We start from the raw sequence: 576,716 nt of genomic DNA, 5'->3' as shown, positions 1-576,716 counted from the left end.
ACAAAAGTGTTGCGTTTATATTTTTGTTCACTGTATATGATTATATAGAGTCTTTATTCATTTGTTTTAAAGCTCAATAAATAACAAAGAAGACCTTTGACCGGCACTTTTCTAATTTTGTCCGGAAGATTTAAACTTTAACGGACATATTGACCGGCGAAAAAAAATCTGACTGAAACTCTGCCGCACGGTCCCCTCGTCCCTTGGAAGAGGCGGAGAGGAGGGTGTTTTTCATCTGCTGGTGGACTACCGGAGAGCAGCAGGAGCAAAGGCTTGCCTCAGGGAGGGAGAACAGAGCGGGAGCAGAAAAGGGAAACCGGAGCTGAACCAGAAAAGCTCCCGCTCGGAGCTAGAAAGGGAAAAGCGCTGGTGTGAAAGCCGCAAGAGCCATCCTCAACAAGGCTGGAGAGGGACACTGAAGAGGAAGACTCAAAGTTGGATGTTGATGAGGCCCAGGAAGAGCCCATTGACTGAAAGGGTTTAGCAAAAATGCAGAGGATTGCTTGAAGGAATATTTGCATGTTTAATGGGACTTTTTGGAGGGAGAAGGGCTCTTTTCATTTAACATTTTGAATGGGACTTTGTGGGGATCTTTGAATGGGGGGTGCATTTTTGTTCATTTTTTAATGAGTGGGGTTGGGGGGATGAGTAATATTTAACTCAACATTCCAGTTTTCGTTCTTTAATGAAACAAATAATTGTTCAATAAAATAATTAAAACTTCTATTTAAAAAAAAAAAATAAAAAAAATCTGTTGAAATGTCATGTTTTTTGTATAATTTTGCATCGAATATTTCCAAAATTCCCCAGCTTAACTTCCCACGGAAACTTTACCGGAAATGTTCCTTCCCTTTGCAACCCTAATCCCCTCTCATCGGGTTTAACTGAATAACCCCTTAGAACCGGCCCATTTGTTTATTTGTTCATTTGTTTCATTCATTTTATTTATTTAAATGAATGAATCTTTCTCTTGTGGGTCAAGGAATTCAATGTATGATGGTTGGTTCTGCTTTTGTGTTCTGTTGTGGTGTAAAATGTACATTTCAATACAATTATAATAATGTGAAAGCCTTTACTCTGAATCCCCTGATCCCCACATTCACCAAAAACCCACATTCAGGACTGTGAATTTTAAATAATTTCATTCCTGAATATTTTAACACAAAACAATACAAATAATTGTTATTTATCAAGATCTAGCCACTTATGAAATAGCTTTCTTAATAGCTATGCTTTAGTGACGTTCAAGATCATTAACCTGTTGAACCCCATCCCTGTTTTGCAGGTCTCAGGCTCGAAAATGACATTTCCAGAACAAATTACCATATTATTAATTGTCCCCTTTTAAAAGGGGAACATTAATAATCTTTTTTCTCAAAGTAATGATACACCTTTGAGTTGGATGTAGACAAGTTACAATCAATATAGATGTTTTTTTATTTTACAGAACATTTATATTGAACATAGTAAAAAACTGTAAATGATTTTTTACTTAGTGAAAACCACCCTTGAATGATGGGATGGTAGACTAAAAGCTTTAGGAATCCAAAGTACAACATATAATAAGTACTCTGTATCAAGATTGATGCAAAACAAGTGACATTTGACCTTTTTAGAGAGGTTTAGCAACAAAAAAAACACTTCTGGGGTCATTTGGGTGGATTTTCCATATCTCTGGCCCCCCTTGGTCGATTTTGCTGATTGACATCGCTTTTTAACCGCTAGAGCCAATGGAATCGAGGGAAAGTTCCACATACACACAGGTTACCAAATAAGGAGTGAGAGTGACACGTAGCCAAAACCGGAGTTGTGACACACTCTGGTGGCTACCATTAGCAGCTAATTTGTATTCTCCGATTTTTGCATACAAATTGAATTATGGATTATCAATAATTTTTTCAAAGTGACAGACACATTGGATTAACCTATGGATTAACCTTCAGCCACGTTTTTTCTTGTTGTAATGCCATTGAACACGACTTTTGATCAGAATAACAGCTAAGGTGAGCATATCTCCGTGTTTTTCTACCTAAAGCTACGTCGTGTGTTGTCTGTATTTGCTTCCCCTTGTCACGTGATCGCTCAGTGATGATCCTTATATTTCTATAATCTGTGGACTCTCAGGATGTTATCTAAGCTTGTTTGTGCAGATCCAATAAGTATATCGATCGGTATGGCTAGAGTTCTGTGCTAATGGCCTTAAGATGTGTTTCGCCCATGGATAATTCAGAGGCTCATCGTTAGCTTTGTGGTTTTTTTTTGCAAAAAAAAAAAAAAGATCAGTGAGCTGAGTTTCTTCCCGTTACATGGATATGAAACATTCATAGTTTATTAAATATTAAGAAGCCCTCAGACGCTGTTTCCTGCAGATGATGCGTTTTTCCGCCCGGGGGCGCGTCGATGGGGTTCAACAGGTTAAACATGACTTAAATGTTTAGTATAACCTTAAGAAATGAATTGCACATAATAATTCCCACGGAGCTGTGAGCACTTAGATTTATGTGACACTTTTCCACTCATTCTTCCAGTTCTCCGTTTTCCTGTGTTGAAATCGACCAGCTGTGAAGGTGGGGGCGGGGCTGTTATACGCGAGTACCGAAAACACTTCCGCGTAGTCTGCTCTCTTATATCCTCCCTTTCATCTCCTCCCTCACCCCTCCTCGACTCCTCCGTGTGCATTTCAGCTATTGGGACGTCCTTCAACATGGCGTGTCATTATCGATTTCTGTGTCAAGTCCCGGAGGAGGGGAAGAGAGGAGTCGAGGAGGGGTATTGAGACGAGCCTTTGTTGAGATACTTTTGCCCCTTTCACACCAACGTGGTTCCAGGGCCGGTTCGGAGCTGGAGCTTGAAAAGCACCGGTTTTTCCTGTTCACACTGCAGCGGAATCTGGTTTGTTTCAAGCACCAAAAAGTTGTTGGTCTAGAAAGCAAGCACCGCATACGTCACGCTTATGTCGGAAGGCGGGGGCAGGGGCGAGATCAACCTCTAACCACAACAAAAAGCTCGCGTTTTATCCAGTTTGTACACAACGATGGAAAACCTAAAACTTACAAGCAGCATGGTCCACTGAAGAGACAAGCTACATACTGGGAATCTGGTCTTCCGAGGAGGTACAGAGGAAGCTGGAGGGGAGCACGAGGTCCAAATAACTTTTGAATGTAGCATGTAACGACTGTAAAGTTGGTAGACAAGTCGTCCCATTTCTTCCATTTCGTTTCGACAGAGCAAAACCAAAACGAGTAGCGCTTCAATACAATCGGCCATTGTTGTTGTTGTCGATGTGAGGGGGTTCTGCACGGTTTGGCTTTATGAAGCAGGCACGCAAACGGTTACGTCATGATGCAAACGATGACACAATGACGCAGCACCAGTCGGGCTCTGAGCGGTGTGAACAGAGCGGGAGCTGAACCGAAGAACCGGTCCGAAGAACCGGTTCCGAACCAGAAAAGCTCTAGCACGGAGCTAGAACGGGAAAAGCCTTGGTATAAAAGGGGCATTTGACAATACTGTTGACTCCACTTCAGACATATCCCTAACACATACTATATTAATGCCATTGAGAAAATACAATCTTCAATCATCAGACATCAGTGGTCATTTGTTGAGCACTGTCATTTTTTCTCATTTGAGAAAGCTTAAAATAATTATCCCTCCTTCCCTGCTTCCTCACCTGCCAACGAAAGACAGGAACTTCTCTTGTGTTTCTCTGTTTTCAGAGAAGTGTGGAGCATTACACAGATTTTGTAGGGGTGTCAAACTCAAATACACAGTGGGCCAACATTTAAAAATCGGTACTAGTGGAGGGCCGGACTGGTTCAATGTTTATTGCAAAACGTATTGAAATTAACTTATTGCACATATTAAACCTAGAACTAACACATCTTAAATTATTGCCTATAAAAACAGCATTAAACATTAAATAATCAGTTGCATTCATTTTATGGCTCTATCTGCAGCTTTTCCCGAGTCCATGATTACATTTTTCCACAGGCCAACAACAGCTTAAAAAAACAATTTCCCTCAAAGAAAAAAACAAACGTGCCCTGTTGCCTCGAGAAAAAAAGTGCAGAAGGAAACATCCATGTAAAGTCAGTGTGCTGCTCTGTGATGCTAGTTCAAGCAGTTACTTAGCATCTCATCTTGGATGCAAGTTCATCAATGTTTGGGCTCAGGCTCTGAGCTGAGGAAACCCTCAGGATTGAGTGAAGGTGTGCGTGTAATATACCGGCGGGCCAGATCTAATAGTAATTAGAAATTATCCTATCCTATCCTTGGCAGTGGCGTTTCTATATGTACAAAAGTGGTGGGGCACACAAAACTTAGATGTCTATATATAAGCTTCTGCAGTGAGGTTCATGGCTGGTGAGGCTCTAGCACTGACTCTTCAGGTTTACAAATATTATATCTTGACCTAAATCAAAATATAATATTATTTTCAAAAGCTTTTTTTGTCTGATGCTTCAATTAATTTTAAACGGACAGTTCAACAAAAGGATACCCAAAAAATGTAATTGTATCATTTAAATATTGAATTGTTCTCTCTCTTAGTAAGATCCCATTTTCAATAAAATTGCAGTCTTACCTTGACTTGAAGATTAAGTCCATTTGCCTATCCTTCTGGACAAAAATCGCTATTACTTTTTTGTAAAAGTCCTCCTTATGGTCTTGTAGTTTCAAAAGTCTATCATAAATCTAATCTAATCAATAGATTTATGATTCGAAAATTATAAAAGTAGGGTAGACATGTGGATATTATCCGGCTGAACAAAACGTGCATTTATCTCTAACAGGTTTGTTTCTCACAGATCTTATTTTGAGCTATTTTCTAAAATCCTATGGCGAAATCTCATTGCTTTTAGGTCAAGGGAAGCCATGCGCAGCTTACTTCCGGGTTTTAGGACGCCTCACTGCAGCTCTCTCGTCTCCTCTTCACACACCACACTTTTCGCGGCACACGTACTTACAGCCAATCAGCTCTGAATTATGTGAGATGACGTATGGTGGGGATGGCAGCTCTATGCCCCTATGGTCATTATTTGTTTGCCACACACATTAAATAGGAAAATACTCTGAGCATGCGCAGTGTAGTTTTTACAGTCACCATTGACTTAAACAGGGAGAGGGAGGGGCAGAATCGGGTTTTGTCCCACATGGCTCTAAACAGCTCAATAGGCACACTGTAGACACTAATTAGAAGAGCACAGACTAAAACAGCAATGTACAGACGAATCAGATGATTAAACATGATCTTAAAATATATTTTATATATTTTTAATTTATTTTTTGCATTTTTTTGTAATCATTATTTGTAATACTTTCTGCTGACACTAGGTGGGGCGCTAATGACCAGTCGCCACTGATCCTTGGTATCTGTTGTTCACTGAGTTGATTCTCGCTAAGTAGCCAATATAAGGCTTAGTCATCTTGCCAATTAGTGAGCCTGTGTTGATATGTTATAAATGGTTGTTAATGATTAATAAAGTCTTTACAACCTCATTCATAACCTAATTATAAACCCTTTATGAATCCTTTATAAGGGTAGTCTTATTGTAAAGTGGTACCCTTATGACAAATATGATGCTTTAAATAAGCAACTGTGAGCAGATGGATTTACAGAGTAACACTACGGTTACAATACGTAACCCCCGTTATATCTTACACAGGCTCCGCCCTCTACTGGACTCTATGGGTACAGTGGGTGGAGCCATGATGCATAAACGCCCTGTCAACAACATCGACCCATCACACTGCCCCTGACCGGCTTTTGCTTAACAGCCACTGCACTGCAACTTCTTCTCCTCCGGCTGTGACCGTGGAGAAGTCGGGGCCACAGTTGACTTGGCTGGTAGAGCACACTCAGACAAGCTCACCTCGTGTAGAGTGTGCATGGAAAATAGTGAGGAAGGCTCCCCCCGCCTGCCTAGAGTCCTCCCGCCCTGCATGGGGCTTACCGTACACCATGTTTCCCAGTTCCCAAAGGAGCATGGGAAAACATGAGTGCATTATGTCCAGGGGGGCATCAGATACCTACTGACCCACAGCCCCCCCCCTCCCCCTCACCAGTCCAAGCACAAACAATGAAAAGGATCCAGACATGTCCAAAAAATAAAAGCTTATGACGGGGCCTGGCGTAGACCAAGACGCCGCCGTGCATATGCCCTCCACACTCACGGCGTCAAACAAGGCTGTTGATACAACCATACCACGTGTAGAGTGTGCATGGACCCCAGTGGGGAAGGCTCTCCCCGCCTGTCCTTAGACATGTGAAATGCACTCCCAAAGCCATCCTGTCAGGCATTTCTTGGACAGAGCTTTACCGGCCACACCATCCCAAAAGCACACAAACAGCTGTTCAGTGCGCCTAATGGAAGTTGTGCGCTCTACATAACATGCCAGCGCACGCACCGGGCAGAGGAGGTGCAATTTAGCCTCCCTGTCCCCAATATGGGGTGGAAGAATAAAGCCGTTTAACTGTATAGCCCTCGTCCTGAACAAACTCCTTAGGTTCTTGGGAACAAAGGAGAGTTTGGTCTGAGTGTCTCCCCGCTACGGTCACCCCGGATCAATAGGCAACTCGGGTGCACCGACACAGCTCGGACACTCCCCTGGCTGATGTCAGAGCAAGCAGCAAAGCTGTTTTCAATGATAGTGCCTTCAGGGAGGAGAGCTCCAGAGGCTCAAATGGTTCTGTGACCAGAGCCTCGAGCTCCAACGGCAGATCCCATTGCGGGGAGGAGGCATGCACCACTGGGCGCTGTCTCCTGACCCCCTGCAAAAACCGCGTCATAAGCGGCTGACTGAAGGCTGAACTGCCGTCAAAACTCTCATGGCAGGATGAAATGGCTGCTGCATACACTTTAATTGTGGAATAAGCAAGCCCCCTGTCCACCAGTATCTGTAAATATGACAGAATAGAGCCCAATGTACATGATAGAGGCTCTAGACTCCTTTCTTCACACCACCGCTGGAATCCCAACCACTTCGTCCTGTAACAGACTGTGGTGGATCCTGCTCCTGCTGCCTGGATAATTTGAATAACTAAATAATAAAGTCCCTCTCAGTAGCCAAGCCTGGAGAGGTTGGCCCAGAGTGGGTAACGCCCCTATTGCACCTGCTTCCTGAGACAACGCCCCCCAGACCTGAGGAACCGTCCAGGGCCGGCCCACCATTATCTGTGTCACCTCCTCTGCGTACCATCCTGTTACGGATACATCTTGAACACCGTGACGTAGGGGGGGGGGTGGTCACCAGAAGTCGTATGTGCCTCTTGGGATCTAAATGAAGGCCGGCAAACCACCTCTGCAGGAGAGTAAGTAACCCCAGCGGTACCACGAGGTGATTAGCCGCCAGAATAGATTTTAAACTCCTTTTATTTGTTTTAAAGCCCTAAATGGGCTGGCTCCTGCCTAGATAGCCGAACTCCTCCATCGCTACACCCCAGGCAGAGCCTTAAGGTTGGCTGATCAGCTGTTGTTGATTGTGCCTAAGACCAGGCTTAAAACCCGAGGGCATCGAGCTTTCGCAGCGGCTGGCCCTATGCTCTGGAATACTTTGCCCCTCCATGTGAGGTCGGCCCAGATCCTGGGGTTTTTAAATCAACACTTAAAACTCACTTCTTCTCTTTGGCTTTTGTTTAATTATATATTTATTCATTCAGTTCGTTATTCTAATGTTTATAACATAACATAGGATTTCATAAAGTATTTTTAAAATAGTTTATACATTATTCAAATATAGGAATAGTAGATAGGATTACTTAAAATATAGTACCTTATATTTCATATTTTTTCCCTTTAGACCCTTGCGGTTTATTCTTAAAAAGCCTTACCCTTACCCACCCCCCATTTTCCTTCTGCTGGTCTATGGCCTTGTAGAGGGTAACGGGGTACAGAGTGGCTTAGATAAGCGGGGGAGTGCATCTGACGAAGAGATAGGTTGTTGTGCTCCCTATCTCTGTTTCTTATCCTACATCTAATAGAACTGCTCGGGTCTTGATAGATTGAGTGGGAAAGTTCATGAGATCTTTCTAGAGGGTTATCAAGAATAACTTTTATCCAATGACCTTTTCCCTCTCTGTCTGTGTCTGTGTATTCTCTTGTTCCGATTAACCCAGCCAAATCTTTTTTCTTGTTTTCTATCTATATCTACGCCGGGATCCGGAGTCGAGGCTGATCCTCTTGCTGTAGTCCTGTGTCTTGGATCCTCTATCCTGAGTTCTGGATTAAGTCGTGGACTTCGGGTCGTGGCTGAACCTGTCTCTGCGGTCCTGCCTTGGGTCTCGTCATGCTGCTTCCCTGATGGCTTCCTCAGGATTGTAGCTGACATCCTCGTGGATTCATCTTCTTATTACAGACATAACAACATTCGGTCTATATGCTGTAAAATGTATTATCTCTTCGATTTACACACGGCATCTATTGCACGTCTGTCCGTCCTGGGAGAGGGATCCCTCCTCTGTTGCTCTCCCTGAGGTTTCTCCCATTTGTTCCCCTTAAACTGTGGGTTTTCTCTGGAAGTTTTTCCTTGTACGATGTGAGGGTCTAAGGATAGAGGGTGTCGTTTTTCTCATACTGATGTTCTGAACAATCTGTGCTGTTGTATTTGCTGTAAAGTGTCTCTAATGTAGGCTATTTTTATTATATGTACAGCACTTTGGCTCGACCAAAAATTGTTTATAAATGTGCTATATAAATAAAACTTGATTTGATTTGATGAGACCCAGAGTCTGCATGATGGTCAAATATGTCACCGTTGCCCCCTGTCGCAGTCTGCAAACTGCCTGAAGCAAGGTTTGCCTGTCTGCTCTCTGACAGGGTGGCACGTAGTTTGCCTGCATCGAGCAAAATCCCCAGATACCCCACCTGCTGGTGAGGTATGGGACTGCTCTTCTTCCAATTGACCGCAATCCACTTGGATCAATTGGGCTGTTTGCCTCTTCCATGGACCTGGCCACGACTATGAGGTCGTATTACAAAAACCCTCATGCCATGGTCGCGAAGCGGCTGAAGCACTGTGGCCACACATTTGCTGAATGTGCATGGGGATAGGGAGTAGCCAAACGGTAGTCTGTAGGCTACCCCCTGGAAGGCCAAACGCAAATACTTTCTGTGCTTTGGAGCAATTTTCGACATGAAAGTAAGCGTCCTTCAGGTCGATGGTTGTGAACTAATCGCCCGGCTGCCCTAGTTGCAGTAATTGGTTTACATATGGAACTTTTTGCAGGCAATGTGCTGATTCTTGGCTGCGAAGATCCAGAATGAGTCTGAATTCTCACATGTACATGGAGTAAAGCCCCTTTTCTCTCTCCTGAAAGTGCACAACAGACACAGCCTGTGTTGGCGGGGGCCACTTGCGGAAGAGCAATGAGCGAGATGCCCAACACACCCGTGTTTATTTGCAGCCGCCCTGTCACACTGGGCAGAGGCTCTCTGCCCAGCCTGCTGCCTGCTGGGAGCAGAAGGGCACTCCGCCGCCATGGTCATCACCGAGGGCAGTGGTTCCCAACCTGGGGGGCGCTCCCCCCTACTGGCCAAAGATCGCAGGGGGGCACCAGGCCTCAGATGATTTGATGCCAAATATCATATTTAGACTTTTTTTTTTTTAAACATATAATTGTAAAGTAATACATGATTATCACTAAAAGTCTTCTTACAATAAAATATAAAAAATAATTGATTAATTAATTTGAATAAAAATTCCTTTTTTTTTTCTCTCACGACACCGTGTCTCAGGGGATCTTAATATTTAAAAACCTATTAATGTCTTATACCAGATTAACGGGAATAATCTCAGCCAATTGACGATACAAACCATTTTTACCAAAACAAAACACAGGTCTCATAAGAAGCATCTAAATGACCCCTGAGTGAAAAATGCTAACGCACTTTGGCACAGAACTCAAGATAAAAGATGTATTATTACTTATCGTAGCTGCACATACAAGATATCCAATTAAAGCTGAGGTTCCACAGATTATTTAGGTATATATATCATCACTGAGTCATCCGAACTCACGATAGGGGAAGCAAACACGGACATCACAACACGTAGCTTTTACGGGAGATCGTCTCACCGTAGCTGTCAATCTGATCAAAAGACTTGTTCAATGGCATTAAAATGAGAAAAAACGCGGCTGAATCTGTTAATTCATAGGTTGATAATGTTTCTGTGGAATAATTAATATGGATTATAATCCATAATTCCATTTTTATGTAAACATCGGAGAGTAAAAGTTAGCTGCTAATGGTAGCCACCATCGCAGCTTCCGGTTTTGGCTATGCGTCAGTCTCACACACACACATTACAAAAATAAGGAGTATGTGGGGGTTCACCTCGATTCCATTGGCTCTGACGGTTAGAAAGAGATGTCAATCAGCAAAATCGAGCAAGGGGGGCCAGAGATAGGTCAAATCCACCCAAATGAACCCGGAAGTGGTTTTTTTGTGCTAAATCTCTCTAAAAAGGTCAAATTTCACTTGTTTTGCATCAATCTTGATACAGGGTACTTATATGTTGTAGTTTGGATTCCTAAAGCTTTTAGTCTACCATCCCATTCAAGGGTGGTTTTCACTATAAGTAATTATTTTTTTTGGACGGACACAATCATTTACATTTACTTTAAAATAAAAACATCTATATTGATTCTGATACTTCTACATCCAACTCACAGGCGTAACCTTGCTTTGAGAAAAAAGATTATTAATTGAACCCTTTTAGAAGGGAAGATACGGTCATTTGTTCTGGGAATGTCATTTTCGAGCCTGAGACCTGAAAAACAGGCTCGGGGCTTAACAGGTTAATTTCTTCATACAGCGGGAATCCAAATGAATTAATCCTGAATCCAATAACCATCAAAGTCACTCCAATAGTGCTCCTTAATTACGCTGTCATCCTCCTTTAACAAAATACTTCACATTCATGTTTGTGACAGTAGTTGTAGCATTTTTGAGACTTTTAAACTTTAATTACCGCTGTTACGCCCCCTGCACTGTAGCCTCTTCTTGGGAAGACTATCTTAGTGTCACAGAGATAAATACAGAGAGGATTTATATTAGATCTGATTTAGAGCTATTAGAACAATAAATATATTAAACAGTGTTTTTTATGCTGACAATGATTGACTGACATTAAATGTTAAAGCAACAGTGAATCCCAAAGGGCATGTCCTCATCAGAAACACAGCAGGTGGTCTGTCTTTGACTGATCATTGAAACCTCCCTGTGTGATCATTGTTAGTGGAATACAGTGTGTGTGTGTGTGTGTGTGTGTGTGTGTGTGTGTGTGTGTGTGTGTGTGTGTGTGTGTGTGTGTGTGTGTGTGTGTGTGTGTGTGTGTGTGTGTGTGTGTGTGTGTGTGTGTGTGTGTGTGTGTGTGTGTGTGTGTGTGTGTGTGTGTGTGTGTGTGTGTGTGTGTGTGCGCGTGTGTGTGTGTGTGTGATGGATCGTTGGAGCTATGTGCAATAGAGATGGCAAATCCGGATCCTTATACGGACTCAGGGTCTTCTGAGTCAGTCATTGAAGAGATCTGGATTATACGAGTCATTTGAGTCATATGAGTCAGCATCACCAAGAGCGTATAAATCCTACCGGTGAAACCGAAAACTTGTTGCATTTCACGAGCATATTAAACTGACGTTATATTAACCTCCGCTACACAGTGTCTTTTGCTTTAATAAAAAATGTTGATCACAAAAAAAAAAGGGTCATTTCGTGATTTTGCGAATCTCAGTCTGCTGTTGACTCGTGCAAGACGACGAGTCTGCTGGATCTCTGGATCTGCTGCTATATGGTTACGGCTCTGAGTCCGCACGAGTCTGCTGTGTTTTTCAAAGTGAGTCAGAATTTCCGAATCTGAGTCTGTGAAGTTCCGCTGACTAACTCGTAGGCTACTGGTCTCTCTCGATCATTGTCCTGGATTCACGGATCCCGCAATTTTGATTAAGTCCATTATGTTTCCGGCTCTAAATTAAGTTTCAGTGTAGAATTCTAACAAAATTGTCATGTTGTGCAACAGTCTCCTGCATGTAATAGCTGCATTTCCAATAAGGATCTTACTTGGCAAAACATTTATTTTGAACATAGCACACAAAAAGAAACAAACAATGACAAATGATAGAAAATTGCAAAACAGTTAGAATATATAAAATGTCTTAATTATACAATTATTATTATTAAAACACAATTGTGCAAAATGTGCTTATACAGAAACATATTAAAATAACTATATACATATAATGCAAAACACTTATTTTTTTAAATGCACACACAAAAAAAATCAAGCATATCTTCACCCAGTATCTCCACCCATGATAACATAACTATGAAAAATAAGAAATTAATTAAAATGAACATATATACATATTTGGGTCAAGAGTGTGTATGTAGATCTAATCATATGCCCCCCCCCTCCCATTTTCTCATGGACTGTGTAATCATTGCAATACTGGTGTTTGTATGTGATAAATGTGAGGAAAGTCATGTATGTTGCTTTAATAAAACATGTTGATCACAAAAAAAAGGGTCATTTTGCGATTTTGCGAATCTCAGTCTGCTGTTGACTCGTGCATGATGACGAGTCTGCTGGATCTCTGGATCTGCTGCTAGACGGTTATGGCTCTGAGTCCGCACGAGTCTGCTGTGTTTTGCACAGTGAGTCAGGATTTGCGAATCTCTGAGTCTGCTGTTGACTCGTGCATAATATAGCCGCGGGAGCCGGGAGCTGGAAGAGGGGCTGCAACATGTTACTGTTAATCTCTCCCCACTTTTGGCCACACCCCCGAAGTAAAATGTCTTCCCGGCCGCGGCTATGCTCGTGCACATGACGAGTATGGATCTCTGGGTCTGCTATGCTATCTGAGTCCCCACGAGTCTGCAGGAAGTTTCACTGATCCGCGTCCCCTCCCCTGAGCCAAACGATAACTTCTGGAAGCTATCCTACTTGCTAAAGGGTAGGCAGATGGACTGGGGTACGTTGTAATGTGATTTTACATGTTATAAAGAGAGTAGCGAGTGACGCAATTTATAGTTTTAATTTGTACGTCACACAAGGTGTAGGACTCAAAAGACTCGGGTTAATGGAGAGAGGAGACTCGTCACGACCAGCTCATTTCTAGGATCCGGGTTAATGATCCGGATGAATCAGGACTCGCCCATCTCTAATGTGCAACTCAAGGCATATGCTCGAACGGGAGCTGCCTGGACGCTGCAATCATGTTGCGCGCACTATCCGTGCTGAGTGTGCAGAATTTTCATACAATGTCCCACTGTCTGGCTTCCTGCAAAAAGTCAAGTGCTCGGCGCAGTTGTCGGCGAAATATCGCTCCTCTGTTTTCATTTAAACAGCTCCTTATATCCGTTAGCGCTGCTAGCTAGCACCAGATGCTAACAACAACAATGCACGTAAGGTCTCTCTCTCGCTCGCTCGGGCCACACATACACACACCCTCCCGGTCCTCCCGATGGCCAGTCGGTGCCTGCCGGTGAGCGTGGAAGTGTGGTCTGCCACAAGTGGGCGGCAGGAGCAGGGCTGTCAGCATCAGCTTGTAGATGGTATTTTAAAGTCGATGCGCTCTGAAACTACGGGGCGGCCGAGGACAAAAAATACACATGCGTTAATCGCGTTAAAATAATTAGTGGCGTTAATTCTTTTTTGCGTTAACGCGTTAACTTGACAGCCCTATATTTTATACCTGTTTCCTTTATTCTCTTCTTTTTTGATAACTATAATGATCATATAAAGATGTGCCTTTACCTCACTGGTTGTAGAAAAAGCTTCTTATATTCTGTTGAGATCTCCATATTAGGTTGAATAATTAAAACAAAAGTTAGTTATAATCAAATATAATCAATTATATTATTGTATAACCCACAATGAAAATGCTTCATATTTTAATATTTTCTATATTTATAGTATAACCAAAACACAAGTGGTTTGTTAAGTTGAGTGTAAGGCATATTATGGTTTATTGGTGTCACTGATAAGAGAGAGGAGACAGTTATATCTCTCACAGGCTCCGCCCTCTACTGGACTATATGGGTACTACCTTATCCTGCGAGCATTCTCCTACTGAGATTTCTATAGACGTGGCCGGCCTTGGGGTGGGCCAACCTGAATGCGAGCGCATCGCACCGTATAAAAGGAGGCCTCGCCTCCTGACCGTCATCCCTTTCTGTTCAGCGGCAGAAGTGAAATCCACTGAGACGTAGGACGAGAAAGATCAAAAGAGAGACATCATGGAGCCCAAAGTGCCCAAAGTGCCCAAACCTGATCACGGGAGCTGATCCTCACCCCCTCTGCTTCCTATGCATGGGGTCGGACCTGGACCCGTCACCGGCCTGCAAAGCGTGCCAGATGATCCCTCGGCAAACCCGCCAGCATCGCAGGAATCATTTTCTGGCGAAGTGCGGCCCACAGGAGGAGCCGGAGGATCAGGACCTCGACGTGGTCGAGATGGGCGAGCCGGGAGACGAGGAAGTGCCATTCCGGTTATCCCTTCCGTGGGGACAGATGGCCCCGGTCCCGGAGGACGACGAGGACGCCTCATTATCCGGTGGTCCGACTCTCAGGTCTGCGCGGCCAACACACTCTCACTCCCTAAGCGTCCAATAGCGACGTTTGGTCAGTGTCCGTGGCGTCCAATCGTGACGCTCCTAGGCTCCTTCAGCGTCATAAAGGGACGCAAATAGCTTTCAACTGATTGCAATGTATTCCCATCTGCGTCGGGATTTGACGCTCATGGAAGCACGGCATTCGTTTATGTCGGCTGCCCTTAAAGGTAATGTGAGCGTCCATTCCCAGGAGTAAAGGATGGCAGAAGACACTACACTACCCAGAATCCCCAGCTATCGTTTGGACTACACCATGTGCTCTTGACAAACCCCGTGATAGTCCTCAAGCTCTGTGATTGGAGAGTGTGCTCCGAGGGTTAAGCCAGCCTCGAACAGCACTTGAAATGGGATAGAACCACGGCAGACTGTCCAAAACTGGATTTGAACGGGTCCACCGCGTCCCCCCTCCCCCACCCCGTCCCCAGAACTACACATGCTGGCTATTCTGTTTCGCAACATGTTCTCTATGGCACGTCTCTACTGGGAGTTGTAGTTTTAAAAGACGTTTTCGTATTTCCCATAATAAGAAGTTGCCAGTATTAAACTGTGTACATCCCTGGAGGTTTAGGGGATAGGAAACACTCACATTTAAAACATATAATTAATAAATGGGTGAAAATTGCTTGTGCCCATTATGGGCAGTATTAATATATATACCCACATGCCAGCTAAGGTCAGAAGAGCTTTATTTAACAGCTGGTCTTATGTGTGTGACCCCTGTGATAACATTACATTACATTAATTGATAAGCCTGAAACATGCACTTGTCAAGGTTCAGAGGCACATTTTGCAAATATGGCAGTAGCCATCGATCAGCTTAACATAAGATATACTTTATTGATCCCAAGTTGGAACATTTGCGTTACATCAGCATGTGTAACAGTTAAATATGCAGTTGTGTTTATTTGAAAATCATTTAGTGTAATCACATAAATTCTGTGTTTTATATTCAACAATTCTGTGTTCTTTATTTATTGATTGTTCAATACCTGACAAGGCCGGAGATGAAATATCTACATACATCTTATAAGAGCAATACATTATGTATAATATCAGTTAAAATAAGTGCTTCAACATAGTTAACATTGCTGGAGGTATGCACAAATATTGATAGATGTCTTGTAATGCACTATTGAGGAACCTGCAACCCAAGTTTTTCATTCAGTGCAGAACTACACCACAGTTGTGTAGGCCTATATGATGTCAATAAACCTTAGAAAATCTTGAAATCTTGAACGGGATGTGCAAAATAGTCATTACATACAGTCTTTAATTAACTATTAATAGAGAATAACGAGTAATGAATATACTTTATAGGGATCGTATTAATATCTAATAATAAAAATATTGAAATTCAATAACATGCTTTAACCACCAGGTGTCTCTTTATATCATCTGTGCACCTTTATGGTGTAAATACAGCCTATCTACCAATTGGATCAAATATAAAAGTGAGCCGAATTAGTGTTGATACTGCAAGGAGACGTATTGTGTGAAAAGAAATGTAAGATGTTGTTTAATGGCTGATATATTTATGATCCACGTCACGTTTTCAGTTCCTCTTGTTTGTCTTCTCATCAGGGCTCTATAAATACAGAACTACGGCAGATATGTAATATGTAATGCAGCCGAACCGTGTATTACAATGCCGTTATGTGATGACTTTCACAGAGAAAAGCAAGCACACTCGGAATAAGGTATTATTATTATTTTGGTCTGTTTCCGGTATTTGTTAATGACGATGTGCTCTGAGATGTGAGACTGGAATTGCACAGGGGGGAAATAACGTAGGCTATCTTTAGATGCGGATTTTGTTAAACTAATATGTTTAGGCTGTGGACCAACAACTATACATTGACGGGGAAGGGGGTAGCAATAAAGATAACACCATTAAACAGTTACACAACATAACAGAAATAATATCAATAGCAGCGTCCCTAGCAACCACCTTGGTAACAATGAAAACGTCGCGATTTCCTGAAGTAATCTTCGTAATAACTAGCAAACTAAAGATCATGTACATCCACTGCACACATAATCTGAAATAACAACTCATATTTCTCGCATCAAATGACATCAAAACGCATTTTAATGGCCAAATTAACTTTAAAATAGGCCTTTTCTACCGAGAATAAAACGAATTTCGGCCATGTTTTCTTTTTCTGCAGGGAGAAATTTGAAGATCACGTGACATAGACGCCAGCCATCGGAATGAATGGTGAAAAAAACGGGGTTTGTCAAACAGAGCACATGGTGTAGGCCAAACGATAGCTGGGGATTCTGGGTAGTGTAGTGTCTTCTGCCATCCTTTACTCAGAAAACATATTTGTTTCTCCGAATCGAAGGGGAAAAATACAAAAGCATTGTACACAATTTAAACCAATCAATGTTGTGTAATTAACAAGGATAATCTGGTGTTTTTTAGTCGATGAGTAGTGCAGATATCACTGTAAAATCAATCGACAGTAAGAGGAGTACTTACTTCCCGGTGTAAAATTCTCCGTTATCCAATGGGAATGGATGCTCACATTGCCTTTAAGGGCAGCCGGCATAAACGAATGCCGTGCTTCCATGAGCGTCAAATCCCGACGCAGATGGGAATACATTGCAATCAGTTGAAAGCTATTTGCGTCCCTTTATGACGCTGAAGGAGCCTAGGAGCGTCAAAATTGGACGCCACGGACACTGACCAAACGTCGCTATTGGACGCTTAGGGAGTGAGAGTGTGTTGGCGCGGCTGGACTTTCCAGCGGTGATGACCCTGGCGGCAGGGCGCGTAGGCCTACCGCTCCCCCCACCGCTGCCACCGAGGCCTGTAAGCTGCCTGAGTCAGGGGTTTTACGGCCCGGTGCATCTGGGAAGCCGGCCTTTGTCTCGCCCCCGTTGTCAGACATCTGGCAGTGTGTGGAGGCGACATTGGCAGCAGCGATTAAAGACCAAGACCCCAGTAGCCGCCATGGCGGGCATCATCATTGCTTCTCTGCCGCCCTGGACTTATAGCTGCCTTCTCAGCCAGCTCATCCTCGGAACAACCATCGACAGCCACTGCTGGCAGAACTTCTTGCTGTACCAACTGGGCCTGTAACGTGGTCACTATGGTGTCTTTACGACCCTGCTTTGGAACGTCTACCTCAAAATGCTCTGCAATTTTTAACAGTTGGTCTTTGGTACATTTTTCCAGCAGTTCCACACTGGGACACTTCACAAAATCCATCAATGTAGCCATGATTATGCAAACTCCCTTGAACCTGGTGCACAGACACTTAAAAGGATTTTTTATTAATTATTTTATTCTGGAATACCTCTCCCCTAGCCAACTATCTTGTCTCACCCTAGTCTTCATGCATGCCACGACAGGTGTTTTAAACACTTACCAATGACCCGGTAAAGCCCCAGCGAAGCTGTTACTCACCGAGACAGCCACGGACGTGTACCCATGACAAAAATGTCGAATCATGTTTATGCACAAAAATAACAAACAAAAATAACAAACCAACAAGCTCCCCTGAAGGAGATGTTGCTTATGGAGGAAGGGTAATTCCAAAGCTACTCGTTAATGCCCTACACCAGGAACAAACTGTCTTCACAATCAAGGCAAACAAATATCACCTGGTTCTTGGATCGGACACGCCCCCATATATTACAAGCTGGCTCTGCTTGTAACAAAAGGACAACAGTTCCACACAGGAGTTGCCCAAAACAATCATTTATTTATCCCAACGCAGTGGTTACAACCAACAATAAAACACACAGAGGAGCGGTGGCCTGGTGCACCGAGCAGGGCAGCCGAGAGAGAGCGAGAGCCTGTTCTGCAGCCCTCTTAAATAGTGGAACCAGGTGCCAAAGGTGGGTCTCATCACTGCTGATTACAAGACACACAGGTTACAAAAGCACCACATGGTGGACAACCACAGGGTTGTCACAATTGGGACAACTTAAAAGACATCTCAATCAAATCAAGTTTTATTTATATAGCACATTTATAAACGATTTTTGGTCGAGCCAAAGTGCTGTACATATAATAAAAATAGCCTACAGTAGAGACACTTTACAGCAAATACAACAGCACAGATTGTTCAGAATATCAGTATGAGAAAAACGACACCCTTTATCCTTAGACACCCTCTATCTGCGCTATCATCTCTTGAAAGGTAAGAAATGCTTAGGATGATATCAAAATCCTTCGGGATCGCTTAAACAGATTTAGCGGGTCGTCTGAATTGAAACCAGGAGCTCACCTGGTCCACAAACACCACGGCAGTGATAAAGAAGGCCCAGCAGCGACTGTACTTCCTGAGACTGCTCAGAAAGAACCATCTGAATCAGAAGCTGCTGGTGACCTTCTATCGCTCGACAGTTGAGAGCGTCCTCACATACTGCATCTCTGCTTGGTATGCAGGGTGCTCGGCTGCCGACAGGAAGGCTCTGCAGAGGGTCATTAACACGGCCCAGAGGATTATTGGCTGCCCTCTGCCCTCCCTGGAAGACATCACCAGGTCTCGCTGCCTCAGGAGGACCAGTTCCATCCTGAAGGACTCATCCCACCCAGCCCGTCATCTGTTCGACCTGCTGCCCTCGGGCCGGCGCTACCGTTCACTGAAAGCCCGCACCTCCAGACTCACAAACAGTTTCTTCCCATGGGCCATTAGGACATTAAACACACAAAAATAACTCCCCACATCCCCACTGTGCAATAATCCTGGTCTGTTTTTATGTATACTGTAATATTTATCATATATATATATTTTATCATAATTCTATTTTATTCATCTATTTATTTATTTATTTATTAATCCTGGTCATCTACTTGACGATCCGAAGCTGTGTGCACTACTTGCTGGTCGTAACTGTCAGACCTTTTATTTTGTGTTTTAATATGTCTGTTTTTAAAGCACTCGCTGGAGCAGCAACCATGAATCTCGTTGTATATATGTACAATGACAATAAAAGCTTTTGAATTTGAATTTGAAACAGCAATTAATTTAACCTGGTTCTTCAGAAGTTAATAGAGGTGAGATCTTGCTGACGTTGGTGGATCTGAGCCAAGCAGTAAACTTACATAGACTCAATAACTTCTATGAGGTCAATTAGTAGGTCTGAGTAATTTGCCGGAATAAATTATCAGGCCTCCCGACTCCCAATAAATCGTTAGCATAGCTAGCTAACCAGATGTTAATAACAACAAAGTTATTGACTGTATGATCAGTATGACATGAACAGATCGCCACTGGGCTTTCAACTAAAGACACAGCCACGCAAACACTGTGGCATGTGTACGGCTCCTTATGGGTACTGCAATTTCTGAAAGGCCGGAGCAGCATTCTGGTGCTCTCCGTTAGAACTACACCCCTGTCAGACGAGACATATACCACGTGATGACACGTTAGGCTTGTGTTGTGTTCAAGGACCCTGACCTTGGCCAGGAAAAACAGGCACTCGCTTGTTTAAATTTTGCGGTCTAGATTTCTTTAATGTTTTTATTTTTTGCGTGTGTTTATAAATTACCTCGAGGGCCGTAACAAATGGTCTCGCTCGGTATACGGCCCGGAGGTCGGAGGTTCCCCACCCCTGCTATAGAGTATAGATGTGAACCATTACCCTAAACTATTTTAATTGGTTGAACGAAATACTTTATCAGTGTGAGGCCTTTGATTAATCTAATAGAATCAGCATAACAAAAAGTAGATCCTCAGGCAGATGATAAATGGACCCACATGAATAATCAGCAGCAGCATCCACCATGTTGCACTTTCTGGGAGAGCAGATGGGTAATTAATGCACACAATATATAAGGTTATGTGTCATCATTTGTTACAGTAAAAACATTATGGGGAAGCAGATTCAAGATCCAGATCCAAGGTCAAAATATGTACTAAAAGTACCAAAACCAAACCACATAGAATATATAATTCAAGATGACTTAAACACCATGTACAAAGGACTTATTAATACAGATACATTTAATAAGCAAAGGAAAGCGTGAGCAAATGTAGAGTTTGCTCTCTCTGCCTCATACTAGGCTATGATCTCACACAGTGCAGACTGAAGTTATTTGAACAATGAAACACTTTTTATTGTGTTGTCTCTCTACTGCAACCATCTTCATTTCAAAGATAAAATGAGGTTAAACTCTTGGGGCTTTATTCACAAAGCTTATAGAGATGCTCCTCGGGATGAACAAAAAGAAAGAACTTTCAGGAATTATTATTACATTACATTTCATTGCATTTAGCTGACGCTTTTATCCAAAGCGACTTACAATAAGTGCGTTCGACCAACAAGATACAAACTTGAAGAAAACAGAATCATGAGTACATCAGGTTTCATAGAGCTAAAACATTTCAAGTGCTACTCAACTGGCTTTAGATAAGCCAGTTCTTTATTAGTATATAAGTGCTCTCTTAGCAGTTCTTTGTTATGGTTAGGGTTAGGGTTAGGGTTACCACAATGGTTTTACAATTACATTAAACCCTAAGTTATAAAGTTATGAGTTTAACCTAGTGATGGTGAGATGAAGCCTTATGAAGCTTTGAAGCTTTCCAGACAATTGGTTCGCAAAAGGGTTCATCACATGAGGCTTCATCATGGGCTTCATTTGAAAACAAACCCCCCTGTTGGTCAAAGTGTGTAAAACAGGCAGATTGGACATCTCAACAGTGTGCTCTCTCTCATACCGAGTTCCCATTGAGTAAAGCCTTAGAATAACTCTAAACAACGAACATTAAATCATATTTTCATGTTAACAATATTGTATTTATTCCAGTTTAATGATTGTGATTGAAAAGCCTAAGGAGGCTGGTAAACATTGCAAAGAGGGATTTGTATTCCTTAATAATATTCATAAACTTAACAACGTTGTAACCTGAGAAAGGCTAAACCATATCAAAGAATACATTTATTAACTACATTATCTCATTTAGCTGTAGCTTTTATAAACAACAACAAATACGTATTGTTCAGTCGTTGAACCAGGGACCCTGCGGTCATGAGTCAACTGCTTTCCAGCTGAGCCACAGCACACATGCTGAATCTCACTGAAAACACTGCAACATATTTATTCCTGTATTTATTTGTTCATGTTTTTATTCCTACATTTATTTATGCTTGTATCTATTTATACTTATGACATGTTCCGACCTCTATATGAGTGAGGGTCTGAGCTCTCTTGATTCCATCGTGTCACCGGGCCCGGGTCAGGAGGGGTAATATGGTTCTTATTATACATCCATGAGTATTATGAGCGTTGTGGTTCAACGGTTCAACCAATCTGAATCGCTTCCTGAAGCAGTCACGTGGTATCGACAGGCAGCGAGGCTTTGTTTGTCATCGATGACGTCACTGGCCCAAAACGATACAAGCCTCGATACATGCTTCACAAAAAGCTTCGGGGATTACTCGACACACGCTCCGAAGCCTCAGCGCAATACGTAACATCACTAGTTTAACCCTTAATACAGTTACACCTACTCAATAAAGCTTTTAGTATTCTACAAATGTTTAAATCAAAGTTAACCCTAGCAGTCAGTTAGTTCAGTTTTTTAAAGTTTCTGTCAAATTAGTTGTCCCAAGTTTCTGCCTGACAGATACTGTAGCGGTTTTGAGATCTAAAATCACAATTATGATTTCTAAGACGTGTTCCTAAAGACTGGGGGTGTTTCTCAATGTCGAGGAAGGCTGCTCCAGAGCCACTATTTCTACCAAGGCCGGCGTACTTCGTAAGGAGAAATTTCGAGGCTGCACATGTGTAGACTCCGGTCTTAAAATCCCCACAATGCTTTGCGCACTGACCAATTTCACAAAATCTGTGGCGGAAAATGTAAGGCGGGCATCTCATATGACCCACACCTGCACACTTGCACTCGCCTGTTCCACTCTTCATTTTCCGAATGCCAGGAAGGATTCTTGCCTAGCTTCTGAATGAAGTGACTCGGAAGACATGTGCTACCAAGCAAGCGTCCTCGACATTGAGAAACACCCTGGATCCTGATAAAGAGAAGATGAATTCACTAAGCATCTTAGACCTTAAGAGGCAAGTTTATTTGTATAGTTTACTTAAGAGAGCTCTTAAGATGAAAAACTGTAAGGAGTAGGATGGAAATGTTGATCTCAATAAAGATGTGTTCCCAGCTCGCATCCAACTAAATGACCCGGGAAATAAAAATGACAACAACCGTAATATGGCAACTGGAATAGATTACCTGTGTTTGCTGAACAGCATGGTAATAAGCATCAGAAATAAGTTATTAATACTAATACGTTACTGTATATAAATGATAAAGGTAGGACAATGTGCACATTTTTACCTTAAGTTAACATTTTAAAACCTTTATTTTATTGTCAACATTTTACTTTATCTTCTTATGTTTATATAAAAACCTTTATTTCATTTTTGTATTGCAAATTCTTAATTCAGCTTTCTCTCTATTTCTCATATATCTTTTATTTATTTTATTCTCAAAGGGAAATAAAAAAAAAAAGTGTTCTGATAGGGATTCTGATATAAACAATGATAGTGCTGCAATTTGGGCTAAAGTAACAACAAATATGTAACTAAAATGAAATTGTTAATAAGTCATTGACACATGGAATTTGATGTGCCCCTTCCATTAAGTCTAGAACCAGCATTGAAAGGGAGGCTGGCTGCAGTACAGAGCCTGCTGATGTCTCCAGGTCTTAGGCTGCGGCCACACGAGGACGAAAACGGCTAAACGCATAGGATTAACGCAAACGCAATCGCAAAAAAGCTTCCGTCCACACGCAATAGTCATCCGGATAGTGTCTGTCCACACGAGACAGCTCCGTTTAGCTCCAACCGCTGGAGAAGCTGCAGTACATATGCAGGAGCCTGTACGTGGCGCTGTAACTTCCTCCACAAAAGCAGCGAAGAAGAAGGTTGTCATGGTTGCCCTTCTGTTTATTCTCCGCGGTGGGGGCCGAGGGCACTGGGCAGAGTTTTTCGCCAGTCAACGTGTATTAAAGTTTAAATCTTCCGGACAAAATTATAAAAGTGCCGGTCAAAAGTCTTCTTTGTTATTTATTGAGCTTTAAAACAAATGAATAACGACTATATAATATAATAATAAAATACACGGAGCCTCTCTTTTTCCTCCCTCTCTTCGGACAGCGTCAGTGTCTGTTTCATGCAGCAGCTGATCCAGTAATGAGTGACCCGGACGACAGTAAAAATAAACATATTTATAACTAGTTTAGGTAGTTTGAGAGGCAATTAAAATAGCTAAGGGTGATGATCTGACTTGAAGTGTGTGTTTTGCTGCAGCGGGAGGAGCTGCAGGTGAGCAGAGCTGCGTGTCTCCGTCCTGTCAGATTAGACTTCACTCGCGTTTAGGTCCATATCGAGAGAAAAATAAATAATCTGAATTCAGTGTGCAGTTTACTTTGACGCGGGGGTGAGCAGCAGAGGTGGGGAGAGGCGGAGCTATTGCCTCATCATTATCAGAAAATGATCGTATAGGGCGTACACACGGAGCCGTTGGACCCCCCAGAGCGTTGCTTATGCCGTTCTATCCACCTTGGGACCCGTTATCGTTTCCTCAGTCGTTTAGTGCCGTATTTGGTCGTCCTCGTGTGGCCGAACGGTCTATATGACACTAAACAGTAACGCAAACGACCGTTTTCGTCCTCGTGTGGCCGCAGCCTTATATGTTATTAGATAGTAGACTGTGCTTTAGTTTTACTTGTCAGAGTTCTGAGCAAAGAAGGGCCAACTCTTCTTACACTTTGAAGCAGCCTCATTAAATACAGCAGTTAACCTCTTCACTATGGTTTCATTTTAATTAATTAAAGCACATGACTGAGCCAAAAACAAAAAATGTCCCTTTACTGCTGACTGATCTGTGTTTACATGATTTACTATCAGCTTTTAAGTGCTAGATATTCACATTCCTGGTCAGTGTAAAAACATCAACACTGATTTTTTCTTGCAGCCAAAAACAAAGAGAAAAGGCATCTCCATGATCAAATGTGTGATGACTGCGAGAACCCTCCTGAAATAGAAGGGAGCGGAACAAAGACAGGCTCATTAAAAATGTATCAAGAGTACAGCAGCCTGTGTTTCTCCTTGCTCAGGGATTCTTCATGGCTCAATAAAGGCTGAGTGTTACGGTTATCTGAGAGGACCCAAACGCAGGACACGGCAGAGTGTTACAAAGGTTTTATTTTGAGGAGAAGGAGCGTGGAGAGAAATCCGGTTGCTGGCGGCTGTAGAGGTGGAGGAGCGTGGAGAGAAATCCGGTTGCTAGTGGCTGTTGAGATGGAGGAGCGTAGAGAGTAATCCACTGGAGAGTAATCCACTGGAGAGTAATCCTGGAGCACAAGAAGAACAGGTAAGAAGAACATTCAAGTGTAGCGGAAATAGCTCCAGAATTCTAAGAAGGCTGAGAAGGCTGAGAGTTTTTACCACTGGGGTTTAAACAACGATCTGGCGCTGACAGGTTGTGGAGCCTCCGCTGATATGCCATTAGTAATCCATCCATCCATCCATCCATCTTCTCCCGCTTATCCGTGGTCGGGTCGCGGGGATAGCAGTTCCAGCAGAGAGCCCCAAACTTTCTTTTCCCTGGCGACATCAACCAGCTCTGACTGGGGGATCCCAAGGCGCTCCCAGGCCAGCGAAGAGATATAATCCCTCCACCTGGTCCTAGGTCTACCCCTTGGTCTCTTCCCAGCTGGACGTGCCTGGAACACCTCCCTAGATTGAAAATATGGCAACGCCCTCTTGGAAAATAGTGGGAGGGCTTAACATTCCTCGATACTGGTCTTAGGCAGGTCGTAGGCAGGAAGCTGTAAGCTAGAGTCTGAAATGAGGTGCTACATCTGAAGCTGAAGAAAAGCTGTTGGAGTGGATTGAAGGGCCAACTTCCTATTTATACGGAAGTGAGCCCGGAGGTGGGGCCCACGTCATAGGTGGGCGTGGAATAAGTCTGTCAGTGCTGCACACGTGCAGTGGGGATTACCCAATAGCGATAGCCTTAGAGGGCTGCGCCTATACTCATAGAAACTGGGTTACAGTACGTAACCCCAGTCACTCGTGGATGGGGCTACAGAGCTACTAGAAAGACAGTCGAACCCGGTGCATTCCTCCGTCTGAATGTGGTGCACTTTTGCTAAATGTTTAGAGAAATGAGGTTAAATTGTTAACATAGGTTCAGGAGCATGGCCACGCCTAAAACTCCACCTCGAACCACGGCCACCCCTATTTATATCCGGCAAAACTTCCGGCTACTGCTCGTCTCCATCCTTTCAAGGACTGACAGTCAGACCGCGATTCACGCCGCGCGTCGTCACAGTTCAAACAAGCTAAACGCTACCACGAGAACATTCAACTTACCATGGATTCCGAACTGCTGATCAACTCACCGGAGTCAGACGAAGATCTCTTCGACATCGGCTACCCACCATCCACGTTTCAGCAGTTGGATCTAAGCCAAGAATCTGAACATCCCTCATCCCTACATCCCTTCATCCCAACATCCCTACATCCCAACATCCCTTCATCCAAACATCCCTCATCCTACATCCCTCATCCCTACATCCCTTCATCCAAACATCCCTCATCCCTACATCCCTTCATCCCTCATCCCTTAATCCCTATATCCCTTCATCCCAACATCCCTCATCCCTACATCCCTTCATCCCAACATCCCTCATCCCTTCATCCCAACATCCCTACATCCCTTCATCCCTCATCCCTACATCCCTCATCCCTACATCCCTTCATCCCTCATCCTTTCATCCCAACATCCTCTGCCCGTCAACATTTATATTTAAACTGTGCATATTTATATACTGCATATACTAACATTTTAATTCCAGGTATTGTCTGGGGGCCCGTAATCAGCCCACGCAGATCATGCCGGAGACGGAACCCCCACTCTGAGTCTCCCACTGCACGGACCACAGCTCGTCCTCCCAGATTATCCCTTCACCCCCCTCATATCATTCACATGTTACTTCAATAAACGTACAAACGTCACATTGTTGTGGCGTGGTTCCTGCTAGTGAAATTGCTCGTGTTACCGAACTCTTATTGCACTTTAGGCAACGAGCATCGAGACGGTAAAGTTTAACCACACCACGGAGTGCGTTCTCTCCGCCATCTCCTCCGTGTGTGTAAACTGCGTGTTTGTAAACTCCCCCGCCCACTCGCACCACACAGACGGGAGAGAGATCGAAAATACAAAAAATAATCATAGACGCATTTTGCAGTCTTTTTGCGTGTTAGAAACGGAGTTGGCGACACTAAAACTGCAATATAATGTTTATGTAGCAATAATACATATGACATATTTTACATGTCTCCAGTAGCCTACCGATAAAAAGACCGCTAACGTCGGAGCTTAACGGTACCACGGTCTTTAATAATTCAGCCCCGGGGCCCGTTTAATACCGGGGCTCGGTACCCATCCCTAGTCACAGACTGTGGTGTTCACAGAAGCAGAATTAGAAACAGAATCGAACAGAGAGCCACAGGACACAAACTGCTCATTAAAACAATTTAACATAGTGGCCCTAGACTGCCGAACATATAATAACCACCTGCCCTTTATATAGACCACCCTCGGAAGCCAGCCTCTTCGACTTGGGACCAGAGATGCAGGCATGGCTACACGACACCGAGTTGGACCTCTGACGTTACACGAAAGAAGAAGATAGTGGCCCTGTCCGATATAGTGCCAGATGCTGTGGTATTAGGCAAGGAGGTAGCTCATTACGGATTTCAGTGGTGGATATCGATGTAATGGTTTTCCAAAATTGTCTAGGATTATTCAGGTTTTTTGTGGTAACTGACAAATAATACTTAGACTTAGCACTTTTTATTTGAGATGTGAAGCTATTTCTTAGTTGCTATTGATTTAGAAGGTTTACGTCCTTGTGGAAAACACAACAGAATTAAAGCTGCAAGAACCCTGTTTATGCCTTTTCTTCCTCCTGGTTGAGTGGAAGCAGAATGAAATACAGCTCCTTCATTAGAGCCAATAATTATTCTCTATGGTTCTCTCCATGCGTATGCCTCTCAATGACTCATGACTTGCAAATGTCCATACGCAGGGCTTCATGAAAGCACACAGCGATGACACAAATCATTATAGGTTGTTTTCCCCACAGCTGACTGACACAGGTTGTTGTTCTTCAGTCCTTTCTGCAGTCAGGCAGAGAAACAAACACATTTATTACAGTCAGCGAGTTTGTCTTCAAAATAAATCCTGTCTTTAGAAATCCAATGTTTTATTACTGAAGACAGCCATATTCGTTCAACCCGCCTAGGGATTTATTTTTCGTCCTCAGTTTAGATGATTTGCTCTGTACTAAGAAATAGACAACTTCAAAAGCCTTGTTGCTTTGGCCTCCCTCCCCGCTCCACCCCCCTCCCCCCCACCAATTATTCAAGAAGGTCTTCTTCTGAAAAAGAGCAAGACACAGAGGGAGTTTGCAACCTATTTTCATGACCTGATTAAAGCTAAGTAGAGAGTGGCAACAGTACAGAGCTGCCCGTCCATTGTCATAGTTGACAGCCACAATGAGCTGGAAAGAAAAAGTCAAGTCAGGAACACAACGTCCCAGCCAATGATAACAGTTTGCAAATTGCAGTGCAGACTCCGACAATGTAGGCAAAGACCATGTGATCTCTTCCCTGCTCATCATACTTTCCCGCTTGGGCAGGCAACCAATAGAGTGATACAGTAATTAAGATTTGTATATGCCCAGGGCTACGTAGACTAAAAGCAATAGTATTTTTCGATTTTTCAATTTTGAAATATTGTAGAAAATAGGCTCTGTGGCAGATACCCGTTTATGATACTTGTTGATCTATGATACAACAAGTTTTGTTCAGTAGAATAATCTCCAAATAGTACTCCATTTTGTGATTCTTTAAGCTTAAATGCAATTGCCAGAAGTAAAAAGTAAAAAGCTAATATTAGGCTGTGAACTAACTACACAGTGGCATAGCTGCGCATCACCACCGCTCAGCTAAAGGCAAACTGGTGTTCAGCGGGATGACGTTTAGTAGTCTCACTTAGTCTCATTTGCAACCGCCCTATACATGACACGTAGAAACTATGGACATTCCCTAGTAGGGTATTTACTGACGTATTTGATGCCTTAAAAGAAAATGTTTCATAAGTCATTACTGCACCACTCTATTGCGTTGTGTTTTGATGCAGAATGCATTGTCCACTAACACAGACGGCTTTACATAAAGGGAACTTCAAATCCTGTTGCATAACATTCTAAAGGGTGCTTTGTACTACATTACATTACATTACATTGCATTTAGCTGACGCTTTTATCCAAAGCGACTTACAATAAGTACATTCGACCAGGAAGACACAACCTTGAAGAAAAACAGAATCATATAAGAACATCAGGTTTCAAAGAGCCAATCGTTTCAAGTGCTACTCAACTGGCTTTAGATAAGCCAGTCCTTTATTAGTATATAAGTGCTCTGTTAGCAGTTCTTTGTTAGTCATTCTATCGCTCGAAGTGGAGTCGAAAGAGATGAGTTTTCAGTCTGCGCCGGAAGGTGTGTAAGCTTTCTGCGGTCCTGATTTCAATGGGGAGCTCATTCCACCATTTTGGAGCCAGGATAGCAAACCCACGTGTTTTTGCTGATGGGAACTTGGGTCCTCCTCGCAGCGAGGGTGCAGCGAGCCGTTTGGCCGTTTTGACCGTGTCGAATGCAGCAGACAGGTCCAACAGGATGAGGACAGGGATGCTGCTTCAGCAGTGTGCAGTTCCTCAGTGACAGCAATGAGAGCAGTTTCTGTGGAGTGACCTGCCTTGAAAACCAGACTGGTGCGGATCCAGAAGGTTGTTCTGATGGAGATAACAGTTTTAGTGTTTTAGACAGGAACGGGAGGAGAGAGACAGGCCTGTAGTTTATAACGTCAGACGGGTTGAGAGTGGGTTTCTTCAGGAGAGGGTTTACTCTCGCCTCCTTGAGACTGTTTGGAAAGTGACCAGAAGTTAGAGAAGTGTTGATGAAATGGGTGAGAAACGGTAGAAATATCAGGAGCGATAGTCTGAAGGAGGTTTGAAGGGATAGGGTCCAGAGGACAGGTGGTGGGGGCGGGTAGAGGTAATGAGGGTAAGAACCTCACTTGGAGAGAGAGGGGAGAAGGAGGTTAGTGTGCCGGTTGAAGGTGGCTCAGGTGATCCGGCGGTGAGTAGGGGGGTGAGTAAGAAAAAGAAGAGCGAATGTCGTAAACCTTTTTTTCAAAGTGGTTAACAAAGTCGCTTGACAGAAGGGAGGAGGGGGAAGGGGCTTTGGGGGGGGTCCAAGAGGGTGGAGAAGATGGAAAATAGTTTTTTAGGATTGGAATAGGAAGATTGGATCTTATCTTGAAAGAAAGTGCTTTTTGCCTGAGAGATCGAAGCAGAGAAAGAGGAGAGGAGAGCCTGATAGGTTAGGTACTCTGCTCACATTGTCCAAGTCACATATTTTTGACTTATTCCTGAGAAAGCAGGACAAGCACTGTTGGGAATAATGCTATTAGGTGCGTCTCAGTGTGACAGCAAGAGAGCATGCAGAATACCAGAGCCCTGCAGCTAGCTCACCTAAATGGATTGCAGCTAACATTTATTGATTTAAAATTGATTTATTTGACAATTCGTTTAAATAAATAAAAGCAGAGCAAGGGCAGTGTCACGATTCTCAGGTGTTATGTCACGTTTGGTCTGTGTTGGTGTTTTTCTTGTCTTTGGGTTTCCTGTTTTACTGTGTAAAGTGTTCACCCCCGTCTTCCTGCCTGTCTGCTTTCTGTCTGTTTCCTCCCTGATTACTCGATGTGTTCACCGTTGTCCTTGTGTTTCTCCTCCCCTGTCCAGCTGTGTCTTGTTCTGTGATTACCCTCTGTGTATTTAGTCTAGTCTTCCCCTGTGTTCCATGTCGGTTCATTGTTTTCCCTCCATGTTATTCCACGGTCTGTGTTCCTGTGCTGCTTTGGATATTTTGGATTCTGCCTTGTTTTTGCCACAGGCTTTATTATTTAATAAAGCTCGCTTTCGTTTATTTCTTGCTTTTGAGTCCTACCTGCTTCACCCATTCGTAACAGGCAGTGCTTTCATCAAAAGAATTAAAGTGGGGATTGCATGATAAGGTTAGGGGTCAAGAATGTCTGAGTATTAATGAACAGTACCATGCAAAACCCTTTAAACAATACACAACTCAGTCTAAAACAAAGCTATCCAATACTTTCAACTATCTAAAATGAGACAGGACTATGAGTTCTCACGGGGAGATTACAAATAACCAGTGGCGAACTGTGTCTATCACTACTGGACCTTCTGTAGACACACACACAGCCTCCGCCGCTGTTATTATGTCCGTCTTTTCACTGAATTGTCGTCTTGAAAAGGGTGCTCACAAACAATTCTGCAACAACATCATCTTCACCTGTTGCACTTGCCATTTCAACGTTAAAAAACAATAAAACGGCATGAATTGCTTCGTGGCATTTATCTAGACATATAATGTGACATACTGACACACATGAATGAGCTGAACACGAAGCTACAAGGGATATCAAGATCAATTTGTGCACGAAATGTACACAAATGTGAGAGCCTTCAAAGCCAAGTTGACTTTATTCTCAAGACAAAATGTCAAACAAATAATTCGCTCATTTCCCCACACTAGCGACACTGAAAGAGGCCCCTCGACGTGTGAAGAAATACAGCAAATCGCTGGACAACCTGCACGGAGAATTCTGCCGTCGCTTTTCTGATTTTGAAAAAAAAATCGAAAAGTCACTTCAGCATGTCCCCTGTCACAAGACTGTGAAACAGCGCCGCAGGAGTTGCAATTGGAACTGATTGGTCTTCAATGTGACTCCGTCTTAAAGGAGAAGTTCAACCCCCTCAAACTGGAGGAGTTTTAATGCTTCACTAAGTGAAGCCAAGTTTCCAAACTTAGGAGGATGGCACAGAGGGGATGCTGCTGTTGTTTGGCTCTACCCTACGTGTGTGAGCAGACGTGATGAACATCAACAAGTCACGCCACAGATCCCAGTTAACTGATGAACACCTCAGATCTGTCCTGAGAATTGCCACAACCAAAACTGACACCAAACTTTGATGTACTGGCAAAAAAGGGTGACCAACAACACTGTTCCCACTGAAATGAAATTAGTTTTCTTAACTTTTTCAGGTAATGGCTTTTACTTCTAATTGTTATTTGTTCACACAAACACTCTCCATCCATCTTGCTACTGGCCCGGCCCGCCATTGTCAAATTTTAAACTCATAGTGGCCCCCGAGCCTAAAAGTTTGCCCACCCCCTGATCTAGATCCTCTGTCTCGAGCCAGTGAACTACCAGCCCCAGTGAGATGATAGTGAACTGTTTCATGAACTTGTCATGACAAGTTCATGAAATATTAGTGAACCATATTCATGAACAGCTCATAAACAGCTCATAAACAGCTCATAACAAAGTTGATGAACTGTTCATGAAAGTGTCATGAACATTAAATGGCACTAGGGGCAGTTCATGAACTACTCATGAAACTCCTGTGCTGGAATGGTTCATGAACAATTCATGGAATATGGTTTTAGGCAGGTTCATGAACAATTCATGAAATGGAGTTTTCAGTGAGTGTGTAAGGGATATTCAGTTTTCAACCAAGAACATATCAAGAACTGTTCATAACAACTTCATGAACAGTTCATACCCAGTCACTGAATATAATTCAATGGCTGGCTATGACTGTTCATGAACTGTTCATGTACATGAACTGTTCATGAACCAATTGACGGTGGGTCAATTTGCAACCATAGAAAACAACAATTATGTCAATCACAATGGAACTTTACTCAAATTAACATACAAAACATACATGTATACAGGTGGAGCACTACAATTAATCCTATCACGATTTGAAGCAGTTCTTGACACTCAGGCTGCACAAAAAAACCGGGGTCCCAAAAGCTTGGGTACCCACAGCAACAATAAATGATTTCTGTAGAAAACAGAAAGTGCAGCAGCAATAATTATACACAGGATCCGGTGATCGTCTGGAATGCTTCTTATTCAAAATTCAAAGTACACAGTTACATTCAAATAGCTGAACTTACAAACATCACATTTCTCCATTTAAGTTATCTGTTCTGTCACAGTCAATTACTGTATTCAAGGAGAAATTCAACATAGTCAATATAAACACATACGCTATCAAATAATACTTTCTATCAATATATCTATCTTTACCAAATATAACATATTATGGAGATCACAAAAATACACTGTCAATGTTAATAAACAAAAAACAAGGCAATGTGTCTGCAAGACTTCACTCAGGTAAACAAAACATATTACCCGTGCGCAGCAGCTAACCTGCCTGCGAGCCTTCGCTCAGGTCACATTTACCCAGGCGTGGCTGAAGCCCGCGAAAATGGCATCTATTGTTTGCCGACAGTTTAGTATTTTTTAAAATACCGTTACTAGGTCAAACATGCTAAAAACTTTCTGACACACTCTCCTAACATCTCCAACATCATATCTAATTCACACAAGTTAACATCGATCATTTTCCATCATGTACTGACCTGTAGAAAACAGAAAAGTGCAGCAGCAATAATTATACACAGGATCCGGTTGATCGTCTGGATTGCTTCTGAGGAGGGGGCGGAAGTGTCCCCCCTAATAACCCAGATGTCACCGCTCACCTGCCAAAGGTTCCACCTTGGCGCTACTTACTCGTACTGCTTCTCAAACAGTACAGATAAACCATAAAATGATATGAATGTCACCAAAATAAATACAGATAATGTTCAGTTTCAAATTCACTATTGTTTTGTTTTAAGATTAAAAGTTTTAAAAAATAAAGAAATGTTCAAATAGTAGATGAATATTCAAGAGGTCTTTAAAATCATCACACTGATCATCAAAAGTTCATAAAATGCTCATGAATATTCAAAATATTCTGAACTTGCCACAATCATCCAAAATTCATGAAATGCTATAGTCATGAAAAGTTCATGAAATGCTCATGCAAACTTTTTGGGGTTTTAATTATAATTTGTGATTGGCTGGATCATGATAAGTTCATAAATTGCTCATAAAAGTCTGTCATGAGCAAAACAGGAACTTTATATGAATGAACAATGTTCATAAATTTCATGAACTGCTCTTTAAAATGGTTCATGAGCATTTTAAGAATTTTGGTTCATGAACATGACAAGTGAACATATAATGAGTTGTTCATGAATGTTTCATGAGTGCTCATGAACAGCTCATAAAGTCATGAACTCCATCTCGCAGGGGCGAGTACCCTGGAACCGAGGGAAACTCTGAAAGAATACGCCCATTGGCTACAAGTCAATATATGATTGGTTGATCAAACTGTCAATCCAAAGGTACGCTCTCATTCAGTGCAACGGCCAGGGCATTCAATCAAGGATGTAGAATACCTTGGTTGAAGGATATTCTACCTAGAGACCCAGAACAAGATCTGATTGGTTGCTTTCTTTTCTAACACAAACCACTGAAATGCATAGTGCATGGAAGGACAAACAATCAACGTAACACTTAAAGTCAACAGATATGGGTGGGGTTAACACTGTATTAAAGTAAACAGGTGTAGTTATCTTGAAAAAACTGTATTGAAGTGAATCACATGTATTATCTTGAACTGTATTGAAAGTAACATGTATTATTATGAACTGTATTGAAGTGAACATGTATTATCTTGAACTGTATTGAAGTACTGTATTTTTGAAACTGGTTTTAAGTAATCCTAATATATATATATAACCTTCTCACTTACACTCAATGACCCAGATACCAGCCACACACACACACACACACCACACACACCACACACACACACACCACACCAAACACACACACACACACACACACACACACACACACCACACACACACACACACACACACACACACACAACACACACACACACACACACACACACACCAACACACACACACACACCTCCTTCCACCAGCACACACACATATTCTTTTCTCACCTACACTCACTGACCAGATACCCTGCTACACACACATACACCTCCTTCTCCCACCAGCACACACACATATTCTTTTCAAGGTTCAATCTGGGCCAATATAATCTCAGGCACCAATATATCTGTGTACAATGTTTGATTGTCTGGAAAGGAATAGTGTGTGTGAAATATTCCTTGGGAAAGTAAAGGAATGTGAACCCATGTGTAAGATAAAAAGTGACTCTGACCTTGTTTAGTTCCGAGGCTCTCACGCTCTGTTCAGAAGAGAAAATACTTTTTCCCCGAACTCTGATTCGCTGTATTGGGCCCGACCCGAAGTTAATCCACCAGTAAGAACACCTAGGGAGTGAGCAACCGACCCAACTCCTCCCCACGGACTCTCTGATTCGCTTAGGAGCAGTGTTGGGACTAACGCGTTACTTTGTAACGCGTTACTCGCGGAGACGGGCTGTGGGCGTGTTTGTGTTGTTTACTAACAAGACTATCATGGCGGCGGCGGAGCTCAAGTCTAGTTTCTCCACCTGGAGATATTCTCACTATTTCACTTTTGTCGAGCACAAAGAAAAGAACGTTTTAGTTAAATGTAAGTTTGTCCTGGCGGGTCAAAGAGCCTATCTACTGCCCAAACCAGTCATTCAAATCTCTTAAAACATCTGCAAAAACAACATGCTGGGACGAAGCTAGTAGCTAAGACACAGAGACTCAGCCGACGCCACTCCACCTCCACCTGCACCTAAGCAATAGCGGCTGGATTTTAACCAAGGGACTGCTAGCCAGGGAAAAGTCCATAAAGCCATTGCACGCAACACACTCTCACTCCCTAAGCGTCCAATAGCGACGTTTGGTCAGTGTCCGTGGTGTCCAATTGTGACGCTCCTTCAGCGTCATAAAGGGACGCAAATAGCTTGTCAACTGATTGCAATGTATTCCCATCTGCGTCGGGATTTGACGCTCATGGAAGCACGGCATTCGTTTATGTCGGCTGCCCTTAAAGGTAATGTGAGCGTCCGTTCCCAGGAGTAAAGGATGGCAGAGGACACTACACTACCCAGAATCCCCAGCTATCGTTTGGACTACACCATGTGCTCTATTTGACAAACCCCGTGATAGTTCTCAAACTCTGTGATTGGAGAGTGTGCTCCGAGGGTTAAGCCGATTCTCGAACAGCACTTGAATGGGATGGAACCACGGCAGACTGTCCAAAACTGGATTTGAACGGTCCACCGCGTCCCCCCCTCCCCCACCCCGTCCCCAGAACTACACATGCTTGCTATTCTGTTCGCAACATGTTCTCTATGGCAGGTCTCTACTAGGAGTTGTAGTTTTTAAAAGACGTTTTCGTATTTCCCATAATAAGAAGTATGCCAGTATTAAACTGTGGTACATCCCGGGAGGTTTAGGGGACAGGAAACACTCACATTTAAAACATATAATTAATAAATGGTGAAAATTGCTTGTGCCCATTATGGGCAGTATTAATATATATACCACAGCATGCCAGCTAAGGGTCAGAGAGAGCTTTATTTAACAGCTGGTCCTTATGGTGTGAACCTGTGATTAACATTACATTACATTAATGATAAGCCTGAACATGCACTTGTCAAGGTTCAGAGGGCACTTTTGCAAATATGGCAGTAGCCATCGTCAGCTTAAGATAAGATATACTTTATTGATCCAAGTTGGAACATTTGGCGTTACATCAGCATGTGTAACAGTTTAAATATGCAGTTGTGTTTAGTTGAAATCATTTAGTATTAATCACACAAATGTCTGTGTTTTATATTCAACAATTCTGTGTTCTTTATTTATTGATTGTTCAATACCTGAACAAGGCCGGAGATGAAATAATCTACATACATCTTATAAGAGTATAATACATTATGTATAATATCAGTTAAAATAAGTGCTTCAACATAGTGTAACATTGCTGGAGGGTATGCACACATATTGATAGATGTCTTGTAATGCACTATTGAGGAACCTGCAACCCAAGTTTTTCATTCAGTGCAGAACAGAACAACCACAGTTGTGTAGGCCTATATGATATTTCAATAAACCTAGAAAACCATGAAATCTTTGAAAGGGATGTGCAAATATTCATTACATACAGTCTTTAATTAACTATTAGTAGAGAATAACGAGTAATGAATATACTTTATAGGGATCGTATTAATATCTAATAATAAAAATAATTAAATTCAATAACATGCTTTAACCACCAGGTGTCCCTTTATATCAGCTGTGCACCTTTATGGTGTAAATATCAAGCCTATCTACCAATTGGATCAAATATAAAAGTGAGCCGAATTAGTGTTAATATGGCAAGGAGACGTATTGTGTGAAAAGAAATGTAAGATGTGTAATGGCTGATATATTTATGATCCACGTCACGTTTTCAGTTCCTCATGTTTGTCTTTCTCATCAGGGCTCTATAAATATAGAACTACGGCAGATATGTAATATGTAATGCAGCCGAACCGTGTATTACAATGCCGGTATGTGATGACTTTCAAAGAGAAAAGCAAGCACACTCGGAATAAAGTATTATTATTATTTTTTTAAATGTTTTCGGTCTGTTAATGACGATGTGCTGTGAAATGTGAGACTGAATGTGCACAGGGGGGAAATAACGTAGGCTATCTTTAGATGCGGATTTTGTTAAACTAATATGTTTAGGCTGTGGACCAACACTATACATTGACGGGAAAGGGGGTAGCAATAAAGATAACACCATTAACAGTTACACAACATAACAGAAATAATATCGATCGCAGCGTCCCTAGCAACCACTTTGGTAACAATGAAAACGTCGCGATTTCCTGAAGTAATCTTCGTAATAACTAGCAAACTAAAGATCATGTACATCCACTGCACACATATCTGGAATAACAACTCATATTTCTCGCATCAAATGACATCAAAACGCATTTTAATGGCCAAACTAACTTTAAAATAGGCATTTTCTACCAAGAATAAAACGAATTTCGGCCATGTTTTCTTTTTCTGCAGGAGAAATTTGAAGATCATGTGACATAGACGCTGGGGATTCTGGGTAGTGTAGTGTCTTCTGCCATCCTTTACTCAGAAAAAATATTTGTTTTCTCCGAATCGAAGGGGAAAAATACAAAAAGCATTGCACACAATTTAAACCATCAATGTTGTGTAATTAACAAGGATATCTGGTGTTTTTAGTCGATGAGTAGTGCAGATATCACTGTAAATCAATCGACAGTAAGAGGAATACTTACTTCCGGGTGTACAATTCTCCGTTATCCAATGGGAATGGACGCTCACATTGCCTTTAAGGGCAGCCGGCATAAACGAATGCCGTGCTTTCCATGAGCGTCAAATCCCGACGCAGATGGGAATACATTGCAATCAGTTGAAAGCTATTTGCGTCCTTTATGACGCTGAAGGAGCCTAGGAGCGTCACAATTGGACGCCACGGACACTGACCAAAACGTCGCTATTGGACGCTTAGGGAGTGAGAGTGTGTTGTTGCACGGCATGTTGTAGAACACATGCAGGCTATTGCTACAGTGGAGTCACCCCGCTTTCAGGGAGCTAGTTAGCATGATAGTATGTCCGGGCGGCACACGGCATATGAAACGGGAACTTTTTCCAACTACCTGGAGAAAGAATATACAAAAATGTAAAGCCAGCTAATATCGATGCTATCCAGATTGCATATAATGCATGTCAAGTTGATCAACAGACTGTATTATTCTCCAATGGCAATAACAGTACTGAAATGAAGGCTATAAGGGCATTAATATAATGGGAGCCCTTTTTTTAAGTAACTAAAACGTACTTTTCACACTAACGCATTACTTTTTGGTGTAAGTAATCAGTAAAGTAACTGAGTTACTTTTGAAATGAAAGTAACTAGTAATGGTAACTAGTTACTGGTTTTCAGTAACTAGCACAACACTGCTTAGGAGTAAAATGGACGGAAGAGTCGACACATCTCCGCCCCAAATATGTCTATATATACTGTTGTTTATTCATGAAAAATGCCCCCTGTTTTCTGACTGGCTGGTCCCGATATCTGTATCGCACGGCAGTAGAAACTGGTAGTCCAGAGTACTCTGTAACTTGTATAAGTATTTTTTACCAGTAAAAACAGATTATTGTTATAACTTTTATTCCGGTGTTTTTAACTCCTTCTTTTATTAATCTGACCAGGCTCATCTAACGGACGGCGCGGAGCAGATGGCTTTAAACCACCACCACTGTGTTTGCTCCTACACACTGTAATATTACAGATCAATAACACAGATACGATTCTCATTTATTAATTTATATACATTCTATTACATTTTATTTATATAATTAAATCGATTTTTTTTTTTGTTAGTTTTATCTGAGTGTTCCAGGGTATTCTCTGAATACCTTGAAGGCCCTGACGGTTCGCCACTGCAAATACCCCTAACAACCTTCATTTGAGAAGTTTGAAGCTATTTTTAAAAAGGTACAACGTCAGCCCCTGGTATCCTGAACAGCAGGCTCACTCAAACTAAGACTGGACTCCTGCCAGGGTCCCTATTACCTATATGTCCAGTAATGTTTCAATTCTGGCTAAGGAGCGTATTTGTGTTTGACCCTGGTAAACGCCCCTCTAGCCTCACCCACTCATGACGTTTGGCTAACACAGAAACCAAGGTATGTGACAGATCCTTCAGCTAAAAGCAGTGTCACCATCAACAACATTAGAACCTGTGACCTTTTCAATGTTCTTTCTTATTTTTTCTTCAACCCACACAGTATCGATCACCCTGCTAACTTCTTGAAGTTCAGCATGCTTATGACATTATGAACAATAATATATCAATAATTCTCAACCATTAATATTCAACCTTTGTTTTTTCTGCTTTTAATTCAAAATTGTGGGTCAAGTATGATGTTGTTGTATGATGTGTTCTTCAATTTAGCATTATCTAAGAAAAAAACATTTAGCTGACTTACCATATCAACACCTCATTTCTGATTTCTGCCTTTAGATTTTCTAAATAATCGGCACTTGATAGGCTTGACTTGGAACAATAAATTGCAACTTTCATCTAAATTGGACTGCAGCAAAGTGTTTCTGCTGTCCTTCTTGCACTTTTGACGTCATATAGAGCCAAAATCTGTGCAGCAGTGATCGGGGTCTGAATCCACTTTGCCCATCCGAAAGCTGAGCATGGCTACAGCAGGTAAACTGGTGAGTGCTAACTAGCTGCAGTGCTAACTAGCTGCAGAGTTAACACCGCCTGGTAGCTATTAGCAAAAAACGAATGGTAACCTAGCAAATCACCTTAATATCTCTATAATACAGCTATGATTAAACGCTGTATTGCTTGTGACTGTTTCAGAAAACATTATCATGCAAGTCTGTTGACAATGAGGGTGAACCAGTGAAAATGTTGCTAAGGCTAGCTATAGACAAGTCAAGTTCAATGTATGGAACCTTACATTGTTTATAATGATCTTTAAAGGCATTCCTATACAAATCTTTGTTTACAGGTCTTTGGTTTTAAACCGAATATCATAATTGTGGAAAGTCCTGACGACTCACTTAGAACAGCTGTAAATCTTGGCATCAGACCCTCTTTTTATATCACATTTAAAACAAACTTGTTAGAAAATTAAAACGTGAACATAATTCAGCATATTAAAAACCAGCAGGAAGTTTTAGTCTTAGTTGCAGGTATATTGAATAACACAATCTACAATTTGAGAAAATAATACAACGTTTGCCTATGATATGTATACAAATGTTGACAAAAATAATACTGTACTTAAAGGTGGGGTAGGTAATTTTGGAGAAACAGCTCGAGTGCGCTAGAATTTGAAAATATACAACCGGAAAAAACCTGCCAGAGCCCCTCCTCCAACACACGAACGCGCACAGGACCAATGAGGGCACAAGATAAGTTTGTGCACAGATGGAAGGCTGACAGGCAGGTAGGCCAAAAATGATTGGTCGTGCTTTTTACAGCGCCACGGCTTCCACAGATGACATTTCTTTATGTATTTTTTGTCAAAGCACTTCAGATATTCATTGCTATCGGGATGTTACGAGCATTCCATGGAATATAACAAAAAGTGTATCTCGAGCCGGTTTCTCAAACTTACCTACCCCACCTTTAATTAAGTGTAAATGTAAATTGACACATGTGGGCAATATTAATATTCATTTTACCGCTCATGTTCATAGTATTTTGATTGTTTATGTATAAACTATGCAGAGAATCTGAAATAAAGCCTTATCAAATAGAGTGTTGTGCCTCGTCAAATGTGTTAGTTTTGTTTATGTATTTTTTTCTGTCATTTCCTGTTTTATTTTGTACTTACCTCTTGTCTTTCATTTCAGGCCCTGTTTCTTCCTCCCCTTGTGTGTTTTTTCCCGGCCATCATCAGTGTCTGCCCCGCCCCTGATTGTTTCCACTGTTCCCACTCCCCTCATGTTTAAATAGTCCTGTCTCTCCCCTGTCCTGTGTCAGTTCATCTTGTTTGTTTCCATGGACGGTCGTGCCAGGCTTCAGCCAAGAGAGGATCATTTCTAGTAGTGATGACGAGATGAAGCCTTATGAAGCTTTCCAGCCAATTGCTTCGCAAAAGGGTTCATCTCATGAGGCTTCATCATGGGCTTCATCTGAACACAAACCCCCCTGTTGGTCAAAGTGTGTAAAACAGGCAGATTGGACATCTCAACAGTGTGCTCTATCTCATACCGAGTTCCCAATGAGTAAAGCCTTAGAATAACTCTAAACAACGAACATAAAATCATATTTTCATGTTAACAATATTGTATTTATTCCAGTTTAATGATTGTGATTGAAAAGCCTAAGGTGGCTGGTAAACATTGCAAAGAGGGATTTGTATTCCTTAATAATATTCATAAATGTAACCACGTTGTAGCCTGAGAAAGACTAAACCATATCAAAGAATACATTTATTAACTACATTGTCTCGTTTAGCTGTAGCTTTTATAAACAACAAAAAAGACATATTTTTGCGGTCATGAGTCAACTGCTTTCCAGCTGAGCCGCAGCACACACGCTGAATCTCACTGAAAACACTGCAACATATTTATTCATGTTTTATTCCTACATTTATTATGATTGTATTTATTTATACTTATGACATGTTCCGACCTCTATATGAGTGAGGGTCTGAGCTCTCTTGATCCATCGTGTCACCGGGCCCGGGTCAGGAGGGGTAATATGGTTCTTATTATACATCCATGGGTATTATGAGCGTTGTGGTTCAACGGTTCAGCCGATCTGAATGGCTTCCTGAAGCAGTCACGTGGTATCGACAGGCAGCGAGGCTTCGTTTGTCATCGGTGACGTCACTGGCCCAAAACGATACAAGCCTCGATACAAGCTTCACAAAAACCTTCGGGGATTACTCGACACACGCTCCGAAGCCTCGGCGCAATACGTAACATCACTAATTTCCAGTCTAGTCAGGTTTTTTTTTTTTTTTACAGACTTAAAGGTGGGTAGGTAAGTTTGAGAAACCGGCTCGAGATACACTTTTTGTTATATTCCATGGAATGCTCTTAACATCCCGATAGCAATGAATATCTGAAGTGCTTTGACAAAAAATCATCTGTAGAAGCCGTAATACTGTAACAAGTACAACCAATCTATTACGGATTGCCACCCTGTCTGTCAGCCTTCCATCTCGTGCACGCACAAATGTATCTCGTGCCCTCATTGGGCGTGTCCCGTAATTGGGCGTGCATTGCGCGTTCGTGTGTGTTGGAGGAGGTGCTCTGTAAGGAAGTCTGAAGGAAGGGGCGGATTCTTTTCGGCTGTGTACTTTCAAATGTTAGTGCACTCGAGCCGGTTTCTGAAACTTACCTACCCCACCTTTTAAGTTAATCTTAAATTCTCTTTTTGTTACACTTACGCTGATTCTTTTTTTTGACTAATGTGTTTTTCATGTCTTCCCTGGATTTTGTATTCATGCTTGTAATCTATCAGCCTTTGTGGAACTACCTCATCCATCTGGGGAACTGGTGAATGTTTTTATCTGGTGCGTTTCTTGTGTGGGACTCTTGCTTTTCTCTCTGTAAAAGAACGTAGCGACTCATTAAATGAAGTGATGAATAAAACATGACTGAACAACAAAACAAAGTCACAAAAAAGTCCTTCACTTTCCCCCACTGAATCTACTCAGAGTAAAGTCAAAAACAAAAGCCGTGTGCTGCATTTCCTGCCTGAACACTCTCCGTCTCAGCAAACAAAAATGTTTGTATTATAATTGAAATACTTTAATCTAAAGCACAGATTTGATTGAATTAAGGTCTTTGTGATTCATTTTGACGAAAGAAAAGTATTATATAAATTATTATTATTTTTAGTAGGTGACTGTGGCTTTGAGGTAGTGAGGTCGTCTTTCAATCGGAAGGTTGTGGGTTCGACCCCGTTGATGTATCCATGGGCAATAGCCCTGAATTGCTCCCGATTGGCCAACGGGGAATGTTAGTTCCCTGAGCAAGTGGCACTGCTCTGTATGAATGGGGGAGTGACTCGCAGTATGTACAAGTGCTGTAAGTACAGTCCATTTACCGTTATAAAACAAACGATGCAAACTACAGTCTTCAACTTAAATTATTATCAGTGTTGTCTACATTTAGATAGTGTTCTTAAACTGAATGAAACGTTAATTCGTTGAACACTTAGGAATTGGATAATTGATAAATGTTTTAATTATGCAAACTAGCAGCCAAACATACAAGAAAGTATGAATTGTGCAGATCTGACAAAGAAGAGTTCCTGATGTCAGTTTTAAATAGATACTAATTAACAAAGGTTACAAAATGTTGAGAACCCCCTGTACTAACACACATATCTTTAAGGCCCAATAATGTCGGAAGAAAAAAATGAACATAACGTGAAAAAAATGAGAAAGATAAACCTGGCTGTAAATAAGTGTTATGCCAATGTCAACTTTAATTACCAACATTTATGCTTTGCTTACCCTCTTCCATCACTGCTTGTCATTATGAATTTAAGGTTCTCATTCAGGGTCATATTTCCTCACAGCATAGTTTTGGGGCAGGGGGGGGGGGGCATTTGACTATTTTTGATTATGATTAAATGTAACTGTAGCTATTTAACAAAGGCACCTGGTGATGTTTGGGTGATATTTGTAAGGGAAGTTTCTGTGTAGCAATGCAGTGGGAGTCCCCGACTCAGGAAGGAGACAGGGTAGAGCAGGAGCTTCGATGTCGAACACTGGAGATTTATTTTGGAGTTACGGCCGGAGGATTCACATCACAAGTCACACAGTCACGGTCTGACTGCACGGGTGGTTGCCACGTCAATTCTGCAGCGCCTCTCTCTCGTTAGCCCATTTAACTGGTTCCAAAAGAGAGTAATCAACACGTTTTGATAAGATAGCTTTAGACAGTTTGGGCACACTGAGTTACCTGCGTCCGCCACTTATGGCCTCGAAGATGTCATACCCTGGAGTCCACAACAACAAAGAAGGAAGTGTCCCAGTGCACCCACAACAAAGACCATCTGTGACCTAGTGTTGACCGGTCACAGAATGGGACCAATAACATTATGGCTGAAGCAGCCTGTGTCCTTAAAGGAGATAAACAGACGTCAGGGTTGGTCCTGTACGTCATATCTAGGAGTCTAGGTCAATAATTTCCCTAACAATATTCAAAAATACATTTAGTTATAACGTTAGTTATGTTTGAGTATTTGAGTGATGTATTACCAAATGGTTAGAAAAGCCCATAGATGGCCCCCTGAGGCCCACCTGAGCGAATGAGACACATTAATAACAGGTGTGTCTTTAATCCCATGAGCCCCACCCCTCATTTAACTTGCATTAAATCCCCATTGAGGCTCTACCATTCCAATAGGGAAAATGGTGCCACAGCGTATCAGATGAAGCAGTGAATGATTTATTGTCAAGATGTTGGAGCAAGGTCGACCTGCAAGTTGAAGGAAACTAACAATGCCCAGATACATGTGAATAATGCACCATTCAGCAGCTGAGAAGCAATATCAAGAAGCAAATGGAAACATATCTCAAACCATCCAAGGTCGTTTTGATTTTGATAGGATACCTTTCTTCTCCTCCAACCTGTCCTAGTCCTTTATTGGCCATTCACCAGAGGGATTCTCTCACAATCAATTGTCCTGGATGAGACAGAAAGGTGATGGCAGTGTTCATCAGATGTTTGTTGAATTCAGAAAGTGTTACAGTACAGTTTTAACGTTAGTATTGTTGAGCACAGACGCTGCAGGAACTGGAGCAGGTTTCTTTCAGATTGGAAACATTTGGGGTGCTATCCGGATGCTGGATGTCAGCTTTCAGCTCTTTCTGTGGCTCGGGGAATCCAGCTGTGTTCAGAGTTAGCGGCACACTCCGAGCTGCAGTGCCAGGGAGGTGCAGAGTTTAAGGGAGGAGGAAGAGAAAGGAAGAGAAGAGGGTGAGCTCTCTGCTGGTATTCTCGGGGGCGATGTCCGATGCCAAACTCTACTCCTCCCACCACTCATGTCTAATTATTTTATATGTTACACTTTTCTTATAAATAATATAAACTATTTACCACATATGGTGACGTAGTGTGTGTAGAAAGCCACGTTAAAATGGAAGAGAAATACTTTTTGGGAGAATTTACACAAAGAGTATGTCCTTCTGACACAGGCCTCCATGTTTCCGCTCTCTTGATGTTCAGGGCGGGTTCTGACACTGCAAATATTGCAATAATTCATTCTTATTTCTGCTGTTGTAACAAATACATTAGTGTAATATTAAACAATGAAACTTTTGTTCACCCTAATACAAGTTTATATTCTCTATAAAGTGTTTCTAATCTACGACAAAGGAAACATGTGTTTTCATGGATTTCTTAGATCACCATATTTACCAATTCCTTTGTCCCTTCAACAACTGTTAACGCAGTTCTAAATATTAATAATGACATTATTCCACCAGCTGCCAAAATACGAAACTTCCCCAACATCACTAAGATAAAATCACCCATCAGAGGCTTTGCACTGAGGTGCCTCTCCACCAGACAGCTGACGATGTAATACTTTCCACATTCGGTTGTGTTAAAACTGTTCTGCACAGGGGTGATTTTAAAGAGCAATGCTCGAATGGTTAAGTGCAAAAATAATTAGCATTTATCTACTATGTAATTCTCAAAGCTATGTTCCTCACTTCTAACCTCCAAACAACATTAAAGCAAAGGAAAGCACTAATGATCAGTACTCCCACAATGCCCTGCTTTTGCTTTTGAGATCTCTTGAACCAAGCCTTGAAGGCATAGATATAGGGAAATAAGATAATAAGGATGACTGGCCTCATGACCAAAGGCTCAAAGCGTCTGAATTATTAATGTCCGGGAATTAATTAGGAAATATTATTTTATATTTATATATATTTTAAAACATATTTATTGATGTGGTTGTCTGACTGTATGGTCGTAATTCAGATCATGTACTGTCTGGGATAACAGCCAAAGGTCAGCTTGAGAGAAATACAATGTGCATTATGCTATGTGTGTGTTTGAGTGAGTGTGTGTGTGTTTCCTTCTCACTGTTTGGTTCTCCCTGCACTGGTACAGTATAGGTGGATGGGAGCCAGCAAACAGTCCCCTCTGGATGTGGAGGATTTCTATAGGGGGCAGAGCCACACACACACACACACACACACACACACACACACACACACACACACACACACACACACACACACACACACACACACACACACACACACACACACACACACACACACACACACACAAAAGCCTTGCAGCATTTTCAACAAAAAGTAAATAACCTTTTGGGTTGGGTCCAGTGAGGAGGTGTATTATGAACATAATGTGTTCAGGATGATGTAAATAGACATGCCAGGTTTCCAAACATCTTTGAAGTGTGACAAATTATCACAATATGCTATAGACTTCACCTCTCACTTTGAATGTAAAATCGTGTGTATTAAGAGATTAGGTTAATGGTAAAGTGTCCTCATGTCAGCATCACCTTTTTAGAATGCATGTAGAGTAGATTCCTCATTCATATTCATTACTAACCTTTAGAGTTGATATACCAATTTAAGGACAAGGAACAGATGGTGGGCTCAGAAAGTCTTTAGATGAGAGTAATGATGACAGCATTCCCTCTCAACTTCAAGGAGGCCTGTTTTTTTTTCTCCAAGACCAAATAGGAAAATGCAAGATCCCCTACCACCATATTAAGTATGTGCTCCAAAGACCCAAGAGACCCAGGGAAAGAGGGACATTGAGCTGTCCGTCACTACTACTGCAACAACATGTTGATATTACTTATGGGTCTGCAGCTAGATACATGCAGTTAATGGAGTTAATCTCATCACACTTGTTTCAGTATGATTGGACATCTGAAACCCAGATGGTCGCACACATCTCTGCCTGTCTGAATACTATTTCTCATTGGATGTTTGCAAAGCACTTGAAGCTTAATCTCAACAAGATAGAACTGATTTCCCTTCCAAGGAAGGGCTCTCCCATCCACGACCTAAATCTCATCATCAGCACCTCTGTTGTTTCCCCGACTCAGACTGAAAGGATTCTGGGTGTGCTGCTGGACAACGAACTGTCGTTCACTGCCAGCCTTTCCGCATCAACGCGCTCCTGCGGATACACTCTCTACAACATCCAGAGCGTATGTTCTATTCTGATCCAGAAAGTGATGCAGGTTTTGGTCTAAGCTCTTCTCACATCCTGACTACTGCAAAGTGCCATCCGTCCTCTGAAGCTCATCCAGGCTGCAGTAACCTGACTGGTCTTCACCCTCCCTAAGATCTCCCACACTGAACAGCTCCTCCACTCCCATCACTGGTTACTGCTGATCCACTCCAATTGGCCTTCCATGCTGTGTAGAGCTGGCCCTCCCTACATCCAGCACCTGTGAAAAGCATACACTCCAGTATCGGCCATTTGACTACTCCCTCACTGTGAGTTGGACCCATGGTGTGATGAGCTCCATAATGATAGCAGAAGGACTATCTTCACCACAGACTGAAACCCCAACTGTTCCACTGCACCGTGGCCAATTAAAGAAAGTTTCTGTATGCAGCACTTAGAAAGGTTTAGCTTATTTAAAGCTAATTCACTGGAAATATTCATTCTATTTTGAATGTGTATCTTCATGGTTGATTGAACTTATTGTAAGGTGCTTAATAAAAGCGTCAGCTAAATGTAATGTGATGTAAAGTATTGTACTAGACAGATGCCAGCCACCTCTGGCTATATATGCCTCCTGCTAATTTATTTAGAGAAATGTAAAGAAACAAGATATGAAAGACCAATGAGAATGATTTCAGAGTTAACCCCAAACCGTAACACCACAGGGGGATATTTTCCATTTCCAAATATGACTAATTTATGGCATAACGTGAATTGATAGAGCTATTTTAGTTATGTGAGTATCAGATTAACAAAGCAGAGCGGCTAATGTAGACAACATTGAGAAAACTGACAGGTGCAAAGCATGAGAGGAAAAATATTAGAAGATGGAAGACAGGGAAAGTGTGAACAGCGTATATATTAGTTCAGTTATCTTTCACCTCTGAAACACACAGCAGACATGTTCATTTAAAGCCTGGATGAGAAAAGGCCAGCCACTTAATTAACTCTCCCCGCGTACCTCACAAGTGGCACTGGACTAAAAATAGACCCAATTCAGTTTGCTAAATTATAGATACCTAAACCTCCCCTCCTCCTCCTCCTCCTCCTCCTCTTCCTCCAGCCTGCAGCAGTGTGTATTTAAGGTGCAGGCAACACAGGTGCTACACACACAAATCATTCTCAAGGAAAGGTGCCTGCTCTATTTCAAGGTCTCCGTTTGATGAGGAGGATCAGCTATTCCAGAGAATATAAGCAGTCAAGAGTTTCGACCGAGAAATTATTTGATGTGTTGGCAGATGACTCAATAATCCCTATTTAAAGGGGACATATCATGCTATATTTGAACAATATATTGTAGGGCCATACCTACAGTATATAAAGTATATAAATATAGTTTTTTTTTCAAAATACCAAACAGATCCTGTATTTTACCGGATGCCTCATGTCGCTCTATTTGCTCTTTCCAGCCCTGTTTTTGCAGGGGGCTGATTCTGTGAGCTGCAGCTGACCACGCCCCCCTGCAGGAGAGGGGAGCGTGCTTTGAGATCAGCTGCTGGGCTCTCAGAAGAGGGGGAGAAAAAGAGATCTCCGTCCTCCGTGTTTTATTCTTATATATGATTATATAGAGTCATTATTCATTTGTTTTTAAAGCTCAATAAATAACAAAGAAGACCTTTTACCGACACTTTTCTAATTTTGTCCGGATGATTTAAACTTATCTTTTAACGGATTTAACGGACATGTTGACCGGCGAAGACAAATCTAACTGAAACTCTGCCGCACGGTCCCCTTGTTCCTTGGAAGAGGCGGAGAGGTGGGTGTTTGTCATCTGCTGGTGGACTACCGGAGAGAATTACAGTGCTTGCCTCGACGGGGAGGGATTGCGATTGTGTGCCAGAGTCTTATTTTCAAGATGGTGCCATTTTGCTAATAGGCACTTCCTTTTGAATACATTAGTCATAGTCTGACATTAAACTAGATTTAATCTCCAGTTAAATATGGTACTTAATTTCAGTTACTCAGTTTCTCAATAACAACTTCTTGACAAAGTGAACTTTGTCTGAATATATGATTCACATCAGCTTCAGTGCATACAAGAAAATGAAACTCCATGAGAGCAGCTGATGAATAATGATGAGTGAGGGTCCACTGGGGGGTGGCTGCATGGGGTCATCCAATTTGAACATTATCAGTGGATTACATGGATATTAGCAGTGGTTACCACAACCATTCTAATGGGTCAGACAGCCCAAACTGCACCTATACTGCTGTATGTTTTAAAAGGTAAAAGATCACATAACATTTCACAAAAAGAACTAGAGACAAGAGACCTACACTGAAAAAACTGAAACGTTGACTTTAATTAAATGTATAATGTCAACAGATTTCACATAACTGTATTCGGTTAGTTGAAAGCAATAATATTATGTTCAAATAAATAATATTAGGCTAAAGTTAATATTATTGCTTTCCATCCATCCATCCATCTTCTCCCGCTTATCCGTGGTCGGGTCGCGGGGGTAGCAGTTCCAGCAGAGAGCCCCAAACTTTCTTTTCCCTGGCGACATCAACCAGCTCTGACTGGGGGGTCCCAAGGCGCTCCCAGGCCAGCGAAGAGATATAATCCCTCCACCTGGTCCTAGGTCTACCCCTTGGTCTCTTCCCAGCTGGACGTGCCTGGAACACCTCCCTAGGGAGGCGCCCAGGTGGCATCCTTAATAGGTGCCCGAACCATCTCAACTGGCTCCTTTCGACGCGAAGGAGGAGCGGCTCAACTCCGAGTCCCTCCCGGATGACCGAACTTCTCACCTTATCCCTAAGGGAGACACCAGCCACCCTGCAGAGAAAACCCATCTCGGCCGCTTGTATCCGCAATCTCGTTCTTTCGGTCATGACCCATCCTTCATGACCATAGGTGACCCAGAATCTGGGAGGCGATGGCAGGCTCGATGGGTGGCATGCGACCCAGCCCAACCTTCGCCGGATCCTGCATGGCAGCTAGGGGTGTTGAAAATAATCGTTTCTACGATGCATTGCGATGCGGACGTGGACGATTCGGTCTCGATGCAGTGACGGAAGATAATCGGTTATAGAGTAGTAACGTTGCTTCCTGATTTTCCGGCCGCGGCTTTACTATAACGTTTTTTCTGTCACTTTAATATCAAATCGGTCGGTGACGCAGAGATCAGGGAACATACGTGACAGCGGCACAGCAACACTGAGCAGTCTGCTTTATCCACCAACACAAGAACACCAGTCCAGAACCGACAACAGCAGGACCCGCTCTGAATCACTCCGTGCATGTCGCTGCGGCTCAGAGACACAGGGAGGGATTTATGTTTTTCAAAAATAATCGCGTTACAATCATGTCAGGTTTTTGGTGGATTTAATTAAGTCTTGGATTGCAAAGTATGAATGTCCTCTAGCAATTTGCAGACGATATATACGTGTGTAAAGTTTGTGAAGGCAGGAGGAAAAAAGCTTCCGCGATCACCGTCTCCTCTCCGTTACTCCAAGCCCCGCCCCCTCCCTGAAAATAATGAGTGACAGGCTGATAGTGACCCGATAGAAACGTTGTTATTCACTTAATCACTGAGATATAATGAAGCTAATTTAATCTCATACATTCATGGGATTTATGTAACAGTAAGACAGAGAATGTAAGTGTCCACCCACATGCAGTATTTTTGTTTGTATATGCTGTTGTAAATACTCCTGTTGTCTGCTGTGTTCAGACTCAAGTCCTGTGTGTGATGCCACATTCAGGACATTGAGAATGGAACAACTTCACACACGGAGGCTAGACCTATACAATTCATTTATTTTGGTTTATAAATTAATGTCAAGACATTTATGTAATTGATTTCTGAAGCACTTTCTAAATAATAAAAAGAGAGTTCATATGTATTTACTGCATGTATGCATTGATGAAAAATAAGCCATGTGCAGTAATATAGAAAATTGAGGATGCAACGCATTGGTATGAATCGTGATGCACCGTGATGCACCGGGATATCGAACCGAATCGAATCGTTGACAGGATAATCGTAATCGAATCGAATCGTGAGACCAGTGAAGATGCACAGCCCTAATGGCAGCCAGGGTCCAGGCATCAGAGCTAAAGTGGGAGAAGGCCTTGGTGTCTCTCCAGCATGCATGGAGCTCCCTCAGGTACTCCTCTGAAGGAGGAACAGTGAGGGGGGACAGGGGCAGGGCTATGCCTGAAGAAAGCGCTCAGCCTGAGCCGCGTCGGCCTGCGGAACCGAAAGCTGCAAGTGTGCCAGGTCCGTACGAATAAAGGCATCCTCCACACCCTGCAGAGAGCCCTGAGCAAAGGAGTGGGACGCCTCCCTGGGAGTGAGCGGGGCCTCGTCCTCCACCTCTTCATTGAAGAGGTTAGCCGAGGCCGCTAGTGACATGGCATCCTCATGCAGAGGTGCGGCAACCGAAAGAGGGGCAGGCGGCAAGCCATCAGCCCCTATACCGGCCCCTGGCTGAAGGTAGCGACTTCACCATGTCCATGTTGGCGGCTGCAACAAGGAGAGGTGTCCGTTGGCTGCTGCCAGACGCTCCACCTCTGCGACTCTGGCCGCTCTGAGTCATGCAGCTTCATTTCATGCAAAATAGCAATTATACACTCAAAGAAATAACTCATTGGATTAACTCAATTTTATTGTTGGCAGGTTTTCCATCCAATAAATATATGTGGCACAAACTCAAACTAATGGCATCCATGCAGTATAATGTAAATGAGTTAGTCCAACTCAAATTTTTCAAATAGAGTTTAAGTAAAATGATAACATTACCTTTATGAATTTAAATAATGCTAGTCCACCTAAATCCTATTTAATTAATTGAAAATGAAATAATGAGGTTAAATATAATTTAATAAAAATGTGTTACACATGATAGAAAACATGGTTTAGTTTTTTTATTTTTAAATTCACATTATTCAAAACAATCCTCCATTCCATTAAATACAGTGTTTTAAAAATGAATGAAAAACATTTCTGAAAGATAATACCATTTTTAAAATGGCAGAGAAATGGAACTCCAATAATTTAGTTGGGTCTAGAACCTCAATTCCGTGACCATTCTTCTGCTAAGATGTTTTGACACTTGATTTGACATCATTGGACCTTTTATAAAAAATATAGACCCAAGGTCCCTCCCAAAAATCCCGGCAATTTTTGCTAGAGGGCCAAATCCAAGATGGCTGCTCGCGCCATCTTAAAAAATTAACTTTTGAACCAGAGCGCCTAGAGTCATGTGTAAATGCACTTTTTGGGGTAAGTCGGCCACAAGGATTCAATTTCTGACATCAGTTTGGTGCGATGACATCGTTCGGACCCACAAATCCAAGATGGCCACCATCCGGTCGAGAAAATATACACGTTTTGAACGGGAACATGCAGGATCACGAGGTACCGGTCACGGCAGTAGAACAAGCACTCACTGTTATAAACTGAAGTATATATATGTACTATATATGGGGGCGGAGCTTCCTACAGGCGATATAGGCGTTTGCCTAGAGCGCCACCCAGAGGGGGGCGCCACAAATTAAAAAAAAAATTTAAAAAAAGTTTGCTTGGCGCAGTTTTGGCTCTATATCTGCAACCATTATTTAAAAAAAAATAATAATAATCTAACATAAGGGAAAATGAGCCAAAAATCTAAAATGGTCGGTCTAAGAGCCTCAGCTTTAAGTGTTCACAGTCAGAACATGCTAGAGCGCTGTGCATTGATGGGTATCTGTCAAGTGTTTTTAAAATTGAGCGTTGAGGAAAGAAAGACTAACGTTAGAGAACTGTGAAGAGGCAAAAGCCATCGGGGCGCAGTATAAAAACAGAAGAAAAGAAGAAGAAGAGAAACGTGCCAAGTTGAAAGGTAGGCTATGCCATTTTGATTGTATTGTCAACATTAGCGAATGGATCATGTAATCTTGCTAGTTAGCCAAGCCAACGTTAGCTAGCCAGCGTTTGTTATTACCATTCAGTAGAAACTGTCATAAGGCTATTTTTGTTGTGTCATGAAATAGAAATATTAGTAATAATAACAATGTTAGTTTTGGTGTAGCGAGCTACACGTTAAGTTTACCTCAGAAAGCAGATTGACTATCCGAGTCAAAAATTTGCCAAATTCAACCCTGTCATAATGTGCGCTAACGTTAGCTAACTAGCTCAGTGGTTCTCAACTCCAGTCCTGTTGAATGTTTTCGTTCCAACCCAGAACTAACACACCTGATTCAACTGTTCTAATAAGATAGTCATAGCTCTTGATTAGTTGAATCAGACCTGTCAGGCTGTCCAAATGCTTACTAACTAAATAATAGCTACATTTAACAAATGGAAATTATTCTTAATTTATTATCTGCCCCCATATCAATATCTAATACGTAGGCCTACTTGTGTTTCTTATAGGGATTCATGAGTATGCCGCACGATATGGATCATAGCTTGTGACAATGTCCAACATTCCGTGTATCCTGCAGTGTGGAAGGGTTTGCAGCAAAGCCACCGATGCCATTACCTCAATTGAAAAATGGGACACTCTAAAGAACAATACAGAGTTATGGAGCAGTCTTGACAAGTTCGGAGACGTCCATACATCCATCGACTGGGATACAGGTCCCGTCGGACACTGTGTCCATGATACATGTAGGTTGACCTTATGCAATGCCACAAAACTGGAACAGGCCAACAACAGACAGAAAAAACGAGTTGTCGATGAATGCCAAGCTCAGTCTTCGTCTACGTCTGACATTAGTTCCACAGCTGCAACTCCATCTTTTAAGCGGCTGCGATCTAGTCTAGGGCTGATACACGATAAAAATAAATGTGTGTGGTGTTGTAAGACGGAGTCGGCAAAACATCCAGAATCAAAGTTGGTCCTGATTTCGTACGATCATGCATGGGCAGCGTTCAAGAGCCATACGGTGGCTCTGGAAGATGAACTAATGCGCGACAGAATCAACTGTCTGATCAATTATGCAGCTGATCAGCCGTATGCACTTGAGATCAGATATCATCACAAATGCTGGTTTAAATATGTTCGTAACTACCAGAGAATGAGTGAAGATGACAAACTTCCCCACATGCACAATGTCACTCTCCGTGAAGCTCAGACAATTTTCTTTGATAACATCAGAACAGTTATCTTTGATGAACATGAACTAAGGTCACTGCAGAGCCTCCTCAGAGATTAGAGCTCTATCGTTTCTCGGTATGGATTCCCAACATCTGGAGTCAAGTCATCCTACATCAAAGATATCCTGACCCGGGAGTTTAAGGACAAGATCGGCTTCCACTCTCGCCCTCAGAGAAACCAGAGCGACCTAGTCTATGACACGTCTGGGAGCGGTTCATATGTCGAAGCAGCGATCTCCTCTATTGGTGTCAGCAGTGAGCAACTGGTGCAAAATGTGGCTGCGCGGCTCAGAGATGATGTCAAGTCCATCAAACTCGTCCCATGGCCTCCACGAGTCGAGGAGCTAGAGGAGGAGGAGGAACTCCCGCCTCTCGTTTTGCAGTTGCTATCGGCTTTGCAGGGGAAGCATGGGGTAGATCTGTCTCCAAGCACACTTTCTCTCACCTCTCTCATCACACAGTACATTATAAAGCGACCCACCACTACCGCCATCAATGCCACCGTCACCCTTCACGGATTGACTCGTAGCAAGGAGCTTGTTGATTCGTACTACAAGCTGCGCATGGGGATCAGTTACCCGAACGTGCTTCTGCTACGTGATGTTTGGACAATGCATGACCTTGAGCGGTGCTCGGTCTGTCCGGCAGAGATCGCTGAAGGGGAACCAAGCATCAGTATCATCGACAATGACGATTTTCGGAACGATACATTGACAGGAGGAGGTACTTCACACCGCTGTAATTGGATGTTTCTGCAACGCGAAGAACGTCTTGTACATAAGCATGAGGCAAACACCCAGGATGAGCAACCGCGGATCAAACATGCCAAGACTGTCTCGGACGTGCTGACTGAGAAGGCCTCTGAGATGCAAACGGTTATGCCATATAGGACCGTCAAGCGTGGCGAGCCTCCGATCCGTCCTAAGCCTACTACTGTCTCATCGAGTACTGAGCCTCAGCGCCAGCGAAGCATTATTCATGCCCTTGCACGTGCTGATGTGAATGGTGACCGCCCTGTTGCAGCCGAACAGAATATCCCTTCGTACAACGGGTTTCACGCTGGATTGAATATGTGGCAGGACAAAAGCAAGGCTTATTTTCATACATCTTACAATCAACCGCCCGACAAGTCAGTTGTGAAGGACGTCATGGACAAGCTGGTTACCATCATCGCAACTAAGCACATGCCCTTTGCCTTCTTAGTTGGAGATCATCCCGTGTATGTCCTCATCACCCTGCTCAAGGCCGAAAACCCAAGCAAATTCAGTGCCATTGTACCTTTTCTTGGTCCCTTCCATACACAGTGTGTGATGATGAGTGCCATCTACAAGCGGTACAAAGGTAGTGAACTAGGTGAAGTACTTGTCGCGGCTGGAGTTATTGCCGATGGCTCCGTCGATCGTGCACTGAAAGGCAAACATTATAAGAGGGGGCTACGCTGCTTGCGACTCATGTATGAGGCCCTTATGTGTCAGCTGATGAAGGAGAACCTCGGGCCCGACCTGGCTGATGAGACGAGGGAGAACCTTGACATTCTGAGAGATACGAGTCAATCCGAGGAATCCCGCGCTGATGCTCATGTGGCACTAGAGAATGATGCTGACCTCAAGAGCCTTGTCACCAACATGTTCACCCACGTTGAGGCCAGTGACATGGCAAACTACTGGAGGGATTTCCTGTCCATGACAGACGCGCTCATGCAGAATGTACATGCGGTCCATATATGCAACTGGGATGAGTATGTGAGCTCTCTGCGTGCGATGCTGCCATGGATGGTAGCTTACGACAACAATAGATATGGGACTTTTGGGCGATGTTGACAGCTTTCCCTGCAGATCAGGTTGCGTTCCTTCGTACTGACTTCACCCAGTCCATCACAGGCAACCCCTATTCCAACATGGCCTGGGACATGTGGATCGAATGCACCATGAACAAGGGTAGCAAAATGAAGTCTGGTTGGCTCTCTATCCTACAGAATGAGAAGCAGCTGCTGGTGCACTCCAGAAATGTGAACAATGTGGCCCAGATCCGGGCAGCTCACAATGCCCTTGCAAACCGAAAAAAGACAAAGAGGAAGCACACGGAATGCGGCCCCAAACGGATGCGAGAAGATGAGCAGTGTGTGCAAGACCTGGTTGAATGCATGCATGAGTTTGACACCTTCCCGTTCGATACGGCCTCAACCACCCTCCGTACCTTGCAGTCGGCCATGCCCGCCTCTGATGAGCTCGTTGCAGACTTCAACTCAGCCCATGCCGCAGGGGAGAAGAAATTGACCCACTTTTTGGAAGAACGGGTATTCAATAAGAATACCTCTCTTCATGCACCCGTCCCTCTGTGCAAACGATTGACGTTTGCGAAGGCGTTAAGCAAGGAGAAGCCATCAGATGAACTCAAGGCGAAAGCTGCAGAAATGGAGCGAAGCGCCCTCAAGGCAATGATAAACCTGGTTGAGGGCAGTCAACTTGTGAACCTCCCCGAGTTGCTCGAACATCGTATTGTCGAGGAGTGTGTGCCATTATTTAACTCCAACGGCACCTTCAGAAAGACACAGAAGAGCATGCTCGTGCAGAAGCTCTCTCTGGAATCTGTAGATCTGCAGGAATCATACATCGCTCTTGTGGACATGGGCATGATCTGGAGGATGGCAACTCCATCAGCAGAGGATCGGCGGACGCAAGATGGCAACCCATACAAGTGGTCGGACTATGTCCACAAGCTATCATCTATTATCCTTGCACGCCATCATAATGCTCACTGTATCATATGTGTGAACGACCCGTACGACACAGCATACTCGACGAAGGATGACGAGCGAGACCTGAGGGTACAGGGAAACACACATGTGCCCAACACCTACATGAAATTGGGTGACGCATTCCCCACTGCCAGAATGTTCAAGACGCTGCTGTGTAGCTCCAGCAACAAGGGGCGGCTGCAGAAAATGATATGCAGCTACCTGACCGATCTTGCACAGAGTGTTGATGTGGAGATTGTCTACTCTGTCGGCTCCCACTGTACCAACTTATCAACCCAACAACCGATGCAGAACTACAGCTTTGACCAGTCTGAGGCTGACACTGTCCTGTTCTCCACCTATGTAGTTTTGCGCGAGTCAGGCTACAGTGGTCCAGTTGTCATCGATGCCACTGATACTGATGTATATGTTGCGGCAGCACTTATCTCACAGCAGCTGCCAGGTATGCTCTGTATCAAGAGGAAGCAGGAAACGGTACGCTGCTGTGACATGGCAACTGACATGATGGCCGACTGTATTGTGCAGCTGCATTGTATGACAGGCTGTGATGCAAACTCAGGCTTTTACGGCAAAGGTAAGAAGTCTGTGTATGACCAGGTGGCGAAGAGCCCTGTTGCCCGACAACAGCTCTCGCGATGTGGAGATAACCTTGCCCTGACAGAGGAGGTGCTGGAGCAGCTCTTTGCCTTCACACGTAGCATCATCTACGGTGACAACAAGAGCAAAACCATGGCTGAGGCCCGTGCTGCTAAATGGAGGACCATCAAAAAGAAATCCTTCATCCGTCTCCCTCCGGATGCCGACAGCTTGCGTCAACATTGCCTCCGTGCTAACTACCTGGCGTATCTGGTGCGCCATCCATCGCTAAAGCACCATCCCTCACCAATCGGACATGGTTGGGAGCTGGTTGGTGGTTGCTGTCGCCCTGTACGTCACACGCGACCCGCACTCCGGATGCATCTACCTGCACCAAGGCCAACTGAAGAGGGACAGGACGATGAGGAAGATGAGAGCGATGATGATGACGAAAATCGAGTTGCTGCTGTCCAGAGAGGCGATTCATCGGAATCGGAGGATTCAGAATGTAGCGAGGCAGGGTGCTCTGATTCAGACTGATACGGACTCTCAGTGTCATATTGATAAATAAAAAAAAAAGCAGAATTGTGTTTCATTTGTGTTATTGTTCAAAACTTGCCATTTCTCGAGGCAGCATTTTTGCGTTATTACATGTTGTTTGAAGTGTTCTCATTTGCTAACTAGTCAAGTTACAGCTAATAAAAGTATTTTATTTGAAGGTTAAGTAGTTGTATATCTTGTCATACATTCTTATTTCATGGTAAAATATTAATATGCAGATTATTTGCTTATAAATCGATCAGTACTCAAAACGTGTGTAATTTCTCGACCGGGTGGCGGCCGGCTTGGATTTGTGGGTCCGAACGATGTCATAGCGCCAAACTGATGTCAGAAATGGAATCCTTGTGGTCGACTTACCCCAAAAAGTGCATTTACACATGACTCTAGGCGCTCTGGTTCAAAAGTTAATTTTTTAAGATGGCGCGAGCAGCCATCTTGGATTTGGCCCTCTAGCAAAAATTGCCGGGATTTTTGGGAGGGACCTTGGGTCTATATTTTTTATAAAAGGTCCAATGATGTCAAATCAAGTGTCAAAACATCTTAGCAGAAGAATGGTCACGGAATTGAGGTTCTAGACCCAACTAATTAACTTACAAATCACCCTTTGCCAAATACAATGAATACAATATAACAGGGGTATGCACTGCTCTTCTAACAGGAACATAACACATAACATAAAGAGTGCACTGCAAACACCAACATATGGAAATAGTGTTACAGTGTGTTGAAACAAACAAATACAGAAAAGCACAGAACAAATGATTGATATAACGGCTCAATCTGCTCTGATTAGGAAACTCGTGAATAAAATGACAACAATGAACTCATGAGTCACTTCTTTTACACATTTCAATCGAACAACTTGATCTTCAGACTTTCGATTTTACCATTCAGCTTGTGCCCATCCAGATTCATCACTACCTTCTGCATGAACTCGAAGGTGTGTTTGAGGTTGTCCGGAAAGCTCAAATCCAGGGCATAAATAAGTCCCAATAGCATGACAAACCCCACAATCACGCTGCCCAAGTTGTCCATGACTATATTGCCTTCGATGACAATTCCCACGTCCTCTGGTTGCCCATCCACATCTCTTTGAAGTGTGTATATGCCCATGACTGTGTTTGCCATGTCCCTCTTGGCATCTTCAGAAGCAGAGGCCTGAACAAAGACACAAACATACAACACATGTGTTAACTAAAACCTGAATTACTACATTTTAGAGAAGCAGATTTACTTATGTGGCTCTCCTAATTGATCAAAACTGTTTTAGACTAACCCTCTGGTATCACTCAAATGTACTACCCTATTTGGCCACTCAGGATAAAAATGTCCACTTTCAAAAACATGAATGATAAAATGATATGATAACAATATTATATTTAAATATTTTTCCCACACTTTTTGGGAAGTGTGGGAACATTTTTTAAATGGACAATTAGTGTAATTTGTACAGTGTATTCAAGACCGATTAGAAAAATTGAAATTCCAAAAAGTATCTAGAAAAAACACAAAATCATTATAGCCAAATCTGACGTGAAAAATTACCAATTTGGACAAAAATGTCCAGAGTGATACCAGAGGGCTAAGGTTAGGACCTCCAACACACAACTAAATTAAGCTTGTAAGAAAATTCCTGTACATTCTGTTTGATTATCAACTTTATCTTATTTATTCATTCAGGTATTAAGTTATTTGTTTACATCCCTACTTAATCATGTAATTTGTTGTTATTCCTGTAGTTAATTATGCATTTACCTACTTATTTCGATATATATTTGATTATTTATTCTTTAATCATTTATTTCCTTGATTTATGTGATTATGTAATTATTCCTTTAACAATTTAGTAATTGCTGCATTCACATGCCTTTTTAAACATGAATCTATTGATTAATATATTTCTGTATGTCAGCATTTATTTATTATTTTATTTATGTATTTATTCAATTATTATAAGTTCTTACATATGTATTCATGTCCATATGTATTCATTTATAGATGTATTTATATATAAATCTAAATATTTATTTCAGCATTCATTTATTATTTGTATTTATTTCCAGATATATTCATGTTTTAATTCACATTTGTATTTATCAATTTTATTCCTATGTTAATTTATAGATGTATTTATAGCTGTATAAATGTATTAATTCACTTTTTCCTATATTTATTTAAACACTTGCCCGATTAAATTACTTCTGTATCTATTTATTATTATTATTTTATTTCTGTATTTATTCATTCTTACATATATTCATTCCTATATTAATGTATAGATTTATTTATTTCGGCATGTATTTATGATATGTGATAACATATAAACAGGAATAGGGTTGTGTGCCATATAATTTTCTTATTATAAATGTAAGTAATGGTGGTTATAATTGTGGGTAACACTGTTAACCACTACATTGAAAACATATTGTGATAAACATACTTGATACTCCTTAAAAAAAGAGTCTGGATCCTCGTCGAGGTAGATCGCGATGCTTCGCAGGATGCACCCCCTCTTGATGTGGATGTTTTCAAACTAGCAGGGGCGATAAATCAAAGACAATTAAGCACAATGCATGTGCAACACAGCAGGTAGTCTACAAAGTAGAGGGCTGTATCTGTCGTGTGTGTCCCTAAGCAGGACTCCTTAACCCTACCTTTCCACAATAAGCTATTGCCTTAAAAACACTATAAAAGCAGACAATTTCTTAAATGTGTTCATACGAGCATGGACAAAAACAATACAGTGAAAAACGAGGTTCTCTGCATTTATACTAACCGAATCTGATATTGCAAGGGCTTCCTTGATTTTGTGCCCCTTCAGTCCTCCTTTGGTCTTGAAGATCTTCAAGAGCTTGTCTGAGAAGTGGTCCAGCTGCCACATGAACTTTGATTGAAGTGGTGATGTTGTGATCCTCAAAAACTCTGCATTCACCTTAAAAATATTATTAACAAGCACAATACAACCAATTGTTACTTGTTTATTAGAATCACAACCATGCAAGGATGTAGACATGAATCACAAAGGACAATAATAAAAGACTGACAACAAATACAAATATTTACTTACTTCACTCTGCTGAAACAGAGCAGGCCATCTGCATTTGAAGTCCCCTATCAAAGGCCTTTGCTCCACAATCTCAAGGCGTCTGTGGGAGAAGGTTTTTTCCATTTTTGCTTTTATCACCGCTTCATTGTCACGCTTCTTCAGTTCTGACAATAAGGCAATTCTCTCGTTCTCCAAGCTTTCTGTGGTTTCGCCTTTTGGGTGCAGAGGAATGTAGTTAACTTCAGCTTTTCTTGTTTTTTTTATGTTTGCTGCAGCTTTGCCTTGGCCTGTTTTCTTGTGCTTTAAGGAGTTCACAAGGATTTCAGGATGTCCAAGACGGGCAAGCTTTGTACGATAGTTTTGCATTTTGTACTTAAGAGACTGTTTCCACCCCCCAAATCCTGTCTTGGATCCTAGCTGCCCCAAACAAGGGTGGGCCCTCGCCAACGCTGCAGCTACCTCTTCACACTGATAGTCTTTCGGATATTTTGTGAATTTGATCATTTCTTGGGCTAGGCCATCAAGAATGACTCCTTTCAGCTTTAGGCCAGGCTGGAAGTATGTACCAGTTGTCTCAAACTCTGCATTCTTTAGATGAGGCTCAAATTCAGCCTCGTAGGTGAGCTTAGGAACCACAAAAACTGTGGGCCAGGATAACAATTGTGAGGCCTGAGCTTCAGGGGATGGATGTGGGGTTGACGTATACACCATATCGTCACTGCAGCATGAGGCTATTGATGATGCAGGGATTAGAGGCTCTGAGCTTCCAGTAATTGAGGTCTTATCAAATGAGTCAACTGTGTACAAAGTGATGGAGGGCTCAATATTTGACAATATAGGAGAGTAAATTACTTTCAGTGTGCTTTTATCCTGAATTTCAGACACTGATGTAAGATTCATGAACTCGTTAAAGTCAACATCCATGTATTGCAGACGGAAGTCCTCTTTCAATTGAAGAGATGTCTTTAAAAATGTGTGCAGTTCTCCAACTGTTGCTGGGATTCCCGAATCCAGGGTCAGTTTTCTAGAGTCAGACTGGTCGGCAAAGATGATGCGCAGAAGCGCCCGACCTGCCATTATGGAACACCTTTTAATCTAGAGCAGAAACAAGGTGAAAGAATAACAAGAAAGAAACACATTAGGATTGTATCAAAGATGAACATACAAATGGTTTTACAGTTTTTGTCAGAGCCTGCTATCCAGAGCTCACACTATTTAGGTTTAAAAATGATACTCACCTTTAACAATGATGAATCTTTTCAACATTACCATGCGCAAACTCCCAACCATGTAGTCTGCAAGGGGATAGGGGTCTACCAAGTCAGCAAGCTCAATAACGGCAACCTCTGTATTAGGCGATGCAGACAGCTCAAAAGCACCATAATGCTCTCTGTACCAAGCACATGCATCTTTTACCAGAAAACACAACTTCTCCTTAACAATGCAAAGTTTAATGATCTCATGGAATTTAGGCAGTCCATCTGCAGATCTGTGTACAATAATCATCCCCTCGCAGTAACGTATACCCAAGCTAGACACATTTTTTGCCATATGAACCTCAGTCACATCTGGGAAACTTTGTTTCAGTGTAGACACGACTCCCTCATTAAGGACATCAACAGGCAGGATTGAGACATGTGTGACCTCCAAGGATGACTTCTTGACACTGGAGGAATGTGTGTGATAGGCAAGCATGAACTGGTGTTTAGTAGCTAGTGAACGAGGTATGTTCTTAAAGCAATTGGTGTGACGAGCAACCTGCTTGAAGAAGCTATGTTTAGCCTCAAATCTCATCGTCCACAGTGCAATTAGAGGCCCGAAGCAACGAATCATTTGCGGATAGTGCTCTAAAAAGTGATGTTTTGGTATGAGCTTTACATGTGGAAAGAGTTCAAGATAGCGCTGTCTATGATCATAGATCTTGGCTTCAAGATAAGCAATGGTCTCATCTGTGTGAACAGGGGCCACAACCAACTCAACTATGTCCTTAAGATCTAGAATTAGCTGCCACGCTGGTTCACCTTCTGGTAAAATGTGCCCAATCACAAAGGGAAGCAGTCTTATTAAGGTCCAGTTTTCATGGGCATTGCCACCTATTGTGTTTCTAGATGTGAAAGAGCGTGGTATGGCATGAGGGCGATTGGTTCTGTCCCCCCATTTGTACGGAAATGTCTGAATCAGTGTGTTGAGCCTTTCAAAAGTGAAGTATTTTTTGGAGATCAACAAACTCATACAACGAGCCAGTTCAACTGGTACAACACCTTCAAAAAGGTCGTGCACAATGTCAGGAGGATAACCAGTAGTTACATGAAAATGGGAAAGGTGCTCTGTTAAAACACACTGCTTTTTTACACCACAGCAAATAGTTGCATTCTCCTGAGCAGACTGGACATGGACATCATGGATGTCTCTTGTTCTCAGTTGGAAAGCACCTGACTGGACATCCTTAGTCTGAACATCTGATTTGACTCCAGTACAAAACCTGCATACTGACCCAGCTGAAAAACTCTCAACAAATCCCCCGAGCCCATGGGCTCCAAGATTGTCAGCTATAACACACTGGACAGAACCTTTAACAAACTGACCAAGCTGAGCTATAAATACACCGTGCTGTTCTAATATGCTTAAGTCTTGCAAGAGAGGCTCCAACACTTTTCCATAGCCATAGGTCTTAACATCATCAGATTTGCATAGAACAGCTAAGTAGATTGAGTTTAGTGTTGAATGGGAACCTGGTGGCAAATTACCCAAAACCCAATATACACCACAAAGTTTGTGTGTCTTTCGAGATGTCCCAAGAGGGTTACAAATCTCAAAATCATCAACATAAAGATTTACAGAGATTCTCAAACCTTCATCAGAAAAAAACGAATTCTGTTTATAGTACTCACCGTCTCTTACAGTTCTGTACTCTTGGGGAACAGCCCATAGCCGCTGTTGCGTTTCAATATGTTCAAAGACACCTTTATGAGAGAGCAAATGTTGCAAAGACTTTAACAGAGGGATATATTGAAATGTCCTATTCCTCTGGGCATCTAGTATGTACTCAACCGGCTCTAAAACACCAAAATGAGATGTATAGTACTGTGTACGTTTATATGCTGTAGCAAGAGGGCCATCCTTTGCAATAGCGGTGGCCAATGGACTAGAATTGCATAGAGCAGTGGAAAGTTCACCAACTACTGAATCTTCAACCTGTAGTTTATGGCTCTGTAATACATCAGAAACAATAGCTCTAGTGACAGGCAAAGATGATGTACTTAATATGTAGTGAAGTTCAGAAAGGACTTCATCAATAACTGTCTTTGGAATGTGAACAATATTTTCCAACTTCAATAAAATGCATGCAATTTTTTCTTCGATTAAATTTGGAAGGTGTATTTCTGAAGCATCACCACAACTTAGTGTTTCATATTCCTGGTCTACATCGACAGACTCTATTGGACCAACTGCAGAACTGTGTGACTGATCCAACTCACCACTTGTACTGACAACATTGGCTATACAGTCTTTAAGTGAATGTTGTCTGTGTTTCCTATTTTTGTGTGTGTTGAATGTACTGTAAATGTTAGTTTTAAATGTGCATCCTAGAAACATACATGGTACAGTTTCATTATGCCTGAGATGTCCATTAATATGTTGGAAGAAATCTTTTTCTGTTAAGTCTCTACGTGAGCACACATGACACTGAAATGTAGGTAATTCTACTGGCTTTGGTGTTAGCTGTTTAGCATGAGTTTTGTATGTGTGATTTAAAAGCTTACTCCATGTGTCAAACGAACATGGGCAATCAGTATATGGACATGGATAGCGACAACTGCCCCTTAAATGTGCATGTGTCTGCCGGAAATGTTTTAACAACAAATACCTGCTAGCTAGTTCCAAACTGCAGTGTTTGCACTGCCACATGCATAACCTGAAAAAGAGAAAAAATAGAATTAGAAATTGACACAACTGACAATGTCACAGATCAGCTTGTGCAAGTATTGTGAAAGTAGCCGTGTACTTACCATAAATAAGAGGTTGCCCCAAGGTGCTTGTTAATGCTGATCAAACTGCAAAAAACAACAAAAATATATTAGAGGTGTGATTAAAAGGCTTATATATTTGAATTTTCACAGACAACACATAATTGCCTAATATTGCACAACCCAAAAAAAAAAGGATAACAGATCACACTTTAAAATTAAGAGTCTAGTAGACATTTTATAAAGCAGGCCTACATTTCTGGGTGCCTGCTTGTGAGTGAGGTTACCCATGCAAGATTCACATATATATTATCTCATTATTTATATTAAATATTTGGCAGTAAAAAACTCAACTCAACTGAACTCCTACAGAACCGAGTGGCTCCGCCTGTCCTCCTCTGCCTGCCTGCACTAAGGCCAGGAGAGATGGACAGACCTGCTGAGCTAAACTGAATGTCGGTGTACTGTGTTCAATGACAATAACATTAAATATAATGTAATATAATCTAATGATCTCCATTATCCAGTATTCAATGCTAACCGTATCTAGCAAGCTAGCTAACAAACCAGTTATCTGGCTAGCTAGCTTGCTGCTTCACCTCATGCACTTGAATTACTCTTTGTATTTTTTGGTTGAATTTAAACAGAATTTCGGTGTACTGTGTTCAATGACAATAACGTTAAATCTAATGTAATATAATCTAATGATCTCCATTATCCAGTATTCAATGCTAACCGTATCTAGCAAGCTAGCTAACAAACCAGTTATCTGGCTAGCTAGCTTGCTGCTTCACCTCATGCACTTGAATTACTCTTTGCATTTTTTGGTTGAATTTAAACTGAATTTCGGTGTACTGTGTTCAATGACAATAACGTTAAATCTAATGTAATATAATCTAATGATCTCTACTATCCAGTATTCAATGCTAACCATATCTAGCAAGCTAGCTAGCTTGCTGTTTAGACCCAACTAAAAACGGAGCAAAAATATAACACAGTGGTTTTCAAATATTCTTGTCGATATTATGAAAAGGCATTACTTGGAAACAGGGAACATTCTAAACTACTAGAAAAAACAAATACTTACCAAATAATAGACTTTCCACCGTCAGTTTCTCCAGTCAGTTTCCACAGTCAGTTTCTCCAGTCAGTTTCCACAGTCAGTGTTAGACAAAAGGCGGCAAATGACAGCACGGATGTTGCGCATGGGCAAAGGGGATGTGCAAAGGGGCGGTCCCCAATGAAAACAATTCATTTTGAGTTGCTCTGTCTTAAAGGGAAATGGAAACACTTTTCAAACTGCTTTCCATGCGACAATATTACCATTAGGAAATGTATTTATCTAGTCTATTTCCAATGTAAACGATCGAGATACGCAAATTTACTTTTTGAAATACGTGCCTAATGACCATGGGCGCTTCCATTGCTCCGGGACTTTTCCAGTGACGTCACTGATTGGGTGCGGCTTCCTGGGCCAAAGCTCAATAACAAACAACATGGCGTGCAATGCACCAGTAGTTTACATTACAAGAAAACGGTCGTCGTCAGGAGTTTATTGTATTGCCCCAGGCTGCACAAATGGATTTTATACAAAGAAGGAAGAAGTACATTTCCATAGGCTGCCACTAAAGGATGAGAAGCTGCTCAAAGTCCAGTCTGGATGCCTGGTTCAATACAAAACATTGGATTTGAAGCCAGGATCTGTTCCCACAATATTCGATTTCTCAACGTATGCAGTCGGGAACACCGACCGTCCCAGCACGTCGGCCGCGCAAGACAATGACAGTGTCAACAAACGTGAAGTTCGAGCCACCAAATGAGTTGCTTCAGCTGCCGAGAGAGAGGTAAATATTGCAGCACTACCAGATTACTAGCTCACACATGTATTTACTGACACAGTGTGACCTTATTAATTAACGCAATCGCGTCCAAACTAAATGGTAGCTATTATTATGACGCACAATAGAGAATTGGGGGTGTTCTATAGCTCAACTAATTAAACTGGCATACACACGCTCATCTGTCGAAAACAGCCCTAAAAAGGCTAGTATTGCTATTGATGGATGGTATTGCAGGACCCAGAGCGCACGGAGCACAGAGCAGACAGCAGATAACGGAATTGCAGTTGTATTGCTTATAGATTGTCAGAACATTTCAAAGGGGACACAGCCCCATTGTATATTAACCTATGGATTAACTACATCATCGTTTTTATCGTTGTAATGCCATTGAAGACCAGTTTAGACCAGACAATGAGGAAGGTAAGCCTGGCGTATGTTAGTACCTAGCGCCACTTGTTTTGATGTACGTTTTTGTGGATAACCTCGCGAGTTTGTATCTTTCAGTGTTGAGGTGGGCACCGTTAGATTCTGTGTCTCCTTGCGATCATAAACGATGTGTTGGCTGTGCGGCTAGGATAAGTAATAAGGGAGCTATCGGTGCAGTAATAGGTTAGCATTTTCGCTCGGGGCTAATTCAGAGGCTCACTGTTAGCATTGTGTTTTTTTAATTCTTTTATTCCGGATCGTATGCCACTCTATTCGACCGAATCGGTTCATAAGCATAGGCCATGGGATGCCTGGTAACTGTAGATGCTTCCACATCAATGTCATCTCCCGACGAATAGTCAAATTCATCGTTCAAAACGTCGATCTCATTGCAAAATTCCTCCATCGCTGCCATATCTGCTACGTTGTGTTGACTTTCGGTGGAGCGAAAACACAGCCAGTGACGTCACCATTTGGGACTCCCCTAATGGCGGCGGCCTGGTCCCGGAATTCCCCACCCGGCCGGCGGATAATTAATTTTCTTTTGGCGAGTAATATCATATACAATAAATATTACGATCAATATCCATTGTAAAATGAATAAACTACCGGAATATTATAACTGTAATTGGTGTTTCCTTTCCCCTTTAAATACATTTAATAAGTGAATTGATTAATGTAATTTGTGTTACACTAATGAACTATACTTAGGTTTATTTCTTAAATAAACATATTTAAGTAAAGTGAAACAATTTGTAATGTGTCAAGTCTAAGAAGGGCTTGAATCATTTTTTTGAGTGTATACAGTTTTTAATTAACTATTAGCAGAGAATAACGAGTATTTAATATACTTTATAGGGATCTGCAAATAAACGTTTAGTCTTCTCAAGCACCAACAATCAAATATCTCTCCTGATTGTTGGCACTTGACAATCACCTTTCCCTGAATTTTACTCAGGTGTAACTAAAGTCTGCTTTAATGGTTGTTTATATTTCACATCATTAATCAGAATCTGCAAAGTAACTAAAATAAATGTAGTGTATACAGTGGTGACTGGTCATTAGGGGCACAGCCCCACATAGTGTCAGCAGAAAATATTAAAAATAATGATTACAAAAAAATTAATTAAAAAATATATTAAATAAATATTTTAAGATCATGTTTAATCATCTGACTCGTCTGTACATTGCTGTTTTAGTCTGTGTTCTTCTAATTAGTGTCTACAGTGTGCCTATTGAGCTGTTTAGAGCCATGTGGGATAAAACCCGATCCTGCCCCTCCCTCTCACTGTCTAAGTCAATGGTGACTGTAAAAACTACACTGCGCATGCTCACAATATTTTCCTATTTAATGTGTGTGGCAAAAAATAATGACCATAGGGGCAAAGTGTTGCCATCCCCACCATACGTCATCTCACATAATTCAGAGCTGATTGGCTGTAAGTACGTGTGCCGCGAAAAGTGTGGTGTGTGTGAAGAGGAGGAGAGAGAGCTGCAGTGAGGCGTCCCTAAACCCGGAAGTAAGCTGCGCATGGCTTCCCTCGACACAAAATCAATAAGATTTCTCCATAGGATTTTAGAAAATAGCTCCAAATAAGGTCTGTGGGAAACAAACCTGTTAGATAAATGCACGTTTTGTTCAGCCGAATAATATCCACATGTCTACCCTACTTTTATCATTTTCGAATCATAAATCTATTGATTAGATTAGATTTATGATAGACTTTTGAAACTACAAGAACATAAGGAGGACTTTTACAAAAAAGTAATAGCGATTTTTCTCCAGAAGGATAGGCAAATGGACTTCATCTTCAAGTCAAGGTAAGACTGCAATTTTATTGAAAATGGGATCTTACGAAGAGACAACAATTCAATATTTAAATGATAAAATTACATGTTTTGGGTATACTTTTGTTGAACTGTCTGTTTAAAATTAATTGAAGCATCAGACTAAAGAGGCTTTTGAAAATAATATTATATTTTGATTTGGGTCAAAATATAATATTTGTAAACCTGAAGAGTCAGTGCCTCACCAGCCATGAACCTCACTGCAGAAGCTTATAGACATCTACGTTTTTTGTGCCCCACCACTTTTGTACATATAAAAACGCCACTGAGTAAAAATACCAGGTTAACCTCTGAATTGTAGTAGAGTAGAATTACAAAGTAACAATGAGCTGTCATGTGGGTATATTATATATTAATGCTGCCCATTATGGATACAAGCGATTTTCACCCATTTAGTCATTTCATCTTGGCGAGACACGGCATGCAAAAACATCGTTTTTAGTACTGGTCAATTTTGAGATTTTGTGCTATTTTGATTCTTTTCTTTCAGGCTTTTGGAAGGAAAACGTACAAAATTCACATTTAAGTGTTTATTTTACTATAGTTTTATCTATTTGCGTCTGTAGATTTCTCCTGAATTCACCAAAAGTTAGCATTCTAACGTAACATAAAGTACCGCGACCGCTGTGTGCACCATGTCAACAGAGATATCGTTGGAAAGCTGTGTCTCTCCTGCATAATCTCATCTGATCCAAATAGGTTCATTTACTTTGTATCAGCAACCAATCGTGAAAGTACAAAGGGGTCTTAAACCAAGAAACGAAATCTCATTGGCTGGTGTCAATTTCTGACAACGTGATTCGTTCAGGTGCGTCACGTGGTGTGCTAAAACACTTCCTGGTTAGCTTTCCGCTATCTCAGATGTCCCTTTTCACTTGTCACTTTAACTTATTCCGTACTTTATAACTTAGAGGACCAAATATGTACATATGCTGACAGTTATTTTACTCTTATTTTTACTCATTTCATATTTTATAGTCTTTTATTATTATCATTTTAATTTTTTCTTGATTTCATTTATTTCCGGGTGTACAATTCTCCGTTATCCAATGGGAATGGACGCTCACATTGCCTTTAAGAGCTGCCGACATAAATGGATGCGGTGCTTCCATGAGCGTCAAATACCGCCGCCGATGGGAATACATTGCAATCAGTTGAAAGCTCTTTGCGTCCGTTTATGAAGCTGAAGGAGCCTCGGCGCGTCCCAACTGCACGTCACGGGACCCTGACCAAGCGTCGCTCCTGGACGATTATGGAGTTTGGAGTGTGTTGGCATGTTAGCCGCTAGCATGCGGCTACCCAACCTGCTGGGATGGATTCCATCAGTGCCGAAGAGGGTGGCTCGGTCCCAGAATAGATTAAAATTGTCAATAAAACCTAAATTGTGAGCTCTGCAGGCGGATTGGAGCCAAGTGTGGAGGCTGAGGATCCTACTGAAACGCCCTGCTCTGCGGGCCAGCGTTGGGATCGGACCTGAGATCATAATAGTCTTTTCACAGCTCCGTAGAAGATTAAAATCATTTTTTGTCAGCTCCGACTGCTGGCGGGCTGTATCTTTCGACCCAACGCCGACAATTAGTCGATTTACAGAGGACGGGAGTGAGTGCAGCAGCCCCGGGAGTTTATCCAGGATGACCGGGACTGTCATAGAACCACATCATCTGCAAAAAGCAGTGGTGCAATCCTTAGTCCACCGAACTGCAGACCCCCTCCTCCACGACTACGCCTCGAAATCCATCCATGAATATTACAAACAGGATTGCTTTCAACTAACCTAATACACTTATGTGAAATGTATTAATATAATATATTTAATTAAGGTCAACGTTTCAGTTTAAAAAAACAAAACTACCTCTTTAGGTTTTTGAAAACAAAACTACAGGGTCTTAAAGGAATGGTCCACTCATTAGATAATTTATCAAAACTTCAGTATTTAGTGAAACATTATGTTTAAACCATACCCTGAAGAAATCAGCGATATTCCCCGGTAAATAATGATTTTATAGCTCTTTTTTATCAAAACCTGTATATTCCGTCTGGCCGCCGCCATTTTTGCCATTTTCAGTAGTCACGTGATGGTCGTGACGTCATCCATGCGTTCACTTTGTCAACACACGGAAACATGTCGGAGTATTTGAGTTCGGACTCGTCAGCAGAGGAAGAAGTTTTGACCAATGTGAAGAGATTGGATGGGGGAATTCAGCCATACATATCAGTATGACAATACGACACCCTCTGTCCTTAGACCCTCACATCGTACAAGGAAAAACTTCCAAAGAAAACCCACAGTTTAAAGGGAATATGGAGAAACCTCAGGGAGAGCAACAGAGGAGGGATCCCTCTCCCAGGACGGACAGACGTGCAATAGATGCCGTGTGTAAATTGAAAAGATAATACATTTGCAACATAGGTAGTCCAGATGTTTGGAAATGCATGTGTGTATAATAGGAAGATGATATAAGATACTATATGTATGCATGTAGTACCACCCTTGCTAGCGATTCCCTCTCTAGTTTAGCATACTCAGCTTCGTTGTCCCTGGCCATAGAATCACGATTTTATGGGGCCGGAAAAAACTGGGGGAAAATACACACTAGCCGGTACTACGCTATATGGAAAGGCCACCAAAAACTGTCCTGGCCTGGACGCTAAAGGACGTTAAAACGGGGCTAGCCGCTGCAATGGAAATGCGCTATAACATACCTTATTCTTACTCCGAGCACTACTTCTGCTCCTCCGTCGCTTCACACTTGCAGAGGGCGATTTCTCAACTGGCCGAACTGGTGTCCTGGTCGGTGATGACACCAGAAAGACCGATGGTACTGCATCTCCATTGAGTAATGGTTGTTCCATAAATCCCATGTTATGTTTTATCATACTCTCAGAGTAGTCGTCCGGAAATTTGAAATGTTCGCTGCATACATGAGCCTGTGAATCTTTCGGTTCGGGCCGGCCACATTTCGCTAGCCACTGCCTCCGAATGTACTTCTTACGCTTACCTTTTGGCAACAGATGGAACCGAGCATTCCGTGGATTGTTCCTATCAGAATTGTGGCAATATTTCGCGATACAGTGAGGCATATTTGAAGAGAGAAACTACAGTAAATAACATGGAGATCAACGTGTCTTCGAAAACCAAACGCATGGTTTACGTCACGTCCGGAAAATGGCGGCGCCCACAGTGTTGATGTTATTTCGGTATATAATCAGTTTAAAATCACTGATAATGTCATCGGATTAAAAAAAAAAAAAAAAGACTGGCAGAGACTGGTCTGTTTTATCGGATGATAATTATTTAAAAATGAGTGTCATGAGCATACCATTCCTTTAAGGTTTGGGAAAGAAAACTACTAAGGTTTAGGAAAATAATGTTTTTGAGTTAAAATAACTTAAAATCAAAAGTAAAAAAATCAAAAGTTTTGAACACAAAGACAACTAGGGCCTACATAGTTTCCGACTTAGACACAGTAAACTGATTCCTGTAAAAGCCTGCAGGAGACTTCTGATCCACGCACCAAGCTTTATACTCAGTGTGCAGGCTGTGCTTTTATAACGGCCGGTCCACACAGCAGCGTTAAAAAAAGCTTTCTCTCTGCCACCTCCCTCCATGCCTGGTTCCTCCGGTTTGTATCCCGGTAAGATATTAGCGACTGGTCATAAAGAACCGGGTGATTTGCTACCGCAATAACTAATTTCTCCTCCATTTTCAGGAATATAGAAAATGAACTGCGGTCTGGCTCTCCCAGCTTGCACGCGGTTTGATTGGCTAGCGCTTGTACTGTCAAATTTACATACATGGGATTTGATTGGCTGACGCTTCCACCTCAGCTTCAAAAGTTGAACATTGCTCAACTTTTGAATCCTGAAAATCCTGGAAATCCTGGAAATCTTGACTTTGCTTCCCCACAATGCAGTTTGGCGAAAAGCGAGGAAAAGTGACGTCACCCCATTCAAAGTCAATGGGCAGAAGTGTTAGAAGATTTTTTTAACGCACAGGCATGAAAAAAAATCTTTCAAAGCTTCGCCCATTCACTTCAATGGGGTGACGTAGAAGATTTTGAATCTTCGCCGAACTGCATTGTGGGGAGCAGAGCATGGTTTTGCAAGCATCGTGAGCATCAAAAGTTGAGCAATGTTCAACTTTTGATGCTCCCGATGCTTTCGAAGCTGGCATCAGCCAATCAAATCCCGTTTATGCAAATCCCGCCAGTACAAGCGCTAGCCAATCAAACCGCGTGCAAGCTGGGAGAGCCAGACCGCAGTTCATTTCCTCATATTCCAAACGAGAAATTACGGTAGCAAATCACCCGGTTCTTTACGACCAGAACTATTTACCGGGATACAAACCGGAGGAACCAGGCATGGAGGGAGGTGGCAGAGACAGTGGGTGAAACTGGTAGGTTTTCACCTGTTTGGGGAGTTTATATCCAGTTTACTTCGTTTTAACATTGCTATTGCTTTGTATGTCGGGGGCGGGAGATTCATATGATTGGTTGTTGGTCGCGTTGCTTGCAAAAAATCGCAAAGCTTCAGACACGCCCACCTTCAAGATTTTTTTCATGCCTGTGTGTGGACCGGCCGTAAGAGTTGATCTGTCATCTTGAGCATGGCATTCTCTGGAGTCAAAACCTGATTCCTGTAATATTAAAATCAAAAGGGTTATCTCTTAGGAACAAGAGCTCTGCACATTTGTGGCATGACAAACCCTTTGTGGTTCAGTCCCATCATGGTCTTGTTTTCATTATTTTGTATATCTTGAGTTTTTTTTCTACAAAATGATCAATACACTGAATGACATCCGGGCCGGGCCATTGAATTACAAAATGACATGATCTGAAATATACAGTTACATTTTGTATCCTGCAGCCATTTGATGAGTGAGGAGAGCTGAGGAATGTCAAAGAGGATTGGCTCTGAAGGTTTCACCTACCCCTGGAAGCAAAGAAAAACCTATTCCTGAATCTGAATTTGTCACGTAGAATTCAGCATTTAATTTCTGCTCCAGTGGCATCAGTGAGTCTCTCCCAGCCTGCAGCGAGGATCTGCAGCTCTAAGAATTTGCCACTTAAGATGGCCTCTGTCGCTGCAACTGTCATGATTTTGGAAAAGTATGCACACATGTCTGAAGGGGTTTGCAGAGCCAGATTTGAGCGCCCATTAGAGTAAATGTGTTCATACTGAGTTGTCTCGGAAATAGCTACCCTGTGCCAAAAAAGGCGCCTCATGCTATTTGCCTTAACTGTGGCTGACTTTTGACACTGAAATATTTCATAGTAGATCTATTCAGTGTGAGTGTGCCTGTTCCTCTACCAAAGCAGTGATGGAGTATTGGGTTTCATGCACAACAAGAAACCCAGTATACCATTAGTGTCATTATCATTTTATTAAATGCGAAATATGGCCAAACAATGGAAGTGCAAACATCTTTTGTTTTCGTCTCTCTCAGCTTCCTGCGGACTCCCTGCATTCATTGCCTGCCTTTTGTTTGCTTCCTTTATTAAACACCGTTTAACTCTTCTCTTGTCAGTCTCTGCTTTGGGGTCTTATTTCAGAAGACTTACGTAAAGGGCGCTTCCTTTATGAAAACACATAAACCAGACTTTATGTGTTTTCATAAAGGAAGCACCCTTTACAGTACGTAGTGTTCTGAAATAAGACCCCACGGACGAGCCTTTGGTCTTTGTTTATGCCATGGTTCACACAGTAGGTTTCCTAGTCTAACATTAGTCACTAGATCTTCAATAATAAAAACGCATTTACTACGTCATCGCAAGGGATTTCTTGTTAGCAAAGGACCTAGGATGTGTTGTGTGTGTGTGTGTGTGTGTGTGTGTGTGTGTGTGTGTGTGTGTGTGTGTGTGTGTGTGTGTGTGTGTGTGTGTGTGTGTGTGTGTGTGTGTGTGTGTGTGTGTGTGTGTGTGTGTGTGTGTGTGTGTGTGTGTGTGTGTGTGTGTGTGTGTGTGTGTGTGTGTGTGTGTGTGTGTGTGTGTGTGTGTGTGTGTGTGTGTGTGTGTGTGTGTGTGTGTGTGTGTGTGTTAGAACTGAATGACAGTATTCTAGGATCCAATGGCAAGATGATAAAAGGGGGTCACCTTTAGAGAGCCCCGGGCACACACAGCATGCTTCCCTCATGGATTTGGAGCCATCTCATTCAAAAATCATGGCTGTGGGTAAAGCGCTTATTGTGTTTTCATAATTGCATGAGGGAGATTCCACTCATGCAGCAGCTTGTTATTTCAAATCCTTGAGCAGTTGCTCTGTGAATACGGTGCGTTTGGGTATATGAGAACACAGCAATTACTTTCAGGTTTGGACAAAAGCACTAAGACCTCGTCAAGAGGGTTCCCAATGTTTCCAAACCCACAAGATAACAGCGAGAGAAGCTCCACTGCATCTCGGTTGATGCTGAAGCTGTGTTTATTTTCCATGGGGAATGGTCATCTTCTGTTTGGGGGGGGCATGTTTCCTAAGCTGCGGAAAGTGAAGACCGAGGATGTCATATGCTGTTGTAAGAAATTAAAATCAATATGTTACGTGAATAATAAATAAATGCACCGTTTTATTTTGAAAAGCTTTATTTTGAAGGAGAACCCGGATGTTAACATTACGTCACCTCCGTTTCACGTTATCTTTATTTTCAGCCGTTAGAATGTATTACACAACGTCTAAATCCTCGTATTTGATGCAATATTAATCACAGGAACGAAGCCGGGAGGAAGACCCGCCCCTCGTCGAAGCAGCCAATGAGAAGATGAGTACGGAATCAAATATATTTGAACGCACAGAGAAAAGCTGTCTCTCTCTTGCTGTGTTAACTGCCTGTTCGATCCAATCCAATGCTATTTTATTAAATGACTCTTTTGTACTTCCCGAGACTCCAGTTGTCTCCTTTTTAACTTTCTCCTGGACTTCGAAACAAAGAACATATCTACACTGTACAGCAGGGGTGGGGAACCTTTTTCCTCTCAAGGGACATTTAAATTTGTTCAACATCCTCCAAGGGCCGTACAAATTATTGACCTCTGCTTAAAAATACTAAAATCACAGCCCATTCATTTCGCCTTTCTTTCATGCTGTGCAAAGAAAAAGCAACCTCTTAATCCAGATATTTTACCATGACGGTGTGGCATGACCACCAGAACAGAAAGATATGGACACAAGATGTGTGCAAATGTATTTAGTTTCCTATCCATGTGAACATGATTTAAGTGGGGGGGGGGGGCCTAACCTCCTCTAGGGGCGGGGGGTCCGGGGGCATGCCCCCCCGGGAAGATTTGTTTTTAAATGTTGAAGTTATAAGCATCAATCTGGTGCACTTTGAGAGCAACATTAGGAGATCTATGGAAACATCTCTCAACACCCATATGAAACAGAACTGTAAGCAGATTTCTTTTTCTTTATGGATATTTTACAAATCACTTCCCTTTCAAACGGTAGGCTATTCTTGTTTATTAATAACAACTTTGTGTTACTGTCATATAGTATTTTATACATGTTTACTTTATTCTCTTGTTTTTTGATAACTATAATGATCATATAAAGATGTGCCTTTACCTCACTGGTTGTAGAAAAAGCTTATATTCGTTAGCATAGCTAGCTAACCAGATGCTAATAAGAACAAAGTTATTGACTGTATGATCAGTATGACCGGTGAACAGATCGCCACTGGGCTTTCAACTAAAGACACAGCCACGCAAAAACTGCAGCATGTGTACGGCTCCTTATGGGTACTGCAATTGTTGTGCCGGTGTCGGTACCATACCTGCTCGGGTACCAGATCTGCTCGGGTACCATATCTGCTCGGGTGTATTTCCGTCGCATCCGTCATCCGTCATATTGTACGGCAACTCAAGAGGGCCATCATACACGGTCAAATTCCGAACATTTAAACATAGCCTTTACTTTGTCCGTTATTATATGTAGAAGATTATACTTTTTTTCCGTCATGTTGTTTCCATTGCAACAACTTCAAACAGGCATAGCCTACACTTCATTCTTTACTTTGTCTGTTATTATATGTAGAAGATATTACTTTTTTCTCCGTCATGTTGTTTCCATAGCAACAACTTCAAACAGGAAGTTAACCTAAATTACATTTAAGACACCGCAACGAAAGTAACAAAAACAATGTAAAATCCTTTTCCGTTTCACAGAACAAATTAAACAAATTGGGCTATTTACATAATTATGTTTACACTGTCGATTGTTATTTTTTAACATTCAAACCATAGATTCAAACATAAAAAATAACAACTAACCGCTAGCCGCAAAGCTAGCATCACAGCCACTGCTCCGTTTTCGGAGACTTTGCACACGTTTTTCACAAACATTTTCACACGCTAGGAGTACTTCCATTCGCTACGTCTTGATCTGTAGATGTGATTTGATGTGTTGTCCCCCCCCCAACTCCTCTCCAAAGTTCAGATATTTAATAAAATACTCAGGGGAGTTTCCTGAATTTTCATGCCCAAAACCAAGCACTAGGCCCTGGGTAAATTAAGAGGCTGATCTCGGGCACTTTTGTCCACTTTCCCTGGTGGTAGAAACTCAAGCCAGGCATCCCTGGAATCGTCTCAGAGAGTCGATGATCAGTGGGGCCTTGTTTTTACTGAATGATGTGTTTTTGTATGGGGAATTCAAATATGAGCTTATTTTTAGGATTTTCGGAGACTTTGCACACGTTTTTCACAAACATTTTCACGCTAGGAGTATGGGAGTACTTCCATTCGCTTCGTCTTGATCTGTAGATGTGATTTGATGATCGTGTCTCTCCCAACTCCTCTCCAAAGTTCAGATACTATATAAAAATACTAAAAGGTAAATAAAACATTAAACATAATGACAAAATAACAACCTGAAAGATATGTATTCTATCTACACATTTCGTAATTATCTAATCTAGTGGCCTTATAAAAGTGTTGGCTAAAGTAACGCAGAATATATATATTTTTTAATTGGAAATAATTAGCAACCTTATTTATGTGCACAAGTACATAAATATAAAAAAGGTCCAAATGCGGGAATAAGTATAAACAGTGAATGTGTAAATAAATACATGCAAAAATATGAAAAAATAAATGAATAGGGAAAGTAAATGAGATATACTGACAAATAGCTACAAATCAAGAAATAAAAATTAGTACATACATGTATCATACTTAAATTAGTATTAATTTATATTGTATTTCACTGTTCCTATTATTAATATTATTATTATTTCTTCCTTTTAAATCTATTTCCCGTGTCAGTTTTGGGACCCCACCATAGGACCCCACACATAACAAGCTGTCCCGAGTTCCTCCGGCTGCAGTTGCGCAGACGGCCGGTGTGTGGCAGCAGAGCGCTTGGAGCAGAGGGAGGTGAGTTGCGGTTGTCACTGTTGTCACTACCCGATCTGCAGCTCTACCCGATCTGCAGTGCGCATGTGCGAGATGGTCCGCCATATTGGACAACTCCGGACGGCGACCCAAGATGGACACTTGACACAGTGGCTTTTAGCAAAGCTCAAAAATAAAACGAGAGAGAGATGAGTTATTGTTATTACAACGTGACTTCACTATTATTTATAATATATATATAACAACTCTTTTTATGGGGTTCTTTTATTTGGGGTTAAGTACATTGTCAGAATAAGTGAGAAATGAATTTAACTAGCTAGGAAGAGACCAAGGGGTAGACCTAGGACCAGGTGGAGGGATTATATCTCTTCGCTGGCCTGGGAGCGCCTTGGGATCCCCCAGTCAGAGCTGGTTGATGTCGCCAGGGTAAAGAAAGTTTGGGGCTCTCTGCTGGAACTGCTACCCCCGCGACCAGACCACGGATAAGCGGGAGAAGATGGATGGATGAATTTAACTTCTGTTAGACAGCCATATGCCATACATTTTGCATACATTCACAGTAAATATTTATTCAGTGTGATAGCTGTCTAACAGAAGTTATATTAATTTCTCATTTATTCTGACAATGTACTTAACCCCAAATAAAATATCCCAATAAAAAGAGTTGTTAAATAATAGTGAAGTCACGTTGTAATAACAATAACTCATCTCTCTCGAGTTTTATTTTTGAGCTTTGCTAAAAGCCACTGTGTCAAGTGTCCATCTTGGGTTGCCGTCCGGAGTTGTCCAATATGGCGGACCATCTTGCATATGCGCAGTACCGATCGGGCAGGGGGACGGATCGGGTAGTGACAGCTGTCAGTTGCCGTACAATATGACGGATGACGGATGCGACGGAAATACACCCGAGCAGATATGGTACCCCGAGCAGATATGGTACCTACACCGGAGCGGCGTTCTGGTGCTCTCTGTCACTACCCAATCTGTCCCCCCTGCCCGATCGGTACTGCGCATGTGCGAGATGGTCCGCCATATTGGACAACTCCGGACGGCAACCCAAGAAGGACCTTTGACACAGTGGCTTTTAGCAAAAATGAAAAATAAAACGAGAGAGAGATGAGTTATTGTTATTACAACGTGACTTCACTATTATTTAACAACTCTTTTTATTGGGTTATTTTTAGAGCCGGGACTCGATTAAAAAAATTAATCTAATTAATTAGAGGCTTTGTAATTAATTAATCGAAATTAATCGCATTTTTAATCGCATTTTTAAAAATCGCATTTTTAAGCACAGGGCCATCTAAGCTAATTTACAGATGGCCCTGAGCCCAATAGAGATTGCCCTGAAAAATGCATGCGGACGAAATGGCACGAAGGGTTTGGGGGGCCTCCCCCTAGACATTTTTAAATTTTTGCAGGTCTTAGATGCTGTCTGGTGCATTCTCTAGACTGAATTATAAGATGAACCACCACAATATTATATTGTACAATTTCAATTGTATTCTTCATTTCACTTGTTTGTTCTTGTTTGTGTTTGCTCGCTTGCATGCCCTGCATAGCTTTAAGAAATACTTAAGTTGTTGGTCAAAACACTTTCTATCTGATGAAGGCAAATGCCTTCCCAGATGGAAAAAAGTAGAAAACATTACATTCAGTTATAACTGCCAAAACAAACATTATTTACACTATTATGGCCCCTGTTAAAAATGTTTGTAATGATAACTACTGTAAGTTGGTCGAACGAATGCCTCCTCATCCGGAAGCTGACCGAGCAGACCCGAGCAGCAGTCGAGAGGAGCCGAGCGCATCCGCCAAGCACACGTCAGAGTTCCCGTTAGCCGGCAAATCTAAATATCTTCGGTCAAAATAATTTCCCTTTAGAGCAATACCGCTTCAGTTGCGCCACTTATGTGACAGACAAGAAGAGTATGTGACAGACAAGAATAGTCAACTCTAATGTCTAACACTTAATGTGGAGAAAGAGATGTCCTGTATGGGTTGATTGTGCGTTGATCTGTTGGTAATGCCTCGGGGTTCCGGTGGGCATGTAAACAAATGCATAATGCTGCGCTATACTTTGTGGCCTCATCCAGTTGCATAGCGACACTTATTGTGTAGTTGTCTTTTAATAAGCAGGTAGTCCTATCATTAGCTAGAACTAGCTGGATCTGATCGATATGGACATAAACGCGAGTGAAGTCTAATCTGACGGGAGAGAGAGATCAGCTGCTGCTGACGAGTCGACACGCAGCTCTGCATGATCGCATGCAGCGGTGAACGGAACAAAAGTAACACACACTTCAGGTTAGAATATCACACGTAGCTATTTTAATTACCTCTCAAACTACCGTAACTAGTTATAGATATGTTTAGTTTTACTGTCGGGTCATGCATTACTGGATCCGCGAGCTGCATGATACTGGCATAATAGATTGCCCGATCGGGCAACCAGCAGGTGAGGCTTCATTGCCCGAGCTAAATACTAGATGGCCCCGGGCCATCGGGCAGTCCTTAATGTCGAGCCCAGTGACAATCCAGTGAGCCAGGGAGTTGGTTATTTTCTCAGACGTGGACTTACTTATCCTGGCCCTGAAACCAGTCATCTGGTTGAGTGTGGGTTGGGTCAGGGTGTGGTTCCTTGCACTCGGAGTCGGGCTAACGTCCACGCTAGCTGCTACATGCTTTGCATTTAGGTGATACTTTAGGCTTGATGTGCTGCGGTGATATGCAAATTCTTTTTTGCATAATTTGCACACAACCGTGCTCTTGTCGACGCTTCCATCCGTCCGTTTTTTAAAACAAAATGTCCCATCCACGGGGCCGACCAAAGCGGTCTCATCAGCTTGTTCGTTCATGTTTGACTATTGTTCACCGTGGTTTGTTGTTGTTTGAAGTCCCATGCTGAAGTCATGAACGTTAGTTGGTGCTCCAGTATAATCGGTACGCCTGAAACTCGTCCAGTGAGAAACGTTCCGCTGTGCAAAAATAAGTGCGATTAAAGTGCGATTAAAATGCGTTAATTTTTTTAACGCGTTAATTTTTGTGTAATTAATTAATCGTAATTAACGCGTTAAAGTCCCGGCCCTAGTTATTTTATTTGGGGTTAAGTACATTGTCAGAATAAGTGAGAAATGTATTTAACGCTCTCTGTTGGACTCTGTCTCAGTGGGGCTACTGCTGCGGAGCGCATAAAGCAGACTCTTCACAACGAAGGATCACTTCTTCTTCAAGTCCAAATGTCCAAATGTCCGGTAATAATTAGGGATGCTCCGATCGATCGGCCGCTGGTCATTATCGGCCGATATTCACTCTTAATAGTTATTCGGTGCTCTCTATGAAGGCCGATCAGGAGAGCTGGATCTGATCGATATGGACATAAACGCGAGTGAAGTATAACCGGACCGAGAGAGATCAGATCAGCTGCTGAGTCTGACGGAGACAAGCAGCTCTGCATGATCACCTGAAGCCCCGCCCACTGTTTAGCGAGCTGCATGAGAAACTGACAGGCTGTCAGGAGAGAGAAATAAATGTTGTCATTTGACCGGTAAGAAAAAATCCTAGCGGAAACCCTATTCTCTACGTAATAGTATCTTTGTCTCTCCATTTATCCAGAGTGCTTTGTGTTAAGATCTGTCTGTGTTGGTGTTTTGTCTTGTCTAGATCTGTCTGTGGTTTTCTGTCTGCATTGTGTTTTGTCTTGTTTAGATCTGTCTGTGGTTCTCTGTCGTTAGTTTCCCTGGTGTGTCTGATTACCCGATTGTGTTCACCTGTGGCCCCTGTGTTTTCTCCTCCCTCCTCACCTGTGTCTCGTTTGTGTGATTAGTCTTGTGTGTATTTAAGTTCTGGTTTTTCCTGTCTGTCTTTGTCAGTTCGTCTTGTGTATTGACGTGGTCTGCGGTGAGTGTTCTGTGCTGTGTTTGTTAATAGTTAGCCTTGGAATAAAGGAGCTATTTTTTGTCACATTAATCTGCATTTGGGTCCTGCTTCCTGCACACACCGTAACACTTTGGGGCACAGCACAGCGGTACATCAGTCTCTGTAGGTCAATCCAGATGAATGCCAAGGGCCCAAAGCTATATCCCTGCCATTTCTGCCACACCACATTTGTTTCATTAGGAAGAGCTAATAATTAGCCTTCACCTATGTCTAATTGAACTCATGGTCAACAAATCAGTCAGCTGTGCACAGATGTACAACGCATCCCCTGCTGTGCTTATTCCAGACCTCTACATGTCCCTAAGCAGCATGTCCAAAGTCATGAATGATAGTCATGAATGTTTTTCTTTTCCAGTTTGCCGCTCTGTTGGTTAAAATAACAAATTGTGCCTCATTTAAGCTCTTCCACAAGATCTCTTTCAAGCAGGTTAACCTTGAGTTCCACTGCACTGTAGCTGATGGAGGACTGCAGTGACTGTGGCTTGCATTAGGATGAAATTGCATCTGATCTTTCCAGCTGTAAATGTCTCAAACACCTCTCCAGTAATACAGAAATATTTAAGGGCTGTGAGTGCTATTTTATAATCAACCTCAGCTGGGTTTTGACCTGATTACAGTGTCCTACAGCACATGGAGTCATTTAAAGCTCTTAAACCAGCATGTGATTGCATTATTCAAAAGGCCTACTGAGAATTGTCCTCTCTTCTTGGGATACAAATATAATTTCTACAGTAAAACATATAGGAAGGAGCTGGCCCCCCATCTGCCTGGGTGGGACTCTATCTGGTGTCCTTGCCGTTGTGTTTCAGCTGCTGGCAGGCAGGTGCACGTCAATACTCAATCCATAACATTACTTGATGGGATGAGACAATCCCATATAGCCAAGGAGCTGCATCAGCACCTCTGAGCCAGGGTCCACCTCATTGGCCAGCAGTGCTCCACACACACACACACACACACACACACACACACACACACACACACACACACACACACACACACACACACACACACACACACACACACACACACACACACACACACCATGTATAGGGGACATTACATTGACTTACATGCATTTGAAACGTTTTTTTTTTTACTTTTATTTTTTATTATATCATAACTTAGTACTTCTTATTTTTTTTATTTTAACATATGTGACATTAAGCTGTCTGTGGCTCTTTCCTGCTGTAACGATGCAAATGTCCCCTCTGTGGGACTAATAAAGGTATTCTGATTTTATGAGACTTATCCTAACCTAAACCATAACCAACACATGCCTAACCCTTACCCCAGCGTTTCTCAAAGTGTTTTTTTTCACACTGGTGGAATATCAAAAACAACGGACCGCCCGGGGTGCAAAACGCATCAATGAAAGCGACCCTCTCTTTGAAAACATCAATAACTTTGTTCTTATTAGCATCTGGTTAGCTAGCTATGCTAATGAATATAAGAAGCTTTTTCTACAACCAGTGAGGTAAAGGCACATCTTTATATGATCATTATAGTTATCAAAAAACAAGAGAATAAAGTAAACATGTATAAAATACTATATGACAGGAACACAAAGTTGTTATTAATAAACAAGAATAGCCTACCGTTTGAAAGGGAAGTGATTTGTAAAATATCCATAAAGAAAAATAAATCTGCTTACAGTTCTGTTTCATATGGGTGTTGAGAGATGTTTCCATAGATCTCCTAATGTTGCTCTCAAAGTGCACCAGATCGATGCTTTTAACTTCAACATTTAAAAACAAATCTTCCCCGGGGGGCTTACCCCCGGACCCCCCGCCCCTAGAGGAGGTTAGGTTCCCCCCCACCACTTAAATCATGTTCACATGGATAGGAAACTAAATACATTTGCACACATCTTGTGTCCATATCTTTCTGTTCTGGTGGTCATGCCACACCGTCATGGTAAAATATCTGGATTAAGAGGTTGCTTTTTCTTTGCACAGCATGAAAGAAAGGCGAAATGAATGGGCTGTGATTTTAGTATTTTTAAGCAGAGGTCAATAATTTGTACGGCCCTTGGAGGATGTTGAACAAATTTAAATGTCCCTTGAGAGGAAAAAGGTTCCCCACCCCTGCTGTACAGTGTAGATATGTTCTTTGTTTCGAAGTCCAGGAGAAAGTTAAAAAGGAGACAACTGGAGTCTCGGGAAGTACAAAAGAGTCATTTAATAAAATGGCATTGGATTGGATCGAACAGGCAGTTAACACAGCAAGAGAGAGACAGCTTTTCTCCGTGCGTTCAAATATATTTGATTCCGTACTCATCTTCTCATTGGCTGCTTCGACGAGGGGCGGGTCTTCCTCCCGGCTTCGTTCCTGTGATTAATATTGCATCAAATAAGAGGATTTAGACGTTGTGTAATACATTCTAACGGCTGAAAATAAAGATAACGTGAAACGGAAGTGACGTAATGTTAACATCCGGGTTCTCCTTCAAAATAAAGCTTTTCAAAATAAAACGGTGCATTTATTTATTATTCACGTAACATATTGATTTTAATTTCTTACAACAGCATATGACATCCTCGGTCCTCACTTTCAGCAGCTTAGGAAACATGCCCCCCCCCCCCAACAGAAGATGACCATTCCCCATGGAAAATAAACACAGCTTCAGCATCAACCGAGATGCAGTGGAGCTTCTCTCGCTGTTAGCTTGTGGGTTTGGAAACATTGGGAACCCTCTTGACGAGGTCTTAGTGCTTTTGTCCAAACCTGAAAGTAATTGCTGTGTTCTCATATACCCAAACGCACCGTATTCACAGAGCAACTGCTCAAGGATTTGAAATAACAAGCTGCTGCATGAGTTTTTCAGTTGAATTATACTTAAAGTTCAGGGTAATCAACTGTTAAAAACATACTTTTCAAATGATTTTCTTCAATAAATTGATGTTTTCAAAGTAAATGATTAATCGTTTTTAATAATCGTGATATCAATTATTGACCCAAATAATCGAGATTATGATTTTTGCCATAATGGAGCAGCCCTACTTTGAGCCCAACATGAATTTATGGATACAGCTCTCAACACTCAGATGAAAGGGAGCTGTATACTTTTCAATAATCCAAACATCTTTATAATATGATCACAACAAATCATTTAAACTTGTTTATTCTTATCTTATGTTAGTTAGCTTATGTTAGTTAGCATTCGTTAGTTTCTTGTTTCCATAGCAACAACAACTGTCAACAGCGTAAACTCGCCTTCAAAATAAAAGCATGCCAAATTACACTTAAGACATACAACTTCAACGAAAGTAACAAACACAATGCAATATCCTTTTCAATTTCAAAGAACACAAATTGGGTTATTTACAGGTGTTGTTTTGTGTGGGAGAGAACTTTAAGTATAATTCAACTGAAAAACCTATTTAAAAAAAAAAAAAAATCGTTTTATTTCGATTATGTTTTCATAATCGTTGCAAGCCAAAATCGTAATTGCGTTTAAAATACAATTTAAATTTAAATTCAAATAATTCAAGTAATTGAGCAGCCCTAGCTCAAAGTGCACCAGATTGATGCATTTAACTTCAACTTTAAAAAAAATCTGTGCATGCCCCCGGACCCTAGACTAGAGGATGTGACGTCCACCACCAAATAAAGCAGGTTCAAATAATTAAATTGCATACATTTCCTTTTAGTAAACACTGAAAACGGGTCCCACAGACCCAAACAACACACAAAGGTTAAAGGTAGCATATAATAATGTTAAAATGTGCTAAATATATACATTGCAAAAAACAAAAAAAAAGCGGAGTAAAAGTAGCTCACGACTTGTTTTATTTTTTGAAGTCCTAAAAAAGGTTGGAGATGTTATGAGTCTGTTTAGTTTTTGTTGTGTGCTTTTGTGTGCTTTTTCCTGTCTCACCCCTCCCTTCTCTGTTTTCCTCTGCAGGGCTGGTGTGTGACAGAGAGCAGACGAGGCACACCTGTTTCCACTCACCTCTTCACCTGTAGATAAGATGAACTTTTATTAATCCCTCATGGGGAAATTATTTCTCTGCATTTGACCCATCCTAGTGTTAGGAGCAGTGTGCTGCCATTTTGAACGGCGCCCGGGGAGCAATGTGGGGAACGGTGCCTTGCTCAGGGACACCTCGGTAGCACTTGGTCTTTCGGGGACTTGAACTGGTGACCTTCCAGTTCCCAAGCCAAGTCCCTATCGACTTCGCCACCATTCTCGCAGCAGAGAGCGGGTGGGATGAGACAGCTCTACAGATAGATTTTTCCCGTGGATTAAACGAGGAGTCAAAGGACGAGCTAGCTGCTCGAGATGAGACTTCGTCCCTTGAGGAGTTAATTTTGTTGGCCATTAGCTTAGATAATCGCCTCCGTGAGAGGCGTAGGGAGAGAACAGACAGGCAGAGATTCCCTCTCCCCTTTTCCCAACCCAAGTCACCACGTCCGCCTGGACAGTCTGCACCTCCTCACCAACACCTGGAGCCTTTCTCCTACCGGGACCCACCCACCGTCTCCTCATCCCTAAGCCCAGAGGAGCCTATGCAGCTGGGGAGAATGAGGCTTTCACCTGCTGAACGGGAACGCCGTTTCCTCCAGAGGCTCTGCATATACTGTGGTCAGGCTGGCCACATTCGAGCCAACTGTTCCGCTCGGCCAAAAGAGCAGGCTCAGCAGCCAGGGGAGGGGCGCTGGTGAGCCATACTTCTGTCTCCCCTTCCCACGCTAATCGTCTCCAGTTAAAGGGTACAGTTTCTAGTTCACAAGTTTCCCTTCCCCTCCAAGTCTTAGTTGATTCAGGGGCTGATGAAAAGTGTATTGACTCTGACGTGGTTTTCCAGTCTAATCTCCCCTCAGAACTCCTTCCCGAGCCCAAGAACATTTTTTCTCTTGATGGTAGGCTTCTTGCCCGTGTAACTTACCGTACTGCCCCAGTGTCATTGTTACTCTCAGGTAATCATCACGAGACCATTTCCCTTTATCTCATTCCCTCACCCCTTTCTCCGCTGGTGTTAGGTCTTCCCTGGCTTAAACTCCACAACCCACACATAGACTGGGCCACCTTATCCATCGTCAATTGGAGTTTGTTCTGCCACTCTCACTGTTTACACTCTGCCATACACCACTGTTACTTCCAAACCTGTTCCCCCCATACCTGTTGACCTCACGTCAGTTCCCTCGGAGTATCATGACCTCCAGGAGGTTTTCAGCAAGGATCGTGCCCTGTCTCTACCACCTCATCGACCTTATGACTGTGGCATTGACTTGCTCCCCGGTGCTCCCTTGCCTTCGAGCAGACTTTATAATATCTCCAAGCCGGAGAGGGAGGCCATGGAGACTTATATCACTGACTCTGTTGCTGCTGGTCTCATTCGCCCTTCTCGCTCTCCATTGGGGGCAGGGTTTTTTTTTTGTTGACAAGAAGGATAAGACTCTACGCCCCTGTATTGATTTCAGGGGCTTGAATGACATTACTGTGAAGAATAAATATCCTCTCCCGCTCATAGACTCAGCTTTTGGTTTCCTCCATCAAGCCACCATCTTCTCTAAGTTGGACCTCCGAAATGCCTACCACCTAGTTAGGATAAAGGAGGGAGACGAGTGGAAGACTGCGTTTAAGACGCCCCTGGGACATTTTGAATATTTAGTTATGCCTTTTGGGTTAACTAACGCCCCTGCTGTGTTTCAGGCACTCATTAACGATGTCCTTCGTGATATGCTTAACAGATTTGTCTTTATGTATCTTGATGATATCCTCATTTCATGTTTCCTCTGTTTCATTCCTGGGTTTTGTGGTAGAGAAGGGACAGGTCAGAGCCGACCCTGCCAAAGTCATGGCAGTGGCCGAATGGCCCACTCCTACGACGAGAAAGCAACTCCAAAGGTTCCTTGGTTTTGCCAACTTTTACCACAGGTTTATTCGTGACTATAGTCGAGCAGCCGCCCCACTCACCAAGCTCACCTCAGTTAAAGTTCCCTTTGTGTGGTCATCTGAAGCTGAGGCTGCTTTTGCTATGTTGAAGTGTTTGTTTTCCTCTGCTCCTGTGTTATCTCACCCTGATTCTTCAGCCCCTTTCGTAGTCGAAGTGGATGCCTCCGACACTGGTGTAGGGGCAGTCCTCTCCCAGCGCTCAGCCTCCGACCAGAAGTTGCATCCCTGTGCCTTCTTTTCCCGCCGGCTCTCCCCGGCAGAAAGAAACTATGATGTGGGAAATCGGGAGCTTCTGGCAGTAGTCTTAGCCCTGCAGGAATGGAGGCACTGGCTTGAAGGCACGACTCATCCGTTTGTGGTATGGACGGACCACAGAAACGTATCTTATCTCCGTTCTGCTCGCAGGCTCAACTCTCGCCAGGCTCGGTGGGCGCTTTTTCTGGGCCGGTTTAGCTTCACCCTCACCCATCGGCCAGGCTCACGGAACATCAAGGCAGACGCCCTGTCACGTCAGTTCGCTCCTCCGGTTGAGGAGCCATCCGCGGGAACCATTCTTCCATCCTCCTGTGTGGTGGGAACAGCCATGTGGAAGGTTGAGAGGGTGGTCCAGGAGGCACAAGAGGACCATCCAGCTCCTGAGGATTGTCCACAGGGTCGGCTGTTCATTCCATCGCACGCCAGATCTTCAGTGCTCCAGTGGGGACATGATTCTAAGGTAGCTTGCCATCCAGGAGCACTTCGGACTCTAGGCCTCCTCCAACAACACTTCTGGTGGCCCTCCATGTCCTCTGACGCCAAGAAGTATGTCGCCGCCTGCTCCATCTGCGCCTGCAGTAAGGCATCCCACCGCGCCCCTGCTGGTCTTCTCCGCCCTCTTCCCATTCCTCATCGGCCTTGGTCTCACATCGCCATGGACTTCGTGACGGGTCTTCCCCCATCGGAAGGAAATACAGTTATCCTGACTATTGTTGACCGCTTTTCCAAGGCCGTACACTTCGTTCCCCTACCTAAATTACCTTCTGCTCTGGAGACTGCTACACTAATCACCCAGCATGTTTTTAGATTGCATGGCATTCCTCTGGACATTGTTTCTGACAGGGGTCCGCAATTTGCCTCTCGAGTCTGGAAAGCCTTTTGCCGGGCGTCGGCCAGTCTGTCATCAGGTTACCACCCGCAGACCAACGGCCAGACTGAGCGTGCTAATCAGGACCTGGAGGCAGCCCTTCGCTGTGTCTCTTCTCACCATCCAGTCACCTGGGCCTCCCACCTGCCTTGGGTTGAATATTCCCACAACTCCCTGGTTTGCTCCGCCACAGGAATGTCTCCATTCATGGCTTCTGTTGGGTTCCAACCCCCTCTCTTCCCCGCCCAGGAGAGGGATGTGGCAGTTCCCTCAGTACAGGGGCATCTTTGGCGGGCCCGCAGAGTCTGGCATGAAGCTCGGGCAGCTCTCGCTCGCACTGCTGCTCGCAACCAGAGGCTTGCAGACCGCCATCGCACTCCAGCCCCGGACTACCAGCCCGGTCAGAAGGTCTGGCTGTCCTCCCGTGATCTGCCACTCCAGACTGACTCCCGCAAACTGGCACCCAGGTACATTGGCCCGTTTGTCATTGAACAGATTATTAACCCCGCTGTGGTTAGGCTCAAGCTGCCTGCTGCCTTGAATGTCCACCCAGCATTTCATGTCTCACTTCTCAAACCAGTTTCCTCCAGTCCTCTGAGCCCTCCGGCCGAGCCCCCTCCTCCCCCCCGGAGTATTGACAATCATCCTGCTTTCACCGTCCAGCGGTTGTTGGATGTACGAAGGCGAGGCCGGGGGTTCCAGTACTTGGTGGATTGGGAGGGGTACGGGCTAGAGGAGCGTTCATGGATCTCCCGCTCCCTGATTTTGGACCCTGCTCTCCTTAGGGACTTTTATGAGAGGTACCCGGACAGGCCTGGTAGGACGCCAGGAGGCGTCCATTGAGGGGGGGGGGTACTGTTATGATTCTGTTTAGTTTTGTTTTTGTTGTGTGCTTTTTCCTGTCTCCCCCTCCCTTCTCTGTTTTCCTCTGCAGGGCTGGTGTCTGACAGGGAGTTGGCTGGCTCCTCCCAGGAGCAGACGAGGCACACCTGTTTCCACTCACCTCTTCACCTGTAGATATAAAAGCCCGGTCCTCATGCCACTTCCCTGCCAGATCATTCCTCTGTGTTTCGACCCTCCGGTGTGTCTCGCTGCTCTCCTCGTCTTTTGGATTCTTTGTTTGGATGTTTGCCTCCTGTCCCTGACGACTCAGTACCAGCCAACTTCCTGACTCCACTGCCGTCTTTTTTCTGTTTTCTGTTTGAATAAAGCTTTTTGTTTTTTACCATCTCTCTCCAGTCTTTTGCTTTAGGGTCCAAGATTCTATAGGCCGTAACAGGAGACTCCTGTTATAGAACGATACATTTGACAATTTTAAGCTTGGCCTGCCATTTTATTGGAGCGATGAGGAACAGGTGGGGCTTGAAAAGGCCCACCTGTTTCAAAGTGGGGAATGACAGAAAAAGTTTGAGAACCACTGCCTTACCCTAACCCTAACCAAGTCTTCACTCTAAAATGAATGATTCCCCTCATGGGGACCTCCCTTATGTCCCCATAAGGGAGGCGAGTCCCCACACGTAACAGATTTAGGTCCCCACAAGGATAGTAATGTCAATAAGGTAAGGGTAAATAAGAGAGACTGGAAGTGTTTGTCACTTTCTAATTTAAAATATACATTTAATTTGGTGGTAAATAAACCTTTAGAGACATGCCAATAAAGTAAGAATCGTATTGTAAGATAATAGGAGGCTCTGAGACAAGATAACATGATGCAGAGGTAATTTATACTATGAAAAAAGGCAAAAGGAAATAATAACTCAAAAACAATTGATCAGAGGGTTCGCTCACACACAGAGGAGAACCTTATGATTACAAGGTATCTAAAGCAACAGTCACCTTTGATTTTTTTCAGTATTAAAACATATATTCAGGGTCCCCATTTCTCTAATCCCTCTATTCATATGTGCTGTATTGATAGAACAAGAAATCCTTGGCATCTAAGACGCATCTTACACATGGCTGATGAAATTCACCAAACCTGCAGATAAGGGGGGGTCTATAGTATTAAAGAAACCTATTTATAATCTCCATCATGAATACTTATAGAGGGAATCATATGTAACATAACCGAACGGTATTTGCATCTTAATGCATTTCACAATAAAAAAACATGATCGTAGATTTGTCTTATCAACCAGTCTGATGAATGCAGAGGTGTGTGTGGTTGTTCAGTAGTAGTGTGCACATTTATTTTATCAAGGTCGAGTGAACAATGTTTGTGATGGCACTAAGCTCAAACCTGAGGCTGTGATTTATCAATATGTGTCGGCGGACTGGGGGAAAAAAGTGGCCCGGGGATTAATTGACAGACAGGCCCACTTAATGCGCGGCATGTATCGTCCGGCCGGCGACGAAAGTATGTTACTTAACAAAAAACCCTATGCATTTTATGTTATTTTGGACAATTATTCATATAGTAATCACATTACCTTAGCCCTTGAGTTGCCTAGAGCAAAATAGTTACGGCATATATTTAGTGATTTTAATATTAACAGATCATTGATGCAATAACATCTGGACCCAATTTGCCTGACTTGACGCATGGAATAAAACATGGGCGTAGGAAGCATCCTCAATGTGGGTGGGACAATTTAACAGGGGGTGTGGGCAGGTGGTGGACCTCACCTCCTCTAGGGGGGTCCGGGGCATGCTCCCCCGGGAAGATTTTTTTTTTTTTAAATGTTGAAGTTAAATGCATCAATCTGGTGCACTTTGAGAGCAAAATTAGGGACTAAATCTATGGCAGTCAGTAGGGGCTTGGACTGTGAGCCGTAGGGTCGCCGGTTCAAGTCCCCGACCAGACCTATTTGGAGTGTGGACTTCTACTTGGAGAGGTCCCAGTTCACCTCCTGCCGTGGTACCCTTGAGCAAGGCACCAGACATCCCCCTTCCCCCCTCACTCCCATTGCTCCCCGGGCGCTGTACAATAGCTGCCCACTGCTCCTGGTACTAGACTCCTGGTACTAGGATGGGTTAAAAGCAGAGAACACATTTCACTGTGTGTGCTGTGTGCTCTGCATGTGTGACCATTAAAGAGGGTTTCATCACTCCCAATTCTTCTTCTTCTTCTTCTTCTTCTTCTTCTTCTTCTTCTTCTTCTTCTTCTTCTTCTTCAACACCCATATAAAACAGAACTGTAAACAGATTAACTTTTTCTTTCAACATTTATTTGAACAGCAAGTGGAGGCAAAAGTGACTGCACCCAAAACAATAAACCTGCTAACTAACTAGCCTAAACTCAGTAACAGAATGTGAACACGTTTGTAGAATCAGAATCATTAAAAAGGCTAAAGAGCGGTGTGGCTGATGTGTTTTAACCACACACACCTCTACACACACACACACACACACACACACACACACACAATTTAAACGCAGACTTTTGTTCCTCCATGTTACGTTGCTATTGTTTCACTGAGCGGACCCGCACATTTTTTTCAAACGCTCCCCTTTTTGGTCCATCTGCGCGGTTTTGTGCACTGTGATGATTCGGCTGTACCTTTAGTAATGAATATTAAATGTTGTGAGGAAATCTTTCCACCAATAATTCCAATAAGTAATCCAAAAATGTATTCACTTCAGGTTGACGAAAGTAACTGTAATCAGATTACTCGTTTTTCAAATGTAGCGCGAGCTGAATACAGTTACTTGATTTTTGTATTCTGATTACGTAACGCCGTTACATGTATTCCGTAACTTACAACCCAACCCTGGCCACACCCCACTGGGCTGGGCTGGGCCGGAACACTTACAAATGTGGGCCGGTAGGATTTAGGCAAAACTTATAAACTTTTTTTTTTTTTTTGCCCTCCGGCCCACACACAGCACCGGCCCACCGGGGAAACTCCCGGTATTCCCAATGGCCAGTCCGCCCCTGCCTGCTGTCTTTAGACTGAGGGAGAAACCTCAATACAGTAAAGCAGTACAGTAAATGGATGTTAAACTCAAAAGGACAATGTTGCTAGCCAACTGACATCAAATTAGCACTAGAAGACATCCTTTTTTGTTTATGTCGAAGGATTCTTTGTTTTGTGCAATAGTAGGTGAGGTCAATAAGATCTGTGGTTCATACAATCTGGAGAGATTTTCACGTTTTGTTCTACAACCTGAAATACGTCAGTAAATACCCAACTGGTGAAATTCTGAAGCTTCTATGTGTCATAAAACAGCTAGCTAACAGCTAGCTAGATGGCTATGTCATCACATGAGTAGCCTTTAGCTTAGCGATGATGATGCACAGCATTGTGACTGTGATGTGGTTTGTTTATTAGCTAATGTTGGCTTTTTCCTTCTGGCATTTGCAGTTACACTACAAAACTCATTGAAATGTGTTGGCCACAGATCTTACTTCCAGCAATATTCTGGAACCCAGTGAAAACATACCGTTGCTTTTGGTCAAGGGAGCCAACTTTCAGGTCGGCCTACACAAATACATCATTACAGCTACACTCTTTAAGTGCAGCTCTGAGGAACAGGAACAGAGCAGACATTAAAGATGAGTAATGGGGTAAACGGTTTAAAAACATGTATGTGACATTTTGTGAACACTGATCTACAGTATAAGAGTGTTTTCACCTCAAACTCAGATTAAAGACAAAACAGTAAGATCATAAGCAATGTGATTCTGCTCAACATGATGATGCAGGCTGGCAATCATTTGACATAAAAAGTTAAAGCTATATAAATCTTATTTTAAAACAATCGGCCCAGCTTCCGAGAATTGTCTATTTCTATCCAAGCGGAGTCAGATGTCACCTTATTAAGACAAAGCAGGGCTGAAGAGCTGCAGCTTAAAACGTCTACTTCCTGACGCACTGTCCCTTCTCGTTAGGCTTTTGTCATGTACAGTGTCTGACCTTGTGAGTGTGTCAGTGCTGAGCAGGAGCTGTAAGGCTGTGTGTGTGTCACTCTCCTCCCTAACTTTGAGAAGAGCAGTGACAGCCAGAGAAGGAAGTGAGCCGGGGGCAGCGTGTTCACAGCGCTTTTTCAATGATTCATGGCATATCCTAGGAATCAGGAATGGTCACTGGAGAGGAAACAGGACAGCTCCACTGGCTGCATCTCCATCTGGACTTAATCATTAGGAAACTCACTAACTTCTCATTTCACATGCACGTCAGAGTTGGCATGTAACAGGTTTTTTAAGGCCAGATATATCTAAATATTAAAATATCCTAAAGTTACTATTTTCAGATGAGGAACTTACCAAAAAATACACACCATAAAACTAAAGCACTTTTCAGACCATTATGGGATTAGAAACATGGACACTGACACTGACCTAGTATTTTAAAAACCAGGTTAAGTGATGAAAAGCAATACAAGAACAACAAGAGATTTCTTTTAAATTACACAAAGAATATTAATCTCACTAGACGTGTATTTGTGATAAAGCAGCGACTTAAATCTTTTTTTTCTAAAACCCGCTCTAATAGGATGCAGAAAACCACTGAATATGACTTATACATGAACACATCGTACTTAATCATTGATACTGACTTGTATGAGAATTTCTCCATCTGCTTCTTTTATAACGGACAAATATAATTCATTTAATGTAGAATTAGTATGTTACCAGATTTGTGATTAAATGGAGATTGAAAAAAATACTAAATTCTATATAAATACACTTGATTAAGATAATACAATGAAAGTATGGCTAACATCCTCCTAAAGCGTATAATGTAATACTCAACAACATAATCATTATGGAAACACAAGGAGCTGCCTGACCAGGGGAATACGTTAACAGACATGTATTGTTCATTTTAATTATTGTGAGAATTAAAAAAAGAAACATTTGGGAAATAAACCATAATAATAATACAAATAATATCTTTAGTTAGAGTAAATAGCAGAACCATGTCACACATGAATACTGGAAACCTCTCTCCCTGATCTTTTATAGCATGCGCTGCATGTTTTTAAATCAGACCGTTTGACATCAAATGCAATTTATCAGCCGAACCAATCAATATCAACAGTATGTCGAGACCACCAGTCCCTCAACCTTTTGCTGTAAGGGAACATTGATCAAGACCAGGAGCAAAGCAGAATGCTAATACATTCCCAGAGCACAGAGCAGTGGGTGTGTTGGTGTAATGTCTCTGCTACCTCGTACTGTGGTGGTAATTTTATGCTGACTGTAGTTCTCCAGAAATAACAGTTTAAAGGCCGCGACACACCAACCTGAGACAAAAGAACGCAAACCGAAGGCGTCCCGACTTTTACGTCCGCTACGTCGCCTGTGTCGGCTACGCCGTCCACCAGTTGACGAGTGGCAATGACTGTCCTTACCAGCAAGCAGCGGTAGTGTGTATTCGTCATTCAAAAGAGACAACAACCAGAAGACAGACTATACACCGAGAGAAGAAGAACAGGCTGCGTGATATCAACAAACAACAAATAGCGTCTGGGTTCCATTTTCACTCTCTCTCGTCGATCGAAAACATGTAAACATAAAAAAGAAACTCTTGCGTCCGGGTGAGATGAAAAGGAAAAAGATTAACCGTCTGTGTGTGCCTTCTTAATCGTTTGTTTTGGTCCCTCACTTCCGCTTCGCTTCTCATGCACTGACTCGCTAAGCTGAACAGCCAATCAGAGTGATTTCTTTGTCCCGACTTTCTTTGGCCTCCCGCGGCCGATTCAACATGTTGAATCGGCCGCGTTTACCCCATTGGGTTTACCCCAGTCTAAGCCACATCTCTAGGCGCCTGGGATCAGACCGACAATTTGAGCCATTTATCCACTATGATGTCTGTGTTCCGATGATGACTGCAAAGAGGAGCGGGGTCCTGGTGTAGATGCGTTCACATGGCCTGACGGTGCCAGACCAGCTTGCAAATTGATCAAACTAAATACAATGTATGTTTGCTAATATGTTTGGTTCCCAAGCAGAGTAGAACACTTTTAATCCCCAAATTCTGATGGCAAAAATGGCAGCACTTGTTCACAGTGATGCTACACCATCACAGCACATCTCGCACGCAGTAGATTGTTTCGTTTTTGCAATGGACAGAATCAGATGTGGATTCAGTTTCAAAACAACATTACTCTCTTTAGATATCCAAGATGATTGATATATGCAACAATCGCCAATAGTCCTATCCTACCGTGTGCTTTATGATGTGTGTTTTAACTACAGAGAACTTCACTGCCGTCCCACTTAATAATGGACAGAGGAAAAGCATTAAGAATACATCTACTTCTGTCAGGGCAAGTCTGGCATGTGTGTGCCAACAGCAATATGTGACCCACATGCAAAATAGGTGTTGAGAATTGGAGGCTATAGCCTGGCTAAATGCACTGCTAACTAATAGCCAGTGGCTTCAAAATGAAGACATCACTGTGTCATGGTTTTGGTTCCTTCATTGGATTTGTTCGGTTTGTCATTGGATTACAAAGAATACAAAAAAAAGACTTGAAGTTGCCTTCAACATGTTCAAAGTTCACACACACACACACACACACACACACACACACACACACACACACACACACACACACACACACACACACACACACACCCTCACTCACACACCCTCACTCACTCACACACACACACACACACACACACACACACACACACACACACACACACACACACACACACACACACACACACACACACACACACACACACACACACACACACACACACACACACACACACACACACACTCGCTCACTCACACACAATGCACAGTCCTGCTCTTCCCTGCAAAGAGCTGAGTGGCCACATTGTGTATAACACAGGCCAGGTGTGACAGGTAACTGACAGCCTGTGGGGGGGGCTGCAGTGAGACAGATGACACACTGACTGCTGATGGACAGCAGACACAGAGAGAGACCTGTTTGTCTGCAGTGTGTCGTTATTCTAGGTGATCATGTGACAGTAAGTCAGGATCGGCTGAACAGCCATCTTACAGAGCTCAGACCGCACGTCTTCCACACAGAAGCATTATTAAAGCATTATCTCATAAAGACAATAGTACATCATTATTAGATTGTGGTCATCTTTGTAACTCATTGTATTTTGCGCAACCATTTTATGAATCACATGCTTTCTTTATTGTGAACATCATTTTGTCATATAAGGTTATATTATGCCTACATTGCCATTCATTGATATTTCAATATGTTTAAAAATAAAAGTGTTATACCCCTTCAACATATCTAAAGTGTAGTCTTTAAATATGGCTCCCAAAAGCTTGTAAGTAAGCACAATTCTAGTTATTTCAATGCGGCTGCTTAATGTATTTTGCTCTTTAGTGAAGACAAAAGTGTTGCATTAAGATGTGAAGCTCCTCCTCAGCTCTTTGCTGTTTACATCAAATTATTCATTAACATTATGCACTTGCAAGCATATGTCCACGCACACGTGCATGTGCACAGACACAAAGATCAAAGGCCTGCTGCGGGGGAAAACCTGCTGATGGCAAACACTGGTTTATCTAAAGCAGGGACATATGGCACGATGTCTCCTGATTCCCCCCCTCAAAGCTCGCAGCCCCTTCCCTCCCCTAGTCGTCGCTACAATACGCCAAGCTAGTGCACAGCTCTGTGAATGCACCACAGAGGACACAGGCCTGGGATCTGTGCTGGCTGCAGAGAATAAACAGTCACACAGAGGCATGGTGAGCATCTTGTAAAAAATGAATGCCCCCACTCTATAAGGTTTTGAAGTGCCTTCTCAGTGCATGTAACTAAGTATATTTACTCAAGTAGTGTACTTAACAGCACATTTGAGGGGCTTTTATTTATACTTCTACAATTTGAAGGGGAAGATTGTAAATGTTACTTTTCTATATGTATCTTACAACTTTAGTTTAACAAGCTACACAAGGTAAAAGAGAAAAAATTATAAAATATAATGATTAAGTATAAATTAAACTAGCCAATGGTTTATACAAAAACAATTGGATGATTAGACAATTGCTCAAATAGCTAATTGAAAAAAACAAATTGGCATCTTTAAACTTTATATATTTATTTGAACTACTTTTGAGTGTTTTCTTTATCTATTTGATATTTTTATGCATTGGGTATTTTTATGACACTTAATTTCATGTTGCTGATTATACCTTTTCTTAAGTAACGGATGTGAATTCTTCCTTCACAGCTGAGGTAAAGGGGTTCAGGCTGGGAGCAGTTTGAAACTGAAGACCAAGTGATGCATGTATTCAGAAGTCAAATCTGAGTAACAGATATTAAGGGCTGAAAAACCTTTCAAGCTTCAAATAATTCATGACATATTTCGAGTAATATTCAAACGGAACCTCTGGAAGTTTTAACCTCCCACTCAGAGGTCGCGTTAACCGAATATTTTCCGTCAATGACGGATTTTTTCTAACAATGATGGAAAAATCTGAAAGCAGTCCGTCATTTTGACCGATTAGAACACAACTCGGAACAGCGCCAAAATGCCCACCAGCGGCCCACATTATATTACATCCTTGGTGGCCAGGTCGACTGAGGGCGATCTACTGTACTCTACTGTAGTCTGTAACTATTATTTAGTAATTCACACCCCTGTCCAGTTGGTGGCGAGTGTGTGTATATTAATTAGATATGGTCTAGTCTTGTTTTTGACCTCGTTGATTACCTCGTTGTTTAACCAGCTTTAGCAATACAGTGGCATGCCATGACCTCCATGGGACCTTATTTCGGAAAAATTATATATTGAAGTCAATGGAGAGAGAAAGATTATCTTTCAATCCCGTTTGAATTGTGCCACAAATTACACATATGATGTTTGTCAATTTAAAAGATAAATTTGCCAGTAAAAAAAAAAAAATGTGTCGTAAAACTGTGAAATAACACATTTTTTTGTCTGACACGGTCAATGAACTACATCAATCAATGTTTATTTATATAGCCCAATATCACAAATGTTACATTTGTCTCAGTGGACTTTACAGTTTGTACAGAATATCAGTATGACAATACGACACCCTCTGTATAGACCCTCACATCGTACAAGGAAAAACTTCCGGAGAAAACCCACAGTTTAAAGGGGAAAATGGGAGAAACCTCAGGGAGAGCAACAGAGGAGGGATCCCTCTCCCAGGACGGACAGACGTGCAATAGATGCCGTATGTAAATTGAAAAGATAATACATTTGCAACATAGGTAGTCCAAATGTTTGGAAATGCATGTGTGTATAATAAAAAGATGAATCCACGAGGATATCCATCCAGGACCGATGATCCAGGACCACAGCCACGACTTGCGATCCAGGGCTCGCGATCCAGGACCGCAGGATCATCCATGACTCCGGATCCCGGCGTATATATAGACACCAAAAAGAAAGAAATGTGGGGAAGCTGGGTTAATGGGAACATGAGAGTACACAGGTATAGACAGAGAGAAGGAAGAAGTAAGATGTCCCCCGACAAACTAAGCCTATATCAGCAAAACTAGGGGCTGAATCTAATCAGCCCTAACTATAAGCTTTATCAAAAAGGAAGGTCTTAAGCGCACTCTTAAAAACGGATAGGGTGTCTGCCGCCCAAACACAAACTGGAAGCTGATTCCACAAATGTGGAGCTTGATAAGAAAAGCTCTGGCTCCCATTGTACTTTTAGAGACTCTAGGAACAACCAACAACCTTGCATTCTTGGAACGCAATGCCCTAGTAGGACAGTAGGGCTTTGTAGGCGAGAAGAATAATTTTAAACGATATCCTGTGTTCTATAGGAAGCCAGTGTAAGGCAGCCAGAACAGGAGTTCTGGCTAACTCTGGTTAGTACACAAGCTGCAGCATTTTTAATCAGCTGAAGCGACTTGACATCTCTGGTCTTGCACAACAACACACGTCACCAATATGGCCATCACTACTGTCTTGCACAATGAAACACGTCCAGAAGAATGTCATGCAAAGCTGCCTGCCTTCCTTTGATTCTCTCGGAATCTTTTTAATGTTTAATGTCAACCATTTGTGCAGATAGCATGAAGTAGAAAAGATTGCGGATGCTAATGTAGCGTTAGCATTTCTCCCCCGGACTTAAATGGTGTATTATCACACCGGTGTGACAGTACTCTTCAAAGGGTTCATGAAATATGACTACTACTCTTACTGTTTAACATTTTGGGTTACTTAATGTTACTTCATGTTAAGGCTAATACAAATGACAAGGCTAAGGCTGTAATGCTAACTAACGTGCTTGCTACTAGCTAGGTAGCTAACTTGATCCAGCCACTCCTGGTCCTTTCATCAGACGGGAAGCTAAAGAACGAGCAAGACCCATTGCTGGTATGATAACAACCTGGTACTAAGCACACGGGCATCTTGTTAAAGTTATCTTATCTATCTCTTATATTTAGCGGAGGAAAACAATGGTGACATCAGTTATGACATCACTTACGCGCAGGGTCGGCTCTAGAACAAATCGAATGGGGGGGAACTCATTTACCAAGGGGGGGCACACACTGCTGTCAACAACCAACACACAAACACCAATGCAACTTCAATTTCAAAACATGCTGTAAAGTCTATTGTTTTCACACATTGCAGGGGTGTAGCGCTATTTTATAGCGCACCTATGATTTGTCCATACATGCACGGTTGTGGCACGACCACCAAAACAGAAACATATAAGGACATAGGCCACCATATAAAAAGGGTGCAAATGTATTTAGTATCCTATCCATGTGAACATGTTTTAGGTGGGGGTGGACCTAACCTCCTCTAGGAGGGTCTGGGGGATGCTCCCCCGGGAAGATCTTTTTTTAAATATTGAAGTTAAAAGCATAAATCTGGTGCACTTTGAGAGCAACATGAAGAGATCTATGGATACATCTCTCAGCATCCATATGAAACAGAACTGTACACAGATTTTCTTTTTCTTTATGGATATTTTACAAATCACTCCGCTTTTAAACTGTATTCTTGTGTTACTGTCCTATAGTATTTCATACCCGTTTTTCATTTATTCTCTTATTCTTTATAACTATAATGATCATATAAAGGTATTCCTCGCAAACACTTTTACATAAATGGTGACCAAACCGTTTGAGACCCACTGAGATAACCTACACTAAAGTGAGAGAGTCCTTACCTCACTGAGCTGAGGTTATACGATCCTCTCAGTCTGACAGGAGAGGACTCTCCTCCACCTTGGTGTAGAAACAGCTCTTTATATCCGTTAGCATAGCTAGCTAACCAGATGCTAACAACAACATTCCACGTTACCGCTCGCGCACTCACAAAATGCGCTCGTGCACACACAGAGCCGAGCTTGAATGAAACACAGAGACCCAGAAGTACTTGTACTGGACTGTAAATCATATTATTTTCGATGGCTTTACTGTATAATCAGTGTAACAGATGAACAAATCGCCAAGGGCTTTCATCTAAACACACAGCCACGTAATGATAACAAAACAAAAGTCGGGGGTCATTGGTCAAGCAACACACCAATCAGAGAGCAGCAGTGAGCACACCTCAGGCTGTGTTTTATATTTGTATTATTTATTTCTGATGTATTTCACACAAAAAACCTTTAGTGGGAACGTTTTCACTTATATGATTGAAACAAATAAAACGGCAAAGTGGCAAGGCTTGCCCACCCTGCGTTGGGGGGGCACAGTGACTCATTTGGGGGGGCATGGCCCGCGAATGACCCCCCATGACGCCGACCCTGCTTACGCGACTCTGGGATTTGTAGTCTTTCTAGTTGCGTATTTTTCATAGTCTAATATTTCAACAGTTTTACGAAAAACTGTGACTTTTTTTACATGGAAATTATTTTTTAAGATTGACAAACATCATATGTGTAATTCGTGGCACAATTAAAACGGGATCGAAAGATAAGTTTTCTCTCTCCATTGAGATACATAATTTTTTCTAAATAAGGTCCCATGGACCGGAAGTAGATGGGCGTGACTTCGCCACTCTATCGCAACATGTCACGGCAGCTGATCGTCCGAAGCTTTTTTAATAAGCCCAGTAATTGTGATGGTGTGGATAAACGAGGTGAAAAAAGAGGGATTGATGCGGTGGAGGATGAAGGACAAGCCAGTAAGACAGACTAAAACTGACAACGTTCAGCCAGCAGCAGAGGGGCAAGCAAGTGGCAAGGAGTTCAAGCGAGAGTACCGGGTTCAGTGGGAGCAAGAGTTTAAGTGGCTGAGGAGGGAAGATGGCAAAATGTTCTGCGACATCTGTAGAGAAGCTAAGATGAGTAACGGATTTGTCCGAGGGTGCATGACGATGCAGAAATCAGCGTTCAGGCTACAGCAGGTCAATTGAGTTCTTGTTGTAAATGTTTTGTTCATAATTATCTCATTTAAAACGATGGCGTTGTTCATATTTGCCTGTTTAGGCACAATGGTCGTGGTGTTTTTAGCGGCCTCTGCCCCCCTCTGCTGTCTGTGAGTGCAGGAAAGATTAAATCATTCATGTTCGTGTTGACATGAAAAGTGACCACACGGTCTGTGTCTGTGTTCATCTTTTTTTTTCTCCATGCCTTTAAAAGTTCTGTATGAATCCTTACAAAAAAATGAATGAATGAACATTTGCTGCTCAGTACCCAAACATACATATTAAATATGTCTCATCTCATCATTAAAACATGAACAATAAAATGATGGGTAATAATGGATTATGACAGAAATGTCAAAATGACGGACAACGAAAAAGTCTAACGCAACCACTGCGAGTCCCACTAGCAAAAACTTGTAATCATACACTGTTCCTGTGTCAGATTTACAGGGTTGTTGATCGACACCAGAGCTCTTGTTGAAAAAGAAGCAAACCTGCACAGGCCTCAGAAGTACCCTTAGAGCTGAACAACAGAGGTGGGAATTACTAAATATGTACTCACATAAGAGCAACTTGCAGGTTAGACACCCCAGTGAATAAAAGTGTAGGGAAATTATGTATACACTACACTTAAAAAAATATATACATAAATATACACTACAGTGATATCTGGCATCGTTTTTTTTAAGACATTTTTACTTCCGCATAAAAAAAGACCACCCGCATGTGAAGTCACATGAGGGAGAGCGGCCAGTCTAACGTATTAATAAACATGGTTCACAATGCTAGTTTTGACACAGAAGAGGTTGAAAATGTATATTCGTATGCATATGACAGACCACAACCTTATCATTATGAGCCTGCTAGACGTCCAAGAGACCAGAAGCAGCCAAGGATTAGAAGAAATAACGGCCATCAGCGAGAAATGGAGCTGTGGTGTGAGGAGAACCAGTGGAGAACAGAGCTGTCTTGGTGAGTGACCGGCGTTAGCTACAGTTAATGTTAGCTAATGCCAGTCACATCACAACATTGTAAAGTTAGCTATCATATATCAGGCTATAACTAAAGTAGTATTGATAATATAGTAACGTTCCTGGCAGGACTGTTGATACTGATCCATAACAGAAACAACCTGATCTCTAGTGATGTTACGTATTCGCCAAGGCTTCGGAGCGTGTGTCGAGTAATCCCTGAAGCTTTTTGTGAAGCATGTATCGAGGCTTGTATCGTTTTGGGCCAGTGACGTCACCGATGACAAACGAAGCCTCGCTGCCTGTCGATACCACGTGACTGCTTCAGGAAGCCATTCAGATCGGTTGATAATGTATAATAAGAACCATATTACCCCTCCTGTACCCGGGCCCGGTGACACGATGGAATCAAGAGAGCTCAGACCCTCACTTATAGAGGTCGGAACATGTCATAATAAATAGATACAAGCATAAATAAATGTAGGAATAAAAACATCATTAAATACAGGAATAAATATGTTACAGTGTTTTCAGGGAGCTTTAGTGTGTGTGCTGTGGCTCAGCTGGAAAGCAGTTGACTCATGACCGCAGGGTCCCTGGTTCAACGACTGAACAACACGTATTTGTTGTTGTTTATAAAAGCTACAGCTAAATGAGATAATGTAGTTAATAAATGTATTCTTTGATATGGTTTAGCCTTTCTCAGGCTATAACATGGTTAAGTTTACGAATATTATTAAGGAATATAAATCCCTCTTTGCAATGTTTACCAGCCTCCTTAGGCTTTTCAATCACAATCATTAAACTGGAATAAATACAATATTGTTAACATGAAAATATGATTTAATGTTCGTTGTTTAGAGTTATTCTAAGGCTTTACTCAATGGGAACTCGGTATGAGATAGAGCACACTGTTGAGATGTCCAATCTGCCTGTTTTACACACTTTGACCAACAGGGGGGTTTGTGTTCAAATGAAGCCCATGATGAAGCCTCATGAGATGAACCCTTTTGCAAACCAATTGGCTGGAAAGCTTCAAAGCTTCATAAGGCATCATCTCGCCATCACTACTGATCTCACCAGAATGCGTGACTCCACCACGACTCCTTAACACCGCATGGAGTCTCGAACTTTGTTACATTTACGTGTCTGCATCACGCAAACAACCCCAATGTAAAGTGAATGAGGCTCTTTTGTCGTGGTGCACACACGCATTTCTACAACATCCTGCAGTGAGCTTTTATTCTATAAAACGTTTTTATCTATTTATCTACTTTATAGCTTGTAGTAACTCACGGGAGGCTTCTTTTATTTTATTTGCATTCATAATAATTTGAATTTTTAGTTACGAATGTTTGTTCTCAAAAAACAGTGCATTGTGTGTAATACAACTGTGATTTTTATTAAATTAGTTTGTTTTTAAGGAAGGCCAGAGCTTCAGCTGTGTCAAATAGATTGTTCCCTTTAGTTAACGTTTTTTAAAAGAACATTATATTCCGATTTAATCATGTCCCCTTTATTGTATTACGGAGAGCAATGTGAGCGTCCATTCCCATTGGATAACGCAGGATTTTACACCTGGAAGTAAGTATTCTCTTTACTGTCGATTGGTTTTACAGTGATATCCTTGTTGATTACACAACATTGGTTGGTTTAAATTGTGTACAATGCTTTTGCAATATCCCCCTTCGAAATATTTGTTCAGTTTAGGATAAACGTTTTTTTAGGTAACACTTTACAATAAGGTACACAAAATGTGCTTAGTTACTGAGGAACTACTAGATAGTTAATGGTTAGTTAATGAGTAGTTCCTCAGTGACTGCGATTGAGGAACTAATGGTTAGTTACTGGTAAACAGACTGGGGGGTACTGTATTAACGAATCATTCGTTAATGGTTAGTTAATGAGTAGTTCCTCAGTGAACTTATGGTTAGTTACTGGTAAACAGACTGGGGCGGTACTGTATTAATGAATCATTCGTTAATGGTTACTTAATGAGTAGTTCCTCAGTGACTGCGATGGATGGTTAGTTAGTTACTGGTAAACAGACTGGGGCGGTACTGTATTAACGAATCATTCGTTAATGGTTACTTAATGAGGAGTTCCTGAGTGAACTAATGCTTAGTTGCTGGTAAACAGACTGGGGTACTGTATTAATGAATTATTCGTTAATGGTTACTTAATGAGGAGTTCCTGGGAGACTTTGATTGAAGCAATGGTCCGCTGCAGCAGGGCACATTTAAACCTGCCATCTTCGGCTGGCTTGGGTCCCACCCTGGATCAACTGGTGGAGGTGGATCCGATTTACCTTACCATTACTTAGGCCGTTTGGGTACGGTAAACTCAAGGAACGCAAACAAAAACAGTAGTTACCCATTACCTAATGATTACCTTACCGTTACTAAAACAGTAGTTACCCATTAAGTAATGCTTACCTTACCATTCGTTAAGCATTGTGTGTCCCCTCAAGTAAAGTAATGCATCAAAAACAGTAGTTACCCATTACCTAATGCCTACTTAACCATTCGTTAAGCATTGTGTGTCCCCTCAAGTAAAGTAATGCATCACAAACAGTAGTTACCCATTACCTAATGATTACCTTACCGTTACCAAAACAGTAGTTACCCATTAACTAATGATTACCTCACCATTAGTTAATCAGTTTAACAAACAAACAAACACTGTTGATGACAATGACGGATCTACAGCCACTGAAGTTTTACATTTTTATTCAAACAACGATGAAAATAACAACAACAAAAAATGGAAATAAAAAATACTTTTTATAAAAGAAAACTAAAAACAAGTGCAAACCAAAAAAACATCCATTCCTTCCTCACTTCCCCTTTGGATTAATGGATAATAGTCCTCCATTGGTTTTCAAGTCTTGGACCTTCCCCTCTAAATGTTGGTCCTTTATGGCAGCTTTACACATCTTCGAGAAATGGAGAAGGGTTTCCCCCTTCTTCAGTGTTCCCCGGATGTCTTGGTAGATGCCCGGGTTCACGGCATGCAGTTCTGCAATTCCTGCAGTGTCGGCAATGGTTTTGCGGTCCACTCCTACCGCTCTGTAAGCCGCCGTTTCATTATTCCCCTTGTTTACCGCCTCAAGAACACGCTTGAAGCAGCTTATGGCGTCTTCTGGGGTCAGGACTGAAACAGAAAAAAAGACAAATATGTAACTATTTAACAACAGTACTTTGTTGTTGCCTATCCTAATGATGTCTGTAGTGCAGAAATCAGTTAGGATATGGGTTTATTTATTGATAATATTGTTGTACTAGTGCTATATAGTGGTAGTGTAATCCTTACATACAAAATTGTGTAATGAATTGGTGTAGTGTAAAGGTATTACTAGTCTTGTAGCTTTGCTCAAAGTAATGTATACATGTTAGTTATTGTGTTTGGGGTGTGTACCTTTATATACAGAAGTTAGGTTTGGGCAATCAGCTCTACTTTTATCCAATCATGTTTAATAATGATAACTGATAAGACGATCCACAATGTGGATTTAATGCTCTATCGACATTGCCCCGTTTCTAATTTATAACGCATCAATATTGCCAAGTTTTAGCCTGGCATCCTCATGTCTCAGCAGCCTTTAAATGGAACAGTTTGGAGAATCTGCTCTCCCTGTTCTTTTATTAAAATCTGACACTGCAGGTTAATGTAAGCGTGCAGAGACCAGTTGTTTGGAAACAATGGTGTCGCTCTGAACAGAGCGACATCACAGCATGTTCTGTTTAACATTATAGGCCTACTTATATTCAGGGATACAAACACCTGTATGGTGAAATAAGAGAGAACTATTGGAAACAGAAAAAACAGCGTAATATACCATCTGACAAAGGACTGCGCTATAATGCGTCAATTAACTGGCTATTCTTTATAATATACGGATAGGAGACAGAGATGTTAAGTTACAAATAAAGGGTTTCTATTACTATTTAGATCAGGGGTGGGGAACTTTTTTCTCTCAAGGGCCATTTCAATGTTTACAACTTTCTCCAAGGGCCGTACAAATTATTGAACTCAATTTCTGCTTAAAAATTCTAAAATCACAGCCCATTCATTTCACCTTTCTTTCATGCTATGCAAAGAAAAAGCAACCTCTTAATCCAGATATATTACAATGACTCGCGCATGCATGCATACACGGTTGTGGCATGACCGCCAAAACAGAAAGATATGGACACAAGATGTGTGCAAATTTGTTTTTAAATATTGAAGTTAAAAGCATCAATCTGGTGCACTTTGAGAGCAAAATGAAGAGATCAATGGATACATCTCTCAACACCCATATGAAACAGAACTGTAAGCAGATTACTCTTTTTCTTTATGGATATTTTACAAATCACTCCCCTTTTAAACTGTATTCTTGTTATTTTAAAAAACGTTTTTGTTACTGTCAAAGTATGTTATACCTGTATACCAAAACTACAATTCTTCGCTTCTCCACGAATTACACAAGTCACCCAAATCAGCGTCAAGGTTAGCCTGTTTTTAACGCAAAAAACAATGCTGTGTTTTGAATATCGGGGCCTTAACACCAGGTACCTCCTACTCAAAATTCCCAGCATCCGTTGAGCAAAAATGGCTGCAGAACCCAGGGTGAGGATGCTCAGAGTACATAGCCCGAATGACACCTCTTTTCCCATCTCCTACGTATCCTGCACAACACAAAAGTGAAAAATCTGATCTACAGAAGGCTGTAAATGTAATAATACATTTGATTTTGATCATTTGTATGTATAATCTTATGAATGATCTGCTATCTTCAATACTATGGTTAAGTGATATTTAAATTAAACTTAAACAAATCTATATACAGGCTGTCACCATATTTTGGAATTGTGAAAAGACTGGCAAGCCACTTCCCTTATCAGCTTTACAGTTACCTGGATTTTATTCCACCAGCCCTGCAGATATTACACTAGCCTACAAACCTCAATAGGCATGACTCCTAAAATCCCTAAATCTGTTGATTTTTGTTCACACATCTTAGTCCTTCTTCTTAAAGTCCTTAAAGTTTTAGTTTAAAATAGAGATACTTTTTAAATATTGTTCTATAATGATTAAATGTCAGTGAATAACAAAATGTTTAATTATATAACTTTTACATCTCATTTAAAAAAGGTGGTTGCTAACTTTATCAGTGGCATACTGTGACAATAACTGGGACTTCAGCTCAGCCACACTTAGCAGACAGACCAAAAAAGTGTCAACACGACAAAATATTTAGATATGGATAAACGGCAGACTACTGTGACAACAGCAGCTGACTATGGAGTGCAACTGTTGCATGAAATGACGGCAACCACCACACAATTACATTACAATTATAAATATATTAATTTAGAGTTTGTCTTTAACTGTATGAGACTACTACTGATACTCTCATTGAGCACTAGATAATTGTCTGTTTGGAAGCTGCTTTAATATATTAATGTGAGTCAAAAGTACATTTTACACATATATTCCTGCTTACATGATGTAGTGGGACATCCTGGTATTTTTAAGTTGAAAGTGCAATATCCAAATTGCAAGAAGCTGCAATTATTATTTTTCAGCTAAATTTGAGAATACAAAATTATTTCCTTTTTCTTCAGTAAAATCTGGACTTTCACTCTCTCTAGATCTAATCAATTACAGGTGGCAGCCATCTGTAATTTAGGTTACTTTGAAAAAAACAAATGGTGACAGCACTTAATTGTCTAAAGCTAACTGTGAGTGACGTGCACTGATACATTTTTGAGGAAATATAATCTATCTAACAATCTATGTAAGCACTGAAAGCATTTGAAGCAGAAATACAGAACTTCTTTATCTATGTCATTGTATGCCAACCTGAACAATCTTTGAATTGCGTTCTGCAAAACTGACAAGACGAAATGCAAAACATGGTGGACATTTCCTCGCGATAGGACTCAGAATGGTGAAACCAATTTGTGTCCACACCTGTAATAAGAAAGTATAAAACAATAAGCCTAAGGTTTAATTTAGCAAGCTTATTGAAATTGAATTTGTAAAATACAATATTTCTTACTCAATATCCACAAAAAGTGTGCCTTTTTCCGGAAAGCGTCCTGGCTGACGGTATTTCTTACTTTCCAACAAACCAGAGAAAGCGTCAAATATGCCATGTCTCCAGCATCAAGAACTACCTCCAAAAGAATGCTCTGCAGCAATTCTTGCGGTAGCTATGGACATATTTTTTCAAGAACCAGGTTAACAACAGAACTGAATTTCAAAACAAATATTTGTGTATATTTATATATTGATATGCTCCTTCTTCATAACCAACCAAGAGAAGTGGGTACCTTAAGAATCCAGCAACATGTCTTTCTTGTGTCCACCATATTTTTTGGGCGTTCAGCTCTTTTATTGAATCCAACCACTTAAAAACACAAAAACAACCAGAAGATGATGCAGGGCTGGCTAAACTTTACTCTAGTTATGGTTGGGCTGATGGACAATGACATCGTGCATCAGCCATGTATGACAGCCATCGTCGTTGGATACCTGACCATCATCACATCATGAGTTAATAAGGTGCCCTCCCCTCCCTGCCCCACAAGAACGGGTAGAGTTTCCGTTTCGGAACAGTTAACTGCGGTAACTCACATTACTTTAAACAGCCATAAAGTGGGAGGATAAGCTCAGGTTGATGTATAATAGTTAAACAGCTAACTCCATTATTGTAACACATATTACAGCAGAAATAAACAAAAAAGCATTGGTAAATGAAGCGCAGAGTTTAGTTTGAGCCGTGGTCCCGGAGCTGATCAAGCACCGCCGCCGAGGACATCGTCTATGTCCAGTTGGGTACACATCACCCAATTGTAACTTGAACATTTGTTGAAATTAAAGACTTAATGCATACTAAAAGTATTTATTGAGCTGTAAAATACATTGTACGACTGTACTTCAACACCAGACTGCATTCGTTCCCTTAATGATCCCCTTGATGATAACACGCTAAGGCAGTGGTTCTCAAACTTTTTCTGGCATTCCCCACTTTGAACAGGTGGGCCTTTTCAAGCCCCACCTGTTCCTCATCGCTCCAATAAAATGGTAGGCCAAGCTTAAAATTGTCAAATGTATCGTTATATTACAGGGGTCTCCAACTTTTTTTAAGATGAGGGTTACTTTCAAAAAATAAAACAAGTCGTGAGCTACTTTTACTCCTCTTTTTTGTTTTTTTGCAGTGTATATATTTAGCACATTTTAACATTATTATATGCTACCTTTAACCTTTGAGTGCTGTTTGGGTCTGTGGGACCCGTTTTCAGTGTTTACTAAAATAAAATGTATGCAATTTAATTATTTTAACCTGCTTTATTTGGTGGTGGACGTCACATCCTCGAGGGTCCGGGGGCATGCACCCCCAGGAAGATTTTTTTTAAATGTTGAAGTTGAATGCATCAATCTGGTGCACTTTGAGCTAGGGCTGCTCAATTAAATCGTATTTTAATCGCAATTACGATTTTGGCTTGCAACGATTATGAAAACAACATAATCGAAATAAAACGATTTTATTTATTTTTTAAATAGGTTTTATACTTAAAGTTCAGGGTAATCAACTGTTAAAAACATACTTTTCAAATTATTTTCTTCAATAAATTGATGTTTTTCAAAGTAAATGGTTAATCGTTTTTAATAATCGTGATATCAATTATTGACCCAAATAATCGAGATTATGATTTTTGCCATAATCGAGCAGCCCTACTTTGAGCCCAACATGAAGTTATGGATACAGCTCTCAACACTCAGATGAAAGGGAGCTGTATACTTTTCAATAATCCAAACATCTTTAGAATATGATCACAACAAATCATTTAAACTTGTTTATTCTTATCTTATGTTACCTAGTTAGCATTCTTTCTTTTTATTTATGCATATTTGACTAATCACTCCCCTTTTAAACTTTTTACTGTCCTATAGTACACATTGGAATGATTTCTTACTTTATTTTGTACAACTTTATTAAATAGATAAAGGTGTGCTCTCTCGCTCTCTCGCTCCACATTGCTTTTCTTCCCGACTGCAACTCTGTTGTGTGTGTCTGTGAGAGCGTTTCACACGTGTGTATGAGAGATTTTTACCAGTGGCGAGCCTGTCTCTGAGGGCCTAAGATATTCTACAAAATAATATTTAAAAACATTAAAACAAATTATATTTTTCTTTATATATTTTTTTTAAATATGTTTTTAGTAATATTTGTCAATAGTTTTACCAAAAATAACTTGATTAAATTGTATTTAAAATAACATTTCCAAAGAAATAAATCCTTTGAATCTGCCTATTCAGTTTCTGTTTGAATGTGAAGGGTTAAATGAAAGAAGCTCCTCTCTGCGAGTCTGTGAAGACAGGAGCTGATTGGACGTCCAGCTATGAATTCACAGAGGGCCAGCTATAGTAACTGAACGAGAGTAATGTCAAATGACAGTACAATTGACCAATCATATCTTCCCTCTAAATGGGTGGGCTTTATTATCGCGGACTTTATGACAAGTTCCGCCCGCTGTAAAACGTTTCTTGTTTCCATAGCAACAACAACTGTCAACAGCGTAAACTTGCCTTCAAAATAAAAGCATGCCAAATTACACTTAAGACATACAACTGCAACGAAAGTAACAAACACAATGCAATATCCTTTTCAATTTCAAAGAACACAAATTGGGTTATCTACAGGTGTTGTTTTGTGTGGTTTTTTTTTCGCGACCCACCTATCACATCTCTATGCCCCACCAGTGGGGCGCGCCCCACACTTTGAGAAACGCTGCGCTAAGGCATGTAGCGACACTCCTCCACTAATTAAGTGTAATGTACTTTAAGTACATGAGCAAATCCGTTTCAGTTTAGTGTTTTCAGTATGAACACAAACAGTCTGACAGCACCTGCTAATGCAGGTTAGCCCTGTTCACTAGCTGTTCCTTCTACACTGAGCAATGATCAGTCTGTCACATAATTCACTGTAGTTCTACCTCCTTACTTCCCAAGTCAGACACTGTGTAGGTGGCCAACTTACCTCTCTTTGCAGTCTTTCCTTTTGTCTTCTTCGCTTTTTTTCCTCTTTTTTTCTTGTTCTTCTTCTTCTTACTCTTCCTCTTCCTCCCTCTGTCTGACGAAGAGGATGAGGAGGAGGAGGAGGAGGAGGAACTGGAGGAATTGGAGGAGGACGAGGAGGTGGAGGATGAAAAGGAGTTGCCTGCCCCTATTTGGTCACCTTCAGAAATAACTGGCGCCTTAACTGATGCCATTTTTAGAAGGGCCAAAGCTGAAACAAACAAGAGGATTAGAAGATAACTATTGTTACCACTAAGGGTCAGAACATTTACAATAATCTTTAAACCTTATATTGTGTGTTCAGAGTTTCACGCAGATCGGTGAAAATTCATAGTGTTTTTCACTACATTCGAAATAGTGAAACATATCGTGACCTGAAATGTTAGGTAAGTGAAACAATTTGTGGCGAATGTGATATGCCTGTTCCAAGTTTCCCCCGAACAAACGGACTCAACATATTTTAACAAGTGACTGTTCTTTCCCTCTCAATCCAACCCTCTACTGTCGGTTGATAAGTGAGAGAAGTGAGCTGGAGCTGTCAAGCTCCACCCCACCATTTGGTGTTGTCCGTCCTATATGCTTGTCATGATATGTTTGCAGTGAAATGACTGAATTGCTGATGCAACTAGTCATCTGCAAGCATGTATGGCCTCATGGACTGTGATGAGGAATGTTGTAGGGCTTGGTGTATGTGCCTGTTTTTTTTTTCTTTCTCAAAAGCTATCGGATGCCAATAAGTAATTATTTAATCATTATTGATTTGCTTACCCTCAGCCAGCTGTATCCTCAGATAGTCCCTTTCGCTTTCAAGATATAATACTTTGTCCTTTAAAGCATCTATCCTTATTTTTAAGGCATTGTTTTCAAGTTTTCTGTGCTTCAGAGCTGCTATGGCTGTGGGAGCTGCAGAAACATCTGTAATGACAAAAACGGCAAAAAAAACATTATCTTTTCTGTAGTTATTACACAAATAGTATGTATAGGCAGATTGTGGTTCCATGCCTTTGCTTAGCGTTTTCAAGAAATGTACAATAAAATGTCAAAATTAGAGATCTAGGACTGCCTGTATTGTCGTGAAGTTGCAGACATGTCATTGATCACATTTAATAGAGACTGTTGAATTCTATATTGGGACTTGCAACTGCATTTAAACACTGCAAAACCTATGATAATACATTACAAAATATTACTATATTCACTTCAAGGCAACTGTAAGATCATTGATTCTGACAAGGGCTTCACAAGTAATTGCAAAAAATAACTTCAACTTTTAATATGCACTCAACCACACAGAAGTAAAATGGGCTCTAGTACATTTGCACAAGCGTTTACATTTTCGTTATGTAATATTTTCTTGTTGTAGTGTATTGTGCGATATTATATATATATATATATATAAAAATAACACAATCAAAAAACAGTAACCGTAGATAAAATGTAAATGTAATGCAATTTCACAACACAACCTAACCTTTAGTTGATGCTTTCACAGTAGACTGCTGTCCTGTGAATGCATCCGAGTCAGACCCATCACTGCAGTGCACTACAGCTTTAAGAGGGGAGACAGAAAGTTCATAAATTAGAAATAGTGTTGAATAAATGGTACATATAGCGATAGGGAATATTTGAAATTGTGTAAAGGTCCAAAATGCCAAATTAGACCAAAAAAACATGGATGTCGTCCAAACCACTATCTGCCCACCCTGACATCTACTACCAACAAAGGTATGGCAAAGCACAGTGGAAGAATCTCCTCAACACAGGAGATAACAAGGGCCTTCACTTTGTGCATGTGACATCTTTAATCCACTATACGTTTACATATTGTTTTTTTTACTGCTATCTGCTAAGCAACTACTTATTAGTACACCATCTGAGACTGAGTGGATCCTTAAAGTATGCTTAACATTTGAAAGCAAACACTTACCCATTTCCTTTGCCACAGTGTGGGAGCTGCATGGCTCTTCCTCAGACTGATCAGCCAAATCTTTAGCCGCTGTAAGATTATGGAGCACAGAAAGAGTTGTTGATGTAGATAGCATTACTATATGGAAGTATGTTTGGGTTTTTTTCAGCTATATTATAACTTCATTGGAACTATTTCAAAATTGGATATCTGAAAAGCCACTCTTGAATGAATGTATGAATGTACTGTTTAATTATATTTTCATTACATATCGCCCAATGCTGTGTTAAAATAAAAATACTCTCGTTTCTAGCGCCCTAATGTCATTTACTTATTTAAGAGTTAAGATAAAACGCTAAACCTTCGTAATTGAGATATTTCAGAGTTTATTTGACAATTTAACTAATTTAACCCAGACAACCCAGACCCATTTCTACTTTTGGGGAAATTAAGGGGAACATAATTTAGACTAAATAGACCACATTTCTGACAATGTGACATTGAACTTTAATGGTAAAGTAACTCTTATTTATAACTTAATTAATGAGGGGGATTTTTTGATTTAAATTTGTTTTAACATTCTTTGAATTGAAGAATAAAGAATATATTAACTAAATATAATTGGATCACCTAAATTAACTGAGCAGGTCATACTCATATTTCTAATTGTGACATATGTGTTACTCCAGATTTACTGTGAAAGTTTAAGGTTAATGTCCCGATGTGACATCAGTGTCACAGCGATATTTATCTAATTTGTGTCATATCAATTTGATCAAGAAATGTTAACAGGTTCAATGTAACAAAGTACATGTTATGTAAGCATTTTAATTCTTAAATGGCTTGATTTGTACCTTTAGCAACCAAAAACAAGCCTCTGAAATGTACCTAGTTCTGTCACATGTCTTAGCCCGGCACATGACCCACCAGACTTTTCAGGGTGTGTCACTTAAGGAATTTATGAGATAAAAACAAGTCTAAAGCTGTATAAGGAACTTTACAAAACATTTAAATGTCATGTAAGCGCTTTGAGCTCCAGCAAGGGGCTTTATAAATGTAATTTATTATTATTATTATTATTATTATTATGTAACACGTGGGTCCTCGTGGTTTAGCTAGCAACCTCAAATCAGATAGCACAGAACACAAAGTGTAATAACATGTGTCAATTGAGATGATTTCGCAATGCAGTGTTACTGATTTCTCAAATGACAAAAATATATTTCAATTCATACTTACATTCTGACACTAAACGCTTCGGGGGCCCCATCCTCTTTCGCTTGCTTCTCCTCGAGTCCATTTTCAGTTCTAGCGTGTAGACTAGACTAGAGCATAGATAGCCTTTACATATAAAATGGAGACGTTGAGTTGTATCCATACAGTCTATGGTTTTATCACTAGCCGAGATGCACGTGACAGGCTCATGGCGAATCGTAGCACTTGAATGCTATGAAGGGGCGTGTCTTGCATAGTGCTCCAGCCGGATCTCGATTTTCAGCGCATTAACACTTTATTACGGTTTTAATATTTTAATTGGATATCAGTGAATATAAAGAAGCTGTGCTTTGTCAATTGAACAAGGAAGATGAAATACCTGATTCAAAACATCAAAACTATTGGTTTGAATCGTGTGAACAAGAAATGAGGATCAGGGTGCTAGGGCGCTCAGCGGAGTTCATCTTGAACTACGCTGGGTGTCAGGGTTTGTGGACGGGCCGGGGCCGCAGTAACGTAGTAGTAACGCCGCAGTAGTCAGGTTTTTGGTTATCATGACACTGCACACCAAAGTACTCAGTCTTATTGACGGAAGACAGACTTTTAAAAATAAGAAAAAATTAATTGAATGGCTAATGAAAAAGGAATTGCTTCAAGGAAAAATGAAATGCAAACTCTGCAAAAAGAGGATGAAACTGGAGAAACACTCAAACGTCGACGGACTGCAGTGGTAGGCTAAGTCGTACATTTTTAGCACGGGTTTTAACGATGACTTCCTCTGTTTACTGATATGTAATGTTACAAAGATAAGTTCTTTATCAGGAAAAAAGGACTAGGAATTTACGATTTGTCTTTTGTAGGAAGTGCCGACGTAAAAAACACCGAGGGAAAACGACGAAGAAGTCAGTGAGGTCACTGTCCCTGTTTCAGAGGAGCAAATTGTCCTTGTTCAGCTGGATGAAATACATTTACAGGTAATATGAATTCATCAATAATATCAGTCATTTCCTCAAAGCACAGCAAATGAATGCCTGTAAGTATTACGTTTATTTTAAGCATGTTGACTGTTGTTTAACATTACCGATATCTAAATGCTAATTTCAGTTAGCGCGTCAATGACGTTATCCATTAAATGTTAGCATTGAGCTAGCGGACTAAGCGCTAGTTATTTGGCAATTCACAACGCAGGCTGCTTGGAGGTGTGGCGCCGCTTTCACACACCAAGCCCCCAGGAAGTGCGCCGGACTCTGAGGAGAACACTTTATTATTATATGATTTATTTCCCTCGGCATTATGAACGCGCATCCAACCCACGGGACCGCGCCGCCCGGCACCTTCATGTTACGTGTTCTGTATGCGTTTTACTCTTAACCATATACTGTATATATAAAGGTTTTACCTTTACCCATGGATGCACAATAAGAACGGACGTATCGCCTTACCGTTCGGGTGTTCAGAGCAGAGCTCCCTGTTGGAGCGGCAGAGCGTGATGTGAACAGAAAAATGTTTCTGTCGCAATATTATTTAAGGAATCGTTGAGCTAGCTAACTAGCATACATTGTCACTATCTGCTAACATTAGCTTTAGCTTTCGTTTTCTAATAGTTTTTCTCATAGGCTATAAACAGAATAGATCTTGTACTTGAGTAAAAGTAGAAGTACTCAGATATTGTACTTGAGTAAAACAGAAGTACTCAGATATTGCACTTAGTATTAAGTACTCAGATCTTGTATTAGAGTAAAAGTAAAAGTACCAGAGTGTACAAATACTCTGTTAGAGTAAAATTCCTGCATTCAAAATGTTCCTCAACAAAAAAATGGGTTCAGAATGTTACAATGTGTGATTATTCTAATAGCTTAACAATACATGTGTAGATGCTCTGATACAGGGAAACTTGATAGATATAATTAATTAGCAACATTAAAATATTCTGTTTCATCTTGAGTAATAACAAATGTCTAATGTGAATTATATAATTAATTATACATTAGCCACTGGTGCTGAATGCGTTCTTCTTCATATGCTTTTGTTCATATTTAGTAATTCTATATTGATCTTTAACAGATTTTCCCAGGGACTGGCAAATTGACATGCTGCAGGATGGCGTGGCAGGAAGCAGTCGCACGCTGTCAAAAATTAGCCTGAAGTTGAGGAAGGTCTGCAAGAGTGCAATCAAGAGGAGAGAAAGGAGGGGAAAGCAGAGACTTGGAGGACCAAACGAATTTGTCATGCTGGACGAAAGCAACTTCTACCACAAAAGGAAGGTGTGTATAAACTACAGAGCCTTAGCCTTTGGCCTCACTAAAACTAAAACCTTTGTTTTTCAAGGTGAAATAACAACATATCTTTTAAGGTCAGAGATTAACAAATGAATGAGCAAAGTAATGTAATTTTATAATTGTGTCATTTCACACCCTTGTGACTGGCGAGATAAAGTATACATTAGAGAGAGCCAGCTCCACAGTGTATACACAGTCAAATAACAGAAAAAAAGAATTTAGAAGCTAAGAATGATCTCATCCAATCAGATCATTAAGGAAATAAATCCTTATTCTTACTTTGTATTACTAACATTTTAAAAGTGCATAATCTATTTATATATCATCTAATTCCAATATATATCTTACATTTTCATGTTTCTTGCAGCAAAATAAGCAAACTTTAACTTAATAAAATTAAACAGCCTTTTCTGTTTGTACCACGACATTTTAATTTTTTTCTCTTCTTTTTTGAGAAAGGAAGTGAATATTTTTAAATTGTAAAAGAAAGCAAATAAACACATTTCACTTTGTTTATCAATTGAAATGCCTGATGTTTATTTTTATATAACTGTTGTCCTTTTTCACTGCTTTATTACAGTATGGTAGGGGAAGATTCGGTCCTACGTGGAGGAGGAGAAAATGGGTCTTTGGAATGCTGGGCATCAGAGGAAAAAGGAGAAGACCTATCCTGAGGCTGGTGAAACAAAGATCACGGCGCCACTTAATTCCTCTGGTCACAAAATACGTTCGCCAAGGGACCACGGTGATAACGGACATGTGGAGGGCATACACCACTGCAATCGCAGAAAGTGGCTTTGTCCATTTCTCTGTGAACCACAGCCGGTCATTTGTGAACCCAGACACAGGAGCCCACACCCAAAACATTGAGCGGGCTTGGTCAACGTACAAGTCACAGGTCTGGAGACTGCGAGGAAACCGCACAGTGAAGACTCTGAAGAGTCATCTTGCTTTGATCGAGTGGACACATTGGCTGGCAAATGAACACAAAGATGGTCCCTTAGGCAGATTGCTGCATGACATACGCCACTTTCGCAAGTTCTGAAAGCAACCTCGTTTTCATTATTAGTGTCCTTTGGATTGTTGTTTAAATAAAAATGTAAACTTGAGTGCACAGGGTTTGTTTGTTTGTTTGTTTATCATTAGGTAATGGGTAACTACTGTTTTTGATGCATTACTTTACTTGAGGGGACACACAATGCTTAACGAATGGTTAAGTAGGCATTAGGTAATGGGTAACTACTGTTTTTGATGCATTACTTTACTTGAGGGGACACACAATGCTTAACGAATGGTAAGGTAAGCATTACTTAATGGGTAACTACTGTTTTAGTAACGGTAAGGTAATCATTAGGTAATGGGTAACTACTGTTTTTGTTTGCGTTCCTTGAGTTTACCGTACCCAAACGGCCTAAGTAATGGTAAGGTAAATCGGATCCACCTCCACCAGTTGATCCAGGGTGGGACCCAAGCCAGCCGAAGATGGCAGGTTTAAATGTGCCCTGCTGCAGCGGACCATTGCTTCAATCAAAGTCTCCCAGGAACTCCTCATTAAGTAACCATTAACGAATAATTCAATAATACAGTACCCCAGTCTGTTTACCAGCAACTAAGCATTAGTTCACTCAGGAACTCCTCATTAAGTAACCATTAACGAATGATTCGTTAATACAGTACCGCCCCAGTCTGTTTACCAGTAACTAACTAACCATCCATCGCAGTCACTGAGGAACTACTCATTAAGTAACCATTAACGAATGATTCGTTAATACAGTACCGCCCCAGTCTGTTTACCAGTAACTAACCATAAGTTCACTGAGGAACTACTCATTAACTAACCATTAACGAATGATTCATTAATACAGTACCCCCCAGTCTGTTTACCAGTAACTAACCATTAGTTCCTCAATCGCAGTCACTGAGGAACTACTCATTAACTAACCATTAACTATCTAGTAGTTCCTCAGTAACTAAGCACATTTTGTGTACCTTATTGTAAAGTGTTACCTTTTTTTAAATCTACTTTATAGCTTGTAGTTACGGAGCCCTGGAGGGTTCACAGAGAGAAAAATAAATAAAACGTGGCCACGCTTTAGTAACTCGTGCACACGCTTTAGTAACTCGTGCGCACGAGTTACTAAAGCGTGCGCACGAGTTACTAAAGCGTGCGCACGAGTTACTAAAGCGTGGCCTCGTTTTGTGTGTGTGTGGGCATTTGTTTATGATAGTATCGTTCGTTCCGGTCCGTAGCTGTGGGTGGGCCCGGGCCCACCCACATGCACGTCTGGCCCACCCACAGCCAATCAGCGCTTCATAGCGCAGAGCCGGGAAGCCCAGAAGGAAGTGCCACAAACTGCAGTTCATCTAGTGGCCGACAGGGGATGGATGCAAAAAGGAGCAATTCCCATAGACCCCCATGTTAAAATGCCCAACTTTACAGCATCTAGCCTGGATCCAATAACATTTATTCTGGATATAGTTAGATTCCACCTTCATGACAATGGAATAGGGAGTGCATTTTTTTACCGTGAGTTTTTATAGTAAGTAAAGTAACTTTTGCCGTGAGTGAATGAAAGTATTATTTCTTCTTGAGGTCTGCAGTTTAGCGTGTACACATTTGCTGAATATGAAAACACTCAGTGGTGCCCACTGTGCGACTGTCAAGGATAAACAACCTGTGCCCCCGATATATGTTGTATGTATTATTGCTACACAAACATTACATTGCAGTTTAAGTGTCGCCAACTCCGTTTAAGAGATATATCCCCCGTCTGTGTGCGAGGGGGCGGGGCAGTTTACACACACGCAGCCGCTACATGCAGCAACACACACACGGAGGAGATGGCGGAGAGAACGCGCTCCGAGCTGTGGTTAAACTATAGCCGTGTCGATGGGGACAATGCTCGTTACCAAAAGTGGAATAAGAGTTTAGCATGTAAGGGCGGTAACACGAGCAATGTGTCTAAACATTTAGCAAAAGTGCTCCACATCCAGACAGAGGAATGCACCGGGTTCCACTGTCTTTCTAGCAGCTCTGTAGCTCCATCCACGAGTAACGTTTCCACGTCAGGTGTTCTGTATGCTAGCAGCAACACACCGAGTTAACTACATTATACAAACATGGGTTATGATTAGAGGTAACTGAGTTATTTAGTTTGTTAAAGTTTCAGCTATTCTGTTTACAGTTCTGTCATCACATTATTTAATACGATTTGTTAAAACATTTTTGTTTCTTTTGATGTGAAATATTATGTATTTAATTTAAATAAAAAGCAATGTTAGTTTTGTTCACAATTTGTTTAGTTAGTTGACCTTATTTTTTTCTCCAAAAGAACCGATAAAAGTAATGTTAAAGGACCGGATCGATAAGACATAGACATAGACATACTTTATTGTCATTTCAACAAGACACAGAGTGTACTATTACAACGAAATTTCGTTGTACTGGCTTACAGGAACAGGACAATATAAAAACTTGCTAAAATTGTACATATAAATATATAATAGTGACGTGGTGCTGATAAAATTAAAGATAAAGTGTGCATTTAAAATATAAAGACTTACTATACATATAAATAAAATAGACATACTATATAACACATATGTGCCCTTTACACAGCGTAATGTAACCTTTATGTTACTGGTCTGCTTGCTGTTCAGCAGTCTGATGGCTTGGGGGGAAAAGGTATTGCAGAATCTGCTGTTCTGCTCTTAATGCTGTGGAACCTCTTGCCGGAGGGCAGCAGGGAGAACAGAGCATGTGAGGATGAGTGGGGTCTTTAAAATGTTCTGGGCTTTTGTCAGGCAGCGTTTCTGAGCGGTGTCTCTGATGGGAGGGAGAGAAACTCCGATGATCTTCTCTGCTGTCCTGACCACTCTCTGCAGAGACTTCCAGTCTTTGGCGTTGCAGTCTCTCGACCAGATGGAGATGCCGCTGGTCAGCACGCTCTCTATGGTTCCTCTGTAGAACGTGGTGAGGATGGGAGGGGGGAGCTGTGCAGGAAGTGTAGGCGCTGCTGTGCCTTCTTAAATTGTGATGTAGTGTGAGTGGACCAGGTCAGACTGCTCGTGATATGCACCCCAGGAACTTGGTGCTGGCTGTAGTCTTCACTGCTGTGCCGTTGATGTGGAGTGGTGGGTGACGGTGCTTTTTGTTCCTGAAGTCGACAATGATCTCTTTTGTTTTATCGACATTCAGGATCAGGTTGTTGGTGTTACACCAGTCTGTCAGATGTTTCACCTCCTCCCTGTAGGCCTGTTCGTTGTTGTCCCTGATGAGTCCCACCACTGTTGTATCGTCCGCGTACTTTATGATGTGGTTGGTACCGAACCTGGAGCATAAGCATAAGCGCTATCGATAAAATTAGTAGTACCGTTAAAGCCTTAACGATACCCATCCCTATGTGGATGTTAGTTTTACACACATTCTGAGGCCGCCGTGCCTATGCTTTTTGTTTTCACTGCTAATTTATGCTTATGTTCTATTAGTGCATTAAAAAATCATTAATGAAGTTTCAGCTCAGACCCCACGCTTAATATGTCTCCCCCTGGCCCACCTACATTTCTCCAGGCCCACCCACACAATAATTCCTGACTACGCCACTGCCCTGGATATGTTTGATTTACCCGGCTTAACTAACTATAACAAACGCGATGTCGCTAAGCGGTCCTACGAAGCTGGTTATCAACTCAGCAAATCAACCAGGGTTTCTCTGTCCGGCTGAGAGCGCGTTCACGTGAAAGGGACGGGGTTACCAACATTTGACCAATCACAAACATGGAGACGCGTGCTGACAGCGCAGCGTCATACTTCATGAATGAATAGTGTAAATAGCAAATCCTGCTTCGTAGTACAGGCCACTGGTGCCACAGAGATTTCATAAAGTGAAGGATGTTTTCCTTCTATAAAACAGCTGTGGGCAGCAGATTCTGTGAGTCACGGACAGGAATCCCTCAATTTAAATAAAACGAGGCCACGCTTTATTAACTCGTGCGCACGCTTTAGTAACTCGTGCGCACGAGTTACTAAAGCGTGCGCACGAGTTACTAAAGCGTGGCCACGTTTTATTTATTTTTCTCTCAATGAACCCTCCAGGGCTCCGTATGTAGTAACTCACGGGAGGCTTCTTTTATTTTATTTGTATTCATAATAATTTAATTTTTTCGTCAGAATGTAAAAATTACATTAGTTACGAATTTGTGTTCTCAAAAAACAGTGCATTGTGTGTAATGCAACTGTGATTTTTATTAAAGTAGTTAGTTTTTAAGGAAGGCCAGAGCTTCAGCTGTGTCAAATAGATTGTTCCCTTTAGTTAACGTTATTTAAAAGATAATGATCATGTCCCCTGTATTGTATTACGAGCGTCCATTCCCATTGGATAACGGAGAATTTTACACCCGGAAGTAAGTATTCCCCTTACTGTTGATTGATTTTACAGTGATATCTGCACTACTCATCGACTAAAAAACACCAGATTATCCTTGTTAATTACACAACATTGATTGTGATACGATGGGCTCGTAAGAACTCAGATGCTCGATTCTGTTGCTTGGTAATAGTCTTTATTGGACAGAAACCAAAGCTATAAATGACTTCTAGGTTCTACTAGGACTCTCCATGGAATCACTAGGTTCTACTAGGTACTGTAATCTCGTTCTCTGGTAAACAGGCATGGATCTAACGATAACACAAAACGAACCAACACCAGACAAAGGGAGAGAAGGACTAAATATACATAATAGGTAATGGGACACAGGTGGACACAATCAGGGGCGGGAACAACAATCAGTCTAGCAGGTGCCACACGAACAGGAAGTGCCGACACCTGGAGAGAGAGAGAGTATAGTAATTATCAACAGACCGATAGACAAGACACTAAAACACAACAGCATACAGCATACTAGCACTAAACCCTGACAGTACCCCCCCTTTTACGGACGGCTCCAGACGTCCCTGAATAGTGAGACCCTAATCTGTCAAAATCTGTGATAAGGGACTTGTCGACAATGAAGCTGCCCGGGATCCAGCATCTTTCCTCTATTCCATACCCTACCCAGTCGACCAGGAACTGTCTCCCTCTACCCCGCTTTCTTTCTGACAGAATCTTTTTGACTGTATAGACGATACCTCCGTCGATGACCCGGGGAGGTGGAGGTGGTGTGGAGGGGGGAACCAGTCTGCTCTCTAAAACTGGTTTCAGCTTGCTGACATGGAACGTGGGGTGGACCTTGAGGGACTTTGGGAGACATAGGCGAACAGCAACAGGATTAATAATTTTTGAAATGGGATATGGACCAACGAACCGAGGAGCCAGTTTCCTGGAGGGGACGTGCAGAGGAAGATCTTTGGTGGACAACCACACTCGTTGACCGACCTTGTATCTAGGGGATGGACGTCGCTTTCGGTCAGCCAACCTCTTCATGCCGGTCGCACTTCTCTGCAGCATCTGGCGAACTCCCTTCCATACCCGGCGACAGCGGCGAACCAGAGCATGTGCTGATGGTACGATAACTTCCTGCTCGAGCTCCGGGAACAATGGAGGCTGGTATCCATGGACACATTGGAAAGGAGAGATTCCGGTGGCTGATGTGGGTAAGGTATTGTGTGCATACTCAACCCAAATCAGATGTTTGCTCCAGGTGGTAGGTTTCTGGGACACCAGGCATCTCAAACAGGTCTCCATTTCTTGGTTCATCCTCTCCGCTTGGCCGTTTGACTGGGGATGGTATCCGGACGTCAGGCTCACAGTGGCTTGGATCAGGCGACAAAACTCCCTCCAGAAACGTGAAACGAATTGTGGGCCTCGGTCTGAAACGACATCGTTTGGGAAACCATGGATACGGAAAACATGGGACAACATGGCCTGTGCTGTTTCTCTGGCCGTAGGCAATTTGGACATGGGGATGAGGTGTACCATCTTGGAAAAACGATCAATGACTGTGAGTACTGTGGTGTAACCTGCCGAAGGTGGAAATCCTGTCACAAAGTCCAACGCAATGTGCGACCATGGTCTGTTGGGAATGGGCAGAGGTCGGAGAAGACCTGCCACAGCTTGACGAGACGTCTTGTTCCTAGCACACACAGGACATGCTGCCACATATTCTGCCACATCTTTCCCCATAGCAGGCCACCAGAATCTGTGTTTCACCATAAAGAGGGTCCTCTTGGTTCCAGGATGGCATGAAAGAACAGATGTATGGGCCCAATGAATCACCTTAGAACGAAGTGTCCCTGGAACAAACAGGCGATTCTGAGGACACCCTTTAGGAACAGGATTCCCGCTGTTAGCCTGTTTGACCTTGGCTTCAATGGGCCAGGTCACACTCCCTATCACTCGGTCTGGCCGCAGAATGGGGTCTGGACTCTTGGGGGATGGCTCAGGATCATACATTCTGGAGAGTGCATCAGGCTTTCCATTCTGTGAACCAGGTCTATATGACAGAGTGAACCTAAATCTATTAAAGAACAAAGCCCATCTGGCCTGCCTAGAGTTCAAGCGTTTGACCTTCCTGATGTATTGCAGGTTTTTGTGATCCGTCCAGACCAGGAAATCCTGCTCCGCTCCCTCCAACCAGTGCCGCCACTCCTCCAAAGCAATCTTCACCGCCAATAGTTCCCGATTTCCCACGTCGTAATTCCTCTCGGCAGAAGATAGCTTACGGGAGAGATATGCACACGGATGAAGTTTGTTATCCTCCGCTGATATCTGGGACAGTATAGCTCCAACGCCGTCGTTGGAGGCGTCCACTTCCACCACAAACTGTCGGTGGCGATCAGGTACCGTCAGGATGGGAGCTGTGGTGAACCTCCTCTTCAGTTCCAGGAAAGATTTCTCTGCCTGTGGATTCCACACAAACTGAACATGGGGAGAGGTAAGGGCATGGAGAGGAGAGGCAATAGCACTGAAATTGCGTATGAAACGTCTGTAAAAGTTAGCAAACCCCAAAAATTGCTGAACTTTCTTTCTATTGTCTGGTGTTGGCCAATTAGCCACGTCACTGACCTTAGCTGGGTCCATTTCCACTTTGTTAGGGGAAATCACAAAGCCCAAAAATGACACTGAGTTGACATGAAACTCACATTTTTCGGCCTTCACAAACAAATGGTTAGCCAGGAGTCTCTGAAGAACAAGGTGCACATGGTTAACATGAGTTTTCTCATCTGGAGAAAAGATGAGAATATCATCGAGATACACAAAACAGAAAACATTCAGAAAATCTCTTAACACATCATTAATGAGAGCTTGGAAAACAGCAGGTGCATTACAAAGTCCAAAAGGCATCACCAAATATTCGTAATGTCCCGTAGGTGTATTGAAACCTGTTTTCCACTCATCGCCCTCCCGGATGCGCACAAGGTGATAAGCATTCCTTAAGTCAAGCTTGGTGAATATCTTAGCTCCCTGTAACAGTTCGAATGCCGTAGAGATGAGTGGAAGGGGATATCTGTTCTTAACTATGATCTGATTTAGCGGACTGTAGTCAATACAGGGCCTCAATGTCCCGTCCTTTTTCCCCACGAAAAAGAAACCTGCCGCTGCTGGGGATGAAGATGTCCGAATCAAACCAGCTTTGAGTGAAGAATCGATATATTCCTTCATGGCCTCCCTTTCTGGCCCAGAAAGTGAGTACAACCGTCCCTTGGGAATAGTAGAGCCTGACAGAAGGTCTATGGGGCAATCGTACGGTCTATGGGGTGGCAAAGAAGTAGCTCGTGTTTTATTAAACACCTCCTTGATATCTAAATAACACGCCGGAATTTTAGCCAAATCAGGAAAGTCAGAAGGCTTAGAAAAAGTGTCAGTGTTATTGCCTGACCCCTGCTTAGAGTTACTAGATCCATGCAATTTACTCAACCCCGTTTTACTTAAACATGAACGAGAGCACTCAACTCCCCACCCTTTAACCTTTCCTGTCTGCCAGTCAACGTGAGGGTTGTGTTTAACAAGCCAGGGGTACCCCAAAATGATAGGATGTTGAGCAGAGTTAAATAAATGAAAACTTATTTGCTCACTATGTTCCTGATCTATGACTAATACCATGGGCTCCGTGCGATGAGTAATAGTACATAAAAGGCGTCCGTCCAAGGCACTAGCCTCTAAGGGTTGATCTAAAAGAACGACCTTTAAGTTTAAACTTTTAGCCAACTCCCAGTCTAACAAACTCTCATCAGCCCCAGAATCGACTAATGCATCCTGAGTCATAGTATTATCACCAAGTTTGATTTGTACCTGCATTAATTTTCTGACTGGAGAGTCGAAGGAAGTCACTCGGCTCACCAGCGTCCTCCTTCCCGCTGATGAGCCCGATCTTTTACTGAACAGGCTGCCGAAACATGACCCTGCTGGCCGCAGTAGAAGCATCGCCCTTCCCGTAGACGGCGCTGACGCTCCTCCGGAGTGAGTCTGGCTCTACCGAGCTGCATCGGTTCCTCCGCGGCGATAGGGGGCGCTGGTCGCTCTGGAGGTGAAGACTGGGAATTCCTCTGCCAAGCGTTGTATTCCCTCGGTAATTCCTGTCTGAAAGGTGGAGTGGATCCTGTATTCCTTCTTTTCTCCCGCTCTCTTTCAGCTAGACGTTGATCAACCCGGATAGCCATGGCGATGAGCGAGTCCACATCTTCAGGCAGCTGTAATGGAGCCAACTGATCCTTTATGGGATCCGATAATCCATGCAGAAAGGCATCAAAGAGAGCCGCTGAGTTCCACCCACTCTCCGCTGCCAAAGTACGGAACTCGATTGCGTAATCCATCACTCTCCTCTGCCGCTGCTTAATGTTCACCAGGGCTCTCGCTGCCTCTCTCCCGGGTGATGTCAGATCAAAAATCTTGCTCATGGTCTCCAAAAACAGTCTTACTGACTGACAAACAGGCGAGTTCCGGGACCACTCCGCTGTTGCTCAGGCTTCCGCTCTCCCCGTCAGATGAGAAACAATAAAAGCTATCTTAGCTTGATCGGTGGGAAATGCTGCGGGCTGGTGTTTGAAGTGGAGATCGCACTGCACCAGGAAAGGACGACAGTTTCCAGATTCTCCGGAGAATTTCTCTGGCGAAGCGAGGCGGATCGTAGGCGAATGTACGGGGACTTGAACGGGAATATCAGCAGACCCGACCCCCGCTGGACCGGAAAACTGTGCCGCAGGAACACCAGGATTTGCCACGAGATGAGTGAGTACTTCCCGCATCTTCTCAGCCAGTAGGTGTATTTCCGTTGACACAGTAGCTTGAAGGTTGTCTTGACGAACATTCAAACTCTGGACCCCTTGGTTAATAGCTGACAGCTGTTCCTCATGCTGATGAAGGACTCTACCCTGCACCTGCAGGGCCGTCTTTAGCGTTGTAAAATCGGCTGAGTCCATCTTGTTAGGTTGGTTCGTTCTGATACGATGGGCTCGTAAGAACTCAGATGCTCGATTCTGTTGCTTGGTAATAGTCTTTATTGGACAGAAACCAAAGCTATAAATGACTTCTAGGTTCTACTAGGACTCTCCATGGAATCACTAGGTTCTACTAGGTACTGTAATCTCGTTCTCTGGTAAACAGGCATGGATCTAACGATAACACAAAACGAACCAACACCAGACAAAGGGAGAGAAGGACTAAATATACATAATAGGTAATGGGACACAGGTGGACACAATCAGGGGCGGGAACAACAATCAGTCTAGCAGGTGCCACACGAACAGGAAGTGCCGACACCTGGAGAGAGAGAGAGTATAGTAATTATCAACAGACCGATAGACAAGACACTAAAACACAACAGCATACAGCATACTAGCACTAAACCCTGACAGATTGGTTTGAATTGTGTACAATGCTTTTGTAATTTCCCCCTTCAATTCGGAGAAACAAAGATTTTTTCTGAGTTTTTGGATGGCAGAAGACACTATACTACCCAGAATCCTCAGCTATCGTTTGGGACTACACCATGTGCTTAGCTTGACAAACCCCGTGATCAGTCCTCAAGCTCTTTGATTGGTTGACCTCCAACTGCATTCCATATGAAAAAAAAGGTTTCGAAAAAGACAAAATCATACTTTATTCAGCAGTGCTTGCTTTACTCTTTGAAAGTCATCACATGAATGCATTGTAATAAATGGTTTGGCGGCATTACATATTAGACATCTGTCATAGTTCTTTATTTATCTACAGAGATCGGGCTCAGAATAGACCGGAAACTATTCTTTTACTGTTCTGTTTTAATTTCACAATAAATTAGTAGTCATATTTTGTTTTGATATTATTGTTTTTTATTAACTACTAGACGACTGGGTCATGTTAAGACCATATTTTCTGTGTTGCTGTGGGGTTTTTCCATCGCTTTTGTGTTACAAATATCAAAACAATAACAAAATAATATTCATCGTAAACTAAACCAGAAACAGCAGTATATTTTATTTTGTTAACACTGTAAACTTTACAGCTTTTTAACCCAAACCACCTACTGGTTGAAGCACGTTATTGCACGTTTAGAGTAATTGCAATGCAGGAAGATTGTGTTGCTTTTTAACGACTGTTTAAAATTCCTTTTTCTTAATGTCTTTCATTTTTGTAAAGCACTTTTGAATGTGTTATATTTTATGAAAACATTTAAATATTAAGAGTACATACAAAATAGTGGGAAAGTAGAAGGTCAATGATATAAATATAGAATATTATCTAATAGATATCTAGAATAAAACAGTTTAGTGCCTGATAGGAGGATGTGCTAACTAATAAGGCTTTATTTAAACATTACAGAATACTTTAGTTTAAGGTCTTCTTTTAAATAGGAAAAAAGCTTTGGGGGTATCTATCTACAGATACATATTAAGCCTGACAAAGTCTAAATTGCATGGTTTGTTTTGGAACTTGACAATCAACTTTCCTGCAATGTTAACTATGTTGAAGCTCTTATTTTAAGTGATATTATACACATTAATTATAATCTTATGTATGTAGATAGAATAAGAAATGTGCAGAATACGACAGTGTAATGGTGGAAGTATACACACATATTAATAGATGTCTTGTAATGCACTGTTGAGGAACCTGTGACCCAAGTTGTTCATTCATTGCATAACTACACTATTGTGTATATGATATGTCAATAAACCTTAGAAAATCTTGAAATCTTGAAAGTGATGTAGCAATTATATACAGTCTTTAATTAACTATTAGTAGAGAATAATGAGTAATGAATATGCTTTAAACGGATCTGCAGATAAATATTTAGTCTTCTCAAGCACCAACTATCAAATATCTCGCCTGATTGTTGGCACTTGACAATCACCTTCACTGAATTTCACTCAGGTGTAACTAAAGTCTGATTTAAGGGTTGTTTATATTTCACATTATTAATCCAAATCTGTAAAGCAGCTATAATAAATGTAGTGGAGTAAAAATACCAGGTTAACCTTAAAGAAAGACCTCAGGATTATAAAAGTGGGGGAGGACACGTTCGATTCCTGTTTTGAATAGTGTGCCGTCGATGGGTTTCATTCCATTTCAAAGTCCTTTTTGACGCTCTGTGTACACTTCGCACACTGCCACTCCAACATCCAATCACAGAGGTTGAGGACTGATCACGGGTTTGTCAAGCTAAGCACATGGTGTAGTCCCAAACGATAGCTGAGGATTATGGGTAGTGTAGTGTCTTCGGCCATCCTAAAACTCCGAAAAAACATTTGTTTCTCCGAATCGAAGGGGGAAAATACAAAAGCATTGCACACAATTCAAACCAATCAATGTTGTGTAATTAACAAGGATAATCTGGTGTTTTTTAGTCGATGAGTAGTGCAGATATCACTGTAAAATCAATCGACAGTAAGGAGAATACTTACTTCCGGGTGTACAATTCTCCGTTATCCAATGGGAATGGACGCTCGTAATACAATACAGGGGACATGATCATTATCTTTTAAATAACGTTAACTAAAGTTGCATTACACACAATGCACTGTTTTTTGAGAACACAAATTCGTAACTAATGTAATTTTTACATTCTGACAAAAAATAAAATTATTATGAATACAAATAAAATAAAAGAAGCCTCCCGTGAGTTACCACAAGCTATAAAGTAGATTTAAAAAAACGTTTTATAGAATAAAAGCTCACTGCGGGACGTTGTAGAAATGCGTGTGTGCACCACGACAACGGAGCCTCATTCACTTTACATTGGGGTTGTTTGCGTGGTGCCGACACGTAAATGTAACAAAGTGCGTGACTCCACCACGCATTGTGGTGTTAAGGAGTCGTGGTGGAGTCACGAGGACTACAAGTACCTGGGAGTGCACTTATGGGCTGAACTGGAGGATCAACACTGACGCTGTGTACAAGAAGAGGATGAACAGACTCTATTTTCTGAGGAAGCTGAGATCCTTCCACGTGTGCAGCAAGATGCTGGAGATCTTCTAGTCTGTTGTGGCCAGTGCATTCTTCTTTGCTGCGGTCTGCTGAGGGGGGCAGCATCAGAGCCGGTGACACTAGCAGGATCAATAAACTGATCAGGAAAGCTGGGTCTGTCATCGGCATCAAGCTGGACCCCTTTGAAGCTGTGGTGGAGAGGAGGACACTGAACAGGCTGCTGTCCATGATGGATAACCCATCCATCCTCTCCACCTGCAGCTGGACAGTCAACGGAGCTCCTTCTCCAACAGACTGCTGCAGCTCCGCTGTCACAAGGACCGATACAGGAACACATTCCTGCCCACTGCAATAACTCTGTACAATAAATCACCTCTGGCTGGAAGAGAACTCTCTGCTCCATAGTTTCTCTTGTAATACAACCTTGCTGTACATTTTACACATATATAATCTGTTCAATATTTGATATTCCATATTCCATTGTCATATATATTTGAATATATATATTTGCATAATATCTACATGTATATTTTCTATTTCAACACGTATATTTTCTTTTTTTTCTATTCTTGTTTATTTGTAGTTTTGTTTTATTGTAAAATGCCTTGTCTTTTATGCTACTGCAACAATGTCTCAAATTGGGATCAATAAAGCATATCTTATCTTATCTTATCTTACATCCGGACTAAAACCACCAGACTCAGGGACAGTTTCATCCCACAGGCCATAAGACTATTAAACACCATCTTATCTTATCTTATCTTACATCCGGACTAAAACCACCAGACTCAGGGACAGTTTCATCCCACAGGCCATAAGACTATTAAACACCTGAACCATTGAAATAACATCCATAACATTCATCTGGCTGCTACTTAGAAATGATTTGTCTAATATATCATATATTCCAATCACTTGTATAGACTCTTATTGCGCTATTTCACTTTTTACAATTTTTCTTTTTGTATTGACTTGCACTATTTTTTCTGTTTATCTGTTTAATTGTGTTGCACTGTTGGAGGAGCCTGTGACCTAAGGGGGGGGGGGGGGGTAGGAGACGTTCGATTCTTGTTTTGAATAGTGTGCCGTCGATGGGTTTCATTCCATTTAAAAATGCTGTTTGTCACTCAGCGTAAACTTCAACATCCAACATCCAATCACAGAGCTTGAGGACAAACCACGGGGTTTGTCAAGCAAAGCACATGGTGTAGTCCCAAACGATAGCTGAGGATTCTGGGTAGTGTAGTGTCTTCGGCCATCCTAAACTGAACAAATATGTGTTTCTCCGAATCGAAGGGGAAAAATACAAAAGCATTGCACACAACTTAAACCAATCAATGTTGTGTAATCAACAAGGATAATCTGGTGTTTTTGAGTTGATGAGTAATGCAGATATCACTGTAAAATCAATCGACAGTAAAGAGAATACTTACTTCCGGGTGTAAAATCCTCCGTTATCCAATGGGAATGGATGCTCACATTGCTCTCCGTAATACAATAAAGGGGACATGATCAAATCGGAATATAATGTTCTTTTAAAAAACGTTAACTAAAGGGAACAATCTATTTGACACAGCTGAAGCTCTGGCCTTCCTTAAAAACTAACTAATTTAATAAAAATCACAGTTGTATTACACACAATGCACTGTTTTTTTAGAACAAAAATTCGTAACTAATGCACCACCATAAAATTAAAATGATTATGAATACAAATAAAATAAAAGAAGCCTCCCGTGAGTTACTACAAGCTATAAAGTAGATTTTAAAAATGTTTTATAGAATAAAAGCACACTGCAGGACGTTGTAGAAATGCGTGTGTGCATCACGACAAAAGAGCCTCATTCACTTTACATTGGGGTTGTTTGTGTGGTGCAGACACGTAAATGTAACAAAGTTCGTGAGTCCACCACGCAATGCGGTGTTAAGGAGTCGTGGTGGAGTCACGCATTCTGGTGAGATCAGGTTGAACATAAACTAATGCGCAAGTATCAGCCATATCTCGCATTACCTAATGCAACTCCACACTACATCTTACGGTGCTGTGTACTGGAGGGGAGAGAGAAAGAGGAGTGAAGGGGAGGAGAGAGAGAGAGGAGTGAAGGGGGGGGGAGAGATGTAATACGGTTTTCTGATAAACGTTTAGTTTGATAGGCCTCAGCTGTGGAGAGTATGTGCTGCAGGGAGTTAGATGCACCTCGTACAACGCACCCAGGAACGAAAGACAGCTCCGGTCCTTTTCCTGTTAGGGAAACTGTGGGTTCGATGTCCTGACAGGCTGGAGTTTGTGCAACCTGCATAAACTCAAGCTCACCATGACTAAAAATGAAGTGAAATGCAATGTAAAACTAGAGAATGCAATTCCTGAAGAAATTGCTAGTGGGAATGCTTTATGCTGAAAAGCTGACGCTAAACTGCTATGCTGAAATTAAATGTGTAAGAAGAAAGTGAATAATTTAGATTGAAATGAAATGTGTAAGAAGAAAGTGAAGAATTTAGATTGAAATGATACATGAACACTGGGGGCTTGAATGTGTGATGAGAGAAGAAAATAAAGTAAAAAGGCTTGGAAAAGCAGCAGAATATTCGAACTGCAAAGTTCTGAACTAACTTGATGGCGAATGATCTGTCGCCATGCCAACGGCATTTGATGAGATCCTTCCTCATATGGTGAGATCTCAGATTTGGCGTAGAGCTGTTGAGGCATGGACCGGTGATATACAAGTGAAGATTGGGGGACGATTGGACCGTGTCGATTGGACTTACAGCGACATCATGTTTCATGGCGAGTGGTCTGTCACCATGGCAACGGCATTTGATGACACCCCATAATATGCTCAGATGTGTTGATGGCCGCATTGTTACCAAACCTGTGAAGCTTTGGGGTGTTTGGAGTATTTTCACTGAAGTTATGAGAAAGCCGTGTTTCATGGCGAGCATTGTGTTGCCATGGCAACGACATTTGAAGAAATCTCCAAACTGTCCCGTAGATGTCTTCACGGCTGGACTGTTAGCACACTGCTATCTGAAGTCTGCTGCTCTGAGCATGTCAGTTGGAGTGATGACATCATCGCGTTCCATGACACAGGTGTTTATAGTTGAGCTAACGAGGTGTGCAGAGATCACAGGTTTCCATTGTTCTGAATGAGATAAACCTCTTACATGTGAACGTTTTGTGGAAGAACCGTAACAGATATCTGTGAAATTTCAAAACTTGAAGCATGTCAAGGAAGTTGAGTATCTGAAGTGTAATTTTTGTGTACTTTCAGGTTAATAATGTGGCCTTTTTGGCAGTTTAACTAAAGGTGTGCGGCTGCTACCGTGAGGAAATATCAGCCTGAAATTACAATGGGCTTTAATGGAGGCATGTTGAACGTTGTTGTCACTTCAGCCCATTCCCAAACCGCCCCCTACACCCTACCCCTACACCCTACCCCTACACCCTACCCCTCCGTTTGCGCGTTCACGCGGAGGGTCCGCCATATTGAGGGCTGTTCCAAAGCAAAGAGTGTGGAGGGGGAGTGGGCTATCAAGCCCTCAAACAGCGAGTCTGCAGCGGTGCTGACTTGAGACCGGTCTCTAACTGCCCGGAGTCACGCTGTGTGTGTCCGTCAGGAAACACGCTGTTTACAAGTAGTTCCAGCAAACATCCACTGATAAATTGCAATGTTAACAACCTCATGATAACCTCATATGTTTTTAACTTAGGATCATAGCTGTGTTTAGTCTAGAAAAAGGTAAATGTGTGCATTTTATTATAAAGTTGTGTATATTTACAGACCGTTGCTAAAACTAAGAAGCTTATAAACATCAGGTTTAAAACTAAAAGAGTTTTGAAACACAATGAAAGATGTTTGGAGTTTTATTTGAGTTATTCATTTAAACTAAGAGATGCTGATTTGAAACCGTTGTTATAGTTACAGCATTTCCTGTTTCTGCCAGAGAGAGGGGAGTTTGTTCCAAAGCTTGCTGCTGTATTTACTCCCCCCATCTGACAGGAGGGAGCCTCGTTGAGCTGCGAGTGTGGCTACAGACGGAGTTCACTCCATCACGGAGTGGTAGGGTCGAGGGAGTGGTTTGGGATTGGGCCGTAATGCCCTCAAGAGGCATTTTGTTTAATTATTTTTGCTTAATTATTTGTCATTTTTCCAGCTACAAGATGTTTTCCTACGTTTGTCATGACAAATGATGTCACTCTCAGGAATGTAGGGTTTGGGAATTATGTCAGTTTTAAAAATATATATGAAGGCAAATTTCAAGATTTTCTACCCTCTAGCTGTGACATCACGCACTAGTAATGTTAAAATCTGAATAAAACCTCTTTAACAAGGTCTGAACACTGTTTAATATCTCTATAAGTAAGAGTCAGATTTGAAAGTTGTTTTACACGAATAATGTCAGAAAGATGTGTAACATTTTAAAGTGAAAGTATGAATGAACAGTTAGCAGTTGAAGTCGCATGAAGATTTGTTGAAGTCTGAAGAATTTCTACATTGACTTCAATGGTGAAAAATGTGATGTATTATGGGATGTATCTCTGGAATTATGAAAGTTATGAATGGGAAAAGTAATAGCCATCGATTCCCGACCGAGCTGAACGTTTTGATGTTTGAACGGAGTTTCTAGAGTGCATAGAATAACATTTCGAAAGAATACTAGCTCACTACATCACAACCGCTCAAACCAACTACAAACTACTACCGCGGATTGGGCAGAGAAGGGCTCTTTCTCATTTCCCTTATTTCCTGGAGGAGCTATAATCGAGGATACACTGATGGGTCCTCCGCGGCTCCTCCGTGGATGCATTTCTGGCAACAGTGATATTTAAGAGTCGTAACGCACGGCCGGACTTATCTCAGCCAATGACAGCTCTGCATGCATCCCCTGGATATTATTTTATTAACGGCTTTCATTGCGAAGCGATGTTTACAGTGAGAACAGCTGTGAGGTCTGTGCAGAAAGCAGAGCAGTGTGTTTATCACTCAGTATAACAGGCCTACTCTCTTTATTTGCTTTAGTTTAGTAGATATCTACAAACAAAGAGTCGATATTTTTAAAACCATTTAGTGCTTCACATAATAAAATACACAACGGCTGTAGCCTGTTCATATGCTTTAGGAGCTGTAGGTGTGTGTGTGTGGTGTGTGTGTGTGTGTGAGTAGTAATACAAATGCCATATCAATCTCATTAGTATGCAGAAAAAGTGACAGGTCGCCCCGCCCCCTTTTGACCGGAAGTCCCGCCTTATTTGACCGGAAGTCCCGCCTTTTTATTTTTATTTTGAAAACCGGAAGTCCCGCCTCGTTCGACCGGAAGTCCCGCCTCGTTCGCCGGATGTCCCGCCCCCGCTTCCGGCGGATGTCCCGCCCCCGCTTCCGGTTTACAAAATAAAATAAAAAATAAATTTAAATTAAAAAAATGAGAAAAATAAAATGCCGTTGTTTTCAATCAATTAATATGTCTAGGATATATATATCCCGCCTCCTAACCACTTCCTGTGTGGTTAATCCTGTATACAGTATCGAATGTAACTTACAAATACTAGCAAATAACATGAAATTAATCAAAAGTAAAGCATCTTAAAAAAAAACATATATTTAAACCTCTCTGTTTTTGCAAACAGGACATGACAGGACATGAGGGGAGAAAACATATGGTGAAGGAGGGGGAACACACACACACACACACACACACACACACACACACACACTTTCCCCGCCCCTCTCCCTCTCCCTCTGTCTAAATAAAAAGCCAGCGTCACTCTTAAATATTTTTCAAGTCGAGAGAAAATGGCCAAGAGACGTCTTGATATGAATTTAATCAGCGAGACACCGGTGACAACTTACAGCCATCCGTTGGGTGCTCCAATCAAGAAACAAATGCAGTTTGTATGCCGGGTTCAGACGCCTACAGCCGAAGAACTTCACGAAGAATGGACTCTAAAAAATGGCGATGTTTGGGGTTATATATTCAACTATATGGCTAATGAACTACATTTCTACAATCTGAAGAATGGAGAAACGTATGGACCCCGTAATGTTAAAGCGACACTGACCTCAACAGATTGGGCTGTGTTAACTCTGGTGTCTTCCCGAGATCTACACGCAACCATTGTATCGGAAGAAGTAGTGCATCAGGAAACCATTGTGGAACCAGAGGTGTACAAGATATTTGCAAAGAAAAGCAAAGAAACACAAACAGCATGCGAGATTAAAGAAGAGTTTGCATCGTTACCCCTCAATGTGAAGGAAGAAGAAGGAGATATTCCCACACAGCCAGAAGGGAGAAGAGTCCTGACAGGCACCGTCTGGGAAACTAAAAGCGGACCCTCTGGGCGTTGGTATTACCGCTCAAGCCGTTTGGTGACGTTGGGTAAGGACCCCTCTGATGATTTTGTTTTGGAGTATTTTAATTCTACCTGCGGGGTATTTCAAACGTCCTTGAGGGTGCCTCTGACTGCATGGCTGGAAATGATTGAAGGAAAAGCTACAAAGCTTAAAGAACTTTTTAAACAGAGTCAGACATCGATGGACATTATACTGGTGAAAAAGACCCTCACGTTTGCAGAGGACTCCGCCCCCCCAGTCAACATAACAAGTCCCACCCACCTCAGCAGATCATTTAAAAAGTAAGGACCTCGCAAGGACATTTTTAGAGAGCAGCAATCATGGATCTGAGAAAAACCAAGTCTCTCCCCACGATATGCAGCCTGGATCAAACGCCTACAGGACCGCCATCCTCACCAACATTTTGGACACCAGATCTGGACAGCGCTATGGCTGACATTGATATCACGGGGTGGCTGGATATGCCTCAACCTATTTAACAGGTAAAAAAAAAACCTCATTGAGATTAAAATCTCTTTTCCAAGAGTGACCTGGCCAAGAAGGGCAGCATGTACAAAGTTACAACATATAAAACACAGACATGAAAGGCAGACAAATACAGCTGTAAAACACAAATAAAATGGCACATTAGCCAGTCAATATAAAACCTTTATTTAACCAGATTGGTCCCATTGAGATCATAGATCTCTTTTTCAAGGGAGACCTGCAGAAATATGCAAAGTAAAACAAACTATTAAAATCATTCAAAAACTGGCAACATTTTTAAAACGATTTCAAGATATACGAGCACTCACATCGATCAAAACTAAAAAAGTGTTACACAGTGACTGACATTCTGTACGGGAGTTCACACCCCAGCTGCTGTAGGGAGTTGAAATATGTTATGGCTCTCGGGGGATGGTGGTTAAGAGACAGATTCTTAGTTTGTGGACTGCCTCAGGGGGTTAACGACATCTACTAAAAACAAAGTACTTAATTATCTACTTTTTTCAGCTTTTATACACAAAAGTGCAAGGAAGGTAGGCTATCTATGAGATAGTGTTAGTGTTCCCTGCCCTTATCCATTTATTTTTTCTTTATTCAGCAATCGGCAATTGTGTCACCTTGTTTTTCCCTATTAATTAGGAAAGTGCTTGCTTAAATATATGTATTTTAAGTGCATATTATAGAACAGGTATAGGGCAATATCAAAATTAGCCCAAACTTTTTTTTATTCACAATGTTTACTGATAATCATCAAAATATATTTAGAACACTATCTATGAGATAGTGTTAGTGTTCCCTGCCCTTATCCATTTATTTTTCTTTATTCAGCAATCGGCAATTGTGTCACCTTGTTTTTCTTGTTAATTAGGAAAGGGCTTGCTTAAATGTTTGTATTTTAAGTGCATATTATAGAACAGGTATAGGGCAATATCAAAATTAGCCCAAACTTTTTTATTCACAATGTTTACTGATAAACATCAAAATATGCAGGGGGTCCAATTCTTAACTTTTCCCTAAAACATTCTAGAATTTCTTTATCTAACACAAAAAAACATGAATTTTAAAAACATTTGACAACAATAGATACGTTGTTCCTGTTTTTATTACGATTATCAGATACAAAATGATAAGTATAAATAAATCTATGCTTTCAAATGCATTATTCAGAGATATTAGGCCTGTCAAATCAAAACTGGAGCATGTGAATAAGAGAGAGCAGAGTCCTAACCAGCTGATCCAAACCAAACTCTGAGCAGCCGGCGGCTGAGACGGAGCCAACCAGCATGCGGACCAAACTGCTGCTAAGAACTCATGTTTAAATGAAATAGCAAGCAATGAATTCAAAGTGTGTATTTACTACACTAAGAGGAAAAGGAGATTTATCTGAGTTCTGTTGTGAGAGATTCGTGAGTAGAGCAGCGGCATCACGTTTACAATCCCTCCTGCTAGGACGACAACACAACTGCAGGTAAATGTGATGATGATGTGTGACAGGTTGATTGCAGCACAATAATCATTTTATTTTCTGAAATCTTTGGTATCGTAATCGTTTAACCAACATTGTAGTTCAAAATAAAATTTGAATAATCACCCTGTGCTCCAACCAAACAAAAGAGAATACAAAATACACTCATGTAATAACAAAAAATAAGTTAATTTGTCATTTTAAAGCAAATAAGACAAACTCTACGAATACAGACTTTACATTTTCCAACATCGACATAATACAATTGAAATGTAACCATTTAACATATAAAATCGCTCATGTTTTCATCAAGGGTATCTACAGCATTACTATACTTTAGAGAAGATTGGTACAGTATATGATGATGTACATTATATATATATATATAAAGCTTATGTGGGATACACAAATAAATATCACCCAATGGATGTTATCTACATCTCATCACATTTTAACTCCTCAGAGTGATTGTGTCTTGATATTTGTCTATATTGATGTTAAACATGGAGCTGCTGTGATGCAAGTCAAATTTGATCTGACCATTAAAGTATTATCGTATTATCGTATCGTATTTCTGCAGGAGATCCACACATAGACAACTCAACATCACAAAGAGGTCAAAAACTTCACAACAGCCCTTTCAATTGGGACAAAATGTATCGACAGTCATTTAAAAATGACCCCTCTCACAACTAAGAAGAAGTTAAGAAAATGGACACTGCAAATATAGCTAGGTAAAATGCCAAGTGGGTACAGCTCATTACAAATGTTAATCTTGGGTTTGCTTTCACTCGATGAAGCTCAGTGCAAGTTCTTTCATGAAGTGCAGGGTCTTTCATGAAGACTTTCACCTTTCCTAGTCGGATTCTCGTCCCTCTAAATCTATCACAGCACGATGGAGTCTAATCGCCAAAGTTTAATATATATTGCCCTTTGTATACACAGCAATAAATATGTTTATCGCACTAAACAAACTTCAACTGTCAATCATTCCAAACACTCTTTAAACCGAGGAGGAGGGGCACACTTAAAATATTGTAACGCAATTTAATCACATTACAAAGTTTGACCCAAAGTTGCTCCCACGCGGATGTTCCCCATGAATAGAATGGTTTTGGAAGAGCAAAGGTGGCAGATAAATTGGCAAGAGCTACAAGTATTGCACATATAGTGTTCGCAATATGATAGCAGAAGAGATAATATGCATATTAGACTGACACAGTGAGTGAAAAGAGGAAGAAAACGGTTTGATTAGCAGCATTATATTTGTTATTCAGACAACATTTTAGAGGGTTTAATTCCAAATTATGCAAGTTAACTGATGATGGCAGGAAATAGTTCAAATGAATTTTTTTTCCGCACGATTGTAAACGAAACATTTAAAGTGGTCCTGCAATCTTCATTTTCCGAGACATTCTGTAACATTATCTCAGAAATGAAACAAACATCAAAAGTGTATCATGTGCTCTCATTGTATGCTCTGTTTGTAGATGTAATGCATCTTTGCGTCGAAAACAGTATACACGTGAATATTTTGACTGAAGTGAAAAAACTCCATCAGGATATATCCAGTAATATGGGGAATTCTAAGCTGGAGACGGTCCTGGGGATGCTACAATTAGTATAACTATTGATTTTGTGTGTGAAAAAAATAAAAAAAGTGTTTTTTACATCTACAAACTGTTGTCATCATTATAGCAAGGGGAGCGTGTCTGATACATGTGTATTACAGTCCTTCTTGTTGTGTTTTTCAGTGTTTTCTGTGTGTCTGTACACACAAAGCACACTTCATTATCTACTTTTCAGCTTTTTTAAAAAGAAAAGTGTATCTTTCGGTAACTTTCTCAGAGAATTTAAGCATAAATCTGTCAAATGTTCAAAACAGCCTTGTTTCACTGAAATACCCTCAAAATCACAAACTGCCGTTAAGAGTCAGATTCTTAACCAAATCTACTGAAACAGAGTACTTCATTATCTACTTTTTCAGCTTTTAAATACAAAAGTGTATCTTTCGGTAACCTTCTTGAGAGAATTAAGCATAAATATGTCAAAGATTCTTAACGAAATCTACTGACACAAAGTACTTCATTATCTACTTTTCAGCTTTTATACACAAAGTGTATCTTTCAGTAACTTTACCAGAGAATTTAAGCATAAATCTGTCAAATGTTCAAAACAGCCTCGTTTCACTGAAATACCCTCAAAATGACAAACTGCCATTATTACGAAATCTCCTCAAACAGAGTACTTTCTACAGATGAAGCCTCCCACTCAACGCAATAAGTCCCACCCCACTCAGCAAATCATCTAAAACGAAGGACGACCGTTCAAAACTAGCCATGGATCTGAGAAAAACCAAGTCTGATGTAGCCTGCCCTTATTATCACCAGGATAATGGATATGGGCTTAATGACTGGATGTTACAAAGTAGGGGAGAGGATGTTCCCGAAGAAGAGCTCTCGTCTATATCATATCCATGTAAGGTCTTTAGGACAAAAGAGGACCATGATAACATGACATATGAAGAATATCTTTCTTTAAAAGATGGTATTATAGATAACCTTTATAGAAACAGTATATCTCATACCACTCGCCAAGATCGCAAACGACAATTAGCAGAAAAGAATAGAAAAAGTAAAGAAAAACGAAGAAAAAGAAAAAACAACATGAAAAGGAGAAGAAAAATTAAAAGCAAACGCAGAATGCGAATGAAAAGAAAAGTGACCATAGGACGGAAAACTAAAAAGACAAAAAGAAGGAAGGTGAAAAGAAAAAGAAACAAAGTGAAGACATTTAAACTAGAGGATGGTGTTGAAGAGCCATTACCGGATCATAATAATCTTATAGATCATCTCCCGCTAACCGACTGCTGCGAATGTGTTGAACAAATACCAAAAATCCACCAGCTACGCTGCAGTATACTGTATACTGTGAATATCTATGATTACCATTCTGACAAACGAGAAATTTGGTTGTGGATCTGTTTTAAATCAGTCCACCCTGTTCTTTTTAAATACTGATCGATCTGGTACAGTATTTTAAGGTTGAATGTGTTTTTCTTCAATTAGCTGTGTGTGTGTGTGTGTGTGTGTGTGTGTGTGTGTGTGTGTGTGTGTGTGTGTGTGTGTGTGTGTGTGTGTGTGTGTGTGTGTGTGTGTGTGTGTGTGTGTGTGTGTGTGTGTGTGTGTGTGTGTGTGTGTGTGTGTGTGTGGGGGGGGGGGCGTGTGTGTTGGTGTATAGTCTGTAGCCATTTCTCTTTTCTTCTCAAATACAAATCGATGGGGTAGCAGACAACTTGTGCTTTTTCACACACGCACACACCCACCCTCACACTGTGAGCATGTGACAGCACTCAGACTCAATCCCAGCCTCCCAGATTTGAGTTAATCTGACAAGGCAGGTCATGAAAGGGAAGGCGTAAAGCCTCTTCTAACCCAACTTCAAAGTGAGGTAGAGGATGTGGAGATGAAGAGACGGTGAACTGGACTGTGTGCGTGCGGGGTCCGCTTCCTGACCCCGTACGAGATGCCAAACCGTCAGTCAAGTCTTTCTGAGCTTGTTTTTCTTTAACGGACAGTTTGAGGCATCTGCTTAATATGTAATAGTAGTAGCTCATTTATCCGCTATGGCAGGGGTCTCAAACTCATTGAAGTTCAGGGGCCACATACATCCACATTTGATCTGAAGCCGGTCGGACCAGTACATCACAGCATAATAACCTATAAATAAACACAACTCCAAATCATTCCGTTTGTTTTACAAATGTTCACATTTAATTTACTATTTTATTTTACAAAACATTATGAACTTGGAATCATTTTTATGGCAGTTTATCATGTACACACATGCATTACAGCTCACAGATCACAGTGCATCTTCAAAGACACAACACATGTAGTAAGGTATCTGGAACTGAAGTATATACTATTTTACTTTATGATCAAAACAACATGTCAGGATCTAGAAATGAGTTTATATTCATTCTGTGTAGTAATCCTGATACACCACCATCAGTGGCGACTGGTCATTAGGGGCAGGTGGGGCACAGCCCCACCTAGTGTCAGCAGAAAGTATTAAAATAATGATTACAACAAAATGCAAAAAATAAATTAAAAAATATATAAAATATATTTTAAGATCATGTTTAATCATCTGATTCGTCTGTACATTGTTGTTTTAGTCTGTGTTCTTCTAATTAGTGTCTACAGTGTGTGCCTATTGAGCTGTTTAGAGCCATGTGGGACAAAACCCGATCCTGCCCCTCCCTCTGACTGTCTAAGTGAACGGTGACTATAAAAACTACACTGCGCATGCTCAGAGTATTTTCCTATTTAATGTGTGTGGCAAAAAATAATGACCATAGGGGCAAAGTGCTGCCATCCCCACCATACGTCATCTCACATAATTCAGAGCTGATTGGCTGTAAGTACGTGTCCCGCGAAAAGTGTGGTGTGTGAAGAGGAGGAGAGAGAGCTGCAGTGAGGCGTCCTAAAACCAGGAAGTAAGCTGCGCATGGCTTCCCTCCACAAAAAAGCAACGAGATTTCTCCATAGGATTTTAGAAAATAGCTCAAAGTAAGATCTGTGGGAAACGTAGCTGTTAGATAAATGTACGTTTTGTTCAGCCGGATAATATCCACATGTCTACCCTACTTTTATCATTTTCGAATCATAAATCTATTGATTAGATTAGATTTATGATAGACTTTTGAAACTACAAGAAGATAAGGAGGACTTTTACAAAAAAGTAATAGAGATGTTTGTCCAGAAGGATAGGCAAATGGACTTAATCTTCAAGTCAAGGTAAGACCGCAATGTTATTGAAAAATGAGATCTTACTAAGAGAGAACAATTCAATATTTAAATGATAAAATTACATTTTTTTTTTGCGTATCCATCTGTTGAACTGTCTGTTTAAAAGTAATTGAAGCATCAGACAAAAAAAGCTTTTGAAAATAATAATATATTTTGATTTAATATATTTGTAAACCTGAAGAGTCAGTGCCAGCGCCTCACCAGCCATGAACCTCTCTGCAGAAGCTTATATATAGACATCTGAGTTTTTTGTGCCCCACCACTTTTGTACATATAGAAACGCCACTGACCACCATACAAACTAATGTGGGAACTATTAAGGAAGAATATGAAGTTATCCCGTTGCCTTGTAAATGTACAAAATACATAAAAGTTGACAATTGCAGTTAATGCAGCAGCATTATTACCTGGCCAGCTACTTGAAGTATCTGAAAACAGAGTGCTGGAATTTATGATGTCGAGTAATGTGTAATATTTTGTCCACACTTAATATAAGAATCCTAATTGAAATGCCACTTTTAAACACCTCTGTTTTCATCAGCAGATAGAAGTTCTCCTAACAGTCCTGGGCTCTGATACAGCGAGCCGTTATCATACAATCATCATCACCCTATCTGTAATTACCTTTTAGAAATCCTACAGGTGCACCATAGAGAGGATCCTGACCTTCTACAGGTGCACCATAGAGAGGATTCTGACCTTCTACAGGTGCACCATAGAGAGGATCCTGACCTTCTACAGGTGCTCCATAGAGAGGATCCTGACCTTCTACAGGTGCACCATAGAGAGCATCCTGACCTTCTACAGGTGCTCCATAGAGAGGATCCTGACCTTCTACAGGTGCACCATAGAGAGGATTCTGACCTTCTACAGGTGGTCCATAGAGAGGATCCTGACCTTCTACAGGTGCACCATAGAGAGGATCCTGACCTTCTACAGGTGCTCCATAGAGAGGATCCTGACCTTCTACAGGTGCACCATAGAGAGGATTCTGACCTTCTACAGGTGCTCCATAGAGAGGATCCTGACCTTCTACAGGTGCACCATAGAGAGGATCCTGACCTTCTACAGGTGCTCCATAGAGAGGACCCTGACCTTCTACAGGTGCACCATAGAGAGGATCCTGACCTTCTACAGGTGCACCATAGAGAGGATTCTGACCTTCTACAGGTGCTCCATAGAGAGGATCCTGACCTTCTACAGGTGCACCATAGAGAGGATCCTGACCTTCTACAGGTGCTCCATAGAGAGGACCCTGACCTTCTACAGGTGCTCCATAGAGAGGACCCTGACCTTCTACAGGTGCACCATGGAGAGCATCCTGACTACAGGTGCTCCATAGAGAGCATCCTGACCTTCTACAGGTGCTCCATAGAGAGGATCCTGACCTTCTTCAGGTGCACCATAGAGAGCATCCTGACTACAGGTGCACCATAGAGAGCATCCTGACCTTCTACAGGTGCACCATAGAGAGGATCCTGACTGGCTGCATCACGGCCTGGTACGGCAGCTGCCCCTCAAACATAAGGCTTTACAGAGGGTGGTGAAAACTGCAGAGAACATCACCAGGATGGAGCTGCCATCCATGGAGGACCTTTACTCCCAGCGGCTCAGGAAGAAAGCCCTCCGGGTTATAAAAGACCCCCATCACCCCAGCCACAAACTGTTCTGTCTGCTGCCGTCTGGCAGGCGGTACCGCAGCATCTGGACTAAAACCACCAGACTCAGAGACAGTTTCATCCCAGAGGCAATAAGACTGTTAAACACCTGGGGCCTCATTTATAAACGGTGCGTACGCTCAAAAGCCAGTTTCTAAGCAATGTTTGCGATTTATAAAAAACAAAATTGACGGGAAAATGTGTGGTCCTCCACGCAAACTCTGACCCATGCGTACGCAGAGACCAGAACCTGCGACGCCGTTGGCAGAAGGAAGAATGGAGAGAAATATGTGAAAATAATACCATAAATAAAATGTTACCTCTCATTTATCATATATGAAGAATTCATTTGCAAACATTGATTAAACAAACGCCTGTTTGAGACTCCTCAGTGCACACAAAGACGTAACTTGGAGAAATAAATATATACGGATGTTATTGAAAACCACCTCGAATATGTTATATATATATATATATATATATATGTCATGACATGTATTCTCATAAATGATGCGGTAAGCAGGAGGACAGAATTACGTCTAAACCAGTGGCGGCCAGTCCATAGGGGCGCTAGGGGCGCCGCCCCACCTCTTGCCAGATACAAAATAAAAATAAATATTAAATAAAAAAATATATATTTAAATTGTTAATGAACAAGGTAAATATCATACAATTGGTATCACAAAAATGTATAATCTACAATACTATCTCATTTAAAATTGTGTTACGATGTCTAAAGTTACTGATAAGTCACCTGTTTCCTGCCTGGCCTTGCCCATGGCATTAGTTTATCATTACCGGGCGGAGCCCCCGAGCCAAACAGCAGCAACCAGCAGGTTGCAAAAGTGTCAATAGTAAACTGTGCCGCCGATAAACATAATTTCAGCCAATCAGTGCCGTCAAATATTTTGGTCACGTGGGCGCTCACGTTGGCGCCCATGTTGCTTACGTGCGTTTACGTGAGTTGTTTTTTAGACTCGTGAGTGACCAAGGTGACGCAGTATTTGGATGAGAATGGTGTGCAGGTGGAGTCGCTCATAAAACACAGGAGGTATGGAAACTAAGGACACCATATATTTGGTAGATTTGGCAGCTGATATAACACAACACATTAGTTGTATTTCACAACACATTAGTTGTATTTCCTTGAAACTGGTGGAGATAGAGTTGCTGCGGGGGGGGGGGGGGGGGTGATCGACAGCTGGAACATAAACCACCAAATAGAAAAATATACATTAATTGACTCCACTCCGCAGGGGTCCCCTGATACTTTCTCACAGTTTCTCATCATGGGGGGGGGGGGGGGGTCTCCTGTCCCTGGCACAAACACACAAACACACACTGACACCTGAAGGTTATGTGTATTTTGTCATTAACTTTTTTCGGACCATTTATTTATTTATTTTGGTGACGATCCGACCTCCATGCTGCTACTCTGATTCAAACTGCATCCACCAAACAATGTGATTTGTCTCCACCTTCCCAAAATAATCTAAATCTCTGACACAGTGGGTGTTTCTCAATGCCAAGGACGCTTGCTTGGTAGCACATGTCTTCCGAGTCACTTGCTTCGGAAGCGAGGCAAGAATCCTTCCTAGCCTCGGAAAACGAAGAATTGTGGAACAGGCTAACAGGTGTGCAGGTGTGCGTCATATGCGAGGCCCCGCCTTAAATGGAGCGTGATTTCCGCCAAAGATTTGTAAATTGGTCCGTGCGCAAAGCATTGTGGGGATTTTAAGACCGCGGAGTCTACACATGTGCAGCCTTGACATTTCTCGCTACGAAGTACGCCGGCCTCGGTAGAATTCCCAGTATGCTGGACATTGAAACAGGCCTTCGGCGACACTCGATGACGTAGTATGCTTGAAATAGTGGCCGTTTCTCAATCTCGAGGATTCTGGCTTGGTAGTCGCGGTAGTATACTTCCAAGCCACGGCTTCGGAAAACAAAGAAGAATGGAACAGGCTAACAAGTGTACCTCTCTCTAACGGTTTCAACATAAACTCTACCGAAAATAAATACCTCACGATGTCTATCTAATTATGAACTTGCTTTACTTTGACGGAACACATTTTTGGTGATAACAAATGTAACAAAGTAATATATTTACCAACACATGTTCGACGCCACTACATACTTACATTTAAATGTGTGTTGCGTCGGTTCAGCCATTCTCCGCAAGGGTTTTTGAAATTGGTCCGTGCGCAAAGCATTGTGGGGATTTTAAGGACGCAAAGTCTACCCATGTGCAGCCTCGAAATTTCCCCCAAACCAAGGACGCAGCCTCTGTGGAATTCCAAGTATGCTGGAGATTGGAACAGTACTTAGGCGGCACTCGATGACGTAGCATCCTTGAAATATTGGCTTGGAAGCCAGTATCCTCGAGATTGAGAAACGGCCAGTGGCTCTGGAGCAGCCTTCCTCGACATTGAGAAACACCCAGAGTGAGATGTCTTTTTTAGCTGTTCTGTTGTCATTTCCTGTGATCTTCTTCATGCAGTCAGTTAAAATGAATATTAATACGGGGCGTTTCTTTGACTATTTATAGGCAAATATGGGCGTTACGTGAAGCCCGCAAAAGCTGCGCCGCATTTCGAGTTGATTGTGATTTATAAAGGGAAACCGGCGTAGGACGTGCCGCACGCAAGTCCTACGCCGGTACGCAGTGTTTTATAAATCGGAAAATGTCTGTGCATATTTATTTGCTTTGTCCTACGTAAGCAACCTTCCCACGTGAAGCCTACGCAAGGCTTTATAAATGAGGCCCCTGCACTGTTGAAGCTAAATATGTTAAACACCTGAACAGTTGAAACAACATCCTTAATATTCATCTGGCTGCTACTTCTATTTACCTGAGAAATAATTAAGAAAATATCATATTTCTTAGCTTGCATAGAGACTCCTATTGCACTTTTTTAAACTATTTTTCTTTTGTATTACTATTTACTATTTACTAGCACTATATTTTTCTGTTATCTGTGTTTGTGTCGCACTGTTGGAGAAGCCTGTCACACAAGATTTTCACTGTAGCTATGTTCGCATGACTAAATAAAGAACCTTGACCTTGAACTGACACGCTTTGAAAATGCATTTAAAGTAAACCAACCAATCCATGTTTCCAATGCATTCAGAAGGTAGGCCGACCCCTTGACTTTTTACATTCTGTCATGTCATACCATAAAACGGTGAGGTGTTATTTTCCTCATTATTTTTGGACTAAATATCCCTTATTGACAAAGCCAAAACATCATTGTAGATTACTTTTTTCAAGCAAATAAAAGAAAGTGGAGGTTGAGGTCCCTGAACTCATCAGGTCTCACAGCAGCCAATCATCAGGCTCCGTCAGGTTGGAAGCGGACACCTGAGGATGTCTGGACCCCCAGGTCTCTCTACAGACGTTCCAAAGAAATGAGTTACAGTTCCACCTTCTCAAAGTAACAGTTTTGTTGAACATGTTATTGGTTAGATGCCTAAATAAGGTCTGTGGTTTAAACAAGAGGACGTTTTGTTCTACTACAAAACATATGTTAATACTCAACTGGTGTTTAAAAAAAGTCAAATATCACCCATGATTATACTTAGTTTATTTATCTGTGAAAATGTATGTGTACAAAGTAAACTTAGTCGTTAATTGTTTATCTGTGTATGCAGTGAACCTAGCTCTTGAATTTGACACTAACAAAATACTGTGATGCTTCGCTGTTTATCGTAAATGCTGAGTCATACTTCTGCATTATGAAACAATATCAATTCATGTAAATCCCAGCTCCTCTCATCTCCTCCAGGCATTTTCTCAGTTAACGTTTTCATTGTGCTGTCTTTTTAATCTTACCAAAGTGCACACTGCCATCTAGTGTTGTTCCTAAATATATGTCATGTATTGCGCTGTATTCTGATAACAGGAAGAGAAAAGCTCCTTTGCATCATTTGCAGACTTAATATCAGGAGGACAAAAACAGTTTCCAAGCATTTAGGGTTTGTTGATGTTCTACTCGTCACATCCGACAGTCTGATTCCATAACAACATTCAAAACCCAACTGAAAACGCACCTGTTCAAACTGGCATTTTCTTTATGATCTGTACCCTGTGTCCTTCTGTGTCCTTCTGCTGTTTGTCTTGTCTTACCCCGGCTGATACTTCACTAAATCCACCGTTTTAATTTGTAAGGTAAAATTGTAAATGTAAATTGTAAATCTGTAACCCTGTAAGGTGTCCTTGGGTGTTATGAAAGGCGCCCCCCAAAATAAATGTATTATTATTAGTCTTGCAGCAGTGAATGGATTGCTTTGGGGGATAAAAGTGCCCATCAACACGTTCCAAAAAGAACATTTAGAACACAAAGGAATATGTATAGTTATGTAATTCAGTCACTTCCTGCATGCATGTACCAGATGTGCTTGTGTTTGTTGTTGATAGATTAGAATGACACGGGTAGAATGTAGTGCGTTATTAGTTTCACTTTAAAAGCGAGGGAAAATCAAAGTCAATCCCACACTAAAGTAAAAAGCTAATATTTTAAACTTGGAAACATAGGTTTCTGGTGAATAAACAAGAAGAATCATGCTCCCTTTGATGAAACCTTTATATTTCACTTTGGACCAATCAGGAAACAAAGGAATATTTGGCCGCTAAATATGAACAGAAACTAAACTCCTCTTTTTGAAGGAAACACAACACGCGAGGCTCCATAGCTGCTCATGTGTGGCAGCTGTTGCTGCAGCCGCCTCCGTTTTCGGATGTTTTGCACTTCTTGTCCTCCGAGGGCTTGAACACGTTGGCTCTGTAGAACTTCAGCTCTTTGATGCTCTCCTGGATGTCATCCAAGGCTCTGAGGAAGGAAACCACAGTTTAACTGTATTCCTTGAATGATGCATATAAACAATGACCCTTAAATCAAGCTTACAGGATAGGGCTGCAGGATTTAAAAAATATATTATCATAGTATTCGGACTGATATTGAGATATGATTTGACAAAGAGGGAATGAGCATCTTTGAAATCTGATTCACGTTATCATTGAAAACATATCAAACGACCACGGTGTACCAAACAAGGCTCATCAACAGGTCTGAGCACCGCCTGGCTGGGACTTCTCTGGTGCACCGCCTGGCTGGGACTTCTTTGGTGCACCGCCTGGCTGGGACTTCTCTGGTGCACCGCCTGGCTGGGACTTCTCTGGTGCACCAAATTCAGAATTGTATTTTCATGTAAAACGAATGTTGCGCTGTCTGCGATTTCGATATTGCTCGAGTCCACATTGGGATTGTGATAAACCTTTGGTTGTTTGGGGAACCACATTCCTGGATCATTTTATCATTTCAACTTTGATCTTATTTAAGACGCTTTTCCTCTCAGTTTTGTTGGTTGTGAAACAAATGCACTCATCACCTTGAAAAAGAAAATGTACAGTTTCTTTGCAAATGTCAATTACTGCTAAAAGTAGATGTAGTTGATTGAAGCAACACACTCCTCAGCACGTCCATACGTGTGAAGATGAAGACTGCTCGGGACGCATCGTCTGGCTTTATACACATCTCTGTTCACCATGGCTTCTTTACAATGTTACTTTAGTAATTAGTAGAAACAAATGGCAAATAAACAAAAGCCTGACCTCAGTAAAGAGAAACACATTCCTCCTTCCATGTTTATGTTGATGCGTTTTTGTTTACCTGTGGGCTGCTTTCTTGTGAGGCACCATTTTATATTCCTTTGGATACCACCGTCTGAAAGTATTTACAAAGAACAAACCCATATTAGAATAATAATACAGTTGCAACGACTCGCTAACTGATGAATGCAGATAAGATCATCAGTGGGGCTAATAAATGACAAGTCTTAATGACGAGAAACAAAGGACAGTGGACTTGTGAGAGACAAATGTGGAAAATATTCAAATCCTTGTGCAAAAGTCCACACCAACACTTTCCTGCAAAGCTCCTTAATGGTGCTGACGTCAATGATCCTGTAGTGCAGGTGGAACATGAACTGAGGCATGAACTTGTCCAGGAACCTCTTGTCTGCGTGCACAGAGTTCCCTGCAGGCAAGGCAAGGCAAGTTTATTTATATAGCACTTTTCAACACAAGGCAATTCAAAGTGCTTTACAAAAAATGAAAGACATTAAGCATTAAAAAATAAAAGCTAATAAAATAAACATTAAAAGAAAAAATACATGGATAAAAGTTACAGTGCAGTTTAAGATATGAATAGTTCAATTAAAAGCAGCGACAAAAAGAAAAAGCATAGGACATGACTGAGCTACATCAGTTGAATTATATCACACTACAGCTGAAGGTCACTCACCAGCCAGGGGACACTGTCCAGGGGGGGTGTGCTGTCGGACAAAGGACAGGAACTCATACTCGGCCTGTTCCAAAGTGATCTTACTGTCCTGCACCGCCTGGGTCAGTCCTGACTGAGACACAAGCACACTGGCTGTAAACATCCTTCAGTCAGTCAGCTGGTTCAGCTCATTGCATGCTTGCTGAGGTAGATTCAGAACACTTGGTTTCTTTACATTTGCTTATAAGTTACATTTAAAAAGTGAAACGTGCAATCAAGAAAAATTAAAAAGGAAACAACATAAGAAATATGCAATTTGTACAATTTAACAACATACAGTATGTATTATGTAGGTAACAATGTGTATATTAAAACACATTCAGTGGTGTATAAGTATTAATTCATATATTAATGCTGAATTGCAGATTTACAGAGGGTATTCAGCTCAATGCATTCTATCACTCAACATGAGTAAGCTAGGGCAGAAGACAGAGATAAACCCGTTTGGACTGTGATATAAAACTGGTTTTGTACAAACTCTCCACTTTTTAAGCCATGTCTTCAATTTAAACCCAAAGAGAAACGTGTTCTTTGTATCCGTCTCTCTCCCCACCCCCTACAGCAGAGACAGCTCACCTCTCCATGGTGCTCTACACACCACTCCGACATGCCGTCCAGCAGCGCCTTTGGCTGGTTAATGATCAAGTTGGGCCCCTGCCGACGGAGAACACATGTGTTAAAGGGCCCATGTCATGCTTTCTGGTTCTTACCCGTCCCCTTGTGCCATGTAGGAGCTCCAACAAGGCGTGTAGGGCAGAGAGTGAATACACAGGCTATACAGAGATGCTGTGAGAAACCAATGTGAGTTTGGAACATTGAGCAATGCAAATCTATTCTAGTAGACCTCAACAATGGAATTATGATCAGTAGAAATGGCCATGACATGGGACCTTTACGTTATTAACATATACAGAATAGAAGCAGAAATCAACATTTTCTTTATTTGAAAATACTTGTTTGTTACCTCAGCCACAATATTCAGCTCAGAATCTGTGATCAGGCACGCCATCTCAATGATCTGGTCCTTCTCAATGTCCAGACCTGTCATCTAAAAAAAATGACAGAAGACAGCAAGATATGACATGTGTCTCAAACAGCATCACTTAATTCCTTACAGCAATTACTTCCTGCCATAATAGCATGGATGTGTTCACAACATGGCTAAATAGTATTTAATGATAGTGTGCCTGCACCTATCATTTTCTATAATCAACACTGACAATTAGACGTTTTTGGGAGGATGATATGAAAACAGCTAACAACTAAAAATGTAAAGAGTAACTATATTCCATGTTGGTGAAGTTCTTACCGAACACAACTTAAACTCAGCCGAGAGTCACATGTCAGTAATGTTAATAGCATCATTATGACGTGACATTTTTAACAGAATTGTATGGTCTGGTTAACACAAATGATGTCTGAGATCTACCTCATGTAAAGCCATCTAGACTTGCTGTCTTTATCTGCTCAATCATCCATTAGTTGATCAGTTATTCTGGGCTGTCATCATTTTTCGTATAAACTTGAGCCTTCATGTACACATGTGTACGTTTACAAGCATATGTTAAACATTTTAAAAGGTTAGCCTGGTGCAGCATCTGTTTTACTGGCTATTATGTTGTACTAGCCGTAATGTTGCTTCAAACTAAATGGATAAATAGCAAACAATCTCTTGGCAGAACGTGAAGTTGCCATTTCATAACGTAAAGTCTGTAGACACATCTCGATAGCTCTTAATTTTGGGGTGTTCAATGATTTGCTAACGTTAAACAGTCCTCATGTACTTAACCAACACATTATTTAAGTTGTACACCTATAACCGTTATACTCCGCATCCTTTCGGCTAGCGTTACCGGTTAGCTTGGTGTAGCATACTATTAGCACATGTCAGAGAAGCTACAGCCAGTAGCCTCAGGTGTAGAACACGGATAGAGCCGTTGTTAGCCGGTGACTTACCTCCAGGTCCACCCACACCATTCTCTGCGACATCGCGTTGGACGACATGCTGATTTTTCTGGATAACTGGACGTCCGAACTTAAAACGAATCTGGAGGTGAATGTGTTTATTCCCCGGCTAACCGGTGCGTTTCTCTGCAGAACAAGCCTGCAGTGTGAGTGACAGCCTGCCGTTATCTGCCGCAGGACGGGAGCTCTATTCTGGCAAACAAACTCTAGAATCACTGGAGCCCATGCCGAGGAGGTCCGCGAAAGCACTAGCATCATAGGCCGGCTTCCGATCTGATCTGTCGTAAAAACAACTACATCCCATCAGGGGACACAGAGGGCGTAACTATCGCGAGAGTTCTACCTACATCCATGAGTTGCAAACAGGTTGCAAATGGTTGTTTCTCAAAACTGCTCAAAACGTGAGATGTTACTAGTTGCATCTTATAAATGGCTGACCGTGACCAATGCAGATCCACGATCTAAATCAGCATATTCATATTGCTTTCTTTAATGTTTTATTTTCCAAACTAAGCCAAAGTTGAACTTACTGTTCTTAACATTGTTTTATATTTAGAGAGCTAATCAAAGATAAATAAATCCAAATTTAAATCATGTATTTATTTGTTAGAATATCCTTTTCCTTCTTACCTTGGTTGGCAGTCATTTATATGTCCATATATTAAAGGATTTTCATACATACACACATTTTTACTTATGTTGTCCTCTAGGCTAGGACAAATTAGATACAAGCCACATGACAACAACAACCCTAACTTAAAGATGTCTTCTGTCAATCAACATGAAAATAGTTCTAGTGGCTTAACTTGAATATAAATATTAATTTTTAGTAGTATCAGAGTTAATGTTTTATGGTTCAGTGATATAACTCTTTCCGTTTGTTAATACCTTGTTTTTAATTAGGCTATGTTCCTCATTTGTTATTGTCATTTTCTGCCATACTATGTAAAGCACTTTGGGCTGCATCAGGGGATAGCCTACGAGTACAACAGACTACCGTTCGGCTACTCCCTATCCCCACGCACGTTCAGTAAATATGTGGCCACAGCGCTTCAGGCATGAGGGTTTCCTTTTATCTGGACGACCTCATAGTCATGGCCAGGCCCAGGGAATGGGCAATGTTTCCTACACCTAACCAAGTTGGGGTTTGCGGTCAATTGGAAGAAGAGCAATCCTCGTATGTGAACCTGGCAATAAACCCGTTTCTGATTCTACACCCCCCCACAGGCCATGCTGGAGGGGGTCGAGCTGGATGTGAGTCCAGATGTTCCCTTTAAAACCTGCTTCATGTTTTTGTATAGGTGGGGGAGATGTGAGCGTCCTGCAGGAGACAGGGCAACTGCTGAGACAGTACCACACACACACACACACACACACACACACACACACACACACACACACACACACACACACACACACACACACACACACACACACACACACACACACACACACACACACACACACACACACACACACACACACACACACACACACACACACACACACACACACACACACACACACACACACACACGTATATGTACGTGTATACACATGAGTATACACATGAGCGCATGAACACTCACAGTCTCACACACACATTTACAATATATTTAGATATTTAAAAATCTAGTGAGGTCAACATATAATGTCTTCATGACAAGGTAAGGGTGTTAGGAGGGACAAACTAGTATAATAGTACAATATCAGAATATTAACCTGACTTAAAAACATGTAGAAAACTCCACACAACTTCCGCCACTAGAGGTCAGGAGAGCACAACACGATAACCCCAGTTCTCAGAGTAACATGAAGTGAGATGTCTCACTATGGGATGTGCCTCAACACGTATGCAAACAGAAGCATCAATCTCATTACGCCAATCCTGATTGGCTGGTGATCTTGACGTCAACGTCAGGGAATCCACCCACCCTTTAAGTAGCTTGCGCTACGACGCAGCGTCATTCAAAATAAGCACCTCTTCTCGCTTCGCCTTAGCAAGAAGGGCCGTCTGGTGAGACATCTCACTTCATGTTACTTTAGGACTGGGGTTACGTAAGTAACCTCTAGTTCTCATTCATAACACTCCGTTCGATGTCTCACTATGGGATATTGAAACTCCCGTATTGCTCGACATGCTTATCTCGAAAATCACCAAAAACAACCAGAACTTAACAGGCAGAACTCTGTCTCAACACGGGGCCCAGCACTGCACGGGCCACACTTGGAGCAGAGACATCTAGCCTGTAAAAGCGGACAAAAGTGAGCGGCGAGGACCAGCTCGCTGCTGCACAAATGTCTTGGATGGAAACACCCTTGAACAAAGCCCAGGATGTAGCCAGTCCACGAGTAGAATGAGCATGCAGGCCCGTTGGTGCCTGCAAACCCTGACTCGTATAAACCAGAGCAATCGCTTCCACAATCCAGTGGGAGAGCCGTTGCCTGGTAACGGGCTTGCCCTTATTAGGGTTAGCCCAGGATACAAAGAGTTGGTCATTACAACGAAACTCTTTTGACCTGTCCATATAGGTGCGTAAAGCACGGACTGGGCACAGCAAATTCGGCCACTGTTCCTCAGAGGAACACAGCGGCGGAGGAAATGCCTCAATGTCAATGGGGGTACATGAGCCAACCACCTTAAGTACAAAGGCAGGGTTGGGCTTCAGCAACACTCTCGTTTGCCCCGGGGCAAACTGAGTGCATGAAGGATGTACAGAGAGTGCATGAATGTCACTGACTCGCTTGGCAGATGCCAGGGCCAGTAACAACACTGTCTTCAGTGACAGGTGTTTCATGTCAGCTTCTTCCAGGGGTTCAAATGGAGGTCTAGTGAGCCCATCTAAAACCACTACCAAGTCTCATAAGGGCCCCAGTGACCTGGAGACAGGGAGGAGCCTGCGAGCTCCCTTCATAAAACGGCAGACCAAAGGATGTTGGCTAGCCGTCTTTCCCTCAAAGCCCACATGGCATGCAGCAATAGCAGCCAGGTACACTTTGATCATGGAGTAGGACCGCATAGCGAGATCTCGTTTGTTTGTTTGTTTGTTGTTGTTAGTTAGTTTGTTACTCAAACATATCCAGGCAGGTATGTTGAACTGGCTTCGTAGTACAGGGCACAGATGGCTGCATAGCAGCGCTAATGTCAAAGACACAAACATATGTTTTATTTTACCAGGATGCAGTGACAAAAATATTTGGGAAGGCTTAGCCTTCCCTAGCCTACAGTACCCGCTGCCCAGGGAAGGCTTAGCCTTCCCTAGCCTACAGTACCCGCCGCCCCTGGGTGAGTGTAATAAGGAGGCAAAGTTGACGTTCAGTGTGTTGCCAGGAGCATATAAGGATGTATCTACGAGTAGTAGCGTATACTTCATTGTTTAATCAGTAAATAAATAGTCAAATAAATAAATACATATATATATATATGCACACATATGTACATACTGTAACACACACATCTCTTCCTTTATGATTAATTCACCTGTTCATCCATTTCCCATTTAATTTAACTTCTTTCATTATTATTACCGTTATTTTTCTGTTTCTTCATAGCTAATTTCTCTTTATTTATTAATTAATTTTATTATATTTATTGTTGGCAGCCGAGATGGTTTGAGTCCAGGAAAGCCCTTATCTTATCCCAAAGCCTGTTGTCTGGCTTAACCAAATATAACAGGGAGAAAGCAGCTTCTTCCATACTTAAGATGTTTAAGGTCATCTATTTAAATTGAAGCAGTTGGGTTTTCTGACTTTCCAGTTCCTAAGAACGAGGCGTTTAGTTGAAAGGCATGCTAGGGCTATACGTTTACTTGCAAAAGTCTTTTTAGGTTCATGTAAAAAAAAAGCTAACTGGGACTGGCTGGAAGGTCAAATAATTACAGAAAACAATAAATCAATATCTTTAAATTCATTATGGTACTCCCCCAAATCCAATCTGAATAATCCATTAACTCAATTTTCTATCAGTGTGGTTAAATCTGAACAAAGGAGGCTAGGCATCACTGGTATTTCCCTCCCTTCATGCCCATTATGGAAAAACCCAATATTCACAGCGGGCAGTAACCCATTAAATAATATACATATGCAAGCACATGACATACAACACATTGGGCAAATAGTAACAAATAATATCATAACTCCGTTCACAGTGTTGATGGAACATTTTAATCTGAATAAATCCCTCTTCCTCTCCTATATGCAATAGCAATATAATAATAATAATAATCGTCATCGGTCTTGTTCGCTGCTTTTGGTGTATTTTGTGGCGGAAGTACAGCGCCACTTACAGGCCCGGGGTATGTACTACAGTGTCTCCAGCGGGTTCGAGCAACACACTCTTCACTCCCTAAGCGTGCAGGAGCGACGCTTGGTCAGTGTCCGTGGCGTGCAGTTGTGACGCGCCGAGGCTCCTTCAGCTTCATAAAGGGCTTTCAACTGATTGCAATGTATTCCCATCGGCGGCGGTATTTGACGCTCAGGGAAGCACCGCATCCGTTTATGTCGGCAGCTCTTAAAGGCAATGTGAGCGTCCATTCCCATTGGATAAGGGAGAATTGTACACCCGGAAGTAAGTATTCCCCTTACCACTGGCGGCACATATCAGACCCGGGCCGGGGGGCGGGCCACATGACCGGGCCCTTTAAACCCAATAAAGCTTGACAAAAATATCAGGAGTCCGGGGTGGTAATCTGACGCTCGTGCGTAAAAAGTCGCTCCGTCAGTAAGATTACAATTTAAAACAATGTTTGAAAGAAAAGTAACTAAAGAAAGGTGTAATATTTAAGATTTCGTTTCTACAAAGGGTATAGAAACGAAATATATATATATATATACAAATATATATCAGAGATAATAATGATATAACATGACATAAAGTCCAACAAGGACAACGAAAACATAGCCTAATAAAATGACTACATTTCTGACACACCATTCACAGCCAGCAGCCACCATGAGAGCAGAGCAGTGTACAATTGGCACGGCGGCCCATACATTCACGTACAAGTAGGCTACTGTACAAATTACATTTGAAGTGTACTCACCATGCACTACTCGAAGGGTACTCGGCGAGCCTTGCGCTCCGCGAACTCGTCCACAATCCGCTGTATGTCCAATTTCTTGGCTCGGTCACTTTCGATGGACAGCAAGGCCAGTCCACTCAGTCTCTCCTGTCCCATCGTGCTCCTCAAATAGTTTTTGATGAGTTTTAATTTGGAGAAAGAGCGCTCGGCGGTTGCCACGGTGACAGGAAGAGTCAGGAATAAGATGAAGGCTGTGCAAACCTCACTGAATGTAGATGTTACTGCTGGGTTGTAAACAATGAGCATTTTTACCAGATCCGCGACAGATTTTAGTTTGGGTATTTGGTCCCTGAAACAGGTTCTGAAAGAAAGCAGCTGGCCAGGGAAGCTGGCTGCGATGTCCCGACTGTAGTGCTCTCCAAGCCGCTGGGCAGCTTGGTGTAAATCCTCATCCTTTGCTTGCAGTAGTGTGTTGGGGTGAATTGCCTCAAACATGTTCACAGTTGCATTTAAGCTGGTGAATCTTTAGGACAGTTGCTGGATGATTATATCGAGACATGCATTGAAAACGGTCACCCGAAAGTTGCTCTCTGCGTCAGTGAGGCGGCTGTCTTCAGAAAGTTCATCAAAGTGTCTCTTAACTTTCCTGGCCCTGGTTGTTTCAAACTGTGTTTGACTTCCCCATTTAGTAGCCAGGGCAAGAGTGGCGGACTTCGCCTCATCAAATTGTCCCCTATACTCCACCAAAACACTGATGGCATTTTGCAGTAGAGTAGATGCTTTGAGAATATCCGCGTCTTTTGCTTGCAGTAACTGTGAAGCACAATTTATGCTTTCCAAAATCTTGGTCTGCATGTTGACCAAAAATAGAAATCGAAATGTGCTTATGGCATTCTTGAGTGCACTTGCTTCATTGCGCTCATCCTTTTTGACACTGGTAAGGGATATTTTGACGAGGGCTTTTATAATGTCTCCATATCTGTGCCTTAACGCAACAAGCGCATCATGGCGAGATGACCAGCGAGTGGGACATAAGCGTTTTAATGTGATAGTTCTGCTCTCTGGCGTCATTAACTCACTGAGCAATGCCCATCGTTTGATACTGTGACCAAAAAAGTTGTAGAGCGTCTCTACAGTGTCATAGAACTGCTTCACTCCAGGGACATTTTTAACAGAGTCGTTGAGTGCTAGGTTGAGATTATGAGCAGCGCAATGAACATAGTGAGCAAGGGGCTCCTTCTCCGCTATTCTTGCTTGCACGCCTGAATACACACCACTCATATTAGCCGCCCCATCATAGCCCTGTCCGCGACATTTAGACAGATCTAATCCGTTTTTCTCTATAGAACCAAGGATTTTGTTTTCAAGCTCTGAAGCTGATGAACCTTCAGTCACTTCAAAACCCAAAAAGACTTAATTGATCTGTACATCTGTTGCAATATCCATGTCGTTCTTAACAACAGTTATGTAACGGTAAACCTGACTCAACTGGTCTATCTTTGACACATCTTGCGTTGTGTCCATGATGACGGAATAAAATGGGGCTTCGTTTATTTCATCAATGATGTCAGCTTTCACACGTTAAGATAATATGTAAATAATCTCATCTTGAATCTGGTGACTGAGGTATTTCACTGACCCTTCTGGTCGGTTGATTAGCTCTTTCAAAACAGGGTCGTAGCGAGCCAATAATTCTATTATTGACAAAAAGTTGCCAGCTTTTCCCTGACCTAGAACCTCTCGATGGCCCCTGAATGCCAAGTTTCTTGAAGCTAGAGTGAGAGTTACATTAACAATGCGCTCCATGACCTGTCTCCAAAATTGGGCAGCATTACGCATTCCTCTCCATGTCAGCGTCTATTGTGCCGTTGGTTTTCCACTGCTCATATACTATGCATGCACCAAGGTGTATTTGAGTGGATTCATGCCTCTCAATTTTTGTAGAAAGATGTTTCCAGTCTTTTATTCCGTTTACCCATGCATTGTTGTAGAACGGTGCGTTTCGGTTGGCAAAAAGCCAGCAAGGCTCACAGTAGCAGCAGTCCAATTGTGGGGAATAGCACATCCAGCTGCGTGGAAATGTCATCCCAACTTTAGTGGTGGAGGTGTAATAGCTTTCTGAAAAGCAACGGTTATCCTTGTCTTTGGGAAATGGACCTTTGGGTTTGCATGGGCCCATTTTAAGGATATATCTTTTGATATTGGCGTCCTCAATGTTTTCAAAATAGTTTGCCCGATCAGTCGGAAAACGCTCCAGAGGATAATTGCAGGACACATCATGATCCGTGTTCTGAGTTTCACCCGTAGGCGTAGCGTGAGGAGGAGACCTGTTGCTGCTTTCATTCCCAGTGTCCAGTACTTCTTCACCTTGCGGCGCAGCAGGTAAGGAGCCGGAGGGGGAGGGGTGCGGCTGGTCAAGCGTCAGGCCTGGCTCTCTAGACGAGCAGCTAGCAGCTGCTTTGTCGTCCCTATTATCACTACAGCCGAGAGACAGAAAAGGAAATAAGCTAGGCGGCCGAGCTACACGAAGCAAGTAACAACAACCATATGATATCAACATTTACCACAAACTCACACTTTCTTGTTGACAGTGTGTGTCCGTGATTGTAGCCTACCTGTTCATCTGGCTAACCCCCGCTAACGTTGTTGGCGGGCTGGGGCTCGGGAATGAAACACCGCTGGCAGTGGCAACAACTTCAGGTTCATCTCCCGCAGGAGGAGGAGTAGGGCGAAAAAAGTATCCATCTAGCTTGGACAATTTGGCCTTTTGGTCCTCCTTTTTATCTTTTTCTTTGCGTTTTGTTGCTCCACTTTTGTGTTTATAGCTGCTCATGCTTAGGCAGTGCTCTGTTGAATGACAAGTGATTGATGATGACGTTGACGTTCATTTACGTATGATGTTGATGGACGGCTGTTGATGACGATTTTACCCAAAAATACATTTGGAGACAATAGAAGGGATTCACTTGCAATTGTTCATGTTTTAATGTTAAATGTGAGTGTGAAAATAGCAGCACAAGTTCAACTCATATTATAGGCTACAATGCTTTATACCTAATATGACCACGAACGTCAGTGCACTCAGTGGCGCGAGGCAGCAGGGCCCGCCGGCGAATATCTCGGGGGCGGAGCCTGCTGCCTCGGCGACGGGCCCCCATTGGGTCCCGGGCCCGGGGAGCCCTGCCCCTACAGCCCCCCCTGAAGCTCCGCCCCTGCCCCTTACTGTCGATTGATTCGACAGTGATATCTGCACTACTCATCAACTCACAAACACCAGATTACCTTTGTTAATTAAACGACATTGATAGGTTTAAATTGTGTACAATGCTTCTGTGTTTCAATCAAATATTAAAAAAACAACAACAAAAAAATGCTCAGATTTTGTATCGAAGAATGAAGAAACAATCATAGTTGGAACGGATATAAAAGTAAATACAAAAGTAGAAAATAAAGGCAATTGAAATCTTGCAACCCATAGGTCTGATGACGTCTGCACTCACATGCAGATATTGGTAGATAGGGATTCATAAAAGGCGAACATATTGCAACCTCAGTGTAAAACTTTAGTGTGCTGACTTCCGGTCTCTTCCCTGCTGGTAAACACAGTGTCCAGCTTGTTGTCGTACAGGATTTTCACAATGCTTGTAATATATACCACTGATAAATAGGGTTTACAATAGAATAGAGTTTTCATTATACTTTCTTATCAAGTTTGGTCCACAATTACTAGGTTTAGTAGACCTAATTAAGGTTATCTGTGAAATTAAACTGATGACACATAGTAAGAACTTTACTCAAAGCAAAACATACTACATGGTGTGTAGTAATATCTTACTTTGTGTGTTACTTATTTGAACTGAAACACTCTCCTACAGCATAGACAATGCTCAAAGCTTCAATTGCAGAGACTGCGGCTGTGGTCTAAAGGTCTAAGGTGCTCGAACATCATGGTCAGGGATACTGGAAGACACTCTGGGGGCCCCAGAAGAGACCTGACCCCCAACACAGGGGCCCCCTTTCTGTTCTGGATCATGGTTGCAAAGTACAGGCCCAAAGGAGAGCACCATCAGCGTGGCAGAGGCAGAGCAGCCGGAGGAGTCCGGACAAGCCCTAACAAATTATTTTGCCTAAAGCTGTTTTGGAAAACTGTCCGACCCTTCAGGAAGGAACCATCCGAGCAGTAAGGATGGGATGCTGTGAAGGTGATAGGGTGATGGAAGGAGCACAGTGAGGAACTCCTGAACCCAACAGACCCAGCCCCACCAGGCTCTGTCCCCTCTCCTGTCCATGATAGAAACATTAGCCGCTTTCACACCAAGTACTTTGCCGTACATAGTTCCCAGCACCTAGTTCCCAGCACCTAGTTCCCAGCACCTAGTTCCCAGCACTATAGTTCCCAGCACTTAGTTCCCAGCACTTAGTTCCCAGCACTTAGTTCCCAGCACGAAACTAAAGAGCAGATTGCGTTCACACCGGAATAAGTCCCTGAGGGAAGATTATGCAAATGTGACGTCTCTTCTTCTTCTTCTTCTTCTTCTTCTTCTTCTTCTTCTTCTTCTTCTAAACAACTTCACGGCGTATACTGCCACCCGAAGTCCCAATTTCTGACCTATATCCCTGGAGTTGGGGACTGGCTTCAGTAGATGCTGCTTTCGAGTAAATCGCCAGAACGCCGACACCTCCTCATCTCCACCGCTCCCATGTTTTTTTTTGTGTTGCCATAAGTTATTCTCTCTCCGTTGGTGCGCTGGGCTAATGCTAATGCTAATAATGCTAATGCCATTAAATACAATGGCGGCTTCACTAAACTTTTCAGAGTTTTACGGGGCATGGTTTGCAATTCGCCCAGCCAATCATAAATTGGAACTTTTTTCTCCCCAGGAAAGTACCTGCTCTCTAGCAGGCACTACAAATGGGGGGGAAAGTTCTCATGAACTAAGTTCTCTTTTTGGTGTGAACGCAAAATCCCAGGAACTATCGGAACTAAAAGGGAAAAGTACTCCGGTGTGAAAGCACCTATTGCTTTTCTGTGTAACTTGGTCAGATTCTTGTGCTACATCAGTGGTTCGGGTTATCTGTCCTTTCCAGCTGGAAATATGATTGATTCTGTTAAATGCTATAACTCTTTATTAAATAACACAACTTTGGTTTAAGCTTGTATAATTGTTCTTTTCTTAACAGAAGGTGATTACGTGTGGAATTTCAGCATGTATTAATTGCAGAATATATTTGACATTTATTTTTGTAAATGATATTCTTTTTGTACACTCAATTAATAAAGCAGTCGCTTATTTATTCATTCTAGATATAATTAGAATCGGAGAGATGAAACCCTCTTTAATGGTCACACATCCATGTACACAGCACACACAGTGGAATGTGGCCTCTGCATTTAACCCATCCTAATAGTAGGAGCAGTGGGCAACTATTGTACAGCGCCCGGGGAGCAATAGGGAGGGAGGGGGGAAGGTGGTTGTCCGGTGCCTTAGTCAAGGGCACCACGGCAGGGCCCAGGAGGTGAACTGGGACCTCTCCAAGTAGCAGTCCACACTCCATATAGGTCTGTTCGGGGACCCTATGGCTCCTTGTCCAAGCCCCTACTGACTGAGCCACTGATTGGCAAGTTAACTCTTTATATGATTCATCAGAGGTAATATTTCCATTCAAGTTATCATTATTTTAAACCTTTCTCTGCTTTCATCCTTCTGCCATTCGTGTCAGAAGTAGATGTAGTGGGGAGGAAATAGGTACGGCATATATCGATATTTTAGTTACACTATATTGTGAAATGACAAAGAAAGCTTTCATTTTCCTCTGCCACACTTGTTCTCTCCCTCCTCTTCATGTCCAGTTGAGTTATTTCCCCGTCTGTGCTGCGGGTCTAGCTGCGTTGTTCTCTCTGTCCAGCAGAGGTCCTCGCTGTGTTTCTGATGTACAGTTTGGCAGCTCCCTCCAGTCAGGCAATGATCCGGTCCCTCTGTGTTCCTGTGTGCCTGCCCCAGTTAGTCTCTGCTTGTTAGTCAGTGTCCCTGCCTGAGCAGTCAGCCCTCCCATGTTTCCTCGTATGCTTTAATCTTTTGCTTGGTCCTCAGACCTCAGTGGAGCCCTAATCCTGTTTCCTGGTCCGCTGCTCTGCATTCTGGTTCTTACCTGGCTTGCTCGGGGCTTGACAAGCGGTTTGCTTAGTGATGTGTTTAAAGCAGGCCACCTTTCCCTCTAGCAATGTGCAGATATAGGACCACATTTATCTGGAAACTTGGTTTCTAAGAGCATATTTTAGTCTTCATCATCGATCACATTTGTTTTATATAAACCAATTTCACAAATTAGGCTAAAGGGTTAAAAAAACGGAACAAAAGACCTTCTGTCCTTAGACTCTTGCAGTAGACAAGGAACACTCCCCAAAAGAGAGGCCTCAAATTATGTTTTTCTTAAATTCTCCCTGGTCTTGAATTACAATAACTTATGTTTGCGCTGCTCCCATTATCATTCTACTACAGGGGGTAAAACAGCGATGGTGCACATGCAAAACAGAGACACACAGATAGTGGAAGGGTAGAAGAAATCCGCATGATTTTCTCTGCAACAGGCTTATACCCACACTCTCCATCCGGTGAGTCAGACTTAAGTTCCTCCTGATAAATCCCTTCACAATCAACAACAGATGTGCAAGTGTAAAAAATAAGTTTTACCGTGAGGCAAGTATTCTCCCGTCAGCTTAAGGCATTATTTTTAGGATGTTGTTGTGTGATAAAAAACAAGACGCCACGCTCAGTCTTAAACTGATCCACAGTATGGCAGAATTTAAACATCAGCAGAGCAGACGAGGACATTTTGAGTTGCATGTCAAAGTCTGTCTTTTGTAGCCACATACTGTGCACGACTGTTTATCCATTGATGTGTTTTGCCGCCCTTTATCACACACAAGAAGCTGGCACAGACACACAGAGAAGCTTAACGGAGCCTCTCTAATGCATGTTTGTGTTGAACATTATTCCACCTGCTGATTCTCAGGATCCAAAACGCAATCTCACAACAAATGTCTGGCAACCAAGATAACAGCAGGAAGAGGTACAACATCCGGAGAGTATAAAACAACAGGTTTTAGATGCCTTGTAAACAAAGGCTCTAACAACACTGTAAAAACAGCCAACACAACTCCATTTTTTTATGTAATTTACTTGCCCTAAATTAGTTTTTTTTCAATGTGCGTTTAAATAAGTAGCACTTAAGTAACAATGAGAACATGTTTTAAGAACTCATTAATTTGTAAATTAATATCACATTTTCGGAACTTTCTGATAAATACGTTTTGGAAAACTTCATAAAAAAATGTTGTTGTCAACGCCACGGTCATGGCACGCCCTCAAAGGAGAATACCGCAGTGTGAGACTTCCTGTTCCTCTTTGCAGCGATTCTTCAGCAGTTGGACACGTGTTTGCGTTGGATCCTCTTCAAACCATCGTAAAACAAGTAAGCCTCCTGAGTTATTAATTACTGCTTTTTAACTAGCAAGTATTATTTACTTTTCTTGTATTCACTGTTTTGAACGGAACACCGACATTTTAATGCATGCCAGCGCCATTACTGCTGTTAAAGTTAGACTCAGCCCTGTCGTGCTCATGTAGTCTATTGTTTCGTGCAAATGGTGTTGGGCAAAGTTTGCATCAAGTGCTTACCGACGCAATTCTGTTAAAAGTGGTTAAAGGGGACCTATCATGCACTTTTGTACGTCTTTCATACATGAATATGTGTCCTCGGTGTGTCAGGGAACTCACCAAGTGTCAGAAAACACAACCCTCTCTCTTTTCCTCCATACCCAAATCTCTAAAAACGGTGCTGCAACGGAGCTGATTATTATTTACATTTTTCTGACGTCAGAAAAGGGTTGCTCCGGCTATATGGGCAACTCTCCACCTATCAGGGGAATGAGAGGCCGCTCGAAAGCACTGGAGACGCTGTACTACATATGCCAGGCCTGTAAGTGGCGCTGTAGTCTGCCACAAAAGCAGAATCAGCCCTTTCAAAAGCAGGGCTGGAAAAGAGCAAATAGAGCGAAATGAGGCATGACTAAAATGCATGATCTGTTTGGTATTTTGAAAAGAAAACTTCACAGACATGTTTTATATAGGTATGGCCCTACAATATATGTTTCAAATATAGCATGATAGGTCCACTTTAAGTTAAGAGTACGTATTAAGAAACTCCGCAAACTGTTCCCCTGTGCCGCTCTAAGCGTTGGCCGGGCACCGTGATGCGGCCGCGGGGCTCAAAGGCTCTCCTGCCGTGCATGTTGTGCGGTAAAATACCTCCGCTAAAACTATTCCCTACTACTTTATAACACAGCGGTTATGTAAGAGTAAGTTACTAATGCGCCTATTTGATATGAATTCCTCTGTATGTCTTTCGCCGTTTGTTTTACTGTGAGCAATGAATTATCTTTCTACAATCTTAGATGTGTACCCAATTTAAACTCATAGTCTGCAGTTACAGCATCGAGTTGTTATTATACAAAATTAAGTGCAAACTATATTTTTCATGCTTATGCAACGCTATAGGTGCAAATCCATGATGGAATCTGCAGGAGAGTTAACGTTAGCTCTCAGTAGCCAGTGACGGAGGTGACTTCAGTCAGGCGCAATCAGGCACAAATCAGTAAAAGTGTGTATTGGGCGAGGATGCATTTATAACGTCAGCAGGATGTGTTCAATGTAGTCCAGTAAAATGCAGTCTTTAGCGAGAAATATCAATAAATACAGTTTTATTAAGGAGATGTTTTACTACAACATAAAGTAGATATTAGACAGTATGCAAACGAGATAAAGGAGTATATTGAAGTAATTAGAATCTACTGTGTAGAGAATCATGGAATTGTACTGGTATCTAACAATACCATCCTTAATAAATGCCATCCTTATAAATGTATATAAATACAATACCGTTTTAAATTATACTTGTGTTTTAATGTTTGATTCCATTCATTGAATTAATGTTTTAATGAATTCTACTGACATTATTGTTACATTGTCATCATGTAACTGTTTTGTTCTTTTATTTGCCTCACCAGAAAACAGTCACACCTCCTCTTGAAGACATTTAGCCTCCTGCTGTGGACTTCAGGTTCACATCAGGTAAGCCCTTGAGTGTGTCAGACTAGTTGTTGTTTCACAGGTTAATTCAAGACTTGTTATACATGTTTACATACTAATATAAAGAGCATCAGGTAAACGTAGCTATTTCTATTTTTTTAATCACAGATGGGATGGAGATGTAAACTATGCAGCACTAGTGTCACCACTCAAAGTGATATTTATTAAAAAAAAAATATGAAAAATGAAATCCCCCAGATTGCTGTGTGAGCTTCATGTGACAAGATGGATACTCTACATAGCCATCTACAAATAGGAAAAAAACATAATGCAGTTATGTCAACTGCTCCCTACCAATATAGTTGAGCAGTATTTTAGAGTTTGTAGTAATTACTAAGCCTCCTGATGGCCACTAGCAAACACTTAAAGCAATAATAATACAAACAATAACATATTATTATAACAAGATCAATCATAACAATATTAATAATAATTAAAATAATGAGATAATTATTGCTGCAAACTAAAATATATTCTAATCTTAAATTATGTATTAAAACATGGAAGACCACAGACAAAATTGTCAGATTTATCCAAAAATATTTAACACTCACATCAGACGATATGCAGTCAAGAACCAAGAGAACGTTTTATCGCACTCTTTGCTGCTGTTAAGTTATAAATGTTATGTTGTGCAATTAGCTTATTACTGGTTAGTATTCATGTCTATGTATGTATACAAAAGTGGAAATACACCATCGATCAAAGTTCACCTGTGGAAAAGAAAGACATGGGACACAATGAGGAGACAGAGAAAATAAAGAGAGAAGGTGATAGAGATGAGAGAGGAAGAGCAGGTTCTAGATAGCATTAGCATAATGTCCCTGTGCTGTCAACACAACAAGTGAGGAGTCTCAGAGAAAAGGACAGGCCGTGAATACAGAGAGAGGAAAGAAGGATGAGATGTTAAAGCCCCGGGTGAGAGGTGGATCATTCCCAAGTATTTCACATTGACAAACAAAAACACCTACATTGAAGTAGCATTGAGGTATATTTAATGTTCTTTAATCAAAACACAATGTTGGCACAACATCTTTCTTTCTGTACAGCAATGTATGTTCACAACATAAATCCCCAAGTGTAAGGTTCATTGTATCACACAGTAAGAGTGAGCCGAATACATTTATTGTTTAAGTGCTTAGTACAACTTAGTACATCAACCCATGCTTTTCTGTTATATTCATTGGTAGATCATGAGTGGAAATGCAATGTACTATTTTGTGCTTTCTTTACTCCATGTACATCGATTACTGACAATGTTTAACCTTCTTGTTTGCCTGTTTCTAGGCTGTGTCATGCTGAAGTTTCCCTTCATTTGTATCAGCCAGATACAGTCTATGGTAACAGCATGATTTCAGAAAGTGGTGCAGAAATACTTTTTTTTTGCGTTTTTACGGCTCCCTCGTCTCAAAGTCCACATTATTTTAACATGTTTTTAGCTGGATGCATGAAATAAGGTCTGTGGTTTACAGTAGATTAAGAGATTATGCGCAGCTATGGGAATGTAATGTAGTTTGCTAGCACATCTGTTGATTACATTTAAGCTTCAAAAATATAAAGCAGTGTCCATATTTGGAGATTATCCGGCTGAACAAGAGAACCAAAACCACAGATCTTATTTTCCGCAATATTCCAAAATACATTAGATTTATCGTGGGAGACCTTGAGATGCTAACTTTGGGGTCGGCCTACAAAAATCACTGCCCCACTCTATTGAGTGGCTGCTTTGACTGATAGCCTATCAAAATGCCCAGGCACTCACAATTATTCCAGACAGACTAGTATTCATTTCTTCATTGAAATATTGATGTTTCTGGTCGTACATGAGTTTGCACATCCTTTTTTCATTGTTCTTGAGTGCAGCAGTCTCATTGTCAGCCTTCAAAGGTATATTAGCTTTTAGCGTCCAGCTCGAGCATTCTGCCTCACTTAAAACAGCAGGCATCAAAGTCCCCAGAAGATCAGAAATGTCAGTTGGCAAGAATCTCAATGTATCTTTCCCCTTTGTCCTTCGGTAGTCAAAACACAGTACACAAAATGCTGGGTTTTACAGAGCTCTAGTGTAAACAACACAATATCAGCAAATGAATGGATGTGACAAACCTGCTCTGGCAGCTAGAAAGTGCTTCCCAGAGATACAGCACACACACAAACTGCAAGTGTCTCACATTAAATGGGAAAATTACAGACCTCAATACGCTTTTACTACACTTGTAAACATCTTACGGTCTTTTAGGAGGCAAGAGGGGAGGGGGGGGGGGGGGAGTTGCCTTCGTGTGTTTGAGAAAGATGACATGTCCATTTCTCCATGCATTCTGTGATTAATTGATGAGAAATTATCCATCGCATAGCATACACTGAAAGGCAAGGAAAATCTCACAATGTCTGAAAAATAGTAGCCGTTAAAGAGCTAAAACAATGTACAGGACATTTACAAAAGAGGAATCCATTACTAATACAGCTAGCAATAACCATGGTTGTTGTGGTAACTGATGTACAGGAAAAGAGTGACATATAACAGGTTTTACTGCTGTGCCAGCTCATATCCTTTTTTTCCTTCCAAGGTACTCCGAAGAAAAGCCATTTTCTGATTTTAACAATACAGCAGCTGAGCTCACAACACTCAGAGTTTTCTCATTAATAAAAAAAACTTGCTAGTTACTTCTTTAGTTTTTTGGCCAACAATACCGCTGCCCATAGGTGCTTATGTTCAGGTAGTCTGTGGAATGAAAGAAAATGAGAACTGCAGCAAGCTGCAGATTTTTTTTCTTATGAGCAAGAAAACAGACAAATGATTGTCAATATTTTTTTGTGTTGATGGCTCATAATAAGAAATCGCACTTTGATTCCAGCAGGTTCATCAAGTCAAAAGTTGGCATCTACAATTCACATTATGTCCCACTGGTGTAATACCAATTGAGCACGGGAACAACACCCTTCATCTGTGTAGGTAAAATGGCTCTTTGGAACATCACTTCCATCCTCATCATCCTGTTCAGGCCCCCAAAAACGGTTAGACGTGGGTCTGCATGCGTTTCTGCAGAGGCCTGGTGAGGTCTGAGTTCTGAGAGGAGGACTGGGAGTAGTGGGAGGAGGACGAGGCGGAGGTTTTGCTGTCCTTGTCAAACTGCACGTAGCCTTCCTGCTTGCTGTAGCTGCTGACGCTGCTGTCACACTGCGTGTCGATGAAGGAGCTGGAGTCGCTCAGGGAGCTGCGCTGGAACTCCCGCTCGCACAGTTCGATGGAGCTGCTGCCCATGCCCAGGACGAAGCGCTGGCTGTAGTCGTACAGGCGGTTGGGCGTGGCCCCCAGGGTGTTGTAGATGTTGGTGAAGGACATGCCGGTGGGCACCCGCTGCTTGCCCAAGGTCATAGTTCCAGCAGGGGGGCTTCGGACTAAGTCGGGAGTCTGGCTCTGGGCCAGGGCCATAGTGGGGGTGGGTTGGTTCTCGTTGAAGGTGTTGACACTGTAGTAGCCATTGGTGGGGTCCTTGTTCATGTAAATGAAGCAAAAAAGGACAATAACCTACATTATTGTTGTTGCCTTCAAATGAATCGAGGCTTTCATTTCGTAAAACACGGTGCATCTACACTGAAAATCGGAAATGTTGACTTTAATTAAATGTATTATGTCGGCATATTTCACATAACTATATTATATTAGTTGAAAGCAATAACATAATGTTTAAATAACAAAGATAAGGTTCAACTTTACGTTATTGCTTTCAACTAACCTAATACAGTTATGTGAAACTTGTTGAATACATTTAATGAAAGTCAACGTTTCCGTTTTTCCAGTGTATAAAAACACAATAGACAAGGGACTACATAACAAACAGTTGTTCTCCTCTGTTACCTTCTCCTCTGAGGATCAAAGTAGAATCCCAAACCGTAATGATATGGGATGTTGAATTAACAAAATAAATAAACAGGCTAACATTGAAGCAGAGAACATACTTAGTGTAAAGGACCTGCCGTTGACTTATCTATTCAGTTAATTACTTCTCTGTTCTATTCATCTTTCTGTGCAGCGTGTGTTCAGGATATGTTGATACATTTGAATGTTTGTAACTGCTCTTGCTGTTTCTCTCTTTTAATACCATCCGTGGATATTAACTCACTGCGGCTCTCTGCTACTGTATATACAGTCTAAGAGGGAAAATAAGTGAAAAAGCAGCTAAATGCAGTTTCCGCGCTGCAGAACTTATTAATATCAAAATCTTGTTGCCAAGAAACTACACTGAAAAAACTGAAATGTTGATTTTAAGCCACAATATTACGTTTAAACGTCATATTATTAACCTAATACAGCTATGTGACATCTGTTGACATATTACATTTAATTAAAGTCAATGTTTCAGTTTTTTGTATCCACATCATAACAAATATTTAAAGGTTTAAAGTGTACAACTCATCTAAACAGAAAGTCAGACTGCAGGCATACTGTATACAGTACGTAGGTGTTAACAGAGCCTCAAAAGATTATTTTCTTATAAAAGAATAATACCGCTGAAAATCCAGGTCGAGGCCCATGGCTCTGAAACGTCTTTTTACATGAAACAAAACTGCCTCATTTAGGAGTTCCCTTAACTTAAAGCTGTAATTTTATCAAAAAATGCAGCTCCGAGTAGAAAAAGCCGTCAAACGGAGCGATTACACCTGGCATTTGGATCACAGACAAGGACCAAAAAAGCATAATTAGTTTTTAGTGTAGTACAGTAGAGCCGTTCACCTGTTTCTCCCAGAAATAAAGGTCACTTAAAATGTATTTTAAGTGAAATATGTATATGATCTATGTCTGTCTATCGATAAGGAGCTACGACTTACAGGTCATGGTGCAACTGTGTCTTGTAAAATGACTAAGTAACCTTAAATGAGGGGTTTGTAAATGTACTCAGTAGTCTGGTAATGAGTATACCATTTCATTCAAGATTTATGATTAGTTTAATGTAGTCACTTGGCTAAGGTATTGTATATTAAGTAGGCAGAAAGACTTGGCTTACCTCTTGATTGAATTTCAAAGTGTGTGACATAAGCAAACGTGAGAGAGTGGGAATGTAGCTACATGAAGCATCTCAGCATTTGCTGCCCTCATGGGCTCTCTACACGTCACCATTTCTTCCTATTAGTTAGAAAGTCAAATAACAAATGTACCCCCCTCCTGCTGTCAAAGGAATGTGTCCAAACGAGTCAATGGCACCATTCCACAGCTCAGCAGCTAATTGGTTATCCAGCCATCAAAGGGCAATGCACTTGTTTCCCTGGTGGATGTTTAGCTGCTCATTCAACAAACCAATGCAACACCATGTTTGACCATTTCAACCGTCTGTGGTTCATACGTTGTTATGCAACTATTTCATTAAAACAGAACTCAGAAAAACAAAACGGTGTGCCGGTATTTTTCTGTATTTCGTAAAGATTATTGTTTACCCACACTTGCAAATAATGAATGCTTTGCCTCTTCTTAAAAGCCCACACGCAAAGAAAGCGTCGAGGAGAAGGCCAATGTGGGCTGCTTTTAAAAGCCTTGAGCTCTTTCATTCATCTCATGTCGCTGTCTTGGTATTAGCCAGTGCCAACACTTGAAATAAAGCTATTTGATACTACCTACTGCAGTGATTTCCATCCACTGTGCCGTTGGAAACGTATCAAATTTGACAAAATCGGTCCACAGAAACATTATTTAATTTGCCAATATTGAGCTTCTTTGCCTGCAACGCTGTGACTGGCTAAGTACTTACATACTCTTCCATTATGCAGTAGGTCGCGCAACAACAACCGTGTTCATTTAGAACAGTGGGATTAAGTGATGCGCGGGAGACGGTGCGGTGACACATCTGACTATGTGTTCGCCTGGGTAAGCAAACTGAAGAAACAGGTAACATTTATGAAAAGATCCCAACGGTGTAAAGAGAGCTCTGCTAGCTAGCTACTTAGCAGCTGACCTCTTAACCACATGGGAGACTGTTTAGGCTCCAATGTGTTATCGTGTAACCTTTCTGGCTGTTGATGTGCGGCAGCAGGTTTCTTTTTTGTAAAAAATGTATCCCAGCTAAAAAACGGCTGAAAAACATTGCTGCCAATACAAAGTAAACCAATGCATTTGAACTTGCGACACGCGTCTCCTTTTTTTATTTCAAATCCTGTTTGTTTGCAGCAACGAAAGTCTTTGGGAGTTTGTTTTCGTATGTCCAAATAAAGAAGTAATAGGAGTCACGGCTTGGTCTTCAGTGTGTGGGAAGAGAAGCATGGCGTGCTGCAGTCAACATCATCACTGGCTAACTCACTTCTCTGATCCAGATGTGACTGCGAGGCTGTAGAAAGAACATGCTTGACTGAACGAGAGTAATACGAGCCTTATCAAACCAGACCTACATCATAATGCTCCCGCTGTAGAGCTAATGGAGAAATACAGATATAAATAACTTTATCCCTCCCTACTAATTTTCCCAGAGGGTTCAACAGAAAATCAGCAGGGAGAGGCAGCCATTTCTCTTCCTCTCCGTTTATCTCTCCTGTGTATGTCGCAGCCTGCAGGCTATTGGACAAATTGAATTTGTGAGATCTTTTTGGACAGGCACTAGACGCACTTGGCATTTATAGAAACATAATGCTGTGTTAGTTGTTCTTAAGCCTTTGTCAAATGCATTAACCTTTACATTTATGTCTTGAACACTCATTTCTGGATTATTAAGATTGATGTGTTGTTGCGGTAATCTATGCCTGCCATGATATGTGTCCATATATATAATATCCAATGGCTAAATGAGTACATGACATTAAAAGGTGTGAACAGCATTGAACTAAGATGTCTTTAATCTTTAATTGGAACGCCCGCGCATGTGTTGTGCTGTCACTTCTGCTAGCATGCCCTTCTTCACATCACACCAACAGGCAGTGGTGGAAGAAGTGTGCTTCACTTGAGTAAAAGTACCAATACATTATTGTCAAAATACTTCATTACAAGTAAAATCCTGCATTCAAAATATAAAAGTACAAAAGCATTATCAGTAAAACATTTCCTTAAAGTTTACACATTTAAAGGAATAATTGTGCAGAAAAATGGTCTTTTCTACGTGTGTAGACAATTATATTATACATGTGATATTTCTAGATAATATTGTTGCATCAAATAGCATTTCATTGTTGTAGAAAAAACAGTTCTGATTTACTTTTTGTGAAATATTTAAATCATTTGACTCTTTTGTGACTTAACGATTAAGTCCAATAGCTGTATATAGAGATACATGTTGTTGAAAGTAGCTAAAGGTGTTAAATAAATGCAGTGGAGTAGTAGTATAGTAAAGTAAAAGTACCTCAAAATTGTACTTGAGTAAATCTACTTAGTTACTTCACACCTCTGCTAACAGGCATTGTTTGTGTGCAGCCGCTTCTTATTGAACGCTTTCTTCTCTGCCTCTGCTAATTGGCTCTCTGAAGCTCAGCCATCACATTTCCCGCTGGATTTCCTGCAGTTGACATTGTGCCTGAATATTGTCACCCACCTTGATGTGCTGGAACTCCTTCTCCTCCTCCTGCAGAACCTCGAGCTGCTTCAGCACGGGCTCCTGCTGGAATTCCCCGCGCTCAATCTGCAGCACAGTTCACATACAGTTAATATTAAGGCTTTAGTGGGTTCACGGAGTTATGGCAGCATCCTTATGGCAGCATCCTTATGGCAGCGTATTTCTGGCATATTCATTAAGGTCACATGGTGAGCCATAGGATGTGTGTTATTGCGTTGGGTCACACAGAGTTAGAGACCATGGTCGTTCTGAATTATCAATAGATGTGTTCATTTGAAGTGAGCTGACGCAGAGGGCAGAGGAAGTTCAGAGAAGGCCTCAGGTTCTAAAAACACTTAACCTTTGTTAGTTTACTATAAGGATGTCATGATGATGACTTTTCAACATCTACAAGTATAGCTTTCAGAGAGATAAACATGTGACCTTTGTGTGGGAGGCTGCATGATCACATGTGTGTGTGTTAAACATGGTTAGGGAAGATGTGTGTGTGTTCATTCCAGTGGCTATATGCTGTATGATTGCTGCTCCTGTCGGGGGGGAAGGTCAATGTTTCCCCATTATTATTTGTTTGTTGCAACAACACATAATAAATACTGATCAACTATATCTGTGTTTGTGTTTTATTGATTCCTCGGTTTCATTACTTCCTGTTGTGAGTGCTGCGTTGCCACAACAACGCGTTAAGGTGGGGAATATACAGATACACACATTGTCTGGGAATGTCATAAACTAAGTACCTTTAGGGACAATGTGCATGCTACTATCCGAGACATTCCGGGTTATTAAATACCCAAGGAATGCAACATGTTATACCGCTTGATAATGATTGCTACTTGTCTAAGATACTGTTAATAACAAGTAAGAAACAAGCAACTGGTGTGAGGCTGAGCCACACACTAAAGCACAGAGGATGGATATTATAAAAGAGGTCTCTATGATGGAAACAATGACACACCAGCTTGCAGTGAGAGCGTGAGTCAATGGAAGAAAGTCCAAGGCAAGGTAATGTATGTTTTCCAAGAGACTATACAATATGCAACCCTGACAACAGCAACGTGTAACCATGGCTGTTCAGTTTCAGTTTGAGGTTTATTTTGTTTTCAACATCTTTTATTTATGTTCTTGTTCTAAGTTCTCTACCTTTGACATGTACAATGTTTTGTGTTACAAACACAACTCACAGAGACTCAAGCCTTCTTAAAAGCAAAGCAGGCTTTAGTCGTGATACATTGTGAATACTGAGAGCATGCACATCGGTGATGACACACGGCAGCGTCCCCTCACCATCATCTGCTTGGTGCTCGTGTGTTCCTCGCTCTCCCGCGCCGCGTTGTGATCCTTGTGGACGATCTCCACTCGGATGTCATTTTTGACTTTACCCGCTCCTTTGAGACCTGAGGAGAGGGAGAGACGGAGCGGCTGATTGGAGGAGGCTGCTGATGCATCGTCCTGTAACCTACCCTGTCCGTCTATGTGCTAATGGCAGCTTCACAACCAGCGTTTCAATGGCAACACGGGGAATGAAGACTGTGGTGTGCCCCCCCCCCCCCCCCCCCCCCCGCCTGCAGTGAGACCCTCACTCACTCGGAATACATGTAACGGAATACAGGATTATGTAATCAGGAATCTTTTTTTTTTTTTTAATTTACATTACAAAAGTTGTAATAAGACTGATAACTAACAGGAGCACAATTTTACAATACAATTAAAACATTTAAAATAAAGTATGATAGATTAAAAAAGCTCATTCTTACACAGGACTTTTTCAAGTGCACGTGATTTGATGAACAAAAGTACTATGTAATGTATGCTTTCAATTTTGAATATTGAACTAAAATAACATCTGTAGGCATATCCTATAATGTATTCTGCTATGCTTTTGTTCTATTCACAGTTCTGTTTAAAAAAGACACATTTTTGGTAAAGAAAATATATTGATTTCTTATTTTTAAGGTCACATTGTTCTGTTCAAAACGCCTTATTGATATTTCCTTTCTCTTGTCTTTATTTGCATTGCATTTCATTTTAAGGGCAAGTAATCAGGTTACATTCCTTTTATATTTTGCACTTAGATTAGGTTACTTTTTCTCACAGGTCATTCATAATTGTAACAGACTACATTTTTGCTTACTAAGCACTTGAACACTCACGAGTGTTCTCCAGAACCCCACAGAACGACACTGATCAATATCTGCAATCTAATAATGCAGCTGTTTATCGCTGGCCCAGCAGGATGGATATGAAATGCCTGACTCTGGCCTGTCACTATGATGAGGTTACTTTATCTCACAGAGGCCACAACAAGATACTGTATGTACAATCATCCGGAGGATACTGCACTTCTTTTCTCTTTCGGCACTCTGAAAGTCTTAAGATAAAAACTGAAAGGCTTGTGCAGGCTGTTCTTCACTTTGCAAATGTCCTCCCAGTACTATGGCTAATATTAATTAAACTAATCAACGAGCATTCTCTTGGTACAACATTGCTAAGCGGTGCAAGTGAATATCTCACATCACATGAGAAGGAAACAATAGCTTCAAAGCGACGCTTCAGAGCAGGAACACAGCGTGCCTCGGGGGGCACTTTCATGTTTTAATCTTTCAATGCATGTTATCCATTAAACTGTTTCATAGACAAAGTACAAGAAACATGTTCTCTAAACTAACTATTTATAGTAATATAATAGAGTTATTGTTTTTAGCAACAGACTTCAATTGTAGAAAAAGGCCTCCACTATTGGTCAGCAGTTACCTTGGTTGGTGGAATCAGGTGCATCTGATTGGCCAGCTTGTAACTAAGGCAGGTTTGTGTAAAGCCTGCTGTTATCACTGCACAAAGAACCAGAGGCTCTTTAGCAGCTGTAATAACAGACTGCCCTCACATTACTCCTGTAACTAGATATCAGTACTTTACAAGTGCCATCATTACTGTTTAATTATGCAATACAGACCAACACATACATTGCCTGAGGCCTCCAAGAGAAGCTGCTGAGCCTAATTATGAATTACATTTTACAAAGAGACATGACAGGAAACATATTCATTCAACTAATCAACACAGATTAATTCCCATTCATTTAACTAAGAGACACAAATAATAACAACTGATTGTCTCCGTATTGGCCTCATGGTAGTACAGCTCTGAACAACTGAACAACGTTTACTTTAATTAAATGTATTATGTCAACACATTTCCAATAACTGTTTTAGGTTAGTTGAAAGAAATAATATTAAGTTGAACCTAATATTTAAACTTAAAGGTGGGGTAGGTACGTTTGAGAAACCGGCTCGAGATCGCTAGAATTTGAAAATACACAACTGGAGAAAATCTGCCCCTCCTCCAACACACATGACCAATGAGGGCACGAGATAAGTTTGTGCCCCGATGGAAGGCTGACAGGCAGGTAGGCCATGCATTTTGTCAAAGCACTTAAGATATTCATTGCTATCAGGATGTTAAGAGCATTCCATGGAATATAACAACAAGTGTATCTCGAGCCGGTTTCTGAAACTTACCTACCCCACCTTTAATATTATTGTTTATTGAGGGCGAGATATGATCAAATGAACTTGTCCCTTTACAATGGCTTGACAGAGCTGTATTCACCTAAAGTCAAACGACTAATATTATTCCTAAATTTGACCTCCCAGCTGGATGCGGGACATTTTGCATAAAAGTGTCATCAAACCAAATGTGAATTGAGACACAGAGTTCTTTAAAACCTTCACATGCATTCTTACTTCACTTGAGATCACAATATGAACATAGTCTTCTGCCAACGTTAAACTTATAACTGTCAAGGGTTATAATATCATTTTCCTATTCATATTGAAACACTGACAGCAGGTTCCACTATGCTGTCTGATTTCTACCGCCTCTGCATATCAAGAGACGAGTTGAGAGCCTGGAGCCGATTCTCACTGAGTGATGGGCATCTCATGCTGAATCTAGATACTTGTCACAAGGGCTTATTCGTTAGTATGCATTGGAAATATGTTGTGACCCAGAGAAGGACTATCTCTGCTAAGGCTTATATAATTCATCTGCATTACTTGAGGGTAACATTTGAATTATTTAGAATACTATTAAATACAGTTGGCAAAAAAGCCTCTGCAGTCACTGCCCATCAAACTGCAAACATCGAACCATTCTCACACTCTGTAACAAAGGCCTTACTCTCTGGTTTCACATCCCTCTGGCGCGAAAGAGACACGGGAAGAGAAGACATGACCAGATGGACATCCTCTGTAGACAGACACACACACAGAGGCGTTAGCAGACACATCTCAAAGCTCTGTTCCCTCTGATGTTCCAGACAGAGCTAAGACCACCACGCTCTGGAAGGACTAGCAGCCATAATGTGGGGCAGGAAGTCATGCACTCCTGCAGTGAAGGAGATGTAAACAGAACGAAAGTCAAATGTCTTTAGAATAAGACCAGAATGACCCTCTAAGGGCTGTGAGCGGAAACAGAGCTGGAGGTCAACTTGGGCACGAACCCAAATGAAGGAAACTGAACAGAAGGAATGTACATGTTTAACGTCAGCTAAGGCTCGCAGCTATTTCTCTGTGACACTGTAAACCAGGGGTTCTCAAAGTTTTGATGAGTGAGGGCCAATTGAGGTACCCAATATTGGATTGAGAGGTACCCAATATTGGATTGAGAGGTACCCAATATTGGATTGAGGGCCGCCCAAGAAAAACGGAACACAAACTAATTCCAAAATAAATCCTTTCTTTATTGTACTAACCAATTACCGCAACTCGCGAGATGCCTAGTTGCCATGCAACCAGTAGTCTAGCAAACTTTCCACAAGCTGTCATTCATAATTTAGGAATGACAACCCAGGGGGCGCAGTTTTACCATTCTTAAATTCCATTCTAATTCTTACTAGATACAACCATGGAGGATTAAAATATAACGCATGCATTTCAGCGTGTCACATTAACTATGGCGGGCCGCCAGAAACATTTCCGAGGGCCGCCATTGGCCCGCGGGCCGCACTTTGAGAACCCCTGCTGTAAACCATAGAGTGGTGCAACAATGATGTTATAGAGATTGGACCGACTACAGGGAGCTCCCATGCCAAACAGCAATGGGATCTTTTGTAATAATGCAGAAAATAAGATCTGTGGAAAAACACGTTTATGATACTTAGCCAGTGTGTTAAGCAGGATGATCTATACACTTTAACACCACTTGAGGATTTTTTTAAAAGCGTAAATACAATCAGCAAGTAAAACGCTGACGTTAGGCCATACTAAAACTACATTAGAGTAGCTTTTTGGCAGTGTATCACCAAAGCTAAGCAAGAGGCGGATAATGTTTGTCTGATTCAGTCAGCTGTTAGCAGCCGCTGATTTGAGACACATGAAACTTCAGACAGTTATCAGAGGAGTGTTTGCGGTCATATTTTATGTCACACTCAAAATCTTTTCAGCTTGTGTTGAAAAAAACGTGTTAACTTTGAATCAAGCAACACGAAGTGGTACAATGTCTTAATGTGTTTATGTATACATGTGTCTATGCATGAGTATGTATGTGTATATAAAATAATATAGGTGGGTGTACAGGTGTATCCATGTCTGTATATATTATTATTCTGTGGGACGGTGAGAGACAGCATTTCTGTCTCCTTTTTGTTTCACACAAACAGAGGAATTGACAATGAAGTGTAGTCACTGACGAGGTAAAACATATCTTGATCAGGATTCATTGCCACCATTTAAAAAACCACTATCACAGAATGAAAAATGAACAAACAATGTGTTTTTCATGTGTTAGTCTGAGGGGAACTCACTCCGCTGGAATCGGGTGCAGCAGTAGGAGCCGAGGGTCCCCAGGAGGATGGAGAGGGCGAGGAAGGCCCCCACCCCCACCCCGATGATGACCGCCAGCCGCAGCGTCTCTGCACACACACAGCAGGACCGTTCAAAGACCAAACTGAGCTGCTTCTTCTTTTTCATGCTCTTTTACACACACCAACACACACACACACACACACACACACACACCACACACACACACACACACACACACACCACACACACACACACACACACACACACACACACACACACACAACACACACACACACACACACACACACACACACACACACACCACACACACCACACACACACACACACACACACACACAACGCACACACACGACACACAAACACACACTCACACACACACACAACAACTCACACACACCTAACACACACCAACACACACACACACACACACACCACACACACACACACACACACACCAACACACACCACAACACACACCACACACACACACACCAACACACACCAACACACACCAACACACACCAACACACACCAACACATACCAACACACACCACCACACACCAACACACACCACCACACACCAACACACACCAACACACACCACCACACACCACCACACACCAACACACACCAACACACACCAACACACACCACCACACTCACAGAATTTGTTTTATTATTTATGAGGCCAGTGTTTACGCTTTACAGGCTGAGAACAATTTCCATCAACACACAGGCCTCTGCCAAAGCTTTTGTTCAATATATTTCTGTAGATATCATCATAGGAGCTCTGGAAGCTTTCCAGCAGGGAATTGTGTGTCCTTAAGTGGCTTTGGCAGGCCGGCCAGGAGACATCATTCAAGAGAGAAGCTTGAAAGACCAAAGTTATAGTTTGACCTTCATTGTTCAGAATGAGATTTGGAAGTGATGCTGAAAAGAGGACCAGGCTTTTGCTAGAACTCAGACTCTTTAGGGAAGAGCAGAACAGCTTACACTATCTCAGGATTATACAAGTTTAAATGGTGAGAATCCCAAACAAAACAAATCAATTTCACAGATAAGATGATTCGATATGGATGACTTTTCAACCCATCGAAAGTTATCTCAGGTATTAATCACACTCAGGAACATTTATTTCCTCCAGGAAATAGACAGATATCACTCCGTCACAACACATTCGTGCACTTATTGGACTGGTCTGCAGACGCCAGGAAATGTAATGTCCTAAAATCTTATTGACACAAATGAATACATGTAGAGTTCTATGCGATGGTCTAGTATGTGAACAGCTCATGTTCAATCTCTGACGAAGGTTTATTTTAAAAGTGAGATTTGCCTGACCTTATTGCATTTGTGGAGTTCTTGACAAGCGATATGGAGCGACGCTTTTTTGAGTCAATCCACATTCTGGTAGATTAATACATGTGCATGCATGCGGCCTATTTCAGCACAGCTGTTGGAAGTCCGAACATATTGAATCTCAACATATCCCAACAAACTCAGAGTGTATGTTCATAATAGTCAAGAAGACAGACTCTCTTCATCCTTTGAGTGAAAGCCAACTGCTTCCAACTGCTGTTCTTGGCATGACCCGCCCTGTGTAGCTCAGCAGAAGAATTACAGACTGTTATAAAACAGTTTCAGTGTAGTACTGACACAGCTCCTGGGTGGGGGGCTTCACTCTGGCAGCAGGGGCTTCTCCTCCGGCCAACACCAGCTTCAGCTGCCCCAGGCCCAGGCCGTATACATCACTGCCAGAGGAAATGTATTCCACTTTTTGCAGCTGCTCAGGTCATGGCTACTTTTATTTTAATTAAAAAAGCAAAGCAGAAGCACTTTGGGTTGGAAAGAAAAAGTGATTGTAAAAGAGTAAAGGTGCTGTACACTTCAGAATCATTATTTGATCATGTTTTGAGTCGTCAATGTTTCTCTCTTTTTCTTCTCTATTTTTTTCTGTTCATAGATAGATAGATAGATAGATAGATAGATACTTTATTGATCCCAACTTGGGAAATTCATGACCTTAAAAGTTTGACATATCAGAAAATAAATGCATATAGGTTGTTTGAGGTAAAACTTTTGTATTTTTTATGAATTCAGTTATTTCTGGACATCAAACACAGCTGCTAACACTCAGGCTGCTCTTTCAGGAAATTCCGGGGTACAATCAATAATGTCAGTGTAAAAATGTATCAAACATTTTGAATAACTGATACCTGCTGGCTCCTGCTGTTATAACAGCATGTTTCTTTATTTTTTACATGAAATCATTTATGATTGTTGTTACGTTGCTGTTACGCAGCAAGATGCCCATAATATGAACTTTTACTAATGTAACATTTTGATTGGAATCTAAACATGTTTTCTCAAAATACAAAACTAGCTACCAGCAGTCCATATGTTCAATGTGATATTTAACCATCTGATGAGCTACATTAAGCTGTCTGTCCGACATGCTGTGGTCCAACCCAGTCTCACGGCATTTCATGTTATAGTCACAACATTTAATCTATTGATTTGTGTTCACCAACAGCATTTTCCCCTTTTTTTTGTGTCACACAGAACGATTTTAAAAGCAATGTATTTCTATTGATTGTGTGTTTCGTGCCTGCACCACGTCTTTTTGTCCGGTCGGGTCGTGGTAGACCGGAAGCTGTGTGGTTCATAAAAACATTTTCCTACTCAATATCAAGCCACGATTATTGTTTTTATTTTAAATCGTATAATGTCGGCCTTTTTTTATTGTCTGTGAGGAAAATAAATGGGGCTCAGAGCCTCAGAATACTGAAATCTGTATTTTTTAAATCTTTTTTTCCTTCTAATTTGTTATTCTTTTCTAAATAACACACTGTTATTTAGAAAAGAATAACACACAATTATCCTTTATTTGTTTAATTGTAGAATATCGGGCTTGTTTGCCGTCCGTCAGGAACTGAATTTCAAAATAAAGTCACCGGAAACAGACGTAGGCAATACACACCCACTGAACTGATTACCCAAGATCCTCAGCTATGGTTGAAGCTCGGTGATTGGATGTTTTAGCCGTAATGCACGTTGGGATATGGTGCATAGTAATCTGCAGTACTCATCAACTAAACACATCAGTTTATCCTTGTTAATTACACCACATTGATTGGTTTAAATTGTGTACAATGCTTTTGTGTTTCCCCCCTTCGATTGGGAGAAACAAATATTTGTTATGTTTATGGCCGAAGACACTACACTACCCATAATCCTCAGCTATCGTTTGGGACTACAGTCCCTTGGCTTGACAAACCCTGTGATTAACACTAGAACCGCCAACGGGTACATTTTACCCGCAGCTGTTTTTTGATTGTATGTCACTTTTTTTCAATAAAATATTCAAATCTCCCAGTCCGTGACTTTTCCTGAAAGTGTGTTATGTAGCACCTTCTGTTGTTAAAAATTGTCAATATGAAGTCATATTGAAAAGATGGCCCAGAAAATTGCCATTTATACCCATTAGCGCCAGCGGGTAATATTGACCTTATAGAAAATGCAGTGATCTTCGCGCTATTGATCTTCGCGCTATTGATCTTCGCGCTATTGATCTAGCGCGAAAACATAAACAAGACGTGTTGCTATAGCAACACCTGTTGTATACTGCGGTTCCTTATAGATACAGAGATAGAGATAGATAGTTATAGATAGATCGATATAGTTATAGATAGATAGATAGCGAGACACTTTTCACATTATACTTCATGCAATCGGCATGACGTATACAAATATGAAAATCTGAGCAGGGGCGTCGCCTGGACCTGAAAACATTCGGGGCTTAGCCCACAGTGGTCGGCGGCCGCGGCGCTACAGTGGAATTTTGCAACACTCCCCACACGCAAACACACAGTACACCCGCGACTGTTACAATGACGGCTCGATAATCGGCTCACGGCATATCGGCAGGGGTAAAGTGCTATTTTTTATGAGTGGGGAGTGGACCTCACCTCCTCTAGGGGGGTCCGGGGTGATGCTCCCCCAGGAAGATTTTTTTTAAATATTGAAGTTAAAAGCATCAATCTGGTGCACTTTGAGAGCAACATTAAGAGATCTATGGATACATCTCTCAACACCCAGATGAAACACAACTGTAAGCAGATGTTCTTTTTCTTTATGGATATTTTACAAATCACTCCCCTTTTAAATTATATTCTTGTTTTACTGCCATATAGTATTTCATAACTGTTTTTCCTTTATTCTATATTTTTTTTATATCGATAATGGTCATATGAAAGTGTGCCGCGAAAATAATCTTTTGAATAATTTGTGACCAAACCGTTTGAGACCCACTGAGATAACTTAGACTAAAGTTAACTATCTAAACACTCAGAGAGTCCTTTAGCTCACCTGACTTGATGATTGTCTCTCTTTTAAACTTCATGTCAATAACCTGCTTAAAAAGCTGAGGGTTAGGCTAGGTTTCTTTTTCAGAAACAAGTCCTGCTTCTCGCTTGAGGCCAGGAAAAGGCTAGTCACTGTGACCTTTTTACCTGTGCTGGACTATGGTGATTTGTTGTATATGAATGCACCTGCCAATTACGTGAGCAAATTGGATGCTGCGTATCACAGTGCTCTGAGATTTGTCACAAATTGTAAAGCGCTTACACATCACTGTACACTGTATACCAAGGCAGGTTTACCATCACTCTCTGTACGGAGGCTCAGTCATTGGTACACGTTTATCTATAAAGCTTTGTTGGGTAAACTCCCTTATTATATCTTCTCTCTGATAACACAGAGAGTTGCAAGCAGCTATTGTCTGAGGTCACATGATGTAGTCTTGTTAGATGTGCCAAGAGCAAGGACTGTCTTAGGTAAGACAGCTTTTATGTGCGCAGCTCCACTTGCTTGGAACAATCTTCAGCAAGAATTGAAACTGAGCAATCTCATTCCTCTGCATGTTTTTAAAGCTAGGCTAAATGAAATGCTTGCTGATACAATGGGCACTTGTAAATGTCTATAACTATGTATCCTGTAAATATAATGTATAATGTCCTTTATTGTTTTATGTTTCATGTGGAACCTATATGCTGCAGGTCTCCCTTGAAAAAGAGATCTATGATCTCAATGGGACCAATCTGGTTAAATAAAGGTTTGAAATGAAATGAAATGACTATGTGGGCCATAATAATATGTGAGAAATCTTTGTTTTCTTGGACCTTGATGTGAAGTTAAGATTTGTGATAAGCTTTAGGTATTGCAATTTCACACGTGTACAAAAGTATAGCTTAATTCAACTGATGAGGGCTATACCAATATATTATATACTACGTGAATAAATGTAAGCGATGTGATGCAAGTAGCTCTTGGCCACTTTCATTTTTTCAAAGTAGCTCTCAGATGAAGAAAGTTTGGAGACCCCTGATCTACATACATCTTATAAGAGTATAATATGTATAATATCAGTTAAAATAAGGGCAGGAAAGCAATATATTAGACGTTAAGTAAGTAAGTCAGGCTTAATATTTATCTCTATATACCCCTAAAGATTTTTTCATATTTAAAAGAAGACCTTAACCTAAAGTATTCTTTAATGTTTAAATAAAGGTTAATTAGTTTTTCTGTTTTGCACATCCTCCTATTAATATCTTTGTACATCCTGCACTAAACTGTTTTATTGTAGAGATCACTTACAGTATCTTCTTGATATTTTATATTCTATATTTCTATCATTGACCTTCTACTTTCCCCCTATGAAAGTAAGTACTCTTAATATTTTTTCATCAAATATAACATATTCAACAACAATTCAATAACTTTAACCACTAGGTTAAAAAACTGTCAAGTTTAAAGTGTTAACACAACAAATTATACTTTGTATTATTAGTGTAGGACACTTATGTATGTATAACATCTGAAGATGTGTAGTTTTATTCATGTTTTCACATAATTGTACAGGATATTGCTATAATATTTCACATGTTTTACTTCTACACATTAATATCTGATTTGTAAAACATCACAGACAGAAAGGTATATCCGTCATTTAATGGTAAGCTCTTGAAATTCTGAATCCATATATGTGTCTCCCATCACCCAAATCCCCTGACTATTCTCTCAACTCAGTATTTACATTCTTTAATTAAAAGAAAATCAGTAATATCTTTAAAAACTACAAGTCCTTTTCTATCAGCTGTGCACTGTTACATATCTACCAATTGGATCAAATATAAAAGTCAGCCACATTAGTGTTGATACTGCAAGGAGACGTATTGTGTGAAGAGAAGTGTAAGATGTTGTTTAATTGCTGATATATTTATGATCCACGTCACGTCTTCAGTTTCGGTGGCAGCTCTTCCAGTTTGTCCAGTTTGTCCAAAGGTCAAAGGTCATAGGGCTCTATAAATAAAGAACTACGGCAGATGTGTAATATTTAATGCAGCCGAACCGTGTATTACAATGCCGTTATATGATGACTTTCAAAGAGAAAAGCAAGTACACTTGGAATAAAGTATTATTTTTAGGGCTGTCAGTCGATTAAAATATTTAATCGCAAATTAATCGCACATTCTTTATCTGTTCTAAATGTACCTTAGTGGAATATTTTTCAAGTTTTTAATACTCTTATCAACATATGAGTGGACAAATATGCTTTATGCAAATGTTTGTTTATTATCATTGGAACACTGACAAATATTCTCCTGAATATTCTCAACACAACAACCTGGAATATGGGCTTAGATATGTCTCATAATTATTTGTGTGAACAGAAAAATAATTTCTGTGTAAATATGTGATTTGTAAATGTAAAACATCATCCACAAATGCATTTAAAAGATTTGCAAACTCACAAATAAATGTGCAAATGTAAAACGGATCTGCAAATACGCTAAATATTTTCACAAATAAAAAAAAGATCTTTGAATATCTCTTTAATATTTACAACTTTCGATTTCGGCATTTGTGAATCCATTTTGTATTTGTCGACCAAAAATGCGCTTGTGGATCTCAAATCTCTGCTAGTGGATCTCAAATCTCTGCTCGTGGATCGTCTTTTTACACACAGAATTTTGAGACAACCTTTCCGCCGGTCTCGGCTAAAATCTACTCGTGTCACTCGGTTATTTTCTGAAACCATGTGATGGCCTCCTGATGACGACATTTCCGCATGGTTTTCAAAGTAAGAGCATAATGGTTTGTTTAATGCGCTGTTTTTTTAATGAACAGCGGAACGTTAGAAACATTCTTTATCACCATCATCATCATGTTATAGTGATACAGATAGTTTGTGTTAGTTTATTGGTTCAACTTTCTTCATTGTTTTTTGTGTATTCAGTCAAGTGGGTATAAGTTACAAAGCACTTCACATCTTATTAATCAGCCTAGTTTTACCTTACCAGTGCAGTGGTAAGGTAATCTGTAGAAAAGCACCGTATTTAGGTTAGCCTTCATAGTGAGGCTACATGAAATGTTATAATATTCATCGTGTCCTTTCTACTGTATATGCATCTATTCCTTTCTATTGCTTTGATTTGTATTTAATGTTTATACTTGTTTCCACACATTTCACAATTTGGGTTGAATGAAGTGTCTGTCTGTCTGTCTGTCTGTCTGTCAATCGATCTAGGGGCGGCACCAGGCGGTAGCTTGCAGTTACTAAAGCAACACCAACAATTGGCCTAGCAACTGCTAAGCAACCCCAAGAAATGTATGTTGTTTTTTTTCAACCTGATCTCACCAGAATGCGTGACTCCACCACGACTCCTTAACACCACAATGCGTGGTGGAGTCACGAACTTTGTTACATTTGCGTGTCGGCACCACGCAAACAACCCCAATGTAAAGTGAATGAGGCTCCTTTGTCGTGGTGCACACACGCATTTCTACAACGTGCATTGTGTGTAATGCAACTGTTATTTTTATTAAATTAGTTAGTTTTTAAGGAAGGCCAGAGCTTTAGCTGTATCAAATAGATTGTTCCCTTCAGTTAACGTTATTTAAAAGATAATGATCATGTCCCCTGTATTGTATTACGAGCGTCCATTCCCATTGGATAACGGAGAATTTTACACCCGGAAGTAAGTAGCCTATTCTCCTTACTGTCGATTGATTTTACAGTGATATCTGCACTACTCATCGACTAAAAAACACCAACTTGTCCTTGTTAATTACACAACATTGATTGGTTTGAATTGTGTGCAATGCTTTTGTATTTTCCCCCTTCGATTCGGAGAAACAAATATATTTTCGGAGTTTTTGGACGGCAGAAGACACTACACTACCCAGAATCCTCAGCTATCGTTTGGGACTACACCATGTGCTTAGCTTGACAAACCCCGTGATCAGTCCTCAACCTCTGTGATTGGATGCGCGACGTTTACACAGAGCGTCCAAAAGGACTTTGAAATGGAATGAAACCCATCTACGGCACACTATTCAAAACAGGAATCGAACGTGTCCTACCCCCCTCCCCCCCTTAGGTCACAGGCTCCTCCAACAGTGCTACGCAATAAAACAGATGCACAGAAAAAATAGTGAAATAGTGCAATAAGAGTCTATATACAAGTGATTGGAATATGATATATTAGATAAATAATTTCTAAGTAGCAGCCAGATGAATGTTATTTCTAAGTTCAGGTGTTTAATAGTCTTCTGGCCTGTGGGATGAAGCTGTCTCTGTGTCTGGTGGTTTTAGTCCGAATGCTGTGGTACCGCCTGCCAGACTGCAGCAGACAGAACCGTTTGTGGCTGGGGTGATGGTGGTCTTTTATAATCCTGAGGGCTTTCTTTAAGGTTAACCTGGTATTTTTAATCCACTACATTTATTTTAGTTACTTTACAGATTTGGATTAATGATGTGAAATATAAACAACCCTTAAATCAGACTTTAGTTACACCTGAATGAAATTCAGTGAAGGTGATTGTCAAGTGCCAACAATCAGGCGAGATATTTGATAATTGGTGCTTGAGAAGACTAAATATTTATCTGCAGATCCGTTTAAAGCATATTCATTACTCGTTATTCTCTAATAGTTCATTAAAGACTGTATATAATTGCTATTTTGCACATCCCTTTCAAGATTTCAAGATTTTCTAAGGTTTATTGACATATCATATACACAACAGTGTAGTTATGCAATGAATGACAAACTTAGGTCACAGGTTCATCAACAGTGCATTACAAGACATCTATCAATGTGTGTACCTCCACCATTACACTGTCGTATTCTGCACATTTCTTTAATTAAAGCCTTATTAGTTAGCACATCCTCCTATCAGGCACTACACTGTTTTACTCTAGATATCATTTGAGTATCTTCTTGATATTTTCTATTCTATATTTATATAATTGACCTTCTACTTTCCCACTATTTTGTATGTACTCTTAATATTTGAATGTTTTCATAAAATATAACACATTCAAAAGTGCTTTACAAAAATGAAAGACATTAAGAAAAAGGCATTTTAAACAGTCATTAAAAAGCAACACAATCTTCCTGCATTGCAATTACTCTAAACGTGTAATAACGTGCTTTAACCAGTAGGTGGTTTGGGTTAAAAGCATAGGTTAAAAGGCTTTCAAGTTTACAGTGTTAACAAAATAAAATATACTGCTGTTTCCGGTTTAGTTTACGACGAATATTATTTTGTTATTGTTTTGATATTTGTAACACAAAAGCGATGGAAAAAACCCATAGCAACCAAAAAAAGATGGTCTTAACATGACCCAGTCGTCTAGTAGTTAATAAAAAACAATAATATCAAAACAAAATATTACTACTAACTTTATTGTGAAATTAAAACAGAACGGTAAAAGAATAGTTTCTGGTCTATTCTGAGGCCCGATCTCTGTAGATAAATAAATAACTAAGACAGATGTGTAATATTTAATGCAGCCAAACCATTTATTACAATGCATTCATGTGATGACTTTCAAAGAGTAAAGCAAGCACTGCTGAATAAAGTATGATTTTCTCTTTTGCGAAACGTTTTTTTTCATATGGAATGCAGTTGGAGGTCAACCAATCAAAGAGCTTGAGGACTGATCACAGGGTTCATGGTGTAGTCCCAAACGATAGCTGAGGATTCTGGGTAGTGTAGTGTCTTCTGCCGTCCAATCAATGTTGTGTAATTAAGGATTTGGTGTTTTTTAGTCGATGAGTAGTGCAGATATCACTGTAAAATCAATCGACAGTAAGGAGAATAGGCTACTTACTTCCGGGTGTAAAATTCTCCGTTATCCAATGGGAATGGACGCTCGTAATACAAGACTATTTGACACAGCTGAAGCTCTGGCCTTCCTTAAAAACAAACTAATTTAATAAAATTAACAGTTGCATTACACACAATGCACGTTGTAGAAATGCGTGTGTGCACCACGACAAAGGAGCCTCATTCACTTTACATTGGGGTTGTTTGCGTGGTGCCGACACGCAAATGTAACAAAGTTCGTGACTCCACCACGCATTGTGGTGTTAAGGAGTCGTGGTGGAGTCACGCATTCTGGTGAGATCAGGTTGTTTTTTTTATATATGTGAAATTCATAATTTGAAAAATGATTGATTCGAAAATTATATGCTAAAGTACAAGTAGCCTACTTCTGGGTGTTTCATTCAAGCTCGGCTCCGTGTGTGTGGCAAGAGCGCACAAGAGCGCACAAGTGTGAGAGAGAGAGAGAGAGAGAGAGAGAGAGAGAGAGAGAGAGAGAGAGAGAGAGAGAGAGAGAGAGAGAGAGAGAGAACAAGATTGTTGTTGCTGAGCTAACGGATATTAGAAGCTGTTTCTACAACTAAGTGAAAGGAAAGTCCTCTCCTGTCAGATAATGTCAGCTCAGTGAGGTAAAGGACTCTCTCAGTGTTTAGGTAGTTAACTTGAGTCTAAGTTATCTCAGTGGGACTCAAAACAGTTTGATCACCATTTATGTAAACAAGTATTTCCGAGTCACACCTTCATATGATCATTATAGTTAGGCTATAAAACAATAAGAGAATAAAGGAAAAACAGTTATGAAATACTATATGACAGTAAAACAAGAATACAGTTTGAAAGGGGAGTGATTTGTAAAATATCCATAAAGAAAAAGTAAATCTGTTTACAGTTCCGTTTCATCTGGGTGTTGAGAAATGTATCCATAGATCTCTTAATGTTGCTCTCAAAGTGCACCAGATTGATGCTTTTAACTTCAATAATTTAAAGATCAAATGCAAAGGTTTTTTTATAATTGCCAGTAAAATCGAAATCATATAGCTACAACACTATCTAAGATATTGCAGTATTAAAATCGGAGATAATATGCGTCTGGCAATGCGAAATATTTATTTTGTTCAACCCCCAACACCAAGTCCGACGATTTATTTTCTCAGCCGCTCCTCCGCAAGATGGCGTCGTGTGACGTCAGAGTTGACAAACAAACACACCCTGGCTTATCGCTCACAGCGGCTCCCGCCGATAGTACAACTTAGTTTCGTCTATCATGTCTGATTCTGAGTCGGAGGCCACCCAATATCTGGAGCAGTGTGCGAACTATACCACGGTCTCCGGGGGAGCCGGGATTTTTTTGTGTGTGGGGGGGGGTAAATGTTGATCCGTGCATGAATAGCAACAGCACAGACATAGGCCTATTATAAAGAGAAAATCTGTTGCACACGGGGTGGTGCCACAGGTCTACATTTACATGAAACGTCCCGATGGATCATGTCCATGTCAACAGATTTCCCGAGCATGTATGGGCTACGCAAACTTCGATCAACTTGATTATAAATAATCCACGGACCACCAACAGGCTACATTGTTTCACATAGGCTATAACCTATTATGGCTGTAGCATACACAGAGCCGAACACACGCGATAAGAGCAGCCAGCGGCACCAACCATGAACAATATTAATAATACAGCTATAGCACAACACAACCCTCTCACTGCCTGGAGAGACGCGACGATGCACATAGCTCTTCAGCCCCCAAGTTAACGTTAGCTGTCAAGTTAGCACTAGCACTGACCTTAGCTCCCTCCTCTCTCGGTTCTGTTGTAGCAGCAGTCACAACGTACGATGTGCTACCACCAGCGGGGGAGCATTTTGAATTGGGCCAGGAGGAATAATAGTGGATTTAATCCCTATCATAATGCATATTGTTCACACTTTTCCGTTATGAGTGGAGGAGCGATGAATGAGCTGCAGATAAACTTCAATGCTAACAGTGAATTAGCCCCGAGCGAAAAATGCTAACCTGTTACTGCACCGAAATCACTCCTAGTTCCCTTATTACTTATCCTAGCTCCACATCAAACACATTGTTTATGATCGTAAAGACACAGAATCTAACGGTGCCCACCTCTATAAGCAATACAACTTAATAAAACTGCAATTCCGTTAATCTGCGTTATCTGCTGTGCTCCGTGCGCTTTGAAATCGAATCAAAAGTTGTTTACCTCAATTCTTTGGCATTTCTCCATCGCCCGGCTCTTTCGTTCTTTCAGTGGTTTCTTGTGCTGAAAGATGGAGGGGACGGCTCCGGGTTTCAGCCTCCGATGTACTATTAATGCTTCTGCACCAACAGACTTGATGATAGCAGGATCAACGTCGTATGCATCACACGCGAAGTGGTCAGAACACAACTTGCTCCATTTTGTCGGTTGCCAGCCAACACGATTCACTAAAATAATCCATTTTTGGCGGATGATTTGGTCTTTTGGAAATGCATGGAAAACTCTCCCAGATCCCGCACCGTTCGTACAACAAAAAGCACAACAATAACCCATGTTAATTCCATTTTCTTTTCGAAAAACATGTGACCGAGACTGCCGAGTCATATTTGGTCCAGAGCATAGACTGTATATATAAAGGTATAAGGTCCAGAGACTGTTTGGCAACAGTGACGTCACGCGCGCGGAGGCTGCTGGGAATTTGTATCAATAAAAAGCTTTTTTTCGGGTGTATTATCTCGATTTAAATAAAATAAAAAATATCTTAAAAACAACATTTCTATAAAAATGTAGCATATTTGGAAGCTTTGCATTTGATCTTTAAAAGCAAATCTTCCCGGGGGAGCATGCCCCCGGACCCCCCTAGGAGGCTGGTCCGCGCCCCACTTGTAAAAAATTGCACTTTTACCCTGCCTATATGCCGTGAGATGATTATCGAGCCTTCATTGTAACAGTCGCGGGTGTAGCCTACTGTATGTGCGTGTGGGGAGTGTTGCAGTAGACATTTTCACTTTAGCCCATACAGTAGCTACATTAATGGGAAACCCTACATGTTTGAGCAACCTCTATGAAGCGGAAAGCTTCATAGAGGCACCCCCAACAGAAAATCTCTGGCGCCGCCCATGTATCTATCTATCTATCCAAGATAGATAGATCTTGGAGACCAAGATGTGTCTCCCACTATCTGGATGACCTCCCACCAGTGTCATACGACCACATTGAGGTCTCAGCATTGCTGGGGCGGTTGGAACAGCTGAATAAGGACATGTGCTGTGTGAAAAAAACGCTCGAAGCTCAAACAGATGCCTGTGAGGGTCTACGGGTGACGACCATGGCCATCGACGACCGGGTGTCCGCAATTGAGAAGCCCTGTGGATCTACCAGTGTGGACCCAGGGGCTGGGTATGTGAGCTAGCACGGCCAGCAGCTGTGAATGCTGACCAGGAGGTAACAGTGGCTGGAGGAGGCTCCAGCAGCTCTGTGGGATTCGTGTCCACACCACAGCCACCAAAGTCTCCTTTATGGTCCCGTGTTGGGAAGGAAGGACACCGAAGCAAGGCGACACCAGAGCATAAGCCAGCAGCAAAACAACGGGGAATGCAAGCACCACTGAAACGGGAGAGGAAGAAGACGGGTATAGTTGGAACTGGCCCAGTGAGTTCTAACGTACAAGTTGTGATCACAAAGATGGTGAGTGTGTTTGCCACTAAGTTTGCCCCTCAACTGGAAGCTAACATGCTAACTGAGTATCGGAGAGAGAAACTTGGCCGAGCAGTTACTTGTCGGAAGATCGAGTCGGCACAGAGTAGGTTCAGCTCATTTCACATCACTGCCGAATAGTGAGGATCCACAGTGCGGCCTACCTCTTTCCCCCCCCCGTTGTTGTCTGTCTTCCTAGCTGGGCGTGTTGACCTGCATTTGGATTTCTGCCTCCACACCGCTCCAGCTGTTGATCATCTCGCTGATTGCCACCACTGACCTGCACCTGCTTAAAACCCTAGTTCTCATCCTCAGTCTTCGCCAGTTCTTCGTTTATTCTTCAGTGGTAACTAACGTCCTGGCCTACTTAGCATTTTTTGCCTAGTAAACTTTTTGAAGGATTTACCTTCCTAACCCTGCTTTTTGCCTGTTTCCAGATCCACACACCTGCCGCTCCGCCTGCCTCGTCCAGCCACCTTCCTGGTCTGTCCTGCTCCTCGTCTCCCCTCTCTGAGTTCCTCGCCCTGGTCTGAACCTCGGTTCAAGGATTCCCATTCTGCGTCCTCTCCAACTCCTTGACTGTGCCGTGGTCTAAATTTTTGACACTTCACCACAGTTTCTGTCTAAGTGCTTGCATAGCAGGTTCTCTTCTCCGTTCTTTCTGCAGGAAGCCTAACACGAATGCAAGGAAGTGGCAGAAATGTATGACCCAGAGCTGTGGCCAGCTGGCACCTATGTCCGACGCTATTATGAGCCAAGACGGCCTGCTAGTGGGTCGCTTGTGGGTGATATCACTGCTACAAACAATGTGTACAACACATCTGCTGATGTAAATGACTGTAGTACATAAACAATATGATGCGGGTGGTGTCACATAACACGCGTGGCACAGTGCTCGGGATAAAGCCAGGCAGCTGGTTGTTGATAAACTGTTGGAGGAATGTGATATTCTGTGCTTACAAGAGACATGGTTACCTAAGCAAGATCTGGAAAGGCTGAATATGCTAATGTTCATGGAGTTGGAGAGTCAACTACTGATCTCTGTGCTAAAATTGCCCATGACAGTAAATATGATCCTTTGGTTACAGTGGTAAGATTGGACGTCGACTGGGCCATTGGTATAGAGATCAAGTATGAAAATAGGTCATTTATTATCGTAAATATTTACACACCTTATGAATCATATGAAAATGAAGATGAATATCGCAATAGAATGGCATTTGTTAACGCATTCATTAAGGATAATGCCACAACCTGTGTGTATGTAGTGGGGGACTTGAATGCTGACATTTCGGATGATAAATCTCTGATTGGCAAATGTTTACTGCATTTGTGTAACGATAATAATCTCATACTGTCAAGTACATCTCTACTACCTGAGAAAAGCTTTACATATATTAGTGAAGCATGGCATACTGTGTCATGGCTAGATCACTGTACTGTATATGCACAGCTGATGCACACGCTTCTCTGGACAACATTGACATCTGTTATGAGTTGGCCACTACAGATCATATTCCTTTTGTATTGACCCTAAATGTTGAAAATATTCCGGTGCTATCTGTTGATGACAATAAAACATACACAGGGAGGCTGGATTGGTCAAAGTTAAGTGAGAAGGATATTAATCACTACACCTCACTCACTGACTAACTATTAGACTTGGTTGTAATTCCAAGAGAAGCAATGCTGTGCAGTGACACCAACTGTAAACATGTGCAGCATGGTAGAGATCTATGTTTTACATATGATCTTATTATTGATGTGTTAAATGCCTCAAGTAAGGGTTTTTACGACAGCAAGAAAAAGGACAATAGTATAAAACCTGGATGGAATGAACATGTGTCTGAGCTACACACTGCTGCTAGAGATGCTTTTCAATTGTGGGCAGAATCAGGAAGGCCGAGACAGGGGTCTTTGTTTGAACATAAACAGGCCACTAATGCCAAATATAAGTATGCTGTCCGCTTCATTAAAAGAAACGAGGACATAATGAGGGCTGACTCACTTGCCAGAAAGCTGCCCAACAATAGTTGCTATGATTTCTGGAAAGAGGTCAAAGTCATAAACAGCTTTAGACTCCCTTACCGTCTTCCATTGAAGGAGTGTGTGGGTCAGGCAGCATCGCAGAACTGTGGCGACAACACTATTATGAGCTGTGTTAAGAGTGATGCATTTGTGGTTGAAAAGGTTGACTCCACTGAAGACGTTACAGTCAGATCAGAGGAAGTCTACAACACTATAATGAATCTAGAAAAGAACAAAGCTTGTGGCCCGGATCTCATCTCAGCCGAACACTTAACACATGCCAGTCTTAAGCTTGCTCCTCTTCTTGCTCTGTGTCTTACTGGTTTCCTTAATCATGGCGTCTTACCAGATTCCATGTTATCTGTGCTACTTGTGTCATCAAGGATACAGCTGGGAAGATTAATGGCATTGATAATTACAGACCCATTGGTTTAGCTAGTATTCTCTCCAAAGTGCTGGAGAACATTCTGTTGGATAGGCTGGAAAGGTATATTACCACAGCTGACAACCAGTTCGGTTTTAAAAGAAAACACGGCACAGATATGTGTATTTTTGCTTTAAAAGACATTATAGCAAAAATATAGAAGCCATAATTCCACCATGTTTCTGTGTTTTATTGTTCCTTCCAGGGCATTTGATCGACTGAATCATTACAAATGATTTGACCAAATGTGCCAGAGAGGGGAACCCAAGTACATAATAAGGATCTTAGCCTTCTGGAATGCACATCAGACTATGCAGGTGAAGTGGGGCAATACTGTGTCTGAACATTTTTATGTTGGTAATGGGGTCAAGCAAGGTGGGATTTGATCTCCTTTGTTGTTTAATCTGTACCTGGATGATCTGTCTAGGAAACTGAACTTGTGTAAAACTGGTTGTGTCATCGGTGCTACTGTTGTCAACCACCTTATGTACGCTGATGATTTAATCATCTTTTCCCCGTGCAGAGCTGGCTTACAGCAGCTTCTGAAGATTGGGACAAATCCTCAGAAGCTGTAGGGCAGGGATCACCAACTACATTTGTCCAAGGGCCAAAATGTATCCAATAGACACTATCGCGGGCCAGCGATTTTTACATAGCCCAGAATTTTGAAGTTGTTGACCGGGGGGGTGCTAGTGGAGCACGCTCAGGCACTGCGGACCGCATAAAGCTTAGCAGACTCTTCACACTGACGAAGGATCACTTCTACGCAGGGTTGGGAGGGTTACTTTGTAAATGTCGTCAGTTACTGAATACTGAATACATGCTCTGAAAGTCATCAGAATACAGTTACGTGTCTTAAAAAAGTATTCAGATTACTTTTAGAATACTATTTGGAATACTTTCTTTTTCCATAACAGATGGGTATGTTTTGGTGCACAGGAGACACGTATTTTACTGTTTTCATGGCTTATCAAGAGCACAAACACAGCATCTTGGTGTCATTCTGGACAGCTCTCTCATCTGCACCCCACATAAAAAACATCACCCGGACTGCATTCTTTGTACTGTCTTAAAACCTTTCATTGGAATATGTTATGAATTGTAAGGTGTCCTTGGGTGCTTTGAAAGGCGCTCTTAAATAGAATGAATTATCATTATTATTTATTATTATTATTCTGAAACAATGTAATAACTTTTAAAACTGTTTCCAGTCACTTGCCCCATGCATTCAGCAGCAGCAGGCCATTCACTTTGATTTGATCCCGTTATAAATGTCATCATTTAGACATTTTATCTAACCATCTCCGTTTCTAACTTTCAATATATTTTAAAAGAGTACTTTGACTGTACTTACATTAAACAGAATTCTAGGTATCATGAGTATTTCATTTCTGCTGTTTTATACTATATGTTAGTTTGTTTGTCTGAACACCTTGTTTCTCTTGTGCATTAAGAACACTTGTGTTAGGGCATGATTTAACAATAAATAGGTTATATATACAGTATAAAATACCACGTACTGCCCGCCCTCCCATGGCACCCTGGAATGACCTCTTGCCCCCCCTTTGCCACCCCGTGTAAAATGTTGTAGAACCGCCACTGTGTACACGGCTCACCTGTGAATTAACTACAAGGCTCGCAGCATGCAAAAACTAAAAATTGCATACAATGATGCTTTACGGTTGCTGGTGAGGGTACCAAGATGGCACAGTGCCAGCCAGCTGTTTGTTAACTTGGGGGTACCTACCTGTCAAGCCCTTTTAAGAAAGTTAATGTACAAATTCATGTGTCGCCTAGACTCTGACAATCATGTTATCTTGATTTTAATTAACCTTGCAGTTGCATGTGAAGAGTTCTACTCGGTTCTCTTCCATGATTTGGAGACCGTGGCGCAACAGCCTCTCCAGACAGTGAGACAGTGTGGCTTGCTGTGATTGGACTGATTTTATGTTTTTTTATCTGTTTGGTTTTTTGTTTTGTATTTAGTTTTTTAATCTTATTTATTGATGTGTATCTTGTCATTTTGTATGTGATATGGACCTTGAGTCTGAAATAAAGATTGAATTGAAATATCGGTAGGTAGGTACCCAAATTGTGAAATGTGTGGAAACAAGTATAAACATAACATTAAATACAGATGAAAGCAAATGAATAGATGCATATACAGTAAAAGGACACGATGAATATTATAACATTTCATGTAGCCTCACTATGAAGGTTAACCTAAATACGGTGCTTTTCTACAGATTACCTTACCACTGCACTGGTAAGGTAAAACTAGGCTGATTAATAAGATGTGAAGTGCTTTGTAACTTTGACCCACTTGAGTGAATACACAAAAAACAATGAAGAAAGTTGAACCAATAAACTAACACAAACTATCTGTATCACTATAACATGATGATGGTGATAAAGAATGTTTCTAACGTTCTGCTGTTCATTAAAAAAACAGCGCATTAAACAAACCATTATGCTCTTGCTTTGTAAACCATGCGGAAATGTCATCATCAGCAGGCCATCACGTGGTTTCCGAAAATAACCGAGTGACACGAGTAGATTTTAGCCGAGACCGACGGAAAGGTTGTCTCAAAACTCTGTGTGTAAAAAGACGATCCAAGAGCAGCTCAGATTTGAGATCCACGAGCAGAGATTTGAGATCCACGAGCAGAGATTTGAGATCCACGAGCGCATTTTTGGTCGACAAATACAAAATGGATTCACAAATGCCTGATCGAAAGTTGTAAATGTTAAAGAGATATTCAAAGATCTTTTTTTATTTGTGAAAATATTTTGCGTATTTGCAGATCCGTTTTACATTTGTAAATTTATTTGTGAGTTTGCAAATCTTTTAAATGCATTTTTGGATGATGTTTTACATTTACAAATCACATGTTTACATAGGCCTGTCACAATAATTAATTTTGTTGGAGGATACATTTTCCCGGAAATTATTGCGATAAACGATAATATAGTCGGCACCGTTGTAAGACCATTTTAGACCACTGACATAATGATAATATATAATAATAATTCACGTACCTCATATCAAACATAACTTTGTATTGAACATTCAACATTGCAAATGAAATGTGAAATAATATTAAAATATATAAATTATATATAATAAATAAAACAAATACTATATTATAACAAATTAATTAAAATCACAAACAACCAAAACAATCAATTAAATAGACTCAGGCTGGAAAACAGAGTTCTCTCTCTCATATATATATATATAGGCATATATATATATATATATACATAAATAAATAAATATGAGCACACATTGTCTCACAAGCAAAAAAACCCTCCTTAAAACAACAGTCAAGTGTACAGTCCACTGTCCATACAAAGACCCAGATGCCTCAACAACAGTGGCGGCCGGCCCATAGGGGCGCTAGGGGCGCCGCCCCACCTCTTTCCAGATACAAAAAATTAATAAAAATATTAAATACATTTTTTTTTTTTTAAAAAAGAAATATTTAAAAAATATATATATTTTATATTTAAATTTTTAATGAACAAGGTAAATATCATACAATTGGTATCACAAAAATGTATAATCTACAATACAATCTCGTTTAAAATTGTGTTACGATGTCTAAAGTTACTGATAAGTCACATGTTTCCTGCCTGGCCTTGCCCATGGCATTAGTTTATCATTACGGGGCGGAGCCCCCGAGCCAAACAGCAGCAACCAGCACGTTGCAAAAATCTCAATAGTAAACTGTGCCGCCGAAACATAATTTCAGCCAATCAGCGCCGTCAAATATTTTGGTCACGTTGGTTGCTTACGTGCGTTGACGTGAGTTGTTTTTTAGACTCGTGAGTGACCAAGATGACGCAGTATTTGGATGAGAATGGTGTGCAGGTGGAGTTGCCGGAACCTCGGTCCGCAGTGCTCCGCACCCAATTCCGTGCAAGAGCTACTCTCCAATCCTTTTGAAAGGAGAAGTTTGGGAGATAAATTGATACTTAAAGACCTTGGACCGGACCAACCCGATTTGTATATATCACAGCAAGCTCGTGAAAAAGACAAAACGTATCAACAAGGCTTCTCACATGGCTAGCTGGATGCAAACAGGTAAATGCTATCTTTTGTTTCCCATGCTTGCTCTTCAAACAGCCGGGGACAGATATGATCTGTTCAGAAACTAGACAAAAGTTAAACAAGTACAAACCACAGACTGTCTGTGTCATGGAGAATACAGTCGCTGGTTTATTTATGTCTGTAGGCCGTTGTTGTGAGTGTGGACAGTCGGAGCATATATAACGTTAGCTTAGCCAAGCTCCATTCAGAAAACAAGCATTCTAAAAGGTTTTTCGTCTGTCTGCAGACTTGTCAAAGCATTAATTCATGGTTTTTACTAACCGGTATCAGTATGTTGTTAATTCATTTTGAAACGTGTATTACAATTAAATCACTGTAAAATATGTTCATGTTGTTGTAGCTGTAGCTCCCGAGCCAGCGCGTCTTGTTTGAATGATGTGAGTAAACACAGCTGGCAGCTGCGGTGAAACTCGAGCGACTAGAGCGATGCGATAGGAGCGTTTAGAGCGAAGCGAATATTCGCATCGCGTCCGGTCTGAACGCAGCATTAAAGCGAGCTCCGCGCTGCACTGGAAACGCGCCATTACATCACCAGAAGTCCTAATTTAAGGGGTCATTTCTCCCAAAAAAAAATGTTTTACTCACTCTATCAACAGCCCCACCAAAAATATTTTCCACCAGCCGCCACTGCTCAACAGGCCATATCCAAATCTGTATTTCAAAGATTTCGAGCAAGGAACACCAACATGTTTGCATTGTCGGGCAAATGCATCTTTGATTGCAAACTGTAGGGAAGGTGGGGGCTCTCCAGCTGCCGTGTTTGCTCCCAGCTGGGAAAACGGAATGGGGTGATTGTGTTTCAGGTGCAGTTTAAAGTTGGTCGTATTGCTAGCTTTTGTTGCTAGCTTTTTAAAACAAATGTGACACACCGCCCGGCTCATTCAAGTCCGTAGGTTTGCTTCGTTGAAATATTCCCCGTTGTCTCCTGCTTGTCTCTATATTATTAATTTGACTGCTACACTGCTGCACGCAGAGTTTCCTGACCTGGCTGTGTCATGGGCTGTGTGTGAGCCCCGCCCCTCACAGCACGCCGGGCTGGTAGACACAGTCCGCCTGGCTAAAATGCTGGTCACATCCTTATGTAAACAAACACGCATGTAAACGGCAATTTATCGAGTTCAGAAAAGTTATCGAGTCCATTTTTATTTATCGTACGATAAGTCAATTTATTGATTATCTTGACAGGCCTATGTTTACACACAAATTATTTTTATGTGCACACAAATAATTATGAGACATATCTATGCCCATACTGGAACCTCTCTCTTTCTCCTACACTCTCTCCCAACCCTGTGCACTTCTTTGCACTGAGCCAGTTGCTCAAACAGACAAGCCTGTTTACAGTTGTCGGCTAAATGCCGCTCTTCTGTCTTCATAACAGTCAAAGCATGAGACTGAAGTTCCCACTGTGGGTCAAAATAATGCGCTGTGATGTGCAGTCGACACGTTGGATGCGATCTGAATTATCTAACGCAGCCCCTCGTCCTCCACAATGTTAAGCTGTAGCCACCCATTTAACTATCGCTGTTGAAAGCTTGCTGCTCGTAGAAGTGTCCAGGCGTCTCCCCGGCAAACTTTCAAGCGTGGTCTGCCGCAAGCGAGCGGCAGGAGCGGGGCTGAGCATCAGCTGGGTGCTTGGCTTGCTGTTTAAAACACCTTTTATTGTATCCATATCTCTCACTAGAATCTCCCACCATCCAACAACAACAACAACGTCAAGCCTTTGGGCTCTGAAACTACGGGGTGGGCCGAGGACAAATACACATTAGTTAATCGCACGTTAAAATAATTAGTGGCGTTTTTTGCTGTTTTTACTGATGTTTTTAGTTGAGTACTGCAGATTACTATGCAAATTTAGAGACCGGAAATACAGTTTTCACCCCAAGCTGTTGCCTGGCAACGCAATTCTGTTGATAGTTATTTCATATCGCATAAACACCATATCGCATAAACACCATATCGCATAAACACCATATCGCATAAACACCATATCCCAACATGCAATGCGGCTAAAACATCCAATCACCGAGCTTCAATCATAGCTGAGGATCTTGGGTAATCAGTTCAGTGGGTGTGTATCGCCTACGTCTGTTTCTGGTGACTTTATTTTGAAATTCAGTTCCTGACGGATGGCAAAAAAGCCCGATATTCTAGAATTAAACAAATAAATAAGAACAAGGATAATTGTGTGTTATTAGTGAGTAAATAACAGTGTTATTTAGAAAAGAATAACAAATTAGAAGGAAAAAAAGATTTAAAAAATACAGATTTCAGTATTCTGAGGCTCTGAGCCCCATTTATTTTCCTCACGGACGGCAAAAAAAAGTCCGACATTATACGATTTGAAATAAAAACAATAACCGTGGCTTGATATTGAGTAAGAACATGTGTTTATGAACCACACAGCTTCCGGTCTTACAAGACCCGCCCGGACAAAAAGACATGCTGCAGGCACGAAACACATTACCAGTAGAAATACATTGCTTTTAAAATCGTTCTGTGTGACACGAAAAAAAGGGGAAAATCGTGTTGGTGAACACGAATCAATAGATTAAATGTCGTGACTATAACACGAAATGCCGTGAGACTTGGTTGTGTGGTCCTCACCTTGTTCTTTCAGTCGGATGATCTCTGTGTCGGAGCCGAAGCTGTTCCAGGCGGTGCAGTTGTAGATGGTCTGGAAGTCAGCGGGGACGATGTTGCTCATGGTCAGAGTGGAGATCACTCCCTCATCGGTACTGACTGTCTCCACGGTGTAGCGTCCAGACGTCCCCGACTCTAAGACCGTCTCCTTCCAGGACCAGGCCTGAGGCACAGCACACGTGTTAGAGGGGCTAAACTGAAACCAGATGCTAATTCACGCACAAACACACACACGTGCAAACATAAAAAAGAAAAGTCTATTTTACGTTTATTTTCTTTACAACATGCTATTGTTGGCATGGTTTCCTGATGATCCTACTTGAGAGAATTCATATTACTCACCACTGTGGGCGTCAAGAATTATCTAATATTTTCTCGTACTTAGGGTTAGGGTTGTGAATAACTTAATAGTAATATACTGGTTTTTTTCATGAAAAAGTTCAATTCAACCATAAATAAAGTATGTATATTGTATATGTGTCTGTGAATATGGCCTCTGGCTCTGTTTCAGTGCCTTATGGCGCATTTCCACTGCAGGGCCTCGTACGGTATAGTTAGGCCTTGGTAGGCCAAGCTCACTTTATGCTGCGTTTCCATTACAGTTTAGTAGCTGGGGCAGTAACTATAGTAACGCAGTGTAGGCGGAGCTGTGACGTCATCTTCAATGCGACACACAAAACCAAACATCAGCCATTAGCTGTTAGCACTCAGAGCTCACAGCTCCTCATATCTGTTCAGAAACTAGACAAAAGTTAAACAAGTACAAACCACAGACTGTCTGTGTCATGGCGAATACAGTCGCTGGTTTATTTATGTCTGCAGGCCGTTGTTGTGAGTGTAGACGGTCGGAGCATATACAACATTAGCTTAGCCGATCTCCATTCAGAAAACACGCATTTTAAAAGGTTTTTCGCCTGCCGTCTGTCTGCAGACTTGTCAAAGCATTAATTCATGCTTTTTACTAACAGGTATCAGTATGTTGTTACTTCGGCATCATTTTGAAATGTGTATTTCAATTAAATCACGGTCAAATATGTTCATTTTGTTGTAGTTGTAGCCACTCATGTTACTAGTTTGGCATACTCAGCCCGGTTGTTGGCCTGGAAAGAACCACGATTTTGGAGGGCCAGAAAAACTGTGAAAAAGTACCCGTTAGCCGGAACTACCCCTAGTGGAAACGCAACAAAAAATGGGCCGGGTTTGGCACGGCACGCTTAAACCGTGCTATGCGCTGCAGTGGAAATGCGCCATTAGTGTTTCAGCCTAATGAGATGCATCCCCCACTGACCGAATGTCTCTAACATGGAAATGAATGAGTAAATGGAATGAGGAATCACATGACTCACGATGCGGTCGGGAGGGGGGGTGCTGCGGATGAAGCACTTGATCTGACCCTTCTCTCCGTAGAGCACCTGCTGAGTCTGGGTGCTGGAGATGGTGGGGGGACCTGTGGAGGGACAGAGACTCCATCATCACAACATGGACCTGAGCCAAACGTCTTTGCGTCAATCAACGTCTTTGAAATTCTCCGTTTCCTTGTAACTCTCACATTTACTTTTTTAATTTAAATCAGCAATATAGATCAATGGATATTATTTATATATTCAATTACATTAGTAACAAACACACACATACTTGCTCTCCTCTGACAGATTCTAATCATTCCAAGATAAGGAATGTCATATGGAAACAAAGGTTGTTTTAGCACCAGCACACATCCTCATCAGTTACCATAGTGACATTAGTTTTGAACATTACCTCCTGAAACATTGACTTTAATTAAATGAATAATGTCAACAGAACTGTATCAGGTTCAACTTAATATTATTGTTTTCGTCTAACCTAATGCAGTTATGTGACATGTGTTGACATGATACATTTAATTAAAGTCAGTGTTTCAGTTTTTTCAGTGTACTGTAACAAAACAAAGAAACATTATACTGTATGTTGTGCATACAAAAACGAAATAAAAAAGGTCACACTGTGCTGCATTAATCTGATCAGTTAGGAGGCTTTAGAGCTATTACTCGTCCATGTTTTTGGACTGGCTGTCAGACAGAGAGTAACCCCCCCCCCCCCCCCCCCAACGCTGTGTTTGGATCAGAGGAGGGTCTGACGCTCTGAACACTAAGTGACAGCCCTGACACTGAGGACACTTCACAAACTGCTGACCATAGAACATTCTTCTTCTCTTTTCAAATGCTCTCCTCAGACAGCCCTCAGGGCATGGCTTCTTGTTGTTTACAGAAAAAGTGATAGATAGCATATTTAATGAGCATTGTTTAAGGAGCCTGAGATCTAACATTTTCATCGACAATGACTGCCGCTCTGTCATTGCTTTACACTTGACAATAAATCACATAATCATTAACTTGAGTCATGGAGCAGGAGAGGTGGAGGTAAGTCGAGGGGGACATTCTCATAATATGACACGTTGTGATCATCTCTTACCACCATATCCACAGAGATAAGTAATCATCGTCGTGCTTTTGGATGTGAGAATAGTTTACTTTTTACCGGCATGATACACTGTCTTGTAACAAACAGCTTATTTTCTGAAAGTCGGTAAAGACTTGACAAAGGTTACCTCAAGTTCATTCTTCAGTCTGAAAAACATGTTTCCCTTCACTCTGATCTGCCACTGTGAAAATATTCCAAGACTTCACAACGTCTTAGTTGTAAAGTTGAACAACTTGAAGCACGTCAATGTGTTTGCTTCTCTCGACTGGCTGACCTTAAAACATTTCTCTATTAAACTGTATTGTCAGAATACCGTTTGTTTTCTAGCTACTGAATCGTTCAAAAAGGTTGGAATCCTTTTTCATTGTACTGCGGCCATCAGTCACAAAGTGGAGATAAAGGTGTGAAATGTGGCCATTAGAAATCAATGACAGGCAGCCTTAATAGCTCTCAGTGACGGCCGCGCTGAAGGGGGGGGGGGGGTCTCCTCTGTCCACAATCATCTCTGGGTAATTTTCATTCTTTGAAAGGAAATGTTGATACATCCATTTTGGTTCAGGGACGGTTGCTTTTAATTCTCAGCATGGCTTTGTCAAATGTAGTGTTATTTTTCTGCTCAAAATTGCCCCCCATTACCAGGTACTGGCTGTTCGGAACAGCACAGGCATATGTGAAAGCTTCCAAAGTGGAGACGGAATCCCGCCACTCGTGTGAAAGCAAACTCAACATGGATTCATGTGAAGATTTTATATATACATTCTATTTATTCTTTTGAGCTTTTAGGGAAAGCTAAGCCATATGTATTATGAAATAAAACATTGTGACTGTTTTCCAAAGCACAGCAGTGAATGGAAGATTTGTTAATGTTCAGTGATTGAAATTCTTTGTATTAACAGAGCAAGGACAGTTTCATACCTACAATATAGACTGTATGTGTGTCTATGTTATTTTATATTTATATCCTGATTTTAATAATACTTAAACTTCTGTTATTTGTATGCAAAATTACATTATTATTTAAATTAATTTTTTAGATATTATTTCATTCATTCTAAAATGCTGTCACAAAACATTTCTCCTGGGATAAATTAAGATTTTAATTTTAATGTTGATATTGTAATACAAAAACATAGAAAACAAATATTAAAATTGTACATAAAGTTTGAGATTTTAATCAACCCTACACAAAGATTTAGATTCCCATCATCTCAATATAATAACAGTGGCCAGAATCCTGCTCCTCAAACCTAATTTCCACCCCCCCCCCAAAGAGGACAAAGTGCCATTGACATTCAGTGCATGACGGCCATTGTACTTACCATTCACAGTGAGCGTCACCTCCTTCTCCCCGGCGTTCACTCTGGGGACCACGGCCCGACACACATACTTCCCAGCATCCTCCTGCTTTACTGCTTTCATTGTCAGAGTATTCTTGTTGCTAAGCACCTGTGTTGTGAGGGAAACAGTTTTAAAGGTTGGAGGAGAAATTAGTCATTTCTATCTAGTTAGGCACCAATTACTTTGACACAAAAGGATAGCAGGATTTAACAAGCTGCTCGACGCTGACAACAATTTGTAAGCGATGTCACACACAGTTTGCAGGGTGAAAAATGTGAAATATTTAGTCATTCAAATCGCAGGCATCTGATTAATGATGTTTTACCTGTTTTTTATCCATTGCACTTCAATCAGCGACAACAAGAACATTTGATTTATTCCTTTGAGCTTTCAGGGAAAGCTGCATGTTTTTGGCGTACCTTATTTTGAAATAAAAAATGTACAGTTTTTCCAAATCACTGCAGAAAATGAAATAATTTGTAAATGTTCAGTGATTGATATATGGCAATGCCTTGTATTTGCAGAGCAAGGACAGTTTGATTTTGTGTGCTGCACATCTACCTACAATTACAGGTTATCATTTAAAACATATTTTTGATTTAGAATGTTTTAGATACAGGCAGGTGTGGATGTTACAAACTACCTGTTATTGTAAGAAGTCATGTTAAACTGTTTGATAACCTCAGTGCAAGTGCCATATCTTGCATGAAGTTTGCTGCATGTCTTTATTACAAACAAATTATAGGGCACACTGAGAAAAGGAAAACACTGACTTTTATATATTTAGTATATTCACAAATAAACCTCTCTGGAAAATCCTAATTTGTAGAATAGTTTGGCCATTTAAATGCTTTTTGATTAAGTGTATATTGTACTTTTAGAATCCAGGTCCAGTGGATGTGTAGGATCTATAGTGTGATAGATATTACGAAGATGATTTGAGGTCTCGCCAGGAGAATGTGTATATATGTATATATCACCTGCTTATCTTTCTTACGGTACAGACGCTTTTTTACAGATGCTTACTTTTTATGCTGATTTTCCTATTCTTATTCTCTAAAAACTTCGAGCAGCGGCTCCTGGATATTAACTTATCACTGGGACAGTTCATCTTCATAAATAGACGGAGGGTTTCAGCCATATTTCAACATTTTTACGCAGGGTTGCGAACTTTGGGTACCTGGCTGGAGTGAGATTTTGGTATCATGGGTTTGATTACACATATGAGCACGAAATGACTGCTATCGTGTCAGCAGCGGGACCTTAGCATAATAGGATATATATACAATATATACAAATACACAATATTGGACACAGACTATAAAGGGCACACAGTTTCATTCACTAATGAAAGTCAAACACATGTTTGTTTCCACTGTTTTATTGTGTGCATACGCCTGTCGCGATAAGCAATTAGTTGACTTATCGTACGATAAATAAAAATGAACTCGATAAATTGCCATTTACATGAGGATGTGACTAGCAGTTTGAAAGGATGTACTTGAATTATTATTATATATTATCATTATGCATCAGCACCTCCAAATCTGAGGCCATGGTTCTCAGCAGGAAACCGATGGACTGTCCACTCCAAGTAGGGAATGAGTCCTTACCCCAAGTGAAGGAGTTCAAGTATCTCGGGGTCTTGTTCTCGAGTGAGGGATCAATGGAGCGTGAGATGGGCCGGAGAATCGGAGCAGCGGGAGCGGTATTGCAGTCGCTTTACCGCACCGTTGTGACGAAAAGGGAGCTGAGCCGGAAGGCAAAGCTCTCTGTCTACCGGGCCATTTTCGTTCCTACCCTCACCTATGGTCATGAAGGATGGGTCATGACCGAAAGAACGAGATCGCGGATACAAGCGGCCGAGATGGGTTTCCTCCGCCGGGTGGCTGGTGTCTCCCTTAGAGATAAGGTGAGAAGTTCGGTCATCAGGGAGGGACTCGGAGTTGAGCCGCTCCTCCTTCGCGTCGAAAGAAGCCAGTTGAGGTGGTTCGGGCACCTAGTTAGGATGCCACCTGGGCGCCTCCCTAGGGAGGTGTTCCAGGCACGTCCAGCTGGGAAGAGACCAAGGGGTAGACCTAGGACCAGGTGGAGGGATTATATCTCTTCGCTGGCCTGGGAGCGCCTTGGGATCCCCCAGTCAGAGCTGGTTGATGTCGCCAGGGAAAATAAAGTTTGGGGCTCTCTGCTGGAACTGCTACCCCCGCGACCCGACCACGGATAAGCGGGAGAAGATGGATGGATGGATGGATGGATTATCATTATGTCAGTGGTCTGAAATGGTCATACAACGGTGCCGACAATATTATCGTTTATCGCAATAATTTCCGGGAAAATGTATCCAACAAAATTAATTATCGCGAGAGGCCTATACATGAAACACACACACACAAACAAATGTACAGACTTACTCCAAACTGCCAAATATATTAATTAACACACTCACTCTCATATACTCTTTGACTCTATTTTGGCCTAGTCGAACAATAAGCAGCAAACTTTTACTTTTTATCATTTCTACTGGATCTTAGATCTGCGCATGCGCAATACGGGTCGGCAGTGGCGGCCACGGAGTATTTGTGTTGGGTAATCTATAGTAGGGCTAACCCATACAGTGGTGGGGCTCAAGTCAGTATTTGCAATGTAATTACACGCTCCCCTTGACAGTGAAACGCCACGCGTGAGGTTTACATTATTTCCCTGTCTCAATCCAAATTGAACTGAATGAAATAAAAAGGCACATTTGTCTTGTAGTAAATAAAAAGGGCGACCTGGAGCCAATCCTGCAATTTCCCACAGGTGAAAGAGTTGAGATGCTGAAAACCCAACCCATGCAGGGGGGTCTGGGGAGATTCTCCCCCAGGAGATTTGTTGAAATACTAACATAAAATACACATTCTGGTACTCTCTTGAGAAGAAAAATAAATACATCTATTACTACATATTTAAAAAAATGAATGCAATTTTAGTTTTGTGTTACTTTGTTCTGAAAGCTGAACCTGCTGCTCCTCACAGAGAGAAGAGGGAAGAGGCTGTGAATTACTTTACATTGTGGATAAGGGTGGATAGCCCCCATTGTTCTGTGTGTCAACATGAAAGACAGCCCACACACCTATCGATCATCAAACCGTGGGCTCTTATTTCATTACGTGTTGATTTCTATCAACACGTAATGTTGTATCGATGTACTACAGTAAAAGTATTCTCCGTCGGGACTTCCTGCAACAACACCACGTCGTTATCGTGATTCTGATTGGTCAGAAGACATTATCAAAGATGTTCTATTGAGAAGACGATCACTACGTGATAAAAGTTTTCAAAACCGTTTCTAGTCTTCGGTATTCTTGTTTTGGCGTGAGAATAGTTTGGGCAGAGTGAGAGCGTGAGATTGAGAGTGAAAGCGTGTGTCACACGCCAGATGCGTGAGAGTTGGCAACCCTGTTTTACGACGACCTCAGTCGTACAGTAGCGTGGCCTAGCAACAGCTAAAGCCTGGTAGGCTACTGCATGCTATTTAGCTTAAAGGTCCCATGTCATGGACATTTCCACTGATCATAATTCCATTGTTGAGGTCTACTAGAATAGATTTATACTGTGCAATTTTCCAAACTCACATTGGTTTCGCATACAGCATCTCTGTAAAGTATGTGTATTCACTCTCTCCACTAAACGGCGCGTTGCAGCTCTTGCCCCCCCCCCTCCCAGTGAGCCCAGTGTGCTCCGATTGGTCGGGACCAGTCGGGACGTTGTGAATCGCGCTAAGCTCCGTGAAGGTGTGATTTCCTTGTTTAGCGGTCAGCCAAACTCATCCTGAGCACACACAAAGTCACAGCCGAAGTAAAAACAATAAGTGTGGCTTGATATTGAGTAAGAAAAAGGTTGATAGACGCTGTGAGAATGGGTCTGCAGAGAGAATTTCGCCGCGATCCCAACTGTCAGTTATCAGCCTGCAGCCAGGGAGGAGAGATCAGCAGAGCTGCATGCACTGAGTGTGTGAGGAAGTCCGTGGATTGGTCAATTTGGACCAATCAGCGGGGGCTTAACGTAACGGCTCCGCGTACGTAACGTAACGGCTCCACGGATTGGTCCATTTCGTTCCGGGGACGACATGACATCATGATGTCCCCGGAAGAATCAAATGGACAGTGACGTATCTCCAACGAGGCGTTTTGGGGAGGTATTTTCTGTTTTAGTGTTTTACTCCCTACATCAGAGGTGCCCAGTACGTCGAGGGCCAATGCTGGTAGACCGCGAGTCATTCATTAAAATAAAAAAAATCAAGCTCCGTTAAAATAGACAAAACAGGTTTTGATCCCTCCTCCCTTGTCCTCCCTGCCACTTAATTCAGGAGTTTACTTGATTGACAGAAAAAGCGACCTATCGCTTTCCAGTCTGTTAACCCAGAATGCAAAGCGATATAACATCAGTCAAGTGCCGGGTAGTGATGGGAATTCCGGCTCTTCTTGGTAAGCCGGATCATTTGGCTCGGCTCACCAAGAAGAGCCGGCTCTTTCGGCTCCCAAAGGGCTCTTCAGTTTACCACATATTATACCTTTTATAATTAAATCAAATGCCATGCCTCATTTCGCTCCATTTGCTCTTTCCAGCGCTGTTTTTGCAGGGGGCTGATTCTGTGAGCTGCAGCTGACCACGCCCCCCTGCAGGAGAGGGGAGCGTGCTCTGAGATCAGCTGCTAGGCTGCAGCAATTGTGCTACTTTGGGCACATTGTGCAAGCAACGATGTTTTCAAATCTGATCCGAGAGAGAGAGAGAGAGAGAGAGAGAGAGAGAGAGAGAGAGAGAGAGAGAGAGAGAGAGAGAGAGAGAGAGAGAGAGAGAGAGAGAGAGAGAGAGAGAATAACATGCCTCTATATTGGACCTATGTATATTTCATTATAACTTTGAGAGACTGTTCATAGGACCCATTTGAGTCTGGTGTCTAAGTTGACTGTTCTACTCGTTTATTGTATTCCTTGTACTTATATTTGTGTTTTATGTTTAAGATTTCAGGACATGGAGAGTGGTTTCTTAGCCTGCTTGTTATGTGTTTCTTAACAGAGAGAGAGAGAAATAGAGAGAGGTTAACCTGCCATTTTAGTTTTATGTATTCATGTATTTGTTTCTGTTCAAGAACCCAAATAGAGTTGTTGTAGTTATCCCATGTATACATAACACGTGTTATTCAGCTCCTTGCAATTTGGGATTTTATTTTTGGTTGGTAGACATCGGTGAGCTGGTCATTTCAAAAGTAGCCCACCGGCCCAAAAGGTGTGGGCACCCCTGCCCTACATGGTGTACTTTGAGGGGTTTGACTCTGCACACCATTTACATGCAGACAAACCTTCATAACACACAAGGGGACGGGTAATAACCGGAAAAGCATGACATGTCACCTTTAAGCTAGTTGGTAGCAAAATGCCTCCGTTCTCTACAGATGACTTCCACAAACTTCTACAGAAGATGGCTGCGTTGGAAATGAAAATGCAACGGTTGGAAGTTAACGTGGAAGTGAATGGACTATGTCGTGGGAATGACACCACTTTACCAGTGTTGCAAAATAATGGAAAAGGGTATGCTAACTCACAGCTAGTTAGCAGCTACAAGGATTCCAAGGAACAGGAGGGCTGTGTACCGGGTAATACATCTACAAATGGTAGTCCTCCCTGGAACTCTCTGGGTGCAAAGCCTAAGAGTAAATCATTTTCATGGGATTTGGGAGGACGGATAACAGGCAGAGCCCAGCGCTCTGAAATCTGTGATGTGACCGGCTGGCCTGGATTGTTATCACCCAGGAAGAGCGCCTCTTCAACCCCTAAACAGCCGTGGACAGCTGCTAAAGGGAGAACTACAAAAAATCCTCCTAAACCACCGAGTGTGCCAATCCAGAACAGATACGCTCCGCTGACCGAGAGCCGGAGATCTCTTTCTGATGACCTGGATAACCCGTCCTCTTCACACAGCAGGGTAAGGACCAATAGCTACTCCAAAAGTAAAAGACTAGAGGGAAAGCTAACGACTGGGCCTGAAACTCTGATTGTGGGTGACTCTGCTCTAAGAGATGTAAAAAGTCTGTGTAGTAAGAACAACACCAAAGTACTCTGTTTTCCCAAGGATATGGTCTCTCACTTGGCTGAGAAGATCCTGCATATTGGGGCTGAACATCCGACTGTGAAGAATGTGGTACTACACATTGGAACACATGATGTTGTGAAACAAGAGTCAGAAGTGCTGAAAGAAGACTTTACATGTTTGTTGGAAACTGCCAGCTCTCTAAATGCAGAGGTGTTCATCAGTGGCCCTCTACCGCCAGTCAGAAGAGGAGTGGAGAGATTCAGCAGATTGTTTGCACTGAACACTTGGCTTTCAACTGCCTGTACTGACCATTCTGTCCATTTTATTGACAATTTTAACTTTTTCTGCACTCTAAAAACGAATTCAGGCGACCTTTCACCTCCACTTAATTAAATGCATGGTTGCAAGATAAAAATGTGAGTTAATTGATTTAGATAAATATTTTAAGTTGCAAACATTAATTTAAAAGTTGTGTTGACGTAATAATGTTGGTAATTACATCAACTTAATATTGTGTGTCATTTGAACTCTGATTTCTGCATTAATTGACTTCAAACTAAATTCAAGTTGTAGTAAGTAATGCAATTGGCTTGATAACTTAATTGTTCTACACCTTGAGTTAAGGATTTCAAGTCCACTCCCACTTAACATGCCTGGACAAGTTCCCACAGTTAAGACAAATAGAAATATACAAAGGACATGTTAAGGAGTGTCATCTTTTGTCATTCCAATACAGTATAGCCTTGTAGTTGCACTGTATGGCAAATTGCTGTTTGACCAAAATTAGCAGCCTTTGAACTGTGAATAGTTCTGTGAGAGGATACAAAGTAGTAGAGGCTACTGTGAGAGTACAAATACTTTGGTCACTATTGTGATATGGCTTTTTATTAAAAATGAATCTCGGTGAAGCAGATCAAGGACATGCTTCTTGAGGTAGGATCCTTATTCAGAGTTGTCATTGAAATGCAAGTTGTTGGCAGTCACCCATTCAGAATATATTCATTTAGGTCATTTCTCTTTTTTTCCTTTTTCAAAAATAGCACATTACAATTGAAGTACGCAGAGAACTATAGGCATCCGCTGCCTTGTCGTGTACCTGGGAGGAAAGGAAGAAGACTTTTTCAAGGAATTTAGCGACGTAATTAAAAATCTTGAAATAAAATAAAATCCATGGCACAGTGTAAAAACACAGGACAAAAGCACTGCTCTCTGTCAGTTACATTTTGAAGCATATTGCACTTTTGGCCACACCCCAATCAATAGTATCTTAGCAGCGTTCAGCATGGATAGGTGTTGACAGCAATGGCATGGGAAAAGGATTGTGTACAATTTGAAAAGTGGCTTCTGCTCTTCACTTAACCAGTTCACATGTCGTATGGAACCTGCTAAAAAGATGAGAAGATACACTAAAACTTGCACGGTTGGGATTGACTAAATCTGTCCACATGCATTTAAACACTAGGCAAAATACTCAAAAGCACCTCTGTGTGTCTTCAGGACCACATTGCCATGACGACACACACATGCAGACTCAATAGGGGAAAACAATACCAGTGTTGCTTTAGCAGCTGGTAATAATGGCTCTGAATTCGCTAAGAGTGACAGTTTAAAAAGTATGCAATTACCTAATTCATTATCTCTTATGCGCTAACCTATTATTTAATGTGCATCAAAAGGACATGAATATCGCCTTCATCAGTGACCGGTCCTCCCCAGGATCTGACCATACGATGGCATCCATCGTGGTCGAGGGAAACAAATGAATGAGCAAGCATTCTGCGTTAAATGTGTTATACTATACATACTGTTTAAAATAATGACTGTCGGCAGTGTAAACATCTTTGTTACATCTTTTGTAAAATTGCTGTGTGTGATCTGCAGATTGGTGGCCATTGAGAGTTTGTTACTGTAGTTTTATAAAAACTTTACTGATTTTACATATTTGGCACTGGTTTTAAATATCCAAAGGCCTCTAACTGCGTTGTAATGGCAGCATTTATTTGCTGTGTCCCCATTTCCCATGGTAATATGGCTAATGTGTTTATTTATTATTTGTGGGGCAATTTAAATTTGTGTTATTAGGGCCCGAGCACAGAGCGCTAGGACCCAACGGCGTCCTAGCACGAAGTGCGAGGAACCTATTGTTATTGGAGGAATTCTTCTTATTATTATTAGTCGCCATTTTTCCTGTTTTTGAGGGCTTTAGGACGCTTCAAAAGTTGTATAATTTTGCACGGACACCAGGACCGGTAAAATTTGCAACATTCTGGAGTCAATAGGTTAAAATATTCCAACATGCTCGCTAGCGACACCAATCAAAATCCCATTTCGGAATAAATGTATAAAGTCGCACCGTAACTCCAAATGACCTGACATTTTGCACACATATCCGGGTGGACCTGCTCTACAAATAATCCTCTTGGAACCCTAAGCTCCGCCTACATTTTTTTTAATTTAAAGGAATGGTATGCTCATGACACTCATTTTTTAATAATTATCATCCGATAAAACAGACCAGTCTCTGCCAGTCTCTCTTTTTTTTTTTTAATCCGATGACATTATCAGTGATTTTAAACTGATTATATACCGAAATAACATCAACACTGTGGGCGCCGCCATTTCCCGGACGTAACGTAATCCATGCGTTTGGTTTTCGAAGACACGTTGATCTCCATGTTATTTACTGTAGTTTCTCTCTTCAAATATGCCTCACTGTATCGCGAAATATTGCCATAATTCGGATAGGAACAATCCACGGAATGCTCGGTTCCATCTGTTGCCAAAAGGTAAGCATAAGAAGTACATTCGGAGGCAGTGGCTAGCGAAATGTGGCCGGCCCGAACCGAGAGATTTACAGGCTCATGTATGCAGCGAACATTTCACATTTCCGGACGACTACTCTGAGAGTATGATCAAACATAACATGGGATTTAAAGAACAACCATTACTCAATGGAGATGCAGTACCATCGGTCTTTCTGGTGTCATCACCGACCAGGACACCAGTTCGGCCAGTTGAGAAATCGCCCTCTGCAAGTGTGAAGCGACGGAGGAGCAGAAGTAGTGCTCGGAGTAAGAATAAGGTATGTTATAGCGCATTTCCATTGCAGCGGCTAGCCCCGTTTTAACGTCCAGGCCAGGACAGTTTTTGGTGGCCTTTCCATATAGCGTAGTACCGGCTAGTGTGTATTTTACCCCAGTTTTTTCCAGCCCCATAAAATCGTGATTCTATGGCCAGGGACAACGAAGCTGAGTATGCTAAACTAGAGAGGGAATCGCTAGCAAGGGTGGTACTACATGCATACATATAGTATCTTATATCATCTTCCCATTATACACACATTTGGACTACCTATGTTGCAAATGTATTATCTTTTCAATGTACACACGGCATCTATTGCACGTCTGTCCGTCCTGGGAGAGGGATCCCTCCTCTGTTGCTCTCCCTGAGGTTTCTCCCATGTTCCCTTTAAACTGTGGGTTTTCTTCGGAAGTTTTTCCTTGTACGATGTGAGGGTCTTAGGACAGAGGGTGTCGTATTGTCATACTGATATGTATGGATGAATTCCCCCATCCAATCTCTTCACATTGGTCAAAACTTGTTCCTCTGCTGACGAGTCCGAACTGAAATACTCCACCATATTTCCGTGTGTTGACAAAGTGAACGCATGGATGACGTCACGACCATCACGTGACTACTGAAAATGGCAAACATGGCGGCGGCCAGACGGAATATACAGGTCTTGATAAAAAAGAGCTATAAAATCATTATTTACCGGGGAATATCGCTGATTTCTTCAGGGTATGGTTTAAACATAACGTTTCACTAAATACTGAAGTTTTGATTAATTATCTAATGAGTGGACCATTCCTTTAAATTAGCATCATGTTCAAAACAGTGAAATATTCACTTACATTTCAATTTTCAGTTTTTCAACAACAAACTTCGTATACAGTATCGGTGGAGGGTCAGACACATTACCGTAGAAAATTAGCATGTTCAGACGATAAATATTGCAAACCATTAATCAAAACGTACTCGCGAAAAGGCGGGACTTAGAAAGAAATGCTCATAACTCATCAACAATGTATCCAAAGATCACAGATTTTGGTGGATAGGTTCATTCTGTCTTGGGGAATAGGCACACCAAAGACTTTTCATTTTGGACTATAGGGGGCGCCAAAAACACCACCAATTTCTAACTCAAGAACGGACTCACAGACATTCTTCATGGAATTGCGGACATATTTGTAATTAGCTTCCATTAGCACCGCCCCCCAGGAAGTCGGCCATTTTGAACAATGTGCATTTTTCATAAAAAATGTATCTAATTAATTAGAGGCTTTGTAATTAATTAATCAAAATTAATCGCATTTTTAATCAAATATACATATTTGACCTGAGAACAGTGAGAAGCAATTTTCACATGGATTTTACTCCAAGTGGTCTACAGTCCAAGTGCATGACATTAAGGATTTTGGGAGATGGCCCAGTGGGCCATCTAAGCTAATTTACAGATGGCCCTGAGCCCAATAGAGATTGCCCTGAAAAATGCACGAAGGGTTTGGGGGCCTCCGTCCCCCTAGAATTTTTTGATTTTTGCAGGTCTTAGATGCTGTCTGGTGCATTCTCTAGACTGAATTATAAGATGAACCACCACAATATTATATCGTACAATTTCAATTTTATTCTTCATTTCACTTGTTTGTTTGTTCTTGTTTGTGTTTGCTCGCTTGCATGCCCTGCATGCAACTTAAGAAATACTTAAGTTGTTGGTCAAAACACTTTCCATCTGATGAAGGCAAATGCCTTCCCAGATGGAAAAAAGTAGAAAACATTACATTCAGTTATAACTGCCAAAACAAACATTATTTACACTATTATGGCCCCTGTTAAAAATGTTTGTAATGTTAACTACTGTAAGTTGGTCGAACGAATGCCTCCTCATCCGGAAGCTGACCGAGCAGACCCGAGCAGCAGTCGAGAGGAGCCGAGCGCATCCGCGAAGCACACGTCAGAGTTCCCGTTAGCCGGCAAATCTAAATATCTTCGGTCAAAATAATTTCCCTTTAGAGCAATACCGCTTCAGTTGCGCCACTTATGTGACAGACAAGAATAGTCAACTCTAATGTCTAACACGTAATGTGGAGAAAGAGATGTCCTGTATGGGTTGATTGTGCGTTGATCTGTTGGTAATGCCTCTGGCTTCCGGTGGGCATGTAAACAAATGCATAATGCCCACTTTGTGGCCTCATCCAGTTGCATAGCGACACTTATTGTGTAGTTGTCTTTTAATAAGCAGGTAGTCATATCATTAGCTAGAACTAGCTGGATCTGATCGATATGGACAAACGCGAGTGAAGTCTAATCTGACGGGAGAGAGAGATCAGCTGCTGCTGACGAGTCGAGACTCGACACGCAGCTCTGCATAACCACATGCAGCGGTGAGCGGAACAAAACACACACTTCAGGTTAGAATATCACACGTAGCTATTTTAATTACCTCTCAAACTACCGTAACTAGTTATAGATATGTTTAGTTTCACTGTCAGTCACTCATTACTGGATGAGCTGCATGATACTGGCATAATAGATTGCAGCAGGTGAGGCTTCATTGCCCGAGCTAAATACTAGATGATCCTTAATGTCGAGCCCTTAGCTAGGGAGTTGGTTATTTTCTCAGACGTGGACTTACTTATCCTGGCCCTGAAACCAGTCATCTAGTTGAGTGTGGGTTGGGTCAGGGTGTGGTTCCTTGCACTCGGAGTCGGGCTAACGTCCACGCTAGCTGCTACATGCTTTGCATGTAGGTGATACTTTATGCTTGATGTGCTGCGGTGATATGCACATTCTTTTTTGCATAATTTGCACACAACCGTGCTCTTATCGACGCTTCCATCCGTCCGTTTTTTAAAACAAAAGTTCCCATCCACGGGGCCGACCAAAGCGGTCTCATCAGCTTGTTCGTTCATGTTTGACTATTGTTCACCGTGGTTTGTTGTTGTTTGAAGTCCCATGCTGAAGTCATGAGCGTTAGTTGGTGCTCCAGTATAATCGGTACGCCTGAAACTCATCCAGTGAGAAACGTTCCGCTGTGCAAAAATAAGTGCGATTAAAATGCGTTAATTTTTTTAACGCGTTAATTTTTGTGTAATTAATTCACGCGTTAAAGTCCCGGCCCTAATTTTTAGTGTAGGACACTTGTGTATGTATAACATCTGAAGATGTGTAGTTTTATTCATGTTTTCACAGGACATTGCAATATTATTTCACATATTGTAGTTCTACACATTAATATCTGAGGTATATCCGTCATTTAATGGTAAGCTATTGAAATTCATATTCCATAGATGTGTCTCCCATCACCCAAAACCCCTGACTATTCTCTCAACTCAGTATTTACATTCTTTAATTCAAAGAAAATCAGTAATATCTTTAAAAACTACAAGTCCTTCTCTATAAGCTGTGCACCGTTATGGTGTAAATATAATCTATCTACCAATTGGATCAAATATAAAAGTCAGCCGAATTACTATTGATACTGCAAGGAGACGTATTGTGTGAAGATACATTGAAGATGTTATTTAATTGCTGTCATATTTAGTTTCGGTGGCATTTCTTCCAGTTTGTCCAAAGGTCTTCTAATCAGGGTTCTATAAATAGAGAACTACGGCAGATGTGTAATATTTAATGCAGCCGAACCGTGTATTACAATGGCGTTATGTGATGACTTTCAAAGAAAAAAGCAAGTATACTCAGAATAAAGTATTTTTTTCGAATTTCACATCGCATAAACACCATATCCCAAGGTCCATTGCATCTAAAACATCCAATCACCGAGCATCAATGATAGCTGAGGATTATGGGTAGTTCAATGTTTTAGCCTATCAAAACCTCTGAAAAAATAAATGTGTCTCTCAGAATCGAAAGTAAAAAATCTATGGGAAAAACACAAAAGCAGTGTACACAATTTATGTTGTGTAATTAACAAGGATAAACTGATGTGTCTTAGTGGATGAGTACTGCAGATATCACCGTGAAATCATTTGACAGTGAGGGGAATATGGTTTTATTATGAAAACTTCAAGACTGGAAATACAGTTTTCACCCGGTGAGGGTTGACGCTAACTTTACATAGGGGGAAAGACATACACGTTCTCCTGGCGAGACCTCAAATAATCTTCGTAATATCTATCAAACTATAGATCCTACACATCCACTGGACGTGGATTCTAAAAGTACAGTATACACTTCTCGCTAGAAATCTAATCAAAAAGCATTTTAATGGCCAAACTATTCTACAATTTAGGATTTTCCAGAGAGGGTTATTTGCCGCAAATTGTTGTTTCTTACACGACCACTAGAGGTGCTAAACTTGAAAACGTGACTATCGGTCGTAATAAGCTGTTGAACAATCGACCTATTTGGTCGTATGAGTTAGAGGACTTGTTGACACAAACACACACATTCAATGCAGTGAGTTACCTCGGATTATCTTCTAGCACATTCCACCCCTTGATAAGAAAGCTTTTGAAGAGGTAGTGCAAAGCCATGATCATCTAAAGACTCCCATGCAAACTATGATTGTTTGTATGCAGAATAAGCTCTCTGTGTGAATAGGCTGCTTGATCTTCAACTGAATCTTGATTTGTTTTGTTAAGTCTTCACATCTTATTCATAGACCAAGCTCTTGCTGTTTCCGATAACTGTTAAAATGGTCTCAATAAACTGTTGTGTACAATGCACTTGAGGTGAATACAACGTACCACTCCTGAGCCACGTTTCATCCAAACAATGGTCAGAGAGGGGTTTCCTGTCCATGCACAGTTAAAAACCGCATCAGATCCCAGGTCCACCTGCAGAGACTGAGGCTCCGCCGCCATCCGGGGCCCAACTGGAAGACATGCAAAAAAAAGATGTGTAATTATTTATAATTAACATTTAGGCAAACGTTACCTGAAGGATTTACAATATACTATATATTCATAGTCTTCTGTCAATAACTTGTAGGATGGAAGCTTTAACGTGTCGTAAGTGAATCCTTGATCAATAGCATCTCTACCAAAATGTTGGTAATAAACATATCAGAGAATCTTTTCTCGTAAATCTGTAAAAGGTTCTGTTAATAACAAAATATATCTATCTATCTTTGTAATCAAATAACAAAATGGTCTGTCTCTTTGTCTGTTTTTTGGACAGACGACAAAAGGTGTGGTTTTATTTTTCTGACATAATGATGTACTGTCTGAACCAAACCACCACCACCAATCCTACAGGTGGCATTGAACAATCTTATTTTGAATTGTACATGAAACCTATGGCTGATAAATATAGCATGTTGACTGAAACACAAGGTATTTTTTCAGTGGGAGAGGTTAACAGATGCAGCTTCCAAGCCTCATTTTGATTTATATAGTTAGTACTAACAAACACATAGCTACTTATTATGCAGAATGACATCATTGAACTGGCACTGACAGCGACTTCAGAAAATAGCGATCACATGCAAATTAGAAGGATGTTTACTGTTTCCACTGCAATGTGCTTTCCCATATAGGTTTTTGGATGTACATTTCCTAGAACATGCAATGACATTTTATTGAAGTAGAGGGTAGAGTATATATATATATATCTATATATATATTATTATGTTTATCTGTTTAGGTACAAATAGTACAGTGCACCCACAGTTTATACCCCCTGCATGACTTGTGAGTGGTTTATAAATGTTATGCTTCTTTCAATAATCAGAGGAATTATCAAGTTTCCTTACAAAACATAGCTGGGAAAACAAAGCAGTTGTTCATAAATGCATGTTATGACATATATATGTACACAAAACACATATGTGTCATGTATCTCAGCCGGTCTGCACTCACAGTAGACGTCCACGTTCCGGCTGATGTTGGTGTTGCCCAGCGCGTTGGTGACCTCACAGGAAACAGGCTCCGTGAAGAAAGAGTGATCCACAACGACCTCATAGGTGTCACCATGTACGTCTAAAATCCCGTTAATGCCTTTAGCCCATCTGAAATAATCAGAAACAGAGCAGATCAGTGGCTTAATCAAAGGAAACACATGTATATTCATTTAACAAAGTATTTTTCTATAAATATGAATCTGATGTGGACATTAGGATCTTTGGAGAGTCGGTTTACTCGGAGTCGTTAACATATATAACATATTTGATTAAGACTTAGCTCATATTTCTTTACATTACAATAATAATAACAATAATAATAATAATCATAATAATTGTAGTTTACCCAAAGCTGAATTCAATTATAAGCAATACAAAACAACCAGTCTTGACTGTGTTCAATTTTGGAGTACAAAAGAAAATTGTAGGCATCACAAAATAAATGACTGCATAAATAAATACAAAAATAAATGAATAAATATGGAAATAAATAAATACATTCTGGAATAAACAAACTAAATGAAAATAAATGAAAGAACATAAGCTGAAAATAAAAAACAAAACAAAAAACAGTCCTAACCCCAATTTAGTATAATGCATACGTACATTTATCTATAACACATTTATTACAGGTTGTAGGCAGCAGCAGGTAGTAAAGTGAAGTAAATCCAATCTGCTACCGTGCTGTTAACCTGTTAAGCCCCGAGCCTGTTTTTCAGGTCTCAGGCTCGAAAATGACATTCCCAGAACAAATGACCATATCTTCCCTTCTAAAAGGGTTACATTAATAATATTTTTTCGCAAAGCAAGGTTACACCTGTGAGTTGGATGTAGAAGTGTCAGAATAAATATAGATATTTTTATTTTAAAGTAAATTCAGATTGAACACAGTAAAAAAATGTAAATTATTGTGTCCGTCCAAAACAAAAATGTCTTATAGTGAAAAACCACCCTTGAATGATGGGATGGTAGACTAAAAGCTTTAGGAATCCAAACTACAACATATAATAAGTACCCTGTATCAAGATTGATGCAAAACAAGTGAAATTTGATCTTTTTAGAGAGATTTAGCAAAAAAAAACTTCTGGGGTCATTTGGGTGGATTTTCCATATCTCTGGCCCCCCTTGGTCGATTTTGATGATTGACATCTCTTTCTAACCATCAGAGCCAATGGAATCGAGGGGAACTCCCACATACACACACACATTACCAAATAAGGAGTGAGAGTGACGCATAGCCAAAACCGGAAGCTGCTATAACTCTGGTGGCTACCATTAGCGGCTATTACTCTCCGATTTGTACACACAAATGGAATAGAGAACTGCAGTGACGCGTCGTAAAACCCGGAAGTAAGTTAGCATTTTTAGTACTTCCGGTTCCTTCGTCAAAAAGCAATGCATTTTCTCCATAGGGTTTTGGAAAATAGCTCGAAATAAGGTCTGTGGTTGACACAAATTTAAGAGATAAATCACGTTTTGTTCTACGACATTAAATACATCAGCAGTGACCCCACTGGTGATTTTTGAAGAACGTGTCTGAAAAACGATGGTTGTTACCGAATGGCTGAATAGGACTACAGAAATTGTCGAGGCCGTTGTACGTCATTAAGCCGAACACGTACTGTAAACACTCCCGCTAAGTTTGTTTTCCCCCGTGTTCTGCTTGAAAGCAAGTACCTGCATGTCTTTAGTATCTGTATATCTATATCTGACCATTAGAATCTGTATTTTTGAAATTGTCGTTTTTAACACCGTAGTTTTACAAATTATAGAATAATTAATTACCAGTGTTTTCCAATTTTACTCGGCAGTTCGTTTCGTTAGAGCACGTTAGCTACGCAATGGTTTGTTGCTTTGCTCCGGGTTGCAGCCACAGATCTTCGCATGAAACGTGCTCGTTCTATCGTTTCCCGGCCAATGTTTTCCAAAGGAGAGTCTGGATTCGTGCCATGAGGTAAGCTGACGTTACATTTTTGTCCATGTCACGGTGAAATGTAAATGATGGGTAGTGACTGTATCGCCGTTTTAGAGATGGCGCTGATGAAAAGACCGCAACATAAGTAAAGATAATGAATACATCCTATTAAAACCTGTGTGGCTTATATGATAAGTCTAATTAGTACAAGCAGCATAAAGTTTCACCATGTAACTAAAGATTGTAGTCAGGGAACTCTAGGGTTACGTATGGTAACCCAGCTTCTATGAGTATAGGCGCAGCCCTCTAAGGCTATCGCTATTGGGTAAACCCCACTGCACGTGTGCAGCACTGACAGACTTATTCCACGCCCACCTACGACGTGGGCCCCACCTCCGGGCTCACTTCCGTATAAATAGGAAGTAGGCCCTCCAATCCGCTCCCACAGCTTTTCTTCAGCTATTCGCGGCACCAGTGGGGCCCGAACCTTAGAGGGCTGCGCCTATACTCATAGAAGCTGGGTTACCATACGTAACCCTAGTTCAATTTCGTATAAGGCTTCGCCCTCTAAGGCTATCGCTATTGGGTTAAGGGCGAAGCAGGATGTAGTCTACGCCCCACTGGTTCCGTCCGTTACCAGAAGCACAAAACACACCTACTCAGTTAATAACCCATGCCCATTTCGCCGTGCCTAAATGGAGCATCACGTTCCCAGGGAAGATAGCATTTCCAAAATGAATATTTCCCCATCAAGGAACGAAGGTAGGCTTACTCGGGCTACCTGTCGTTTAAAAAGTAGAGTTTTTAAGTCTTACTTGTTAAAAACGATCAAGAGAGGGGAGCAACGGCCGCTTTCTACATGCCGACAGGCAGGAGAGAGGCCTGCAATTTGGAAAATCCCCGATATTCCTCAATCTGGCAGACTATTCAGTACTGAGTGTGTCAGAGAGGAGTGGGAGACATCCCTCAAATAAAAACGAATAGGGTGAAGACCAAGATGCAGCAGTGCAAATGTCTTCCACTGTCATTCCTCCGAACAATGCCGTAGAAGTTTATATTCTCCTGGTGCTGTGCGCTTTAATGTTTTCCGGTGGATCCAACCCAGAGGAAACATACGCCTGAGACACCGCCTCACCCAGCCAGTGTGACAGGCGCTGTGCAGATAGAGGCTGCCCTACTGAGCGCTCTCTAAAATGCACAAACAGACGCTGGGATTTGCGTAAAGCAGCCGTGCGTGTAACATAGCATGCCAGCGCGCGCACGGGACAGAGGAGATGAGATGTGGCTTCTTCCTCTGATGTGTGAGGCGGAGGAAAAAAGCCCTCCAAAGTTATCACTCTCGATCTGAACGAGCTTGTGATCACCTTCGGCATAAACGCCGGGTTCGGGCGTAACACAGCTGAGCTGCCATCTCCTTGGATCTGGAGACATGACGGAGCCACAGAGAGAGCAGACAAATCACTCACCCTTTTAGCTGACGTCAGAGCCAGGAGCAGTGCTACCTTGGCTGACAGAAACTTCAGGGGAACTTGATCCAGCGGTTCAAAAGGGGCTTTACCTAGTGCGCACAGCACTACAGCCAAATCCCATTGAGGCACTAAAGCGCGTGATACTGGTCTGAGTCTCTGTACTCGTCGTAGGAAACGTTTTGTCAGCGGGTGACTAAACACTGTGCTGACCCCAAACCCTACATGGCATGACGAGATGGCAGCCGCATACGTTTTTATCGTGCTATGGGCCAATTTCCTGTCCAGCAACAGCTGGAGGAATGACAGCACGAGAGGCAGGGGACACGCCACGGGGTCCACGCCTTTTCCTACACACCATCGTTGGAACGCCGTCCATTTGGTTGTGTACAACGCCCTGGTGGACGCGGCTCTGGATCCCTGAATAGTCCTCACAACATCTTGAGAGAGGCCGAGCCCCTCTAAGTGTTCCCGTTCAGGGGCCATGCCCACAAACGTTGGCCTAATACTGGGTGACCGCTGATTGCTCCCTCCACCTGGGAGAGAGCATCCCTCCGCCACGGAATTTCCCACGGTCTCCCTGACAGCATCCGCTGCATGCAGGGAAACCAGGACGCTCCCGTGCGTTCCGGGGCTATTAAAGCCGCTACCAGTCGCTCCTCCTGCGGGCATACCTGTTTTTGTTGTGCTGTGGTAGTCATGGTGACTAGCCATGCCAGAGCCCTTGCCGCCGTTGCTCGTGACGCAACCCAAGGGGGGCCACACCCTAAAGGGCTGTGAAGGGGTCTCCACACGCTGCATCACACCCCGACTCTCATCCTGTCTCTGTTTATGAGAAGGCTCATAAACAGGACCCTGAGGCGGGTTTATGCTCCAACTTGTGTTTTTCACCTCCTGCGTAACAGCCGTGCTAGGCTTAATACGACTGTGTGTAGCCACAACTGAGACAGAGGAAAAATCGCGCTGCTTGTTACCCGTAAGAAGCGGCCGATTTAAATGTCAAGCCCTGCTGTCTTATAACCGACTGGTTAAATACTGCAGGCTTATACAGCGAGCCTAGCTGTTTGCTAACCGTTCGATTAGAAACAGCTGGCTCCACCAGCGAGTCCCTCTGTCTATTAACCGACCGGTTAACAGCAGATGAATTATGCAACAAGTCCCGCTGCTTTTTAATCAATAGATTAAACAACAAGGTTCTTCCTTCCCCTCCGACTCGCCGCCTGCAGATCCTGTCTCTGCTGCGAAGGAGCGGATACCTGGGACGGAGCCCCTGCCGCTGCCGAAGGGCGGTGCTGACGCCGTTGCTGCTCTCGCCGCTGCCCGCTCTGCCCCCGTTGAGACTGTAGCGGGGGCTGCGGATGCTGTCGTTGCTGACGCTGCTGTCGCTGCGGACGTTTGTCCTGTAGCCAGCTAGCATGACGCCTTATGTCGTCTGCTTGCTCTGAAGCAGACTTCATACTTTCCACCATGGTATGGAACTGTGGTCCAAATAGTCCGTCCGGACTAATTGGAGCCTCCAGAAGATCTTTTCCTGCACCCTCCGGTATATTCCCCTGCTGTAGCCAGAGATACCGGTGGACCTGTGTCGCCCATGCCGCAATCCGCGCCTGCGAGACTGCGACTGCTGCGCACAGGGTGAGTGCAGTACTGGCCGCCTTGCCTATCTCCTCAGCCTCCCCTGAGGACATAGTCTTAGACTGCTCCGACATTTCCACCATGGAGTTTGTGAGCAACGCTATGTTATTTGCCGCCGCTGACGCCTGGAAAGCACACTGGTGCATCCGGTCGTCTGTTTGGCGACAAACCTGTCTTTGGTGGCAGCCAGCATGGGTTGCCGTCCGGAAACCGAGCTGGCCTGCCTAGCCCCAAAGAATGCCGTGAGGTTCGGCTCTAGCGGAGGCACGGTCGGGAAACCCACGTCCGTGAGTCCCTCCACTCTCGTGAGAGGCACGTATGTCCCTATCGGAGACCTCATGGCTCCAGGGTCCGCTGCCGCCCCCTCCTGGTACTTCCTTATGGCCGGGAAGCGTGGCTAGACCGGGTCCCTCCTGACCCTGTGTACCCGGGAGAACACCCCGGACATATCATCCGGCGGCGAGCTCTCCTGAGCTAGGGGAACGGGGAGATTTCTCCATGCGGCCGCCTTGGATATAATCTCTGGCAGTTCCAGGAGAATCCCGCCAATCGACGGCAATGCCGTGTTGGCGGAGATAGGGATCACGGGATCATACACCGGACCTACACCGGTTTCCCTATCTGTCTCCTCCGTCCGGAGGGGAGAGATAATGGGGGAATCACCCGTTGATCCCTGTATGGAGGGGACGTAGTCGTCCGACTCGTGCCCTCCACTCTGATCCAGAAAGTCAATGGCTTTGTCCCCGGAGTACTCCTCCCGGACGTGCCAATCGTCCTCGGCAGCTGCAGCAGCGAGAGCGTCCGCTCTCTGCTGTCTGAGGGCCAGCGGGAGACGGGCACAATGCGAGCATGCTACCCCGGGAATGAGAGCAGCGTTCGCATGCTCTAATCCCAGGCAGGACTCACACTGTGAGTGCCTGTCAAAGCTCATGATGTAGCCCGACCCGCACACGAGGCAATCCCTGACACAGCCTTGACTTCCCTGTCCAGTCTCCATGTTAGAAAAACAAAGCTTTTTAGGAGGAATCTTTGTTTTTCAGAGGTAGCTCTCAAAAGAACCGTTTTTGCCTGTCAATGCTTCTGCAACGGAGTGCTGAAGAAAAGTAGGAGCTGATTGTAGGGCCTACTTCCTATTTATACGGAAGTGAGCCTGGAGGTGGGGCCCACGTCGTAGGTGGGCGTGGAATAAGTCTGTCAGTGCTGCACACGTGCAGTGGGGTTTACCCAATAGCGATAGCCTTAGAGCAGTGGTTCCCAAACGGTGTGCCGCGGCACACTGGTGTGCCGTGAGGCAAGTCCGAGTGTGCCGTGGGATTTTGTGACAACCATACGTTATTATTGCAATATACAACTACACAAAAATAATTATTTTTTAATTTACTATATCAGTACTTTGTAGGTTTATATGTACGTAATCTGCGCGACTTGCGCGTCCACATCTCCACTTGCAGTGCTGCATAAACATGGCTGAGTCAGCGATAACTCTCGAGGGGTGGAGGTATGCCCATTATTTTAAGTTCATCCGAAGAATAGACAGGAATGTGACGGTGAGGTGCAAACTGTGTCCAGGCCAGAAGCTGTTATCCACTGCTGTCAACATCACGTCAAACCTCAACAAACACCTGCAAAGAACACATGCTAAGGTGGAGCTACCGCACACGCTATTTGTTGTTTGTTTATATCACAGTCAGTTCTTCTTCTCTGTCTTCCGGTTGTTGCCTGTTTTGAATGACGCATACACACTACCGCCGCCTGCTGGTAAGGAGAGTTATTGCCACTCACACATGCGCAGTTCGTACGTGCTCGGCTGAAGTCTTTGCGGTGTCTGGTTCCAGTGTAACACATGGCCAACACGCAGGAGAACACGCCGACGCAACAGAGTGAGCAGAGATAGACTGCGCAAAATATACAGATAGCAGGAGACAGAGGACAGCCACGGTCAGATAGCAGGAGACAGAGAACAGCCATGGTCAGATAGCAGGAGACAGAGGACAGCCACGGTCAGATAGCAGGAGACAGAGGACAGCCATGGTCAGATAGGAAAACATTCAGGATCTGGATCAGTCTTCAATGGAAACTGAACTAAAGAGAACATTTGAAACTTTAGCAGTTGCGTGATCTGCCTGCAGGGAGGGGCAGGGAGGGGCGGGCCGGCCCTGCGAGTAAAGTAACGAGTTACTTTATGTAGTTGTAGAGAGTAGTACGAAGTAGTGTAATATATTACTTTTTTTTTTTTTAAAGTAATATGTAATATATTACCTTTTTTTAGTAACGACCCCATCTCTGCTGAAATGTTACATTTATAATTTGTAGTTCAGGACCATGGACAATGCAGCTTCCTTGCATTGACAGTTCTCTGTGCTGAATTTCCTTTGTCTCATTTTTAATGTTGTGACCTGTCTGGTTTGAATGAGTGTGTTGCTGCTTTGATGAAGCCTAATTTGATAACGTTTCAAATTAATTTCTGAAATATTTCGTTAATAAATATTTCATGAGTAATATAGTTGTCTTTGTCACATTTTATTTGGCATTAGTAAATAATTATGCACATTTACAGATATTTTACATGATATGAGTGATAACACGTGTTATAAGGGCTATGTTGCACAATAGGTGTGCCTTGAGATTTTTACTTGTCCTTTGGTGTGCCTTGGGCACAAAAAGTTTGGGAACCACTGCCTTAGAGGGCGAAGCCTTATACGAAATAGAACAGTTTGACATATTGAACTAATAACAAATCACCTCTAGCTGGCAGAGAATTCTCTGCTCCATAGCTTCTCTTGGACGTAACATCACATGTACATTTTACATTTATATTCAATTTAATATTCCATCCCTCACATACTTTTGTATATATAATAACTGCAACACAAACATTTCCCAAATTGGGATCAATACAGTAATATCTTATCTTAATTAATATAACTATTATAATTAGTGTAGCAGCTGACACCTATTTTCAATATGGATTAATCTACCATTTATTTCTTTAGTTCAATTTTCATCTATAAAAATGTCAAAATAGTGAAAATGTTCACGAGACAAAGTGCAAGATTATATCTTTAGATGTTTTGTTTTAGCCTATGTACTGTATGTCTTAATGCTCTTATATGTGACGGTGTGACTTCCATGAAACTAATATTTTATATCTTCGCAACAGACGAGCTGACAGGAAACACTCTAACAACCACAACATTGCAAAGGCGAGTACATGTAAATTAAAAACGATTTAAAATGTCTTCTTCTTTCTTGCAGTGAGGTGAAGCTGACCTTGCACTTGGTGCCAGTAAGGATGCTCCTCACGCAGGCTGAATGTTTCTCCTTCCTTACTGACACAGAAGCCCTTGATTTGCAATGCTTCACTAATTGTCATTTCCCTGGCTCCGTAGGGACACTTTACCTCCAGCACAGCGGACCCTACCAGACCATCTGGAGATGCCCCCAACACTCCTGATTGGGAGAGCCACAAACCTGACTCATGGACCTGCATCTGGGTTGCAGTGGTGAATGCCCTGACGCCCTCACATTCATTCATAGTCCCCCACTGTACAGACAAAACACCACCAAGGGTCTGTTGTTGCCCTAGCACCCTGGCAATAAGGGAAGCAGTCACACGCTTTGACCTCAGGACAGCTCCAAAGTTGCTGGCAGTCAACCTTCCTTTCCTGAACAAATGCCAGTTTGGGTTGGTTCGCTGACCAGTGTAGCCACCTGAATTGCCCTCTGTTGCTCCTCAGACAATGCCATGCTTGCCACAATTGCCTCAGGTCCCTGATGCCCAACAGATTTGATAATTTCAGGAACAGTAAGTGTTTCCAAGCTGCAGTGTTCCTCTTCTGGCTCGGGGGAGAGAAGCCAAGACATTCCTGAGAACCTGCCCCCGAGTCTGTCCCTCAGCCAGTCACGATCTCCGGAGGTGGGCTCTCTCTTCAGCGGGTTAAATTAGTTATTGGTTGGAGGAAATAGCTCCTCCACTGAATGCGTACGTTTAGCTGCCTTTGGCTTCTTCCACTGACAGGGGGTGTCAGTGCAGCTGAAACTGTGGATGGCTAATGAGCCGCATGACTGCATTTCCATTCTCCACGTGGGCATTCACATTCTGTGGAGAGAATTCCCTCTTCTCCTGTAGATACCTGTGGTGGTGGGATTGTTTTATTATTTAAAATATATTTACATTTGTAATGCCTTCCCAATTATCCATTTAATTGTTGATAGCCTACTGTATGTTTATTTCATGGATATTTCTGTGTTTTCTGGTGTGTAATATTTGTAATCTTGGGGCCTCTTCTCTTTAACGTCTACATGCTACCACTGGCTCAGATAATGAAGAACAACAAAATAAGTTACCATAGCTATGCAGATGACACACACATTTACGTAACAATTTCACCAGGAGACTATGCTCCAATTCAAACACTGAGTAAGTGCATTGAACAAATCAATGACTGGATGTGTCAGAACTTTCTCCAATTAAACAAAGATAAAACTGAGGTAATGGTTTTTGGAGCCAAGGCAGAACGTATAAAAGTTAGCGCTGAGCTTCAGCCTGCAATGTTCAAAACAACAGATAGAGCCAGAAATCTAGGTGTAGTCATGGACTCTGACCTGAGTTTCAACAGTCACATTAAAACAGTTACTAAATCAGCCTACTATCACCTAAAGAATATATCTAGGATTAAAAGACTAATGTCACAGCAGGATTTGGAAAAACTTGTCCATGCTTTTATCTTCAGTAGACTGGACTACTGCAATGGTGTCTTCACAGGTCTCACTAAAAAATCTATTAGAAAGCTGCAGCTGATTCAGAACGCCGCTGCTCGAGTCCTCACTAACACTAAGAAAGTGGATCACATCACTCCAGTTCTGAAGTCTTTACACTGGCTTCCTGTGTGTCAAAGAATAGATTTCAAAATACTGCTGCTGGTTTATAAAGCACTGAATGGTTTAGGCCCAAAATACATTTCTGACCTCCTGCTAAATGATGAACCATCCAGATCTCTCAGGTCTTCAGGGACTGGTCAACTTTCTGTCTCCAGAGTCAGAACTAAACATGGAGAAGCAGCGTTCAGTTATTATGCTCCAAATATCTGGAACAAACTCCCAGAAACCTGCAGGTCCGCTGCAACTCTGACTACTTTTAAATCCAGGCTGAAGACTTTTCTTTTTGTCGCTGCTTTTATTTGAACTATTCATATCTTAAACTGCACTGTAACTTTTATCCATGTATTTTTTCTTTTAATGTTTATTAGCTTTTCTTTTTAATGACTAATTTTAAATGCCATTTTCTTAATGTCTTTCATTTTTTGTAAAGCACTTTGAATGGCCTTGTGTTGAAAGGTGCTATATAAATAAACTTGCCTTGCCTAATGAAGATTTCATGTGACACATAAAATGAATTTGTTGATGGGAATTAATGCGAATAAATTAACTCTAGGTTAACGGTACTCTTGCTATCACTACTCACCGACACTCTATAAACCTTGTCCCTCATGCTAGCCCTGACAACACCGGTAAGCACACCTTCATCTAGGCTGCCCGTGTCCTGACTTGTAGTGGTTCTCTCCTCTATCTCCACTCTTCTTGTCATCTTTGTAAAACGATATCAGACTGGTAATTGACACAGCCATGACTTCTAGTTAAATTCAGTGTGGCTAAAATGAAAAGCTTTGTTAAAATATGCAAGTGTGCGGAAGTCAAAGTCAGCTTTATTGTAAACAATTCTACATGTGTTATACATCCAGAAATATCGTTTCCCACAGTGTGACATGTATACATAAAACAAAACAAAAAGGGCCCAGATAACCGGGGTATACAGTTTAAAATGTTAATATATTTAAAGTGTTCAAACTGCAGTTTCAGTGCAAGTCAGTTGAAACGATCTTAAGTTGGCGTGACGTTGAAGTCGTGCGACCCTGCTGCTGTACTGGCTTGTAGTTCGTTGATAGCATAACGTTAGCATTTCACTTTTGACTAGACTAGATTTATGATTCAAAAATTATAAAAGTAGGGTAGACATGTGAGATTATCCGGCTGAACAAAACGTGATCCCTCTCTTAAATGTGTGTCAACCACAGACCTTATTTCGAGCTATTTTCCAAAATCCTATGGAGAATTTTCATTGGTTTTTCACGAAGGAACCGGAAGAAGTTTACTTCCGGGTTTTAGGACGCGTCACTGCGGTTCTCTATGATGGATTATAAATAATTTTTTCAAAGCTACACACACATTATCAACCTATGGATTAACCGATTCAGCCGCGTTTTTTCTCGTTTTAATGCCATTGAACACGTCTTTTGATCAGATTGACAGCTACAGTGAGACGATCTCCCGTAAAAGTACGTGTTGTGATGTCTGTGTTTGCTTCCCCTGTCTCGAGTTCGGATCGCTCAGTGATGATATATATACCTATATAATCTGTGGAACCTCATCCTTAATCGGATATCTTGTATGTGCAGCTACGATAAGTAATAAGGGTATCTTTATCTTAAGTTCTGCGCCAAAGTGCATTTTTCGCTCAGGGGTAATTTAGATGCTTCTTATGAGACTTGTTTTGGTAAAAAATGTTTGTATCGTCAGTTAGCTGAGATTCTTCCCGTTAATCTGATATAACACATTAAAAGGTTCTTAAATATTGAGATGCCCTGAGACCAGGGCTCTCGACTAACTTTTTTCCCCATCCTCCCGGAACCGTCCCGAAATTAATGTGGACCGTCCCGAATTTAAAATGTTAGTTTTTCTACATTATCATTAGTTAAAATCATTCAAAGTGACCTTTAACATCATACAAATCATTAGATGATAATTCATCAACCTTTTTATTTGAGTAAATCATTCAATCACATAAACAAAGGCCAAATATATTTAAACAAACACACAAACGAGAAAATTACTCTATTGAATCCAATCAAGTCCCATCCAATTAACAAAAAAATCCAACACTGTCCTGAAGACAGAACCCAGAGTAACCACTAACCAGGATGACTGTCTGTAACACAGTCAGGAGACCTTTACGAACGGCCCCGCCCCCTCGCACACAGACGGGAGAGAGAGATCTCGTCTGGATTGGAAAGCTCGAAAATACATCATAGACGCATGTTGTAGTCTTATTGCATATTAGAAACGGAGTTGGTGTAACTAAAACTGCGATATAATGTGTATGGAGCAATAATACATATGACATATATTTTAAATGTCTCCAGTACCGATAAAAAGTCCGATAACGTCAGAGCTTAACGTTACCACTGTCTTTAATAATTCCGGCCCGGGGCTCGGTACCCATCCCTACATGGGGAGAGGCGCAGCATATTGCTAAGGACTAAATACAATGGAGGGTTCTCTTCTCAGCCTTATTACCCATAGGGGATGAAGAGGAGTAAGTAAATAAAGAGGCCGGCGCTCCAGGGTCTGGTTCTGCTGTGCGTTTTTGTGATGTAACGGTAAAACATTTCAGAATTCCTCCACGGGATGTCATTGTACATCACTCAACCCGCGAAATACACACACTCAGTACGTAGCTAGACCCGCGAATTTGCGGGCCAGAAATTCGCGGGCACAGCCAGCTGGGCGGCTGGCTGATAGCCAGCGGCACAGCTGTAGCTACATGTGTGTATTTCGCGGGTTTCTAAATGTTTTGTGCATGTGTGTTTATGTTGACAAGGAGGTTTAATAACTGTGTGCTACACAAAACGTGCAGTCGTTTTCATTTTCATCGCCGTTTGTAGTAGAGTTAGCAGGGTATTTTTATTTGAACTCTCGTCCCAAAATTATTTGTTATCCTCCCCGACACTATTTTTTTCGGCCCCGGGACGACGGGACGTCCTTAAGCTCGAGCCCTGCCTGAGACAGAGTGTTGTGAGGCTTGTGGGGCTTAACAGGAGACCACCTACACGTTCATTGAGGAATACGTACAACTGTGGATTATAGGTGTTTATTATTACCAAGCATCCACCTTGTTGAAAAAGCATCTCTGAATGAGCCACTTAAGCATGGCTAATGTGTAGCTGACCTCAACCTTTGACCTCTATTCAACACAGTAGAATCGTCCTACAGGAAGAAACTCAAGTATTCTGTCGTACAGGAGGAAACATATTGCGTGCCACTTTTCAAATGATGGCTTGGCACTTGCCCTTGTGTATATGTTCATCTGCATTGCATTACTGGCAATTCAACTGCAGCTCACTTCCTGTGCACTCTTCATAACACTATGAGTGATGCATCCATCTAAAGATATATCTAAAGTGAATGACATCTTAAGAAATTGTCCATATAATGGTTGTTGATGGCTTCTCACAAAGAAAAAAGGTTGATCTTAAAAAAATAAAGAAATGTATTGACAGCTGACTCTAGCTGACCTCCTCTCAGTCATCAGAGGGGCAACTGCTTTGTTTCTTTATGCAGGAGGACTGAATCACCCACGTCATTCTGCTGTCAAAATTCAACCTCCACTCCCTTTTCCTTTGCGAAAACTTAACCAGACATTTCGCAGCAGAGCGTCTCAATGTTTGAACGCGCTTTCTGTTCCCTGTCAGTCATCAGTCTGCCATTGCACCGTCCCATGACACATCCAGTGACAAAAATAGAGGTGACCACCTTGTCAGATTACCATATGTGGTTTCTTCAAAGGGATTGAACACACAAGGCTACTGCATGAGTTTGAGCTTATTTGATGTGAGTTGTGTTGGACAATCCAGGTCTGAGATGACACCTCTAGCTGCTTTCCAGACAGATTTGATTATCTTCAGCTCCGTGTTCCACCTGGTGACACCTGCAGGTTTCTGTTTCAGCCTTTATCTACATCTCGTATTGATTTATAACAGACTGTCAAAAACATGGACTCTTTTCATGGATGAAAGTCATATCATCGCTGAAATCAGTGGTTTTAGGACCACATGCCTCAATGCTCATTGTCTCGCTATCCTGTTGAGAAACGGAAATATCAGAGGACAATGACGTTTCGCTTTGCTGCGATGAATACTGCTTTACAGGGTTAAAAACCCTGTAAAGCAGTATTCATCCACTCTATTCACTACATGGACACAAAAAGCATCAGCTATTTCTAAATTGTAAATACAAGAAAGATTGAACTTTATCTTACATTTGGGATGTTTTACCTTTCTAGATATATTGCATTTATGCTGATATACAGCAGGAAAGGAACTGATCTTCGAAGTTTTATTTTGGAAAATGCAAACACTTTGACCCACTATACACACATATATCACTTCCAAGGAAATATTAGAGACAGATATCTGAAAACTTGCTCGAGCTTTGCTGCAAATACTGCTGCTTTACAAGGTCTCTTTAAGCGTTTTACTAATCATAACAGAGCCAGTCAACTAACCAATGTGGTTTCAGACAGAGGGTGAAAAGAGGTAGCGGCACAGGCAGTGTGAGACAAATAAAGAGCTTTTTGAACATTAAAGCATGTCAACATGTCACAGTAGATACACTAAACCAGGGGTCGGCAACAGGCGGACCGCGGTCCGGACCCAGACACCGACCTGTACGGACCCGGACCTATAATCAATACATTAATAGGGGATTTCAATTTGAACAGGGCAATTCTATTTTAACCGCCGCCGACAGGGGGCGAAAGAGAGGAGTGAGCGATACAGGGAGAGAAACACAGAAGAGGAGATGAGAGCGCGGCAGAGACAAGCGGAGAGGAAAGTGAGTGAAGAGAATAATTAGCGATACAGGGAGAGAAGCGGAGAGGAGAGTGAACAGGCGTGTTAGCGGCAGACAGGGAGAGACAAATAATGACACATGGCGCTCTCCAAGAAGAGGAAAGTGGACAGTGAGAACAGAGCTTTGAACCCTGAGTGGACTCGTTCATGTTCCTCCTGCCCACTGGGAGCACAGAGCCAGTGTGTCTCATTTGTTCAGAGACCGTGGCGCTCATTAAAAGAGACAACACGCCACTATGAGACAAAACACAAAGTGTTTGACCAAACATTCCCTCTCAAGTCAGAACTGAGGTCACAAAAAATAAATATCGTTCCATGGCAGGCTAACCGAGGCTAACCAATGAGCACCTGCATGTGTATGAGAATGGCCCCGACTCCATTTCAGCCCAGATCTAAAGTCCTGGCAGGACAAGCTCGAGCTCAATTCTTGCACTGAATTAAAAAAAGTGAGAGAGGGACTGCAATATAAGAGGGAAAGAAAGAGAAACTTTGAAACTGTTAAATGGTTATGATGTGTAAAGACTGATGTTGTTCTATAATCGGCTGAAACTGTTAAGTCATGATGTGAAACGGTTAACAAAGAAAAAGGGAAACTCAAGCTGCTGCTGCTACATTTATTTTATTTATCTAACATTAAGCACTTTTAAGATGCACATATTTTCAAAAGCTATTTTATTTATTTTCTCTATTTTATTTTTAAATGCAGCCCGAGAGGAACAGTACACATATCCACAGTATTTACTGTATATCTGTATAGTTCAATGTTAATTGACAAAATATATATAAATATTGTTGTTTATGAATTGTACTTTATTTATTTGGTAGTCAGTTGTTGATTACATGGAGACGTTGATAAAGCTACAGGCTACTTCAATATATATCACACTAATTCATAAAGCAAGTTAGACATTTTGAAGCTCTGAACCTTTGCATGGGGAGATTTTCTCTAACTGGACCTCGTTGAATTTTAGTTGAAGACCCCTGCACTAAACACTAACATGAACATGAACATAATATTTCCTGTTTAACAAAAATCTTTGATTTCAGGCAGGAACACTTCAACCAGGTGATAAATTATTAATATGAATTTTGAATGAAAGAGGGCCTTCAGTAGAGCCTTGGGGGACCCCAGTACAATTTGTTAATTTCTCTACAGATTTTCATATTGCATGATTATGATCTATTCTACTTAATTTGTACTGTCATTAAAATTAGACGAGGGAACAAAATGATTACTTTATTAAATGTTTTAATTTATTAAACATTTAATTACTTTCTTCTATAAAGAAACAGTTTTCAGTTTCTCTTGAGTGATGCCTTCTGGGTTGAAAATAAATGGAGTGCTGACGATGGTGTGAATGTAGTCTCCTAAATTGGTGTGAAAACAGCGTTTGGACGTTCAGAGAAAATTGCTTTACAAACAGATATATACTGTATTTGTTTACATAAAGTAGTAGCATTCACTTTATTAAGCAAAGTTAATTATTTCTAGGTGGCTGTGGCTCATTTCGAAGTGTCTTTGGGCAAGATACTTCATACCAACTTGTTCCCAGAGGCCTGTCTGTGATAATGATGTGTCAGTAAATCGCTTTGGATAACAGCGTCAGCCAATACCATGTAATGTAATGTATATATATTCATTAAAACCCTTTAAATAAGTGTCATGGTCTCCCTATCGAAAGGACTCTATTTAAGAAAGAAGCAGACACAATCTGGTGATCAGATGTTTCCAAATGTGCAAGGAAAACCATATACTTAGATGAGTATTGAAACAGTACAATTCCTCTAGTATTCCTTATCGTTATAAAAGGGAAACCAGTGATACATGCTGGGGTAGTTCTGCTGTATGATATACACATATATAGCTTACAATAACTGTCTTCAGAGAGGGGAAGAATAGGCTTTAGGGGAGTGATCCGTTAGCCTGTCCCCCTCCACCCTCTAATAAATGTTATTTATATGAATGAGGAGGATGGATGACTGTCCCATTCACTTGTGATACAACCTGAGTCTAAAACTACATTAACCTTTACAGATAATCATCCATCTAAATTCTAAATGGTGGTCAAATACCTTCTTGTGATGATTTATTTCTGACTGATGTTGGTTTCATCTCCATAACAATGTGGAAATAACATCAACATTTACATTTTAAATTGCCTTATGCTTTCCTTTTTAACAATTCCGAACGAATAATGTAAGCATGGAAAATGAGTCACATTAATCTAATATCTTTGGGTTTTTGGTAGTTTATGTTGGAAATTAATGTTTGAGTGTATCTTAATGCTGTGTCAGTGGGTTAATGCTCTCTGACACACCTAACTTGTGGCTGCATTACTGGATATGTGTTATTCTACAAATGTGTTTAACAAACTATACTGTTTAAAATGTCTTGTCACTTTAGTTCAATTATTACAAAGAAAATGTTTTTTTTTTCAAGCACTACTTTGTGTCTATTGGACCAGAGGGTGAACCAGGATTAACCGTAGAGTCTATGAGGTCCACCAATCAGAGGGCCAGTGCCCCATATGTTGATTTGGAAAATCAAAAAGGTGTCAGTTAAAATGACATGTAATGTCATTTCTAAATTGTTATTACAAGCAGTAACATTTAAACCTAAATCTGTAATTTTCTCACTTTCTATTTTGTGCAGATTTCAGCTGGATACCAGGGCTTTTTACACATTTCCACACACAGATTTATCTGACCCACTCACACAAACACCTCCCAGGAGACTTCAGTGCCAAAACATTCAAACAGGTTTTTGTCCATAGGCAGACAGTGATTGTGTGCCGTTGCGCTCACATCAAACGGATGGCAGGCCGAGCTTAACCAGCCCAACTGAGGCTCTCATTAGACTCCGCTAAAAACGACAAATGAAAAAACAAGACATGACAACTCTGCTTCGAAAAAAAATCCCTCACCAACATATGCAGCAGAAGCAGTTGACAGTACTCCCATAGGAACAGGAGCCACTTGATTTGCAAGCGACATCACATGTCCTCTCTTCTTCCGCTCTGTACTCTCCTTTCTCTCTCCCTCCCTTTAGTATTCAATTAATCTGCGTCTCCCTCTTTGCTCGCCATCCTTTGCATTCGTCTTCTGTTTCACTTTCTCTTCCTCCATCCATCACTTAATTTCTCCTCCCTTCCTTTGCAATGTTTTGAAAAACAACAGGCAATAATGATTCTGCCAGACAGCCAGGGGTGTCGACATCTGTGTGGGCTTGTTCAGATAGATTGCCACCCCCATGGGCGTGCCCCCCCCCCCCCTCCTCCTGTCCTTTATCTATCTCTCTGTGGACACGGTGCTGCTCTTGAGTCGCTGTTGTACTTTCATCCAACTCCCACGAGTCTGGGCAAACAAATATGCTTGGAGCAATAATAGAGTGGTGCAGTGATGACGTATTTTTGTTGTTAGCCTCGTAAGTGCTCCGTTAACCAACGTCTAGGGGATTTTATCATTGAGTTTGTTATATTGCATAAAATAAGCTATATGTTGAGCACACATTTATGATTTATGATTGTACTTTTTTTGATATGTTTTGTCCAGAAAAAAGTCAAAGGCGAACAATCGGCTATGAACAAACTACTTGACTGTTGCATGACTTCATGTAAATACTGCTTAGCTAAAAGTGGCTATGCTCTGCATGATGATGTTTAGCAGTCTCATTAGCCACTTGTTAGCAACATCTGTTTTACAGACACAGAGAAGCTTCAGACATTCACTAGTAGGAGGTTTTTTTAAATATTATATTTTGTGGAACAAAAGTGAAAATGTTGTTAGCTTGTGTTAACAGAAATGGGAACAGGAAGGAATCCTTCTACACTATGCACACACCACAGATTGAAGTTAACAAGCACATTTTCTATTTTCTAATCGTGTACACATCCCATGGACAACAATTGACTGTCTGATGATTCACATTATGGTCTCAAACTAAGTATTCCCTCTGAGTTAAGCTCTGTCAGCCAATCTAGAACAAGAGACCGAGGAAGAAGAGCGGAGACAGAAAAGAAAGATGGAGAGCATCTGGAGCGATTGCGATAAGGAGGAGGAACTAACTTCACTCGTCTCCTACCACCATCCCATCCACCCTCAGCAAGTCTGACTTCCCCATTTCAGAGACACAATAATACACCTACGGTGATCAATGCAACACTCAATGGAGAGGGCAGCAACGGGTCAAACAATGGAATGGTTGCCATGGAAGTCACCCACAATGAGACGCTGACATATAGACTCCATAATATAGTAATGTTGTGCACATCAGACTCCAATCCAGTGGGAGCAGAGCGTTGGTCCTGCTGTCTGTATGCTGTGCTGAACAGGGACGACTCTGCCTGCTGTTGGGACTCATTGAGCTCTGTTTTCCAGTCCGTGCAGAAGTGCATCAGTAATGCCGCTGAGATGCTTACATCAGGGAGTGTTCTGCGCCTGCCTCGCTGAAACAGTGTGTCTCCCTCCTGTCATGTCTCACACAACAAACCATTTAACCAATACATAATCCCTGAGTTATGGTATATAGTACCTATTATTGTATTTGTATTTATTATTATTAACAATATTATTACAATTATTATTTATTTATTTATCTATTTTCAGCAATTTAGTTATTTCAAATTATTACTATTTATATTAGGATTTGTATTTGTCTCTCTCCTTTACAAATTAAACCAATAAAAAAGTCAAACTAAATTGAAACTGGTGAAAATTGAACAGAAATTATAAAACATGATGCCACAATTCAACTTGTTTTCCATATTATGTATATGGATGATTCCTATGTTATATTTCAAAATAAAGAATGGAAAAGTAAGTCTGTGGCACAAACACAACATTCCCTTGTTGCCATGTTAAGTTGCTTTAATAGAGTACCATGATGTCCAGCCATCCAAGCCAACCCCATGCTGTATGCCTCTTGACCCCATTGGCATGTTGTGACTCGTCTTACTCTTGTATCCATATGTGTGACCCTGCACTTCTTTTCAACTGTCCTGTAATCAATTAATCAATCAATACAAAACAAGTTAAATATTTGTGGTGATCTAATGTTGGTCTGAACTGTCTCTTACTAACTCTTATAACCACGTAAAGTGTATTTAAAGTGTATAAAGTGGATGTGATGCTGTCCATGACTTGAATGCAGGGGAACTTCAATTGATTCTACTTTTCAAACTATTAACCTTGTGCAAAGCTTTTAAACATTTGCTTTCGTCAAGTAGTTCACTGTGTGGTTTGCTCCGCATCCATATCAACAAATCACTTGCACTCAAGCTTGGTCGGTATAACCTTGCTCTGATGAAGCTACAAAAGAGTCTCGATTCACACATTCAGTTCTAAATAAAAGTAAAAGCTGAATTTGAAGGATACAATCTGTTGTAGCCTCTATTCCTTTCTTCCTAACCTGGCTAGAAGAGCAGAGAGTCAGGAGAGGACCTTGCAGGACACAAGAAGGGGAATAATAAAATAATGAGTGACAAAAGGCCTCTTTATGAAATGATGGGCCTTGCAATAACCTAATAACTGATACTCCCACCTTCCAAGATAACGCCTGCAGAGTCACGGCATTGTAAACTGTGGACAAATAAAAAACACTGACTGTTCAATGTAAAATGGGATCATGCTATCATCTAATCAGCAAATGTATAACAACTGGTAATATCACAACAGCCTGCACCACTGAAACAGAAAGCATCCAAACGAGCTATTAAAGAAGCATTGTAAATCAAAATCTGTTCAATACTCCAGGCACAGGTTGTTTTTGTCTCTTGTGCATTTTAGCCTGTGCTTCAGAATGCTTCAGAGCCCTGGTGGCAGGACTGCATCTCAGTGTGCATGTCTTGTAGCTGACCCCTCCTCTCAGAGTTCACGCAGTGATGGAGAGATGGCCGGCCCAGCCCTGACACACTGACAGTTGTCAGAGATGTGGCAGCTTCTCAGGGCTGCCTGCACATAATAATCACAAAGGTGCCTTCTGCTGGGGGGGGCGGGCGGGAGCGGGGGGGGGGGGGTTATGAGTGCAGATTAGCCAGTGGTACGGTAAGGTACATTATTTTAGACAGCTTTCAGTCAGTGACTGCCCAGCGTGACACAGACATTTTGGTATTTCTACACGGTGAACGATCCTAAAAAATGATTATGGGAATGATATCCAAATACAAAACTAGATAATGGATGCCGATGTTATCGGACATAATGGTTCTAAAACAAGAGGATCAGATGCTGTGTTTTTACCACAGATACTTTGTGCACAGCATTTTAGTTCAATTTCCTCTTAAAATATAACATAAGAAGATGTTATACGTCAAGTATTCATTTTAATTGAGACTATATACAGTAATTGGTTTAATTTGTAGCATTGTATGTTATGCAACATTTTAAATCCCCTATATGGGTCAGTGTTGACTTGAATTACACTGATTTCCTGCATACGAAGGCACGCAGCAGGCAGATGTAAAACAGTGCACGGAAGACATCACAGTGTTAGTTATGCTGGAGCTCACCTGTAGTAGAGGACAGGTGGGTTGGCTTTGGCGGCACAGTGGAACTTTATCAGATTTCCCTCCAAAACAGGCTGTGGATCCACGGTGAGGTTTACGATCGGAAGGTCTGAGAGAGAGGAGAGATTATGAGTGGATGAAGAACAAAGAATTATAGAATGGTGCAGTAATGACATATTTTGAAGGCAGGCGCAGAAGTTAGCATCGCACAGGCTCCCTCTACCAAAAGCAATGGATTGTTCCAATGACATGTGGCAAACACACATTTATGATACTTACAGGTTCAGGAAAATCATTTCCACATATCAATGCCAGGAGTAAAAAGGTAACGTTTGGCTTTATAGGAATTTCATCACAGTCACATGGCTGTGCATAACCACCGCTAAGCTAAGCTAAAGGCTAATGTTCAGTGTGATGATGTTTTGTAATCTCATTTAGCTGCTATCTTTTTTAAATCACAAAGAAGCTTCAGATATTCACCAGTGACGTATTTACCAAGTGGCAAACTCTGAGGAAGAGCCGGGAGGCCAATAAGGAAGTGCCTCAAACTGCAGTTCATCTAGTGGCCAGTAGGAGCAGTCTGCAGAAGGGAGCAATTTCCATAGACACCCATGTTAAAATGACCTGCTGAGCATGTTAGCTTAGCTTGGTAGCCTCAGCTAGCTCTGGAACTTCCAGCTCGGAGGCAGCAGGTCCCGCCTCCGCCTCTTTGCCCTTATTTGGAGCAGGCGGGAGTCAGACTCTGACGTCACTGTCGAGCCGTTAGTGGACGACTCTGCCTACTTTAGGCTTCTCTGCAACTCTGCAGAATCCTATGGGTGACATCACGGACACTACGTCCATTTATATATACAGTCTATGGTATTTACTGACATATTTCATTTATTTTAGGAACAAAACGTAATGTCTTATCTCTGTGACCTTATAGGCAACTTAAAGGTCACCTATCATGCTATTTTTAGGCAATAGCATAGGTCTCAGATATATATAAATATATAAAAAACATGTCTATTAAGTGTTTTGCTCAAAATACCAAACAGATCACCCATTCTAGCCATGCCTCATATCCCTCCGTTTCAGCCCTGTTACTAAAGTGCTGATTCGGGGTATAAAGCTTTAAAAAAAAAAGAGAAATAGAGGGGGAGGAGCCTATGCCTGCTCATGCGGACCCAGCAGATACTGTCTAAATGCTGCGGTGATAAAACGCCATATCATGTTCAAAACCACATCAAGGATTATATTCAACAGTATGGAGCTCAAATGCTTTTTCTCTTGCGGGTTTACCACAAGGTGAGTTCCTTTTTACATCCGGCTTCTTTACACATACTCTCTCCAGTACAGGTTAGCTCTGAGTGTTAGCGATGCTTGCTAATGTAAATAAAGGCCATATTACTTCCGAAACACGTCGTGCATTGTTTCTGATAGCAACGTTTCTGATAGGGCCGTGTCATCCAATATGACAATTACGTCATATTGGATGGCAAATCTGGATCAGCTTGTTGTACCCCCGTTTTTAGAGATTTGCGCACGGAGGAAAAGAGAGAGGGTTTTATTTTCTGACACTTTGTGAGTTCCCTGACACACCGGGGACACATATTCATGTATAAAAGACATCAACATGTGCATTTTGCATGGGAGGTCCCCTTTAACATGTTCAAAATATTGTTGAGGGAACCAGAAGTGGTCAAATGCCAACTCATTTGCGAGGTTTGGGACTAATTGTTTGCATTATTCTATACAGGGCTTGATCACTGATTGTCTGTAGTTACACATTGTAAAGAGTAGCAACATTTCTAAAGTCCACGAACACTTGGTCCTCTGTCTTCTCAGCTGTGATTACCGTTAGCCTGTTTTCTTTACCATAGCAAACATCATGCTCTGAATGATAGAGCTATGCTGGTTTCAAAGAGATCAGCTTGGAGCAGTTCCACACACGTGTCACCCAGGAGGAAACGGATGTTCCCATGTGGGAGGTGCACAATCACCATGAGCAAATCTGTAATCCATTGCAAATTAAATTAGCTGGAGATGGAGCAAACGCTTTGAGGATTTTAGGAAATCACCCAAACATTGTGGCATCCAGCCGCCTTGGCATCTCTTAAACACAAGACACCGAGGTAATCCAGCCTTCAAACATCATGGCTCACACCGACAGCTCTCTGTTGGCTAACAACCATTCACACCACAGCAATAGGAGATGCTAGGTCAACTTATTTCTCTTGTGCTACAAATGGTGCATGCACAGCCGCATCAATGTGTTATTGGCTTAAAGTATTTCCCATGCAAACTTGCTTGGATCCTGCCATCACAAGCTTTTTCTTCATTGAGACATGTTACAAAATACAAGTAAAGCTGAGAAAATATCAGTTAGCAGTGTGTTACAATGCAACACCGTGCCATATTTACATCACCACTGCCATATTAGTCAAGTTGCCAGCAACCAGTATGTTGGCCAATTTGCACAATTAGCGTAAGTTGCATTAATTACCATTTATTAGCTTAGAAAATAGTAAAGAAATGGCCTGGCCAATTTTTGATAATTTTGCTGTGTTTTTTTAAGGTGTATTGCGAATATTTTTAGGATACAAAATTGTGGTTTTGGGTCTTGTAAAACCTTAATACCAAAGTTCATACAAATGTCTCATCATAATTGTTGATCCTGAACATTTAAAAAATTGATTCCGCATACTCAATAACCTCCAAAACCACTCTAAAATTGTCCAAATCTGCTACACCATTTTTTGTACTATTGCCTGAATATGCTAATTAATGCTAATTAATGCCACTCATGTGCAAACTGCCCAACATATGCAAGTTAACATACTATGCATTTCTAACATAAAACTTTGGGGTACTCAACATTTACGTGTTCACTATAGAACTTTATGAGCTGGCAAATACACTTAACATTATATTTAGTTCTATTAGTTATTTAATATTGCATTAGTGATGAAATGTCAATAGAAGGAATATTAACCATGCGAGTCATATGTCTTCCTCCTTTGGAAACTCCAAAGCAAAACAACTAGCAGAACTTTGTGAGTTTCTCTTTCACAAAGTTAATGACATGTTATTGCATTTAATGTATTACATTAATAAGCCACAATCAACCAGATAAATATTAAATGAATTGAGGAAATGCCTCACTTAACTAAATGAATAAAGAAAATCAATGAATGAATAAGTATTGTATTGGTTATTTATGGTACAAAGAGGGCTTTAATTAAAAATGTTTACCTTTTTATTAATTAACAGAGCTTCATTTGAATTATTTCCCTACATTAATAATGATTCCTGTTAACGTTTTGCCACTCGGCTGTTTTATTTATTACACATCTGCAGTGACTACAGAGGACTGTCAGTCATGAAGAAGAAGGCGGGCCTAGCCACTTGATTGGATAATCTTCAAAAGTCAGTATGCCTTACTCTAATATCATTTTTCTCATGAAGTAAAGGCTTGAAAAATGACATCCTTGTAATATTTTAGATACGTTTCAAGGACATGCACCATGAATGCATCTGAGCTAAAAGGTCTGTGATTGATGCCGAGGGAAAAAAACAAGCAAGTTTAAAAAAGAAAAGAAAATTGTCAACTTTGAAATTGGTCGGCTCACTGTGAGGATAAAGGAAACACACCGCTCTTATAAAGTACTTCATTTAGGTTCACTAGATTTACTAACTTAAGTTGAAATTGAGTTTTAAAGTACCACATACATTTAATTAGGCATGGATGTATTCCTTTTCATACCATATCCTGGGACCCGAGGAAAAAAAGTGTCTTCCAATTTACTTTTTTTTGTGATTTCCTACCTATTTAGGGTTAAAAAAACATCTTGCAATTTAGACTTTTTATTTTATTTTAAAATGTTACAGTATGTCCACTGTAGAGGACGCCGGGACCATATTAGTTTGAAAAGACAGCCACAATTAACAGATGGACTATGTAACGTGTTATGGAGTGATATTAATACAATAATACATTCACCTTTATTTAAAACATGAATAAGTGATTGATCTGAACATTGCTGTGTATTTGGTCAATACATAACTTGCTTGTTTTTTGGTGAATCTTTCCAGATCTTCAAAGACTTTGTAGTCGATGTAGTGGGAAAGTACCTCATTGACTCCAGTCAGCACGGGCTGTCGGGTCATCTTGACTAGTTTTATGGATGTGGTCTCCATTTGACCTGCTCATAGAAACAAAGCTTGCATTCCTGAGGCAACTCTCATGTGTCATGGCTCCACTTAAAATGAAAACAACAATAATACGTGCTCATCTCTCTCATCATCTGAGAGCTCAACATCTGAATCTCCCTGAACTATCTGGTACAGAAAATGTCTGCTTCAGTTCCGTCTCCTGCGACAATATTGAGTCATAAAGTCCATGAAGACGGTCCTGACGTCCACTAGAATGGACATTTATAAAAGAGCTGTTATTTGAAAACTTGAATTATTGAATTGCTTTCAGAACTAATGATATAGTTCCTCACATGTTAATAAACAAGAACATATATGATTTTCATTGTAAAAATGACAATTATTCAACACTATTTGACTTCTCCTCCTGCTTCCATAACATTTTGTTTTTCGTATGCCAGCCATTTTGGATGAAAAGAAAGAGGAACTTCCCAGCATGCAATTGTAACCACTGACATATCACTGGAAAGACCAGGATGTCCTCTGTACAGCACATCAGGGATTGATAGAGTAGCTCAAAAGAGTACAAGGAGATGCATGTTAACAAAATGTCCACTACAGTGGACATTTTCAATGGGCTGGGTCCCAGGAGGATACATTGTAATTGCCTATTTATTTATGGACTTAATAAATAAAAAACACATATTTTTAATGTTTTAATTTCTTATAAATTATCATATCATTTACAGAAGAATTTATAATCATTAGTCAAATTATAATTCTATACATGTTGTGTCTCGTCAAATGTGTTTTGTCTGTCATCTCCTGTTTTAGTTTGTACTTACCTCTTGTCTTTCATTTCAGGCCCCGTTTCTTCAGCGTCTGCCCGCCCCTGATTGCTTCCACCTGTTCCCACTCCCCTCATGTTTAAATAGTCCTGTATCTCCCCTGTCCTGTGTCAGTGCGTCTTGTTTGTTTCTCCGTGCCAAGCCTCAGCTCAGAAAGGATCGCTTTCTCTCAAGTCAGGTTTTGTTTCTTTTGTTAATATTGTAGGCTTAAGTTTTTCTTAAGTTCTCTTTTTGTTATGCCTAGTTTTTTCCTCCTTGTGAGCACCTTTTGTTATTTCCAGTACCTACTCTGCTAAGAGGGATTACCTGATCTGTGAAATTAAAATTACATTTTTTTACATTCAAGACTTTGTCTCTGGGTCGTGCGTTTGGGTTCACCAGTTTGTGTCGAGATCCTGTCCTTTGTATGCACGTATTGTTAACATCAATAAGGTAACATTATCTGCTCCATGTTCTCCATAGGTTTTATTCCTCCTGGTGCAAATAAAAAGGATTTTGGATTTTCTTTTCTATTATAAAGCAATTGCATTTTGTTCTGCAACCCTGTGTTGTCCAAAGACAATAACCTTGACGCGATAAATAAACCCTTGAAGTGTTTCTTGTTTCTCTTTTACTAGTCCAGTACAAAAGCCAGTCATTGCTGTATTTAATGTTGTTCTCCTTTCAAGGATAACCACGGTGAAGGTAGCAGATCACTGTCCGTGCAGCGCCCCCGAACAGGACCGAGGAGATGTTGGACCTCCGTGCAGCCAGCTCTCAAGCTCAATATCTACCAGCCTGGTTTTATACCAAATATAACAAAACTAAGCCTTTAAATGAACAATCCACAGCCTTATTTCCACACACAACAACTGGGAATCTATTCTGTCAAAGTCTGGGAAAACATAACCTTCCACTGATTGAAATGCACTTTTCAGCACAAAGAAACGGATTCAGGCAGAAAGCTTCAGCTCCGGGAAAAACATCGTGTTCCAAGACCCGATACAAAAGACCGAAGATAAACTTAAGCATAGCCGTCTGGATAATTCATTATAATGTATTGAGTATAGTCAAGGCTGCCACAAAGAGAATGAAAGGTGCAGTATGCATTTCCAAACACTCCCACTCAGTGACTCTCAAGCAAAGTATTTTGAGGTATACAGTGAAGGCACTTACTGAGGTGAGTTTCAAGAAGTTTTCATTTGAAAGCTTTCAGATAATTGATTCTTCCAGAAGTACCCTGCTGTCTGCAAATGACTTTATTGTGTGTGTGTGTGTGTGTGTGTGTGTGTGTGTGTGTGTGTGTGTGTGTGTGTGTGTGTGTGTGTGTGTGTGTGTGTGTGTGTGTGTGTGTGTGTGTGTGTGTGTGTGTGTGTGTGTGTGTGTGTGTGTGTGTGTGTGTGTGTGTGTGTGTGTGTGTGTGTGTGTGTGTGTGTGTGTGTGTGTGTGTGTGTGTTCTTCTTAACAGCTCTTCAGAACTTTACTTGGAGAACTTTGCAAGATTTCTTTCTTTCAAAGCTAATGAGATGTTATTATACTAAATGTTTTAAATTGATAAGTAATGCCGTAATAAACAAAATAAATATTGAATGAAGTAAGGAAATGCCTCACTTAATTAAAGGAATAAGTATTTCATTGTTTATTTATATTGCAAAGAGGGCTTTAATTATGTTAATGCTCTGTTTTTTAGTAATTAACAGGGCTTCATTAATATAAAACTAGAAAAACACAATTACCACTATTCGATACGGAATGTGGCTGTTTCTTCAGGAATGCAGAACATTCGTTGAAAATTACAGTTTCCTTTCTTTTATGGGGGATGATTGCCACCGTTACATTTTATATTGATTCTCCATTTCAAAATGTAATGAGGAGCATAGATCTTTATTATACTATGAGGAAACATATGTGCTGTATTTCAAATATATGTCAAAAATCCAACCAATGAAAACATGTTAGCAAGGAGAAGGTGGTCATTAGGCCAGGGAGTAGTGAAGTGAGTCCAGTTACCACCTGAGATGAATAGATCTGCTTTATCTTATTTTACACATTTCCATTTCATATATTCATCTTTCATTTAAGTCACACTGAATGTTAACACAAGTTTAAAACATGAAGCGCGATTATCAATTAAATAAACTGCAAAAAGGGCAACTAATGCTGATGTTGATAGTGAATGCCTCAATACAATTGTGTTGTTAGATCTGATATTTTGGTTGAACATATTTAAAGAGCCTGCTTGTGATGACGGCATAAGTACACTTTAGGCGCTGCAGCATGTGGTAAGGTACAACTTGTGAAAAACACGACAGAACCCATATCATAAATATTTAACCAACTAACCAGACTTTACCGCAGTGTTTTTTTGTCCAAACCATGCTAAAAGTATTTTAAAATTAGAAATAGTGTTTACCTCACTAGAAAAATACATAGATTATTTAAACGTCGATTTAGTTGATCTCACACTATAGGAGAATACTGTCAGACTTTAATCTTTTTATTTGTTTTTCAGTTCAGAAAGTGACCCTTTAACTTTATTGATCCACAACAGCTCAATTTGGGCTTTAAATATTGAGTAAATCAGTCTTTCAGACTAGACAGTGGTTAGATTCAAGAGGTTAAAACTCAATTTGTCAGCCAATAGTTTGTTCTACTGATATTCCCTGATGCAGGTCCAATAGAGCTCACCCTGAGAGACTGAGAGTTTATTCCTTTGTGAATTTTAAAGAGATTTGCTAAAGCAACACATTCATTCCAGTATGTATGCATTTTACACAAACAGTAACCTGTTCATATTTTAAACTTTGTCTCTTTCAATTGTCAGTCTGGTTCTATCTGCACTTTCTCTAATAAAGCTCAGCAAAGTTCCACCAGGAAGACCTTCTTTACTCATTCATTTACTGTGCTATGTTACTACTCTCTCTCCTCTCAATAAGTGATCGGGGGCGTCACTGTTAGCTGTCATTTCAGGTGACTCAACGCAACCCTCCTCCCCCCCCTTTTCACCTCCTGTCCCTCTGAATCCAGGGTCAAGCTAAGCCCCTCCCCTTCAGACCGAACCCAACTATCCATTCACCACCACCAGTGAACCCCGGGGGGGTTTCATCGGATCCGTTTTCCCTTCCCGAACGACACTCCTGCACAACGGGGCCTAATCGCCAAAACTCCATTACATTCATTTGTGTATTCCTGTACAATAATAATAAATATGTATTCTTCCATCAAAACCGTCTCTCCTGATTGAACCATTGTTGTCCTATCAGAGACAAAGGGGAGATGGGGGGTATTTGATACTTTACCACACAAATCAACTGTAACCTGTCTGCAATAAAAGCCACACGTGTGCATGACAACATGTGTCCCATACTTCATTTTACTTCAAAGTAATTACAATTAATGAAATTATCATTAAAAGACTAATTGAATCAAGTGCATACCAATATGACCATCCTATTAAGCAAGATGATGTAAACCCACATTAAGGACTTGTACTTCAAACCAGAGCACTTTCTTTTAATATGGAGTGCTCACAATTTTTACCTTGGTTACTTTTTGAAGAATGTTTCATAACTTGAGTCGACAACGAACATTTCATTTCTTGTGTTCTACTCTCAATAGAGCGTTACAGTGATGACCTGTGTAGGCCGACCCTGAGGTTAGCATCACAAGGGACCCTCGACAAAAAGTCATGTGATTTTTCCATTTCATTCGGAATATTGCAAAAAATAAGATCTGTGGCAAACACATGTTTATGATACTTTCACGTCCTGGTCAGCAGGATAATCTCCACATATCAACAGCACTATTATAAGATGGAGTGTAATTGGTCAGAAGTAAATAGATAACATAATGCTATAAACATACTGCAAACAGTCACATGACTTCACGTCAATGGCACCAAGCTAAAGGCACACTTGTGGTTGATGTGATGCCATTTAGTAGATTCATTTAGACCCTTTAGACACACACAGATTCAGACGTTTACCAGTTGGGTGATTAATGGCATCTCTTATGTTGTAGAACAAAACGTAAAAACCTTATTTCGCCAATCTAACCAAAGATTCATTAACAAACAATAACTATAATAGAAAGGAGTCCGGAAGTGCATGCATGCTGACTCATTTCCAGGTTCCTGCAGGATGATATTATTGGCTATGTGAATTGTGTTTTTGGGGATCACCCTAAAAGTCTTCAGGAACAATTATCTGAAGATTGGGGAAGTAGCGAACACTGGGATCAAAATGTGTGTACCACATTTGAATTGGTATGAGGTGAAAGTGAACAGAGTTGTCAGGCTGGGTGAGGGGGTTCTGGCCCAGGGCTGAGTGTGGAGTGAGAGCCCTGGATATGGCTGCAGGCGTGAAGCCGCCACTCTCAGAGATCTGTCAGTCTGATGCGTGCACAGAAGCACACAGAACAGCACATCACTTATACTTAGGGTTAAGGTTGGAGTGAGATGCTGTGACATGGACTTGTAAGCCTGTAGCCATCCCCTCTGAAATGATTCGAATCACTCTTCCTCCCTTTACTCCACAACAAAATGTAAATAATAAACAGATGCCTCAAGAATGAGTTTCAAATAGTCCTTAAAGTCTGTATTTAGAATACGAGACCAATGTTTATAATGATAAAACACACATGCAAGGAATCTGCTCTTAATGATGTCTTTAGTTATCTACTTCTTTTATACTCCTGACTTAACTGTGGAGTGTTTAGAGACCTTCTTCTAGAGCAGGGGTTCCCAAAGTGGGGGTCGCGAGATGATTAAAACATAATAATAATAAAACAATAAAATTAAATAATTTTTTATTATTATTATTATTATCCAGTGTTTCCCACATAATTTGATTCTATTTGTAGGGGCACCGCCCTCCCCCCCCCCCCCATGCAAATGAGCCATCATCTCATTAAATATGCGCATATTTTAACACATTTCAGGAACACAATTCTGAACATTGGATAAATTCAGGTCAGGGTTAGGCATTACCATCAGAATCTAAAGTTTTTACAGAAGGGATTTTGGATGTCTCTTTATCACTCCATAAATCAGAAAATACTGTCAACAGCTCTAAAATATCAATTTGCCATGCTTTTAGGTATAAAATGTTATATAATTCAGGCTATGAATGATATATAAACAAATCCTTCTGTAAAAACCTTCAGAAGATTGATAGGAATAAAACTGGAAGGTTTGGTGTATGTAAGTACTACTGAAGTGGACATTTCTCACTCAGAATGAGAAAAAAACTCATTTTGAGAAAACGACCTTTAAAGATTGCTGTGAGGCGCTACCTAAACCCACCTGTTCTTTGGATGACAGCTTAAGCCTCGACCATAGACTGTATATATAAATGGACGTAGGGTCCGTGACGTCACCCATAGGATTCTGCAGAGTTGCCGAGAAGCCCTTAGTAGGCGGAGTCGGCCACTAACGGCTCGACAGTGACGTCAGAGTCTAACTCCAGCCTGCTCCAAATAAGGTCAAAGAGGCGGAGCCTGCTGCCTCCGAACTGGAAGTAAACAGAGCTAGCTCAGGCTAAGAAGCTAAGCTAACATGAAATACATGCATACCAAGTTACTGCGTGGCACTTTGGTTTTTGATAAAACAGTGTAGTTCCCCTATATAAACGTTACATTCATAATCAAACGAGAAAATCGGCAAGAGAATCAGCTATTTGTTGTTATTCTTAATGCTTGTCATCACGTTAATAAAATAAAAGAAGGCCCGATACATAGCAGAACAATTGTGGCGATGTTCAGCTTAATAAGCCTTGTTCAACATAATTTATTTAGCTAATACTACAGCGGGCTGCAGGCGAACCAAGTCCGCGTTTCGCTGCATTCCTTGATATCCAGTTATAACGCCGGACTCCACCGCCCGGAGCTAACCGAGCCGCAGGGGGCTCCAGGACGCCGGCTGGAGCTAGCCCCCTGCGGCTCCGTTAGCTCCGGCGGCCACCACTGGGATAATTGGGTCCCCTTTTAACATTTGCTCCCGTTTAGCATTATGGGCATCATAGCCATATACTATAAAAGTCTTACCCAAGGCTGAATCATAAACTAAACTGTATATATATATATATATATATATATGTAGCTTATACATGTAGCTTATTAGCCAGCTAAGGACGTAACCCTTTATACATGTATGTATGTATATACATATACATATATATATATATACATACATATACATATATATATACATATATATATATATATATATATATATATACATACATATACATATATATATACATATACATATATATATATATACATATACATATATATATACATACACATGTGTGTATATATATATATATACACACACATGTATATATATATATATATACACACACACATGTATATATATATACACATGTATATATATATATATATATACACACACACATGTATATATATATATATATACACATGTATATATATATATACACATGTATATATATACATACATACATACATACATGTATAAAGGGTTACGTCCTTAGCTGGCTAATAAGCTACATGCTAAGCTAACAAGCACACACACACTTGCTAACGGGGTTAACATGTATAATATTATCATTTTAGACTTCTTGGAAGTTCTGTTAGTACATTCAAGCGCACAGCACAACATTTTAATTGTCTGGTATTTGTAACAATATTCCCTAAAAGGCACTATCACCACGAAAACGGCTAAAGGGTCAAGTACAGTAACTACAACTAACTAACGTTGTAGCCTAGCAGAGTGGACAAGTTGCTGTTACCTGACATGTACATGTCCATCAAAGTGACCACGCCCTAATTTAAGCAAAAACGTTAAGACCTAATTTAAATAAAAGGGTCGCATTAGAAAACAATTCACTCACAGATTCATAATCATGAAGGTGGAATCTAACTATCGATAATAATATGTATTGCAGCCAGGGGTAGAAACATGTTTTGTTCTGCTGTAAAGTTGGGCATTTTAACATGGGGGTCTATGGAAATTGCTCCTTTCTGCAGTCATCGCCTATCGGCCAATATATGCACTTCCGTATTGGCGTCCCGGCTCTTCCCCAGAGTTTGCCGCTTGGCCTCGATGCACTCCGTGAAGGTATTTCATGTTCGGGATCATTTGTTTTTTGTATAACCTTACTTCGTGCAAGTGACAATTGTTGTCGTCTTCTCTGTGAACATTTTTTTCGCCGTTCTTTTGCCAATTTGAGATTTAAATTTCCAGCGAAAGCTAAACCAAGAAGTGTTTTAGCACACCACGTGACGCATCTGAACGAATCATGTTGTCAGAAATGTACACCAGCCAATGATATTTAGTTTTTTGGTTTAAGACCCCTTTGTACTTTCACGATTGGTTGCTGATACAAAGGAAATGACCATATTTGGATCCGATGAGATTGTGCAGGAGAGACGGAGCTTTCGAAACGATACCTTTGATTACATGGTGCAAACAGCGGTCGCGGTACTTTATGTTACGTTAGAATGCTAAGTTTTGGTGAATTTAGGAGAAATCTGCAGACGCAAATGGACAAACTATAAAATAAACACCTAAATGTGTATTTTGTACATTTTCCTTCCAAAAGCCTGAAAGAAAACATGTTATGGAATCAAAATAGCGCAAAATCACAAAATTGACCGGTGCATGATTTTGCCGCCTGCCGTGTCTTTGGGGTTTTTATGTCGATGTATGGGAAACACTGTTATTTGTACTACTATTATTAATATTAACGTGTGCATAGACATTTGCCAGTATCAGCCGGTGTCACGTGGGTCACAGGTGACTTGGTTGTTATTTATACTCGAGCTGCGCATGTGCGCGATGGACATATCCAGTGCTAAAGCACCGCCTCTGGCGGTCATCCGGGACTCATAGAACCGTACCGTACCTACAGACGTAACTATCGTTATATGGCTATAATGAGATAAAATCCCACAGAAATGTATTCAAACCACACATAAAACACAATGTCAAGAATTTGGGCTTGAAGAAATGTTCTCCCAATTCTAACCAACACACATTTAAAACATGTGTTTGCATTTTTACAAAAGATTCCTGCCGTTTCCCCATCTGTTTTTCTACAAAAAGTTAGTTTTGTCATGCCTCAGAATATATCCTGTCTGCACTGACAAAGAAAGCCACAGCTCCACCTTAAGTAAAATAATAATCTGACAGTTTGGGAAAGCCAGTTGTTGCCTTTACCAGGACAAAAATTCATATCCCATCGTCTATCTGTGTGTAAAATATAGAAATTCACATTCAAAGCTTCCGGCGATCTGTATTAAAGAATTTGCTGATTCCGTGTAAAAGCCCAGATGAGCGTGGTGGTCCTGCCCAGGGGCCACAGCAGCAGACTCAGCCTGTGTTTGTCTGTCCTCTGCCCACAGGCATCATGCTGTACAGGGTGTCTGCAGAGTGCCTCTCTGAGACAGCAGCAGATGCCTCCCATCAATATTAACAGCCAGTGGTTAACATTGGCTGTCCCCAGTGGTGAGGAACTTTCTCAGACCTCTACGAGTCTCTGCAGCCTCTCCACCTTGACAGTGCCATCATAAGTTATTCATCCAGCACCTGTCACCCCCCCCCACCTGCAACTGCAAACATCGCTTGCCTTTCTAAAACTTGCTGAATTGCTTCTTTGTGAGCACAACATCACCTAACAGCTATATATTTATGTGCATTTTAAACAGAACAAAGGGTGCTTGTTTATGCATTTGGCTCAAATACTGCATTGGGAATGATTAAGCCGAGTATGGAAGACTAATAGAGTGTTGCAGGAATGAGTCATGTATCCGGAAAGGTGTCAGCTTGTTAGCACTGCCAGTTTCTATTGTCTTGAGTCAAAGTTTTTAGTTAGATGCCTGAAATAAGATTTCTTACAAGATGTGCACGTTTGTCATTGGACATAAAATACATCAGTAAATACCCATTTGTGAATATTTAAAACTTGTATGTGTAATTGTTTATAAAGCTTTTTACTGCTGGTGATTGAATTAATGCTTAAAATATTATAATAGTGGTGTTATAGGGAGATCCTGCTGAACCATAGGTCTTATATTCTGCAATATTACAAAATCAAATGGAAACATCTCTTTACAGACTGCCCTGTAGCTCACCTGGTAGAGCCTGCATGTACGGAGGTTCAGTCCCTGTGTGGAGGACTCAGGTTTGAACCTGACCTTGGACCATTATTTGTTGTCATCCTCTCTTTTTCTTTAATTAAGGTAGTTGGCACAATCTGTCTGTGTTTTCCTGTTTTATTTTAAAGTGTTGTGTGTTTCTACTTCCTGTCTTTGTCTCTCCCTCCTTCCTGTTTGATTACCTGATTCTGTTCACCTGGTGCCCTTGTGTGTTTCTGTCCTCCCCAGCTGTGTATTTTCGTTGTGATTAGCCTTGCATGTATCTAGGTTCTGGTTTTCTGTCAGTTTCCTGTTAGTGTTTAATGTTATTTGTTTTGCACTGCCTCGCCTTGCCCTGAATCAATTATAATAAAGGACTCTTCTTTAAAGTGACTTTGGTGTCCTGCACGTGAGTTTTACCTGTTCTGCTCTAAGATAAAAAATGATCTTAGCGCCCCCCCTTTCTGTGGAAGCAGACGACATTGCCTTTAATCTGAAGGCACATGTCAGTAACTGGAGGTGTTGGAGCTCTGTCACTGGATGCCGGGAAGCTCTATTACCAGAACTGACCCTACAGTTCCAGGCCATCCAATAACAGAAGTGGAGGTTCCAGTATCAACCACTTGTTTTTTAACTTTGGACATTCAATGAGAAATGGTGCTGCCATTCTTTTTCATGATAGAAGGATTAAGGTCCATTCTTACAATAACCAGTTAGCTCCCACATATCAGTCTGTCCAAGCTTTACCTTATGTGCTCCATTCATTTTGGACGGCAAAACTGAAAATGAATTCATGGATGGGAAGAAAAGATCAGTCAAAACGAAAATGCACCTCTGAATGGTATTTCATGCTTTATTAGTCATACCTAATAGATTTGAAGGAGCAGTGAGGAGTACAAAAGCCTCCTATATTAAATCCATTGAGACTTCCAAATGGTGTGGATATACAGTTGCAAGAAAAAGTATATGAACCCTTTGGATTCTCCACACATAGCGCTGTGTGTTCCTTCCAAACAACTCAGCTTTGGTTTCATCTGTCCACAGAATATGTTGCCAGCAGTGCTGTGGAACATCCAGGTGCTCTTTTGCAAACTTCAAACGTGCAGCAATGTTTTTTCTGGACAGCAGTGGCTTCCTCCGTGGTGTCCTCCCATGAACTCCATTCTTGTTCAGTGTTTTACGTATCGTAGATTCGTCAACAGAGATGTTAGCATGTGCCAGAGATTTCTTTAAGTCTCTCGCTGACTCTCTAGGACTCTTCTTCACCTCATTGAGCATTCTGCGCTGTGCTCTTGCAGTCATCTTTACAGGACGGCCACTCCTAGGGAGAGTAGCAACAGTGCTGAACTGTCTCCATGTATAGACAACTTGTCTCACCGTGGACTGATGAACATCAAGGCTTTCAGAGATACTTTTGGAACCCTTTCCAGCTTTATGCAAGTCAACAATTCTTAACCGTAGGTCTTCTGAGAGCTCTTCTGTGCGAGGCATGGTTCACATCTGGCAATGCTTCTTAAGAATAGCACAATCAAAAGTGGTGTGTATTTTTTATAGGGCAGGGCAGCTTTAACCAACACCTCCAATCTCGTCTCATTGATTGGACTCCAGGTCGGCTGACTCCTGACTCCTGTTAGCTCTTGAAGAAGTCTTTAGCCGAGGGGTTCACATACTTGTTCCACCCTGCACTGTGAATGTTTACATGGTGCGTTCAATACAAACATGAACACATATCATTGTTTCTGGTATTAGTTTAAGCAGACTGTGTTTGTCTATTGTTGTGACTTAGATGAAGATCAGAACACATGTTATGACCAACTTGTGCAGAAATCCAGGTCATTCCAAAGGGTTCACAAAGGGTTCACAAAGGGTTCTTGCAACTGTATTTTTTGCCATCAAGTAATATCATCTGCCAATACCATTGTTCATAGAGGTGCATTATTGTCGGTGTTTGGATGACACTATGAAAAAGGTAATAATTGTGATGATAGACCCAAAGACCCAGGAACAGAATAAAAACGTAAAATACATCAGCCAAGAAAACACGTGAGTGGGTAAAATAAAGTGGATCCGTCATAGATCCGAATGAGATGATATAGATTACATGGAGCTCAGCTGTGAGCCTGTTAGGTTAGTGGGAGGCCTGTGCTCAATGTGGGAGTTAAAGGGAGCCAGTGTAGGTTCCTGTATTCATATACAGTATGTTGGAGGAGGTGCGTTTGAAAATACGGGAAGCAGAGTTGTGAACATTTTCAAGGGTCTGAAATTCGACCGAAGAACAAAGCATACTGTAGTCCAATGTAGAGGTATTAAGGTGTGAACCAAATGTTCAGCATCACGACAGGTGAGAGTTCTGCAATAATGCAAAGGTTGGACCTGATGTTCTGGTAAAGAGAGAGCTGATAAAACATGACACCAAGGTTTCCGACAAGAGAGGATTGAGATTTTAAAATGCGTTAACAATAGTTAGACTTTAGATCATTTCGGTTTGTGAACAACTGAGTTTTAAAAAGCTGTACTTTATGAGGTGTAGCACATTCTGGTGTCACGGCGAAGAGTGATTCGTACTTTTTGCAGAAGAGATGTTCGAGAGACAGCACTTAGATACAAAGTGGGCCCATGAAAGAACCTTCCGGAACTTTGTTTTACTATAAGTCATAAGGATATTGATACACTGCAGCTAGACAGTTTTACGTGCAGGTGAGTACGATGGAAATGACTGACTGTGTCATAATCTGGATTTAACTCCAGGAGGCTCAGAAAGCTGATGCTCAAGGCAGCTCACAAGGTCGTTGGTTACCCTTGGGAACTGTGTCCAGGTATTAAAGCTTGAGTGAAATGGCTCTGAAAGCGGTGAGTAGATTTGTGGGCAAAATCACTAGTTGAATCACATCGAAGACTTTCGTTTTTAGAATACGCAAAGATTATATTAAAAATGTTAAGACCAACAGAGGGATGACAGATATTACGGTTATAAGTGCGGTGTTAAAAAATAATGATAGGTTTTGTATAGTTAGGCTTTAGGAAATTATTGATTGATATTTGTTCTAGGGAGGGAATTCAACATGATGGAAGACGTTAAGGCATTCAAGTAGGCCTGCCATCATATGCATCTGTGTGTTTATCATAATGAATGTTCAGGTCCCCAAATAAGAGCGAGAGGGGACTAAGTAGACTCAAGAGTTTGAGCAGTTCAGTTAGTTCAGAGATGAACAGTGGGATTATTTTTGGTAGTCAATATAATAATGCAGGAAGAAAAGGATTATTGCCTGAAAGATTATGGGCTAGGTGTTCAAATACTTATTACTTATGGAAAAGCAATTTCAGAAACAGGAAACAAGGCAAAGTGTTTGACAGCAAGTGTACCATAACGTTTCCAGGAGAGCACAGATTAAGATTTAAAAAGTTATCTTGTTGATGCCATGATCTGTCCATGATCAAATAATTAGGAAACATGCCATTTTATTACATATTTATCACTGATTCTAGAGGAGCATTTCTTGAATTGATGAAATCCTTGTTACATCAGCATTGAACTAGGCCTGTTTCTAATTGTTGTGCATACAACTGGTGAGTGGGAGTACAGCTACATGAGCGTAATGAGAAGGTATAGAAGTTCATAGCCATTTTAAGGGGAGAGAGAGGTTTGCTGGTGGAAATCAGGAGACTGGGGATGAGTTCAGGGGAAAGTTCAAAATGGTGTTAAAAAGATTGTCACTTCAGTTTGAGCCGAGGATACTGGGGTGGATGCAATCATCGAGAATATAATTCTCAAAAAACACTTAATTACGACTACAGGAAGAGAGTGAAATAAAAAAAGAAGGCAGGAACAAAGCCCATGTTTTAATTAAATTATACATACAGTCATCAGCTGAGTACACAACATCTGTAATGGATTACTTATCTTTGACATTGTATTCATGTGCTTTCCCACACTTCCATGCAGATGTTGCAGGGGAGAGAATCTGTTTTCTTTTGTTGTTTTACAGCTATTTTGAAACACCATACGGGTCAGTAGCCACATTAACCTTGTGTCACAATTAGGTATGAATATGAGTATGAATGGTGTGCAGACTGTTTTAAGTGTGTCTAATGAAGCAGTAAGTTAAGTCAGAAGAACGTGTTTTATCTTTTGCATTCATTTGAGGTTTGGTGATTTTCACTTACGCTGAATATCGATAGTGACAGTAGCATCCTTGCCGTTGGGGGCGGCTTTGTTGGAGGCGCGGCAGGTGATCTGCTGCCCCGACTCGATGTTGGAGGGAGACAGGTAGAGGGTGCTGACGGTGCTCTCCCTCTTACCATCCCGCAACAAGGTCTGAGGAATCAAGGACACGAGAGAGGAGTGTTTTAAAAAGTCATATTCATGTGTGCAATAGCATCATTTCCTTCACACACAAAGAAAACACAGCCATGCTCGGTCTGACCCTGAGTTCACGGAGGATAAATACATTGTATTTATTTATGTATGAGTGAAGTTGTGAGTCCCTCAATTAAACGTTTATTATCCTGTATAGTTCTGAGGAACTGATTTTCAGAGCAGATTTATATTTCAAATAGCTGGTTGAATGATTTATTCACAATGAGAGCTGCCGAGGTGTTTTAGCCAATGAGTCATTTCAACATATTTAAAACCCAGGTTCTTGTGCTTTTCATCACTTCATAATGTTCTTTACTGAGCCCTCTGAAGGACTCCTAAACAGGTTCATAATGTTCTTTACTGAGCCCTCTCAAGGACTCTTAAACAGGTTCCAGTTATTACGTTTGTCAGTACACAACTGGGAACACTTAGTAGACATCATCTGAGACAGGGTTGGTTAACAGACGTCTCCACTTGAGGTTTTTATAATATATAATATTATTATAAAATGTTATACTATTTTTATTTAATTCATTTTAAAATATGTTTTATTTAATTCATTGTATAATACGTAATGTTTGAATAATAAGTATGTTGTTCTTACCTGCCATACAGATGCTACTGTAGCTTTATTTACTTTTAGTATGTAAGTGCATGCAACTTAAAATGATATAACTTATAATACAATAAAAATGTATGTTGATCATTTGTCACTTTTTAAATCATTACTAATTACCTCTGATGGCTATTTGAATGCCTTTAGAGCTACTGAACATCATTGTAGTGCCACGCTATGGTTACCTGCATGTATGGCTTTAATAATATGAATAGTTTCATTGAGATTTCTTATCATTGATATGTGTTAATAACCACACTTGCTAACCCCAACACAGTGTAGCATATATTATGTAATAACATAAAACCAATGTTGATCTTAATGAATCTGGACTCGAACAACTCTATCGCCGTCAGTGCTGGAGATAAATGGAACTATAGAAATTCAAACAACATTGTAACCTTCAGTTACAGTCAAATCATATCATGGATTTAGAGAACTGTGACACCTGTTGCAGTAATTCAGTTAGAAAGCTTGTTGTTGTAGGTGCTCAGAATAAACTGTGAAACTCTGAAAAAGTGTGGTTTATTTTATAACATTCCTACACTCCTCTTTAGCCCCAGGCACACAGAGCAATGTCTCTTCCGAATAAAAACATGTTTGCATGAAGAAATACGTGACAGCACAGAAACGAACTTCTGAAATGGAACAATTATCTTCCCAGAACTCTGGAGCAGCAGCAGCAGCAGCGTGTGAATCCTCTGGGAACACAACAGAAACCTCCAGGACACCCACTCCCACTGGGCCTCCTTGTTCTCCAGTGGACAGATTTAGTTTGATGGTGAATATTTCATAAGCTGAGTGTGCAGATTCCTCCTGTATGCAAGATGCAGGTTGTGTTCGGATAGTTTAAAAATCAGCTCCTATCGTCTAACCCTATCTCCTATTCCTTGACCTTTGAGTGAAACGTCACGGGGTTAAGGGATAGTGGACAGGAGAATTCAAAAGGACTTAGGAGAAGAGACTGCGGTACTTTAGAGAATCCGACTGCACTTTCACTATCCGACGTGTTTATGATGCGCCAGCGGACGTCATTTTGTGCGACATGGATGACATGGATGTTTAATAAGAACGAGGGACTACTGTAAACTCATCTAGAGACTCTGCACCGTGCTCTGATGCTGCTGCTTTGCTTTATGAACGGGGACAACAGAGAAACAGATTCTTCATGACCAAAGCTGGAATTGAAATAAAAAATGTGAAACTTATGCTCGTCACCCTCTCCCTCCGGTCCACATTAATACCAATGATCCCAATACGTATGATTGTATGAACTATGAAAATATCTTAAAATCAATACAAATGTATTTATTATAAACATTAGTCCTTAACATCTATCACTGTGTATATCACCATTCAAACATCTTTTAAAAGTTTAACAAACCCCACACAGCTCAGTGAGATGTTGACTTTATTTGATCATTTCAGTAAAAACTAACGTTCATATTTCTCTTTTTGATTATAATACTGATGAACGTTCAAAACAAAGCACTTTGGCAACTTACCACCTATGTTTTAAAATGCTTAATAAGCACCGTAACTTTCATGATATCATTTCTCGGTCATAATCGGTTGTGTCCGTGAATGGCCGACTGTTGAGTGACGGCAAATGCTGCGGCTGCAAGGCATTGTGGGGCAGCATTTTCTCCTCTCCTTTCGGTTAGGGAGGTCCAGTGGTTCCTAAGCTAAAGGAGGTTATAAAGGAAGTTTGAAACCTCCTTTCCTATCATCTAGAGAATTGGAACGGCACTTATCATGGCTGCCACTGAGGGACTTCCGGGTCATTTCACTCGGTTAGGAAGGTTCCTAAGCTAAATGGACTATTGGAACGCAGCCCAGTCTAATCCTTGGGGGAAAGGCCTGCAGAGAAGAGAGCCATCACTGCTGGATTCACCACTTTGGGGCCACCATGGTCGTGTGTGACAGAGCATATTCTGTCCTTCCTGCTTACTCAATCCACTGTGCCTTTTCATAGTTAGAACTTTTTCTTAGCAGCTTCAGTGTCCTCCCTTGAGTATCCACCTTCTCTGACACCCAGGTTGTTGGTTCAGAGCTTTTGAACTGCTGGATAGGCCTAGAGAGGTGCAGCAAGGCAAAGCTGACAGGTTGAGAGGATTGAATGCATGTTCTCCTAAATCCGGGACATGTTTAAACCTTAAACCCCAGCTCAAAAACGTTGCTCTACGTCAGCCAATCGTCTTGCACATCTCTCACTGCGAGTGGGAACCAGGTAACACTCAACAGACACACACCTGTTCGCTATCATGGCTCCAAAAAGGTGGATTTAGGACACACATAGACTTTAATTAAATGTACTGTATAAGCAACAATATTAAGTTGAACCTAATATATATATTTTAAATGTCATATTATTGCTTTCAACTAACCTAATAAACTTGTAGGAAATAATACATGTAATTAAAGTCAACGTTTTAGTTTTTTCAGTTCAGTAGTCTACAGATCTCCCGTCACTTATTGAACACCCAAATGCTTTTACCGAACCTTAGCCAATTATACAAACAAATAAAAAAATTAAGCACTTCTCACTTCTCTATGTAGCACAACGAGGGTGGTTTCTTTTGAACCAATGCAGGAGCAGATGCAATGGTTTGTCTTACTGAAAGCTAATGCACTCTGTTTTCAGGTTGTATCTTCATGGTTTATTGCATTATTGCAAGTTGCTTTTGAGCAACACGTTAATAGTGTTGTGGGGAATAGTTGTTTGTCCTATAATGCAGATTACTGGTAATTCAACCTTTCTGGATTACCTCTGAGAGAGAAAAGTAATTTATGTTGCAAACTGTATAAAATATGACCAGCGTCAATAGTAAATGGTCTTTTAATATAATGTCTCAACAATCAGAAAAGTGGATTAGCTTCAAGTTCAACACAGTGTGTGTGCTATCAGAATGATATCCTGAAGCTCTACACTTGTGGTGTTAAGGCCTACAGTACTGATGAATCCTCAACGAGTTCACACTAACACATTTTGTTTATGCTCCTTTTAAAAGGCCTTTCAGCCTTTTTTTCACAGGAATATGGAATGGAGGATGATGTAAGGATCACATTATTTGTCAGCATTGTAACATTCAACAGCTAGAGAGATCTTCCTGAGGAAAATGAATTTGTGCTGCATAGAGATGGGGATCGTTAGGATTTTACCGATACCGGTATTTTTCAATACTCTTATCGATACTTTTCAATAATTTGGTTCTCAAAATTATAGACATGATTACAAGATGTAAAGATTAGACAATTAAAACAGTCATTTAATTGTAATTTATCTTTTTCAATGTCATACCAAGCAGGTATGGGGGGCGGTAATTAGGGGCAGTTCATAAATCCATGTAAACATGACCATTATTCAGTTAAAACGAGACGCTGCGTGCGCACCTCCTAAACCGGAGGCTCCGGTCGGCTAACCCTTATAATCCGTGTATTGCGTTTATTATTTATAATTGTAATGATGGATTATCAGTAATCATTTTAAAGTTACACAGAGACATTGGATTAACCGTTGTTATGCCCTTGAACACAACTTTTGATCACAAAACAGCAAAGGTCAATTATCATCATGGCTACGTAAAGTGAAGTTGTTTTCTTGCTCTTTCCTGGCTTCTAGTTCAGTGACTTTTGGTCGTACAGTGATGAGAGTTACACTAATGTAATCTGTGGAATCTCAGCTTTCATGTGATATGTTGTTTGTGCAGATAAAATGACGTGGAACTGATCGCTTTTGCCAGTTATGTGCTAAAGTAGCCGTTAGCCCGTTTTGCTAAGTGTTGATTTAGACTCTTGGTGTTGGACTTCTGTTCTGTGTAGGTAAAATGGTTAATATCGTCTGTTAGCTGAGTTTCTTCCCGTTAAGTGGGTATGCATCATTAATAGGTTGTTAAATGTTAAGAAGCCTTGAGACGCTGTTTCTAGCAAGATGTTGCGTCTGCCCTTATGGTCTGCCCCCGGGAGTCTCACAATAATAAGAGCGCTGTTAGGAGAGATGACACGTGGCATTCACAGTGGCCAATCAGAGTGGTACTCAAACCGGATACGTCACACGGGATGAGGGTTCCCAACCAACCAGAATTGTTTAAACTAAGGAAGTAGCGTAATTTATAGACCAATAGCAGCACCGTTTGTCCAGCGGCTTAACAGTATACCAATACCGTCCAATCAGGTACCGGTACTGACTTAGTACCGGTTCTCGATACCCATCCCTAGTGCTGCATATCTCTCACCTTTCACTTTCAGAAACATTGAGATGAGATTTGAATGATACTTTTCCAACTTTCTGTAAATAATTAGCCTTATGGATGTTTGGTTTCCAATTCCTCCCACCACAGTGGAGGGGAGCCTAACCTAACTCAATAAATCCCTACAGCAAGAACATTAAGATCTACCCTCCCATCAAACAGCAAATGATGCATGAACTAAGGATACTGTACATTTGACATGGAATAATAAGTGTATGACTATTCTGATTCAAGTACAGATCCTACCACTCACTGGGTCTGCAGGAACCTTTAAATTGGTGTTGGGACACTAAGGGGCCTCCCAGAGAGAAGTGTTTTACAAACTCCATAACAGTAACATTTCCACAGCAATGACTGGAATCAAACCAACAATCTGTGTGTTTCCTCCCAGGGCAAGCCCTCGATCAGTTCCACCTAAAAGGCCGCTGGCAAGTATACAATACTCATTACAGATATGAATACACATTAAATGTAGAAATGAATCTAAGATGCCTTCGCGGTGGGTGGAATTATTTCTTACTTTTTAATTGAAACCTTTCGAAATAGTTCAAATGTAATGTAGAGGACTAATAATGATACAAATTATATAAATGATGTTATATAACATTAACTATATAATAATTATTCTAGACTATTCCTTGCACCCCTCTAGCATAAGCCTGAATGGTCTCAACCATATTGCATCAGTAACGTGCACTTGTTGTTACAGCAGGTTCAGTTTGTGTGTTGTGGACTCGACCAGATATTTTCGCAACCCGTGTTCTCAACATGCTTACTTTAACATCATTTGTCATGGTGGGGCTAAGCCATTTCTTGGTATGGCTGTATAGCCTACCCCAGCCATACCCTGGCGCGGCCACTGCCTATTACATAGTTCCCAAGACTGCTCCCAAAACCATTAGCTGTTGCAACTGGTCATTTCATCGAGAATACTGTGTTTAGTTTAAACACCAAGGAATACAAATGTTTCCAATATATTTATTATATATGATTATCCACAGTAAAGAAGGGCTCGTAATTGCAGTTTGCGTAGCAAAACTTCAGATTTTAAAGCATTTCAAAGATCAACAAAAAATAAATAGCCTGAAACAAATCTCTTAATGAAACACCTGAGCAGTAACTCTTCCCCTCACTTGGATCAGCTTCAGAATCTGAGGTAGGTACACGTTCTTAGATTTTTCTTCCATTTCCCTACGTGTCTATACATTCTCCACTCTGTCTCTTCTTTATTCCGCACATTATTACGAATCCCTTTGGTTTCCAGGATTACACTGAACTCAGCACTTTAGATGTTGTCGATATGTGTTTGTTACTCGTAAAAAGTGAATCCATAATAATACCGCCTCTCCTCATCCCTTTTCAGTCTTCTCCTCACAGTAATCTCTATAAATTAAATAATATGAAACAGAACAATTTACCAAAATGTGTCAAACTGTATTTGTACCAGGCTGGCATTATTAATAATGTACCCATCATCAACTTGTAAAATTTCTTCTGGGTTTGGCATGATGCAGGACACCATATTTTCACTGAGGCAGTGAAATAAAGGATAATGGAAAAGTTGAATTATTATTAAACAATCACAACGTTTTTAGGTTTTAAATTGGTCACAAATCTTATTTTGAACAAAGTGAGTTGACCCTGTTGTAATGCTTTTGCTCATGAATTCATTTACATATGGACAATGAGTAAAGGGAAGTGATTGCTTGAATTATTAATCTCTCCCCTGAGTAGTTGTCCTTTCCCCGCCAAATATCCATTGCTCTGTAAATCTTCCACACGGTGTTTGAACAGCTAGAGAAAATAAATAAATGCATACGCATGGGCGTAATTTCCACTGGGGACAGGGGGGACATGTCCCCTCCACTTTCAAATTCGTTTATTATTGTTTTTTAACCGCAGGCGGCCCGTCATCGCCACGAGGAGCTGGACACTGACAGCCTGCCTCTGTGGTTGCGCGCGCACGCGACTAGGAACGTCGCGTGCATAAACTATAAATAGCCCAATGAATGATGATCAAGTACTGCGGTTGTGACAGAAAAAAACAATGAAACGCCAACAGCAGCAACAAATTAGTGCTTGGGTGAAAAGAAAGAAAGGAGATAAGGATAATCATATGTTCTGTCTACAACTGTTGATGTTAGGCTAATGCCGGATTTGCTAGCTTGATGCTACCGGCATTTACCGGCAGTTACTCTCTACACACAGCGGCTCCGCTGCCCGTTAAACAGGTTCATCTTTATGAACCTATCTAATGTTCTTTCTTCAACAATTAATGAAGGTTATTAAGCGTTTCAGCTCCTTTGTTGTTAATATTGACCGCCATTTGCCATGAAGAAAACAAGCCTCCCTGTCAGTTAGTGCTGTAGCGACGCGTCGTTGAACTTCAAAATCTCGTCGACGACAGATTTCCTCGTCGACGCATCGCCACACACATGTGGGTCACCCAAAACAACAAGCAGTTCGCAATCGCACTTTAAACACTATGGAGACTGAAACGGCTACCACCTCCTCCTCACAGGATTGCGCACGAAGCCCTGCAAAAAGCCCCCAAACAAACATCTCGCCCTAGGTCTTCAAAAGCATGGGAATACTTTAAATTTAGTCCAAAACGCAAAGGCATTGTTATTTGCAGTCTTTGCCAAATGGAGTTGGCATACCACACTAGCACAACAGCGATGTTGGAGCATTTAAAGCGGAGGCACCCCCTTGTCTCTCGTGGAGGGAAACATTATAAGTAAGTACTAACTTTCTCTAAATTAATTCCACGTTTGTGTAGTGTGTTGTGCAGCTTGAGTTCTGTGCACTTCGGTAGTGCTAACTATCTTATAGCTCTCCGTGCGGTTTGTTCGTGCTTGCTAATGTTAGCTACCTAGCTAGCGGCGCCAGCTGTGTGTTAGTTAACGTTTGTCAGCATTTAATGTTGGCTGGAATGGTAGCTAGTTTACGTCTGCAGAACACCGCTATCAAGCCGCTTCTAACCCGGAACGAACAAACTGCACAGAGAGCTAACTCATGTTGTGGTCGTTTACGAGTCAAACATAACATTAGACTAACGTTAGTCAGCTTATAGTATCAATGTCTGTCAACTAACGGAGCCAAGCAATGTCCAGGCCAGGGCTGCATGTTGTCATGAATGAATTAATGTTTTTATGAGCATTGAAAACATTAAAATGAGCACCAGCACATGCAAGTGTGATAGGGCTGAGTTGCACTACCAAACATGTTCACTGTGTAGATATAGTACTCTACAAGCTTTTAGATAAACATGAAATGCATTGTTGGACTTAGCATTGTTTAAAAAGTAACCACATTAGCCTTCAAGTAAGCTAATTATACCATAGCACTGCAATGAGTTTAAGAGTAGATGTAATATGCCCCACTGTCATAGCTGTTGTTCCATTGTTCATAGCTGTTGTGTTTTCTAGGACAAAGCAAAGAACCTTGCCGTCCTATCTTGGGAAAGAGGCGCAATGCACTCCACAGAAGGCAGCCGAACTCAGCAAAAGAATCTTGAGAGTGAGTAATTATTTGCTTCCTTTGAGCATCCTTTAGGAGGGAATGGCTGTCCTGATCCCATTCATTGTGTCCTGATTTATTAGCTAGTTTTTAGGTGTTTCTTCACGTGGCCTTTTTATTTGTGTCCTTGTTTGGATTATGTAATAATTAAGCTTCTTACACTGTAAGCAACATGGCTCTATGAAAGGTGCTGTGTTGTTATTAATAATATTAATAATAATAATAATATATTTGTTTTATCTTAGAGGTGATCGTCAAAGACATGAGGCCTTTGTCTCTCGTTGAAGGTGAAGCCTTCATAGATACAGTATGATTGAATATGCCTGCCCAGGCTTCAAATGTCCCTCCAGGTGGTGGTTTACCAAGCAGCTGGGGAAAGCATACCAACGTGTTCTTGATGATCTGAAGGGAAACTTAAAGAAGAGGTCCTCAAAGATAACGCTCACCACCGATGCCAGGACAAGTATTGCCACGGAGGCATTGGAGTGACTTGCCACTACATTAATGAAAACTGGGAGATGGTCTCATTTGTTCTTTGCACAAAGCCCCAGGACAGACACACTGGTGACAACATCGCTCTCTGGATTGAGGAGGTCGCTGAAAAGTTTGACTTTTCTCTCCATGATGATGTCCAGGCAATTGTCCACGATAATGCAGCGAACGTTGTGAAAGCCCTTAGAATCCTTGAGGAGAAGCATGGTGTTGCCGCACTTCGATGTGCTGGCCATACCACCCAGTTGATTGTCAACCATGCACTGAAAGAGCCCCGAATCAACAAGGCACTTGGGGCAGCAAGGAGCCTCGTCACATACTTCCACAGCAGCGAGGTCGCCACCCTGAAGCTGGAACTCAAACAAGAGCAAATGGGCACACCGCAACACAAGTTGTCACAGGATGTACCCATCAGATGGAATAGCTCTTTTTACATGATCAAACGCCTCCTTGAGCAGCGGTGGCCTGTAACCGCAACCCTCTCAGACCCAGAGGTCACCAAGGCAGCAAAACACTACCTGGATATGAGAGCTGACCAATGGAGCATCCTGGGGGACCTACATCAAGCATTTGAGCCCTTCGAGCAAGCCACCGTCTTCCTGAGTGGAGAGGCATATGTCACGGTCTCTGTCCTGCCTCCGCTGGTGAAAGGCCTACAGAAGTCCACGCAGAAAGCCTTTGAGTCTGCTCCAATTGCCACCTTCCAAACTGCAGCCGCAGCAGAGATTGCTTCAAGGTTAGTTTAAATATTCAGCTCTTAAAATCTCTTATAGTGAACTAACTGAATATTTGAATTAAACTTTCCCAGTTTGCATCATTGTTTTCCCATTATGATTCTATCATGTAGAGCTATGGATTCTACTGTTATCTTTATCTTGAAGCACCTTGCATTTCTTTGATTTAAAGTGTGCACATTAAATCCATTATTTTTCAGATGGAAGGTTGAGACTACTTATGACGAGGACGGGAAGAATGTGTGCAGATGTGAGAAGGTGAGAAGGTGTAAATCTCGCGCCAGGCCGTACCCATATCCGCAGCAGGTCTCCAAGGTGAACAGCCTCTGGCATGTTAGATCAAGGAATCTCTTGATCCGAGATTCCGAAAACTCAAGTTCCTGTCCACAGATGACATCCTGAAGGTGAAAATCAAACTTCAGACCCTTGCACTTGATGCCAGGCGAGTACGAGTGAGGGAAGAGCCTGACTCCCCCAGTGGCCAGCTAGATCACTCAAGAGGACAGAAGCCAAAGTCTGTCCTGGACACATTGCTTGGGTCAGATGATGATGAGGAGGAGGAGGAGGAGATGGAAGATGACGACCCAGCCCATGACCAGAGGGAAGATGCTGTCAGGAATGAGGTGCTTCTGTACCTTGGGGGGAAAGCCATTCCAAAGGACAAAAACCCACTCCAATGGTGGAAAGAAAATGAAACAAAGTTCCCCTCCCTGGCTGTTGTGGCGAGATCTTATCTGGCTGCCCCTGCAACATCCACACCTTCTGAACGTCTGTTCTCAGCAGCAGGGAACATTGTGAGCAAAAAAAGAGCAAGACTCACCAAAGAACACGTGGACATGCTCACATTCCTCCACAGTCATTCAAAGTAGGAGGAGTAGAGTTGTGAGGGTGGAGAGAAGGAGGAAAGTGGCCAGTACATATATTGCAGTAATTGCACACTCTTCATTAGCATGTAAGCTGCCTTCTGTAGTCAAGAGAGTCGGTTTCATTGTGCATCAGGTTCTGTGTTGGGACTGTTATATTGTGTTGAACACTCAGGAATGTCTGTACTGTGCACGGCACAGTGTTTGTTTTTGCACTACATTTTTTATCTTTTGTAATTTTGTACAGAAGAGATTTTTTGTTGGACTGTAAGAATAAACAGGCTGGCCTTTTTATTTTGTATACATTTATTCTATATTTCTTATTTTGCTGTGCAATAAAAAAAATATATATTATTAAGAATGTTTTGGTATTTATTTGAGATACATTACGTTTTTTATTAATCGAACAACAGAAAAATATTCGTTAGATTAGTCGACTAATCGATAAAATAATCGCCCGATTAATCGTTTTCGAAATAATCGTTTCCCCCCAGCACTACTGTCAGTGTTCTCATGCTGTCCTCATATCCCCGGACTGTGGGACAGACTCGGAGGAGCAGGGGCGGTTCTATGGGGGGGCCAACAGGGGCCAGTGCCCCCTCCAAAAAATGGTTACAATATTACGATTTATTGGAACAAAATACTGTCTTTATCATTTTAACTTGCTTTTATTGTGCCCCTCTCATGAAATAACTTTCCCCATCCAATTTGTATACACTTTTATTAATGATTAATTAATTACATTTGGCTACACAAACCACACAAATGTCACTAATTTGTTCTATGTACTGTTTTTACATGAAAATGGTCACTTTTTGAATAGTGTTGGATTCACACTAGTCTGGCTCTGGTCTTGACTCGGTCTCGCCCTGCCCGGCAGTGGGCGAGACCTGTTAAGGTCTTGCTGGTCTTGTCTTTGTCTTAGTTAAGGTGGTCTTGATTACAACAATACCAATGGCTCAATATGATTATAACACCATTGCTTTCATAGCAGAGATCAGATAAGGTGGAGCTGCCTCAAGACACAGAGGGTGAGGCAGATAGAATCAGCAGCAGCAGCACAGAGTTGCAGCAGGTATGTTAAGTGCTGTAGTCAGGTGATTTCAAGTTGAGATGAGAGGAAGAAGTGTATACATGATGAATAACATTTAAAGTGTTGTAATGTAACGCAGAACAAATACTTAGTTGCTCACAAGACTGAGTGCACTACTAGTAATAACACAACCAACATGATTTCCCAGCATTGTTCTATATATTTTTGTGTCATGCTTTCATATCAGAGATCAGATGAGCTGGAGGTGACAGAGAGGGTGAGACAGGAAGAAGCAGTTTAGAGTTGCAGGTAAGTGCTGTATAAAGGGCCGGGTTATTTGGTATTTTCAATGATGTCTCATGTCAGCAACAGGCTAGCATATCGTCATATTTTATAGGAGAGACCTGAGGAGACATAAGGAGAGAAGTGCGGGCAGAAAGCTGAACCAGACCATGCTGACCCAAAGCTCATTGTAGTGCAGCAGCTTATCAACAAAACGTTACGATTCCAAGAAAAGTGGTACGGTGAATTTTCCGTAGCTCCACTACAGTCCAGGAGTCAATGGAATCTTGTGTTTTTTCTGTGCTCAAACTTTTGGGCACGGAAGATCAAATTTGGCCAATAATGCAGATCCAACCTTTTGCAACACTGGTTTCCGAAACTGGAAAAAGGCAACTGAAAAATGTGCAGAACATGTCCAAAGCAATGCACACAGTTGCTGTCACTACCCACTGCCAACAAACTAAACCAGTCGATGTCCAGCTTTCTTCAGCCAAAGCTGCACAGCAACAGGAATCAAGACGGTGTCTATTAAAAATTGCGAGCTCTGTACAGCTCTGAGCACGCCAGGGAGCTGCTCTTAGGAGCCATGCAGCTGAAGAGGGAAACATAAGCCAGTTACTCAAAGTAAGATCTGAAGATGACCCTGGCTTAGAGAGATGGCTGTCAACAAGAAAACATGATTTCACATCCCCCCAAATCCAGAATGAAATGTTAAATCTATTTGCAAACACCATAATTAGGGAAATAATTACCTCAATTTACAAGCTGCCTCTCCTTCAGTATTCCATTATTATTGATGGAACACAGGACATAGAAGGGACTGAACAGGAAGCCATTTGTGTGAGGTATGTAGACCATGATTTGGTCCCCCAGAGGCCTTCTTGGGTTTTTACGAGGTCTCAAGCACAACTGGGGAAAACATAGCAAAAGTTGCCACAGATGTGTTGCTGCGCTTGAATCTTCCGCTGTCTGGTCTGCGTGGACAAACATATGATGGGGCAGCACACATGTCAGGCGACAGAAAGGGAGGACAGGCCAGGATAAGGGAGATGCAGCCACTGGCTTTGTATGTACACTGTGGTGCCCACTGTGTAAATCTTGTCACCCAGGCTGCTTGTAAGGCTTCTTCCCTAACATCTGATGCTCTGGATTGGCTCCACAAGCTTGGATGTCGGTACAAATTGTCAGGCAAATACAAAACAAAATGTGTGAACAGTGCAACAGCAGCATCAGGGACAGTTAGCAATCTGCGGCCCTTGTGTCAAACAAGATGGACCACCAGGACTCCAGCAATCTGGTCTGTGCTACGTCAGTACGAGTCAGTGCTACTGAGCTTAGAGGACATGGCCCAAACAGATGCCTCAAACACTGGTGTGACTGCATGAGGGTTGCTGGAGAGCTTCGGAAAAGTTACGACAGTGTTAGGACCAGTGCTTGAATTGGAATAAAAAAGGTGCCAGTATGAAGAGATATATGGATACCTCTTAACACCCATAATGAAACAACTGTAAACAGATTTCCTTTGTCTTTATGGATATAAAAGGAAGTAAAGCCTGACCTACTGGCGGCTGGTTAAATGACTCCTCGTCCCTGAGTACACTCACCATCTTTCAGCAGGAAAGGAGAGAGGGAATCCTTGTCCGGCGACAACCGCTGTCTTTTCGCACTATTATTAAGCCACGCTAACATTTTCGAAATGCTAACGTTGTGTGATGTCTTTTCTGCTCTAGTCTATCGCTGCAGCTGCATACAGTAGGTATGCTGGGCATATTTGTTGTCATGCGTCAGGGCCAGACTGGGACAATAAGTCAGGCCGGGAATTATACACCCAGCCAGGCCACTACCAGTTTTTTGTGCCATTTTGCTGGATTTATTTGTCAATATTTACAGCGTTGCTGCCCATAGTGATAGCCCTCTAGTTTAAATCTACTACCCAAAAATAAACATATGGAGATGGGTTACTATTTAAAAAAAATTGCAAATCTATTTAGGAACCTGTCCATGTTACGCTTGGGTGAAGCAGGTAGGACTCAAATGCAGAATTTAACGAAAAGCGAGCTTTATTAAATAATATAAAGCTGTGGCAAAAAAGTCAGTATCCAAAATATCCAAAACCAACGAGCAACACAAGGAACACAGACCGTGGAATAACATGGACAACAGGTGAACACAATCGGGTAATCAGGGAGGGAAACAGACAGAAAGCAGACAGGAAGGAAACAGGGGTGAACACTTTACACAGTAAAACCCAAAGACAAGAAAAACACCAACACAGACAAAACTACAAACGTGACCTAACATGAGAATCGTGACAGATCCCAGACAGATCCCAGACGTCCCAAAAAAAAAAAGTCCAGCAGGGTGGGTGGAGGGGGACCGGAGGGAGGACACATAACTAGGGCCAAGAAAGGGTGGGTGGAGGACGGGTCTCGGGCGGACGGCCCGGGGGAAAGGCAGAGACCAAGGAGGGGGTCTCGGGTGGACGGCCTGGGGGCAAGGCAAAGTTCAAAAAGGGGCGAAGGCCACAGCGGGCAAAGTCAGGGGGCCGAGCATGAGGGCGAAAGCAGCGGCAGGAAGCTCCGGAGGCCGGGCAGGACCCGGTGTTGGCCGAACAGGAACCGGAGCCAGTGGGACCGGCAGGACCCCCGGCAGGAGAGCAGTCGGCGGGACCTACAACGAGACAGGACAAGGAGCTGGCAGGACCCCCGGCAGGAGAGCAGACGGCGGGACCTCCAACGGGACAGGACAACGGGTTGGCAGGACCCCCGGCAGGAGAGTAGTCGGCGGGGCCTCCAACGGCACAGGACATAGGATTGGCAGGACCCCCGGCAGGAGAGTAGACGGCGGGACCTCCAACGAGACAGGACAAGAAGCTGGCAGGACCCCCGGCAGGAGAGTAGTCGGCGGGGCCTCCAACGGCACAGGACATAGGATTGGCAGGACCCCCGGCAGGAGAGTAGACGGCGGGACCTCCAACGGGACAGACATATGATTGGTAGGACCCCCGGCAGAGGAGTAGTCGACGGGGCCTCCAACGGGACAGGACATGGAGTTGGCAGGACCCCCAGCGGAACCTCCAACGGACAAGGACATTGGGTAGGGACTTGAGACGTGACTCGAGAGGGGAACTAGAAAGGGAACTCCAGAGGGGACTAGAGGAGGGACTAGAGGAGGAACTAGAGGAGGGAACTCGAGAGGGGACTTGAGAGGGGAACTAGAGAGGGGACTCGAGGAGGGACTAGAGAGGGGACTAGAGGAGGGACTAAAGGAGGGACTAGAGCAGGGACTCGAGAGGGAACTCGAGAGGGGACTGGAGAGGGGACTCGAGAATTGACTAGAGGAGGGACTAGAGATGGGACTAGGGAATTGACTAGAGGCGGGACTTGAGTAGGGACTAGAGATGGAACTCGAGAGGTGACTCGAGAAGGGACTAGAGAAGGGACTAGAGAAGGGACTTGAGAGGGGACTGGAGAGGGGACTGGAGAGGGGACTCGAGAGGGAACTGGAGATGGGACTAGAGAAGGGACTAGAGAAGGGACTTGGGAAGGGACTAGAGAAGGGACTTGGGAAGGGACTAGAGAAGGGACTTGGGAAGGGACTTGGGAAGGGACTTGGGAAGGGACTAGAGGAGGGGCTCGGGAAGGGACCAGGACTGGGGCCGGAACCATGGCTGCTGGGGCCAGAACTGGGGCTGTAACCATGGTTGCTGAGGCCGGAACCATGGCCGCTGGGGCCAGAACTGGGGCCGGAACCATGGCTGCTGGGACCGGCACTGGAGCCGGAGCCGCTGGAGTACGGGCTGGAATCCTGGCCTTGCATCTTCCAGAGACCTTTTGGAGGCTCCGTGGACCTCCAAACGCCAGACGGGTTCCTGAGAAAAGGTCTGAGGTTGGAACTGGAGCCGCTGGAACCGGAACAGAGACCTGGACCATGGCTGTGTGGGCCAGGTAATGGAGCAAGGAAACATAGCTCTGCGGGCCGGTACTGGTGCATGGATCCATGGCTGTGGAAACCGGAACTGAAGCCGGGATCATGGCTGTTGGAGCACGGGCTGGAATCCTGGCCCTGCGTCTCCTAGAGGCCTTTTGGAGACTCTGTGGACCTTCAACAGGACAGTAGTCGGATCCCAGGAAAGGGTTAGAAGCTTGTGACAATTCTTCAGGGCTACTTGTAAAGGTTTGTAGCCACTCCGGCAACAAGCTCCTGAGCCAGGGCTTGCGAGCAACCTCCCGGCGTGCCTCCTTCAAAGCAGCCTCTTCACCCCGTCTAGATGAGTCCAAATTTGGTCGGTTCATTCTGTTACGCTTGGGTGAAGCAGGTAGGACTCAAATGCAGAATTTAACGAAAAGCGAGCTTTATTAAATAATACAAAGCTGTGGCAAAAAAGGCAGTATCCAAAATATCCAAAACCAACGAGCAGCACAAGGAACACAGACCGTGGAATAACATGGACAACAGGTGAACACAATCGGGTAATCAGGGAGGGAAACAAACAGAAAGCAGACAGGCAGGAAACGGGGGTGAACACTTTACACAATAAAACAGGAAACGCAAAGACAAGAAAAACACCAACACAGACAAAACTACAAACGTGACATAACATGAGAATCGTGACAGTCCATGTGAACATATTTTAAGTGGGGGTGGACCTCAAATCCTATAGGGGGGTCCAGGGGCATGCTCCCCCGGTATGATTTGTTTTTAAATGTTGGACTTAAATGCATCAATCTGGTGCATTTTGAGGGGGAAATAAAGAGACTACACCCATATGAAACATTTATAGTTGTGATTGTGTCTGTGCTCCTGAATCAGCCTCACCCCTCTCCCCCTGCTCCTCTTTGAGGCAGCAGCAAAGACTAGTTTTAGCTCTCAACAAGTTTATCTTACCTTTTTTCACCTGGTTAACATTTCATTTTGATTATTTATGCATATTTTACTAATCACTACCCCCTCAAATGGAAATATGTGTCTACATAAATGGTGACCGAACCGTTTGAGACCTACTGAGATAACTTAGACTAAGTTAACTATCTAAACACTCAGAGAGTAATTTACCTCACCTGAGCTGTAGTTATCAGCCTCTCAGTCTGACAGCAGAGGACTCTCCCTCCACCTTGTTGTTGAAACAGCTCCTTATATCCGTTAGCGCAGCTAGCTAGAACCAGATGCTAACAACAATGCACGTAACCGGTGCGCACGCTTTCTCGCTCGCACCACACATACACTAACACACACCCTCCCGAGCTTGAATAACACACAGAGACCAATCGAGGGCATTAGTATGATCTGTATGAAAGTGGCCATGTCGGCAGGCCACATCATGTAGACAGCCAGTCACTCTCTGTGAGTCAGACCCACATTTGCGCAGCATTGCATTCTAATTTGTTATTCTTTTCAAAAATAACACACTGTTATTTACTCACCAATAACACACAATTATGCTTGCTTTTATTTATTGGTTTAATTCCATAATCTCTGGCTTTTTTGGTGTCCGTCAGGAACTGAATTTCAAAATAAAAATAACCGGAAACAGACGTAGGCCTCTAGGAGTTTAGGATGGCCGAAGACACTACACTACCCATAATCCCCAGCTATCGTTTAGGACTACAGTCCCCGTAAGGTTACGCAGAGCGTCAAACAGCTGTGTGAAATGGAACGAAACCACGCCAGACTATCTAAAACTGGAATCGAACACCCCTCCAGAACTACACATGCTAGCTATTGTGTTTCGCAAAATGTTCTATGGCACGTCTCTACTGAACGTTTTCGTTTTTCCCACAATTAGAAGTTGCCAGTATTAAACACATTGGTGTTATCAAATGTAAAACATATAATTAATAAATGAGTGAAAATCGCTTGTGTCCATAATGCGCAGCATTAATATATACCCACATGACAGCTCATTGCTACTTTGTAATTCTACTCCACTACAATTCAGAGGTTAGCCTGGTATTTTTACTCCACTGCATTTATTTGAGTTACTTTGCAGATTCTGATTAATTATGTGAAATATAAACAACCCTTAAATCAGACTTTAGTTACACCTGAGTAAAATTCAGGTAAGGTGATTGTCAAGTGCCAACAATCAGGAGAGATATTTGATAGTTGGTGCTTGAGAAGACTAAACATGTATCTGCAATTGACATGAATGGAAACAAGTAATAAAGTATATTCATTACTCGTTATTCTCTACTAATAGTTAATTAAAGACTGTATATTATGGCTATTTTGCACATCCCTTTCAAGATTTTCAGAGGTTTATTGACATATCATACACAACTACGGTGTAGTTATGCAATGAATGAAAAACTTGGGTCACAGGTTCCTCAACAGTGCATTACAAGACATCTATCAATATGTGTGTACCTCCTTTTTTCTTATTTAAAAGAAGACCTTAATCTGTTATTTAATGTTTAAATAAAGGTTAATTCGTTTTTCTGTTTTGCACCTCCTCCTATTAATATCTTTGTACATCCTGCACTAAACTGTTTTATTGTAGAGATCACTTATAGTATCTTCTTGATTTTTTATATTCTATATTTCTATATTTATACTTTCCCCCTATGAAAGTATGTACTCTTAATATTTTTTTAATCAAATATAACACATAAAAACAATAATTCAATAACGTGCTTTAACCACTAGGAGGTGCACACAAGGTACACACAGCCATAATAACTTTGTATTATTAGTGTGTATGTACAACATCTGAAGATGTATAGTTTTATGCATGCTTTCACATAATTTTACAGCATATTGCTATACTATTTCAGACTCAGTATTTACATTCTTACATTCAAAGAAAATCAGTAATATCTTTGAAAACTACAGTCCTTTTATATCAGCTGTGCACCGTTATGGTGTAAATATAACCCATCTATGAATTAGATCAAATGTAAAAGTCAGCCGAATTAGTGTTGATACTGCAAGGAGACGTATTGTGTGAAGAGAAATTGAAGATGTTGTTTAATTGTTGATATATTTATGATCCACGTCAAGTATTCAGTTTCGGCGGCATTTCTTCCAGTTTTTCCAAAGGTCTTCTCATCAGGGCTCTCTAAATAAAGAACTACAGGTACGGCAGATCTGTAATATGTAATGCAGCCGAACCGTGTATTACAATGCCGTTATGTGATGACTTTCAAAGAGAAAAGCAAGAGCACTCGGAATTAAGTATTATTTTATTCTTTTAAAATGTTTTCCGGATTTCATATAATATAAACACCAAATCCCAGCATGCATTGCGGCTAACACATCCAATCAGCGAGCTTAAAACCATAGCTGAGGATCTTGGGTAATCGCTCGAAATGCCTACGTCTGTTTCCGTTTATATTTATTTTGAAATTCAGTTCCTGACGGACGCCAAAACAGCCTGAGATTATGGAATTAAACCAATAAATAAAAGCAAGGATAATTGTGTGTTATTGGTGAGCAAATAACAGTGTGTTATTTTGAAAAGAATAACAAATTAGAAGGAAAAACAGATTTAAAAAAATACAGATTTCAGTATCGTGAGGCTCTGAGCCCCATTTATTTTCCTCACAGACGGCAACAAAAGTCCGAAATTATACGATTTAAAATAAAAGCAATAACTGTGGCTTGATATTGAGTAAGAACATGTTTTTATGAACCACACAGCTTCCGGTCTTCCACGACCCGACCGGAGAAAAAGACGTGCTGCAGCCTGCAGGCACGAAACCCATTACCAGTAGAAATACATTGCTTTTAAAATCGTGCTGTGCAACACGAAAAAAAAAGGGGCAAATCGTGTTGGTGAACACGAATTAATAGATTAAAAATCGTGTTGGTGAACACGAAATGCCGTGAGACTGGGTTGGGACACCACAGTGGTGGACCAGTATCCTGAATTAAACCAAAGGTCACTGAAGGTGCAGCTTGACATGTTTAAGCTCCAGTACCCATTCAAATCCAGCTATTCCGAGGAGTCGGTTGCCTGAAGTCCGTGGCCTTTTCGAGCAACTAGAAGCCCTTATACGGCTTCTTATGGTTGTTCCTGCAGCCTCTGCTGACGCAGAGAGGAGCTTCAGTGCTCTGAGGAGGTTGAAGACATGGTTGAGAAGTACAATGATGCAAATTCGCATTAACAATGTAGCAGTCTCTCACATTCACAAGGAATTTCTGGATAAAGTCAGCAGGGAAAAGATTTGCCAGGAGTTTATCCTTGCGAATGAGTACAGGAAGCATGTGTTTGGTTCTTTTAGCTGAGAAGAGCAGAGAGGACAGTAAAGGATACATGGAGAGATGGGATTGAAGGGATAGATTGAGGACGATGAAATATTTTCTTTATATTAAAAGTTTGTCTTAAATCTTCGACCTAAGCCATTATATTACATTTTTCTATTTATTTTTACCTGTTGTTGGTTCGTCTGGTCATATTTTGAATCATTTGTCATATGACCATAAATAAAAGAAGAAGAAAAAACAAAGTGAAAATTTAATCTCACATTATTTTAATTTGAATCACACAAACATTAATTCTGAAAATGTTTGACTTTATGAAATGATTATCTCCAGTGTTGGCTATCGGCCCCTATATTAAACAATTAAAAAAGTAAGACAGCTTTTCCTTATACATATTTTAGTATTTTTCATTCTGGCAGAATTTACATTTTGCCTGTATTTTTTATCACCATAGTCCCTAAATGTTTGTAGAAATGCAGGAAATGGGATTCATGTTGAGAAATGTTTTATTGCGGAGAGCCCCCAGACCCCCTGTTTTGTGTCCCCCCCACTTCTCAAACCAAAGTTCCACCCCTGTGCATACGTATATGCAAACATCATGTCACATAACACACTCCAAGGCACAAATAACCAACACTCAAGCTCCCCTCTCTGGATGAATTGGAAAATGTAAGTGCACACTGTCATATGGATTAATGTAATATGGCATGTATCTATATATTATTGATGTGAGAAGTCGTGTGCCTTTAATAAACATGTTTAAGTGACTCGGCTCTGTCTAATTTATGAGTTTCTATAATGAATCAAGGGCTGCTGGCCTGCCACAGCTACCAAGCTGAGCCGCACTAAGATCTACATCAGGGGAATACGCCTTTAAAAGGACTTCTCACTCTTCCTGTCTCCATCCGTACGCTGAACAAAGTGAACAAACTGCCAGAAGAAACGTCAATAATTAATGGCATTGGGAGAAAAAAATTCTCATGTTTAAAGCATGACAGGAAGGTTCACTCATGCCCTGCGGATCAAATAAAAAAAAGAATCTCAGCTGGCATTAAATTGATGTAGCAAGGTGTTTGATGGAATAGTAAACTGACTGCAGAGGGATAATGATGATGACTGAAACCCTCTTTGCCAAATTGTAATCTCAGAATCAAAAGCACTTCCATGTTGGCTGCTCCTCATCTTCCTGTTCTCATCCAGAGGTTACCAATATTTTAGGGCATTAACGGTTTTTTATGAAGTCTAATGAAGCCTGCTTTATGGTCCCAGAGTTGCATTGATTCAACTGCTGGTACATTTAGAAACAATGTCCTTGTAATGATAATATGACATATGATATGAACATATTAGTCTTTATGACAATACAAATACACGATTGTGTCAATTTCGAACATTTTGAGATCTTCTCTTTTTCACTAGCAGGCCGTTGCTATGGTTAACAAACCGTTGTTAAGGACCCTCGATCCAGTGACTATGTGCAGTCAAATTAATATGCAGAAAGAAGTACAAATACATCAGAAGACACAGTAGAATACTTTTAACATCTATTTTTATATTTGTGGAGAGTACACAACTGTATTCATGATGGCTAAACTGTCACCAGGAAAGAAAAAAAGAAAAGAGAACAAGAAAACAGAGCAAGAGAAGAAACAAATGTGCAAACGGAGGGGTAGTGTGTAGGGTGTAGTTTGGAATGGTGCCAGACAGGATGTAAACACTAACAGGAACATGGTATGGGCTCAGGCAGTGTTTAAAGACTGATTAATGGAAAGAAATATGTTAACAGACTTGGACAGTTACAGAAAACCTCGATCAGTGCTGCCGTTAATTTTAAGTCACGTTGCTGTCGCAGCAGTCCAGCCGTACGGAGTGGAACGGACTGTTTTTTCTTTGCAGATCAATCAAGATTAGTCAAGATTCAATCAAGGTTGTGAGTCAAGTTACTCTTTTTTCATTGATAACTGGCTTGTTGAACATTGGTCCTGACATTTATATCAGTGTGCGCGGGGTCTTAAAAAGTATTAAAAGTTGATTAATTGACTTCCGGGCTGCGTTGTCTCGTTCTCCCACGACTTTACTTTCTAACTTTAATTTAAAACCACATATTTGAGTTAAACCCGTATTGTGTTTACATAAGTTGGACTATAAATTAGAACAAGCTGATGTGATGCCGAAACCTGCGTTGAAAACGTAGACGAAACAGGCCGAAACTGCTGTCTCAACTGATCGTGAAGTTGCTGGCCCGGACATGGCTAGCATAATTAGCCTGCTTGAATAGCTCAGAGCTAGCACAGAGGGAGCACAGAGCACACAATTGATTGTATAATCTAACGTTACCTAGCCATGACAGTGTACAATGCGACATGAATTTATTTTTTGTATGATTACATTTTTATATTTACACTATATACCCGGGGTGTTTTTTGTTTTTTGCACTTTTTCGAATGTCCTTGTTAACTCATGCTGTTCACAATTGTTTCTGGGCACTTTACATCCGTCGTTCTGTTGGGACGTAATTTCTTTTATAACTAATGTTACTCGGCCAAGTAAACACACGATGTGACATGTTTACATCTATTTTTATTTAATTTAATTGTTTTCATTTTTTGATTTACACTCTATACCCGGGATGTTCTTGCACTTTTGCAATGTTCTTGTTAACATTTGCTGTTCACAATTGTTACACTTACTAAGGTTGTATCTGCATGATGTGGGTACTGAGACACCTTGAAGAAGGAGAGATAATTCAGGTAGGGAAGTTATTGCCAAATGCCAGATGGAGCTTGGTGGGGCGGAGGGTGGGGGGCTAGGGCATGGGGGGAGGTGGGAGGGAGTAGAGGATGGGAGGGAGAGGGCGGGAGAGGGTGGGGCATTTATCTTGATGGGGCTATAGGTTTCCATTTGTTTGAGGCAGCTGTTTCATTTACATTCTGTTTTGTCATCTTTATGTACACTGTTCTCTCAATTTTTAGTTGTGGATGTTCTAGGGCTGATCTGACACTTTCGATGCTGTACGCGGTGTCATGGCTAATGTAACTGGTACACAGGGTTGGGTTGTAACGGAATACATGTAACGGCGTTATGTAATCAGAATACAAAAATCAAGTAACTGTATTCAGCTCGCGTTACATTTGAAAAACGTGTAATCTGATTACAGTTACTTTCGTAAACCTGAAGTGAATACATTTTGGATTACTTATTGGAATGATTTCCTCTCAACATTTAATATTCAAGTAGTTACAGCCGAATCATCACAGCCCACAAAACCTATTACCGCCGCAGATGGACCAAAAAAGCGTTTGAAAAAAAATCGCGGGTCCGCTCGCTCAGTGAAACAATAACAACGAAACATGGAGGAACAAAAGTCTGAGTTTAAATCGCCTGTGTGTATATAGGTGTGTGTGGTTAAAACACATCAGCCTGCGTCGCTCTTTAGTCTTTAGCCTTACTAATGATTATTTCTGAAGGTATACACACACAGTGAAAGCGGTGCGTGAAAGCGGTGCGTGAAAGCGGTGCGTGAAAGCGGTGCGTGAAAGCGGTGCGTGAAAGCGGTGCGTGAAAGCGGTGCGTGAAAGGCACTGCGCGGCGCGCTCGTCTCCTCAGAGGCTGAGTTAACCCTCCCGCTGCCTCCTGGCGCTGCAGAGATGTCATGAAGTGAAGGAGGTTTTCCTTCTATAAAACAGCTGTGGGCAGCAGATACTGTGAGTGTCACGGACATGAATTCATAGATCAAGACAGACTGGTGCACACACTCTCCTGTTTTGCCAATCCGGTGCTTAAACTATAGCTCTACACCCCTGGCCGAAATGTCCTTAAAATGAAGTCCGAGTTCGACATTTTAATTCATGTCCTGCCAACACTGGCAGGACAGAAGGCGACACGCCCGTTCTACACTGGCAGGACAGAAGGCGACACGCCCGTTCTAAGCCGTGTCCCTCACTCCTCACATCCCAAGCTGCATCCCCAGAAAGTGTATTATGTTGTTACATCGTTTCAGATGTGATGTTTCAGTTGTGCTCTTGATAAGCCATTAAAACAGTAAAAACACGTTCAGTTTCCTTTTGCTTTTTTGTGTCTCCTGTTCACCAAAACATACCCATCTGTGATGGAAAAAGAAAGTAATCCAAAAGTAATCTAAAAGTAATCTGATTACGTTACGTTTTTTAAGACACGTAACTGTATTCGGATTACTTTCAGAGCCATGTAATCAGTAATCAGTAACTGATTTTACAAAGTAACCCTCCCAACCCTGCTGGTACATGGACTGGTGGTGGACAGGCGGTCAGGATACTCTCTTTGAACACTGGTGGGTTGAATGCTTTGGTGAAACGCACAGAGATTATGACACATCTTAAAAACCAGAATGTGGATATAATGTTTATACAAGAGACACATCTCTGTAACTCTGATCAGCGAAAGCTGAATAGGCCGTGGATTGGACAAATGTTTCATTCACAATTTAACCTGAAGACAAGGGGCACAGACATTTATTTCGGAAAAAAGTAAATTTCACCCCTACTAATACAATTTTAGATCCAAATGGACGTTATGTCATAATTTCTGGCATACTCTATCAGAAGCCGGTCATCTTAGTTTCTGCATGCTCCCAATTGGGAAGATCATCATTTTGTGAAATCGCTATTCTCCACCATCCCCGATTTCAATTCCCATCTATTGATACTGGGAGGAGATATGAATTGTGTTATAGACCCAACACTAGACATATCTAGTTCCATAACTGTGGCGCCCTCTAAAATGGCACAGACTCTCTCTGCTTTTATGGACCACTATGGCTACGTCGACCCTTGGAGATGTTTACACCCCTCGGTTAGGCAATACTCTTTCTTTTCCCACGCACATTGTTCATACTCTCGCATAGATTATTTCATTGTGGATAAAACATTTATTTTGTCGATTGTCTCCGTTCAGTACTCACCGATAACTGTATCAGATCATTCAACTGTGATCCTGGACCTTCACTTTGATCATAAGCCAAAGGAATTTAGATTCTGGCGTCTTGACCCTCTTTTACTTTCTGATGCAGCCTTTTGTGAGTGTATTTTGGAATCAATTGCATTCTTCTGTGAGACCAACCAAAATAAAGAGACCTCTGCGTCCCTACTCTGGGAAACCCTTAAAGCTTTTCTTAGGGGTAAGATCATCTCGCATACGTCTCATGTTAATAAACTTCGTAGAGCACGCCAAAGAGAACTAGAAGAATCTATCATTAATCTAGACAACCAACTCTTTTCCACTCAATCACCTGATCTATTTAAAGAACGGATGGGGCTCCAAACAGAACTTGACCTTCTCCTAACAAGAGAGGCTGAACGACTCCTTCTACATTCACGAGGGTCTATATATGAACATGGTGATAAAGCTGGCCGTCTCCTGGCCCACCAACTAAAGGCTAGGGTGGCCTCGAACCAAATCACCCAGATTCGGGACGGGTTGGGCTTTCTCACTTCTGACCCGGGAGAGATTAATAACATGCGCGTTATTGCACGTCTGAATACCCTGATAACGAAGATCAGCTACATACATTTTTGGATAAATTAGATATGCCCAATATTTCGACTAACGACCAACAGACACTAGAGGCCACCCTGCAGCTTGCTGAGATTAAAGAGGCAATACAGTCAATGAATAGTGGCAAATCACCGGGACCTGACGGATACCCGGTAGAATTCTACAAAACATTCTCAAATCAACTGTCCCCATTATTATTAGATATGTTTAATTCGTCGTACGACCAAGGCTCACTGCCACCCACCCTTATGCAAGCCTCTATCTCTCTGATCTTTAAGAAGGGCAAGGACCTGTTGAGCTGTGCATCATATCGCCCAATCTCGCTCCTGTCTGTAGATGTGAAAATACTTGTGAAGATTTTTGCTCGCCGTTTGGAATCTATTATACCCTCCATCATTTCGGAAGATCAGACAGGATTCATAAGAGGGAGGCACTCCTTCACAAATGTCCGAAGACTTCTCAGCGTCATCCACAGCCCGCCTTCTCCTGCTGAACCGGAGGTTGTCATATCTCTTGATGCTGAGAAGGCCTTCGACAGGGTTGAGTGGGCCTATAGGTTTTCTGTCCTTCAACAGCTGGGCTTTGGTCCAGGCCTCATCTCCTGGGTTAGACTTATGTACTCTTCTCCTCACTCCTCTGTATGTACGAACACCCAGCGTTCCAAATTCTTCCCTCTTTTCCGCGGGACGCATCAGGGGTGTCTGCTTTCCCCACTACTTTTAGCAATTGCTATCGAGCCATTGTCGATTGCTCTAAAAGCAGAGAGAGGAATTAAGGGGATTCAGAGAGGGGATATCGAACACAGGGTCTCGTTATATGCTGACGACCTTCTTCTGTATGTGCGCAATCCTATAGCTAGTAATACACACATACTCTCACTTTTGACCACTTTTGGTTCATTTTCAGGATACAAATTAAACATCCAAAAGAGTGAATGTTTCCCTATCAACCAATTGGCCACAGAATTACCTCCGTTGTCATTGCCTTTTAGAATATCCAACTCAGGGTTTAAATATCTGGGCTTTGCAATTACGCAGTGTTTTAGGGCGCTACGGGAACAAAATCGTACTGTCCTGACGGCAACAGTCAAATCTGACCTGCAAAGGTGGGGCCATCTGGCACTCTCTTTAGCAGGAAGAGTTCAGACGATAACAATGAATGTACTGCCCAGATATCTATACATCTTCCAATGCCTACCTATTTTTTTGCCTAAATCTTTTTTCACTGCTATTGATAATATTATTTCCTCATTTATTTGGGCTGGTAAACATGCACGAGCTAGTAGACCATTACTGCAGAGGGACAGGTTCCTGGGTGGGCTTGGTTTACCTAAGCTTATGGGTTACTACTGGGCCACAAACACACACAAGATCATGCTCTGGTTCACTTCACCCCAGAGTGACTGGTGTCTTGTGGAGGCCAATTCATGTCGAACCACGTCACTTCAAGCCCTCGCGTGTAGCACTCTGCCCCTTTCCCCCTCACAATTCACTGTAATTGGCACTTTTTTATCTGTCTATAATTCCGATATGATTACTCCCCTGTCCGCCACACATGCATCCCATGTGACATCCCTAGATATGTGTTAGTATGTGTACATGTATGTATGTATGCAGGTATGTGCATGTATATTATTTAGGGCTGTCAGTCGATTAAAACATTTAATCGCGATTAATCGCATGATTGTCCATAGTTAATCGCGATTATTCGCACATTATTTATCTGTTCTAAATGTACCTTAGAGGAATATTTTTCAAGTTTTTAATACTCTTATCAACATGAGTGGACAAATATGCTTTATGCAAATGTTTATTATCATTTGAACAATGACAAATATTATCATGAATGTTAAACACAACAACCTCTGAACATTACAAATATTCGCCTCAATTCAACCTGCGGCCTGTACTACGAAGCTGGTTCAACCTAACCTGGATATGTTTGAGTTAGCCGGTTGGCCTAATCCAAAACATACGCGCTCTCGCTTAACGGTCCTACGACGCTGGTTATCAAGTGGATCGCTCAAGCCAGCCGTGTCCTATCTAGTTAGGTGCACGTTCACATGAAATGGGTGGTATTTGGAGCATTCGACCAATCACAAACATGGACAAGCGTACTGACAGTGCAGCATCATACTGCCTGAATGAAAAGTCAACTATAATATTAGACATATGAAGAAGTTAAACTTTAAACATCCATGACTTAAACACTTTATCCAGGATCAAAGCCACAGAGCTGCACCTGCAAGGTGAATACAGCTGGTAACAGAAAAAGTGTTTGAATGCGTACATTAACAGGTTTATGATATCACTGCCCCGTCTAAAACACGATCTGACTTCAATTACATTTGTCTCGAGTGTTTCGTCAACTTAATGTGTTGCTTAAAATAATACTTCTGCATACAGTCTGTGACGCTGTGAGTGTTGCACGGCCAGATACGGCTCAGCTGACTCAGATAAGGAGATATATGATACATTATGAAGTGATATGCCGCGGACTGTACTTAATGTACTCTGATCCGGTTACTTATGTTGTGGCCGATACTTAAGTAAGCTTTCTTAACGCTAATGTTATAATAGTCAGATTGCTCTGAAGATGGGAGGTGATATTCTATTAATGTTCACGTTCACACAGTCGGTGATTTTTGCCGGCCGTCTTTCCTGCGACGGCAGCTTTTCTGTATTTGCTTTCTCCTGTAATATGACTTGATCGCTTTAAACTCCGCACGCTGTGCTCTGATTGGTCAGCAGGCAGTGCTTTCACTGAGTTGAGCTCTTAGCCTGCAACCTAACCTGGTCCCGACCAGGTTAGCCGCACAGCATAAGTTACCATGGAGATCTAGCTTGCTAAAAAGAGAACCAGCTTCGTAAGACTGGACACCCCGAGTTTTCCCTGAAGTTAGCCGGCTAAGCGAAAATCCTGCTTCGTAGTACACCCCCCTGGAACCTCTCATACAATAATACAATACAAAGTGTGTGTGTGTGTGTGTGTGTGTGTGTGTGTGTGTGTGTGGTGTGCGTGTGGTGTGGTGTGTGTGTGTGGTGTGCTGTGTGTGTGTGTGTGTGTGTGTGTGTGTGTGTGTGTGTGTGTGTGTGTGTGTGTGTGTGTTGGAGCTATGTGCAACTCAAGGCATATGCTCGAACGGGAGCTGCCTGGACGCTGTGATCATGTTGCGCGCACTATCAGAGCTGAGTGTGCTGACTTTTCGTACAATGTCCCACTGTCTGGCTTCCTGCATAAAGTCAAGTGCTCGGTTGTCGGCAAAATGTCACTCCTCTGTTTTCATTGAAACAGCTCCTTATATCCGTTAGCGCAGCTAGCTAGCACCAGATGCTAACAACAACAATACACGTAAGGTCTCTCCCGGTCCTCCCGATGGCCAGTCGGTGCCTGCCGGTGAGCGTGGAAGTGTGGTGGCAGGAGCGGGGCTGTCAGCATCAGCTTGTAGATGGTATTTTAAACTCGATGCGCTCTGAAACTACGGAGTGGCCGAGGACAAAAAATGCACATGCGTTAATCGCGTTAAAATAATTAGTTATTAACGCGTTAACTTGACAGCCCTAATATTATTGTATCTATCATTTTGTATTGTAATGATGTACTGTTGCCTCAGTGCTCCGGGAGAGGGGTGGTTGTGATGGGGCGGGGTTAAGGGAAAGTGAGTAAGGGTTCTCTTAATTGCTGTAATGCACTTTTACACTTTTTTTCCCATGTGAAAACAAATATTTTGAAAAAAAAAAAAAAGTTGATTAATCAATTTAGCAAAAATTAAGGCTATTCAAAAGTATTAAAAAGCATTTTCCAAGGTATTAAATGTTGTAGCTTGTTTTCAATAAGTATATAATTAGTCCAAAGAGGTTGTATTCTACAGTCTGCCTGAATGTAATCATTGCATAGGTGTGTAGTGTGATTCTGTGCAGTTTATTTACGGCATCCCGTTGGATTTGACGTCATCTGAACAGAAGTAGTACAAAATTGTGCATTTGAAAAAGGGATGAGGAACAAGCCGGGGGAAGACAAAGTTGTCTTAATTTTTTTTATATACTGTTAAAGTAAAGAAGCATTTTATGTGTTTAACTACAGACAACAATGGCAGAGAGGAAACAAATAAATGTGACATTCCCCCCTGAAAGTTGTCTTGTCTACCCACAATGATCGGGGGAACACTCTTTGTTGTCCATTTGTTTTGCCGTAAGCTTTTTAAAATAAGCTGAATTATGTGAAAATAAATGTTTGCAAAGTTGAAAGATATATTCACTCAGAATTGAGTCTCCTCGGGTCTTTCTTTATTAGCTTTGAATACCTGTGGCCTTGTGGGAGAAAATGTCAGGTATAAAGGTAAATAGATGAATGCACATATTTATTATAGATATACATAGATCATCAAAGACAAAAATAAATCCCCGTATTGAATTTGCAATGTGCAGTATTTACTGATACGGCTGGGTTCATAATAACATGTCCATGTCTAGAAGTAGGTAAAAGCCCATGTGTACTGCTGCATGAATGCCAAGGGACAACATTTCGGCACTTTATTTTCTCTGAGGAATATTTGCAATTTTGCATTATGCAGTTAAAACTCAAACATTTTTAAAGTCCTGGAGATCTAATTATCACTAAAGAATATGTCATGTGAAAAGGTGATATGGCGATAGGGCCTTTATGGTTTGACTCTAATAGAAAACAAAACAAAAAGGAATTGGTTTGGTGAATAATTTCAAACCGGCACGATGTAGGAATAATTCATATTTGTCTTCACTCATACATGGTCTCATAGTAAAATATTGTTACACAACAGTGTTTGATTGCACGAGAGAGGATTAGGGCCACCGGAACATTTTGTTGGGCGATTTTCACATGTGGCCCTAATCCTGAATCCTAAAGCAATGTGCTTCAAGGATAAACCATGAGGAAACAACGTTGGGCCCCGCCAACCAGAGGTAGCTTTTTCTTAAGAAATCTGAATATGGAGCGATAACTGTCAGTCTGATGTGTTTAGGACTCTATGGGTTTAAAGTAGTTAAAGAACTTTTAAATCCACATCAGAGGACTCCTTTATCCAGGTGAAATATAAGGTAGAAAATGTCCAACGTGAATTATAGAGATATATATAAAAAACGCAAAAGAAACGGAATAAAAAGTAAAATAAACACAGAGCCCAAAAAGGTGGTCATTAATATGTTATCTGTTTAGAGCAAACATACCAGTATGTAGCAGGTATGCTGAGTTAATATTTGATGACTCATCGATCCCACAGGAAACTACACTAAGGAGTACCATAAGTTGAAGATCTGACTTTTTGATGAAAGTATGAGGAACCAAGGGGTACACTTTTTTTTTGAAAACCCCAAAATTAGCAAGTTATTTACCCTTGTGACTTTTTGTGGTCCAAGGTGTCATACTGGAAGACACACACAGGACCAACAATAACAGACAATAGTTTAAAGTTAAGCAGGTGTGGAAAGAATGACATTGTGTCTGAAAAGTCCCCACTGGCAACTGGCACAACAATCCGGATCAAACACAGTGCACACAAAGTCAATCTAAGGTCATGTACAATTCTTAACATGTTTATCTCCTTGTCACTGTCGGTCTTTGAAGGACCGTCACATCCCAGAAGGCCATTCCAGTTTGTGGAGATGTTGAATAGATTGCTATTGTCTGTCTGTTGAAGTAAATTGACTGCATTTCTATGCCAGTTTTCCATTCTTAACAACTCCTCAAAGCGCGACATGTGTCAGCATTCACCCATTCAAACACATTGCTACAGGTGAACAGGCTCACCTAACATCCACACACACTCACACACTGTGGCCATGCCATCGGGAGCTATTTGGGGTAAAGTATCTTTCACTAGGATACATCAACATGTTGACTGCAGGGGGATCAAACCACCGACCTTTCTGATTGGATAACAACCATCTACCTCCTGGGCCACAGCTGCCCTTACCTGGGATTTATTGTTTTGTTTTTGTTGTTGAGTTACATTGGTATTGATTTCAAAATGTTCTGGTATCATAACATCGCTCATAGCTGAGGTACCAACCCGCAGCAGAGAGCTCTCCGGTGTTACCTTTGAGTACATGGCTCCACTCAGGACCAGCCCGTTGCGGATCCAGATGATAGACGCAGCAGGTTTGGCGTTGTCTGCGTGACATGTGAGGTTGAAATGGTCACCGGCCCGTAAACTCATTACCGGGGCCCCCACGATCACCGGGGCATCAGGAGGAACTGTGGAGGAAGAGGTAGATGTTACGGTTATGTTTCGGTGAACTGTAATTATGCTTTTGTTCGAAAGAAACTAGTACCAAGACATGCCAATACATCAATATGCCAACAAGTGCACACACTGAAACACTGACTTTAATTTAATGTATTATGTCAACACATTTCTTATACATTTAATTAAAGTCAACATTTCAGTTTTTTCAGATATACTCTCTCAAATATGATCCTGTGTTTCCCACACATAGACTTTATCTTTCTTAGGTGCAGAGAGAGAACCACTGCATCCGTGATCGCTGAACTAGTGGACGATCTCCCCTCTCTCTACCCCTTCCTTTTCTGTTTGTTCTGCTATTTTAAAAAGGGTCTCCTGACAATCACACATGCTCTGCAGAAAAACACAGAAGAAGATGAAGAAGTAGTCCTGGCTCAATTCCGTCAAATATTAGTTCAGGGAACGGTTTTGCTATGTCTCAATTCGGACACTTCCCTCAAAAGACCCCCCATCACCCCAGCAACAAACTGTAACGGTACAAAAACCACCAGAGCGTGGGACTTGCGTTTTTCATTGGATATCCAAACCCAGTTCACAGCGCTGCTGTGCACTCAGTGAGGTCACAATCTCCGCTCTTAGCTAGCTAGCAATAATCGTTCCCACTAAATCATTACATAGTCCCCAAGCGGCCCAATTAAATTAACGATGGCGTATTTTCAATACCAGTAAAGTAGTACATTACTATAGTATAAAATGCATACATGTATAACTTCTCATTGTAAAGTGCTGTGTTTACCGGAGCTATTAACGCAATTAACGATGGTCATGAAACTTCCGTTGTGTAGCCATGGCGATCGCTGCGTGTGCAGCGTTTCAACTCTTTACAGAAGAATGCGATTTGAGACAGCAGTAGTATCATGAACATCTCTGTACGCACTTCTGCAACACAACTGGATTTAACTTCACTCTAAGGAGTACGCCTATGTTCTTAACAAGGTGAACCTCGGAGACCCAACACTTTCAATAAGTTATTTGCCATCACATACAGTAAGGAGGCGGGCTGGAGGTTCTGAATCAGAAGATCTGTTTGAGGTATGCCAGATTCACAAAGAAATCAGCGCGACAGAGGCCTTAAACACACAGTTTCCTGTAATGTAATGAAAATGGCAACTGGTTTTCGGAGAAAACCTAAATTCTGTCTGGAAATATGAATATGTGCACAGTACTTGCATTTGATGAGTGTTAATAACTAATTCTCTCATCAAAATAGTTTTGTTTCATTGGTTGACTGCTGACAATAAGTTAAAAAGAAAGCTGAAAATCTGCTTATCGGTTTAGAACCAGGAGAAAGTTTTGCCTCACACCTTTAGAAGAAGCGGAACATAGAGTACTTCACAGATGGCGTTGCTCACCACAAACTCAACGGTTTTTTCGTTTGGCTTTGTAACGATTTTCCAATGAAGGATGTGAGCAGTGCTTGAGATATTCTACAAACAAGCATACAGGACGAAAACAAACCATAACCTCCTTGGCAGAAATAACAAACATACCGCACACAAATTATTTATTACATGTGCCACAACAAGAGGAAGGGAGCCTTTCAGCATAGTCTTGCCTTTGGCCTGTGAGCGTAGATAAACAGAGCAGTTACATAACTGCTCATCGTATATGTAGAACTGAGATCTATTTCAATGTTACTGCTTTGATTGGTTTTTTTCATTACCTCGAGTTGTGGATTTGATGATTTTAGGGTTTCCATAACGCGGCCTGAAGCTCTGTTTTTGACTGTAATTTAATTAGTACTTAGCAAAGACTTTTGTTTGAAAGTGGGCCTATTATGCTATATTGGAAACATATATTGTAGGGCCATACCTATACAAAACAAGTGTTTTGCTTAAAATACCAAACAGATCACCCGTTGCAGCCATGCCTCATACTGCTCAAACCCCTCTTTTGCAGCCCTGTTAGAGAAACGAGGAGTTTGGGTCCTTAGCTTTAAAAAAAAAAAGAGGAGGAGGCGGAGCTAATGCCTGATCAGAATTCTACCGGAGATAAAGTTAAATTATGTTGTGATAAAACGCCATCCTGTTCTAAACCACATCAAGGATTATTATTTTTTGAAACAGTATGGAGCTCAAATGCTTTTTCTCTTACAGGTTTATCACAAGGTGAGTTCTTTTATTATTTCCTGCTTTTTAAACACATGTGCTCTCCAGTACAGGTTAGCTCTGAGTGTTAGCGACGCTTGCTAATGTAAACAAAGACCAGATTACGTCCAAAACACGTCAGGCATTGTTTCTGATAGCAACTTTCTGTGGGTCCGCTGCCGATTTGACTTCAGATCGGCAGCAAATCTGTATCTGCTCGTTGTACCCTCGTTTTGAAAAGATTTGGGTACGGAGGAAAAGAGAAAGGGTTTTATTCACGCTGTGTGAGTTCCCTGACGCACCGGGGACACATATTTATTTATAAAAGACAAACAGTGCATTTTGCACGATAGGTCCCCTTTAAGAACAGACCAATTATATGTTCTCATTTATCATCTCTGTCATGTGCTCTGGTAACAGATGTGGGCATGATGATACTGTGTGTTTCTCTATGGAGGAGTGTGGGCGATAGAAGAACACATTATTTTCTTTAATCCTTGATGTGAAATCAAAAAAAAATGTAAAAGAGGCCCTGATACCCACCCAGTTTGTGCTTGATCTGAATGGACAGGCAAAATGTAGCTGGCTGTATCTGGAAATAATATATGTCAGATATAATATATCCCTTGATATAATCCAGTTTGACAATATTACAAGCATTTAACAATTTAAAAACAAACTTTTTGGATATCTTAGGTGGATGTTGTTTTGTGGAGCAATTTTGGAGTCCTTAACCTGATAGTGAGTTAGCATTTTAGAAAAACTGGTTCCCTTGTCTCAAAGTCAACAGTTTTTTTGAATGTCTTTTTGGTTAGATGCCTGAAATGATATCTGCGTTTAATAAAGGTGAACAAGATTATCATTATTTGTGTTCAACGACAAAAATAATATGTCAGTAAACACCGTTATGAATGCCTTTAGCTTAGCAGTTTGACTGGAAGTTATGTCACTGTGATGTGGTAACATTGCAGATTATCTTGCTGAACAGAACGTGTACATATAGTTATCATATACGTGTGTTCACAGATCTTATTTGCTGCAAGTTAAATAGAGAAATTACATTATGTTTTGCTGAGGTTGCTATGCTAACTTTCCGGTCTTCCTAAAAAAGACCTGGGCTGAAGTCGAATAGTCCATTTAGCTTAGGAACCTTCCTAAAGGAGTGAAATGACCCGGAAGTCCCTCAGTGGCAGCCATGATAAGTGCCGTTCGAATTCTCTAGAATGATGAGAATGATAGGAAAGGAGGTTTCAAACTTCCTTTATAACCTCCTTTAGCTTAGGAACCACTGGACCTCCCTAACCGACAGGAGAAGCGAAAATGCTGCCCCACAATGCCTTGCAGCCGCAGCATTTGTGTCCCTCAACAGTCGGCCGTTCACGGAAACAACCGATTATGACCGAGAAATTATATCATGAAAGTTACGGTGCTTATTAAGCATTTTAAAACATAGGTGGTAAGTTGCCAAAGTGCTTTGTTTTGAACGTTCATCAGTATTATAATCAAAAAGAGAAATGTGAACGTTAGTTTTCACTGAAATTATCAAATAAAGTCAACATTTCAGTCTTTACTGAGCTGTGTGGGGTTTGTTCAACTTTTAAAAGATGTTTGAATGGTGATATACACAGTGATAGATGTTAAGGACTAACGTTTATAATAAATACATCTGTATTGATTTTAAGATCTTTAGTTCATACAATCATACGTATTGGGATCATTTGTATTAATGTGGACCGGAGGGAGAGGGTGACGAGCAGAAGTTTCACTTTCCTTTTTTATTTCAATTCCAACTTTGGTCATGAAGAAAATGTTTCTCTGTTGTCCCCGCTCAAAGACCCTGATTACATGCTTGTATGAATGGATCTGATCAGCCTGGATTTTATTCAAATTGAGTGAATTATTGATTGAGCTCTCAGCTCATTAGATAGCAGATCTGGGGCAAGCCTTAATCAAAGGCAGCATGCAGATGGCACTTCCTGAGCGCTAAGAAGAAAGATGGGGGACACTAGTTCAATACAGCACTTCCTCGAATACTCAATATGCACATTTCAGCTGATTATAGAAAGTCTGATGCATGCTACAGTATGCACTTTTGATTTCCAGCTCACTGCACTGTGTTTGAGTAACATGTTCATCAAGGAAAGCAAAGGCCCCAAACCACATAGCCACAGAACAGTCTTTGTAATCAGCTTCTTAAAAAGTATGGAGAAAGGGATTTGATAAACGGCTGGTTCTGCATATGTCATTTTAATGCATGTGGATGTTTTGTATCGGCTCCCATCTGCTACCAAAATTATTTTTAACAGTTGTCTCAGAAGGAATATGAGAATGAAGGGGAGGCGGGAGCTGAAGGAAAAATATCCATCTGATTTGTGTTGTGTTAGTTAATGAGCAAGCCGTGCACTGACTATGACTGAACTGACGATATGTTTATTAAACAAAGTGCTTCAGTAAAACTAAGAAATGTACTTCTCTTTTTCAGACTTCGCTGAGAACAATAAATGGTAAATGGCCTGTACTTATAGCGCTTTATCCAGTCTTTAAGACCCCTCAAAGCGCTTTACATACTACATGTCGTTCACCCATTCATACTGAGCAGTGTATGTTAGGACATGCACTAACATTCACACACCGTTGGCCATGCCATCGGGAGCAGCTCAGGGTTAAGTATCTTGCTCAAGGATACATCGACATGTTGGCTGCATGTGCTGGGATCGAACCCACAACCTTCTGGTTCAAAGACGACCGCACTCCCTCGCAGCCACAGTCGCCCAATACCCAATTTGTTGGATTAAAAAACGAATTAAAGCAATACATTTGACACTTGAATGTGTATAATCACTAGCAAACAGGTTAATTAATAAAAAATGACATGTGACAACTATTAAGTTGCTTTTATATGTATTAGAGGTATTTCCTGTCTTATTAGAGATTCTTGATTTATTATGTTTATTTTTAATTTGTGGGTACATTTAAGAAAACCTAGTTTCTTTAAACAACTCCTGTGTCCTGTGTCCTTACTGCTTGGTGCCTAGCAGTTGGAGCTGTATACATCTGTAGTTTCTCATCGATTATCCTCTTGTGTGCCTTTTCCACGACATGACCCATCCTACATGACATCTCCTTTGATCAGCTGTAGCTGCCTTCCTCTCTGTGTTATTGATGATCAGTCACCACTGAATTATTTCATTTTCCCTGCAGAGCAGATGTATAATTTAATATGCTGCTTCTGTTGTACCGAAGCTTGTTGTCTCTTTGCTGTTTGAAGTCTTGACGGAAAACAAATTGGGATCTCTAAACTCTTCCTTTACGAGCTGTCCGTGATGTGTGCTTCTTTGTGAGAGTGTTACAATCGCTGGCCTTGCTTGTTTTGTGTCTTCTTTACTGCTCGTCTTTGGGAACTATTCTAAAGAAAGCTTAACAAAGCTTTCTAAGGAATGACAAACACTTGAGATTTATAACGTGAGATACAAGTAGACACTGACTGTGAGAACTTTGTGTTGTATACTTTTGTCTGGTGCTTGCATCCTGTTCAACAACAAACAAACAAACAAACAATCCTTTCAATGCTCAGAAACCTAATGTATTTTCATGTCTGCTGTTTATAAAGGGTAGAAACCAAAGATGTAATTAACAGACAAGCACTGGCAAGTGGCAAGTGAACAACGAATACCACCAATGGAAAAAAACTAAAACAAATTGTGAGCATTTTGTGAAAAAGAAGAAAGGACAAAGAGGACCAACCAGTGAATCAACAGGACTACACATATTCCTATTCTAAATGTAGTGGGCCAGGGCAGTCCGGGTTTCAGCCTGACACACAGGCCGAGGCTATGCTATGTCTTCACAGCATTTACTTTTGTCAATGGGTTTCCTTTAAAGCTAACAAGCATATCTGCGACCTCAGTCTAGGGTTGTGGGCGAAGTGTGGCAGCAATAATAAGAGCTGATGTGTCAGACCCTTATCATGAGAATCACTGTTCTTAGTAAACTTTTGACGATTCATAGCGTTACTTGCCAAATTGCCTATATGTCCTAAACTCTCAAAAATACCTTAAACCAAACGGCAAACTGTGAATGTAACACACATTACTGTAAAAGGATCAATGGTGTGAACTGAGATGGCTGGTGTTTTTTAAGCTATTTAGTTTTGTATTCAACATGTTTAAATAGTGTGCACAGAAACAGATCCGAAGGCCTAACAGAAGTATCCTGCTTCACCTGCACACGTTTTGGGGAAAAGAGGCATTTCTGGTATCTTTTTTTGTGCCTGGAATGTTCCTCCTATGTTGATCATTTCATATGTATTCTTGGTTTGTTAGCAAGACAGTGGAGGATTAGCTTCTGAGCTTTTATTAAGAGCCATAAAGCAAATTGTTTGCCATGGTGTACAGTCTTGGGCTGGAATTATCTATCTATGGAGTCATGCCGATTTAGATCCCTCCGCTTCGCGTCGGGCTCCTGATCGGCCTGTCTGTGTTCTTTCCCCATAATGACCGCGTCGCTGCACATCATCCCCTACGTAGAGGCCACTCATTTGATAAGGCCTGAGAGAGCTCACCTGCAAATGAAGATAAAAAAGAGAATATATTTTCTGTATTTTCCTGGATTCCAAATAAAAAGTCTGCAGCTTGAAAAAGTGCATATAAACAGTGGCCGCGCCACAGATTTCCTTTTGGGGGTGCTGTGGGGTAGCTTGACGTTTCATAGATGGTGCTCTACGGTGGCTGAGATGTGCAATCGACAATTACAAAGTGTGAAACACTTTAACAAAGCTTGAGACACATTTACATTTTATAAAACTAAATTACATTAGCAAAACACTTTTACCAAAAAAAAAACAATTTGACATAAACAAAAACAAATTAACAAGATGCAAAACACTTTTACAAAGCTAGAGACACATTTACAAGTGCTGAAAGACTTTAACATTTGCCGCATCTTTGGTAACTAGTGACTCAAATACAATTCAAATCAGATCCACTCGTGTCTTCGAGTGAAAGTGATTTTGTAAACCTTGTAATTAAGGCGTTCATAAAGTTATTTCTGCCAGCTGGTCTTCCTATTCTTTGAAGCTGCATGTTGCTTTGAGCCAGGATTATGTGTTTCATTTATGGATGTATAGAGTTAAACTTTTTCACGATTTGTCCAATATTATTATTTAACTGTTCATTTGTAAAGACCATATAATCAAATGTTTCTAACTCCACCCCTTTCATGTGAACGTGCTCATAGCCAGACTGAGAAACCCTGGGTTGACTTACCGAGTTGATAACTATGGTTTAGCAAGATCACTTTTGTTAGGATTGTAAGCCAGAAAACACAAAGATGTTATAGACATTGCCTTGGCTTCGTAGTACAGGCCTCAGGTCATGATTTCTGGGAAATACATTTTTGTTGAGTTTTTCAAATGTATTTTTTCAGCACTTTGAGCACCAAAAGCCTGATGCAATTTACTTCCATTGTATTTGAGAAGGCAAACTCACATACTTTTTTTTAAAGTTGAAACATAAAAAAGCTGATTTCTTTGTGAGGCAGCGGTGTGTCACGTGATCTTAATCACTCTGCTTCTCACACCAAAACATCCAGATTGATAAATAGCGCTACAGGAGAGAAAAAGTACGTGTGGGATTTAAACCCGCGTGGTGTGTGGGGTATGCCAGAAAATCAGCAAAAAACATCTGCAATCAAGACGAAAGATATCCATGACCTTTGCCTTAGATAAATACTGCTCACCATCTGTCACATAAAGATAGCCTCGGATGATGCAAAAATAAAAGAAGTTAAACATTCATCAATTATTTATAGCAAAAGGACACCTAGCAAACGGTCCCTTGGGAGGATGATGTGCACTAACCCTTTAGAAACAAAGATAGTCTGACAGAGCCATCTTCCAGCAGGGGCAGTTATCCATCAGACATTGGAATATGCTCACAGCTGAGCTTAAAACCTACTCATTCACTCTTTTTCCCATAGTGCAAAGAAATGGATGTTGGGCAACCAGTGTTGCCAACAGGAATTGTACTGTAATTGGAGATGTTAGTATTGTAGTAAATGTATCATTAAGTCTCTCTTGATTTTCCCACAGTTTGAATTCACATCTAGCTAACCATTTTTACTTCCTTAAAACAGACAGAAGGCTGTCTTTTCGACCATTGCTAGGATTGATATTAGGTTTGTAATGTATGCACATTTCAACCGTCTGGCCAACACTTCCTGTAATCATGTATATTGCCTTGCTAACACCTTTCCTTGCTTTTGAGTGTGTAAAGTGCTTGTATTTTATATTGTATGTGGTCAGATGTAGTCATAATTTGCTTGTGCTAGATTCTGTTCTTTTAGCTGAAATAGATTAACTCTGTTAAATGCTTTGACTTTTTTGCTTTATTAAATAAAAAACCGTTGCTTTAAACTTCTATTATTTGTTAATTTCTTACCAAACAGGTTGTTTTTGTGTGGAATTTCCTCCACAGTTAGTTTAAATGAATTGTAAGTTATAGATATATTGACAAATGTACAGGTATTTATATTTGATATATCTGTGTTTCTATTGTAAGTGTGATCATGTTTGTAGATGTGTATGTGTTCCTGCCCATAATCTGTCATATAGCATCTCTTCTGTTTAAGATTAATGTCTTTATGCATGGTCCTTGTTCAATTAAGATGTATATGATAAAAGCAGGGCCTGACAGATCTTTCCAGTGGAGGTTGGATGTTGGAGCTTTGTAGCATCATACACTCACAAGTCTATTGTTGAACACTTGGATTTATGGAGCAGCTCTATGCTAGACTACCATGGCAACATAGAGCAAATAAGCCCTTGTCTTGAGCTGAAGAGAACGGGGGTGAATGGGGTGGTTCTGTGATGGAAGAACACACTGCTGAAAACCTATTTGGAACATGACCGCTTTCCAACCCAATGAAGTGTCTGCTGTTCCCAGTGGCGGCCGGCCCATAGGGGCGGCGCCCACCCTCTTCCCACATGTTTGATTGTCATAAAAAAAAAGACATATATATATATTTTTTTTTTTAATGAACAAGGTAAATATTATATAATTAGTATCAGTAAAATGTATAATCTACAATAAAATCTCGTTTAAAATTGTTTTACGATATCTAAAGTTACTGATAAGTCACATGTTTCCTGCTTGGCCGCAGTGTGTATCATTACCCTCTCTCGTCCGGGCGGTAGAAAGGAGCACTCAGCCAGCTGACTGTTGCTATCTGTAAACTATGCCGCCGAAACATAATGTCAGCCAATCAGCGTCGTCAGATCTGATGCTCAAAGGGCGCCGTGTCAGCACCCTGGCCTGTATGTCTGTGAGTTGTTTGGACTCGTATCCAAGGTGACGCTACAGAAGTTGTCGAGGATGGCTGCGTCTCGGTGCTAGTGGATCGCCGGAGCTGTAGATTATCATTTACATGCTTATTGTAGTTGTAAGGATAATGCCTGTAGCACCATGGAGCATATGTGTGGGCTGGACCTGTGTTTTACAGGAAAGGAGTGAGCAGAGGGTGGAGTTGTCGATTCTTGTTCAGTTTTCATCTTCTTCACCCTCTCAAACTTTGAGTTGCGCGCGCTGCTAAAGAGACGTGCTACCATGGAAACCAAACAATGGTGTAGCTGTATTAAAGTCCGAGTAGAAACAGTCGGGAGTAAATCTGATTTTTTCAGAAATCGGGAGAAATATGACCCTGGGAGGAAACCGGGGAGAGGGCAATGTCATCGGGAGTCTCCCGCAAAAATCGGGAGGGTTGGCAAGAGAGAGAGAGACACACACACACACACACACACACACACACACACACACACACACACACACACACACACACACACACACACACACACACACACACACACACACACACACACACACACACACACACACACACACACACACACACACACACACACACACACACACACACACACACACACACACACACACACACACTGTTCGTATTTAGTCTCCTGATTTTAAATGGGAATTGAATCATTTGAGTGTTCCCAAAGCACCAGTGTTCTGCAGTTTGTGTGGGCCTACTGTACTGTTGCACAGTTTGAGGATTCATAGCTAACCACACTGAAGATTATCGATTATCTCATATTTTTAAGCCTCAATTTGTCCCCCCACCCCCCCCCCCCCCCATACCCTATAACAGCACCAGATAATTTAAGGGGTCATTTCTCAAAAATGTCTTCTGGGGGAGGATCCCCCCGGACCGCCTTAGTATGGTTTGGTCCCTTCCATAGTCCCACCAAAAATATTTTCCAGCAGCTGCCACTGGCTGTTCCCTGTATGCAAAATGTTGATACACCCAACTGCGCATTACCCTGGATAAAAAGAAAGACGTCAATAATCCAGAAGAAAGTAACGCAGCCCTGGAACACAAAGGGAATTGTTGATAGCTGTGTGCTGAACTGTTCCAACAAAACTCTGCTTAGAGTTTGCCACAGAAAAAAGAGAAGAGGGTTAAATGACCTTTTGAAAACTTAAAACTTCCTGTCAGTAGCAAACAAGAATGTGCTCATTGGTAGTCTGTCCATACAGGCCTGAAAGTGTTTAGTCTCTGAACGTTTAGCAACTGTGCTTAAGCAACCATCTCACCTTCACAGAACAAAGCCGAGCGTTGCTTTTCTAAGCATTAGATAAGGCTGTCTCACACATTCACTAAAACGACAAGATTCCACTTTTTATGCAGCAGAATACAACAACAACATATGTAGCAAAGTGCTACAGGCACTCTGACTCTTTATGTTCAACATAAACTCACAATAACAAATGGGACAACAGATATAAAATATCATACACAGAGCCTTGTTGAGGAGGTTCTATCAGCATCCATGAAAACAGCAGGAGACCTAACCCTCTCTGTCACGGAGCCATAAACAGCCTACCACTTTGTTACTGTGTTTAACATATATTAAATCATGAATCATTTCACCAGAATGAGATAATAAATAACGGAACATAACTCATCATTTCTAAGGATTATTATCTTGACGTCCTGGCAATAAATTGTTATCATAGTCATTAGCTGAGTCAACAATTCCTGTGCCAACAGCTCCAAAGTATTTAAAACATTGCATGCACTTGATTTAATGTTGCTTTATGGATACATAATGGAAAAGAGCTTAGGTGATATGCATTGTTTCCCGGCACGGTTCAGCCCCAGTAAATCAGGGCATATACTGCTTTGTGTGGATTTGCAAAGGCAAACATACGAGATAGCAGGCTTAAGGAAAAGGTGACTTGATTTCTATCATTGGCCTTGAGAAAGCTGCCTTTGGAGCTTATTGTCAACACTTTAAATACAATTGTGTGGATACCATCTGTGACTGGGTCATTTCACATACATAGGGTGTACTAAAACGTTTGTGTTGCTTCTGGAAACCGTTCCCGCGTGTCTTGCCGTCACCGGGTCCTGGCCTGCCAGGGCGCGGGATACCGGTTCTATAGCCCTAGCAGATAGTGAGCCCCAGACCGACACGGAGAGGGGCTCACTCTCTACACCCCAGGCAGAGCCTTAAGGCCCTGACACACCAACCCGATTTTGGGAGTCAGAGGCCGTCAGAGGCTGTCGGGTATTCGCGGCGCCGTAGTCAGGTTGGTGTGTCCCGCACCGTCGACCGTGACACGCCTTATTTGGACTGCCAGACCCGATGCATGGCCGATTCAACATGTTGAATCGGCCATGCATCGGGTCTGGCAGTCGGACCAAATAATCACTCTGATTGGCTGTTCAGCTAGCAAATCAGTGCATGAGAAGCGAAGCGGAAGTGAGGGACGTAAACAAACGATTTAAGAAGGCACACACGGACTGCTATTCATTTTCAACTCATCATGGCGATCTGGAATGATGCAAACGAAGACCTGCTCATCACCTTGATCCAGGAGAGGCCAGCTCTGTATGATATTACGGAGAAAAGATACTCTTCTTCTTCTCTGTCTTCCTGTTGTTGCCTCTTTTGAATGACGAATACACACTACCGCCGCCTGCTGGTAAGGAGAGTTATTGCCACTCACGCACTGAAGTCGGTGCGGTGTGTTCCCGTGCGACACATGGCCAAAACGCAGGAGAACACGGCCAGGCAACAGCCGACTTCAGCGTCGGCTAGTCCTCTGGTGACTGCTTGGTGTGTCAGGGCCTTTAAGGTCAGCAGATCAGCTGTTGTTGATTGTGCCTAAGACCAGGCTTAAAATCCGAGGGCATCGAGCTTTTGCAGCGGCTGGCCCTAAGCTGTGGAACACTTTGACCCTCCATGTGAGGTCGGCCCAGACCCTTGGGGTTTTTAAATCAACACTTAAAACTCACTTTTTCTCTCTGGCTTTTGTTTAATTATTTATTTATTCATTTAGTTCTTTATTTTAATATTTATAACATAACATAGGATTTCATAAAGTATTTTTCAAATAGTTTATACATTATTCGAATATAGGAATAGTAGATAGGATTATTTAAAATATAGTACCTTATATTTCATCTTTTTTCCCTTTAGACCCTTGCGGTTTATTCTTAAAAACCCTTACCCTTACACACCCCCCATTTTCCCTCTGCTGGTCTATGGCCTTGTAGAGGGTAACGGGGTACAGAGTGGCTTAGATAAGCGGGGGAGTGCATCTGACGAAGAGATAGGTTGTTGTGCTCCCTATCTCTGTTTCTTATCCTATATCTAATAGAACTGCTCGGGTCTTGATAGATTGAGTGGGAAAGTTCATGAAATCTTTCTAGAGGGTTATCAAGAATAACTTTTATCCAATGACCTTTCCCCTCTCTGTCTGTGTCTGTGTATTCTCTTGTTCCGATTAACCCAGCCAAATCTTTTTTCTTGTTTTGTATCTATATCTACGCCGGGATCCGGAGTCGAGGCTGATCCTCTTGCTGTAGTCCTGTGTCTTGGATCCTCTATCCTGAGTTCTGGATTAAGTCGTGGACTTCGGGTCGTGGCTGAACCTGTCTCTGCGGTCCTGCCTTGGGTCTCGTCATGCTGCTTCCCTGATGGCTTCCACAGGATTGTAGCTGACATCCTCGTGGATTCATCTTCTCATTACAGACACACGCATTTCCTAACATTCGGTCTATATGCTGTAAAATGTATTATCTCTTCAATTTACACACGGCATCTATTGCACGTCTGTCCGTCCTGGGAGAGGGATCCCTCCTCTGTTGCTCTCCCTGAGGTTTCTCCCATGTTCCCTTAAAGAGCCTGTGACACGGTTTTCCCCCATCATCCAAACCCATCAATTTGAGTACATATTGTCCCCTTGAAAACCGTTACTGAACTGATTTTGGATATTTGTACTTTGATAACCATTAATCTGCCTTCAATGTTGACAATTTTCTGGATCTTCTCGCGGATTCTTCAAGTCCCGCCAAATGATGGGTGACGTCATTGCGGGCACATCGCTCCAGCTGCACCGTCCAGGATCCCAGCATCTGCATGAAAACCTTTATATATATACAGTCAGATGTAAACGCACGACGGCGCACACAGCAGCAAGCTCAGACAGCGATGACAGGTTAATGTTGAACGTGTCTGAGAGCTCATATGAGGCTGAAGGATCGGTTTATGTTGTATCTGTTAGAAGTTTAGGAATGAGGTGCGTCAATATGGGCGATCATATGGTCATGTAGCCAGTGGTGGAATGGGACTAAAAATCATCCCGGGACTCTCGACCGGCCCACTTCGGTACCGCTAGTAAATTGTCAAAGGGGGGAGTGGGGGATGTCAGGGGCGGCGGGTGCTGTAGATAGTAAATGTAAATATGTAAATATTTGTGTCACTGCATCCTGGTAAAATACAAATATAATGTATAATGTCTGTGTCTTTGACATTGCGCTGCTCGCCACCTGTGCCCTGTACTACGAAGCCAGTTCAACAGACCCTGGATATGTTTGAGTAACAAACAAACTAACAACAAACTAACAAACGAGATCTCGCTAAGCGGTCCTACGACGCTGGTTATTAACTCGGTAAATCAAGCCAGGGTTTCTCTCTCCAGCTGAGAGCGCGTTCACGTCTAAGACACGAGTGGATCTGACTTTAATTACATTTGTCTCGAGTGTTTCGTCAACATAATGTGTTAAATAATACTTCTGCATTCAGTCTGTGACACTGTGAGTGTTGCACGGCCAGATGAGGCTGGAGAAGCTGACTCAGATAAGGAAATATATGATATATTATGATATTATATGATCGATGATCTGATTGATGATGTAATATGAATGATAAGTGCGACACGTCGGCGTCTTCTCTGGATACGGCAGTTTAAACTGTATTTCCTTTATCCTGTAATATGACTTGAGAGATTTAAACTCCGCACACTGAGTGATCTCTTTTCTATAGACGCCGGAGGCGGGCAGCGTCAGGTAAAATAAGTTATTTAGCCTTCTCAAACCTGAGCCTCACGCGCCGCCTATGGGGGATGTGCTAGTTACTTATCCGACCAGCCCACTTCGGTACCGGCCCATCGGGATTCGTCCCGATGGCCAGTCCGCCACTGCACCCAGCCCACGTAAATTGTCAACGGGGGGAGCCTCGCTGCGGGGAAACGGTGGACCTAGTGTCCCGATTGGAGTGGGAATAATAATAATAATCCGTGCATTTTATCCATTAATTTCCCCAACATTGTGGTAAAAAAAAAACACGTTTAATCCATGTTGTTGGTGTACTACAACTACAAAAAGCATCAGTTTGTTTTCTCATCAGGAAATGCAGACCGGCTCAAACAAACGATTTTTAATCATCATCCTCACTCATCATTTAATGTATCATATGTTTGCCGAATTGACATGAAAGCACTAATAAATGTAGTTTCATCCACTTGAGTTTACAACCACAAAAATAATCGATTTGTTTTTATATCACATCCGACGGGAGGAAATTCAGCAGCTCTCACTCCCGATTTTTAATCCTAATGTAATCATCATCTTCACCACGATCATTTATGTTTATGTCGCCGAATTGACATGAAAGCACTGACAAATATGAATATACTGTAGTCAACTTCATTAAAACGTTATTAACGTGCCTAATCTCAGTAATTCACCATTTCTAGGCATGACAACACACTTTGTCCGTGTTTGGCTCTCGAAGCGTTCCCGCATTGACATCACTTCCGGCTTCCCCCAAAACTTCAAAATGAGTGAAGGAATTTCCCCACGATGTTCGAAATTATTGATATTTAACGGAACGGTATCGTTTTTTCTTTTTTAAACTGACGGTTCGAGATTACTAGTAGCCCAATATTTCATTGCACAACAGTTGTTGGGATGGTGTCACAGGCTCTTTAAACTGTGGGTTTTCTCTGGAAGTGTTTCCTTGTACGATGTGAGGGTCTAAGGATAGAGGGTGTCGTTTTTCTCATACTGATATTCTGAACAATCTGTGCTGTTGTATTTGCTGTAAAGTGTCTCTACTGTAGGCTATTTTTATTATATGTACAGCACTTTGGCTCGACCCAAAATCGTTTATAAATGTAACTTGATTTGATTCAAAAAGCCCTTTATTGTTCTCATACTGCCTGTGCTGCAGCACCTCTTTTCACCCTCTGTCTGAAACCAGAGCCAGAGCCCAGTCTGCTCTGATTGGTTAGCTGGCCAGTTGTGATTGGTCAACTGCTTAGAGATGTCAGAAATATCATTAGCCAATAGAAGTGCAAGTGTTACATAGTGATGTCATTATGTTACGGAAGAAAACAAAGGATTCCAATTGAGGCGTTTCAGGAAGGGGGGGGGGGAGTGTGGGAGAGAAAACTCCAAAAGCACAATAGGGTCACTTAAAGAGCTATGACCAAGCACTCAATTGTCTTGTTTGTCTCATAAGAATGTATTTGTGTGTGTATGTGTGCATTTTCAAATACTGTCACATATGAGATAGGAGGGCTTAGTGAGGATCCAATGTTGCTTTAGGGTTCTCCCCATGGATCGGCTACCTGCTCTGTCTCATGACTTATTCAATATGCCCCGTTCGCTTAGTAAATCAGGGCATATACTGCTTTGTGTGGATTTGCAAAGGCAAACATACGAGATAGCAGGCTTAAGGAAAAGGTGACTTGATTTCTATCATTGGCCTTGAGAAAGCTGCCTTTGGAGCTTATTGTCAACACTTTAAATACAATTGTGTGGATACCATCTGTGACTGGGTCATTTCACATACATAGGGTGCACTAAAACTTTTGTGTTGCTTCTGGAAACCGTTCCCGCGTGTCTTGCCGTCACCGGGTCCTGGCCTGCCAGGGCGCGGGATACCGGTTCTATAGCCCTAGCAGATAGTGAGCCCCAGACCGACACGGAGAGGGGCTCACTCTCTACACCCCAGGCAGTCCTTAAGGTCAGCAGATCAGCTGCTGTTGATTGTGCCTAAGACCAGGCTTAAAACCTGAGGGCATCGAGCTTTTGCAGCGGCTGGCCCTAAGCTGTGGAACACTTTGACCCTCCATGTGAGGTCGGCCCAGACCCTTGGGGTTTTTAAATCAACACTTAAAACTCACTTTTTCTCTTTGGCTTTTGTTTAATTATTTATTTATTCATTTAGTTCTTTATTTTAATATTTATAACATAACATAGGATTTCATAAAGTATTTTTCAAATAGTTTATACATTATTCGAATATAGGAATAGTAGATAGGATTACTTAAAATATAGTACCTTATATTTCATCTTTTTTCCATTGCGGTTTATTCTTAAAAAGCCTTACCCTTACCCACCCCCCATTTTCCTTCTGCTGGTCTATGGCCTTGTAGAGGGTAACGGGGTACAGAGTGGCTTAGATAAGCGGGGGAGTGCATCTGACGAAGAGATAGGTTGTTGTGCTCCCTATCTCTGTTTCTTATCCTACATCTAATAGAACTGCTCAGGTCTTGATAGATTGAGTGGGAAAGTTCATGAGATCTTTCTAGAGGGTTATCAAGAATAACTTTTATCCAATGATCTTTTCCCTCTCTGTCTGTGTCTGTGTATTCTCTTGTTCCGATTAACCCAGCCAAATCTTTTTTCTTGTTTTCTATCTATATCTTAGACCCTCCAGAAAAACGCGATTCTGCGATCGCAGAAATTACCGCATAATCAGCAAAATGGCGCATATTTTTAAAAAGCCGCATATTTATCGAAAGGCCGCATAATCCCCACATTTTTCCACGCAAAGTTTAAAAAAAAAAGTTAACTTGACGTGAAGTGATGATGATGCGCGACGTCATCAGCTCGCGCATCACAGAAGGTAAACAACACCGTAGAGTGAACGTGTGGAGCTCACACGAGAGTTTCTCTTCACTAAAATGAAAAAATCTAATCCATCTCATTTACCGACGAATATTTCTGCTAAAGACCGGGCAAAGCAGTACCCCGATGTCTTGGGGGAAACTATTCTGCACCCCGTGCAACTGTGTTGGAGCATAAGAGAACATCGACGGTGAAGACCCACTTTGATTCATTCAAACATTGGAAAATGCTTTCTGCTGCTGCGGACAAGAAAGCCAAACAACTCACGTTCACCGAGGCATCGACCTTTCGAGGGCTACAAGAAACGAAGTGAGTAGCCTACAAGATACGAACGAGTAAATGAAAACAGAATGAGGTGGAGAAGTGTGTGTGTGTGTGTGTGTGTGTGTGTGTGTGTGTGTGAGAGAGAGAGAGAGAGAGAGAGAGAGAGAGAGAGAGAGAGAGAGAGAGAGAGAGAGAGAGAGAGAGAGAGAGAGAGAGAGAGAGAGAGAGAGAGAGAGAGAGAGAGAGAGAGAGAGAGAGAGAGAGAGAGAGAGAGAGAGAGAGATTAAAATAGCCCAATTGCTTTTACAATAAATAAACATTGAAGGTGTTTAATTGAATAGTAAAGGGGTTTAACGTTAGTGGCAGGTTGTGTGTGAGAGAGAATAAATAAAACAGCCCAATATTTATTTTTCCGCATATTTCGCAACTTTCCGCATATTTCGCAACTTCCCGCATAATCAAGGATTTTAGCCCGCGTTTTTCTTGAGGGTCTAATATCTACGCCGGGATCCGGAGTCGAGGCTGATCCTCTTGCTGTAGTCCTGTGTCTTGGATCCTCTATCCTGAGTTCTGGATTAAGTCGTGGACTTCGGGTCGTGGCTGAACCTGTCTCTGCGGTCCTGCCTTGGGTCTCGTCATGCTGCTTCCCTGATGGCTTCCACAGGATTGTAGCTGACATCCTCGTGGATTCATCTTCTTATTACAGACACATGCATTTCCTAACATTCGGTCTCTATGCTGTAAAATGTATTATCTCTTCGATTTACACACGGCATCTATTGCACGTCTGTCTGTCCTGGGAGAGGGATCCCTCCTCTGTTGCTCTCCCTGAGGTTTCTCCCATTTGTTCCCCTTAAACTGTGGGTTTTCTCTGGAAGTGTTTCCTTGTACGATGTGAGGGTCTAAGGATAGAGGGTGTCGTTTTTCTCATACTGATATTCTGAACAATCTGTGCTGTTGTATTTGCTGTAAAGTGTCTCTACTGTAGGCTATTTTTATTATATGTACAGCACTTTGGCTCCACCCAAAATCGTTTATAAATGTAACTTGATTTGATTCAAAAAGCCCTTTATTGTTCTCATACTGCCTGTGCTGCAGCACCTCTTTTCACCCTCTGTCTGAAACCAGAGCCAGAGCCCAGTCTGCTCTGATTGGTTAGCTGGCCAGTTGTGATTGGTCAACTGCTTAGAGATGTCAGAAATATCATTAGCCAATAGAAGTGCAAGTGTTACATAGTGATGTCATTATGTTACGGAAGAAAACAAAGGATTCCAATTGAGGCGTTTCAGGAAGGGGGGGGTGAGTGTGGGAGAGAAAACTCCAAAAGCACAATAGGGTCACTTAAAGAGCTATGACCAAGCACTCAATGTTCTTGTTTGTCTCATAAGAATGTATTTGTGTGTGTATGTGTGCATTTTCAAATACTGTCACATATGAGATAGGAGGGCTTAGTGAGGATCCAATGTTGCTTTAGGGTTCTCCCCATGGATCGGCTACCTGCTCTGTCTCATGACTTATTCAATATGCCCCGTTCTCTGGGAGGCCGTATAGGTTAGCCTTCCAGACTAAAACCGAGGTCAATGGTCACAGATCCATGCTCAGGGTTATTCTCACACCAGCAGCAATTCACCAAGGACCAGAGCCCATGCGAATGCTCTCTGACTACATGTGGAGTAATGGATGCTGCTCTGTAACTGCCGAGCTTAATACAGACAGAAGAGGTCATTCTGTCTGACACACCGAGACGCCTCAAAACACTATCATAGATAGGCTCCTTGTTCAATTTGAAGACACTACTTATGATTATGTACTTTTGTTGTTTTTAACTATCTTTTAGTCGTAGGGTTTGTAGAATTTAAGGTTTTCCCTGATTGACGAGTTAAGTAAATGTTTCAGACAGCTAGACTTGCATCAGCTCTCTGAATAGCGTTAGCAGAACTCTTACTTTTTATGGAGAACTGTTTCATTCAGTGCTTTTACTGGTTTAGATCACAGGGTGCGTTTTTCTCTGAGTGGAGGAACCTTTCCAGACAATTGGGCATACAAATCTCCTAAAAGACGATTTGAAGCATCACAACATCTCAAAACTATTCCATGACTGCCTTGAAGTAAAAGGAGACATTAATAACGCCAAGAATGTTTCAGACAGCTCTTGGATGATTTGCAATAAAAAAGGACTCTTGGGTTTTTGGTCATTTTGGTTCTACTTGCATCTCTGAATTGTTCTGGGAGTGCTTCTCTGAATAGAAAAAGTATTTATCTGAATATGCTAGGTAGTTGCATACTTGTTGCTAACTTGCAGCATGCTGTTCTGTTCTCCACATTTGACTATTTACATCACAACATGCATCACACATGTGGCTACCTGAACGCTCTTCCTCCCCTATGCTCAAAACAAAGACCCCTCGCTCACACCAGATTTCTGTTCGGGAAGCCTCATAGTGCTGTTCAACGTCTTTCTATTCTTGTTATTATTTTTAAATTGAGACATTTACCTTATCTGGACATCCCTTACCACTGAAAGGCTGAGTAAATGCTCACAATCTCTATCCGTTAAAAAAATTAGGAAAATGACAAAACATTATTACACACTAGTTATTGGTCTTCATCATTTCCAAAAGTCCCCCCCCCTCCACTTTGAACCACTAACAATCTAAACAATTGGCTATAAACGTGGGATATGTTTTTGATCAGCATCTCAGCCTCAAACAGAACATGAAAGAGTCTTGTCCGATGTAGATGAGTATTGTTGCTGTAATATTGGAATATTGCTGTTTATGGGGAGCGTTGGTCAAACCATTGCTCCCCCCAAAAACTGAGTTAAAAACGTCATCCACACCCTTATTACCCCTCTCTTAGACTACAGTAATTCATCATTGCGTGAACGCTGCAGCAGTTGTCCGTCTACAGTGGGTCGAATGAAGCAGCAACACTCACAAACAATCGCAGAGATCACGTTTCTCCATTAGTGTTGGCTGAATCTCTCCGGCTGTTACATAATTACATTTAGGACTCTATTGATTCCTTTAAATTCAATGGTGTGGATCAACTTAACATTTAGGAACTCCTAACGCGTTATTCTGCTTTGCAACCTCTCAGGTCAGAAACAGTTCCAAGCTTAAAAAACATTTTGATGCCAAAGTTAAAAAATGCCTTATTTTAATAATTTGTTTTAAGCTTGGTTAACACTTAGTGGTTGTATTCCAACCAGATCCAGTACCAGTTGACAGTCATATCCTCCAAAAGGTCCTCATTAAATCTTTTTTTTCTTATTAGAAATTTGTTTGAAAAGGGTCATGATTAGAGTTATACCAAAAATGTATATTGTGTGGCGATAGTGACCTTGATTCCCCAAGTATGATCAGTTTATCCTTGAGTTCATGTTGACTGTTGTGCCAAATTTGAAGAAATTCATTCAATCCGTTTCTAAGATTTCGGTAACACTTTACAATAAGGTACACAAAATGTGCTTAGTTACTGAGTAGTGAATAAGGAACGACTAGATAGTTAATGGTTAGTTAATGAGGAGTTTCTGAGTGACTGCGATTGAAGAACTGATGGTTAGTTACTGGTAAACAGACCGGGGGGTACTGTATTCATGAATGATTAGTTCATGGTTAGTTAATGAGTTACTTTGATTGAAGAACTGATCCTGGGTGACTTTGAAGCAATGGTCCGCTGCAGCAGGGCACTTTTAAACCGGCCATCTTCGGCTGGCTTGGGTCCCACACTGGTGGATGTGGATCTGACTCACGTGTTACTGCTTAAATCATCATTACTTACCATTACTTAGGCAGTTTGGGTACGGTAAACTCAAGTAATGCATCAAAAAGAGTAGTTACCCATTATCTAATGATTACCTTACATTACTTAAGCAGTTTGTGTCCCCTCAATTAAAGTAATGCATCGAAAACAGTAGTTACCCATTAACTCGTAATTTCTTCAACATTATATTATCATGCAAAAACTGTTGATGACAATGAAGGATCTGCAGTCACTCAAGTTTACATTTTAATTGAAACAACTTTTTAAACGTTTTGAAACAAGTAATATATGATTATATACTGTTTACATGAAGAACATTACAAAAAATGAAAAAGGAAAATAAAAACGACCTTTTATAAAATAAAACAAAACCCAAAGCTGCACTCTTCTGCACTTTAATTATGGGCAAATAAAAAAAACAGCTTGACAAGAGAGCATCAATGTTTTGATGGGTCACAACTGCAGGTGACTCGTTATCAATAGGTTATGTGGAAGAATGGACAGCGAAGCATCTCCTATGTCATCTGGCTCCTATGTCAACTTTTACAGGTGCTCAAAGACGCTTTACAGATATAGTGAAAAGAAAAGAACAACAAATAAATATATAGTTAAAGTCAAATAAATATCAAGCAATACAAAAACAATCACACATTAAAAGAGAGGTTGAAGAGGTGAGTTTTTGTGAGTGTGTTGAAGGTGGTGAGGTCGGTGCAGTCTCTGATGGGTTGTGGGAGTGAGTTCCAGAGGGAGGGTGCAGCGACGGAGAAGGCTCTGTCCCCCCAGGTCCGGTGATTGATGCGGGTGGGGATGGATAATAGGTTGGCTTCTGATGAGCGGGGGCAGCGGGAAGGGGTGTGGTGGTGCAGCAGGTCTGTGAGGTAGGGGGGGCCTGGTTGCTGAGGGCTTTGAAGTCGATTCTTCACAGCAGGATGGTGTGGTTGATGGTGTTGAATGCTGCGGTGAGGTCGAGGAGGATGAGGATGTTCAGGTTGCCGGAGTCAGAGGAGAGGAGGAGGTGGTTTGTGATTTTCAGAAGAGCTGTTTCGGTGCTGTGTTTTGATCAGAAACCGGATTGAAATGGCTCAAAGAGGTCATTGGAGCTGAGGTGGGATTTTAGTTGTGAGGCAATGACACGTTCAAGTATTTTTGACAGAAAGGGGAGATTTGAGATGGGCCGTAAGTTGGACATGATGTCAGGTGTGAGTCCAGGTCTTTTGAGAATGGGTGTGACAGCAGCCAGTTTGAGAGAGGGGGGAACTGATCCAGATCTGAGGGTAGTAGTTGTGAGTAGTAATTAGACCGGGCTAATTTGAGTGCGTTACTGTACTGCTGGAGATAGTCTTTGTAGATTTGAAGATGGACTGTTGTGTGGTTTTCTTGTGTTGGCGTTCAAGTTGACGTTTCCTTGATTTCATTTGGCGGAGTTCGGGGGTATACCAGGGGGCGGAGATTTGAGATTTCTGTAGGTTATTGTGCGTTTTTGCTTTTGGGCGGGGATGGGGATGTTGATGTCCATGATGATGGCCGATGTGGAGATTGAGGCTGGACAAATGATGGATGGTGACAGACCAAGTCCAAGTCCAGGATGTGACCAAGTCCAGGATGTGACCACGGCTGTGTGTTGGGAAGTTGATTTGTTGAGAGAAGTTGCAGCAGTGAAGGGTTTCCTTAAATTCAGAGGCATATTTGCAGGTCGGTCGTCAACATGAATGTTAAAATTACCTAAGAGGAGAACAGATGAGGATATGGCAGAAAGCTGAGGGAGAATGTCAGAGAGGTCGGAGAGAAAGGAGGGGTTTGGCTTCGGGGGACGGTAGATGATGGCTGTGACCAGGGGAGTGGGACCAGAGAGTTTGAAGATCAGGTGTTCAAATGAAGAAATATCGGGGATTTCAACGTTAAAAACAATAAAACGGCATGAATTGCTTCGTCGCATTCATCTAGATCCTCTGTCTCGAGCCAGTGAACTAGCGGGCCTTCTAGAACACCCTGGAACCGAGGGAAACTCTGAAAGAATACGCCCATTGGCTACAAATCAATATATGATTGGTTGATCAAACTGTCAGTCCAAACGTATGCTCTCATTCAGTACAACGGCCAGGGCATTCGATAAAGGATGTAGAATACATTGGTTAAAGGATATTCTACCCAGAGACCCAGAACAAGATCAGATTGGTTGCTTTCTTTTCTAACACAAAACCACTGAAATGCGTAGTGCATGGTCCGAGAAGGACAAATAAATCAACGTAACACTGTAATATTACAGATCAACAACACAGATATGATTCTCATTTATTCATTTTATATACATTTTATTTATATTATTAAATCGATTTGTAGTTTGTTGTATCTGAGTGTTCCAGGGTATTCTCTGAATACCTTGAAGGCCCTGACGATTCGCCACTGATATACACATTACAGAATTGCAGAATAACTATGAAATTGCCAAGATAACATTACCGTATTTTCCGGACTACAAATCGCACCAGTGTACAAGTCGTTCTTGTGAAAATACGTGTCGTTAAGAGAAAAACACCATATATAAGTCGCTTCGATGTAGGCTATCCATCCAGTTAAACACTTTCAAAGAAACTCAAGCACAGATGTCAGCTTTACGGAAGTTTAATGAATTGGTGAAACTGTAAACACAATACAGACATGGCACACTGTTATTAACTGCCCGACTGACTGAGCTGAATAAACAAAATAATCCACACAATGAGCTACAGCACATAATACTGATACACTAATTAACTTAGCCACTTGGAATTCTCACTGTATTTATACAGTAGCTGTTAAACACTTCCGCCAACTCCGGTCGATGAAGCAGCGTGTCCTGCTCCAGGCTGTGCTCAGACTCTCCATCAGAATCAGCTCCGATTAGACCTTTCTGAATCCCGACAGGATGGTGTCGGTCGTCACTGAAGCCCATGCTGTGTCGATTCATCGCACAACATCCTGGAAAGTTACGTGACTTTATTCTTCTTCGGTGGTACAGCAGTTTTCAGTTGTCGCGATTGTATATTGGGCCATCTATTGGCCGGAGTTTGAACGGCGCAGGTAGACGAAATTCAATAAATAAATCGCTTCGGAGTATAGTTGCAGGATACAGCCAGACAGGTAAAAAAAACGTGATTTATAGTCCGGAAAATATGGTATCTTTGAGTAATCAAATATAATACAAACATACCTGAGGACAACAAACACACAAGGTCATTTAACATCCATGTTGCACGTCACATCACTACAAAAACAGAAGACAGGAAACTCCGTACCCCCAAGTCTGTTAACCAGTAACTAACCATCAGTTCTTCAATCAAAGTAACAATTTTAACTAACCATTCATTAATCATTCATTAATACAGTACCCCCCAGTCTGTTTACCAGTAACTAACCACATCAGTTCTTCAATCGCAGTCACTGAGGAACTCCTCATTAACTAACCATTAACTATCTAGTCGTTCCTTATTCACTACTCAGTAACTAAGCACATTTTGTATACCTTATTGTAAAGTATTACCAATATTTCAGTCTCACAACCATTTAAAGGTTCTTATTAGTGCATGCTTGAGTCCAAGTTGATGTTTGTCATATTGTGTTTAGGATAATGGGACAGACATTAGATAACATTGACTGATTTGACCTCCAAACTTCAGCTTTTCCTTTAGTTCAAGTCTACGTTTGTCACAAAAATACATTTCACAAGAAAGGAACAAACTTTGACGGTTGACTACCAAATTCTAATCAGATCATCTTTTAATCCAAACTGTGATCATCTGTGAGAAATAAAAGGTGTATTTGTAGATTAAAAGCCCTACATGTGATGCTTCTGCAGAAACAATTTGCCTACAAACATCTACCTCATACAACAAAGAACATGGTGACGTGTGTGAACAGCACAGGTATGAATAATCCATACTCGTTGTTTTCAAGATCAATCAAAGCCCAGAATGCACCTGCACTGTGTAAACTTTGTAGCATGACAGCGATCTAAAACAGCCGTCTGTGCTTGTTGTCTGTCAATCACTATGGTATAGTTCGCTCCCTGTCAAATGAGAATGTGTCCTCAGTCTGGCAGACTATTGGCACTGTGCCACACACAGCACTACACAGACAGTTGCTGAATGATTGAATCAGTATTGAATGTAGCTAATAGTCAACCCTCCATCAGAGATTTTTGTTGTTGTCTCTTATTTGCATAATTGTTCTTGTTTGGATAAAAATGTGGTGCATTTTGCCCATTACAGTTAAAAGAGGCACATTGATTTGTCATCTTCTCGAGTAAAGCGCAACACATTTAGCTTAATCTACTAAGTGTGTTGCCTCACTCTTGGAACAATGCCAGCAGCTTCATCTGCAGTTTTATTTCCCAAAGCAGGCCAATTTGACTGGGATTAAATGTCAGGCTAATGTCTGAATGATTTGTTTCCTCCACCTTCCAGCCGCATGAAAACAAATCTAAACAAATGGTACCCCTCTTATCTATAATTAATAACTTTAATGGATCCCAATTGCCTAACTCCTCCCCCTGTCTTCCACTACTCTCCCCATTAAGTAACCAGTGAAAGATTAGCGGGTAAAACTGCAGCTAATGAGGGAGTTTTGAGCGATGGTGCTTGAATAATGAACTGATACCTTTGGAATATATCATGCTTCAAATGAGGCAGGGCTGAATCAATAATGGTAATCAGTGTAGTCCTTTCTTGCCTGCAGGCTGCTGTTCTTTGATGCAAAGCCTTTTTTTGTGCATCAAATAACTCCTATTGATCAGGAACAAATGACAAGCTGATGGAAAACCGATTGAGAGGGACATTATATGATTAGCATCTGGTTTGAGCACATTGCATTGATATATCAGCCTCATATATTATAATTCCACATATATCTCTACTTTCAGCTCTTTCACATGAATCTAATTGTATCCAAATTCATGATTTTATATACATGTAGGAGATATTCCTCACAGAAAATGCATGAAAGGTTTATTCTAGGCAAGGCAGAGGAGAACCAAACTTTCCGATGTACGACAAACAAAAACGGTCAACAAAAAAACGGACTTAAATACAAGCAGAACTAATCATAAGATGCAATCGTACAGGAGGTCAGCTGGTTGCTGGGTCGATGGGGAACAGATGAAACTGCTAAGGACGCGTCTAGTTTTTCCAACCCAGGTAAGATCTGACTACGGCAAATACCGCATGACAAAAACGTCCAAATAATGACAGAATCACCAGCAGCTATTTCATCATTTCATTTCAAAGTAAAACAGGAAACAAATAAACCAAATACATGGATCATGCATTGAGGAGTTGAGACATACCCAGCACAGTGAGGCGGGCGGGGCGGGACCTGATGGCCGCCTGGATGGCCTGGCACTCGAAGAAAGCATCATCTTGAATCTCTGTTCGCTGGATCAGGAGGTGGTATTCTCCTTTACTGTGGTCTCCAATGATGTCATACCGTGGGTAACCTGCAACACAATGTTTGGAGAAACTGCCATTATTATCAATGTGACACATCACCACATGCACAGTGTGAAACCCACAGTAATATCAGGCAGAGAACCAGAATGTTTATTGACATGTATTTCTGTATTCTGTTGTAAAAGCACTTTATTTATTTTGTATAGATCATTTACCTGTTATAATCTGATGAATGTTCATGGGCAATGCCATCCATGATATTTAGTAGATCAAGTTACAAGGAGTAAAGCTCATACAGGCACAGAGAGCAGCCCAGGGGTCCTTTAGGTGAAACCCACAACAGCTAAAGGCATCACTTATTAGACCTATCCAAAAGTATGCAGCCACGTTACAGTGATTTGCTAGTGATTCTGTATTTTAACTAATGCTGTCAAAATTATCGCGTTAACGGCGGCAATTAATTTTTTTAATTAATTGCGATAAAATATTTAACGCATTTAACGCATGTGCAGAATGGCCCGCCCCATACATCCCACCAGTGGCAGCGCCAGGGTATGGCTGGGGTAGTGGGGTAGGCTACACCCATACCAAGAAATGGCTTAGCCCCACCATGAACAATGATGTTAAAGTAAGCAAAATAATGTCTGCCAACTCGCGGAGTAAATTGCACAGACAGCAGTTAGTAAGATTGATTTCAGTAGCCACTTGTCTGGAAATACCGGCTTTATTTACGCCCATATTTGCCTATAAATAGTCAAAGAAACGCCCATTCATTCATTCTGACTGACTGCATGAAGAAGATCGCAGGAAATGACGACAGAACAGCTAAAAAAGACATTTCACACCATGTCAGATTTTGGTTCTTTTGGGGAGGTGGAGATAAATCATATTGTTTGGTGGATGCAGTTTGAACCAGAGTAGCAGCAAGGTCGAATCGTCACCAACATAAATAAATAAATGTCAAAAACAATACACATAGCCTTCCTCAGGCAGTGTGTTTGTACCGGGGACAGGAGACCCCCCCTTGATGAGAAACTGTAAGAAGGTGTGGAGTCATGACGACTGGATCTGAATTATGTTTTTGTATTTGGTGGTTTGTGTTCCAGCTGTCGATCAGCTGTGCACAGAGTCTCCACTGCAGCAACCCTATATCCACCAGTTAAAGGAAATACATCTCATGTGTTGTGTTATATTAGCTGTACAATTTACCACATATGGTGTTCTTAGCTTCCATACCTCCTGTGTTTTACGAGCGACTTATCAAGTCTTGGCAAACGGCATAAAACACAATTAAACATGATAGTAGGCCTATATAAAACCATGCTCGTATCTACAACCTATAGAAATGCAAAACGGCGACGTAATTCTGTCCTTCTGCTTACCGCATCAGTTATGAGAAAACATTCGAGGTGGTTTTAAATAATATCCGTATTTATTTATTTCTCCAAGTTACGTTTTTGTGTGCACTGAGGAATCGCAAACAGGCGTTTGTTTAATCATTTTAACATTGGCTTTAATCAATGTTTGAAAATGAATTATTCTTATATGATAAATGATAGGTAACATTTTGTTTATGGTATTATTTCCACATATTTCTCTCCATTCTTCCTTCTGCCAACGGTGTCGCAGTTTCTCGTCTCTCCCGTTTTTATGCTTAGTGCGTACGCATGGGTTAGAGTTTGCGTGGAGGACCGCACATTTTCCCGTTAAGTTAGTATTTTATAAATCGCAAACATTGCGTAGAAACTGGCGTACGCCATCTTTTGAGCGTATATCCCTTTATAAATGAGGCCCCGGGCTTCTCGCCGGTACGCAATGTTCGGGATATACCAAACATTGCGTACCGGCGAGGAAAGTGCGTACAGCACTTCCTACGCCGGTTTCCCTTTATAAATCCCAATCTACTCGAAATGCGTTGCAGCTTTTGCGGGCTTCACGTAACGCCCATATGTGCCTATACATAGTCAAAGAAACGCCCATTCATTCATTCATTTTGACTGTATACCAATAGTGTAATCACCTCAATGAGTTGTGGACTGAATATTGTTAGTCAGTGTGTTTTCAGGTTCATTTACTTTTGGATATTTTATGTTTCATGCAAGTATGAGAATGTTAACACATGTTTATGCAGATGCTTCACTTTGTAGACCTTGCCGACAGCCTTGTTGCTGTGAAATTAATTTATTTTAAACTCATGCTCGAATGGTAGTCCCTTTTTGTGTTTGTGTGTCACAACAAGAATGCACTCACACATCAGCAGTGAATGAAGCGATCTATCCTTTTTTTCAATCCATCCACCCATGCATTTCGTCACTACCGCTCAGGGGCAATCATCTTCATGGATTCAAATTTTAAATCCATCAGTGTATTATTTCTGTACATCTCATGGCCTCATTTCCCAATTAAAGTACTAATGTCACGATGTAGTTTAATTGCCAAAGACTCTTCTCATAAACCTTCAACCCTCCTATTGCGCACAATGTCAAATATATTAATTTTATAACTATTTAATCCTCTTTCCAATTAAATAAATCTCTTCTGAAATGTACATTGTGTATTGGGTCATATTTGCCTTGGTGCTGCTCGTTTGGTTGGTAGGGGGAAATAATTCAATTTTGCCTGAGTGCATTATTTTAAATTACAGAGAAGTTAATCATATTACACTTTGATGATGCAACCGAAAGAAGAGCTGGTTCTTAATTCTACTTGACTTTATATACATTTTAGCCAAACACTCAATTCAATCTGCATGGTCACATGTGTATGGAGGTAGATTTGTCTCAATATTATGTGTGTGAAAGGTTCCACAATCAGTGTGTACATGTGAAATTTCAGTTTAGGAACGCACCAAGAGCTTCCATAGTTTCAGTGTTGCACTTTTCGGAAATTGAGAGTTTTATTGATTCCTACATTTGGTATACTCTCTAATGCTGGTTTATTTCTCTTTCTATGTTGAGATGTTTCTATTTTAGAATTGTTTATTTGTACTCTTTTAAATTTGTTATTATGTGCAATTCCTTGTTTTGGTTTATGCTGCTGCAACAGCATAAACCAAATTGGGATTAATAAAGTACATCTTATCTGTAGGCCACTAGGCAGTGTTGATGATGTCAGTGTGATGGTCACAGACACACAGGGTGAAACACACTACACCCTCAGTAGTTTTGCTTCATTTCAGTTGCAGTAAAACATACTAACACCGCACTTTTGATTGAAATGGTAAACTCTTTATTCACTTGTAACCTGACATTATCAGGTACAATTTCACCCATTTTAGCACAGCCAGCACAAGTATTTGTTTGACTTTCTTTGTCTTTGAGTCACCGTGGTCGTTGGGGGAGGTTACTTCCTGGTCCAGTAAAATATGTGACTGAGGGCTGATGACATACTGCAAGCAGCCAATTGGGACAAACCACATGCTTATGTCAAGGGGGGGATTTAGGTTTTGTGAGTGTCCTTTTGTATTCTGTTAATCTTAATTACCCCTTGTTTTCTATGTGGTTTGGCCAAGCCAAAGTATGCCCCTTGTTTTGTCATGGTGACAGGTCGGTTTGTTGAGTTAACAGCTGTTATATTTATTTGAGGTATATTCTGTTGACGTCTTTAATAGGCCTAGTTATTAAAGATTCTTGGTTTATAATGTTTATTGGGATTTTTGGGTAAATCAAATCCCAGTTTATTGCCTTACTGCTTGGTACCTAACCAGTGGCGGTTCTACGGGGGACCCCAGCTGCCATCCCAGTTGGCAGCTTTGTTTTGAAAGAAAAGTTGTGGCTCATTGGACATTTATGAAAGAAAATCTCTAATGTCCGAATGCAAGTGAATGCAGCACAAGACGTGAGCATTGTAACCGCTCCCCTGGCACAAGCGTGGAAATATGATTTGGTGGCGATTTCATTTGAACGGGGGGACAGCGCAAAACGAGAAGCATTTCGGATCCAAGTAGACGGAAGGAATGAGGTATTTGCGGTCAGGGTATGGTAGGGGTAGGCTACAGCCATACCAAGAAATGGCTTAGCCCCACCATGAACAATGATGTTAAAGTAAGCAAAATAAAATCCGCCAACTCACGCAGAGTAAATTGCACAGACAGCAGCTAGTAAGATTGATTTCAGTAGCCACTTGTCTGGAAATACCGAAGACTAGAGACGGCTTTGAAAACTTTTGTCACGTAGTGATCGTCTTCTCAATAGAACATCTTTGATAATGTCTTCTGGCCAATCAGAATCACGATAACGGCGTGGTGTTGTTGCAGGAAGTCCCGACGGAGAATACTTTTGCTGTAGTACATCTCTATACATCGATACAACATTACGTGTTGATAGAAATCAACACGTAATGAAATAAGACCCCACGGTTTGATGATTGATAGGTGTGTGGGCTGTCTTTCATTTTGACACACAGAACAATGGGGGCCATACTTGCCAACCCTCCCGATTTTCGCGGGAAACTCCCGATTTCATTACCCTCTCCCGGTTTCCTCCCGGGGTCATATTTATCCCGCATTTCTCCCGATTTCTGACACAATCTGATTTAATCAGGACTGTTTCCACTCGGACTTTAATACAGCTACACCATTGTTTGGTTTCCATGGTAACGTGTGTCTTTAGTAGCGCGCACAACTGAAAGTCTGAGAGGGTGAGGAAGATAGTCACAGAAAACAGAACAAGAATCGACAACTCGACCCTCTGCTCACTCCTTTCCTGTAAAATACAAGTCCAGCCCACACATATGCTCCATCAAGGATGGTGCTGGTGCTACAGGCCACAAGGCCTAATTGATGCAGTTAGTCACTTCTTTAATGTTTGTTCTTTCTGATGTAAAGTCAAGGTTGTAAGTGTTTGCAATGAAGTTGTGGGGCGCTGAACTGTTCTTTTAATTCTTTTATTTTATGATAGTAATTTCTTGTCTTTCAAATTTGAAGGAGGGTGAGCAAGCATCTTGAGGAACATTCATCATTAACTCCTCCAAAAAATATAGTTTATTTAATAATAACACTGAATATGTGAATCATAACAGTGATTGACAGCTGATAGGAATAATATGATTGTTAATATGATCATATTCATACAGACAAACATCGATGAGACAGTTAATTCATGTACTTATTGCAGCAGTCTGCATTTATTTGGTACCCCTGCTGGTCTAAGAGTGAGACAAACTCATTCAGTTATTGTTCAGTTAAAATTCATTAAATGATGTCTGCCACCTGATATATTTATATTTAAGGCTTTACTGATGTGCCACAATAATGTTACCTAATGTTATTGAGTTAAAATATAAATATTGTGGCTTTCCAAGTTAACATTGATTGATATGACTGCGATTAAATCAGCATATACTTCTGCCAGGGGATGCCACCCCTGAATTCTCCTGCCACCCTCTTGCCACCCCATGAATATTTTTTCTAGATCCGCCCCTGTACCTAACACACATGATCCCAAGTATTCTCCTCTCCAGTTGAGGAATTAGCTAATTCATTTGTTGTGTACTGTTGAGACTTGAGATTCATACCATTTCACATACATTTGGATTCTCAGACAAATAATGTTTTCAAATGTTTGATAATATGTCATCTATTCTCCAGAGTCCACTCAATGGATGCAGGGTGAGAGTAGTTGGGGAGGAATGAAAGAAAGGGAAGAATTAAGGAGGGAGGGGAGAGGGAATGAGTATGCAGGCAGGTCAGTCTGTTTTGAGAGGGAGCCTGCTGGAGGGGGGCTAAGACGGGAGAGCGGGTCCATTAAAGCCAAATGGGCAAAGTAAATAACATTAATGCATATTGATTCCATCTAAAATACAGCTATTTATTCTACTGAGCATCAATCAATGGCTAGGGCACTTTGGAAGTCCCTCGCTAACATTGGTCTGTAGCAATAACAGGGTTTATGAAAAATGCTATCTCATTACATTGGAATAAAGGACCAATACATCTCTATGGCTCATTTCAAACGACATACACACTTAATCACGGCTAATTCACTAATAAGTTAAAACTAAATTGACTAATTATGACTGGATATGTGTTGACGATATACCCAGCATATTTTAAATTAGAACTAATGTCCACAGTACTACTCGGTACTGTGACTTAAACTTTGGATGGTTTATTGCCTCAGTGTTTACTCCTTCTGTGTGGTCCATTAAACAGGTGAGAAGAATCACATTAGGAAGACCAAACACCTGCAGGGACTGTTATTTGTACACAAGAAAGCCTAGAGAAATCTACTTAAAGGTCCCATGTCATGCTTTTCCGGTTATTACCCGTCCCCTTGTGTGTTATGTACAGGGGTGCACATCACTTTTTTGCCCTGGTTCTCAAAGGAGCACCTGGAGATGTTACTTGGTGCGCATCCTTAAAATGAAATAAACCGGACTGTTTGAGTTGGCTGGTGCTAGTGGAGCCCAAGCGGCAAACTCTGGGGAACAGCCGGGACGCCAATACGGAAGTGCCACACACTGCAGTTCATACATGGGCCGCTAGGGACTGACTGCAGAAAGGAGCAATTTCCATAGACCCCCATGTTAAAATGCCCAACTTTACAGCAGAAAAAAACATGTTTCTACCCATGGATGCATTCAATATTATTATCGATATAGTTAGATTCCATCTTCGTGATTATGAATCTGTGAGTGAATTGTTTTCTAACACGACCATTTTATTTATATTCGGTCTTAAAGTTTTTGCATAAATTAGGGCGTGGTCACTTTGATGGACACGTACATGTCAGCTAACAGCAACTTGTCCACTCTGCTAGGCTACAACGTTAGTCATATTACTGTACTTGACCCTTTAGCTTTAGCCGTGTTCGTGGTGATTGTGCCTTTTAGGGAATAATATTGTTACAAATACCAGACAATTAAAATGTCATGCTGTGCGCTTGAATGTACTAACAGAACTTCCAAGAAGTCGAAAATGATAATATTATACATGTTAACCCCGTGCGCAGGTGTTTGTGTGCTTGGTAGCTTAGCTTGTTAGCCAGCTAAGGACGTAACCCTTTATGCATACATATACATTTTAGTTTATGATTCAGCCTTGGGTAAGACTTGTATACTCTATGGCTATGACGCCCATAATGCTAAACGGGAGCAAATGTTAATAGGGGACCCAATTATCCCAGTAGTGGCCGCCGGAGCTAACGGAGCCGCAGGGGGCTAGCTCCAGCCGTGTAAAGGGAAACATAAAACGTATTTTTCTGTTTGCGCGCAATGCAGTGTGTCTAGCTGCGTGCCTGTGTGTTTGTGTGCTGTATAAGAAGGGCACTAGGACCGCTCAGTTGACAGGGCAGGCACAATGCTCGCACTTGTGTGTGTGAGATTTTCTCCGGTGGGCCGCAGGCGTGGCATCATTGTTTGTGTGGCATGTCAGCCTGTTCAGTCGTGTGGGAAAATGAGCGCTGCCGGTGGAGGAGGTGATAATGAAAGAGGAGAAGAGAGAGAGGATGTGGTTCTGGGCCCTGGCCCTTCTAAAAAGAAAATACTTGTGTCTTACAACAAACAGTGGAAGAAAAACACAGTTGGGTAAAGCCTGTGAGTGGAGATCTGTCTCGGGTCTTCTGCGTAAGTGCGTGGGAGTGAGTGAGTGAGTGAGTTGAGTGAGTGAGTGAGTGAGTGAGTGAGTGAGTGAGTGAGTGAGTGAGTGAGTGAGTGAGTGAGTGAGTGAGTGAGTGAGTGAGTGAGTGAGTGTGTGTGTGTGTGTGTGTGTGTGTGTGTGTGTGTGTGTGTGTGGGAGTGTGTGTGGGAGTGGGAGTGTGTGTGTGAGAGAGAGTCATTCAGCTGATTGAACCATGGTTGGTGGAAGGATAACATTAAGTCTAATAATGATGTACCGTGCATGTTCACATCATGTATACTTTGCATTACTTAATACCATTTCAAATATTTATTTTTTAACATTTTGGACAAAATAGCCAATTGTACATCGAGGTGCCCAGATGTCCCTAGTGCCCACCTATCCGATTTGAACATGCTGATGTACAATGTGATGTAGTAGCCTAATGCAGGTGTAAGATCATTGTGTTATAGGTATGCATAGTTTTCTATGCATTTTGAGGGTTTTGACCCCTCGAACCCTAGGGGGCTGGCTCCCCCAAAATAATTCAATAACATAACCCTAACCCTAAAACCGAAATAAAGTAACAAAAAAAAGTAACTATATCCGCCAGAAACCCGAAAATCTTCGCGCGCGGGGGACACATGCATGTGTCCCGTTTCTCCATTTCTGGAAGTTGGCAACCCTAATGGTAACACATAATCACTGATGTTCCGCTGTAACGGTGGTGGACTCAACAGAACAGAGTGGGCGAGCTGACCAATCAGAGCACAGTGGGCTCACAGAGAGAAAACACATACTATACAGAGATGCTGTGAGAAACCAATGTGAGTTTGGAAAATTGCACAATATAAATCTATTCTAGTAGACCTCAACCATGGAATTATGATCAGTAGAATTGGCCATGACATGGGAGCTTTAAAGGTGGGGTAGGTAAGTTTGAGAAACCGGCTCGAGATCGCTAGAATTTGAAAATACACAACAGGAGAAAATCTGCCACTTCCTTATAGAGCCCCTCCTCCAACACACACGAACGCGCACATGACCAATGAGGGCACGAGATAAGTTTGTGCCCCGATGGAAGGCTGACAGGCAGGTAGGCCATCCGATTGGTTGTACTTTTTACAGTATTACGGCTTCTACAGATGACATTTTTTTGTGGATTTTTTGTCAAAGCACTTCAGATATTCATTGCTATCGGGATGTTAAGAGCATTCCATGGAATATAACAAAAAGTGTATCTCGAGCCGGTTTCTGAAACTTACTTACCCCACCTTTAACATATTGTAAATGCACTGCATTAGTATGGTTTTATTGACCCATTTATACATGCAGCTCTTCCTTAATCAGATTGCTATTCTCCTACCTACCTTTGAACCAGATGGATAGCATGTGAACATATCATCTGAAGAGAAGTCCTAGCCTCAACGAGATATTACTAAATTACTAAAAGAGCTACTAAAAACGTGATAAAAAAATCCTTCCGTAACATAGTGACATCACTATGTAACACTCGCACTTCTATTGGCTAGTGCTCCAACACATATGTGATAGGCTTAGGTGCGGGACATCTCTGAGTGGTTGACCAATCACAACAGAGCCGGCCAGCTAACCAATCAGAGCAGGCTGGGCTCTGGTTTCAGACAGAGGGTGAAAAGAGGTGCTGCAGCACAGGCAGTATGAGACAAATAAAGAGCTTTTTGAACAGAAAGCATGGAGACACGTCCCAGCAGAGACACTACATACTGATGTGAAGATTAAAAAAAAATTAAATATTTGCAATTGTTTTTGTATTTTGTCGATGGCTCTAATAAGAAGAGAACAGTTGTATGCAGGGTCTGCAGAGAATGCATGTAGAGCAGAATTAGGCAGATACCCACTGATCATCAACACTCAAAAGAGAGCACTAACATTCTTTAACCACCTTAGATCCAGCCCCCGAGACACCCTCCACTCCAAAGCCCTCCAGAGCTGACCCCAGAAAAGAGTCCCCTATGGCAGCTGGTGCTGAGGCTAGCTGCCCCCTCTCAGAGCCACTCTGACCCGTCTCTCAGCAGCACTACTCTCCAAACACCAATCGCAGTCAAACGCATTATAGCACAATGTAAAGACAACTATTTACAACATTGGAAAGACGAGACGAGAAGCCAAAGCAGATTAGAATGTTACCTGGCTCTAAACAGAGAGTACGAGCTGGCAGAATATCTCTCTACTGTCAGAGATAGAAAGCAGAGACAGATCCTAACCAAGCACAGGCTCAGTGACCACAGACTGGCAATCGAAACAGGAAGACTCAAAAGATCCTGGCAACCAAAAGAGAACAGAATATGTGGTCACTGTACGACAGGTGAGACCGAGACAGAGATGCACTTCCTCCTGAAGTGCCAAACATTCAACGAAGTAAGGAGCGTTTACTGGAACAAGTTGAACTCTGTAATCCCAGGTTTCAAGGAGGTTGATGACCTCTCAAGACTGAGAGTACTCCTAGGAGAAGGAGACAAGGCACACCTTGCTGCCCAATATGTATACTCATGCCACAACCTGAGGGACAGTGAATGACACACACACACACACACACACACACACACACACACACACACACACACACACACACACACACACACACACACACACACACACACACACACACACACACACACACACACACACACACACACACACACACACACACACACACACACACACACACACACACGTGTTGAAATGTAATTATATCACTGTATATATATCATCAATAATATGTAAACATTTTAAATGTATGTTAATGTTGTTAATTATTTTGTATTGTGATGCTTTGGCAACATTGTTTAATTTAACTTTCATGCCAATAAAGCCCCTTTGAATTGAATTGAATTGAGAGAGAGAGAGAGCTCGTTTATTTATTTCCCCCTTGAAAATGATATCTATGTAGGCGCTGACGCTGTTGGCGGTTCTAGTGTTAACAGACATTTAAATTAAATATGTGTAGGTAATGGCAAATGCCATATATGATTTTCTTACCTGGAATTCTGCCTTTTTGAACAGACTTTTTGAGTCCTAGCTATATTGTCTGCAGTTCTGGGGTTAATATGAATCTAATATGATTGTCATCGGTCTAAATTAGATTTCAAATGATTAACTGTGTATGTAATGAAGATCATAGTGTGGGTTGAATCCATTTTCATAACCACTGTCTTTGAACTGATTTAAATGCGGAAACTGGGCTTATTCATCAGAATGTTGGATGACTTGACTTGACTTGCTTGACCTGAGCAATGACTTGACTTGCTTGACTCTCACCACAGTGACTTGGGACTTGCTTGATACTTGTAAGTTCTTGACTTGAGACTTGCTCATGACTTGCACATGTAGGACTTACTCCCACCTCTGTTGAAATGCGATCCGGATGCAGAGGAAATGTGGACAAAGTGGAGCTGTCAGTCGGATTCTAGCCAGCACGGAGAAATGTAACATGTATTCTGCCTCGAAAGCATTTTCTGTTTAAACGACGCCTTGAAAGAGAACATTATGATGCAATTGGCATGCAGAATGTGTTCAGTTTTGTGTTTGGAAATGGCGTGAGTTAGTGATGTAAAATATCTGACACACGAAGGGGCCTGACATTATTTTCCCTTTTCTTCACAATTGGACATTTGTGTGAGCCTGCATGTTTTATAAATCAAATCTTAAGGGAAAGTTATTTAATGTGGGCATGTGTTGACAATTAATATTGTCAATCTTTTTAATCAGACATTAGCTATTCAACCAGCTTTATGTTGAGAGCTATAAGGATGTAAACATACCTTTTTAATGTGTAGCTTGGGTGTTAATTGAATGATTTTCACTCATTTGTAATTAAGATGTTCTGCAAGGTAGGTTTGCTAATAAGGTCCTGTACGAATGGATTCAGGCACCTTCTGCATTATTTAATATCATTACAAGGAACCTGATGGATGCCAGGAGCATATGGTCAAAAGCCAGGGAACATACAAAAAATACCTCGTACAATAAAAAATAGAATGTTTTTGAAGAATTTAATAGTGTTGCAGGGATGACTGATTTTTGTACGAAGACCATGTTGGCCAGTCGAACTATGTTGTTATAGACTATAACAACATAGTTAGGCTGGCCAAAACATCATCTCTGACCCCAACCACGTCCTGAACACTGAATATGAATTGTGACCATCAAATCCCAGGTCAAATGTACGTTAGAGGGTCTTGTGCATGTTTCTTTTCATGTCTTGTTCAATGTCCGTTCCCTTGTATCTTGTCCTACATATTTGTCCTTGTTAATGTTGCAAATGGAGCTGCTGTGATGCAAGAAACATTTCAGACTCGATCTGATGATAAAGTTATATCATAAGGTATCCTATCGTATCGGCCCGTCAGTAAGCACCGCAACAAAGAGCAATGGGATTTTTCTGTTGGATTTTGGAATATTGCAGAACATATTCTCTTTGGCAAACACATGTCGATGATACTAACACATTTTGTTCCACAGGATAACCTTAACAAGATGACACCGCTGTTATGATTATTTAACCCTAAACGCAATTGCTATATGTGATAAGCTAACGTTAGGCTATAATAAAAGGTGATTACAGTCGACTGGTCGCAAGCTAAAGGCGGCTTTATCATGCATGTTCTGCAAGTTGACGTTTAGTAGTCTTATTCAGACACTTGCAGCTGGCATCAGCTGGCAACTACCGTTTTTCTACGACACTTTGAAGCTTCGGACATTCACCAGTGGGGTCTTTTCTGACGTATTTTATGTTGTAGAATCAAACAGCAAAATATCTTAAGCTTGTGTTAACCACAGATCTTATTTCAGGTATTTAACCAAAAAAGACAATGAGACTCGGGAACCGGAAGTGGTCAAATGCTAACTTATTCCTCATGTTAGGACTTCCTTCAGCTTTCTTCTATAAAGCAACATCTTTCCTTTCAAAGGCCATTAGCAGTGCAGTAGCATTACATTACATTTCAATCTTCACTCCTTCATTAAATCCATATTTGATTTGAATTACTGCAATATCCTACTTCAATGCTCGTGCTTTTGTTCGTTCAACAGTGTTTAGTTTGACAATTGCTTATCTGTTTTGATCCAGCAGGCCTGTACATGTGTTTTCTTTCTGCTCTTTCAACAACTATAATAACCTGTTTAAATGGTGTTATGGAAATATGGCTCCCAAACACGGCTGGAGAGTACAAGTCAAAAGTGATCAAAACAAATAAATGGTGAATCAAGCAAAGCTGTCTTTTGGTTATTTATTTGAAGCTTCAAATACACGATACAATAGATTAATGTCACAGGTCGGACAGAGTATGAAAAGTCTGCCCGAGAGTGCGCAGGACAATGAAAAAGCAGAGATTATATAAGGAAACAGTGTGGTGTCAGCAAGAAGGGCTCTCATCGGTTGTCCGGGCAAAACGGCCAATTACACTGTCAGCCCTGAATAAACATCCACAGTTGAAGAGAGAGGAAAAAACATAGAAAGATATAGGCTTTCAAGTTCACTCTAGTTCTTTACATTGATGTGCAATCAAGAATGAAGTGCTGTTTGTGACTGTGTTCACACAGTCGGTGATTTTTGCCGGCCGTCTTTCCTGCAACGGCAGCTTTTCTGTATTTCCTTTCTCCTGTAATATGACTTGATCGCTTTAAACTCCGCACACTGAGCTCTGATTGGTCAGCAGGCGGTGCTTTCACTGAGTTGAGCTATTAGCCTGCAACCTAACCTGGGGGGTATACTGCGAAGCAGGATTTTCGCTTAGCCGGTTAAATTCAGGGAAAACTCCGGCTTTCCGGTCCTCCGAAGCTGGTTCTCTTTTTAGCAGGCTAGATCTCCATGGTAATATATGCTAAGCAGCTAACCTGGTCGGGACCAGGTTAGGTTGCAGGCTAAGAGCTCAACTCAGTGAAAGCACCGCCTGCTGACCAATCAGAGCTCAGTGTGCGGAGTTTAAAGCGATCAAGTCATATTACAGGAGAAAGGAAATACAGAAAAACTGCCGTCGCAGGAAAGACGGCCGGCAAAAATCACCGACTGTGTGAACGTGAACATTAATAGAATATCACCTCCATCTTCAGAGCAATCTGACTATTATAACATTAGCGTTAAGAAAGCTTACTTAAATATCGGTCACAACATAAGTAACCGGATCAGAGTACATTAAGTACAGTCCGCGGCATATCACTTCATAATGTATCATATATCTCCTTATCTGAGTCAGCTGAGCCGTATCTGGCCGTGCAACACTCACTGTGTCACAGACTGTATGCAGAAGTATTATTTTAAGCAACACATAAGTTGACGAAACACTCGAGTCAAATGTAATTGAAGTCAGATCGTGTTTTAGACGGGGCAGTGATATCATAAACCTGTTAATGTACGCATTCAAACACTTTTTCTTTTGCCAGCTGTATTCACCTTGCAGGTGCAGCTATGTGGCTTTTATCCTGGATAAAGTGTTTAAGTCATGGATGTTTAAAGTTTAACTTCTTCATTTTTGACTAGTATTAAAGTTCACTTTTCATTCAGGAAGTATGACGCTGCGCTGTCAGTACGCTTCTCCATGTTTGTGATTGGTCGAATGCTCCAAATACCACCCATTTCATGTGAACGCGCACCTAACTAGATAGGACACGGCTGGCTTGAGCGATCCACTTGATAACCAGCGTCGTAGGACCGTTTAGCGAGAGCGCGTATGTTTTGGATTAGGCCAACCGGCTAACTCAAACATATCCAGGTTAGGTTGAACCAGCTTCGTAGCATAGGCCCCTGGTCCCGACCAGGTTAGCTGCTTAGCATATATTACCATGGAGATCTAGCCTGCTAAAAAGAGAACCAGCTTCGGATGACCGGAAAGCCGGAGTTTTCCCTGAATTTAGCCGGCTAAGCGAAAATCCTGCTTCGCAGTATACCCCCCTGTTGTTATGGGCTGTGATGATCAGTAAACATGCTGTCTGTTATCTGTTGTTATGGGCAGTGATGATCAGTAAACATGCTGTCTGTTATCTGTTGTTATGGGCTGTGATGATCAGTAAACATGCTGTCTGTTATCTGTTGTTATGGGCTGTGATGATCAGTAAACATGCTGTCTGTTATCTGTTGTTATGGGCAGTGATGATCAGTAAACATGCTGTCTGTTATCTGTTGTTATGGGCTGTGATGATCAGTAAACATGCTGTCTGTTATCTGTTGTTATGGGCTGTGATGATCAGTAAACATGCTGTCTGTTATCTGTTGCTATGGGCTGTGATGATCAGTAAACATGCTGTCTGTTATCTGTTGCTATGGGCTGTGATGATCAGTAAACATGCTGTCTGTTATCTGTTGTTATGGGCTGTGATGATCAGTAAACATGCTGTCTGTTATCTGTTGCTATGGGCTGTGATGATCAGTAAACATGCTGTCTGTTATCTGTTGCTATGGGCTGTGATGATCAGTAAACATGCTGTCTGTTATCTGTTGCTATGGGCTGTGATGATCAGTAAACATGCTGTCTGTTATCTGTTGCTATGGGCTGTGATGATCAGTAAACATGCTGTCTGTTATCTGTTGTTATGGGCTGTGATGATCAGTAAACATGCTGTCTGTTATCTGTTGTTATGGGCAGTGATGATCAGTAAACATGCTGTCTGTTATCTGTTGCTATGGGCTGTGATGATCAGTAAACATGCTGTCTGTTATCTGTTGTTATGGGCAGTGATGATCAGTAAGCATGCTGTCTGTTATCTGTTGTTATGGGCTGTGATGATCAGTAAACATGCTGTCTGTTATCTGTTGCTATGGGCTGTGATGATCAGTAAACATGCTGTCTGTTATCTGTTGCTATGGGCTGTGATGATCAGTAAACATGCTGTCTGTTATCTGTTGCTATGGGCTGTGATGATCAGTAAACATGCTGTCTGTTATCTGTTGTTATGGGCAGTCAGCAATGTGTGTTTTGTGGTTGCAGTGAAAATAATAAATCACAGTTATTGCACTGTACATTATGCTTTTCATTCCTTAGTAACATATTACTATTATCCATATTCTAAATGCATAATGGTTTCAGGGAGGAAAGGAGCGTTTTTGGATTGTGGCTCTTGCAAAAATATTTTTTCGTCAATGTGGCTCCTGATTAGGACAAGGTTGAGTACCACTGCCCAAGATAATGGTTATCCATCAGATAGTACACACCCACAACTTGACACCATGCTCATTTACATTTTCAGTGCCTATTCATGTATATTCACTGCAATGAGTCTGAGAAAGTGTTTACAGCTTAAAAGGCTGTTCAATACATTCATTGTTTTTGTGTTAATGTAGGAGCAGTTCAAACCAAAATTAACAGGGAACACTAAAGTAAAGGGGGAGAAACGAACCCAACAGGAGGGATAAAGACTCGTGAACATGTGCACACTCTGAGCTTCTGTCCTTTCTATCTCCCTCTGCCAAGCTCAGTCGATAGTAATGTTTGGTTAGACACCGGTGGGTCCCTGGGGTCCAGGTCATTATGACTTGCAGGGACACCAGGGAAAGGCCCTGGAGTGAGATGGGGAAGATGTCATGGCGGAGAATTGTTCTCCCTGGCCCAATTAGGTGAACACTGCGTAGGAGCAGGGAAAAGAGGCCATTATGCAGGCAGGGTCTTCTGGGGGATGCATCATGTTAACTTGCTCAAATATGTCTGCATGGCATTACAAACCTAGCAACACATGATGTAGTGTCTTCACTTCTACTGGAGGTCAAAGACATGCCGATGAGGTGTGCCGTTATTGACCTCGCCCTGCACCTCAACACACACTCCACTCATAAAGCTGATTGGAGGGATTTGTTTCCGCAGGCAGTTTGAGTCTTCAAAACAGCCGGGGGAAAGATGGAAGACGTGAGGGGGGTAAGAAGTCACATGTGGTTCGCAAAAGAGCAAAACACGATTAACCATCTGCCAGAGTAGCAGATGTTGTAATAAATTGCAACATTCAAATGTTGACTTTTTGTAACCCAGCTGGACATACTGATGAGGAAACGTTTCATGTTGTTGTGTATCAAGAAGCAGAAAAGCTGGACGGTATGTTTTGAAGTGTTTTCCCAATGTGTGATACAACACTCAACACGCAGATACATTCAGCTAACAAGATGTCTTTCAAAGTGTAAACCAAAGAAGAAAATACCCACTGTGGGATTTGTATGTTTGGGATGAAGACCTATATCCTCAATAAAGCTGAGAGAATGGTGGGTTTGACTAAAGATAGGTTCAAAAACACTGACATAAAGGAAGGTATATAAATAATGTGCAAACAATACACTAGTTGTAATGTTAATCTATTTGATATTGGCCGTTTATCCAAGGTAATAGTTATTAAGCCACTTTGTTTGCGAGGAGATGTTCTAGTAGTCACAGAGGCAGCTCAGTATTGATGTTTTATTTAAAGTAAATCACTATCTACCTGAAGACATTAAACTTTAACACTAGGGTGGTCCTTAAAATTGAAAGTCGGAAAGTCTAAGCTCCAACCCCCAGAATTCATTCTTAGTCAAGAAAACTCTCCTGGTGAATCTGTTTATTTATCAACCAACCTTGACGTTTAGCCTCGGGGGGGGGGGGGTTAAATTAAATTAAAAGGATATCCAACTGTCTTGCCAACTTAAACTTTTACATATTCATCTGCCTAAATGGCTCTTACACTTTTTAAGCAAAGCAAATGGAACCGTAAATCATCATGGTGGTTAGAGAGATTGTATTGGATGTAAATAGGTATTCAAAATAAATAAAGAAGAGGAAGATGTTCACTGGAGAATCATATTGTCAAACATCATTCTGCCTTGCCTTTGGCCCTGGCCCTTACATACCGTAAAACACGAAAAGAAAGTATCTCACTTAAAGATGTGTCACTTCAGCCCTTTATTATGTAAAAACGACACAACTTATGTTGAATTTTTTGTTGAGTTGGGCACTATCCAAAATGTTGCTAGCCATTTTTTAAAACCTAGAGAAATCTGTAATTGTATTCAACGGTGAGTTGATGCGTCAGTATTTTGTTTGTCAGCCAGAAGCTGTCTTCAAGCCACATTCTTGCCATACTCGCTAAGATGTGTTGATGTTAGCCATATGTTTTGACCAGATAAGGATCATCAGCCTGGTATGAATGTTTTCAGAGAAAAGGGCTGAGCAAACTTAGTGTCCAGGTTGTAAACACATTTTTAAAGTGAAACTGCTTCCTTCAGTGTTTTTACGGCTTTAATCACCGCGCCTGTTTGAGAGGAGGAGACCTCTGTGGATAAATCCTGAAACCTGCATTATTTATATCCAATTTACCAGCCTGCAGTCTTCTTCTTCCCTACCTTTGTCGGCACATTGCTGCCACATCTCTGCACCTCCTGTTGCATGACTGCAACCTGTCGGTCAATGAAATAATGGGAAACCATTGGCAGAGCCATCCTCTTCCATTTCAATGTTATATTAGTTTCCCCTTTCTATCTATCAAGGTAAATAAACCCTTAGTTTTTATATTCATGAATATAGTTATTTGTCAGTGAAAGTTATAGTTTTTCAACAAATATTATGACAGGACACACCCAGCCATACTGCACCTTATTACTCGCACAGTACGTACGCATGACCAAAGCCACATGAAAGTGAGTTTCTTCAGGGGTAGTTTTTTTTACGGTCGTATCGTTAGGTGGGTTCTGTTGGCAACAAACAACAATAGACAATATCACTTATGGACGTTTGTCACTGAAGTCACCCATAGGAGCCGTTTTGAGGCTCTGGCTAAACAATGGATCGCCATTGCAGCTTTTTGATTCATAATTTGTCTTCCCCAACATTGCAATATATTGCCTCATCTAACATTTGACACATCTAGAGAGTAAAGTCATGATTTAACAAGAATATGTGTAATTAATTCACAATAAAACACAACAATTTTGCTGATCTCTTCCAACGAATATTGAGTAGTTCAAATCATTTGGTGAGCTACATACTGTATAGGTGTGGTTTTCCTATTATCTAGCTAAATGTGTGTGTATAAAAGCATTTTTTGAAGACATACTTTTTGATTGATTTGTGTAGTCCATCAAAATGTTTATATTTTATATCTTATTATGGCTAAAGGTTGACCTGTACTCCATTTTAAGGTTTCCTTGAAAGTAATGAAAAAGCTGTATTGGCCTTCCTATCCGCCTCGTAGAAAACACCATTCACTGCACATATACTGTATGATGATCGAGAGTCTATTTGCAGTAAAATGGATAAAACATGCAAAAACATCAGTATGGCCCGACAGGAAGAGAACTTCTACCCTCATCCAGATCCTGTTGCGTAATGGACTTGGCCCACGAGAGGCTGTAATCCTATAGTATATATATATATATATATATATATATATATATATATATATATATGGATGAGGGTAGAAGTTCTCTTCCTGCTTTCTCAGCATCTAAGCTATATATATATATATAGCTTAGATGCTGAGAAAGCATTTGACAGGATAGAATGGCTATAATTGGAATATACACTAGAGAAGATGGGATTTCATTCAGATTTGATTAAATGGGTTAGAGTTCTGAATTCCGATCCGGTGTCAAGGGTCCGCGTTAATGGCTACACATCTGAACAATTTAAATTATACAGAGGGACCAGACAAGGATCGCCCCTCTCCCCACTGCTATTTGCGATTAGTAGAGAGCCACTGGCAGAAATGATAAGGAGAACCCTAGAATCCATGGAATATCAGAGGGGGGAGGATCACACAAACTATCGTTGTACGCGGACGATGTGATATTATATATTAGTGATCCTCTAACCTCAATTCCAACTTTATGGAGTTGCCTGGATGAGTTTGGTGAAGTGTCAGGGTATACAGTTAATGAATCCAAATCGGAGGCTATGATGTTAGCGGGTGATTGGCCATCTCAATTCGACAAGGAGGTTTCATTTAAATGGTCAGCACAAGGTTAGGGTATCTGGGAATCATTATCTCTCCAAAACCTTCACAGTTATACAAGGCAAATTATGGTAGATTAATGGCGGAAATAAAATAAAATATGGCTAGATTGGCTTCATTATTTGGTAGAATTGACACTGTAAGAATGAATATACTTCCCAGATTATTATATCTGTTTCAGTCTCTCCCCCTCTATGTTCCAGTCTCGGTCTTTAAAATGATAGACAAGTTGATTTCCACATGTATATGGCAAAAGAAGAAGCCTAGGATTATATTGAAGCTGTTCACATATTCAAAGAATGAAGGAGGCCTCAACCTTCCCCATTTGAAGTTGTACTACTGGGCAGCACAACTGGGTGCTATGGTTGAATGGCTTACACAAAACGGGGAGACGACTTGGTTGGAATTAGAGAAGGAATCATGCCCATTAATGCCTCTTGAGATGCTGCCATTTCTGGGGCAAAAGAGCTGGAGGAAACTTCATCCATTCATTCATGGAGAATGAATGGATGAAGTGCACCCAGAAAGTAAGGTCAATAGTGGGGTTAAAAAGTGGAAGCACCACTAACAATTGGGTGATGGAGATTGCAAAGAATGGGGACTTTAGGAAAGGACTTATTATAATAGACCAAATGTTTGAGGGTGACATTTTTTGTTCATTTAAACAATTACTAGATACATTTGGCTTAGGTTCTAGTGATTTCTATAGATACTTGCAATTGAGAAATGATTTAATGTCACATAGAGAATGGAACACACTTAAGCGAACACCCACTTCCATAGAATTGTTACTAATAAGGATTATGAAAGAAAAGAGTGTCACAAATATACAAATGTCTGCAAGGACACATGTCAGGGAATACTTTGGATATTAAGGAAACATGGGAGATGCAGATGAATGTTATTATTGATGACGACTCGTGGGAAGATGGGTGTGAAAGGGGACATCAGATAACAAATAGCCCTTCATGGAAAGAATTTAATTGGAAAACCTCTTATTGTTTCAAAATATAACGGAGCGTTAACACGTTTGTGTTGGAGGGACTGTAAACAGATTGGAGATCACACTCACATTTTTGGGACTGCCCGAAGCTGAAGTCATTCTGGGAAGGGATTTGTACAGAAATATTGGCCATCTTGAATATTAATTTACCACTAGATGCACAATATTACATTTTAGGAGTAATCCCAGAAGGGGCTATGGATAAGACAAAGGGTTATTTGCTGCATATCCTTCTCTTGGTTGCAAGAAAGATGATAACGATATCTTGGCTTGAACCACTGCCACCCACCCTACGTCAGTGGCGAGACAGGCTACTGGCGGTGTTCTCAATGGAAAAAATAACAGCAAGACTCCAGATGAAGTCGGATGTGTTTGTAAATAGATGACTTCTGTAATCGATCATTTTGGGCTACACTTGTGAAAAGGTGCTGTAAAGATATAAGGGTGGACTTGAACAAACTAATTCTTGTGTATTTTAATTTATTTATGTGTTGCCGATTCAATATTCTCTCATTCCTCTTTGTTTGGATGTAACTTTTAGGATACCATGATGTATACTTCTCTGTTTGCTGAACTGTAAGTAATTGTTTGTTTTTCTGTTTGTTTTTTTATTTCAACAATGTAAAATTGATCTGCATGTGGTTAAATAAACATTTTGTTAAAAAGAAAAGTGCATTTTGCATGATAGGAAACCTTTCATGAGACTAAGCGGCATCACGCTCAACATTAGCCGCCTTTAGCATTGGCGTTAGTGTTGCGCAGACATGTGCCCGATGTGGTTTGTTTTTAGCATATGGTTTACTTCTGTGGACTACATTTAAGGCACACAATTCATAACATTAGTGTTAATATGTGTAGATGATCCTGCTGAACAACACATGTAGACATCATAAACATGTGTTTGACACATTTTCTGCAATATTCCAAAATCCAATGTTGATATTCCATTCCTTCGTGATGCTAACTTCCTGGTCATGTGTTCACCACTTGCACTCTTTGTAATCTCAGTGTATCATCACTGCACATTCAAATCCTTCACTTAAAATGTCACTTCCTCCACAGAGGAAGTTTAAAGGTCCCATGTCATGCTTTTCCGGTTATTACCCATCCCCTTGTGTGTTATGTAGCTTTTTCTGCATGCTAGTGGGGCCGCTGCTGCAGCCCCCTCAGCAGCCCCCCTTCCCGCGTCCATTCGCGATGTCTCGCTGTCTGCAGCCAGCAGGACACCACACCAGTAAGCCAGATCACACTGTCAGCTCCTCGCAGCAGCGAGCTGACCAATCAGAGCACACAGGGAGGGGGGGCAGGAGCTCCAACAAGGCGTTTAGGACAGAGAGTGGAAGTCAGTGAATACACACACTTTACAGAGATGCTGTATGAGAAAACCAATGTGAGTTTGGAAAATTGCACAATGTAAATCTCGACCTCAATAATGGAATTATGATCAGGAGAAATGGCCATGTCATGGGACCTTTAAGCTCTCTCTATTTGCCTGTTACATTTTAACTATAAAAGTGTGCTGTCAACCTAATCCTACATTAGTCTCTAAAGTGTTTGAATCTGCTTACATGTGCCCTAGTTTAGAATTATGATTTCATTACCCGAGTAGCTTCTCTCAGTGTCCGGCGTACACTCTACACTCTGGATAGAACAGGGTGCCTGAGGGGGAAGCTCAACAGTTTATTCCATGGGCTACTCCTCATAAAAGAAAACTCTTATTTCATCAGCACTTAGTGGAGGCAATAACAGTGAATTGTGTTAGCTGCAGTGTCCAGCCCCCTAAGGTCCAAGAGCTCATCTTACCTGGGGCACAGCAGTTTATGGTCTCTTTTAAGAGGATTACTGGTGAGAAAGTCTGCACTGCAGTGAGCCGGGCATACCACTGTACTTATGGGTTATATATGCGAGCCTTCTAGATGTGTATTTCTCCGTTCTGTTGACACAAGCTTGGTTATGAGTTATTTCTTTCAGTTATTTTTTGGGAAATATGATTAATGTATCTATCTGTGTAGGGTGTACAGTAATGATACTGACTGTGCAATCCTCCTTGAACTGGTTTGTCTCAAGCAACCATTCTCTCTTACTTATGTTATGTTCATATCATAGATATGTCGATTTTACCTTACCTGAGCCTTGATAACATTTCCTGTGTGTTCCAACAAGCTAACAACTATTTTACAACAGTGGAAGTTATATTTACTTCATAAAGTGTGTTCTTCTCCCTGTTTGAGTGATGTCGCCATGCAACCAGAACTCAGAAATACATTTAAACAAATGTTATTTCTAACAATAGAAACGTAGGTCAAAGAGCCTTAGTAACAGCCACATGTTAACTTAACAAATGCTATTATTTCCTCACAGTGGAAAGTACAATAGAAAGTATAAATGTACATTGTGAAACAAAAACTTGTAGTCAATTGGCAAGTAGACATGGAGTAACTAAAGATTGAAGAAATAATGAGTTTTTGTTACTTTGAGGCTATAACATTTTCTTAAAGATTATATACTCTGCTTATTTTCAGGTTCATATTTGTATTTTAGTGTCCATACTGTGACATGTCTCCATGCTTTAATGTTCAAAAAGCTCTTTATTTTTCTCATACTGCCTGTGCTGCCCAGTCTACTCTGATTGGTTAGCTGGCCAGCTCTGTTGTGATCGGTGAACCGCTGAGAGATGTCCCGCCCCTTAGCCTATCACGTACAATGCACTGTACGACCGAACATTACAAGCTTCTGAAAGAAAATGGATTGTTTTAACTCTCTGAAGAACCAGCACCTTACTGTGGTGGAGAGGTTTGTGTGCCCTGATTAACCTGGGGGCTGTGTTGTCTGGAACCGTGTGTTCCTGGTAGGGTCTCCCAAGACAAATTTGTCTCAGGCAAGGGGCCAGACTAAGTTCGAAGACCTCATGAAAGACGAACTAAGAAGTGAGGATACCCGGCCCGGAGGAAGGGTCCCCTTCTGGAGCCAGGCCCAGGGTTATTGGGGGGGGGGGAACTCTGACTGTTGTGTGTGCTTATGCACCAAACAGCAGTTCAGAGTTTTCATCCTTCTTGGAGACCCTGGAAAGAGTCCTGTATGGGGCTCTTCAATCTTGCTGGGAGACTTCAACGCACATGTGGGCAATGATGGAGACACTTGGAGGGGCGTGATTGGGAGGACCGGCCCCCCTGATCTGAACCGGAGTGGTGGTTTGTTACTGGACTTCTGTGCTAGTCATGGATTGGCCATAACAAACACCATGTTCAAACATAAGGATGCTCATAAGTGTACGTGGTACCAGAGCACCCTAGGCAGAAGGTCCATGATCGATTTCGTTATCGTATCATCGGACCTGAGGCCGTATGTTTTGGACACTCGGCTAAAGAGAGGGGCGGAGCTGTCAACTGATCACCATCTGGTGGTGAGTTGGGTCGAGTGGCGGCGGAAGCCTCTGGACAGACCTGGTAAGCCCAAACGTGTAGTTCGGGTGAACTGGGAACGTCTGGAGGAGGCCCAAGTTCAGGAGGCCTTCAACTCGCACCTCCGGCGGAGCTTTTCGGGCATCCCTGTGGAGGCTGGGGACATTGAACCAGAGTGGGCGGTGTTCAAAGCCTCTATTGCTGAAGCCGCGGCGGGGAGCTATGGTCTCAAGGTCTTAGGCAGAGATGGACTCGGACTCGAGTCGGACTCGAGTGCCGATTTTCGGGACTCGTGACTCGACTCGGACTCGCGCACTAATTGACACGAGTCGGACTTGGACTCGTGAATTCTCGCATACGCTGACTCGGACTCGTGAATTTTTCCCCCCACAATGACTCGGACTCGACTTGTGCATTGACGCTCTGACTTGGACTCGGACTCGTGAATCTTTCCCCCCACGATGACTCGGACTTGACTTGTACATTGACGATCTGACTTGGACTCGGACTCGTGAATCTTTCCCCCCACGATGACTCGGACTTGACTTGTACATTGACGATCTGACTTGGACTCGGACTCGAGCAACTTTTCTCTGGAGTCTGATGTCCTCTATCCTGGCTTGTGCACCTGTGAGGTGAGTTCACGTACTGGCCCCCGCTGTTCCAGTCTAGAGATGTCTAGAGACACACCCCACATTGTGCTGTATGCTTTCACACGTTTGCAGGCTCCATTTAAAAAAAAGTATATGCACTGAGTAAGTGCGTTTTTTCACAATACGTCCCCTTTAAATCGTGGTCTAATGGTACATTTATGACATGTTATTACACTATCATGCTTGACTAATGTAGAATCCTTTATAGCATGTATATCAGCTGATGAGATCAGACAACTCAATAAAGGAGATATTACCTGAAATATCCCTGTTAACTCCCAGGGCCATGCCATCCCGCAGCCATAGCACCATGCCGTGGTACCCGGGGATGGTGCAGGGCAGGGTCACCGGGTGTCCCGCCACCACCACCAGGTCTGTGGGTTGTTGGGTGAACACCGCAGAGCTCCCTGGAAATGCAAAAACAGTAAACCCATTAGTCAAACATATACAATAAACACCAAATGACAACAATTGCAAATTAGCTAGCAAGTGATGAAGCCAACACAACATTAGCAAACTCAAATGTGGAGAAATGTAATAAAAACGTATATGAAAATGACCAAAAACAATCGATTCTACTGTTATGAAGCAATACTTTCAAATAAAGCATGCAAATTAGACCACAGAGAGCTGCAACTGAAATTGGAGCAAATCAATTGTTTTGTATCCTTAAGTGGTAAAATATTACTGTATTTTTTATAACTTGCTGATCTGCACATAAATCAACACTTCATGTGTAAAAGCAGGTGTAACAGAAGTTTTGTTGAGACATGGGAGTGTTATTAACAACTCATAACCCAGTTTCAGAGGCATGTTGAGAAGCCCCCCGCTGTCCATATGTTAGGTCAGTAAATTGCCAGCAGGTACTAGATATCGTTAGCTCTAAAATTGCGATATTTTTTTATAATATTTGTTTTTATCAAATATTTCCCGCAGTTTTCTTTGATTTTAATCTCCAGGCTTCTCCTTTCATATTTAACATGTACATTCCAATACCAAGGCAAGGCAAGAGTCTTCAGCCATGAAAAGGCTCTGCAAGGCTCAAATGATAGATCTACCAAACTGATAGATTAAACAAAGTAGTAGTCAGATTGAAAGGATCACCTGATGAGGGTTTGCTAGATAGAAAGTTGACATATCACCAAGATAATGAATGTTATCACCAAACTGAAAAGTATTCCGTTCACAAGTGGATACCACAAATGCATAAGAATTCATCCTTGTACTGTAGCACCTTGCAAAGATTCCATGACTATATACTCAATAGATGTAGACCAACGTGGTGGACTGACAGTCAAACCAGTGCCTTTCTGCTGTCTTCAAGGGGACCTATCATGCAAAATGCACTTTTGTACGTCTTTTATACATGAATATGTGTCCCCGGTGTTCCAGGGAACTCACCAAGTGTCAGAAAACACAACCCTCTCTCTTTTCCTCTATACCCAAATCTCTAAAAAAGTGGCTGTAACGGATCTGATACAGACTGATCCAGATTTGAATTATTTTCTACGTCACAAAAGTGGTGCTCCGCTTAGTGGTCAATTCTCCACCTATCAGGGGAATGAGAGGTTGGGCCACGGCCGGCCATTGCCGCTCGAAATCGCTGGAGACGCTGTAGTACATATGCCATGCCTGTAAGTGGCGCTGTAGTCTGCCGCAAAAGCAGCGAAGAAGACTTCCCGCGCATGGTTGCCCTTCTGTTTATTCTCCGCTGTGGCTCTTTTTCTCCCTCCCGAGGCAAGCGTTTGCTCCTGTAATTCAATGCAATCCCTCCCTCGCTGTAATTCTCTCCGGTAGTCCACCAGCAGATGACAAACACCCTCCTCTCCGGCTCTTCCAAGGAACGAGGGGACCGTGCGGCAGAGTTTCAGTTAGATTTGTTTTCGCCGGTCAACATGTCCGTTAAAGTTTAAATCTTCCGGACAAAATTAGAAAAGTGCCGGTCAAAGGTCTTCTTTGTTATTTATTGAGCTTTAAAACAAATGAATAACGACTCTATATAATCATATAAGAATAAAACACGGAGGACGGAGATCTCTTTTTCTCCCCCTCTTCTCCCCGCTGCAGCCCAGCAGCTGATCTCAAAGCATGCTCCCCTCTCCTGCAGGGGGGCGTGGTCAGCTGCAGCTCACAGTATCAGCCCCCTGCAAAAACAGGGCTGGAAAGAGCAAATAGAGCGAAATGAGGCATGGCTAAAATGCAGGATCTGTTTGGTATTGTATGTATATACTTTATATAGGTATGGCCCTAAAATATATTGTTCAAATATAGCATGATAGGTCACCTTTTAAAAGAAACCAAAACAGCTAAACAATTAAATAAGTAAATTACAAGGAGTACATTAAAGGTACAATGACCTTTGTGTAATGAAAAACGTATGCAATGTCAATTATTCTTCTTCTCCTGGCGAGCTTGATCATTTCTAAGAGAGGATTCTGCACACGAAGAATGTCAGAATGTTTCAAAGCGAAACTAAATAAGAGCAAGGGGACATCAACTATTGTGAGGTCAGAGGCAAATACTGATGCAATTGACACATCTTACTAATCATTTGCTCTTCTAATTATGATAATACATTCCATTATCACTTCTATAGGAACAACCTTATCAAGTTGCTGTTTAAATGTTTCACCTTCAATATCCCCGTTTAATCCTGAGATCCCAACCCTGTTGCAGCCAAGCAGGCCAAACAGCTGTTCCTGCTTTAAGGAAGTCATGTCTTATACGATCCAACAGTGATCCCACCGACTGAAGACTTGTGCGTGATTCTTGGAGGATGCTCACATGTTGCTTACACATTGCAAGCATTTTGTGGAGTATACAGTGCGTTAAACACAATTCTAACCGGTCCACATTGCCCAAACCTTTAACAACAGGATCTGCAGCGCAGCCATGAAAATGAAAAAGAGACTTCTGTGATGCTAACAGGGTTCAGTTAGCTGTGTCTGCCATCAGTGCTCGAGGTAGAACATATAGAATGATGCGTACAATTAGATTTGTATTAGGTCATTTTTCAGACATTCTGGGATTGGCTTGGTCCAACATGGTGGCCCGGTTTGAGCCAATCTGTCCATCTTTCCCTCTCAGCAAGCAGCAGGATCTCCGCTCACCCCAATTGGCCAGGGTGAAGGAGCAGTGGCAGCTTCTACTGGATCTTGTTGAGTTCAAAATTGAAAGTTGGTTGGACGCCAGCCATTAGCATGTTTGGTGCAGCTCAGGGATTGAGGGGAGTTCTGAGCGGGCCCAGAATTTAGCTCGGCTGCCTGCATGGAGAACGGGTCAGAGCAGCAGCAGAGAAGGGGTCTTCAAAAGGGCAACAAGAGGAGCAAGAGCCAGGATAAGAGTATTGAGTGAGGAATCGCTGGGCTTCTAAATGTTTTGTAGTTATATTAACTTATTCCTTTAATTTGACTTTATTGTCTGTCTTAGTTGGTGATAGCCAAACACATGTTGTCATCCACTGAATAAAAGCTGATAGGTTAGATATTATGATGTTACAACATCACGTGTGAAGTTAATACAATTACCACATGCATGTATATGAAAGTGGGGGAACAATTATTTAAGTAACGCAACTATCCATAGTCTTACAGTGATTGAAAATATTATTTTCATTGAACTTATCAGTAAGACCAATAAACACACAGAAATAAAATAAGTTGGGTGTGGCATTGCCATGGACCTCTTTTCTAACGGTTTTTCAAGTGGATTTTCAGACTCAATTACTACCAAAGCTGCTCGATGAAGCCGTATTTTCTCTGTTAACAGTGAGTCATGGATGGTTGATTCATTCACTTGTATGCCCCCCACACATCCATCCATGAGCCAAAAAACACAATCAGACTAACAGTGTGTGGGGCTTTGATTTTCAAACCCTATGCATCTGAACAATCAAGCCTGTGACATTTTAAACAGGGCTTTGGCACACAAACACGGTACAGGAGATCAGCATGGAAGTAGCAAACAGTGTTGATGGTGGTTCCAGTGGGGGGGATCTATGTATGTGCATGTCTGTGTCTCTTTCTATCAAACAGTGTTTGTACAGCTCTATGGGGAGCGCTGTAATGTGACAATCTAACCTCGTCTTGCGCTTCGCAACAGTACGTTTGCACAGCAGGGCAGGCACTAATGGGAGGATGAATGGAACAAATGTTTCTCATCATTACATCTCCCAGCTTCTCTGCGGGGGACAACCGTCTCAGACAAATCAAAATAAATATATTTCTTTGCTGACACTTTGACCCCCCTTCCCCCCATTTGCCTGGAGGTGTCAGCCATTAAACATTGATTTGAGGCAACAGATGGTGCTTTGCACAAAGAGCGATTACACCGTTTTTGTCCAATCGTTGATGTAGAGACTGTCGACAGTTTAGATGTGAGCAATTTAGAAATGAACTACTGCAGCACGGTGTTTTCCTAAACAGGACAGCCACTTGATGCACAACTACTCAAATGTAACCTGATGTTCTCAGCTGTGTTCTTTTTACAAAAGTGTGCGAAGAGTGGGATCCTTAATTAATTGTTTTTCAAAGTCAGTCGTGAGTAGAGCAGTAATTAAAAGGTAATTTTGAGAGTTGTACATGTGGTGAACATTAATAAGGTTAAAGGGCATGTGGATGTAGAGAGTTAACACAGAAACAAGTACAACAAATACAGATCATCTGTTTCTGCTAATAATTAAATACAGTAACATGCTAAAATACCTGAATGACACTACAGACACTATTAGTATGTTGCTTTCTGCCAGCCATTGATGAAGGAACCAAGGCTTTCCTTGGTGGATTCACTGAAACTGAAACAGGGATGGGGAGCATGGCAGCTTTGTGCCACAGTGGTCCATGAAAGGTCTACTGGGAGATGAACATGTGTTCCTTAAACAGCTTTAGCAATGCAGCTAAATAGTGCTGAGAGCGGAGAAGTCTCGTTATGGTTAGCAGAGACCGCCTTCCTTTCAACTCTGCAGAGCAGGGGTGGCAAACTCATTTCAGTTAAGGGGCCACATACTGCCCGCTTTGATCTACAGTGGGCCGGACCAGTAACATCATAGCATAATAACCCACAGGCCCTATAACGACAATATTTCTGTTTAAGTGCAAATAAGTAGGCTTCAAGTACATTCGGAAAATGTCCACATGTAATGAGACACAAAATGTTATGAACAAACTGACATTTATTAAGACAAACAAGTGCAATTTCAAGTACACACATGTTCTGTACAACAGATCACAGTTTCCACCTGAACGGACTCACCACAAAATACAAATAAAAACATGGGAGCTATTAAGTGAGGAGTTTGCGTTACCTCCCTTGCCTTGAAAATATAGAATTTCTATATTGAAAAAAAGTTGGGGCAGTGCAGCCACAGTGTCACATCAAATCAAACTATTGTTTGCCTAATGAAGCTGCTGATTGACATTATAATCAGGGGTGCACATCACTGTTTTGCCCTGGTTCTCAAAGGAGCACCTGGAGATGTTGCTTCCGTTCACATCCTTAAAATGAAATACACCGTAACTTTTGAGGGGGTCTTGACTTTATTTGCCAGACACACGGCACTGAACACACAGAGGTGAACACAGAACACACATGCAGAGGTGAACACAGAACACACATGCAGGTGAACACAGAACACACATGCAGGTGAACACAGAACACACATGCAGAGGTGAACACAGGACACACATGCAGGTGAACACAGAACACACATGCAGAGGTGAACACAGGACACACATGCAGGTGAACACAGAACACACATGCAGAGGTGAACACAGGACACACACACAGAGGTGAACACAGAACACACGTGCAGAGGTGAACACAGAACACACACATGCAGAGGTGAACACAGAACACACATGCAGAGGTGAACACAGGACACACATGCAGAGGTGAACACAGGACACACACACAGAGGTGAACACAGAACACACACACAGAGGTGAACACAGAACACACATGCAGAGGTGAACACAGAACACACACATGCAGAGGTGAACACAAGACAACATTAGCACGACCAGTATTCTACAAGCTGTCATCACTACCCTCCTGACTGTTCTCCTGACTGTTCTCCTCACTGTCTTCCTCTCTGTCAGACATGGTAGCTGATGATGTAGGCCTACTTTCTCTCTGGTTGAGTCTGTGATTAGATGCTTGCATCCACAAGTCAACAGCTGGTTTTGGGTCGAAAGTCTCTGTTGTCATCTTAGACAAGTGGATGTAATCAAGTAAGTTTGTGAACATAACCAATAACCTACCATAGCCAATAACAAATGAATGTAACTTATTTTATTTGTGTTGTTCATTCATATCTTATTTTACCTAGTTAACATTTATTTATGCATTTCTTTGTATCTCTCCAGTTTTAAAGGATATTTTTTGGTTAGTATACATTGGAATGATTTCAAACCTGTTTATCACAATAATTATAAAGGAGTGCCTTGGAAATATGTGTTTACATAAATTGTGACCAAACCGCTTGAACTTAGACTAAAGTGAACTATCTAAACACTCACACCTTCATATGATCATTATAGTTATAAAACAAATAATAGAATAAAGGAAACACAGTTATGAAATACTATATGGCAGTAAAACAAGAAAGGGGAGTGATTTGTAAAATATCCATAAAGAAAAAGAACATCTGCTTACAGTTGTGTTTCATCTGAGTGTTGAGAGATGTATCCATAGATCTCTTAATGTTGCTCTCAAAGTGCACCAGATTGATGCTTTTAACTTCAATATTTAAAAAAAATCTTCCCGGGGGAGCATCACCCCGGACTCCCCTAGAGGAGGTGAGGTCCGCTCCACACTCGTAAAAGTAAAAAAGCACTTTACCCCTGCCTATATGCCATGAGCTGATTATCGAGCCTTCATTGTAACAGTCACGGGTGTACTGTGTGTAACTTGCGTGTGGGGATTGCTTTTGTGTGTGCTCTATAGTGCCCGTAATAGTGTTCACTGGAGTCCAGCACCTCAGCACCCCCACTCAAAATACCTTCCCGCGCCTCTGCCAACATCCCCCATTTTCATCACTTACAGCGCCCATCGTACAGGGCAAATGAAACGTGTAACCGGGGTGAAAAGGATGTTACATTTACTTAATTATGAATGTTGTTACATCAAGGCCAAAAATTAGGATGAGCCCCAACGGTCAAAATGTTTTTTTCCCTCACAGAACTGCCAGCGCAGCGCCTCCACAGATCTGGCGCCCATAGGCGAACATCTATAACGCGGCTACGGGCCGGCCCTGAGTTCATATGCAACTCGCATATATCTTTCTCTCTCTCTTCTCTCTTCTCTCTTTCCCTCTCCATCTCTCTCAATGTTGGTACGCAAATGCGCCTTTTTTCAAATGACCCGGTGCTCTTTTTTTGGCGGAGGTGCGCATGCGCACCTGCGCACCAGTTATGTGCAGCCCTGATTATAATACACAATGTTCAGTGACAGAATAATATAAAATGTTCAAATATTTCAGTAGGTTCTTATTTTCACAGAACTGAGGTCACAGAACAGTAGGTCAACTCACTGATTAATTTGCTCCTGAAACTTGACATATGTTAGCCCTCACAAGGGCATCAATATCAGGCTTAAAATCCTGACTAGCAGCCAATTTAATTATTTCATTCCGGCACTTGTGTGTGTGAGTCTTGAGCGCAGCTTTGTTTTAGTAATGTTCATTACAGAGAAAACCTGTTCACAAAGGTAGGTGGTCCCAAACATGCTCAAAACTGTTGCTGCCAGGGCTGTCAATTTGGGGTATCCTGGCAAAAGATACCGATAAAATGTGCCCAAGTCCGATGAGGCAAATGTGTCCTTTAAATCCTGATCACATTGTAAGTCGATTATCTCAAGTTGTATGTCGACGGGCAGATCCGCAGCCTTAACTGCAAATGGCGAGCGAAAAACTGCAAACTCTGTCTCAAGCTCACCAAAGACCTGAAACCGCCGCTCAAACTCCCGCAGCAATTCCGTAATGTTGTCTTTGTACCGACTCATGTCAGCAGTAACTCCGGTCATATGCACATTTCTTAGATGAGGGAAATGAGCAGGGTCACCACTTGACAGCTGTGTCTCCCACCAAGCCAGCTTCAACTTAAATGTGCGTATGCTGTCATAATATTCTGTAACAATTTTTTTGCGACCTTGCATCGTTATGTTCAGATTATTCAAGTGCTATGAAATATCCACCATAAATGCAAGGTCCTGCAGCCATTCTGGGTTTTTTAATGCATGCACCGGCTTACCCTTTTTCTCCATGAACTGTCCAATTTCCTGGCGTAGATCAGAAAAACGCTTCAGCACGGCACCTCGGCTCAACCACCTTACTTCAGAGTGATATGGTAGGCTTCAAGTGATGTCTTTATCACTGAGGAGGCTGTCGAACTGACGGTGATTCAGCCCTCTGGCTCGGATGAAATCAACAGTTTGGACAACCACTTTCATGACGTGATCCATTTTTAACGACTTGCAACACAATGCCTCCTGGTGCAAAATACAGTGGAATGTCCAAAAACGATCTCCTCCATTTGCTGCTTGTACTTTCTCCCTGAATTTCGTGGCAACACCTGCTTTTTGCCGATCATTGATGGTGCGCCGTCTGTAGCCAGACTGACAGCACGGGTCCAGTCCACTCCGACCCTGTCCAGTGCTTCAACGAGAGCGCTAAAAATGTCATCCGATTTAGTGGTGTCTGTCATAGGAACCAACTCAAGGAACTCTTCGGTGACCGTCAAAGTCTCATCAACACCACGAATGAATATGGCCAGTTGAGCAACATCTGGAATGTCAGTGCTCTCATCGATTGCAACTGAAAATGCTACGAATGACTTGACTTTTGTTTTTTTCTGGCTATCCAAATCTGCTGAAAGATCGGCAATCCTATCCTTCACTGTATTCCTCGTTAGACTAATGTTGGCAAAAGCCTGTCGCTTCTCAGGACACACGATTTCTGCAGCCTTCAGCATGCATGTTTTCACAAACTCACCCTCAGACTATGGCTTTGAGGCTGATGCTATTTCGTTAGCGATGAGATAGCTGGCTTTCACTGCTGCGTCACTTATATCTCTGCTCCAGGTAAAAACGGCCTGTTGTTTCTTTAGACCTGATAGCAGGTCATTTATCTTTTCTTTTCTTTTCTCCGTTGTCCTTGCAAGCAGTTGTATTTCTCTCCATGGTGAGTCTCATAATGGCGGCGAATATTATATTCTTTGGGCACAGCAACTTGCTGCGAATACACCAAGCATACAGGTTTTCCATTTACCTCTGTACAAAAATAGGATGCGGTCCATTTTTCTTGGAAAACTCGGCACTCCGTGTCCACTTTTCTCTTTTTTGACAGATACATTTGGGGATGAGGATGTCAGAGGTTATTGACTGCAATCACTACTCTTACTCATCACTTGTTTTACAGTCTGGCTGCGCTCTCACTGGTACCGGTGCGGTAGTGCGCCCACTAGTGGAAGGATTCAAAATAGCAGTTTTTTTTTCTCCTCTCATAGCCTACTTAGCAAAGTCCTTCAGCTCCGTGGGCCAAGCTGGAATGCCTCCCGGGCCGGATCCGGCCCGCGGGCCGTATGTTTGCCATCCCTGCGTAGAGACTCAGCAAGGAGCTACAGCACAGTAGAGGACAGTTACAGAGCTCTGCTTACGGTACGGCAGCATTCAACTCAATGTATTATACACAAATGTTGAATGGAAAATGTGTTTGTTTAAGGGAAACTTTGTCAATTTTAACCAGCTATCGTTGCAATGTGTTCCATATAAATCCGATCTCCTGTTTTCGGCTCGGTCAAATTAATGGAGAGAACAAATAACTCTGGATTCAGCTTTAGGTGCATATTCCAACTTTAATACCCTAATAATTTAAATAAGGGCTATAAGAGTGTTCATACTTCATTTACAGACGTCTACCCAAATCCAGGGGAAAAGGCTTTTTGGGCCCCAATGATGTCACGGACTATAACATACATGTGGTGACACCGTTTGGCCACTGTGATAATTTGCTTAATTGGCTCTGCTCTCTTTGCACAGGAAGAATTGGCTCTTCCCGTGGGCTTGGCATGTAACATTATGTAACATTAAGCTGTCTGTGGCTCTTTTTTCTGCTGTAACTACGTACTTTCCCCCTCTGGGACTAATAAAGGTATTCTGATTCTGATTCTGATGCATAGCAGCCTCGGCAACAACAGTTTGAAAGTTGGCGTGTGTGGGAAAGCACATTAATGAACATTTCTGTAAATGTGCCAGAGTTAGCCAAGAGGCTATTTTTCATCCGGAGTCCCTGGACAGATTTTGTAAGTCCTAAAAACAACACATTTAATTTCAAGTAAATACAATCAAATAAAAACATGCAACATACATTAATGGAATACTTAAATGAAAAATGTAAAGACAGAACAGTAAAACAAAACAAATAAAAAATCTGCATCTACTAATCAACGCTCAGGAGTAAAATGGGCGTCCACCAATCAGAGTGGTTCAATCCCAAGCACTTGTACTTAACATGCAAGATACTCGAACCCAAATGGCAACTGTTGTATGGTATTGAAGTGTTTGTGAGTAGCTTTGAATAAAAGCATCAGCTAAATGACATGCAACATGTAACAGTGACAAAGTGAAGACATGTCAATATTGACTTGCCTTTCTGCCTTGCATGTTATCACTGCTCTGACATGTGAATCACAGTTGATCTAGTTGAAGAAACTAAATCAAACAATGGATAATCATTACAGTTAACTTAAATGGGACACATACAGTCCAACATGCTGTGAAATGTGTGTGATGAAATCTGATCGTATGCCGCCTCGCATGCTGAACTGAGAGAGAAAGTCCCTCTAATCTTCTTTAAAAATACAGTGTGTTACAAACACAAAACACTGTAATGAACTCCACTGGGTCCCCCTGTAGAACATTAAATGGTTTGCTACTGTATGTTGCAGACAGGCCTTGGTAGATAGCAATGTGGGTTACAAACAAAGACATCATGTGTACAATTGTAATTCCTTTCAGATCTCTTGAGTTTCTCAGTTCCCCGCATTGGAAAATAAATGTTCTTCCCCGCCTTCAAAGATGGTGGAGGGTAAACATGGATCTAGAAAATCTTTGATTCATGGATTGATCCTTCTTCTGTGTGAACAAAGAGCTTTCAAGCACAGCCTAAGGGAACCGTTTTTGTTTGTTTTTTAGGGGTAGGTGCGTAAAGTCGCTTTTTATTATTCTCTCAAAACACATGACGTTCACCAAAGACAGAAGAGCCTCACCAACGTCTCATTTAGGTTAGCTTTAATTGCTATGTATTCATCTTCCTGCATTGGCTAATGGAGCACTTCCATTTTCTTCTTCCAAAGAAACCACTTTGTTCTCTTCACAGAAAACAGTGCTTCACAGAATTTATTTTAAGCCTACCTTCAATTCTAAATGTAATCAATGTTTTTGAGGATTGCATTCGTTCTTGGTACGGGTAAGTGGAGCAGGGTGGACCCACATGAAGGTCACAGCAGCACTTAACAGAAGACACTTTGATTCAAGCCTTGATCCGGTCAAGGCAAGGCAAAACAGCACTTCCAGATGAAGACACACAAGGATCAAACCGAGACTACGAGAAAACAGCACTTAAATATACTCTGAAAACAAGTGAAGGGTTAACTGCAGGTGTACAGGAGGTCAGGTGATGCAGGGCTAATGGAGGACAGGACAGACAAGTAAACAGGCGGGAAAACACAGGAAGTAAAAACAGACATGATACAGATGAAGAAACTCAAAGTAAAACACGAAACACCAAAAACAAGATAATGACGACTCTGTGGACTTGGGAGGAAACTGAGTAGGACGTTTATCCTTAAGGGAGAACAGTTATACAACTGATTACAAAAACACTGTATGTATCTAGCTTAACAACGTTAGTTGCTAATGAACTCAGTGAAACCACAGAAAAGCAGCTGTAAAAGAGAAAGAAAGCATGGAGAAAAGAGCAGGGGCTTGAAGTGTCAGTCATTACTGTGATGGAAGTCATAAGGCGCTTTCACACCAAGTACTTTGCCGTACTTATTTCCCGGAACTAAAGAGCAGATCGCGGTCACACCTGAATAAGTCCCTGAGGGTGGATTAGGCAAATGAAGCCGCTGACGTCACTTCTTCTTCTTCTGCTTTGGGTTTACTGGCAGGCCGCAAACCACTTCACGGTGTATACTGCCGCCCAAAGTTCCCGGCCGGAAGTCCCCGGAGTTGGAGCCTTCCGAGTAAATCGCCATAACGCCGACACCTCTTCATCTCCACCGCTCCCATGTTTTTGTTGGTGTTGCCATAAGTTAGTCTCTCTCCGTTGGTGCGCTGGGCTAATGCTAATGCTAATAATGCTAATGCCAGCAAATACAATGAACTTTTCGGAGGTTTTACGGGGCGTGGTTTGCAATTCCCCAGCCAATCAGAAATGGGAACCTTTTTCTCCCAGGAAAGTACCTGCTCACTAGCAGGGACTGAAAAGCGCATATTGTGTTCCAACAGAGAGGGACGTGTTCTTGTTTGGGTCCAGATGGAGGCCCCTATGTACTGTACTGTATATTGATCACATAGTTGACAAAGCTGTTGACATCAGTCTGTTTTGCCTTATGTTATTGCTCTGCTGATATGATGCTATCTCCTTCAGACCTTCTGTCAGGCACTCTTTCTGCATTAACAAAGTTAAGGGAAGCGGCGGAAAGTAGACTGAAGTAGACATACAGTCCCAAACAGAAGAAAGGCTAACGCAAGACTTAAAGACTTCTCAAGATGAATGAATGAATCTCACGTCTATTTATTATTATTTTCTTATAGATGTTATTATTGAATGAATTGACTATCAGCATTATCCTGCACAATAATCAATAACTCACCTTAACTTTTCTTTTGTTAAGTATGAATTCTTCTAGTTCATGTTCAAAAATGTATTGTTATCATCTATTCTAGGAAATATCCAATTAACACATTGTCTCGATAAGTAACTGACAACCCATCTTTAGTAGTGTCTTTTGTTTAATCTGTTGTCGTTATGGAGAATCAATGCCTTTAGATGTTACTGTTAATGTGATAAAATGAATTATTTAAAGAATAAAGTATTTATACATTTGGAACACATTTATTTATCCTAGCAATGGCAATTGTATAAAGCAGCTCATCATCTTTCTATCGTGTTCTTTAAAAATACTTGATGGCATTAAAATAAAACTTTTGTGACATTTAACTTACATTTTGATTTCCTGATATGTTTTCATTAATTTCCTTTCTTGCATTAAACCGACTCTAAGTCAATGTCACCATGATTGCACTCTGGGTGTCATGTGGCATAACTTCCTTCAAACGAGATACATGACGTGAACACCGTGCACCATCAGCTTCACCCTTCTGGACATTTGGTTCAGATTCCTCTGAAATGCTTTTATGAAATGCAGTTGAAATCCTTACTGCGAGCCATGCTCAAGCAGTGAATGGAATCAGCCGTTTCAACACCTCTGTCTCCAGTGTTTCCTTCATGTTTGTGTTTTTGTCCTGGGCCTTGTGATGGGCCGCGCACAGCAAGAAGGCTGCAAGGCTTTTGGCTGGTCTTCTGTCTGACCTCAGCTGTCAACTCGGGTGCACCGGTACGTTCTGAAGGAAGGAAACGGGCGGATGAGGATGTGGAGAGTTGAGGCTGCAGGTAAACAACCCCCACCCCTAAAATCCCTGAGCTCTGCCCATCTCCCTCTCCTTCTCTCCCAAAAGCTCCTTGTTATCTCCTCCCCTCATGCTCGTCTTCCTCCTCTGCATGCCCCTCTCTTCTTGCTTCTACCCTGAAGGGAATATGGCCTGTGGCATTGCCAAAGGCCACTCTCTAGCCTTTTAAATTGCCTCGCCTCTCTGTGAACCATTGCAGGTCTGAAACTTATGCAAAACCATGCCCTTGTGAATCAATATTTGTGCATGCATACCTACTGTGTTGATCCCAATACATTTTGTGTTGACATTATTACAAAGGAAGTTGTCAGATGCTTCTCACAACATGAAGACGGTTTTTATTATGGTTTGCGAAATATCATGCACGTTCAGTGTTATCGCTGTGGGAGAATGGCTGTCTGACATGAGACTTCCTGCAGTACACATGTATTAAGATTCTTTCCCTGGCCTTAGAGTGCTTAGCTGTGCCCCTTTGCATGGCCTTAGAGTGCTTAGCTGTGCCCCTTTGCATGAGCTAAAAGCCTTAGTCTTTGAGTATTTTGTTGTTGAAGGAAAGTAGCCTTTGCTATAGCTTCTGCAGGGGAAGAGAGGAGTGCCTTGGCAGCTCGAAATGGTTGAACTTTCCACATCTCTACAAAGCTCACTACCCTCCTGTGCCTGGAAAGATAACTCATTTCAAAAGCATCTATATTCTGTATAGCCTCACAGCAGCTTCCCATGCCATCTAAAGGCACTGAAAGGAGATGCAAAAAGGAAAAAGAGCAAAAAAGTGGGAACAGAACCGAAAACATTGCACCACCAGAAAAAAAGGCTTTGGTGCTCCGATGTCTGATCGTCGTCTCGCTGCCAGGAGGCGCCTCAGCAGCCCCATCAGTGATCCTCGGAAATGAGATGTAAACATGCGCGGCGGAGTGAGAAGTTCAACGCGCGCTGATTTGCATGTTGGTGGGGCCCGGAGAGACTGCCAGCTGGCCAACATACCCATGGCAGGTGGTAATTGCCATGATGACACTAAGGTTGGGTTGAGACACCAGTAAAGTAGCGCGTCCCGTCTCATTAACAGCGCTCTTGTTCAGACTGTCAGACAGGGCAAGGCAGGCAAAGCAATTAGTCTGGGACCACAGGGAGGAGGACGAGCAGGAGAGTGATACGCTTTCTGTGGTCATGAGATGTATCAAAGAAACCACTTCATGCCATGGTAAACCATAGTGCAGCTGGTTCATCATCATTACCTTTGGGATGTATTTGTTTATTTGACAGGTGCATTCAAAGGCTTATTAGCTGAGTTAGCTATATGCTAATTTACATCTGCAGTCCCTTGGCAGGAAACAGAAAATAACATCTCTGTTCAAAAAAATAACACTGTTAATTATGAGAAATATGTGGTGCACCGTTGTCACTCCCTCCATTATCTCCCTGAAATAATGCATGTGTTCAACATGACAGGGTTGGGGACAGCTGGTTTTCTCTTCTGAATTCAAATAAAAACAAAGTTGTGGCTTTCAGAATATTAAACTATTATTGCCACATTCAGATAATAGAGGAAAATGTAGAGGAATTACAATAGGCGTTGTGTGTGTTTTCATGCTGAAAAACTAAATAAAGGGTCCCATTCCCTTAGAAACAAGTTAGTATCAATATGGTGACCAGGTGTCTCTTTGTGTCGATGTTCCGCGTTTGATTGACAGTCGCTCAGAAAGTCGAAACTTGGCTTTTATCCAATGGTGGTCTAGAAAGCAAGAGAGGGCTATCACCATTAGCTGTGTCAGATGTTCTATTCATTCGCGCATGGAGGTGAATACGATTTGAAGCAACACTCCATGTGAAACTCACAAGAGATGCTGGGCCCATAAAGAATAAAAGAAAAGAGATTACATAATAAGGTTTGTTATAGAGTAAAATTTGTGTACCGACCATGAGCTAATCCAGTAGTGGAGGGCATGTGGGACAGTGCCCAATACATATTAAATCTTGAGCCCCATCTTCAAATATGAATGATCTCAAACATTTAGAGATAAGAAGCTGTAATTGCAGATATATCTATAAGTACATGTATCTATTCTGTTGCTTTTGTGTGCGTGTGATTGATGAATTAACTTATATGCAAAATTGAACCACCATAACATTCTGTGAGTGCCATTGGACAAAAGAGATATCATTGGAAAGCTAAAAACGGCCTAAACATGTTGTAAAATAAACAATAATATGTGTTCCAGTGTAATTATGCTAACCTTTTAGGGTTATCACGATTTGATTGGTCTAAAATGTACCTCTCAATTTCAATCATAGGTATCAAGTGAAGTCTCCATATGGCGACATCGTGCTTTGATACAAACTGAATGAATGAGGAAATTAAATGGAGTGGAACAGACAGAAAAAAACTCTGGGTTTGTTGAATAGTTACCACGGTAACTGACCTTGAGCTTTAGTTACCTCTATTCTGGAACTAAAACCTCTGATAGCTCAGACTTAGCAATCTCAGAGTTTTCACTTGATGATTCATAATGAGATGTGTGAGTGCTCTTGCATCATTATTTATGCAAGAGCACTCATTTTGACCTAAATCAAAATATAATATTATTTTCAAAAGCTTTTTTTGTCTGATGCTTCAATTAATTTTAAACAGACAGTTCAACAGAAGGATACCCAAAACATGTAATTTTATCATTTAAATATTGAATTGTTCTCTCTTAGTAAGATCCCATTTTCAATAAAATGGTGGTCTTACCTTGACTTGAAGATTAAGTCCATTTGCCTATCCTTCTGGACAAACATCTCTATTACTTTTTTGTAAAAGTCCTCCTTATGTTCTTGTAGTTTCAAAAGTCTATCATAAATCTAAATGATGGATTTATGATTCGAAAATTATAAAAGTAGGGTAGACATGTGGATATTATCCGGCTGAACAAAACGTGCATTTATCTAACAGGTTTGTTTCCCACAGATCTTATTTGGAGCTATTTTCTAAAATCCTATGGAGAAATCTCATTGCTTTTTTGTCAAGGGAAGCCATGCGCAGCTTACTTCCTGGTTTTAGGACGCCTCGCTCTCTCGTCTGCTCTTCACACACCACACTTTTCGCGGCACACGTACTTACAGCCAATCAGCTCTGAATGATGTGAGATGACTTATGGTGGGGATGGCAGCACTTTGCCCCTATGGTCATTATTTTTTGCCACACACATTAAATAGGAAAATACTCTGAGCATGCGCAGTGTAGTTTTTGCAGTCACCGTTCACTTAGACAGTCAGAGGGAGGGGCAGGATCGGGTTTTGTCCCAGATGGCTCTAAACAGCTCAATAGGCACACACTGTAGACACGAATTAGAAGAACACATACTAAAACAGCAATGTACAGACGAGTCAGATGATTAAACACGATCTTAAAATATATTTTATATATTTTTTAATTTATTTTTTGCATTTTGTTGTAATCATTATTTTAATACTTTCTGCTGACACTAGGTGGGGCTGTGCCTAATGACCAGTCGCCACTGTCCATTACTCTCATGCCACAGTGGCTTAGCAGTGAAGGAAACTCTCGCCTCAAATCAAACTCCTGATCAGATATCGGAGTTGGTAATGCTCCACAGTCATGGAGGAGATATTTGATTGCTTTGTCAAAGCTGCCACAGAGATGGATAGCATTGGGACAAAGCTTCAGATACTCGCAGTCTTCCTGCAGAGCTGAACATTATTCCTCTGCTGCGAGGCAAGATGCACGCCCCCCCCCACCCACTCCTTTTTCTTCTGGGCTTTCCTTGGCTCCATGAGTCACAGGTGCACGCATGCAGCAGAGAAATCAGGTAAATGTAAGCCCTGAGCCGATGCTTTGGGAATCACTGAGACTCATTGTGACACATGAATCACATCCAGGCATACCTAGGGTGACGCCTCACAATTGGTGTGACTGCATTATTTCTGCCTGCCAGAGAGCTGCACTGCTCAGGGGTTTTCCTTTCTTAAACCTTTCTCCTCATATAGTTAGATACACAGTATGTATGCAATCCCACTCCCATTTCTCTGTACTCCAAAGTCGTGAGTCACACGGCTCTCCTGCATGGCTAATGGAGTTAATCAGAGTTGGAAAGGTCGAGTCAGGGAAGATTACGGCCTACTCTATTGTTGAATGCCTGACCTTATCAGTTCTAATGTACCACTGCAATTGTTGTTGTCACCTCTTCATTGAGGTAGCAGGAAGTGGGCAGGTTGAAGCGGACGGTGTGAATTGAAGCTGGGGGTTCAGCAGGGCCCCTGCGAGATGGAGTTCATGACTTTATGAGCTGTTCATGAGCACTCATGAACAGCTCATTATATGTTCATGAACCAAAATTCTTAAAATGCTCATTAACCATTTTAAAGAGCAGTTCATGACATTTTTATGAACATTGTTCATTCATATAAAGTTCCTGTTTTGCTCATGACAGACTTTTATGAGCAATTTATGAACTTTTCATGATCCAGCCAATCACAAAATTATAATTAAAACCCCACAAAGTTTGCATGAGCATTTCATGAACTTTTCATGACTATTAGCATTTCATGAATTTTGGATGATCAGTGTGATGATTTTAAAGACCTCGTGAATTTGAAACTGAACATTATCTGTATTTATTTTGGTGACATTCATATCATTTTATGGTTTATCTGTACTGTTTGAGAAGCAGTACGAGTAAGTAGCGCCAAGGTGGAACCTTTGGCAGGTGAGCGGTGACATCTGGGTTATTTTAGGGGGGACACTTCCGCCCCCTCCTCAGAAGCAATCCAGACGATCAACCGGATCCTGTGTATAATTATTGCTGCTCCACTTTTCTGTTTTCTACAGGTCAGTACATAATGAAAATGATCGATGTTAACTTGTGTGAATTAAATATGATGTTGGAGATGTTTAGGAGAGTGTGTCAGAAGGTTTTGAGCATGTTTGACATAGTAACGGTATTTTAAAAATACTAAACTGTCTGCAACAATAGATGCCATTTTCGCGGGCTTCAGCTGCGCCTGGGTAAATGTGAACTGAGCGAAGGCTCGCAGGCAGGTTAGCTGCTGCGCACGGGTAATATGTTTTGTTTACCTGAGTGCAGTCTTGCAGGCACATTGCCTTGTTTTTTGTTTAATAACATTGACAGTGTATTTTTGTGATCTCCATAATATGTTATATTTGGTAAATATAGATATATTGATGGAAAATATTATTTGATAGCGTTATGTGTTTATAGATAACAACCTGTCCTTCACTGCAAACATAGCTGCTACAACCCGCTGCTGCAGATACACGCTTTACAACATCAGGAGGATACGTCCCCAGCTGACCCAGAAAGCGACGCAGGTTCTGGTCCAGGCTCTCATCATCTCACGCCTAAACTACTGCAACTCCCTCCTGGCTGGTCCACCTGCATGTGCCATCCGACCTCTGCAGCTCATCCAGAATGCAGCGGCTCGCCTGGTCTTCAACCTTCCTAAATGTTCCCACACCACTCCGCTCCTCCGCTCCCTCCACTGGCTTCCGGTAACTGCTAGAATCCACTTCAAGACAATGGTACTTGCGTACCATGCTGCGAATGGATCTGGCCCTTCCTACATCCAGGACATGGTTAAAGGTGTTCTCCGCTCTGCATCAACCAAACGGCTCGCTGCACCCTCGCTGCGAGGGGGACCCAAGTTCCCATCAGCAAAAACACGTGGGTTTGCTATCCTGGCTCCAAAATGGTGGAATGAGCTCCCATTGACATCAGGACAGCAGATAGCTTACACACCTTCCGGCGCAGACTGAAAACTCATCTCTTTCGACTCCACTTCGAGCAATAGAACTATTAACAAAGCACTTATATACTAATAAAGGACTGGCTTATCTAAAGCCAGTTGAGTAGCACTTGAAATGTTTTAGCTCTATGAAACCTGATGTACTTTATGATTCTGTTTTCTTCAAGTTTGTATTTTGTTGGTCAAACGCACTTATTGTAAGTCGCTTTGGATAAAAGCGTCAGCTAAATGCAATGTAATGTAATAATTTATATTCACTATGTTGAATTTCTCCTTGAGATACAGTAATTGACTGTGACAGACAGATAACTTAAAAGGAGAAATGTGATGTTTGTAAAGTTCAGCTATTTGAATGTAACTGTGTACTTTGAATTTTGAATAAGAAGCATTCCAGACGATCATTTTTTTGTGCAGCTGAGTGTCAAGAACTGCGTCAAATAGTGATAGGATCAATTGTAGTGCTCCACCTGTATACATTTATGTTTGTATGTTAATTTGAGTAAAGTTCCATTGTGATTGACATAATTGTTGTTTTCTATGGTTGCAAATTGACCCACCGTCAATGGTTCATGAACAGTTCATGTACATGAACAGTTCATGAACAGTTCATAGCCAGCCATTGAATTATATTCAGTGACTGGGTATGAACTGTTCATGAAGTTGTTATGAACAGTTCTTGATATGTTCTTGGTTGAAAACTGAATATCCCTACACACTCACTGAAAACTCCATTTCATGAATTGTTCATGAACCTGCCTAAAACCATATTCCATGAATTGTTCATGAACCATTCCAGCACAGGAGTTTCATGAGTAGTTCATGAACTGCCCTAGTGCCATTTAATGTTCATGACACTTTCATGAACAGTTCATCAACTTTGTTATGAGCTGTTTATGAATATGGTTCACTGATATTCCATGAACTTTTCATGAACAGTTCACTATCATCTCACTGGGGAGAGCTGTTTGTAAAGTGCGATGACCCACCGAGGCATCACGATGATATCGCTGACAAAGCTGTGATAAGACTGGAAATGTAAAACATAGCTTATCAACAAGCTCCATGTATCTGTCAAGATAACGTATGGAAAACAAGGTAAACACACTGGCAGTGAACGTTCACAATGAAAGTTAGATAGACAGCTTAACAGTCTACAGCATGGTCGGAGCTGTGTGAGACCGTCAAGACATAAATTAACAAGCACATGTATTTTTTTTTTACTTTAGCAAAATATGTGAGTTAGATGTAATAAATTCTTAAAATGTTTTAAAAAAACTATTAATAGTTAGGCACCACATGGGAAATGTATTATTTATCATTAATTTCACGTTCAAGTTCACACTTAGCTTTGGAGGTATTTGAACATTTACAGAGATAAATTACTTACATTTTGATACACAAATTATGAATCCATGATCATCAAAACATTCCCGTCATTGATCATTTTCATCAAGTCAGCCCCTCGAAAGTATGTACATAAGTCGAATATTACAAAGTTATTCTGTTGCTCCTGGGCAGCCAATGGCAGTTGCGTTTGAGTAGTTGAATTCATCACCCCAGAAATACTCTGACGAGGGTCAGAGTATTTCTGGATCCGCCAGTAAAATCTGTGAAAATATCTTCTAGAACTTTGTACTGCCGTTCAATGAGAAGGCAATTATTGAGAGCTACAATAGCAGAGAACTGGAAGTCCATCTCACAATCACCAATCGCCAGGCAGGTAAGTGCAACCCATTTGCAACCCATCAGATTGTGATGGCTAATGCAGAATACTTGCTGTGGACTTTTGCCTGGAGCCTCTTAAGTGTCAGCAGGGCGCTCAGGCGGGTTAAGTAACATGTCCTCCTGAGACGTGGGCACAGCATTCACCCTGACACACCTGACCAGTTATGAGCATGCTTTCTTGGATAGAAATGTCAAGACTTGGAAGCACACAACCTCGACATCCCCCTCCCTTGTCATTCCCTTTCCACAAATTACACAAAAACACCGACGCGCGCACGCATGCTTGTACACACACGGAAGAATAAGTCCATTTGCCCTTGTCTCACACAAGGTAGGTAAGACAAGGCATGTCATAACCACACTTGTCAGTTTCTCACTAACCATGCTTGTCAGTGAGCCTGCCCTTGCTTCATTAAACAATCCTCTGCGGTGAAGTAGGCCGTGCAGCAACAACCAGCTCCGAGTGGGGGGTGTTAGGAAGGGGCACCACCAATCCCAAGGACCCCCCTGACAAGCTCATCACTGTTGGTTAAGCTCTACTCAGGTGGGAGTACGCCTAACAGGACCTGGAGTCCTTTGCAAAGACTGCTGACATAATCAGTGATGTGTCTGTGATTGTTTTTAACGTATGAACATGAGCACAAAGGGCCATTGACATGTTAGAGTAATCAGATGTTACTGTTACACAGTAATGTTATGTAACATGCTAATTACATTACAGTTACTAAGCAGGAAATGATCTTGTTACCTGCTTTACTTTAATGTCTTCCACTTCTACGCATAACGGGAGGACAGACAAATAAACCGAACGTCCCTTTTCCCTTGTGCTACACTCACAAGTTCATGGGTAAGGAGACGGAGCAGACATGTCAGAGTCACATAGCAGAGATACATATAGGTAACGGGCAGGTGGCCACCATCAGAAAGGAAAGTGTTATCCCGAGAAAACATGGCTGATGCTCAGAAAGAGAGCAGAAAACAGACGTCTATTGTTCGGTGTTGTCCTTTAGATTAAGGATTCATGCTGATCTGGGCTTAATTGAGTTTAAACTTTATATTTGTATTTGTCATTTGATTTATGGTGCATCTCAGGTAATTTGGAGTAATCCAAAAGTAATTTCAGCAGCAGAGTAACTAAGGCATTACTTTTTGTTAAAGTAACTAGTGACTTTTTTTGAGTAACTATCCTAATACTGAGAATAACCTGAGAGTTGTGAATGTTGCTGATCAAAGTTGCACTTTATTATTAGTGCAACTTTCTTTTCTTTTTGTTATGGAAATAGAGGTATCAGTGTAATGTATCTCTGGAGTGGAGGTTTGAAAGCTCTCTGGCACTAACTTTCCAATCTGCTAAATCCAGAAACAACGAATGATTAAGTCCTAAATATTTGCATCACCGGTGATTTTGTAATATTCATTATCTCTGTAAATGTGTCTCATGGAACACAAATGTTAGGTTGTAATACGTGAGTTATCTCCTTGCAGTGCTACCTGTGTGCTAATGAGCCTCAGTGCAGTAATGAGTGGGGGGCTTTCTAACAGGGGGTCTATGTTCAAATGGGTATTTTCCTTAAAAGCGCGCAAATAGCAAGACAAAATGCTAGAGTTTTTATTGCAATCATTTATATTTGTTGTTTATAATACACTCATCAATCCTTTTATTAAAGAGTAAGAAGAATGAAGGCTACGGAGGAGGAGTAAATGATTCACTGGGGTCTGTATAAACCCTTCATTTTAAAGCGGGCTGGTATGCTAATGGAGCTGCAAATGAGCAAATTAGGAACCTCGTTTTGGTGATTAACAAAAGCTCAACAGTCCTCAGGTAATCTCACAATGGATGGTGTGTAGCCTCAGATGTTACCCTCTTTTAGCTCCATGATAACTGCTAAAGTAAACCACGTTCAATTTAGATCCCATATCAAACAACAGAGAAATACATGACTGAGAAAACAAAAGAGAAAAAGTCACGTTTATAATTGATGATATCAAATTAATTAGGTTGGGTTGTGTTTTGAAGGAACATTTTGGTTTCAACATGAGCACAGAAGATGGACTGAAAAGCAAGATGGCTTCAGCCGTATATCAGGAGCTGTTTTTCACAGAGAGTCGAGGGCTTGTCACATTCAAGATATACACCTACCACTGTTCCAGACGGACAACATGCTGACGTCATAAAGGGTCAGGAAGGAACTGTCTATTGCAAACAAACGGCCAATATATGGATCATTCTTATCATTTTAATAAATATGAATAACTTATTATAACCGTCAATGATAGAGACTCACTCAATGCTGTCAAATAAATATTGAGTCTAAAGGTCAGTTCTACTTCCTAACCCTAGTTGATCCAAAAAGATACACTGAAAACTGAAACGTTGACTTTAATTACATTTAGTGTTTAATGTAATGTACGTAAAAAATATTAGGTTCAGTGTAATACTATTGCTTTCAACTAAGCTAATACAGTTATGTGAAATATGTTGACATAATACATGTAATTAAAGTGAACAATTCAGTGAACAGTGACGGTACGTCCACACGGCAGCGTCGCGTTGAAGCTTGCCCGTGGGCGTGTCTGGCGTACGACCGACAACCAATCACATTAATCTCCCACCCCGGACACACAAGCATGCGGTTTGATTGGCTAGAGCTTATACTGGCATATGATTTGATTGGCTGGCGCTTCCGTCGACGCTTGAAAAGTTGAACCTTTCTCAACTTTCGAAGCGAGCAACGGAGGCAAAGCGACGTGACGGAACCACAAAGTGAATGGGAAGCGTCTCCGTTGAAGCATGCGACGCTGCCGTGTGGACGTACCGTGAAGTGGTAGAAATCTGGATTTATTTGTAAAGATATGTAAAAGACCTGATCTAAATTGGAATCTCATCAATCTGTCACAATACCAATCAAAGGTGCAATACTTACAGCCAAACATGTGTTGAGATACTTAAAGTGCGCAATAAACCAGCAGGAGAGGAACATCTTAAACCTGTAGCAAAGGCTGATGCTAATTGACCAGCAGATCAAAAAGACAGAGGAAGCACAAGTGGCACTGCTTGAGTTCAATAAAAAAAAGAGTCTGTTATTTCATGGACATCTAAGAAAAAGAAGAAAACATTCTTTGTGGATCGCTGAGGGGAAATAATATCTATTTCACTAATTTTACACACAAGACCCGAAATACACAAACAGGACCTAAACACAAGCAGAAATAGATATATGTCCAATCCAGTGGGCTGATTATTGACAGGCGCCCTGTTGGGATTCAGTTCATGTCTGCGGTTCCCAGGATGCTAACTGGCACTTATCAGTTCAGTGTTTGTACCTGGTCTGTGCGGGGACATGAACCTGCGACCTTCTGGTTCCCAAGCCAAGTCCCCACTCACTGACTGGGCTACCCACAGCAGCCTACATTGGCTTTGCATGTGACGCAGAGTAAATGGCAATGGCTGACATGCAGGGTTGGGAGGGTTACTTTAAAAATGAAATCCGTTACAATAACTAGTTACTAGTCAAACAATAACAATTACCTTTGATTGATGGGCATTCACTGTAAAGCCCCCTGAGACTATAGGGTGACCAGGTGTCCTGCGTTGTGCGGGACGACACAGCATTGTTATCCCACACATTGAGAAGATGTCCCACATTTGATTGACAGTCTGAAACTTGGCTTTTATCCAAGGCAATATAGGGCTATCACCATGTCGATCAGTGTCAGTCAATCAACAAAGAAATGTATTTACCGACCGGTGTGGCTGATGGAGGGCTACTCCCAGAGAGTTTTTGTGACCTTTTCATGGAGGTGAATACGATTTGAAGCGACACTACATGCTACACTCACAAGAAATGCCTGGCTAAAGAATAAAAAAACGGATCTATTGATACATTCCTATGGATAGATTACCAAATAGATACGGTAACAGCAGCTGAAATAGCAAATATTTACCACACAGTGCAGCACTCAGTCCTACAGGTCAGCAGTCTGTGGTAGAGCTAGCTCCGGGAATTATTTCAGACTCCAGAATGTGGGCTGTATAAATAAAATATGATGGATTTATTGAGATCATTAAAAAAAAGAAAAAAATCAATGCTTATTCACATGCGTATCTGGAGTGCCAACCAACCCACACAATAACAGATTATAAAAACCCAGTCAGTAATTAGTACGGATTAAATAGCCGTTCCGATTTGGCTCCCATACAGGTTGAATAAAATATATGGCCAAAGCATCTGTCCACCTCCATCTACCACTTCAGGACTACTCTTTCAAAAGATGACGCATGGAACCTGAAAACAAGCTTGATGTGGCCCCTTTAACTCTGGATTAATGAATAACAATAAGAAGAGTTTAAAACTGAGCACTTGGGATCCCCTGCATCATTTAAAACTCGGCTGGGTGACATGCTGTTTTATACTCGTGGTACCTGTCACTGTAAATAGAGTTTGTAAACTGTACCCTGTACATTATGTTGTATGTCATCCTTATTGTTGTTCTGTTGTTTTTATGTTACATGTGTAACTAATGTCCTGCAGGTCACCCGTGAAAAAGAGATCTTTCGATCTCAAGGGGCTTCACCTGGTTCAATAAAGGCTACAAACAAACAAAGAGAAAACAACAGGCCATTGTGTTAGCAATATTGCTATTTCCAGCAAGAACACATTTAAGTAGTGCACCCCAATGCAAATACTCTTTCTGGATATGTACAGATAATGTGATCTGATAGAACAATGTTGCATTGTGCTGGAGATGACGCCAGAGACTAAACTAAATGTACTTCAAACTGACCTCCTCATTCTATTCACTATCTCCTTTTAAACGAAGAATTGCAAAAGGTCCCTGTGGCAGCGGGGTGTGGTTAGGGCGCCGGCTGCTGGAGTGAAGGGAGTGGCTCGGCCGGAATCAGGTAATCAGTGCCGGAATAAAAGCAAGTCGTAACCTGGTTCTGGTCTGTTTTGCAGTAGGCGGGATCCTGGAAGGTCGCCAAAGGACCTGTGAAGGTTCCCACACGGGCAACGTTGGAGACCGGTGTATACTTTGTTTGGAGCTAATAAACGCCTGTGATAAACCGACCTGCTCTTTCCGTCCCTATTTGAACACTGTGTGAGCGGAGAGGCTCACAGTCCCGCAAGTCAATAGCATTCTTATTGTTCCTGACAGAACATATAGAATACATGTTACTTTATGTTCATCTGAGCGTCATCCCATGTTGTTCATAACTCATTCATGTACTGTGACTCATAACAATTATCCATCCATCCATCTTCTCCCGCGTATCCGTGGTCGGGTCGCGGGGGTAGCAGTTCCAGCAGAGAGCCCCAAACTTTCTTTTCAATTATAATTTTTTATTTTTCCAATCTCTTCCCTTTCCACTTTCACTTTGTTTTTCAATTATTACAATATTACAGCTACCTGCAATAGATTGAAAAGCATACATAAATAAGAACCTCATGTTAAACTTTGCCTGTTGCAAATAAATGAAATCCAATGAAAATGTGATTGTGTTAGAATAAAAGTTTCCGTCCATGCTTATTATAAGACTCTTGAGTAGTGTGCAATATCTTTGTGTGGCAGCCATCAAAGTCAGATTTTTTTTTTTTTTTTTTTTTTTGACATCCTTTAAAAAGGTCATTGTCATGTCTCCTCCCATCACTTTTCTGTTTGGCCTCCATCTTCTCATGACCTCTAATGTTCCAATCACACATACAAGCAGGGAGAGCAGTAGAGCTGTTCTTTGTGAATGGATGGCGCAGCAGCCCACCACCACTGATCCCAGCAGCACTATGGGCCGGTTGAGATGATGATTTGTAGCTGATCAAAGTCAGTACCTTCTCCCTCTATCCTCTCTTTCTCTAACCAAGGAAGCCCAGTCTTGAAACTCAATATCCTTAGTGCATCATCAATGAATGAATGATCAGCAGTGGCATTTGATATCTGTCTCATCAAATCATCAGTCGCTTTTCAATTGACTTCAGAAGCTGTGGAGTGTTATCATCACAGGCTGAATTTGCTTTAATACCATTAACAAAACCCACTGTTTCTTTGTTTGATATGGAACATTGTTTTCATGCTCTCAGTTCATTTTTTTGTTCTTGTATTCACTGCTGAGACACAACAGAGCAGCGCTTAGTATGCTACCCCATTGTGCTCATTTCCATTTGTTTTCAGTGTTGGTGAACCTCCTACAACGTTGAAAGCGTCGATGGAGCGTTTGAAAACTACCTGCTGGCTCTGGCAAGGACTCGACTGGTGCTGCTGTCAAACCTCCTCCTGCAGTGTTTCCAATGCTCCCGGAAAACACAAACACACCACAATGTTTAACAGGCGTGTACATATTCTGTGCCGAGTAAATGTCATGGCTGGGAAAAAAATCCCCAGAGGAGCCCTGTCAACTGGACTATTGAAACGCTCCGTTGTGGATGGATGTGATCTTATGTTGGCGTGCAGCTGTGGTGATAAGTGCATGACTCGTACATGACTAAATCATGGCAAGAATACAAAGTAAAGCATGAGAGAAAAGCAGATCCACCTAGCATCCAACAAAGGAAAGATTTTTAATTTGTTAATTGGTCCTTTGCTCAGAAAGCATTAAAGAGGGCTTGACTCCTGAGGGCCACAGGTTCCAATCTGGAGAGAGGTGGGAAGAGTACTCGGGTATTGTACTCAGGTAAAAGTAGAAATACCAGAGTGTAGGAATACTCTGTTAAAAAAGTCCTGCATTCGGAATGTAAACGAAGAAAAGTATTCTCATCAAAATATAGTTAAAGTACCAAAAGTAAAGTAGTTGTTGTGCAGATTGGTCCATTTCAGAATAATATATATGATATGTTTTATAATGATTGATCATGAAAGTGTTCTCAAAGCTGGTGAAGGTGCAGCTAGTTTGAATGGCTTTGTATACTGCAGGGGAGCTGGTGGATTTACTCCAGGTGGAACTAAAGTCTGATTTAACACTTGATTAGATTTCACAGTTGTAGGGAAATAGAAATACAAAGTAGAAATGTAAATACTCAACTAAAGTATGAGTACCTCAAAATGGTACTTAAGTAAAGTACTTGAGTACATGTACTTAGTTTCTATCTGTACTGTCAAATGTAGACAACATAAGATTAAGCCATTATCTTTGGAAAAGAGGGCTGGATTCAGTGCAGAAAGAATGCTCAACATCCACAATTGTGTTCCTTCAGGTGGGATGAAATCAATGAATAATTAATATGTGGTCAATATCATGACAGAGGAGAGGGAGGTCACAGGGAATTGCTCTGATGATTTATTCCTGAAGGCTAAATGCATGCCAGTAAAACATAAGGTACTTCCAATCAGCATAGCTGTATTTTTTTCGCAGGATTTGCTTTGTAGTCCTTATCAGAAATACCATCATCATGAGCTCCATACTGTTCATAAATTGCTCTTTCTTTACTCAGATCCCACTCTGTGTTTTCCTTCTGAAATTAATTATTCACTCATTTGTATATATTGTTTAGGTGGTCCCGTGAGGATTGTAAATTCAATTTAAAACATTAATTATTCTGCTTACTCAAATGTCAATTATAAATTGTATATTGTATTCAATGTTTACATTTTGTGATGGCTGGACTAGCATAATATACGCTTCCTTCAATTCTGTATTTGTATATCTATATTGTGTATTCAATAAATATACTTGATATTGAATTTGTTGTTGTTTCCTTTTGCTATGAACTTGTCTTTAAAACTATATTTGATGAAACCACGATTGACAATGTGAATAATACATAGTGTTTTAAGTTATTTCAATTGAGTACAATTCTCTGTAACGGATAAACTGTGTTATGTACTGTACTGTAGGCAGGGCCGTTTCTTCCTATAGGTGGACTATGCAGGGGCATAGGGCCCCCGTGGCCAATAGGGGGCCCCCAAGCTGCAATTATTATTTATTTTTGATTCATCCAAAAAACAAAAAAAGTTTAATTCATACACACAAAGATGAATACAATTAGTAGAAGCGGGAGGGCTGAAGCATAGCTTGTGGAAAGTAGCCCTCCCGTGCATCATCCTAATACAGCGGCATTATTACGTCAAATGTATAGAAATGAAGGAGTACAAAGAAATAAAGAAAACAGGAGAAAAAATTAAATAAAGGTTAGGGCAGGAAAACAATAAATGCATATATATATATATATATATATATATATATATATACGAAAACTAGATATAGGGTCATTTTCTGCACATGTCAATAGCAGTTTCAACTATCTTTTTTTGGAAATTAAAATACTATATATAAATATATACATAGGTACTTGGCAAATGAATAATAATAATATATGCATAATTGCATATAAACATTGTGAACACTTATTTTCAAGTGACTTTTTTTACATTAATATGTTCACGCTGTGGTTTGGAACTGCTTTTGAATGTTATTAGGCATTTTGTTATGGAAAATGTTGTGCATAATCAGTACTGTTTTAAGCTGTACCATGTCAACACATTTTAATAGATTGAGTTTTTTTAAATATGGGAGTTGTGTGTTCATATTTACCAACACCACAGGCTATTCGTACTTTTTTTGGGATGTTATTATTTTTTGTAGATTTGTTGAGTACGTGTTTCCCCATATTTCGGAGCAGTAGTAAAGGTAAGGGAGAAATAGACTGTTATAAAGAGTATTTTTTCTTCAAGAATGTTCTTAGTATGATACCTATTGTTTTTGACAGTTTAGTCTGTACATAATTGATTGTGGTGCTTCCAATTGAGTTTTTTTTGAGAATAGTATTTTTAATTCTGCATTCACAATTTTAACAAGATCGCCAAGATTATGATGGGAGCAAAGAATTCAAAGTTCAGGTTCAGCCTCAATATATTTGAGGAGAATTAAAATGAGCCGTCTTTATTTGTAGACAGCCAAGCCCCCTCCTGTGTTCGCAGTGGCATTTCTATATGTACAACAAGTGGTGGGGCACAAAAAACGTAGATGTCTATAAGCTTCTGCAGTGAGGTTCATGGCTGGCACTGACTCTTCAGATTTACAAATATTATATGTTGACCTAAATCAAAATATAATATTATTTTCAAAAGCTTTTTTTGTCTGATGCTTAATTTTAAACAGACAGTTCAACAAAAGGATACCCAAAAAATGTAATTTTATCATTTAAATATTGAATCGTTCTCTCTTAGTAAGATCCCATTTTCAATAAAATTGCGGCATTACCTTGACTTGAAGATGAAGTCCATTTGCCTATCCTTCTGGACAAAAATCGCTATTACTTTTTCGTAAAAGTCCTCCTTATCTTCTTGTAGTTTCAAAAGTCTATCATAAATCTAATCGATAGATTTATGATTAGAAAATTATAAAAGTAGGGTAGACAAAACGTGCATTTATCTAACATGTACGTTTCCCACAGATCTTATTTTGAGCTATTTTCTAAAATCCCATGGAGATATCTCATTGCTTTTTTGTGGAGGGAAGCAATGCGCAGCTTACTTCCTTGTTTTAGGACGCATCTCTCTCCTCCTTTTCGCGGCACACGTACTTACAGCCACTCAGCTCTGAATTATGTGAGATGACGTATGGTGGGGATGGCAGCTCAGTGCCCCAATGGTCATTATTTTGTTGCCACACACATTAAATAGGAAAATACTCTGAGCATGCGCAGTGTAGTTTTTATAGTCACCGTTCACTTAGACAGTGAGAGGGAGGGGCAGGATCGGGTTTTGTCCCACATGGCTCTAAACAGCTCAATAGGCACACACTGTAGACACTAATTAGAAGAGCACTAAAACAGCAATGTACAGACAAATCAGATGATTAAACATGATCTTAAAATATATTTTATTATTTATTTTTTGCATTTTTTTGTAATCATTATTTGTAATACTTTCTGCTGACACTAGGTGGGGCCTGCCCCTAATGACCAGTCGCCACTGTGTGTTCGGTGAAGCATTATATGCTTACAAATCCAATGTAGGATACAAACACGACTAAACTGCAATGATAGCAAAGCTGTGGCTTGGTTTTTTGGGGTAATAAAGTCCAAATCATCGTTGGGCTGACAACTATCACTCAATAGGCGCGTTCACACCGCAGTACTTTTCCCACTTTAGTTCCGATATAGTTCCGAAATGTTGCGTTCACACCAAAAAGAGCCGGAACTCAAATTAGTTCATGAGAACCTTTTCATCACCTTTTCCGTCCCTGCTGGAGAGCAGGGACTTTCGTGGGAGAAAAAGGTTCCTGTGTCTGATTGGCTGGGCGGATTGCAAACCACGCCCCGTAAAACTCCCAAAAAGTGTTGTGAAGCCGCCATTTTATTATCCTCGCATTAGCAATATTAGCATTAGCATTAGCCCAGCGCAGAAACGCAGAGAGACTAACTTATGGCAACACAAGCTGCTGGGAGTCCCAGCAGCTTCTACTGAAGCTAAAAGCTTTTCTTGTCTGATGCTTAATTTTAAACAGACAGTTCAACAAAAGGATACCCAAAAAATGTAATTTTATCATTTAAATATTGAATTGTTCTCTCTTAGTAAGATCCCATTTTCAATAAAATTGCGGTATTCCCTTGACTTGAAGATGAAGTCCATTTGCCTATCCTTCTGGACAAAATTCTCTATTACTTTTTTGTAAAAGTCCTCCTTATCTTCTTGTAGTTTCAAAAGTCGATCATAGGGCTAGAAAGCTAGAAACGGCCCTGAATGTAGGTCGAAATGGCTTGTAATCCAATCCTGGTTGTACAGCTTTGCTACAAAACAACATTGATCCTGTGGTTTCATAACTAGCAAGCAAACCTGAGCTGTGAAAATTGCATTTGATGTTTAACTTTTCGTCAGCATATTCTCACTGTCATATCTTTAATTTTCAGCCACATAGCTTGTCCAGCTTTTGGCACTTGGGTGACAGATTTTGCCCATGGGGTACATGTTGATTTGCAGCATTTGGCTTACCCTGTTTCAGTTGACGTAAGTGGGCTAGATTATTAAGAAATGCGCGGATAAGCTGGTTTCAAATCTCGCACCCAAATAACAAAGCACAACCCACCGTTTTTTTTTACTAAGAGAAGAATTTGATCTGATTTACTGTTGTCATTTGTACCAGCAGTTGCATCTCCATATGTCATGCAGTAAAGAGAAACACTTACATCCCACATTATTTTTAAGTTCTTCACTTGAGCTTTTTTGAAAATCATACGTAATAACAAAGTTGAAGAATTTGCCACTACTTCCCTCTAAGAAAAAATATAAATATAGTTAGGGTTAACAGTTCGACAGAGTAAAGTTTGAAAAAGGCCCTTCATTTGGTTAGGCTTCTCCGTAAGCTAAAGCTGCCCTCACATCACAGCTTCACATAGGTGTTGTCTGATTGGTTGCGTGTCAAACAGTGAGTGTTTCAAAACAGTCTTTGACAAGGTCAAAGTTTAAAAAATGTGCACCTTTTTTTTTGGTCGTCTTTCAATCAGAAGGTTGTGGGTCCGATCACAACCCCCTCAGTCGACATGCCGATGTATCCTTGAGCAAGATACGTAACCCTGAGTTGCTCCTGATTGCATGGTGTGTGAATGTTGGCTTACTTGAGCAAATCTGTACGATTGAACAGTGAACAAGTGAATGATGACTTGTAATGTGTAAGGCGCGATATAAGTACAGTCAACTTACTTTGAGCACATCGCTCAGCAAACATTTCGAGCAGTGCAAGATGTCAACGGTAGCGTTACCGCCTAGTCAGTAGGCCCCGCTCTCTCCATAGAAACACAACGTCAGCACAGAAGCGTTTCACCGCTGGTCATATGAAGACAGCTTATGATTCAGAAGATTCAATGCGCAGAGTGCAGATCAGATGTGATTGTGCTTTGATTTTCTTACATGTGCAGTCTCATCAATCACTGCTATACTGAAAGCAGATCCGCTCACGTTTAATTACTGTAAATGTCACTTTTCAAAGCTACTGTCCACAACTGCTCTTTATTCCACGCACTATACTGATGCTGGAATCAAATCTTAAGGGATGGATGGATGGCATCCCTATCTCCCAGAAATGACATCTACAGTATCTGTAAAAGACAAATGTAATGCCTGATTGGTTCAGAGGCAATGTTTCTTGATTGAATGAAGCCTTACATTCAAGTAACACAATGAAGTCTCATTTAAGCTGGCCAAGGTGGTTGGCAAGCGTTCAAAGCACAGAACAAAGGAGGGTTTATAACCAGACTCCACTCTGTGGTTACATCTAGACTAAAAAAGCAAATTAGAGACGTTAGGTATGATGCAGTTGGATTTCAGATGGCTAGGAGTATTATGTGAGTAGTAACATGAGTAATATCAGCGTTATTTTGTAAGCCTTAAAGTATTCCTACAGAGCTAGCTTTAAGACCATGTGAGATAGTCCTCCATGTGAGATGTATTCAGATTCTGTAACTCCCACATCAAATTAGTGTGTGTGTGTGTGTGTGTGTGTGTGTGTGTGTGTGTGTGTGTGTGTGTGTGTGTGTGTGTGTGTGTGTGTGTGTGTGTGTGTGTGTGTGTGTGTGTTTTATGATGGATCCTTTTGGACAGAGAGGTGCCAGCACTGCCACATGGCATTAGGCTCAGAAGGGAGAGTGGTGCATATTGGGAGCACAAACCAGGGGGAGTGATCACAGATATTATACTGGCTGATTCTGATTCTGTCACTCCACTGACACAGATGTGAGGATGTGTTTACGCGGCCTGTTCATGTGTGGAGTGTGTTCATGTGTGGTTGTAGGGGTTAAATTATTGATTGAAGAAGTTCTTCAAATGTAACTTTTCTGTGGGTTATACAGGATACATGTGTTATTTTACAGTTTGTTGTTGTTTTATTTGTTCCAAGCTGCTTTGGGCAATGTTACCAAAAAGCTATGGTCAATTATGGACAAAACAGACTTAATTTCGGGAGTCTACGTCGCCACTGCACCGGAAACAGTGGCATTTCACGATAACAAGGTACAGTGATGATGTATTTCTGCAGGAAAACTCTGAATGGAGCATCGCAAGGGCTCCCTCGATGTCCAGATAACATGGACTTTTTTTATTAATCCCTCGTGGGGAAATAGTTTCTCCCATCCTAGTGTTAGGAGCAGTGTGCTGCCATTTTGGACGGCGCCCGGGGAGCAGTGTAGGGAACGGTGCCTTGCTCAGGGACACCTCGGTAGCACTTGGTCTTTCCGGGACTTGAACTTGTGACCCTCCAGTTGCCAAGCCAAGTCCCTATCGACTTCGCCACCACCGCCCACAAGAACAACACAAAGAAAACCTCTGAAGCCTATGCTAACCACAGATCTTATTTCAGGCATCTAACCAACTTACTTCAGTGAAACAAAAGAATGCCAACTGTGTTTACATCAATAATGCTTGGTGCTCAAATGTCAATGTTGATTGACTGCCAATCCCGCAGGTTCAGATTAGTTAAAGCTAATTAGCTACAGCTAACTATTGGTGCAAAACCTAAGAGTAAATATTGTGGTGCAAAGCCTAAGAGTTCATATTTTGGATGCTGGTTTACTGGAATAGCCTACTGGGACACTTCATGGTATTGACATTTTAATTAACCATGAGCCATTAATTAATGTTATCATGTGCTTTTTAAGTCAGAATTGCTGCTGAAAAAAGGGCTATTGTCTCTAACTGTTCCCGGGAGGTAACTCTGTAGCCACTAAAACGTCCACATGTACTTGTGGCACCCAATCAGCTAACAAGGGGAAGGAACGGTTAACAGTTTCCTGAAATCAGATTTGACAACTTCTGGGTGAAATATGCTTAAAACCTTCTATAATTTGTTCATGGTGGTAGTTTATAGTTTCTATTTTCACCTTGGAGTGTGAACTGGGAAAGTAGCCTAGAGGGTCTTTAAAAATCCACTACACCAAATGAATAATAAAAAGCTTTAATAAAAACACCGGGGCTTTTCTCCTCAAGAGCCTTATATCGATTCAACATTAACCCCACTTTGTAACCGATGGCTCAGCTGAAATTGCGCAACGCTGTAGGTGTGAGACTAAGAGGCAAACTAGAGCTATGGCCGGCCTGATGCAATCTAAAACCAAGCTTTCATCTCTGTGGGTAATCCGGCACTGACCTAAAGTAACAGAAAAGCAAGGGAGGAGATGGCGGGCAGAGGAAAAGCAAGCAACGGAACATTGCTTGAGAGACAACTTATATGAGATTTACCGGAGTGCATTCATCCTCGAGCACCTGTTCATCTGTCGCCTCGCTAGGATTTCCCTGGACATTAATCAAGCTTTCATCACACCCATTCCCCACCTCTGCTGCTGCATCAGCCTCACGAGTGCTGTCTCAAATGTACTTACTCTTGCTGTTTTCTGTGCATAAGTGCGTCCCAATGCAAAGTTGGGCAAAGGTACTATGAATACCCAGATGGTGCAGTGGCAATGCTGAAAACGTTATGTGTGGAAGAATGGACACTTCTTGCACTCAATGATCGCCATCTTGGCTACATAACAGAAGCCATGCTACCAGTTACAATTGTGCTTGCTGCTTTGGACACAGCACTAAAATACCCAACCCAGTCTCACGGCATTTCGTGTTCACCAACACGATTTTTAATCTATTGATTCGTGTTCACCAACACGATTTGCCCCTTTTTTTCGTGTTGCACAGCACGATTTTAAAAGCAATGTATTTCTACTGCCTGCAGCACGTCTTTTTCTCCGGTCGGGTCGTGGAAGACCGGAAGCTGTGTGGTTCATAAAAACGTGTTCTTACTCAATATCAAGCCACAATTATTGCTTTTATTTTAAATCGTATAATTTCGGACTTTTGTTGCCGTCTGTGAAGAAAATAAATGGGGCTCAGAGCCTCAGGATACTGAAATCTGTATTTTTAAATATTTTTTCCTTCTAATTTGTTATTCTTTTCAAAATAACACACTGTTATTTACTCACCAATAACACACAATTATCCTTGCTTTTATTTATTGGTTTAATTCCATAATCTCGGGCTTTTTTGGTGTCCGTCAGGAACTGAATTTCAAAATAAAAATAACCGGAAACAGACATAGGCCTATAAGGGACATTTCGAGCATCATTGCGATTGTCAACATTTCTGAGTTTAGGATGGCCAAAGACACTACACTACCCATAATCCCCAGCTATCGTTTAGGACTACAGTTCCCGTAAGGTTACGCAGAGCGTCAAACAGCTGTGTGAAATGGAACGAAACCACGCCAGATTATCCAAAACTGGAATCGAACACCCCCCCAGAACTACACATGCTGGCTATTGTGTTTCGCAAAATGTTCTATGGGACGTCTCTACTGAACGTTTTCGTTTTTCCCACAATTAGAAGTTGCCATTAGTAAACACATTGGTGTTATCAAATGTAAAACATATAATTAATAAATGGGTGAAAATCACTTGTGTCCATAATGCGCAGCATTAATATATACCCACATGACAGCTCATTGCTACTTTGTAATTCTACTCCACTACAATTCAGAGGTTAACCTGGTATTTTTACTCCACTGCATTTATTTGAGTTACTTTGCAGATTCTGATTAATTATGTGAAATATAAACAACCCTTAAATCAGACTTTAGTTACACCTGAGTAAAATTCAGGTAAGGTGATTGTCAAGTGCCAACAATCAGGAGAGATATTTGATAGTTGGTGCTTGAGAAGACTAAACATGTATCTGCAATTGACATGAATGGAAACAAGTAATAAAGTATATTCATTACTCGTTATTCTCTACTAATAGTTAATTAGACTGTATATTAGGGCTATTTTGCACATCCCTTTCAAGATTTTCAAAGGTTTATTGACATATCATACACAACTATGGTGTAGTTTCAGAGATGGAGTACTCGAGTCCTGGACTCGGACTCGAGTCGGACTTGAGTGCCGATTTTCGGGACTCGTGACTTGACTCGGACTCGCGCACTGATTGACGCGACTCGGACTCGGACTCGACTCGTACATTGACGCTCCGACTTGGACTCGGACTCGAGCACATTTTCTCTGGAGTCTGATGTCCTCTATCCTGTATGGCGAGTTCACGTACTGGGCCCCGCTGTTCCAGTCTAGAGATGTCTACAGACACACCCCGCATCGTGCTGTATGCTTTCACACATTCTGCTTCCACATAGGAAAAGAGCAGCGCAAAATGCTCGTTATGTAGAAACAATATAGAAGAGAAGGCTCCGTAACTCATTACTCTAAGGGTCGAGTTCAGACATATAGGCTGTCTTGAACACTATCATCAGAGTAACGTGATCTAATCAATAAATAAAGATTCAGCCGATAACACGAAAGCACATGGCTACTTAACATGCATAATGACATCATTTTGCATGCTAAGTAGCCATGTGCTTTCTGGGGCTAAATCTTTATCGGTAAACTGATTTAATCCGTAAAAGTTCCTTCAAAAATAAGAGTCCCAATCTTATTACTATCAAAATAAAAGTGCAAAACGAAAACTTTACCATAGGAAAAATATTGAAATACAAATATAATCACTTCTCTAAAAGGTAACTCATTTTAAATATAGTTTATTTATATATAATAATAATATGAATATTAGAAATAAGCTTTATATTTGTATAGCACCTATTACAAGAATTGTAGCCAAACTCGCTTCACAGCAGTTCAATAGACAGGATAACAGCAATGTAGAGAAGCAGCTACATTTCAAAACATATATCCACGAAGATTAATACATGAAGACTTGTGACTCGGACTTGACTTGGACTCTTCTTAAGTGACTCGGAATTGGACTCGGACTCGAACACAGGTAATGATGACTCGGACTCGGACTCGACTTGGACACTCCTTGGGTGACTCGGACTCGACTACGACTCTCCCTTGGTGACTCGGACTTGGACTCGGACTCGAAGTGTGGTGACTCGAGGGTGACTTAGACTCGTGAATTGGTGACTTGACTACAACACTGGTAGTTATGCAATGAATGAAAAACTTGGGTCACAGGTTCCTCAACAGTGCATTACAAGACATCTATCAATATGTGTGTACCTCCACCATTAAACTGTCATATTCTGCACATTTCTTATTCTATCTACATACATAAGAGTATAATTAATGTGTATAATATCAGTTAAAATAAGTGCTTCAACATAGTTAACATTGCAGGAAAGCAATATATTAGACGTTAATTACTTTGTCAGGATTAATATTTAATATTTAATGTTTAAATAAAAGTTAATCCGTTTTTCTGTTTTGCACCTCCTCCTATTAATATCTGTGTACATCCTGCACTAAACTGTTGTATTGTAGAGATCACTTATAGTATCTTCTTGATTTTTTATATTCTATATTTCTATATTTATACTTTCCCCCTATGAAAGTATGTACTCTGTACAATAATTCAATAACGTGCTTTAACCACTAGGAGGTGCACACAAGGTACACACAGCCATAATAACTTTGTATTATTAGTGTGTATGTACAACATCTGAAGATGTATAGTTTTATGCATGCTTTCACATCATTTTACAGCATATTGATATACTATTTCACGTCAAGTATTCAGTTTCGGCGCCATTTCTTCCAGTTTTTCCAAAGGTCTTCTCATCAGGGCTCTATAAATAAAGAACTACGGCAGATCTGTAATATGTAATGCAGCCGAACCGTGTATTACAATGCCGTTATGTGATGACTTTCAAAGAGAAAAGCAAGAGCACTCGGAATTAAGTATTATTTTATACTTTTTAAATGTTTTCCGGATTTCATATAATATAAACACCTAATCCCAGCATGCATTGCGGCTAACACATCCAATCAGCGAGCTTAAAACCATAGCTGAGGATCTTGAGTAATCCCTCGAAATGCCTACGTCTGTTTCCGGTTATATTTATTTTGAAATTCAGTTCCTGACGGACGCCGAAAAAGCCCGAGATTATGGAATTAAACCAATAAATAAAAGCAAGGATAATTGTGTGTTATTGGTGAGTAAATAACAGTGTGTTATTTTGAAAAGAATAACAAATTAGAAGGAAAAAAAGATTTAAAAAATACAGATTTCAGTATCCTGAGGCTCTGAGCCCCATTTATTTTCCTCACAGACGGCGACAAAAGTCCGAAATTATACGATTTAAAATAAAAGCAATAACTGTGGCTTGATATTGAGTAAGAACATGTTTTTATGAACCACACAGCTTCCGGTCTTCCACGACCCGACCGGAGGAAAAGACGTGCTGCAGCCTGCAGGCACGAAACACGTTACCAGTAGAAATACATTGCTTTTAAAATCGTGCTGTGCAACACGAAAAAAAGGGGCAAATCGTGATGGTGAACACGAATTAATAGATTAAAAATCGTGTTGGTGAACACGAAATGCCGTGAGACTGGGTTGAAATACCAATACAAGTGAGTTGTGTGTCACTATTTAAGTACACACCACTTTACTAGTAGCCTACAAAAAAGAAGCCACCATTAAATGTATCAAGATAATTGAATAATTTGTTCCTGCTAAAGATCGTTGCTAGCTAGCTAGCTAACAGCAGAGTGTGATAATTAAACAACACTACATAGTCAAAATAAATAACAGCGTACAAAAAAACATGCACTAAGGGAAGTAAAAGCATTAAGAAACAGCAAAGGATGGTGACTTAAAGTCATATCAAAATGCAGTGGTTGTCCGCTGCCAAGCATGCAGGTTTGACTCCCGAGCTCGCGGAAGCATTCGGCAATGTCATCCCTTTTGTCTCCGCCTTCCAACACTGTGTAGTGAATTAAGGCACTTTCTAGACCACAACATATCTTCAAATATCCAGCACTGTTGCCTGGCAGCAAAGAGAGGTGGGTTCAACCCGGTGGATTGGGTCATTCTGTGTCGAGTTTGCATGTTCTTCCTGTGTCAGTGTGGGTTTACTCCAACTTCCTCCTCCAGTCCAAAGACATGCGGGTTAGGTTTAGTGTTGACTATAACTCATAGGTGTTAATGTGAGAATGAACTGTCTCTTTGTTTCAGCTCCTTTGCAATATCAAATGGAATCACACATCTGGAACTAAGACTCTGCACACAGAGAGTAGTGCTGTTATCCTTTGTATATTTAACATTGACATGAAGATGTAAAGGAATTAATTAAAGATTAACATCACATAATCCTCTTGTCATTTGTCACACATGTTATGTTGATCCCATAATTCATCACATTATTAATGTGGCTGATTCCACGGAAGGTATGGTGCTGCCGGATGATTGCTAAGATATGTTTTACCTTTTATTCACTGTCACAGGATATCGTTTTCCAATGACATGTAATCCTGCAGGGCACAAAAAGAACTTCACTGACTCGAAGTCAACTCTCGAATTACAGAGAATAACCTTGATCAATCTAATCCGTTCTACTTCCCCTGTTCAACGTATCCTTTATGAAAACTTTATTAAGCAGTCTCGGTTCTATTTGAATGCTTACAGGTGCCTAACAGTTAAATATTTCAAAACTAAAGTTCATTGGCATTCCTCTTCATGTTTCAGCTCCATATTCATTTCACTTCAGTGGCCCACAAGAGAATCCAATTATTTCAGTGAAAAGTAACATGAAAGGACTTCAGTCTTCTTCACGCTTTTGAAAAACTGAAAGAACAGTGAAATGTCAACAAGGCAACAAACTCTGTGTGCTGGCACACCTTAAATGAAAATGTCTCTAAGATGCTTACTATTGTAGCTGTGGTTGAATCCATCCTCCTAACATCAAGGAGGATACAAGACACCACTACAAATTAGAGCAGTGACTGTCAATTGGGGTTAAGGGGCCCCAAATGGTGCAGGGCTTGGTCAGGCGTGCAGTGCAACGTAGCATGATACCTGAAGGCTAATGGTAATTGACATTCCTACTTGGTTGAGTCATGGACACGGGCCACACTGACAGTCAAGTGTAGTGGAGCCCAGGGGTGGGGGGGTTCATTTCTCAAGGCGCCGCCTCCAATTAGCCAGGCCATGCTGGAGGTCTCTGTTGGCCCACCATTAAAATGTTAATCAAATGGAACACAAACCTGCCTGTGGTCAGCATATCCTTCCACTAAAGGCTTCCACAAATGTAATTAAAAAATATACATGTATGCCATTATGTCAGTGTCACCCTGATTTCCTCAGAAACATTAACAAGGTAAAGAGAGATCAGACGTAAAGCTTAAAACAAATCCTAAACACTGGAACACTTGGAAATCCCTTCCATGTAATGTTATTTTCCTCACCAACACCAGTGCCCCCTCGACAGAACGACAAGCCAACCAAACAACAGATACTTCTGTTTATGTGACATAAAACTTAGTAATGCTCCATCATGTATCTCTGACATGTCCATCATTCCTGAACTGCAGCTTCAAGGTTCAAGGTTCTTTATTTAGTCATACGAACATAGCTACAGTGTAGTTTTGCCCATGACAATCGTGTGTCACAGGCTTCTCCAACAGAGCAACACAAACGACAGATAAACAGAACAAATATAGTGCAAGTAAATAGTAAAACAAAAACTAAAATAGTTTTAAAAAGTGAAATAGTGCAATAAGAGTCTATATAATAATATGTAATATGCAAGTTATTGAAATATAATATATATATAGGTAAATAGATAAATAATTAAAAAATATGTTTTAAGTAGCAGCCAGATGAATATTGTGGCTGGGGTGATGGGGGTCTTTTATAATCCGGAGGGCTTTCTTCCTGAGCCGCTGGGAGTAAAGGTCCTCCATGGATGGCAGCTCCGTCCTGGTGATGTTCTCTGCAGTAGAAGGTCAGGATCCTCTCTAGGGTGCACCTGTAGAAGTTGCAGAGTATCCTGGAGTCCATGTTGAACCTCCTCAGCCTGCGGAGGAAGAAGAGCCGCTGTCGAGCTTTCTTGGTGATGGTGGTGGTGTGAAGAGTCCATGTCAGGTCCTCAGTGATGTGGACCCAGAGGAACCTGAAGCTGCTGACTCTCTCCACCGTAGTCCCATTGATGGCGATGGGGGCCTGTCCCTCTCCCTGCTGCTTCCTGTAACGGCCCGTCTACACTACAGCGTCGACAGCGTCGAAAGCTCCAATCTGCTCCAATCTGCCCATTCACTTTCAATGGGGTGACGTCACGTAGCCGCGCTTTTTCGCCGAACTGAATTGTGGGTAGCAGAGCGGTCCGTCTCAGGCGACAGAAGTTGAACAATGTTCAACTTCTGTCGCCTGAGACGCCGGAGTAGCCAGCGCCAGCCAATCAAATCCCGTTTCCCAAAATCTGACAGCTGAAGCCGTAGCCAATCAAACCGCGTCTAAGCTGGGAGAGATATCCCGCCGTTCATTTCTATATTTCGGAGGAGAAACTAACTATCGCCGTAGCGAATCACCCGGTTTTGTATGACCAGACCCTCTTCACCTACCGGGATACAAACCGGAGGAACCAGGCATGGAGGGAGGTGGCAGAGACAGTGGGGGAAACTGGTAGGTTTTCGCCTGTTTGGGGAGTTTATATATATATTGCTCGCATAAAATCCCCGGGGGTTTTTGCTTTGTATGTCGGGGGCGGGAGATTCATGTGATTGGTTGTTGGTCGTGTTGCTTGAATAAAATCCCCAAGCTCCAGACACGCCCAGCTCCAAGCTATTTTTGGAGCTGTAGTGTGGACGCTCCGTAATCCACAATCAGCTCCTTTGTTTTGATGACGTTGGGATGGAGGTTGTTATCCTGGCACCAAGATGTCAGGTTTTCGACCTCCTCTCTGTACGCCGTCTCGTCGCCGTCTGAGATCTGGTTGATGACGGTCGTGTCGTCAGCAAACTTCACGATGGTGTTGGAGCTGTGTGTGGCCACGCAGTCGTGAGTGAACAGGGAGTAGAGGAGAGGGCTGAGCACGCAGCCTTGAGGGGCTCCGGTGTTGAGGATCAGGGTGGAGGATGTGATGTTCCCCACCCGCACTGCCTGGGGTCTGCCCGTCAGGAAGTTCAGGATCCAGTCACAGAGGGTGCTGTTGAGCCCGAGGTCTCTGAGCTTGGAGGGCACAATGGTATTGAATGCTGTAATCAATGAACAGCATTCTCACATGTGTTCCTCTGGTCCAGGTGTGAGAGGGCAGTGTGGACGGGCAGGCTTGTTCTCGTTAATACAGTGAAGGCACATCATACTGACTAAAATGCACACCTGAAGACACATTGTAGTGCGGCTTAGGCACTTTGACTAGAGTACTGTTACATATATGCAGTGATAAATACTCTACAACAGAATCTATTTCTTAGGCATGGTACAAATAAACTAATATACATAAAAGGAAAGAAAGACTACTGTAAAATGTAATGGAAGGTTCAAAATATAATAGTTTCACAATTGCAGAAACTCCAGAACATAAAATCCCCTAAATAAGCAATAAGGTTTTAGGAAGGGGCTCTTTTTTTAGATTCCAATTTGTTCGTACCATGATGCAGTTTTATCCGTGCTGAAAATAAATACTATTAAGAAGTTTTCAAATTACATTTCTGGCAGTGAGGTCCAGCTGGTCCAGATGGTTGCAAGTGTATTCTAGTCATCGTGGAGAATGGCATTGGAAATCATTTCAATTGTCCAGGATACATTTTATTGGCACGTTTTAGTTTTAGCCACAGAATAATGTGTTCATCGATCACATTTTGTCAGCGTTGTTGACATCTTCGGTGCAGCTCTGAAAGACGTGGTACAAACACGAGGGATGGCTGAGGGTGAGCTACTCCAGCCCCGAAGGGCCGCTGTGCATCATGGCACCTGCAGGGCGCTGAGCGACACGTTGACACGACACTGTGACTGTAAGTGAGTCCTTCTTCTGTCATCTTTGACATCTGAGTGATGAGTGCCGGGCCGTCAGTGATCTGAGTTATCGGCTTCAGAAAACATGAGGAAGAGAGTCAGAAGCTTTTGGGACAACATATGTCAAGGAGTCCAGACTTGTTATTTTTATTTATTATGCATTATTTTATTTATATGTATTGAGGGTCGCTGAGGGTGCTGGCGTTGTTTGTTCGCCACTCCTCCGCCCAACATCTTGTTCTTTAGTCCAGATCAGAACCTCTCCTTTCTGGCTCTCTGCTTTTTAAACGTCAGTCATCAGCAACAATAGCAGCATCTTTCTATCGAATCGACACAGAGCTTTGTGTTGTCATCTCCGACCTGCTGGCTCTTTCCTGCTCACCGGTCCCTCCCGAGACCACATCACTCCTGTCCTCCAGAACCTCCACCGGCTCCCCGTCCGTCAAAGAATCAACTTCAAAGTCCTCCTGATTACTCACAAAGCCCTCAACAACCAGCCCCCCCCCCTACCTCACAGACCTGCTGCACCACCACACCCCTTCCCCCTACCTCACAGACCTGCAGCACCACCACACCCCTTCCCCCTACCTCACAGACCTGCAGCACCACCACACCCTTCCCCCTACCTCACAGACCTGCTGCACCACCACACCCCTTCCCCCTACCTCACAGACCTGCTGCACCACCACACCCCTTCCCCCTACCTCACAGACCTGCAGCACCACCACACCCCTTCCCCCTACCTCACAGACCTGCTGCACCACCACACCCCTTCCCCCTACCTCACAGACCTGCTGCACCACCACACCCCTTCCCCCTAACTCACAGACCTGCTGCACCACCACACCCCTTCCCCCTACCTCACAGACCTGCTGCACCTCCACACCCCTTCCCGCTGCCTCCGCTCATCAGAAGCCCACCTCCTATCCATCCCCACCGGCATCAAGCACCGGACCAGGGGGGACAGAGCCTTCTCCGTGGCTGCCCCCTCCCTCTGGAACTCACTCCCCCAACCCATCAGAGACTGCACTGACCTCACCTCTTCAATCTGGCTTTTAATGTGTGATTGTTTTTCTATTATTTGACTATTGGTTGTTCCTTTCTTTTCACTATATCTGTAAAGCGTCTTTGAGCACCTGTAAAAGCGCTAACAAAATACATCTATTATTATTTCTCTCTCTGGATCAAAAGTTGTGTTTTAACAGTTCTCTGGAATCAATAGCTCATAGTTCATAAAAAGTATTTATTAATACAAAGAGCTGAATGGAATTAGATCAATACCTGGGTATAACCTGACTGAATGCTTCACCGACTTTGATACATCAAACATTATGACCAAGTGACTCTCGTTCTCATTGCTTATCGTCAACTGGTATGATTCATTTCTAATTCACTGTCAATATGTCTCTATTGTTTTTATAATATTTATATTTTATAATATTTCTTCATCAACTTCATGATGTCCATATCTACAGCCCAGTTAGGGTTAGGGTTACAAAATATGGTGTTTTACTTTTACACAAGAGCAACACCCCACTAGCTTCTTTTTAAACATACATTATTTGTATTCCTCAATATGTTATGCTCCAAAGTAATCCACCACTAACCCCATGCTTTTGAACATGATCTCTTTATAAAGATCAGAGCCACCTGGGCGTCTCTTGCTCTCTATCCTATAGTACAGTGCTGTTCAGGAAGTGTTGACTCAAACCAGGCAGATGTGATTCAGTGTTGAAGATATCAGCTGATAAGGAAGTAAGAAAAGGAAGATCTATACATGAATAGTAAACGTATGTCTTGGGAGGAACTAGTTATCAAATATGAATCGTTAGAAAACACTTCTTCAAATGCTTATCAATAATAAGCTTTTATTTAATCCTTTCAAACCCACTCTCCCAGCACCCCCCCCCCCTCTCTCCTCCTCAGACGGAGAAGTAACATGAGATTGTTATGGTAAGGGCTTGATTTCATTACTGTACGCTACGCCTGAAGGGTCTCACAGGTCTCCTCGGAGTCGAGACTCGAGGCTTGGGGAGAGGATTTAAATAAGGATATTTCAGCGAGTGACTGGATGGAGGCATGTGGAGACGCACAGCGGCAAACAATGAATACATACAATTGGTGCAATATGACTGGCAAATGCGTAACCACAGCACTCTATCCAGATTCAAATTGGATATATCTGATACTGTGTGAAACTGAGGCATGGGGAGTAACGGAAAACACGTAACAGGATAACGTAATCAGGATACAAGAAAAAGTAACTGTCTTCCCTTACAGTAGCATGAAAAATACGTAATCAGATTACTGTCACTTCTAGAATTCGGGACTACCAGCAGCATTACAATGTTGTTAAAACCTCTCTTCTCTGTCAGCGGTGCTGTCCTGCAGGCTAATACTTTCAGTGGGAATCTACTGTCATGGTTTTGGATTGATGTTGTTTTCATTTTCCACCTTTTGTATTTTGAAATGTTTTCCTCCTTGCATTGTGGGGATTTTAAGACCGCGGAGTCTACACATGTGCAGCCTCGAAATGTCTCCAAACGAAGTACGCCGGGCTCGGTAGAATTCCAAGTATGCTGGACATTGGAACAGTACTTCGGCGGCACTCGATGACGTAGCATGCTTGAAATAGTGGCTCTGGAGCGGCTTTACTCGACATTGAGAAACACCCACGGTGTGTCTGTCTGATTGTGTTCACCTGTTGCTCTTGTGTCTCTGCCTCCCCTGCCCAGCTGTGTCTTGTCCTGTGATTACCCTTCTGTGTATTTAGTCTTGTCTTCCCCTGTGCTCCATGTCTGTTTGTCGTCATTTCATGTCCCTGCTACCTGTCGTCTCTTCGTGGCCATGTTCCAAGTTCGTCCACGCTCGTATATGCCTGTCCATGTCTCCTGCCTGTTCCCATCCGTCCGTTTGTTCCTGTCTGTCATGCTCTCCGGTTTTGTTTAAGTTAATTTGTTTCTTGTTTTTCCTGTCTTCAGCTTTTTTTTACCAAAGCTTTTTGTATTTTTAACTGCACTTGGGTCCTATGTTCCCCGACCTGAAACCTACTGCCTGAATCTGCTTTATGGTTTTCACTTTCTTTGCTTCATTTGCTCTGTTTTTAATTCAGCAGGTGAACCTGTATGTTGATTAAATAGTGTGTGTGGGCTTAACTGTGCATTAAACAAAAAGGGAGCATTTTATTTCAGCTTTATTAAACTGTAGTATGTGCTCATGTGTTTCACGGTTTGTTCATGACTACTGCCTGAATATGCCGAATGAAAGGCAGGTTTTATTATCAATCAAATCTCTGAGCAGAGGACACATTTTGGATAGTGTCTTGGGTTTTCTTTTCTAAAGTCACATTGTTCTGTTGTTGCTAGATATAGCTTAATAAGTATACATTAATTGGCAGGTTTAAATGGATATGTAATATTGTTTAAAGACTGTCGATAATATAAATCAGAAGTACAGAGCTGTTGTCGTGCGTGGTAAAAATATCACATTATAATGTCACATTGTTCAGTTGCCTTACATAATACACTTAAGTAAGAAACATCTTATTGATATTTATTTTCTCTTTTATTTATTTGCATTGCATTTGATAGTGAGGTTATCAGATTTCATTACTTTTATATTTTGATACTCAAATTTGTTACCGATTATTTTTGTACAGGTAACTAGTAATTGTAACTGATTACTTTTTTTTAAAGTAACCCTCCCAACCCTGGTGATACCTTCCTAAATGTAATGAACTAGAGCTTTCTTCCCAACCAAAGAACTGCATATTGCATCCAAATGTGCAAGAACATGCATCCATTAGTATTCTATTCTGCAACGTGTCTCATTGCATTGGAAGGGGAGATATGAGTAGACCAAGCTGTGTTGATGTTGAATGGTTAATGTTGTGTCTACAATATTGGTAAAACAAGTGGGTTATACATGGGAATATCAATAAATAAATGTGTAATGGCTGCATGGTCTTCTAGCAGCTCCCAGCTACATCACACACATACAGCTCGTCACACTCTACAAATGGAGACGACACCTGTTCTCTGGCACTTAATACGCTTCTGCAGCAATTTGCCTTTCTCAGTGGCTGTCTTCAAAAGACTGGCTGTAATATTAAGGATTTACCCATGAATGTATTTTTTTAAGTGGGCCTCTTCCTCTCTAAAGACTCAGAGTGAACATCTTTGGCTAAGAGCATGCCTGATCATTACAAGACCCCATGCTGAGATTCTACAGGGTTTCATGTCCTGAAACTCAGGGGTCGGGAAGTACGACGATTCCTTCTGCTTGTCAGCACGCCAGACTACTTTTCCAGATTCCTCTGAAAACACACATCAAACACACATGGACCCATAGCATCCTTCACCATGCCATTACTACATCTGATTTTCTTTGCTTATTATTGAACTTAGATCACGTAACAGACGGTTGGCTTGATATTCATGTTTAGTTTTTCACTGCTCTGATCAAGCAGCTGGATGAAAAGTCTGATACACAATGTTGCCACGGATACAAGTGTTGATGGCAACATATAAACACAGAACCATGTCTATGTCGGAATTAATATAAATACATTTCAAAGTCTTAACATGACATCTTTTGATAAACCTGTGAAAAATAATTGCCCTGATGTAAAAAAGATGTGCAATATTTCTTTAACAGACCAAAAACTGTTCATCGTTAAATAAGGAGGATGCGCTGCTCAGGTCCTGCAAGCAACTGGACATTTTCTTAATATAGGTTTTGGATTATTTTCCATACTGTTATATTACGATGTCGGTCAATTCCGTGAACACAACACCAAAAGAGATCAGGGGCAATGCGGGGCAGAACAGTTTAGGATGGTGGCTCAGGGACTGGACGGCACTAAAGCGGGTGAAGAAAGAAGGATGACCCACAGGTGACCGGGAGTGGATTGATGGGAAATTCAGAAGTCATCGGATGACAGGTGGGGAATATCTTCAAAGTGTCATATACATACAGTGGCCTGGACAAATGGGAAGAGACTGGCAAAATGTGCAAATTATACTACTACTTTTTATCACATCACCCCCGTCCTTCAAAACCTGCACTGGCTCCCTGTCCGTCAACGAATACACTTCAAAATCCTTCTGCTAACACACAAAGCTCTCAATAACCAGGCCCCCCCCTACCTCTCCGACCTGATCCACCACTACACCCCTTCCCGCAGCCTTCGCTCATCAGAAGCGAACCTCCTTTCTATCCCCACACGAACCAAGCTCCGAACCTGGGGCGACAGAGCCTTCTCCATCGCTGCCCCCACCCTCTGGAACTCCCTCCCCCAACACATCAGAGACTGCACTGACCCCCCCACTTTCAAAACACTGACCAAGACACACCTCTTCAGACTGGCTTTTAATCTGTGAATTATGCTGTGTTGCTGTTTTAATAACTTTTAAATGTTATTTTATCATGTTCTTATACATTTTTAAATTCTATTTTATCATGTTTTATCACCACTGTAAAGCGTCTTTGAGCACCTGGAAAAGCGCTTCGAAATGAAATGTATTATTATTATTATTATTATTATGTTTCTTTTATTTTTAATGACTGATTTTAAATGCCTTTTTCTTAATGTCTTTCGTTTTTTGTAAAGCACTTTGAATTGCCTTGTGTTGAAAAGTGCTATATAAATAAACTTGCCTTGCCTTACTAAAACTACACTGAAAATACTAAAAACGTGACTTTAATTAAATGTATTATGTCAAAAAATGACATATTTGTATTCAACACAGTCTTGTTGTATTAGGTTAGTTGAAACCAATATTTAGTTTAAATAAAATATAAGGTTCAACTTAATATTATTGCTTTCAACTAACCTAATACAGTGTGTATCATGTGACAATAGTTGACATAATACATTTAATTAAAGGCAACGTTTCAGTTTTTCAGAGCACTAAAACTCAACTGAAACAGCTGTTGCTTAGCATAGAGTAGCGGCAGCTTTAATAATATAAAACTTTTAAAAAACAGGTCTGCATTTAAAGTGATTGATTATGATAACGATGATGAACAAAAATGAATGGGTCTTACATATTTCATGACGTGTTTCAGCCAAGCTGAAAGCCTCAACAGTCAATTGAAAAAGAACCTGGTGCCAAGTGAAACAAACGCTTTACCATCCACGTCTTTTCACACATGAAAGAATAGCAATGTTTATAGAACAGTTTGTTTTTTCAAGCATGAGTTAGCAAGTTAAATAATTTGTACATGGGCAGTGCAATTATCAGACACTATTATCCCACCGGTTGCCTTTGGCACTCATTTTCTTTTATAATGAGAATAGTGTGTTTTTAAAGAAAAATGGTTACGCCTTTGTTACATAGGTGTACAAATACACAGCCAATAAATAGAAAATAAGAGGTTCCTGAAGTCATGTCTTTTCATTATAAATAATATTGTTTGTTTGCATCAAACACATTTAATTCAGAACAGACTTATTTCTGAGTAAAATCATATTTATGGACATGTGCAAAATGATGAGAAATGTGCGGATAGTCTTTGTTGATTAGAGCCCATGATATCATATACTATATGTTAAAGGTCCCCTATTATACTGTGTTTCATCAATATATTACAGGCCTCAGATATATACATATATACAAAACATGTCTCTGAAGTGTTTGGCTCCAAACACCAAACAGATCATTGCAGCATTACCCATAATCCCCTCTGTTTCAGCCCTGTTTCCAAAGTGCTGATTCTCTGCCTGTTACTTTAGATGAAAATAAGGAGCCCCTCCCCACGCCCCTCAGAGAGAGATTTGGTTAAAGAACTCATTGGGCGCATTCACACTGCGGTACTTTCCCCACAAAAGTTCATGCGAACTTAGTTCATGAGAACTCTTTTATCGCGTTCACACCAAAAAGAGCCGGTACTAAAAACCTTTTTACCCCCTCGAAGGTCCCTGCTAGAGAGCAGGGACTTTCGAGCCGCTCTTTTGTGAGAAAAGAGCTATATTTCTGATTGGCTGGGCGGATTGCAAACTACGCCCCGTAAAACTTTGTGAAGCCGCCATTTTATTATCCTCGCATTATTAGCATTAGCATTAGCCCAGCGCAGAAACGCAGAGAGACTAACTTATGGCAACACAAAATAAAACATGGGAGCGGTGGAGATGAGGAGGTGTCGGCGTTCTGGCGATTTACTCGGAAGGCTTCAGTAGCAGCTTCTACTGAAGCCTTCCTCAACTCCGGGGGACTTCCGGCCGAACTAAAGAGTTCGCATGAACTAAGTTCTCATGAACCTTTGTGGGAAAAGTACCGCAGTGTGAATGCGCCTAGACAGGGTTTTTATAGAAATGGATCAAAAAGAGAGAGAATCTTTGTTCCTGAAACGTTCAGAGTCTCTTTCCACAGAGGGGACACATGTTGATGTAGAAGAGACATGGAGAAGAGGGGACACATGTTGATGTAGAAGAGACATGGAGACGAGGGGACACATGTTGATGTAGAAGAGACATGAAGAAGAGGGGAAACATGTTGATGTAGAAGAGACATGAAGAAGAGGGGACACATGTTGATGAAGAGGGGACACATGTTGATGTAGAAGAGACATTAAGAAGAGGGGACACATGTTGATGTAGAAGAGACATTAAGAAGAGGGGACACATGTTGATGTAGAAGAGACATGAAGAAGAGGGGACACATGTTGATGTAGAAGAGACATGAAGAAGAGGGGACACATGTTGATGTAGAAGAGACATGGAGACGAGGGGACACATGTTGATGCAGAAGAGACATGAAGAAGAGGGGACACATGTTGATGTAGAAGAGACATGAAGAAGAGGGGACACATGTTGATGTAGAAGAGACATGGAGGAGAGGGGACACATGTTGATGTAGAAGAGACGTGGAGATGAGGGGACACATGTTGATGTAGAAGAGACATGAAGAAGAGGGGACACATGTTGATGTAGAAGAGACATGAAGAAGAGGGGACACATGTTGATGTAGAAGAGACATGAAGAAGAGGGGACACATGTTGATGTAGAAGAGACGTGGAGATGAGGGGACACATGTTGATGTAGAAGAGACATGAAGAAGAGGGGACACATGTTGATGTAGAAGAGACATGTATAAGAGGGGACACATGTTGATGTAGAAGAGACATGAAGAAGAGAGGACACATGTTGATGTAGAAGAGACGTGAAGAAGAGGGGACACATGTTGATGTAGAAGAGACGTGAAGAAGAGGGGACACATGTTGATGTAGAAGAGACGTGGAGACGAGGGGACACATGTTGATGTAGAAGAGACATGGAGACGAGGGGACACATGTTGATGTAGAAGAGACATGGAGAAGAGGGGACACATGTTGATGTAGAAGAGACATGAAGAAGAGGGGACACATGTTGATGTAGAAGAGACATGGAGACGAGGGGACACATGTTGATGTAGAAGAGACATGAGGAAGAGGGGACACATGTTGATGTAGAAGAGACATGAAGAGGGGACACGGGTTGATGTAGAAGAGACATGAAGAAGAGGGGACACATGTTGATGTAGAAGAGACATGAAAAAGAGGGGACACATGTTGATGTAGAAGAGACATGGAGAAGAGGGGACACATGTTGATGTAGAAGAGACATGAAGAAGAGGGGACACATGTTGATGTAGAAGAGACATGAAGAAGAGGGGACACATGTTGATGTAGAACAGACATGGAGACGAGGGGACACATGCTGATGTAGAAGAGACATGGAGACGAGGGGACACATGTTGATGTAGAAGAGACATGAGGGACACATGTTGATGTAGAAGAGACATGGAGACGAGGGGACACATGTTGATGTAGAAGAGACATGAGGGACACATGTTGATGTAGAAGAGACATGAGGGACACATGTTGATGTAGAAGAGACATGGAGACGAGGGGACACATGTTGATGTAGAAGAGACATGGAGAAGAGGGGACACATGTTGATGTAGAAGAGACATGAGGGACACATGTTGATGTAGAAGAGACATGGAGACGAGGGGACACATGTTGATGTAGAAGAGACGTGGATGTTGCACAACAGGTGACCTTTAAGAGGAGGGTGTCAACAGAATAGGGAACCCCCCGTTGGGTCAAGGCGATGGTGATGATGGTGGTGAGATGAAGAGTATGCTGAGATCTGGAGCAGAAGAGGAGAACAGATTTAAAGTTTGACAGCTGCTCTGTGATTGGGTGATGGAGATTGTGTCACATCCTAGTTAATTGGCTAATGATCAGCGTATTAGAAGCAGCTGGAGCGGCGAGAGAGAATTGAGAGTAAATACATGTAAGTCCTGCATCCTGATTGGACGCTTCATTTCAAGGTGTGTTCGTTCATCACACCCACGGCACAGACGAAGGCGCTCCCCTTTAATCGGTCTTTGCAGTTGCATTATTTATCTGAACATTTTATGTTAAAAATGTCACAGAAATTGCATGAGCTTTGTGCATAAAGGAACAATAACGTAATTGTTAATTCACTGCTAATGTATCCTTGAGGAAAAGCTGTCACAGATTGAAGACAACCAACCAGACTTGCTCAAATGTGATTGTGTTTACATTTGTAGTCCAATTAACCAATGAGGATTCCAAAACCATTGCTCCGAAGCCCGCATGTTCTGCATTGTTGTGGATTCTTCTTCTTGACCCCCTTTGCTCAAACCATGCCGATTCCTTAATCATGATTAATCACAAGTTTAAAATAACTTTTATGTTGGTGGGAGATAAGACACAACATGTGTGGTGTTATAATTAAGAAATGACAAACTGGTCGAATAAATCAGAGGGTTTTTTACTCTGTTATTTCATCATTGCTGAAGCATGGGAGCTGTTGGACACTTTCCCAACCATTAGCTAAAGCAAGGGCATAGTATCTGTGCTGCTATCCAACTGTCTGTTCTTACATTTCGGACCCTTTCTGCTATCTCCGACTTCTTTGCAACCTCAAGAAACTGCAGCATGGTTTGGCAAAATGCCTTTCCTCCGGTTGATCAACATGTAAGGTTTGAGTGCAGGTGTGCCGTATAGGGAGGTGGGGAAGGTGCGGTGCGGTGGTCTACAGCTAGTGCAGCACATGCCGGATCCTCCGCCCTGCCATGTGACTTTCTCTTGTTAAACTCTGACAGAACAGAAGTCGTCATACTTGGCCCCCGGCACCTTCGGAACAAACTGTCCAACAACATCATTTCTTCTAATTGTATTACCATGACCTCCAGCGCCACGGTAACACAATCTTTTTTGTTATTTTTGACGAGGATTTGTCTTTTAAATCCCATATAAAGCAAATGTCAAGGACTGCCTACTTCCATCTACGGAATATTGCAAAAATCAGGCACATCCTAAATCACAACAATGCAGACACACTAATCCATGCTTTTATCACCTCCAGGATGGATGATTGCAATTCCCTTTCATCAGGCTGTCCAAGCTCCTCATTAAAGACCCTCCAACTCGTACACGATGCTGCAGCACGGGTTTGAACAGGAACAGAAGACGGACCGCATCACTCCTGTTTTAGCAGCATTGCACTGGCGTCCAGTTCAGTCCAGGATTGATTTTAAAATACTTGTACTCACATACAACGCGCTAAATGGTCAGGGACCATCCTACAGGATCTTTTAATCTCCTATTGCCCCTCTCGGGCATTAATCTCCCAGAGTGCAGTCTGTTGGTGGTTCCCAGAGTCCACACAAAAAGGTCAGGTGCAGCGCTTTCGGCTACCCAGCCCCGTTCCTCTGGAACCGACTTCCAGTGACGATCAGGGAGGCAGACAGTGCAGGTTAAAGACTTTCCTCTTTAGTGCAGCGTACAGTTAAGACTAGTTTTAAACCCCCCTCCTCATGGACCCTTCGTTTTATGGAATTGTATTTATTGTACTCTAACTGTATTAGTGTCATTGTGTTATGTTTCTTTTTAAATGGGTATTTTCACATTGATCTTAAGATACGTTTGTTGTTTTCACATTGTTTTACATTGCCAATTGTGTTTGTTGACTTGTGAAGCCCTCCGAGACAAATAGGATTTGTGATTTTGCGCTATATAAATAAACTTAATTGAACTAGCTCATGATAGTAGAGATCAAGCACACACTGTAGTGCTGTTAAAGTGGTGATAGGGCTATACAAAAAGTACTTTAAACATAAATCTGCATGGCGATACACTTTCACTAGTCAGCTAATGTCTGAGTTTTGGGTCTGGATCAACAGCCCCATCAGCCCTGCAGTTCAACTATGACAATTCCAGGCTATGAGGCAATAAAAGCTACTGATCACCCCTTTAGTTCGAGTCTGTCCAGAAAAACTATCCAGCGGCACGAGAGCTATTCTCCCACGGCTCCCATGTGCCGTTGCTTCACGGACACTGGCTGTGATCATTCTCCCATCAGGCCAGCAGTGCTTACGTGCAAAGCACACCAGAGTGCAGCTGAAGCATCGCTGGGGCCAGATTCAATGTGAGCTGTGCTGAGCGGGGGCGGCGGGGGGGGGGGGGGCAGAGGAGGAGATAAGGCGTTCTTATACAAAGCAGCCTCCAGAGTCCATTAGCGGATTGAATCGCAGCCATTGAAGAAGCTCTCCATGCGGCCGTGGTGTTTCATCAACTGCATCGGCTCCTCGAGTTCACAGGCAGTGTGAGGGAGATCACTGCAAGATACCGAGGGATAACTTAGGGTCTTACACAACATTTGCTTTTGTCATCTCCATTTATTTCCCGCGCATTGCTATCTATATGTCCTCCAAAAACGGCATTAAAATGGTATTTGTATTATGTTTACAAGCAGTGCCTGGTGATTTATCAACCGTTTCATCCACCCTTTATCTCCCTTGGAACAATACACAAACACAGCCGCCGTTATGGCTGTTGGTGCTGCACTTCCATTATCCAGCCAGCACTAACTGCACAGAGCAAAGGATAACACATCCTGCAGGGAGATGCACGCGTTCAAGACGGAGAGCATTCAGAGCCGCGTGCAAAGAAGGAGTGCAGACGTTAAAGTGGATGGCACGCATTCATGTGACTCCTAAAAAAAAGTGTTTTGGACCTCCAAGTTAATTTGAGTCAAGACAGAGGAGAGCCCAGGACGACACATGCTTTCATATTTGGAACAGCGGTGCCAAAACGCAAATTAGAAAGCATCCGGAGCCAGCTGGACTCCACACAACAACAGCCAAGCCATTGTGAAGAGCGGTGTACTGCTGACGTGTTTGCCCAAGTGGCATGTTGTGCTCGCGTGTGTTGCAGCTGTTTGTGGTTTGTATACAGAGCTTCTGTGGGTGCCAGCCAGCTAATGCGAAGCGGTTACTCCCTGCTCCCCGAAAGGTGAGGCCTTTGTTACCACGGGCGGGAGCCCACGGCACGGAGCAGCTGTTATCTGCCGCGAGCAGGAGGTGAGAAACGAGCACCAACACATCGCCGCTCCCTGGCCTCTGAGCAGTGAAGCACACTCACCTCAGAGGCATTTGATACTTGGCAACCACGGCAAACTCTAGCATTACCCACCGGGTTGCCCGGGAGAACGGGCACACTTACAGCCATTACCACGCTTAGTTCGAAGATTACTGTCAGGCGGACCAAAATGACGCAACCCTATTATTTGGGCTCCAAGCCTTCACTGCCTCGGCTTTAATGCCGTTTGCTTTTCACACTCCCAGCTGCATGGAATCCCATTACTCTTTGTTACTCATGTGGGGAGCAAATGGTAGTCTTTCTATTAATGTCTTCCTGCAGCCAAGAAGTAGTGCCACCGTCAGGGATCTCACAGCATGCCTTCAAACACGCCGTGATGTCAGGCTGATAAATAAGCTGTTGAGCTTATTTAATTAATGTGACCGTGGACACGCCATGGCTGACTGCTGAAGCAACAACTCAGATGTTCACTGACATGTCCAGCTGTTCCCCGTCTAACCCGGAGTGCGCATGGCTAATTGTGTCATTGTGAAGAACTGCAAGGGCCTGTTGTCTTTCTATCAGCATCACATTAGTCCTTATAGTAAATGGCTTTTACAGAGGGCGCACAATACTAAAGTGCTACGGAGAGAATATATGTCTGTAAGAGGGATTTCGACCTCACTGGGTTTAATACAAAACAACTGCAACTTGGTATACTTCTAACTCATGTGCTGCAACAACACAATCAAATGCCAATTTCAGATCAATAAATGTTATCTAATCAAATGTAAAAAAGAAATGGATGGGTCAAATTCAGAGAAACAATTTCCCCATGGGGGATTAATAAAAGTCCATCTTATCGTATCTTATCTTACATGGATCATGTGAACAGCCCATTTTGTTAGTGAGTCCAAATGAATTCAAACAGTTATACTTTATGCAGTCAAAATTGCATTGCATTATTTAAGTAGGCATTTACATTTCCTATTTTAAACCAAAGAAAGGGTAGTAATAGGTTTAATATCAGATCCCTCAAAGACATTGGGTTGTTCAATAATACAGAAAATAAAACGAATGAATTAATGATGCTATTTTTAACTATGTGCGGAAAATAACATTCAAACTATTATTGGATTCCATTACAAACAGCTGGTTAAGCTTTTCTTACATATAAACAGGTTGTTGAAATCCTTCTCCCTCTCAGGAGGCCATCTTCAGCCGGTATGACATTCTGCAGGCCAGGGCTATAACAGAAACATGGAACTAACTAGCTGTTCACTCCAAGGCTTCACCCTCACGGTGAGCAAATGGGTCCATTGCGTATCATGTGAAGGCAGCTTGTGAGGATGCTGTTTCACCAAAAACGTAATTGGTGAAGAAGTGTAAGAAATATGTTTTAAAAAACATTACAATTTATTTTATTATAAAGGACAAACCACAATCCTTATGTATCTTTCCAAGTTTGTTACCTAACGTTTCAGTTTTTCCAATGCATCATTTCTTTCACATTCTTCAATAACTTAAAGTGTTCTTGTGTGATTAGACTGTAATTGGAGCTGGACCGCCTGCAGGGTGCAGAGGAAACAACGGAGAGGCAGCGACAGGGTCTGACAGAGATGGAAATGGGAAATACAATGAAACCAGCGGAGCGGACCAGTGGCTGTTCTGGGAGAAACGGACGGAGCTGACAGCAGCAGACTGTAAGCTGACTGAGGATGTCACCTGTGAATCTGACAGTGTCACTGTGTGCACTTGAGCAAAGCATAGTCACTCCTGCATCTGTTGTGCAGTGACACTATCTGCTCCCTGCATGTCAGCATCATGTCAGCTGCCAGTGTCAGCGAATCAGATCTGTGCTAGTGCCTACAGTATATAGCACAAAGTATTCATCAAAGCGTACACTCCTTAGATCCGATGTACTCTCCCTGTCATCATGTTTCTGTTCCTATAGTTCATATGTTAGACATGAAACATACATCCGATTCAAATGTGTTATTGCCATTAAGCTAGTTGTTGGCAATGAATACCTTAATTCCAATGTCCCTCCAACAGACAGGGAATCTTATGATTACCCTCCGATCAGCGGTTCAGCTGCTCCATCTATTGCAGCCATTAACTGGTTGGATTTGCACTCTGGCCCGGTGTCAACTGCAGCTCATTAACCAACTTACACATATGCATGAGGACGCACATGCAGGCACGTGGCCTGGCCACATATCTGATGATTACGGAGTCTTTGTTCTCTTTCCGTTTCACTGTAATCATGTTGTTTGCTGCCCTTTGATGTAAATGCTCTAATGAACGACAGTTTGCAATGAGCCTTCCTGTACATCAAAAGTACCTGTTGATGTCAACGATGACTCCAACAACATTTCATTTAGTTTTAAACATCAGGACAATACCGCTTTATTTTCAGTAGAGGAACACATCCCAGAAAAAAAGCTTTAGATTGAGATCTCTACCAGAGCCATGATTGTTCAATACCTTAAAATGTCTAGTTTTTTTTTTAAATAGATGGTTGTATACAAAAATATGAATGCAAAGTGTACTCCTTCCCGTTACTGAGAACAATAATGAAAATGTCAATTACAGCTCATTATATATAGGAAGGAACCAAGTAGGACCTCAATGTGTGTGGACTCGGGTTCCACCAAGAGGGTAAACAGTGTTTGACCACATCGTACACAAACCCAGAAACACTCTAAAGTACAAGCAGTTACATTTTGGCTATCGAAGCTAAGTTGTTGTGTTTTAAAGGTCCCATGTCATGCTTTTCCGGTTCTCACCCGTCCCCTTGTGTGTTTGTGAAGGTGTTTCTGCATGTGAACGGTCTGCAGAGTCACAAACCCTCAAAGTGCACCCTGTAGCGAGTAAAACTCTAACACAGAGAAGACCTGTCTGCTGCCCCAGAACGCCTCGTTGGACATTTCTCTTTTTCCATTGTTTGCTTCCTGGGTTCTGTGACGTGTGCACACCCAGATCAACAACAAATGACCGGATTGGATCAAATGGACCAATCCGCGGAGCTCCTCACACACCAGGATCCCTTGGCTAACTAACAGGGAGTCCCATTGACTTGCAGAGAGCTCCCTGGCTGGTAATAGACGAGTTGGGATGGCGGAGAAACGCTCTCCGCAGCAGACCCATTCTCACAGCGTTACAAACCTTTTTCTTTCTCAATATCAAGCCACACTTATTGTTTTTACTTCGGCTGTGAGTGTTTGTGTGTGCTCAGGATGAGTTTAGCTTGTTCTCGCTGTATCGCCGACCCGGAAACCTGCAACGAGCCTCGCAATGTCCCGACCAATCAGAGCACAGTGGGCTCACAGGGGGGGGGCAGAGAGTGAATACACAGACTATACAGAGATGCTGTTTGAGAAACCAATGTGAGTTTGGAAAATTCAACAATGTAAATCTATTCGAGTAGACCTCAACCATGGAATTATGATCAGTAGAAATGGCCATGACATGGGACCTTTAAGTGTCATTGTCTGTATGGTGATGTAAAGCTGATTCAAGTTGATTGAACAATACTAAGTGGAAAATAAATGGATGTGTTAAATTGGAAACTTTTGTATCAGACTTTTTATTAACCAGACAATGACGTAACAAATCAGCACCTCTGTAGCTCAAAGCGTTGGCTTAGCCCAGGGGTGGGGAACCTTTTTCCTCTCAAGGGCCATTTAAATGTTTTCAACATCCTCCGAGGGCCGTACAAATGATTGACCTCTGCTTAAAAATACTAAAATCACAGCCCATTCATTTCACCTTTCTTTCATGCTGTGCAAAGAAAAAGCAACCTCTTAAAGTTGAGGTAGGTAAGTTTGAGAAACCGGCTCGAGATCGCTAGAATTTGAAAATACACAACCGGAGAAAATCTGCCACTTCCTTATAGAGCCCCTCCCCTAACACACACGAACGCGCACATGACCAATGAGGGCACGAGATAAGTTTGTGCCCCGATGGAAGGCTGACAGGCAGGTAGGCCATCCAGTTGATTGGTTGTACTTTTTACAGTATTACGGCTTCTACAGATGACATTTTTTTATGGATTTTTTGTCAAAGCACTTCAGATATTCATTGCTATCGAGATGTTAAGAGCATTCCATGGAATATAACAAAAAGTGTATCTCGAGCCGGTTTCTGAAACTTACCTACCCCACCTTTAATCCAGATATCTTACCATGACTCGTGTATGCATGCACGTGCATGGTTGTGGCATGACCACCAGAACAGAAAGATATGGATACAAGATGTCCACACAATTTAGTTTCCTATCCATGTGAATATGATTTAAGTGTGTGTGGGGGGGGACATATCCTCCTCTAGGGGGGTCCGGGGGGGCAATGCTCCCCGGGAAGATTTTGTTTTAAATGTTGAAGTTAAAAGCATCAATCTGGTGCACTTTGAGAGTTAAGAGATCTATGGATACATCTCTCAACACCCATATGAAACAGAACAGTAAGCAGATTTTCTTTATGGATATTTTACAAATCACTCCCCTTTCAAACTTGTTGTTTATTAATAACAACTTTTTTTTACTGTCATAGTATTTTATACCCGTTTACTTTATTCTCTTATTTTTTTATAACTATAATGATCATATAAAGATGTGCCTTTACCTCACTGGTTGTAGAAAAACCTTCTTATATTCGTTAGCAGAGCTAGCTAACCAGATGCTAATAACAACAAAGTTATTGACTGTATGATCAGTATGACAGATGAACAGATCGCCACTGGGCTTTCAGCTAAAGACACAGCCACGCAAAAACTGCAGCATGTGTACGGCTCCTTATGGGTACTGCAATTGTGAAGTCCCGGCCCGGAGGCGTCTATCGTTATTCCAACCCAGTTTAGATCCCACTTCCGCATTACGCAAGCATCGACGCGGGGTTACGTCACAGCATCAACCTGGTGTTACATCCCTATGGTTACATCACTGCCTCACGCGGCACACCTGCGAAATCTGAATCTGTACATCTGTGTGTATACATGAATAAATACATGTGTGAGTACATATAAGTGTGTGTGTGTGTGTATATATATATATATATATATATACACACTTATATGTACTCACACATGTATTTATTCATGTATACATTTATATATATAAAACAGTATCATTAAATAATGCTGTGTGTGTATAAATGAATGAATACATCTGTGTATATTTATGAATAAATACGTGTGTGTATATGAATACATGTATATATAAAATAGTATCATTAAATAAATATATATATAAAATAGTATCATTAAATAATGCTGTCAGATAAATGAAGTACGCAGTAATAGTCAAGGTTATATTCAATATTCGGGCACTTACACCAGCTGATAAGATATTTTAAAACGTCTTTTGTTGTCCTGAAAACGACATTTGAGAATACACACAGACTATTTATAGACGATAAAACACCAGTAATACAATCTCAGGACTCTTCGATATGGCTTTGATTACAGGATCGTTTACTTTCAGTCAACAAATCCTTTGGAAAGACAAAAAACAACTATTCAATATCCTGCTTTACCCGCGACCGCTATAACTGCCGAAGAAGAAGTCTATGACGCTATCGCGTAGAGCTACGTTCTTGCGTAATGCGGAAGTGGGCGTGGTTAAATCTAAACTGGGTTGGAATAACGATAGACGCGGCCCCGGAACTACGTCCTGGTGCTCTCCGTCAGCTCTAAACCCCTGTCGGACGAGACATATACCACGTGATGACACGTGAGGCTTGTGTTGTGTTCAAGGACCCTGACCTTGGCCAGGAAAAACAGGCACTCGCTTGTCTAATTATTTTTTTTTTTGCGTGAGTTACCTCGAGGGCCGTATCAAATTGTCTCGCGGGCATAGGCGGCGCGTGAGGCTCAGGTTTGGGAAGGCTAAATAACCTTTTTTACCTGACGCTGCCCGCCTCCGGCGTCTATAGAAAAGAGATCAACTCAGTGTGCAGAGTTTAAATCTCTCAAGTCATATTACAGGATAAAGGAAATACAGTGTAAACTGCCGTGTGCAGAGAAGACGCCGACGTGTTGCACTTATCATTCATATTACATCATCAATCAGATCATCGATCATATAATATCATAATATATCATATATTTCCTTATCTGAGTCAGCTTCTCCAGCCTCATCTGGCCGTGCAACACTCACAGTGTCACAGACTGGATGCAGAAGTATTATTTAACACATTATGTTGACGAAACACTCGAGTCAAATGTAATTAAAGTCAGATCCACTCGTGTCTTAGACGGGGCAGTGATATCATAAAACTATACGCTTTCAAACACTCGGTAGGCCTAGTTATTTTTTAACCAGTTGTTCTGTATTCACCTTGCAGGTGCAGCTCTGTGGCTTGTATCCTGGGTTATATGTTTAAGTCATGGATGTTTAAAGCTCATATTTGTCTAATATTAGTTTACTTTTCATTAATGAAGTATGACGCTGCACTGTCAGTACACTTGTCCCTGTTTGTGATTGGTCAAATGTAGCTAACCCCGCCCCCGTGAACGCGCTCTCAGCTGGAGAGAGAAACCCTGGCTTGATTTACCGAGTTGATAACCAGCGTCGTAGGACCGCTTAGCGAGATCTCGTTTGTTAGTTTGTTGTTGTTAGTTTGTTTGTTACTCAAACATATCCAGGGTCTGTTGAACTGGCTTCGTAGTACAGGGCACAGGTGGCTAGCAGCGCTAAGGTCAAAGACACAGACATTATACATTATATTTGTATTTTACCAGGATGCAGTGACACAAATATTTGGGAAGGCTTTGCCTTCCCTAGCCTACAGCACCCGCCGCCCCTGCTCGCGGGCCGTATACGCAGTGGCGACTGGTCATTAGGGGCACAGTCCCACCTAGTGTCAGCAGAAATTATTAAAATAATGATTACAACAAAATGCAAAAAATTTAATTAAATTAAAAAATATATAAAATATATTTTAAGATCATGTTTAATCATCTGATTCGTCTCATTGCTGTTTTAGTCTGTGTTCTTCTAAGTAGTGTCTACAGTGTGTGCCTATTGAGCTGTTTAGATAAACGGTCACCGATACAGTCACCGATAAACGGTGACTGTAAAAACTACACTGCGCATGCTCAGAGTATTTTCCTATTTAATGTGTGTGGCAAAAAAATAATGACCATAGGGGCATAGAGCTGCCATCCCCACCATACGCCATCTCACATCATTCAGAGCTGATTGGCTGTAAGTACGTGTGCCGCGAAAAGTGTGGTGTGTGAAGAGCAGGTGAAGAGGAGGAGAGAGACGTGTCCTAAAACCCGGAAGTAAGCTGTGCATGGCTTCCCTCCACAAAAAAGCAATGAGAAAATAGCTCAAAATAAGGTCTGTGGGAAACGTACCTGTTAGATAAATGCACGTTTTGTTCAGTCGGATAATATCCACATGTCTACCCTACTTTTATCATTTTCGAATCATAAATCTATTGATTAGATTAGATTTATGATAGACTTTTGAAACTACAAGAAGATAAGGAGGACTTTTACAAAAAAGTAATAGCGATTTTTGTCCAGAGGGATAGGCAAATGGACTTCATCTTCAAGTCAAGGTAAGACTATAATGTTCTTGAAAATGGGATCTTACTAAGAGAGAACAATTCAATATGTAAATGATACAATTACATGTTTTGGGTATCCTTCTGTTGAACTGCCTGTTTAAAATTAATTGAAGCATCAGACTAAAAAAGCTTTTGAAAATATTATATTTTGATTTAGGTCAAAATATAATATTAGTAAACCTGAAGAGTCAGTGCCAGTGCCTCAGCAGCCATGAGCCTCACTGCAGAAGCTTATAGACATCTAAGTTTTTTGTGCCCCACCACTTTTTACATATAAAAACGCCACTGCGTATACGACCCGGGGGCCGGAGGTTCCCCACCCCTGGCTTAGCCTCTACAATAGCAGATACAATGATTTCTGTTAATACCTTTATGGTGGAGAGATGCATGCCAAGAAGTTGTATTGGGAGTAAACTCTTCAGGGGAACTATAAGTACTGCTGTTCCATTTATTCATTTTGTTTGGAGTCATATGTTTAACCCTTAAATGTCTCCATTACGTCTTCAACTCCCTGGTACTCATTCCGCCTTTGACACATGTCCATTTTGTTTCTTAACAGTTTTTTTCTTTAAAACCCATTCTTATTGTGAAACAGTGTCAATACATTGTTTCGGTAAGCAGAAGTTGCCATTCACAGTACTGTGACTAAAAGTGCAGTGTGTGAGTCAAATAAATAATAAAATAGAGCTGACTTTGGTCTCACTACCACTGGTCTCTCTGTAAATGAGAACATGCCACGTTGTCTGCTTTCCGCCAGAGTTAATATTAGAAATTGTGCTGCATGACTGGCTGTTTTCACAGGCAAATGGAATATTATTCCGTACGCAACAATGGGCCCTCTCAGAGTTTGGTTTAGCTCAGCATGCAATTGTTCCTCCAAGCCTTGTTCAATACCAATCAGCCATGTTGTTAAAGTGAACCCTCCACCACATCAGTATGCTGCAAAATACACCACATGTTTGCTGCCTCGTGCCTCTACCTGGATGGGAAGTACTCCACCTTAACCAGTACTCGTGTTTACTCAGGATCTTCACTAACAACACAGAACCCAACACACACACACCACACACACACACACACACACACACACACACACACACACCACACACACACACACACACACACACACACACACACACACACACACACACACACACACACACACACACACACACACACACACACACACACACACACACACACACACACACACACACACACACACACACACACACACACACACACACACACACACAGTCATAAAACTAAACAAACAGAGACAATGAAGTTCATACTTAAAGGCTCCTCTATAACCTTTAATAAAACATGGAAACCCTTTCGGGACTTTTTTGACTCCTTCCAGAGTCCACTTGATAACACATATGATATACCGACAGTGAGTATTTAATATTGAATTTTTGGTAGATTTTATTTTATAATTGTTATAATAATTATTATTATTTATTTGGATTTTTTACAATTATTATTTTCTTTAGTTTTTTTCCCCCTTCTCCTCCTCCTTGCACTACTTGTGTCATCCAGATGTATCAGAATGTGCTGTATACATCATTACTTTGTGCATTTGAACCACATTTACATACTTTGTACTGTATCACTTGCTATGGTGGAAAAAACTGAGAAAATCAATAAAGATATTTACCCAAATAAAACAGAACAGATCTCTGCTTCCCTCTACATTTAATCACAGTGAAAAAAACCCTATTCATGTAATTATTTGTATGCTGACCACACGGTTCAATCTGCCCAGAGGAAAGGCTCAGGCCCTCCAGGAGACCTTGCATGTAATAAGCTGATTGTTCATCAGGTGTTCCACTCAAAACAGATTGAAGTGACATTTCGTCCTTGAATGACCAAATGAGCATTAGACGTAGTGGATTTAATAATGAATGCAGAGGCTGTAGTGCAATGACAAATCTGTTAGTCGGGCTGCTCCACCACAATGATTAATTTAATAGCGATACTAGATAACATCCATTCATAAATGATGGAGAGACTCTCACAAGCCACGTTGAGAGGTGAAAACACAGAAGAGGTTTATTGCTTGGAGCTTTTTCTTCCAAGTCAACGTGGAAAATGCCATTTGACGGTTGCAGACAGCGGGGCTGAAAGGAGAGGAATAAAAAGGAAGCTTCTGCTTTTTATCTTAAGAGCGAGAGCTATCTGTAAGAGCGGCAGTATTACTGAGGACGTGTCACTCCCACTCTCCAAGCGATAACAAGTCCCTCCATTAGGAGAGACATGCAGCTTGAGTCCATTAGGAAGCCAAGCGGAACAGCAGGGACTTTCATTCAACTATCAATACACATAATGAGCAGGACAATGCCCCCCCCCAGCACACTGCATTACAACACATGATGTTGCTGCCGCCGGAAATCCACAGTGATGTGTGTGCTGCTTCCACCATGCTGCAAAGCTCCTTTGTCTCGTTGCAAGTTAAATGTTTCCGTTATATTGTGTATCATTTAGATACTCTGGTGATATATGCTCTTTATATTAGGAATTTGTATATATACTTGCTGCTATCTATATAACATAACGAAGGCAATGATGAATAATAAGAACTATACTTTCAACACATGTTCCTGTTGTATGTTATAGCGTTATTAGATTGCAATGATCCCTGCAGCCTTCATTTGCATAATAGTAAGGGTAAACGGATTTTCTTGAAAATACTATAACTCCTGGTTTTAATGCTGAGATTACATTAACGCTTGTTTTTACAATTGGTAACACCGTTCACTTCTTTCATTCTCTTCACACGGCAAGCGCAGCAAAAGTCAAAGTGGACTAAACTGTAAAGTTTCTCATATTCAGCCAACACCGAAACTCTGCTCATCACATTCCATTCGTACTTAACAAACTATTGGATTGGATACACTCTCTTCTCTCCCAGTCACCGAGTGGTTCACAGCTCTTTTCCTTCCAGCTTGCTCTGACCACCTTTATGGGATGGAGTAACGCAGAGTGTTTCTGACCACCAGCCACACGATGAAATGCTCCTGCAGGCAATGGATGCTGCAGAATATTGCCAGGGATGGATCGGGCATGCAACAATATTCCTATTGCAAGAGAGGAGATGAGGTGTGATGTGTAGAAAACGTGTGGCCTATTGCATGAGACAAGCAAAGGAGCCGCCTCCAGAAAGAACTCTGCAAATATCGCCTTTGTTCCGTGCGCCGTGCCAGCAGCTCCAAAAAATGCAAGCTCAACATCTTCTGACTTTTCAGAAAAGGGCTGGGTGTCACCAACGGAGCACTGTTTACCTGATATGCAACTACACTGAATGTGAATATAACACTTTGTGCAATACTCTCGTGCAATTCACGCTTTTTCTTTCAATTTATTACAATCTGTAAACAGTTACAGCTACCTCTTTAATCATATACGGTTACTTTTTATTAAACATACTGCTATTTAACATTTTGTACTTACTGTATGTGCTTTTTGTTTTTTTATTAATAACGTGTGCATTAGTTCTTCCTTGTTTTTTTACATGTAAGTCTATTCTCTCTTCTGTACCAGCATCATGTTTCTGCTGTTGTAATAATGTATGTGTTCCCGTTGCAAACATTAAGGGATTCTCCTTCTGATTCTGAAGCTTGTTTTGTTCTGTGTTGTTCTATCCTGATCAAAAGTCCTTTCGTGGGATATTGGGTGTTGTACTTTTATCGCCGCACGCAGACCGTCCTCCTCGCTCCGGCTGTCAGACTGAGCGCTGAAGCTCATTCTTAGTTATGACGGAAACAGCTCCACGTTGGGGCTGATGCTGAATAACAGCCTCAATCTCAAAGACAGTAGCCAAGAGAGATACACAAATCAAAGGGCCGTTGCTAGTCTATCAAACAACGGCAGTTCGAGTGGTACATTATGTTGTCAAGATAGAAACACCATGAGAGCTTCTTTGATAAAGTGCTGGAATGGGGCCCTCCTGTTTGTGGACTAAGGCCCTTACACTTGTTTGTATAGTGATAGTGAAACCTTACGGCCCGTCCACACGGCAGCGTGCGTTGAAGCTTCAACGCAGCTTACCATTCACTTGAATGGGGTGACGTCACGCTTTGCCAAACTGCATTGAGGTTCCGTCGCGTCGCTTTGCCTCCGTTGCTCGTTTCGAAAGTTGAGAAAAGTTCAACTTTTCAAGCTTCGACGGAAGCGTCACCAATCAAATAATATGCCAGCACAAGCTCTAGCCAATCAAACTGCGTGCTTGTGTGTCCGGGGCGGGAGATTAATGTGATTGGTTGTTGGTCGCGCTCCAGACACGCCCACCGGCAAGCTTCAACGCACGCTGCCGTTTGGACGTACCGTTAGTGCAGTGCTTCTCAAAGTGTGGTCCGCGGACCACTGGTGAGGGCCCCCTAGTGGTCCGTGAGTATATTGGTAACATTTCACATTTGAAATAAATAAATAATTTTAAGTTTTCCGCACTCTCGCAGGAATATCTCCGCAATGGAGCGAGCTTAAGTTTCACTTTTGATTGCATGATATAGCCCAGATAAACACCTTCATCACACATGTGGCCACTTGTTTGTACCATTTTCATGCGATTTGTAAAAAACTGTGTTTTTGGATATTTGTGGAGTTAGGTGGTCCGTGAGTGTTTTTTTATTGGTTAAGTGGTCCTTGGTATGAAAAAGTTTGAGAAACACTGCGTTAGTGTTTACATCTGGTGAACATGTTACAGCCAAGCGGCAAACTCTGGGGCAGAGCCAGGAAGCCCATAAGGAAGTACCACAAACTGCAGTTCATCTATTGGCCGAGGGGATGGCTGCAGAAAGGAGCCATTTCCATAGACCCCCATGTTAAAATGCCCAGCTTTACAGCAGAAATAAACATGTTTCTACCCCTGTGTGCAATAAAACGTATTCTGGATATAGTTAGATTCCACCTTCATGACAATGGATTGGGGAGTGCATTTTTTTATAACGCACCCCTTTTAGTTATATTAGGTCTTAAATCTTTTGCATACATTAGGGCGTGGTCACTTTGATGGACAGGTCTCTACGGTGACTGCTGCTTCTAGCTTTCTGTCCCTCTGCTAGCTCTGTTAGCTCCAGGATGCTAAAGGGGCTCAGCTGTGAGGCTGATCCGGGGAACACAACTTGAACTCGGATGTGTTTGTTGTGTTGGTGCCTGGTGGAGTATTCTTCATTTAAATATCGGACTTATCTTATGCCGCCTCGGCTCCACCTCTTTGCCCTTATTTGGATCAGGCTGGAGCAAGACTCTGACTTCACTGTCGACAAGGCAGCGGCCGAATCCGCCTACTAAGGGATTCTCAGCAACTCTGCAGAAACCTATGGGTGACGTCACGGACCCTACGTCCATTTATACAGTCTGGTTACAGTTAATTTAATACAATAAACACAAGCAATTAAGCCAGACTATTTTAACGAGATGTTTAAACCTAACGTGATTCTGCCTGACATTTTTTTAAATGATCCTTTATTGCACGGGAAAACTGTTTTCACACAACTATGTCACTTACTGTAGTCATATGACCTAGGCCAGGGGTCGTAATGACCTTTACTATCAAAAGAGCCATTTTGCATCCTTTGCCACCAAATAAAAGGTCTGCCACAAAACATATTACAAAATCTACAAAAAATGGTCTGTGAACTAATGGAAAAAAACAATTAAGAAAACAATTGAAAGTCTATTGCTTTTCTGTTATAACATAAGAAGCAGCAAATGCTGTGTGCTTTCAAGATTACATATTTTGTGGTTTCCAAATTTCTCACAATATTTCAGGCATAAACTTAGATCAGGATTGTTATCAATAAAAGCATAGGAATCTGCTAACCCTTAATTCAACGCTGAATTTCATTTGTGACTGTTTTATAGTTATCCATGATTAGTTTCCCAAGGCCAGGGGTCTAACATTCAGGACGAACAACACCCAGGGAAATGCGCCAGGAGATAGACTTAGACGGATGTGACACATTTATTAGCTGACGAAATATTCATATTACTTCAGTGTCACAGTATCATCTCAAATTTGATTCAATGTCATTTTTTTGTCAAAGCTACAGGGAGCCATTGAAGAGGTGCCTAACCCTGACCTTGGCCGATTTATTGTACCAATAATAATTGAACGGTTTCAATATTGGTTGCATTCATTCCACCGGTCTTTCTATCAGATACTATTCCCTGAAATGTGAAATGGCAGGATATTAGGATGAATCAACTCATCAATTTCCTCCCGAGTGAATGATCAGCAAATCATCCAGCATTCTCTGTGTCATTTTCCTTGAAAAAAATCAAAGAAGAGTTGACAGAAGAACAGGAAGTCTTTTCTGACATCACTCATCTAGCAAGTCCTCCCATTAAACCACTGAACAAAAGAGGCTTTAAGGAAAAACAAGCATTAACAATGTTTTTCCTCTAACGTTATCTGATCCATGAAACATGGATTATTCACTTTATATTGCTCACGAGCTTCATACGAGTGGAACGCATAAGTGAAAGAGGAAGCAACCTGGAAGATGAGAAGGGGGGAAACATAAGCTGAGGGCAAATCAATAACATGAGGTCATGATGCAGCCGAGGATTGCTTTACATATCATTTCCCCCCCCCCCCCCCTCGATGCATGTCTGTGCACACGCTTCAGCACACACACAGACCTGTGCACGTGGAATAGGGACACTAGCTACTGAGCCAAACACATTGACAATTCTCCCTTCCCTCACCACTGCAACACACACACACACACACACACACACACACACACACACACACACACACACACACACACACACACACACACACACACACACACACACACACACACACACACACGCTTATGGTTGTCCATCGAATCCGATGATGACGTCCACTTCTACGGTGAGTGACAAGTGTATGTGGTGGTAGTAACACACACACACACACACACACACACACACACACACACACACACACACACACACACACACACACACACACACACACACACACACACACACACACACACACACACACACACACACACACACACACACACACACACACACACACACACACACACACACACACACACACACACAGTAAAGAAACAATGGGTCATTGTTGGCCTTGGTCTGCGCTGCGATCCACTGACCTGCTGAGGCTAATGTATTCCGGACAGAACGGAGAGCTCAACCACTCTAGCAAAAAAAAACGTAACACAAAGCGCCAGATTAAGAAGCACTGCTGAGGGCGCCCGCAGCAGCACCCACTGTGGGGCAATAACACATCTGCATTAACAAGACGACATCAGACTAAATTAGTATTCATAAATCATGTTGCTTTCCATGTGGGAATGCTGATCTGCCTCTCTCAGGTCCCATGGTACACTCAGTAATGAAGGTGGAAGGAAAGAAAGTCCTTGCATGGAATGCCAAAGTGGCTCCACATAGCTCGTCTCTCTGAGGACGCTCCCCAGGTTGTGAATGATATGGAACACGATATGCAGCCAATGCCTCTCCCTGTGAACACGTCCTTATGGGAGGGATTCCGGGAGACGGGGAGAGAATGCGCTACCTTTTGGTCACTGTAGGCACCAATCAAGATCACCGAGTCTCTCAGTGGGTGCCAGCTGTCCGTACAAACAAGGGCCACGTATGTAGACACATGAGTGGGAGTGAGGAGTCACAGCTGTGTAAGTCTAAGTGTAGTCAACAGACATCGCCTTGCCGTTTGAGTGACAATGATTCCTCCAACTTGTTTCTATTTTAATGAGGAGGCAGCGAGCGAAAAAGCAGCACAGCAAGGCACAGTTGTCTGTCAAGAGAAGCCATTAATGCACAGCGTCTCTGTGGAAGGATATGCAGGTATATGCATTTATGATGACCATGTGTCTGGCTGGGAATACGTTGCAATAAAACTTTCTTTAAAGTATTCTAATGTTGGGATATAAAAAGCAGCAGGATGAAAAAAGTGTTCCGCCATGCTTCGACGGCGTGATCACAACTTGTTCATCACATCGATGTTTCCAAGTGACACCTACCCCGCAGGCCTGGCTTCACTCACCTTCAATGCAATCTGATCTGAAGTCTGAATCTGAAGTTTTCTCAAGCTCCATACCACAAAGAATATCTCCGGAAATGCATTAAATGAAAAGTGATTGAGCCCCTTCCGTGATAAGTCATTAGTCCTCAGTCATCAGTGCTATCACCCCGCGTGAGGTGGTAGCAGAGGCCTGATTTAAATGCCATCAGACACTCATGTCATCCAGATCTGCCCCCCAGGAGGCTAATTTAGCTTATTCACATTTGATAGTGGGCGGTCATGAGGCAGAATCAGACTTGAATGACCATTTACCTAATAAACAAGGTTGTGATGCGGCCTCTACAAACATTACAATAAAGTCCGCCAGGCAATCATCATTCGTTATCGCAAGATGGCACAGCGTTAACTGCCACGCTGAAAGCTGAACACGCTCTGTCAAGTTGTAATCTGTCCAGCAGCCGTGGACGCACACTAGGGAATTTCTGGAGCCAACCGCTCCTGTTCTCCAATACACACCGGATAATTAGATGCATCCACTGGAATCGGTGCTTTCTTGCAACACTATCCGGGCAGCCTCAGCGATAACTGTGTATCATACTGCGGTATGTCTGTGGGCAGCCAGAATGAACCCTTTCTGTCCTAAGGTTCCGACACGACGGCAGGCATCAGAGCATCCGATTGGGAGATGCTGATCAAGAAAGCAAAAAGAAAAAGTGTGACAGCTCGTCTGGGCCAAACAGCTCTCTTCTGTCTCCTTTGTCTTGGTGGTAATCTGTATTCCGGAAAGACACTCTTCTGAAGTGCATCTCATGCAAATGAGCATGTGTAAAAGACACTGGGGTCGCCGTGGTGCATTCTTGTCCTGAAATGCAATCAAATGAAGCCTTGGACTGTGTTATATTCATTTACCCTGCATCAGTGCTTTTTTCATTAGCAGCATCTGCTTTTGTTGCTTCCTTCCCCAGTTCTTGCTTTGTTTTCCGACACACTGTGCATGCAGCCGCACAGACGGGTACATCAGACAGCTCACAGGGAAGGGCTGGCAATATAACCACAATGCCCTCTTGTATACAGATTGTGCAACACTAGGAGGAGAGAAACAGTTCTTTTCTGCAATTATTTCTTTCAAACTGTGCAAGAAAAAAGACTTACGCCCAGTAGTAGGCATAATCAGATACACTTTAGCTGCAGGAGATCCAGTTCAGGCAAGTTATTTTGTGAGCATAATAAACCATTAGCATACCCTGCAAAAAGTATAGCTGCACATTGGGAGAAAGAACTGACACTCCACGGACCTTTACCCGACATGGCTCTTTTGAAGGTTCTTGTTTTGGGCCACTGGTGGCTATTTGGAGTTTAAAGGGGGGATGGAAGACCACACGTGTAAACGGACCCCGAGATGGATTTTGAATCCGGATCCTCATGGTTATATGTCGGTCTGAAATAAATGCTAAATGCTATTTTACAGCAGTTATTTTGCTGGAAAAACATTCAACCTTCATTTTAATCGGAGATACAGTTAATGCTCTTAACATGGAGCTTAGGAGCTGTGTGGATGTTTAAGTTGCAGAGTTACATGAGGATGTGTGGGTGAGAGTGTTCCTCTGCTGTGTGAAAGGATGGAGGGATAGATGCTTGATAATTCCAGCCATCTTAAAAGTCCGATTTTCTTCGAAACGAGCCTTATTTCCAGTAAGATTGTCACTATTATATAACTTGAAATAAAATGAATGCCCCTGAAATAAAGGGGATGACGTGCGGTGACACATCTAAAAGCTACTTTTGAGGGGGAAATATTATTTTTTAGCATTTCTGGGTTATTTTATAACACCACATTACCTGATTCTGGGCAAATAGAGTTCAAAATCTGTTTTCTATATATACAATATTATACAGTTTATATATATATATTTTTTCAAGATATCTTACAGATTATTTGATTTATTACTGTTCTATTGGCAGATATTTGTACTTATTTTGTTACCTTGTTTTTGGAGCAGCATTTGCTCCAGTCTAAAGACACATTTGAATAAGCCTATCTGAGCACCGAGCCTTCTGGTGTCACCGGAGGGCCAGTGGTGGTTTACATCCCCCTCGACTCAGAATGTCAGGTGTAAAATAAAAATGTCTGTTTCAGCCAGCGATGGGGACTCGAGTAAACTAGAGCTGTGTGGGTTGTCGGATTGCCCTTACAGACTGCCTGCAGATGTATGGAAAAACGAACCTTGAAAGTGGCCTTCGTCGATTTTGGCTACATCTACATCTATCTTCTGGAAACACCAGGTGAACACCCCACTTGTCACAATAATATTATCATGCCATTGTGTCATGTGGTATTTTAGAGTTGACTAGATATTGATTAAGGCAATAGACTATGATATTCTGCTTGCACCTCGCGTGAAATGGTGGATACCGGAAGTACGGTGTCGCCCTCGGCCCAAAACCCGTATGTGCGTGTGAAAGAATAAAAAAGGTCGGTAACGTTAATCATTACGTTCCGCTGCCACCATCTACTGGCTAACGTTAAACGTAGAAAAATACATAGTTACATACATAAATACATCTGTCGGTTTATAGGCAGGTTACAGGTTTATTGTTGACCACGTAACGTTAATGTTACAGGTTTATCAGGTTACCATGACACTGGCTTTGAGTGAGAGGATAGAGGAATATGTTTATAGTAGACTTTATGTCATTAGAGACCCAGTGTAATTAAACAATATGGTTGCAGAGGTCAAATTTTAACATGTTTGTCCACTGGCCAAATGGCTAGCCGAGTGAATGTTGACATGTTACCAGCCACTCAATAGATTGCCATTGTTACTTGTGGCTGGTGCGTGCAACATACAGTACCAGCCACGTGCACGATTCACCAGCATGTGGCTGGTAAATGGTGTTAATGGTAGATATCTCTTTTGGAACATGTTTTAATATCACCAGTTCAGTATATTGCAGCAATAGTTTTTTAGTTGCAAATGGCACAGAACAAATGTTTGCTTTTAAGTACTTTTAACAGTTTCCCTGCGGGGGATTAATAAAGTATTTGTGATAGTGATTTCTGATTCTGAAGTGTTTTGCTTATAAGTTGTTTGCATTTAGCTAAAGTGTGATGTTTTTCCTCATATTGCATTGCAATAGCCTGTTTAAAGTGATCATATAACAAACAACTCATCAGTACTGATACTGTATGCTAATAGATATAGGAGTGATAATAACACAGTAAGTGCTTTGAATTTATTAGATATAGCTGTGCAGTATTCTGAACAGACTGGAGAGCAGCAGACAATAGAAGGCTTATTACAACCAGAAGAGACATGAGACTTTTATTTTTTTAGAGACTTGAGACTTGACTTGGACTCGTGACCAAAGACTTGTGAACATCTCTGGTTTCAGCAACATCCTACCTGCCCTAACCTTCCAGGACAGAGGACTCTGAGCTGCTGGGTGCCTCAAGGTTTCCTTACAAATCCATCAATGGAACTCCTGCGCAGCCGAGGGGATGGCAGTTGTTTGAATGCATTGCTTTACATGTAGGCTTGATTTATGCCTCTGTTCTGGCCGTGGCTGGACCCACAGAGATTTACAAAGACAAAGAGGTGTTCTAAGCAACTGCTGTGGATAAATGTGAGCGGCTCAAAGTTGTTTGTGCAGCTTAAAGCGGAGAAAAGAAAGGCCATAGTGAATTATGGTGATGAAAACGTTGATTCAGAAAAGTTGTTCAGAATTGGAGCTCTGCTCAAGAGCGCAGTGACATTTACAAAGGCACTGATGTGTTCCTCCTCCAAAGGGTTCAAGTTAGATTTCATTTAAGACAAATGTTTCTGTTTCAGAAAGTCTAAGATGTGAGTTTTATTGTGTATAATGAGCTTATTTAATTAGCTCATTAGCATTAGCACAAGACCATCAGCGACTGAGAGCATTTCACTTTAAACATCCTGCATTTTGTATGAAAAAAAGAGAACTTGTGTTATTTCAGATCAAATCAAAAATGACTTTGTCTAAAATCCAAGGTTTTACGTATAGAGCCACAGGCTCCTCCCATCGTAGCACCTCCAAGACAAAACACCTGAATCCACAAATCCAGTCTGCTACACACACAGCTGTTGAGAATACAAGAGCCAACATGTGTGTGAGATCAAAGAAAGGAATCACTGCGAGATAGATGTTAAACAAGCAGTTTACCCGTGCAAGCAATATTAATAAACACCACTTATAAAGCGAAGGGAGAACAAGAACATAATCCGAGAGTATTAGCTCTTGTTTAGTCAATTTGTAAAGGACATATTTATCATAACTTGGCAGTGAATAAAGAAGGTACAATGTATTCTTGCTTAGGTGATGTAAAACTGAGTAGTCCTCTCTTTTTGGCACTCACTAAACACTCATGTTTCATTATTCCCTTAACACCAAGATCACGTATTCATGGATTTATATGCAATAGTTTTTGGGAATTAAATCATCCATCTTTTTCGGGGGGGGATAAGATCACATCCCTGTGGTAAAGTAAAAACAAGCGTAGTGAGTTGTTTCTTTCTTTTTTTCAAAGGAAACCGAGCTCAAATAACGAGTGAAAATAGCTGTTCTGTGTCTTCAATTGACCAAGAAATGTGTGTACCACCCACACAGCCTAAGCACTGCCATCCTCACATCATCTGGATTCTAATGAGCATCAGATTGAGAGCAAGAAGGAAGGAGATGGGTAACGTGCAGCACACCGTCTAAACGTGTTCCAAAAAGGCTCTTTTTCCTCCAATGGATTTTGCTTAGCTTCAAGATATATCTGTAATCTACCGAGGCTAACGGAGCGTCCACACTACAGCTTCAAAAATAGCTTGGAGCTGGGCGTGTCTGGAGCTTGGGGATTTTATTCAAGCAACACGGCCAACAACCAATCACATGAATCTCCCGCCCCCGGCATACAAAGCAAAAACCCCCGGGGATTTTATGCGAGCAATATATATATAAACTCCCCAAACAGGCGAAAACCTACCAGTTTCCCCCACTGTCTCTGCCACCTCCCTCCATGCCTGGTTCCTCCGGTTTGTATCCCGGGAGGTGAAGAGGGTCTGGTCATACAAAACCGGGTGATTCGCTACGGCGATAGTTAGTTTCTCCTCCAACTTTTTTTGAAATATAGAAATGAACGGCGGGATATCTCTCCCAGCTTAGACGCGGCTACGGCTTCAGCTGTCAGATTTTGGGAAACGGGATTTGATTGGCTGGCGCTGGCTACTCCGGCGTCTCCGGCGTCAGAAGTTGAACATTGTTCAACTTCTGTCGCCGGAGACGCCTGAGACGCCTCGCTCTGCTACCCACAATTCAGTTCGGCGAAAAAGCGCTGTCGACGCTGTAGTGTAGACGGGCCGTAACAGTTGGTAAAACTGCAGAGGGCAACAAGGAAAGACTGATACTCTTAATGCACAAGGAAAGGGACCTAAAGAGGACATGAAATGCTCATGTTCAGGTTCATATCTGTATTTAGTGTCTTACTGTGACACGTCTTCATGCTTTAATGTGGCTGCCTCTTTTCACCCTCTGTCTGAAACCAGAGCCCAGTCTGCTCTGATTGGTTAGCTGGTCGGGTAATAGTGATGTCATTATGTTACGGAAAAAATATTTCATTAATTGCGCCGTAGATGGGACTTAGTGTAATAAAGAAATTCATTTAATAATGAATAATTATTTGGAAAATGATCCTTACAAAGCCATTTTATTGTGAGCTAATGCACTGCCAGTTATTATGAACTTTTTCATTGTTAGTAACCACATTGCTCATTCTATAACCCCCACATGTTGGTGGCCATTCTTGAGGCATACTTCTGTCATCACTGACTCACAGAAAGCCTCCACATATCATTTTTAAATGTCAAATGGGCCTTATGAGCGCTCACACCCCTCATCAATACCTCACTGAGAACACTGAAACGTTGACTTTAATGGAATGTAGTATGTCAACCGATTTCACTTAACCGTATTAGGTCAGTTGAAGTTAAATCAACAACGACATTCAACTTAATATTATCGCTTGCAGTATATGGACTTTGTTGACATCATACATTGAATTAACGTTTCATTTTTTCCAGTGCTCGCTGACTAACACAAACTGGGACCATTTTCCTCTCCACAAAGAAGCTGGTATGAAGATAGAGCCACACAAAGAAAACAAGTATGCCGATCAGCTGCAATGGAAAAATGTGCATTTCCATCTCAAATAAAGAGCAACCTTCTATTGACATGAACGTCACGTAGCGGAGACAAAGCTGCTGCTGCTGCTGCTGGGAAAGATGAGCTAAGGAGCTCGTCCCATTGGCTGCTGGGATTCCGATCGATACGCGTCTTCTTCACTAGCATCAGTCTGAGAGCAATATGAACATTAGGAGAGCTCCGTGAATGGTGGCTGTCACTTACTGTCATTAATGTTGCAGTGTGGAGCTTCCTGCTGCTTTTCATCGGGGTTAAGAAACACATCTTGCTTATATAATCACGGACAAAGAGAATACTGTTTCTTATAGTTACAAAATATGAATATTATATTGAACTTTCAGAAAGCTGTTACAGTTGTATGCTGCCTCCTATATCACACTGTGATTTTAAGCCGTTCTATAATCTTGTAAAGGTGAGAACAGTCTAATGATTGGCTGGTATCTTCAAAAGAGGACAGCCTACCTGCGCGTGTTATTGCTGATAATGATTCTTGTCCTGTGGGTTAATCACTGTGACAGAAATAGAGATGTACATAATTCAGCATCATTAGTATCATTTATCACATGAAATACATTAACATGACTCATATTAATGCAGCCCAGAACTAAATGCAAATTAGATTAGAAATTATAATTTAATTAACCCTTTTCAAAGGTTGCACAATGTAAAATTATACTTAGAAAATAAGTGAAATTGAAAATAATGTTTGACCGAAGATTTTGGAAGAAAAAAGGCTATTTCTTTCTCTTACACCTGTATTATGTTGAGACTAGTGCTGTCAATCAAATACAAAATGTAACCGTGCTAATCATAATAATTATCTGTGGTGACATTTGTTTCTTTAATAAAGAAGAGATATCAGTGAGGTTTTGACCATATTATAACGTGATTTCTAAAGTATTGGCATGAAGTCCGACGCATATTATCTCTGCTGCTTTCACACTGCAAGCAGGGGACACACTGTCTAAGTCAGGGTCTCCAACCTTTTTTAGGACAAGTCGTGAGCTACTTTTTTTTGTTTTTTACAGTGTATATATTTAGCACATTTTAACATTATTATATGCTGAGTCTGACCTTTAACCTTTGTGTGCTGTTTGGGTCTGTGGGACCCGTTTTCAGTGTTTACTAAAATAATATGTATTCAATTTAATTATTTTTAACCTGCTTTATTTGGTGGTGGACCTCACCTCCTCTAGGGGGGTCCGGGGGCATGCACCCCCGGGAAGATTTTATTGTGAAATGTTGAAGTTAAATGCATCAATCTGGTGCACTTTGAGAGCAAAATTAATTGTTGGATACACACACACACACACACACACACACACACACACACACACACACACACACACACACACACACACACACACACACACACACACACACACACACACACACACACACACACACACACACACACACACACACACACACACACACACACCTTGGAGGTGCAGTGCAGGCATATTGTCATTCAAGAGATGCATAGTTCTTTTGGCCTAATACCTCGTTAACGTAAATAATACTCATTACATTGACACATGCATTATTTGTGATTAAGATAATGGTTGTTGGTAATGTATTAGCGACCCTCAGAGATGTATGATTTCACTGCGTCCTTGGGAGCTCAGACTCCTCCTTATGGGAGCTCAGCTCCCATTGGCTCCCACATAACTCGAACCCTGCTTGCGAGCTACGTGTCGGAGACCCCTGGTCTAAGTAATCAAAAACAAGTTGTGTAAGATATCTGCCTTTATAAGGATGTGGACAAGGTCTAATGTAAATATCGATCTAAGAGATTCTCTTCTCCTGTCTCTTTCTTAAAGTGATCCAGAATGTGAACGGCCTCAGAAGACACAACACTCTCTGTTCCTACAGAGGTGTTCAAGTCTGCTCTCTACAACTTCGGACTAACTTTAAGAGACTGGTGCTCGGTTCAGCAAAAGGCCTTTCCTTGGGTTTCCCCGCACCTAAAGTGAACAAGTGGTTATGACTGATGTCCAGTCAGTCAAGACCATCAACACACTGGCTGTCACTATATTGTTTTACACACTGTTACATTCATATTCATACTGTCATATCTATCTATATGCATATTTATATATTTATACACCATTGTATAACCTGCTGTTTATTTGTTGTTTGTTGTTAAATGTTCTTATATATACTGGTTTTCATCTTATATGTATGTTTGTATGAATAGTTTCTTAATATTTATGTGTGGAGAGCAAGAATGCAACTACCTGTTATACTGTATGACAATAAAATATCTTGAATCTTGCACTGAAAAAACTGAAACGTTGACTTTAATTAAATGTATTATCTCATCAAATTTCACATAACAGTATTAGTTGAAAGCAATAATATGAAGTTGAACCTAATCTTTTTTTGGAAACATACCATTCAGGGCCAACATCTGCACTGGAATTAAACAACTTTGGGTGAAACTTGGTAATGCAAATAATTAGCTTTAATTTTATTTTACGCAAGCGTTAATGTTGCCAGCACTAGATGTGACTTACATTACGGTGTCGGATTTTTCACACACGGAGCAAATCTGTAATATTTGCTGGCAGAATGATGATGAAATGATACAGCTCTGAACACGTTGGCACCTGCAGAACGTGAATGGAGGACCGATGCAGCCCAGTCCGAGCTGCACTTTGCTTCCTCTCTCTCTTGTTGCCTCTGAAATGTGCCACCACATGTCTGACATGTTCCAGCAACACCAATGACTGACTAATTTTACCTGACAAAACACACATTCAGAGCTCGACACTCGCACACATCTGTCCAGCATCACCCCCTTTCTCCCCCCTCCTGCACACACACAGACACTCTGTAACACACACCCTTGGCCTGAGCCTCTACAGAGGTGTGAGTAACATCCAAATCTATATTGATGGCTGTAATCTCTTTCACCCATCGCCCTCAATAAAGTCTGGCAGCCCTGACATCCCCATGGTTCAGCAATTACAAAGGGGCCATAAACTGTGTGATTTCCAAAGAAAGTACTTGAAGAAGGAACATGCGCTTCTTTTTGATATGCTTCATTCGAGGGCACATGCTGTTTGATATTATTGCAGCATTTTGCCTTCAGAGGAAAGTTCATTGCACTCTAAGTTTGGCCCCAGTCATGCTATGTGAAGAAATGACCTGATAATAGTTATGACTGCTGCAGTTAAGATGTCAAGAATACTACTGGAGGTCTTCATCGCGCAATGAAGACATTTTAGTATTATATATCTCTATAAATGTTTTCGAAATCTTATTTGGGATACTTTTTAGTGATTGATTGCAGGCAGTAGCGGAATCATAAGGTCAGTTAAAGCTAGTTTAAAAAAATAGTTTTTACTTGCAGCACAAGCTCAAGCATAACTTTTCATAATAGCTTTCCCCCTCTCTGCAGACCGGAACGTGCTTGAAGCAATAACTGACACGACTCTGAAACTCCTCTGATGGCCTATTAAGTAACAGATCTGAAGCGTCAGCAGTCCTTGGACTGTAATGGGTAATGCTATGTCATAGTTTCTGTGCCTGTTATACAATCTGCTTGATATAATTGGGGACCAGATTGTACAGTCGTTGGTACGAGAAGCTCTCTCCATCAAATTAGATTTGCTTCTGCAAACTCCATATGGGATGCAGCTCCTATTCATTTTCAATGTAATTCTGCCTTTTTGTTTTGGAAAACGTTACATACCTCGTAAGACATCACTCCTACATGTGTGGTTCTTATCTACAGTAGGCTATATGTGCATCACGCAAATCATCCACACAGCAGTTTGGATTTCAAAAAGACCTCAACCTGTGTGCCTATTCAAAGACCTTAGTTGTCTCAATTTTCAAAGTTCCCTTGAGTCTAAAGATATGTGGTTACTACTGTCTGTAATAGTAATCATTGACCTTACATGTTTACTACCACTCTAAATTAAAGACTGCTTAATTAAAGAGAAGTGTCGCTGGAAGACTTTCTACACTGAAAACATGCTTTAATTAAATGTATTATTTCAACAGATTTCACGTAACTGTATGAGTTAGTTGAAAGCAATACTATTAAGTTGAACCAAATATTTTTAAATGTTAACTTAATTTTATTATGTGCAGGGGTTAAATTGGACGTCAGCATCGCCCTATGTGCCGGGCGCTCACCTCATGCTCTGACGTCATCACCCTCGCTCATTTGTCATATGTTTACAAAAAACGATATATATGTTACAACTTTTCATAAAATACACTATATTTACGTGACTTTACTTTAAAATAGCAGATCTCTGTGACGAGATAAATATGTTGGCTTAGTGAACGTGTGTCTCTGCTCCGATCAGGAGCTGCAGATGATTAAATAGTTTACAGTGAGATTTACTCACATACTTTTGGCCATACTCACGCAGCCCTACAAATGAACTGATCTTTAGCAAGTGTGCAGAGCAATGTGGATTTAAAATAGCAATTTGAAGGTTGGATATTTGTAAACCTTTTTTTGTGTATATATTAATAGGGGGGCAAACAATATTTGCACCGGGGCCACTCACAACCTTGTTACGCCACTGGGGTCAGGGTTAGGTTAGGGAAAAGGGCAGCGCTCCAGAGGAGTGTTGCATCGGGCACTGGCTCTCAGGGATAATATTGTGGTTAAAAAAACCTTCTAAAAAAACTCCAAGGGAAATACATACAACAAATCAATTTCATAGTGAAGTGGTTAGGGTCAGGGTTAGGGGAAAGCGCAGCGCTCCAGAGGAGTGTTGCGTGGGGCACTGGCTCTCGGGGATAATATGGTGGTTAAAACCTTCTAAAAAAGAAAATACATAAAATGTTTGTAAAAGCCCTGTTAAAAATAAAAACACAATTAAAAAAGCAAGAGTGGAGCAGACCACAGAAGAGGTGGAACAGCGGGCCTGGAGATCTACTACCCTCCTGGGGACCTATAATGGAGGCGGGTCAGTAAAAAGGCCTGGCAATGGTGTATAATCATTCATAAAAGTAGACAATATTAAGAAAGCATGCAGGTATAAAATGAAGGTGTTAGTCAAATAATTAAAAAGTGCTTAGGATAAAACGTTTTTTATTAAAAATCACACCCCACATAAAATGCATAATGAATAAATAAATAAACACACAATAGTAAACAACGAATTGTCAATAAATGAAGTGTAAGGGTTAGGGTTATGTTGTTATCACATTTACAGGGAGAAACGGTTTCAGTACAGAAATGATCTGAAATGTAATTATCGATACATTTCACTGCTGCTGGAGACAGAGTAAGCCGGCACAATTTAACAGGTGAGTGGTTCCACGAATCGCCCAACCTCCTTAATCAACTAACAAGTTGAGTTATAGGAGTTGATGATTACTAACACGCAGTAGTAGTGAATGCCCTGAGTTTGTGGCCCGTGCAGCGCACATTTCAAACCAACAAAATTAACTGGTAGCCATGAATGACAACTCATAGTCAGCAAGAAAACAGAAGGTTTCAGGAAGGAAACTCTGTGGTAAGTTGTTTTCAAAGATGCTGGAAAGTCATTCATCATCAGTCACACAGTGTAATTATTCTGCATGCACAATTACTCAAAATGTTCCCTCCAATTAGAGTTCCTTCGCCAGATTTCTTAATTTTAATTAAAAAAATTACCTGTCTTCCTCCGAGCAGATTGCTCCGTAAGAATCCTCCTGATTTCTCACAAAAACAATCCATGTGTGAAGATGGAGTCTCTTTAACGGTGCCTGGGCGATTCTAACTCTAAAGGTGTGCTCCATATTGTTGTAGTGGTTTTAATGTTCATGCATTATTAGGCGAGTACTTTCCCCACTTTAGTTCCGATATAGTTCCGAAATGTTGCGTTCACACCAAAAAGAGCCAGAACTAAAATTAGTTCATGAGAACCTTTTCACCCCCTTTTCCGTCCCTGCTAGAGAGCAGGGACTTTCGTGGGAGAAAAAGGTTCCTGTGTCTGATTGGCTGGGCGGATTGCAAACCACGCCCCGTAAAACTCCCAAAAAGTTTTGTGAAGCCGCCATTTTATTATCCTCGCATTAGCATTAGCATTAGCCCAGCGCAGAAACGCAGAGAGACTAACTTATGGCAACACAAAATAAAACATGGGAGCGGTGGAGATGAGGAGGTGTCGGCGTTCTGGCGATTTACTCGGAAGGCTTCCAGCAGCTTCTACTGAAGCCAGTCCCCAACTCCGGGGACTTCCGGCCGGGGACTTTGGGCGGCAGTATACGCCGTGAAGTGGTTTGCGGCCTGCCAGTAAACCCAAAGCAGAAGAAGAAGAAGAAGAAGTGACGTCAGCGGCTTCATTTGCCTAATCTTCCCGCAGGGACTTATTCCGGTGTGAACGCGATCTGTACTTAGTTCATGAGAACTAAAGAGTTCTCATGAACTAAGTTCTCATGAACCTTTGTGGGGAAAGTACTGCGGTGTGAATGCGCCTACTGTTACAGAAATCAGCTAGGCAATTATCCCCACCGATGCTTTCCTAGAGAGTATTAAACAATGGTAATCATGTATTTTTTTAATAATGCTTCCCGATTCATTTTTCTTACCAAAGCCTAATCTTTTGAGAGTACATGAGTTATTATTAATTTCTGCAATGCTTGTACCGCGAGGGAATGTTCTTAGGCGTCCACAATAACATCAGTACGAATATAACACTATAGCCTATATTGCACTTTGCCTCTCTTAAAAGCTAAATTGTGGGAGTTGGGTTAGTAGAAACAATACATTCCTTTTTTTAATTGTTGAATTAAATAAATACGTATAAAAAACATTGGAAAAACATCTCTAGCCTTTTAGGAGACTTTTGTTTCCAGTGTGCTTCCCGCCGTCCCCGCCTTACTGAAGGTTAATTGACAGCCTGCTGAGAAAGAGAATGCCTAATAAAGGTCAGTCTTGCTCACTGCAGGATGGCCCTTCCAGATGTTATGCAAAGGTCAGACTCTTACCTTTAAAAGAGGGACTAAGTGGTCAAGATCAAAGAAATAAATTAGATTCACAGCTTGAGTGTTTTTGGATAATGGAGGTGCCACAAAAAAAAACTAGGTTGGACAGAAGCCAAATAAAAGATTTAGCATGTTGTTCTGGAAAAGTTGTATTCTTCTCTGCAGTCCTTTTACCCTTTGCAAATCCATCGTGTGGATCCATTCAGAGATTGCTTTACATAAAGCCCCTTTACATCTTACAATGACATTATTGATGTCCCCAACCTGAAAAGAGGTGACTGCGACTCGCTCAGGTTGACTCACTTATTGACAGACAGAATGCGGAACGATCGGCTCCCTGACTGACTTCTTGGTTTGTTGTGCAAATGCTGGAACCTTGCAAAAATAATTGGTTTGTTCTCACTTGAGGAAACACTAAAAGGCGGTGTGTGTGCGCCTGTAGTCTGACTCGACTGCGAGCTTAGTAGGTCAGGGAGCACTGCCACTCATTCCCTTCAACTATTGAACGTTTCCCCTTGAAGTCACCGTGATAGAAGATGTTCCTCACTTTCATCTACATGTTGGTGTTCCTCAGTCGTGAGAAACTCTGTACCATCAGAATATTTGTGTTTTTTGGTGCAGTTGTACTTTTCTCTGCAATGCTTTTGGCTGCTAAGCCTCTCACCTGGTTCTTGCAAGCTGTGCGAATTGTGCTGCCACAACTATCTGGAGAGGTTTGTGTTCTCAGCAAGAATGTGACTTCTACTTCTCCTAAGACACCGAGCTGTTTGTGCAGCCTACCTCAGACCTGGCACGCTACGAGTGGCGGCTCGTCCTTTTTGGGGGATACTTTCCAAAATGTGATTATTTCCGTCAGATCAGATTAGGAATCTCCAATGCTTGCAACTCAAATCATGACAGAACCATAGTACTCGCAGCCCAAATCAAACCTGCAAGTCTAGTGAATCTGATGAGAAGTTGGATTGCCTTTCGGTATTTCTTGTCGTTTGAACGGAGGAAAAGGAAGACGAGCTGTGTTGGCAATTAGCAGCGCTTTGAGAGAAATAGAGATGTTGGTTGTTCTATTTAAGCAAACCCATAATGACACAAGAACCTTTGCATATTGCCATGTCTAATAATAAGTGTTTCTGCTTCTCCAAAGAGACAAAACACAAAGGCTTTGTTCAACATCCAATAAGTTATTTACACAATCATGCAATTATAAAATATTATTATTATTATCATTCTCAGCTGATATGTGAATGATTAGGTAACCTACAATTATAAAGTATTAATTCTAAAAGTGTATTTGCTCATATTTCAATAGTTTTCGTAGCACAGATTGACCATTCTCCAAAATCTGTTGGCGTATGTCAACAGATTTCAAATAACTGTATTAGGCGCTTAAAAAAATTAGGTTTAATGTATTGCTTTCAACTCACCTCATACAGTGAGGGGACATTTTTACATTTAATAAATGTACATTTAATTTAATTTTACATTTACATTTAATTAAAGTCAATGTTTCAGTTTCCAGTGAGGAAATAAGGACGTAGATAAATGATGCTACAATTGTTAAGAAACCCGAACGGGTGGGTTAATAATTATATATTTCCAAAAACAAATGTTTAAAAATCTCATTTTTCTGCGTAGATTAATGTCCTTGTCTAATCCCAGGTGTATTGAAGTCACGGAAATCCCGCGCCAGTCAGAGGTCGCACCCGTTCCACCCTCCCCGGGGTCCAACACGAGGCTGAAGCTAATGTTTTCCTCAGAAACTGGCTGCTTACAACAAATGGCTCTCAAAATGTATTCTAACCTCATTACCACTTATCATAAGCATCCAATTCCCTGTCCTCTCCGGAGTGTGCACATCTCTCGGGCTCCCGCTCTCCAGACGCTGCAGATGAGTTCTCACCGACACCAGAGCTGCTTTCATGTGTGTGTTGTGTGTAAGTGTGAGTATCCTTCTTCCAATAAATCGCTTGATTGCCTTACTTTGTTCCACACTGATTGGGAAGCACTTTATCATTGGATTTGCATTTGCAGATTAGGCCTCCACTGAAAAAGCAAGGATTTGTCCTAGATCCCGCCTCGTTTTTATTCTAATGTGTTGCGAGCCGTAATTTCTGAAGACTTGAAGAAAGTCCTGCAAAGATGACAGGAAATGTACATCGGCTGTAATCATCAGCGCGCCGTGGTACATGTTTTATTAGATGCATGCAAAGCCTAAACTTCCATTGTGTTTGATTTCTCTGCTTTGTGTTTGTGTGGCCAGGTTTCAAACCGTACATCTGACAGCTGCTGCCACAGCTGATACACACCACATCGTATCTGTATTGTTTGTGCACGGATAAAGCGTTTGCGCGATAAGGGAGTGCCAAGATAAAATCCCTCTGCAGTGAAAGGTGCCGTTCTGTACTGATGTGGGTGCGCTTCTTGGAAAAGAATCAGTCCTGCCACAGTGTAGAATTAACATGCAGACACGATGTTACCACGAGGAACATTACATGATAGGAATGGTGAAGTTCATTCATCGTAGAATTTTTAATTTATGCAAAAACACTGCAAAATGAGGTAGGCATGTAACTGGAGATTAAGACAACAGTTTGAAATTGCATAAAATGTTAAGAAAAGATTGATCGGTGCATTTTTGTTACTGCTTGCTCGAATAACAGTTTGAGACCACGTTATGATTTTAGAAATCTATTGAACACGTGTTGTTCTATGGAATACGTTCTCTAAGGTTTAACCAGCAGAACAAAGCGGGTTACTGTTTTGTAATCCGTATTGGAATGTGTGTCCAACAATTCATTTGAGAATAACTGCATTTCTGCTGGATTCCTTTTCAGTTGAAGTGCAGTATGAAGAGGGTTATGTAGTGTAACGACTTGCCTCAATGATCAACAATCTGGCACCGTTTTGGCAAAACGAATTGGAGAAGTTCCATGGACAATTTCACTTATAACTGCTGTCAAAACATCTTTTTTTAACTGTAGTGAGCTTGGTTTGATAATTAACAAAGTCAAAAGTATGTTACATGTCCATGTGAGCATCCTGAGCATCCATACTAAAGAGGACAATTGAATCCAATCTTGACCCGTCTCTGCTGCGGCCGTTGGGGATGGGCTTGGTCATGTTGTTTTCTTTATTCCTCATCCCTCTGGTACATTATTGACACTCATACTCAAATAAAGAAGAACATCACTCTTTTTGTCCACATTTGTAATGTCCAAAGTAGGGACACCATGAAGAGAATCCCAGCAGTTTGTCCATACTGGTTAAAGACCAAACTTTTCTTTTCTTTTGAGTTTTTGGTCAAATCTTTATGAATTTCTCCTTTTGCAATTGCTCACCTCCTTTGTCTTGCATTGCCTCTCCACCCAACACCACCAGCTCCCAGCATGCCTTGCGAAGGGACTGACTTGCATCCCATCGAGAACAGGGATGAACCCCACAACACGTTCAGTGGTGCGATGGCTGCTGGATCCTCGTCTGTCTCTGATGAAGACAGATCGCTCAGTTGTGTTCAGTAGATTCAGCCTCAACCTCTCCTCGCCTGGCAGGGAGAGCACTCCCTGTTTCTGAGAGGAAGCTGTGGTCGCAGTTACCCGTTTGCCCCACCATCCGGTCCCAACATTAAAACTGCTCCTCATTTCCCTTGATGCATCACTCCAGTCCTTGAGCCCAGGCTCGTGGCATTACAGCATCATAATAGTCACAACACGTGTATCTATGGATTGTCCCAACCATTTAAAAAACAATGTGTTTTGTTTTGTATCTGCACCACGTGTTTTTGCTGTGTGGTTAATCAACTTGTCTCAATATCAAGCCACAATTATAGTTGTTACTTCTTTATTAGAGTCGTATAATGTCTGTCTTATTTCCGTCAGTGAAGAACAGAGTAGCTCAGAATCTGTAATCATTGTTCCTTCTAATTTGCTATTCTTTTCTAACCAGATAGTTAGAAGGTTTAAACCTTCACATAACATATCTTTACCAGTTTTATCATCCGATTGACTTTATGGTGAGATTATTTTTCTTCTGATGGACGTCCCTTCGTTCATTAGCCCATGTGCCAATGAGGAGAGAGATGGTCTGGTGAGGCTGGAGCAGCTCATTACTTAGTGTATCAGAAAATGCAAATCTGATGTAATGACATATTCCAATAATGTTGCCGTATGAAATCCATGTTTCGCTTCTGGTCTTCCCCCGAGGCCGGCGTGGGGTTGATGTTTATTCATTTCTCCCCTAATCGTTCGACAGGTAGCCCACTCCTCCAGCAGAACGCAATGAGCCCTTGACTGCGGCCTTGCTTATGGAGAGAGATGGATCAAGGCCCTTCAAACCTATTTGCTATGAAAGTGTCTTTCAGGGAGTGAAGGTCTCTGGTTTCACTGCAAAGGCGCTGGGAGTGGGCTGCTGCATTGCAACAAGATGAGCTGCTTTACTTTGTTCATTTTATACCACAACAAATAACATTTGTTATTAACTTAACAATATTGGAAATGTTGCATCAAATTAACGCTGAACCGAACATTAGTTATTTAGGATCAGTAGTACGGCCCGTTGGCCCGCTCAGACACTTGGTTTGCTGTTTACAGAATGCGTGACACATATGTGCACATATCCTCCTGAGATAAGAGCAGGCGTCTTCAGAAGCAGGAGGGAGACACTTGGTTTGTCCAACAGGCAGACAAAGGCTTAGTGTCTCCAAAATCATGTCCTTGTTAGCAATGTTAATCTTCAAGACTTTGAATGTACTGTAAACTTAATCTCTCGTCCTTATACACCTTTTTTCTTTGGCACTTGCATTTTATAATTCCAGGTGTGAATGGTTGGAACTCGACTGGTTGATACGTCGTCACCAGATGCTCTGAGAACCAGAGAGAAACACGTCTGCCAAAGTCATGCAAGAGAGGAAGTGTTATACTTGTTGCATGCAGGTAACAAAATACAATAGAGCAAAAACAAACACTCATAGTTATTAAACAAAGTTACGCCAGTTGTGAATCAGTTGGCAGCACCCATATCTTAATTGATCAACAAAAGTTTGTTTTGAATAGTGTGCAGAATTGGAAAGGAACAATTATGCACCCATTTAAATATACCAAGTGCACAGCAGCATCTGCCTGTTGTTATTCTGTAGTAGAAATGTCACATTAAATCACTCCATTTCCTCTATTCACAATATGTATTACAAACGGCACTATTCAATATAGGCTCTCCATACCAACACGAGTAATATATGAACTGTGCTTATCTTTGGTATTTACATTTTTGTTTAATACGCCAGAAGGCATAACTAGTTATAATCATATTAGTTAAGCCAAGAACACATTTGTATGATTCTAGGCTGCTTCTCGTGCGCCAGCTTCTCTGTGGATTGAATAACTTCCAGAACAACCCTCTGCCCGCTCAGAATGCGAGCTGCAATAACAACACAGTGGAATGCTAAACTCTCATAGCTGCATGTTGTGATGCCTCTCTATTCACTCTGACTGACACTCCCTAGCCAAGTGTGTACTGCTCCTTTTCCGTCTGCTTTCCTAATTGTTAATGAGGTGATTAGGAGCAGGATGGAGCAGAGGACGTCTCTGAAAAGACAAACAGCGTGTTGTTGAAAAGGACGTTTCAGGGACATCTGGAACAGGGGCATTTGGTTCCACCATATCTCAGAGCACAGCCTTCCTTCAACTGTTCCTCACCAAAGATCTGATCTCTATTTTGTTCTTGAACATTCTTTGTGAACGACGGGCTGTGGCTCATTCCAAAAGGCCAAGGCAGCTATTACTTTTTATTCTTCTCAGTTTTTTTCCATATCAACCACAACTCGTATTTAGCATGTTTAGCTCCAGAGCTAGCTGCTTAGCTCTTATTAAATCAAAACGGTTAATTCTGCCCCAAAGCAGCTGTACACACATCTGACTCTGATCCAACACGCACTGCCAAAGGGTTTAGTCTTATTGGTCACAGATGGCACCAATTGTAATGAGCAGTATTTCTCAAGAATGTTGAGTGCCAACTGATGATGAACCCAAGGTAATTGACTAACTTACACCATGCTTTCACTGGTCGAGCACTTACTCATTTAAAGGTGGGGTAGGTACGTTTGAGAAACCGGCTCGAGATCGCTAGAATTTGAAAATACACAACCGGAGAAAATCTGCCACTTCCTTACAGAGCCCCTCCTCCAACACACACAAACGCGCACATGACCAATGAGGGCACGAGATCAGTGTGTGCCCCGATGGAAGGCTGACAGGCAGGTAGGCCATCCAGTTGATTGGTTGTACTTTTTACAGTATTACGGCTTCTACAGATGACATTTTTGTATGTATTTGTTGTCAAAGCACTTAATATATTCATTGCTATCGGGATGTTAAGAGCATTCCATGGAATATAACAAAAAGTGTATCTCGAGCCGGTTTCTGAAACTTACTCCACCTTTAAGGGTCAATATTCGATGGTCAAAGAGGTGTCTGGATTCAATCACGTTAAAGGATGTTTGATAAGTTACAGCTCTGGAAACAATTAAGCATCATCAGTTTCTCTGGATTTACTATTTATAGGTATGTGTTTGATTAAATGAAACGTTTTGTATTATTTTATGAACTACTGAAATGTCTCTGTGTTGGAATTCAACAGAAACTGGAATGGAATGGCTGCCATACATGTAGAGATTGAGATTTAAGAAAGATGTTTACTGTCACTTGGGACCCAAAGAAAAGCAACCATCTTCCTGTCGTGTGTTCTAGAGCATTCTGTGCATGTAAATGGTCTGCAAACGCTCACATTATGCAGACCGATTTTTAGAGCCTAATATATTTATATTTAATACTTTCTGGCAGAGACTAAACCATAGTTCTGAAACTAACCCGCAGTTCCTGTATCTGCTGGAGAGAGGGGAGTTCTGATGGAGCTTGCCGCTGTATTTAAATCCTCCACATTAAAGAATCAGCTGTGAGTTAGACTACAGACAAAGTCACTGAGTGGGAGGGTGAAGGGGTTGGTTTGGAACTGGGCCTAAATGTGTTTGTTCGACCCTCGTTTGATCTGTCAGTGTCTAATCACCCTGCTCCGCTTGGTCTGTCTGCCTTCCTACTCCTGCTGTCTCTTCTTTCTCTTCTTGCTATAGGTCCGCTAAGCCGGTGGCGTACGAGTGAACTGTAGTTTTACACTTCCAGACAGTTGCAGACAGTAAGTTGCTTCACTCAGCTGCTGACTTCCTGTGATCTGACTGACAGTGTTTGTATTGTTCATCTCCACCACTGAAACTGGTGTGCGCTTAGCTATGCTGCACTGACCTTTGATATCCAATTTGACAGGCAGCGCATGCCACGGCAACCCAGTGCTTATTATAAATGGCAAGTTCAAATTCTCTAAACAGCCTGCAAGCTCGGACTGGCTGAAAGATAGTTTACACTTCATTTCCTAACTGGCTGAGCCGCCAACTTGTTAAATGGTGCAAGGCGACATCGCCTGTGATCTCTGATGGGTCATTACACTTTTTTAACGGCCTTCCTTGTTATCCAAACTTTGGTGACACAGATTTGACAGATGCAAGTTAAGATGTAGCCTTAAAGGGGCTAACACATGCCAGCATTTGTATTCAAAACATAATTATGTTATGAACAACGTCACAGTGTGACGTTGTGTCACAGACGTCTTTGTATTGTCATTGAATTCTTTGTGTTGAAATTACAATGCTAACTAACAAGCTCAGTCTCATCATACCACTTGTTTTTCGAGAGGAGAGAGAGACTGTTGCACCAGTCCAACCTCAGATCAGAGGTAGACGTATAACTGCCCCCCCTCGCGCCATGGATGTATGAAGAGACCTGGATACAGCGCTGGAGGTGATGCACTATTCAAAGCTATAAAAGTAGCCCAGTGGAGCATGAAGCCAGAGTGGTCTGACTCTCCAGGACAGACGTACCGATGTGGGCCCAGAGAGCGGGAGCACAGCGGTTTGCCTAAGCTCCGTTTCTAATCAAAAGTGTCATGCTCATTCTCGGCTCAGTGAAATGAATGGAGATGGAAAATAACTCTGGATTTGGCCTTTAGCCCAATTTACAGCTCGTAGACCCTAATGATTTCTCTAATGTTCATCCTGGGTAGTTGATTTAGCTTAAAATGTATATATGCTGATTTACAGACATGTTTTCCCAAAGTCAATGGGAACAAATATTTTTCGGCTAAATGATGTCAGGGACTAACAAGTTGTAGGCACCACCTTTTGGCCTCAACCTGGGGGAGGAACTCGACCTGGGGGAGGACCTCGACCTGGGGGAGGACCTCGACCTGGGGGAGGACCTCGACCTGGGGGAGGAACTCGACCTGGGGGAGGACCTCGACCTGGGGGAGGACCTCGACCTGGGGGAGGACCTCGACCTGGGGGAGGACCTCGACCTGGGGGAGGAACTCGACCTGGGGGAGGACCTCGACCTGGGGGAGGACCTCGACCTGGGGGAGGACCTCGACCTGGGGGAGGAACTCGACCTGGGGGAGGACCTCGACCTGGGGGTGGACCTCGACCTGGGGGAGGACCTCGACCTGGGGGAGGAACTCGACCTGGGGGAGGACCTCGACCAGGGGGAGGACCTCGACCAGGGGGAGGACCTCGACCTGGACCTCGACCTGGGGGTGGACCTCGACCTGGGGGAGGACCTCGACCTGGGGGTGGACCTCGACCTGGGGGAGGACCTCGACCTGGGGGTGGACCTCGACCTGGGGGAGGACCTCGACCTGGGGGAGGACCTCGACCTGGGGGAGGAACTCAAGCAGACCCCAGGAAGTAATCTGGGAAATCTTTGTAGTGGCCAAACCGGGCTAAAGTTAAACGCAAGTGCCCAAGTTCGTTTTGAATGACTGATGGACGGATTTAGATTGTATCAAACCTATAGTCGAGGTAAAAAACTGCCCAATAATTCTTTGGTGCAGGTGGCTCAGATTTACATGTTGCACCTTAAACCAAGTAACAGCTTTTACATCAAATATGACTGGAGCATTTCTAGGGAATATATTACATAATATAGTAATATTTGTTAATATTGACAATAATAACAAATCCGCTGGATGTTAAATAGCTTTGCATTAAAGTAGGGCACTCCTGTCTTATATTGTGTGTCACGATGAAACTAAAGGGAAGGCTGCACAACAAGTTTAATGTATTTTCTTTTAGTCTTCATTTTCATCATCATAAAGACACACGAAGAGAGTACACAAGATACCGTAATTCCTTCGCTCCCAGCAACGTGTGGAGCTTGGTTTGTGTCAATAATACTTTGTTTTATCTGGATTGAAGAATCTAAATGTGTCTTTTGAATTTCACTTCATTGTAAACAAAGACTTTTTGCGTAAACCTTTTATCTTTAACCTTGTTCTGATCGTTCTCCCTCTCTGTTGAATAACCAAAGGGAAAACAAATCAAGAGCCCAAACCCAATTATGCTTCAGTGTTTCCCCCACGCTTGTTTCATCAGCAACATCTTAAGACTAAGAAGAAAGGTGAGAAGAAAAATCCTTCACCCTGACAACAGGGAAGTGAATAAGCAAAGATTTCATTCAAACAATTGGCTGCCGCTTAAAAGAAAGCATGAAAAAATACCATCTGTTTTAAAGATCTCAATATCTCATGCAAATGGACTTTGTTAAACATTATCAGTCATGGTAGAGGTTACGTGCCGCAATCATCATATATCCAAATTCAGAAAAGGGGCGAAGCTTCCTTAAGATTAACCCCTGTGTCGTTTACTGCTTTATTTATGAGAGAGCCAGAGATGGAATGAGTTGAAAAAGTAAAGTGGGAAAGAGGGTGAGAAGGTACATAATCCTGTTAGCGAGTGTGTGGAGTAGGAGATTGTAGCAGAGTGCATTATGGGCAACTTCTATCTGTGCTTGAGAAGCAGTGTAGAGAAGTTTCCCGTTGATGCCAGATTCAGCATAAGCAGAGGATCCATATTCACAAAATGTGCTCAGAGGCTTAAGGCTTGTGATGAGAAGCCTGCCGCGGCTCTTTGGAACCACTGAGAGCCTAAGTGTGCTGCAGGGGCCTGAAGTGGCTTTTATTCAACCAAGACTTCCTACTGCCAAGGACGTGGGCCAAAAAAGAAAAGAACTGCAGGCTCAGTTGGTGCATAGGATTTGTACAGATTCCACTACTGTGAGAATGTTACAGTGTGCAGACTGCTTGAAAAAATACCTAAAATATTCACTAAATCAACACCTAAATGCAATTATATGATGGCAGTTCTAAGTAAATGCAATTGGGGGAAATGCTCCCCTAATTGAAATGCCAAGAAAATAGCAAAATTGTGCTTTTGTGGTGAGGTCGATGGATTAGGAGGCACTGGCTAGCGTCGGAGAGAGATTTACACACATATGAAGTCGTTAAAATTCACCATTTAATTGTGAGGTTCTAATGAATACAATTGGTTAAGTGACCAAATGTTGCATATCAGCATTCTTCACAACACAGACATCAGCCTACAGGTAGTATTCGATTCACGTTATGTAGGCGAATGTACTTCCACTATTCATATGTATGAAAATATATTATTTCATAGTCTTACCTTTACTTGTAAATAAATTCCATTCAACTATGTCATGGGTTGGGTAAGGAAGGCAGAACCAAAACTTAGGACAAAAAAGGGAGGCAGGTATACAAAACTAAAAGCAAGCTTTAATAAAATAAAACAACAAAAAACATTAAACTAGGGGGAAAAGGCAAGGTTAAACATAAAAGAAAACAGCAAACAAAAGGAACACAGGAATCCAGGAAGTAAGACAAACCAAACCGCACTAGGTAACATTGACAAAGAACCCCAAAAGACCACTCTAAGGAAGAAGGCGATATATACACAGGACTAGGTAACACAGGTGGACAGCAGGTGATTACACACAGGTGGATAGGATCAGGGCAGGGTAGAACAAAAAGCAGGAAAACCAAGAGACAGGAAGTAAAACAAGACAACTACATTTTAAATAAACATGAACCACAAAAACACTACAAAGACAGCCTAAACTATGGGACAAAGATGGCAGTGACTTTGTTGTTAAGAAGTCCTCTTTCTTTTCTTTTAGATTAAAAGTCAAACGTTTTGCTAGCGCTGGCTAAAGTGGAGGGAGAGCAGGCGTCAGTTACCGGGCCCAAGACACACCCACCTTTAGCATTTCAGTTTTATGACAAGACAGGTGAGCCTAACCAAGTAGGCATACAATACATTTGGTCTTGCCTTTCATTGAATTTATTAAGTTAACAACAAAGCAAATGGCAAATGTGTCCAAAATCAGTGCATCCTCTATGCTTAGATATTGTTTGCTGGTTATTGTAATGTGATACATGCCTTTACCAACTGAGCTATTAGCAATATTTCAAAGTCAATTCTTCTTCTATTGTTTTGTTGTCTGTTTTAGTGGCCTCCCATCTGCTCTGTTTTTCCACTTCACTTCTCCGAGAGATCTAGATGTTTGCCACGTGCCGAGTCATTTCCATACACCTTCTCCTGTCTCCCCCATCCGAAGAGCTGCTCCCTCTCTCTGGGAGATAGTGCTAGGTGTAAATCAGCAGCAATTTACCTTCACAGCCGATTCCCTGCACGACTCTGCAGGTTCCCCCATTTCCTCTGTTCAGCGTGATGTGTGTCTCAATTTGAAGTCAGCCCAACATCTGGCTTCACTCAGAGCCTCTTCACTCAGACGCAGCCTCCCGTCTAACTTTCTATACACTTATGTAAACATGTGAAGGAGGAGAAGAAGTTCCCTGTGATTGAAATACTCAGGGAAGCTAGTATTTTTCATATTTACTGCAGAGTGGGTAGATTATGCTGCAGTCTTTCTTGAATTTATTTTAAAAATATGCAAATTATAAATAAGGCAGATTATAAATAAAGAAAGTGCAACTGAACAAAGCCACATTGTCTGAATCACATAAACTAAAGTCCCACAAAGCATATGGGAAAAATAAGTCGACATCATTGCCTAGCATGTCACATTTGTGGCTCAAAGTGTTTGTTTCAAAGATATTTTGTGTATGCTGGATATCCACTGGATATGTTGATTATAATATATATTTGACTGAATGCAGTTATTGAAAAGATGCCAAATGCTTGTGTTGCTATTATATCTCATTTGTGATGGAAAAACATATTACTGTATGGGGTTCAGGTCTTGGTTTTTCAATACAATTTGTATTTTAGTATGATTTAATTTAGTTCTGAGCACGGATGATGATGTGACATATATATATATATGATGGTTTATTAATACTTTAAAGAAACTAATTGGTGTAGGTGTTTTATAATAGGTTGTAAAAAAGTTGTATTTATTCTGGCGAAAGCGACATTTCGTAAGAAATGTTTTTACAAATGTTGTATTAATATGAAATGGGTTCACCTTAATTAAGCTTTTAAAGGTAAAAGCAAGTTCAGTTAGTTGTACTAAACCAGTGGTCGCCAACCAGTCAATCGAGTGTGGTGCGGGTAGATCGGACCGTTAAATAAAAAAGTAACAAAAGAAAGAAAAAGAAAAGAAAAATAATAATGTTTGAAAAATACGTTTTTAGATGTAAACCTATCATCCACCACCCCGTTAGCAGGTGCCACTTGATTGATGTATATTTGAGACACCTCAATAATATAATGCATTAACCGTGCTTTACGTGAACCTCATCCTGACACAAGAGAGGACGGCAGGACTGCAATTTCCCGTGTTCAGTGAATGCAACAGAGGCAAAACACCAGACCAATCAGAGAATTGCATGGAAATACACGTGTGCTTGTGCCATTCAAGCTCGGCTCTGTGTGTGTGTGGAAATAGCGCATTTAGTGTGAGAGAGGGAGAGAGGGAGAGAGGGGGAACGGTGCTAGCATCTGGTTAGCTAGCTGCACTAACGGACATAAGGAGCCGTTTCCACAACAAGCTGGAGGAGAGTCCTCCCCTGTCAGACTGAGGGCTGAGCTAAAGGACTCTTGAGTGTTTAGAACGGTTTGGTCACAAATTATTCAAAAGATTATTTCCGCGGCACACCTTCATATGATCATTATAGTTATACAAACAATAAGAGAATAAATGAAAAACAGGTATGAAATACTATATGGCAGTAAAACAAGAATACAGTTGAAAAGTTATTTGTAAAATATCCATAAAGAAAAAGAACATCTGCTTCCAGTTGTGTTTCATCTGGGTGTTGAGAGAGGTATCCAGAGATCTCTTCATGTTGCTCTCAAAGTGCACCAGATTGATGCTTTCAACTTCAATATTTAAAAACAAATCTTCCCGGGGGAGCGTCCCCCCGGACCCCCCTAGAGGAGGTGAGGTCCGCCCCCCACTCGTAAAAAATAGCACTGTACCCCTGCCTATATGCCGTGAGCTGATTATGGAGCCTTCATTGTAACAGTAATTCAGATGCAATTAGCCTATAAAAGGCCTCAAATTGGAAGCACTGTCTGGGCCGTCTTTTTCACTCAATTCTGCAATAGGTAGATCTCGCCTTTCACCTAGGCCGAGGTCGGTGATCTTGGGCTTAAAAAGGTTGGTGACCACTGTACTAAACTGATTGGGTTAGTCCTACGAGTCTATCATCAAAAGACTCATAGGACTAACTAAATAATGCCAGTGTTGGAACTACTTTTTTTATTTATCCTTTATTTATCCAGGAATGTCCCATTGAGATACAAGATCTCTTCTTCCAGGGAGTCCTGACTTTTAAAGATGCATGCAAATTGTTAGCTAAATTGTTTTTAAATAAAGCCAGTGTTTTATTTTATAGAGTGCAACAGTAAGTGGGTAGGTTTACTCCATCTGCAAATGGTGTCTTATTAACATCAGTCCCTGCTCGGAGTTGGGTTGTTTGTTTAGCAGCAGTTGCAGAGCGAAATGTGGGAATGCAGAATAACAAGCATGCAGTTTCCTCACACGAGCCGTCCACCGCAGACTGAGTCACGGCGGTGCCATTATTTCAGTTTGGCAGCAAAAATGTGAATTAGAACAAACCCAGCGAGGACTACAGAACAGCGGGAGAAACCGAGCAGGAAAGAACAAGCACTGTGGAATATAGAGTCACCATTAGAGACAATATCCATCCTGGCCCTGTTTGCTCCAAACTGCTCCAAATGACAGCCAGAGCAACTATGTGAATTCTGAGGATTAACGAATTATAAACTATGTAATATAAACTGCTCTGATAAATGTACCAAGTGTTTTGTATCTTTACTCCCGATGTTTCTCCAACAAGTCATGCTTACTACAGTCTATTTAGACATTATTACAATAAGCAGCATTTTATTCTGCAGTACAGTATGTTATTTTAATTTTTGTACATTTTGCTAATTTTTTCTTCTGCAATAATGTTGGTTGCAGTATTTAATTGCACTATTTATATATTTTGTTGTTATGCCATACTGTTGGAGGAGCCAAAGATTTAAGATTGTCGTTTGTCTCTATGATTTGATGTACGTATATAATCATTCACTAATGAGTATTGTCTTAGTCATAGTCACTGTTATTAAACCTTTGAAAATGTGAATTTTGAATCTTGAATCTGATCTACTGCTACATCTACAAGATAACCTTTGTTGGACATTACTATAAATTCATTTTACGCAGCCACTGAAATGTGGCAGTTAAAGGGGCCATATTCTATTTGTATTGTGTGCCTCTACTGTGTAATGTCTACATTCTCCAATGTTCAAAAACGTCTTTATTTTCCTCATACTGCCTGTGCTGCAGCAATAATATTAAGTTGAACCAGCATTCTTTGTGAATTGGGTCGAATAACTTTATATTATTGCTTTTAACTAAACTGATAGTTATGAAAAATATGTTGACATAAAACGTTTAATTAAAGTCATCGTTTCAGTTTTTTTGTTGTGATTGGTCAACCGCTTAGAGATGTCCCGCCCCTTACGTGCAATGTGTTGGAGTGCAAGCCAATAGAAGCGCGAGTGTTACATAGTGATGTCACTGTGCTACACTTGAAAGCAATAGTATTTAGTTGAGCCTAATATTTTGTATTTAAAATGAATATTATTGCTTTCAACTAACTTAATACAGTTATGGAGAATCTGTTGACAAAGTAAATTTAATTAAACTCAACGTTTTTTCAGTGTACCGATGTCCCGCTCCATTGGACACAAATGAGTCCAATGGAGCCCAAAAAGCATAATATGGCTCCTTTAAATATGTCTGGAAAATCTAGTTCACTTTGTTTTAAATGCAAATATGCTGGCTTTGTTTCCCCAAGCCAACTAATATTGCTCTGGGAGGAGGATGTTATTACTTATTTACGTGAAATTCCTGTTTTAAAACTGCACATTGATTGTTTTGAAGTAGATTCTAAAATAACCAGACCTGAAAGCCTCATGAAAACTCTATAAGCCCAGCAGCTCTACTGTCTGATACTTGGGAGTTTATGACTTCAATTCCGGTGCCACAACCATGTTTTAGCATTCACCAAGCTGCAGTCTTGTTGTACCGCTCTACCCTTATTCTCTTTCTCTTTATTTCTCATGCTCATTTTAAATTCAGGCTGCTGGCTGTGCTCTGTTTGGATCTGCAGTCCATAATCAATGATTCACAATCAATAACCCTGAGGGATTACAGGGTGCAGGAACTATACAATGACAAGGCTCCCCAGTTTTTGTCTCCGCAGAATTTCTGATGTTTCAATTTGGTGTCTCAAATGTTAACACCAGCATGATAGGATTGGTCTTAAGGGGATTTTCACAATACTTTCTCTTAGCTGTGCTGGTGTATTTTAAGCAGATGAGCACACACAAGTACAAGACAAAGGCTTCTCCTGCAAAGCTGTCTCTGCTCTCCTCCCACATGGTTTGTCTGCTGGGTTATTCATTGTTGCAGGAGATGGTCTCGGTCCAAGACATGTTTCTATTCACTGTGAGATATTTTACAAAAGCAAGCTTTACTCTGAAGATTCATTTTGCTGTGAAACGCTCGGAACACAATAGCAAGAAACACATTCAGATCCACCTGAATGATGAGATTTTTATTCTCAACCTGCAAGAAGCTTGTTTTTTTACGAAGCCCACACACTCACATTGTTGATTTGAATAAGTGTTTTCCACATATTAAATACATTTTGTAAGGGTCTCTGTCTTTTTGTCACATCTGCTTAAGTCTTGTCTTCAAAGCCTGTTTTTTTATTTCAATATACAGAGGGTGTTGTATTGTCATACTGATATTCTGTACAAACTGTGAAGTCCACTGAGACAAATGTAACATTTGTGATATTGGGCTAGATAATAAACATTGATTGATTGATGGAAAAGGTTAGCATTGTGAGTAGGGGTGTAACGGTTCGGTACGTACCTCAGTTTTAGGTCACGGTTTGGTACATTTTTCGGTACAGCAGAAAAAATTATCACAAACATAAAATATGTGTTGGATTTTTTTTAATTATTATTAAACTGTGAATAATGTATTCACTCAAATAAATACAAAATATAATAAAATAAACATTAAGGTGCAGCATTTTGATGAACTGAAATAATCTGTATTTGAACTGTACTGTACTAGCACCTAAGCAGCCAGTTTGACATTAGGACTTGCTTGTCATTGTATTTTCATGTTTTTTTAAAGAAAGATGTACTTGTCCACATTGCTTGCCGAAAGGGCAGATCTGCTGGCACTAGCAATGTCTCCTGCTGTGGAGAAAACCCTCTCTAGGGACAGAGGTAGCAGATACAGCCAGGTAGCGCTTTGCTAACATGGCAACATAAGGATATTTGGCGTTGTAATAGCTTTGGCTCGGGTCTGAACTCTCTGCGAGTGGTGGAGACTAAATGCTAGTGGGAGTTGGGTTTGCACTTCAGTCTTGTTTCTTTTGGTACCGGTGATATTCACGTTCGGGTGATGCCTTTTCAAATGAGTGTGCAAGTTGATGTATTGCCCGCCGCGTAACCAATTTTAGTTGAACAATGCCGACTAACAGCTTTGGTTCAGTCCACCTGTCTTTGTCCGTCATCCTTGTACGTAACTGCGAAACCAAAATGTTCCCAAACCGGAGACTTCAATGATGCTGGAGGATTTTCGAGCTTAACTTTATCTGCGTTCGCCATTTCGACAGTTCCTCAAATTACTGACTACATTTGAACGCATCCCTGTGACCCAGCTCTCATAGTATGCCTCTCGTCCAATTAAATGACTTGCTCGCTCGATGACGCGTTGAACCCAATGTGAGCAAATTACTCTGAATGCTGCGACGCAGCACCTGAGATACTTCCAAGAAGTTGTTACGTTAAACGTTATATTCGTTCGGTACACTTCGGTACACACGTGCACCGAACCGAAGGGCCCGTACCGAATAATTTCAGTACAGGTACCGTTACACCCCTAATTGTGAGTGAATAACCCAGAAACAAGTTAAAGGTGTTGTTTGTTTGGTTTTGGTCCAAACCTTTGCAAACAGTGATAGCCAACCAAGGCTGGGAGGGTAACTGTAATCATGCATTTGGTTAGTTATCTGTAAAAACATAAATGTAATGTAAGTTCTTTTTTCTAATACAAGGATAATCAATACCAAAGTGTATTATGTAAGACAAAATGCCAATGTAATGTTGCTCAATCTTTCCTTTATAGGAAAACCTGCCTTTCATTGAGCATATTCAGGCTAAAGACCAAGGCTACAGAACTGTACATGTACTCCAAAGCCTGATCTCAGCCCAGTGTGTTTGTGCTTATTTAGGGAAGAGAACTCTGTGTTTTTACCATTTTAGACAAGATGAGTATTTGCACGGCTAATGACATGATAAGGTTCAGGATGCACCAGCCTTGAAGGTGCCAATCAGAAAACTCCAAGAGCTTCTGCCTCACTTCAGTTGTCATTTTGCCCTTTGCCTTGACTGGCAGTAGTTTGTCACATAGCAGCACAAATTCCGTTTGAAGGTTAGGCGAAACCTGGAGGAAAAGTTACTGCGAGATGACACAGTTTCATGAAGTCTAATGTTCACTCACTGAGAGACCTAGTACCAAAGTTTCTCCTCGCAGCACAGCTCTGTTCCTGGCCTTGTGCTGTTCATTCTTGTCGGGCTTTTCAGATTTTAGACTACTAACAGTAACAGTTAACGGCTCTGGTTCAATAAATTCAATTCAATTCAAAACCTTTATTTATCCAGGTAAAATCCCATTGAGATCAATGATCTATTTTTCAAGGGAGACCTGCAGCAGTAGGTTCCACAAGAAGACATCAAAACATGAACAACAGAACAACAAAAGGACATCATACAGCAACATGTACAGGGATTACAATTTACATATCTAACCACATGTACAGGTACCAACAGCATCTGATTTTGTAGCATCCAACCGAGCTTTAAAAACATGTAGTGGTACTAGCTTGGTAATTTTTCATTCTTTTTGCAGACTGTATAAATGTTTATGAGTTTGTATTTTCAGCCTAATGGGTGTCAACACTGGCAGAAAAATCCATCCCTATTTTTGTTGCTCTCTGCACATCGCCCATTATGTGATATAAATGTGCTCATTCTCGAGTTAATTGAGTGCAGCTTTGCAATATAAGGTGAACATTCTTTTAAACTTAAGGGGACCTATCATGCAAAATGCACTCTTGTACATCTTGTATACATGAATATGTGTCCCCGGTGTCAGGGAACACACCAAGTGTCAGAAAATACAACCCTCTCTCTTTCCTCCATACCCAAATCTCTAAAAAAGGGGCTGCAACAGATCTGATACAGACTGATACAGATTTGAATTATTTTCTAGGTCACAGAAGTGGTGCTCCGCTTAGTGGTCAATTCTCCACCTATCATGGGAATGAGAGGTTGGGCCACGGCCGGCCATTGCCGCTCGAAAGCACTGGAGACGCTGTAGTACATACAGGGCCGGCCCTTCCCACTGGCGAACTAGGCGGCCGCCTAGGGCGCCAGATCTGGAGGGGCGCTGCGATGCACAATTTAAAAAATGTTTTTTTTTTTATTCTGCCTAATTGTATGCCCTTGATGTAATACGTTTACATTAATAATTGAATAAATTAAACACCCCGGGCCGGCGGCAACATTTTGCATTTGCCCTGTACGATGGGCGCTGTAACTGTAAGTGATGAAAGGGGGGGATGGTCGCTTATCTGGCACCCACGGGCCGCGGCTCACAGCCAAAGTGACGCAGCAGCTCCAGCTGAAAGTGTCGGAGATTGCAACGATGCAACAGCAAGAGGCAAACAATTAGCATTATGAAAAGGTCCAAGCCTTCAGGGGCAACGGGAAGGAAACGGAAAAAAGAACAGGAGGAATCGAAAGTCAAAGACAGAGGTACGTCGGCTTGTGTAAAAAAGCCGACCAATATGGGCATGTGCTATTATTTACATTACATGTCACTTGTTAGACGCTTTTATCCAAAGCGACTTACATACATTCAGTACTGTGGACAATCCCCACAGGAGCAATTTGGGTGAAGTGTCTTGCCCAGGGACAAACGACATGCTGACTGCAGTGGGACTCGAACTTGCTACCCCCTGATTCAAAGTCCGGACCTAACTTTTATATAGGCCAGTTGTGAACTTGCATACAGCTGAGGCAGATTGCAGAAGTTATTTTGCTTGACTGTATATACATGTTTTTGCTTGTAATGTGCTAATATCTACCCTATCATTTTCCAGCTGCACTTGAGAAATACCTCAAAAAGCCCCCAGTTGCTGGAGAAGGAACATCTGATCTCCCATGTACATCACACTCTGAAGAATGTAAGTTTTGCCAAACATTTATGGTCTCTGTGTAATACACTACTTTTTTGTCATTATTATTATGATAAATAATGAAAACTGAAGCATGAATAACTTCTTTGCATGTTTGGATTGCCTGCCTGCAGGTGAAGGAATAACGAGCACAGTATGTGAGTCCACCATTGCAGCCCACTCAGATCCTGCTGACTGCCCAGGCCCATCTGAGTCCACCAGAATGGACTGGTCCCCTCAGATCCAGCTGACTGGCCAGCACTGAGTGATACAGTGAGAAAAGCCATGTGAACATCACATTGAAATCATGGTCTGATACCAGATAGGAGAGTCGGATCAATGTATCAGGCTGCAGCAGTCAGAGAGATGCACTTCTAGAGGTGAGGGATAAAGCTACAGATGGAGTTGTAAAAATTGAGAACAATCTTTGGCGAAGAGGTTGGATCATACCGCTTTGCAATATGCACTGTGGTATGGTATGACATCCTGACCACAATTGTTAAGAAACCCGAACGGGTGGGTTAATAATTATATATTTCCAAAAACAAATGTTTAAAAATCTCATTTTTCTGCGTAGATTAATGTCCTTGTCTAATCCCAGGTGTATTGAAGTCACGGAAATCCCGCGCCAGTCAGAGGTCGCACCCGTTCCACCCTCCCCGGGGTCCAACACGAGGCTGAAGCTAATGTTTTCCTCAGAAACTGGCTGCTTACAACAAATGGCTCTCAAAATGTATTCTAACCTCATTACCACTTATCAAGCATCCAATTCCCTGTCCTCTCCGGAGTGTGCACATCTCTCGGGCTCCCGCTCTCCAGACGCTGCAGATGAGTTCTCACCGACACCAGAGCTGCTTTCATGTGTGTGTTGTGTGTAAGTGTGAGTATCCTTCTTCCAATAAATCGCTTGATTGCCTTACTTTGTTCCACACTGATTGGGAAGCACTTTATCATTGGATTTGCATTTGCAGATTAGGCCTCCACTGAAAAAGCAAGGATTTGTCCTAGATCCCGCCTCGTTTTTATTCTAATGTGTTGCGAGCCGTAATTTCTGAAGACTTGAAGAAAGTCCTGCAAAGATGACAGGAAATGTACATCGGCTGTAATCATCAGCGCGCCGTGGTACATGTTTTATTAGATGCATGCAAAGCCTAAACTTCCATTGTGTTTGATTTCTCTGCTTTGTGTTTGTGTGGCCAGGTTTCAAACCGTACATCTGACAGCTGCTGCCACAGCTGATACACACCACATCGTATCTGTATTGTTTGTGCACGGATAAAGCGTTTGCGCGATAAGGGAGTGCCAAGATAAAATCCCTCTGCAGTGAAAGGTGCCGTTCTGTACTGATGTGGGTGCGCTTCTTGGAAAAGAATCAGTCCTGCCACAGTGTAGAATTAACATGCAGACACGATGTTACCACGAGGAACATTACATGATAGGAATGGTGAAGTTCATTCATCGTAGAATTTTTTTTAAGCAAAAACACTGCAAAATGAGGTAGGCATGTAACTGGAGATTAAGACAACAGTTTGAAATTGCATAAAATGTTAAGAAAAGATTGATCGGTGCATTTTTGTTACTGCTTGCTCGAATAACAGTTTGAGACCACGTTATGATTTTAGAAATCTATTGAACACGTGTTGTTCTATGGAATACGTTCTCTAAGGTTTAACCAGCAGAACAAAGCGGGTTACTGTTTTGTAATCCGTATTGGAATGTGTGTCCAACAATTCATTTGAGAATAACTGCATTTCTGCTGGATTCCTTTTCAGTTGAAGTGCAGTATGAAGAGGGTTATGTAGTGTAACGACTTGCCTCAATGATCAACAATCTGGCACCGTTTTGGCAAAACGAATTGGAGAAGTTCCATGGACAATTTCACTTATAACTGCTGTCAAAACATCTTTTTTTAACTGTAGTGAGCTTGGTTTGATAATTAACAAAGTCAAAAGTATGTTACATGTCCATGTGAGCATCCTGAGCATCCATACTAAAGAGGACAATTGAATCCAATCTTGACCCGTCTCTGCTGCGGCCGTTGGGGATGGGCTTGGTCATGTTGTTTTTTTATTCCTCATCCCTCTGGTACATTATTGACACTCATACTCAAATAAAGAAGAACATCACTCTTTTTGTCCACATTTGTAATGTCCAAAGTAGGGACACCATGAAGAGAATCCCAGCAGTTTGTCCATACTGGTTAAAGACCAAACTTTTCTTTTCTTTTGAGTTTTTGGTCAAATCTTTATGAATTTCTCCTTTTGCAATTGCTCACCTCCTTTGTCTTGCATTGCCTCTCCACCCAACACCACCAGCTCCCAGCATGCCTTGCGAAGGGACTGACTTGCATCCCATCGAGAACAGGGATGAACCCCACAGCACGTTCAGTGGTGCGATGGCTGCTGGATCCTCGTCTGTCTCTGATGAAGACAGATCGCTCAGTTGTGTTCAGTAGATTCAGCCTCAACCTCTCCTCGCCTGGCAGGGAGAGCACTCCCTGTTTCTGAGAGGAAGCTGTGGTCGCAGTTACCCGTTTGCCCCACCATCCGGTCCCAACATTAAAACTGCTCCTCATTTCCCTTGATGCATCACTCCAGTCCTTGAGCCCAGGCTCGTGGCATTACAGCATCATAATAGTCACAACACGTGTATCTATGGATTGTCCCAACCATTTAAAAAACAATGTGTTTTGTTTTGTATCTGCACCACGTGTTTTTGCTGTGTGGTTAATCAACTTGTGTCTCAATATCAAGCCACAATTATAGTTGTTACTTCTTTATTAGAGTCGTATAATGTCTGTCTTATTTCCGTCAGTGAAGAACAGAGTAGCTCAGAATCTGTAATCATTGTTCCTTCTAATTTGCTATTCTTTTCTAACCAGATAGTTAGAAGGTTTAAACCTTCACATAACATATCTTTACCAGTTTTATCATCCGATTGACTTTATGGTGAGATTATTTTTCTTCTGATGGACGTCCCTTCGTTCATTAGCCCATGTGCCAATGAGGAGAGAGATGGTCTGGTGAGGCTGGAGCAGCTCATTACTTAGTGTATCAGAAAATGCAAATCTGATGTAATGACATATTCCAATAATGTTGCCGTATGAAATCCATGTTTCGCTTCTGGTCTTCCCCCGAGGCCGGCGTGGGGTTGATGTTTATTCATTTCTCCCCTAATCGTTCGACAGGTAGCCCACTCCTCCAGCAGAACGCAATGAGCCCTTGACTGCGGCCTTGCTTATGGAGAGAGATGGATCAAGGCCCTTCAAACCTATTTGCTGTGAAAGTGTCTTTCAGGGAGTGAAGGTCTCTGGTTTCACTGCAAAGGCGCTGGGAGTGGGCTGCTGCATTGCAACAAGATGAGCTGCTTTACTTTGTTCATTTTATACCACAACAAATAACATTTGTTATTAACTTAACAATATTGGAAATGTTGCATCAAATTAACGCTGAACCGAACATTAGTTATTTAGGATCAGTAGTACGGCCCGTTGGCCCGCTCAGACACTTGGTTTGCTGTTTACAGAATGCGTGACACATATGTGCACATATCCTCCTGAGATAAGAGCAGGCGTCTTCAGAAGCAGAGGGAGACACTTGGTTTGTCCAACAGGCAGACAAAGGCTTAGTGTCTCCAAAATCATGTCCTTGTACAATGTTAATCTTCAAGACTTTGAATGTACTGTAAACTTAATCTCTCGTCCTTATACACCTTTTTTCTTTGGCACTTGCATTTTATAATTCCAGGTGTGAATGGTTGGAACTCGACTGGTTGATACGTCGTCACCAGATGCTCTGAGAACCAGAGAGAAACACGTCTGCCAAAGTCATGCAAGAGAGGAAGTGTTATACTTGTTGCATGCAGGTAACAAAATACAATAGAGCAAAAACAAACACTCATAGTTATTAAACAAAGTTACGCCAGTTGTGAATCAGTTGGCAGCACCCATATCTTAATTGATCAACAAAAGTTTGTTTTGAATAGTGTGCAGAATTGGAAAGGAACAATTATGCACCCATTTAAATATACCAAGTGCACAGCAGCATCTGCCTGTTGTTATTCTGTAGTAGAAATGTCACATTAAATCACTCCATTTCCTCTATTCACAATATGTATTACAAACGGCACTATTCAATATAGGCTCTCCATACCAACACGAGTAATATATGAACTGTGCTTATCTTTGGTATTTACATTTTTGTTTAATACGCCAGAAGGCATAACTAGTTATAATCATATTAGTTAAGCCAAGAACACATTTGTATGATTCTAGGCTGCTTCTCGTGCGCCAGCTTCTCTGTGGATTGAATAACTTCCAGAAACAACCCTCTGCCCGCTCAGAATGCGAGCTGCAATAACAACACAGTGGAATGCTAAACTCTCATAGCTGCATGTTGTGATGCCTCTCTATTCACTCTGACTGACACTCCCTAGCCAAGTGTGTACTGCTCCTTTTCCGTCTGCTTTCCTAATTGTTAATGAGGTGATTAGGAGCAGGATGGAGCAGAGGACGTCTCTGAAAAGACAAACAGCGTGTTGTTGAAAAGGACGTTTCAGGGACATCTGGAACAGGGGCATTTGGTTCCACCATATCTCAGAGCACAGCCTTCCTTCAACTGTTCCTCACCAAAGATCTGATCTCTATTTTGTTCTTGAACATTCTTTGTGAACGACGGGCTGTGGCTCATTCCAAAAGGCCAAGGCAGCTATTACTTTTTATTCTTCTCAGTTTTTTTCCATATCAACCACAACTCGTATTTAGCATGTTTAGCTCCAGAGCTAGCTGCTTAGCTCTTATTAAATCAAAACGGTTAATTCTGCCCCAAAGCAGCTGTACACACATCTGACTCTGATCCAACACGCACTGCCAAAGGGTTTAGTCTTATTGGTCACAGATGGCACCAATTGTAATGAGCAGTATTTCTCAAGAATGTTGAGTGCCAACTGATGATGAACCCAAGGTAATTGACTAACTTACACCATGCTTTCACTGGTCGAGCACTTACTCATTTAAAGGTGGGGTAGGTACGTTTGAGAAACCGGCTCGAGATCGCTAGAATTTGAAAATACACAACCGGAGAAAATCTGCCACTTCCTTACAGAGCCCCTCCTCCAACACACACAAACGCGCACATGACCAATGAGGGCACGAGATCAGTGTGTGCCCCGATGGAAGGCTGACAGGCAGGTAGGCCATCCAGTTGATTGGTTGTACTTTTTACAGTATTACGGCTTCTACAGATGACATTTTTGTATGTATTTGTTGTCAAAGCACTTAATATATTCATTGCTATCGGGGTTAAGAGCATTCCATGGAATATAACAAAAAGTGTATCTCGAGCCGGTTTCTGAAACTTACTCCACCTTTAAGGGTCAATATTCGATGGTCAAAGAGGTGTCTGGATTCAATCACGTTAAAGGATGTTTGATAAGTTACAGCTCTGGAAACAATTAAGCATCATCAGTTTCTCTGGATTTACTATTTATAGGTATGTGTTTGATTAAATGAAACGTTTTGTATTATTTTATGAACTACTGAAATGTCTCTGTGTTGGAATTCAACAGAAACTGGAATGGAATGGCTGCCATACATGTAGAGATTGAGATTTAAGAAAGATGTTTACTGTCACTTGGGACCCAAAGAAAAGCAACCATCTTCCTGTCGTGTGTTCTAGAGCATTCTGTGCATGTAAATGGTCTGCAAACGCTCACATTATGCAGACCGATTTTTAGAGCCTAATATATTTATATTTAATACTTTCTGGCAGAGACTAAACCATAGTTCTGAAACTAACCCGCAGTTCCTGTATCTGCTGGAGAGAGGGGAGTTCTGATGGAGCTTGCCGCTGTATTTAAATCCTCCACATTAAAGAATCAGCTGTGAGTTAGACTACAGACAAAGTCACTGAGTGGGAGGGTGAAGGGGTTGGTTTGGAACTGGGCCTAAATGTGTTTGTTCGACCCTCGTTTGATCTGTCAGTGTCTAATCACCCTGCTCCGCTTGGTCTGTCTGCCTTCCTACTCCTGCTGTCTCTTCTTTCTCTTCTTGCTATAGGTCCGCTAAGCCGGTGGCGTACGAGTGAACTGTAGTTTTACACTTCCAGACAGTTGCAGACAGTAAGTTGCTTCACTCAGCTGCTGACTTCCTGTGATCTGACTGACAGTGTTTGTATTGTTCATCTCCACCACTGAAACTGGTGTGCGCTTAGCTATGCTGCACTGACCTTTGATATCCAATTTGACAGGCAGCGCATGCCACGGCAACCCAGTGCTTATTATAAATGGCAAGTTCAAATTCTCTAAACAGCCTGCAAGCTCGGACTGGCTGAAAGATAGTTTACACTTCATTTCCTAACTGGCTGAGCCGCCAACTTGTTAAATGGTGCAAGGCGACATCGCCTGTGATCTCTGATGGGTCATTACACTTTTTTAACGGCCTTCCTTGTTATCCAAACTTTGGTGACACAGATTTGACAGATGCAAGTTAAGATGTAGCCTTAAAGGGGCTAACACATGCCAGCATTTGTATTCAAAACATAATTATGTTATGAACAACGTCACAGTGTGACGTTGTGTCACAGACGTCTTTGTATTGTCATTGAATTCTTTGTGTTGAAATTACAATGCTAACTAACAAGCTCAGTCTCATCATACCACTTGTTTTTCGAGAGGAGAGAGAGACTGTTGCACCAGTCCCACCTCAGATCAGAGGTAGACGTATAACTGCCCCCCCTCGCGCCATGGATGTATGAAGAGGACCTGGATACAGCGCTGGAGGTGAATTGCACTATTCAAAGCTATAAAAGTAGCCCAGTGGAGCATGAAGCCAGAGTGGTCTGACTCTCCAGGACAGACGTACCGATGTGGGCCCAGAGAGCGGGAGCACAGCGGTTTTGCCTAAGCTCCGTTTCTAATCAAAAGTGTCATGCTACTTCTCGGCTCAGTGAAATGAATGGAGATGGAAAATAACTATGGATTTGGCCTTTAGCCCAATTTACAGCTCGTAGACCCTAATGATTTCTCTAATGTTCATCCTGGGGTAGTTGATTTAGCTTAAAATGTATATATGCTGATTTACAGACATGTTTTTCCCAAAGTCAATGGGAACAAATATTTTTTCGGCTAAATGATGTTCAGGGACTAACAAGTTGTAGGCACCACCTTTTGGCCTCAACCTGGGGGAGGAACTCGACCTGGGGGAGGACCCGACCTGGGGAGGACCTCGACCTGGGGGAGGACCTCGACCTGGGGGAGGAACTCGACCTGGGGGAGGACCTCGACCTGGGGGAGGACCTCGACCTGGGGGGAGGACCTCGACCTGGGGGAGGACCTCGACCTGGGGGTGAACTCGACTGGGGGAGGACCTCGACCTGGGGGAGACCTCGACCTGGGGGAGGAACCTCGACCTGGGGGAGGAACTCGACCTGGGGGAGGACCTCGACCTGGGGGTGGACCTCGACCTGGGGGAGGACCTCGATCCTGGGGAGGAACTCGACCTGGGGGAGGACCTCGACCAGGGGGAGGACCTCGACCAGGGGGAGGACCTCGACCTGGACCTCGACCTGGGGGTGGACCTCGACCTGGGGGAGGACCTCGACCTGGGGGTGGACCTCGACCTGGGGGAGGACCTCGACCTGGGGGTGGACCTCGGACTGGGGGAGGACCTCGACCTGGGGGGGACCTCGACCTGGGGGAGGAACTCAAGCAGACCCAGGAAGTATAATCTGGGAAATCTTTGTAGTGGCCAAACCGGGCTAAAGTTAAACGCAAGTGCCCAAGTTCGTTTTTGAATGACTGATGGACGGATTTAGATTGTATCAAACCTATAGTCGAGGTAAAAAACTGCCCAATAATTCTTTGGTGCAGGTGGCTCAGATTTACATGTTGCACCTTAAACCAAGTAACAGCTTTTACATCAAATATGACTGGAGCATTTCTCTGGGAATATATTACATAATATAGTAATAGTTGTTAATATTGACAATAATAACAAATCCGCTGGATGTTAAATAGCTTGCATTAAAGTAGGGCACTCCTGTCTTATATTGTGTGTCACGATGAAATAAAGGGAAGGCTGCACAACAAGTTTAATGTATTTTCTTTTAGTCTTCATTTTCATCATCATAAAGACACACGAAGAGAGTACACAAGATACCGTATTCCTTCGCTCCCAGCAACGTGTGGAGCTTGGTTTGTGTCAATAATACTTTGTTTTATCTGGATTGAAGAATCTAAATGTGTCCTTTGAATTTCACTTCATTGTAAACAAAGACTTTTTGCGTAAACCTGTTTATCTTTAACCTTGTTCTGATCGTTCTCCCTCTCTGTTGAATAACCAAAGGGAAAACAAATCAAAGCCCAAACCCAATTATGCTTCAGTGTTTCCCCCACGCTTGTTTCATCAGCAACATCTTAAGACTAAGAAGAAAGGTGAGAAGAAAAATCCTTCACCCTGACAACAGGGAAGTGAATAAGCAAAGATTTCATTCAAACAATTGGCTGCCGCTTAAAAGAAAGCATGAAAAAATACCATCTGTTTTAAAGATCTCAATATCTCATGCAAATGACTTTGTTAAACATTATCAGTCATGGTAGAGGTTACGTGCCGCAATCATCATATATCCAAATTCAGAAAAGGGGCGAAGCTTCCTTAAGATTAACCCCTGTGTCGTTTACTGCTTTATTTATGAGAGAGCCAGAGATGGAATGAGTTGAAAAGTAAAGTGGGAGAAGAGGGGTGAGAAGGTACATAATCCTGTTAGCGAGTGTGTGGAGTAGGAGATTGTAGCAGAGTGCATTATGGGCAACTTCTATCTGTGCTTGAGAAGCAGTGTAGAGAAGTTTCCCGTTGATGCCAGATTCAGCATAAGCAGAGGATCCATATTCACAAACATGTGCTCAGAGGCTTAAGGCTTGTGATGAGAAGCCTGCCGCGGCTCTTTGGAACCACTGAGAGCCTAAGTGTGCTGCAGGGGCCTGAAGTGGCTTTTATTCAACCAAGACTTCCTACTGCCAAGGACGTGGGCCAAAAAGAAAAGAACTGCAGGCTCAGTTGGTGCATAGGATTTGTACAGATTCCACTACTGTGAGAATGTTACAGTGTGCAGACTGCTTGAAAAAATACCTAAAATATTCACTAAATCAACACCTAAATGCAATTATATGATGGCAGTTCTAAGTAAATGCAATTGGGGGAAATGCTCCCCTAATTGAAATGCCAAGGAAAATAGCAAAATTGTGCTTTTGTGGTGAGGGTCGATGGATTAGGAGGCACTGGCTAGCGTCGGAGAGAGATTTACACACATATGAAGTCGTTAAAATTCACCATTTAATTGTGAGGTTCTAATGAATACAATTGGTTAAGTGACCAAATGTTGCATATCAGCATTCTTCACAACACAGACATCAGCCTACAGGTAGTATTCGATTCACGTTATGTAGGCGAATGTACTTCCACTATTCATATGTATGAAAATATATTATTTCATAGTCTTACCTTTACTTGTAAATAAATTCCATTCAACTATGTCATGGGTTGGGTAAGGAAGGCAGAACCAAAACTTAGGACAAAAAAGGGAGGCAGGTATACAAAACTAAAAGCAAGCTTTAATAAAATAAAACAACAAAAAACATTAAACTAGGGGGAAAAGGCAAGGTTAAACATAAAAGAAAACAGCAAACAAAAGGAACACAGGAATCCAGGGAAGTAAGACAAACCAAACCGCACTAGGTAACATTGACAAAGAACCCCAAAAGACCACTCTAAGGAAGAAGGCGATATATACACAGGACTAGGTAACACAGGTGGACAGCAGGTGATTACACACAGGTGGATAGGATCAGGGCAGGAGTAGAACAAAAAGCAGGAAAACCAAGAGACAGGAAGTAAAACAAGACAACTACATTTTAAATAAACATGAACCACAAAAACACTACAAAGACAGCCTAAACTATGGGACAAAGATGGCAGTGACTTTGTTGTTAAGAAGTCCTCTTCTTTTCTTTTAGATTAAAAGTCAAACGTTTTGCTAGCGCTGGCTAAAGTGGAGGGAGAGCAGGCGTCAGTTACCGGGCCCAAGACACACCCACCTTTAGCATTTCAGTTTTATGACAAGACAGGTGAGCCTAACCAAGTAGGCATACAATACATTGGTCTTGCCTTTCATTGAATTTATTAAGTTAACAACAAAGCAAATGGCAAATGTGTCCAAAATCAGTGCATCCTCTATGCTTAGATATTGTTTGCTGGTTATTGTAATGTGATACATGCCTTTACCAACTGAGCTATTAGCAATATTTCAAAGTCAATTCTTCTTCTATTGTTTTGTTGTCTGTTTTAGTGGCCTCCCATCTGCTCTGTTTTTCCACTTCACTTCTCCGAGAGATCTAGATGTTTGCCACGTGCCGAGTCATTTCCATACACCTTCTCCTGTCTCCCCCATCCGAAGAGCTGCTCCCCTCTCTCTGGGAGATAGTGCTAGGTGTAAATCAGCAGCAATTTACCTTCACAGCCGATTCCCTGCACGACTCTGCAGGTTCCCCCATTCCTCTGTTCAGCGTGATGTGTGTCTCAATTTGAAGTCAGCCCAACATCTGGCTTCACTCAGAGCCTCTTCACTCAGACGCAGCCTCCCGTCTAACTTTCTATACACTTATGTAAACATGTGAAGGAGGAGAAGAAGTTCCCTGTGATTGAAATACTCAGGGAAGCTAGTATTTTTCATATTTACTGCAGAGTGGGTAGATTATGCTGCAGTCTTTCTTGAATTTATTTTAAAAAATATGCAAATTATAAATAAGGCAGATTATAAATAAAGAAAGTGCAACTGAACAAAGCCACATTGTCTGAATCACATAAACTAAAGTCCCACAAAGCATATGGGAAAAATAAGTCGACATCATTGCCTAGCATGTCACATTTGTGGCTCAAAGTGTTTGTTTCAAAGATATTTTGTGTATGCTGGATATCCACTGGATATGTTGATTATAATATATATTTGACTGAATGCAGTTATTGAAAAGATGCCAAATGCTTGTGTTGCTATTATATCTCATTTGTGATGGAAAAACATATTACTGTATGGGGTTCAGGTCTTGGTTTTTCAATACAATTTGTATTTTAGTATGATTTAATTTAGTTCTGAGCACGGATGATGATGTGACATATATATATATATATGATGGTTTATTTAATACTTTAAAGAACTAATTGGTGTAGGTGTTTATAATAGGTTGTAAAAAAGTTGTATTTATTCTGGCGAAAGCGACATTTCGTAAGAAATGTTTTTTACAAATGTTGTATTAATATGAAATGGGTTCACCTTAATTAAGCTTTTAAAGGTAAAAGCAAGTTCAGTTAGTTGTACTAAACCAGTGGTCGCCACCCAGTCAATCGAGTGTGGTGCGGGTAGATCGGACCGTTAAATAAAAAAGTAACAAAAGAAAGAAAAAGAAAAGAAAAATAATAATGTTTGAAAATACGTTTTTAGATGTAAACCTATCATCCACCACCCCGTTAGCAGGTGCCACTTGATTGATGTATATTTGAGACACCTCAATAATATAATGCATTAACCGTGCTTTACGTGAACCTCATCCTGACACAAGAGAGGACGGCAGGACTGCAATTTCCCGTGTTCAGTGAATGCAACAGAGGCAAAACACCAGACCAATCAGAGAATTGCATGGAAATACACGTGGTGCTTGTTGCCATTCAGCTCGGCTCTGTGTGTGTGTGGAAATAGCGCATTTAGTGTGAGAGAGGGAGAGAGGGAGAGAGGGGGAACGGTGCTAGCATCTGGTTAGCTAGCTGCACTAACGGACATAAGGAGCCGTTTCCACAACAAGCTGGAGGAGAGTCCTCCCCTGTCAGACTGAGGGCTGAGCTAAAGGACTCTTGAGTGTTAGAACGGTTTGGTCACAAATTATTCAAAGATTATTTCCGCGGCACACCTTCATATGATCATTATAGTTATACAAACAATAAGAGAATAAATGAAAAACAGGTATGAAATACTATATGGCAGTAAAACAAGAATACAGTTGAAAAGTTATTTGTAAAATATCCATAAAGAAAAAGAACATCTGCTTCCAGTTGTGTTTCATCTGGGTGTTGAGAGAGGTATCCAGAGATCTCTTCATGTTGCTCTCAAAGTGCACCAGATTGATGCTTTCAACTTCAATATTTAAAAACAAATCTTCCCGGGGGAGCGTCCCCCCGGACCCCCCTAGAGGAGGTGAGGTCCGCCCCCCACTCGTAAAAAATAGCACTGTACCCCTGCCTATATGCCGTGAGCTGATTATGGAGCCTTCATTGTAACAGTAATTCAGATGCAATTAGCCTATAAAAGGCCTCAAATTGGAAGCACTGTCTGGGCCGTCTTTTTCACTCAATTCTGCAATAGGTAGATCTCGCCTTTCACCTAGGCCGAGGTCGGTGATCTTGGGCTTAAAAAGGTTGGTGACCACTGTACTAAACTGATTGGGTTAGTCCTACGAGTCTATCATCAAAAGACTCATAGGACTAACTAAATAATGCCAGTGTTGGAACTACTTTTTTTATTTATCCTTTATTTATCCAGGAATGTCCCATTGAGATACAAGATCTCTTCTTCCAGGGAGTCCTGACTTTTAAAGATGCATGCAAATTGTTAGCTAAATTGTTTTAAATAAAGCCAGTGTTTTATTTTATAGAGTGCAACAGTAAGTGGGTAGGTTTACTCCATCTGCAAATGGTGTCTTATTAACATCAGTCCCTGCTCGGAGTTGGGTTGTTTGTTTAGCAGCAGTTGCAGAGCGAAATGTGGGAATGCAGAATAACAAGCATGCAGTTTCCTCACACGAGCCGTCCACCGCAGACTGAGTCACGGCGGTGCCATTATTTCAGTTTGGCAGCAAAAATGTGAATTAGAACAAACCCAGCGAGGACTACAGAACAGCGGGAGAAACCGAGCAGGAAAGAACAAGCACTGTGGAATATAGAGTCACCATTAGAGACAATATCCATCCTGGCCCTGTTTGCTCCAAACTGCTCCAAATGACAGCCAGAGCAACTATGTGAATTCTGAGGATTAACGAATTATAAACTATGTAATATAAACTTGCTCTGATAAATGTACCAAGTGTTTTGTATCTTTACTCCCGATGTTTCTCCAACAAGTCATGCTTACTACAGTCTATTTAGACATTATTACAATAAGCAGCATTTTATTCTGCAGTACAGTATGTTATTTTAATTTTTGTACATTTTGCTAATTTTTTCTTCTGCAATAATGTTGGTTGCAGTATTTAATTGCACTATTTATATATTTGTTGTTATGCCATACTGTTGGAGGAGCCAAAGATTTAAGATTGTCGTTTGTCTCTATGATTTGATGTACGTATATAATCATTCACTAATGAGTATTGTCTTAGTCATAGTCACTGTTATTAAACCTTTGAAAATGTGAATTTTGAATCTTGAATCTGATCTACTGCTACATCTACAAGATAACCTTGTTGGACATTACTATAAATTCATTTTACGCAGCCACTGAAATGTGGCAGTTAAAGGGGCCATATTCTATTTGTATTGTGTGCCTCTACTGTGTAATGTCTACATTCTCCAATGTTCAAAAACGTCTTTATTTTCCTCATACTGCCTGTGCTGCAGCAATAATATTAAGTTGAACCAGCATTTCTTTGTGAATTGGGTCGAATAACTTTATATTATTGCTTTTAACTAAACTGATAGTTATGAAAAATATGTTGACATAAAACGTTTAATTAAAGTCATCGTTTCAGTTTTTTTGTTGTGATTGGTCAACCGCTTAGAGATGTCCCGCCCCTTACGTGCAATGTGTTGGAGTGCAAGCCAATAGAAGCGCGAGTGTTACATAGTGATGTCACTGTGCTACACTTGAAAGCAATAGTATTTAGTTGAGCCTAATATTTTGTATTTAAAATGAATATTATTGCTTTCAACTAACTTAATACAGTTATGGAGAATCTGTTGACAAAGTAAATTTAATTAAACTCAACGTTTTTTCAGTGTACCGATGTCCGCTCCATTGGACACAAATGAGTCCAATGGAGCCCAAAAAGCATAATATGGCTCCTTTAAATATGTCTGGAAAATCTAGTTCACTTGTTTTAAATGCAAATATGCTGGCTTTGTTTCCCCAAGCCAACTAATATTGCTCTGGGAGGAGGATGTTATTACTTATTTACGTGAAATTCCTGTTTTAAAACTGCACATTGATTGTTTTGAAGTAGATTCTAAAATAACCAGACCTGAAAGCCTCATGAAAACTCTATAAGCCCAGCAGCTCTACTGTCTGATACTTGGGAGTTTATGACTTCAATTCCGGTGCCACAACCATGTTTTTAGCATTCACCAAGCTGCAGTCTTGTTGTACCGCTCTACCCTTATTCTCTTTCTCTTTATTTCTCATGCTCATTTTAAATTCAGGCTGCTGGCTGTGCTCTGTTTGGATCTGCAGTCCATAATCAATGATTCACAATCAATAACCCTGAGGGATTACAGGGTGCAGGAACTATACAATGACAAGGCTCCCCAGTTTTTGTCTCCGCAGAATTTCTGATGTTTCAATTTGGTGTCTCAAATGTTAACACCAGCATGATAGGATTGGTCTTAAGGGGATTTTCACAATACTTTCTCTTAGCTGTGCTGGTGTATTTTAAGCAGATGAGCACACACAAGTACAAGACAAAGGCTTCTCCTGCAAAGCTGTCTCTGCTCTCCTCCCACATGGTTTGTCTGCTGGGTTATTCATTGTTGCAGGAGATGGTCTCGGTCCAAGACATGTTTCTATTCACTGTGAGATATTTTACAAAAGCAAGCTTTACTCTGAAGATTCATTTTGCTGTGAAACGCTCGGAACACAATAGCAAGAAACACATTCAGATCCACCTGAATGATGAGATTTTTATTCTCAACCTGCAAGAAGCTTGTTTTTTTACGAAGCCCACACACTCACATTGTTTGATTTGAATAAGTGTTTTCCACATATTAAATACATTTTGTAAGGGTCTCTGTCTTTTTGTCACATCTGCTTAAGTCTTGTCTTCAAAGCCTGTTTTTTTATTTCAATATACAGAGGGTGTTGTATTGTCATACTGATATTCTGTACAAACTGTGAAGTCCACTGAGACAAATGTAACATTTGTGATATTGGGCTAGATAAATAAACATTGATTGATTGATGGAAAAGGTTAGCATTGTGAGTAGGGGTGTAACGGTTCGGTACGTACCTCAGTTTTTAGGTCACGGTTTGGTACATTTTCGGTACAGCAGAAAAAATTATCACAAAACATAAAATATGTGTTGGATTTTTTTTAATTATTATTAAACTGTGAATAATGTATTCACTCAAATAAATACAAAATATAATAAAATAAACATTAAGGTGCAGCATTTTGATGAACTGAAATAATCTGTATTTGAACTGTACTGTACTAGCACCTAAGCAGCCAGTTTGACATTAGGACTTGCTTGTCATTGTATTTTCATGTTTTTTTAAAGAAAGATGTACTTGTCCACATTGCTTGCCGAAAGGGCAGATCTGCTGGCACTAGCAATGTCTCCTGCTGTGGAGAAAACCCTCTCTAGGGACAGAGGTAGCAGATACAGCCAGGTAGCGCTTTGCTAACATGGCAACATAAGGATATTTGGCGTTTGTAATAGCTTTGGCTCGGTCTGAACTCTCTGCGAGTGGTGGAGACTAAATGCTAGTGGGAGTTGGGTTTGCACTTCAGTCTTTTTTCTTTTGGTACCGGTGATATTCACGTTCGGGTGATGCCTTTTCAAATGAGTGTGCAAGTTTGATGTATTGCCCGCCGCGTAACCAATTTTAGTTGAACAATGCCGACTAACAGCTTTGGTTCAGTCCACCTGTCTTTGTCCGTCATCCTTGTACGTAACTGCGAAACCAAAATGTTCCCAAACCGGAGACTTCAATGATGCTGGAGGATTTTCGAGCTTAACTTTATCTGCGTTCGCCATTTCGACAGTTCCTCAAATTACTGACTACATTTGAACGCATCCCTGTGACCAGCTCTCATAGTATGCCTCTCGTCCAATTAAATGACTTGCTCGCTCGATGACGCGTTGAACCCAATGTGAGCAAATTACTCTGAATGCTGCGACGCAGCACCTGAGATTACTTCCAAGAAGTTGTTACGTTAAACGTTATATTCGTTCGGTACACTTCGGTACACACGTGCACCGAACCGAAGGGCCCGTACCGAATAATTTCAGTACAGGTACCGTTACACCCCTAATTGTGAGTGAATAACCCAGAAACAAGTTAAAGGTGTTGTTTGTTTGGTTTTGGTCCAAACCTTTGCAAACAGTGATAGCCAACCAAGGCTGGGAGGGTAACTGTAATCATGCATTTGGTTAGTTATCTGTAAAAACATAAATGTAATGTAAGTTCTTTTTTCTAATACAAGGATAATCAATACCAAAGTGTATTATGTAAGACAAAATGCCAATGTAATGTTGCTCAATCTTTCCTTTATAGGAAAACCTGCCTTTCATTGAGCATATTCAGGCTAAAGACCAAGGCTACAGAACTGTACATGTACTCCAAAGCCTGATCTCAGCCCAGTGTGTTTGTGCTTATTTAGGGAAGAGAACTCTGTGTTTTTTACCATTTTAGACAAGATGAGTATTTGCACGGCTAATGACATGATAAGGTTCAGGATGCACCAGCCTTGAAGGTGCCAATCAGAAAACTCCAAGAGCTTCTGCCTCACTTCAGTTGTCATTTTGCCCTTTGCCTTGACTGGCAGTAGTTTGTCACATAGCAGCACAAATTCCGTTTGAAGGTTAGGCGAAACCTGGAGGAAAAGTTACTGCGAGATGACACAGTTTCATGAAGTCTAATGTTCACTCACTGAGAGACCTAGTACCAAAGTTTCTCCTCGCAGCACAGCTCTGTTCCTGGCCTTGTGCTGTTCATTCTTGTCGGGCTTTTCAGATTTTAGACTACTAACAGTAACAGTTAACGGCTCTGGTTCAATAAATTCAATTCAATTCAAAACCTTTATTTATCCAGGTAAAATCCCATTGAGATCAATGATCTATTTTTCAAGGGAGACCTGCAGCAGTAGGTTCCACAAGAAGACATCAAAACATGAACAACAGAACAACAAAAGGACATCATACAGCAACATGTACAGGGATTACAATTTACATATCTAACCACATGTACAGGTACCAACAGCATCTGATTTTGTAGCATCCAACCGAGCTTTAAAAACATGTAGTGGTACTAGCTTGGTAATTTTTCATTCTTTTTGCAGACTGTATAAATGTTTATGAGTTTGTATTTTCAGCCTAATGGGTGTCAACACTGGCAGAAAAATCCATCCCTATTTTTGTTGCTCTCTGCACATCGCCCATTATGTGATATAAATGTGCTCATTCTCGAGTTAATTGAGTGCAGCTTTGCAATATAAGGTGAACATTCTTTTAAACTTAAAGGGGACCTATCATGCAAAATGCACTCTTGTACATCTTGTATACATGAATATGTGTCCCCGGTGTCAGGGAACACACCAAGTGTCAGAAAATACAACCCTCTCTCTTTTCCTCCATACCCAAATCTCTAAAAAAGGGGCTGCAACAGATCTGATACAGACTGATACAGATTTGAATTATTTTCTAGGTCACAGAAGTGGTGCTCCGCTTAGTGGTCAATTCTCCACCTATCATGGGAATGAGAGGTTGGGCCACGGCCGGCCATTGCCGCTCGAAAGCACTGGAGACGCTGTAGTACATACAGGGCCGGCCCTTCCCACTGGCGAACTAGGCGGCCGCCTAGGGCGCCAGATCTGGAGGGGCGCTGCGATGCACAATTTAAAAAATGTTTTTTTTTTATTCTGCCTAATTGTATGCCCTTGATGTAATACGTTTACATTAATAATTGAATAAATTAAACACCCCGGGCCGGCGGCAACATTTTGCATTTGCCCTGTACGATGGGCGCTGTAACTGTAAGTGATGAAAGGGGGGGATGGTCGCTTATCTGGCACCCACGGGCCGCGGCTCACAGCCAAAGTGACGCAGCAGCTCCAGCTGAAAGTGTCGGAGATTGCAACGATGCAACAGCAAGAGGCAAACAATTAGCATTATGAAAAGGTCCAAGCCTTCAGGGGCAACGGGAAGGAAACGGAAAAAAGAACAGGAGGAATCGAAAGTCAAAGACAGAGGTACGTCGGCTTGTGTAAAAAAGCCGACCAATATGGGCATGTGCTATTATTTACATTACATGTCACTTGTTAGACGCTTTTATCCAAAGCGACTTACATACATTCAGTACTGTGGACAATCCCCACAGGAGCAATTTGGGGTGAAGTGTCTTGCCCAGGGACACAACGACATGCTGACTGCAGTGGGACTCGAACTTGCTACCCCCTGATTCAAAGTCCGGACCTAACTTTTATATAGGCCAGTTGTGAACTTGCATACAGCTGAGGCAGATTGCAGAAGTTATTTTTGCTTGACTGTATATACATGTTTTTGCTTGTAATGTGCTAATATCTACCCTATCATTTTCCAGCTGCACTTGAGAAATACCTCAAAAAGCCCCCAGTTGCTGGAGAAGGAACATCTGATCTCCCATGTACATCACACTCTGAAGAATGTAAGTTTTGCCAAACATTTATGGTCTCTGTGTAATACACTACTTTTTTGTCATTATTATTATGATAAATAATGAAAACTGAAGCATGAATAACTTCTTTGCATGTTTGGATTGCCTGCCTGCAGGTGAAGGAATAACGAGCACAGTATGTGAGTCCACCATTGCAGCCCACTCAGATCCTGCTGACTGCCCAGGCCCATCTGAGTCCACCAGAATGGACTGGTCCCCTCAGATCCAGCTGACTGGCCAGCACTGAGTGATACAGTGAGAAAAGCCATGTGAACATCACATTGAAATCATGGTCTGATACCAGATAGGAGAGTCGGATCAATGTATCAGGCTGCAGAAGTCAGAGATGCACTTCTAGAGGTGAGGGATAAAGCTACAGATGGAGTTGTAAAAATTGAGACACAATCTTTGGCTGAAGAGGTTGGATCATACCGCTTTGCAATATGCACTGTGGTATGGTATGACATCCTGACCAACATCAAACATGTCAGCGAAAATGTTGCAATCAGTCTCAATGCAGCTGGATATTGCTGTTGACCTCCTGAGAATAACAGAAGTTTCTTTGGTCAGCTACAGAAGCAATGGATTTGCTTCTGCCCAAGCATCTGCCAAAGACATCTGTGGCCAAATGAATGTGGAAGCTGTTCTCAAGCAGAAGAGGCTGAGAACAACCAAGAGACAGTTCTCCTATGAGTCCCCGGAGGAGCAAGTGAGTGATGCACTAAAGAAACTCGAAGTTTCTTTTTTCAATATGGTGGTGGATGTTTCCATTGCATCACTGCAGGAGAGATTCAAGGCCTTAGGTGAAGTAGAGGAAAAGTTTGGGGTGCTACTCAACTTCCCTGACATGCCAAAGGAAGATCTGACGAAGCAGTATGAAACACTCAGCAACACCCTGAGCCGGGGTGGACAGTCAGACCTGGATAAGAGGGAACTTGCACTGGAGATGCAGAATTTCCCAGCTTTGCCAAAAGCCAACATGACCACCCTGGAACTTCTGACTTTCCTACAGGAGAATAAAATGAACGAAGTGTATCCAATTATGTGGGTGGCCCTCAGGATCGCTGTCACTATTCCAGTGACAGTTGCTGCTGGGGAGAGGAGCTTCTCCAAATTGAAGCTCATTAAAACATACCTGAGGTCGTCAATGGCTCAAGAACGCCTCAATGGATTAGCTTTAATAAGCATCAATCGCGAGGTTTCGGGGCAAATATCATTTGACGATACAATAAATGAATTTGCAGCAAGGACGTCCAGACGTGTCCGACTTTAAGGATGTGGACTAATTAAAGGACACAATAATATAGCAGAGACTTATTGTTCTGAGTGCCCGTTTCATTTGATTTATAGTGTGTGTAATGTTGTTCATTATTTTAATTTATTTGCAATAACCTCAGTTGTAAGAGCTCCGTTGGCTATATTTGTGTCCACGTTTGCACTTATTCTTTTCTTAAAGTTTTAAGAGAAGCCACTTTTGTTTGATGAGTGATTTTCATTTAATAACTACAATATTAATAACAAGGATACAATAAATAAATATGTTACATTTATTTGTTATTGGCTGTGGGTTATTTGTTATGTTCACATACTTATTTGGTTATTAAAATGTAAACCAATCTTTTTCATATGGGTGATTTAGAGTTGTACCTCCTATCAGGTCTCTAGTAATTGTGTGCTCAAAGTGTACCAGATTGAAGCATTTTACTTTAAAATGTTAAAAACAAATCTTTCTGGGGGAGCATACCCCCGGACCCCCCTAGAGGATGTGACATCCACCCCCCAATTAAAACATGTTCATACAATAATTAATACATTTGAAACCTTTATGTACATTACCTATGTCAATACGTTTCTGTTTTTGTAGTGTATTGGTCTTTTGTAGAGATTTTTCATTTATTCTTTATATATTCTATTGTGTATTGCTTGGAGGGGGGGGTGCACCAAATCATAATCTCGCCTAGGGCACCAAAATGTATAGGGCCGGCCCTGAGTACATATGCCAGGCCTGTAAGTGGCGCTGTAGTCTGCCACAAAAGTAGCGAAGAAGACTTCCCGCACATGGTTGCCATGGTTGCACCTATAATCATATGTAAGGGATAATGTGCAGCGACGCGTTCTGTTATTTTCCCCATAATGACCAAGTCGCTGCACATTACCCCGCTTATTACACATGGCCACATTCTCAACAAAGTAACGACATGACTCCCAATATTAATTTAAATGCTTTTATAGATTTAGAAAATAGTTATATGTATTGATTTAAATTGACATGCATCTGCTAAGACAAATAGACCGTTGTTACTGTTTGAACTAACGTAGCAATGGCAGGAACTGCTTCGATAGCGTTTTTGAGGAGCTTTTTGATTACAGAGTTGAAAACATCGTTGCTTGCTTTAAAAGTAGCACAATTCATTATGTCAAACCTTGGAAAGTATCTAGATATCCCTGCCCTAATGCCAAAGTAACTGGCAACTGAATGTGTCGCCGTTTGATGTCTATGTCTGGACCGCTGCGTAAAAAGGGTTTCTGCCCCATTACTTCTCTTCTTACTTCTATAAGAATTAAACATGGAGGACGGAGATCTCTTTTTGTCCCCCTCTTCTGACAGCCCAGCAGCTGATCTCAAAGCAGGGGGGTGTGGTCAGCTGCAGCTCACAGAATCAGACCCCTGCAAAAACAGGGCTGGAAAGAGCAAATAGAGCGAAATGAGGCATGGCTAAAATGCAGGATCTGTTTGGTATTTTGAAAAAAAAACTATTTATATAGTTTATATAGGTATGGCCCTACAATATATTGTTCAACTATAGCATGATATGTCCCCTTTAAAAAACATATATATGTATATGGGTAACCAAACTAAACTTGCTTAACTGCTTTTTCCAACTTTTCTGAGCCAGTTGCTTTAAGGACACAGAAAGTCTTCTGAGATATTCCATTATGAATTTCACACCTAATAACAGCCAAATAAAAGCTCAGGCAGAGAGCAAAAACACAGCAGAGGTTGCTCATAAATCACAACTGTGACTGCTAACAGTTGAGAGGAATCTGCAGCCTGTTAATAAGAATTGATCAGAAACTTGCTGTGGCGGTGATTGCCATTACAGGACGAGATTACAGTCGCCCTGTTATGATTTGTGCTGTTGGTGAGAGCAATGAAATTATTATGCTAATTAGGTATGGCATATTTCACAGATACTACTTGTTTTTCACGCATATGGGTATGTTCAGTGAACCAGAACTCAGACAGCCCAGGGTGTCAGAGAAAGTTCTTCTCTGCAGGTTGTTGGAACACGCTGTCTACAAACAGAAGGTGTACATCACATATTGATGCCGTAGAATCATAGAGAAAACCAAGAATCTGAAGCCTGTTGTCTGTTGCTAGACCACAATGTTCTATCAACAAAGGTGGAAGAAGTACTCAGATCGTGTACTTGAGTAAAAGTAGAAGTACTCAGATCGTGTATTTGAGTAAAAGTAGAAGTACCACAGTGTAGCAATACTCTGTTACAGTAAAAGTCCTGCAAAATGTTCCTCAAGTAAAAGTAGAAAAGTATTCTCATCAAAATATAGTAAAAGTAGCGACAGTAAAAGTAGTCGTTGTGCAGATTGGTCCATTTCAGAATAATATATATGATATGTTTTATAATGATTGATCATGAAAGTGTTCTCAAAGCTGGTCAAGGTGCAGCTTGTTTGAATGGCTTTGTATTCTGCAGGGTAGCTGGTGGATTTACTCCAGGTGGAACTAAAGTCTGATTTAACACTTGAATAGATTTCACATCATTCATCCAGATCTGTGAAGTAACTAAAGGTATTACATCCATGTAGTGGAGTAAAAATAGACTATTTACTTCTGATTGTAGTACAAAGTAGCAAAACATGTAAATACTCAAGTACAAGTCTCTCAAATTGTACTCAAGTACTTTACTTGAGTACATGTACTTGGTTACTTACTCTTTGGTGCAGGTCCAGAGTCACCTGCCAAGCTTCTCTTTCTGCAATATCACAACCCATCCTCCTTTGCATGTATCCATCCCCCTTTCTGCCTTCATCCCTCCCTCCTTCTCTACATCTCTTCAACCTTTCATCTCTCCCTTCCTACATCCCGTTGACTGTTCATCTCTCCCATACATCATCCATTCCTCCATTGCCTTATCCACTCATCCCTTCATTGTGTAATCTCTCCCTCTCTTCATCCCTTCCATCTCTTCCTCCCTTCAATCCTTAAACCCCTCCCTATATCCCTACCTAACCCAACCTCGCTCATCTGTCCCTCCTTTTTCCTTCCTACATCCATTCACCCATTCATCCCTTCATCACTCTCTCCCAACATAATTTAATCCGTTCATCTCTCCTTCCCGTAATCCCTAAAACCTCTGCTCCTGTGTGCCCTTTTGTCTTTCTGCATAATCTGGTGCATACTTTGTCTCATTTTAAGACTTTATTCAGATCGGGAGGAAACACATCCGAGACAGGTAAATAAGAGGATTTACTACCAAACTGTGTGTCTATATTCAGACCGCAGTCTTTGTTAAGCGGTTTTCAGACAGCTGTGGAGGATGGTGAGGTGTACCATAATGTTCACCACCATCGTTTATCAGTTCTGAAGGGGCTTGAAGTGGGTGATTTCCAGCAATTCACTTAATTTCACAGCATGGTCTATAATAACTCCAGGAATAATCATCACATTTGACTTAGGCAATTAACAGATTCTGTCAGTTCACAACTTTGCACACTTCAGAGACACTACCAAGGAGTCAAAAGAGAGATAGCTGTGAGCAAAGCAGTTAAAGGAAATGATTGAGTTAAAATGATGTTGTTTTTCTCAAGAAAACGTTCACGTATTGTTATAAAGCAGTAAATGGTAGGGGACAGGAGGGAGGGTTTCATTACAATACTATAAATAGCTGTACCATATGTGGGTGCCATCAGTGTATGTATGTATGTATGTATGTATGTATGTATGTATGTATATATATATATATATATGTATGTATGTATGTATACAGTGGGGCAACAAAATATTTAGTCAGCCACCAACTGTGCAAGTTCTCCCACTTAAAAAGATGAGAGAGGCCTGTAATTTTCATCCTAGGTATACCTCAACTATGAGAGACAGACTTTGTTATATACCCTTTGTTGGCAATGACAGAGGTCAAACGTTTTCTGTAAGTCTTCACAAGGTTTTCACACACTGTTGCTGGTATTTTGGCCCATTCCTCCATGCAGATCTCCTCTAGAGCAGTGATGTTTTGGGGCTGTCGCTGGGCAACACAGACTTTCAACTCCCTCCAAAGATTTTCTATGGGGTTGAGATCTGGAGACTGGCTAGGCCACTCCAGGACCTTGAAATGCTTCTTACTCCTTCATTGCCCGGGCGGTGTGTTTGGGATCATTGTCATGCAGAAAGACCCAGCCACGTTTCATCTTCAATGCCCTTGCTGATGGAAGGAGGTTGTCACTCAAAATCTCACGATACATGGCCCCATTCATTCTTTCCTTTACACGGATCAGTCGTCCTGGTCCCTTTGCAGAAAAACAGCCCCAAAGCATGATGTTCCCACCCCCATGTTTCACAGTAGGTATGGTGTTCTTTGGATGCAACTCAGCATTCTTTCTCCTCCAAACACGTCTAGTTGAGTTTTTACCAAAAAGTTCTATTTTGGTTTCATCTGACCATATGACATTCTCCCAATCCTCTTCTGGATCATCTAAATGCTCTCTAGCAAACTTCAGACGGGCCTGGACATGTACTGGCTTAAGCAGGGGGACACGTCTGGCACTGCAGGATTTGAGTCCCTGGCGGTGTAGTGTGTTACTGATGGTAGCCTTTGTTACTTTGGTCCCAGCTCTCTGCAGGTCATGGACTCGGTCCCCCCGTGTGGTTCTGGGATTTTTGCTCACCGTTCTTGTGATCATTTTGACCCCACGGGGTGAGATCTTGCGTGGAGCCCCAGATCGAGGGAGATTATCAGTGGTCTTGTATGTCTTCCATTTTCTAATAATTGCTCCCACAGTTGATTTCTTCACACCAAGCTGCTTACCTATTGCAGATCAGTCTTCCCAGCCTGGTGCAGGTCTACCATTTTGTTTCTGGTGTCCTTTGACAGCTCTTTGGTCTTGGCCATAGTGGAGTTTGGAGTGTGACCGTTTGAGGTTGTGGACAGGTGTCTTTTATACTGATAACAAGTTCAAACAGGTGCCATTAATACAGTAAACAAGTGGAGGACAGAGGAGGCTCTTAAAGAAGAAGTTACAGGTCTGTGAGAGCCAGAAATCTTGTTTGTTTGTAGGTGACCAAATACTTATTTTACCGAGGAATTTACCAATTAATTCATTAAAAATCCTACAATGTGATTTCCTGGATTCTTTCCCCCATTCTGTCTCTCTTAGTTGAAGTGTACCTAGGATGAACATTACAGGCCTCTCATCTTTTTAAGTGGGAGAACTTGCACAATTGGTGGCTGACTAAATACTTGTTTGCCCCACTGTATGTATGTATGTAAATACGATGTCCTTTTGTGTTATCTGTTGTTTTATGTTCATGTTGTAACCTACTTGCTGCCATGTTGGACAGGTCTCCCTTGAAAAAGAGATCGATGATCTCAATGGGACCACCGTTAAATAAAGGTTTGAATTAAAAATGTATGTATGGCAATGTCTACAGTCATTTTGAGTATTTGCATTGGTTTTACATTTCTATATTTAACATCTTTGAAAACTGAAGAACGTTCAAATAACCTCAACTTAATAAAATTCATTATGTATTCAGCGGGCGTACCTTTTTAACATTTTTAACAATGTTGGATAATTCACAATTGAATGCTCTGGCGTGTATTTTGGGTGTATGCGCTATTGAGTCTTGAAAAAACGTTGTGTGTGTGTGTGTGTGTGTGTGTGTGTGTGTGTGTGTGTGTGTGTGTGTGTGTGTGTGTGTGTGTGTGTGTGTGTGTGTGTGTGTGTGTGTGTGTGTGTGTGTGTGTGTGTGTGTGTGTGTGTGTGTGTGTGTGTGTGGCAACAATGGCGTTATATGGCAAACAGGAAGAAGATACATCAGGCTTTGATTCACACTTCACTCATTCTGGCTCTAAATCTGCAGAGCGCTGTTATTCTACCAAACACCATACATCTGAGAGCCTTGTTTCAGATCTGCTTTTTATGAAATAAAACAAGCTCAGCAGAGTAGTACCCTTTGTCATGTTGTCGAGGCCTTTACCTCAGTGTGGCCGTCTGAGATTGGGCCAATAGTCACCATCGTGATATTCACTTCCTGCTGAACAAAACACCACTTACTGTAAATGTCAGACCATCAGGTCAAACATATCTTTGTCTTTCATGATGTGCAAAAAGTGACGTCACGCATCCATGGGAACACGTGACAGAGGATTTTAATGCTTCTCTTTAAGAAAGGCAGATAGATGTTTTGGGGGATGCTTTGGCAAAACAATAAATAAGATTTGAAGAAAGAATAAGACACATTGCTTCCTGAAGATAAAACCGAGCCATGTCCTGATCGTTCTCATGGTTTATCCTGGCTCCGCGTTAATCTCTCCTGAACACCATTAAGGGAACGCAGTGCTAAGCACTTCCCTTCGCCTCACCGTGGACCAATTACACTCCCCCTGCTCCACAGTGCGTTACTGCTTAGATCATTGGTGGTAAAAGCCTTTTGCTCATGCTGTTTGGGATGATCCGCAATATTTGTCAAATACATACGCAGCTTTCCGTTAAACATAAACGATTGCTCCCGCAAGGCACACTGCTCTCTGAGCTTGCAAAGAACAAGAAAGATATGTATAGGAACACAGAGAGACACCAGTGAGCTGTGGGTTTCCAGAACTGTGAGACAGGGGGACGCGTGATATGCTTTCAAGCAGCCAAACATTGTCTAAGTAATAAGGGTTGGAGTGTTTCGTGATGTAGAGACAAGTGAAGACAGGAACACGCTGAAACAGAGAAGAAGAAAGGTTGAAAGGTCTCTCTTTGCCATCTGCGTGTCAAATCAGCCGATCACATGAATAAGTATTTCAGAGGAAATACAATAAGATATTAAATAAAACACGCCATTACTGCGCTCCTCCAGCGCTCACTTCTCTCTCCGGCTGCAATCACTTGTAAAGGAGGCAGTCCATAATCAGAGGCGCATCAGAATTCAGCAATAACAACAGGACACAGTTGGAGCAAGATCAATAAATCATCTCCTTGAAATTCCCGAGCAGAAGTGAAGAATAATCTGCCAAATGAATCAGGACATGTCTCCTCTGAGTGTTATCCATTGGAGACAGATGCATAATTAACGTGCCTTTGGCTTTCATCTCCTTCATCACAGCCAAGTGCCACTTCCTCAACAACTCTGACTTTATCAAATACCGCCATACCAGCTCGTCACTCCATTCCTCAGCGTGCACACACACACACACACACACACACACACACACACACACACACACACACACACACACACACACACACACACACACACCAGCAAATTAAAGAAGGTATTTTCAAAGACAAGCTGCTGACTTTATCTTACAGCTGTCTGCAGGAAATAACTTGGGCTGCTGACTTTAAAGCAACAGCATGTGACATCTTCATATTTTTCAAATGTCTGCTTTGCCTCATTCTCTCAACAGTAACACAACTTGCAGGCAGTTGACAATGTGTGTGTCACTTTTATACGTACTGCTTGATTGACAAGGGATGTCTGGGAAATGCAGGTGCTAAAGAACATATTGATGAGCACATAGTGATAAAGGTGCTAGCAGAAGATGCTGCACATTCATTTTCCTGATTAGGGGAGATGGATCCCAAGAACAAAAGAAGGCATTCCCGCTGTGAGAATTAAATGCCATCTCCTAATGGAAGAGGGAAAAAGATTGTCTCCTATGTCGTTCCCCCAACTCTCTCTCTCTCTCTCTCTCTCGCTTCGAGAGCGCTGGACTCTCTGCGAGCTCTGTCGCTGGGGGAGCCTCAATCTAGCGCGCGTCCTCTCTCGCTCTCTCTCTCTCTCTCCGCTCTTCTCGAGCTCGCTCTTCTGCAGCTCTCTGTCCTCTCTCCTCTATCTCTCTCTCTCTCTCTCTCTCTCTCTCTCTCTCTCTCTCTCTCTCTCTCTCTCTCTCTCTCACACACACACACACTCAGGAGAGCAGCGCAGTCGAACAGCCAGCCTCGACGTGACAATTGAATGTGTAATTTGAAGGGAAATAGAAATAAACACTGCAAAACGGCTCCGAGGGAAGCTCTCGTCGTGTGATCGGCAGGCACTTTTGTGAAATTATGTGGTAAAGGCGATGAAACACACAATGTTGGTGCAACCATTCATTTGGAAGGAAAAGTGGTTGGAAATAGGGATAAGGATTAGTGAGATGTCTGTTGTTCTACAAAGCAGCTGTCTTTACTGGTCGCACAGCAGAATATGGAAGGTTGGAAGCATCACAAATTAATCTCAACTCAGTCATTTTTTCAGTTGAAATGTCCAACCTACTTCTGGGTTAAATAAATGCAACAGCTTAATGAGGTCTAATGTAAAACAAAACACAAACTAAATGTACCAGCAAACACCTACGCTAAACGCTAAAGGCAGTAATCATTGAGTGTGTGATATCCTGTCTATTCCATCTTTGGGTGAACACATGGTTATTGCTTTAGTATATTTTAAATGTAAAGTGGTGCTAACAGTTTTTCAGATACATATTCAGATAAATATGAACACAATGAATATTTTGAATTATATGATGATGTTACCAATTCATCTGTTGCAGATGTACAATATTATCCATATAATACCACTTCTCATGTGCAGCATTGAGTCCAGTGTAATTTACACATTATTTTCTGTCTTAAAATTGATTTAAAAATGTTAAACATTACCAGCTACTTCAACATGTTTATATGGTCACTATGAATGAAAATATTGCTTCACAATATTTACCATGGTGTGCCTATCTGGTAATTGTTTTTGACTTATTGTGTTTTTATTATTAACTACATGTGCCTGCTTTAATTATATAATATCTATACTCTTTTTACTTGAATCTGCCTTGGTGTTATGCAGTTAAAGTACAGGTTGCATATATTGCAGATATGATGTACTCTTGTAGAAAACAGAAGACTAGTTAAAAAGGCTTTTCTAGAGGATTCATTTATACAGCCATAATCTATACAAATCACATAACAAATATTCATGTCAAACATGTTCTGAGCTAAGATTTAGTGTTAGACACATTGTTAATATCGCAAAGGGGAGAAGACATGTCCAAAAGAACTTGCATGGGCTCATATTTTCTCTCATAGTGGTGACTACTATAAATATGAGAGAACAAATGGGGACATTTATTAGAGACGTATGAATGATGATTGTATGTGTTGGAGGTAAGAGAACAGAAGGCTCTCTTCTTAATGCGGTGTGGGTTTGCTCTGTGATCAAATATTATTTGAAAAATCGTTAACTACTATATATGGAATAGGGTCTGGGGGTTTGTATTCCAGAGTGCCTTCAGGTTCACTTTACTCTGTGATTTATTGTACCTGCGGACTGAACCAAATACTGGCAAACATGTTATGTGCAGGTGTTCTTTCAATTATTAGACAATGAGATGAGGTTGTGCCATCATTCAAAAAGATGTGTTTATTTCTAAAATCATCTTTTATAATGGTAACAAATATTAGAAGCCCTGCATTGTCTTAAGGTATTGCACTTAGCATAAAGAACAAATGATACATATTGGCCTAAAGAAGTTTAAGTATAGACCAGGCAATACAAATGTTATATAAAAGCAATGATGTCCTATCAGTCTGACTCCCTATTTCAATTTCTTTTTTTTAAAGCTATGACTGTGACTCAATATCGACAGTAACGATGTCTTAAGGCCTGACTCTCATCGATAAATGGACTTTGATTGGTCGATGCAAAGTTGAGTTACAACAGCTTCTTATTTCATGGTGAAATTTTTTTCCGTGAACTCAAAAGCTTTGAAAAGTATACGTCTCGTTTTTGCTGCCCACATTTAAAATTTTAAACAGGTTGATCTGATTAGTCTGATCTGATGTTACGGTGTTGAGAGAGAAAAATCGTAATCATTCCTTCAATGAAAAAAGCACCATTTGTGCTTCGACTAACTATTTTACATTCAATGTAATGGGAATAACATGTAATCATATCAATCTGCATAGTTAGTTCGTGGACCATTGGCTTAACTAGATAACATAACAAATGTGGACTAAATAATTGTAGTGTAGTATATTTTATAAATCTAAATATAATTAATTTGAATTTAGTTCATTGTAGTAGAACTATTCATCAGGGTTTGGGTAATGTTTTGGTTGGATGTGTTACAATTTCCTGATATCTATAAATGTAGGCTACACATTTCCCATGTGTTCATGCTAATTACATTCATGGACAATCAGTAGATATTATTCGACAACTTTTACTGCTTACTCTACTGCTTTTAAACAGTAATGTATACAGAAAGGCAAGACAAGCAAAAGGTTTCAAAAATGATGTATTAAACTTATTGTAGTATGAACAACCATTCAGGGGTATTCAGCTGCATAGTGAGGAAAGTGTTGTTTCTCTCCACACTGATTGTCGTGATGATAGAGAGCAGTATAATGAGGCATGTGGTTGAAATAACTGGAATTATTCATCCAACTATTGTCTCTTGTTTGCCTTTGTCTCTGGAGCTTATTGCCATTTGGCGCCTGGACCCGCTGACCTCGCCAACTTCTATTTCTGCCCAACAAGTCCAACAGCACCGAACCAAGGAGCCAAAATATGCTGGATGGATGGAGAAGGAATGTCCAAACAGTGACAGAGTCATTGGTCCGTCCTGCGCCAACAGTCTCTCCCTGCGGCTGCCTCCACTGAGCAATGTGGAGTCAGGTTCAACCATTTAGAGGGAATACTGTTGCACACATGCTTCTGTATATTACACACGTGAGTTTCAAAAAGACACGCAATAATGTAAACAAGCATTCATTTTGTTGGACGCTTCATCCCCGGCCTGGATTTCTTGTATTAAAAAAAATATTCATAAGCATGCTGAATTCAAAGTGATAACATTCTGTAATATCTAAAAACTCAACATGATGCAATTGCAAGAGAGTACTTCATAATCTATCATTTTCAATCCAAGCTTACTGGCCTACTTATCGTACTTTTCCCACTCTCTATTCTCCCTCTTCCCCCAAAGATTCTGCATTATTTTCCGGTCTTGTTCCCATGAAAGAGTGATTGGATAGTGTGTAAAAAAAAAGAAATAGCGTCTTAACGCTCCATGCGTGGGGGTTTTTCAATGGCTCTGTGGGGGTCAGCGTGCTGAGCGCTGAGGAGGAGAGGAGCCAGGATCTGCAGGGTGGTGGGTGCAGGAGGGATTAAGGGCACCACAGTCTGAGTGTGGTAGAAAGAGAGGATTTAAGCGAGATGTGTATGGGGTTCTGAGTTGCGAGTGAGACCTGATGGCTGTGACTTTGGCACATCCCTTTGTATTGTCACTGATCTGCACTGACTGCGTACCAGCTTCTTCTCCCGTAATGCCTCGTCTAATCCCAACACGTCTTTAACGGGAAATGAAGAAGGAGGTCACTGTAAAAGTGAGAGAAACGCGACCCAACAGAAATATTTTTATTGGAACGGACACTCACACACAATCAAAATGAGAGTCAAACATTATTCTTGACTCCTGGCTTCTGCAATTTTGGTTCATGTTTGAAAAAAAACATATTCAAGGGACTGATGACACATTTTCTATGTTGAGTTTACTGCTCTGACACAAAGCATCCACTCAACGCTTGTGTAAACATGAGTGGGCTTTAACCTGTGTATTATACTCTTGATCTACTGTTTAATTAGGTGTTGTGGTATTTTACTGTTTTTATTTCAGGCATTTGGTTTCTGTAACTGAGCAATGAAACTGCAGAGTGTATCAGTGAATTCAAAGATGATGACAAATGGAATACTTTTGACAAACTGCATTTTGTTGACTTGACTTTAGCTATATTGAGAGATTGTGTTACAGTCTGCATGCATGAACTTATTCATGGTCACAATATCAGTGGCAACTTGTATTTGTCATTAGCTATTACAACTCATTGTATTCTTAAACTCTTCTCACTTGGTTTCCACTTACACTCTGATGCTGATTGAATAGCTAATAAAAACAAATATGCCATCTGAACACAGAAAGGAAATAGAATTTACATAATGAGTGATAGAAGAAAGGATCTTTAGTGTCACGAGACTAGCGGTCCAAATATTTTTGTTGGTTTCATTTTTGGGTTAATCCGCTAAATGTGCGGTTTCTCCATTTAATACAATGGATCACCGACGTAACTCCTGTCATTGTTTCAAGAGTGTAAGTGTTGTGAATAGTATGAACACAATCAGACTGGTCCAATTGTTGTTATTAGTGTTCCATAACCAGGATCCCAACTTGTGATATATTGAATATAGAAAATCAAAGAGGCAATATTTTATCCCTCAGATTGTAGTAGTTAAATCATCAAAAATGCTTTTGGCATGCCTTTATGCACTGGGAAGGGTGCCCTTGACTGTTGCCTTAGTTAAAAAAAAATAGAGCACATGGAAATACTATGCCAAAGAAAAGTGTCTTGTAAAAATATCACATTTATTAAAAAGTACACACTGTGTAAAAAGCACCTCCAGGTCAGCTCAGGGCTTAAGGACAGTGCACAGTATTGTGGAGAGTTTGAATCTGTCCCCGTCTCTCTGCCTCCCAGAGCTACTGTCACTACACCTCAGCAAATAAGGGCAGACATACAAGTTGTTCTTATTCTGTTCCCATTCCACCTTGAGCACATATTATTAGTGATTTGTTTGTCATTAAACGAGGCACTGATAAATTGGTTTCCTTTCCTTTCCAGTAAGAGTAATTGGATAGCGGCTCACCAAACCCAATACATTGCAGCATAATTAATACTTCATTAAGCTCAGCTACTCCCAGGAAGCCAGTAGAGTAGACCAACACAGCACATGTATTTGACTCCATACCTGCTGACTGCCAAATAACACTGTATGTATGTGCCAATTTTACACTGTGCACAAAAGTTCCATTCTACTTTAAAGTAGCAACATAATAATGTTAAAAAGGACACTGGCAGCTTGTGTCTGAACCTGGGTAACAAAAGAAAGAAAAGCAAAGTATATGTGTTGGGACCCATATGAGCCCCCCCCGAGACCTGGCAATTTATTTCTGTCTGTCTGTGGCCTTTATTTCATACACAATGCATGTTCAAGTGATGCAACACTCATAGTGCAGGGGAAATGGCAAACAAGGTCAGGATCAATTCATTAAGCGTTCATATTTTAGAGATATTCTCTGACTGTTTATAATATAGATATATTCTATTTTTCAGACTTAAATTCAGTGTTGAAGGAGTAAGTCCTAAAACTGAATGAGTCTCATTTCACCTGTTCAGGTTCAGGACAAAGGTTTTTTCAACCTAGTGTGAGAAGATCGGTTAATGCAGGCTTAATGGATGTTCACATGTTGTTCTACATAAAATATGCCTGTAAATACTCACCTGGTGCATGTCCAAAGCAGCGAAAATAGATAGAACATATAGATATATATATATATACTTTGCAAGCGTTGATCGTATTGTGTCCGTGCGCCCTGTTCGCGAAGGATACTCAATACACTTTATTTTACACCCTCAATGTTCTATCTATTTATTTGCCGCAGTTATTATTGTCCTTACGACAGATGGCCAGTTTGCCCCTGAAAAATCTCTGTGCACACGTTATTATTTATAATGATAACAAAATATGGGATACATTTTTTCTTTTTTCAATTTTTAAGTTGTAATAATTTTGCGACCCCCAATTTGGGAACCCCTGTCCTATTACACTATTTTTAGGCATATACTGTAGGTCTCAGATATATAAGAAACATGTCTATGAAGTGTTTTGCTCAAAATATCAAAGAGATCACCCATCATGCCTCATACCCCTCTATTTCAGCCCTGTTACTAAAGTGCTGATTCTGGGTCTGTAGCTGTAAAAATAAATAAATTAGGGCTGTCAAAAAAAAGTTAACGCCACTAATTATTTTAACGCATGTGTATTTTTTTCCTCGGCCGCCCCGTAGTTTCAGAGCGCATCGAGTTTAAAATACCATCGACAAGCTGATGCTGACAGCCCTGCTCCTGCCGCCCCCGCTTGTGACAGACCACACTTCCACGCTCACCGGCAGGCACCGACTGGCCATCTGGAGGACCGGGAGGGTGTGTGTATGTGTGGCCCGAGCGAGCGAGAGAGAGACCTTACGTGCATTGTTGTTGTTAGCATCTGGTGCTAGCTAGTTGCGCTAACGGATATAAGGAGCTGTTTAAATGAAAACAGAGGAGCGACATTTCACCACAACTGCGCCGAGCACTTGACTGGCAGGAAGCCAGACAGCGGGACATTGTAGGAGAAGTCAGCACACTCAGCTCGGATAGTGGGCAACATGATTGCAGCGTCCAGGCAGCTCCCGTTCGAGCATATGCCTTGAGTTGCACATAGCCATAGCTCCAACGAGCCGCCATCTCACTCACACACACACACACACACACACACACACACACACACACACACACACACACACACACACACACACACACACACACACACACACACACACACACACACACACACACACACACACACACACACACACACACACACACACACACACACACACACACACACACACACACACTGTATTATTGTATGAGGTTCCAGGTTGAATTGAGGCGAATATTTGTAATGTTCAGAGGTTGCTGTGTTTAATGTTCATGAGGATATTTGTCATTGTTCAAATGATAATAAACATTAGCATAAAGCATATTTGTCCACTCATATGTTGATAAGAGTATTACAAACTTGAAAAATATTCCTCTAAGGTCCATTTAGAACAGATCAAAAATGTGCGATTAATCGCGATTAACTATGGACAATCATGCAATTAATCGCGATTAAATATTTTAATCGACTGACATCCCTAAAATAAATACATTTTTTTAAGAGAGAGGAGAGCTCATGCAGGAGAATTCTACCGGCAGATACTCAGCTAAATGCTGCCGTGATTAAACGCCATATCATGTTCCAAACCACTTCAAGGATTATGTCTGAAACAGTATGGAGCTCAAATGCTTTTTCTCTTGCAGGTTTACCACAAGGTGAGTTCCTTTTTATTTCCTGCTTCTTTACACATACTCTCTCCAGTACAGCTTAGCTCTGAGTGTTAGCGATGCTTGCTAATGTAAACACAGACCATATTACTTCCAAAACACGTCGCGCATTGTTTCTGATAGCGACGTTTCTGATAGGGCCGTGGGCGTAAAGTCAGCCCACATATCCGATATTACTTAATCTGGATCAGCTCTGTTGTACCCCTGTTTTTAGAGATGTGGGTAAGGAGGCAAAGAGAGAGGGTTTCATTTTCGGACACCCGGTGAGTCTCCTTACACACCGGAACACATATTTATTTAAAAAGACATCGAAAGTGCATTTTGACTAAAGTATCTGTACTTTTTCTTAAGTAACTTGATTCACTGATCATGTGAGTCAAGAAGCAGCTGTTGTCAACTCTGCATAGTTCAGCACCACTGGCAAATCCGTAGCAAATTTGTGTTGCAGTCGAATTGGGAGCCTGATAAAGCGGACGCAGTATGTGAACGTTTGGTATGAAGGTGGGGAGGACAGAGTGGTAACAGTTGACGAAGTGCACTGTCCTGACCAGAAAACCTGCGGCCCCTGAGCAAAACCTGCACTCTAAAAACAAATGCCTCGGCTCAACAAAGAAAATCAACGCAACAGGTTGCATCGATGTTTATTGAGTTAAGACAACTTCTAATGAAATTGTCTTAAAGCAACAAAGTTGTTTGAGTTAGGGGAGAAGGCTTTTCCTCTACAATCAGAGGTGTTTTTAATTACCACTTACTTCATAATTGGTAGCATAAACACAAGTTTTTAAGGTGATTACTCAAAAGATTAAGTTGTTCCGACTAGTTTTACCACATGATTTAAAAGGAATTTTAAGTTGTATGTACTTAATTACCATCATTGTGAACACACGTTTTTAAGTTGACAACCATTTATAAATGAAGTTGCTCCAAATATATTGTTTAATAGTTTGTTTTCTTAGCTTTTTCATGTTTTTGCCTTTTAAAGAAAGAAATTAATTGATTCCACAACAAAAATATGAGGCAATTCACTTTTTATTTTGAACTGCAGTTGTTTATTTCAACACATGATGTTTCAATCAGGAGAGAATGTATTTAGTTGCATGTATTGTACATGCCTATGATAAGGTGCATGAACACCTGCAATCACAGCTGACTGCAGGAGAGAGGAGAACCATTTTATAGTTTGGCTGCAGCGCGTTGATTGGCTGCTGGAGAATGAGGTGAAATGTAATAGGTTAAAGAGAACGCCTGTGATGAGCTGATTATATGCAGCTGTGGAGTGAATGTATACACCCAGTCTTCCTGAAAGAACTTGCGCTGAGCTTCATTTAAATATTGAAAAAAAAAGATAAATAACACAAATTTAAATTGCCCCACAAATAATAAATAAACACATTAGCCATATTACCGTGGGACATGGGGACACAGCAAATACATGCTGCCATTACAACGAGGTTAGAGGCCTTTGCAGATTTAAAAGCAGTGCCAAATATGTCAAATCTGTAAAGTTGTTGTAAAGCTACAGAAACAAACTCTCAATGGCCACCAGTCTGCAGATCACACATCCATTTGACAAAAGATGTAACAAAGATGTTTGCACTGCCGACAGTCATTATTTTAAACAGTATGTATAGTATAACACATTTAACGCAGAATGCTTGCTCATTCATTTGTTTCCCTCGACCACGATGGATGCCATCGTATGGTCAGATCCTGGGGAGGACCGGTCACTGATGAAGGCCATATTCATGTCCTTTTGATGCACATTAAATAATAGGTTAGCGCATAAGAGATAATGAATTAGGTAATTGCATACTTTTTAAACTGTCACTCTTAGCGAATTCAGAGCCATTATTACCAGCTGCTAAAGCAACGCTGGTATTGTTTTCCCCTATTGAGTCTGCATGTGTGTGTCGTCATGGCAATGTGGTCCTGAAGACACACAGAGGTGCTTTTGAGTATTTTGCCTAGTGTTTAAATGCATGTGGACAGATTTAGTCAATCCCAACCGTGCAAGTTTTAGTGTATCTTCTCATCTTTTTAGCAGGTTCCATACGACATGTGAACTGGTTAAGTGAAGAGCAGAAGCCACTTCTCAAATGTTACACAATCCCTTTCCCATGCCATTGCTGTCAACACCTATCCATGCTGAACGCTGCTAAGATACTATTGATTGGGGTGTGGCCAAAAGTGCAATATGCTTCAAAATGTAACTGACAGAGAGCAGTGCTTTTGTCCTGTGTTTTTACACTGTGCCATGGATTTTATTTTACTTCCAGATTTTTAATTACTTCGCTAAACTCCTTGAAAAGGTCCTCTTCCTATTCTCCAAGGTACACGACAAGGCAGCGGATGCCTATAGTTCTCTGCGTACTTCAATTGTATTGTGCTATTTTTGAAAAATTACCTAAATGAATATATTCTGAATGGGTGACTGCCAACAACTTGCATTTCAATGACAACTCTGAATAAGGATCCTACCTCAAGAAGCATGTCCTTGATCTGCTTCACCGAGATTCATTTTTAATAAAAAGCCATATCACAATAGTGACCAAAGTATTTGTACTCTCACAGTAGCCTCTACTACTTTGTATCCTCTCACAGAACTATTCACAGTTCAAAGGCTGCTAATTGTGGTCAAACAGCAATTTGCCATACAGTGCAACTACAAGGCTATACTGTATTGGAATGACAAAAGATGACACTCCTTAACATGTCCTTTGTATATTTCTATTTGTCTTAACTGTGGGAACTTGTCCAGGCATGTTAAGTGGGAGTGGACTTGAAATCCTTAACTCAAGGTGTAGAACAATTAAGTGATCAAGCCAATTGCATTACTTACTACAACTTGAATTTAGTTTGAAGTCAATTAACGCAGAAATCAGAGTTCAAATGACACACACTATTACGTTGATGTAATTACCAACATTATTACGTCAACACAACTTTTTTAAATTAATGTTTGCAACTTAAAATGTTTATCTAAATCAATTAACTCACATTTTTATCTTGCAACCATGCATTTAATTAAGTGGAGGTGAAAGGTCGCCTGAATTCGTTTTTAGAGTGTGGATCTGAGAGGCCTTCCATACATCCATCCAACAGCAGAGATCAAAGTCAGCACTGTAAGCGTCAACACTTATATCCTTTCTTGTCAAATGTCCGTTGTGTTCGGTAGCTCCCGTGTCACAAGTTTAATAACCGACGGGACATTCCTCACCAAAAACCCAACTGGGCTCCAGGACACAGTATTGAGCCCGAGCCTTCACATACTTATTACCTGAGGCAGTGATACTAAATTAGGTGTGTGTGTGTGTGTGTGTGTGTGTGTGTGTGTGTGTGTGTGTGTGTGTGTGTGTGTGTGTGTGTGTGTGTGTGTGTGTGTGTGTGTGTGTGTGTGTGTGTGTGTGTGTGTGTGTGTGTGTGTGTGTGTGTGTGTGTGTGTGTGTGTGTGTGTGTGTGACCAAATAGGTCGATTGTTCAGCAGCTTATTATGACCTAAGTTTAGCACCTGAAGTGGTCGTGTAAGAAACAACAATTTGCGGCAATTGCAAACGCTCCGGAGGGTCGTATATTCACAAATAACCCTCTCTGGAAAATCCTACATTGTAGAATAATTTCCCCATTAAAATGCTTTTTGATTAGATTTCTAGCAAGAAGTGTATATTTAAGACGACAGTGAGCTATTGCTTTTATAAAACGGTTACCAAGTGTGGCAATATGAAAGAAAAATACACACTCTAATTTAAATAGTTTTTATTAGTAAATAATGATGTTCAAAATAAAATAGTCCCTCCGTTGCATATGCCGAACATATTAGACAGAGAGCGTTGATCCATTATTTGGCTATTTATTTACATTCATTTGTATGTTGCCGTTTATTGTGCACCCACTGAAAACCTGTCCAGCATCAGTAGCATGGCTTACGAGGTTACTTGTATAGGTTGAGGTTGATCTAGGCTGTTGCTTGGCGTGGCGTGAATATTGCTCCACTTTCTCCGGTCCCCGAGATTCGGCTTCCAGTAGCTCTGGAGAGAGCTTTCGCACCTGTAGCCACTAACGGTCATCATGTCTCTGCTTTGTTTGAAGACCCGCATCAGAAAGCTTTTGAATGGGGGACCTTTTCCAGTTGGTCTACCTGCTCTTCACGTAGCTCTGCATGTCGTTGTTTAGGTGCATTTTTTTTCTGGAGATAGGCACTGCTCAATCCACTCCTCCATAGTAAGACCCCCCCGGAGGTCGAAGATAAGTAAGGGATAATGTGCAGCGAGGCGGTCATTATGGGTAAAAGAACACCCGACAGGCAGATCAAACATTTCCGTTGTTACTGTTTGAACTACGTAGCAACTGCTTCGATAGCGTTTTTGTGGACCTTTTTGATTACAGATTTGAAAAACATTGTTGCTTGCTTTAAAAGTAGCACAATTCATTATGTCAAACCTTGGAAAGTATCTAGATATCCCTGCCCTAATGCCAAAGTAACTGGCAAATGAATATGTTTTGCCGTCTGGACCGTTGCGTAAAAAGGAGGGTTTCTGCCCCGTCACTTCTCCGCTGTTTTCTTGTCCCAGTTTGAAAAGCAGTTTGCTTTTCAGCCCAACTGTATACAGTTAAATCGACCGGACTTCTTTCTGCAGATGTGAGCGTCCTTAACAACGGTCAATAAGTCCTTGTTGCACATTATCCCTTACATGTTTCCATCTTAAGCTTTGTTAGTTAGTTAGTTAGTTTCGTAACGGACGTAATGTAACAGTTGTAACGGTTGTAGCTTTTCTCAGACGCGGAGGGATACTGACTTGTTGTGAAAAGTAACTACAATTCTACCTGTGATATACGCTCATTATATCACGGCTAAAAACCAATCAGATTGCTTGATTTGACTTGTCCGTTTTATAATGTACATTTAGAATCCACGTCCAGTGGATGTGTAGGATCTATAGTTTGATAGATATTACGAAGATTATATGAGGTCTCGCCAGGATAACCTGTATGTCTTTCCCCTATGTAAAGTTAGCGTCAACCCTCACGGGGTGAATGCAGTATTTCCGGTCTCGAAGTTTTCATAATAAAACCATATTCCCCTCACTGTCAAATCATTTCACAGTGATATCTGCAGTACTCATCCACTAAAACACATCAGTTTATCCTTGTTAATTACACAACATAAATTGGTTTAAATTGTGTACACTGCTTTTGTGTTTTTCCCATAGATTTTTCCCCTTTTCGATTCTGAGAGACACATTTCTTTTTTCAGAGGTTTTGAACATCGAACTACCCATAATCCTCAGCTATCGTTGAAGCTCGGCGATTGGATGTTTTAGCTGCAATGCACGTTGTAATAATACTTTATTCCGAGTGTGCTTGCTTTTTCTTTGAAAGTCATCACATAACGGCATTGTAATACACGGTTCGGCTGCATTAAATATTACACATCTGCCGTAGTTCTTTACTTATAGAGCCCTGATGAGAAGACCTTTGGACAAATTGGAAGAACTGCCAACGAAACTGAAAACGTGACGTGGATCATAAATATATCAGCAATTAAACACCATCTTCCATTTCTCTTCACACAATACGTCTCCTTGCAGTATCAATAGTAATTCGGCTGACTTTTATATTTGATCCAATTGGTACATAGATTATATTTACACCATAACGGTGCACAGCTGATAGAAAAGGACTTGTCGTTTTTAAAGATATTACTGATTTTCTTTGATTTAAAGAATGTAAATACTGAGTTGAGAGAATAGTCAGGGGATTTGGGTGATGGGAGACACATCTATGGAATATGAATTTCAATAGCTTACCATAAAATCACGGATATACCTTTCTGTCTGCAAATCAGATAGTATTGTGTTGAACTACAATATGTGAAATAATATTGCAATATCCTGTAAAATTATGTGAAAACATGAATAAAACTACAGCTCTTCAGATGTTATACATACACAAGTGTCCTACACTAATAATACAAAGTTATTATGGCATTGTATGCTGTGTGTTATTTGTAACATCTTCATAAAGTATAATTTAATGTGTTAACACTGTAAACTTGAACGTTTTTTTAACCCACACCGCCTAGTGGTTAAAGCACGTTATTGAATGTTATATTTTATGAAAACATTTAAATATTAAGAGTAGCCTACATACAAAATTGGGGGAAAGTAGAAGGTCAATGATAGAAATATAGAATAGAAAATATCAAAAAGATACTGTAAGTGATCTCTACAATAAAACAGTTTAGTGCAGGACGTCCAAAGATATTAACAGGAGGATGTGAAAAACAGACAAACTAATAAGGCTTTATTTAAACATTAAAGAATATTTTAAGTTAAGGTCTTCTTTTGAATCAGAAAAAAACTTTGGGGGTATCTAGAGATAAATATGAAGTCTGACAAAGTACTTAACGTCTAATATATTGCAAAGTTTATTTTGGCACTTGACAATCACCCACCTGAATTTTACTCAGGTGTAACTAAAGTCTGATTTAAGGGTTGTTTATATTTCACATCATTAATCAGAATCTGTAAAGCAACTAAAATAAATGTAGTGGAGTAAAAATACCAGGTTAACCTCTGAATTGTAGTGGAGTAGAACAAAGTAGTACATGCTGCCGTAACAAAAACATTTCCCAACTTGGGATCAATAAAGTATCTTATCTTATCTTAAGATGATCGATGGCTACTGCCATATTTGCAAAATGTGCCTCTAAACCTTGACAAGTGCATGTTTCAGGCTTTTCAATTAACAACAGGGGTCACAGACATCAGACCAGCTGTTAAATAAAGCTCTTCTGACCTTAGCTGTCATGTGGGTATATTAATGCTGCCCATTATGGACACAAGCAATTTTCTCCCATTTATTAATTATATGTTTTAAATTTGAATGTTTCCTATCCCCTAAACCTCCAGGGGTGTACACAGTTTAATACTGGCAACTTCTAATTACGGGAAATACGAAAACGTCTTTTAAAACTACAATTCCCTGTAGAGACGTGCCATAGAACATGTTGTGAAACACAATTAGCCAGCATGTGTAGTTCTGGGGGGGGGGGGCTGGACCCGTTCGAATCCAGTTTTGGATAGTCTGCCGTGGTTTCATTCCATTTCAAAGAGCTGCTTGAAGCTCGGCGTAACCTTGGCCCACTGCCACTCCAACATCCAATCACAGAGCTTGAGGACTAATCACGGGGTTTGTCAAGCAAAGCGGATGTTGTAGTCCCAAACGATAGCTGAGGATTATGGGTAGTGTAGTGTCTTCGGCCATCATAAACTCCCAAAAAAACTATTTGTTTCTCCGAATCGAAGGTTAAAAACACAAAAGCATTGTACACAATTTAAACCAATAAATGTTGTGTAATTAACAAGGATACACTGATGTTTTTTAGAGGATGAGTACTGCAGATATATCACTGTGAAATCATTTGACAGTGAGGGGAATACTTCCGGTTTTATTATGAAAACTTCAAGACCGGAAATACTGTTTTCACCCCGTGAGGGTTGATGCCAACTTTACATGGACGCTGCCGTCAATAGAAATGAATAGGGGAATGACGTAGTATACACAATCTCCTGGCGAGACCTCAAATCATCTTCGTAATATATATCAAACTTTAGACCCTACACATCCACTGGACCTGGATTCTAAAAGTACAATATACACTTCTCACTAGAAATCTAATCAAAAAGCATTTTAATGGACAAACTATTCTACAATTTAGGATTTTCCAGAGAGGGTTATTTGTGAATATGCGACCCTCTGGAACATTTGCATTTGCCGCAAATTGTTGTTTCTTACACGACCACTAGAGGTGCTAAACTTTAAAACGTGCCTAGAGGTCGTAATAAGCTGCTGAACAATCGACCTATTTGGCCGTTTTTTGGAGGAGGAGGAGGACAGGCTGGTTTTACATGTCATGACAATCAGTTAATTAATAACTAAATCATAAAACACATTTTTAGAACTTTGTCATGAAATACTATCTGAGAGCCAGCACAGGATGAACATGGGTTTATCAGCCCTTTCTGAGTGGATAGACTTTGTGTTTTGTCCTTTTGCTTGTATTTCCTGCATGTATTTGAGTTATTAATGCTTAAGTCTTTGAATGTCGTCTGAGCTCAATCACAGCATGATTTCAAAATACATTTAACAAAGCTTCTAAATATTAGAGTGAATGAAGTATTCTTGTGGTTGATTTGCACAGACATTTCCAGATCCATTGTGAAGCAGGCCTCTCATTGTTTAGGTCATAAATACAAAATCAATATATACAAGTGTAAGTGTTGATGGCCAACTGATATGATACCAGTACACAGGTTGGCCTTTACAGATATCTAAAGAAAAAAGAAAAGAGTGCTTTGGTTATAACCTGCCGTGGACAGCTGCTTTAATATTTTATTTCCTGCAGTGTTGCAATGGAATAATCTGAAAAGTACTTGATGATGCTGCGAGCTAATGAAAACCTGAGGAGCAGAGCAAACAATACTGCAGGTTATCTTCCCCGGAGTTTCTGAAAGATAATTTTATTGAACTCACAGGCATTCACTTTTTTCTGTCATTTGAGCCTCAGGTGTTACAGCATGAGATGAAATGTAAGGCTGTAATAATTGACGTTATATATTCTTTGGTTCCAGGACTGTTAACACCTGTCCATGCAGCAGTTGTCTTTGAAAACAGGCTTCTCTCTTTATCATCATGTCTGGTGGCAACAGTGAATTTCCCAGTAAGATCAAAGTTCCCCCGCTAAAGTCAGAGCGGAGCATCAAGGGTGACACCTTTCTCTCTGTAATGTCTGCAGGGATCTCCTCTCATTGCTGCGATCAATGCAACATGCACTATCATCATTTGTCACTTCAAAAAGCTCTGTTTGACAGCACCTTTTGACAATGTCTGTGTGTTGAGTGAGACAATGATTGGCAAGGGAAGCACTGTGGGTAGGGGGACAACATTAAGGTCAAACTCTGTACCTCTGGTGAGACACAAATGGAACTATCACACAAGATGAAAAAGCACTTGCTGTCAATAGATATTAAAGACTATTTTTTCAATGCAGGAGTAAAATAATGGCTTCAACTCTACATGTCCACTATTCCCCTGTGTCTCAGATGCAGATACATACAAATAACTCAAGCATCCGACATGGTTTGTTCTAATGCTGTTTTAGGCAAGAAGTCAAGTCTTCTTATCAGCCCTAAGCATACATTGAGTCTGGAACAGAGAGTCTCCTGCACTCTGATTTTGTAGATCAAATTGTATTTTGGAAATCAGGTATGGTCACTCACTTGCCGGAAATGTTTTTTATTGCAGGGGAAATGAAAAATCAAGGCTTAAGATTGAAAAACAAATCAGTGTCCCAAACAGCAGAGAGGGATTCATTCTGTCTATCCAGATAAAGCCGGACTCAATAATGACTGAACGTCTTCACCACTTCTAATCCACAGGACACACACACAGCACACAGCAATGCAAAGACAAAACCCCAGAGATCATCATTTATGTTATTTAAGAGTCAGTGAACCATATTTAGCTTTGGAAAAGATAGTTGGGTTGAGAGAGTGGATTTAAAGGGGCCCATTTTCAGACAATGTGCTACAGGTGAGATGGCTGCCTTAGAATTTTTGTAAGCTCAGCCACCTCCAGGAAGCAAGTGAAGTCAGCTAGAGAACGGTTGAGAATGGGAAGACATTTTACACGCATCATTTAATGAGATATTATTCATAGTCAGTATATTACTCTAAGTAATATACTGACTATATTACTCTAATATAGTCAGTTTGTCAGTGCTAACAGACAAATACAGACAAACTGTCTGTATCTCCCAGCTTGGAGATACAGACATAGTTCCGACAGAATAAAATCAATGTACTGCTGTGAATGTGGCTGTGGAGTATTGATAATAACTTAAAATCCTCAAATAAAATAGACTATCCATTTCAGTTAACCAAAACTTTAGAAAAAACGTCTCCCTTGTTGTTACTGTACATACTGTATGCAATTGAGTGAGTAATGACTGTTGAGTTCAGGCCTTTTTTCAGAAAGATAAACCAACAACAATCAAAATATGCATCCTCAGCAACCACTCAGGAAAGTACAGTATATTTTAAAATCCAACTTGACAAGCAGTATTTAAATGGTACCTGACAAATAAATGTATACAATTTAGATGACCCACTAAAGATTTACGATTTTGATGATAGATTAACTTTCATCTACCATCAATAATGGCTCTGCTCTCAGCATCCCAAGGACAGAATCACAGCACTGCCAGTAAACGTCCGTTGAGAGTTGCACACATCCTTCATGTCAGAGTTCATTCACTATAAAACATGATTGATCCCTAAAACATACATGGCTTTAAAAGGTTCTGATTAATTTGCCTACCAAGAATGAACAATTATGAACTGCTGCAACATTTACCTTTCTTGACTAGACTAGAACAAAGATATGTCCTCTTCTTTTCGTATGCAAGAAGTCGCATTAGCTGCAGGCTACAATTCTGCATTTTCAAATTCAATTCACTCAGCTAAATGATTTTAAATCCTGAGTGACCTTTTTCTGCTGTGGTGGCATTTAGTGCTAAGAGGGAATGAAAGAGAGTGAAAGAAATGAGCCCTGTGAGAGGGATCCCTACAGCATCTCTCAATCATCAGATAACAGATGTTTGGGAATGTGTGAGAAGACGTTTACACATGGATAGAGAAACAAGAGGGTAGGCTCTAGTGGAAGACAGGTTCTGCTTATAGAGTTAGGCAAAAGCCAATCAAAGTCTTTCTCCAACCTGGTTCAAGCAACAAGTAGAAAAAAGCCCAACTTAATCAATTTAATACTTTAGAATCCATGTTTCAATCAACGAAAATCGCCTTTTACTAAATAAAATTATCATATTACTCCCAGAAAACTTCCTATTTGACTACAGTCTACCGTGACCCCGGTAACCCTGCCCTGGGCTGGTTCTCCTCTCTGAAGACAATAGTCAATACATTCTACTGGAAAGGAAATAAGGCAGGAATCAAAACACCTACGCTTCAAAAACCCTCGCAAAATACTTGATGCACCACCACCCCCCACTACTACAAACCATTAGCACATTTCCCCCGGTCCAGCACATTGCAGTTATTGTTTCACATGTTATTCCATAAACACCTACCTTTGCCTGGTGGACAGCTAATGACCTACTCAACCTATACCATCTCCCTCTGCCCTGACATCCATCTGCCTAACTAGACCAACGAGCCATGACAAAAGGGTATCTGTTTGTCTTCCCAACGATATCCTGTTTATTGCACTTTGTCCTCAATGAACACAGCTTGGATAAAAATGCATGGCTTCCCTACACAGAAGATGAGCCTTGATCATTATGTAACCCAACTCATCACTAGATTTCTAGCAGGGCACAGTATTGGTCAAATTGTGAAGTACACATTGCCTCCAACGAAAACATTTTGATACCTAAACTAAACCTGTTCTACGCCTATGTAGATGTCTTGGGCTCGTCCGGGATTTGAACCCGAGACATCTCGTACCCAAAGCGAGAATCATACCGCTAGACCCCATGTTCACGATAAATAAGGAACCTCGATCACTATCTTAGGCAATCTATCCTCTTTTACTATCCAAAAACATCTCCAAACTGTTATTCTCATAGCTTTAAGTGTAGCCAAGAAAAGCCTGTTACTCAACTGGAAGACAGCTGGAACAGCTCACATCCACCTTAAAGGGCAATATAATCCCATTTAATAAAATCTTTCTTGCAGTACAACCAGAGCTGATTACCACCAATAATAATAGAATAACTTCAAAATATGAAATATCACAATATCCGATGTTCTCTCCTCTTGAACCACCAACCACCCCTTTCCTCCTACTCTTGGTCTTCTACATGTTTTTGTTCATTATGTTTTCAGATATGGATTTTTGTTTGTCGAAACAAAAGATTCCTTTGTTAAATACTTTTGGCATCCATTGTTGTAAATTATAAGAAATCACTGGGCGAGTTGAATACACGCGGGTCATCCAGGGTGCTTACACACTGAGAAAACTGAAACGTTGACTTTAATTCAATGTATTATGTCAACAGATTTCACATAACTGTATTTGGTTAGTTACAAGCAATTCAAGCAATTACATTTTTTATTTTAACCTAATATTATTGCTTTTAAATAACTTAATACAGTGATGTGAAATCTGTTGACATTAAACATTTAATATGAGTCAATGTTTTACGTTTTTTCAGTACAGCTTTACCAATCTCTGTCAAGGTCACCTGTTACTTAAAAGTCAGTTAACAGCAGTTAAAGAATACAGTTTAGAAATCAAATACTTGGTTTTCCTTACACATGTATGGATACACTGAAGATATTTTTCTTGCACACAATCTGAGGACTGATCATATTCTCCACAGTGTTGAAGTAACAGCTACGTGTCTGACATTCTATGCTCGATACATCTACTTGCTCAGTTTTTTTCTCGTCTTCCAGCTATACAGATTTTATAAATTGTGAACTGTTGAAGCACCAGGGAGGTTTTGAGTGGCATTATTCTCTCCAAATAATTGTATGTTAATGATTTCAAGAATCCCGTGAGTCGCTGCAGCTCTGTCATGTCAAGACTTTTTAGTTTTACATGGCTTGACAAGTGCCATACTCCCACGGGGTGCAAGAGGGGAGACACAGGGAGGCAGCGAGAGAGCGGAGGGGAACAGATAAAGGGGAGAGAAATAGAGGCAAGGTAAAGGATTTAAATGAACACTTTTTTGTAAGGCCTATCAGTGTGCAGATGTGCAGTTAGTTCACCTCTCAAAGTTTTGTTATAATGTGCCACTCACTCCCACTGACGGGGATTTCCAAAGACACAGATTCCTTGGTTCCATTTCCCAAGTTTAGCTGGCTTGCATGTGAGTTGATCAGACTGACAGAGCTCTGCGCCCCCAGAGATGCCAGCCTTGCCAAAGATCCTTTGCTATCCCTCCCCTCCTGCTCGGCATTCCATTTGACAAACTCAAAGTGGCACCTTGGCGCTGCAGCATTTTGATTGTTGCTTCCCCCCTAAAGTACCTCTCCTGCACTCACACAACCTGAAAGCTTGGAAGTAAATACCTAATACAATTCCGGTTTATTATTTTATGTTATTTCCTCATACATTATTAGATTCTTCTGTCAGTCATCGAAGCCATGAATCTGCTCATCATGTTATTTTCAAGCTCTCTTGCCTGGCCTTTAGGAAGCAGCCTTGTCTTGCGGTTGACATTGACCTCACACTGCCCATGCCTCTAGACTCTCAACATCAATGCAACGTGTTCTTACATACGAGGGAGAACCCCAGGAAGAGTCAAAGGGCCATGTGATACCTTGCCAAGAGCCATAAACAACCCTGATGCCAAGACCTGCAACTCCGTGACTCTCTGCTTGGTTCATGGAAATATGGATATGATGTCTTGAAACAATAGATGAAAATACATTCCAACCATTTACTTGGTTTCTTTCTTTCCCTGCAAATAACGAGAAAAAGGTTCAATAATTATAAAGAAACCAACTGCTGCTTGATCAAAGCAGCAGTTGGTTTTATGAAGATAACCTTTTGATGTATTTTTCCAAACTGTTACTATTTCCTGACAGTAATGCACGAAACATACTTTCTGGAAAAATCATGTTACTTTCTGTCTCTCCAGTTCTCCTAATGGCATTTGCAAGATTCCACCATGCCTGAAGGTAAATAACCAATCAGAGCCGAGGAGTCTTTAAGGCAGTGTTAATTCTGACCAAACTCTATCTCTAGGCAGCGCTGATCAATTATTAATGTATCTCCTCAAATGTTTTTAGAAAAACATTTTAGCTTAAAGTTGACTGTCAAATTTGAAAGTTTGTGGAACAACCGCCTTGTTGGAAACAGTTGAGCCAAAACCCCGCCAGCTGGAGAAAATGTTCTAATTTTACAGTACACACAAATATTGTTTCTGAAAACTTTTGAGGCCAGAAATAAGCAATGCAGACATCTTGATTTATATTTGATCAGTGCTGCATAGTTTATCAGAATTCACAAGCAGAGATTGACAAAAACACTGAAACCATGTTGCATGCGCTACTGTCACAGTTTAGTGACAGCTTCAGCAAGACTGGCAAATGTTTTTGATTTCTAAAATTCAGAAACGGCAGGTTTAATTGTAGTAACACATAGGTCAGTGGTCGCCAACCAGTCGATCGCGATCGACCGGTCGATCGACAAGACAGGACGGCAGGAATGCAATTTCCCGTGTTCAGTGAATGCAACAGAGGCAAGTCACCAGACCAATCAGAGAGTTGCATGGAAATACACGTGTGCTTGTAGCTCGGCTCTGTGTGGCAATAGCGCATTTAGTGTGAGAGAGAGAGGGAGAGAGAGGGGGACCGGTGCTAGCGGGGACCGTGATGTTAGCATCTGGTTAGCGAGCTGCACTAATGGACATAAGGAGCTGTTTCCACAACAAGCTGGAGGAGAGTCCTCCCCTGTCAGACTGAGGGGCTCAGGTGAGCTAAAGGACTCGGTTTTGTCACAAATTATTCAAAAGATTATGTCCGAGGCACACCTTCATATGATCATTATAGTTATACAAACAATAAGAGAATAAATGAAAAACAGTTATGAAATACTATATGGCAGTAAAACAAGAATACAGTTTGAAAGGGGAGTGATTTGTAAAATATCCATAAAGAAAAAGAAAATCTGTTTACAGTTCTGATTCATATGGGTGCTGAGAGATGTATCCATAGATCTCTTCATGTTGCTCTCAAAGTACACCAGATTGATGCTTTTAACTTCAATATTTAAAAAAAAAATCTTCCCGGGTGAGCATCCCCCCGGACCCCCTAGAGGAGGTGAGGACCCCCCTAGAGGAGGTGAGGTCTGCCCCCCACTCATAAAAAATAGAACTTTACCCCTGCCTATATGCCGTGAGCTGATTATGGAGCCTTCATTGTAACAGTAATTCAGATGCAATTAGCCTATATAAAAGGCCTCAAATTGAAAGCACTGTCTGGGTCGTCTTTTTCACTCAATTCTGCAATAGGTAGATCTCGCCTTTCACCTAGGTGATCGGTGATCTTGGGCTTAAAAAGGTTGGTGACCACTGACATAGGTAATCTAAGGGTCTGGTATGACAGTGGTGGTGGTTAAATAACATTGTTTTCATGGTCAAAAGAAACCAATGTTGACTTCCCTAAGATATCTCGAGTTAAGTCAAATCAAGCAATCTGATTGGTTCTTAGCCGTGCTATACTGAGCGTATATCACGGGTAGAATTGTAAGTCACTTTTCACAACAAGTCAGTATCCCTCCGCGTCTGAGAAAAACAGTATACAGTTGGGCTGAACTGCAAGCAGTTTGCTTCGCGTCGGGCCGAACCACGCCCCTTAGCTGTGATATAATGAACATATACCACGGCCTGTCGTGAGCTATAGCTTACAAATAATATGCTGTCTCAAATGTCTTAAAATATACCCATCATGGGCCTGCTAATGAAAATAATACCCATTGAACGGACAGTGCAGTAATAGAGCATGTAGCTTGCACATCTTCCGGCACAGACTGAAAACTCATCTCTTTCGACTCCACTTCGAGCGATGGAATTGCTAACAAAGCACTTACTAATAAAGGACTGGCTTATCTAAAGCCAGTTGAGTAGCACTTGAAATGTTTTAGCTCTATGAAACCCAGGCCCGGACTGGCCATCGGGATGACCGGGAGGTTTCCCGATGGCCTGGCCTGCTAAGTGGCCTGCTGGCCTGAGGATTTTTTTTGTTATGTATGTATTGTGAACGCAACGCTGCGCAAATGTGGGTCTGACTTTGCCTCACAGACGGTGACTGGCTGTCTACATGATGTGGCCTGCCGACATGGCCACTTTCATACAGATCATACACTAAAGCCCTCTATTGGTCTCTCATTCAAGCTCGGGAGGGTGTGTATGTGTGGCGGGCGCGAGCGAGCGAGAGAAAGCGCGCGCACCGGTTACGTGTATTGTTGTTGTTAGCATCTGGTGCTAGCTAGCGGTGCTAATAGATATAATGAGCTGTCAACAAGGTGGAGGAGAGTCCTCTGCTGTCAGACTGAGAGACTGATAACTACAGCTCAGGTGAGGTAAAGGACTCTGAGTGTTTAGATAGTTAACTTAGTCTGAGTTATCTCAGTGGGTCTCAAACGGTTTGCTCACCATTTATGTAAACACATATTTCCATTTGAAGGGGGAGTGATTAGTAAAATATGCATGAATAATAATTAAAAAAAATTAACTAGGTGAAAAAAGGCAAGATAAACTTTAAAAACTTGTTGAGAGCTAAAACTTGTCTTTGCTGCTGCCTCAAAGAGGAGCAGGGGGAGAGGGGGGAGACAGGTGAGGCTGATTCAGGAGCCCAGACACACTCACAACTATAAATAAACCAAAAACAAATAAACAAGTTTCAATGTTTTTTCATATTGGATATGGTATATTATTGGATATGGCCATGTTCTAATGATTTTATGATTATTTAAATGTATACAGTTCTGTTTCATATGTGTGCAGTCTCTTTATTTCCCCCTCAAAGTGCACCAGATTGATGCATTTTGCCCCCGGACCCCCCTAGAGGATTTGAGGTCCACCTCCACTTAAAATATGTTCACATGGACAGGTTCCTAAATAGATTTGCACATTTTTTTTAAACAGTAACCCATGTCCATATGTTTATTCTGGGGTAGTAGATTTAAAGTTTAGGGCTATCACTCTGGGAAGCAACGCTGTAAATATTGACAAATAAATCCAGGAAAATGACACAAAAGAAAACTGGTAGTGGCCTGGCTGGGTGTATAATTCCCGGCCTGACTTATTGTCCCAGTCCGGCCCTGACGAAACCTGATGTACTTATATGATTCTGTTTTCTTCAAGTTTGTATCTTGTTGGTCGAATGCACTTATTGTAAGTCGCTTTGGATAAAAGCGTCAGCTAAATGCAATGTAATGTAATAATGTATGCTCTGCCAACTCATCCTGTTTGAATAAAGGTAAAACAAATATATGACAAATAGTTTGGGATCTTCCTAGTAAGCAATTTCCTATGAAATGACCAAAGGATTTCCCAGACCTTCAATTAGGAGGTTTAATACAAATGCATTTTTAATGATTCACTGATATTTCCATGTCTTTTATGGGACAATTTGCAGTTCTTATTCTTTGTTCGTGTTTAATGCCTGTATATCTGTCAGTGGGCAATAATACCTTAATTAAAACAAATTGCTGAAACTAATTACACTACTATCTAATAAATTGCATGTGGGTTTTAGCCATCTGTGTTTTCATTGTGCTGTACGGTCCGTGTTACTTTACGTTTTGATGTATATTCGTTTGTTTCCGGGGTGAGAAAGACGAGGGGATATATGGGTATACAATTGCAAGAAAAAGTATATGAACCCTTTGGATTCTCCACACATAGCGCTGTGTGTTCCTTCCAAACAACTCAGCTTTGGTTTCATCTGTCCACAGAATATTTTGCCAGTCGTGCTGTGGAACATCCAGGTGCTCTTTTGCAAACTTCAAACGTGCAGCAATGTTTTTTCTGGACAGCAGTGGCTTCCTCCGTGGTGTCCTCCCATGAACTCCATTCTTGTTCAGTGTTTTACGTATCGTAGATTCGTCAACAGAGATGTTAGCATGTGCCAGAGATTTCTTTAAGTCTCTAGCTGACTCTCTAGGACTCTTCTTCACCTCATTGAGCATTCTGCGCTGTGCTCTTGCAGTCATCTTTACAGGACGGCCACTCCTAGGGAGAGTAGCAACAGTGCTGAACTGTCTCCATGTATAGACAACTTGTCTCACCGTGGACTGATGACCATCAAGGCTTTCAGAGATACTTTTGTAACCCTTTCCAGCTTTATGCAAGTCAACAATTCTTAATCGTAGGACTTCTGAGAGCTCTTTTGAGCGAGGCATGGTTCACATCTGGCAATGCTTCTTAAGAATAGCTAATTCAAAAGTGGTGTGTATTTTTTATAGGGCAGGGCAGCTTTAACCAACACCTCCAATCTCGTCTCATTGATTGGACTCCAGGTTGGCCGACTCCTGACTCCAATTAGCTCTTGAAGAAATCTTTACCCGAGGGGTTCACATACTTGTTCCACCCTGCACTGTGAATGTGTACATGGTGCGTTCAATAAAAACATGAACACACATCATTGTTTGTGTGGTATTAGTTTAAGCAGACTGTGTTTGTCTATTGTTGTGACTTAGATGAAGATCAGAACACATGTTATGACCAACTTATGCAGAAATCCAGGTAATTCCAAAGGGTTCACAAACTTTTTCTTGCAACTGTATGTCATCCTCTGGGCAGGACTGAATACTGATTGCTGGAGTGTGTTAGCATGCAGCTGCTGCAGTGGAAGGTGCTTCAGTTATCATCTGTGACGGCTCGGATCCAGTCGGCTTGATCCCCAGCACTGGAGTGTCACATTGGAGAGAGTGCTGGGTCGAACCCATGTAATGGAAGCAACAGAAAACATTGACGATCCAAGGGGGAGTCTTGACAGTCCCCCTCCCCCAGGATCAGAGCCTCAGAGCCGGGGTAGCACTGGCTGATCTGCTATATGCTAATTGTTAACGAAAGTTCCATCCGTCTCCAAGCCGCCACCCTCTCTACTCACAGGGCTAGCCAGTTAGTATGCTAATTTCTGTAGATATCTCTGCAAGACAATACATTGTCTTCGACATAACGTCAACACTATAACCTCTGCACATTATGATGATAATGTTCATTTTTGTATGTTTTGAAATGTACATTTAAAGGGCTATTTTGCAATTTTCAGATAAACCATTTGTTTATGACTAATAGAATGTTCCTACTGATCCTAAAGGTTGTGTCATCTGTATATCACAGTTCATGGTCATTTGACAGCAGCATTAGTCATTTCATTTCCCATTGAGATCATTGATCTTTTTTTCAAGGGTGACCTGCTGCAAGTAGGTTCCACATGAATACATATAAACATAACAGAAAAACAAAAAAGACATCATACATTAGTAGCCCTTACCAGGCCTTTACCCTGCTTTCTGTCACAGTCTCTCTCTGATAATACCATTCCTCCTGCTCCTTACACTCCCCTCCACATGATGTTTTCATCTTGATTTGGTTCAGGCCCTCTCTTTTCTTTAATTTCCATTCCACTCTCTGCAGCCAGCCAGGACTTGATGAAGCCCTCCCTGATAAGCCTGTGCAGTCATGCTAGAGACCTTTAGAGCCACCATTACAGCCAAGCTGTGTCAACCCATCAAAGCGAGGCCCAGTGTGAGCCGAAGGGCAGCCCAAGGTTGCTGGTCCATGACCTTTAAATGAATTTCAATGAGGCCTCTCGGCAGGGGTCGCAGAATCTGGCTCCAACAAAAATGGATGCCAAGAAATACGAGGCAGAGTAATGTGGTATATTTAAAGGGTCGTAAAAATCATGTACGGACCTTTCACTGTGGGAATATATACCCAATCATAGCTGGAAAAGGATACGTACAACTGAAAGACTGGTCTGCAGTGGAAAATGTTGAGAACGAAAGTCATTAAAACCATTATTTTCATATTTCTGTAAATATAAGGGTTTTAGTCAATATGAATCTGTGTAAGAGTAATTATGAATGCAAGCTGACGCTGAGGTTTGACGGCAAGATGACCCTGCCTACGTACCCTTCTCCTGCATCATCTATCTTTAGAGAGATATAGAGTGAAGTCTGGGATCCTTGGTTAGAGTTTTCTTCGCCGTATGAAAAGCTTGGTCTGAAACGAGAGACTTTAGACCAGGGGTCTCCAACACGTCGATCACGAGCTACCGGTAGCTCGCAAGCCCTCAATAAGTAACTCGCAAATCCAAAATGTTAAAAATAAACACAAAAAAAAGAAAATGTAATTAAAATAATCTACCCTATGCATACGTAAACAAAACCTCAATAATAGCTAACTTTATCTACTTACTACAACTCTATATCTATCTAACACCCCCCACAATGAATATCGACCAATCACGTTCTTGCTTGATTTGAGGAACCAGCGTTGCAGTCGGGAAGATAAGCATGTGGAGCAGCATCTCACTAAGGCTTCATAAGGAGTTTGACTGTGATGTTCCTTCTGACATAATCTACACAACACATCAGCCCCATTGAACAGCCTAGTGTCTAGTAGTGCCACTTGACGCACACACACGCATGGCGTAATTTCCACTGGGGACAGAGGGGACATGTCCGCCCCACTTTTCGAAATCCCGTTTGTGTCCCCCCACTTTACAAATATGTTTATTATTATTTTTTAACAGAAGCCGTCATCGCCACGGAGGAGCACACAGACTCTGAGAGAGAGAGAGAGAGAGAGAGAGAGAGCATCTATTTAGTTGTAATTAAGTAAGTAATCATTCCAATGTGTACTATAGTACAGTAAAAAAAAACAGTTTAAAAGGGGAGTGATTAGTAAAATGTGCATAAATAAAAAGAAAGAATGCTAACTAGGTAACATAAGATAAGAATAAACAAGTTGAAATGTTTGTTATTGGTTGTGATCATATTCTAACGATGTTTGGATCATTGAAAAGTATACAGCTCTCTTTCATCTGAGTGTTGAGAGCTGTATCCATTAATTCATTTTGTGCTTAGAGTGCACCAGATTGATGCTTTTCACTTCAACATTTAAAACAAATCTTTCCGGGGGTGCATGCCCCTGGACCCCCCAAGAGGAGGTGAGGTCCACCCCCAAATAAAGCAGGTTGAAAATAATTACATTGCATACATGTTCTTCTAGTAAACACTGAAAACGGGTCCCACAGACCCAAACAGCACACAAAGGTTAAAGGTAGCATATAATAATGTTTACAATGTGCTAAATATAAACACTGCAAAACAAAAAGAAGTAAAAGTAGCTCATGACTTCTTTTATTTTTTGAAAGTAGCTCTCATCCTAAAAAAGGTTGGAGACCCCTGCTTTAGACTATAAAACAGCTTAGAAAACTTTAGCCTGGGCATCCCAAGCTGCATTTCAGCTCATGTGAGCTTAAAAGATCGATAATGTAGTTGGAAGGTACACCCAGAACGCTCATAAAAGTATTCAGCAATATCATAGAATGTACAACTGATCACAGCCACAGCAGAGAGGCTTAAAGCGGGGCAATGTAATCATGTTTTATTTGTTTGATGTTAAACGTATTTTTTTTTACATGTTACTTGTTAGACCCTTTTATCCAAAGCGACTTACTGTACATCCAGTACTGTGGACAATCCCCACAGGAGCAATTTGGGGTGAAGCATCTTGCCCAGGGACACAACGACATGCAGTGGGGTTTTGAACCTGTGACCCCTGATCCCAACACCAAGGCTCTATCCACTGCGCCACACGCCTCCCATACGTATCACTGCTGCCTTTTGAAAACGCTAGAGTAGATCGATCCAATATGAGTTATAACTTGTTTCTACTGCTGTTGAGCAGAAGGTGCAAAGGAGCGTCTGAAGAACTCACCTATGCAGGTGGATAGTGGCTGAATGAGCTGCCTATTATTTTGTTCATATCGACATGTCGAAAATATCTGTCTGTCCTCACAAAAAAACCATTGCAGTGTGTGGGAATGGGCAAAAATAAGTTAGATTGTTGCATCAATTTGTGGCGGTTATACAGAAAAAAATATATTACGAGAAACCTCAAAGGTTAAATTGGCGACAGATATTTCTGGAAAAAAAAACTCTCCAGTTCTCCTAATGGTTTTTGCAAGATTACACTTTGCCCAAAGGAAAATAACCAATCAGAGCCGAGGAGTCTTTAAGGCAGTGCCAATCACTGCTCATAAATTCTGACCAAACTAGGCAACACACAAATATTAATATATTTCTCGCTTCAAACATTTTCAGAAACATATTTTAGTTTACTGTTAACTTCTAAAATGTGAACGTTTGTGGCATTAGCGCCACGTTGAAAACAGTCTATACAAAAGGAAATAAACAAAGTCTTGATTTATATTTGATCAACGCAGCAGGGTTTATCAGAATTCACAAGCAGGGATAGACAAAAGCAGAAGCCTTTTTTCCCAGATATTTGTGATCCCCACTAGTTTGATCCTCTTCACTTCTGCCCCCTGGATGATAATCAGGACAGGGGGAGTCCTGTATATATATATTGTCCACCACCAGCTTTTTGGTAATATTGAGCTTCAGGTGATTCTTGCACCATGTGACGGAGCATCAGCACTCTCATTGTTGATGCGTCAACAATGGAGGAAACATTGGAAAAACGTTTTAAGTTGGCAGGAAATCTGAGGATGGAATCTAGATATTGCAATGGTGGTTCAGGATACAAATATTTTAGTTCCTCATCTTTTGCATTATTTACTATTCACAAGCAATATGTCATTATACAGTATGACCAACACAAGACAGTCAAACTGCTCATACATGTAAGCCAGTCCTATGCATTAAGATGGAATTAAATGAACTAATGCATGAATTCATATGAAAAACACCACATCTTTATTTAATTGAAAACCAAGATATTGTGATGTTTTCCTTATTAACTTGAGTTGTATTTTTGACTGTTTCTCTCAGTGGGTAAAATAAAATTACAGTTATTAACTTCACTGCAATTTTAATATTCTTCTCTATGATCTATCTTGTCCCGGATCTGCCGAAATGGATAGTCCCGTAGAGGTTCTACCTTTGATATGGCCACTAGTGCAGGTGAAGAGATGTCGGTGAAAAGACAGTTTCAGTCCGGCACAAGCAAGAGGGAAAAAAAACAAAACATGAAGAAACTAGAGCATCACTCGAAGGTGGGTTATTGAAATGTACAACTTGCGAATGTTGTACAAGTCAAATTGCCAATTGCCATATTAAAACATCAGCTGCAATTCACGACATGAAGAAGGCAGTCTCTGCATAGCATATAGGCTAATGGAGATGCAGTTATTTCCAGCATTCTTTATTTAACATTCATTCAAGTATGTTATGCCTTTTATCTGCTAATGTACAGGAGGAAGAGTGATACACTGTCTGTCTAGTTGGCTTACATAACAGTTAAAGTTTACAGCCTAAAAAACATGGAGCATTTTTTCCCCTTTTATTCATTTTTATGTAAATTTGCACATTTCATGGTGATGCTCAGCCTCTCCCCTTAACCCCTAACAGTCATCATCATGTCAACCACAACACAGAGAAATACTGATAGAAATGTGTGTGTAGTTGTTGATACGTTGCTGACAGAGGGAACTACATTTGAATACAGATTTAAGAAATATCAGTGATTGAGCATGTTTTGTCTTGACTATATTACAACTATATTATAGTAAAATAATACAGTATTTATATTATTGAATTGATTATGATTATTAGTAGAAGTAGTTTATTTGCATTAATTATATTTTAATCTTTTTGAGGCTAGTATTTGGCAGGAAATGCAGACGTATTCACCTGTATACGCATACTGAACGACATACATGCACATTTACCATTTACTGTACCTCACTGTATACAAAAGTAACTGTGTTGATAATAATAATAATAAACAGGAATTATATTTGCAAAGTACTTTGTTTAAAAAAAAAAAAATGCACTCCTGTCGGTTGGGGGGGGGGGGGGGGGGGGGGCCGTCCCTGGCCCCAAGTTGGCCAGGGACGGCCCTGGTCATATCATACAATAAAGCCATCGAAAATAATAGGATACAGCATTAAAAGTTATTCTGGCGAGCGAGAGAGAGAGTGAACGAGAGAGCGCTAACGTACATAAGGAGTTGTTTCTACAACAAGGAGCAGGAGAGCTCTCTTCTGTCAGACAAATCTTATAAAGTCAGCTCAGGGAGGTAAAGGACTCTGAGGCTGAAGTCGAATAGTCCATTTAGCTTAGGAACCTTCCTAAAGGATTGCAATGACCCGGAAGTCCCTCAGTGGCAGCCATGATAAGTGCCGTTCGAATTCTCTAGAATGATGAGAATGATAGGAAAGGAGGTTTCAAACTTCCTTTATAACCTCCTTTAGCTTAGGAACCACTGGACCGCCCTAACCGACAGGAGAAGCGAAAATGCTGCCCCACAATGCCTTGCAGCCGCAGCATTTGCCGTCACTCAACAGTCGGCCGTTCACGGAAACAACCGATTATGACAGAGAAATGATATCATGAAAGTTACGGTGCTTATTAAGCATTTTAAAACATAGGTGGTAAGTTGCCAAAGTGCTTTGTTTTGAACGTTCATCAGTATTATAATCAAAAAGAGAAATATGAACGTTAGTTTTTACTGAAATTATCAAATAAAGTCAACATTTCACAGTCTTCACTGAGCTGTGTGGGGTTTGTTCAACTTTTAAAAGATGTTTGAATGGTGATATACACAGTGATAGATGTTAAGGACTAACATTTATAATAAATACATTTGGATTGATTTTAAGATCTTTTCATACAATCATACGTATTGGGATCATTAGTATTAATGTGGACCGGAGGGAGAGGGTGACGAGCATAAGTTTCACTTTCCTTTTTTATTTCAATTCCAACTTTTGTCATGAAGAATATGTTTCTCTGTTGTCCCCGTTCATAAAGCAAAGCAGCAGCATCAGAGCACGGTGCAGAGTCTCTAGATGAGTTTACAGTAGTCCCTCGTTCTTAATAAACATCCATGTTGTAGTCCACTGTATAGAAAACTGTAGTTTCCATAGTTTCCCCACAGCAGCAGCAGACGCACAAAATGACCGCAGTCTCTTCTCCTAAGTCCTTTTGAATTCTCCTATCCACTATCCCTTAACCCCGTGACGTTTCACTCAGAGGTCAAGGAATAGACGATAGGGTTAGAACTTAGGAGCTGATCTTTGGACTATTCGACTGCAGCCTGAGTGTTTAGATTGTTGACTTTAGTCTAAGTTATCTCATGTAAACAAGTATTTCCAAGGCACACCTTTTATATGATCATTATAAAAAACAAGAGAATAACAGGTATGAAATAATTCCAACTCATACTATATCAGTAAAACAAAAATACAGTTTAAAGGGAAGTGATTTGTAAAATATGCATAAAGAAAAAGGTTTTTTTTAAACAGTATTGTTTCACATGGTGTTGAGAGATGTATCCATATATTTAGTCCCTAACTTTGCTCTCAAGTGCACCAGATAGATGCATTTAACTTCAACATTTAAAAAAAAAAAATCTTCCCAGGGGAGCATGCCCCCGGACCCCCCTAGAGGAGGTGAGGTCCACCACCTGCCCACACCCCCCGTCAAATTGTCCCAACCACATTGAGGATGCTTCCTACACCCATGGTTGGATATGATTGGAGATGTGGAAATGATTGGGAGCACAGTGTCAGTCCCTCTCAAATCCATATGAAAACTCACATACCTCTCTACAAAAGATGCATAATGGATGAATAAAACATCTGGATTGTGGGAAATGTTTACTCATAACTGTGTTTTAACAAGAGTGTGATTTAATATGTACTATTATTTCAAGAAGGAGTATTATTTGTATTCAATTGAAACATCTTCAAGAGGAAAAGATTGAAGCTTTGGGAGTTGCACACTTCTCTGCTCTGTAGAGTTGCTCAGGACTGACTGAGGAAGATGCTCTGAGGCTGGCCTTTTATATGTCCACGTTACCATGACACATGGGAAACGCTTGAGCTACTCAAATTCGGCTGTCTTTGCCGTCACCCTGTTCCCATCTCGATGTCATCGTACTATAATACGATGGCTACACGACGGCATTGCGAGGGCTTCACGTAGTCTTGTTCCTAAGACAATCGGGCAGCTTCTTGTTTCCTTCGTATTGTCTTCGTGAGGCGAAACATGCCCGATTGCACCGATGATCACACAAAGTAAAGACAAAGGTGACACGATTTTACAAGATGCCCTCACGATGGCCTTACGGAGGGCAAAATGGAAACACAAATAAAACACGAACATGAACCTTCGCAAGGTCTTTCGGCAATTTGTTGGCATGCCAAAGATGTTGCCACCGCTCACGAAGTTGCTGCCGGAGCCTGAGAAACTCCACCGACGGTCATACGATGGCTTAAGATGCCCTCACGAATGGCCCGATGTTGTTATGATCAGAGCCGAATTTGAACATTTCCTTTATCGTTTGTCCATCTGGTGTCAATTTCGGGACCGTGTGACGCAGGCTTCACTGGATGATAGAGGAGACTTTTTTCACTATTTACTAAACAATTACCAAAATATCATGCAATGATTGTATCACGTTACAATGTGTTCAGATAGTAGAGAACACAAGAGTTTTAAAACATGTATGTAGAGGGCTAGGGTAGACTTTTACTAGACATTCTGACCTGAAGATTTAACTCAAATATACAGTTTTCACTGCTGCTCTCATGATGGAGATTGGCATTGCATGTCATTCCTTTGGGCAGTTGGGAACTTAAGCAAACTAAAGATAAGCAGAGTAACAAACTAGCAATACATTATGTTGCTCCCTCTCACGCTGCCTCAACAACAAATGCCCTGCAAACTCTTTACAGTCGGACAAAATGGAACAAATCTAAAGTGGGATTAATATAAAAAAGGGAGAAAAAGAGTTCTCATACCATTATTTGAGCCAAGATACCTTCTTCCCTGTCAACAGCTGTCTTAACCCCCACTGAAAAAACTGAAACATTCAATGTGTCTCTCCCCAGAAAACATTGGAATGGATTTAAGTTGAGATACACTGAAAAAGCTGAACATTTGACTTTGATCTAATATACTGTGTTATGTCAACAGATTTCACATACTACACACTGTACTAGTTGAAAGAAATACGAATACGTTTAAAGAAAAAATATCAGGTTCAACTTGATATTATTGCTTTCAACTAACCTAAGACAGTTATCTGAAAGCTGTTGACATAAGTATATTTGATCAAAGTAAAATGTTCTGCTTTTTCAGTGGAACTCAACTTAAATCCAGTCCAATGTTTTCTGGGGAGAGAAACATATTGAGTGTGTGCCCCTTCCCCTTTCCGTCGCAGCTACCTGATCTGACGTTATGGCCTTTCATAAGGGTACCTCATTACTGGACCCTCCACAGTGCCATTATCACGTCACATTACCAAATAACTACAATCTCAGTCCGAGGGTTTCACTGTTTATCAACTTCCTCTCTCTCCCAGCATGCCCTGAGAGGATGCCACGCTCCTCATCCTCGCTTATCAACTCAGTTACTGTGACAATGTTACAGACCTTAACCAAGTCTTGCAGTAGATATATCTGCAACTCAAAGGGGAAAAGGCAAAACTATTTTGGAAGTATTTTGTTTTTGTTGTCCCCTAATGAAGATGCGGGAAGCATATGTAGTGCCTGATACGGGGACTCATTCTGGGATGTTTATGACGTGGGTTTGAGCCAAAAGGCAGTAAATGAGCCCGTTGAGATTTGGATATGTTGTTTGTCCTTTTGTTTAATTCAGACAGTGGCCTTTTTTGTTTTGCATCATATCAGGGTGGGAGATCCTTCCATGAAAGCAGATACATGTGGCACATACAAATATGTATGTAATACAAGTATGTTTAGTGATATTACATTACATGTCATTTGTTAGACGCTTTTATCCAAAGCGACTTGCATACATTCAGCACTGTGGGCAATCCCCACAGGAGCAATGTGGGGTGACGTGTCTTCAGGGACACAACGACATGCTGACTGCAGTGGGACTCGAACTTGCTATCCCCTGATTGGAAGTACAGCACACTATCCACTGAGCCATGAGCTCATAAGACTGATGGAGAGTGTTACAAATGACAGGCTACAAACATGATTCTAGTTTTAGAGCTACATAATGAAATCACTCTTCTTTTTGTTATGACTTGTTTCCTCAAATGCATCCATGTGCACTATCTGAGACATTTTGCAGGCAATTGATTTCACCAGTGTTTATTAGCAGTCATCACTAATGTTGCCATAAGCAATACACATTCTCTGTCCTACCAAGGGTATCAATAAATGGTGTGCACATATCATGGACGTAGTGGATGCCAACAATTAAAATGATAGCATTACATAATCATTACAAGCAGTTGGCTGCCATCATTTAATTTTGCATCTCTCATGGATAGCTTCAGTCGCTCATTTGGATCCGTGTAGACAATTCCATTCCAAACACCTGCTCTAATTTATTTTTAAATGTTTTGTATACATTGTTTGACTGCTTACTACCTGATTGTTGCATGTATTTGCATCTGATTCAGTCTTTCAAAAGGATTTCACACCCAAATGAAATGTCTGCTACCTGAATAAGCGATGATTGGGATCACGATACTGGCGTCTCCCAGACGGAGAGCATGACATCTAATTGAAAGAATCTAACAAATCAAGGGAAGGGAAATTCAAATCATCTTTCCTGATGACTTGATCCTCTGGAATTTGACATTTAATCAGCTGCTGTAGCTGTCCTAATTGTTCATAAACCTGTCAAAGAGTGTCGAGTGTCGAGTGCCGCCTTTTAAAGCAGTGATGAGGAACAACCATCAATCATGTATTTACCCAGCCAGGGAGGTTTCACGTGGAAGAAGCAGAGCGTGTCTCGAGGCGTTCACAGAATAAGACAAAAAACAAACTTCATCAGGTCTTATCAGAAGGGACTTTATTCGAAAGGTCCTTGCTGAGCACAGCCTTCCCCATCTACAGAGGTTGAAGTGGATGACTTCAAAGATAGCATGCAGAGAACATTTATTATCAGTTCCCGTGGTGATTGTTTCTGCTCCCTATTAAAAAAAATGCCAGCAACCCCACTCCCCCCCCCACGCCTAGTTTACCGCATAGAAAAATAATGAGGGGAGATTAAACAGAGCACGCTCAGATGGGTTTGTGCCTCGTGGGCATCAGATCACAGACATTAATGACAAGAGCCTCATGATGCCAGTGATCTGAGAGGCAGACAATGGGCAGTTCATCTGAGTTAGACTGAGCTTCTATAACCTCGGTCCACTCCGCCAAACAAGGAGTCTTCTCTCCGCAGCCAGGAGACTAGATTAAACAACAAAAGCCCCAAACAAGTGTCCGCTGGGAAGCGTGAGGTGCACTACTATATTCAAGCGGCACAACACCTTCCTGATGGGCTGCATGGTAATGGCAAAGAAACACATCATTATCTGGAGGTGAGGTACTTGGTTCCCCGCTCTCCGTGTCTCCCCCCCCTCCAGGAGTTCTTGTGTACAAGTTAAAAGGCTGATTTACATTTATATTGCAAAAGAGAGGCATAGGGTTGTAATTGGTGTGGTAGAGCCTAAAACACACGTACACACACACACACATGCTTCTGTGCAGACACACTCGTGCACAGCGCATACTCATGTCCACACATGCAAACAAACAGTCTCTTTTTGAACCATCTGAAGATGACCTTAACTAAGAGCAGGTGTGTGTGTGTGTGTGTGTGTGTGTGTGTGTGTGTGTGTGTGTGTGTGTGTGTGTGTGTGTGTGTGTGTGTGTGTGTGTGTGTGTGTGTGTGTGTGTGTGTGTGTGTGTGTGTGTGTGTGTGTGTGTGTGTGTGTGTGTGTGTGTGTACACAGCTGTGTGTAGGAGTGACTGCTGTGAGAGACATTGAGTGAGGCGAGCTCTGAATAAAGAGATTAAAGTAAAAACAAATAGATATCTGCATCCACAATGTGAGAGCCAGGTAGCGCTGTGCTGGGAGGGCAAACACTGCTTCCACATATCACCTCAGCATCTCCGTCCCTGCCACCCTGCAACACCTCGGCCTGGGCACAATCTAACAGGTCTGTCAATAGCCGCAGCCATTTGTTTACCCCAGGTGCCTCCTAGCAGTGCCAGGAAACGCCAACAGAACTGCAGAGTGCAACAACGCCATAGATCCCAGAGACAGAGATTCATGCCTGCTATACTATAGGAATAGATATGTTGATTTATCATCACATGGCTGGGCTGCTAAATGATGTGCGTGTTCGGTAATCAACTACAAATACACAACACAACTACAAAAGCACTTTACATACTATTCAACACAACAGTTTCCCATACAGTATGTACACTGGTCAGCAGAATCAGAATTCCTTTATTAGTAATAAGTAATTAAATACAAATAAATACACGACCATGGCTTAAATGAGAAGCAGCAATGTAAGTCAAACTAAGAGACATACATGGCATATTAAAGTATTGCGACCTTAGAAAAAACTTCCTAGACAGCCTTTAAATGTGTCTTCCTTCCACTGCCTTCAGCTTCTTTTTCAATTTCAGACTGGTTTCGGCTGCGACATCAATCATCAACAGGAGGCTTTCTCATTAGCTTCAGCTTAGAAAGGCAAAAATGCCACTAGTTACTGTAACTATCAATTCCATTCAGTCCCCCGAGTATATCACAACGACTCCCGAATGGAAATCCATACACTGATTGATGTGATTGATTTCCAGTTGATCAGGATGATTTGAGGCAACAGCCCGCCTGTGTCTTGTCATTATAAACTCCTGTGCTGGCATTGGGGCGAGTGTAATGGCTGCGGTGTGGTGCGGAGGGAGCCTCTGAAGCCTTGTCTGTAACTTCCTGTGCATTAATGTGCTCTGAGGTTAGTCATTTAAATGAGATGAATGCTGCATCGCGCTGCGTTAAAAGGGCTGACGGAGAGATGCTTATCCTCCGGTTGTAGTTGCAGGAACAGCCCACTGTAACACCCGTATTGTTGGCAGACCGTATGCTGTATGGAAGACGGGGGTCAGTGTCCGTGTGTTTATCGGTACACACAAGCAATATCAAGTGTTGGATGAACAAAAAGACATTCAAAGGAAGAGCTTAAATTCATTTAGTTTTTTTCTTGTGATGCATATTCAAAAGATACATTATCTCTGCAGACTCCATCTGCATTTCAACGTGCCACACTGTGTTGTGCAATGATTTTAAATGAGCTTTGCATTGGTGTCTTGAAAGAGCCTCATGTATCTCACAGCCATGTAACCTCTGAGCAGTGCTTTCCAATCATATCTTGGTAAAAGAACAGCCTTTGCTCCAGGGCGGGAAGGATTCATCATGTCGTAGATCCTGGATTTTATTAAAAACAGATAACATCCTTTCACCATGTCGACAAAAAACAGGATTTTTGGATCAGATGGCCGTGGAAGGATTTTACTCTGCAGCTTGTTCGGTGTCAGTTTGTAAAGCCTATTTTGGAACAGTAGCCACCATACCTTATGACATTTTAATGCCACAGTTTATTATTAAGACTACCATTAGATGTCCTGACCTTCCCCCAAGGAACTGAGCTGTTAATTGAAGCAATATTCGTAGTGGTCAAACTGTGGTACTTCAACTTCCATGTAAGTCGCATAAATTAGGCCACAAAAATATGTTTTCCAAGTGACGTATACTGGAGAAGAGATGTCTGTTCATCTTTTTTTTAGCTAAATCAACTACCCAGTACAACCATTTTAGAACCCTTATTTAAATCATTAGGTCCTAAATGTGTGTAATGTGCCAAAAGCCGAATCCAGAGTAATTTTCCCTTTCAATTTATTTGACTGAGTGGAGACTGGAGGCGACAGTCGATGTATAAAGAGAACAGGATACAGCGTTGGAGCCGGGACCCCTTTTTTTCGCCCAATGACGTCACGGACTGACACGGAAGTTGTAGTACTCCCACTTTTAGATCCCCCAATATTCCAGGTATGTTTGTACTTGACAGTCAGGTCATTTTGACTTTGTGCGCCACTGAGCGACTTCCATAGCAACCCTGCCTCCAGAGCTGTATCCAGTTCTCATTAAACATCCATGGTCCTTGCCGAGGTCAACTCAATTGAAGTGCAAAAACATAATTGAAGTGCTGTCAAAGCCATTGGCGAGCAAGGTTATTAATCAATGGATGTATTTTCAGTTGTTAGCTGTACATCTTTATCTCTGACATGTTAAAGCAAAGAGTAACAGTAGCAAGTAGACAAGAGTCATAAAGGCAGCTTTAACTTAGTTACTATTGTCAGTTACATAACTAAAGTTTGCTAACATTAGCTGACATACATTTTATTTTTGTCATACAAGACCAAATAAGTCTGTGGCAGGAACACTCCTTTGCTAACAGAAATTAAGTGAAAGTCTGTTTTGATGGTTATTAATTCAATTTTACATTGTAAGAGGAAAATGATGTTTCAAAAATGCATAGTCTGTGTCTCAGTTGAATGCAACTATATGGGTTTGATAGAAAGTATCTTTGATGGATGGGTTAAGGCTCTTTTATATGCTGATTAAAGTGACAAAATAAAAGAGAATACAAGACTTACATTTTTTTTAGACATGCAAAGATGCTATCAACACTGCTATCTACTCTCTGTCAATTAAATACACAGGGTGTGTCAGTGTCAACCATGAGCTGTAGATAACTGTGCCTCTAAATGTATGTGGTGAAAGTCTGACCACAGACATCTAAGATGTGTGTGTGTGGGAGAGGGCTCCTTAAAAGCGGATGAGGCATAAACAAGCATGATCACACTCCACTGAGAAAGTCAATATGGCTTCCCTGTGTTCCAAAGATGAGGTGACGGGCCGGTCATGCCCCCGACGCTAACCCCTGTCTTCTTCAACCACGGGCGAGAGAGAAGGTTCAAGTGTTGTGTCATGGTGTGTTCATCTGACTGACAGCAGTGTTATTTGGAGGTCAAGTCCAACACAGCCCACAACCACTTAAGACACATACAGGAGGTACATGTGCTGTGAAAACTGCTCCGAGTTGAAGGTTTGAACTCAGGTTTATCCTGGAGCTAACAGAGCATGGATGTCTCTTTTTATAGTAAGCATTTACTTGCCTATCAACCACCTATCAGTGGGAATGAGAAGCATCTAGAATAAACTAATGCATCTTGATCTTTAATAAAAGGATTAGCAGAACATGTCAGAGCTTATGGTGTGACATTAATTAACACATTTTCTCACACTAAAAACAGAAACATGGATACTGTAAAATATATCAAATTAAATCGGTATGAATTTGAAGCATCTTGAAACTTTTAATTAATCTCACAAAATGAATCGCCAACCTATGACAAGCGGGCCAATGGGGTAACCAGCGGTAATTAAAGTTTAAAAGTCTCTCAAATGCTACAGCTACTGTCACAAACTGGATGAATGTGAAGTATTTTGTTAAAGGAGGATGAAAGCGTAATTAAGGAGCACTATTGGAGTGACTGATGGTTATTGGACTCAGGATTAATTCATTTGGATTCCCGATGTATGAAGAAATTAAAGGCGCAAGTGGAAACAATTCACAAAGGGATTAAACTGTTTAAAACACATGTTCAAAGTAAACCGGATTTTGCCGATGTGTTTATGTGGATTCAAAAGTCGTAAATAATCTACAAAATGGAGGAGACCGATCTGATCGGAGCAATTGACAAATAATCCAACTGAAACCGGCATGGACAATGACTATGTTTTAAAAATGCGCTTATCCAGACAAGCCTGGTTTGGACACTTTACGGGCAGAAGAAACATTTCTATTATAGAAAGAATTATACATTTCTTTCTTTTTATGCTTTTACTAGCTACTAACTTGAATTTGTATTCAAATTAATCAATTATTTTGTATATTTTATTGTAATGTAGAGACAAGGCTTGTAGTGACAATCATGTATTGCGTTACAATTATATGTAAAAAATGTTTTTTAAAAAGTCTTAATATGATATTTGGCGCCCCCCCCCCCCTGCGATATTTGGTGGTTGGGAACCCCCTGCGACCCCAGGTTGGGAACCACTGCCTTAGAGGGATATTTTTCAAGTTTTTAATACTCTTTTCAACATATGAGTGGACAAATATGCTTTATGCAAATGTTTGTTTATTATCATTTGAACAATGACACATATTCTCATGAATATTAAACGCAACAACCTCTGAACATTACAAATATCCACCTCAACTCAAGTGTGTGTGTGTGTGTGTGTGTGTGTGTGTGTGTGTGTGTGTGTGTGTGTGTGTGTGTGTGTGTGTGTGTGTGTGTGTGTGTGTGTGTGTGTGTGTGTGTGTGTGTGTGTGTGTGTGTGTGTGTGTGTGTGTGTGTGTGTGTGTGTGTGTGTGTGTGTGTGTGTGTGTGTGTGTGTGTGTGAGAGAGAGACATATTGTGAATATTGTTTCCAATGTGTACCAAGGTTTATTTCACCAGGTTATCTGTGGGCAGCCGATTGCACCGAGGGTGGGAATAAAAGCTGGCTGTCCCTGGAGTGCCGTGAACTTCACCCTACTGTCGCACTCAACCAATGGATGAAGTGGATTTACCAGTGCACTCCTTTGCATGTCAAATCCCCAAATCCTGTTCAGGGATACGCTGACGACGTGCAGGTGTCATCACGACAAGAGGCTGTCATCATTAACATGCTGGCACGCACTGATGAGTTCCTCCAATGGTCAGGGCTGGAGGTGAAGCAAGCTAAGTGTGCCGTACTCCATGAGCGCCGCAGTGGAGGCAACCGCTGGTATAAGGCCAAGAGCCGCGTTCACACTGCGGTACTTTTCCCACAAAGGTTCATGCGAACTTAGTTCATGATCGCGTTCACACCAAAAAGAGCCGGTACTAAAAGTAGTTCATGCGAACCTTTTTACCCCCTCGAAAGTCCCTGCTAGAGAGCAGGGACTTTCGAGCGGCTCTTTTTTGAGAAAATAGCTATATTCCTGATTGGCTGGGCGAATTGCAAACCACGCCCCGTAAAACTCCCAAAAAGTTTTGTGAAGCCGCCATGTTATTATCCTCGCATTAGCATTATTAGCATTAGCATTAGCCCAGCGCAGAAACGCAGAGAGACTAACTTATGGCAACACAAAATAAAACATGGGAGCGGTGGAGATGAGGAGGTGTCGGCGTTCTGGCGATTTACTCGGAAGGCCAGTCCCCAACTCCGGGGACTTCCGGCCGGGGACTTTGGGCGGCAGTATACGCCGTGAAGTGGTTTGCGGCCTGCCAGTAAACCCAAAGCAGAAGAAGAAGAAGTGACGTCAGCGGCTTCATTTGCCTAATCCACCCCCAGGGACTTTTTCTGGTGTGAACGCGATCTGTACTTAGTTCATGCGAACTAAAGAGTTCGCATGAACTAAGTTCGCATGAACCTTTGTGGGAAAAGTACCGCAGTGTGAACGCGGCTAAGAATGACAAGCCCCCCTCCTTTATTGTAATGGGCCAACCCATTAGGTGTATTCCAGTAATGAGGCCTACCCATACCTTGGCCACAGCTTTAACATTGCTGGCGAGTGGGGGGAGCAGGTCGAGGAGCTCACTACAGAGTTTCTCCATCATCTCCACCTGATTGACTTGTCCCCCCTCCCCGTCCTCATGAAGTTCCAGGCTGTGAGAGAGGTGGCTTTGGCTACAATTCAACATCTCTTTGCCAATGTATACATCCCTCTCAAGGCACTGAGAGAAATGACAAACAAAACTGTCCAGCTGGTCAGAAAGTGGGTGGGCCTCCACACGGGGCATCACCTTTCTCCCATGTGGAGAGGGAGGGCTGGGAGTCCCCAATGTCGAGTGGACCTACATAGCCACCAGGCTAGCCCACCTGATCCACATGCTTAACAATGATGATGTCACTGTAAGAGAAATGGCCAGGGCCTCTCTCCTGCTGGATCTACAAAGAGGGAAGATCCCCCTGGCAGCGCAGACCAGAACAACTTCCTTGGCTTCAGGAGGAAAGACTCTGGGAAACTGGACACTCAGGCCAAGGGCTTTGGGTCTGGTCTGACTGGCCAGATCTCAATGACCTCTGCAATCGGACTGGAGTCCAGCTGAAATGGACACGACTCAAAACACAGACAGGAGTCCCCGTCTCTGATGAACTGATCACAGACCTCAGTGTGGTTGTGAAGGCCGACATCACAACACCTCAGGAAGAGACTGTGGAACAGCACAGAGACTCTGCAAGGAGGGTTCTGCTCAGCATGAAGCCGTCTGAGATCAGGCAGCACCGGTGTGGACTCAGACTACAGGGAAAGCCTGTTTGGGGTTTGCTGACCACTCAGTCTCACACTCAGTGTTTAAGAACGCCGCTGTCGGTGAGGATGTTCTGACATTTACCATCAAAGCAAGACTGCAGGTATTACCCACTAAGTACAATCTGTCCACCTGGTACCCTCACATTCACACTCCATTCTATTTAAATCATCAGGATTCACAACAACGCCTAGAATCCATTGCACACATAACAAATGGATGTAATGCATACAAACGCCTGTACATAGCCCGCCATGACCGTATTGTGGACATTGTGTCTGATGCGGTACAAAACATCTTACCATCTAGCGCAGCAATGTACAAGCCCACTAGTGTTACCAGAATGGTTTGGTTTTACCGATGATGTCTTTGCTAATATCCCAAATCCACCTGATGTTGTTTTTGTTGACACCAACCACAGGGAGGTGCTAATATTAGAAGTAGGCTGTGCCTTTGACCTGTACATGGACCAGGCTTTCCAGGACAAGTATATCAAATACCAACCACTGCTCGATGTGATAACCAGCTTTGGGTACAAGTGTAGATATAGCATACTCATATTCGGATGTCTTGTCCATGTATATAAATGCACCATGATTGGTCTGAGAATTGCTGGAATGTCAAAGAGAAAAGCCAAACAAATTGCCAAATATTGCTCTGTTTCAGCTATTATTGGCAGCTTAGCCGTGTGGAGAAGGAGATGCTATGTGTTCCCTTAAAGCTGCAGCTTAGCCGTGTGGAGAAGGAGATGCTATGTGTTCCCTTAAAGCTGCAGCTTAGCCGTGTGGAGAAGGAGATGCTATGTGTTCCCCTAAGTGTTCTGTGCTGCTTAGCCCCGATATATTTGATTCCCTGTCTTATGTAATATAATTTGTGGAACCAAATAAAGTATTCAAATGTAAAGCAATATTGATAAATTATTTAATATCTGTCACGATCTGTCTGTGTTGTGTTTTGTCTTGTCTTTTTCTGTCTTTGGTTTCCTGTTTTATTTTGAAAAGTGTTCACCTCCTGTTTTGCCTGTTGGTTTCTGTCTGTTTTCCGTCCCTGATTACCCGATTGTGTTCACCTGGTGCCCCTGTGTGTTCTCTTCCCTCCTCACCCGTCTCTTGTTTGTTTGATTAATCATGTGTGCATTTAGGTTCTGTGTTTTCTGTTAGTCTTTGTTAGTTCCTTGTTGTTGTTGGACTGTGTTCACTGGGAAGAGTTCTGTCTTTAAACCTTGAAATAAAGGTATTTTCTGTTAATCTGCATTTGGGTCCTGCTTGCCTCTCTCAACCCTGACAATATCAGATTATAATATTGATATATGCTGTCTCACTGAAACTTGGTTGAGACATGAAGAATATGTCAGCATAAATGAAGCCACTCCACCCAGCCATATCAATACTCATATTGCTCGAGACACGGGCCGAGGAGGTGGAGTTGCAGTAATCTTTGACTCAAATGTACTTATCCATACAAACCAAAATTACATTATACCTCCTTTGAAAACTTTGCAACCAATCTTATTTGTTACAGTGTACCCGTGCACCAGGTCCTTATTCAGAATTGTTATCAACTTTGGTACTTAAATCAGATAAAGTAATTATCGTAGGTTTATCGTGGTTTATCGTAGTTACTTTAATATTCATGTTGACGATGATAAAAATAGCCTTACTGTTGCATTTAACTCTATATTAAATTCTGTTGGTTTCTGTCAGAGTGTAAATAAACCAACCCACTGCTATAATCACACTCTCGACCTTGTTCTGATTTATGGTATTGAAATTGAGCAACTATTAGTCTCACCGCATAATCCTGCTTTATCCGACCATTTCTTAGTAACTTTTGAAGTACTATTACGAGACTACAAAGCATTAGTCAAAAGCTCTTGCAGCAGAAACCTATCTGTTAGTGCTATAGCCAAATGTAAGGAAGAGATTCCATCAATACTTAACTCGATAGCATGTCTGCATGTAGGGGAGGAAACGTATACAAAATGTACACCACCCCAAATTGATCATGTTGTTGATAGTGCTACAGATGCGCTGCAAATACAATTGGACTCTGTTGCTCCTTTGAAAAAGAAGAAAATAAAACAACATAGATTAGCTCCATGGCATAATGCCAAAACCCGCAAAATAAAGCAAAAGTCGAGACAACTTGAAAGGATATGGCGTTCCACTAAACTTGTAAAATCTCGTTTAATTTGGCATATTACTCTCAATGAATATAAGAAAGCACTGCGTAAAGCGAGAGCAGCCTACTACTCTTCATTAATAGATGAGAATAAGAATAATGCAAGATTTATTTTCAGTACTGTAGCCAGGCTAACAGAGAGCCACAGCTCGATTGAGCCTTCTATTCCCATAGCACTCAGTAGTAATGATTTTATGTGCTTTTTTAACAATAAAATTGTTACTCTTAGAAACAAAATTAATGACCTCTTGCCTTTGACCAGTATAGTGTTATCAACAGCTCCCGGAAACGTAAGTTCTAATATTACACTAGATAGTAAACTAGAATGCTTTTCAGCCATTAACCTTGAACAATTAAATTAAATGATTCTCTCGTCTAAACCATCAACGTGTATCTTAGACCCGATTCCAACTAAGCTGTTAAAGGAAGTGTTTCCATTAATTAGCACTTCTTTATTAAATATTATGAATATGTTTTTATTATCAGGCTATGTTCCACGATCATCTAAAGTAGCAGTAATAAAACCGCTTCTTAAAAAGCACAACCTCGATCCAGAGGTTTTAGCCAATTATAGACCTATTTCTAATCTCCCATTCCTCTCAAAAATTCTTGAGAAAGCAGTTATGTGATTACTTAAAAAACAATGATTTATTTGAAGATTTTCAGTCTGGCTTTAGAACACATCATAGCACAGAGACAGCTCTGGTTAAAGTCACAAATGACCTTCTAATAGCCTCAGACAAGGGACTTGTCTCTATTCTTGTTTTGCTCAATCTCAATGCTGCATTTTATACTATCGACCACGATATCCTATTGCAAAGACTAGAGCACTTAGTTGGCATACAGGGAACTGCTTTAGGCTGGCTTAGGTCCTATCTATCTGAACGCTCTCAGTTTGTGTGTGTCAACGATTAATCTTTTATCCAAACCAAAGTTAGCCATGGAGTGCCACAGGGCTCAGTGCTTGGACCTATTTTGTTCACATTATATATGCTTCCGCTAGGCAATATTATAAGGAATCATTCTGTAAATTTCCACTGTTATGCGGATGATACTCAACTATATTTATCAATCAAGCCTGATGAAACCAATCACCTAAATACAATTCAAGACTTCCTCAAGGACTTAAACACGTGGATGACCTTAAACTTTTTGATGTTAAACACGGCTAAAACTGAAGTTATTGTATGTATTGTATTGGCAACTGGAAGGTCACCAGTTCAAGTCCCGGAAAGACCAAGTGTTACCGAGGTGTCCCTGAGCAAGGCACCGTTCCCTACACTGCTCCCCGGGCGCCGTACATAATGGCAGCCCACTGCTCCTAACACTAGGATGGGTCAAATGCAGAGAAACCGTTTCGTTACATGGTACCTGTACTACGTAATGACAATAAGTTGAATCTATCTATCTATCTATATCTTGCCTCAAAACGATGCAGAGAAACTAGTCCATGCATTTGTTACTTCAAGGCTGGATTATTGTTACTCCTTATTATCAGGGTGTAACAAGAAGTCAGTTAAATCGCTTCAGCTGATTCAAAATGCTGTAGCACGTGTACTAACTAGAGTTAGGAAAAGGAACCACATTACTCCTGTTCTGGCTGCCTTACACTGGCTCCCTATAGCACATAGGATAGCATTTTTAATTATTCTTCTCGCCTACAAAGCCCTTAATAGAGAGGCGAAGTCCCTCCCTTTCCCGGAGCCTCCATGGGACCCCGGAAGCGTAAAATTATACATTGAAGTCAATGGAGAGAGAAAGGTTATCTTTTGATCCCGTTTGAATTGTGCCACGAATGACACATATGATGTTTGTCAATTTAAAAGAATATTTTGCAAGTCAAAAAAATTAAAATGTGTCGTAAAACTGTGAAGTTACACATTTTTTTGTGTGAAACCGCTGAGTGAACTACAGGTCTCTTGGTCTCGCACAATACGCGTCACCATCACAAAGATGGCCGTCACGTTAGCAAATTTCACCTGTTTCTTTCAGAATGAGAATAAAAGTATAAAACGAGGTGACTACAAGTCTGGACACGTTGAGAGCTGTACATACACGAAAGGGGAGTTATTCGGTTCTGTAAGAGCAGCGGGACCGGCTTTACAAGATGTTGGTGAGTAATATGAGTGCAATGTGTAACGTTAATGTCAGCTAGCTAACATTAGCTAACAAGGTACACTAACGTGTTTTGTTTCAGTAACTAGTGTTCTCCTTTAGAACTTCGTGGTCTGTGTGTATGCTGTGGATAACATTAGTGTTCACAAGAACAAGGTAAACTCCCGTGTTTTGTTTTAGTTGCTCTTCAGATTGAAACGGCCAGTTTTATATCGACTATACTGTATGTGTGATCTCCTTTTACATCTCGTTGTGTCATTTGAGTTTATTTGCTGTGTGTAGATTCAAGGGTTTTGGTTATCTTGTCAATTTGTTTGGTTATCCAGGCACAGCTGTGCGTGACTCCCTCGGGTACACTGGTATGTGTTTTCCTAATGTAGAGAGCATTGATTAATTAACTACACACTGAGTCTAGATCCTGACCAAATCCTTTTTTATTGTTGATCAAATGTTTTTCAAAAATGTATTCATACACATTTAGAAAAATACAATGTACAATCACAACCAGTACAACACACATTACAAAAAATACAGAAAAAACAAACAATAACAACAATCAGACAAAACTATGGGAAAATAACCCCTCCCACCCCCAGATCCGGACCATCCTTGTATTATTGCTCATTCAATCTATTATAGCATGCTAACAAACATGGTACTTTCTTTATTTGTACAGATCTGCATGGGAGACGATGGCGCGATGCAGAGCGCTGTCTGTGATTGTGCACGGGGGATGTACAAATGCAGCCACGCTGCAGCATTGGCAATATGTGCCATGTGGCAGATCAGCTCCACAGATGTTGAGTGCCAGTGGAGGAAGCCTGGCACTTCCAAAGTAGTCCAGCCGGTGTCTCAACTTTACCAACAGTGAGAGGAGACATACAACCCACTGGCCAGAGACATCGCCCTCAGGATGTAGACTGGTTCAGGTCTGCACTGAGGGGCGCACAGTGTGGCATGGCATGGCTTTTGTCACCTGAGCCAGAGCCGCGGCCTCAACATCAGGCCATTGTCACCGTGCCGGAGCTGGTGAAGGGGGTCGGGGGCTTGAGGCAATTCTTGCCTCAATGCGACTGAGCAGAGACCAGCAAGCTGCCATCCAGACAGCCACCGGAGGACAGCGGACAAAGTGGCAGTTACACAGGCGGGGCAGGTTGACAGCCAGCAAGTTTGGTTCTGTGCTGCGGTCGGGACTTTCATCCACTCCATGCGCGTCCCTCATGAAGAGGGTGCTCGGGGGGTACAACTTGGACGGAGTCATGGCTGTCAACTGGGGGGTTGTAAACGAGGCCGAAGGGGTGAAGGCTTTTGTGCAGGCCTATCAGGAGACAGTGTTCGAGTCTGGTCTCTTTGTGAGTGAGTCGGTGTTTTGGGAGCATCCCCCGATGGACTTGTGCAGCCATCTGCCCTGCTGGAGGTGAAGTGTCCACCATCATTATATAGGATATATATATATATATATATATATATATTTGTATACATATCTGTAAATTGTATAATTTTATTTGATTTAAAAGTATTTTTGATCTCTGTCTATAAACACAAACTGAGTAAGATTGACAATAAAGTTGACTTTGAAAAATATATATATTCTTTATGAAAATAGTTGACTGTTGGAGAAATGAATCCAAATGAAACGTTGGACTGAACTACAACTACGCCTTTAAATCTCTACGGACTGTTTTTCAGTGGGATGGCAAGTTCCTATCTTTAAACATTTATTAGTTTTTTCTCAGAACAGATTTGATTTTCTGAAGTTAATTTAACTTAACCATGTAAGGTCATTATTAAAAAGGTACAATTAATTTGTTTAGGGTTGAATAAAATAATGATAAACATTTCATTTGGATAATTTACTGACAGAATAAGAAACTCAATAATGCTCTACTCACCTGTTCCTTTTTATAAAGTGAAACAGTTGAAACGATAGATTTTAGTAAACTTAAAAACAACCTTCTCCAAAAGCTATCAAGGAATATACCTAATACTTGTTTTAGAACTTTATTACATATTTTTATATAAATAGTTTGAGTGATCCATAATTGACAGATGCTTGTGTTTACACTGACCTGTTACTCATATATTAATGTCTTTGTAACTTATTTAAACCACTACCTCACTCATTTCTTTCATTCATCACGGTTCAGTAAACTAAGTGACACATGAACCAGTTTAATAATTATAATAACGTAGGATTGCAACTCTTTGAAACTGTAGGTGGCTCTTAAAAGAGCCGTTGTATTTGGGTGTGCTGGTCTCAGGTCAGTTTAAGCCCTCTCTCCGCAGATGCGGCTGGCCAGCTGGAGGTCCTTGGGCATGATGTTGACCCTCTTTGCTTGGTTCATCTTACTGGGGGCAGCTACATGGATGTCGGTGCAGTCCACAATCATTGTGCAGTTGAAGGCAGAATGAATTTATTATTGACTCCGAATGAAGCACAACTTCATGTCATACACTACATTGACTTTATTTGTAATTGTGTAAAAAAATAAAGCATTGATTAGCAAGCAGGACCTGCAGGAACAGAGCACGGTGATGGATGGAGCTGGGAAGAGAGAAGAATAAAGAAAACAGATCAACTTCAATCGGATATTAAAAATTCAATTTCAAAACAAGTTGCCGCTCCTACAGTTTTCTAGTGTGTAAAGATGATTTCACTTGACCTATGCACAATATCACACTCAATACATGTGTGTCTCTGGGGGGTGCATTGTGCCTTTGATGTATATAAATAATATACCATAACCAAATACTATTCCGTACAGTGGAAATCAGGTTGCCAGAGCAGGTCAGTCCAGTGTGCATGTTCCTCAGGGTCTCAGCAGTTACAGGTGAGGTAAAGAAAATAAAAGAGAAAAAGGTCAGTAACAACACTTTGAATAATTATCTCTTTTAATAATGTTCTATCAGTAATCACTCAACTACTGTCTTTCCAACAAACAGATTGACTCACTATCATCACAATGAAACACGTCCAGAAGAATGGACCACAGATGGAAATTAGCTATTAGCTATAATCTGGCATATTGCATCTCTTCTCTTTGCTGAGATTAATGTTTTTGTATGCATGGTCCTTCTATAAATAAATACATGTCATGCAAAGCTGCCTGCCTGCCTTCCTTCCTTCGACTCTCCCTGAACTGCCTGATCTTTTAATGTTCAATGTTAACCATTTGAGCAGATAGCATTAAGTAGAAAAGATCGCAGATGCTAATCTGCCGTTAGCCTACCTCCCGCCCCCTTAGCACCTGGCGATAGGCTCCTCTTCAAATGTTTCACAAAATACTTAACATCATGACTACTCTTACTGTTTAACATTTGGGTTCACTTCATGTTAAGGCTAATACAAATGACAAGGCTAAGTAATGTGATGCTAACTAACGTGCTCGCTACTAGCTATGTAGCTAGCTTGACTGTGTTCCATGCACAACATGTGTATTACCTGATACGTTTGGTCCAACGACTCCTGGTCCTTTCATCAGACGGGAAGCGATAGAACGAGCTATGATCTATAAGTATGATCACTTATGTGATTGCAACCTGGTACAAAGCACACAGGCATCTTGTAAAAGTGAATTTATTTTTAGCAATCTCTTATTTATTGGAGGGAATAAATCAGTTATGAGATCTTCTTCTTCGCTTTAATTACGAGTCGCAACCACTTGGAGCATTATCGCCTGTGACATCACTTACGCGAGCCAGAATGGGATTTGGGATTTGTAGTCTTTGTAGTCGCGTATTTTTCATAGTCTTATATTTCAACAGTTTTACGACAAAATGTGACTTTTTTGACATGGAACTTATTGTTTAAGATTGACAAACATCATATGTGTAGTTCGTGGCACAATTCAAACGGGATCAAAAGATACGTGTTCTCTCTCCATTGAATTCAATGTTAATTTTTCGCTTCCGGGGTCCCATGGGCCGGAAGTAGATGGGCGTGACTTCGCCTCTCTATGGGCAGGCGCCATCTTACCTTAAATAACTCATTATACCCTACTGTCCTACTAGGGCATTGCGTTCCAAGAATGCAGGGTTGTTGGTTGTTCCTAGAGTTTTTAAGAGTACGCTTAAGACCTTCCTTTTTGATAAAGCTTATAGTGATAAAATAAAATAATCTAATAAGAGTGCATTGACGTAGATATGCTGTGCCTCTTCACCTATACATTTTAGTTCTTACTCTTTCACTTAAATCCTAAAAACTTAGATCTTATATTTAAAACTTTCTCCAAAACCTTTCCCCTCTCTGACCTCTCGAGGTTCTATTAGAGGGTAACAGGTTGCAGAGAAGGCCTAGCCCGGCCGGGGAGTGTGGAACGTAGCCACAGACCTACTCCTTACCTCTAACCAATTCAGGTTCCAGTGGGGACCTCTCTCCCTGCGTCTGCCTCTCCACCTCTGTTTCCTACTTCTTACTTGCTACCCTTTTCCCTCAACCAATCCTAAGGGAGTGCATGTATGTAGACACGTTAATTTAGCTGCTATAGGCTTGGACTGTTGGGGGAGGCAATTACTCCGTCTTTCTGTCTGTTTGTACCTGTGTACTCTCATGTTCCGATTAACCCAGCTTCCCCCAAATCTCTTTTTTGTGTCCATATATACGCCGGGATCCTGAGTCGAGGCTAATCCTGTTGCTGTGGTCGTGTGTCCTGCATCCTCTATCCTGAGTACTGGATCTGAGTCCTGGACTTCGAGTCGTGGCTGAACCAGTCTCTGCGGTCCTGCCTGACTCTCACCATACTACTTCCCTGATGGCTGACATCCTCGTGGATTCATATTCTTATTACAGACACATGCATTTCCAAACATTTGGTCTACCTATGTTGTAAATGTATTATCTTTTCAATTTACACACGGCATCTATTGCACGTATGTCCGTCCTGGGAGAGGGATCCCTCCTCTGTTGCTCTCCCTGAGGTTTCTCCCATTTTTCCCTTTAAACTGTGGGTTTTCTCTGGAAGTTTTTCCTTGTACGATGTGAGGGTCAAAGGACAGAGGGTGTCGTATTGTCATACTGATATTCTGTACAAACTGTGAAGACCACTGAGACAAATGTCACATTTGTGATATTGGGCTATATAAATAAACATTGATTGATTTGTTTGTGTGTGTGTGTGTGTGTGTGTGTGTGTGTGTGTGTGTGTGTGTGTGTGTGTGTGTGTGTGTGTGTGTGTGTGTGTGTGTGTGTGTGTGTGTGTGTGTGTGTGTGTGTGTGTGTGTGTGTGTGTGTGTGTGTGTGTGTGTGTGTGTGTGTGTGTGTGTGTGTGTGTGTGTGTGTGTGTGTGTGGACGCTTCAATCATGTTGTGTGCACTATCCGTGCTGAGTGTGCTGACTTTTCATACAATGTCGCACTGTCTGGCTTCCTGCCTAAAGTCAAGTGCTCGGCGCAGTTGTCGGCGAAATGTCGCTCCTCTGTTTTCATTGAAACAGCTCATTATATCCGTTAGCGCAGCTAGCTAGCACCAGATGCTAACAACAACAGTACACGTAAGGTGTGCACGTTCTCTCTCTCTCTCACGCCACACATACACACACCCTCCCGGTCCTCCCGATGGCCAGTCCGGGCCTGCCGGTGAGCGGGGAAGTGTGGTCTGCCGCAAGCGGGCGGCAGGAGCGGGGCTGTCAGCATCAGCTTGTAGATGGTATTTTAAACTTGATGCCCTCTGAAACTACGCCAGGGCGGTTGCGGACAAAAAATACACATGCGTTAATCGCGTTAAAATAATTAGTAGCGTTCATTTTTTGCGTTAACGAGTTATTAAGTTAACAAACTAGTTAGTTAATCTGATCATTAACTGTAAGGGTTGTCAGCAGGGGCGTTTCCTGGACCTGGAAACATCCGGGGCTTAGCCTACAGTGGCGGCACCAGAGATTTTCTTTTGGGGGTGCTGTGGGGTAGCTTGACGATTCATAGAGGGTGCTCGAACATGTAGGGTTTCTCATTAATGTACCGAGCGCTACAGTGGAACACTCCCCACACGCACAGTAACCGCAACTGTTACAATGAGGGCTCGATAATCAACTCATGGCATATAGGTGTAAGCAGGGGTAAAATGCTATTTTTATAAGTGGTGAGTGGACTTAACCTCCTCTAGTGGGGTCCGGGGGCATGCTCCCCCGGCATACTTGCCAACCTTGAGACCTCAGAAATCGGGAGCATTTCAAAACCGTCGTGCTGGATCGCCGGAGCTGTTAGATTAACATTAACATGCTTATTGTAGTTGTAAGTGCAATGCCTTGCGGCCTGTAGCACCTTCCTTGATGGAGCATATGTGTGGGCTGGACCTGTATTTGACAGGAAAGGAGTGAGCAGAGGGTCGAGTTGTCGATTCTTGTTCTGTTTTCTGTGACTATCTCCCTCACCCCCTTAGACTTTCAGTTGCACGCTAGCGGTAAATCTGATTTTGTCAGAAATCGGGAGGAAACCGGGAGAGAGCAATGAAATCGGGAGGGTTGGCAAGTATTTACCCCGGGAAGATTTGTTTTTAAATGTTGAAGTTAAAAGCATCAATCTGGTGCACTTTGAGAGCAAAATTAAGAGATCTATGGATACCTCTCTCAACACCCATATGAAACAGAACTGTAAACAGATTTTCTTTTTCTTTATGGATATTTTACAAATCACTCCCCTTTTAAACTGTATTCTTGTTTTACTGTCATGTAGTATTTCATACCTGTTTTGTATTCTCTTATTTTTTTAACAGTTATTTATCTAACTAGCATATCCCTCCGAAAAATATGGTCTTAGACTTTACTGATGATTTAGAATTTATTGAAACTCCAGAGTCAACGTAAGAACTATAAAGCTCACCTTAGTCTCTCAGTCTGACAGGAGAGGACTCTCCTCCAGCTTGTTGTAGAACAAACAGCTCCTTATGTCCGTTAGTGCAGCTAGCTAACCAGATGCTAACAACACGGTCCCTGCTGGAAGCGGCCCCTCTCTCTCTCTCCCTCTCGCTCAATCACGCTTAAATGCGCTATTGCCACACACACACACACAGAGTGGAACTTGAATGAAACACATGCAACTCTCTGGTCTGGTGTCTTGCCTCTGTTGCATTCACTGAACACGGGTAATTACAATCCTGCCGTCCTCTCGAGTGTCATGATGAGGCTCAGGTAAAGCACGGTTAATGTATTATATTATTGAGGGAGAATTGTCCGGGGCTACAGAAAAAACATTCGGGGCTTTACGCCACTGGTTGTCAGTATATTTGAAATGACTAGGTAAACTACGTTATCTAGCTAGCAGATTTTTAATAATATTGGAAGGAATAATGCGGTCACATTTTTTATATAAGCCTATAAAACTTAAATTTCAGGTAAGTTTCCAGTTTCCATTGTATGTTCAGCTTCTTTCAGATTTTTTTTTATTTGCAGTGGTTTTAGTAAGTGTTGTCAGGTTGGTGAAGATATTTCTTAATTTGCATGTGTTTTGGCACATTTTTGTTTTTATATTTGCATCGTTTTTGAAAGTGCAGCGCATTTATCCTAATGTAAGTGTTTTGGGCAGTTGTAGGGTGTTTGCCCCTGTCAGCCACCACTGTAGTATACAGTGCCCCCAGTTGGTATGACAAACTTAATCAAACCATTAAAACTGAGTATCTTCAATGTACTTTGTTCTCACTGAGAGATTAAGAAACGTTTTGCAAGATAATGCTTTGCAAAAATACTGTGTTCCCCATCAGATGGGTTATTCAAAAATCAAAGAACAATGTTACAGATGACTCATACAGATCTAGTTAATTGGGAGTGATCTTAGAAAACAAATTCTCTCTGCCACCCATTGAGCTTCTCCAACCCAATGCTGTGATTTCCATCCTCAACACTGGGACATCCATTCCCAAGTGTCAGTCAATAGGCTTTTGTCTCTCCCACACTCTTCCCCTCCCACATGTTTTGTGCTGAACTATTGCTGCCAAAGCCAGTCTAGGACGACAAGAACACAGGGGGAACGCTGCCATCTCCAGAAGGAGAGTCAGATGGTGGCGAGGATTCTTTGTCTTCTCCCTTTCTCTCATTTCCTCCTCCTTTGGTTCGGGCTGGTGTCCTCACACTCTGATTCCCTCCACAACAAAAGCAAATAATCACACTTGGTAATTTGCTGTGAAAATGGGATGTCACAGCATTTTGTGTGTGTGTGCTGTCTGTTTTGGCCTGAGCTCATCTGCATGCATAAGGAGATTTCTCACCTGCAATCTAATTAAACAGTGCATGACAAACCGTTTTGCTGAGCGTGGGGATGCGGCTCAGTGTGCAGGTTATTAACAGGGCTCGAGGTTGTCCAAGTTACAGCTGCAGCTCAGAGGATGCTCTGGTGTGACCTGGACACAACGCCCAGCCGCCTGTTGTTATGACAGCTCCAAGCACTCCCAGGACTGAGCAATACATAGCTTGTCTTATTAGAGAACCCCACTAACTCCGAGGCTAATTGACCTCACCTGTTCATCTCCAAACACTGCATATTAAAACCAGGATAGACCTTGCCCAATTTTTAAAACCCCCATTTCTGTGGTTGACAGTCCCATAAAGCACTGCTTCTTCAAATGAAGCAGTCATTTGGAAAAAGTGGCAAATACCTCCTCTCAAATACCCCACAAAAAGGGGTTAGGAGGGGGGAACAGCTCGCTCCGCTCCAACACCAGCACACACTCATACTCTCATAAAACCAGGCAATAAAGCTGCTATCCTCTTGAGAGTTGATGTACGGTGCCTGAAAGAGAGCTACTGAGAGCCATATTAAAGGCTTTATTACCAGTGTCAGATTCAAATTAGTGTGTGTGTGTGTGTGTGTGTGTGTGTGTGTGTGTGTGTGTGTGTGTGTGTGTGTGTGTGTGTGTGTGTGTGTGTGTGTGTGTGTGTGTGTGTGTGTGTGTGTGTGTGTGTGTGTGTGTGTGTGTGTGTGTGTGTGTGTGTGTGTGTGTGTGTGCGTGCGTGTGTGTGTGTGTGTGTATTCAGTCTGACAAGGCAGATTGTCTAGCACATGGCTGATTTGGAATGCTTTAAACTAAGTTAAATAATATCATTTGGAAGATATCCAGAGCCAGGGCCACAGATGAGTGAGCAGTACAAACAGAAGTCAGTGAGTTAGATTGGATCCCCGGGGACAGGAGTGAGGACTTTGTGATGCTTTATAAAGGAGAATGGTGGCATTACAACGTTTTTGCTTCGGCTTACAATGTTGTCGTAGACCGGGGGTCGGCAACCATTTTGATATGAAGTGCCATTTAAAAAAAAATTGTGATAATGTGCCGACGACCGTGAACTGTCAACAGGAGGGCGGCGGAGCCTCGCTGCGGGGAAGCAGTGTGTGGACCTCTTTCACCTGTCAGCGCAACTTACATGATGTGGTTTAAACACATTTAAATAATTGGTTTAAACAGCATAATAATAATGACGACCGACGCCGTCCGTTCTGTGATTCTGCAGAACACACAGATGGCCAGTCCGCCCCTGTGTAGCATATTCTTTTCGATGAGAGATGAGCAGATCGCCACTGGGCTTTCAACTACAGACACAGCCACGCAAAAACTGCGGCATTTGTACAGGTTTTAGAGGGTTTAGACTTTCAAATAAAGGTTTTGAATATAGGCTCGATGTAAAGTCTACTTTTTAGTGACTTTCTGATCATTTACACAGCACACACAAATAATGACTGAGGGTTAATTTTTTATTCTTAACCAAGAACCTTGAGCAACCTGTCACTAACGTTCCTGACAGATTCCAGGACAGTTTGCAGTGTAAACCCCACACAGCAGCAGTGAAGCCAGTTATTTCAGATCCAGTGAAGTCATCACTAGCCACAGGATAGGGCCAAGAGAAATCAATAAGAGCTTTTAAAGCTTCTCAAATCAGCACTTCTCAACTCTCACTTAATTCACTCCTTTGTTCCGCGATACATTGCATCAGCAAAGAGCGCTGGTGTGACATGACATGAGAAGTTTGGTCATAGCAAACATGCTCATCCGCTCACAGTCCGTTTAAACATACTCTGGCTGTATCGTGCAAAGTAACAAGATAAACCAGATTGCCTACTTGGATCAACTATACTATACAGACAGCGTCAAATATATATCGAGGCTATATCTTGCATTTCCCATTTCCATCGATCGGTATTGTATGTACTTTAATGAAATGTATTATGTCAGTAAATTACAAATAATTGTGTTATATCAGTTGAGAGCAATAATATTAAGTTCAACCTAAAAAACAATTATGTGAATTTTGTTGACATAATACATTTAATTAAAGTCAACATGTCAGTTCTTTCAGGGTGTGTGTGTGTGTGTGTGTGTGTGTGTGTGTGTGTGTGTGTGTGTGTGTGTGTGTGTGTGTGTGTGTGTGTGTGTGTGTGTGTGTGTGTGTGTGTGTGTGTGTGTGTGTGTGTGTGTGTGTGTGTGTGTGTGTGTGTGTGTGTGTGTGTGTGTGTGTGTGTGTGTGTGTGTGTGTGTGTGTGATACTGGGGGACCATGAGACATCATTATGTTAAGGCTAACTACATTTCCTTTTGATCTCACAGTATACGCTCAGAGCAAGCACAAACTGAGACATCACTTTCAGAAAAGCAGCTGGAAGAGAAACCAACATCTTATCTTGAGTTTCAGCGCAGGTGGGTGTCAAAACCTAATAGAAACAAATCACAAATGACCAATTCACCAGCAGCTCTACTAATATCCCACAGGAGAGGGACTTGATGCTCTCGCAGCTCAGGCACAAAGAGTGTCTTCAAACTGCATCCAAACTTGCAGAGGGTGACTGGGGAAGAAGAAAATCCTTGTTCACTCACCCGTGCTGGTGAAGCAGAAGAGAAGAAGAAGCAGCAGCCAGGAAACCATTGTTACCGGCCAGTATACAGATGTCTCCTAGTTGCCAGATGATGAATTAACAGTTGGGATGAAAAGAGTGTTGGAGTTGACACACTGGAGCGTCCTCCCTCAGCTGCTCTTCTTGTTTCTCCTCTTCTTCTTTCTCTGCGTGTCTCTTTTCTCTCCCCTCCAAACTGCGTGCATCAGGCTCTCTTTACTACTCTGGCTCCCATGCTTACTCGCTCTGACTCGCTGGTTCACTGGCTCCCCCTCTCTCCCCTGCCTGCCTCTCTTTCTCCGGTACAGTCAGGGAGGAAAGTGCTTAAGAGGCTGGCTCCTCCCTCTCCCCGCCTGCTCATCTTCCTCTGCCATTTACACAGTCTAGACCAGGCACACATTCTCCTGGATGATCCACCATGCATTATCATTTAATGGGACGGTAACATAATATTTAGCACTTTGCACAAATGGATGATAAAATATTGATTGTGTTTGTTGACATTGAGAATGGAAATCCAATGAATGCAAAGAGCTTTTCAAACATGCAGCTTTGTCATTTTCTGATTATTTTTAATGGTTATTTTCCCCCTTGAATAAATAGGAAGCAAAATGAATGCACTGAAACTGTAACGTTGACTTGAATTAAATGTATAATGTCAACACATAGCAATAATATTAAGTTAAACCTGATATATCTAATTTAAAGTTAATATTATTGTTTCAACAAACCAAATACAGATATGTGAAATCTGTTGATATAATACATTTAATTCAAGTCAACGTTTTAGTTTTTTCAGTGAAGTCTCACAAGGACATTAGAGATGTATTGTGTTCCACATGTTTGTATGTCACCTTAAGAGCAGCTGATAGCACCTGCCTGAAGTGCTCAAGGCTGCGATCTGTCGGGGGTCAAAGCTCTGTGAAATAAATGAATGTGAGACGAACCTTTCCATGTCTTGAAGGTGATCATTGAAGGCTCCACGAGGCAGGCAAGGGTCAGAGTTACATAAATATGGAGCTGTGGCATGCAGTGGTTTGATTTCCACTCACCTTTTTAAGTGATGAAATAGAAGAATGGTTGAATATGTATTTGAAGGTTTTTGCCAGAGCTGTAATCAACCCTGTCACCTTCAAATTACTTCTTTACTCATTTGTTTTGTGGAATACATATGTAATTGCAGGAAACATAATTAGTGCCTGGTTTAAGTTGCCAGTGTTATTTTAATAAGGATCTCTCAGCAGGAATATTGCTGGAAGACAATAACACACTTTCCTGAGAGTATAGGACTTAAAGGTCACCTATTATACAAAATCTAATTGTTCATGTCTTTTATACATAAACATGTGTCCCCTCTGTGTAAAGAGATTCTGAAAGTTACAGGGACAAATATTCTCTCTCTTTTTGTCCTGATCCATTTATATAAAAACCTCTCTGAAAAAGAGCTGATCAGATTTTGGCCACTTTATGATGTCATAACGTTTTTGTGGCTTGGGTAACCATTAGCCAATCAGCAACCAACTTACAAATCTTAAAGTGAAATGGAATACAGTCCTACTCTCCAAGAACTGTCAAACACATACTCTGCTCACCTCCTCCACTAAATCCCTTTTTTGTAACCGTCGGCAGGGCATTGTAATTGACACCTTGTGTTAGTTTGAAAGAGTGCATGGACAAACTCAATGTCCTTTTCAATCCTAGTCACAGGTCACTGCATCAAGATGGATTGTATCCTGGCAGGCACACAGTTGTGGCAAAAAGCTTTTGTGAATAAAGTGTATTTAGCAAAAAGGGGATATATTGCTTAGTTGCAGTTAAAGCGGTTGACTGGAATGTCCAAGGTAACTGTCTTTGTTTTCTGGGAACACACATCATTGCTATGAGCACCTCAGGTACTACTCAAAATACCCTTATAACACTGGCCTGGAGGTGGAATTCTTGAAAAAATGAATTGTGGTTTGTGCTTTCCGCAGCATTGGGTGAACATACTTTTTAGTTGTGTATTATTTCCCTCCCTAAAACCTTCAGACGAGCTACACCATGCATTCTTAGGATTCTCAGCAGGTCAGAAACGATGGCTGTGGTCTATGAAATATCCAGCATGTCAGTACACTTGACTGGACTTCAGTGGTTAACATTTCTATATGGTATTGTTTTTGTCTTTTCTTTATACTTTTGAATACTAACATTTGAAATAATGCTCTAACACATACCACGACAAGGGTTTTATTGTATCTCTTTGATGTGTAAGACAATAACCAGTGTGATCACTCTAGTCTCGTAAGGTGGTATTCTTTTGAAGTTTGAATAATTATTCAAACAATTTTAATTAATTGAATCCCTGGATTGTAGATATATTTTTACTCAATATGTATTTTATAATTTAAACAATTTTAAAAATGTTCATTGAGAGAATGCAGTTGTTTTCTGGGTATGGTATTCGTTTGGTTTTGTCCATGTTTTCGTTTCCACAAACTCAATCACATTGGGTTCGGGTTAGGTTTATTACATCAAGTCTATGTTTCAAAGTCAGTTCTTACACGATATTACCTGCCTATTATATACACATAACACGAAATAGCATCAGGGTTAGTTCAACCATCTTGATCAGAGTGGTTGATGGAATCATCCATTAATCAACACCTATACACTTCTTTCGATCTCTTCAGGCTCTTTCCCTATCCCCTGACTCCCTCCAGGTAAAACCACAAGCCTCATACACACGACACACACACTGCCAAGAGAGTGTGTGATGTCTTTTGAGAGGGAGGGCTGCAAGAAAGCAGAAAGTAAGGTCTCATGATGGCAGCAATTGTGACAATTAATATATATGCCAGATGTTCACAATATATTCATTAACTATATTACATCTTTTTTTATAATGTTGCAAAGGCCCCTCCTCACTGATTTGCAGCGATATTGATCCTCACTGATTTGCAGTGATATTGATTTATCGGTACCGATGGATAAGTATTTTCACCAGTTTTTCCAAAGACACATGCCTTACTGTACGCTAGCACAGCATGATTGTTGGTAAAGCTTAGAAAGCGTTCATATGTGACGAAACAAGACAGAGAATACAATAGAAACAGATTTGATATGCGCTGTGAAACATAATGTTTGCTTTACATTGCATTACTGTCTTAATTGCATTCTGATTGGTTTATTTGATGTGAGCATTGCAAGCAGAGCTTTGTTTTGATGTGGTTTTAATAGAGGCATTTTGTTCTTTTAAATGTGTCATCCACAAAGGAGAGGCTTAGATTGATCACAATCAACAGGTAATTCAAATGTGTGACCTGTTCTACCTTCAGCTCAGTTTGATAACTTTCATTCTTGTGTATTTCTGGAATGATTCATCTTTGAGAACATCCACCTCTTACCTCCTCTCAGGCTGAAATATGTTGCTGAGAATGGTATGAGCTTTTGTTTGACCAAAATACTGCAGCAACACACAATCACAAATGGTGAGCACTATTTTCCTCCTAGTTGATTTATATTTCCCCGGCAACACACTTGAAAAAAAGACTAAGATACGTCATCTATCTACGGGTGTTGTTTTTCTCATAAACTCTGTCATATATAATTTCAAAAAACTATTTAAAACACATTTAAATGAGTTTTATTTGAAATGATCGTGGTCAGCTGTATTTCAGTAACAGGATAGCTGAGCATTAGTTCTTCAGTTTGGCTGCTGTGATGAAGTAATTGTAAATCTTCTAGTTCTTACTTTAAAGAGCAGTCGCTTTAATGTGCTGAATTAATACGGCTCTGCTTCTGAACCTGGCGGTGTGTTACCCCCAGAGAGTAGTGAGAAGATTAATGGCACACTGATGATTTATGATGATATCTTTCTACTTATATATTTTTGTCTTGTGTGCTACAGAAGATATTTTTCAGTCTCTCAGCATCCTCTTATTATTAATCAACTTCAAAGAAATTAAAAAGGGAGTTATTCTGTTTTGCTCAACAGTTCCCCACAGCTGAGCATGCAGAGCAACTGTGCACATGGGCAATAAGGGCATGGGGGTTGATGTAGGGTGGAGATTATCAGCCAAATATGTTCCGGAAGTTCTGACGAACACCATAAATGCTCACACTGGTTGCCAAGGCTTAACAATTTGTATTGAGTCTAGCTTAAATTGCAAATGATAAAGCCGACCCTTTGAGCTTTATTCCCCGACAGAATCACCTGTTCTGGCAACCTGCAGACGTACATGTGTTTAGTTTTTTGAATGTTTTCTGTTCCAAATGTTTGTACAGTGAGAAGGAAAAGGGCTTCAAAGCTCTGTACACATGATACATGGTCAAATGGCTGTGCGCTGATGTTGTGTTTCTATGGAGATAGTGGTGCCACCCAACCAGTCAGAATCAATACTCTTAGCGTCCTGCGGCAGACGTTGAAGCAAATCTTCTTAGTGGCCAAACGGCAGTACTACAACTTGGGCCCAAAAATACTTTTTCCCATTGCCTTATTGGGAAAGAGACGTCTGTTAATCAGCGCATAATTTTTTTTTTGCAACATAAACAACCCAGTACGGACACTTTTGTAGCCTTTATTTTAATCATTATTGCCTAAAATGTGAGTTATAATGAGTTATTTTCTCTCTATTCAGTTGACTGAGCCGAGATTGGGAGAGAAAACGATAGTTACGTATGTTACTACGGTTCTATGAATCCTGAATGACCGCCAGAGGCGGTGCTTAGCACTGAATATCTTCTGTCTCGCGCATGCGCAGGTCGAATATTTATATCAATAAAGTAACGTGTGACCTCGTATGACCCCGGAAGGCATAAGTTCCGGTGTTGTCAGTTCAGTCCTATGGAATATATGGAACCGTAGTTACATACATAACTATCAGATATTCCACCTTAGGGAGGAATGCTGTGTTCGGCCATAATGTGACACCTGAGCCATCTGAGTTCCACCTCAGACTTGAGCTGTTCACGGACAAGGCCTGAAGCTCGCTTTGCTGAGGTGATGGCAAGAAGGAAAGCAGTCTTAGCTGAGAGCCACCTCAGTTCTGCCTGTAACAAGGGTTCAAAGGGAGGCGAGCATAGGGCATGTAGGAGCCCTTGGGATATTCGAGGGGCGAAGCCTCAGAGCTCCCTTTAAAAACAGGGATACCAGCCTATGGCTCCCCACTGTGTTGTTGTCAACCCTTGCGTGTTGGGCTGATATAGCAGCGACATACACCCTGACGTTAGCGGGACACTGGCCGTCGTCCAGGAGGGACTGCAGGAACTCAAGGGTAGTAGGCACCGAGCAATGTACCGGGTCCTCATTTCGCCCTTGGCACCAGTCAGAAAACAGTTTCCACCTGTTTTCGTACTGCCTACGAGTAGATGGTGCCCTAGCATTGAGAATAGTCCTCCTGACAGGCTCTATGCAGTTGCTCAGCAGTGGGTCGGGCCACCAGTGGCCGGACCCACAGGGGCCACATCCGACCCTCCAGCTGAGACAAGAGGTCCTTCCTGTTGGGGAGACGCCAAGGTGTCCCGCAACAGAGAGAACCAAGTCCTGGCTAGCCAGAAGGGGGCCACCAGAAGAAGCCTGTGGCCCTGATGAAGCACTCTGAGGAGTGTTGGTAGGATCAGAGGAAGGGGTGGATAGGCATAGAGAAGACACCCTGGCCATGAATGAGCCAGGGCGTCCTGACCCAAAGGGCTGGTCTTCTCAGACAAGGAGAACCATAGGGGGCAGTGGGTCGACATCTTCGAGGCAAAGAGATCTACCTCTGCCCTGCCGAAGAGATGCTGGCCACCACCTCTGGATGAAGCCGCCACTCCCCTGGTGGAGGTTTGTAACGGGAGAGGAAGTCGGCGACTTGGTTCTGCTCTCCGGGCAGATACATTGACCGTAGGCTGGACAGGCAAAGAGCTGCCCAGGTCAGCAGAGTCTGGGACACCTCTAGCAAGCGTGCAGATTTGGCACCCCCTGGTGGTTTATGTGATACACCGTTGTAGTGTTGTCTGAGCGGACAAGCACATGCCTCCCCCTCAGGTATGGTAGGAAGTGCCTGAGTGCCGGGCCCGGCTGTCAGCGATACGAGCCGCATACATTGTTTGTTAAAGGCGAGACACGGCAGGCAAAAACATCGTTTTTCATCCACTGGTCAATTTTGAGATGTTGTGCTATTTTGATTCCATAACATGTTTTCTTTCAGGCTTTTGGAAGGAAAACATGCAAAATACACATTTAAGTGTTCATTTTACTATTTGCATCTGTATATTTCTCCTAAATTCACCAAAAGTTAGCATTCTAACGTAACATAAAGTACCGCGACCGCTGTTTGCACAATGTCATCTTTGGAAGAGCTCCATCTCTCCTGCACAATCTCATCGGATCCAAATATGGTAATTTCCTTTGTATCAGCAACCAATCGTGAAAGCACAAAAGGGTCTTAAACCAAGAAACGAAATCTCATTGGCTGGTGTCAATTTCTGACAACGTGATTCGTTCAGATGCGTCACGTGGTGTGCTAAAACACTTCCTGGTTAGCTTTCCGCTAGAAATTTAAAACTCAAAATGGCAAAAGAACGGCGAAAAAACGTTCACAGAGAAGACAACAACAATTGTCACTTGCACGAAGCAAGGTTATACAAAAAACAAATGACCCCGAACATGAAATACCTTCACGGAGTGCGTCGAGGCGCAAGCTGTCATCCAAAGAACAGGAGGGTTTAGCTAGCGCCTCACTGCAATCTTTAAAGGTCATTTTCTCAAAATGAGTTGTTTCTCCTACTCTGAGTCCGAAATGTCCACTCCAGTTGCACTTACATTCACCAAACCTTCCAGTTATATTCCTATCAATATTATGAAGGCTTTTACAGAAGGGTTTGTTCATATACCATTCATAGCCTGGATTATATAAGATTCCCTTCTGTAAAAGCCTTAGATGCTAATATGACTACAAAATGAAACGAGAATTTTGAACCTGGCTTTATCCAAAGTTCAGATTTCGGTTCCTGAAATGTGTTAAAATATGCGCAAATGTAATGAGATAATGGGAATTTGCATATTCAGAAAACTTGTAATATAAGAAACAATTGCCTTATTGTAGGTAATTAACTGGAGATATTCACCTGGGGTGTCTCGCCTTAACTAGGCTTAATAAACCATTACAGACCTACATCACTTAGCAACAGCTGCACATGCCCACATGCTAACTATGGGTCTTACAAAACTACATAACATTACAAATAGTCAGAAAATATTATTTACAATATTAATAAAATTATGAATTCAATTTTAACTGATTGACAAGGCAAAACACTGCACAGCGGCAGCAGCATTAAAGGAAAAATATCGTCTTACCTTGTGTTGGGGCTTTACAAAACTCCAAATGTAGCCTGGGGTGGCACTAATGAAGACCCTCATTAGAGCAGATACATACACATTGTCCAAAATGTTACTATGGACATGCATTAAAGTCAGATGTGTCAGTCTCTTCTGTGTCATATTACTCTAGTTGTAGAGGTGGTGGGCTGAGAAGTAGCTGGTGGTCCACTCTTTTTATTGGGTTGTTTGTTGGAGAAAAAAATCCAAAATCCTTTTTTGCGCCATTCTAGAAAGTTGTCACTCTGCAGTGTGTGTGTCGCGTCAATTACGTCACTCTCCCACGACCTACGACAGAGATGACTCGGATTTTATTTATTTGGAAAATAAATTCAAGCCACCTGATATACAATTATATACCATGACTATTATATGCTACTGTATACAGCAAATTTTATTTTAAGTAAAATCATAACTATTTTATGTAGTTTAATCATTTTTATTTAGGTGGTAACTCAGTTTTTCAAATGTACACCACTCGCCAACAGGGGGTGCTACAGCACCCCCAGCACCCCTACTTCCCGCGGTTACGAGGTGCACAGCTCGCAGCTCTAGCACGTTGATGTGTTCTGTGCAGTCCTGGACAGACCACTGCCGGCTGTCCTATTTTGCCACACCGCACTCCATCCCGAGAGGCTGGCATCCGTCGTAACGGTCTCTCTGCGGAAAGGGACTGAGCCCATGGCGACGCCCCTCAACATATACGACCTCTCCCTCCATGGGGATAGAGTGGAGAGGCACTGTTGTGACACCCTGATTTGTTTGTGCCTGTGCAACTTGGGGTCTAAGTGGAGGCCATTCAGCCATCTCTGCAGGGGGCGCAGTGACAACAAGCCCAAGGGAACGACAGTTGAGGCAGCTGTCAGCTGGCTCAAGAGGCGGAGAAACAGGATATATGCCAGAGGCCTGCCTCTTTTGAAGAGGAGAAGAAGCTGGAGGATGTCGTCCAGGCGCTGAGCAGATGGACAGGCCTGCATAGTGACTGTGTTCAGAGCCACCCCAATGAAGGTTAGGCTCTGAGAGGGGTTCAGACAACTATTCTCCATGTTCACCTTGAGGCCTAGCCGGGCGACATGAGAGAGAAGGAGAGCCGTGTCCTGGGTCGACTGCAACCGGGATGGTGCACAGATTAACCAGTCGTCTAAGTATGGCAGAATATTCATAACCTGAGACTGCAGGGGCGAGAGGGCTACCGCGACGCACCTGGTAAACACCCTTGGGGAGAGGGAGAGTCCGAATGGGAGCACCCTGAACTGGAAATGACGGCCTCTGAAGGCAAAGCGAAGAAACTGCCTGTGATGAGGCACAATAGGCATATGCAAATAAGCGTCCTTCAAGTCGACGGACGTGATCCATTCCCCCCTGGCAACGGTACGAAGAACGTCCGCTGTGCTCAGCATATGGAAAGGTAAAATCTTTAGGAACTTGTTGAGTCCACTCAGATCGAGGATTGGGCGAAGTCCACCGCCTTTCTTCCTTACCAGGAAGTAGGTCCAGTAGAAGCCCCCGGGCTGTGAGATGGGGTCCACAGGTTCGATTGAACCCTTGGCAAGGAGGACTGACAGCTCCTGGTTTAGGGCGACTTCTTTTGCCGGGTTGCTTATGGTGGCAGTGTTTCCCCTAGGATGGACTCATAGTAGCGGTGCTAAGGCACGTGGAATTTTTTTGTGTGTGCGAAGTGCGCCCCGACAATTTGTTTCTATGTGTCAGCACAAGAAAGGCTCTTGAGGCCTAGTACCAGGGCCATTTCTAGACAATTTGCTGCCCTAGGCGAGATTTTATATATAAAGAATAAATGAAAAATCTCTACAAAAGACAAATACTACAAAAACAGAAACTTATTGACATAGGTAATATACGTCAAAATGGATCCAAATGAATTCATTATTGTATGAACATGTTTGAATTGAGGGGTGGACGTCACATCCTCTAGGGGGGTCGGGGGGTATGCCCCCCCCCAGGAAGATTATTTTGAACATTTTAAAGTAAAATGCTTCAATCTGGTGCACTTTGAGCACACAATTACTAGAGACATGATCTAGGGGGTACAACTCTAAAACACCCATTATGAAAAAGATCGGTTTACATTTTAATAATCAAATAAGTATGTGAATATAACCAATAACCTAACATAGCCAATAACAAATAAATGTAGCTTATTTAGTGGGAATGCTGTTAACAGCATTCCAACTAACTGTTATTCTACGGACGAAACATTTATTATTATTCCGCCGACTTATTTTGGCCCTCTTCTCCTCCCGCATTGAACATCTCAGAAACTCCGTTCAAACATCAAAACGTTCAGCTCGGTCGGGAATCGATGGCTTTTACTTTTCTCATTCATAACTTTCATAATTCCAGAGATACATCCCATAATTCATCACATATTTAACATTGAAGTCAATGGAGAAAATCTTCAGACTTCAACAAATCTTCATGCGACTTCAACTGCTAACTGTTCATTCATACTTTCACTCAGAAACCTCATTCATTCTAACTTTAAAATGTTACACATCTTTCTGACATTATTCGTGTAATTCGTGAAATCTGATTCTTACTTTTAGAGATATTAAACATTGTTCAGGCCTTGTTTTAGAGGTTTTCTTCAGATTTTAACATTAACTAGAATTAGGGTGACCAGATGTCCCGCTTTGCGCGGGACTGCACAGCATTTTCACGACTTTTGGTGCGTCCCGCAAATTGAGACGATGTCCCGCATATTTCATTTTGATTGGCTAAAACGCTTTTCTTTAAAATCAGATTTATCCAATGGCTGTTGAGAAAGCAGGGAAGGCTATCATCAGGGGGCTGTGTTTGCTGTCAATCAAACTGTAACACACGGCGGGTGCTGGTCAAGTGTTAACCAATGAGAGTAACTCACTCACACACCCCCCCCCCCCCCCCCCACCCCGCCAAACAACAACAACGAACGCAGGCGACGCAGCAGGTTATGGAAAATGGAGGAAACTGAAACTACAGCTAAGAAGAAAAGAAGATGCACATACAACAAAGACTGGGAAGACAGTTACCCGTGGGTGAAGTCAGTGTAGGGCGACTCTCAGAGAGTTTTTTGCAATCTTTGCAAGAGTCATTTTTAAATTTCACATGGCAGTGAATACGACGTCAAAAGACACGGAGAATGCGATTCTCACAAGAAACGTGTCGCTCAAAAAGAGACATCCCACTCTATGGAGACATTCCTACTCAAACCAAAAAATGATGGCCAAGGTAACAGCAGCAGAAATAACCAGTGTTTACCATACAGTGCAACACTCCCATTCATACCGGTCAAATGACTGGTAACAAGCTAGCGCCGACCATTTTTCCAGACTCTGAGATAGTAAAGAAAATGTCATGTGGTCGTACAAAAGCAGCGTCCATAATAACAGATGTGCTTGCCCCTGCCTCTGTGGAGAGTTGTTTGACAGAGTCAAAGACACCAGTGGTTCTAGGTGACAAAATAGCCCACACACTGTGTGTGGGGGCCCACCTTCTGTTGCTGTGATGGACAAAACTGAAAGCTATTTTATTTTATGTATTATTATGTTTCTGTTCCCTCCTGGCCAGTGTTGGTCTTATTCTATCTATTAATTTATGTTGTGCCTACTTGTACAGGTAATAGTTGAATTAAGAAGATGCATTTCTAAACACTTGAAGTGAATAATGCCTGCTGCCTTGGTTAGCCTTAGTTTACTTTTCTTTATTAAAAAACTGCATTTTGACTTCACTTTCTGCTCTGTTGTTATATATTTGTTACAGGGTTTTTTTCCGGGGGTTGGGGGGTGCTGTTGAGAGGGTGTCCCACATTTTCCCACACAACCATACTCATTGTCCCACATTTGGTTTGTTGGGATATGGTCACCCTAACTAGAATGTGTGATGTCACAGCTAGAGGGTAGAAAATCTTGAAATTTGCCTTACATATATTTTTTTTAAATTGCCATAATTCCCAAATCTTACATTCCTGAGACATAATTTATCATGACAAACGTAGGAAAACATCTCGTAGCTTGAAAAATGACAAATAATTAAGCAAAAATAATTAAATAAAATGCCTCTTGAGGGCATGAAGTGACAAAAACGTTCAACATTCCTCCATTGAAGCCCATTGTAATTTCAGGCTGATATTTTCTCACAGCAGCAGCCGCACACATTTAGTTAAACTGCCAAAAAAGGCCACATTATTAACCCGAAAGTATACAAAAATTACACTTCAGATACTCAACTTCCTTGACATGCTTCACGTTTTGAAATTTCACAGATATCTGTTACGGTTCTTCCACAAAACGTTCACATGTAAGAGGTTTATCTCTCATTCAGAACAATGGAAACCTTTGATCTCTGCACACCTCATTAGCTCAAATATAAACACCTGTGTCATGGAACACGATGATGTCATCACTCCAACTGACATGCTCAGAGCAGCAGACTTCAGATAGCAGAGTGCTAACAGTCCAGTCGTGAAGACATCTACGGGACAGTTTTGAGATTTCTTCAAATGCCGTTGCCATGGCAACACAATGCTGGCCTTGAAACACAGCCCAGAACTTCACAGGTTTGGTAATGATGCAGCCATCAACGCATCTAAGCATATTATGGGGTGTCATCAAATGCCGTTGCCATGGCGACAGATCATTCGCCATCAAGTTAGTTCAGAAGTTTTCAAAAATACACCTTTATTGAACAAATACTACAAATCCACATAACAAATAATCAAAAATGAAAAAGGGTCGCCACTTATTATTATTTTATTTGGGTACCTGGCTGGTGCCCCCTAGCAGCAGCGTGCATATTTCAGCAGCGGCGCTGCGCCGCCACAGGTCAAGATGACCACCCAGTGTTTCCCCGGCTGAAGGCTGGGGGCCAGCCTCGGAACTGAAGCCTGTACCCTTGGGTTAAGGTGGAAACCACCCAGGGGTCTGAAGCTTGAGCTACCCAGTAGTTGAGCTGCTGCTGGGAGAAATAACCGACAGCCGGCCGCAGCCGGCCCTCAGCATCCCCTCATGGGATGCTGAGGCCCATGGCGGGCACCAGGGTGAGCCGGTGGATGGGAGCGGCCTCGGGAGGCAGACGCGGAACCTCTAGGCCTACCGGGGGGGGGGGGGGGGGGCATGTCTCTGCGAAGAGCTGAGAACTGTTGCCTGGTCTGACTAGCTTGGACAGTCCGTTTGAGTACCTGTACGGCAGCTGAACCGAACAGCTCCCCCAGCTCCACTGGGACAGCACGGAGAGTCCTCCTACATGCCTCTGATAAGGATGAGTCGAGTCTGGACGAGAGTGGACATCAGGCACCCAAACTCTCTAGACATCAGAGCAAACGCCTGTAATGAGGCGTTACTGAGGCTGGTAGAGGAAGCACTGAGAGCCTCCTGCTGCAGGGAAGCGGAGAGGGCGAGCATGAGGTGAGAGAGGGAATTGCCTATACGGCCCATGCGCGCCGCTGCATCGTAAGCCTTAGTGAGCAGGTCATCAGTGACCCGACATTGGGGTCGAGGGCACCTGGCCTCCGACCTCAGAGCTTCGTCAGGGGAAACTATGAGGGAAGCAATGGTATGCTCAACAGCCGGCATGTGGTCAAGGCTGACTCTTGCCGCATCCTGCATGGCTGCCAGGGCTCGGCCATCGGACGTAAGATGGGAAAGAACCTTAGTGTCCCTCCAGCATGCATGTAACTCCCTCAGATACTCACAAGAGGGAGGAACGGCAAAGGTGGCGGGTGCCAAAGTGCACCTGAAGTGCCATGCGGATGACGGTACCCATGGAGCCGTCCTCTGCCCCCTCCGAGGATCCATGAGCTGAGGTACAGGAGCCAGGCCCAGAAGCATGGGATGGGCCCTCCCCGTCATACTCATTAAATTGAGTGGCTGAATCTGCCATTGAGAACACATCGTCATCTGGAACCAGCTCAGCCATGGGCGGATCGGGTGCAGCGGCGTGCTCTGTACCGGCACCAGAATGGAGAGCCAAGAGGAGTGACTTCATCTCGGCTAGCTCAGTAGTGAGTAGATCCACCCTGGAGGACAGCCTATCAGGCATAGTCCTCTTCCTGGGCGGGGCACCCGCAGCGGCCCGACGCCTAGGATGGGTAGGTTGGGCTGTGCAGAGTCGACTGTGCAGGGGGAAGGCCACCCTCAGTCAGTAGTTCAACCTCGGCTAGTCTAGCAGCTCTTACCGCACGAGGCATGATGGTGCAATTCATGCACGGGTCCTCCGAAAGGCCCTCCCTCAGATGCTCGAGGCCAAGACAAGAGGGGCAAAGGTCATGGCCATCCTCTGGTTGAAGAGAAGCCATACAGGTGTTACAGCCGTTAAACATAGCGACAGTACCAATGAAAAAACTCTAGAATAATTGCTGCTGGCAGCTTAAGTCAGTCTGAGGGAGAGCACTCAGCTGACTGTAAATAACTGGGCCAGGAAACAATATCCGCAGTGGAGGGGAGTGAGCACAATAGTAGTTAGCGTGAGCACTCTGCTAGCTGGGGTGAGAAAAATGAGGTCAGTTAATGGTATATCTGCCGTAAGAGGAGAGCGGGAATACTCTCTCCACTAGCGCCGTAGCGAGTTAGCCTGAGCGAGAGTACTCAGCGAACTGGAGGATGGGACAGGAACTAACTGTGTGCAGTGAGAGGGGAGCGGAAACACTCTCCTCACTAGCGCTGTAGCAAGTTAACTTTGAGCGAGAGCACTCAGCTAACTGAAGGATGGGACAGGAACCAACTGTGTGCAGTGAGAGGCAGAGGTGTGGACTCGAGTCACATGACTTGGACTCGAGTCAGACTTGAGTCACCAATTTGATGCCTTGAGACTCGACTTGACAAAATCACAAAACACTTGCGACTCAACTTGGACTTGAACGCCAATGACTCCGCACTTGACTTGGACTTGAGCCTTCTGACTTGAGGTGACTTGATCATTTAATTCAGAGGACTCCAACATGCAGATCGCGAGCTGCCGTTAGAAGAGAAGACTCACGTTGGGGAGAGCAGAATCTTCAGCCGCTCCTACTCTTGCTGAGAATCCTTGCAGGCAGGGGAGGGCCTTTATTTAGCTGGGCCACCATGCGGCCAATCATATGCGACACACTAGGATCATACCATTATGTGAAAGAAGGGTGGGGGGCACAGCAGGTGTAGTGGTACAGGCTAGCTGCACAGAGCGACGGGGAGACGGATTTACATGCAAGTGCGTCAGAAAAAGTCAAGTAATTAGCGAAAACCGAAAAAAGAAGCAGCATTTGGCTGCTTTTCAATGATATTGGAAAAAGCAAAGCTGAGTGCAGGATTTGTAAAATGAAAATAACCTTTTTTGGTTACCTTTATTTTGTTAACCACTCAGGATTTACTGTCAGAGGTGGGAGAAGTTCAGATCTTGTACTTGAGTAAAAGTACAGAGTTTAGGAATACTCGGTTACAATAAAAAGTCCTCTATTAAAAATGTTACAAGTAAAAGTACAAAAGTATTAGCATCAAAATATAGTTAAAGTACCACGTGCAGAGGGATCTAGATGCAGGTGTTCTCTTCCCCATAGAGACCGCCTGGCTGCACATTATCCCTTGCATAAAGATAGATTGTGGGTCCCTCATAACAACATGTTGTACACAGTGGAAATAAACATTCTGGTTACCTCAACATCAGGGATCTTATACATTAAACTCCTTCTGAATCAAACCGTCACGGTAGCCTTACCTTACTGATCCCTCTTAAAATAGAAAAAAAACATGTTACTTTACCAGCAGAGAGAAAATTGATTATTAATGTGACTAATAAAGAGCAATTTGATTATTTAGTATTATTCTGTTGATCGATGTCATAACATTTGGTGAAAAACACTTTATGACTCGTTTTCTCAAAGTTTAGGACTTGGACTTGACTTGAAGTCGCCAATCCTGACTTGAGACTCGACTTGGACTTGAGCGCAAAGACTTGAGACTTAACTCAGACTTGAAAAACAATGACTTGGTCCCACCTCTGGTGAGACAACCCAGTCTCACGGCAATTCGTGTTCACCAACACGATTTGCCCCTTTTTTTCGTGTTGCACAGCACGATTTTAAAAGCAATGTATTTCTACTGGTAACGTGTTTCGTGCCTGCAGGCTGCAGCACGTCTTTTTCTCCGGTCGGGTCGTGGAAGACCGGAAGCTGTGTGGTTCATAAAAACATGTTCTTACTCAATATCAAGACACAATTATTGCTTTTATTTTAAATCGTATAATTTCGGACTTTTGTTGCCGTCTGTGAGGAAAATAAATGGGGCTCAGAGCCTCAGGATACTGAAATCTGTATTTTTTCAATCTTTTTTTCCTTCTAATTTGTTATTCTTTTCAAAATAACACACTGTTATTTACTCACCAATAACACACAATTATCCTTGCTTTTATTTATTGGTTTAATTCCATAATCTCGGGCTTTTTTGGCGTCCGTCAGGAACTGAATTTCAAAATAAATATAACCGGAAACAGACATAGGCATTTCGAGCGATTACCCAAGATCCTCAGCTATGGTTTTAAGCTCGCTGATTGGATGTGTTAGCCGCAATGCATGCTGGGATTTGGTGTTTATATTATATGAAATCCGGAAAACATTTTAAAAGTATAAAATAATACTTAATTCCGAGTGCTCTTGCTTTTCTCTTTGAAAGTCATCACATAACGGCATTGTAATACACGGTTCGGCTGCATTACATATTACAGATCTGCCGTAGTTCTTTATTTAGAGAGCCCTGATGAGAAGACCTTTGGAAAAACTGGAAGAAATGGCGCCGAAACTGAATACTTGACGTGGATCATAAATATATCAACAATTAAACAACATCTTCAATTTCTCTTCACACAATACGTCTCCTTACAGTATCAACACTAATTCGGCTGACTTTTACATTTGATCTAATTCATAGATGGGTTATATTTACACCATAACGGTGCACAGCTGATAGAAAAGGACTGTAGTTTTCAAAGATATTACTGATTTTCTTTGAATGTAAGAATGTAAATACTGAGTCTGAAATAGTATAGCAATATGCTGTAAAATGATGTGAAAGCATGCATAAAACTATACATCTTCAGATGTTGTACATACACACTAATACGTTATTATGGCTGTGTGCACCGCCTAGTGGTTAAAGCACGTTATTGAATTATTGTTTTTATGCGTTATATTTGATTACAAAAATATTAAGAGTACATACTTTCATAGGGGGAAAGTATAAATATAGAAATATAGAATATAAAAAATCAAGAAGATACTATAAGTGATCTCTACAATAAAACAGTTTAGTGCAGGATGTACACAGATATTAATAGGAGGAGGTGCAAAACAGAAAAACGGATTAACCTTTATTTAAACATTAAATATTAAATATTAAGCCTGACAAAGTAATTAACGTAATATATTGCTTTCCTGCAATGTTAACTATGTTGAAGCACTTATTTTAACTGATATTATACACATTAATTATACTCTTATGTATGTAGATAGAATAAGAAATGTGCAGAATATGACAGTTTAATGGTGGAGGTACACACATATTGATAGATGTCTTGTAATGCACTGTTGAGGAACCTGTGACCCAAGTTTTTCATTCATTGCATAACTACACCGTAGTTGTGTATGATATGTCAATAAACCTTTGAAAATCTTGAAAGGGATGTGCAAAATAGCCATAATATACAGTCTTTAATTAACTATTAGTAGAGAATAACGAGTAATGAATATACTTTATTACTTGTCAATTGCAGATACATGTTTAGTCTTCTCAAGCACCAACTATCAAATATCTCTCCTGATTGTTGGCACTTGACAATCACCTTACCTGAATTTTACTCAGGTGTAACTAAAGTCTGATTTAAGGGATGTTTATATTTCACATAATTAATCAGAATCTGCAAAGTAACTCAAATAAATGCAGTGGAGTAAAAATACCAGGTTAACCTCTGAATTGTAGTGGAGTAGAATTACAAAGTAGCAATGAGCTGTCATGTGGGTATATATTAATGCTGCGCATTATGGACACAAGTGATTTTCACCCATTTATTAATTATATGTTTTACATTTGATAACACCAATGTGTTTAATAATGGCAACTTCTAATTGTGGGAAAAACGAAAACGTTCAGGAGAGACGTCCCATAGAACATTTTGCGAAACACAATAGCCAGCATGTGTAGTTCTGGAGGGGTGTTCGATTCCAGTTTTGGATAGTCTGGCGTGGTTTCGTTCCATTTCACACAGCTGTTTGACGCTCTGCGTAACCTTACGGGAACTGTAGTCCTAAACGATAGCTGGGGATTATGGGTAGTGTAGTGTCTTCGGCCATCCTAAACTCAGAAATGTTGACAATCGCAATGATGCTCGAAATGTCCCTTATAGGCCTACGTCTGTTTCCGGTTATTTTTATTTTGAAATTCAGTTCCTGACGGACACCAAAAAAGCCCGAGATTATGGAATTAAACCAATAAATAAAAGCAAGGATAATTGTGTGTTATTGGTGAGTAAATAACAGTGTGTTATTTTGAAAAGAATAACAAATTAGAAGGAAACAAATATTTAAAAATACAGATTTCAGTATCCTGAGGCTCTGAGCCCCATTTATTTTCCTCACAGACGGCAACAAAAGTCCGAAATTATACGTTTTAAAATAAAAGCAATAATTGTGGCTTGATATTGAGTAAGAACATGTTTTTATGAACCACACAGCTTCCGGTCTTCCACGACCCGACCGGAGAAAAAGACGTGCTGCAGCCTGCAGGCACGAAACACGTTACCAGTAGAAATACATTGCTTTTAAAATCGTGCTGTGCAACACGAAAAAAAGCGGCAAATCTTGATGGTGAACACGAATCAATAGATTAAATGTGACCGGACGTCACGTCTCCTCCCTCTGTGACGCTGCTTGGCACCATGCCAGCGCACCTGCTATTTAAGTGGAGACAAATCTGCTCCCTCCGCTTCTCCTTGAATGTGGCCGCGTGGATTGTTTGGCGTGGCAGCTCGCGCATCACACTCTCTACCAGACAGGTAAAACCTCTTGCATTTCTGTCATCTATTCATGGGCACGAGCGACACCCGGCTTGACACTACTCTGTCTTAGCGCAGCTGACGCCCGGTGCGTTTGAGGAGGATTGGCTCCGGAGGTTCCCGGTTTTGCAGTGTTGCAACTATTGGTGAGTTGCCGTTGTCTGCCGTGTTCTCACCTTCAGCTTGGTTCCTCTGGTGTACTGACTGTTATTAATGTCACAGTGGGATTTGGCCGTGGGATTGTTGGGTCTCGCTCTCCCTTCCCTGTGGGCTCTGTGGCTGCAACTGGCCGCACAGGCTGGTATGTATGAACTCCCCCATGGATCACTTTTAATGCAATAAACTTAAGTAGGCTATTCACCAGTCATTTTAAACCACTTTCCAGGGGTGCCATAAACATTCTCCCTTCCTGGTGGGCTCTGTGGCAGCTGTAAAAGTTGGGACGCCGAAACCACTCTCCCCACCTCTGGTCATCATCCCCCCCCCCTACCTGCTGTTTTGGCTCGGCGAGCTCTCGCACCGAGCTGTGGCCTCATATAATTGACAGGCCCTGACTACTCCGTGTTGGACTGTCACCGGGGCCGTTGGTATGGAATGCCATTTAAGCCAATATTAAATAAATAAATATATACATAAATAATTAAATAAATACATATATATATAAATATGCCTATGAAATAAATGATAAAATAAATAAATTAGGCAATAAATATGTATACATGTACATTTAAGTACACATTTATTTATTTCATGGGACTTGTATTTCATAATGACACATTTATTTATTTCAAGAGACTTGTATTTCATAATGACACATTTATTTATTTCAAGAGACTCGTATTTCATAATGGCTTATTTCATGTGACTTGTATTTCATGATCAGACATTTCCATTCGTTATATGCAAATGAACGGGGCGTGGTTAGCTCACAGGTCCAGAGACCCAGACCAAAGCAACAGCACTGACTACTCGAGAAGAGCAAGAAAATGGAGGAGAAGGACTATAAGGCAAACTACTAAATGAAAATAACAACATGGAAGACGTCGGTGGGCTCCAAGACTGGTTCTTATCTGGTCTGCTCTGGTCTTATCTGGTCGGCCCAATGCTGCTCTTCTGAGAGCAACCGCTCTGACAGCTCTCTCTAGTCTCTACTGGGAAACAGCTAAAAGTCCTTCTGGAGGTAAGCAACGCTACACAATTACACCCAGTCTGAGAGTAAAATATGTCTCGAAGGTTCGTTTTGCTTTCTTACAACGTTAAGTTAATGTTAACGTAATCTTACGTTTGCTAGGAGGCTATCGTTACGAGCTAGCTGTCTTAGCTAACAACAGTTAGCAGCTAACGTTTTCTGCAGTTTGTGTTGCCCCTGAAAAACGTGATGTGGTTATTTAAGGGTATGTTAAATTAACGTTATTTTACAAGTTGAGAGAGTTAAGTTGTGTTTAAAACCGTCAATGTAATGCACGTTAGAGGTTTTGTGTTGGACATGAAGTTAGCTAACGTTAGCTAACTCCACCAGGTTAGCATGTTAAGCTGTACTTTCTGTGGCAGCCAGCTTAATACAAAGAGGGGTTTTGTGCTTCATTGCAAACTTTTCTTTGTTAATCTACCTGAAACTGTAGGGACAGTTTGTTTCTACTCAACTATACAGACCATTGTTGAGGAGATGCAAAACATACTGTACATGAGTTGGGTCCAACATATACCTTGAGTAATGTTACTTTGCTGCTAAAAATGAAACATCATTATCAGATGAGGACATCACCAAAGTGTGTGAGCCTGTCAGGGGATTTGATCTGTTCTCTGCATGTCCTAAACACTGCTCTGGTATTACTTATCTTGTAACATGTAAGTCTCCCGCTCTTGTCATCTTTCAGGCTTTGCATTTGAACTCCTATGACTGGTTGCGGACTTGAAGGGAACGCCTTCCTGACATCCAGGGAAAAGGTGAGATTATAATATATTTGAATGCCAAAAGCAAGTTATTGTTTTTAACTTTTTAAATATGATTGTTTTGGGGCATTTCAGTTGTATTGGACAGGCAGTAGAGATCTACTGGAAACAGTGGAGAGGGAGGAGATGATATGCAGCATACGGCCAGCCGGATGGTTGCTGCTCCGTGTGGAACGTGTCCTATCAGGTAAAGCACTTTGGTACCCAGTTATTTATGCTGTTGAGTTTGAATTTAGCCTTTGGAATGTAATTTCCAACTGTGCATTGTAAAGACTGAAAAAACAGCCTCAGGTTAAAGCTTGACATGATTTGGTCTTTTACTTAAGAAGGTGTTTGTCCTCCTGTGTTGTCTTATTTCCTTATCTTTCTTTCAGGTGTAACATCTACCAATGGTTGTACATGACAGAGACCTCCTCCGCCTCTTTGCTGTCTTACTAGTCAATCCTTCTGATCAGGTCCTTTCCTAAATAGTGGTAAGTTTTACAGTTCAGTGTACGTTAATTTAGTAACTTAATGCTTTACTGCTGTTGAATAAATCCTATATTGCTAGTCATTTTATTAAAACTACGATTTGTAAACTTTTTGATTCCAATTACAATAATCTTTTTGTTATAATTGTAATACATATCTTAACATCCATCAACAATCAATACAACAAATCATCCAACACTAAATAGAAGAAATCTGGACCTATTTCTTTTTATACAGCAGCATGTTTTGGGACTGCTCATTGATGTCATCAAGAGCCATGGAGTCTACCTTTTTGTAGTCGGCCTCTCAGAATGTTTAGCATTTATTTGTATTTTAATATTCCTATAATAATTAGTTTTTTTATTGTTTTGTTCTTTATTTTTGTTGTGAGAATCACTTTGCAATTATTGTGTAAGTGCTATATAAATAGTTATACTAATATTATTGTTGTTACTATTATTAATAATGTCTTCTTTGTTTTCTTTATTCATCGCTGCAGAAAGGATCATGCCAGCCCACATCAAACACCTGATCAAGAGCTTGTGAACCTCACTGCTGCAGACACCTGTGTGATATTCCACTCTGACTGGAACCCTCAAAATGACCTGCAGGTACAATATATATATATATCTGCTCTGTCCGTCCTAAAGATAGTTCAATAGGGCTACAACAACAACAACAACAACAGTCTTTCCGTTTATTCCCTCGGTTCTTTAAGTGTATATTTTCCCATTTAATGCTTAAAAACGTTGAACAGCAGCTGCACATGATGCTCTTTTGACCCCTCTTTTAATTTTTTATTTTAGGCTCAAGCTCGGTGTCATCATTTTGGCCAGTCTAAGGCGGTGAAGGTTTACCGTCTGATCACTAGAAACTATGAGAGGGAAATGCTGGATAAAGCTAGTCTGAAGCTCGGGCTGGACCGTGCCGTCCTGCAGAGCATGAGTGGCAACAAAGAAGGCAACAACAACGGGGTGAGAAAAAGAAAATCTGTCATATTTCTAGATGCCAAGTCATGTTTGGGTCAGTCGCTGTTGCAGTACGCTTAGTTTATTTTCAAAAAGAGTTTTCTAAATCCACTTGTGTAAATGTCTCTCTGCGTCGCCTTTAGCCGGTCCAGCAGTTCTCCAAGAAGGAGATCGAGGGCCTGCTGAGGAAAGGAGCCTACGCCGCCATCATGGACGAGAACGACGAAGGCAATCGCTTCTGCTAGGAGGACATGGACCAGATCCTGCAGCGAAGAGCCACCATCATCACCATCACCAGGTATGTTCTTAGCAGCACGAGCCACTTGCGCTTTGTGAGACACCAAGTACTTGGTTATTTGAAATGTAATATTGATGATGTAATAATTAAAACTAGGGATGGGTACCGAACCCTGGTATTAAATGGGCCCCGGGGCTGAATTATGAAAGACTGTGGTACCGTTAACGTCCAACGTTATCGATCTTTTTATCGGTGCTGGAGACATTTAAAAAATAGATGTCATATGTATTATATCTACATAAACATTATATCGCAGTCTTACTGTTGCCAACTCCGTTTCTAATATGCAATAAGACTACAAAGTGCGTCTATGATTTATTTTCGATCTTTCCAATCCAGACGAGAGATCTCTCTCCCCTGTCGGTGTGCGAGGGGGTGGGGCAGTTTACACACAGAACCTGCTCCATGCATGCAACACACACACACACACGCGCGTACGCACACAAACACATGGCGGAGAGAACTTAGCACCCCTTAAGCCCCGCCCCCCCCGAGCACACACTCTCGGCTCACTAGAATGAATGGAGAGAGAGAATAAATCTAGATTCGGCTTTCAGTGCATTTTACAGCTTTAAGGACTTAATGATTCTAGGGCTATACAATGGTTCATACTGGGTAGTTTATTTAGTTTCAAAAAAATTATCCACCGATTTACAGACGTCTCTTTCCCATGTTAGTCACTGGGAAAAAGTATTTCTGGGCCGGTCGATGTCACAGACTGATAAGGAAATTGTAGTACCGCCGTTTGGACACAACGAATATTTTCCTCAGAGTCCGGCGCACTTCCTGGGGGCTTTGTCTTGAGGTGGAAAATGCTCGTTGCCAATAGTGCAAAAAGAGTTTAGCATGTGAGGGCGGTAACACGAGCTATTTGTCTAAACATTTAGCAAAAGTGCTTCACATCCAGACGGAGGAATGCACCGGACTGTCTTTCTAGTAGCTCTGTAGCTCCATGCACGAGTAACGTTTCCACGTCAGGTGTTATGTATGTTGCAGCAACACACGGAGTTAACTCAATGATACAAACATGGGTTAATGATTAGAGGTAACAGAGTTATTTATTTGGTTAAAGTTTCAGCTATTCTGTTTGCAGTTCTGTCATCACATTATTGAATACGATTTGTTAAAACATTGTTGTTTCTTATTTTCAGTTTGCTTCAAGCTGTGGCTGTACGAGAAAGACGTGGAGGACCAAGAGATGCTGGCCAGATTGGCAAAGACCGGAAGATACATAATAGAGAAGATAATGGGAATTAACAAGAAAAAGAAAAACATTTTTTATAATTTCTTTGTTGCTGTTTACATTTTGAATTATATTTGTTATTTTTAAATCAAATGCATCTATTTTAAATCTGTGTATCTACCGTCCAATTGTTTTTCTTTATTAAACACGTAAACGGAAGAGCGTTTGAGAGGCCTTTTTGCTTTTTACCTTACTAAATGGTCTAATGGTCAGTGCAACGGGGGGTGGGGCGAAACCCACGGAAGTGATTTCAAAACAAAAGCGGTGATAATATTATAAACAAAGGGAAACAAGGTGAATTTATCGATCACAACGAAAACGGCCAAGACACATATTGAGCCCAGAAAATGGATGTTATTAAGGGCTGTAAATATAATAAGCCTATGTCTAAAATGGACAACATTGTTAGGAGATTTAAAACTAGCGATTCTGCACTGCGGTCAACTCCGCCGTCTCTCGCGTTTTTTTTCTTTCAAATCAGCTGCTCTTCATTCCTGCTATATTTGACCAGTGATACAAATATGTTTTACCACAAGTTCTTAAGGAAACTGACACTGTTGGACTCGGTACTATTTTGACTTCTACCAGAAATAAAATGAAGTAGCCTACTTTTGCTGTGTAGCTACTTTGTGAGTAGTCCTCTGTCAGAGTCTCCTCCTTAGTAGGCTACATAATGCATGTTTTCTGCTATCTTTGATGAATGATAAAAATATGATTTTACCATTAGTTCTTAATTAAATTGATACTGTTTGACTTTGTATTATTTAGCCTGCTACTTACAATACATTGAAGTACTTTTACTGTGTATTGTTTGAGGAATACTCTGTCAAAATCCCCTGCTGAGAACAAAATCTGGCCACTTCTGCTAAGTTTGATGAGGGAATTATTTTGTGTTGCCATTAGTTCTTCGTGAGATAATTGATCCTGTTGGACTCAGTACGACTGAAACTACCCCCACAAGTACTATGAAGTACTTACTGTGTACTTTTCCAACAATCCTCTGTCAATGTCCCCTCCTGAGAACAAGAATGCATGTTTCTCTGCTATTTTGAATAAACGTTAAAAAAAACTTTCTTCATGAGACTGAGATTGTTGGACAGAGTATTTTAAGAGGATGGTAGACTTGATACCAGCAATACTTCCAGTCAGTACTCCGGCAGCAGCATTTGTACCCCTTGGAAAGTCTTTAGAGTCTGGCCTGGATAGCTGGTCTGTCCTTCAGCACACTGACACACTCGGTCACTCTTGTTGGCCTCTTATGAAGCTGCTGTCTTTTAATATATGATTATTTCTCTGCTCCTAGTTCATTCCTCGCAGATTCTGCACAGAGAGTGCCCTAACTTACAGCAGAAAATTCTTGAAAAGATTTGTGAAAGGATAAATTCTTCATGGGCTTCAATGGCTTTAGTAAAGGGTGTTTTATGGTTGCTTGTATTATCCTCAGATAGTGGTTTGTTTAAATAACTAGTGACATTTTTATAAATATTGCAAAAAATGGCTACAAAATATATAACCTGGCCGGCTTAGCCAGTGTGTAATTCTTCAAGCACCACAAGATTCATAGTTTATAAAGTACAATTCTGGGCCATTGATTGTGTCATTTCTCCAAACACATACAGTAAAAATGCCTGTTTTGAAGCCTTAAAATGGTGCAGGAAAAGGACTTTACATTGTATTATACTTAAAGACATGACTATTCAGTTAAGAGAAGAGAAAAGGAAAGCAAATTGTCATAATGGGTGATGTAACCACATTTTATTTATATAGCACATTTATAAACGATTTTTGGTCGAGCCAAAGTGCTGTACATATAATAAAAAATAGCCTACAGTAGAGACACTTTACAGCAAATACAACAGCACAGATTGTTCAGAATATCAGTATGAGTGAAAAACGACACCCTCTGTCCTTAGACCCTCACATTGTACAAGGAAAAACTTCCCACAGTTTGAGGGGGAACATGGGAGAAACCTCAGGGAGAGCAACCCCTCTCCCAGGTCGGACAGACGTGCAATAGATGCTGTGTGTAACTCGAAGAGATAATACATTTTACAGCATAGGAAGACCGAATTCAAAATGTAAACGGCAACAAAGAAATTATAAAAAATGTTTTTCTTTTTCTTGTTAATTCCCATTATCTTCTCTATTATGTATCTTCCGGTCTTTGCCAATCTGGCCAGCATCTCTTGGTCCTCCACGTCTTTCTCGTACAGCCACAGCTTGAAGCAAACTGAAAATAAGAAACAACAATGTTTTAACAAATCGTATTCAATAATGTGATGACAGAACTGCAAACAGAATAGCTGAAACTTTAACCAAATAAATAACTCAGTTACCTCTAATCATTAACCCATGTTTGTATCATTGAGTTAACTCCGTGTGTTGCTGCTAGCATACATAACACCTGACGTGGAAACGTTACTCGTGCATGGAGCTACAGAGCTACTAGAAAGACAGTCCGGTGCATTCCTCCGTCTGGATGTGAAGCACTTTTGCTAAATGTTTAGACAAATAGCTCGTGTTACCGCCCTCACATGCTAAACTCTTTTTGCACTATTGGCAACAAGCATTTTCCACCTCAAGACAAAGCCCCTAGGAAGTGCGCCGGACTCTGAGGAAAATATTCGTTGTGTCCAAACGGCGGTACTACAATTTCCTTATCAGTCTGTGACATCGACCGGCCCAGAAATACTTTTTCCCAGTGACTAACATGGGAAAGAGACGTCTGTAAATCGGTGGATAATTTTTTTGAAACTAAATAAACTACCCAGTATGAACCATTGTATAGCCCTAGAATCATTAAGTCCTTAAAGCTGTAAAATGCACTGAAAGCCGAATCTAGATTTATTCTCTCTCTCCATTCATTCTAGTGAGCCGAGAGTGTGTGCTCGGGGGGGGCGGGGCTTAAGGGGTGCTTAGTTCTCTCCGCCATGTGTTTGTATGCACACGCGTGTGTGTGTGTGTGTGTGTGTGTGTGTGTGTGTGTGTGTTGCATGCATGGAGCAGGTTCTGTGTGTAAACTGCCCCACCCCCTCGCACACCGACAGGGGAGAGAGATCTCTCGTCTGGATTGGAAAGATCGAAAATAAATCATAGACGCACTTTGTAGTCTTATTGCATATTAGAAACGGAGTTGGCAACAGTAAGACTGCGATATAATGTTTATGTAGATATAATACATATGACATCTATTTTTTAAATGTCTCCAGCACCGATAAAAAGATCGATAACGTTGGACGTTAACGGTACCACAGTCTTTCATAATTCAGCCCCGGGGCCCATTTAATACCAGGGTTCGGTACCCATCCCTAGTTTTAATTATTACATCATCAATATTACATTTCAAATAACCAAGTACTTGGTGTCTCACAAAGCGCAAGTGGCTCGTGCTGCTAAGAACATACCTGGTGATGGTGATGATGGTGGCTCTTCGCTGCAGGATCTGGTCCATGTCCTCCTAGCAGAAGCGATTGCCTTCGTCGTTCTCGTCCATGATGGCGGCGTAGGCTCCTTTCCTCAGCAGGCCCTCGATCTCCTTCTTGGAGAACTGCTGGACCGGCTAAAGGCGACGCAGAGAGACATTTACACAAGTGGATTTAGAAAACTCTTTTTGAAAATAAACTAAGCGTACTGCAACAGCGACTGACCCAAACATGACTTGGCATCTAGAAATATGACAGATTTTCTTTTTCTCACCCCGTTGTTGTTGCCTTCTTTGTTGGCACTCATGCTCTGCAGGACGGCACGGTCCAGCCCGAGCTTCAGACTAGCTTTATCCAGCATTTCCCTCTCATAGTTTCTAGTGATCAGACGGTAAACCTTCACCGCCTTAGACTGGCCAAAATGATGACACCGAGCTTGAGCCTAAAATAAAAAATTAAAAGAGGGGTCAAAAGAGCATCATGTGCATCTGCTGTTCAACGTTTTTAAGCATTAAATGGGAAAATATACACTTAAAGAACCGAGGGAATAAACGGAAAGACTGTTGTTGTTGTTGTTGTAGCCCTATTGAACTATCTTTAGGACGGACAGAGCAGATATATATATATATTGTACCTGCAGGTCATTTTGAGGGTTCCAGTCAGAGTGGAATATCACACAGGTGTCTGCAGCAGTGAGGTTCACAAGCTCTTGATCAGGTGTTTGATGTGGGCTGGCATGATCCTTTCTGCAGCGATGAATAAAAAAAACAAAGAAGACATTATTAATAATAGTAACAACAATAATATTAGTATAACTATTTATATAGCACTTACACAATAATTGCAAAGTGATTCTCACAACAAAAATAAAGAACAAAACAATAAAAAAACTAATTATTATAGGAATATTAAAATACAAATAAATGCTAAACATTCTGAGAGGCCGACTACAAAAGGTAGACTCCATGGCTCTTGATGACATCAATGAGCAGTCCCAAAACATGCTGCTGTATAAAAAGAAATAGGTCCAGATTTCTTCTATTTAGTGTTGGATGATTTGTTGTATTGATTGCTGATGGATGTTAAGATATGTTTTACAATTATAACAAAAAGATTATTGTAATTGGAATCAAAAAGTTTACAAATCGTAGTTTTAATAAAATGACTAGCAATATAGGATTTATTCAACAGCGGTAAAGCATTAAGTTACTAAATTAACGTACACTGAACTGTAAAACTTACCACTATTTAGGAAAGGACCTGATCAGAAGGATTGACTAGTAAGACAGCAAAGAGGCGGAGGAGGTCTCTGTCATGTACAACCATTGGTAGATGTTACACCTGAAAGAAAGATAAGGAAATAAGACAACACAGGAGGACAAACACCTTCTTAAGTAAAAGACCAAATCATGTCAAGCTTTAACCTGAGGCTGTTTTTTCAGTCTTTACAATGCACAGTTGGAAATTACATTCCAAAGGCTAAATTCAAACTCAACACCATAAATAACTGGGTACCAAAGTGCTTTACCTGATAGGACACGTTCCACACGGATGCTGCATATCATCTCCTCCCTCTCCACTGTTTCCAGTAGATCTCTACTGCCTGTCCAATACAACTGAAATGCCCCAAAACAATCATATTTAAAAAGTTAAAAACAATAACTTGCTTTTGGCATTCAAATATATTATAATCTCACCTTTTCCCTGGATGTCAGGAAGGCGTTCCCTTCAAGTCCGCAACCAGTCATAGGAGTTCAAATGCAAAGCCTGAAAGATGACAAGAGCGGGAGACTTACATGTTACAAGATAAGTAATACCATGCAGTGTTTAGGACATGCAGAGAACAGATCAAATCCCCTGACAGGCTCACACACTTTGGTGATGTCCTCATCTGATAATGATGTTTCATTTTTAGCAGCAAAGTAACATTACTCAAGGTATATGTTGGACCCAACTCATGTACAGTATGTTTTGCATCTCCTCAACAATGGTCTGTATAGTTGAGTAGAAACAAACTGTCCCTACAGTTTCAGGTAGATTAACAAAGAAAAGTTTGCAATGAAGCACAAAACCCCTCTTTGTATTAAGCTGGCTGCCACAGAAAGTACAGCTTAACATGCTAAACTGGTGGAGTTGGCTAACGTTAGCTAACTTCATGTCCAACACAAAACCTCTAACGTGCATTACATTGACGATTTTAAACACAACTTAACTCTCTCAACTTGTAAAATAACGTTAATTTAACATACCCTTAAATAACCACATCACGTTTTTCAGGGGCAACACAAACTGCAGAAAACGTTAGCTGCTAACTGTTGTTAGCTAAGACAGCTAGCTCGTAACGATAGCCTCCTAGCAAACGTAAGATTACGTTAACATTAACTTAACGTTGTAAGAAAGCAAAACGAACCTTCGAGACATATTTTACTCTCAGACTGGGTGTAATTGTGTAGCGTTGCTTACCTCCAGAAGGACTTTTAGCTGTTTCCCAGTAGAGACTAGAGAGAGCTGTCAGAGCGGTTGCTCTCAGAAGAGCAGCATTGGGCCGACCAGATAAGACCAGAGAAGACCAGATAAGAACCAGTTAAGTCTTGGAGCCCACCGACGTCTTCCATGTTGTTATTTTCATTTAGTAGTTTGCCTTATAGTCCTTCTCCTCCATTTTCTTGCTCTTCTCGAGTAGTCAGTGCTGTTGCTTTGGTCTGGGTCTCTGGACCTGTGAGCTAACCACGCCCCGTTCATTTGCATATAACGAATGGAAATGTCTGATCATGAAATACAAGTCACATGAAATAAGCCATTATGAAATACGAGTCTCTTGAAATAAAGAAACGTGTCATTATGAAATACAAGTCTCTTGAAATAAATAAATGTGTCATTATGAAATACAAGTCTCTTGAAATAAATAAATGTGTCATTATGAAATACAAGTCTCTTGAAATAAATAAATGTGTCATTATGAAATAAAAGTCCCATGAAATAAATAAATGTGTATTTAAATGTACATGTATACATATTTATTGCCTAATTTATTTATTTTATAATTTATTTCATAGGCATATTTATATATATATTTATTTAATTATTTATGTATATATTTATTTATTTAATATTGGCTTAAATGGCATTCCATAGTTTTGAGGTCGCGGAATTTCAAGGACACTTATTGTTTAGTTGATTTCTTTTGATTTATGTTTTGAGTACATTCATAGTATTTTGTTATTGTGTGATTTTGTTTATTTTCTTTTGTTAAATTAGTTTACTCAAGTTTTTGTTGTTTACGGTTATTTAGATTTGGTTTATTTTAGTTGTTTTCCTTTTTGTTTATTCATCTCCAACCACGTTTTATTATCTTACTGATTTTTAACTGTTTCTCTTGTGCCGGACAGGTGCTGTGGGCTCTAGGCGGCAAACCCAATCCCTGGTGGTGGTGTTCTTCACGTGTCCGTTTTGTTTGGTGTGCAGTGTCACGGGTGATTTTGATTTGACCCCTTCCTCCCCGTTTTGTTAATTGCCGCCGTGGTAAGCCCCAGCACTGTCCTTCTGCCTCCTCCCTGGAGGACTTTTAGAATATTATATTGTGTATTATTAGGAATACAATTATGTGCTAAATAAAATAACAATTGTTGTAATATCTTTTATACTGTCTCTGCCTGTGGTGTTCAAACGAACCTGATTGCCTTTTTATGAAATTGTATAAACTTTAGTTTTTAGTAATTTCCTGGGGGCGAAACTCCCCCAGGTGGCGTTGTCAGCAAATCGAGAGTACATGAAACCCACACCGCCACATAAAGATCGTGTTGGTGAACACGAAATGCCGTGAGACAGGGTTGGGTGAGAGGGGAGCGGAGACACTCTCTTCACAAGCGCTGTAGCAAGTTAGCTTTGAGCGAGAGCACTCAGCTAACTGGAGGATGGAACAGGAACCAATGTGTGCCGTGAGAGGGGAGCGAAGACACTCTCTTCACTAGCGCCGTAACAGCTAGCTTGAGGATGGAACGGGTAAGGAACCAAATGTGTGCAGTGAGAGGGGAGCGGAGACGCTCTCTTCACTAGTGCAGTAACAAATTAGCTTGAGCGAGAGCACTCGGCTAACTTGGACACAATTATCTCATTAGCTTGAGAATAGATAGTACAATCAGTAATAAATGGTAGCGATCTCACCGACTGACGTGCAGGAGCGTCCGCTCTTTACCGGTCCGGAGCTCCTGGGGTCCGAGCGGTGAACACGGCGGTCCCCTCCCTTGGTGACAGCTCGTCGCAGCCTTTGGAGGGCGAGCGTTTTTATAGTCCGCAGCTCCGATCGAGATGATCACAAGGCTACAGGTAGCGATGAGCTAGAATCTAATTTTCAATAAGCTAGCTTATAAACTACTCATAAAGTAGTAACCTGTGCAGCGAGAAGATGAAAAAGGGCTGAACTCGTTGACAACACCGGAACTTATACCTTCCGGGGTCATACGAGGTCACACGTGACTTTGTTGATATAAATATTCGACCTGCGCATGCGCGAGACAGAGGATATTCAGTGCACCGCCTCTGGCGGTCAGTAAGGATGAAATAGAACTCAAGCGTGCATGCTCTATGAGCAAAAAGCCCTGGAAGATCTGGGTACTTCATGAATCTACAGACGCTCCTTCAAGGGCTTCATGCGCTTCTGAGCAACCCTCATAGGAAGGAACGGGGACCCACCTACGGCGCTGTATACAATTCTCTGTATACGTCCATGGTCACCCACCACTCAAAATTGAAGTGCTTCACTCAGAGTTAAACTCATTTACATTTGACACACAAACAATCAGTTAACAGCTGTAGCAGAGCAAGCTAACAGATGAGTTAACCATACAGATGTAGCACTCCAGATCAGACTCAAAAGGGTGTGTCCCAGTCAAAAGCCCAGCGGATGCCAGGGGCTGGGGGTGTTGCCAAATTGCTAGAGGGCGTTGCCCAATTTCCCCATTTGTTCAATTACAGGATTTAACCATGAGATGGCGCTTCATTCACAAAATACACAATGGGTGTTGTAGAAACATCAATATTTTAGATCAAATAAAGTATATAGTTTGCTTTATGCAGTATATTTCCTGTAATATTGTACAGTAGATTGAAGTAAATCAACTTATACATTAAGATAAGATAAAATGGACCTTTATTAATCCCGTGGGGAAATTCAGTAGTTCAAACAGCAACAGGGTGAGAGTGAAAAACAGGACAGCACAGATTCACACAGATTAATAAAATCAAAAATAAGATGAGCGATACAAAATAATAATAATAATGAGAAACTATGAAATAAGAAATGAATAAAACTAAAATGTAATTATCATATCATATATTATAATGTATTGTATTATTAAGTAATATCATACATTAACCCCATTATAGCAGATGCCACATTAAATGGATGAACACATGTATGCATCAATAATTACAACAGAGTATTTCTAAATACAAGTTGTAAAAATACTTATATGTATTTAATATTAACCCTTTGGAGTCGACCATCACGCCGGCGTGATCAGATCACATGACCTGTTCAAGCCGGTGCCGCATAAAAACAACAGTCCGGACAACATTGCCGTGTGTTTCTGTCGAAAGTACTGGCTTGAAACTATGTCTTTGTTTCATGCAAAAAGACCCAGTAAACAAGGAGATACGATGATATAAAGTTAATACATTTCAAAAGTATGAATAATGGAAGCACATATTTGAATATCTTCGCCATATTTGATCATTTTACGAAACGGAAAATACTGGAAACTGTAGATCCTGCTCAACAGGATGTATATGTGTATTTCTGTCGAAAGTACTGGCTCGAAACTATATGCCGGTCTTTGTTTCATGCAAAAATACCCAATAAACACGGACATACGATGATATAAAGTTAATACAGATATATTTCAGAAGTATGAATAATGGAAGCACATATTTTAATATTTTCGCCGTATTTTATCATTTTACGAAACGGAAAATACTGGAAACTGTAGATTCTGCTCAACAGGATGTATTTACCAGGAAGGGGTGAGGTAATCAGGTAAACGGAGTGATACGAAACGAGACGAAAAGAGACGAAGAGGGACGGCGGGAACCGAAGAGAGACGGCGGGAAATGGAGAGAGACGAAGATATACGAAGACAGGCTGCGGGAGACGAAGAGAGGCTGCGTGAGACTGCGATTGAAGTAAAGTGACAAACAAACATTGAAAATGTAGATATAGTTAGATAGATTTAGAGTTTTGAAGACTCAACTATGATGAAGAGAACTCTGAACGTGAGTCAAGCTTTAAGCTTGTTTTTTGACATGGAGAAGGAGGAATCTGCGATGTTGCCCTCTGTGTCGTAGTTGACAGAAACCGCTTTGAAGCGTGGCACAGATAAAGACAGAAAAAACAGATTTTTGTACATAATGTGTATATATATATATATTTGTATTATATTTATAATAACACTTTTGCCTTATCAGAATGAAATCCCATGCTACCTCAATCAAACTTTCACATTATCATAGTCACATCCCATGTATATATTTCCAGCTTTTAAATGGTTTCGTTGTGTATGTTTGTGTTGTGAAAAATAAAATCATTTTCAAAATCTGTTTTTACATATATGTTGTGATTTTGGGTCCAAAATGTTCATATAGTAGAAGATCACCTACATCCAAACGAAATAAATATAATTAATTATGATGAATACGTTAAGTCTTGTTCATTGTTTTTCACTTTTATTAAATGTTTGATATTTCTTTCTCTGTGTGCGGGGGATCACAGGAGGGGGCAGAGCTGTGGAATGTGACTCCACACATTCCGATGGCCAATTAGTTTTAAACAAAGGGTCCCCAACATACATATGAAACATGGGGGGGTTGGGGCTGGAGAACGGTATGGTCCTACCGTTTTCATACTTTATATATCTTAGCATATTCATACACACTGTTCATACTGCTCACAGGCTGATATCTAGTGTATTCATACCCCTCACTGTTTATTCATCATTCAATTAATTATATATTTTATTCTGTAGATTGTGAACATTACTTTTCACTTTACTGCTTGTTGCTCCTGGTTAGAAGCTAAACTGCATTTCGTTGTCTCAGTATCGGCGGTCACTCCTGATGAACCCACCAGGGCTGTTTCCTCAGAACGAGAGGAAAGTTTTTACCAGGACAGCTTTTTTAAGGGACAGCATCGCCCTGAGATCTATGCTGCTAATATGTTCATGGCCATAACGCCATTTGTAACATAGGCTATGGGAGAATGGTGAAGATAACCAACTGGACTGGGACCAATGGGAAAATGCCTCTTCCCCTCAATGTGAAGCAACAGATTGAGTCTTATGTTTCCAATCGGTTCCCAAATCTGAACATTGACCAGTGGCATAAGATCAGGAGCCGGGTAAACGAGAGACTGAGGAGCCCCAGAAAAACAGATCCCGAAATCGCTCGTCCTGGTTTCCGCAGCAGATAGGCCTACAGCATGTGTCTGTTACTGTATGTCAGTTATTTTAAATAAAATGGTGAAAACTGAACTTGAAAATTGTTTCCTCTTTTTATTTTCGGGATGGGGAGACGTGTGTGATTAAAAATTCATTCGCAGAAATGTAAAGTGATCTAACTAAGTTCTATTCATAGTCTTGACGGGAAGAGCCGTGTAAATGGGTGGCCATATGCATTTGAAAAGCAATATAAATCACAGTTATTATGCAATAGGCTATAAAAGCACCATCGATTACCTTTCTCCAATTCAAACTCTTGACGGGAAAAAAGGAAGGTGTAAATGGTTGGGCTATACTGTACTGTATACATGCAAAGGCCATTCAATAGACGTTCAATATATAGTATTCGTTTATTAGAGTCGGCTTGACTCGGTTTGCATTCATAAAGAATGCACAAATGTGTTTAATCGTTAATGTCATAGTATTCGTTTATTAGTCCCCGAGGGGAAATGGGTAGCAGCACATCACAGAGGCATTTAAAAAGTGAAGAACATTCAAGTTAAACAATACTAAGTAAACAATTAACACAGTAAATTATGTGGATTAAATCACATTTATTTCGTTAAAAATAAACGAAATGACTCGGTTTGCATTCATAAAGAATGCACAAACGTGTTTAATCGTTCATGTCAGATATGTAGGCCTACTAAGTAAATAGCCTACATTAGTTCCTGCTCAAGATTAGATTCAACTTTATTGTTATTGCACATATTACAGGTACTGAGACAACGAAATGCAGTTTAGCTTCTAACCAGGTGCAACAAGCAGTAAAGTGAAAAGTAATGTTCACAATCTACAGAATAAAAATATATAATGAATTGAATGATGAATAAACAGTGAGGGGTATGAATACACTAGATATCAGCCTGTGAGCAGTATGAACAGTGTGTTAATCGTTAATGTCAGATATGTACTAAGTAAATAGCCATGTAAATTTCATGATGGATTAAACCACATTTATTTCGTTAAAAATAAACAAAATGATTAAATGCAGGGTGAATTGCCCTAATGTGGAACATTTTTGCATTTCAGACTTCGGGAATATATTGCGACATGAAGCCGATACAATAAATCAAAATCCAGTAACATTCTGAAATCCCCAGGATGTGTCCTAATCAAACCAAAAGAGAACATGCAGATATTAAACTCATACAAGAAATGGTAGACATATTAGTACTCTTAGTGCCAAGTTGTCTCAGACAATCTGTTTTCCTAATGTGGGACAGTTCTGTGCAAAATGTGGGACACTGAAAAGTCTATATTAAAAAGCCTCAGTCACCTTCATTCATGTAATAAAAAAATCTCAGGTCAGTAACACTCAAAGCTACAGTAAATGTGCAATACCATGCTATGTTACTATTTATAATGTTATTGTTGTTACAACAGAAGATGTTTTTATTTAAATTGAAGTTAAATGCATCAATCTGGTGCACTGAGGGCAAAATTAGTAGATTTGTGGATACGGCTCTCAACACTCATATGAAACAGAACTGTTCTTACAATGTGTGTTGGAAGGTATTAAATTACTATGCATATGTTATTGTGTAAACAAACAGCTAGCAGTAAACTATGAACACTGTACATATTATTGTTTGCCCGTGGGATTAGGATGATCGGTAGAGAGCCGCTGCGTCGGATGTGATATAAAAACAAAGCAATTATTGTCGTTGTTGTAAACTCACGTGGATTAAATGTAGTGCATTCATTTCAACTCGCGAAATATGATACATTAAATGATCGCGAGGATCACGATCGAACATCGTTTGTTTGACCCTGGATGCATTTCCTGATCTAAAAACATAGCGATGGTTTTGTACTTACGCGGCGTAAATTACGCCAACGTGAATTAAACATTATTTTGTTAAATAAAAACATGATTACATGTCTCTTACTTAAGCACAGAATGTGATCCTATCCGTGACATATATGGATCTTAACAAATATCCGCTATATCAGATCCCTGTAGATCAGCTGTTTATTTCACATGAGTTCCAGTGTGGCAGCTTTTCACGGCTCCCCCTGGTGGATCCATGATCCATTGCTGCTGGTTTCATTATAATTAAATGTATTTATCAAGGGGGCGTTTCAAGTCCTGCGGGGGGTTTTTCCTTTTCAGCAGGGGCCCACCCCGTGCCGATCACGGACCCGCCCGGGTAGGCGTCTGAAACGAAGCGCTACATCTGTACAGTAGAAACAAAACATAACCAGGTGTTTTCACTGCTCTGCGCCCATCCTCACAGTGAGCAGAGAGACATTTGTGTATCATGTGAATACAGCAAGGTATTCAGCACCCTCATTCTGCGATGCCAGAGAATGTTTTAAACTCCATGATTTGGGCTGCCATGTAGTTTGTTAACAAACTTGTTGCCCTCAATTGGGACAGATTCCAACTTGTACCTTTTGTTCAAGCTGCTTGGGATGCTCTTACAAAGAGTTCACTCACTGATGTTGTGAACAAACATGCACCTATGAGAAAGGTTAAGCTCAAGGTCAACATCTCCCTTGGATTCATTCTGAATGTATCGGTCTCAAAGCATGGTCAACATATCGTCGAATAATGGATGATGGAGATTCGGACCAGGGTCTGCTGTTGACTCCTGCATGACGACCTCTGGATCTGCTGCTATACGGTTACGGCTCTGAGTCCGCACGAGTCTCGTGCATAATATAGCCGCGGGAGCCGGGTGCTGAAGGAGGGGCTGCAATATTAATCTCTCCCCACTTTTGGCCACACCCCCGAAGTAAAATGTGTTCCCGGCCGCAGCTATGCTCGTGCACATGACGAGTATGGATCTCTGGGTCTGCTATTCTATTACGGTTAGGAGCCGTAATGTACGGCTCCTCTGAGTCTGCAGGAAGTTTCACTGATCTGCGTCCCCTCCCCTGAGCCAAATGATAACTTCTGGAAGTTATCCTACTTGCTAAAGGGTAGGCAGATGGACTGGGATATGTTGTAATGTTATTTTACATGTTATAAAGAGAGTAGCAGGGTTCGTACGGTCATTGAAAACCTGGAAAAGTCATGGAAATTCAAAATGCAAATTCCAGGCCCTGGAAAAGTTATGGAAAACAAGATATTTCCCAAAGTTTTGGAAAAGTCATGGAAATGTAACTAAAGTTGCGTGAAATATAATTTACATTTTATCTAATTGCCGAAATAATCTGCGGTCGCGAGCTGTTATGTTACATCATGACGCATGGTGTTATTTTTTAATATATGAAGCGCGAGCTGTGTGCTCGAGTCTTCCTGCCTGTCGGGCCGGCTGAACTCTGCTGCTCCGGGATGAGGGTCAGCTACATTATCTACGGTGCGTTCGTTAACTGTGCGGAGTTGTGGCACAGACTGAACCGCTGGTGAACAGCTATTAGAACGGGCCGTTCAGGTGTTCAGAGCGGCAGAGCGTGATGTGAACTGAAAAGTTTTTCTGTTGCAATATTATTTAAGGAATCGTTGAGCGAGCTAGCTAGCTAGCTAGCATACATTTTCACTATCTGCTAACGTTAGCTTTAGCCTTCGTTTTCTAATAGTTTTTATCATAGGCTATAAACAGAGGTGGTATAAGTATAGATATTTACTAGAGTAAAAGTATAGTACTCAGATCTTGTACTTGAGTAAAAGTAGAAGTACTCAGATCTTGTACTTGAGTAAAAGTAGAAGTACTCAGATCTTGTACTTGAGTAAAAGTAGAAGTACTCAGATCTTGTACTTGAGTAAAAGTAGAAGTACCAGAGGAATACTCTATCACAGTAAAAGTCCTGCATTCAAAATGTTCCTCAAGTAAAAGTAGAAAATAATTATCATCAAAATATAGTGAAAGTAGCGACAGTGCAGATTGGTCCATTTAATAATATATATGATATGTTTTATAATGATTGATCATGAAAGTGTTCTCAAAGCTGGTAAAGGTGCAGCTAGTTTGAATGACTTTGTATACTGCAGGGTAGCTTGTGAATTTACTCCAGGTGGAACTAAAGTCTGATTTAACACTTGATTAGATTTCACATCATTCATCCACATCTGTGAAGTAACTAAAGGGATTAAATACATGTAGTGGAGGAAAAGTACACCATGTACCTCTGAACTGTAGAGGAGTAGAAGTACACAGTAGCAAAACATTGAAATACTTAAATAAAAGTACAAGTAGCTCAAAATTGTACCCACATATAGTACTTGTTGAGTTTATGAACTTAGTTACTTTACACCAGTGGCTATACAGATAGAAAGACTAAGCCTTGCACAGAGGCATGACAATACATTTTCAAAATGCTCAACAGTGCTACCAGAATTATAAACTGACTGCTACACAATTAAAATAAATGCTTTTATATATTTCTATTAGATGTGAGTCTTTGGCGTTTCTGTTATTATTAACACTGCTGCTTTAGTTGTTCTGACTGCTAAAATCCTCTGTTCCTCATTTTAAAGCCGATATTCCGCGGGGTGGGGGGGTCGGGGGGCTCGGGTCCTTGTCAGCTTTTTCATACCTGATGAGTTTGCATCCCTGACTACAGTTGCTTCAGCGTGTAGAAGCTAGTAAGCCTACTACTTTATTTGTTTTAGATAGGCACAACATGTTTCATATGCAGACCTTATTTTCCTGTTCCATGTTAAAATAAACCATTTTCAGTGGTAATTTTTTTTTGGTCATGGAAAATGAGGTCAAGGTCATTGAGAAGTCATGGAAAAGTCATTGAAAATCCTTGGTGAAAAAGTGTATGAACCCTGGAGTAGCGAGTGACACAATTTATAGTTTTAATTTGTATATCACACCAGGTGTAGGACTCAAAGAACTCGGGTTAATGGAGAGGGGAGACTCGTCACGACCAGCTAATTTCTAGGATCCGGGTTAATGATCCGGATGAATCAGGACTCGCCCATCTCTATTATGCAGAGCTGCGTGTCTCCGTCTGACTCAGCAGCTGATCAGATCTCTCTCTTTATGTTTATGTCCATATCGATCAGATCCAGCTCTCCTGATCGGCCTTTATATCAAATCATTAAGAGTAG

General features: G+C 41.4%; 4 protein-coding genes and 8 long non-coding RNA genes across 14 annotated transcripts; 4 read left to right on the top strand and 8 right to left on the bottom strand.

Moving 5' to 3' along the window:
- Window positions 1-59,108: 59,108 nt before the first annotated feature.
- On the bottom strand, window positions 59,109-62,353 carry LOC117458996 (uncharacterized). The gene is made up of 5 exons (XM_034099805.2): window positions 62,186-62,353; window positions 61,355-61,545; window positions 61,064-61,219; window positions 60,728-60,820; window positions 59,109-59,445 (listed from the first exon to the last, which is right to left on the bottom strand). Exons 2-5 carry the CDS (start codon window positions 61,454-61,456, stop codon window positions 59,137-59,139), a joined length of 660 nt encoding a protein of 219 aa, XP_033955696.1. The 5' UTR covers window positions 61,457-61,545; window positions 62,186-62,353; the 3' UTR covers window positions 59,109-59,136.
- A 46,160-nt stretch (window positions 62,354-108,513) lies between these two features.
- Window positions 108,514-110,352, bottom strand: LOC117458835 (uncharacterized). Its single transcript, XR_004553455.2, has 4 exons — window positions 110,274-110,352; window positions 110,000-110,153; window positions 109,801-109,911; window positions 108,514-108,623 (listed from the first exon to the last, which is right to left on the bottom strand). It is a non-coding gene; the product is annotated as an uncharacterized lncRNA (long non-coding RNA).
- A 2,573-nt stretch (window positions 110,353-112,925) lies between these two features.
- Window positions 112,926-116,251, bottom strand: LOC139435056 (uncharacterized protein DDB_G0280579-like). Its single transcript, XM_071205371.1, has 5 exons — window positions 116,168-116,251; window positions 114,950-115,018; window positions 114,494-114,571; window positions 113,791-113,937; window positions 112,926-113,233 (listed from the first exon to the last, which is right to left on the bottom strand). Exons 1-5 carry the CDS (start codon window positions 116,226-116,228, stop codon window positions 112,926-112,928), a joined length of 663 nt encoding a protein of 220 aa, XP_071061472.1. The 5' UTR covers window positions 116,229-116,251.
- A 563-nt stretch (window positions 116,252-116,814) lies between these two features.
- Window positions 116,815-119,531, top strand: LOC117458834 (uncharacterized). 2 transcript variants are annotated; one of them, XR_011644364.1, is made up of 4 exons: window positions 116,815-116,873; window positions 117,004-117,117; window positions 118,208-118,407; window positions 119,003-119,531. It is a non-coding gene; the product is annotated as an uncharacterized lncRNA (long non-coding RNA). The 2 variants fall into 2 exon arrangements; XR_011644363.1 differs by having other exon boundaries at window positions 116,818-117,117.
- A 31,566-nt stretch (window positions 119,532-151,097) lies between these two features.
- smfn (small fragment nuclease) lies at window positions 151,098-155,123 on the bottom strand. 2 transcript variants are annotated; one of them, XM_071205385.1, is made up of 7 exons: window positions 154,830-155,123; window positions 153,838-153,921; window positions 153,450-153,527; window positions 152,835-152,946; window positions 152,462-152,567; window positions 152,202-152,258; window positions 151,098-151,361 (listed from the first exon to the last, which is right to left on the bottom strand). In XM_071205385.1, exons 1-7 carry the CDS (start codon window positions 155,094-155,096, stop codon window positions 151,229-151,231), a joined length of 837 nt encoding a protein of 278 aa, XP_071061486.1. In that variant the 5' UTR covers window positions 155,097-155,123; the 3' UTR covers window positions 151,098-151,228. The 2 variants fall into 2 exon arrangements, with proteins under 2 accessions (XP_071061486.1, XP_033954999.1); XM_034099108.2 differs by having other exon boundaries at window positions 151,273-151,361; window positions 152,202-152,255; window positions 152,449-152,567.
- Window positions 155,124-171,338: 16,215 nt separating this feature from the next.
- On the bottom strand, window positions 171,339-537,774 carry kirrel3a (kirre like nephrin family adhesion molecule 3a). The gene is made up of 16 exons (XM_034098423.2): window positions 537,495-537,774; window positions 347,237-347,386; window positions 322,325-322,474; window positions 295,460-295,617; window positions 263,671-263,821; window positions 245,429-245,534; window positions 224,180-224,328; window positions 223,067-223,194; window positions 209,210-209,336; window positions 206,777-206,877; window positions 205,395-205,593; window positions 182,335-182,442; window positions 180,711-180,779; window positions 177,819-177,928; window positions 176,514-176,600; window positions 171,339-172,498 (listed from the first exon to the last, which is right to left on the bottom strand). Exons 1-16 carry the CDS (start codon window positions 537,541-537,543, stop codon window positions 172,022-172,024), a joined length of 2,319 nt encoding a protein of 772 aa, XP_033954314.1. The 5' UTR covers window positions 537,544-537,774; the 3' UTR covers window positions 171,339-172,021.
- Window positions 529,017-530,137, bottom strand: LOC139435132 (uncharacterized). The gene is made up of 3 exons (XR_011644404.1): window positions 529,471-530,137; window positions 529,222-529,252; window positions 529,017-529,066 (listed from the first exon to the last, which is right to left on the bottom strand). It is a non-coding gene; the product is annotated as an uncharacterized lncRNA (long non-coding RNA).
- Window positions 537,775-555,799: 18,025 nt separating the features above from the next.
- Window positions 555,800-556,130, top strand: LOC117458236 (uncharacterized). The gene is made up of 3 exons (XR_011644337.1): window positions 555,800-555,863; window positions 555,942-556,009; window positions 556,086-556,130. It is a non-coding gene; the product is annotated as an uncharacterized lncRNA (long non-coding RNA).
- Window positions 556,131-556,939: 809 nt separating this feature from the next.
- LOC117458944 (uncharacterized) lies at window positions 556,940-558,911 on the top strand. The gene is made up of 5 exons (XR_011644354.1): window positions 556,940-557,043; window positions 557,741-557,810; window positions 557,892-558,003; window positions 558,191-558,289; window positions 558,787-558,911. It is a non-coding gene; the product is annotated as an uncharacterized lncRNA (long non-coding RNA).
- A 335-nt stretch (window positions 558,912-559,246) lies between these two features.
- LOC139435079 (uncharacterized) lies at window positions 559,247-560,955 on the top strand. Its single transcript, XR_011644353.1, has 3 exons — window positions 559,247-559,261; window positions 559,399-559,553; window positions 560,705-560,955. It is a non-coding gene; the product is annotated as an uncharacterized lncRNA (long non-coding RNA).
- A 1,929-nt stretch (window positions 560,956-562,884) lies between these two features.
- LOC139435121 (uncharacterized) lies at window positions 562,885-564,507 on the bottom strand. The gene is made up of 3 exons (XR_011644395.1): window positions 564,493-564,507; window positions 564,201-564,355; window positions 562,885-563,026 (listed from the first exon to the last, which is right to left on the bottom strand). It is a non-coding gene; the product is annotated as an uncharacterized lncRNA (long non-coding RNA).
- A 332-nt stretch (window positions 564,508-564,839) lies between these two features.
- On the bottom strand, window positions 564,840-565,783 carry LOC139435096 (uncharacterized). The gene is made up of 3 exons (XR_011644371.1): window positions 565,747-565,783; window positions 565,461-565,559; window positions 564,840-564,964 (listed from the first exon to the last, which is right to left on the bottom strand). It is a non-coding gene; the product is annotated as an uncharacterized lncRNA (long non-coding RNA).
- Window positions 565,784-576,716: the final 10,933 nt, after the last annotated feature.

Source organism: Pseudochaenichthys georgianus, chromosome 14, assembly GCF_902827115.2.
Source record: "Pseudochaenichthys georgianus chromosome 14, fPseGeo1.2, whole genome shotgun sequence".
Taxonomy (NCBI): Eukaryota; Metazoa; Chordata; class Actinopteri; order Perciformes; family Channichthyidae; genus Pseudochaenichthys; species Pseudochaenichthys georgianus.
This window is presented reverse-complemented; position numbering and strand designations above follow the sequence as displayed.

Coding starts and splice junctions, on each gene's coding strand:
- LOC117458996 (XM_034099805.2), bottom strand. CDS start 61,456: ATGGAAAAAACCTTCTCCCACAGACGCCTTGAGATTGTGGAGCAAAGG. Junction 60,821..61,063: donor CCCTTGCAATATCAGATTCG/GTTAGTATAAAT, acceptor CGCCCCTGCTAG/TTTGAAAACATCCACATCAA. Junction 59,446..60,727: donor CTTTTTTTAAGGAGTATCAA/GTATGTTTATCA, acceptor GTCTTTGTTCAG/GCCTCTGCTTCTGAAGATGC.
- LOC139435056 (XM_071205371.1), bottom strand. CDS start 116,228: ATGGACTCGAGGAGAAGCAAGCGAAAGAGGATGGGGCCCCCGAAGCGT. Junction 114,572..114,949: donor CACTGTGGCAAAGGAAATGG/GTAAGTGTTTGC, acceptor CCCCTCTTAAAG/CTGTAGTGCACTGCAGTGAT. Junction 113,938..114,493: donor TGTGAAAGCATCAACTAAAG/GTTAGGTTGTGT, acceptor TTGTCATTACAG/ATGTTTCTGCAGCTCCCACA.
- smfn (XM_071205385.1), bottom strand. CDS start 155,096: ATGATGCTAGTGCTTTCGCGGACCTCCTCGGCATGGGCTCCAGTGATT. Junction 152,947..153,449: donor GTGTAGAGCACCATGGAGAG/GTGAGCTGTCTC, acceptor CTTGTGTCTCAG/TCAGGACTGACCCAGGCGGT. Junction 152,259..152,461: donor AGCACCATTAAGGAGCTTTG/CAGGAAAGTGTT, acceptor TGTAAATACTTT/CAGACGGTGGTATCCAAAGG.
- kirrel3a (XM_034098423.2), bottom strand. CDS start 537,543: ATGGTTTCCTGGCTGCTGCTTCTTCTTCTCTTCTGCTTCACCAGCACG. Junction 223,195..224,179: donor CCGGAACGTGGACGTCTACT/GTGAGTGCAGAC, acceptor CATGTCTTCCAG/TTGGGCCCCGGATGGCGGCG. Junction 205,594..206,776: donor CCCCCCCTCCCGACCGCATC/GTGAGTCATGTG, acceptor GCTGTGCCTCAG/GCCTGGTCCTGGAAGGAGAC.